The 465,939-nt window shown below is 42.5% G+C and overlaps 10 protein-coding genes, 3 long non-coding RNA genes and 2 pseudogenes across 33 annotated transcripts; 8 read left to right on the forward strand and 7 right to left on the reverse strand.

Moving 5' to 3' along the window:
- Positions 1 to 2,815: 2,815 nt before the first annotated feature.
- Positions 2,816 to 21,918, forward strand: LOC133498501 (homeobox protein aristaless-like 4). Its single transcript, XM_061815440.1, has 4 exons — positions 2,816 to 3,141; positions 18,386 to 18,392; positions 20,673 to 20,789; positions 21,598 to 21,918. Exons 1-4 carry the CDS (start codon positions 2,816 to 2,818, stop codon positions 21,916 to 21,918), a joined length of 771 nt encoding a protein of 256 aa, XP_061671424.1.
- Positions 21,919 to 24,783: 2,865 nt separating this feature from the next.
- On the reverse strand, positions 24,784 to 67,856 carry ext2 (exostosin glycosyltransferase 2). Of its 2 annotated transcripts, none has more exons than XM_061815438.1 (15): positions 67,698 to 67,856; positions 58,614 to 58,956; positions 58,321 to 58,544; positions 52,600 to 52,689; positions 51,750 to 51,866; positions 50,162 to 50,357; positions 49,908 to 50,047; positions 49,711 to 49,804; positions 44,327 to 44,458; positions 39,757 to 39,946; positions 35,878 to 36,044; positions 33,011 to 33,154; positions 32,475 to 32,603; positions 31,949 to 32,031; positions 24,784 to 25,653 (listed from the first exon to the last, which is right to left on the reverse strand). In XM_061815438.1, the coding sequence occupies exons 2-15, from the start codon at positions 58,926 to 58,928 to the stop codon at positions 25,515 to 25,517; spliced, it is 2,160 nt and encodes a 719-aa protein (XP_061671422.1). In that variant the 5' UTR covers positions 58,929 to 58,956; positions 67,698 to 67,856; the 3' UTR covers positions 24,784 to 25,514. The 2 variants fall into 2 exon arrangements, with proteins under 2 accessions (XP_061671422.1, XP_061671423.1); XM_061815439.1 differs by having other exon boundaries at positions 25,539 to 25,672.
- Positions 67,857 to 68,782: 926 nt separating this feature from the next.
- Positions 68,783 to 131,069, reverse strand: dagla (diacylglycerol lipase, alpha). 3 transcript variants are annotated; one of them, XM_061815441.1, is made up of 22 exons: positions 130,547 to 131,069; positions 130,359 to 130,442; positions 105,296 to 105,397; positions 104,992 to 105,203; positions 104,754 to 104,855; positions 104,279 to 104,417; positions 104,090 to 104,177; positions 95,345 to 95,479; positions 94,993 to 95,070; positions 93,498 to 93,622; positions 93,056 to 93,206; positions 89,947 to 90,030; positions 89,465 to 89,542; positions 89,258 to 89,338; positions 80,734 to 80,876; positions 80,254 to 80,322; positions 80,097 to 80,169; positions 79,738 to 79,943; positions 79,297 to 79,423; positions 75,032 to 75,198; positions 73,023 to 73,040; positions 68,783 to 72,287 (listed from the first exon to the last, which is right to left on the reverse strand). In XM_061815441.1, exons 3-22 carry the CDS (start codon positions 105,388 to 105,390, stop codon positions 71,243 to 71,245), a joined length of 3,216 nt encoding a protein of 1,071 aa, XP_061671425.1. In that variant the 5' UTR covers positions 105,391 to 105,397; positions 130,359 to 130,442; positions 130,547 to 131,069; the 3' UTR covers positions 68,783 to 71,242. The 3 variants fall into 3 exon arrangements, with proteins under 3 accessions (XP_061671425.1, XP_061671427.1, XP_061671426.1); XM_061815443.1 differs by lacking the exon at positions 73,023 to 73,040; XM_061815442.1 differs by lacking the exon at positions 130,359 to 130,442 and having other exon boundaries at positions 130,547 to 131,068.
- A 260-nt stretch (positions 131,070 to 131,329) lies between these two features.
- Positions 131,330 to 133,437, forward strand: LOC133498507 (uncharacterized). The gene is made up of 3 exons (XR_009794335.1): positions 131,330 to 131,797; positions 131,899 to 132,016; positions 132,634 to 133,437. It is a non-coding gene; the product is annotated as an uncharacterized LOC133498507 (long non-coding RNA).
- A 1,355-nt stretch (positions 133,438 to 134,792) lies between these two features.
- On the forward strand, positions 134,793 to 137,704 carry polr2l (RNA polymerase II, I and III subunit L). Of its 3 annotated transcripts, none has more exons than XM_061815451.1 (3): positions 134,793 to 134,905; positions 137,151 to 137,256; positions 137,472 to 137,704. In XM_061815451.1, the coding sequence occupies exons 2-3, from the start codon at positions 137,162 to 137,164 to the stop codon at positions 137,578 to 137,580; spliced, it is 204 nt and encodes a 67-aa protein (XP_061671435.1). In that variant the 5' UTR covers positions 134,793 to 134,905; positions 137,151 to 137,161; the 3' UTR covers positions 137,581 to 137,704. The 3 variants fall into 3 exon arrangements, with proteins under 3 accessions (XP_061671435.1, XP_061671434.1, XP_061671433.1); XM_061815450.1 differs by having other exon boundaries at positions 134,845 to 135,001; XM_061815449.1 differs by lacking the exon at positions 134,793 to 134,905 and adding an exon at positions 135,753 to 136,497.
- A 296-nt stretch (positions 137,705 to 138,000) lies between these two features.
- On the reverse strand, positions 138,001 to 148,615 carry LOC133498503 (cleavage and polyadenylation specificity factor subunit 7-like). The gene is made up of 8 exons (XM_061815445.1): positions 148,477 to 148,615; positions 147,959 to 148,168; positions 147,759 to 147,862; positions 147,448 to 147,593; positions 147,049 to 147,364; positions 146,833 to 146,921; positions 146,382 to 146,526; positions 138,001 to 139,269 (listed from the first exon to the last, which is right to left on the reverse strand). Exons 1-8 carry the CDS (start codon positions 148,549 to 148,551, stop codon positions 139,095 to 139,097), a joined length of 1,260 nt encoding a protein of 419 aa, XP_061671429.1. The 5' UTR covers positions 148,552 to 148,615; the 3' UTR covers positions 138,001 to 139,094.
- sdhaf2 (succinate dehydrogenase complex assembly factor 2) lies at positions 148,521 to 156,226 on the forward strand. 3 transcript variants are annotated; one of them, XM_061815447.1, is made up of 5 exons: positions 148,521 to 148,585; positions 149,204 to 149,284; positions 151,838 to 152,061; positions 152,496 to 152,605; positions 155,733 to 156,226. In XM_061815447.1, exons 2-5 carry the CDS (start codon positions 149,258 to 149,260, stop codon positions 155,858 to 155,860), a joined length of 489 nt encoding a protein of 162 aa, XP_061671431.1. In that variant the 5' UTR covers positions 148,521 to 148,585; positions 149,204 to 149,257; the 3' UTR covers positions 155,861 to 156,226. The 3 variants fall into 3 exon arrangements, with proteins under 3 accessions (XP_061671431.1, XP_061671430.1, XP_061671432.1); XM_061815446.1 differs by having other exon boundaries at positions 148,528 to 148,593; XM_061815448.1 differs by lacking the exon at positions 148,521 to 148,585 and having other exon boundaries at positions 155,704 to 155,839.
- A 19,422-nt stretch (positions 156,227 to 175,648) lies between these two features.
- syt7b (synaptotagmin VIIb) lies at positions 175,649 to 353,067 on the reverse strand. The gene is made up of 11 exons (XM_061815453.1): positions 352,859 to 353,067; positions 275,336 to 275,439; positions 247,909 to 247,988; positions 247,433 to 247,567; positions 227,106 to 227,228; positions 201,643 to 201,778; positions 179,772 to 180,039; positions 178,574 to 178,743; positions 178,182 to 178,296; positions 177,904 to 178,103; positions 175,649 to 177,073 (listed from the first exon to the last, which is right to left on the reverse strand). Exons 1-11 carry the CDS (start codon positions 352,887 to 352,889, stop codon positions 176,969 to 176,971), a joined length of 1,467 nt encoding a protein of 488 aa, XP_061671437.1. The 5' UTR covers positions 352,890 to 353,067; the 3' UTR covers positions 175,649 to 176,968.
- LOC133498736 (5S ribosomal RNA) lies at positions 296,129 to 296,247 on the forward strand (annotated as a pseudogene).
- A 15,851-nt stretch (positions 353,068 to 368,918) lies between the features above and the next one.
- Positions 368,919 to 385,036, reverse strand: LOC133498512 (uncharacterized). The gene is made up of 3 exons (XR_009794336.1): positions 384,922 to 385,036; positions 376,369 to 376,463; positions 368,919 to 368,997 (listed from the first exon to the last, which is right to left on the reverse strand). It is a non-coding gene; the product is annotated as an uncharacterized LOC133498512 (long non-coding RNA).
- apba2b (amyloid beta (A4) precursor protein-binding, family A, member 2b) lies at positions 384,930 to 420,407 on the forward strand. 9 transcript variants are annotated; one of them, XM_061815462.1, is made up of 15 exons: positions 384,930 to 385,209; positions 387,906 to 388,387; positions 391,751 to 392,611; positions 392,723 to 392,790; positions 400,226 to 400,306; positions 401,006 to 401,045; positions 401,404 to 401,549; positions 408,162 to 408,197; positions 409,143 to 409,229; positions 410,146 to 410,331; positions 411,788 to 411,967; positions 412,731 to 412,943; positions 413,019 to 413,138; positions 413,350 to 413,490; positions 414,572 to 420,407. In XM_061815462.1, the coding sequence occupies exons 2-15, from the start codon at positions 387,946 to 387,948 to the stop codon at positions 414,641 to 414,643; spliced, it is 2,673 nt and encodes an 890-aa protein (XP_061671446.1). In that variant the 5' UTR covers positions 384,930 to 385,209; positions 387,906 to 387,945; the 3' UTR covers positions 414,644 to 420,407. The 9 variants fall into 9 exon arrangements, with proteins under 9 accessions (XP_061671446.1, XP_061671438.1, XP_061671445.1 ...); XM_061815454.1 differs by having other exon boundaries at positions 384,931 to 385,209; positions 391,751 to 392,790; XM_061815458.1 differs by having other exon boundaries at positions 384,943 to 385,036; positions 391,751 to 392,790.
- Positions 397,104 to 397,221, forward strand: LOC133498724 (5S ribosomal RNA; annotated as a pseudogene).
- Positions 411,750 to 434,837, reverse strand: sord (sorbitol dehydrogenase). Of its 3 annotated transcripts, XM_061815464.1 has the most exons (10): positions 434,652 to 434,837; positions 434,521 to 434,554; positions 432,789 to 432,953; positions 432,295 to 432,454; positions 432,076 to 432,194; positions 429,278 to 429,343; positions 429,027 to 429,205; positions 427,718 to 427,839; positions 412,379 to 412,452; positions 411,750 to 411,874 (listed from the first exon to the last, which is right to left on the reverse strand). In XM_061815464.1, exons 1-9 carry the CDS (start codon positions 434,796 to 434,798, stop codon positions 412,380 to 412,382), a joined length of 1,065 nt encoding a protein of 354 aa, XP_061671448.1. In that variant the 5' UTR covers positions 434,799 to 434,837; the 3' UTR covers positions 411,750 to 411,874; position 412,379. The 3 variants fall into 3 exon arrangements, with proteins under 3 accessions (XP_061671448.1, XP_061671449.1, XP_061671447.1); XM_061815465.1 differs by lacking the exons at positions 411,750 to 411,874; positions 412,379 to 412,452 and adding an exon at positions 413,349 to 413,479 and having other exon boundaries at positions 434,652 to 434,835; XM_061815463.1 differs by lacking the exons at positions 411,750 to 411,874; positions 412,379 to 412,452 and adding an exon at positions 427,323 to 427,607 and having other exon boundaries at positions 434,652 to 434,836.
- A 742-nt stretch (positions 434,838 to 435,579) lies between these two features.
- On the reverse strand, positions 435,580 to 464,676 carry terb2 (telomere repeat binding bouquet formation protein 2). 4 transcript variants are annotated; one of them, XM_061815531.1, is made up of 5 exons: positions 464,541 to 464,676; positions 437,021 to 437,099; positions 436,799 to 436,938; positions 436,081 to 436,136; positions 435,580 to 435,995 (listed from the first exon to the last, which is right to left on the reverse strand). In XM_061815531.1, the coding sequence occupies exons 1-5, from the start codon at positions 464,620 to 464,622 to the stop codon at positions 435,924 to 435,926; spliced, it is 429 nt and encodes a 142-aa protein (XP_061671515.1). In that variant the 5' UTR covers positions 464,623 to 464,676; the 3' UTR covers positions 435,580 to 435,923. The 4 variants fall into 4 exon arrangements, with proteins under 4 accessions (XP_061671515.1, XP_061671516.1, XP_061671513.1 ...); XM_061815532.1 differs by having other exon boundaries at positions 436,081 to 436,133; positions 437,021 to 437,102; XM_061815529.1 differs by having other exon boundaries at positions 437,021 to 437,102.
- On the forward strand, positions 436,793 to 438,845 carry LOC133498543 (uncharacterized). Its single transcript, XR_009794339.1, has 4 exons — positions 436,793 to 436,916; positions 437,026 to 437,058; positions 438,288 to 438,366; positions 438,455 to 438,845. It is a non-coding gene; the product is annotated as an uncharacterized LOC133498543 (long non-coding RNA).
- Positions 464,677 to 465,939: the final 1,263 nt, after the last annotated feature.

Below are 465,939 nucleotides of genomic sequence, written 5' to 3' on the forward strand. Positions count from 1 at the left end.
CTTCCTCTTCCGCTTTCCATTTTTCCAGTTTCTTTCCATTTCTGAACAAAAGTCATCTCTTCATGGCGTATTAATGCCCATCAAAGGCCTCAATCAGCTTGCTTTGCCACAGGCCAAAGTGAAAATGAAGGCTGAAGTCTAATGCTGTCAGCGTAGTGAGGATGTGGCTTGGCGCCTATATATCTGTATCCTTGTGTTTTCTTTTGGGCGCCATAATTCACAAATATCTTGCAAATTTGGTTAAAAGACAGATGTGAATAGAATACGCATTAACAGGGCCACGCAAAGGCCACTGCCTATGCCAACAGGCTTGCTCATTGTTCCCAGAGGACAAAGACTTTATATTTCCCTGCAAAAGTTAGAACATTTCATTCAAAAATGACACTACAACATTGGTCACGGCTGTGTGTTAATGGAGGGTTAATAGAGTTGTATAGATAAGATGTGTCTGGCAATGAAAAATATATAAATATATGTATTTTTTGAATGCGGGCATTCACGTACCACAGCACCACACACTCACACACCCTTTTGTTGAATGTCAGAATTATTTTTATATGTTGCCAAAATTAAAGAGAAGAGAAGAATAATGACAGATTTATTTCCTCCTGTAGTAAACATATTTTGGTAAAAACACATTTTTGCAAAAGGAATTCATTTCTTCACGCCATTACCATGATGTGTTCCTGATGAACACATTTTGAAGCATCTATCTCCCATGAGGGAACAAAACCACATTTATCGCCACTGTCAACTCTTTAGAAATTGTTTTGTTTCATTTGCTAGAAGAAAAACGACCCTAATGAATACGAATGGCACAGACAATAAATGTGTGGATGAAAGCGGGAAATAAGTATAAACCTTGATTGCACAGACCTGTCTTATTCCTTACAGGAGGGCTTGAGTTTGAGTCTTTTGACAACATTAAGCCAACCACTTCAAAATCATCTGGCTGGTGTTTTGAAGGATAGTGTTTCAGTACACTGTAGTACTCCACTACTATAAGTTTGAGCAAAAACATCCATGCTACACAGTGACGCCTGGTGGAGTTTTCTCCAGGGGGAGCTACAGTACATTATTGGTACTACAATATATTCATCCATCCATTCATCTTCTGTAACTGCTTATCCTCACTCGGGTCATGGCCGTGCTAGATTAGAACCGCTGTCCTCAGAACTGCGAGGTAGATGTGTTAACCAGTTGCCCGCAAAACATATATTTTGAAACGTTTTTTAACTTATAGACCCACATTATTCGACAACGTTTGACTCTCACCAGAGTGCATGAATGTGAGCGGGTTTATGTCACGTAACTAATATTTTTCTTCTTGTAATTTTTTTTCTTGTTGCAACCATCCTACAGGTCTTCTTTTGGAGTACTGCAAATTAAAAACAAAAACAAAAACTTTGTGTTTGGTTAAAGTACAAATTACAGATGTTGATGTGAAATTGTACTGTACTTTGTCACATAAAACTGTGAAATTGATCGTTTTTGTTTGCACGGTTTTGTCCATGTTTTCTGAGCTATGACTTGAAATGAATTTCCTTACTGTCAATTTAACTTGGTGTGATCAGGACACTTTTGATCAATTCCACCTTGGACGTGTGATTGAGGCCAAGTGTGATTGTGCCCCAAAAAAAAATTCAACACACCACCAAACAACCAGAAACTGCTGGTTATTGTGTTGGCCTGTTGTTTTATTGTTGAATTTCTCCCATGGAAAACCCATTCATAAAACATTACGTACTAAAGTACTTGTTTCAGTCAACAACAACAATTCAATTTCATTGAAAGCTATACGGATAATTGTGTCTTTAATTAATGTAACATAGATTTTTTGGAATGTGGAAGGGAGCAGGAGTGCCTGGGGAAAACCGCTAATGATTGTACATGATATAGCGGCACATTATTGAATGACGCTTTAAATTAGCACATTTGAAATGTGTTAGATCAAGATCATTATGTATATGAAGAGCTCACAGCATAGGGATACCTGCATAATCAAATCTAAGCACGCTCTTAAAAATTTGCCTTAACAAAAGCAATGTGTTTTTGCATCGTACTTGTATATTTTGAAAAGCTCTGCAACTGTTCTGCATCGTAGAGAGTGCTTCTAATATTGTGGCTCTCTTATTGGGCATTGGCAGTGGGCATGAGTTTTTTTTCTTTTTTTTTGTTTTGTTTAAGTGGCCTGGGGTGAAAATATACAACAACAGCCTACACAAATTTGTCTCTTGAGCTGATGATCTGGATTGTAACTTATAATGAATGAAACCACTGAATCCTCGTGGTGCCGGCATTTGTGGGGGCCCCAGCCATTGGCCCTTAATGAAGCATTGCGGATGAAGCATGAAATCAAGTTCCTCCCGCCATCACTCACGAGATGTGTTTGTCTCACTACTCAGCGGTTGTCACGTGTCAGGCTCTTTTGACCCCCCCCCCTCCCAGCCCCACCTCACCCCTCCGTAATTCCTGACTAATAAGGGACCTCGCTCGTTCTTGTCACCGGGACTTAGCGCAAGTCTCGGAGGCGGGAGGTCATCCTCATCCTCTCCTCCTCATCCTCAGCTCTTGTCAGACCCAAGAGGGGGTGTTTGCTCAACGACAGTGTTCCTGGAAAAGTTCTCAATGGTTTTATAACCAAAGCCAGCTGCTGTGGGTCCATGCGTGAATGTGCGCGTGTGCTATAGAGGAGGCATGTGTATGTGAGTGTGTGCGCGCACGTGTGTGCTCAGCTTTCCTTTCCAAAGAGAGAGGGGGGGGGGCGAGGGAGGAGGAGAGGGGGAGAGAGAGTTTTCAGTTTTTTTTTTTAGACATGAACGCCGAGATCTGCAGTCCATACGGCGACATGACCTCCATGGATTCATTTCATAGTTCTTCTGCAGCACAAAGTCAACACGAGCAGACGGACCCGTTCAGAAACTTCCCATCCGCTAACACCAAATACGGCCCGGTTGCGTTCGTGCAGGCCCCCAAAGGTCACGCGTACGGAGACAAGCCGGGGAGCCCGTTCCGGCAAGAGTGCCACTCGTCGGACGCTGCTTTCAGCAAATTCCACCTCTTCGCGCACAGGTCCTCCTGCAAAACTCCCCCGGAGGGAAGCGAGGGGCACAGCGCAGAGATCATTCCGTGCTATGGTGAGTGGGCCCCCGGCTTTATTTTTTACAGATATAGAACGTAACGGTGGAGGGGGATGCTGCAGCCTGTTTTCTACGACCCGTAGCTGAATTTGTCAAGAAGAACTTTCGAAAGGTTACAAAACTTTTTCTGTGCGTGATCATCTTTCCCTTTGTGAAGATCAAGTTCCTCATTAAATTAGCGCTCATAAAACGCTTGAATATGCATTACAATTTGTAATTACCTCAAACAGGGACGGGCAATTTAACAACTTTGTTTTCAGTCCCCCCCCCCCTTTTTTCTCTTCTTTCCGGCTGTTGTTATCGCCCTTATTGGCCCCACTTAGATTTAACTGGGTCTTAATGGGCCGCTGATGGGGGGAATAAAACTTTGACCCTCGTTCGGGGATGAACACTGAGGAACAACAGTTGAGAGACAAATCACGTTATCCGGAAGAAAAACAAACAAATACAAAATTCAGAAAAAAAAATCTGTGGTGATTACAATGGATGTCATCCTTTATTTTTTAATCTTAAATTGAATTTCATAAATAATAATTATAATCAATCCACAGAGATCTAAAAATTGTGCAAATTTACAAATGTATTTTTAAAAAATGAATTTATATGTATAATTTATATGTATAGATCGACGAAATTAGGTCCAAACCGACGGGGCCTTTTTCTGGACCCAATATATGGATACGCCCTTTTCATTCTGGAAAAAAAAAAATCTAACTTTCTTTCCACTTTTAATTATATCTGTGGATTTAAATATATGAGATCTTGAAACAATTCAAATAGACCAAACCAGACTTCATTTGTTGGAACTAATTATTGAATTGATGTTTTAAATGAAACTGTACATAAAACATAGTGTTCTGAATACAAACAATAATAATAATTTATTTCCTTTTATAAAACCTTTCAACTAGTTTATTAATATCTGCTTGATCAGTGCTCCATCCACGGAGGCCTTTTAAATCTAAAAGCACACCTTGGCCACATTATTATTATTATTATTATTATTAAGACAGTCACAAGATCACATTTAGTTTCAGGTTGAAATAAATATATTAAATTCATATTATAACATTAAGTCACCCTGTTATTATTTTCAATATTACATATATTGTTTGGACACAAATCAGTTCAGCTTTTGCTGAAGAATGGATGACACACATAGATATTAAACCTGACATATAAGTCCTTGTGTAATGACATTACAATTACAGTTTGAAGTTGTAGTTTTAAAATTCAAAGTGAATTAGATGAGCTCTGCCATTAATTCCTGTCAACCTCTGCCATGCGTTATTTTACTTGATTAATTCATTAATGTAGTTTTCCTGAGCAACCCCTGGTGAAATTGTTCAACTTTACATTTTGGTCACACCATTTGAAGAATTTCCACGAGGAAATGTTTTGGAGCAATGCGTTGCTCAAGGTGCTTTCTGTTCACTTCCCCCTGGCTTATTCCGCTCTAGAATAAAATTTCAAATTCAGGAGGGGGGTCATCGATGTGATGAAAGTTCAACTGCACCGGGAGACATGTTTGGCTAAAATATTCGTGTAAATACTCTTTTTGCCAGCATCATGCACTGACTGTGGAAAACGGAACTTTATTGTACACGCTGAAAAAAAATAGATAAAATAACGGTGAAAATTGTCCAAAGAGGGATCTCGGCGAAAGATTACTTTCAAGCCAAGCATCCCCCTCCGAGTCTTTGCCATCCTCCAGAGACAATCCGTTTCCACGTTTGATGTGTCCGAGTCTCCCCTCAGCATGTGACCTTTAGCTTCCCGTCTCATCTGTTTGGGGGTCGCGGGCCGCTCCCCCCACGCAGACACGCCAGAGAAAATCCGTTTGAGGCCCCTTAACATCATCGCGCTGCTCACATCCTCGCAACATGGGGGAAACACTTAACCGCAGCCACATCGATGCTGGGACCATCGCTGCTGCAGTTGCAAACACCGCAAAAGGTCTTTAGCGACAAAGCGCACCGGGCCTCTATGAGGACTTAATTTCTCGCCTATGTCGTAAGAGCCAGCGCATTGTGCGTTCTGTCTGTACGGGCCGTCCGAGCTGATTGGTCGTAGCAGGCACGTAATGGGAACCAGCCACGGGCCCAGACAACTGAGACACGCTTTAGTAAGTCCGTGACATGAATGGAGGTGACAAGGACTCAGGATCGTTTTACCATTTACGTAGTTTCAGCTTTGGCAGGGCAATTTGCATTAAAGCCCGCTTTGCATGGCCCGGTGAGAGCAGCGGGGCAAGAAGCAGTCCAGAACTTCCTCTGCTCACTTGACTGTCACTTCACTTCTTGAGATCATGGTTATTTGGGGGGGGGCAGCTTTTAACTGGCGCAATTATTGTATCCAGTTTAAATGCCTCTAATGTGTTTTTAATTGTACTTAAAGAGTCAAGTACAGGATACAAGGTTGTGTTTGAGGTCTTTACAGGATAATTTCTTCTATTTCAATGAAAATATTCTCCAACACTACTCGGTAGAACAAGTTAAAAATGACTCGTTGTGCTTTTATAAATAAAAAGTTGCTGCAGTATTGAAAACATCTCTAATTTATAATGCTGTAAAATAAATCATTGTTCACAACTTTAGCCTGTGTAGATGTCATTTTTAACACCACGTGTACACGTTTACGTTTTACATAGGACCCTGTTGTGGTGAGGGTCAGCATAAAGAGAATTAACACTCCTTTCAGGAATGTATTCACAGAAGATTTTAGTATATTTATTTTTCAACTAAAAGTAGTTGAATTTAAAAGTAAGCAGTTTTCATTTTCATAAATGCCAAATTTAAAATAAGAAAATTAGTATTTGCATACAACTTTCCCTAGATCGCCAAAAAGCACTTTACAGACAAGATGCAAAAGGTTAAAATAAAAGTCTGAAAGCACTAAATGACAAAGAGATTGTAAAATACAATTCACTAGTAAAATACAGTACAAAGAAGCAATGATTTAAAACAGCCCAAAAACATCATTGGGGAAACTAAGTTAGAATTGAATGTGGCCCAGGTTGTGGAGTGCATGTCGCTACAGGATCAGATAATTTTTTGTTGTGTATCACAGTAGGTAGAATGTATATAAACGTGCAGTACCTGCAATTGTTGAAGTCACACTGACAAATGTCCATTTAACAGTAGCGCATGGAAAATTATCTGTGTGGAAGACCCGATTTAATGTTCAATATAACTTTTCAAGTGATTTCTCAAGCTATCAATCAATCTATAGAGTTAAACATCCACCTGGAAAAATACTCAGGTATGTGCGTACATATAGCCCATGAGTGGTGCTCCAACACCTGCCCGTGTGCCCCGAATGAAAAAAGCGCTCATTTTTTGCAGTATCTTTTGTCTTCACTCATCAATAAAAGTAAATCAATAAATAAATAGCTGTCTCTCATCACATCCACCCAAAGTGCTTTGATATTTGATGGGCATAGATATGAGTTCTTAGGAGAATTGGTCATTATGCTCCCGCCTTAAATATTTGGGGTTAATCACATGAGCTTTAAATGGAGGCAGGTGTGTGCTAACCTCCATCAATTAATATGGCTATGATTGAAATTATTTCAGACATTTGTCTTTGTTTCATACAATGTATGTCACAAAAACCTGACATTTTTTCATAGTTTTATTTTTGGTAGTGTTGATTGTATAAACAGAAATAAATACACAACTTGAATATTTATCATTGCATTTTATTAATATAGGATTTTATCAATTATTAGTATTATTATTATTTTTGCTTGTGCACCTCCTCTCAGAAATGTTTGTGCACGTGCCTGATAATACTAGTAGGGACGCAAGTGTGTGTACTTTTCAATTGTGGGAAGTATAAACCGATAAGAGTGGGTCCTGAGATAATGTCATTAGATATTGGTGGGGGATGAGCATTATTAGTTTAAAAAAAAATGTTAATGATGCTGAAAGTGAATGTTTGGATGAATATCACAGAAGATGATCTTGTATGAAGGTTTCACAACAAAGTACCTTTAGGACGTGTAGAAAAAAAATGTTCTCGCAACCTCCCCATTCAGATGGAATGTTCCCTCTCCAATCAAACCACAAAGAAAACACAAGTTCATCTTTGCTTCAGCGGGTGAGGGAAATATTTGGAAGAGAGACAAGGGTGAGGGCGGTGTGCAAAGAAGGAAAAGTGTTTGAGATGTGATTTATCAGACTTGGACTTCATGAATTCTTTTCACAGTCTATAAACGTTACACAGCCTGCTGAAATAGATCATCTGTGCTCAATCAGCAGAGGCGCGTTTTCAAAGTGAATGTCTCTCACATTGGAGTGGAGGGGTGGGGGGGGGGGGTTGAAGTATTGTGCTGATGTTTGCTGATGGTCTGTCTATGAGACACTGTGACTATTTCCGGTTTTCCAATTTATACCACATACGAAGGGGGAGTGTGCACGGCATTAGTCCAATATGTTTTGGATCACACTAAGTGCTATTCATATTGTGCAAATTGTGCTTTCACAAAGATCAGAGAAGGTATAATGATATATTTTGGATCCAGCTGCAGGCCAAGTAGGGAGCTGATTCCCCCTCCTGAAGAGTCTTGTTGCTCAGTCGTTTATACAAAGTGTAACAGCTTGATGTTTGAGTGCACTTATCAGTACGTCTACCTGCTTCGACCCCTCAAAGCCAATCAGGAAACCAACAGAAGCTCAAAGTTCCCTCACACCCCTTTTCGGTAAAATGAGTCCCTAAATCTTGCAAATGCATTCTTTCCTCATAGAATTACAGTCCTGAAGGTCGGTGTACTTGTCTTTGTAGTTCAAATTGTGCTGGCATTTCGGTTGTTGCTTCAGAGAGGTGGTGTTTTAGATTTAAAAAAAGAAGAAGACTGGCCATCAGCCACAAGGTATTAGTTGATCCATGATTTTGTTGTTGGGCAGAATTTGTGAGGCCCAGTCATTGATGTTTCAATTTGTGTGTACAAAGGACAAGGAGAGAAGGAAGAAACCCAGTCCAGCAAAGTCAGTCAAAAACACACTGGAGAAACTGCTGGAGCACAGGTCCATTTTCTCTAATGAAAAAAATGTGTCGTAATACTTGCAGATTACACCTTCTTGTTTTCACCTGAAACTATTATGTTCTGTTGCGGTGCTTTGTACATTTACTTTTATTTCTCCCTGATTTAGTTGCACATATAAAGGCAAGCACCGTTGATTTCTCGATGAATAATGCTCGGCGAAGTGTGAATTGCAATGACGTGAGTCATTGTTTCAAGCAGCATGAATCAGACCAGAAGTCGGCTGTGCCATGGAAATACTTTGACACGATACGTGCTGTCTTCACGACAATTAGATGGCATATTTCAACAAGATAATACAAAGCACAGCGAGATCATGCAGGTTTTAGAATGACCTTCATACATTCTGGTTGTGTTTTGAGAACCTTTGTTTGAAATTTATTCCCAGTCCTTAGCGACCTTTTACAGATTTGCTTGCTTTGGAAATATGATTAGATTGCAGTTTGCAGTATTGTTGTTACTATTTCTTAACTGACTAATCTATGTCCGGTGTGTCAACTGTCTTGGGATCGTTGTTGTGTTGTAGACTAGCTTGGAATTGCGTGGTTCTAGTAGTGTAATAGGTGTAGTGTTGTCGCAGCAATGTTGTAGAAAAGGTGATGTGAGGACCAAATATTCACATGTACTCTTTCTACTCACTGCTACTGGAACATGTGCTCCTGCATGTGCAGCTGTAAGTCAAATCATTATTTTATGGACGTACTGGTTGGACTCATCATGTGCTACGACGCACAGAGGGGCAGGTGTAGGCTGACGATAAAGCGATTGTCTCGTAATAATTTAGTGAAAAGATGGAAGGTTGTAGTCACGGACATGATAAAAGTTTCCATGTGCTGCAAGACTCAACAAGGCATTTCTCATGTTCCCGTTGTGCAAGGAAAAGGTGCATTACCTCCTTCACTGCCAAAATTGTAACATGAACAGTGGTAGTCTTTTAGTTAGTGGTCATTAGTCATAAAAGCCTGGTAGGCTATACATTGTGGGGACTGTGGGTACCAGTCAGAGAAATATGATGATCTCCACCAAGAATGTTTACACTGGAATTTTTCAAACGAAGGTCCTTTAGGACAACCACGATGTATTAATCATGGACATGTAGCAGAGTTGTGGCCTGCTGGACAGCCTGGAGTGTGTTGTGCTGGAAAAATTACAGAACTTTGGAAACATTTAATCTTTTGCATGGTTAAAATCAGTCAAATACCAGAAAAGTATGACCGTGAATTCTCCAGCAGACTTGATTACTCGATTGAGTTTGCAATTAGTTGACATTCAGCTTTAAATAATTTAATTAATTCAAAGCATACCTTATCATGGTGGGGGGAGGGGGGTATGTGTGTAATCTTGGAGTTAAGTTGTCTGGGGCTTCATTCAGCTGGTAGGTTCACCCAGGTCCTAGATGAGGAACCAGACAAAGTACTGCTCCAAAAACCCATATGATGAATTCAATAAATGGAAACAAGTCCAACCCTTTGGGAGGATAGGCGGCTCTGAAAATGGAATGGAAAGGTTTCCCTTGGTTGGACCAATGTTACAGGGGTACTATCCGGAGGTGGGGTTTGAAGGCGAGCACCTGGTGGCCGGGCCTGCACCCGTGGGTCCTGGCCAAGCACAGCCCAAAAGGGTAATGTGGACTGACCACCTGTGGGATGGGTTATGGGGGTTGGGTCCAGGGTGAGCTGTGGGGTGGCCAAAGGCATCAGCCTTGGCAATCTGATTACAAGCTACAGAAGCTGGCTCTAGGAATGTAGAATGTTACCTCTCTGGCAGGGAAGGAGCCAGAGTTGATGTGTGAGGTTGAGAAGTTCCAACTAGATAGAGTCTTAGGCACTATATATTTAATGTTGGCACCAGTACATTGGGGTTCACCCCAGTGGATAAGAGGGTAGCCTCCCTCTGCCTTCAGGTGGCAAAATGGCTCCTTACTGTTGTTTGAGACTATGCACAGCAGCAGCATTTTGGAGTTACCACCCTTTCTGGAGTCCTTGGAGAGGGTGCTGGTGGGGTCCTCGCTGGAGGGAACATCGTTCTACTTGGGGTCTTTGATGCTTATGTGGGTGAGAATTGGAAGGGCGTGACAGGCCCCCTGCCTCCTCTATCAAAACCCAAGTGGTGTTCTGTTATTGGACGTCTGTACATACTGTCATGATCCTGCCGCTCCAGCCCGGGCTGTGCGGGTGCCCGCGCGCACGTGCTAATTGGGAGGCACACACCTGCGCCTCATGCGGGCTGATTATCCCGTGTATATATAGGACCCCGATGACGACTGGTCCTCCGCCAGATCGTTGAGCTTCATGTCCCATTCCAGCACTCTCGTATCCCTGATCGTCTACCCGTGTGTACCGACCTTCACCTGTTCTCCGACCGACCCCGTAAGCCTGAGTCCTTTGACACTTCTGCCTGCCTTGATCGTTCTCCTGTGTACCGACTCCTGCGTGCCCGCTCACCTGCTCTCTTCGCCTGACTTCCCAACTACCGCTGCTGTACCTGACTGCCTGCCCGATCCCCGACCTTCTAATAATAAACGTTTTTCCCCAAACTACCTTGCATCTGACGAATCCTGCATTTGGGTCCTACCTCGGTTCCGATGGGTCGTGACACACACCATGGATTGTCATTAACGAACACCATGTTCAAGCATGAAGGTGTCTAGACATGCACTTGGCACCAGGACATCCTATGTTGGAGTTCGATGATTGACTTGTGGTCATGTCATTGGACTTGCAGCCACACATCTTGGAGACTCCAGGTGAAGGGGGGGGGGGAGCTGTTAACTGATCACCAGCAAATACTGAATTGGCTCCAATGGTGGAGGAAAATGTCAGTCTGACCTGGCAGGCCCAAATGGCTTGTGAGGGCCTGCTGGGAATGTCTGGCAGAATCCCATGTAAGAAGGAGTTTCAACTTCCACCTGCGGCAGAACTTCACACATGTCCCAGGGAAGGTGGGAGAGATTGAGTTCAAACGGACCACTTTGCCTCCATTCCCACGTGGGGGATCAGAACTATGGCCGTAAGATAACCATGGTGGCAATCCAAGAACCGTTTGTTGGACACCAGTGGTGATGGATGCCGTCAACATGAAGAAGTAGTCCTATTGGGCCTTTTCGGCCTGTGGGACACCTCAGGCAGCTGAGGTATGGGTTTGGGGTACTGCTGATCTCGACTCAGAATGTTGTGAGTCATTGGGGAGAATACTTTGAAGACCTCCTCAATGCCACCGACACGCCTTCCCATGAGGAAGCAGTCTGGGTCTCTGCGGGGAGTTCTGGTCACTGTGGTGGTTAAAAAGCTCCCCAGTGACACTGTCCCTGGGGTGGGTGAGATTTTCCCAGTTTCTATACTTTAGGACCTAAAGGCTCTGGATGTTATGGGGCTGTCCAATATTACGTAGATATCGAGGACAGAGCCTCTTGATTTGAAGACTAGTGTGGCAGTCCCCCTTTTTACAATCTCTATTCAGGGGTGCTGGAGAGAATGTTCCATTGGTAAGTAGACACTCAGATTCAGGCCGACCAACGTTGTTTTCATACTGGCCGTGGAATAGTGGACCAGCTCTACATCTTCAGCAGGGTCGTTGAAGATACAAGGGAATTTACTCAACCAGTCTACATGTGTTATGTGGACTTAGAGAAGGTGTTTGTGTCCCCCAGGGAGTCCTGTGTGTGTGTGTGTGTGGGGGGGGGGGTGCTTCGGGAATATGGGGTACCGCGTCCCCTGATACACGCTGTTCAGTCCCTGCACAACCAGTACAATTGGTTGGTCCGCATTGCTGGCAGTAAGTCATTAGGAAACCTTATGAATGTTAAAGTGGCAAAATTTTGTCCAAATATAAGTATTATTGAATTGAATCTTATGTCACAACATGGTGAAACAGTGGCTAGCTTCATTACACAGAGGTTCTGGGTTTGAATCTGGGCTTGTGCCTTCCTGTGTGAAGTTCTTATGTTCTCCTATGCTCGTGTGCCTTTTCCTCCTCCTCCATTCCCAAAAGATGCATGTCAGGTTGATTGCTAATCCAAATTGTCGAATAGTTGGTTGGCTACTGTAAACCTTGCTCGTGATTGGATGGCGACCTATCCATGTTTAGATGGATGAATCTTCTGTACCATATAAACTGCACCAGTAATCTTTACAACCCACTTACCAGTCGTCAACTGGACTTGAGCTAAACCACAAGACTATTAATCACTTCCAAACAAATTTGTTTACTCATTGAGTTTTGCAGCAATACAACGGGGGAATAAAAAAAAACATGGGTTTCTTATGTTCAAACACCCAGAAACTTCACTTTACATTTGAGTGACCCGGCATGCTTTCTGGTTCTGGGTCACTCGGTGTGTGTGACCCAAAATCGAGAGCCCGCAAGATAGCAAACATGTCGGAATTGTGACACTCATCGTCATGGATGGATCACCTCAGAGGATATTGCTTGTATGTAGGCAACAGATAACACTAAAAAGTCCCTTGACACTTGTTCAAGACCATCCAAAATCAGTTTTATACGATGCTCTACTTGAGGTGATGAGGTCTAAAATGAGTGAGGCACTGAATAGTTTTGATGGACATTGGCAGACAGATTGTCAAGAAGATTTATTAGCACAGATCTGTCTGAGGCTTTAAAATTCACATGCAGCAATGACGTTAAGTGAATGTTTTTAGTACCTTGTAGCCAAAAATAACATCTCTGCAAATGAAGTCTGACAGGCCAGGTAACGCTGCATGGCAGACATCCAAATCTTGAAATTTTGCTTGCAATAAAATCTGTCACCTGATGTCATAATGAGCTACAGCCCAGCCCCAGAGTGTCCTTACCTCAGTGCATCAGCGAATGATCTATGGAGAACTGTAGTGGATCCAGGCAGCTACCCAGCCCATCCATCATGTAACATGCATAGAGGCGGGAAAACTAATCAGCACTCATATTAACACTGTGAGCCAACAAATTTCACAACTAAAGACCAAGAAATGTATTTGCTCCACTGCGTCATATTTCTGCAATTGAATTATGGACCGTGCAAAGTTGCCAAGTGGCTTGTCATTTGAAGTACGTACTTCAGAGGCACAATGGAAATGTTCAGATGGTGCCAGTGGTGGTAATGTTAAAGTTTCAGCACAGTCACACAATTCTATTCAGGTTTGAATTCACATTTTTGTGGGCAGATACTGCAAAGAGCGGCCACGGTACAGTAAAATTATCACTTGATGTTTCATTAGCTACACTTGCCCATTGTAATGTGGCAACAGAAAATAATGTTCACTTTTTTATGGCACTGCCAGAAAGGAATTTTTGTTTTAATGAACAATGTTATATTTTTATTAGTGTGGCTGTTGTTTTCAGTGGTATAGAAAAGCATTGCATCAGAGAGCGAGCGATTTTGATCAAGATAATTGCAGCCAGCTTTGGGAGCTTTGTTTTTTACACAAAAAAACAACAACACAATAACAAATATAGAGCACTGTTGCTCAAACAGATGCCGATTAAAATTATAATTCTCCAGATAAAATAACTCTTGTAAAGGATCTCATTATATGAGACAGTAGGCTCTTTTTTCTCTCTTAACTTTCAATACGTTGCTTCTGAGGCGGTCCTAGCTTGAATTTTGTGTGCAAGACCCCCTTTGAAACCTCCTTCCCACCTTTCCACCAGCACACACACACAGCCAGACACAAAGAAAAACACAGTGGCTAACAAATGAGTGCGCTGGTACTAGTGACTGCAAACTGCCCACAGTTACTTGAAAAAAAAAAAATCTTAGTTTATTTCAAATAAGAAAAGCAAGTTTTTGAAGCAATCAGACAAGCATCTTGTATGAGGCTAATACATTGGTAAGGGGATAATAAATCAGGGTCACTGAGCACTATAGTGATGAAAGTCACCTGAGAGGTTATCAGCGATTTCAAGTTGGAACTACTGTCTACTAGTCATTAAAAACTCATTCCCTCTCCTTATTTACTTTCCAACTTGTGCATTCGATAGCTTTGACCTTTTTGTCTCCATGTTTACCATAAGTGTAACTTAACATTTCCCACCATTGCCAAGGACCCCCATGCCCTCACTGCATTTTTTCTTCAGAATGGGTTTCCACAAGAGGGCGCAAATTCCCAATTACAATCCAAACCATTCACATATCATGCCATTATCCAATAGGAAAAACCTTTTGGGTGACAATTTTCTTGTACTGTATTTTGGGGCATGCTGCCATCCCCCAGCAATGTTGTCACATAATGCACATGCCAGAAACCATGACTCCATTCCATTCATAAATACTTGAAAGTGCTTTATCTCCTTTTGGTCTTCCAGGTAAAGACAGTTCAAATCTGACGGATTCTGACTTGATTCCACTCTCCGACCATCCAACAATGGACACCAGCTACCTAGCTGTGAAGGATCAGGGCATCAACGAGACATCTGATCGGCCACCGGGTGCTGAATTAGCAAGCCCCCATGACAAAAGTGATGGCAGCGAGAGCAACAAGGGCAAAAAGAGGCGCAATCGCACCACCTTCACCAGCTACCAGCTGGAAGAGCTGGAGAAAGTCTTTCAGAAGACACACTATCCAGATGTTTATGCTCGTGAGCAGCTGGCACTACGGACGGACCTGACTGAAGCGCGTGTGCAGGTAAATGATGGCTACATCTTAGACATATTTATAAAGCTAACCCTGACAGAAGCATCACATTTTTTGGGTGAGTGGAAGTATTACGGCGGCATGGTGACGCAGCTGTAAAGCGATGGCCTCACAGTTCCGAGGTCCAGGGTTCATTCCTGGCCCCGCCTGTGTGGAGTTTGCATGTTCTCCCCGTGCCTGCGTGAGTTTTCTCCGGGCATTCCGGTTTCCCTCACACATCCCAAAAACATGCATTCATTGGAGACTCTAATTTGCTCCAAGGTATGATTGTGAGTGCCATTGGTTGTTTGTCTTTATGTGCCCTGCGATTGGCTAACGACCAGTTCAGGGTGTACCCTGCCTCCTGCCCGTTGACAGCTGGGATAGGCTCCAGTACTCCGGTGACCCTTGTGATGATAAGCGGCTAGGAAAATGGATGGATGGATGGATGGATGGATTGATGGATGGATGAATGCATGGATGAAAGTATTACATTCATTTTAACGTGGCCTGAACAACGTGACTGACACATTAACAGCAATCTAAATAGGCAAATTCTCCATTTTTGTTCTTAAAAAAAGTACTAAACAACAATTAATTTTATAGACACAGATTAAGTCAGTTATTATAAACTACTTCCAGCCACGATCCAACCTTATTATGTGCTTTGCAAGTTCCAACTTCCAGATGAAGCCAAATTTGTAATTCTTTCTCTTCATTGTGTGGCTTTAAAAAAGCCAATAAACAAATAAAGAAAACACAATTTGAAAGTACTCTCTAACATACATTTTTATGAATGTATAATGTTTGCATGAACAATGACTGAAAAGAAAACAGATGACAACAGGCAGCCTGAAACAACAGAATGTCCTCCACAGTAGTGGTGAAACAGTAAAATAAGTCACACCATAGAGGAAGAATATAATTGTTTAGTTCCCTATAAATAGATGTGAAAGGGAATGGAAGATGTGCTGATAAACATTGGTTGTCTTTATTGGATTCTGAATAGTTGTTGGACTGATTCTCACTCAGCGGAGCAATAACGGCCACCTTGTGAGCAACTGGCAATCAATCCAGGGTGTGGTCTATAGTACAGCAATTGGGATAGGCCTCAAATTTCCTGTGACCTTGGACAGGAAATCCAAGTGAATGGGTGGATGAACGTTTTGGGAGCTTTGACCCTGATCTAGTTGGGCACAGTAGTGTTGAAGTGCTGAGGATGCTAAGCTTGGATAGCGTTACCTGCATCAGCTGCTTCAAGGGTTTGAACAACTCAAATCTGAAACTGGATTTGGGAAAAGAAAAAAAAAAGAGGGATGCCACTAAGTGCAGTGCTTCTTTCTTTTTTTAATTGTGTTTTTTTCTGATCAACACACTAATCCAAGCCATCTTCAAAGTTCTGAGGTTGAAGATCCCAATCTCTACTCTGGCCATCTTTTCATGTTCTCCCCTGCAATTGGCTGGTTCGCAATACAGGGTGTGCCACACCTCTCACCCAAAATCAGATAATGCAGGATTGATGGTTTGTCATTTTTCAAAAGTTGAAGTTACTACACTATGCCATCATCTTGAGTCCAGGCATTAAGACTTTCATTGGTCATGTACACACTTGTACTACATATTAGCATATGTTCTGAACCACTGCTCAAACTGTGCATTACCGATGTTAAGTACCATCTTATAAACAAGCACAGAAAAAAATATTCATCCTTACTTATGGCTTTCTCCAACTTTTTTCTTTCTTTTACAGAAATCTTTCCTGACACACCCCTTTCATTTATCTGTACTTAAAATTGAAATGCAACTAAAGACAATATTGCTTGTAAAGTGACAGAAGGAATGTGTATAGAGTACATCAGCCAAAGGATGGGGGGAAGGCGGTAAATGTATTTGGGCAAATGGCCAGAGAAGTGGTATACAGTATTTCGGTATAATATCCTGTGGACTCGGGCGTTGCACTGTAAGGACACCAGCTCGTAGGTTTTCAACATCTGCAGGCCTGCACAGATAACGTCACTCACAGAAAAAAACGTGAGACATTTATCTGGTAATGTGGGAGTGGGGGAGGCCAGGGGGCCTGGGGGGGATGAAGTTTTGGGCTGCCTGAGCCTCACATGTTTTTGGAGAGCACACTTTCATCAGGAGCATATGAGGAGATGAGCTCAACTCTGCTGTGTTTTGATGGTGGTCAGCGGTACGTTCGTAAACATCCTTTCCTTGAATGCCAACCGAACTCAGGCCGAAACACCCGGGCACCATTTGGGCCACCTTTGCATACATTCCGGTCGATTCTTCTGGAAATGGATTCCAGCACATTTCTATTGTACACCAGTACTCGTCTGTAGTTGATGTGCACATCTGTTTGTGTGCTGTAGACAAGCTAAGCCTTTGGATTCTCTGTGTTTTTCTTTCATTAACATCCTGTTCAGACAAGAATGTGTCCCCACTGTGGTCTCCTGGGTGGACGTGTGAAACAAAAGCCTCCAGCAAGGTAGCCATTGATATTGCGGCCCACGTCTGACTTGGGCAAAAGCGATTCTTTGCTCTTTGCTTTAAAAACAAAATCATATTTGACTTTGACGACGCATTGGACATGTGCCTGTGGCACGATATAAGAGTAAGATCAGACCCAATCTTGGCCAAGACGAGCTGCAACACAGGAAATGTGTGCAGCCGCGGGGTTATAACTCAGCCCTGAGGCTATGAAGGTCGTCCCGAGGCTCCCACAATCGCAGCGTCGAGTGCCTCAGATGGCTGAAGCTTTTACAGCCTTCGGCTCTCCCAGCGGCCCTCTTAAACACTCGTGCTAAAAGATAAAAGAGCCGAGAAACCTTGTCTGCTGCATTGTGCGCCATTCAGGATATTCACATGCACAAAAAAAGAAAAGATGAATGGAGCGTCTCAAGTGGGAACCTTTACGCTATTGGTGTGAACACTAAAGCTTAAAAACAAACTGTTAAACCCTGTTTGGCAAAAAGTGTTGAATACATCTTGAAAGAGGCTGACCTGCAGTCTTGAACACCAATGAATGAAACAAGTAGCATCCCATCAGAAGTTGTTTGCTTTTTCTTTCTTCAGCTTCCAAAGGGACAAAGTGAGTTCAGATTGGAGTTATATACATAGTAGGGCCACGGATCAAGGGTCAGGAGTTCTAACACCACCACATCTCTCTGACTCCCTGTCCTGCAGGTCTGGGCCTGGGGAGCTCAGAGAGCACACGCACGCACGCACACCCACACAAAAAAAAGATCTATTGGAACATGTCATGTCACTCATTTTACTTAAAAGTATATGAAGAGTTTGTTTTCAAAACGAGACATAGGCATTTTTTTCAGATTTACGAAACTCGCGCCAAAATTATCCATTTGCAGCTGGATAATTTTGGCGCGAGTTTCGTAAATCTGAAAAAAATGCCTTTGTCTCGTTTTGAAAACAAACTCTTCATATACGTTCTAATGTTAGCGTCGTAGTTTAATGGTTCAGTTCTGAGTTTGTGTTCAAGTCTCAGCTCCAGCGGCTGTGTGTTTTTTCTCTGGGTACTATCTCTTCCATTTCAAAAACGTTCTGCTACTTGAAGACTCATTACTCAAAAGTGTGAGTGTGCGTGCAAATGGCTGGTTGTCTTACCATATGTGCCCTGCGACTGAAAAGCGACTAGTTCAGGGTGTGCCCTGCTCCGGTTCACCTTCAATCCGAATGAAAACCAGTGCATAGAAAATAAATGGGTGAATTCTGAGAAGCCAGACGGCATTTTTTATATTAAGAAATGGCCTATATTTGCATGTTTTTAACATTTACTGCCTCCATCTATCCATCCATTTTCCAAGCCACTTATCCTCACAAGGGTGCTGGAGCCTATCCCAGCTAACTTTGAGCCTCCAAACATCTTTAATTTCATATATTTAGACGCACATAAATGACTTTGATAGAACTTACGTACTCTACAGTATGCATAAGTGTGTGTGTCACACTGTCCACATTACTGGCATATATCCGGCGATCTTATGCATTACTGTCTACAACAACCACAAGAATGAAGATGGATTAATAATGTATCTCTCTGACTGTGTTGATGAAAACTGAGTATTGTTTGCAAAAGCTGTCCCTAATGTTGTAATTCGTCAGTGCATATGGTCGTTCGGATTTGGGGGTCAAATAACACAACCCTACATTTCACGAACCACAACATGGGCCCAAAGTGTTTCCGTCATATTAACGGTGCTTTGGGGGTGTTAGAAAACTGAAGCCAGGCTCAGCCTGGGATTTCTTTTCAGCTGACATGAGTGACAGCAGAGGCGGGTTATCAATCCTCCAAGGCGCTCTCACACTTCAAAGTGTTCCTGGGCCCGTGCGGCTCTCCTGCTGGGGCCTGTTTGGCATTGCTCTGCTCGCTTGCTCTCTCGGGTTGGAATATAAATAAAGCCTCATTGAAAGTCCAGCAGCTACTTAAACTGTCAAGGTCTCTACCAATTACTGTCACAAGACAGCGTGTGCAACATGTAAATACATTCTCCCTTCACAATAACCACCAGATCCGTCTGGGAGTGTCGAACGCAGTAAATCATAATGCATTCGGGTGACGGTATAAACCGATTCTGGAACAGTTAGCGCATCACCTTGTTACATTTGCAGGCTGTGTGCGTGGAACAAAGCACAGAGGAAGACATCTGCTGTGCTTCTGTAATTTATGCAGCGACAGTATCCGAACGCCGTGCGCTTTGGGCTACAGGAAATTAAAAAGGAAAATGCAAACAAAGCTAAGGCGCGATCCCGTCTCACATTTCAACTTTCTCGTTATTGCCTCCTAATCTTAGTGCAGAGTACATGCAAAGAGCTGATAGGTGAAACACAAGAAGCTCACATGGGGCCAGACACTTTGGGCGCTAATCAATCCGCTGCTGTGACGCTTTCAGCCAGTCTGATGTCACTCAACACACTGATGCTTTCATTACACAGCACTTTTAAGTCCAAACGTCAAATACGCTTAGAGGAAACATGAGGCACTCAGCTCTCGTCACATTGCAAACAAGCGAAGGTGAACTTAGAGATTCACATATCTGTTTCCATTTTCTCGTATAAATGAAGGCTGTTAAGAAAAGCCACACACCCTTTTTTTTGCCAGCATTTTCCAAGCTTTTTATTTCTTTTTGTTATTGATCAAGTGCTGTCTGGAGCAACTGCTTGGATCCAAGCTTCAGTAAAAATGTAAATCACAACTTGAATGGAAAAGTGCTGTTTCGTACGTTCAAATAGCATCTTGTCGAAAGTCGAACCAGAAGTGATGAAGCTCTCAAAACGCAACGACATGAGTGTATATTCTGTTCATTTCCAGTCAGCCGAATACTTTTGTCCAGTATGGGAATAGATGATAAGGCATCCATCCATCCATCTTCCCTCCCGCTTATCCTCACTAGGGTCACGGGCATGTTGGATGGAGCCTATCCCAGCCATCTTTGGACAATCGCATTTGCACTCACATCCACACCTAGGGGCAATTTAGAGTCTCCAATTATTGCATGTTTGGGGGTCATGGGAGGAAACCAGAGTGCCCAGAGAAAACCCACAAAGGCACGGGGAGAACACGCAAACTACACATAGGAGGGTCTAAATTGAGGTCAGAAGCCCAGACCTAAGACCTAAAACCTAAGCGAGGTAGGTGTATTCACTGATAGTTCACGATGCTGCCCTGCTTTTTATACATTTATTAATATGGCTATTAATAAATGTATGCATAGTAATATATAATTCATTTGTTTCTCTCATCACCATTTTAACTACATTTGAGTTGCCAAATACGGTTCTTTGACCTAAATGGATGTTCCTCACCAAAGGCAGGTTGTTTTAAATGAGAACGTGTCCTCTCTGCAGGTGTGGTTCCAGAACCGGCGTGCCAAATGGAGGAAGAGGGAGCGTTTCGGTCAGATGCAGCAGGTTCGAACACACTTCTCCACAGCTTATGAACTGCCACTGCTGACACGGCCCGAGAGTTACGCGCAGGTATTGCAAGTTGATGTCGATACGGTTATGGTTAATTATGGCAGTGTGCAAAAAACGAAAGGAGTTAAGCCTAAAATTCTTATATAGGGGGTTCTGGGCTTTAGCCATATGACATACAGTACTACTTATTTGGTCTATTTACACTTTTTTTCATTGACCTTTGATATACATAGGTTTTTATGGGTTATGGTCATGTTATAACCTAACCTTTACTTACTATTACTCACTAATTACTGAAAACTGTTTTATCATTGATTGACAAAATTTAAGAACAAAGCCATCTGTAACACAAATAATGGCTCATTATTCATTTTAGTAATCCATTTCCTAATCATCTGGTCAAAACACATCAAAAATTCAAAGCAAAACTTCTACCCAGCGCATCCCTGAAATTAATCATCCCCATTTCATAAAACGTTTCAATTCACAGTATGTTCATCATGGTGCATGGTGGATTTGGTACCAGAGGGGATTTAGCCAAATTAATTTGCCTCGTAATACCACCATCATGTTGCCATTATATAAACTATGAATACAATACATAAAATCAAATGGATCATACTCTCTCGAGATGCTGACTATTAAATATATTCATGTGTGCATATTGCTATAGATGTGATTTGCTGGAACGGTTGTTCCCTGACCAACTAATCAGAGGATAGAAAAATGCTGATGCCATTGACGGCCAGCTAGCTCGCCATATGAGGCACATTTAAAAAGGGATTATCCCAATTGGAAGGCCGAGTCAGATTCAATTCCTCTCTTTGTAGAGCTGCGTTGTTGATTTTCTCCCCCACTTGTGTGCCAGATACAGAACCCATCCTGGATTAGTGGCAGCAGTGCGGCGTCACCAGTTCCAGGCTGTGTGGTTCCCTGTGACACGGTGACATCCTGCATGACCCCTCACCCCCACTCGGCCAGCGGGGTGTCCGAGTTCCTGGGTGTCCAGAGCCCCGGAGGTCACCTGGGCCAGGCTCACATGGGCGGCCTTTTTGGAGGATCCCCCGGCATGGCGACGGGGCTCAACGCCTACGACCTCAACATGGACCCTGACCGCAAGTCCTCCAGCATCGCTTCTCTGCGCATGAAGGCCAAAGAGCACAGTGCGGCCATATCTTGGGCCTCGTGATGTGTGCATACCTGCTGAATGCGACTGTCTTCATCTCCCCTCTGATGTCCGAGCCAGAGGTGAAGGCACGCAAATGTAAATCTACAGGCAACGTTGACTAGCTTCATTAAAGCTACAGAAAAAAAAAATGCAAATTTGAAAGACAGCCCCCAAAATGGACAAATGGGCGTGGTGGAGTAGGAGATGGCTCTGTGTGGTTGGAGTGCAGTATTGGTGATGCTTTGTTGATTTCAGACTCATTCAGGCACTTATTTCCAAAAATACAAGGAGGTTTGTTTGTACAGTGCTTTCAGGTGCTCTTTTATTCTAATTTTATTTAATTTTTTCAAATTTGTTTTGTGCTGGATTTGCTTTAAAATCAAACATCTTTACAGGCTCAAATTCCAAATGTTATTTATAGTAGTAGCCCTCTTCAGCATAGATTTAAACAATTTTAAATAAAAACCAAGTGTGTATTCCAGAGATTATCATCTGTTCCTGCTACCGGAAACGTCTGTTAGGTGTTGTGTTCGCACAGCCAGCACCCAAACAATACAAGCTCTGTTTCACTGAGTCAGTTTTTTGTGTGAAGAGTCAGCAGTGTCAGGAAAATAAGTACCCACGTGTCAGTCAGACCGACATCAATAATAACATAACGCCAACCATCTTTCAGAAGAGGAACCTGGTGAAGTTTAAAAAAAAAAACTGTCAAGAAATACTTTAAAGTTCAGTTCCTCTTCTCACAAAACTTAAGTATACAGCAGTCAAATGTCAGTGTTGAAGATTTACATTTTACAGCTTTAAATGTTACAGTACTTTCATTCTTCTTCTTTTTTTCTTGATTGGACTGAATGGCAAAGAAACTGAGCTTTGTTAGCTCTCACACAATCAGGTTCTTCTGCAACAAATTCATCCAAGTGTGCCTTATGGAGTTTGTTATGCTACAACCACAAATCAGTATTGCCCAATCTATTTCCAGTTCATACAGTTGGAAGCTAACAGCACACAAATGTTCAACCAATGTCTTTGTAATGGTTGATGATTGTCTACGAGGTGTGTCTCACTGTATGTATACGAATATGGTCAAGTTGGTGTATCAGAGCAGCACTCTTCCATGCTTGTTAATGTTTACCTTCATCCAACACGGATGCACACGGTAGGAGGTTTTATTATCCCCCCCCCCCCCCCCCGACTCCTGAAGACAAAAATAGCAGATGAAGTTTACACTGCTAAATCACTAACACGATGTCAGGTACGCTCCTTTGTTCGCAAGTACCTCAATTTGGAATGATAGTCAAAAAAAGTTTGCATGGTACTAGAGCAGGAAGCTGTTACCTTGTAGAAGAGCTTTGGGTACAGTCACCGTTGAAAATCCCCTAAATAGGAACCACATTCACAGATCGTCTCAGCAGGTGAGAGAATTATAGTGCATGCTATAATCTTTCACCAGAGCACATCACACTGGGCGTGTCAAAATTACATCCAGTTTTACCCCTTGGTCCAAATCCAAGGCATATGCAGGACATAATCTAGACTGTATAGTCCATACATCAAAAATGAGAGGATTGTTTTAGATATTTGGACATGGGGCCCAGTTTATTTGCAGAGCGTTTGGGTGGAGGGTTTCTGTTGTGTTCCGGTGTTCTGGGAAAAGGACAGTGCACACAGCTGTGCTCAGGGGCTAAATGCAAAACAAACATGCCTCACACATGCTTCCCCCTCAGCTGTCATGTCTCTGCTTTCAAAGATCCCCCCTCATGTTGATGCTCTTCGCTTGGCCATTTGCGCACCGTGTCCGCCAGTCCAACTCCAGCCCCCGTCGCAGAGCTCTCTGCCCTGGGGTCGAGGCGCAGCCAACCCAGGAAGGATTTTTAATTAACATTGAGCCCTGGGGAGCCTGCAGGATTGCGTGTCAGGATAGACACACTTGACTGCCTTTGGGCTGCAGTGTCCATACAGTTACAGAGTACGTTACAATACATATCGATGTTTACAGATATGCTTTGTTCAATTTGGATCAACACCTCTGCTGACATCTTGTCGACAAGATAGCCTGTCTTTATCCTCCATACGGAAAATGCAACGTGAGTTGACAGGTGATACCAGTTGGGCTCCCTATCTAATACTACTGAAGTCATGCTATCAGTACAAGAGCATTTGGATGTCTTTTAATGTGTGCATATAAATGTTCAAAGACTCTTGGAGATGATCCAGTTTTTTTTAATGAAGCGTTTTTGTTCTTTCCCGCTCTATACTGGATGTGTAATTGTTGTAGCTTGAAGCTACGACTTGTGTGATATTTTTGTGTGATTAAAGTACAATAAGTTATTAAAACTTCTTTAATAGCTTCTATTTTGCAAGTTATGAAACAATAATGCATTTCATTTAAATAAGGTTACACAGCAAAACCCACAAGGTTAGAATCACTCAAGTTTCCTCATCACTTTTTCCACCAATGTTGAGGGAGTCCCCAGGTCTTGACGGCTATTCGAAACCGCTGGCGCGTTGCAAACTACGATGACATAGTGTGTAACTGCATTGTCTTCGAACCCCAAATGTTGTCTCATCCCCAAATCCTTTCAGTGATTTTGATGGAACACGAGTCATGAAATGAGATCGCACAGGCTGCAAGGGTGTGATGCTAAATGAAGATGACAAAAATACGAAGCGCACGCTTTTGAACTGCTGACATTGAACAGGGTGGATTAGACAGCCTATATTAACAACAGGTGATGGGGTGGGAGGCGAGGGGAGGGGGACAATGTCACAGGGGCTGATTTGAACCTTTGCAGATTCCAAGTAAAGGCGGATATCAAAATATAAATACAACTTGTGTCATCTTTCAACAATCACATTCTAATCACGTGGGGAAAAAAACAGGCAAGGTATGACAAAAGCAGACGTTAGTTTTCATTTTGTTTCATATTACAAAAAATAAAATAAAGCCATTGCAAGGCAAAGGTAACATTGTAAAAACTTTAACCTCAAATGAACAAAGGATAGAGGACAAAAAGTGGATAAATAACAGCGTCAAGTATTCAATACACTGATTCAGAACAAGGCATTAATAAAGTGATCTGTGAGATGTGTTGGACATGAGCAATTTAACATCACGTGCACGGTTAACAATCCAGTAGCTCAGCAACGTGATCAACAGAAAAATCTAAATATTAGATTCCTGAGAGCAGCTTTGTCCAATCAGGGAATTTCTTCTTATTTGCAGCTAACAGACTAACTATACAATTTGGCAAGAACACCTTTTTTTTTTTTTAACATCCCAACCCAAGCACAGTTCACAAAACTATTTAAACTTGTTGAATGTGGGATAATAAATTACAACTAATATTCATTCCTGAACAAAAACAAAAATCCATATGTATAGATGTATATATTGTATGCATTTATCCCATCATAACTAAAGTTCAGTAAGGATCACTCATCAGCCATGATTAACATTATTTGTAAAAATCCCAAACCAAACATGCTTCATCATGCATTCAACATAAAAGCCGTGACTGGAACATGATAGCACTGTACAAGAGAAGGTATAGTAGAAGAAAAGTCAAGTGTGGCTCTGCTAAGGCCGTAATGAGGTCAAAATACGGAATGCGTGGTGGTCAGAGGCTGCCGATGTTAGGGAAGCTTTTCAGTTTCTCTGGGAAGTCGTCTTTGTAGAGAACTGGGTCAGCCCGGTGTTCCACCACCTTCAGAGGCATGGTGCCGAAAACCGACGCAAACTTGTTGATGCACTCAGATCTCGGGAGGAGAACAAAAACTATTTAAGTTCAAATGCTGAAACTATACAAATCTCAATGGGTGAAAAGCTTTGCATGTAAGGTGCTATTCAGATCAACCTGCTCAAGGACTTGGATGAAAACTGCTGTTCATCTGGACAAATTCATAATGCTTGAAATACCGTATGTTGGCACCGATGGAAACTGGGAACATCTGTCTGTATTCATTTATTATTAGAGCTACAGCACAATGAAAGTCAAAAGTAGCAGGCATTCGAACAGTATTTTCCCTTTGGCAATTAAATTCATGATCAGTGAACCTACTATTTTTCTGCCTTGCGCCATTTTAGGACACTCACTCACATCCCGCTGGTCCTATCAGTGTTAGTATTAGTAATATATATATATATATTTTTTTTTTTACATTAATTTTTTAAAATTTTGTAGACAATTGACACTGCACTGGTCTATAACCGGAACCGCGAACAGGTAAAAGCAGTCTACACAAGCTTAACACAATTTGGAACGTTAACACACTTATCTCTTACCTGTTTTAAATGAATAAGATTTTACATCTTCCACATCTTTTAAAGAATAGTTCCCATAAACAGAAATGTCTCTTGCTTTTTGTTCTTGTTGCTATGTTGTTGTTTCTTGTTCTTTGTTCTGAATGTCGTACCAAGGCAGCACTGACTGTCGGAGAAAAATTCCTTGTGTGTTTTTACACACTTGGCCATTAAAGCCAATTCTGATTCTGAGCTGCTGCTGTGAACAACATTTTTAGACAGAAGTGCAAATTTATTGAAAATGTACAGTAATTTCTCGAGTATAATGCTTCCTGAAGTGTAATGTGCATCCCCAAAGTTGACATTAAAAAAAAAAAAAAAAAAAAAAAAAAAAAATCAGGAAAACCCTTTTACGAATGTCTAATGCGCACCACCAATTTGCTGCTATCCATATGGTCAAAATATTGGGAATTATCTGTATTTATATTTTGTTAGGTTTGTACTTAATAATCATTGTGCACTTTCTGATGTAGCTGAAATATAATCTTGGGACAGGCCACAGGACACGCTTGTCTTGGACCCTGTAATTGTCGGAACAGAATCCCTCAACCAACTAAAATAAATGCTCAATGATAGCAGAACATTTTATTAATACTGTTGATAACACATATTACATCCATCCATCCATCCATCCATCCATTTTCTTAGCTGCTTATCCTCACAGGGTCGTGGGGAGTGCTGGACCCTATTCCAGCTCTCAACGGGCAGGAGGCAGGGTACACAAACAGCCGCACTCACAACTACACCTACGGGCAATTTAGAGTCACGTACATTACCCTAATAAATATAAATGTGAAACACAAGACATCGAATATCATATCGAAATATATATGTACTGTTTCTTTCGGCTTTTCGGCTTGTCCCTTTTGGGGTCGCCACAGTGTATCATCTCAGATTCTTCTTTAGATGAACGCATATATATGTTTGGCACAATTTTTACGCCGGATGCCCTTCCTGACACAACCCTTCTCAGGGAGTGGAGGCCCCAGTGGGTTACGAACCCACAACCCCTGGTTTACCAAACCAGTGCTCTAACCACTGAGCTACGGGGCCATCGAATATATACGTATACCTTTTTTTTTTTTTAACCACTCTATGTAACCGTATACAACCATACAATGTGATTGTATTTATTATTTTTCATCCATACCTAAATATCTTCCTTTCCTTTCGGCTTGTCCCGTTAGGGGTCACCACAGTGTGTCATGTTTTTTCATCTAAGCCTATCTCGTGCATCTTTGTCCTCATGCTCTCCCTCACATCCATCAAACTTTCCTTTGGTCGCTCTGTTGCCTGGGAGCTCCATCCTCAGCACCCTTCTACCAATATACTCACTCTTTCTCCTCTGGATATGTCCAAACCATCTACGTCTACTCTCTCTAACCTTGTCTCCAAAACATCCAAGTTTGACTGTCCCTCTAATGAGCTCATTTCTAATCCTTTCCAACCTGTTCACTCCATGCGAGACCCTCAGCATTTTAATTTTTGCTACCTCCAGTTCTGCTTCCTGTTGTTTCTTCAGTGCCACAGTCTAATATGTACATCATGGCCGGGCTCACCACTGATTTATAAACTTTGCCGTTCATCCTAGCGGATACTCTTCTGGCACATAGAACACCAGACATCTTCCGCCAACTGTTCAATCCCGCTTGGACCCGTTTCATCACTTCCTTACCACCCTCTCCATTGTTCTGTATTGTTGACCCCAAGTATTTGAAGTTGTTCACCCGCTATCTCTTCTCGCTGGAGCTTCACTCTTCCTCCTCCGCCCCTCACATTCACGCACATATATTCTGTTTTACTTCGATAATCTTCATTCCTCTCCTTTCCAGTGCATGTCTCCTTTTTTCTAATTTTTCCTCCGCCTTCTCCCTGCTTTCACAGCATATCACAATATCATCTGCGAACATCATGGTCCAAGGCGATTCCAGTCTAACCTCATCTGTCAGCCTATCCGTTACTACTGCAGGAAGGGGGCTCAGGGCAGATCCCTGATGCAGTCCAACCTCCACCTTAAATTCTTCTGACATAACTACGGCACATCTCATCACTGTTCTGCTGCCCTCATACATGTCCTGTACTATTCCAACATATTTTTCCGCCACACCAGACTTGCGCATGCAGTGCCACAGTTCCTCTCTTGGTACTCATAAGCTTTCTCTAGATCTACAAAGACAAAATGTAGCTCCTTCTGACCTTCTCTGTACATTTCCACGAGTATCCTCATGGCAAATAATGCATCTGTGGTACTCTTTCTAGGCATGAAACCATACTGTTGCTCGCATATACTTACTTCTGACCTGAGTCTAGCATCCACTCCTCTTTCTCATAACTTCATTGTGTGGCTCATCATCTTTATTCCTGTCTAGTTTCCACAGCTCTGAGCCATCGCCTTTGTTCTTAAAAATGGAGATGAGCACACTTTTCCTCCATTCTTCTGGCATCTTCTCTCCCACTAGTATTCTATTGAGTACATTGATCAAAAGCTCCACAGCCACCTCTCCAAATTGCTTCCATACCTCCACTGGTATGTCATTAAGACCAACTGTCTTTTCATTTTTAATTCTGTTCAGTGCCTTTATAACTTCCCCCTTACTAATCATTGTCACTTCCTGGTCATTCACGCTTGCCTCTTCTACTCTACCTTCTCTCCCATTTTCTTCATTCATTAACTTCTCAATGTACTTTTTCAATCTACTTAGCACACTACTGGCATCAGTCAACATATTTCCATTAATTAATCATCTTTACTTGCTGCACATCCTTCCCATCTGTATCCCTCTGTCTGCCCAACCTGTAGAGATACTTTTCTCCTTCATTCGTATCTAACCTGGTGTACATGTTGTAATATGCCTCTTGTTTAACCTTTGCTGCCTCTACCTTTGCTTTATGTCGCATCTCAATGGATTCCTTCCGCCTCTCCTCAGTCCTCTCCGTGTCCTACTTCTTCTTCTTTGCTAATCTCTTTCCTTGGATGACTTCCTGTATTTTGGGATTACACCATCAAATCTCCTTCTCCCATTTCCTACCAAAAGACACACCAAGTACTCTCTTGCCTGCCACTCTGAGTACCTTGGCAGTAGTATTCCAGTCTTTCGGGAGCACTTACTGTCCATCTAGAGCCTGTCTCACCTCTTTCCGAAAGGCCACACGGCATTCTTCCTCTCTGAACTTCCACCACCTTATTCTCTGCTCTACCTTTGTCATCTCAATTTTCCTACCTGCTACCAGACTCATCCTACACAACACCATCCTATGCTGTCGAGCGACACTCTCCTCCACCACTATCTTACAATCAGTAATCTCCTTCAAAATACATCGTCTGCACAAAATATAATCCATCTGCGTGCTTCTACCTCTGCTCTTGTAGGTCACTCTATGTTCCTGTCTCTTCTGGAAATAAGTGTGCACCAGTGCCAAGTTAATCTTTTTTCCGAAGTCAACCACCATCTGCACTCAAATTGTATTATTATTTTATCTATTCACAACATTCGATCAAAAATTCAGCAGGATTTATTGAATTACGATCAAGATGGCCAAAGCATCCTGTTTAAGTTGCTACCAGTTTGGGCACCGGAAGCAAAAGGATACCATCCATACATAAAACATAATGCGCTCTATTAACTTTTTGAAAATATTTTTGGAAAAATTTACGCATTATTTTCGAGAAATTACGGTAAACATTTTTGGCTGACTCTCTGATCAACCTTAGCTGTAGTAGTCCAGTCTTCCGGGAGCTCCTCCTGTCCATCGAGAGCCTGTCTCACCTATTTTCTGTAGACCGGACACCATTATTCCTTTCTCAACTTCCATCACCTGGTTCTCTGCTCTACCTTTGTCTTCTTGATTTTCCTACCCACCACCAGAGTCGTCCTCCACACCACTAACCTGTGTTGTCGAGCTGCACTCTCCCCTACCACTACTTTACAGTCAACAACCTCCTTCAGATTACATTGTCTGCACAGAATATCATCCACCTGCTTGCTTCTACCTCCGCTTTTGTATGTCACTATATATTCCTGCCTCTTCTGGAAAAAAAGTGTTCCCTACTGCCATTAGATAATTTTGTTTCTGCAGGTCTGAAAATCATTACGGTGCCTTTTAGAAAAGTCCAAGCAGGCTGCCATGTGCCTTTTTGTGAGGAGTGTAAATTCTGTCTGGCCACTCTCCCATATAGGTATGATTGCTGGAAAGCATTAGCAATGTTTGAGCTTCTGGATGGTTCTCCTTACCCTGAAATGAAACCCTGGAGGTCTCCCTGAGTGACCATAGGTTGTTCACCTCTCTGACTCAGGTCCTTCTTTTCAGATTACTCAACTTGATTAAACAGTCGGATCTACGAGGGGTCCTGTGTGGTCCAAACTTCTTTCATTTCCAAGTAATCGAGATAGGAATGCTTTTTGGGGCCTTCAATTCTGCTGAAATTCTTTTGTATCCTTCCCCAGATTTGTTCCTTGACAAAATTCTGTCTCTGCAGAGAATTCCTTAGACTTAATTGATTGGTTTCAGCACCAATATGCACTACCAACTACCAGACCTTATTGCTAAGTGTGTTTCATTCCAAATTATGTTCAATCAACTGAATTTACTGCAGGTAGACTGTATTAAAGCTGTAGAAACAGCCAAAGGATGACCAGTAGAAATCAGATGCTTCTGAGCTTAAGTTTGGAATCATTATGGAATATTTAATGGATTTTTAAAAATAGAAAACTGCAATCAATTCGGCTTTCAAAAATTTGCAAAACATGAAGGGGTCTGAATACTTTGTTAGCACAGTAACATCACCATGTTTATCATTGTGGTTGACGTTTACGAGAGTGTAAAATTACACCGCAACATGCCTTGAATTGGTTCTAATATTTTTAGTTTATGGAGCCATTATGTTTTTGTCCAATTCTATACAACAGTCATAAAATATCAGCTGTCCATCCAGCTCTCATTTTCCCCAGGTGAGTTTAAGCCTATGTCAGCTAAATTTGGGCAGGAGGCAGGGTATATGAATGCTTTCTAACCATTCACAGGGTGTAATGAGACAAAAACACTGACACTATGGAGGATTTATAATTAACATACATTTTTTTGGAATGTGGGTGCGTTGTTTCCACATTTCACTTGGCTTGATTTCTGGGGCCTTTGCTGTCTACATCCTCAATAAAGAATTTTGATGGGTTCTCAATAGATTGTGCACATTCTCATAATCCTGAGCCTGGATAACCAACATCTCAAAAAACTGAAGTGTGAGTGGTTCTTATCCTGATTTTAGCCGTCATCACATACAGACTAGTGTACATTGAGGGATAGGACTATATATATATATAACCATGCCGCTAATGGGGAAAATCTTCTCAAGTAATTGACCCCTCCAAAACGTTTATAATTCCCTAACAGATGCCACAAAATGGCAGTATAGTATCACTTTTGTCCAAACGAAACTCACTTCAAAATTGATAGATGCCACAGGATTGCGGCAAGACACTAAATCAGTCTAAATGAAGATCCTCAATTCATTTCAACAAAGTTCTTTGAAAACAAGAGGGCACCAAAGTATTACTTGCATTGCTTTGGCTGGAACACAAAAACATCAAATAAAAGTGCTCTACCCCCCTCCAAAAAAAAAAAAAAATTAATGTGTGAATTAGCTAATCCCAAACAACACATTTCCAGGGTAAAAAATATTGGGTACTGATCATAATCCAAATGAAAAATCACAAGTCTACAATCAAACAATTATGTATTGATTCATTGCATTACCTCTCCACCATGTGAGTCTGATCCAGGGACAGCCCATCGATGGCAGTACACTCAGGACACTTGAACTTCTTCCTGGGGGTCACCTAAAGAAAATCACACCCACAAATGCCAGTTCATTTCAACCTAATAAATGGTCCTGTCAGCTGAAATAAGCCTGCCACCTCCAACAAGAATGCAAGCACAGAAGGGAGAATGGTGCCTGAGCAGAGCAATGATGATGTATGCTCGCCTCTGTCCCAACACTGTGGCAGTAAATGTGTGTTTGGAGCAGAGAAGATAATGAAATGAAAGACAGGATTTTTTTGAAAGAACCAGCGTGAGATATGGAGAGACTGTAATTGGGTAGGGGGGTCTGCAGATTGTGATTTGGTGGCAGTGGGTGAGTGTTTTCGTAAGATCCAAGGAGGAAGTGTCAGGGGTGACAACTGATCAGACCCAGAGATGTTGGTCCGCTCTGTCTGTCTTCACTTCCACCCCCCATTCCGTGAGGTTAGAGCCCTCAAAGCAGCAAATAAGATGAATGTACCTTTATGGGGGCTTTGCCAGTGACGTTGGCCACCAGAAAGTTCATGGCAATATCTTCACAGTTCATGTGTGCGTCGACCCAGTTCTTGATGTCTCCCGGCATTTTATACGTGTACAAGTAGTTGAAGTACTGCAACAAAAAGTCATTGGAAAATGCTCAATAAGAAGAATAAAGCAGTGACTGGGTGACAAAAAAGTACGTAAGACGGGCTGCCGTGGCAGAATTTCCATTGCAAGTGAGTGTGTGACTGAGAGGAGGTGTGAATAACCTTGCCCGGCCTGTAACGTTCTGCTCATTCATCAACATAATCTTGCCTTCGAAACTTAATAGTCGACACACAGCAGTCTACCGGAAACTGCTCCCCCACTTCAACCAAATGTCATAAAATCCTCAATTATAATGAAAAATGTCCCTCCCAAAACAAGTTACATCTGCATCATCATCATCATTGTGATGGTTATATTTTTTTTTTCCAACAAGATACTAAAACAAAAACCTTAGGATAATCCGAAGGAAGATGGAAACTACTGGGTCACCTTGTGGTAAAAAGCAGCACCGGTCAGAACCATGGAGACCTCGTTGGTCCACTCTGACTCGTACTTCCACTTTCCCATTTCATGGTCCCAGAGATGCAGTCGGCCTGGGTAACCGACAAGCCTGTCAGGAAATTCCCTCCATACCTGTAGGTGTCATGATAGAGGTGAAAATCAAGAAAAGATAGATAAAACTATTCAATAAAGTGTGAATATTAGGATAGCAGAAGTGCCAACCTATAAATATTCACTTTCAGAACAATTTGACCAAATTTGTATATTTTCAAAATGTTGACAGGAACATTACCTTGTGACACTCGGAATAATCAAAATAATAATTCTTAATAAATTACAGCTTTAATATTTGTCTTTTTTTTTATTACATAAACCTTGTGATGGTGGATTACTCTACAGCCTGAATTAAAGCACCAATATAGAGATCGTGCACCTAAGTCATAAAATCACATGATTTTTATTTACACCGCCATATTGCCGGTCAAACAAAGCAGAGGTGAAAGTTAATTCCGTTGAGACAAAATGAGAATATGTCTGAGAGCACAACACCCAGAGGTTTGTCCGATACTGTTAAACATTTAGAAAGTGATAATAAACGAAGAACAAATAAATGAGGCGTTTTTCAAAGATTTCAATCTCTACTTCCACGTTGTAGAACACGTACCAGCAAACCGCTCTTGGGTTACTTCCAAATCTCCCCCTGCTCCACTTACTGCCAAGTATATATTAAATCTTTGCTTGAAAGGCTTCCAGTTATCTGCAAGATTACCAGTCAGCTGCATGGCGCTAGGTGGACTTAGCTTATCCATGATCGTACGTGAAGTAAGTTACTGCAACTCCACAGCTTTTTGTTGTTGGTTAATTTCCAATTCAGGGATGGGGTCCTTTTCTGCTTGTCCAATCTGTTTATAATTTTGTGGGCAGAGTTCAGGTATGGCCCCTTTGTTTTCCAACATGACTGCACCAATGGACAAAGCAAGGTCCATAAAGAAATGGATGAGAGAGTTTGGTATGAATGAACTTGACTTGCCTGGATCAAGTTCTGACACGAATGTGACAGAACATCTTTGGGATGAATCAAGAGTGCAGACTGAGAGCAGTGTGTAACCTCATAAATGTGCTTCTGGAAGAATGGTTCTGAATTCAATCCACAGAGTCCTGAACCTTGTGGAAATTGTTAAAACGGTTATAAGTAGGGATGTCCAGATCCGATTAGGTGATCAAAAATTTGCAGATGACTTCTTAGATTTGAAACATCGTGCAGTAACAAAATAATAAACAAGACTAGAAACTAGGATTAAGCGGCTAACGACAATATCATGAGATCACGGGAGGGAGTTACTTTCAAATAACCAATATTAACTGTCACGAACGAGGCTCGAGGGTGGACCCAAATGCACGACTCAACAGACAAGCAGACAGTGCAGAGGAAACCTTTATTTGGTCGAAGGTCTGGATCAGGCAGACAGTCCAAACAATCAGAAGTAATTGTACAGCAGGATTACGAGGGTGGTCAGTGGATAGGCGTGGGTCGGTACACGGAGAGCAGAAGTCAGGCAAACAGGAGTGCGGGAACGAGGCATCAAGGACGACGATCTAGCGAAGGACAAGTCGTCCCCCAACTCCTATATATACACTGGGAAGCATCAGCTGGAACAAGGTGCAGGTGTGCTCTGACTAGTTGGCTGGCCACGCCCAGCCTGGGTAGGAAGCCAGGAGCCTGACATTAACATGCCATACTAACACATACAGAGAGGTAATACAGTCGGTTCAAAAGTGTTGGAACAGCAAGGTCAATTCCTTTGTTTTTGTTTCGGTTTCAGATCAAAAGAAGAAGAAAAAGTTCAGAATTCCAGCTCTTACATTAAACAACTCAGGACAGGTCACATTTTGTTTGAATCCACCCAATTTTCAAGTGAACAAAAGTATTAAAATGTGGTTGATTAGTCGTTCGAATTGCTCAGGTATTGCCTTTTAGATTGATTGCTAAAACAGTTTTTGATTTTGGCTCCGGGTTTCACCTGTGAAAACTTCATTTGCTATTGAGCAAATTGTTCTACTTTACATTTATGTATAGGTTACTTGAGTTGCTCCGAAAATCTGGCGAAATTTTTGTCAATACCTTCTTTGTAAATATATGCAGTGAGAAAAATGATGACGTGTAAATACTTATTTCACCCTCTGTATGTGTGTATACATACACATGAGCGAATACTTATGGCAACATAGTTTGTGTTTACAGTTTGGTCAGCACTGTGCCATATTGTTCCTCCAAGCATGCCCTCTACACACAACCACTGTATTTAAAAAAAGTTTTAATGATTATACTGATAATATGAATATATAAAAAACACTACCGAAATTTGTATTAAATGCAACAAACTATTGTTGATACTTAAATGTCCCGCTTAGTGGAAAACTTTTGTCCGAGGTTCTAACAGATAGGGAAAGACAAGGGGTAATGGCATGGCAAACAGTCTTGACGTTGAATAAATGTGGAGCAACATTAGACAACATCATAACTAAAATATTCTGCTTGAAATCCACAGATAGTGAGTGCCCATAGTTCTACTGTGCTGCTTCTAATTCAATGTAATTCTCCTTAAACTGGCTACAATTTTATGAAATTGCAGCTAAATGCATTCAGGTGAGCGCAATGGACATCATAGTCTCGAAGCCTATCATTATTCCTCACTCATCAAACATAAGCAGCAGGCAGTCAAAGCCTTGTTATGTGACTCTAATCTTTTCCTGTAACTGAGGCATGGGATCACAAGGAAATGGTTCCTGGCCCTTAGAGATTATCAGTAGAAACATGGGAAATTATTGGTACAGGTTGTCTGGAATTTGCTCACCTCATAACCAAACTGCAGTTCATCAGATGTCAACATGATGATGTCGTCATCAATGGCCAAGACAGCTTCAGTTTCAATCTCGTCATAGGGGAAAAAGCGGTTACTCAGCTTGTTCTCCTTGGTGCGCACAACTTTCAGAGGCACACCAATCTTAGGCCAAAGTGATTCTGAAAAAAAAAAAAAAACCAGAGCAATTGTTTGGTAACGATTATTATTTAAAAAAAAAAAAAAACATAAAAATGAAAAGCAATTTTTATTGAAGAGAATACTGTTTATTCCACGATGACCCAAACTTAAGGGGTCTATGATAATTGGTGGAGCAACCTTGACCTCTGACGTTTTAGTGCAAACACAGATGAGCTTTGTTTAGGCTTCTTTACATTGTGCAGGCGGCGACCATGCCGATGTCACTGTGACTATCCCGCGCGTGGTTTGCCTTTATATTTGAACAATGCATCATCAATACATGCAGATTTGAAAATGCACTCCAGTTCCTCTCTAAAGTGCGATTGTTGCTATACCTGAGGAACAAAGCAACAACAATGGCGACCGTGGAACAGTGTCCGCTAGCACAAATGGACCTAGATAACCAGATAATATTTAACTATGCAAAATCGATTAAGCAGGTGGCGGAAGTGATAGGTGGAACCAAGGGGAAGATTGAGTACGTCATCACAGCATGTGACAAACAGACCAATGACGAGAGATAATGTCCATGTGACCCAATGCGTCAATCATGTGATGTAATGGGGAGTACAATGAGGCCTTTAGAGTTTACTTACCTGGCATTTTACAATAACATCTTTTAGGGAGAATTGGCAATAACCACCACAAAACTCAGTAAACGTAGGATCTTGTCACAAGTGGGTATGTTTTTAAATGCCAAGATGGCGTACAGCAGCGAAAAGCAAAGCAAATGTATTTGTATAGCGGATTTCATACACAAGGTAATGCAACGCGCTTTACATGATTAAAAGCATTCAAATACCTTAAAACAATTGAAAACGTACTATTAAAACAGATTTTAGTGCAATAAATATCATTGAAAAGTGAAAGTAGTCTAAAACACGCTTGAGAAAAAGACGAGTTTTTAAATCTGAATTTGAAAACAGTCGGGGCTACCTCACCTCTGTTGGCAACTTATTAAATTTTTTGCAGCATATTAACTAAATGCTGCTTCACCATGTTTGCTTTGGACTCTGCACTCCGTTATTACTCTATTAGACCTGAGCCATTTGATCTCAGAGTCCTACTGGGTTTGTATACCATTAGCATTTCTTTCAGGTATTCAGGACTTAAACGATTTAGTGATTTACAGTGACGAAAATAAGTATTTGAACACCCTGCTATATTGACACCTGAGAAAACCAAAGTTAATATTTGGTATAGTAGCCTTTGTTTACAATTCCAGAGGTCAAACATTTCCTGTAGTTGTTTACCAGGTTTGCACACACTGCAGGAGGGATTTTGGCCCACTCCTCCACACAGATCTTCTCTAGATCAGACAGGTTTCTGGGCTGTCGCTGAGAAACAGGGAATTTCAGCTCCCTCCAAAGATTTTCTATTGGGTTTAGGCTTGGAGACTGGCTAGGCCACGCCAGAACCTTGATATGCTTCTTACGGAGCCACTCCTAGGTTTTCCTGGGTGTGTGCTTCGGGTCATTGTCATGTTGAAAGACCTAGCCACGGCCCATCTTCAATGCTTTGACTGAAGGAAAGAGGTTGTTCCCCAAAACCTCACAAGACATGGCCGCAGTCATCCTCTCCATAAAACAGTGCAATCGTCCTGTCCCATGTGCAGAAAAATACCCCCAAATCATGATGCTACCACCCCCATGCTTCACAGTAGGGATGGTGTTCTTGGGATGGAACTCATCCTTTGTCTTCCTGCAAACACGGTTAGTGGAATTATGACCAAAAAGTTCAATTTTGATCTCATATGACCCCAAAACCTTCTCCCATAACTCCTCTGTATCATCCAAATGGTCATTGGCAAAGTTAAGACGGGCTTTGACATGTGCTGCTTTAAGCACTGGAACCTTCCATGCCAAGCATGATTTCAAACCATGACGTTTTAATGTATTACCAACAATCACCTTGGAAACGGTGGTCCCATCTCTTTTCAGGTCATTGACCAAGTCTTGTCGTGTAGTCCTGGGCTGATTCCTCACCTTTCTAAGGATTTAGCTTCTTCCATTTTCTAATGTTTGCGCCAACAGTGGACCTTTTTTTCCCCACCTGACTGCTTGGGAATTTCTCTTACAGGTCTTTGAGGGTCAGAATTCTATCTTATAGACGAGTGTTCAAATACTTTCTTGCAGCTGTATCACACAAATAACTCATAAAAAAAAACTATACATTGCGATTTCTGGATTTTTCTTTTTAGATTATCTCTCTCACAGTGGACATGCATCTACGATGAAAATTTCAGACCCCTGCATGATTTGTAAGCGGGTGAACTTGCAATATAGCAGGGTGTTCAAATACTTATTTTCTTCACTGTAAGTCGAAAGGCAAAGGTCTCAATTTACCAGTTGATCTATGTTACTACTCTCCCCTATGGCCACGAGCTGTGGGTTTGTGACCGAAAGAACAAGATCCTGCATACAAGCGGCCGAAATTAGTTTCCTCTGCACGGTGCAGGGTCTCCCTTAGAGATAAGGTGAGAAGCTTGGTTATCCTGGAGGGGCTCAGAGTAGAGCCGCTGCTCCACCACATTGAGAGGAGCCAGATGAGGTGGGTGTGGCATTTGATTCAGATCCCTTGCGGGCACCACTAGTGAAGTGGTCTGGGCACATCTCACCATAAGTAGACCCTGGGGACGACCCAGGACAGGGTGGAGGGACTATGTCACTCGGCTGGCTGGGAACGCCTCGGAATCACCTCCGGAAGAGTTGGATGAAGTGGCCGGGGAAAGGGAAGTTTGGGTGTCCCTGCTAAGGCTTCTGCCCCTTCGACCCGAACTCAGATAAGCAGTACAAGATGGTTGGATGGGCCATGGCATATTGTGTGTAGCTCGACCTCCTCTAAACAGTGTCAGACGACACTGCAAAAGCAATTAGCAAGAAAGGAGCTATGTTAAGAGTCTACTTTTCTTGTTCAGCCTGTCCAAGTATTGTCATTCCTTTCAAAACTCCCAAGAGACAGCATGACAATTGTGAGCTATTATTTCAGTTCAGCGTTGTCAACCCCTAGCTTTTTAACCAGATGTTTAGGACAGAAACTATAACTTGTGTTGTTTTGCAGTGACTCCCAATTGCTCTGTAGAGTGTAGACATTAGCATCTAGGGATGTTTAAACTAAAAAGACAACATGAATGCAGCCTGTTAGGCTTGGTACAAATGAGGGAAAATATTACTTGTACTTGACTGAGCCCTAAGAGTCTGACCTGTCAATGGCCCCTCGTTAATTCTAATGGGTCACGCCACTCCAACCAGGCGCCGCTGAGGCCGCTGATGAAAAGAAAAACTGCAGTCGAGAGAGAGGACTTCAAAGTCTTCCTACTACTTCATTATATTAGTCAACTAAGGGTTGATTTGATTTCTGGTCAAGAACAGACATGGTGCCATCAGCAGAGTGAGACACTTTAAAAGTAGTGTTCTATTTGTGTTGCCTAATTACCAAAAAGAAAAGAGGTGGAAGAAGTCATACGCTTCCTGAGACATGAAAAAGAGAACAAACGGCTCTAACAGTCTGCTGTTGATTAAAAATGTTCATTTACCATTAAGTTAAGTGTCCCCCCAAAAACTAAATTTAGTGATGAAAACAGTTTGGAGAACCAAGCCCTTTTCCTGTTTCATACTTTCCATGTTTTACCGTAGTGCACCTGATATGACGAGTGACCTCATTTCATGTGGATGCGTGAATGAATTTACTCACCCTCAGGGGGACTCTTGTTCTGATTATTCCACACAACCAGCAGCTTAGCCAAGCTAGGAACTTTGGAAATTTCTGTGATGACTCGGAAAAGACTCTCGACACGATCGTAGGTCAGCACCACCGCTGTGAACCCAGGTGCTCTTGGTGGGATAAGTGGCAAAAAGAGGGGACTGTTTACACTGGACCACTTCTACACAAGACAGAAGGCACAGACAAACACAAGAAACAAAGTTTGACACTCTTACATTTGTTAGCAAAAGGTTGTGTAGTGAAGCGTATGTTTTTCAATGATTTACGACACTTCAAGAGTCCCTTCAAAAAACATGGACATCACATGCAGTAGTTTCCAGATGATCGATTTTATTATCAAGAAATTATCCAATTATGTCTCTTGTGGGCTAACATCGGACGGGCAGAGAATGCTGGCCTGGTCCATCACAGAAACCTTACAGAAGCAAGAGATCATGACAAGAAGACTAGAGGTGAATCTACAACAAGGCTGAGTGTCTCCTCAAAAATATCAAGTCTTGTGATACTCAAGTGATGGAGGAGACAACGCAGTAAAAAAGAAATGAAAGGGGCTAAAATCTTGGATGAGAATATGCCAGGAAGTTAACAACTGTCTTAAAAGTTTTACTCTGTCATTGGTCCAAATTAAAATGGGCTATAAAGAGTGGGACTGTCACTGACCCCAACAGGTGAGCTTTTTGATGGACCAAAACTGAGGATTATCATAAACATCATTTTGACATGGAAAGTAACACAGTCCAATAATACAAAGAAACCTAAATGATAGTCCAACACAGGGAGGCCTTTCAATAATATGTAAACAAGAGTCATGGCTGTTGGGAACACATCAAAATGAAAGTGTCCCACTCTGGTTGCAGTGAAAACCTGTTCAAAAAGGAAATAAATGTGTGGCATTCTTGAAATCCACAAAAAGTATGAGTCTATGATAATCTGGCACTTTCCACAACATCAACCCAAGTCAAGTACACACACCCTTTTATCCAACAGTTCTGAGGTCCCGGGTTCAATCCCGGACCCGCCTGTGTGGAGTTTGCATGTTCTTCCCATGCCTGCATGGGTTTTCTTCGGGCACTCCGGGTTCCTCCCACATCCCAAAAACATGCAACATTAATTGGACACTAAATTGCCCCTAGGTGTAATTGTGAGTGCAGCTGTTTGTTTTGATGTGCCCTGCCAAAGGCTGGCAACCAGTTTAGGGTATACCCCGACTCATGCCTGTTGACTGCTGGGATAGGTTCCAACACTCCCCGCGACTCTTGTGAGGATAAGCGGCTAGGAAAATGTGTGTGCGTCTCTCTCTCATTACCAAAGGCACTGAAGTCATTTCGCAAATGACTAGAAATCAAATTAGATGGAAAGATTCCAGTAGCTTAACTTTTAAAAGATTTAGTGGCAGAGTAGTTTTTCTTGTTCAATATAAATTGTTTGATAATTACAGATTGATCTTCAGATTAAATTACGCAAAATGCAGAGAAATCATGTATTCTGTATACATTTATAATGACTATAACACATTCTAGGAGTGAGATTGGCAACCCAATAAGAAACATCAAGCAGTGTTAGGATAATGTAGATATTAGCTCTATTTTTTAACATTTTGATTTACCTCAAACTACCCTACACACATAAAAAGTAAGCCTTACATTTAACAAGAGAGAAGATTCTCACAAAATGTTAACAAAATTTTAATAACCTGGTTTGACTTCAGAAGTTATTTACAAATAATATAACAGAATAATTTTGAAAAACTAAATTTGATATAAGTTTGGACAGAAAACCAACTGGTGCACTCTATACTTTTAAGATGTTTATCAATGTGAAGAAAGTCTCAATTTACTCCATAGCTTAATTGATAGCTAAAACCTCTTAAAGCTTGAGAGGCCTCAACCTTAAAAGTAAACCCTTTACTCACAATCTCCAAACAAAAAGCAGCCTGTCCCTCATTCTAAAAACAGTGTTACAGCACCAGCAATTCTGAAAATGTGCTTTCAATTACCAGGCCAAAAGACTACACGAGGTGAGGTGGGTTGGGGGTGGGGGTTCTTGGTCTGATTTATTTAGTGTTCTGTTCAAGTTCTTCTAACCATTCACTCACTGATTTAATCCCTAAAACACTTCACCTCCCATCTCAGACAGGAATGACGAAAAATCTGTACCTCGACACAATTAAGCTCTGGGACAGAGCTGGACAAACCTGGACCAAGGGTAAAGAAAGAGGGCAAATGTCTTGCAAAGACAGAGCACTTCACTGTTGAACAACTAATAATTCTGTACTAAAGTATGAACAGGACAGTCCCATTCCTGTACTTCAAACACCTGTTAGATTTGGTTCAAAGCACAACTCAAAGACAAACGTACCCATTTTCTCACGATCATATGGTCTAACCCCAGGGAGACTTTGCTGATTAAGAGCTCCAAAGAGATGGCTCCACTGCCAAGCTTTGTGTCTCCACAAACTTTCACAACCACATGAATGCTAAACGGCCATCCTATCATTCACAAACAGATTGCCTCAGACACGCAAGAACTTTTTCTCCCACTGCAATGGAGGAATCTTCCTCTTTCAGAACTACTACTGAGCCTGTTAGGTGTATACCAAAACCTAATACACTGCTTGTGCAGTGCCACATTACATAAAAATAAGGCATATACAGTGTATTCAATGCAATACTGCAGTTCCGTGATGCACAGGAAAACGTTTTCAGTTGATAAGTGGTTCCAATTTAAGTTAAAAAAAAAAAAAAAATTAACAGCTATACAGCTAATACAAGAGCATGGAGAGGCTTTTAAACAGATTTTTTAAAATGATCCAGTTTTCTTCATCCAAAATTTAAAAATAATCTAAAATTAAAAATTTACTGTTTTAACAAAACTGACAAAATAGTATAGTGTGTACACACACACACACACAAAATCGTTAAGATGTCAAATCATAGTTCTTTACTTGAATTCCTAAACAGGTTTTAAAAAACGTTTTAGTGATTAAATGTTATGTATGATTAATTTATGACAGCTAAAATATGAGTAAAAAAGGATCAATTGAGTTTTAAATTCCTCATTCGTATTCAAAGTACTGTAGCAAATCCTTGAAAGTTTACTGAATTGAAGGAGTTTGCATTTAACCTTTTTAACTTTTGCAGTAATGCAAGGCATTGTTTTCACTCAAAGTACAGAATAAGAACAATTTAAAAAGTGAGAATTTAAACCTGAATAAAACTGTCAAAGGTCTCCAAGGATGGCTTAGGGTTTTTTTTTTTTTTTTTTTTACAAAAGACTTCAGCAAAATATCATGGTTCAAAGTGAACTTAAGACAATGGAAGAAATCGTGGCACAAAAGTGACATAGCCAAGAAGTTATGTTCCTCCAAAGTGATGAAAAGATAGGAAAACTGCTCAATGACTCCAAGCAGCCCATAGAAACATTAAAGTTATTGCAGAATATTTTGGCCACCACTGGTTGTTTACTGCATGTGTCAATGATATCTATTGTTCATTCCTAAAAAAAAAAAAAAAAAAAAAAAATTGTAGGCTCTACAATTTTTTTTTTTTAAATCCATCCATCCAGGCTCTTTCAAAGGTGTGTGTGTGTGTGTGTGTGTGTGTGTGTTGTAGTTTGATGAGATTGAGGTTGGACTTCTAGACCATATGCAAAGTGATGCATGGTGACAGAAATGTCATGTTGGGGCAGTTTTTCTAAAACTGGGACTTGAGTCATGACACACAATGGAGTAATTAATATCTTAAGTCTCCAAACATCAGCGTAGTCTGGCACTAAGACCTTAAGGATCTGGAAGAAAGCTGAAAAGACGATTTAGCTTGACATGACAAAGAACTAAGGCAAATAAACGATTAAAATTGATAAAGAATGGCTTCATTCGAAAAACATTTGTGGAACAGAAAATGGAAACTCAGCGGTGTGACATGATGAGGGCTGGGTACAGGAAATGCCCTGCAATAAAAGAGTATTGCAAGTATTGCGCAGTCAAGATGTTTATTGCTGTTTGACCTTGGTTTTAATTCAATTGTACGTACTTTTTCACAATCACAGTGTAAAAAAATATTGGGAATGTTTCTTAAATCACAGAAACATGGCATCCAGTCAGTGTTTATATACACACATACAGGTATACTGTCGCACACGCACATAAGCAGCACCATGGTGTGCTGGTTCAAGCATTGTCTTTACAGTTCTGAGGACCGGAGTTAAAATCCTAGCCCCACCTGCGTGGGTTTTCTCCGGGCACATCCCAAAAACATGCATTAATTGCGGTCTCTAAATTGTGATTGTTGTTTGTCTCTATGTGCCCTGTGATTGGCTGGCAGTTCAGGGGTGTACGCCGCCTCCTGCTCAATGATAGCTGGAATAGGCTCCGGCACTCCTGCGGCCCCCGTGAGGATAAGCGGCTCGGGGAAAAAAAAAAAAAAAAAAAAAAAAACATATACATACATACGTATATATATATATATAAAAACTAAAAAGCATACAGTAAGGTTACTATTCTCAAGATGCATGTCAACATCAAGACTGGATAGTTACCTACCACAACAGTTGGATTGTTCCACTGCTCGTATGTATGTGCGGCATATGGGTATATGCGGTCATTGATGATCTGGAGGGTCGTCAGGCCGATGGCCTTCATGGAGCTGAAATAAGCTTCCCAAAACCAGAGTGCCTTTAAAAAAAACAAAACTGGCATATTCAACTTGTACTATACAACAAACAAATGTGATTTGTAGGTTTCCAATTAAATACATACGTATCTTTATACATTAAATATATACACACACACACACACACACACACACACACACACACACCACACACACACACACACACAACACACACACACACACACACAGTGAAGAAAGGAAGTATTTGAAGACCCTGCTATATTGCAAGTTCTCCCACTTAGAAATCATGGAGGGGTCTGAAATTTGCAAGGTGCATGTCCACTGTGAGAGAGATAATCTAAAAAGAATAATCCACAAATCACAATGTATGATTTATTAATGTATTTGTGTGACACAGCTGCAAATAAAGTATGTGAACACCCGAGAAAACCAATGTTAATATTTGGTACAGTAGCCTTTGTTTGCAATTACAGAGGTCAAATATTTCCTGTAGTTGTTTACCAGGTTTGCACACACTGCAGGAGGGATTTTGGCCCACTTCTCCACACTTTTCTAGATCAGACAGGTTTCTGGACTGTCGCTTAGAAACACAGAGTTTCAGCTCCCTCCAAAGATTTTCTCTTGGGCTTAGGTCTGGAGACTGGCTAGACCATGCCAGAACCTCAATATGCTTCTTACGGAGAAATATCGACCTATGACATCAGCTACCACAAAATTTATGATCGAATACCTTTTAAAATGAAATCTTTTGTAGTTTGTTTTCCAGAATAAATTTAGCCTGTTAAATCAGTCCAAAAGGGTGCTCGCCAATATATTGCTGCTGAATTAAAACATTTAAAATGATTAAAAAAAACAATTTAAATAAATTATGATTAAGAGTCTCTGCTCTGTTGTTAAAAAGCAATCTGAAAGGAATTATCTAGCAGTGCTGACCAGAAATGTTGCTATTTAAGTGCTAGAGAGAAGCCCAAATACCAGTAGGATGATTAACAGTAATGTTTCTGCATTAACATTGAACAGTAAAAATGTAATTGATTAATTAATAATGGATTTGACCATATATATTGGTAATCGGTAATTGGTAATTTTATCTGTTGAGTGAGACATATATATATATATTAAGATTCCATTTTTAGACTAAAAGGAACCCCTGGAAATTCTGAATGCAGCAGTATCTCACAAAATAGTGAGGTAAAACTATTGAATCTTATCAATGTATGACATATTGCCATTTTAGTGTCTGTTTGTAGAGAGCAATTTCATGACCAATAATTGTTTCGGGGGCTTGCTAACTGAATGGAGGTCTGAAATTTAAGTACCGGTACTACTTTGAAGGTGTGCGTTTTAGTGATTTAAATTTGCATCACCTCGCCATATGTGCTTTCATTGTACTATGGTTTTTGAGAAATCTTGACCTCGATTGAAGGAGGTCAAGGTTTGCATTTTGTCATCATGGGAAGATCGTCAGAAAAATTGCCTTTGTATATAGTTCTCCTTTGCAACGCTGAATATTGTGGGTGAATTTTTATCTCGGTGTAAACAGACCGCTAAATGTATTTGGTGAGCATTTGAGGACTTTTTCTGAGCCTGACAGTTCAATATGGTGTTGCATCATATAACTAGTTAAATACATCTTTTATTTTTATGGAGCAGTGAGGAAAATACAAAAAGACTTTTTAATCTCCTTGGGGAATCCCAACACTTCATAAATCAGATGGTGATGAAAGTTTTCTTTTCTGACTGGGAGGAGGATGTAAGAAAACTGTTTTGGCCTAAGGGAATGACCCTCAGCCCTCCATTGCTGCACAAATTATTATGAGCAGGAATGAAGAGGCCCCCCCCCCCATTTGTTATGTTGCATTTCATAAACGATGTACAACTTCTACCCTTTTAACCTTCCTTATCCCTTTAAACTTTTAATAACAAACCATCAATAAAGAGGAATTCAAGAAGTAGCTTGTTTAAAAATACCTCTAAAAAGTGAATTGTACTGAAAGCAGTCCCATGACCAATTACAAAAACATATCTCACTATAAATCGGTTGCAATTTTTAATCATCATTATAGAGGCCCTAAGCACTGAGCTCAAGAACCCCCTCTCTTCTGCCATTTAAATCTTTAGAGAAAAGGTCAAAGTCATGAGCACAAACAGTTGGGAGTACAGAACTCTTTGTTTAAGTCTACTTGTCAAGTACTTGAGAGATGACTGCACCTATAGAGCAGAGCTGCTTGCCACTGAGTGAGCCGTGGCGAGAAGCAGGTAATCATTAGTGATTTGGACTTAATCAAAAACAGCCGCCAAAACACCCCAGCTCCTTATTGATGTTGTGGTCCACATTAATTAACACTCTACTTTTACCTGTGATCTCACACCCAAATGTGCAGCCTTCATTTTTGTCTCAACTCAGCATCATCAAATCTTAATTTAAATAAGCTGTGAAATTGCATGAATTGAAGCCCTTGGGGCGGCACGGTGGTGACTGCTTAGGACATCTCACTCGCAGGTCTGAAGAGTCCAGAGTTTGGCGTTTTCTGGAGTTTTCATGTTCTCCCTGTGCTTGTGTGGGTTTTCCCCAGTTTCCTCCCATGTTACAAAAGCATACATGGTAGGTTAACAAAAGACTCTAAATCAGGGGTTCCCAGACTTTTTTACCCCAAGATCTACTTTTCAAGCAGCCAGCCTCAGGTGGGTGGGGGTTTGGTGGGAAATGATGATGATCATGCTCCCAAACCGTTTTAAAGTTAATGTTATACTTAAAATACAGAATTAGCTTTTTCTGCGCTGTATTGTTTGTGCTTTCATCTTGGATCAGGCTGTGCCAACGTGGTATTTTAAAATTACACACCACCTCATTCTGCATTTTCTGCTTTGGCTTCAGACCAGACCTTTCCCACTCAAAAAAGAGAAAATCACATTGCTGCGTAACTAGCGTAACATTTATAATTATGAGTGTACGTCTTTATGAGGGTGGGGCGGGCAGGTGTAAGGTGAACTAGGAAAAGAAAGTATGGAGGAGCAGCGGTCGTTGTTGAAGAAAGTTCCGTGTGCTACCTAAAAGAAACTAGTGGCTTCTTTTCATTTTTACAGCATGTATGTGAATTGTGCCATTGGATGTAACAACCAACCATCCCTCAATCATTGGATCACATTGCAAAATGCCACAAACTGAATAGCTGTATGTTATACTTTCCTTTTGCATTGGATTATTATTTTTTTTCTTTTATGTGTAACGCAGAATATCTGACTACATCAGCGGTGCACAAGTCCGCAAGCGCGGAGTTTAGAGGGACCATTGGCTGACGCGACCCTCCCTCGCCCTCCACGACCGACCAAGACTGCCTCGTGATTGATGCATTGAGCACCCCTGGTCTAAATTGTGTGTAGATGTGAGTGTGAATTATTGTCTTTGTGCTATGAGATTGGCTGGTGACCAGTTCAGAGTCCAAACGATTTAGCTGAGATGGGTGCCCCTTCGAGACCCTGGTAAGAATAAGCAACACAGAAGATTGATGGATTGATGGAGCCCATGGAGCTGTGGTGACACGTCATCAACCTCTCGATTTATCGAACTTGTAAAATGAAACAAATCCATTTTTTCAATAAATCAGCTTCAGCATATAAAATCTGCCAAAACACCAGGGGTTCAACATTTATGTATTGGCAGTGAAATTCTCCTGTGTTCATGAAACACTATTTGGCTGGATAATTCCATGGTTCACACTGTGCTAGGTTCTGTCCTTATGGCCCAAGTGTAAACGATTTATCTTGAATGAAAAATAATTTCAAGTATTTAGCCTGCATGGATTGTTTAAGTAAAAGAACGTCAACACCCCCAAGATGACAAGACTCCTGGTAAGATCATAATCATGCCTCCAGGAAAGTATTTTGGAGGATTAATATGTATGTATAATAAACAATTCAAATTGCTAAACTAGGCCTTAAACTGTCCCCTGATTCTTATATTACTTACAAAGTTACACAACCAGTCAAATATTTAAACTGGAACAATGAATCCCAATTTCCATGGAGCTTGGACAATGGAAGTGAGCGCTTCATATCAAGACTTGTGAGCCCCCTGCTGGTAAATTGATAAATTGCATCTGGAATATAAAAACGCTCTGATTGACGTTTAGGCATATCAAATAAATAATGTAATCAATTTCTTTGCATTACCACCAGAGAGTTACCTATACACTCCAGTGTTTTGTTTGGAAGAGCGGACAGAAGTCCTTTGCCACTTTTTCACTAGAGGCATCATATCAAAATTTACAGAAGCTTAAATTGTAACTGCTATGTAAAGTCAGTACAGATGTTATGTAGTTGACAAGAATTAGTTGTTTTTAAGACTTTGGCTGGCAGCACAGAATTTATTAAGGTTCATTCTCCATTATTAACAAGGGGCTTTGGACTGCATAATCTTGCCATATTCCAGATCTTGTTAGAGATAATCTGACACCCAATTTATTTTAGCCCATGGTGTAAAAATGAGTATCAGTATATAAATGTATAATTGATACATGGATTAAAATTGATGGAAGGGGAATGAAGAGCAGAAATGTTCTTTTTTTTATTGTAGTGGATACACCAACGGAATGGAGATATCAAATTAGAAGTCTGCTATCCATTTCAAAATTTAAACAATAAACTGGAAAAAAAAATGTGGTACTATTATGCGGCGCAGCTTTCGAGTCTTGGCCTCAGAGTTCTGTGGACCGGAGTTCAAATCCCAGCCCCACCTGTGTGGAGTTTGCATGCTCTGCTCCGCGGGTTTTCTCCGGGCACTCCAGTTTCCTCCCAAATCTCAAAAACATGCATTAATTGGAGACTCCAAATTGCCCCTTGGTGTGATTTTGACTGCGACTGTTGTCTGTCTTATTATGCCTTGTGCTTGTCTGGCAACCAGTTCAGGGTGTACCCTGCATCCTGCCCAATGACAGTTGGGTTTGGCTCCGACACTCCCACAACCCTCATGACGATAAGTGGCTCAGAAAATGAATGGATAGATGTGGTACTATTATCTGTCAGAAAAGAATTGACATTTCAGGTAGGGCAACAATATGCAGTCATTTAGTTTTACCAGATCCACACCACAAATACTGTCGGGTGATAATATTTTTCATTTGTAATTTAACTGCTACTCACTGAAAACTCGGCAAAACGGAAATTTTACCAGATCCACACCACAAATACTGTCGGGTGATAATATTTTTCATTTGCAATTTAACTGCTACTCACTGAAAACTCGGCAAAACGGAAATTTTAAAAAACACTATCCAACCGCTGTAACCAGTACCTGTCTCTGCATCTCTTCCACTTGTCTATGCGGGATACTCTTCAAGATAGTGTACATCTCAGAGAGCTTCTCTTCTGGGATAACCACAGAAGCTCTGTGCCGGAGAGCACAACATAAGTGAGGTTTAAAAAAAAAAAAAAAAAACACAATGGAAATACTTTCATGCTTATTGGGAGGATGGACTAAATTACACCAACCTTTTCCAGTCAAGAACTTCAGAAAAAGGAAGAATGTAGGAATCTGCGAGGATGACTGGGACACAACCAGCTTGCAGAACATCACTAAGAGCTGCCTGACCCAAACGTGCACCCCTTAGAACCACACAAAAGGAGGATTCCTGCAGAAACATTGGGGGAGCACAATAGTTTTGTGTTTCACATTGATTATCCATCAGTGACATCTTGATGACTTTAATCTTTAGAAAGTCACATTTGTATGGAGCTGTGCTAACCTGTAGGATCTGAGGGTAGTCATACACCTGCCCCTTGTAACATCGCTTTCTAGCAGAGGCAGCTCCCTGGGAGAGGTTGCTACACTTGTCCAGAAGGAGGAGAGCCTCGCCGTTTTCCTCCTTCAGCCGTTCGAGTTCAGCCCGATACTCACGGTGAATGGCTGTTTGAGATGACAGAATGAAATAGCGGCGAGGCCTGGAGAAGTGTTGACAGCAGATTGAAACTGAGTGAATTACTGTAGTTCTGCCACTATGTCCCAAGATCACACAATTAATCCGTAATAGGTCAGGATGAAAATGAATCTTCATTTCACAGTATATTCATTAAAATGTCACAAGTGACCACATTTTTCAGCCATATGTTCAGGTTATCTGAGCAGATCTGTTCATGGTTATGCATTAAGCAGATTCCTATACAACCAGGTATGTCCTGATCAAACTTTTTCACTTCTGATCCAATACCAATATTGTAGCCTTGGGTTTTGGCTGTTGCCAGTATTGGTCTTATCTTATCAATAACCAAACATACTTGACTTATTTCTTTGTATGGAATATTGGAAAAGGCCTGAGCAAGTGACATGACTTAAATAGAAAATAATCAACAGCAACAGTAGGTATGACAAAAAAAAAAAAAAGAATGTGTACTACAATTGAATAAAATTCCCAACAATTACATTATAAAGTTCTGTAAAATAACTTCAATAAAGGTAAGACCAAAAATATGTACTTAAATTAAATTACAATGACTGCTCAAATTAAACATAAGTATATTCTTTACCTGAATGAATTAAATTAAACATGAATTAGAAAACCATAAAAAAACACCTTCAATAAATGATAAATACAAATTACTGCATATTTTTAAAGCATGAAATAAAGTTCTAGTCAGCTATATACAGTCAGTTGTATTGGAAACATCATTTGGTTTCTCCACATGTACAGAAATATAATTTTAATAACAAAAAGTAGAATTCACAAATGAATGTTAATATAATCATTTTTTGCTTGCTCATCAATGGTGTGTTTCATTCACTGTGTGCATTAAGATAGCAATTTTTGTGAACAATAACTATGAAAGGAAAAGTCCAATATATTTTGACATTCAATAGCTATTTTTTTCATGTTTTCAGTTTTCAGTGGACTTCAACTAGAATCTAAATAAATGACTAAGAAAGCAAAATTTTATCTCACTACAATTTTAGCACTTTAGCAACTTGTCATCATCACGTGGTCTCTGCATGCTGTCTGGATAGAAGTGCTGGAGTGGAGTATTGAATGGGGAGCTTGTGCAGTATAAGAGAGGTAAAGTCGGAATCTTTAGATCCAGTCCGATTTAATCTGATACTTTTTTTTTTTCTGACATTGTACATCAAACCGAGAAACCCATTAAGTACAACACAAACCATTTTGAAAAATTGGATTTTCTTTACTTTGTGTATCTATTATCATACCTCACTCCGCCAGCTATTCTGTCCAAAAGATCAGCTTGGTAGTTATCTTCAAAGGACATTGAACTTCTACAAAAACTATACTAAAATAACCACAATGAGAGGCACAGTTGCACAGTATATGGTTAACATGAGCTCACCCAGCCTGTCTCTCGGGCAGCTCAACATCAGCAGAAAGGGGGCTGTAAACTGGGATGCTGACATCATAACCTTGTCTGTATGTCCATGTCGAGAAACCACCACCAGCCAGGAGCGCTCTAAATGAAAGAAAATCAGCTTTAACTAGAACAACACTTAAAATACAATGGAATTCAACTGAATTTGGCAACAAAAATTACATGCCAAAAATTGTTCTTTTGGTTACTATCCCCTTTTAGAATGTCTGGTCAAGTGTTAGTTTGAGTGATGAGGTATTTTTGGTATTCAATTTAAATCAAAAGGCAACGGAAAAACTCTAAAATCCCTCCACACCTGGTTCTGATCAAGTTTCATGTTGAATACAATCTCTGGATGAGATCAGGAAATTCCTTTCATCTAAAGATGTTGTTCATCATCTCACATAAAACCACCAACCCTGACTTTAATGTACAGGATATCCATTTGTAGCTATTTGTAAATGTATATTTCCCCTTCTGGAAATGATTTTTTTAAATGTGTGTTCTGCTTTGACTGTGTGATCCAGCCAAAACATGAGGGTCCACACAATCAATCACTTTTTGGGTGGCCATGTGCTGTTATAAGATTTCTCAGTTAAAAAAAAAAGAATAGTTGAAGATCATCTGACGATGCCATTGGACACATCATCGTGACATGCACTTGGGTTTTTGGCTCTGGCCTCACTTGTGCATTGATTTGTTTGTGAAGCAAACAGGCTAAAGTAAAAGTTAATAATTCAATGTTTCCATTTTGTCTTTCCTCGAATGCTGCTTTGACTATGATATATATATATATATATATATAACAAGGAAAACTTGTTCACGTTCGCGTTACCTGTCTCGGGGCACATCCAAAGCAGTGTTGTAGTCTGGTGGGCCCCCTGGCAACATGTTAAAAAGTAGGTGATTCATTCCCTTGTTCCACCTAAAACATAAAAATAAAATTTAAAAAAGGCTCCTTAATCCAGTTGTTGTTTTTTTTTTTTAAAGAACGACCAATCATGAAATAGAATGACCAAGCCACAAAGATCTACCCACTACAAAAATACAAAACATATTTATTTTAAAGTATATTGCGGATTCTTTATGTGTAAATGTATGTTTGCGTGCTTTCCATAACCGCACGATCAAATATTGTACAACACAACATAGTGAATCATAAATATTTATCATAAATTATTATCCGAGTTCACGTTGATGATCACTAAACACCATACGAATGAAAATGCACACTTGGGCTGTGCCACTCACGTCAGTGGATTTGTCCAACTGCAGTGAGAAACAATCACAATCTCCGATGTCATTCCACACATCAGCCAAGGCGTCACAGCCCCGTGAAACTGTACTCCTTTACAGCTGCAGAAATTTTATTGAAGATAATATTTCCGCCTTATGGGATTGGAATAATGAGTCAGATATGCCTCTTTTACCATCTCTCCGTCTTGGGAGGATTTCTTGTTATTAACAATTATGTGATGAACCCGGAACGATGTTTCAGTGGCGGCTTTCAATGTTGAACTATATTGTGTGGAAAGTGACTGCTGTGCGGCCAATTGGGATTTTAGTTTGTTCACTTTTGTCATTCTCATCTTGTTTTTCGGCGGAATGTGAGTGTCGTATTTTCATAAACAGTTCGAAAATGCCGCGACACATTTGACTACACTGGTAAATGAGGCAAACGCACTTTGAAAAAGACATTGTAAAAAAAAGTCCGCCTCCTGTATTAAAGTGATATGTTTTTGTCTTCTTTACTTCACCATCCACTTATGTTTGATGAGATTTCTTAAGGGAAGGCTTAAAATAGGGCATGTTTTCCTGTACTGTGTTGTTGTTTGGACATGTGCATTTAGCTAATGGTCAGAAAAATATAGCTGATGTCTTTTTTTTTTTTCCCCTCTCTGCACGCCATTGCGATCGACCTCAACTGCCTAGCGATCGATGCATTGAGCACCCCTGCTATAGACCATGCAGCCCTATGGGGGAAAATGGTGCCCTACAGGGGCACAAACCAGTGGAATCTGTAGGCTGGTCCCAAGCCCGGAAAAATTCAGAGGATTGCGTCAGGAAGGGCATCTGGGGTAAAACTATCCCAATCAAATATGAACGTTCATCGAAATAATCCCATACCAGATCGGTTGTGGCCCGGGTTAACAACGCCCGCCCCCGCCCACGGCCCCGTTAACCTGCAGGCGTCGGTGGAAATTCAGCTACTGTGGGTTTAAGACAAAGAAGAGGAGGAAACCGGATTCATCGGCAGAAGAAGAAGAGGAATGTAAAGAGCCTACAACTGAGTGTGGGGACTTTGAATGTGTGGACTCAGAGGAAAACCTCAGGAGTTGGTTGACATGATGACTAGGAGAAACGTTGATATATTGTGCATCCAAGTGGAAAGGTAGTAAGGCTAGAGGTTTAGGATCAGGGTTTAAATTTTTTTACCATGGAGTGGATGGGAAGAGAAAGGGAGAGCTGGCTAAGAATGTCTTGGAGGTGAAAAGAATATCAGATCGAGTGATGAGGCTGAAATTTGAAATTGAGGGTGTTATATATAATGTAACTGGCCGCTATGCCCCACTGGTAGGATGTGACCTAGAGGTGAAAGAGAAATTCTGGAACGAACTAGATGAAGTAGTTCTGAGCATCCCTGACAGAAAGAGAGTTGTGATTGGTGTAGATTGTAATGGAATGGTTTCGTGAAGGAAACAGGGGCGATGGGGAAGTGATGGGTAAGTACGGCATCCAGGAAAGGAACTTTAAGGATCAGATGGTGGTGGACTTTGCAAAAAGGATGAAAATGGCTGTAGTGAACACTTTGTTCCAGAAGAGGCAGGAACATAGAGTTACCTAGAAGAGCGGAGATAAAAGCATGCAGGTGGATTATATTTTGTGCAGACGATGTAATCTGAAGGTTACTGTCTGTAAGGTAGTTGTAGGGGAGAGTGTAGCTCGACAGCATAGGATGGTGGTGTGTAGGATGAGTCTGGTGGTGGGTAGGAACACAAAGGTAAAGCAGAGAACCGTGTGGTGGAAGCTGAGAAAGGAAGCATGTTGTGCGGCCTTTCAGAAAGAGGTGAGACAGGCTCTTGATGGACAGCTGGAGCTCCCGGAAGACTGGACTACTACAGCCAAGGTGATAGGGCAGACAGGCAAGAGAGTACTTGGTGTGTATTCTGGTAGGAAAGGGGACAAGGAGACTTGGTGGTGGAACGCCAAAATACAGGAAAATACATGAAGAAAAAGTGGGACACTGAGGGGACTAAGGAGAGGCAAAAGGAATACACATGACATGCGACATAGGGCAAAGATAGAGGTGGTGAAGGCTAAACAAGAGGCATATGATGTACACCAGGTTGGACATGAAAGAAGGAGAAAAGGATCTTTAAGTTGGCCAGACAGATGGACAGAGATGGGAAGAGACAGAAGTAAGTATCTGCGAGCAACAGTTTGGTTTCATGCCTAGAAAGAGTACCACAAATGCATTATTTTCCTTGATGATGCTAATTGAAAAGTACAGAGAAAGTCAGAAGGAGTTACATTGTGTCTTTCTGGATCTAGAGAAAGCCTATGACAGAGTATCAAGAGAGGAACTACGGTACTGCATGACTAAGACTGGTGTGACAGAGAAATATGTCAGAATAGTACAGGACATGTATGACGGCAGCAGGACAATGGTGAGGTGTGCCTTAGGTGTGACAGAAGAATTTAAGGTGGAGTTGGGACTGCATCAGGAATCAGCTCTGAGCCCCGTCCTGTTTACGTGAATCCCTTTGGACAAAGATGTTCGCAGATGATATTGTGATATGCAGTGAAAGCAGGAAGCAGGCGGAGGAACAATTAGAAAGATGGAGGCATGCACTGGAAAGGAGAGGAATGAAGATTAGCCGAAGTAAAACAGAATATAGGTGTGTGAATGACAGGGGGGGGGGGGGGAGTGAGGCTCCAGGAGGAAGAGATAACAAGGGTGGACGATTACAAATACTTGGGGTCAACAATCCAGAGCAATCGTGAGTGTGGTAAGGAAATGAAGAAACGGGTCCAAGCAGGTTAGAACAACTGCCGGAAGGTGTCAGGTGTGTTATGTGACAGAAGAGTCTCTGCTAGGATGAAGGGCAAAGTTTTCAAAACAGTGGTGAGGCCGGCCATGATGTACGGATTACAGATTGTGGCACTGAAGTGACAACAGGAAGCACATCTGGAGGTGGCAGAGATGAAGATGTTGAGGTTCTCACGAGGGGTGAGCAGGTTGGATAGGATTAGAGATGAGCTCATTAGAGGGACAGCCGAAGTTGGATGTTTTGGAGACAAGGTTTAGCAGACTTAGATGGTCCAGAGGCGAAAGAGTGAGTACATTGGTAGAAGGGTGCTGAGGATGGAGATGCAAGGCAAAAGAGCGAGAGGAAGACTAAAGAGAAGTTCGATGGATGTTGCGAAGGAAGACATGAGGGCAGTTGGTGTTTGAGAGGAAGATGCAGGAGAAAGGCTTAGATGCTGTGGTGACCCCTAACGGGACAAGCCGAAAAGTAAGAAGACCCATCTAAAATCTCCCTTTCATAGCCAAGATTCTTCTTGAGTCAACTCAGCAATTTCTTGAATTTATATGGACTTTTGACAAATTTCAATCAGGTTTCCGAACTCATCACAGTTCGGAATCTAAATTAAAAGACCTAAATTATAAAGGGTTGAATGCTGACTGGAAATGTGTCAGTTTTGGTCTTGACGGCGTGCCTCCCACCCCCCGCCCAAAAAAAGACGTCAGCCTATCTTGTCGCTTGATTTAGGTGTGGCCAATATATCAATCGCATGCACATAAAAGCGCATTCTGGCAAGTTGGCGTCCTCTTTACGGTCTCTCTTTTGCTTTCTCCAGTCACGGCGATGCACGCAGTTCTTGGACCCTCCTGTTCAGCCTGTGTATGCTACACTTAGGTCAAATTCTTCAAAACTTTCTTCCAAATTTGACTATTATAGCTATGCGGAGGACACACAGTTATATTTAGCAGTATCTCCAGATGACTACAGTTTAATTGAGTTATTGTGCCACTGTCTAAAGCAGATAACTGGATGAGTTGAAGAAAATTTTTCAACTAAACCCCAACAAAACTGAAAAAAAATTGTTTTTGCTAATGAAGATAACAGAATTGCTGTTCGTAAATACCTGGACTCACGATCTTTAAAAACCAAAAACCAAGTCCGAAACCTTGGTGTTCTGATAGAATCAGACCTGACTTTCAACACTTAAATCAAATCAATCAGAAAAACTGCTTTTTACCATCTGAAGAACATATCTAAAGAGTCAAGGCTTGTATGTGTCAAGCAGACCAGGAAAATCTCATCCATGCTCTTATCTCGAGTAGACTTAGACTACTGTAATTGTCTTCTCACTGGACTCCCCCAAAAGCTGCAGCGCATTCAGAATAATCCAAGTCAGGTTCTGACCAGAACAAAGAGGTCAGATCATATAACTCAAATTCTAAAGTCCTTACACTGGCTTCCAGTCATCTTTAGAATATATTATAAAGTTCTGTTATTGGTCTGTAAATCACCAAATGGTTTAGATCCTGAATACATGAAAGGATCTAATGGAATACAAACCTAGTAGAGATTGACAGACTCAGAGTCCAAGACAAACATGGTGAAGCAGCATTTCGCTATTATGCTGCACACAAATGGAATAAGTTGCCAACAGATGTTATGTTAGCCCCAAGTGTGAATGTTTTCAAATCCAGGTTAAAAAGTTCTTCTCATGGTTTTTAGAGTATTTCCAATTTTTATACATTTTGCATTGTATGCTTTTCTTTTTTTAATATATAGGGTCACAGAAGTATCGGGACTTATCCCAGCTATCATCGGGCAGGAGGTGGGTACACCCTTCACTGGTTGCCAGTCAGTCAAACGGCACATAGACAGACAAGAGTCACACTCACAATCACACTTAGGGGTAATTTAGAGTCTCCAATTGTTGCATGTTTATAGGATGCAGGATGAAACCACAGTTCCCAGAGAAACCCCACACAAGCACAAGAAGAACATGCAAAGTCCACACAGGCAGTTCTGGGATTTGGGACTAACCCTGACCAAACCTCAGAACTGTGAAGCCAACGATCTAACCAGTTGCTCCACTGTGCCACCACATGCAAATAATAAATAATAAATGTCACTCTTCTTGTGAACACTGGTCCCCTACCAACCATGCCATGGACACAGGGTGACCGCACACAAAATATTTTTTTGATCATCAGAATCAAAATTTGTATTTATTTTTCTTTTTTGGGAGAGGTTTGGGGGAATCAGGTGCAACTACCTATGCATTGCTCATCTTGGCCCCCTTTATATGGTGGAAAATGTTAGCTAGCAAAAATGAGTATGACAAACATGTTCGCAGAGTTTCTTCAAATAGTGACCTGATCAAATAATAAGAATAAAGTAAAGTAAGTAAAGTAAGATCCAGTTAAGAGACCATATCAAGAGTCCATGCAGTGAGGATAACTGGCTTAGAAAATGGATGGATGGTTGGATGGATATTTATTTGTTACAATTGCTTGTTTTTGTGAGACATTTACCTGGGTAGCATTGCCAGAGCCTGAGCGGTCTCTCTGATTCGCAAGGAGTTCTGATTCAGGAGATCGGTTGAGGGAATAAAAAGACAAGCCCTGTTGACATCATCCGTATAAAAGTCGCTGTCCGAAATGGCGCTAAGAAGGTTGTTATATTCGCGAGAAAGTCCTGTGCTGCTGATCGGTACCCCAAGTTCATCAACAAATCTTTGTAACGGGTAGATGTAAACCTAAAAAAAAGAAAAAAATTGTTCATCAAGTAATACTGACACATACATGTGGTTAAAGGAGGTTATTACCTTAATTCGATTCTTGGGGTTGTAGCCACATCTATACACATCAAAACAAGTGTGCATGCGACAGCTGAGGTCTCCTCTTTCAGGAATGGGACTGGAGACAGGGAGGCGCACCAGAGGAGCATCATGAACACTGCGTTTGTCTACAGTCCAGTCAGCTGTGGACTCAATGGAGTGAGGCCAGAACTGAAACATCCCAGTGGCAATGAGGCCGAGCAACACCACAGAGAAGAGAGTGATGTAGTATATACGGTGCTTGGTTTTCATCCGTGGGATAAGAGCAGGTCCCCGGGAGCTGTATTTACCGGAGGCATACATGGTTGGCTCCTGCCTGCCCACTGAGCCGCTGTAATGATAAATAAAGACCACATATGCAGCATAAAAAAGAATTATTCATTTGTTTGCGCAAGTGTAGTTGGCATATGCCTTCTGCCTGCCCTGCTGTGTACACATTTTTACCGACATTAAAATTACATTTTTAAAAGTGCAGCCAAACAACTAACAAGATTCAGCCTTTAAGCTTCCAGACGCTGTGGGCCTGTTCTTAAACGCTCTCAAAATCCCACCTCCCCAAAACTTTTGTGCCCCCTCACAGCTCCTCCTAGGCACAAAGTCCTAAGCACAAACAGGTCACAGTATGGCATGGCAGCAATCTCTACGTCTCTGTTAAAATTCACCAGTCTGTTAATCGACAGGATAAAGGCTCGTCAGCTGCACCGTGTGGCGAGGAGGGGGGTGGGGTGGGGAATTTCATACAGGCATAGCTACTGTGGTGCACTGAGGTTCAGCCTTTGGTGGCCACACCCGGGTGATTTTCTTTTTTGAATTCCCCTCCTCCTCCTCTTCTCATGTGTCTGATGGCCGTTGTGCTGGACTTTCGGCAACTCTGGATGCAAGAGGCAGCAGATCCTGTCCACTTACTGCCTCGTGGGACAACACGTGTGGAGCCAGATGGCAGAGACAACACAGCGCAAATAATACAAAACACACTACATTTCACTGTAATCGGTCCAGTTGCCGCTATAGTTTGATGGCCACTTGTAAATTACACCGGAAGTAATGAGTCGAATTAATGAATGAGGAATTGGCAATTCTGCCAGATGGCCATTGCATGAAATAACAGCACTGTGCTTATATAGTTGGGGAGAGCCTCATAGTATAAAGTATCTTCCACCCCTGTGAGATTTTTAGCCTCACCCAAGAACAAAATGTCGTAAAATTAAGCTCTACAATGGAGTACTATATTAATCTGTCTTTTCAGATTTTCAACATTTATCGTAGTTTCTCGAGTATAATGTGTCTTTAAGTACAATGTGCACCACCAATTTGCTGTTATCCATATGATCAAAATATTCGGAATTATCTGTATTTATATTTTGTTAGGTTTGAACTTCTATTCTTTTTCAAAAAACTGTCTGTACATCATTAATAATCATCATTGTGCATGTACCGATGTAGCGGTAATCTATAACTCAGAGCAGGCCACAGGACAAGCTTGTCCTGGTTCCTGTAATTGTCAAAAGAGAATCCCTCAACCAACTAAAATAAATGCTCACTGATGGCATTACATTTTATTAATACTTTTGATAACAGATATTACAGTCTTAAAAATAATTATTAACTGTCACAAACCTCCGGTGTGGGGGCGGGCCCAAATGCAGGACTTCGAGGCAGAGGCCGAATGTTCAATGTGGTTTATTCCAGAAACTAGTTCATACAAGGCAGAGGTACAGAAACGCTAGGAAGGATCCAAAAGACATACAGCAAAGTTTTGATGACTCTGAAGCAAACTAACTGAAGAGGACAGGAACAAACAAAAGGGCACAGAATTGCTGTGACTAGGATTACTCTAATTTACGCGTAGAAGCGGAGAGTCCCACAGGAAGTGAATGCAACTCACTAACGCAAGGCAATGAACTGGCAAATTCTAGTGCCCAAAACGCCAACTTAAATATCTGTCTAATTACAGTCCCAAAGTGAAAGAGCTGTGAGCGGTGACAGGTGTCACCCCCCAGACCAGTGGCGTGGCCACACCCCTCTTGGCCGTGGCCAAGTTTTGCTCATGACAGAGACCCCCCACCCCTTTAGGCGCAGATCACAGATGCGACTAACCCAAAAAACAGAACAAAAAACATGATCAGGGGAGGGTAGAAGGGGGCCCGAGGGAAGGGCACAAACCTCCCAATCCTAGTCTGTCTGGTGGCTGTCCAGGCCACCCAAAGCGAGGCGTCTGGCCGAGCAGGTCAGGAGGTAGGACACACCAAGCACCAGGGTCCCCACGGGGTGACTCGGGCTGACGTTCTCGCGGAGGAACCCAAGGTGAAGCAGGAACCAGACGGGATCAGACGATGGCTCTGGATGAAGACCGTCCAGGACATGGTCGTGAGGTGGCCGGGGATCAGTCGCCGCTGAGGCTAGGTCATGATGGGGCCGTGGATTGGTCGCCGCCGAGGCTAGGTCATGAGGTGGCCGGGGATCGGTTGCCGCCAAGGCTTGGTCGGGGGGTAGCCGTGGACTGGTCACCATCGAAGCAGGAGAGGGAGGTAGCAGCCGTCGAGACAGGACGTGAGGAGGCCGCGGGGTGGTCGCCGTCGAGACAGGGGGTCTGTGAGGACCTTAAATTCGGCACCCTGACGCTCCATTTCTGCCCGCATTTCGCGATAGAAGATCTCGTGATCCTCAAGTAGCTGCACCTCAGGAGTTGCGGACCCCTCCTCACTCTGAGCTGGAAGTTTTCCCATCAGCCCCGGGTTCGCTGGCTACGTTGTTGCTGGTGAGGTGTGAATGAACAATGGCGGTGTCTTGGTCGCCGCAGAGCGGGAGGCAAAAGGGGGCATCCTGCTTGGGTGTCTCCTCTGGCCACCACGCGGAGGACTAAAGTAGATGGCCAAAAGGGTTCCCCAAAAAGGATTAGAGGAAGAGGACTTGGACTCACAAGGCAAAAGCACCCAGGAGCTGGGGGTGCGCGTCGGCGAAACAAACTCATCGAGACTCATCACTGGGAGGGAAAATTCAAATTCATTGTCCAAGTCGGAATCAGGCAGCTGGTCATATAAATTGAAGTCTTCCTCATAATCTGAAAAATCTGAGCCAAAAGGATATGCGGTGGTGAACGGGTCGTGGTTGGCACGTAGTCATGATGCACAGGCGGTGCGGGTGACCAGGCAGGAGAGGACGATATAACGGAGCCCACCCAAATAGAAGATGCTTGGTCCTTGGGCGGGCGGCATCCCCAGCGACGTGCTCGGCAATGCCTCGCCTTGCCCAGTGGGTCCTGTTCTGGACATGAACACTCTTTAACTTGAACATGTTTGGTTTTAAATTAAATATTTGTGCAGAAAACATTAGTGCATAGTGCAAGTTTATCCTCTACATTACACATCCATGGACACACACTGTAGCTATTTTTTGGTGCATCGCTGTCAATCTCATCATTGATGACTTAGTACAGCTCCGGTGCCTCTTCACCTGTTCATCTTGAACATCCCATCTTGCTCCCACCGCATGTTATGCATAGCGTTTGTGAGGAAACATTTTTTCCAATCCCAAGAGTTTGGGTTACGCAGTGCAGCTTCTCTACCTCCATCCGGCTCCAACCTGTAGCAGCTTTCCACAGCGTCTAGTGGCTATCAAAACAATGTCAGCTCAAACTACGTAGAAACGAGCGGAATGGGCACATAAAAAAAAGTGAGCATTCCAATTGTGTGCTCTACCCTGTTGTTTTTTTTTTATGTACTCATTACACTTGTACTACCTAGTATGAGCTCACGTTGTTTTGATAACAACTTGAAGCCATTGGGCTTTCGTTGTTTTGGTCTGCTGCGCTGCTTCCGGGTTCCTCGTGTCAGTGATGACACATTTCTTTTAAAAGCGGCTGCACAACTAGTCGTTGTAGATGACATTTTTTGTCATCGTTTAAGTTAAAACCAACTCATGGGCAGTCGTTTCTGATCTTTGGTGCAGGAGCGACAAATAGGCTACGCTCACGATCGTAAAATGCGAAGCTCCCCCGAGGAGGTCAGAGAGCTCAAGTTGGTGGTGCACATTACCATAATATACAAATGTGTAACATAAGACATTGAACATCATATCGAAATGCATATGTACACCTTTTATACCTGTATACGACTAAACAATGTGATTGTATTTTTTATTTTTCATCCATACCTAAATATAATGCGCTCCATTAACTTTTTAAAAATATTTTTGTAAGAAATTGCACATTATTTTCGTGAAATTACGTTAACTTCACACATATTGAATGTATTGAGAGACGAATGAAAGATAGGGATGGAACGGTGGTGCAGCTTGGAAAGCGTTCTCCCCGTGCCTGCATGGGTTTTCTCCGGGTACTCCGGTTACCTCCCATATCCCAAAAAAACATGCAATACTAATTGGACACTCTAAATTTCCCCTAGGTGTGATTGTGAGTGTGGTTGTTTGTCTCCATGTGCCCTGCGATTGGCTGGCAACCAGTTCAGGGTGTACCCTGCCTCCTACCCGTTGACAGCTGGGATAGGCTCCAGCACTCCCAGCGACCCTCGTGAGTATAAGTGACAAAGAAAATGGATGGATGGAATACACAATATGATCGTTCATTATTTAGGTGCATACCTTTACCCTAAAAAATTCCAAGTTCAACTAAGTAAACAACTAGAAGTGAAACTAAATTGAGTTCAGATTTGCATCATGGCATGCAAGGGCGCTTTCATAGAATGGATATCGTATCCATTCTAAAATATTTATATTTCTTGTTTTTGTAAATGATTGAAACGCATGAATTCGACAACAATTATTAACATTATGTTTCGTTGTCAGTAAATAATACAGACATTTTTTCAAGTATTTACTTCTGAACTCTCACCACTAAGCCCGTGAACGATCCCTTTGACCACTGTGAGCAACATCAGATGTATGGATTGTGGTCAGATCAGTATCATCCATTGAAGGTACATGACTCATTAAAGATTCAGATTACAGCACGTAGATTCCCATCAGAACATTTTTAAGAACAATTTTTTGTTTTTGCAAACCTACAATGAAAATGTCAACACACAAAAAATACATTGCTAACTAAATCAAGCCAACTATTAAGTATAACTTTGAAAGATCTGTTCCAACTTTGTTTCATTTATTTCTTTTAGCCCAAAATGATATCCCTGTCTGTTTCTCTTGGTGTAAAACTGAACTGTGGCTTGCAGAATACCTTTAGCAATGCACGTTGAAAGCTGAATGATGCTCCCAAACAGTTTTAAGGTTAATGTTATGTTGCCTCCAATATTTTGTGCTCGACTGTGCATATTTGCAAGTGCAATGGCGTGCGGGCACACCCGTCAAATCACAGTGACTGCAAATGGCCCCATAAACTGAATTGTATACAACAAGCGTTTTCATTGATTTCATGTCATTTGTTTTCATTCATTCAATCAACAGACGCGCCGCTTGCAAAAGTCGGATGGGAAAATTTTTTATCCATGCAATTTAAAAAGATGGAATTCCGCCTATAAATGGAAAAATCACATCTGAAGAGAGGACCAAAAATGATTTCAATCATCAACCTCCTTTTAAAGATGTTATTCTAACTCATCTCACGCATGACAAAGTGATCTCGTCCTCATCAACAGTCTCACCTGTGTTCACGAGAATCACTGAAATGATGTCAGATGATCCTTCTATGTCACAGCTGAACTGCAGTGGCAATCTTGAGGGTGTGGGGATGAAGTCCATTTTCATGGCAAATAGGGACTTGTAATTTATTTCAGTCCATCTAATAACTTTTCATAACATTCTGGAGTATATTGTAATTGCCATCATAAAAAAAGAGGCAGTAGATTTTGTGAAAATATATGTGTCACTCTCAAAACGTTTGGCTACGGCTGGACATTGATGACAGCCAATTTGGAACAAGGTAAGAGCCAGTGTGAAAATTGAGCAGGTCACTGATGGTGTAGTGCAGGAGCGAGCCATACCTGACTCTTTTGGTGGTTGCATATGGCTCGCAGAGCCCATCATAACGACATACTGTACATGTGATTTCTGTCGTGCAGGCTGAGCAAATGACGCAGAGACAGTTTGTTCTAGTGGGGTTGCCATAGTTCGGTGTGGCAGTCGATGTGTGCAGGTGAAGAAGGGCCGAACGTCGATCGTGTCGGAACAACTAATTATAGAAACGCTTTTGACAAAGGTTGCTCAAAGAAAAAAAGACGAGTACTGAAGTTTTCAACAAAAATGGACAGGCTTTGTGGAGAGAGAGAGCATTCTGCTGTGTGTCAAAATTCATAGATGGGGAGTATGCCAAACCATTTGTACTTGTTGCCAAGAAACATTTTGACAACTTCGCATAAAGCCGAGATAATCAAACGAATAAAAGATATTTCTTTGTCGGCAAGAACTGTTCACCATCGTACCATCATGATGGCAAATCAAACTGAAGTACGTTCACGATTAACGGATGGAAGTCTCAACACCTGTATGAAGCTGAAGCTAACGGCACGTGGAACAGACTACGAAACCATCAGCAAAAACATACAGCACCAGAAGTCGCATTAATGGTAAGAAGTACTTTTGTCATCATTGGTTAGCAAGAGCTTAACAATGTTATTCAAAATAATTCAGAGTCCTGTTGTAGTCCAAGAGTGTAGGTCTTACATAAATGCCCAAATACACTTGTACTTAGTTTTTAAAATACTTAATAGCTCTTCTGAAATTACATTTTAAAAATATTTAGCATTTATGGCTCTCTCAGTCGAAAAGGTTCTCGACCCCTGGTGTAGTGGTACATATGCCTAACTTTGGTGCAGGCAGCGTGGGCTTGATTCCCGCTCAGTGATGTTGTTGATATCTGCCCTGCGACTGACTGGTGACCAAAATTCCAGAAATAGGGGTTGGACAGTGAAACTTTAGTCAGCCTTCATTCAACATATTCACTTGAACATTTCCAAGGGCCAGGTTGTTGTTAATTTCCTTGATTTGAGTTGACATTGTCTTAACTTAGGTTACTACACCATCTTGGCCATCTTCCTTACTAGGCTAATTAAGGTTTTACCAGTGTTATTTTAATGATGGAATATCGTATTGGAATAAGATGGTGAAAGGCCAATGGTCATTATTGAAGGTTTCATAGAAATATCTACAGAATTAAGAAAGTGATGGGCATTTTATTCAGTAAAAACATCTAGGTCACAGATTTCCCATTGTTTCTAATGGAAAACAAAAGACATTATTTATGCATAATTTCCATACTTCAAAGTTTAATAACTTTGTTAGTTCTTAAAGCCCAAGTGTCATCCCTATAAACATTCTAAAATAGACATTGTAATGAAAAATACATATAACATGATTCACTTCAATGTCTATACGAAAAAATAAATGTGAGCAGAGAGCGTGTCATCCATGCTCAAAGTTGCAGAAGTGTCATTCTGCGATATCCAAGTGGTCACCATATTGGCTGCATCCTCCGTCCGTGACGTCACCCGGACATTCGCCAATGAAAACACGCGGTGCACCCTAACTATGGGAGACAAACGCGCCCCCTCTGAAGCTATTTTTGAAAAGGAGAACACCACACAACCGAGTGAAGTTGGTATTACACTATTACTATTACACTATTGTTTTGAGGCATATTCAGATGATGGCCGATCCACTTCCACAGCGGAGATGAGCCATCGCAGCCGGCCGGTGTGGCTTATGAGGGAGCGGAGCAGTGCTGCTTTAGGGGGTTGTTCATAGACGCTGCAGTACGCGATCAACAACACAGTCAACCCGGGGCGTTTTACTGTGCGCACGCGGCTGAGTGAGGCATTCTTGGCTGGGTTCTTGAGAGCTGCCCCCGTCCGCAAAGCTCGACGCGCAGCCTTCGCAAAAGCCGTGACCACCGAACGCAGCGCCTCAGCTGGTGTGGCTGATTTCTGCCGCTATGGTGCCATATAATGGAGCCAAGCGGTGCTGCTTTTAGGGGGATGTTAATAGCCGCCACAGTACTTGATGAACACCGTCGAGCCGGGGCGTATTACTGCTCGCACGCGGCCGAGTGAGGCTGGGTTCGTTAGATTCGCCGCCGTTCACGCAGGAGCCCGACGCCGTCCGACGCGCACATCAACATATTTCGTACGCGGATCTTTTGTTCCGTTATGAGAGACCAATTACGTAGTCCGCCCCAAACTATTATTTTTTTTTAGTAGCTGTATACACACCTTCCTGTTATCTGGAACCCACAAAGCTCTCATCCTCTGCACCAGTGCAATACATTTTTCACAACGAACCGGGTCTCTTGCAAACTTATGAAGGCTAAATCCATTCTCCCGAGTGTTCAAGCAATGTCCAGCAATGCAATGAGCCGGCATTTTGGCTAACACGAAGGAACAACGAGCTACCTTCCCGGAGGTAAAACTAATGGAAACAAACTAAGTCCACTTGGGGGCGCCGCTGTCCTTTGCGTCACTTCCTGCTTCTTCTCGAAAACAAATCCCTCAGAGGATTTTCATGGCGAGAATTACAAAAAGCTGTATACGCCAAAATCATATTTTGTGGTGAAAAAAGGCATGGGCCCATATTGGCTGACGTTTTTTCATTAATAACATCCTAAAAATCATCCATTTCATGACAGTAGCCCTTTAACATTGATCCTAGAGTCATTGGAAAGCATATTTTAAGCTTTTTCGGAGTAGGATAAATAATTCATTTCATCATTTTGCTCACGCCTTTTATATTAAAGGTGGAGTGTTTTTATTTTTTTACAAGCTCGCTTATTCAGTTCATTATGGAGAGAAGCACTTGACTGTAAGAGGATGATTACTGGACTTCTTTATCGAAGTTCATCCACTTCTGAAATGAACGACTCTGCTTTTATGCTGCAAATCCTTTTACACAAGAGTGCGTAGTCATACATTCATATAGCGAGAAAGATGTCACGAAGTCGCCCACCTTGATTAAGGAAGAGACGTTCATCATGAATCGTAAAGCTAACCTAGCAAACACAGGTAGCTACATTTGCTGTAATGTCATCTAAAAGAAACGTGAATCAATCAGCAATCTAAAATTATTATTGTCCCGTGTGGTGTCGATAATAACGTGATGTGTTTCTCTTACCAAAATGTTCACCAGATCCAACTTCGACACTCCAGTGTTAATTCATGCTAGCAGACAAATTTAGCAAAACACAAGCGATACCACCCGGAAGTAATAGTGGCAAGCGTTTCACCTCTTCCTTCTGTGTCAAACATTGTGAATCATACGCTTTCTCCTTCTCGTGGCTGGAACAAAAAACGCACACATTTTGCACAGTACTCTAGCTGTATCTCCTGGAAATACTGGACTCTCCTGTCCATTCAATTTATGGAGGATTAATACTAATACTTGGATTTTATTACCAAGCAATGATTAACTTGCGTTTTATTTCCTGAGCCGTGGGCTTCAAAATACAGCTCTTAACTATTGGATATTATTTTACTGTATCAAACCAAGAAACCGAATAAATCTAATCTGAGTTTCATGGGGTTGCTGGAGTCAGAAGTCACAGAATACTTTCTTTTAAAAAATCCATCTCACACTGTTTCATAGTGAATGCACAAAATTCCCAATGAAAGGAAGGAAGCAGGAGCACTGTACAAGCACCTCACTATTGTAGTAGACTTCTTGACTCATGGCCCATTTATTTTTTTTACGTTTCATATTTTTACTCCCTGCATTTGTTGTCTTATTTTGTATTTTCTTAAAAAAATATCATGAATAACTTGAACCAAAATTTGCTGTTCCCAGGTATCAAACTCGGGAAATAATTGTAAAGGCAAGAACGTTTCAGTCACTCACCCCCCCCCCCCCCATCTGAAGTTAAATTGGTAATATACTTCTACCACAACTCATCTTTTTATTTCTGTGCTTCTGCTGAAGTACACAGTGTCAGACCATGCTGGGTGTTTGAACTCAAAATATGTGTTAAATTAGTCAGTCTGCTTACATCAGTTGACTTGACCTTTATAGTTGAGTAAACCAGTGATTCCCAGTGTGCCGGGGTACATTGGTATGCCGTGAGTGCTCTTCAGGTCTGCCGTGGGAAGTTATTCAATTTTATGTAATTGCTAAAAAAAAAAAAAACAACATTTATTCCAAGAAATAATGTATCTTTATTCATCCATTTATGCCAGTGAGGCACAATGACAGACAGAACAAAAAAAAATCTTCTATTAGATGGCAGGAAGTACATACTGTAATTAATCTATCCATTTTTGGTGACATTTACTTTTGTTGGTGTGCCGTGGGATTTTTCAATTGTAAAATATGTACCTTGGCTATATAAAGCTTGGAAATCACTGGAGTAAACCACCACTTGACATCGTAGAAACAGGAAAAAATATTTTGCATAATTTAAAATAATTTGACAATTACAACTTTTTTTTTTTAAAGTTTATTCTATAACAGACAAGTTCAGTAAGAGGAGGGAACTCATACATTCCCATTTGGGGAAGGAGATGAAGGAAGCAAAGCAGGTAAACGTGGAGATGACCTGTATGCAAATATTCCTCTTTCATTATAGAACAATTTTTAAAATTTTCCAATAGTTTCAATAAATAATTTTCAGATTAAATATTTGTTATACTATGTCAATAATGATATTTTAAATATATAGCTTTTTGTCATACAGTTGCTCTCCACGACTATTTGAATTAAATATTCTTTTAGACATTTGCATAAATAATACATAAAAGATGGTTCTGTACAAATTATGGCCAAACAGTGCTTTGACTGGTAAGAAGCTTAACTATTTAATGGGTTTATAACCCGAGAGTAATTGCGAGAGAGAGAAGTGGGAATGGCAAGATGATCTGTATGGTGACAGACGATAAACTGGCAAGAGGTGAGATGTGCTGTGAGTAACAAATCTTGCTCCAAACAGAAACAGAGATGATCACATTGGTGACTCCAAGCTCGGCATTCCACCAAAGGTCATTCTGGAAAGTGTCCCACCACTATAGAACGTCCATAAAATCTGCCATGGCCAAATGTTAAATACTTTTCCCCTTTGACAGAAAAAAAACATAAGTGGACAACTTCTGCGAAATTCTTTAAAAAAAAAAAAAAAAGAGGGGAGAAAAAAGTAAGATTAAAAAAAACACCAATCCATTTCCAAGAGCAATAAAGATAACCTGACCATCAAATACAGTGATGAAAGTGAAACCATTAATCATAATGAATAATCCAAGTACTAAACCACCTTTTACACCCTTGGTCATATGGAAGATTGTATACCACGTGTAGAATTGACACCAGTTCATTTACCGATGCAGTCCAACCTCAAGGAAGAGCGAGGTGAACTAGATTAAAGGGAAGCAAACACCTGATGTCCATCATGTCTGAGAGCACCTTGAGAACAAGAGAAAATGTATCCTGGGACAATCAGAAGAAGTAACTTATGGTTATTTTTGGAATCCTGCATTTGCATTACACTGCTGTTTTAATAAAAGTAAGGAAAAAAAAAGATTTGAAATGATGGCAGCATTTGTGAAAGTAGCCCCACTCCGAAGAACCTCTCCATGAGAAGTGTACAGTTACTTGGAAACAAAACAATGCGCTAAATGGTTATTGCAGCCTAGAGGTTGACAAAAATATGCAGTGGTAAGAGGAAAAGCCATGGCAGTCAGGTGGTGCCTTTCCTGCGGTGTCTAACAGTCAATATGGGAATGACTGGGCGGAGAATATATAAAACATAGCAACTTGTGTTCAAATAAAGCAATAAACATAAAAGTACACCAGAGAAATACATTTGGCAACAACACTGTATTAAATTATTTGGCAATGAGGCGACTATGCAAACGATGTGCACACGAGTTCCCAATTGTCAATCTAAGTGGCTTAGTGACAAAATCTCTTCAAAAGAAAAAAAAAAAAAAAAACAACAACTATCATGCACTATAAAGAGTAACTAAAATGCTCAAAACACCCATAGGCATCTGTATAACTTTGTCACAATCACTAGATGTTTAAGACATGACTTTAACCACATATGCAATCTTTTTCTTGACACCAACCCTATTTAGACGTGAGGAACTTTGTGTCACGTCTTCACGCTTCTACCAGCTGTCCATCTTCACATTCCTGACTGAACAATGAAAAATAAAAATCAGGAAGAAAATATGCTGCTGAGGGTGCAGGAACTTGTAGGGTACATTAACCCGAGATGATGTGCCTATGCCAACTAGCCTCTTCTACAGTGTTAGCTTTTGAATCCCTGCTAAGTTAACGCCTCTTTCGTAGAGTGAAGTCAGGGCATGAATAGATGCTGAAAATGTCTCATAACATTGCCTTGGAACGGCATTTGTGAAGCTACAGTTGTTCATTTCCACCCATAAGCAGCACAGCCCCCTGGCATGCAGAGAGGTATTTTTTTTAATGTATATATATATATAATTGCAATAGTGTGAAAATGCTATAAACATCACTCAAGTGGAGGAGGACACCTGAAGAATGGAAATTATTTGTGTGTTGGTGAGTCGAGATCCGTCCTTCAGTTTCTGATGAGTGACGACATTCAATCACATGCACATACTGTGATATGTTTTTTTTTTCCCCTCATTTTTTCCAAATAATCTGGGATGAGTGCACCACTTCATTTGCAGCAAAAAGCTCATCAGAGTGGATTACACAATAGAGGACAGAGTGTTCCCCTCAGGACAGTGAATAGGGATTGATGTTCGTAGCAGGTCAATGGCAGGTGGGGCTCCCTCACCGGGCGAAAGGTCATTGAGTTCCTCAGATGATGAAAGAGGGAAGGAAGGTGACAAGGAGATGCCAGAGGAGGGGTCAGCAGATCCGGCAAAAGTACGTGGGGGCTTGGGGACTAGGTTTGGCTCCAGCGTTGCCCTGGCCAGAAGCTGTTTGTCGTCCGGTCCATCACCCAAACACTCCATGTGCCCAAGGGAACCCCGTCCTGATTCTGACTCTCCATCAGACAGATCCATTGGAGGTGAGCTGCTGCCATCTAGTCTAAATAGTGAGTCCAAGTACTGGGCAAATTCCAGCACTGTTCGGCTGGGGTTTCCATTTGATAGCTGAGGTGGCGGAGGGGAAGCTGCACGTCTAGTCTCCATGCTCAACTGCCACTTTTCCTCATCTCCATCAATCACTCGATAACCAATTTGTGGGCTGCAGGGAGCGTCAGGAGTGCTAACTGGGCTGTAGATGCCTGGCATCTGTTCCCCATCAAGAGGAATTTTAGAGTAGGCGTTAGGTTCCATGTCAAAAGGCTGAGGGGAATAATGTCCACTGTGGCGCGGTGTGGCAGGGGACATCTGAACGGAGTACTCTGGATTAGATGCAGGGTCCAGTGGTGTAAAGAAAGGCCCAACCTCTCCCAGGTGTTCCGGTGTGCCCTGGCAGAGACAGTCCGCGGCCAATAGTTCAGTGCGAGAGCTGAGAGATGGGTTCTCTTCAGGGATTGGGGCATCCAAAGGGAATGGGAGGCTACTAAGCATTGGAGAACCTCGAAGCGCAGCAGAGGAGCGCCTGGAATCCAGGCTGTAGAGAGATTCAGCGTCTGACAGGCTTTCCATGACAGCCAGAGGAGCTTTGCGGTCCCTAAGCTCCACAGTCAGGCGCTCCCGTGCTCCACGCAATACTACGGGAACTGGAGGAGGAGGACACTCAGAGAAGCCATCCAGAGATATTTCAGACTGGGCACAGGAACTAGAGGAGAGGATGAGAAAGGATAGGAGTGACAGGGAAGCAGGACTCACAAGACAAGCTCAGGAATAAAATAGCAACTACACCAGAGAAGGTTTTAGGGGAAAATGGGGAATGGTTAGTGTGAACACGTATACAATATGGACAAATGTCATTGGACATACTGTACCTCTTGATCAAATAGGGGTGGGAGTAGCCCAATTGGCCATGAATTTCAAAACAGGATACTGTATTTAAGAAATTGACTCTTTCAAAGGCACTTTTAGTGACTTTGATGTGGACCATGATCAACTAGAACAGATAATGAGCCTGGTCCTCTCACTGACCTCACCCATGCTTTTCTTGATGGACAATCCGAAAAATGGAAGCTATTGCTGCTGCTAGGGAATAAACAAACTTGGTAATTCCATTTTCACTTCCTGTTTGTGTAATGGAAATGTTTCACAATGCTTTTGTCCATATGGTATATTTTGCATACTTAAAATTAACTAGGCACCAGAGAGAAACACTGACAGGAGAGTGGATGGTCAGCATCCCAGGTGGGTGCTTCCAAAGCAGGAAAGGTAACATCAACTACCTCTATTGGAACACAGACTTTGGACAGGGACTGAACAAGAGGGGGCGTGGAGAGAACTGAATACTACCGTATGCTGTAACTGTACTGTGGTCAGACAGTGTGCATGCGCGCATGAGAGAATGGTGCACATTGTAGAGGTGGTGATTGCATGCTTTTCTTACCGTAACAATGTTTTTTGTCTTTTTTGTTAACCAAACAAAACAGAGGAATTTCATGTTTGAGAAAACAAGAATAGAAATTAGTAGCAGTCGTAATACTGGTTTGATGAGTTTTATAGTGCATATGGAAACTTCAAAACCCAAATGGTAAAAGCATTGTTCAAAAATGCATGTTTTACTGAAATATCTACACAGGGGTACTTTTTTTAATAAGATATATTTGTAGCCACTATTTCTGCTCTCATCTTGCTTGTCAGCTAAGGTCTTTTACTGTCAATACTACTACTGTACTGTCAATGGCATCGAACAGTTCGATGATTAAGTTGTACAAACATCTCCAAGGTGATCAAGAAATTACTTCATTTAAGCGAGAAGTGACTTTCTTCCACAGGTCAAAGGTTTTATGTTAATTGGCACCACTGTCTGGTAACAGTGGGGAGGAAGTGCAAAATGGCTCACTCAGACGCATTATAATATATAAAGGCAAAAAACAGAATTTTACTTGCTTGTTTCATTTTCTATTTAATAGTGGGGCACATGGAGTTACGTTGTTGTTTAATTTCACACTTAATGTGTGCCCAGCCCATCTGGAGACCCAGCTATTAGTATACAAATAAAGTCAATTTTCATTAATACAGACACTTTCCAAAAAATGTGAATATCATGGAAAAGTAGGAAAATGTATTTTCATAATTCCATTTAAAAAGTTAAACTTTCATAGAATGAGGGCCCACTATTTAAACAATTTCAAGTATTTGTTTATTTTACATAATTTGGTCTTCCAAGTCTGAGAAATCCACAAAAATTAGGAATTCAAAAAGTTTGAATAACGTACTATGGAAAAACCACCCCAAATTTTGCAGGTCATAAAGGTATTAAAATGAGTTTCACACAGTCATCAATCATCTACTAAACTCAAAGTACCATCTCAGGCTTCATCAGGTGTCATTAAATTGCTTCAGTTTGGTTTAATATAGGGAAGACTGTAGACTTGACAGCCAGCCAGACCATCATTAATACCCTCCACGGGATGGATGAGACACAAAACTTCATACATACTGTAGCTAAGAAGGTTGGGTGTCCACAGAGTGCTGTGTCCAAGCTTATCGATGGAAAGTCTAATGGAAGGACAAATTGTGGCAGGAGAAGATGCAGCAGCAAAAGAGATGACCGTGGGCTTAAACATATTATCAAATAGAAATGATTCAATTATTTAAAAGAGATCCAGGAAAAAGTGGAATGAGGCGGGAGTCGGAGCATTCAAAAACCACCACATTCAGATCTATCTGGGGGATGTGTGACAAAAGTAGAGTTCCTCGGGTGCACTGCTGAGCTTGAGCCAATGTAAGAAGCATCTCAATTGGCCAAAGTGAAGAAGGACTGGACTGTTGGCTAGTGGTGTAAGGCCCTCTTTTCAGATTAAAGTAAAGTGTTCCTTTCATTCAGCAATCAAGATTCAAGGGTTTGGAGGAAGACTGGTGAAGAACAGAACTGAAGCTGCTTGAGTCCAGTGTGAAATATCTACAGTCAGTCATGATTTGGCGTGGAATGTCTAGCGCAGGCGTTGCCAAACTGCTTTTTTAAGTGCGTAACAAATTTCTTTCTACAAAAACTGAACACTGATTTCTTTACAGTATTCAATTTTTCTAAATTCCTGATTTTGTGAGTTTTATGAGCTATCAGTGAAAATTACGCAAAATTAAACAATACCTGAAATTGCTTCAATTGCGGGCCCTGAATTTAAATCTATGAAAGTTCCAGTTTTTGAATGGAATTATGGAAATAAACATTTATGATATTCAAATTTTTGGGTTCTCTTCATCATCTAAATTTCTCCCATCACAGCAAAGGATCTAAATAGTAATTAATTATGTGATATTTCCACTTTTTTTTTGTGTCTAAAATGCATTCAGGGTTTGAATATTTTAATTTTTTTGGCCAGTCATAGATGACAGATTATAGGGGGGACACTGAATATTTTAGACTACAACAGAATGGTGCTCAATACTGACCGAACACTACTGTTCCTGCGGTGGTGGGCTATAGGCATTGGCTGCTGGGCTGTTGCAGATGCAGCCATGAACACACTGTCAGGATTCAAGTCCACTTCTGTTGGGCTCACCATGATCTTTGCAGCAGACAGCAAAGCTGTTTTTCCTTTGTTGTAGTTCTCAAGGACCTGTCACAGACAGAGGTATACATGTGATGAGGAGAATGGCAGAAATGATGCTTGAGCCACAAAATAAACTACACAAATCGTAAAGGGAGAATGAAACAGTATACACATTATGGAAGACTACAAAAATATCATTTAAAGCTGAAATTTGACTATTATTAACGTACAGTATATCATACACACTCTTAATCACCCTGTTGGTTTACAGATTATGGGATAAATGAATACTAAAAGCTCACTGGAGCAGTCCACAGCCAAGTGTGTTGCAGCACATTGGTTGAAATACACTGAGGTACTGAACCCCTTGACACAGGCTGTTTTGTCCCTGTATGACCAGTGTCAGAGTTTGGTCTGCATTGCCAGCAGTATATGGAACTCGTTTCGAGTGAGAGTTGGACTCCTCCAAGGTTGGCGTTTGTCACCAATTCAATAAATTTTTTTCTCGGTGCAGCTGAAACATGGAGGGGATCCGGTTTGGTGGCCTCAGTATTGCATCTCTGCTATTTGCAGATGATATGGTTCTGTTGGCTTCATGAAGCCGTCATCTCCAACTCTCAAAGGAGCGGTTCAGAGCAGAGTGTGAAGTGGCTGGGATGAGAAACACCACTCCCAAATATGAAACTATGGTCCTCAGTTGGAGTAGGGTGGCATGCGCTTTACAGGTCGGGGATGAGCTCTTGCCACTAGTGGAGGTGTTCAAGTATCTTGGGGTCTTGTTCAGGAGTGAGGGAAGAATGGAACGGGAGAATGACAGACAGATTGGTGTACCATCTGCATTGATGTGGACATTGTATTGGTCCATTGTGGTGAAGGAGAGGCTAAGCCAAAAAGCGAAGCTCTCAATTCACCAGTCAATTTACTTTCCTACTCTCACCTATGATCAAAATCTGTTTGTCATGACTGAAAGAACAAGATACTGGATACAAGCGGATAAAATGAATTTCCTCCACGGGGTGTCTGGGCTCTCCCTTGGAGATAGGGTGAGAAGTAGAGCCGCTGCTCCTCCACAATGAGAGGAACACGATGAGATGGCCGGGGCATCTGAATGCGATGCCTCCCGGACATCTCCCTGGTGAGATATTCTAGGCACATCCCACAGGAAGGAGACCCTGGCGATGACCCAGGACATTCTGGAGAGACTATGTCTCTCGGCTGGCCAGGGAACACCTTGGGATCCCCCCGGAAGAGCTGGATGAAGTGGATGGGAAAGGGAAGTCTGGGCGTCCCCCACAACCCAACCTTGGGTAAAAGCGGTATAAAATGGATGGATGGATGAATATTCAAAGCAGGGTCAATGTTGTATGGTTGGCCAAGTACTTTGTATCTACATTCTGTCTATATTTAACTGCAGATACTTTAAAACATCTTTTGTGATAGTAGATAGTACTTGAGATAAATATAAGTGCAAGCTAAAGGTGAGCTTACACCTACTCCACCTGACAAACACCCACAGTGGAGTCATGAATCACCGAAAAATATTCAGTCCTACAGTATTTGAGGGAATAAAAGGCTTATATGATTACCGTATATACTAGTTACAAATTGTAACAATTGCACATACACTTGTGGTTAGCTTTAATGAGTTATAACACATTGCAAATGCACATTTTACTACAACAAATGAGTAGACATCCAAATGTGACAACAAACTAAAGCAAAGTGGAACAAAATGATAGAATTTGAAATGTTCAGTGAAGTAAACTATCGGTCAAGAAGCATGTTTGAAAAAAAAAAAATTATATTGCTGGGTGTGGCCAATGGCTTGCCCAAGCAAGACAGCTGCAAGGGACAACTTAAAATATTTGGCGCAACAGTCAGAAATATAAACAGGCACAGTAGCAGTCTGAAAGGAAACAAAATCAAGATGAAACCTTAATGCAGAGAGACATTTCTAATATCTACAATCCATTCAGCTACACAGTATGTGCTTCAATAATTTATAGGCACATGATGATAATTATTAAACACGTATGGTGAAATATATCCTTTTTTCTCTAATAAAAACGGCATCAGCTCGTTCAAGTCAGAAAAAAGCAAATAATTTAAAGGCCCAGCAGATGCAGCATAAACAATACTGTAATTACAAATGTCTTTAGGAGTTCTAATTTTGAAAATGCACACATTTTGTCAGCTCTCTGGAAAGAAAGGAGAAACGAGAAAAAAAAGCAAAAGACAACTATCACAGAAATCGCATCTGAGAACGAAGGTTCAGTCAATGTTGAAGGAATCACCATAGAAGCTTTGTGAAACAAAGAAAATGTGTTAGAGGGAAGAGGAGGGGGAGTTCCATCTCACGGGACTTCACCAAATGTGCAGAGGGATGGTAAGGAAGAAAATGCTTAATGTGGGTTTTGGATCACAAAGGGTTCAAAAAGAAATCCAAATATAGGTTTATATTGAGTATATGCCCAACAATAACACAAGGTAGTGCACAGAGTAATTTCGTTTACTGCAATTTAGGAGTCATTTACTCCCTGGAATGCAGCAATGTTTTTTGACATCCTCTGGGGGAACTTGCCTAGACTTGTTGTTGCCTCCAGCCATTACTTTCTGTGGATAAGAGACAGTGAAGGCTTTTAAAGATGTCCACAAGAAAAGAATTTTGATCCCTTCAATGCAAGAAACATTCTCACAGAGAAATTTCATCGTATGAGCAGGTGTCATGAAAAAAATGGTTACAGTAACATCATTACCGTTTCTAAATGAATTTGTGCAGCTCTGTGTACGTTTACATGCACGGACAGTTTCAATGACTTGCCAGAGGCAAGAAAATTCTTAATGCTCAATAAAAGCATCAAATACACAAAAGGCCAAGCAAAGCACCGACCAACATGTATCTCTCAACTGCAGACATCCTCTTGTTGCAGGGAGTTGTGTAACATTCACATTGTGATGGAGCATTTCCTTTCTAGCGACTTATTGGGTAAGATTTCAGAAGGGGTGGGAACTTCATCCACACAAAGAATGGAGTAAGGTGGGTCTGTTTGGGTTTGTGGTGGAATGCATAAATTGCCTGCAACTGAAAGAGTTGCTGAATGGGGGTCAGAGGGATTAACAGCATCTGCAAAAGAAGAAAAGACAGTAGGGAGAGAGAGCAGTTCCGTCTCTGTAAGGGAGGCATTGCTAAACAGGTCTTTGTTGATGAGGGAGGATGTGTCATGGGCAATACTGTTAGAGTGAGATTCTCTATTTGAGGTTATATGCACAGTGGTGCTTCTGGTAGGCTGATAGACCACATTCGCCTCCACTTCCAGAGCCCCCTGCTCAGATAGAGGATAACATGGTTCCAGCACCTGCGGACAAACCAGAGGTTTCACACACAATCACATAATGCTACACTTCAATGGTTGTATAAGTCTTCATACATATGCACCATCACCAACTGTCACCTCAAGTTTAACTCCGCAGTTATAAGAAAGGACAACTGTCAAGTAATTTCTTTCATGCAAACACACATTTCAACACCATCATACCAGAACAAACTGTAAAGAATACCACAGGACATCATAGAACCAACCAGAAGAGAAGGAAGGGCTCTCATGCTATGCTAGTTGAGCAGTGTGAATAAAATAAAATGGCAAAAAGATGAAGATTAAAAATGGATAATTCACATTCAATTCAGATCAATGTACACTTGTGGGGCATAACACTGAATGGTGAGGTTTTCTTCTGAGTATTTCTGATTATTGTTGACTGCAGAAACATTCAATCTCTAACATTAGAAAACCTTTGTAATATTAAAAGATATGCCTTATTTATCAATTAAGATTCATCATAAAATGCAATTTTATAATCATTTGTTTTTTCCTGATTGACTTAAACAGAAATTATATCTCAAACTATGGAAAATGGAGGAAAAAAACTACAAATCAAATTAGGCTTTACATTAGCATGTGATATTTAGTTTAAGGTGTAATGTGACATTATGTATATTACAATTATAAACAGTGTTAACACCCCATAAGTAATTGCAGTCAAAATGTCTTTTTCTTTACATTTTCAAATATTATTCAAAGATAACATTTCATTACTGTAACAATGACATCCCAGCACTTTGTGAATGAGGACAAAACCATTAGCATTCACACAATGATAACAGACCTTGTTGAGACCCTCCATCACCATGTGAGGCATATGCTCATTAAGCATGGCAGGAGATATGATGACCTCATTGAAGGCCTTGTTGTCCCCCCAAAGAGCTGAGTAAGTTGGCTCTTCCTGACCACAGCTGCAAGAAACCACGAGAGAGAAAAAATACAAAGTCAACAACTCAAACACAAATTACTCAATTAGAAAATTTACATAGTAGCAGAAAAAAAAAAAAACTGTGTGCCAAAATGTAGAACTCAACGCAGTGATGTGTACGGCAAAGTACCAGTAAAAACCTCATCTTGCCAGCTCAAACACACGTGCTGTCTATCATTTCTTTGGTACACAACTTGCAGAGGCGGTTTACCACGAGTTTGGAAGGAGTGAAAAACCAGTGGGTGGCCTAAATTTTTGTCACAAAGAAGTGCGCAGCTCTGGAATCAGCCTTCTCACCAGGTCTCTGGAGGATGGTTGTGCACCACATGGATGATTCGGCCAGGAGGATAGAGGGGGGTCGAGGCTGAGAGGGCGATGCTGAGGTCACTGGGGTGGAGCCACAGGTGACTGCTGGGGGGTGCCGCTTGCTGAGACGGAGTATCCTCCTCAAGTGGAAGCTCTGATTTGGGGATGCATTTGGTGCCTCCCACAATGATCCTCCACTGTGGCAATAAAAACAAATACTGTACTCGTCTTTGTAGTATACTGCATTTTGTTTGAGGAAGGAAATTTTCAACCTTATATAGTATCTGAAATAGTGTTCAAATCAATGTTACAATTAAAGTCTTGTAGAGATCATACAAGGACATGTCTACCTTTGGCTTGTTGCTTTTCTGTAGGACTTCTAGCAGATGGCGACGGAACCCCTCCAGTTGACACAGGCCCAGTCTAGACGATAAACGGAACAGATGTCTCAGAGATAAGTTCATGATTTTAACAAGTGCATTTACAATCTACAAGTAAAGGAAATACCTTGGCACCAGATCTTTTCCTAATACTACAGAGGTGACAAACTCTTTGGAGTACTCCATTGCATCCTCACTGGTTGAAAACAAGAGGAAATCATGCAGGTTGTGAAATAGATAAATAGAAACTGGTTGGAGACTGATTTCTATCACCACCATTCTTTATACTCAATTCAATGTGCTACAGAATAACAGCTTTTTAATTTGTCAAGTGCAAAATCAGTGGGTACTGTTAAGAAGAAAAAACTAACAGCTAAGAGGAGAAGTTTCAATTGAATGTATTCAAGGAAATGTAAACAAGAAATCTAATCCAAAAACAAACAGCTTTCACATTCACAAGATGAAATCTTAGTTTTATCTGACAAAAAATCTGATGGTGTTATATACCAGGAAAAATATTCATTCATTCATTCGGACTATCACAGTCTCTCATGTGTTATTACTTTCAGTACAATTTAAACAGGGTGGTAGATATTTGAGATCTTACCTAAGAAGGCCACCAGGCGGGGAGTAAGAGTAGCAGTGAAGTGTGGGATACTGAGGTCTTAGCAGGAAGGAGAGTATAGCAGCAGTGCCGGCACCAAGAGAATGGCCTACTATCACCAGTCCATAATGCATAGTTCCCTTGTTCTATGAGAGACAGTCCCGATCATCACACTGGCAGATTGTAACCACTTGTGCCATATTTCTAAAATAATCCCCGTTAGGCTTAAATGCATACACAGCAAGTGTAACCTCAAAAAAGATACAGCAGTTAATATACTGTAAGTATTTAACAATTTTTCTCACTGTATAGCATGTATATTCAAAGGTGCTAATGACATGAAAATTTCACCAGATGTGGGGAACAACCAAAGTAATCCATGCAGAAAAATAGAACAAATATGATGAGAAATTCAATTGTATCCAATAATATGAAATGACACGGAAAGGTATTGAACACATGGAGAAAGGGAGCTGCAAAAAGGCATGGCCAAAACCCAACACATCCTCTAAAATCTATCAATAATCAAAAATCAATCCAGCCCCTAATATCCCAATACCCATATGCTTTCCGATCTCAGAAACTAAACAGGGTCAGTCCCGGACTCATATGTCAGAATGTTGTTCAAAGAATTCATCTTAGCCTTCAATACAATCATCCCTCAACTACTAATCTACAAATTGGACCAGCTAGGGAGCAACACTTTGACGTAAAACTGGCTGCAGGACTTTCTGACTGGGAGACCGCAGACAGTATAGGTCAGCAGCAACAACATCCAGACCAGTCTTCTCTTTAACCTGCTGACCTGTGACTGCATACAGACTTACCGCTCTAACCTCTTCACAAAGTTTGCAGACAACACAACTGTGGTGGATTTCATCGGCTATGGCAGTGGTTCCCAAAGTCAACCTGGGCCCGGACCCCTAGTGAGTTGTTGAAAAAGCTCCCAGACCCACAACCTCAACTTTCGCTAATAATGTAGTGCTGGACACAACTATGCCATTCTGGTACAAAGAAATACTCAATTTTAGTGGCTTACGTGCTCTTGCTTTTTATTTTTGCACAATAAATCGAAACGTGGTTCAACAATGGAAAGGGCAATTCTCACATCATGATAAGCTTCCAGACGATTTCGTTTTTTCGTCTTCACATCTAATAGATGAAAACCCCGCCTCACACGTGTACGTAGTAATGAAGGAAACATAGTATTCCACGGCTGATTTGGCAAGTTTTGGGAACAGTTCCAACCCCTCGTACCAAAAGGTGCTGTTTTACTTGTTCTCAAATTCTTGGCAGATGGCTTCTGAATGACGGAGTTCGATGAGTTGAGCTGGGGCGTGGCGCTGCCTGAATCACTCATCTGGGCTGGGCGCAAAATAGGATTGATAGGATGTGAGACATAGCGAGACAGAAGAAAAAAAAATGTTTTGTTCTTTTCTTCAGAAAAACATTTCATGATTATTCTGTCTCAGACATCGTGTCTGGAAAGACGTTTTTCACCCCCTGGGGGTCCATGGACCCCACTTTGGGAACCACTGGGTTATGGGGACGAGATAAAATAGAGAAATGAGGTGAGCCACCTGGAAAGGTGGTGCACGGACAACAATCTCTCCTAGAAATGTGGAGAAAAAAAAACAAGGAGATTGTTGTGGACTTCAAGAGAGCACACTTTCAGTATGCTCCCCTGAACATCAAGAGTGCTGGGAGTGCACATCACCGAGGGCCTCTCCTGTAAAGCAACACCTCATATCACTACCCAAGAAAGCTCACCAGTGTCTCTACTTCCTCCACAAGATGAGAAGAGCCAGAGACCTGACCCACATCATGTGCTCATTCTACACAGGGACTATAGAGAGCATCTTGACCAACTGCATCACTGTGTGGTACTGTGCCTGCACCACATCCCACCGCAAGACTTTCGATTGCTTCGTGAAGGCAGCTGAGAACTGAGACAATCATTGGAACCTCTCTTCCCTACCTAAAGGACATTTATAGCACCTGCCTCATCTGCAAAGCGCTCTGCAAAGCAGGGGATGCCACGCATCCACACAGCCTCTTCAATCTGCAGCAATCAGACAGGAGACCGTGGCCCAGGATTCTGAACTCTCTGCCTGCTCTTCCCCCTCTACCTCTTCTGTCCTCTGCCCACCTGAACTCTTGACACCCCACAAACATGTAAATGCAGACAAACCTACACACGGATGGACACACGCCAGATTTAGGGTTGCAGCAGCCTTTTTTAGAGCATTGGGGGTTTGTCATCTAATTCCTATACGTCTTATTATCCTTGGTTCTCTGACCTTTACTATGCTGCACACATGGACATACCTTTGCTATTTGCACATTCAATGAATACTTGTTACACTGTATATACTATAGTATACCATTTGGAACATCATGGGTCCATGAGTATCATAATTTTAATCCTGTGTACGTGTTACGCATATTGAAGAACTGTCAATAAAAAGTACTGTATCTTATACATTGGTTAGTACTTGGATGGGAGACCCCCTCAGAACACCAGATGCTGGTGTTGGGCAATAGGTCAATCACCTGCTCCCGTATAAAAAAAAAAAATACAGATTACAGAAACTGCAATTGCAATCTATAGTGCCTCATGGCATTGAGAGTTCCAACTAACTAATCCCGCACTTTGTCAGTGTACATGAATATCAATTGATTCTGTCCTAATTAATGGCCACCAACCAGTGGTCACTGCCAAGGTGGCAGTCAAGAAATCACAATTAGTAACCACAGAGAAATCTCAAGACTATCGCAAAGTGATTATTGCATAACATAATTATAGCAACGGTTACGGATCCGTATTTAAAGTTAGGAATGTTCCACTTGGGACCATAAAATGTAAAGTAAGTGGAAAGCCGATCATACAAGAATGTCGTTGCCTCAATGAGGTACTCCTTGCAAGATTTCTGAAAGAGGGGTCCAAACAATAATCAGAAGGGTAGTTCAAAAGCTTCACAACCTGGTACCTGGAATTTGCACGTACTGTTGCCACAAGGAAAACAGTGAGTAATGCACTTCGCCGCCATGGCCTGTATGCACGTTCACCACGTTACACCCAATCACTGGGGAAAAAAAGATCCACGTCAAGGCTTGTTTAAACCTTGCTGAAGAACATTTGGACAAGCCAGTTAAATATTGAGAGAGTCTGGTCAGATAAGAGCAAAATTTAACTTTTTGAATTTCATAATGAAAACCTTGTTTGGAAGAGAAATGGCACAGCACCTCACCCTAAAAACAGCATACCAACAGTGAAGTTCACAGATGTGAACATGATGGTGGGGGGCGGGGGCTGCTTTTCAGCACACGGTACAGGTAAACTTCACATTATTGAAGGATAAAGGGGCCAATGTACAGAGACATTCTTGAGAAAAATCTGCTGCTATCAAAATTATAAAAATGAAATGCGGGTGGGGATTTCAGCAACATACTAAACCAAAAAAATACTGCCAAGGAAACTCAATTGGTTTAAAAGAAGAAAAAAAAAATGCCACTAGAATGGCCAAGCCAATCACCTGACTTGAATCCAACCAAAAATCTATGGAAAGAACTAAAACTAAAAGTCCGTAAAAGAAGCCTAAGAAAACTTCAAGATTTGAAGACTGCTTGTGTCGAGGAATGGGCCAAAATCACACCAAAGCAATGCATGTAACTAGTTTCTCCATACAGGAGGCATCTTGAACCTGCCATTGAAAACAAATACTTTTATACGAAGTATTACAGTAAATAAATAAATACCAGGTGGTGCATTTGTTTTCCGTGTGATTCCTAGGCTTGACAGAAGGAGTGGCCAATCACTGAGTTAAAAAAAAAAAAAAAAAACAATAACCAATCTGAAGGAGCAATATGTCTATTTAAATGACTTGTTCATTTCGTGCATATACTTGAGTACTGTATACTGAGTATTTTCAAAAGTATTCTCTCGTTCAGTAATTCCCAACCAGTGTGCCATAGCACATTAATGTGCCATGAGGGATCTTCAGGTGTGCTGTGGAGAAAGTATCAGATTTTACTTCCAGTAACTACTCGAAAAAATTATTCATTTACAAGAAACAATGCATTTTTGTTCCCAATTTATTCCAGTGGGGCATAGTGACAGTTAGAATCAATAAATACTCTTCTATTAGATGGTAGGAGTACATACAGTACTTACTGTATATCGGCATAACACCGTGATGTTGATGTACAACTGTCAGTGCTGGCATTAGCTGTTTTGTTGCCTGCTTGTGAGAAGTAGTGTATTAAAAGTATGTGAACATACCTCAAGTAATCTTTAAGTGAACGTAATTTCCTGACCACCACCACACGTTTTTGCCCATCTACTTCTAATATCACAAGTTGTGCGAGGTCGTCGCCATGGTAAAGAGTAATTCAGTCGCATTTGACCAGAGTAGATAAAAGCTCAGTGATCACAAAAGAAGGAATTCGGTGGTATCGGAATGCAAGTTTGTTATAGTAGTGTGACACAGTGCAAGCCCAAAAGACCAAATTATTCTTGTAGTCTGAGGCAGGCATTACACATTTGTCTGTCCCTCACGGGTAATGTGTTTTTTGTTTTGAACAAAAATAACTTTATAGCAGTCGTATATTTACATAACTTCATTGAAAGACACGCGACAAGGCTAAAAATAAAGTAGCTTTTGGATCCCAATATACTATACATGACAGCGAATCACAGTAAATGTCTTGCTGAGCGGTTAAATTACATGACTCATTGGATCAGCAATTTAATGCAGCCCAATGGGGCACAAACCAGTGCGATCTGTAGGCCGGTCCCAAGCCCGGATAAATGCAGAGGGTTGCGTCAGGAAGGGCATCCGGCGTAAAAACTGTGCCAAACAAATATGAGCGTTCATCTAAAGAATCCCATACCGGATCGGTTGTGGCCCGGGTTAACAACGCCCGCCCCCGGCACTGCTAACCTGCAGGGCGTCGGTGGAAATTCAGCTACTGTGGGTCGAAGACAAAGAAGAGGAAGAAACCGGATCCGTCGTCAGAAGAAAAAGAGGAATGCACAGAGCCTACAACTGAGTGTAGGGACTTTGAATGTTGGGACTATGACAGGAAAAGCTCAGGAGTTGTTTGACATAATGATTAGGAAAAAGGTTGATATACTGTGCATCCAAGAGAGCAGGTGGAAAGGTAGTAAGGCTAGAAGTTTAGGAGCAGGGTTTAAATGATTCAACCACGGAGTAGACGGGAAGAGAAATGGAGTAGGGGTTATTTTAAAGTAAGAGCTGGCTAAGAAAGTCTTGGAGGTGAAAAGAGTATCAGATCGAGTGATGAGACTAAAATTTGAAATTGAGGGTGTTATGTTTAATGTGACTAGCGGCTTTGCACCACAGGTAGGATGTGACCTAGAGTTGAAAGAGAAATTCTGGAAGGAACTAGATGAAGTAGTTCTGAGCATCAGCGAGAGAGTGTACCACAGATGCATTATTTGCCTTGAGGATGCTCGTGGAAAAGTACAGAAAAGGTCAGAAGGAGCTACATTGTGTCTTTGTGGATCTAGAGAAAGCCTATGACAGAGTACCAAAAGAAGAACTGTGGTACTGCATGCGTAAGTCTTGTGTGGCAGAGAAGTATGTTAAAATCGTACAGGACATGTATGATGGCAGCAGAACAATGGTGAGGTGTGCCTTAGGTGTGACAGAAGAATTTAAGGTGGAGGTGGGACTGCATCAGGGATCAGCTCCGAGCCCCTTCCTGTTTGCAGTGGTAATGGATAGGCTGACAGATGAGTTTAGACTGGAATCCCCTTGGACCATGATGTTCGCAGATGATATTGTGATATGCAGTGAAAGCAGGGAGCAAGCAGAGGAACAATTAGAAAGATGGAGACATGCACTGGAAAGGAGAGGAATGAAGATTAGCCGAAGTAAAACAGAATATATGTGCGTGAATGAGAAAGGTGGAGGTGGAAGAGTGAGGCTACAGGGAGAAGAGATAGCGAGGGTGAACAAGTTCAAATACTTGGGGTCAACAATCCAGAGCAATGGTGAGTGTGGTAAGGAAGTGAATAAACGCGTCCAAGCAGGTTGGAACAGCTGGCGAAAGGTGTCTGGTGTGTTATGTGACAGAAGAGTCTCTGCTCGGACGAAGGGCAAAGTTTACAAAATAGTGGTGAGGCCGGCCATGATGTACGGATTAGAGATGGTGGCACTGAAGAAACAACAGGAAGCAGAACTGGAGGGAGCAGAAATGAAGATGTTGAGGTACTCGCTCGGAGTGACGACCCCTAACGGGACAAGCCGAAAGGAAAAGAAGAAGAAGAAGATAGGATCAGCAATTTATGAGAAAGTCAATCTGCATAAAATGCTAATTATTGCTCAATACCGATGAAGCCAATCAGATCAGTTTTTTTCCTCTGTGTCATTTCACATTTTTACAAACAACCTAAATTCTGATCTTGTTTTTCCTACTTCCCATGTATTTGTCAATTACTTTGGCCAGGGGTCAGCAACCTATGGCTCATGAGCCATACCTGGCTCTTTTGATGGTTGCATATGGCTCGCAGAGCCCTCATATCGACATACTGTAGATGTAATTTCTGTTGTGCAGGCAACGCAAATGATGCAGAGACAGTTTGTCCTGGTGGGGTTGCTATAGTCTGGTGTGGCAGGCAGTGCAAATGACGAAAACACAGTTTGTCCTAGTGGGGTTGCTGTAGTTTAGTGTGGCAGTCGATGTACGCAGGCGGAGAAGGGTTGAACGCCAATCAGGTCGGAACAAATAATTATGGAAACGCTTTTGACAAAGGTTGTTCAAAGAAACAAATATGAGGAGAACCGAAGTTTTCAACAAGAATGGACAGCCTTTGTGGAGACGGAGGGTTCTGCTGTGTGTCTAAATTCAGAGAATGGGAGTATGCCAAAGCATTCATACTTGATGTTGCCAATAAACATTTTGACAGCTTTGCATAAAGACAAGATATTGAAACGAATAAAAGACATGCCTTTGTCGGCAAGAACTGTTTGCAATCGTACCAGTATGTTGGCAAATCAAATTGAATTCTGTTCACGATTGACGGATGGAAGTCTCAACGTCTGTACGCATGAAGCTTAATCTAACAACGTATGAAACAGACTACAAAGGCATCAGCAAAAAGTGGGCAGCACCAGAAGTTGCATTAAATGGTGAAAAGTGCTTTTGTCATCATTGGTTAGCAACAGCGTAACAATGTTATTTAAAATAATTCTGAGACTTATTGTACTCTAAAAGTGTTGGTCTTACATAAAAGCGCAAATACACCTGTACTTAGTTTTTAAAATACTGTATGGCTCTTTTAAAATTACATTGTAAAACATTTGGCATTTATGGCTCTCTCAGTCGAAAGGGTTCCCGATCCCTGACTTAGGTTGTTCGCAACATCTGGTGAAATCTTCATCTCAATAGCACCTTTAGAAATATATTTAGTGAGAAAAATGATGGTGTAACATACTTATTTCAACCGCTGTACATGTACTAGTACAGGGGTGTCCAAACTACAACCTGTGGGCAATTTTCAGGGCTCCATTCATTTATTAGCCCTCCATGGTATTCATTCTATATAAAAATTGACATGGCCCGTGTTGTTCACCTGATTGATACTACTTACTTTGTACAATGGATGGTCAGGCAGGAAATTAAAAAAAAAAAAAATCTAATTCCTTACATCCTTGTTTTCCACAAGCACATAATTCGATAAGACTGACTTTGGAATTGAAATTGTTTGCTTTACTTTCAGGTCAGTTTAGTAACGATTTCTTTTATTTTGGTTCCGAATGGTCCTAGCTTGACTGCAGCACTCTACTCGAAGTTGCGTCCTGTGTGGCTGCACATATTGCACATACTGGAAACGACCACTGCTAGTGCTTCTTGGGTTTTTGCTTCACCTAGTTGTTGTTTTTCATCCATCCGTTTTCTTTCCCACTTAGCCTCACGAGGGTCGCGGGGAGTGCTGGATCCTATCCCAGCTGTCCACGGGCAGGAGGCAGGGTACACCCTGAACTGGTTGCCAGCCAATTGCAGGGCACATACAGATGAACAACCATTTCCACTCACAATCACACCTAGGGGCAATTTAGAGTGTCCAATTAATGTTGCATCTTTTTGGGATGTGGGAGTAAACCCGGAGGAATCCCACGCGGGCACGGGGAGAACATGCAAACTCCACACAGTCACGTGCCGGAATCGGACCCAGGTCCACAGAACGGTGAGGCCAACACTTTCCCAGCTATTACACCGTGCCGCCTAGTTGTTTTTTTTTTTTTTTTTTTTAAATAATGGTACCTGTAAATAGTTTTAAACATAAGAATTGCTTTGTAAATATTTACTTACAATGATGGACTAGGTTTTAGCGTGTTAACGGAAAAAAAAAAAAAATCTCAAAATGGCCCTTGCATCCTTTGAGTTTTCTGTATGTGGTCCTTGGAAGAACGTTTGGACACCCCTATACAAGTAAATCGATGTGCAGCATATCTTCATTCATTAATCATCAAGATAATGTGTGAATGTGTCCATGTACTAAGTTTCTTCCAAAAGCTTGTGACAGTATCATCTCCTGCTCCAGTTTCTTCTTAATGTACTCTGCTGAGTAAACCATCCCCTAAGAAAAGACAAAGGGAAGGATTAAATGTGGTACCACTGAGGACAAGAATTTTGCTACGTTGACCTCTTATTAAAAGATAATGAATGTAATGTCAATGTATTATAATGAAATCTCTTCTCTGACCTTGTGACCAAGCCAGGTCCCATGCTGCTCCTCCACTGGCAAACGCTCAGAGTCTCCTGTCAAATCAGTCAAGGCATCCTGATGCAACACACAAGAAAACACATCAGAATATGCAGGGAATACACATGGCTAAAACAAATAATTACTCCAAGCCTCATGCAGTCTGTGCTCAAATGAAAATGGAAACTTATAGCATGAGAAGCTTTTGAGATGAGCAGTTTGTCATGTTACACGGCTGTGACTCATCTCTGACGATTCAATTGTAACCTCAAATACTTCAGTGCAAGATTCCCTTCAGAGTTATGTAAACAATGAACATGATATTTATATCTGACTGCTGCATTTGTACTAAGCATGAACAGTGTGGGAGTTTGTAAAATCTGCCTTGAATCTTATTGGGGGTAAATGGATGAGCGTAGATGGGAGCAACAAACAAGAGTTGGGATATGATGAAATTGTTGCTACACAAAATTGAAGTTCACCTTCAGTGATAATGTTCCTCTGATACTGATAACCACCTTCTTCTTTTCATGATCCACTGCCACAAAAAAGGGAGTCTCATAAACCTGGATAGAAGACGGATAGAAGAGAGGAATAACTGGATAATAGCAGAGAATTACAGCAAGGATAAATAGAGGATGACGGAACTGTCATGTTACAGATGCCGTTTTGTGTTCTTGAAACTGATCATGTGCAGCAAAGTACCAGGATTGTAAAAACACCAAAAAGAAAAATGGATACACATTCATTCTGGATCCGTTGACTCAGGGTTTAAGAACAACCCTACATACCTGTCTGTGTATGTTCACAATAACATCTCCATCTGTTATGGCTGGTGTAAAACTGAATTATTGCCTGCACAATATCTTTTAGAATGCATGCTGAAAGTTGAATGATGCTCCCAAACAGTTTCAAGGTTAATGTTATGTTGCTCCCTATATTTAAAATACAAAATTAGCTTTTTGTGCACTGTATTGTCTGTGCTGTCATCCTTGATGAGGCTGTAACAAGGTGGAATTTTAACATTACACACAGTCTCATCCTGCACTTTCTACTTTGGTTTCAGACCAGACCTTTCGCGGTTGAAAAAGAGAAAATCTCATCCATTTTCACCGCTTTTTCTTCTATTATTGACATATTCCGACAGCCATTGCATCTTAAAATAACATCATTTCCTTTTTTTATTTTTGCCATTATTATCGAGGCTAAACATAACCAGCATGTTTAGCTTGTTTTCCCTCGACATTGCCCTTACTGTGCTAACTAAAGCAACAATGGTGGGCGGTACATAAGGTTGCTGTCATTTTAAACAATGTTGATGGGTTGCTTAAGTACTGTAACATCTGTACTTATGAGTGTACACTCCTAATTATAGAATGACATCCTTTTAAGAGCGAAGGGGGCCGGCGTAAGGTGAACTAGGCGGAAGAGTGAGTGGCCGAGCAGCAGCTCATTGTTAGAGAGTTTGGTGTGCTGTCGCAGTGTTCAATTAAAAGCGTCTAAAAGAACCCAGTGGCTACTCAGTTTCCTTTTTTACCGTCTGTATGTGAATCGTCCCATTGGATGTAGCAAACTGTCATCTGTCACTCATTGAATCACATTGAAAATGCCACAAACTAAATAGCTGTATGTTATACTTTCAATTTGGGTTGGATTTTTATTTTGTGCGCAACGCAGAATGTCTGTACGCAGAGACCACATCAGCAGTGTTCAATTTTGCACACTCCCAGTTTAGAGGGAACATTGATAATGAACCTAGTTTTTCCCATCAGTTTTTGGGACTGCATGTACTCAGCTTCATGAGATGGTGATAAATCAAGGTGAGAGTTAAGAGATGGGATGGAGTTAAAGCAAGGGTACTCAGTTGAAAAGTTGTAATGCCACATGTATTAATGCAAATGCAAAGTTTGTGATGTTTGGAAAAAGACAGCATGCTTGTTCATTCAACAATGCACTGTAGAGGAGAGCAAGACATTTTCAACACTATCAATAATTTGAAATAACGTGCCCACGTGGGAAGTGACCAAGAGTATCGATTATGAAAATATATGAGACCAGACCAAATTTGAACATCAGAGGTTTTGGCCCAATGCCACCAAATACATTGTGGCCCCATGCAACAGTCAAATATGCTGCCACTTTTGTGAGACACCTGTCCATAAACTACAGTCTTGATAATTCAAAGAATCATGAGATGACTACAACTCTGTCTCAATTTGAGCCAGTAAAAAAATCTGAATATATCCACAACAAATCTCCAATCTAATAGTCATTCCATAGGCTGCGTTCACACAAGGTTTGGAGCACAGACACGTACGAAGGGATCATTGAATGTGAGCATGTTAATGTTCTTACCCAAGTGTTTTACTGCTAAGACTGATTTGTCACTCCACAGAATTTGTTTCCACTGCGACAGTCTAGTGATGGCATACTTTACATTTTTCCATCCAGTGAGTAGCATTGTGTTTGAACTAGGGCTTTTATGCAGCTGCTGGGCCATGGAAACATCAGTCATGAATCCCTTGGCACACTGTTTTAGTGCCAATGTTAATGGCAGACGAAGTTTGGAACTTGGCAGTTGAGTTAGCAGAGCAGTGGAAACTTACACACCATGCACCTCAGCCTGCTTTGACCCTGGTCTTAAACCTTACGATAGAATCTACTGTCCATGCCTGAGTTGTGCAGCTCCTAGACATCATGTTATGGTGTTATGTTTTGTTAAAATGTTTGGTTTACAATGGGTAATATAATGTCTACCACAGGGGTCACCAACCTTTTGGCAAGTGAGAACTGAGCAATGTGAAGAGCTACAAGTGTGATACACACTTCTGGAATGACACATTTGCTCAAATGAATGATATTCATCCATCCATCCATTTTGTTAGCCGCTTATCCTCACAAGGGTCGCAGGGAGTGTTGGAGCCTATCCCAACTGTCAACGGGCAAGAGGCAGGGTACACCCTGAACTGGTTGCCAGTCAATCGCAGGGCACATAGACACAAACAGGCGCACTCACAACCAAACCTAGGGGCAATTTAGAGTGTCCAATTAATGTTGCATGTTTTTGGGATGTGGGAGGAAACCGAGTGCCCAGAGAAAACCCACAAAGGCATGGGGAGAACATGTAAACTACACATAGGGAGGGCTGGGATTGAACTCTGGACCTCAGAACTGTCAGGCCAACACTTTCCAGCTGCGCCACCATGTCGCCTGAATGATATTCATCTATGTGAAAAGACTGATCATGTCAATAATTTGTTGCAATAATCAATGATGTAAGAAAGTTGAAAAACTATTTCCTAAAGTTTTACATTTTAAAATGATCCCTCCTACAACATTCCTAGGAAATCACAATATCTCATCACTGGATAAAAGGCCTGTCCATGGGGGGTACACCTGTGGGCGCCCCCAAAAGGTACCACACTCAAATTCAGAGAATGTTTCAGATGGCGCATTAGTTCACAAATGTTTGTCAAGATATAGTCCATGGGTAGATGCTTCTTTTTAATAATCTGCCCCACAAAAAAAACACTTAGTTTAATTGAGGAAGTGTGCAAACACCTGCAACTGCTTTAACAGGAAAATACTCACCGCATCATGACAGGAAGTGTAGACTATGTGAATTTGCTTCAGATCCCTGTCCAAGAATTGTCTACGTATAGCCAAAACGTTACAACCGCAACAATTGTCCTCCTCCACTGTCACTGACTGGGACAAACGTGAGCCAGAAACTGATGTGCAGCTGAGGGAGGAAGAAGGGAAAACAGAAAAGAGGACATACAAAGATCAGAAAACATTAAGTGGGCACAAAAGGAACTGACATTTAATTTATGTAAACTACATTATCCTATTCCATTCTGTGTAAGAGTGTGTGATTAGTTCAACACTGCTTGTAGTAAGTAGATGCACTACAGTCTCAATGGATTACCACCTAGCTTAGTGTTGATCCATGTGAAAAGCACCTTACTGAAGTGCCGCAAAAGACATAAACCAAACTGGTCAAAATTGCACAGAAGCATATTTGAGTGCTTACGGGCAGGTGCTAACGAGGCGGCAGAGTCCGCAAGCTGGTTTCCTCATCAGGTACATGGGCCAACCATATGCAGCGAGAGCAAAGAGCATATAGTAGCACACTTCTTTGTACATGCCCATCTCAGTCTGGGATAGGAGAATACAGATGCACACATTAGTCACAAAAACAACAAAAAAAATATCACATTCAGCATAAGAAAACAATAGGTGAATAAATCAGACGCTATGTATGTGTGTATGTCACACACGGCCACAAAAACAGAGTCTACGCGTCAATTCTATTCAGAGAATGTGAGTAATAGTTAAGTATATGAGTAATATGCCACATTTACTCAGTTGATGTAATCAAGTAACATTTTAGAAGATTAGTTTGAATGAACCATAGTTTTTACTTCACTATGTTAAGGACAATCAATACTTTTACTCTGTTACAATGATCAACATGTTGCTCACTTCTTTTATTTATCCATGACTGCAAGGTGCGTTATATTTTTAGACTGCATCCTAAACTTTCACATAGGGCGCAGTTGTGCCAATCCAACGTGATTACTAGTGTCATTAGACTCCAATTCACCAATCAGACAGCACAAAGCAGTCACACGACTGCACACAAAGCCTTGGTAAATGGATTCAACTTACAGTATATAGCGGTTTATCTACACCATCACATTGCCCAAACTGCTTTGCAAAGCAAACATACACCAATGGGCAACTGCCGCCATGCAAGGTGCTGCCAGGCCACGGGATTTGAAATTGTGAACTTGGTCACTGCATGACTTATTCCACCCACTGTAAAACAGCTTTCATGAGCCAATTGATATGACACACATTTTGAACTAAAAAAAATGCCACAGAAGTGTTTACAGACAGAAAAAGTTTACATGGCAGTGTCGTTTTGCATCAGTGCAAACATTGATATCTTAGCCCATTTCTAACTTGAAAAAAAAAAACACCTTGGAATATTTTTCAGATATTTCTCTTGCTTTGGCAATAAGTCTGGCAGCATTTGCCCAATTTTATGATTATAATTAATTGTAAAATGCGCTTTTGGGGTATACGTCCTTTTAATCTCAATTTCTCTCTCTCTCTCCCATACACAATCAATAAATCTGCTCAGCAAAAAGTCACATTTGTGAATAAAGCAAATAATGATTCTGTAGGGCCCAATGTACAGTATGTGTTGTTGGTTTCTGAGCACTTCAAAACTGAAATGGTGGCATGGGTGTGTGGACTCCCACATATTAATTTTTATTTTACCACTAGGGTTGCAAGCATGCTGGAGCCCATCAGTACATTCTAACTGATCACCAGCCAATCACAGAGCACATACAAACAACCATTCGCATTCACACCTACAGGCAATTTGGACTCTTCAATTAACCTGGTATGTACGTTTTTGGTGAATGGGAGGAAATGGAGTACTCTGAGAAAATCCATACAGACGTCTGCTTTGGTTTAATCTCGTCATCATATACAGTTCATATGTAAGGACTCACCGAGTTCTTCAAGTCCAGATATCTAGTGTTCCGAGTAACAGGCATCCCAGAAAGGAAGGCTAAAATATCATTGTTTGCCTGTGGAGGAGAAACCAATGAATGAATGAATAAAGCATTAAAAGGGACATACAATATTATGAAAAAAAAAAGACTTTTTAACCTTCTTGTATTGTTTATCTGGCAACTTGTATGTTGCATGTGGTACATAAATATAAGGGCACACAACATGAGCTGAATGTAGTGTTGACGCTATGATTGAAAATACACTCAATGCTTTTTTTTTAACTGATGATGAGAAAAAAAAAGCACAATAATTTTCCTTTAAAACACACCTATAACAATGTTGTAATACCTGGTCCAGAATAGATGATCTTTTAGACCTCTGTGTCTGACGCAGGAGTACCAAGCCAGCGATGATATCACTAGGTACAATGTCCAAGTCTCTGAAGAACTCTGCAAAAAGGCTTGCCACCTCTGAATATGCATCCTGCAGAGGACAGCAGGGTATGTCAGGGTACCCTGTGCTAGAAATCTATGAGACTTAAAAATGGATATTAGGGGTTCAGAGTTTACAACTGAGTTCAGTTCCCACAGCTGCAATCTAACCCAAATTTGTACACAAGTGGAAACGCGCCATAGTCTATGACTAACACTGTAGGAAAGTTATAACAGTAGATATTAATGTGAAAAACAAATCTAGGGACCAAGGCAATAAATATTAAACAATGAACTGACGTCTTAACTTGACAGTCTTAATAGTGTCACACAGGCATAATTTATTGAGGATGTGAAGAAGTAGAATACAGTCTTCTTTTCCTTTCGGCTTGTCCCGTTAGGGGTCGCCACAGCGTGTCATCTTTTGCCATCTTAGCCTATCTCCTGCATTTTCCTCTCTAACCCCAACTCCCCTCAAGTCTTCCCTCACCACATCCATAAACCTTCTCTTTGGTCTTCCTCTCACCCTTTTGCCTGGCAGCTCCATCCTCAGCACCCTACCACCAATATACTCATTCTCTCGCCTCTGAACATGTCCAAACCATCGAAGTCTGCTCTTTCGAACCTTGTCAGCAAAACATCCAACTTTGGCTGTCCCTCTAATGAGCTCATTTCTAATCCTATCCAGCCTGCTCACTCCGAGCGAGAACCTCAGCATCTTCATTTCTGCTCCCTCCAGTTCTGCTTCCTGTTGTTTCTTCAGTGCCACCATCTCTAATCCGTACATCATGGCCGGCCTCACCACTGTTTGGTAAACTTTGCCCTTCATCCTAGCAGAGACTCTTCTGTCACATAACACACCAGACACCTTTTGCCAGCTGTTCCAACTTGCTTGGATCCGTTTCTTCACTTCCTTACCACACTCACCATTGCTCTGGATTGTTGACCCTAAATATTTGAAGTCGTCCACCCTCGCTAGCTCTTCTCCCTGTAGCCTCACTCTTCCCCATCCACTTTTCTCATTCACGCACTTATATTCTGTTTTACTTTGGCTAATCTTCATTCCTCTCCTTTCCAGTGCATGTCTCCATCTTTCTAATTGTTCCTCTGCATGCTCCCTGCTTTCACTGCATATCACAATATCATCTGCGAACATCATGGTCCAATACAGTGAGAAAGCTAAATTAATGTTGAAGGAAAACTCCAGCAGTCGTGATGGTAAGAAGAGAATACATGCCTATGAGTAACGTTGGGTGTTCTATTTATATGTACTGTATATGTTCCTGCCTTCTATGCAGGCGGCATGGAGTGAATTCCTGACCAGTGCCCCAGTACCAACTCACGGCAGGTCACATCAGAATTTTTAAAAATGGGTTACAGCAGAAATCCTACCAAAAAAAATTAATGCAAGTTACTAGCTGTGTTGACCCCTGATAGGACAAAGTGCAACAACATCTGTGCCTATGCCCAAGTATACATGCTAAAGTCAGATGGTTTGTTTGATGGTGTGCAATGACTGTAGTAGATGTGCTAATTTACAGTGCGGAAAATAAGCATTTAAACACTCTGCGTGTTTGCAAGTTCTCCCACTTTAAAATCGTGGAGAAGTCTGAAATTTTCATCCATGGTGCATGTCCACTGAGAGAGATATAATCTAAAAAACCAAAAGGAAAAATTCAGAAATCAGAAGGTATGATTTATTAAAAATAACTTAGTTGTATGTTACTGCTGCAAATAAGTATTTGAACACCTGTGAAAGTCTGTGTTAATATTTGGTACAGTAGTCTTTGTTTGCAATTAGTGAGGTCAAATGTTTCCTGTAGCTTTCCCACTGGGTTTGGACACACTGCATCAGGGATTTTGGCTCATTCCTCCACACAGATCTTCTCTACAAGGTGTCCCATAAGTCTCCATACATGGGAAAAACAAAAATTTCTTAATATTACATAATAAGCTCTATTGCTTCCATAAAATGTTGACTGTACATCTTCGACCACATGTTTGTTGATCCAACACACTTCCTGTTTTTTTTTTTTTTTTTTTTTTTTTAACGTGACCAAGTTTTGACACATTGTCGTCGTATGTGTTACTCATCCTATGTTTTCTGTTAAATGCACACAACCATACAACTCCTTGCTGAACTACCCATCAGGATGATTTCAATCTGTTGTTCTTTATTCAAAAGCATTCTTCGGGTTATCTGAAAAAAACAAATACATGTTAGAACCATATATGTATGGAACGTATTATGTCTCCTTTGTATGGAGTCTTATGGGACACCCTGTAGATCAGCTAGGTTTCTGGGCTATCGCGGAGAAACACGTAGTTTGAGCTCCCTCCAAAGATTTTCTATTGGGTTTAGGTCTGGAGATTGCCTTGCCCACTCCAGAATGTCACGACCCATCAGAACGAGAGGTGGACCCAAATGCAGGAACTCGGAAGACGCAAGGTAGTTCAAGAAGAGACACGTTTATTGTATGCAGAGTTCGGGGATCGAGCAGGCAGTCCAGTGCACGGGGAAACAACGCAGGCAGAAGTGTCAAGGAGTCAGGCTTACAAGGTTGGTCAGAGAACGGACGGAGGTCGGTACACACACGTTCAGTCAGGAATACGAGGGTGCTGGAACGGGACAAAAAGCTCAGCGAACTGGCCCAGGACCAGTCGTCACCGGGTCCCATCTATACAGGGGATGATCAGCCCGCATGAGGAGCAGGTGTGCGCCTCCCAATCAGCGCAGCCGCGCGGGCACCTGCACAGCTCATGCTGAAGCGGCAGGATCATGACAGTACCCCCCCCCTCAAAGGCACGGCTCCCAGACGTGCCTAAACGAAAAAACAGACAATAACACAGGCAGGGGTGGGCGGAAGGAGGTCCGGAGGAGGGCACGCCCCCCTCTGAACCCCAGACTGGTGGCCATCCAGGCCACCAAACACGAGGCGTCCGGGCGGACAGGTCAGGAGGACGACCCGGACGCCAAGCACCAGGGTCCCCACGGGGCGATTCGGGCGGACGACCTCTGTGAGGAACCAAACGGCGAGGCAGGAACCAGAACGAGGGAGGCCACTGCTCCGGACGAAAACCTCCCACGCCGTCGTTGCAAGACGACCAGGGATTGGTCGCCAATGAGGCCAGGTCCTGAAGCGGCTGGGCGAACTCAGGAGCGAAGAAGATGATGGAGAGCAGGACCAGAGCCATGACTGCCACCCCGAAGTCTCTCCAGCTCCTGGGTGGCTCCACAGAACTCCCCAGCGCCTGCGCCGCCTCCTGGACAGCAACGTGAGAAGGCGGCGCCAGTACCGCCCCCCCCTGGACAGCAACATGAGAAGGCGGCGCCAGTACCGCCCCCTCCTGGACAGCAACGTGAGAAGGCGGCGCCATCGCCGCCCCCTCCTGGACAGCAACGTGAGAAGGCGGCGCCATCGCCGCCCCCTCCTGGACAGCAACGTGAGAAGGCGGCGCCATCGCCGCCCCCTCCTGGACAGCAACTTGAGAAGGCGGCGCCATCGCCGTCCCCTCCTGGACAGCAACTTGAGAAGGCGGCGCCATCGCCGCCCCCTCCTGGACAGCAACTTGAGAAGGCGGCGCCATCGCCGCCCCCTCCTGGACAGCAACGTGAGAAGGCGGCGCCATCGCCGCCCCCTCCTGGACAGCAACGTGAGAAGGCGGCGCCATCGCCGCCCCCTCCTGGACAGCAACTTGAGAAGGCGGCGCCATCGCCGTCCCCTCCTGGACAGCAACTTGAGAAGGCGGCGCCATCGCCGCCCCCTCCTGGACAGCAACTTGAGAAGGCGGCGCCATCGCCGCCCCCTCCTGGACAGCAACTTGAGAAGGCAGCAGCAGCATCACCAACTCCACCTCCTCCTGGACGGGAGCGTGAGGCGGCTGGGGAACTGTCGCCACCTCCTGGACAGGAACGTGAGGGCGTGCCCGTCGCCGACAGAGCAGGAACGGGGAGCGACCGCGGGCCGGTCGCCGACAGAGCAGGAGTGTGGAGCGTCCGCGGACCAGTCGCCACTGCCACTCCAGAGCACGGACGAGAAGCGGCTGTGGAGACGTCGCCACCTCCTGGACAGCAACGTGAGGCGGCGTCGGGTCGGTCCCCACGTGAGCTTGCACTGCATCCGTTGAAACGGCAAAGTGGGCGTGGCGCGGTGGCGAATCCGTTTCCAGGGCAACGTGAACCTGAGTAGGCGGAGAGTCAGTCGAAACTGACACGTGGGCGTGTCTCGGAAGCGGGTCAGTTCCGACTGCCGCGTGAGCTCTGCTCGGAACCGCCAAAACCTCGACGTGGGAATGGCGAGGAGGCGGGTCAGTCTCCACAGCTACGTGCACTTGGCAAGGTGGCGAGTCTGTTCCCACTGTGGCGTGCACTTGGCAAGGGGGCGGGTCGGTTTCCACGGCAACGTGAACCTGAGTCACCAGTGAGTCCGTCGCCGTTGCGACGTCAGCGAAGCTCGGCTGGATCGCCAATCCTTGCCGGACCTGGGCCGTGAGAGCCGCCAATTCGGCGCTCTGCCGCTCTATCTCTGCCCGCATTTCACGGTAGAACGCCTCGGGATTTGGCGACTCCTCCTCCCTCTGGGCTGGAAGCTTCGCCACCAGGTGCGGGTCTGCGGGTCTCACCGTTGCCGGCGAGGAGTGGGAGGACGGTGTCTTCGTTGCCGCGCAGCGAGAGACACCAGGGAGCGCCCGGCCGGGGCATCTCCTCTGGCCGCCACGCGGAGGTCCCGGGTAGATGGCCAATCGGGTTCCCTCGTACCGATTAGTGTACTTGGATCTACCGGGCGAAGTCGCTCGGGTGCTGGAAACGCGGGGAGGCGGCGCAAACTGACTGGGGTGAAAGATCGGACGAGCAGATTCATATTCAAATTCGTCGGAGTCGTACTCAGGCAGCCGGTCATACAAATCGTGGTCCTCCTCATAATCCGAAAAGTCAGAGTCCAGAAGAATATGAGGAGCCGGACGGGTCGTGTTGGGGACGTATTCATACCTCGCTGGCGGAGCGTAAGACATGGAAGTGGAGGACATCAGGGAGCCTACCCGGATTGGGCAAGCTTGGTCCTCCGGCAAACGGTCCACCTCTCGTTCTGATGGGTCGTGACAGAACGAACTGGCCACTTCAAATGCAGGAACTCGGAAGACGCAAGGTAGTTCAAGAAGAGACACGTTTATTATATGCAGAGTTCAGGGATCGAGCAGGCAGTCTGGTGCACGGGGAAACAACGCAGGCAGAAGTGTCAAGGAGTCAGGCTTACAAGGTTGGTCAGAGAACGGACGGAGGTCGGTACACACAGGTTCAGTCAGGAATACGAGGGTGCTGGAACGGGACATAAAGCTCAGCGAACTGGCCCAGGACCAGTCGTCACCGGGTCCTATCTATACAGGGGATAATCAGCCCGCATGAGGAGCAGGTGTGCGCCTCCCAATCAGCGCAGCCGCGCGGGCACCTGCACAGCTCATGCTGAAGCGGCAGGATCATGACACAGAACCCTGATATGCTTTTTACGGAGCCACTCCTTGGTTATCCTGGCTGTGTGCTTCGGGTCATTGTCATGTTGGGAGACCCAGCCACGACCCATTTGCAATCCTTGAAAAGAGGGAAGGAGGTTGTTCTCCAAAATTTCGCAAAACATGGGCCCAATCGTCCTCTCCTAAATACAGTGCCGTTGTTCTGTCCCATGTGCAGAAAAAACATCCCCAAAGCATGATGCTTCCACCCCGAAGGTTCAGGTAGGGATGGAGTTTTTGGGATGGTATTCCTCATTCTTTTTCTTCCAAATGCAGAGAGTAGGATTAAGACCAAAAAGTTTTATATTTTGGTCTCATCTCATCACATAACTTTCTCCATGACGCCTCTGGATCATCCAAAGGGTCTTGGGGAAACTTAAGACTGGCCTGGACGTGTGCTGATTTAGACAGAGGAACCTTCTGTGCCAGGCAAAGTTTAAACCATGATGACTTAGTTTATTACCCACAGTAATTTTGTAAACAGTGGTGCCAGTTCTCTTCAGTTCATTGAGCATCTCCTCCGGAGTAGTTCTGGGGTGATTTCTCATCTTTCTTAGGATCATTGGTACGCCACAAGGTGAGATCTTGCTTGGAGCCCTAGTCTGAGGGAGATTGGCAGTCATGTTTAGCTTCTTCCATTTTCTAATAATTATTCCAAAAGTTTATCTTTTTTCAGCAAGCAGCTTGGCAATTGCCCTGGAGCCCTTATCAGCTTTGTGGAGGTCTACAATGTTGTCTCTGGTGTATTTGGACAGCTCTTTGGTCTTAGCCATGTTGGTAGTTGGAGTCTTATTGATTGTGTGGGGTGGACAGGTGTCTTTATGCAGCTGACGATCTCAAACAGGTGCTTCTAATTTAGAATAATAAGTGGAGTGTCGGTTGACTTTTTTAGAAGCAGACGGACAGGTCATTGAGGGCCAAAATGTTTGCAGATTGGCAGGTGTTCAAATATTTATTTGCAACAGTGTTATACAAACAAATAGTTTTAAAAATTATACATTGTGATTTCCGGTTTTGTTTTGTATGACTCAGTGAACACGCACGAAAGATGAAAACTTCAGACCCCTCCATGATTTTAAAGTCAGATAACTGGCAAAATTGCAGGGTGTTCAAATACTTATTTTCCTCACTCTACATGAGCCCATCTATGGCATTTTGTATTATTTGTTTTAATTGAAGTAGGGACTTCTTGTATGTTAGGAGAGTGATGTGTTGAAAGTTGGCTGGGGGGAGGCAAAGTTGACACAAAAATCTCTCCAATAAAAGTTATGATTAAAAGCATATTTACGCCACCCTGAAACATGTTTGGTCACTGTTCATGTTTTTGCACGTTAGTGATGTGCATTCCGTCTTGACATCCCACACATGGTCGTCATGTAGGCATGTCTAAAGCCGCGGCCATTCATGTACTTACACACACACACACACACACGCAATGTCATGACCTCCTCAACATGTGCACTATGTAGGCACAACAATTGAGCTCCTAACGCGTGTTGGAGTTTCTAGTCTTTATATCTATGGTTAGGAACTTGGGAGTAGCTGGAATCCACTGCTGTAGACAGAGGGTGTCCAACTTCGCTTTGAACCAATTAAGCACAAAAGTTAAGTGGATATGGTTCCTGCAAAAGCAGAGGTAGTCTAACACATCAGCTTTGAAAAGAACATTCACATGCGGGCTGGATAGGCATTGCGGCATACTAAGCTAGCATGTTGTTTTAACACCTATCAGCCAATTTAATGGACTTTACAATTCCTAGTTATAACATACTGTAACTAGTTAGAATGAAGAGTTCTCTCATGTTTGCCTGCAGACGCTGCATATGCAAATAAGAACAGACCGTACAAACACAGAAAAGTACTTCAATTTATTTAATTCAAGTATCATTCTGCCCAAGGTATTTATATCATCCATCGATATCTGTACCAACTTATGTATAGTGATAGATCTACTTACGAAATTAATTTGTTCTGGAAGTTGTTTCGTAACGTGAATTTTTACTAGATAGAAGCGCTTTTTACATGTAAATAGCCTATCCGTTCCAAACCCCCTACCTAAAAAAATAAGCATTCAAAGTACATAATGTAAAAAAATAATAAAAATTATGTTCATTTGCCTTTGGCGTCGGGCGACGATGCGAAGAGAAGGGTGAGTGAGAAGCACAAGGCATCGTGGGGCATGAAGGAGGAGGCAAACGTTTGACAGCTGAGAGGAAAAGCGTATGAATGTATGCACACAAAATGTAATTCCACTTAAGTTTCTTGGGGCCCATGGTGAAGAAAGATGAATAAACTTGCAAAAAACACACAAAAAGTTGTACTTTAACAATGTGCGCTAGTGTGTGAAAGCGTGTGATTCTGTGACACTCGAGTGTCGAAGGGAAATGAAAAGGATCATGGGTAAAGATTGATGTCCTTCCTAGCCAAAGTGATGGAATTTTTGTTGCTAGAGACGTTCGTAAGAGGAGGTACCACTGCATTTATAGTTCCGAAATACCTAATAAGAATTTTTGGGGGGTGGGGAGGAGCATGGCACAATTCCTCAGTTAGTTGACGCAATATCTATGGGATAATCAACTCTAAAAAAAGAGTTGAGAGTGACAGCCCTAGTTGAAATTCTGAACAATTCTGACAAATAAACATACTGAAGCAAAAATACTGCCCCTAATTTGGAGAACTATATTGTAGTTTTGCCGTCCATTGGGCGTCATAAACAAAAGTCATGTGACTCCTGACGTCACGAGAAAAGTATCTATTGGCGACCACTTAAAACACACAACCATTCACACTCACACCAACAGGCAATTTAGATTCTTCAATTAACCTACACTGCATGTTTTTAGGATGTGGGAGAAAACTGGAGTACCCAGAGAAGATCACGAAGAGAACAGGAAAACACCATACAGGTGGGGCCAAGATTCTGACCCCGGTCCTCAGGACTTTGAGTCAGATGTTGCCAACCAGCCACTCCACAAAGAGCTTTGTAGAAAAATGTTGTGGTTTATTGGATGAATTTTGCAGGAGTTCATTGTGTGTCCTTCACAATCTCAACACATCATGTTGTATGTCAGAACCTTGATGAACTCAGAATTCCCTGTATCCTGTATATCTCAAAAGAAGTTCTATTTCTGTCAAGAGATTTTATGTGGCTTACTGATTGAGTGTCCTGGGCTCTTGTGCAGCACATGAAGAATTTTAGTCTCCTGCTCCAGCTGCTGGCCTGGCCTTCCTCAAGTCTGTGTCTAAATGCGAAAGAAAAAAAAAGTTAACTGGGATAAAAACAAATGACAATGGGGGTGTGGATGTTCTGATATGTATTAGAAAAGGACAAGTTTGTTAGTACCTTAGTGTGTATGTTGTAAGGTTCCGTTGACGCCGGCGAGTTGCTTTCAGTTTCACAAATGTCCGCCCGGTAGGATCAAAAGTGCACATAAGCGTAATGCAGACGCTCAATATCACTAGCCAGTTGCATGCAACAATCCCTAAAACACAACATAAAAGCATATATATTTGAAACCAAACTTGGAATACTTGATTGTGGATGAATGCCACTAGCCGTTGCATGAATTGTCATTTGTTTAAATACACGTTTCTGGATAAATACAAATCATAAATGGAGTCGAGTTACCTAGTCCTCGTGGATAAATTGATAAAGTATGTTTGAACAGCTCTCAAAAAAAAAAAAGAAAAACAAAAAAAAAAAAAATCAGGAATTTCTTATAAGAAATAGGATTGGAAAACCCCCAAAACTGTTCGCTATATTCTGCATACAAAAAAATGCTCATAAGCATTATACCTACAACCTGTGATTGACTCACCCAAAGCGAGGTTTTTAGCAGTGACATCAGAGCACGGCTGGTAGTACTGAACAAGCCAGGCAATTCCCACCACTGCATAAACAAGCTCTACCAGGAGAATGGCTGGAGAAAAAAAAAAGGTTGAGGAGAAACATCGATAACAGCATTTTTTTTTTTTTTTTATAATTTTCCTTAAAAGTGTACAACTGAACCACGGGGTACAATACAAATACAATTGCTACAAAGAAAGGCAGCTTACCTAGTCGGATATAGATGACGTACTGCACAGCTTCCCTTGGCTGAGTGTAGAGGATGCTGCCTCTCATACTTAACCACATGATGGCACTCTCACAGATAAGGCAGCTGACCAATATGCCCAAGTACCCTCTGCCATGGTCAACCAGTGTTATGGAACAGGACTGGTCAGAGCCATAGGGAAGGCCGAACAGAACCACGGACAGAACTACCAGCCTGAACATGACAGCACAGTGAAACATGTAGTGAGGAAAAACAAAATTAACAGATATTACAAATGAATACTTCTGTGACCAAAACAGCCTCACCAGATGCAGTGTAATAGAAAGAGAAAGAGGGCAGGCAGCACCAGGTCATCACTGCCGACTGACCAGCGCCGCCGAAACATCACCATGCCAGGCATCACTGCTCTGTGGGAACATGAAAATAAAGTCAAGGATAAAAAGGATTGTGTGATTGTGACAAAAATATTAAGGATTGATATTTCCAGATGTATTTTATTTTTACAGGCTGCTATTGTTGCAGCCCAGAAAAATGGAAACCCTGAAAAATGCAATGGAATGTTTGTCAAAGTCAGCATTCCTACTCACAAAGTAGGGCAAAATATATACAGTATGATGTACGATTGCGTTACTCTTGGTAGAGTTAAAGTTACCTATCGGTAGAGACAAAAAAAAAATTTTGTTCTTATATTCGGCGGCACGGTGGAGCAGCTGATAAAGCGTTGGCCTCACAGTTCTGAGGACTCTAGTTCGATCCTGGCCCGCCCATGTGGAGTTTGCATGTTCACCTGTCCCTGCGTGGGTTTCCTCCGGGCACTCCGGTTTCCTCCCACATCCCCAAAACATCCAACGTTAATTGGACACTATAAATTGCCCCTAGATGCGATTGTGAGTGCGGCTGTTTGTCTCAATGTGCCCTGCGATTGGCTGCCAACCAGTTCAAGGTGTAGCCCGCCTCCTGCCCATTGACAGCTGGGATAGGCTCCAGCACTCCCCGCGACCCTTGTGAGGATAAGTGCAAAGAAAATGGATGGATTTCTTATATTCGCAAAGTTTAACATCACCTGTTCAAGTTTTATCTGAAGCATTTTGTGGACAGACCTAAAGAGTGGAATATTTGAGACTTAACAGCAGTCCTGTTCAAGTTTTGTCTGAAGCATTTTGTGGACAGACCTAAAGAGTGGAATATTTGAGACTTAACAGCAGTCTCCAGTAGACCACATGCCTTATCTCTGTTTTCAAGAACAGAAAAAGCTTGAGCCTCAAGCACCAGGTAATGAAGAAAAGGGGTTGTCACGGATTACGAAAACTATGTCAAATAATGCTGGACAAAGTAAGCGGTCAAAGATTACTTCCAGGTTAGTCCAATTTACGCTTTGTTAAAAATCAAACAAATTTACCACAAAGGGGCACCATATCACTTACAATAATGGATAAAAAATTAGGAAAAAGCAACGACAAACCTTGTAGCACTCAATCTAAAGGTTGCTACATTTTATGAAATAAGAGTTCTGAAAGCAGCAGTTTACTTAAACTCAAAACACAACCAAGAATGGAATTTTCTAGAATACGGAATGAAATCTATGAGGGATCTAAAAGGAAACACAAAGAGGCTAACTACAGGAGGGAAAAAAATTAAATAAAAGAAGAGGAAAAATATGGGAAATAGTACATTGTGTGGTGCTGGTCTAACAATTGGAATGTGAGTGTTTAATCAGTCAGAGCAAGAGGGAAAACTTGGAATTTTGTGTGAAACTAGCAATTTCCCCCAAAAGAATAAGTCACTAATCTTCTATGTCTTGGCAACAATTGCAAAGTCTACTCACAAAAATAGATTAACTGGTCGTTGGCGTGGTCTTTCTCAGTCGCTAGCAAGGTCAGAGAATTCATGTTTGCCTGGGAGCGTATCTGGTAGCTCAGCAGCAACTGTTCTGTAGGCTAAGCAGCGGCAATCCACGACAGGCTACGGAGACAGATATCCATCCCCAAGGCCCAGGGTTACCGTGCCATGTGCTCAAACAAAAAAAGGGTAGAGGTATCCCGTTGCAGGAGAGTTGATAGCAAGAACCAGGGAGAAAAGCGTGCGGAAGAACACCAGAAAGAGCCTTATGTGGCGGGAGTCAGGGGTTAAACACCCAGGGGGCGTGTTCAAAAAGGACTGAGGAGTAGACAAGACCATGCCCATCAGCTTGAATCTAGTCTAGAAGTTTGGCCCATAAAATGGGTTTAAAATCACGTTAATATAAAAAAAATAAATAAAAATACCCCCAACTTTGTAGTCATTACTGATAGGTCAAGCATATAAAATGAATTTTTTAACTTAAGTCTTGGTAAATCAACTGCTTGCAGTTTATTGGTCGCTACTTGGGGTTCCAAATCAGGACAAACAGTTCTCAAAGTCTTGCTGCACCAATAAAGTTAACACACTGACACAGACATCAAGGGCCACAAGTGGAACATTTGTGCATGTTCATGTAATATCGAAACAGAACTTTATCTTTGGTGAACAAACAACTGAATGGAAGTTCATAGGTTGCAGTACTATAGAATGCCAGTGGGTGGTGCCTAGCATGGACATATGCCAATCTGACCCTTTCAGCTGCTGTCAGTCAGAAAATGACTTTTTACTGTAAACAAGGATTTTGAGGAGACCTAATCTATTTAAGGTTCAGTAGGTGTCTTCTAGAGGCTGTCTTGAATAGCATGGCCATTTGGAAGAAAGCAGTTTATCAAGTCGTGGCGGAGTCACTGTGGCACCTCAGGTTATGGAAACGAACGCAAACCTAGCTTTACATTGTCAAAAATATTGCTTAACATCACCTTGATCATCATCATCATCATCTTTGTTGGAAGGTACAGCAGAGTTGTTTCTGAACTTAAATGAACTAAAATCTGAAATAAACAGGACAGCTAGATGGGAGCCACAGAATGGCTGATCAGAATCAGCTTTATTGGCGAAGTATGCAACAACACACGAGGAATTTGTCTCCTGCAGTCAGTGCTGGCCTGGTGACATTCATGTTGAGTACGGAGAAGCACAAACAAACAAGAACAAAGAACAATAGACATTCAATTAACAGGAACTATTTCTTATAAGAATCACAGTTGTGCAAGATGCAGACTAACGCCCCACATTTTATTAAGATTATACAGAGTGTCCTAACCTATTTGCGCTTCATTGTTATAGTCCAGTGCAATGACTATTGTGCAAACGGAGCAGTTTAAAGTAACGAATTGTGTGATAGTCTATAGTATATATTAGTAATACTGATTGGACGAGCAGGATGTGAGGGTGTGTCCCAACAACGGCGCAAGGCAGAAACTAGTAGGCTCGCTGATTAAGAATGTAATGACTTCATTGCAAGAGGGGAAAAAAATGGTTTGAATGCCTTTTAGTTTTGATTTGTATTGATCAGTAGCGCCTACCCAATGGAAGGAGCTGCAAGAGCTGGTGGCAAGGATGTGGAGGATCTGAACGGATACTGCCCGCAATCAGTTTAGCTGTTTTGATTCTCCAATCCAGTCGGACTTTGTCCTTTTTTTGTGGCGGCTCCAAACCAGACTATGATCGAGGTACACAGTACTGATTGGAGGACTGCTGTGTAGAACTGTCTCAGCAGCTCTTGTGAGAGGTCGTGCTTCCTCAGAAGCCGTAAGTAGTACATCCTTTGCAGGGCTTTTTTGAGGACAGAGTTCATATCAGTCTCCCACTTCAGGTCCTGTGAGACTGCAATTCCCAAGAACTTGAAGGTCTTGACAGTTAACACAAGACAGTTGGACAGCGTGAGGGGCAATTGTGGTGAAGGATGACTCCTGAAGTCCACAATCATTTCTACAGCCTTTAGTGTTCAACGCAAGGTTGCAATGGCCACACTAAAGCTCCAGTGTCACCACTTCCTGTTGATACACAGACTCGTCACAGTCTTTGATGAGGCCGATGACTATGTTGTCATCTGCAGACTTAATGATTTCGCCAGCTGGGTGCCTTGAAGTGCAGTCATTTGTGTAGAGCATGAAGAGCAGGGAGGAGACGACACAACTTTGGGATGCTAATAGTCCGTGTGTATGAAGTCGTGTCCCACAGCCTTACGTGGTGAGTCCTGGCATCAGGAAGTTGTAGATCCACTTGGAGATGGCAGGAGAGACGCTGAGCTTGAGAAGCTTGGAGGAGAGGAGTTCAGGGATGATAGTGTTAAACGTAGAGCTGAAGTCCACGAACAGGATCCTTGTGCAGGTTCCCTTGCTGTCGAGATGTTCAAGGATAAAGTGCAGACCCATGTTGATGGCATCTTCTGCAGACCTGTTAGCTTGATAGGAAAAGTACAGTAGGCCCAGCTGGGGACCTGTGACGCTCTTGAGGTGGTTGAGCACAAGGTATTCAAAGGACTTCATGACCACAGATGTCAAGGCAACAGGCTTTTAGTCATTATTACCTGAGACAGTAAAATTTTTTTGTCACCAGCATTTGAAGCAGGTTGGTACTTTACACCGTTCTAGAGACCTGTTGAGGATATTTGTGAAGACAGAAGCAAGTTGGTCTAGACTTTGAAGCAGGATGGGGACACAAGGTCGAGGCCTAGAGCTCAGTTGATTTTTTGTCATTTGAAGATCTGTCTGACGTCATTTTCGTGGATGTTAAACGGCAAAGTAGGGTGATTGACAATTTACGTTCAACTACTCCAGTCTGGCAGCACGGTGGAACAGCTAGTAAAGCATTGGCCTCACAGTTCTGAGGACCCAGGTACAACTTTAGACGTTCTCCCCGTGCCTGCGTGGGTTTTCTCCGGGAACTCCAGTTTCCTCCTACATCCCCAAAATATGCAAAATTAATTGGAAATTCTCTAAATTGCCCCTAGGTGTAATTGTGAGTGTGGCTGTTTGTTTCTATGTGCCCTGCGATTGGCTGGCAAAGCAGTTCAGGGTGTTCCCTGCTTCCTGCCTGTTGACAGTTGGGATAGGCTGCAGCACTATTTGCGACCCTCGTGAGGATAAGCGGCAAAAGAAAATGGATGGATGGATGGCTGGCTGGATGGATGGATACTCCAGTATGTTGAAAATCTTTTTTTACTTCATTGAGTGAGTGCTAATCCCCACCTTGTTCCAACCTTATGGGAGCACACTCACCACAGTTATTCAGGGTTCTTTGGCATTGTACCTAAAAAAAATTTCATCCATCCATCCATGCAAACACATTCATAGCTTTCAAATAATTCACACTGATGTATTTCAAAACTATAAGAGCTGTCCATGAAGTCATTTATTTATTTAAACTTATCGAGTCAAATATTTTCAACGTTGACCTGGCGTCAGACAGCAGAGAAAAACAAAGCAAAATAGAAGCAAATGCATACACAAACTCTAAAATATGATATATAAAGTGGCTGGTATTTAACACATCACCAATTTTTTTTTCACTAAATACATTTCCAAATGTTCTAGACGTGAAAATTTCACCAGATGTTGAAAACAACCTATATAATATGTAAAATTAAAATAAATAATGTGAAATGACAGAAAAAGTATTGAAGACACGAAGAAAGTGAGGTGCAAAAAGGCATGGAAATCCAAGACAACACTAAAAATCTATAAATAATCAAACAGCAATCCAGCCCTTTGTCATTCCAAATTAATATTAGATGATTCTGTCCTAATGATGGCCTACAAAAACGTCGCAGTGCCACAGTGTGAGTCAAGACACATTTTAGAATGGGTAAGAGTAGAGAGGATTCTCAAGATCATCGCCATCTAAACGTTGCATAACAATGATGTAATTGGCTACAGGCGCACATCGAAGCTTCTGAAGGTTCCAGTGAGCACAGTTGAGGTTATATCTAACTGGAAAGCCAATCATACCACTGTAAATTTGCCTCGATAAGGTTCTCCTTGTAAGATTTTTGAGAGAGGAGTGGAAAGAATAATTGGAAAATTTGTCCAACAGCAAAGGAGAGAGAGTTTCTTTCAGCATTTCCCGGTAGGCTCGCCACAGTGTGTAATGCCAGATGAAACGTTCATATTTGTTTGGCATAGTTTTTATGGCAATGCCCTTCCTGATGCAACCCCTCAGTAGAATTGGAGACCCCAGTGAGATACGAACTCACGACCCTGGTTAGCACATCTGCCTCACACTTCACCCGGAAACAGGAAATGCAAGTTAGTACGGTTAACATTATGTTAAGCATCTTCGGAAGTTATAACAAAAGCACGTTTGGAGCTTCTTTACTTACAAGGGCATTTACGTCGAAAGTCATCAACATCATGACCCATGTCAGAGGAAATTCAGTCGCACTGAAAATATTTCTGGAATTTAACACAGGTAATGTTTCAGAATCTAACTATAATAAGAGAATAAATGAGATTGTGATTTACTTTGACTTGATTTAAATTCTAACGTTAGACTAGTCTGTCCATATATCTAAATACGAACGGTCATTTTTCCCGTGGTACCGCGTTATCTTGAAGTTGAAAACTTTTGCCCTCTCCATGCTTTAAGTAAATATAGATCTACTGCGAGCTTTCATCAATGGATGGGTAATAGATACCGCCGTAAATTAAGATAGATAACAAGACATCGTGATGAAATAAAATGATTTTATTATATGAATATTGAGTTTTGAAATTGAATGTCTATTGACCTCTTTAAAAATGTCCGTCTCAGTCTGTGCAGTGTCAATAAATTATGATTATGGTATTAGGTGACAACTACATACTCGGTTATAACAACTCAGTAAGTTATTTTAAGGTCTTGAGATTCCATCCCTAATCACACCCGCAACTTTGTATCTGCGGGCATGACTGGTGGACCACACCTGTAACTTTATATCTGCGGGCATGACTAGCCACACCAGTACATTTTTCAAATGTGAGTGACTGTTATCCTCAATAGGGTCGTGGGCATACTGGAGCCTATCCAAGCTGATTGTGGGCGAGAGGCAGGATACACTCTAAACTGGTCGCCAACCAATAGCAGTGTGCATACAAACAACCATTCACATTCACACCTATGAGCAATTTAGAGTATTCTGAGAAAACCCACCCAGGCACGGAAATAAAATACAAGCCCACAGAGGCGAGCCTGGAATTGAACCCGGGTTGTCAGAAGTGTGAGGCAGATGTGCTAACCAGTTGGTCACCATGCAGCCTCCTTTGAAACTGTAAGAGTTGCTCATTACTAAAAGATGGTCTGTCACGTTGACCTATGAAAATAAGACTGATCACTTTAACAACATCCAAAGGTGCTTTGACAAAGGTGTAGAGAGAGAATTTGGTATTTGTAAAGACATTTACATCCAGCTAAATTCCAGGATTGTATCATTTAATAGGTTTGTGAAGCCTTAATGCTGTATATTATAATATCTTTCTAAATATTTTTAGTAGTGACCTGTCCATTTACCTGAATACAATTTATATACCAGCAACTAATATCCATGATATAGACTCTGTATTGTACGTTCTACACAAAGTGCAGCTCAAGTAATTAAAAAGGAAAGGAAAAAAATGCATTGATTTGCAACAACACCCACTTAGCACTCAGTAGGGACGTGTGAAATAGCAAAACACCAGCATTTCCTTTCAACAAATCTGGAAGCATCTAAAAGCACATTCTTCCATTTATGCCAAGGGTGTCCCAAGGTTTTTCTCTGAGGATCAGATATGGAAAGATCAAGGGATGCAAGGGCCAAGTTGATATATATATACACACACATCTATTTTCTCAATCCATTTTCCATCCAATCCATTCCACGGAAGTGCTGGAGCCTATTCCAGCTGTCAACGAGCAGTAGGCAGGGTACACCCTGAACTGGTTGCCAACCAATCGCAGGGCACATGGAGACAGACAACAGCCACACTCACAATATCACAAGGGGCAATTTAGAGTGTCCAGTTAAAGTCGCATGTTTGGGGATGTGGGAGGAAACCAGGATAGCGGGAGAAAACCCATGCAGGCACTGGGAGAACATGCAAACTCCACACAGGCAGGATTGAACCGGAGTCCTTGGAACTGTGAGGCCAATGCTTTACAGCTGTGCCACTATATATACACACACCGCGTGCCATCGCACTCGTAAATCTGCACAGTCGAACACAAAAAATCATGTGCGTAAAATATTTTAAGAGTAGAAATACATAGATATTGATAGTCGCTTATTTTGTATTGTTTTGACATTAATTTACGTTTTTATTTCATAAATGTTGGTAACAAAACAAGCCTGATCCTAAATCATCAGTATTCACCCAGAAACAGGAAATGCAAATTAACCATACTGAGCTTGTTCGGAAGTTATGCCAAAAGCACATGTTCCAAGTTGCTTCATGTATTGCTAACGGATTTACGTCGAAAGTCATCAACATCATGAGCCATGTCAAAGGAAATTTAGATACACTGAAAACATTTCTGGGATATAATACAGGTAATGTTTCAGTATCTAACTATAATAAATACAGTATGAGATTGTGATTTACTTTGACTTGATCCAAGTTCTTACATTAAGACTAGTATGTCCATATATCTAAATGCGAATGGTCATTTTCCCCGTGGTACCGCGTTATCTTGAAGTTGAAAACCTTTCCCCTGTACATGCTTGAGGAAGATATAAATCATCTACTGCTAGCTTTCATCAATGGATTGACGATAAATACCGTCGTAAATTACGCTAGATTATAACATCACGATTGCCGACAGGAATATTTGTTATAATGCATCGCTAGTTTGTTACAACTAATGCCGATTATGTTGAACTAATCTTTCAGCATTTTCGAAACATTGCAGGTATAGATCGTGTTTATTCCTTGACAGGCCAGTGGATTTAACTTTTGTTCAGATTCAGCTTGTCTGATCAAGAATTTTTATTGATGTCAAATTTTTCAAATAAGAGTGACTGGCTTGCTGGAGAATTTGATTTATATTTTTTCCATTCACTATATATTTTTTCATTCACAGGATATAAGTATTATTTTTTTCATTTACAGTGCATGTTTTTTCATTTCGCTTTTTTTCATATAAAGTATATTTTGTCTCATTTCTTATATAGTGGTGCCGCTACTTACGAAATTAATCCATTCCAGAAGTCATTTTGTAATTTAAATTTTTACCAAGTAGAAACGCATTTTACATGTAAATAGCCTAATCAGTTCCTCAATCGCGTCACTTTCAAACCAAGATACTGTTAGGATAATTATGTTCAGTGAAATCCGTGCCACTTTTCCCCCCTTTCTTATGGTGAATTTCCTTCATAACTAGACTTTTTTTTTTTTCCCGGGGAGACTTTCGTCACCTGGATTTTTCGTTAGTTGTGACGTTGGTAAGTATAGGTATGACTCTATACGTTTTAAAGCTGTTAAAACCCTAAGCACACACTTTAATTTTTTTTCGCAAACTGGCATTAACATTTTCTCAAAATTCTCTCGTTTAAACACAAGTTCAAACCTTTGTAGATTAAAATAAAAACAAAGTACAGTACACTGCTCGAAAATGAAACCAAAGATCAAAGACTGTTTGAGGCCAAAATATTTATTTGAGAAATAAATATATAAATGTCCCTCCATCCATTTTGTTCTGCTTTATCTACGACTGTGTATTTTCTTTTTCTTCTCCTTCTCCTTTCGGCTTGTCCCGATAAGGGGTCGCCACAGCGAGTCATCTTTTTCCATCCAAACCTATCTCGTGCATCTTCGTCTCGAACACCCACAGTCTTCATGTCCTCCCTTACAACATCCATTACTTTACTTTGGTCTTCCTCTCACGCTTTTCCCTGGCAGCTCCATCCTCAGCACCCTTCTACCAATATACTCACACTCTCACCTCTGGATATGTCCATACCATCGGAGTCTGCTCTCTCAAACCTTGTCTCCAAAACATCAAACTTTGGCTGTCCCTCTAACGAGCTAATTTCGATTCCTATCCAACCTCTTCACTCCTAGCAAGAGCCTCAACATCTTCATTTCTGCCACCCCCAGTTCTGCTTCCTGGTGTTTCTTCAGAGCCACCATCTGTAATCCGTACATCATGGCCGGCCTCACCACAGTTTTATAAACTTTGCCCTTCATCCTAGCGGAGACTCTTCTGTCACATAGAACGCAAGACACCTTCTGCCAACTGTTCCACCCTGCTTAGACCCCTTCTTCACTTCCTTACCACACTCTCTATTGCTCTGTATTGTTGACCCCAACTATTTGAAGTTCTCCACCCTTGCTACCTCTTCTCCTTGGAGCTTCACTCTTCCCCCACCGCCCCTTTCATTCATGCACATACTCTGTTTTACTTCGGCCAATCTTCATTCCTCTCCTTACCAGTGCATGCCTCCATCTTTCTAATTGTTACTCCACCTGCGCCCTGCTTTCTCTGCAGATCACAATATCATCTGCGAACATCATGGTTAAAGGGTAATCCAGTCTAACCTCATCTATCACCCTATCCATTCCTACCGCAAACGGGAAGGGCCTTAGAGAAGATCCCTGATGCAGTCCCACCTCCACCTTAATTTTTTCTGACACACCTTCGGTACATCTTACTGCTGTTCTGCTATCCTCATACATGTCCTATACTATTCTAACATATTTCTTTACCACACCAGACTTGCGCACGCAATACCACACTTCCTCTCTTAGTACTCTGTCATAGGCTTTCTCTAGGTCTACAAAGACAGAATGTAGCTCCTTCTGACCTTCTCTGTACTTTTCCACGACCATCCTCCAGGCAAATAATGCATCTGTGGTACTTTTTCTAGCCATGAAACCATACTGTTACTCACATATACTTACATCTAACCCGAGTCCATCCTCCACTCCTCTTTCCCATAACTTCAGTGTGTGGCTCATCATCTTTATTCCTCTGTAGTTTCCACAGTTCTGAACATCGCCTTTGTTCTTAAAAATGGGAACTAGCACACTTTTCCTCCATTTTTCTTGCATTTTCTCTCTATCTAGTATTCTATTGAATAAGTTGGTCAAAAACTCCAGGTTTTCAAATTGCTTCCATACCTCCACTAGTATGTCATCAGGACCAAATGTCTTTCCATTTTTCATCCTGTACAGTGCCTTTCTAACTTCCCCTAACTTCATTGTGTGGCTCATCATCTTTATTCCTCAGTAATTTCCACAGTTCTGAACATCGCCTTTGTTCTTAAAATTGGGGACTGACACACTTTTCCTCCATTCTTCTGGCATCTTCTCTTCCGCTAGTATTCCATTGAATAAGTTGGTCAAAAACACCACAGCCACCTCACCAAATTGCTTCTATACCTCCACTGGTATGTCATCAGGACCAACAGTCTTTCCAATTTTCATCCTGTTCAGTGCCTAACTTCTCCTTTACTAATCATTGCTACCTCCTGGTCATTCACACATGCCTCTTCTATTCTTCCTTCTCTCCCATTTTGGTGTACATGTCATCAGATGCCTCATGTTTAGCCTTCGCCACCTCTACCTCTGCCCTACGTCGCATCTCAATGTACTCCTTTCGTCTCTCCTCAGTCCTCTCCGTGTCCCACTTCTTCTTCACTAATCCCTTTCCTTGAATGACTTCCTCTATTTTGGGGTTCCACCACCAAGTTCCCTTCTCCTCTTTCCTACCAGAAGCCACCCCAAATACTCTCCTGCCTGCCTCTCTGAAAACCTTCGCAGTAGTATTCCAATCTTCTGGGAGCTCTTCCTATCCATCTAGAGCAGGGGTGCCCAGACTTTATTACCTCAAGATCTACTTTTCAAGCAGCCAGCCTCTTGCGAGCTACCGATGATGGGGTTGTGGGGGGTAGAATGATGATGCTCCCAAACCGTTTTAAGGTTAATGTTGTTATATTGCCTCTTATATTTAAAATACAGAATTAGCTTTTTGTGCATTGTCTGTGCTTTCATCCGGGATCAGACTGTGCCAAGGTGGAATTTTAAAATTACACACCATCTCATCCTGCACTTTCTACTTTGGCTTCAGACCAGACCTTTCCCACAGAAAAGAGAAAATTTCATCCAATTTCAGCACTTTTTCTTCAATTTTGCCACATACTGGGACAGTCTTTGCATCTTAAAACAACAGCATTTCTTTTTTAACTTTCTCCATTAATATCGAAAGGAAACATAAGCAGCATATCTAGCCGGTCTTTGCTCTACGTTGCCCAGACTATGTTGCTAATTAAACCAGCGGTGGCAGACGCTTTCATTATGAAGCACATTGATGGGCTGCGTAAGTACTGTAGCATTTGTAATTATGAGTGTACGTCTTTAAGAGCGGGGTGGGGTGGTGTGTGTGCGGTAAAGTAGGAAACAGTGTGGCGGCGCAGCGGTCATTGTTAGAGGAAAATTCCGTGTGCAGCTTAAAGAAGCCAGTGGCTTTTTTCATTTTTTACAGTACGTACTGTATGTGAATTGTGCCATTGGGTGTGACAATCAGTCATATGTTATAATTTCAATTTGCATTGGAATTTTTTTTTTTGCAGAATATGTGCGAAGAGACTGCATCAGCGGTGCGCAATTGCGCACGCGCGCAGTTAAGAGGGAACATTAGCTAACTTTTTTTTTTTTTTGGCACACCGTCCCGCGATTGACCAATAATGCCTCGCGATCGACATTGAGCACCCCTGATCTAGAGTCTGTCTAACCTTTTTCTGAAAGGCCACACAACATTCTTCCTTTCTGAACTTCCACCACCTGATTCTCTGTTCTACCTTTGCCTTCTTAATCTTCCTACCCGCTACCAGACTCATCCGACACACCACCATCCTATGCGGTCAAGCTACACTCTCCCCCACCACTACCTTACAGTCAGTAACCTTCAAATTACATCATCTGCACAAAATATAATCCACCAGCGTGCTTCATCCCCCGCTTGTAGGTTACTCTTTGTTCCCGTCTCTTCTGGAAATAAGTGTTCACCATTGCCAATTCCATCCTTTTTCCAAAGTCCACCACCATTTGACCCTCAAAGAGAAATGGCTTTTTTAATGTGACCCTTGGTTCTAATTTTTCAGAGCTTTAATTTTGATTATCGTAGCTTTGCAGATGACACAGTTATATTTAGTAGTGTGTCCAGATAGCTACAGTTAATTAAGGAGTGGTGTCACTGTCTAAAGCAAATAAATATCTGGATTAGCCAAAATTTTCAACTAAATCACAACAAAACTGAGATAATGGATAAAAGGATTGCTGTTAGTAAATAAAATCATTATCTTATAAAAAACAAAGACCAAGTCCAAAACCCTGTTGTCCTGATAGATTCCAACCTGACTTTCAAGTCATATCAAATAAATCACAAAAACTGCCTTTTACCATCTGAATGTATTATTTCGGACTAGATGTTAATATCCCTCTATCCATGCATATTTGGGATCCGATGAGGCTCTGTGGGATGTTCAAATACTGTAAGTGATGGCAGCCTACGGGCTATTAAGTGGGCTTCTTTACATCATCAATTGTTTTGCTGATAGGCCCACGACACTCTCGAGAGGGTTCAGCAGTGAATCCCAGCGTCCCAGGTTCACCCTGATGGCGCAATTGGGGTCTTTCCTCTTGGTCCACAGCCACTGGCTGGCCTTTTCCACCGCCTTGGAAAGATCTCTGACTGCCTGCCGATGGGCCTTCCCTCAGACTCCCAACTCTCTGAGGAGCCTGGAAGTTTAGGAGGCTATAAAGCCTCTGCAGCCAACTTTCACCGGACGTACCTCTGCTCTCCAGCCTTGCTGTTGCACTTCAGCAGCAAGTCCTGCATACCTCAGCCGCTTCCACTCATTTTGCCTTCTCAAGTGCCCTCTCCCAGGGCACAGTGATCTCGATGTTGTAGACGAGCTTGAAAGAGGCAGACCAAAGCACTAGATCTGGTCGTAGGGTGGTAGTTGCAATTTCAGATGGAAAGCAGAGCTTCTTGTCCAGGTCTACCAGCAGCATCCAGTCTCGTGCACTGCCCAGCTGTCTGTTGTCTGGTGGCTTCTTGGTGTGGCCGGCTTGACTCTCCCCCTCCCGAACAAACGGCCTTGGTTGCCAGTTGGCTAACAAGGGTGGGAGGGCATTCACCCTTATTCGTTGGTTCTCCAGAACAGCATCGAGAAACTTCAGCACTTGGTTGTGCTGTCAGGTGTAACGGCCTTGAGTAAGGCTGGTCTTGCAACCAACCAGGATGTGTTTCACTGTTGCAAGACTTGGGCATAACAGGCACTTGGGATCTTCGGCATACCACTTGTTTAGGTTCATGTGAGAAGGCAAGACGTCATACACAGCTCTGATGGTAAAGCTTGCCCTGAATGGCTCCATCTCCCAAAGCTCTTTCCAGGTGATCTCCCTTGCCTCCACTCGTTCCCAGGCCAACCGCTGCCCTTGGTTGGCCCATGACTAAGCTTGGGTGCACCTTTGTGCTTCCTCTTCTCGACGTACCTCCTGGACCACCAGCTTGCGCCGCTCAGCAGTAGTGGCCTTGCTCCATACTGGTCCACAGGCCCCGAGTCCAAGGCAACTCCTTCCCTCCTGCGGTCAGCCAACGATGTCCTTGTGTCTGAGTGCTGCCTTTGCCTGTTTAGTTGCGGCCAGCGCTGTCCACTTCCTTCCAGTGGCCAGAATGGGGGCAGTCTGGGCTACCAGCGTATCGTTGGAATCCAGTAGCATCATTTCCAGTCTTACTTTGGCACACGTGTACTCCTCTGCTTGGCTGGAAATGGGCAGGTGTAACATTCCTTTACCGTATAGCCCAATGGTGCTGAGGCACCTAGGAAGCCCAAGCCACTTCTTCACACACGAGCTGATCAATCTCTAGCTTTTCTACCTTTGAGAGTGGGATCTCATAGAGGGTTAGTGGCTAAAGGAGTCGAGGAAGTAACCCATATTGCAAGCAGCAGAGCTTCTACTTCCCAGGAAGCAGGGTTCTGTCGATTCTTTCCAGGCCACTGGCCACCTCCTTTCTGAGCTCTTCTACTTTCTCTTTGAACTTGAGAGAGGCATCGTATCACGGAGATAGTTGGAATTGGTTCCTCATCAATGTGAAAGCTCTGGTTTGACAGTTTTCCCTTGACGATGGAGATGCTTCTAAATTTACTCTGCTTGATTTTCATGTGAGCCAGCTCAATGTTTTCCTGGAGCTTTTTTAGCAATTGCGCAGTGCAGGCCTTGATTGTGGTAAGTGTGGTGAGGTCATCTATGTAGGCTCTAACTGGAGGCGGCCTCATCCCAGGTCTTATTCGCTGCCCACCAACCAGCCAGCGAGAGGCTCCGAGGATGACCTCCATGGCCAGAGTGAATAGCAGCGGGGAGATGGTACATCCAGTCATGATTCCCACTTCCAGATGCTGCCATGCAGTGGTGTACCCTGCTATTGTAACAGAGGTGGATATCCTTGAAGTAGGCCCTAACCAAGGTTGTTAGTGCCGCCGGGATCTTGAAATACTCTAGCGCTCTCCACAGAAGATATGAGGGACTGAGTCAAAGGAATTTGCTAGGTCAAGGAAGACCACATGAAGATCTCTTCCCTCTTTTTTGGAGATTTTGATCTGATTCCATATGACGCTAGTGTGTTCTGTGCATACGGAGAAGCCAGGTATTCCTGTTTTCTGGATTGACCTGTCAATCAGGTTAATTCGCAGGTATTCTGCTAGCCTATGAGCAAGCATGCTGAAGAAAATTGTCCCTTCAACATTTAAGAGGCTGATCTGTCAGAACTGCCAAATCTATGATTGGGATAAGAATTCCTCCAGCTCTATGCCAGGCAGTTGGTATCTTCCTCTTTTGCCACACAACCCTCATCAACTTCCAGAGGAATCGCAGGACATCTTGTGTGTTTTTGTAGAGCCTGTATGGAACTCCATTGGGACCAGGAGCTGATGCAGCCCTTGCTCTACGGAGAATATGGATTACCTCACCCTAACTGCCTGGACTGATGTCCAGCTCGTGCTCTGGTGGATCAATTGCATATGAGGTGGGAGCACATATTGAGAGTGAAGGCTTGTATGTGTCGAGCATACCAGGAAAAGTTCATCCATGCTTTTATCTCAAATGGACTTGACCATTGTAATGGTCTTCTGACTGGACTCCGCCAAAAAGAGCATTCAACAGCTACAGCTCAAGTTCTGATCAGAACGAAGAGGTCACAACATATAACTTCAATTCTAAATGCTTTAGAATAGATTCTTAAGTTCTTCTACTGGTCTATAAATCACTAAATGGTTTGGGTCCTGAATACATGAAAGAAATGCTTACGGAATACAAACCCAGTCAGGCTCCGAGATCGAGACAGACTCAGCTCAAATAGTGGAACGCACAGACTCCAAAACAAACATGGTGAAGAAGCATTTAGTTATATGCTGCACACAAATTGAACAAGTTGCCAACAGAGGTGACGCCACCTCAAGTGTGAATGCTTAGAAATCCAGGTTTTGAAAACATGCAACAGCATTTCCAATTTTTATATTTCTTGCATTGTACACTGTTGTTAATTTTATTTTTATTTTATTGTGTCTCTCTTTGTATTCAAAGGCTTTTAATCATGTAAACCACATTGAGTAACCTTGTGTATGAAATGCGCTATATAAATTTGCTTTGCTTTCGAAATTTAATTTTAATGGTCAATCTATGATGTTGGACACGAAATTATTAATAGAGATCTGCACATATTTTATATTTTCTCTCGCCATTAAATCCTGGCATGGCACTCCTGTAGCATTTTTTTCCGCTGAAGGCGGGTGGTGGGTAGCTTTTTGCAAGTGCAAAACAGGGTAGTTGATGGCACTCTTTTTATTCTGGGCGAGAATATTTTCATAAACCGGCATGCCACCTTCAATTATGTTTGAGAACCGTAATGAACGAAACATAAAAGGCTCTTCAAAGGGTCCATTCTTGTGCAGTTCGCTGAAGTTGATTGGGCATTATCACCCTGGTTGTCAAGCAATCAAGTGTTAGTCCAACCTCCTTGTCTTTCTCAACACTTGTGCCCTATTCTTCCTCCTCAGAACTAAAGAGCCACACTGGTAGCATTGAACAATTATGTAAATTAGGCAAGCTAAATGCATTCTATACCGTACAGGACATATGGCATGGAGGAGATTGACAATCGTCTAAAGTCCCTTACCCAATGGAAACACAGAACACAATGTGGATTTCCACTTAGCGAATCAGGATACAAAACACAAGGTGCATGTATACGCGGTTAAAAAAAAAACCCTACCACACTGGAAAAAATTACCCCCCCCCCTCCAGAAAAATCCAAGTCATAGCGAAGCAGTGTAAACTGTAGTGTAGCACAGGACGACTGTTCACTCACACACTCACACACACACACACACACACACACACACACAAATTTCAATTGGTTTTCACATTGTATTTTCATATCTCCCGGATATTTTCCTGGTGAGAGCCTAGCTTTCATCTCCTAGGTGCCAGAGTCACCGCGACAGATCTGTTTCACCAATCCAACAAATTCTCTGCCAGTGAGATGGGCCCTTTTGGCACCTGTTCCAGAGCAAACCAATGAACAGACTTCTGGCAGTAAAGCATCAGTGTACTTCAGAAATCTTGAAATCACACCTTTGACAAGACAATGAACACCACACTACCATAAAAGGGGTACTACTCTAAGCTGTACATTCAATTTGTTGTTTGCGGTAAGGGAACCTACAGTAAGGAAAAACTGCCCTCTTGAGCAATAATTGTATTCCGTTACTGTACCTGAACTTAAGCTGGTTTTGCAGTTTCCGCCATGATAAACGTATACCCTGTGAAAATCTTGGAAAAAAATAACACTCAAACCTGACATTCACTGCGATGGGCTGACTATCGTCTGAGTCCTTTTGAATGAAAAGAGCAGACATTTTTGTGAAAAAACTGACATCCCAGCACGTGAGCAGAGCATTTGTAAAGCAAAGCAAAGAAAAGTGTTCAACACGTATGGCTGTGTAGGCCCTGACCCCTTCCCATGTGACCAAACAACAATGATGCACCAACAACAGGGCTCCGAGTTTGTCATTAGCTTTGTCTTTGACTTGTACAATGAAACAAAAAGCAAAGGCAGGGGTACACTTTAGTTGCCTGAAAAGTACGATTAAATTGCACCCATCCACTAAATGTTACAGCCCCAAATTTAATATCACTACAATTCAAGCTCATCTCAAAATCAAATATCTGATATAATATTATATATAATCAAAATAAAAGAAGAAGTCAAAATAACAGTCCAGCTCAGTTGACAAACGGCTGATTGGGGTTGTCTTGCAACTGGTGTTCCTCCACTTTCTTGTCACCTCAAAAAAAGCAAAGCGGCGGCACAAAGGTGTTCTTCTCGCCATCATTTCTCCTCTCGCTCGTGCCACTGTAACCGAGGCCAAAGAAAACCTTTTGTTTGTTTTGCAAACACATACACTCTCTACAGACCGTACAACAACCCTGTTGGAAAACAAACAGGTGAAAACCATTATCAGTCACTGAGGAAATGTAAATATCAAGTCGAACTGATGAATGATGTAAATACTGCTCCACCAACACAAACAATGCAGGAAGACTGAAGGCTATTCTTTTCTGCATAATACACAAATTTTAATTTTGACTGTTTGACTTGTGTCAGAACATTCAAGGTATCAGTAAGAAAAAATGCTGAAATATACTAATTTGTATTTATAAAAGAGTAATTGGCTTAAAAAAAAAATCTACTGTAATGATGCATGTTGAGAATGAAAAATGCAATGAGTGATTAGAACTTCAACTATTTTGCCGTCAAATTGACATTCAGTCTAAAATTGCGGGAAAAATGTGGTCGAACAAGAATTTTGAGCCCAAATGCAAGTGAGGCAACAACAAGCACAAGACAAAGTGGCTCAACAGTAACGAATCTCACTTGCGCAAGTTGCCTCCCTGTTTTTATTTTTAGTTCTTTGGTTTTTCTTTCACCTTTTCAGCATTTCACTTTTTTGCAGGTCTCGTAATAAGATGAACTAAAAAAGGAGGACACCAGTGAAAAGTTTATTTGTATTCTTATGTTTACCCGACCAACAATAGATAGAATGTGACATGGATGGATGGATGGATGGATGATGGGTACAGTTCTCACAATTACTGGCACACCGTCATTTTTTTTTTTTTTTTGCACAACCAAACTTATATCAGGACGTTTTAACTAGCGGTCCAAAATAATTTCTCAAGAAAAGTGAGGATAAGCGGTACAGAAAATGGGATGGATTGGACGCACAACTTAGACATTGCGATTCTAATGGGAAAAAAATACAATATTGACAACCCTTTTTAATATTTGGTTATACACCCTTTGGTAGGGATGAGAGCGTCCAAATATACAGTATCTACTGGCCATCAATGACCTTGTCGCAGTTTTTGGGTGTTATTTTCTCCCACTCTTCCTTTGCAGTTTGATCAACCTCTTGAACATTTACAGGGTTCTTTTCTCCCAATGGCCAATTACAGTTCTCTCAAAGAATTTTACAACTGGATAGCGATCAGGACTCAATGCTGGCCGTTTTAAAATATTTTTTTCCCACCTTTTCTACAGTTTCTGTGTGTTTTGGATGTGTGCTTTGGGTCTTTGTCTTGCTGGAGGATCCAGTAACCAGGTTTTCATGCACTGAGTAAGACATTTTCCTTTAAAATGTCTTCATAACTTATTTATTTAATGACACCTGTGATACAGTCAAAGCTTCCAGTACCAGACATAGCAGTCCCACAACATTATGGATCCTGCGCCATGCTTGACTATTGGCAGGGTGTTCTTTTCCTTAAAGGCTTCATTGCACCGTAACATACTTTTTGGGCAAATTGCTCAAAAACGAATTTATTTATCCGTCCATAAAATAATTTATCATGTTACTCTTTAGTATCAAACAGACGTACGATAGAAAATGTTTGACTTGATACATTTTCTTCACAATATATTCCACATTTAGTATTTAAACTTAATGTATCCCAATAATGGTGAGCACAAATATAAGGCTGACCCCTGAACTGAAATGGCCTATTGTAATTTTATTTAAGGTCAGAATTATCCAAACTGCTGCCTGGAGAGTACGTCATTCTAGATCCGAACGTATCAAGATCTTTAGATAACATATAGTTGTAAGAACCTTGAACCTGGTCTTTACCATTCACTAATTTAAAAGACTTTGTGGGGCCTGGGCACTGAGTCACATCTCCGTGCATGCGGTGAGGTAATATATATATGTCTAATTTGAGTGGTGAGGTCACACTGAACTGGAATGATGGTTAACAGCTCCAATCTCAATCTCCTCTATGTTCACTTTCACTCTGCTTTGGTGAGCATAACACTGTGTTAAGAGTCTTTCCAGCTTTTGTCACATCCACATTTCTTCTCCCGCTGTTTCTAATCAGTCTGTCTCTGCACAACCTGTCACAAGACAGCAGGATGCTGTCCATCCAAATGAAAGTTCTCCCTCCCAGTCTTCACTCTTCCCCATCCTAATGCTCTCTCTCCTTCTCCTTCCTACCCACACACTCATTCACTATTCATATTTTAGAGGACATTTGTGAGCATGGAAACAAGCAAGTGCATCTGCACCATTTTCAGTGCAGAGGAAACCTACATTTTGTCCTCTTGCCTTGCTCTTCCTTATCGAACAAAGACAGATTTTGGTTCACCACTGCTCATCTTTTTTTAGACTGAAAACCATGTGCCACTCACTCCTACTCTCCCTCTGCCTCTTTCTCCATCTTTTTCTCCTACCACCACCCACTCAATCCTTTTCACCTCCTTCCTCTCTATTTTCTTGTGTTTCAGTTGATTTATTAGTGTTTGCATGTGCCTGTTTGTGTATATGGATGCATGCCAGGGCTGGGACGCAAACATGAACTGCCAACCAGTCTGCAGTAGACAACCAAAAACTATGTGAAGCTATGTATCTGGTAAGATACAAAAAAATGTGTCTACAATATGACTGCACCCAATTTTATTTTTTTTTGCAATCAGTTAATTAAACATGATTAACAAATGTTTAATAATATTTAATATAATTTAATTGAAATGAAGCTAATTGTGAGTTGGCTCCAGTACCACATGAAATCAGATTCTAAAAGACCCACTGAGTGCTGTGGGGTCACACACATTTGTGCCTCACTTGTACGGAAAGAACAAAAGTGTAGCACAGCTCGTATCGTAGCGCGAAAAATTGTATGTCCGCTCATACAATCAGATCCTTAAGACATACGAACCAATTATTGAGCCCTTCGGATCCATAGCTGAGAAACAAACATCCGTCCCAATGCGCGAGTGCTTTTATGTAATTTTCTGTTCCATTAACCCAGTGGTTTTCAAAGGAGGAGGGGGGCACAGCATTATGACAGGGGCGGCACAGGTCATGAACACTTTTCATGATTAAGTTACACAGAGCACATTGAGCTAATATCACTATAGAGTACCAGTCACTGTGACTTGACGGGCTCATGTGCACCCACCCGTCATCGCACTCGCAAACGTGCAGTTGAGCATGAAAAATCACGCATGTAAAATTTATGAGCAGAAACAAAGATATTTAATTAGTATTGTTATTATATTATATTATTTTGTGTAGTCTTGACAGTGTTCACTCTAAGTTGCACCACCGCACAATTGTGCACTTGTCGCATATTCAGTGCACATGAAAACCGATCCAGTGTAGTGACCCATAGTCTGACGTCTTTTTTTTTTTTTTAAACACGGAAGCACACGCTCTCTAACAACGAGATGCTGCTCAGCGTACTTCTACTTCCTACTATACCTGACACCCCCCCCCCTCCACTCCTGAGGGGGTACACTCATAATTACAAATAGTACACACACCTGAAACTTTATATCTGCGTGCATGACTGGTGGACCACACCCATAACTTTATATCTGCAGACATGACTGACCACACCTGTAGATATTTCAAATGTGAGTGATTGGAGTACACAGGCCCATACCACCCACTGAAATTTCATTAAATGAAATGAGACGCGATAAATTTAGCAGAAAGGAGGAAAAAAAACATTTTTGTTTTGTCTTGGTGTCTTGATAAAGTCTCCAGTGTAAATTTTCAACTGTTAATGTGACCACTGCAGTGATTATTGGAAGCTAACCCTATTTTTGTATTTATAGAAAAAACTGTAATTGTAACTTGGGGGGGGGGGTGCAAATAATTTCATCTCCAAAAGTGGGGCGCTGCAAAATAAAGTTTGGGAACCGCAGCTAGGAACCAGTTCAGGGTGTACTGCACCTCCTGCCTGCGACCATTGTGAGGATAAGCAGCTCAGATAATGGATGGATGGATGGATGGATGGATGGATGGATGGATGGATGGATGGATGGATGGGCAGGTAGCTGATTGATAACATGAATGTTTGGAACAACAGAAGAGAGTATGAATGTCCATTTATCAAGTAGAGCAAAAGCTACATTTCCTTTAACACAATAACAGACAGCCATTTGGGTCCAACATAGCATGATATTAACAAATTGGTATGGTCATGTGCATTTGCTGGAATTTCCAATTTTGTAGATTAAACTGCTCATCAACAACCAGTATCAAGAGTTTTGTTAGGAAGACTGAGTTGCTGTAAATTTTGCAGACCAACTTCACAATTAAAGCTTCACTTGTAAAGCTTTGGATTAACAAACTATACTGCAAGTGGAGCAATAAATCCTCCCCTCTCTTTAGTTTCCCATATCCTTAGAATGTTTGAATGGGAATGTAGTTTAGAAAACTAAACCAGCAATCTCATGAAATCCATTTAAATGGGAATGTGTGTGTGCGCGCGCGCGTGTATATATGTTATACACACACACACACCATTGCACACATCAACAAATATATGAGGAAAATAAGTATTTGAACACTGTGTGATTTTGCAAATTCTCCCCTTTGAAATCATGGAGGGGTCTGAATTTTTATGTTAGGGTTAGTCCACTGTGAGAGACAATCTAAAAAATTAATCCAGAAATAATGTATGATTTTTAAATAATTTATTTCTATGTTACCATTGCAAATAAATATTTAAACACCTGTGAAAATCTGTTAATATTTGGTACAGTATCCTTTGTTTGTAATTGCTGAGGACAAACGTTTCCTGTAGTTTTTCAGTTTGCACATACTGCAGCAGGGATTTTGGCCCATTCCTCCACTCATATCTTTTCGAGCTCAGACAGGTTTCTGAATTGTCACCGAGAAAGACAGAGTTTGAACTACTGCCAAAGATTTTCTATTGGGTTTAGGTCTGGAGACTGGCTAGGTCACTCCAGAACCTTGATATGCTTCTTATGGAGTCACTCCTTGGTTATCCTGATTGTGTGCGTCGGGTCATTGTCATGTTTGCAGACCCAGCAAAGACCCCTCTTCAATCCTCTAACTGAGGGAAGGAGGTTTGTTCCCCAAAATCTTGAAATACATGGCCCTAGTCATCCTCTCCTTCATCCAGTGCTGTTATCTTTTCCCACGTACAGAAAAATCTCCATGATTCACATTAGGGATGGTGTTTTTGGGATGGTATTCCTCAGTCTTCCTTCTCCAAACACGGCAAGTGGAATTAAGACAAAAAAGTTCTAAATTGGTCTCATCTCATGACACAAAGTTTCTTCTATGACTCCTCCGCGTCATCCAAATGGTCATGAGCAACCTTAAAGGGGAAATCCAGTGCTTTGCATGAAGAGTGTATCCAATAGGTCATGTAATATGTCCCCTATTTTGACAATGTGCTGTTAAATCCTCTCTCATTTAATAGTGTTTTGAGAAGATTTTTATCAACAATAACGAATTTTCAGGGGCACAGCCATTTTCGAGAGTCACATGACCTACGTGCACAGATGTGACATGTACCGTGCCGCAACAAAGGCTTCATTATATGGGACAACATTTATGCCCAGCGCTGATTTCTCAGATTTATCCTCATCTGATGAAGAAATAGCAGCATCGGTTGATCAGGAAGGCGGAGGAATACTTCCATACAGATTTGACCCTGTGGCTGTAAATGTTGAATATTCGGATGGTTTGTCGGGCGGAATGACGTGGAGTCTGACTACTCGGAGGACTACGTGCAGGACATAAGTACCTAAACAAAGGCCCCCGGAGCTCCGGGCCAGCAGTCGCGGATGGTTCTTCGGACAGGAATGACGTGGAGTCTGACGAGTGAGCCCCGGCGGCGGGCCACGAGGCGAGCTTCCAGGCAGCGGAGGCTGTTAGTCCCGGATGCCGAACAACTTAATTAATTAATTGCAGGTTGTTCAAATACTTATTTTCCTCACTGGGGGTGTGTGTGTGTGTTTATATATATATATATATATATATATATTTATATATATCGCACACCTGCTCTCAATTAAGCTATAACTTAAATAAAACCTGCTTGAAAAAGTGAAGTGTCCCAAAACATCCTCTAAGCTAGACATCAGTTTGAGATCTACAGAAATTTTATGCAACTGGTGTTGTCTTTGACTAACATTTAAGTATTTTATAATGGGAAATATCTAAGTGTGACAATCATGCAAAAAAGGGAAAAATTAGGAATGATTCAAACACTTTCCCACCAGTGTATGTGTTACTCGTTTTTAAGTCAAAAGAATGGCAAAGAGAGAACAGTTGCCTCAGGGCATAAAAAAAGAGGTAGTAACTTTGTCAAACACACTGTCTTATTTGTAAAAACACCCTGGGGATGTTCAGTTTCCTCAAAGATTGAAGCCAATGGGTACAGCATTGTACACACATACACACAGTTGATTCTGAATTAAATGACCGTGACCAGCTTCAGGACATCAAATATGCTAAACACTCGATATTGCTTCATTGGTTTAAAGCATTGATTTGAAAAGGTCAACCCTTGATTATAATAGCGCAACAGTTTATTTGACAAACCGTACACATTTTCATGCAAAAAGAAGCTTCTTATTCTCATCTGATGTTGTAAACAATCCTCCTGGAGGTTTTTTTTTATTGGTTATTGGATGCCCAAATGACCTTGCACATTTGTATGTGCTAATATGAAGCTTGTTTTTGATGCATGAGAATGTAAAATTTGTAGTTTTCATCTTGTCTACCGTGGACAATAGGAAGCTTGTTAGAGAAATCTAATCTAAGACAAAACAAAACAAAAAACGTATGGCAGAAACAAGTCAATTCTCTGTGAATGTGTTCTCATTACAAACATAATGGCTAAATGGATATAAACTTGCCTGTAGAAACAAACCACTTAATGTGAAATAATGAGCCATTCACAGTTGCCCCTCATTCTTTCTCGAACTGCAGTTCTTTGTGGCACACACTAGTATCTTTTAGTGTGGCACAGGTGTCACATTCTCCACAGCATGTCATATCCAGCTCAAGTTTGAATTATAAATGTCTGCAAAGCGTGCCATTGAGGAGAAGATCTCAGGTAAAAGCATTTGGCCTCCAAACAGAGTGACTTCTGCGATCCCCTCATTTATGTGTCGGCATTCACGCACCACGTGTATAAGAGCTGAAGCATCACCGTTGCAGTCCTAATGAGAACATCCTGCGGGCCCGGCAGCTAGGGTGATGTGGCCTACCTATGTGTCCAAAAGCAACACGCAAAAAAATAAAAAATAAAAATGAGGGGGTCCAAGTGAAAGCCCAGAGTGTGCAAATGCAAATGTGCTTAAGTGTTTCTCACCTGAATTTTGACGACGCCTTTCCACGAACCACTGCATCGGTTCCGCTTGCTTGCCCATATCCCCCCCGCCCCCTCCCGTTGGCAGACAAACCTCGTCGGACTGGTTCTCCCCTGACACCGGCTTGAAGATGCGCGAGGGGAAAGTCCGTAAACGCCTCGCTGAAATGTTTTTCGGCAACCGAGCAGCTGTCACTGGAGGCGGCGGTTGGGGTGAAAATTGCAAATTTCCGTAGCAGAGACCCTCGCAAAGGATGAGCCCGAGTCACGTTGTCGTCAGCGGCGTGTGCTAGCAGGCAACTCCCGAAGCAACCACAGAGGCAATTCCGCCACAAGCGGGACCATCCCGCGGTACAAATCAGGACTAAATGGCAATACCCCTTCCGCGTTTGCGCTGCGCATACTTGACTGGCTTCTTAAACGGAGCTACGTCGCTGCAGAGCGCCACTGGTGCCTGGCGAAGACTTGCAAGAAGTCGGCTACTGCTCCAAAGATGCCACAGCCTGGGCACGATAGTACCTTCCCCGGTAGCTCGCCAGTCAATCTGAGCAAATATTCAAACGTTTGCGATTTTACTTAAAGAAATCATCATCAAAACACACCAAGTTCCCTGATTTTTGGAAATATTTTATTGAAGAAATGCACCCCAACGTTAACTGAAAATGGAAGGTTTTGTGTCAAACTGGAAACCTACTCAGAGCTTCTCTTGACACAAATAATTCTTCTTTGATGCGACGTCTACTGGGCGTGGGTCCCTCCCAGTGGCAAAGTCATCACATAAACATACGAAAACAAACGTAATTGTTTGCCTTCTTCAAATAAAGCCACACAGAGCCGCAACAACAACATTTTACGAAGACATCGACTAAATGGGCACGTTTTTCTCCTTATAGGTTTCACGTGCACACTTCGTGACTACAGTCTCGTTTTTGTGGTCGAAGGCTGCACGTTGTGCTGAAATGAAGGACTTCCAAGCTCCATTTCAGTTGGATCTACAAATATTCTTTCACCAGAAAAGCGTGATTAAATTCTTCTTTCATATCTTTTAAATGGACTTGTGATACTGGAATCGTTTTTATGATGTTAAAAATCGGAAGGACCAACTGCAAGCATTGTCATATAATGGTTTTTAAACACAACCTTCAGTGTCAAGCATAATAATTGTACGAAAGAATAGCTTTTGTCTGCAGGTAAATATTGCTCCTTGAATAAGGACCGCTGACAACATTGAAAAATTGTGAAATTTAAGAAGAGGTAAGCAAAAGAGTGGATCAAAGCAAAGAATAGCCTCCCCCTATGTTGTGCGGCAGATGGTACATCCCAGCCTCTCTCATCCTCCTCCCTCCTGTCTTCAGTGCCCTCCATCTCTGCGTTATCTCATTTTGCTATGTTAAGGGCATTGTGAAATCCGGTGACTGCTGTGATCCTCCCGTCGTTCATCCTTCTAGTAATTGCTGGGAACCTGCACGATTGGTATGCACCCCATTTTGTCAGTCATTGAACGGCAGCGTTTATATATGTTTTTGCAAAATGTCTAAATCTGTATTGACAAATGTTGTTCATTTGGAGACATGTATTGACGTTTGTTCACCGGGCTGTTTGTAACTTTACTGACACCCAAGCAGTGCATATTTGTCCACCTCCATCTTGTCATCCGTTTACTGTGCAGGCCCCATGACTCATGGAGTTTGATATCTAAGAAATGCAGAAATCTGAACTGCACTGTAGATTAGATTCGATCATATTCTAACATATAAATACTCCGCCAGAGATGAGGAATAGTCTCTGCAGAACTGCGGTAGTATTCAGTAATATAAAGCAAGCTGGATTTAGAAAAGGCCATAGTGACACATTTTTTCTAAAGGATTATGTCACAGCTGCTTTGACCAAAATACGAAGAACGTATTCAGCTTCACTGTTATGGTTCTTCAAGGTCATGTTTAAGGCCCTCATGGCACAGCTGCTAATCCTACAGAATGATTAGGATTTAAAAGTTTTATTTGCATATTGTTGTGTCTCCTCATTCATGAGATATGGTGTGAAGTTTCTCGGGATGATCTAACCTGTTTGCTTTAATTTTTTTTTCTTAGTAAAGCAGCACAGCGCTGACCTTCTAAAGCCTCCACCCGACTACACCGCACCTCCGTCCCAGAATCCATGGAAGCCAAGGCCAAGTCAGGTCCTTTGCCCAAAGGGCTGTCGAAAGCAGAGAAAAGGGAGCCGGCAGCCCCACGTAAAGCCGAACCTGCCCCCACGACGCCAGATCCAGAGATTCCTCCTCCCCAGGATGAGGCAGCAGAAGGCAACACTGGAGACGGGGCTGCGGCCAGCTGCACAGACTCTCTGGAGCACCTAAAACCTTTCCTCATCACTGGTGCTGTCATTGCACTTGGGGCCATTTTGGTGGGGGCGATGCTATTAGCAAGAAGAAATTAAACGCAGAATCTCAAAAAGTAGCTCCATTTAAAATTGGTTCACAAATCCTTATGGTTGATATTGAAAATGGGGAGTTGCTCTTTTTTGCAGGGGGTAGGTGGTTAGTAAACTTAAAAAAATGCAAGGTTTATTAGAAACACCATATGCATGACATTTGAATTTACAATCTATTAAAACTAGACATTAGGGCTGAGCATAGAAGACAAAACTTTGTGAGAGGTTTTATTTTGCTTTATATTATTTGTTCCAGTCTTGACAAAAACCCAGAATATTTACATTATAAATGACCTACGTTCAATTTAAAAAGAACTTTAGAAAATTGTACTTCTGGACTGAAAATAATATAATTTATCACCGATTCTAGGATTTTTTTGACTATGAAATCCAAGAGCAGACATGGAAAAATGCAATGTTAAATAATCATTGAACGAAGTACAAATACAAAATACTTATGCTGAGGTGCTGGAATATTTGCATTACTGTGTGAAAACGGCAGCAGTTTTGCAGTGATATTTTTTGTCACAAATCAATAGCGTTTCATGTATAACACAAATGTTCTGCATCAATATGTTCACTGTTACCGTAAATACTTACTTGTCGACTGGCAGACCAGTCATTAGTAGTTCGGTATCAAGTTCAGTAGCTGCAGTTGAATCAGGCTTTATCCCGCTGTGCTTTGCTTCCTCTCTTTTCCATCAAGGACAAACTTTGTTTTCAGTACTTTATTAATTAAGTATTGATAGGCACATATAGAGTACTAATGTAAAGGAAGTGGATTAGTCAAGGAGTCATTATTTCATGTCTGCACACATTACACCCTTGCATGTGTTCTCAGCATTGTGTATGCACACAATTGTGTATGCACACAATAATGCCCATGTTAAAAAAAAACCCACCACTTTGCAAATGAATGTTTGCAACATATTTGTCATCATAAATGTGTACATCAGTGCATTCTACACTCCCAACACATCCAAACAACACAATGCCAAAACTAGAACTAATTTCACCTGACATTGTACAAATCAGTACCAAAAAAAAAAAAATCTTTTAATAACTTAATAACAGCAGCGTATAAATGCAATAATTCAGATAGGATTCCTCAGTTAGCACATGATGTTGTGCTGTAGCAAATTATTCCTCATAAATAATGTAATAGCACTAGTGATGGTCAACTATGATCTTTGATCAAATGAAAATGATGTTAGAGGCGGTAGAAGGGATGTATTATGGTGACTATAATGGTTATAATTTATATATATATATATATATATATATATAAATCTTGGTTACTACCCTCTTCCCCCCAGTGTATACAAAGAATGGTTGTATGGTAACCTTTATTAAAGGCAGTGAACCAACTCCATACAGGTACTGTTTTTGTTCTCACTGAGTCCAAAGTTCATGCAGATTTTGCATTTTTGCACCACTTAGCCTCAGACGTGCCACCCAATTGTCAGTTAATTCAATTTTTAATTGTGAGTCGTGACCCAGGGCGTTATTCATGCAAAGAAGAAAGGGGAAAAAAGTGTGGCGGCGTCCGTGGGAAAAAAAACCGGTTGTAAATGCAACAGCGGAGATAAATTTAAAACAAAAGAAATCGTGTCATGGTGATAGCAGCAATACATCACCGAGGAGGTATGGAGGGTTTGAAATGAGACGTTTGGGATGAACGTCATAAAAGAACATGAAGAGTTATCAAGATTAGGATGTACTCTATTGAATAGATGGTTATGTTTGTTTGTATTTAGTTGTAATTTATTTGTGGTAAAAAAAAAGGCACAGTTTATATACGTTTTATAAAAGTAGGTAGCGGTAATGCACCTCACCTAATGTTGCGAACAGCACAAGATTAGGAGGAAGTAGAAGCAGAAGAAGATAAAGACCGGAAGTTGTGTCATTTTCTTCGGAAGTAGAATTTTGTTTGTAAGTGAAACATTTTCTGTAGTATCTTGCTATTTAAGTGTAGCTCTTCGGTCACTAATTTTCTTTTTTGCTCATACTCCAACTGGATTACCAAGGGTGAGATAAACGAGTTTTTTTTTTTTAATGTTCACGCGATTATAACCAGCAGCGAAAGCTAAGTACGTTCGTTCTAAACCACGCGCATTTGTTGTTAGACTAACGTGAGCTGAGATGCAACCGTTAGTAAATATGTTAACATTTACGTTTTTATATCGTAGAGCCAGCAAATACATTTTTGACGTCGTTAAACATCGAAACAAGACAACGCGACTTGTATGATGACCGAAGTGAACCCTTTGCTCCTCGAGATTTGTGCTAAATATATACTGACGTTGTCCGTACATTCGTCTACGACGTACGTCCTTACATTTACAAATAACAATTAATAGGTTTCCAATTACGCCGTCGTGTGTGTCATAGAGGTCAGAGAACATAGGTGAAGCGTGAAGGTTTTTTTTCTATCGTCAATTTATCCGATTGGTATCAGGGTGGTGACGTCTTTAGAAACGTATCCATTGATAGACATATCTGTGGAGATTAGTACCAAACGTGTAGATGGTAACGTAATTTAGGCTCATATAATACACCTACAGCATTACTGTTAAACTTTAATGTGGGGAAGTATACTTTTTTTTCATTAATACCATGTTGCGACGCTGTGAATTAAATTGATTTTAATATATATATGTATATATAACATTTTTTTAGTGTCCCTCGTTGCTGAAAATGACTTGGCACATAATTGTCTATACAAACACCTCACCAAATACAGTAATTTGAAGCAAAGTTAATCACCTAGACTACTACAAGTAATGATAGTACTTAAAGCCCAAGTGTCATCCATATAAACATTCTAAAATAGATATTGCAACGAAAAATACATATAACATTATTCACTTCAATGTCTATACGAAAAAATAAATGTGAGCGGAGAGCTCGTCATCCATGCGCAAAGTTGCAGAAGTGTCATTCTACGATATCCAAATGGTCGCCATATTGGGTGCATCCTCTGTCCGTGACGTCACCCGGACATTCGCCAATGAAAACACGTGGTGCACCCTAACTATAGGAGACAAACGCGGCCCTTCTGACACGGAACCTCTTTTCGAAAAGGAGAACGCCACACAACCGAGTGAAGTTACCAGGGCAATATTACACTTGTTTCGAGCCCTCTGGGCCATATTACACTATTGTTCGAGCCATATTCAGATGATATGCGATCACGCCCAAACCGCATCCCCGTCTGATCCATTTCCGCGGCGGAAATGAGCCATCGCGGATGAGCCTGCCGGTGTGGTTTATGACAGAGCCGAGCTGTCCTGCTTTAGGGTGGTGTTCACAGACACCACAGTACTGAGCAACACAGTCGAGCCGGGGCGCTTAATGTGCGCACACTGCTGAATGAGGCATTCTCGGCTGGGTTCTTCAGAGCCGCCCCCGTTCCCAAAGCCCAACATGCAGCCTTCGTAGAAGCAGTGACCGCCGAACGTGGCGCCTCAGCTGATTTTCGATGTGGTGGCATATAATGGAGCCAAGCCGTGCTGCTTTTAGGGGTATGTTCAAAGCCGCCACAGTACTTGTTGAACACCGTCGAGCCGGGGCGCATTACTGCCTACCTGTTATTTGGAACCCACGAAGCTCTCGTCCTCTGCACCCGTGCAATCCATTTTTCACAACGAACCGGGTCTCTTGCAAACCTATGAAGTCTAAATCCATTCTCCCGAGTATTCAAGCATTGTTCAGCAATGCAATGAGCCGGCATTTTGGCTAACACAAAGCAACAACGAGCTACCTTCCTGGAGGTAAAACTAATGGAAACAAACGAGTCCACATTGGGGGCGCCGTTGTCCTTTACGTCACTTCTTGCTTCTTCTCGAAAACCAATCTCTCGAGAGGATTTTCATGGCGGGAGTTACAAAAAGCTGTATACGACAAAATCACGTTTTGTGGTGAAAAAACACATGGGGCCATATTGGCTGATGTTTTTTCATTAATAACATACTAAAAATCATCCATTTCATGACAGGAGCCCTTTAAGTTAAGACTAAAATGAACAGTATCAACCTTGACTATCATCTTTTCCTTGATGGACTGATCTTACACTTGATCTTAAATTGTGCATACCCAATCATGTGTCCAGTGTGTATTTTTCCTTTGTTGTCCTGTTTTTGAAGTTTTAAATTGAGGTCGATGTGCATGTCTCTAGGTGTCTTGAAAATGATCATCCCAGTGCGGTGCTTCACATGTGGAAAGATTGTGGGTAACAAGTGGGAAATGTACCTTGGCCTCCTCCAGGCAGAGTACACTGAGGGGTAAGAAAGATCCCATTGTGGTTATTTGAAGTTTTTTCTTAGTATCCATGATGTAAATAGGTTACAGGAACTTCTTTTAGTATTTATTATGTAGAGGTCACTCTTAAATTATTCAAAAAGTGTGTATGGTAAACTCAGTGATAGCCCGATGGTGCCACACTACTTTGTTTGGAGTATGTTGACTTATATCTAACATTTCCCTCTCACCTCATTAGTGATGCACTTGACGCCCTGGGCCTGAAGCGATATTGCTGTCGAAGGATGCTCCTGTCTCATGTGGATCTTATTGAAAAGTTGTTGAATTATGCCCCGCTAGAAAAGTAATCAAAAGTGTCCTCCTTGAACAAGATTGTGGACTTTGGGTTCCTTTGGTTTATTTTGATGTAAAAGAACAATTGTGCTGCATTGACATTACTTTTGAATTTTAAAATAAAGCTATTAAATGTCACATTGGCTTTGTGTTGTACTGGATATCATTTAGTAATAAAAAAACGTACTTCTGAAATGGATGAGCATAGGCTCCACTATGTCCACTACGCTCGTGAATATAAACGTTTGGAAAATAGATGGTTTGTGGAGCTTCTAATATTGCTGTTTTCCATTTACAAATGATGTTGACCATTTTTCATGTGTGACATCAGAAATGACTAAAATGTAGTTTCTAGACTTTGATATACATTTATATAGATTCGCAGTCCTAGAGAACTTTAAAGTTGAGGGGGAAAAAATATTCCAAGTCTAAAAGAAATAACACGTGGGTATTTGGGGAATTATTTTATATCACAAAAGACAACAATGACAAATGCATTTAGAGGTGTCTTGCACATGCAAGGATCTAATTTGAATTACTATACACAGTATTTTCTTGAAACAATTCAAAGACCCACTAAGAGGACAATGAAGAAACTACAGACATCTGGAGATACATTTTTTTGTATTTTTACAATGTGTTGAAACAAAAGGCTGTATCCTTTGTGCATGTTGACAAGTCTAAAAGGAAACAAGCATACTTTGAGGAAAAAAAAAAGAAAAACTTTTGCAAGAATGTAAAATTTTCCACACCCTTCAAATTTGGCAGTATGCTCAAAAACATTTTCCTCAAAAGTTTACACTCCCCATTTTCAAATGTATGAAACTTAACACAGATTCTTCCATCGATTGATGAATATGATTCTCAAAGGCAGGATGGAAGGCTCAAGACATGAAAAAGTAGTTCAAACACAAACCCAGAAAGAAATGAAGAAATTAGACAGGGCAGCGCTTCAAATAGTTGCTTAAAGCATGTGGCTTTTAGTGTGATATATTTCGACAGCTGTCACAACCTGTGGAGACAGGCAAATCGTGTCTTGTTTTTTTTTTTCCCCCAAAGGTGGTCATGTGTACACACAATTCGAAGATGTCCAAAGGGTATATGAATCGGCATTACATTTTGGTCAAAGTAAAGGATCAAAATAATTGACAATTCATGTAATGTTTTTTTTTTAATATAAGCAAACATTTTTACTCTGCTTTTGCTTTTTTAAAACTGTGTCCAGTGTTCAGATTTAGGTAAGAAAATTAAATAAATGAAGCATAAAGAACGTGAAAACTGAAGGGTCTTAGTACTTTCTGAATGCATTATACAAAGGTAATCTTAGGTGGTATTTCATTTCATAGCAATTAGCAATTCCAATTGATTTATGACAACAAAATTGAATTCAATTGTTCTTGTGGCAGAATCATGATCAGAAGACCACAGAGAAAATAAACAGGCGGTGTACCAGTTAGTCAATATTGGTTTTGTTGGTGCTCCAAGTGTGATAGGGATAGCGGCTCATGAGGACACAAATCTTACCAAATCAGCGATAGCGTTCTCTGTAATCTCTGTGGTCGTCCCGTGAACGCCTCCTGTCCCTTTCTCGACTCCAAGAGCGATCTCTATACCTTCTGAACCTTCCGGCACTTTCCCTACGAGGCGAGCCTTCTCTGTAGCGCTCCCGATCTCTTTCTCGATCTCCAGAATGACTGCTACTCCTATCGAAAAAGTGTGTGATATTGCTGAATTAGGTTCAATGATGTTAGATTCAATTTAGAACAGCTCCTGTGCAATAGAATAGGTCTGAAAGTGCGGTTTTATTTGTTCAAGTGTGAACGGTATCATTCAATGTTTTGAAACCTCTTGCAGTTCGAACAAGTGGATCAACTACTTGTTTGCAAGTTGAGGTTAATTTCACTTGAGCTCGTATGTGAAGAGAGCATGAAATCAAAGCTCTTTCGGAAGCATTCTGCTTTTTTTGGGGGGGGGGGGGGTTGGATGTGAACTGCAAGGATAAAGTGGCACAGTTGCAACTTTTTTCAGATGTGTCATGGCAACGTTATCGGAAAAAAATATATGGACATGAAAATCTTCATATCCAAATCGGGCTTCTCTGCAAACTGGATAAAAATCCATGTATTCCGTATCTTTTAATATTAGTGCATTGTAAACAGTGACATCAGATACACTCCATCAATGCAAGGAATAATGAATCAAATTTGTCAGATTAGAGGTGACCATCAATAAAGGTATAGTTTGCACTTTATAAGGGGAAAGGTAATGCAAAAACTGTCTTTATGACCTCACAGTAAAATATTATTAAATTGGTATTGTGGGAAGAACAAAACAAAAACCTCAGGCCTGATGTAATGCCTCTAATTTGATTTAATAACAGCACATGCAGCCACAAGAATAGCCAATCAGGCACTATAGGGACAGGAGGCGAGACAAAATAGTATATAATCATTTGCACAAGAGACTTGTAGTTTAATTGCTGGATTAACACTGGTTAGCACCAAGAAAAACAAAGGAGGAATTGGACAGGTGTGTACTTCAAATCAAGGGTAAACATTAAAATGGGGGTGTCCTGTACACAGACAGCAGCATATGGATGGAATCTGAAATGACCACTGGCGCCGATGCTGAAACAAACAGTAATGTGAGTATTCTCATCAGGTGGTCAGGTAAATTGATCAGGGCTCATATTTTGAATTTGAAAATATATTCCTCTAAAATACAACAAATTGCTAATATTTTGCATGTTTGGAAGAGCCTAGGAGCAGTTCTTTTGGGGATTTATGCGAAGGCACAGGGTAGGGAGTGAAGCTACATTCAAAATTGCTGGCAGTTTGAAAGTAATGTACCTCTAAATCAGCAAAATAACTGTCAAAAAAGGCCAGTCGTGTAATGCAGAGGTAATGCTCCTCAGTAAGATTCAGTGCGACTCAGGCCAACAGTTTAAAACCTACAGCCGACCGTCACCAATTTGAGAATCACAATTTGCAAAGTCATTTACTGGCTAATTCTTCTGCAGAACATTAACACTTTCTGCATATCTTGGTGCTCTTTCTGGAATGCCCTAAGATGCCAACCAAACGCCCTGCTCCTTCTACAGCTCCTGGGAAACAGGCTGAGCTAGAATTGGGTTATGACTCTCCAGGAGAGGTAAACCTGCTGGATATAATCAAAGGAGGAAAAATGTATCCCGCTGTATACTTCAAGAAGTGATGAACTCACCCAACAATCTGGTGAGAACAGTGACATTACTATTCATTCCTTCCACTGTTTTCCAAGCCCAGCCATATGCAGCTGTACATGTGTAGGACACTACTGTAATACAGTGCCCTCCATAATTATTGGCACCACTGGTTAAGATGTGTTAAAAGCCTTAAAATAAATTCAGTGTTTATTGTAAAAGAACACTGTCACACTGAAAATTTTAGGAAAATGTAACCTTCAACTCAAATGAATTGTAAGAAAATGAAAAAATCCCTGACTAAAAAAATTATTTTTTATTAAATCACCTGTTCCACAATTATTGGCACCCTTAACAATTCCCAGGAAATAAATATAATTGAAGCATTTCTACAGTAGTTTACAATGTTTATCAGACTATGTAGGAACATTTAATTAGTAATTCATCACTTCCCGTTTCCCTGGGGTATAAATATGACATGACACAGAGGCCATTTCTCTTATCCACTCTTAAACATGGGAAAGACAAAGGAACACAGCATACAAGTGAGGCAGATGTGCGTTGACCTTCACAGGTCAGGCAGAGGTTACAAGAAGATTGCCACTCAACTGCAGCTGCCCATATCCACTGTGAGATGAATAATTAAGAAGTTCAAAACAACTGGAACAGTGGTAAACAAGCCTGGACGAGGACCCATGTTTATTTTGCCACCACGCACAGTGAGGAGGATGGTAAGAGAGATCAAAAGATCTCCAAAGCTCACTGTTACAGAATTACAACAAATGATAGCATCCTGGGGTCACAAAGGCTCCAAATCAACCATCAGGTGCTGTCTACACGCCAACAAGCTGTTTGGGAGGCATACACGGAGAAAACCTTTTGTCTCTCAAATCATAAACGCAAACATCTGGAGTTCGACAAGGGGTATTGGGGCTTCAACTGGGACTGTGTGCTTTGGTCAGATGAGACCAAGATTGAGATTTTTGGCAACAAACACTAAGTGGGTCTGGCATGCCACAAAAGATGCGCATGTTGAAAAGCACCTCATACCCACTGTGAAGTATGGGGGTGGGTCAGTGATGGTGTGGGGCTGTTTCGCTTCCAAAGGCCCTGGGAACCATGTTAGGGTGCATGGCATCATGAATGCTTTGAAATACCAGGACATTTTAAATCTAAATATGTTTCCCTCTGCCCGAAAGCTGAAGATGGGTCGTCACTGGGTCTTTCAGCAAGACAAGGACCCTTAACATATGTCCAAATCGCCACAGAAATGGTTCACCAGACACAAAATCAAGTTCCTCCCATGGCCATCTCAGTCCCCAGACCTCAACCCCATTGAAAACCTCTGGGGTGAGCTTAAGAGGAGAGGACCCAGGTCTCTGGATGATTTAGAGTGATTCTGCAAAGAGGAATGGCTGAAGATCCCTCTTTCTGTCTTTTCCCATCGTGTGAAACATTATAGGAGAAGATTAGGTGCTGTTTTGTTGGCAAAAGGGGGTTGTACAAAGTATTAACACCATGGGTGCTAATAATTGTGACACACATTATTTGATGTCAAATAATTATTTCTTTATGTGGGATGTTTTCCCCACTGAATAAATGCACTCGTATCGAAGGGTGGATTTTTCTCTTTTTTTCCATTAAGGTCCCATATTATTTAGAAGGGAAAAAAAATATTAGAAGCTAAAAAACACATCTTAACCAGGGGTGCCAATAATTACGATGGGCACTGTTTATAGTGACCATTGATTTGATGTAGAGAGCTGCTGTGTTACCAGATTTATGTTTTACGTATATACCAAATATTAGTTCTCTTAGTTCTACCTGAAACTTTCACAGGTTTTGTCCTGTTGTGGGTTCTAGTTCTCCTGGTCAGGCTGTTCCTCATGTGATGTTGTTCCTACTGGTTCCATGTGTACCGTACGTAGTACAGCTGGACATAGATAACTGTCTTGTTTTGTCTCCCTCACTTTAATATAACAAAAGGACTTTTTGTCTGATCTTGAGCAAGGAGTGACAACACATATCACTTGTGTGTGTCCTCTCTTTGCAAAGACTTTCCTTTCTTTTTGTAATGACCAGATATCCACAAAGACAAGATTGTCTCCTTTCTTATGGTGTCAGAAAAATATTTTGCCAAAACAGTTGGTGTCAGAAGTGGGATTCCAGGATTGATCGCCGATCCAGAGGCTCTCCGGACCAGTGACTGATCATCCGGGATGAGCATACTAGTCATGCCCTTACACTAGAATTAGGACAGGGGGACTGCCCAGCTGCCTTTCTGGATCGGCCATCACCTCAGGATTCCAAACGAACCACAGCAAAGAACTATGGTAAAGAATTGTATCATTCCTTTCTTGATTTTTAGTGGGAACAATCTTATCTTTGTATTAAGGGGTATTGGTAGTTGCTCTCCGCACATTCCATTGGTAGGGTTTGAATCCATTCCATTAAGTACAGTTCAGTGAGGGGTTTGAGGCCGCAAGATCTGACTCTGTGGGGTTTGAGACCCCAGGTTTAAATTCAGTTAGGGGTTTGGTGCCACAAGACCTGATAGCAAGGGATAGAGTTCCTGGCCTTAAACTCAGTGAGGGTTAGGTACCTCAAGATCTGATGGTGAGGAGTTCGAGTCCCCATTAATTTCAAAGACATTTGAATATTGGAATAAATAGAAGCGCTTCTGAAAAATGGAGAGTGGGAAGAGCAAAACCAGTGATAAGAGCAAAAACAGAGATTAATCAGTGAGCACAGCACCAATCATGACCCATATGAGGGGTAAAATCGATAACATGGGTAGAGAAATGACTATGGTTTTCCAGTCATGGGAAGTTTACGTATCCAGCAGTAACACATAATAGAAAGGTTGGAGGAGGAGAAAAGTAGTTTAAAGAACAACAAAACAATTAAACTTAAGGATTTAGACAGGGTTCATACTCAGTCTAACTCAAAAATTTAAGGGCTTTTTAGGGGCATTCTTAGGGGCTGAAACGAAAACTTTAGGGCCAACACGGAAAAAATTAAGGGCCGACACGAAAAATTTAGGGCCATCGTGGGAAATCAAGAGTAAGGATAAAAGACTCACCCAATGGTGCCATCAACCGTTCTTGGTTCATCAAATGTTCCACTACCGCAGTACCTGTGACTGTGATCACCTGTCGCCCCTTGTGGTAGTTCTCATTGATATGACCATTGTCAATGTCTTCACATAACAGTCTACAGAAAAACATATTCTAACTACAATTGCAACTATATACACAAATGTCTTCTACTGATGTCTGTCTCAGCACTCCTACTCTAGCTCCTTGAGCCTACCCAGTGCCTCCTCTATTTGTTGGCCTCGGTGATAAACCTCAGATTCCTCTTTTCTTCTGCCTCCTCACACAGCCTGTCAGCCTTCTCAATAAGCATAGATATGTCAGTCTCTATTCTGGCTTTGAGAAAGTAGAGATGAAAAGTGGGCAGCAATGCCAAATGTAGCCCGGTACGAAGTCTTCCTTTGCCCACACATGTAGTTTTTAGCAATGTCACTGTCTGGGAACATGACTGCAAACACTTGTGAATTATTTTCACAAGATTTGTAACTGTAATGCCTGCAGATCACTTTCATAGTCCACACGATCTCTGCCTTTAACGAGTCCGTCTTCGTGTATTGAACTACGTTCATAAAGCCTGACTTCTGGCTGGTTGAAGTTGATGGCTGGGCAACTGTAGGTGCGCATGCACTGCTAGTACCGCTTCACTTTCTTGATATTTTAGAAACAGATTCATACCAACGGCAGATGAGAGAGTCTTCGCCAAATCAGCGCGTCTCCTGTTTTTCCGGTGCAACGCCAGCGCTTTGACTCCCATCTTTTCAAGCTGGTAAGTCTGCTTGCACAGATGGCAGTAAAACATGTGCCGATCTTTTGGATCTCGACGAACCCAACTCCCAAACTCCTTACTTTCAACCCAAGCATATTGAAAAATGCACTTCCCCATGATACAAGTTGGATCGATGAAAGAACTACGCTACGTCGTAACGAAGACGAAGTGAAATGCCTACTCACGGAAACAAACAATGGAATATCGACAAGATGGCGACTAGTTGTCAACACGGTGACTTCCGTTGACAATTTCCGGCTGTTTTGGACGCCAGACGGATCGCTATTTTTTTTAAATAGATTAATTTTTTTTAAGAGAGAATTTTGGCGGTAGAGGTCCTCCCTTTGATTTGTCTTAATTTAAGGCCTTTTTAGGGGCTTGACCGGTTTTCGCGGATTTTTAAGGACTTTTAGGAGTCCCTAAATGCACCTTCGAAAATTTTGAGGTTTTTAGGGACTTTTAGGGCCGCGTGCGAACCCTGTCATGGGGATAGCTTTCACTTGCAAACTAATGGCTAATTTTGACTCAGTCATGCTCATGAAAACGACCACACATTTAAAATAAATTTAAATCAATAACAAATGTATATATGTACACATATTGTGTCTCAAAAGAACTGAAGGGCCCAGCAATACTGTGCCCTCATGCCTTATTTAGTTTTACTGGTTATTGTTATCACACCATGCCTAATTGTAAGATAATAATTACAATTATGGTAAATAAGAGGCATTAGATGGGTCCAAAGAGAATTGATTTTTAAAAAGATAATTTTACTAAAATACTGTAATAAAACAGTTTAACTTGTTCAGAAAAATATTATTTTTTAAATCCCAAATACAGACATGCTAGATTTTACAGTAGCACTACAACAGGTCCAATTGTGCAATATATGCAAATTTGAAAAAAATCTGGGGCGTATACTTTGGCTGTGAATTATGAACAAGGCATATTTCTCATTGTGGTTTACATGATCAAAAGAATTTAATTACTAAGAAAAAAACATTTAAAAGAGGAAAAAAATGAAAATAAAAGTACAATTAAAACAGCCTACAGTGCAAGAAATATATTTCAAAATTGGAAATAGTCTCCAAAGCATGAGGAATTTTTTTTTTTAATTTAATTGAAAATTTAATTAAAATTGCAGCATGGTGGGACAGCTGTAAAGCGTTGGCATCACTGTTCTAAGTTCCTGGGTTCAATCCCAGTGCACCTGTGTGGAGTTTGCATGTTCTCCCCGCCTACGTGGGTTTTCTCCAGGCACTCCAGTTTCCTCCCACATCCCAACATCCCCAAAACATGCAACTTTAATATATATATATATATATATATATATATATATATATATATATATATATATATATCATTTGTGTTATCAATGCCCCTTGTCATCACTTAGATACTTGCATGTAATTTGGGTATCTTCAGGTTATTTTAACATAGCATCAATGTAAACACAGCCACATCACTTGATCTGAACATTTCAATAGTTAAAAAAAAAAAGAATGGATACACGGGCAGTTGTGTGACATATCGTTTGTTTATAAAATATGCATAATATAAACTTATTAACGCAGAAGACGGCAACTTTGTCTTTGAGCTTCGCCCCTCAATAGTTGATAAGCATGTTCCAATTTAGTCTGACTACGGGTGTGCATTGTAAAGTGTTCTGATGTTAAAAATCTAATTTTGAACACAAAGTAAGCATTTTTTCCCACAATTATTCTGTGTTTGTAATTTCTATTTTTGGTGTTAAGGATACTTAAGCTTACGAACCTGTCGCCATAGTTTCCTTGGATGGACACCAGGCAGTCTTTGAGGGAAGTGACGAGGGCTTGGCTGCGCTCATCATTATACACACTGGACTGTTTGATGATGGCAATGGCTGTTAACAGCGTTTCCATTGCCACTCTCAGGTCTCCTGTATTAGTGATTACAAACATTTGTATAATGTCTAAACTGTGTTAACAACTATGCAGTGAAGAGGCTATCATACAGTATGTCGTATACAGATAAATTAGAAAGAGGTTGGGAAATCCCACACAGATGGGTTTTATCAATGACATCATTTGAGCAACAACTGGTTTTAATACAATGTACAGTAGATTTCAGACTATAATACACTAAGATTCATACTTGTTTTAAGTACTACACATTCTTTCTTGGGGGTGAGTGATGAAGCATGTCTCAAACTTTCAGAAAACACAGAGGGATCAGGTGCACTTACCAGCTGTTGCACCTGTCACAGCCTTGGTAATGGCACTGCTGGCAACAGCTCTATTTCTGTTAAAGAGTTCTTCGTAGTCTCTCTCCCCCCTGAGATGTTTACAAAGAAAAAAAGATACAACGGCACACAGAGATATTGTCAAGTTGGTCAGGAAATTTCATCGCTATGTAAAATGAATGATGGAGGGGTAAATAATTAAATTGCATGCATCCTCACTTTGGTTGACTGTAAGCAGGACTTCTTTGCCTGTCTTGTGCCGGGGGGAAGTAAGCTGGATTTATATGCAGGCTTGGAGGCGGTTGGCTTGGTGCATTGAAAGGTGGAGCAGGAAAGACATGCAGTGGAGGTATGGGTGGCACAGACTGGAAGGGAGGGGGTGGATGGCAAAGGAAAGGGCTGGAATGTGAGGGGAATACATTTCCAAGTGGATTTGATGAAATGGGAGTGGGTACACTGGGAGGATTGGTAACCCATGAAAATGATGATGTGCCCTCTAAATCCGTGTCCTTTGAATAACAGCGCATTGGGAATCCTGTGAGGAGCACATTTGGTTTGTGAGTCATGCTAATATCTGCAACATGATGAATACCAATATGGAAATGGTGGTACTCTTACGTTTATTAGCAGCGTCCTCAAACATACAGTAATTATGGTGAGTGGCAAAACGGCAGTCTATGCTTTCCCCATTCAAAGTACATTGGGGAATTTTCTCCAATAATATTTTTAATGAATTTTCAGAAGTCACCACCACCTTTGCATAGCTGCAGGAAACAATAAATTGCAACAAAGAAAAAAAAATTAAAATCAAGACAAAGTTAAGTCCATAATTGGCATATGCAATGTCAGCATACGGACGCCACACAAGGCATAAATGCTTTTTTTAAAACTGTATTTACATTTTTGAATAACAGAAAAGAGTCACTTACCCTCTTGATTGGCCATTTGCTTTGTTTTCTGCAAATTTGATTTCATCAATATCCCCCGCACCCAATTTTTGGGCCAAAAGCAGGAGGTCTTTGTCAGATGTCCACTAAATTGTATTGGATAAGAGGGGATGAAAAGAATATGTGAAAATGTGAAATATGTGCACTTTTTAATGTCACAAGTATATGTATGTACAACTCACCCAAGAGAAACTCCCTATATACAATGTGAATCTTCGGGGTTGTTTCTTTTCATTCTCATCTGTTTTCAATTTCTCCACTTTCTCCTCTGCTTTGGTTGGTGTTTTCTTTCCAGCATCTGAATTCAAAGTCGTATTCTTGTCTTGCTCAACTGTACCAGAAAGCACAGCGTCGTCGTAGAGATCATTTGTGTCATCGATTCTATATAAATCCTGTGGTGGGATTGAAAACATCACCATCTGGTACATTTCATAAGGTACACTGTTTGTACCTAAACAAAACCACAGACTCATGTATGACAGAGAGGATCATCATATTTTGAGGTAATCCTTGCGGGATGAATCGTAGAGCAGTTAATACAATTCTTGAAAATCTACCATTTTCTAAATGTGGGAATATGAAGTGGTAAACCATGAGAGCGGGGGTGGGGTTGGGAATAAAATAATAGTTGTGACACATAGAAATGGTCATGAAACCTCAAGTCGACGTAGTTGTAAAAGCTACCAGAGCCAAAACTCACCTCATCGCTTGCATTCTGCTCAGTGTCCGACTCTTGGTTCGCCTTTTCGGATTTACTCGGTCCGGCTGCAGCCATCCCGAGGGCCAGAGATCAAAGGATGATGACGATGGTGATGCAGTATGTTTTTTCCGTTTGCTTTTAAATAGCCGGGGAGTTTAGATGTGCACATTCACACTAGGTGCAGCATCAACGAAAAGAGGAAAAAAATATTCTGGGTGATGCACACTTTTGTTGTCTTCGAACATGAGTTAAGGTTAGCTAACGTTGGGACCGGATATTTTACAATGGTTGCGGATTAGTACATAGGAGTAGCACGACGACACGAAGCGTTGTAAAATAAAGTTTAATGTCAATAGTAATAAAGTCTCCCCACCGGTTATTTGAATGTTTACAGACTCGCATTGGACCAATGTCGCTGGTGTTGCTAACGTAGCTCCTTGGCCATGTGTTTATGCCAAATGTTACCGGTTAGCAACGTAAGAAACATTGGTTCCTACACTTTGGTCGAATGTGAGGGACGGGGACGTTCATAAACACGTTCGAACGGATGTGATCGCAAACCAGCTTGTATACTGATAGCTTTGTTCCTTGTGTGGAAGACTTTGTAATGAAAACTTCCTGTGAGACAAACGTAACTGTTATATGAGCGACAATGCATCACGTGTCTATCGTGGGCCAATCACATATTAATGTGACGCAAAGGGACTTTTTTTTTTTTGTTTGTTAGTTTGGCGACTGACAACACTGCACACTAGGTCATAATCGGAACCTCAGAAGTCAAATGCTGTCCTCCGTCATTGCCAGAAGAGTGAGTTTCATAATTTTCTTGTATTACTACTTATTTTTCATGGGTTTATAACTACTATTCTAAGGTACCGGTCATTTGAATCCCAACTGAAACACATTTCTACATATTTATACTTTAGGATGTATATTAATCTCTTGTGTTCTTTTCGGCTTGGCGATATAATGTTTTACATGTCCACATTGTTTGTCTTGTACGTAGCTGGGGTAATTGTACAACAGGCCTGCAAGGGACATTATGCAACAGTCCTTCGCCGTGTTTTGTCATTGGCAACCTGTATTCTGGAACAAACATTTCTGTTATTTTTCCATCTTTCACCTTCCGCCAGCTGTTCCAACCTGCTTGGACCAGTTTCTTCACTTCCTTACCAAACTCACCATTGCTCTGGATTGTTGACCCTAAATATTTGAAGTCCTCCACCCTCGCTATCTCTTCTCCCTGTAGCCTCACTCTTCCCCCTCCACCTTTCTCATTCACCCGCATATATTCTGTTTTACTTCGGCTAATCTTCATTCCTCTCCTTTCCAGTGCATGTCTCCATCTTTCTAATTGTTCCTCTGCATGCTCCCTGCTTTCACTGCAAATCACAATATCATCTGCGAACATCATGGTCCAATGGGATTCCAGTCTAACCTCATCTGTCAGCCTATCCATGACCACTGCAAACAGGAAGGGGCTCGGAGCTGATCCCTGATGCAGTCCCACCTCCACCTTAAATTCTTCTGTCACACCCAAGGCACACCTCACCATTGTTCTGCTGCCATCATACATGTCCTGTACTATTTTAACATACTTCTCTGCCACACCAGACTTACGCATGCAGTACCAAAGTTCCTCTCTTGGTACTCTGTCATAGGCTTTCTCTAGATTCACAAAGACATCATGAAGCTCCTTCTGACCTTCTCTGTACTTTTACACTCACATCCTCAAGGCACATAATGCATCTGTTCTGTTAATAGTGTAAGTATAACCCTTCCTCTGTGGTTCACTGTCAAATATTTGGGCTGCGTCCGTTCAAATGTAGGAGCACCTGTGCATTTGAAAAGAAGAAAAAAATTTGATTTCGGCTCCCTGATATTTTCTCATTCTTTTTCTTTGATTGACCGTTTGGGTTTGTGTTAGTCTGAACATGGTGGTGGTATAAAAATCTACTTCAGACATGTTGCATCAACATGTTGACTGGTCCACCTTTGCAAAGATAATAAAATACACAAGCTGCTCAAGTCTTCAAAGATTTATTTTAGGTATTTGCAATGACAGAACAAGAAACTTTTTTTCCACAACTCAACTTTATGCTGAAAGGTCAACCAAATTTACAATTAGTCTTTTGACGAACCAAACAACAATGATGACATGCTATCGTCATGACACCCGTGTTGATGGGGGAAGTTCTGATTTAGAATAATACTTCATTACGTACTACTTTAGGACATAGGAGAGGAGACAAGAATGCATGGAGACACGACTTAAGGCGATGGAATCTTAGATGATCACACTTAAGTATTGTACTGAAGAACATGGGTGTGCTGCATTTATTGGATTTTCATTCCCACTCAAGTTATAAGATGCAGTTTCCTACAACTGTACACTGTTATTCAGTTGTATAAACAGCATGTGATTTTGAGATGGGATTGGAGTTGTCACATTAGATACACAACACTGACTTATTGTAACTGTTTTTTTAATAGAATGAGGAAAAAGATAGCTTTGTTAAAATGCCATTGTAACCTCACCCCCACCCCACACAATCAACTTTATTTTTTGTCATAGGAAAAATAGATTGCCAAATTCAATATATAAAAAAATATGACTATAGTCAGGGATGAGAATTTTCCGCTGATCGGCGGATTTCCGACTTTTTCAGATCAAAACGACCATTCTCGAGTTCAGCGCAAATCCGTTGAGAAAATTTCAGGGGGGGTATAGTGCGCCTGCCTCTCGGTAGTAGACTCCGAGCTGCAAGTTCAACTTATTGCTAGCACAAGCACGACTATCATATGCCGTTCTAATTTGCTCGGTAGTGTAAATATTTGCATTTTGCGACATAAACATGAAAACTTGTTTGCGGCAGATTACTCGATTGGACAACAGAGTTATACAGTATAACGATCCAATCCTGTTAGTCGTTAATCGAGCTTCACCATTGTCATGTACATGTGTTCTCGGTTCTCAAAAATCGCAGTGTAACTTGTTAGTTAGCCAAGTAATGGCGCGTGGGACTTAGCGCGAACTGAGCGATGGTGTGTTCAAAGTTTTACAATGGCGAAAGTTAGAAAAAAAGGAATCAAAAACTGTTTTGGACGGGGATGGCTTGAAAAAGTGTAACCGAAAACGGTATCAACATATCTAACCGAAAACATACAAAAAGTGGACATTCCCGGCAAGGTGCTGTGCACTCTGTGTTCCGATGGGAGCAAAAAATATCCAGGAGGAAACATAACACACCCCCCATCGACAGACATTTTCAGTGTTTTTCCAAATTGGTCATTCTCATCCCTGCTGTAGTACAAGAGAATTTTTTGAGCGTTCATTTATTTTAATAATGTCTCTCATCAGCTGGTGACAGGCATGTGCCAGACAGCAAGAAGACCTGTGATCGCTGGGCTGGTATCGACCCGTTGTTACCGTGGCGATGCACCTGAAGATGCCAGGACTGACCTGATTGAGATCCCTTTGCCTCCTTGGGAGGAAAAGCCCGGAGAATCCATTAACATCAAGAGACGGCGCCTGCTCTATGAGAGTCGTAAAAGGGGCATGTTGGAGAACTGCATATTGCTCAGGTCGTTAAACATTTTAAAAAAAATTATTAAATTATCTACATCTAAAGGCTAATTAAGTATGTTCACCAGCATCATTTGGACCTTGCACCAAAAAATTTTTTTACCAATATGACAATGTTCCATTTAGAATGGCACTGTTGTTAGTTATTAATTTAACAACAATGGCGCAAGCTAAATCGAAACCCCTTCCAATATAATGCAATGGAAACAACATTTAAATTGATCTTCCAAGTGGAGCATTGTTTTAGGGGTACATGTGTTAAATTTCACATCCAGTTGATGAAACGTTGTGGCCACTGACTTAAACTCCCAAAGTTCTTTGTTGTGATCAGATAGTACAGGTAACTGTCAACTGTTGTGGTTAAAGTTACTACGTTTCCAAATGGGTTCACTCTGCATTTGCAGGGACTAAAGATTTTCTCTTTCCCCTGTAGCCTTTTTGCCAAGCGATACCTGAATACAATGAGTGAGACCCAGCTGCAGCAGTATGACAGACTAATCAATGAACCAAGCAATGACTGGGACATCTACTACTGGGCAACAGGTGACACAGTCTTTTAATGGATTTCGCTCCTGAAAACTGATATTGTACTTGGACTGCTCTCGGGACACAAATTTGAATACTTTTTTTTTGTGGACTTTCCATGTTTTCCCTTTACCTTTGTGCGCTTGTGGGTACTCCAATTTTTCATTAAATTGATCAGGTTTCAGTGATGAAAATCCTGTGGATTTTCCCAGAATTCCAGATTTTTTAATTTTCATGAAAATTGCTCCGGAAAATTGAGGAAAAATTGCCGAAAATTAATTCGAATTTGAATTGACAACATTGAGCGAATATGCATTTGAGTTCGCTGTCTGTCCAAAACAACCGGTATTCAACTGGAACCAGGAAGTGCAAGTTAACCGTACTGAGCATGTACGGCGCAAGTACGAAAGCGCATGTCCAGAACTGCTTCACGTAATGGGAGCGCATTTACGTCGACAGTCATCAACATCGTTAGGCATGATAAAAGGAAATTCAGTTACACCAGGGGTGCTCATTGCGTCCTTCGCGAGGCAGTGTGACGGCGTAAAAAACAAACAAACAAAAAAACAGACTATCATCCACCTCGTCGCTTGATTCCGGTGTGGCCAATACGTCGAGCGCATGCACATAAAGGCGCGTTCTAGCAAACCGGCCTCCTATTTACGGCAGTCACGTGGTGCGTGCCCCCCCCGCCCCCCAACAATACGTCGCGATTGCTGACAGGAATGTTTGTTTGAATGTATTGCTAGCTTGTTGCCACAAACGCCGATTGTGTTGAACTAAACTTTCAGCATTTTCAAAACATTGCGAGTATAGACCGTGTTTATTCCTTGACAGGCCAGTGCATTGAACTTTTCTTAAGATAGTTTGTCAGATCAAGAACTTTTATTGATGAAAAATTTTAAATACTGTTTTATATCATGTTTTACTAATATCAGTTGAAATTGGTATATTGAAATTTAAATATTTTAGTTTTCTATTTTAATTATGTATTTGTTTATTTTGTTTTTAATTTACAGTTAGGTTATATTAATCCAGTAAGTTATTTTAAGGCCATCCCTAATAACACACGGAACTTTATCTGCGAGCATGACTGACCACACCTGTACATTTTTCAAATGTGAGTGACTGTGTATATATATCAAAATATTAAAGGCAGCTGATTATACTATTAGTATTACGAGATCTATATCTAAGATAGTGAGCAATGTGGTCAAGTGTATCAGTACAATGCGACGTCACAAGTTTGAGACTTAAATGTGAATAGTAATTACTACAGATCAACTTCTTTAACATGTTTAAAACAGTTTTGCTGTACGGTGTAGAAATTCTAGGGTATATTTTCATGTCTATTCTATATCTATACTATAATATGTATAATGTGGGGAAAAGGACAATGTTAGATGTCTTTTAGTGAATAGTTCACTTCATTCATTTGTCTTGAGATAAGACGGAATGTGATTTTGTGCTATGCAGTGATAGGCGTATGGGAGGGCAAAAAAATCTGGGCTTGGCCCTTGGGGAACTTCTGCCCAATTTTTTTTGGGTCAGGACTTGGAAATTTTACTTTCAATTTTTATCTGAATTTTGTTCACAGATAACTATTTTTATCGACATCCATTTTTTAAAAAATTCCCGGGGGGGCCATGCCCCCGGACCCCCCGAGTGCTCACATTTGTATTTTCGGGAATTTTCACGAAAGTCTACTTTTTCTTTTTTACCACGTTTTGACCTCTTAGTTCCTCTTTTTAGGTTTAATTTTCACATTAACATGAGTGTTTTTGGCAGCTCAGTGGATAAGCTGGTAAAGCATTTTCTCACAGTTCTGAGGTCCCGGACCCGCCTGTGTAGAGTTTGCATGTTCTCCGCGTGCCTGTGTGGGTTTTCTCCGGGCACTCCTGCTTCCTCCCATATCCCCAAAACATGCAACATTAATTGGACACTCTAAATTGCCCTAAGGTGTGATTGTGAGTGCGGCTGTTTGTCTTCATGTGGCCTGTGATTGGCTGGCAACCAGTTCAGAGTGTACTCTGCCTCCTGCCCATTGACAGCTGGGATAGGCTCCAACACTCCCTGTGAACCTCGTGAGGATAAGCAGCAAAAAAAATGGATGGATGAATATATTGTCTTTTTCTGTGATAATTATCACTGACAGAAGCAATCAATGCTAAACATTTTTATTAATCATGTTTCTGGGCAGCGGAAATGTGCTTATCATATAACATCAGTTCTGGGGTTCAAATCCCGCCTTTGCATGAGTGGAATTTGCTTTGTTCTCCTCGTACCTGTGTGTGTTTTTTCTCTAGGTGCCCCGGTTTCCTCCCACATCCCCAAAACATACATGGTATGTTAATTAAAAACTCAAAATTGGTCGGAATGGTTGTCCACATGGACCGTGCGATTGGCTGGTGACCAGTTCAGTGTGTACCCTGCCTCTCCCCAAGATAGGCTGGGATAGGCTCCATCACGCCCATGACCCTAGTGAGGATCAGTGGGATGGAAAATAGATGGATGATTATTTCTGTGCAGCAGAATAGCCTCTCAACCCGTTTATGCCATGAAACTCAAACAATATGCTGACTGTTTGTTTATAAAACAGTACTGGCCATATGAACAGACCATAATGAAACGGAATCTTGAAACCACAGTGAAATCCATCCATCCATTTTCTGAACCGCTGGTCCAGGATACACCCTGAACTGGTTGCCATCCAATCGCAGGGGACATGGAAACAGACAACAGTCACACACACAATCACACCTAAGGGCAATTTAGAGTCTCCACTTAGTACATGTTTTTGGGGATGTGGGAGGAAATTGGAGTGCCTGGAGAAACTCCACACAGGCACGGATAGAACATGCAAACTCCACACAGGTGGGTCCAGGATTTGAACCCCGGTCCTCAGTACTGTGCGGTCAACGCTCTAACTAGTTGTTTCACCGTGCTGCCTGATCTGTTTATTATGCTTGCAATTACTGTAACCTCATGGGAAATCTTGTGTGGTAATTGCTTATAAATTACATGATTTCTGATTGATTTGCTTGGTTGAGCTGCTGCCATAATTTCTTCTTTTCCCACTTACCATTAATGTTTTCTTTTTGTTATATTGGAACAAGACTGGATTCACTTTCAGTTTTGCTTGCAGAGACGCAGCCCACCCCAGACATTTACCAAGGAGAGGTCATGGATATGCTAAAGGAGTTTACAAAGAATCGCAATCAGGAACAAAGGTTGGATGCACCTGGCTTGGAATACTTGGAAAAGGAAGGCTGACAAGGATCCCCCCTTCACCCCAACATATTCTTTTTCAATTAGGTATTAACTAAAATAATGGTAACATGACCTACTATGGAACCCCACTGCCTGTACCTCTATATTTTATCAAAGCAGTCATGTGCAATGTATATTGGGCTGCGATACATTGAAGACATTTTATTCTTGTTTTATCCAATTGTATCTTGATATCAGAGGCGTAAGATTGGAGGCCTAAAAAATGATTGGTACGTGAGAGATAGTATGGTAGAATATAAACTGCTGTACAATATTCGTTCTGGATAAAATATACTGTAAATATATTTTTGTGTTGTGATTATTGTCAACAACATGCATGTTATTTAATAAATGTACGCAGGAACTGAAGAGTGATTCGTTTATTGAACCTCTTGTTGGGAGTCCGTTAGACACCAGTAATGCGTTCATTAAACTTATTTGTATTTGATCCGGTAAGGCAGGGGTCAGGAACCTATGGCTATGCCATACCTGGCTCTTTTGGTGGTTGCATATGACTCGTAGAGCCCTAATAACGACATACTGCACATGTGATTTCTGTCGTGCAGAGAAGGTTTGTCCTTGTGGGGTTGCCATAGTTTGGTGTGGGAGGCAAAACCTTTCGAAAAGGTTCCCGACCCCTGCAGTAAGGAGTGATAGTGCGAAGAGTGATTTGTTTGTGCAGGAACGACGTACTATGCACTGAATGTACTCATGAGTGATATATATATATATATAATTTTTTTTTTCCTGCCCTCGCAGGGATAACTTTTACTAGCAGCAATTTCTTCATACTAATGGCTATCGTTGAATCAGTTAAGTATATGAAAACATCCTCCATTTTCTGAGCCACTTATCCTCACGAGGGTCACAATCACACCTACGGGCATTTTAGAGTGTCCAATTAATGCATGTTTTGGGGATGTGGGGAGGAAACTGGAGTGCCCATAGAAAACCCACGCAGGCATATGAAAATGAGTACATTTAATATAACTGTACATTAATCATAAATGTATATACATAAACATACAGTGCTGTGAAAAAGTACTTACCCTCTTCCTGATTTTTTTTTTTATTTTTTTGCAGCTCCATCACATGCAGTGATTTGAAGTCATCAACCCAATTTTAATATCACTCAGAGACAACTCAAGCAAATAGAAAATGTAGTTTTCAAATGACAATTCAATGTATTAATCCACAAAAAAAAAAAATCCACACTTGACAGCAATAACTCAAATCAAGTGTTTGCATGTATTAGTGATTAGTCCTTCACATTGTTGTGGAGGAATTTTGTCCCAATTGTCTTTGCAGAATTGTTCCAACTCTCCTATGTTGGAGGGTTTTGCACCATGAACTGCCCGTTCAATGTCATACCACAGTATCTCAATTAGATTTGAAACCAGACATTGACTTGGCCACTCCAAAACCTCATTTTTTTTTTTTTTTTTGGCATTCAGAGGGGGAATTGCTGGTGTGTTTGGGAAAGCTCCCCTGATGCGTGATCCAAGAGCACTTAAGTTTGAGGGCATGAAATGATGGCTGGACATTCTCCTTCAGGATTTTTTGCAACATCACAGCAAGTTGTTCTGGTACTGAGGTCGCAATGCACCGAACACATTGGCACTGACAGTGGTTCACTTTTCTCATTTCTTCTTGGATTTTTTTCAAGTGTGGAATGATGCACTGGGTGTTTAGATCTTGTAGCCTATTTCAGATTCTTTGACAGATTCTATTTAAGTGATTTTTTTGTATGGTGATGGTCAGATCTGTGCATGTGACACTAAACTCACCTTTCACAAATTTGTGGTTAGTCACAGTGACTTTTTGATTTAAAGATCTAATCCAGAGGACCTATATTTTATTTATGTATCACACAAACGTAGAAAATTTTTCATTAAAAAAATATTCAAGAAATTCTCAAGACAGAAATGAAACGAATTAGCGCCAAAGTGCACATTTTCTTTGTAATCCAAATGCCTCCGATGTCTGTTTCAAATCGAGGCTCTGTAGAAGCTGCTGCTGTGCGACGTCACATCCAGACAACCCCAGTAAAAAAAATGGCTTACACAGACAATTATATACGCTACGAGTGGGATCTAGAGGAGATAGACAGCAGTGATGAAGTTTTTATGGAGTGCTGTGTGGAAGAGATAGGAACTGAAGAGGAGGAATTATCTAATTCTTCCCATGTTCGAAAAACATACCATGCAGGTGTAATTAAACCATATATGTTCGAACCTGAGTTGACGAATGCAACACATGGACAGGTTTTGGCGAGACGTGACAAAGTTGACATGGAACTTCGTACCCAAAACACAGACTTGTAGGTGCCTCAAGAAATCTACTTACACGTTGTTGACGAAATAATTAATTCAAACACATTTAAACGTCTAATGCTGCTTGCACACAACAGTGTGTTGTTTGTTGTTGTTGTACTAGAGACTGGGTAGGTGAGGTGTAAAACAAATCAAAACATTTGGTATCGTTCTGTGTTTAAAGATCACATGTTTATAGGCCATTCTTTGCGTTATTTACATGCATTTAGCCCGTATTTTAACACTTGAGAGCACACACTCCCGTAGTCGAATTTCAGGAAGACCTCAGCGTCAACAGTACACTAACTTTATACAGTCCAAATTTCGTCACCTCCTAAACATCACATGGATACGGATATTAGCTGGCATATATATCTGTATGGGTATTGTACTTACATTTAAAACGAGGTAGATACTTGTCAATACTAAACAATTGAACACATACGTACTTGAATTATTTTGTAAAAAAGAAGGAAACAATTCGGCGAACAAATCATTTTAAAGAACTTATTGAAATGATACAGTACACTCAAAAGGACTGCCACTTCACTAACTTTAACCAACCAATGATAATGTGCATGCGCCTGAATTAAGTAACAATGATGTTTCGCGTTTCCTTTCGCTTCCAAAGCTAATCAGATCATATCAACTAGTTGTGCTATTGCTTACTTTTAATGTAGCGTTGCAGAAAGAATCAAAACTGAGCTTTCAACAACCTTTTAATGTAAACAAAAATTATTGTGTGGTAATCATGCCAAATTAACAATGTTAGGGGAGGCGGAAGCACGTTGCCGTTTTTCCCCTCTTCTTCTTTAGGGAGGATCAATGTCCATCTGCTCACTCCCCTGCTCCATAACGACGACGAACATGAACAATGTCCTGGGTGGCTACGCTATGCAGTGTTGCGTCATTCTCGACTATTATATTGTTTTTGCACATCTTTTTTTGCGCAACATTCTCTTAATTTCGAAATTGATGACTACAGTATTATATGCTGTTGTTTTCTGTGTTTAGCCATCTTTCCAATGAGACTTCTTCTTTTCCTTTCAGCTTGTCCCGTTAGGCGTCGCCACAGCGTGTCATCTTTTTCCATCTAAGCCTATCTCATGCATCATCCTCTCTAACACCCACTGTCCTCATGTCCTCCCTCACATTGTCCATAAACCTTTTCTTTGGTCTTCCTCTCGCTCTTCTGCCTGGCAGCTCCATCCTCAGCACCCTTCTACCAATATACTCACTCTCTTGCCTCTGGATATGCCCAAAGCATCAAAGTCTGCTCTTTCTAACCTTATCTCTAGAACATCCAACTTTGGCTGTCCCTCTGATGAGCTCATTTCTGATACTATCCAACCTGCTCACTCCGAGCGAGAACCTCAACATCTTAATTTCTGCTACCTCCAGTTCTGCTTTCTGTTTCTTCAGTGCCACGGTATCTAATCCGTACATCATGCCTGGAATCACCACTGTTTTATAAACTTTGCCCTTCATCCAAGTGGATACTCTTCTGTCACATAGAACACCAGACACCTTCCGCCAACTGTTCCACCCCGCCTGGACCGGTTTTTGCACTTCCTTACCACAGTGACCATTGCTCTGTATTGTTGACCCCAAGTATTTGAAGTCGTCCACCCTTGCTGTCTCTTCCTGCTGGAGCCTCACACTTCCCCCTCCACCCCTCTCATTCACACACATATATTCTGTTTTACTTCGGCTAATCTTCATTCCTCTCCTTTCCAGTGCATGCCTCCATCTTTCTAATTGTTCCTTCGCCTGCACCCTGCTTTCACTGCATATCACAATATCATCTGTGAACAACATGATCCAAGGGGATTCCAGTCTAACCTCATTTGTCACCCTATCCATTACTACCGACACATTTACGGCACATCTCAATGCTGTTCTGCTGCCCTCATACATGTCCTGTACTATTCAAACATATTTCTCCACCACACTAGACTTGGGCATGCAGTACCACAGTTCCTCTCTCGGTACTCTGTCATACGCTTTCTCTAGGTCTACAAAGACACAATGTTTCTCTAGGTCTACAAAGAAACAATGTAGCTCCTTCTGACCTCTGTACTTTTCCACGTGCATCCTCAAGGCATATAATGCATCTGTGGTACTCTTTTGAGGCATGAAACCAAACTGTTGCTCGCAGATACTTACTTCTGTCCTGAGTCTGGCCTCCACTCCTCTTTCCTATAACTTCATTGTGTGGCTCATCATCCTTATTCCCCTATAGTTTCCACAGTTCTGAACATCGCCTTTGTTCTTAAAAATGGGAACTAGCACACTTTCCCTCCATTTTTCTTTCATCTTCTCTCCCTCTAGTATTCTATTGAATAAGTTGGTCAAAAACTCCAGGTTTCCAATTTGCTTGCATACCTCCACTAGTATGTCATCAGGACCAACTGTCTTTCCATTTTCATCCTGTTCAGTGCCTTTCTAACTTCCCCCTTACTCATCATTGCCACATCCTGGTAATTCACTCTTGGCTCTTCTATTCTTCCTTCTCTCCCATTTTCTTCATCTATTGACTTCTCAAAGTACTCTTTCCATCTATTTAGCACGCTACTGGCAGCAGTCAACAGTTCCATCGCTATCCTTAATCACCTTTACTTGTTGCACATCCTTCCCATCTCTATCCCTCTCTCTGGCCAACCTGTAGAGATCCTTTTCTCCTTCTTTCGTATCCAATTTGGAATACATGTCGTCATATGCCTCTTGTTTAGCCTTCACCACCTCTACCTTTGTCCTACATCGCATCTCAATGTATTCCTTTTTCCTCTCCTCAGTCCTCTCAGTGTCCCACTTCTTTTTCGCTAATCTCTTTCCTTGAATGAGTTCCTGTATTTTGTGGTTCCATCACCAAGTTTCCTTCTCCACCTTGGCAGTAGTATTCCAGTCTTCTGGGAGCTCTTCCTGTCCATCTAGAGCCTGTCTCATCTCTTCCCGAAAGGCCACACAACATTCTTCCTTTCTCAACTTTCACCACCTGATTCTCTCCTCTACCTTTGTCTTCTTAATCTTCCTACCTGCTATCAGAGTCATCCGACACACCCCCATCCTATGCAGTCGAGCTACACTCTCCCCCACCACTACTTTACAGTCAGTAACCTCCTTCAGATTACATCGTCTGCACAAAATATAGTCCACTTGCGTGCTTCTACCTCCGCTCTTGTAGGTCACTTTATGTTCCTGCCTCTTCTGGAAATAAGTGTTCACTACAGCCATTTCCATCTTTTTTGCAAAGTTCACCACCAATATCCGTCCCTCAAAGTTCCTTTCCTGGATGCCGTACTTACCCATCACATCTTCATCGCCCCTATTTCCTTCACCAACATGTCCATTATAATCTGCACCAATCACAATGCTCTCTCTGTCTGAGATGCTCACTACTTTGTCTCGTTCCTTCCAGAATTTTTCTTTCAACTCAAGGTCACATGCTACCTGTGGGGAATAGCCGCTAATCACATTATACACAATACCCTCAATTTCAAATTTCAGCCTAATCACTCGATCTGATACCCTTTTCACCTCCAAGAATTTCTTAGCCAGCTCTTACTTTAAAATAACCCCTACTTCCTGTCTCTTCCCATCCACTCCATGGTAAAATAATTTAAACCATGAACCTAAACTTCTAGCCTTACTCCCTTTCCACTTGGACTCTTAGATGCACAATATATCAACCTTTCTCCTAATCATCATGTCAACTAACTCCCGTTTTTTTCCTGTCATAGTCCCAATATTCAAAGTCCCTACACACAGTTGTAGGGTCTGTGGATGCCTCTTCTTCTTCTGCCGACGAAGTTCCTTCCATCGTCTTTTTTGTCTTTGAGCTACATTATCTGAATTTCTATATAAGCCTTGCATATTAACAGTGCCGGGGGCAGGCGTAGTGAGCCCGGGCCACAACTTAACCGTTCGGAATTCGTTTGATGAACGTTCATATATGTTTGGCACAGTTTTAAGCCGGATACCCTTCCTGACGCAACCCTCCCATTTAACTGGGCTTAGGACCGGCCTACAGGTGCCACAGGATTGTTCCCCCCGTCAGGCTGCAGACAGTCAAAAAAAGCAATCAAATAAACAAAGTCAGCACACAAGTTACACAATTCACCTACTACCTAATCTATGTTAAAGTCAAATAAAAGCAATCAAATAAACAAAGTCAGCACATAAGGTACACAATTCACAAACTACCTAGCCTATGTTAAAGTTAAAAGGGCATGTGGGTAATTAAGGTTCGAGTATGAAAATATAAAGGATATGTAAATTTAAAGGATATGGGGATGAAAGAGATTCAAACCACAATGGCTCCCATTCCAGTAGTTGAAGGTTGAGTGCGCTTGTGCAATTTCCTATAAGTCCTCCCGGTCCTCGACATACAAGTTGTGTAAGTCGTACAATTTAGGTAGTTACTCACGTTCGATGATTCTTCAACAGCAACAATTTGATCACAAATGCGTCTCGTTGTTAGCCAGCTAAGCTAAGGTAGGCTGAGAAGCAACCTTAAGTTGCCGTTTCCACATGCCCAACTTCCTATAAGTACTCATGGTCGTTGTTGTATACAATACGTAGGTTTTGAAGGTCATGTCGGTACTAGCAATTGATGATTTCCTCCTCAGCCAATATTTGATTTCGGATGCATCTTGTTAGCGAGCTAGGAATTCATTCGCCATCTTTCCAATCACACTAAACTTTTAAATGGATAAAGATTAAGAAAGTGATTACTTTTGGATTATCTCTTTTGTGACTTAAAGCTCGGCACAAGATGCATCCATGGATGTCAATTTACAGTGAAATTATGGCGATTATACTCGTCTATAAACCACAGGCATGATTGAAAAATTTATATTGATTCATTAAAAATTCATTAATGTACGCACAACAGTGCAAAGAAAATTGTATGATGCTTACTTTGTCACAAATCTTACTAATTTGAGTAGATGCTCAATTTGAGCACAGAGTAGAACTTTTCCCACACGTTTATCAGTGAATGAGGCCCAGTGACATTTCAAATGATACATTAGTGGTTCAAATCTTTACTATTGAAGTATAACATGGACTGTGTCTTCTTTTTTTTTTTTTTGAATGGGCACAGACAAGTGGAACAGTAACAGCTTGAAAAGTGTGAATTGTAATGTCATAATTTCACAAATGACAATTGTCAATACTTTTGCTCCAGCCCAAGTGAGATTTTAAATGCCACTGGAAATTTTTTTTTCGTCTGCACTGATTTATGTTGGCTCTTAGCCATTTCAAATGACTTAAAAGCTGTGATATTCTGCTCAATCAATGTAGTTAGCCAAAATGCCCCCTCGCCATAAGATGAGCTGTTCACTCATTAAAGGCATGTGTTGAGAGCTTTCTCCATTTTTTTGTCTCATTCGTACAATGTTCTGCTTCCCTAATAGTGCCTACATCCCTTATAGTTACTCCATTACATTACATTATTGGCCCCATATTCAATTATATTCCCTTTTATAGCTAATTTTGAACAGAGGTCAGTGAAAGATTGTGGCAAGCTTTAGCAGGCCACATGAAATGATGTGGGGGGCTGAATCTTGCCCGTAGGGCTCACGTTTGACACCGGTGAGCTATATTTATGTTAATAACTATACTTTAGGTAATACATTTTTACACTTTCTCTGTCATAGTGCTTTGATAATACATTTTTGCACTTGCTGTGTAAATCAATTTCCAGCAGGTGGCGACAATGTATGATGTATGTAAATAAATGATTCTGATCGAATGCAACCATTGAGGATGTGATGCAAATGTCTACAGTAGCCTACTACTATAAACAGATTATATGGCCTCATATAAACCATTTTCATTGGCCACAGATTGTACAAGTGAACCTGGTAATTATGAAAAATCCATCCATCCATATTTGATTTGTCTTTTGAATTTATCTTAAAAGTTATCCCACGTATTGTAATGCTCATATGGGTCCTTATAAGCCGCATTGCCTGTGGATTTTCGAGAGTAAAGCAATCTTTTTATTGCAGCCAAAGTACCACTGAAATCGTCTTTTTCTTTTAAATCTCAGAAATGTTAGCTCTGAGGCATTTTAATACGGCTCCATACTCCTGTCCCTTCATTGTACCTCTCATCTGCAGAATGGATGAGAAAAGCCTTCTGGCTAGATGAGTGTAGATGATTAAATTAGATTAAGCCTTCTTGTGCATGATCATGGAATTACAGTGCTCACTTAAATCAGACAAGGTGTTTTGATGTTACATAATAAAGAGAAGGATCTCATGTTGGCCACAATTGGCATCACTTGTTAAAATAGGTCGGAATGATTGCATTATTCTGTTAGGTACAGTGTAGTGCCATTTGTTACAGCAGGCCCTATGTGACCAAAACCTTCAAAAAAATTTCATTTTATTTATTTATGTAAAACCTTTCCTTTTTAGCTGCATGATCTTGGAGAATGGTGGGTCGGCATGCCTTTGTGCTAGAACAGTTTCACTGTGCAACAGGGGAGTTTGAAAAGCTTCCTCTATTTGTTTTTATTTTTCAAAATTATTCTGATGGGGCGGCACGTTGGGGCAGCTGTAGAGCGTTGGCCTCATAGTCGGTTTCCTCCGACATCCCCCAAAACATGCAACATTAAATGTACACTCTAAATTGCCACTAGGTGTGTCTGTCTCCATGTGCCCTGCAATGGACCTTTCTGACATGTCAATCACTCGTACAATAATAGCCACTCAGATAGCCGCATTGTCTTAACCCCTGGCTTGACCCGGCCCTCTTGTCGTCATGTCCCGCAAGAAATGCCGGTTATCAGTCACATGCGCTTTGAAAAGTTAATGTTACGAAAAAAATGGTCCTCAGATGCGCTTGAGGAATGTGCAATTCTGATGAAAGATATCCGGCAATGTTACAAGGGGCTCAGTTGATTCATTTTTCAAAGCCTAAAACACAGTTAACGAAGTGTCTACGATGGATTAAGGCTCGCGGAAGAGCGCACGTCCAACTAAGTATGGACAATATCAACAAACACAAGATTGTATGTTCGAAGGAAAGTGAGGGAGCAGTAACTTCTCTGAGTTTGATTGAATTATTATCAGTGCTTTATACATTGCAGGAGAACAACTTACACTTTGTTAGTGTATCACTGACCAGCTGAATGAAGTATGTAATGTTTTATACTGCAGAGTTGGGTTAGTGATACGTAAATGCGCAATGTCATGCAAGAGAAATGCCTAGTTGCCCATTTGTATCACATCAGACTTTTAAGACAGAGCACTGGGTTCCATTACAAGCACAGACAAATGAATTCACCCACTCACTTCCAAAGACTACAATGATATTACTCATGATCTTTCCAAGTAAAAAGTACTCATCCTGGTTTACATGCGCAGTACGATTACACTATTTTAACCTGTTGGATTTCAATATGAAGTTTTTGAGGCGTCAAACTTTTTTGCATTGATCGCTGACATTTCGCCCTAACTCTGACATTGTGTCCTGCTCTGTCCAAAATCTTATTTCCGTGTACATATCCTTGCGTGAAATAGTTGCGACTTCTCTGTAGAACCCTCGTGGACAAGTCTGGTGCATTTGGCAAAAAACATCCCGCAATTTTACTGGGAATACGCAATAGAGAATCCACTTCAAACCTGTTTTGTTCAGTTGCCATTTTGGAAGATTGTGGGAGATGGCAACTATCGCTGGGGGGAGGGGCTGAAGATTGCCAGTCGGAAAGGTCCATTGGATGGCAACCAGTTGAAGGTGTACCCTGCCTCCTGCTCGATGACACCTGGGCTGCTGGGCTCCAGCACTCACGCGACCCTTGTGAGGATAAGCAGCTCAAAAAATGGATGGATGGTTTCATATGCTTAACCGAATCAACACTAGCCTTTAGCATTAGAAACACCTGCTAGGGAAATTCATCCAACACTCCCACGACCCTCGTGAGGATAAGTGTCTCAGAAAATGGATGGATGGATTGACTTTCTGATGTTTAATGAAAATCCACTCGGACAGAAAATAGTTATGGGGGTGGACAGAGTGGACAAGGGAAATTGGAATGGAAACTATGGTAGAACAATATTGACACAGTCTAGATCAGGGGTGGGCAAATGTTTTGGGTCATGGGCAACATTGATGTTTAAAATTTGACAGATGGGCCAAGTCACAAGCAAAGCTTGGATATGAAAAATAAACAAAAACAACAAAAAGTTATTTACTTAGATGTATTTACCAGTGTACAGTAATGGGAACTGTTTTGTTGATCACGTTTTTCTCATTCATTCCTGCTCAGTGATTGTGTCTATCTGCCCTGTGACTGACTGCCGACCAGTTCAAAAGTCATCAAAAAATAAATCATTTAACTGTGTAGATTTTCACTGACTACAACCCCAACTTCAACGAAGTTGGGACATTGTGTTAAACATAAATATAACAGAATACAATGGTTTGCATATCATGTTCAACCTATAGTTAATGGAATATACTACAAAAGAAAAGATAATGATCAAATTGGTGAACTTTATTAGTTTTAACAAATAATTATGAACTTAGTATTTTGTGGCTGCAACATGTGCTAAAAAAGCTGGGAAAGGGCTTAATTTCAAAAGCGAACCTATGTGTGCTCATTCATTAAGCATTATCCATTAACCACCGACTAGTGCACTGAATTGTCTTCCCAGTGAGAACAAAGCATACTAGACCATGGAGCTTAAGATGGATATCAAGGATTTTGAATAAACGCTCAGATGGTTATCCATTCTGTTAGGGCACATTGTGCATTTGTATATACAGTATGTAAAAACAGCCTTCATTTATCATCATGGCAAGTTTTCTTCACTGTGAAGGAAGAAAAAGCAGCTACTTGTGGATCCCACGTGTGCTGGCTGTAGGAATCACAACCCTGCAGCTCTGAGACCCGTTTGTATTGTACATTGATGATTTTCCTACACACACCCACTGTAGCTATCTGTGCCCCAGCATTGCTGTCATCCTCCACAACTCCTTTCTGTGTCGTGACAGCACTACGTTTGATCCTCAGCTGCGACGCCACCCCCTGCTCACCAGGAATTTCAATCCCACATTCTCTTGATCCCTTCATCCCTCTGCCTCCTGAATCCCCAGTGTTCATCTTGTCCTCTCATGTAGGCAGAGGAAGAACTGCTCAGTGGTGTGCCACTTCAGTTTTGTGGATGGATGCGTTGTATAAAAGCTCATGTACTCAATTTATTCTTTTTTCCCAATAATACACTGAGCATAGTCTGAGACCTTGCTTAGGCAAGTGTGAAAGGAAATGATTACAGTGTTACATCCATCCATCCATTTATTTTCTGAGCCACTTATCCTCACAAGGTGCACGGGAGTGCCGGAGCCTATCCCAGTTAACTTGGGCAGGAGGTGGCGTACACCCTGAACTGGTTACCAGCCAATGGCAGTGCACATAGAAACAAACAACCATTTGCACTCACACCTAATCACACCTAAGGGCGATTTAGAGTGTTCAATTAATGAATGTCTTTGGGATGTGGGAGGAAAACAGAGTGCCTGGAGAAAACCCACGTAAGAACATGCAAACTCCACACAGGCGGGATGGAATTTTAACCTTTCCTCCACCCACGCTGGCCATCGGCTCACATAGAGCTGCATGCTGAGCCCCCTTATGTACTGTCTCTACACCTTGGACTGCAGCCTAGTACACAATAATAACATCATCATCAAATTTGCTGACAACACAACAGTGGTCAGGCTGATCTCGACGAGGCAGCTCTGTAGAGTGGAGGTCCAGAAGGTCACAACCTCATGTTCAGAGAACAATCTGTCACTGAAAAATACAAAAAAAAAAAAAAAAGAGAAATCGTTGTGGACTTCAGGAGGAACAGAACTGAACTGCTTCTGGTCTTCATTAGTGAGTGCATGGAGAGAGTCTGCACCTTCAAGTTCCTGGGAGTCCTAATTGCTGATGACCACTCTTGGAAAGACAAAATCTCAGCAGTCATCAAGAATGTTGAACAGCGTCTCCACCTCCTGAGAGTCCTCTGGAAAAACAACCTGGACACAAAGTTGCGGCTGGCCTTCTACCGCTCATCCATCTAGAGCATGGTGATGTACTGTGTCTCCATCTGGTACGGAAGCTGTACTGAGCAAGGATTCAGAGGACAATTAAAGCAGCACAGAAGATCATTGACTGCCCTCACCTCTCCGTGGCAGACATTTATTCCACTTGGTGCCTGAGCAGAGCTGAGAACATTAAGGACGCTGCACACCATGATTTCAACTGTTTGAGCTCCTGCGATCAGAAACATTTTTTTCCTGAGAACCACCCTGAACTTCATCACATACATTTGCATCGCCTTATGCTCCATATGCCATAGACAGCAATCCCCCCCACCATGGTGAGTAACTCGAGGTATACAATTACTACCCAATGTTTATCTTGGCAGCACGGTGGATCAGCTGGTAAAGCGTTGGCCTCACAGTTCTGACGTCCCGGGTTCAAACCCTGACCCGCCTGTGTGGAGTTTGCAATTTGTCCCTGTGCCTGCATGGGTTTTCTCCGGGGACTCCAGTTTTCTCCCACTTCCCAAAAACATGACACTCTAAATTGCCCCTAGGTGTGATTGTGAGTGCGGCTGTTTGTCTCAATGTTCCCTGCGATTGGCTGGCAACCAGTTCAAGGTGTACCCCGCCTCCTGCCTGTTGACAGCTGGGATAGTGTAGGAATAATTGTGATCATAATTATCATACATTTGCTTCCAATAAAGAAATGCTTTGCTCTGCCCTAGATAACGTGGCAGCCTCCTAGCAGGAGATAGCAAGAACAAAAACATCTAATCATCAGAACTGTGAGAACTGCTGCGTGTTAAAGAAATGATGACCACACATGTATTCAGCAATCTTCCACACATGCACACGCACATGAACAAACATGTACACCTTGCTTCAAACTGTTTTGCTTGTCGTCTCCTTTTTGTAACATCCATGTAAAGAAGGGGCATCTTAAAACTAAATAAATAGAGGTGCTGAGGAAAGGATAATAAGAGAGTGCAGTGGTGAATTGTACGAGACAGTTCCTCTCCTCTCTCCTCGCGAGACTTGAACTGGTGTCTTTGCTTCCTTTTTGTCCTGTTTAATGAATGTCTGATTGGTGAACCTGACAGATAGGCTCCAGCACTCCCCAGGACCCTCGTGAGTTAAATGGATGGATGGATGTTTAGTCTCATAATCCCTGCCCGGTGAGCCTTTTGGCTGCAATGTCTCCAAAGATGAACAAAAAAATTGACAATAATAGAGAGAACAGAGGTGAGGTGACCACATGACCATCTTGAATTGAATTTTGTTCTGTGTAATAATGTCATGCCCCTGGCATCCTCCCCAGGCTGGGCGTGGTCAGCCAATTAGTCGGCACACACCTGCACCCCTTTTCGGCTGATTACACCCGGTACTTATAGGACACGGGGGACAGCTAGTCCTCTGCCAGATCGTTGATTCCCATGCCCCGTTCCCGCAATCCCGTATACCTGACCTACCGTGTACCGACCCTCGCCTGTTCCCTGACCATCCTAGTAAGCCTGCCTCTTCTGATACTGCTGCTTTTCCTGACTGACTCGCTGATCATTGACCACGGACCGAATAAAGGCTTTCTGTACACTACCTGCTTGCCTTTGGAGTCGTGCATTTGGGTCCGCCCTCGAGCCTCGTTCGTGACAGAACGATCTGGCCACAACATGGACCCAGCTGACTCCGAAGTCATCCGCCGATCGTTACAGTTCCAGAGCAGACACCTGGCTGAGCAGGAGGCTGCTCTCCAGGTTACGAATCAACGTCTCCATGAGATCTGTGCCGTGGCTAGCATCCCAAGCTAGCGCGGCTGCTACGCCAACGATGGTCACTCTGCCTGTCGCTCCGAGTCCACCCGTTCCGCCTGTTACAGAGCCCTCCCATGCCAGCATAACTCGGCTCTCCCGACCGGAACGTTTCTCAGGGGACTCAGGCGACGTCAAGCCCTTCCTTGCGCAGTGCGAACTGCAGGCGTCCGCTTTCCCCACGGGCCGCTCCCGGATCGCCTTCGTCATTTCCCACATGACTGGGAGGGCGGAGGCGTGGGCCACTGCAGAGTGGAATCGCGACTCGGAGATCTGCCGTTCATGGACGACGTTCGTCTGCGCGCTCAGCCAATTATTCCAGTACGCGGGTCCGGAACGCAAGGCAACTCATGACAATTCGCCAAGGCCGTCGCCACGTGTCAGAATACGCTATTGAATTCCGGATCCGGGCCGCCGAGAGTCGGTGGAACGAGGAGGCTCTCCATGACGCCTTCTACCAGAGACTTTCCCCACGGATCTGTGGCCATCTCATTGCCGTGGATTTTCCGCCTTCGCTGGACGCTCTCATCACACTGGCCCTCAAGGTGGATCAGCACTTGGCCGTGCAGGGGCAGATGGATGGCATGACCGAGGAGGAGACAGAGAGGCTCAGCCCGGTCGCTTCCCAGCCACCACACTACGTCGGAACCCATGCAAGTGGAGGGGCTCAGCAGCTCAGTGGAGGAGCGCTTACGCCGCCAGCAAGAAGGGCGTTGTTTCTACTGTGGTCGTCTTAGACACTTAATCTCCTGCTGCCCGGTTCGACCGAAGCGCTCGGGCCTTAAAATCTCTACCCCAGTGAGTGTGCAGCGTCTTCGTATTGCTTACGCCACCAACGGCAAGTTCCTCTGCCGGGTTACAAACTGCACACAAACCTTACGTATGGACTTTCCAGACACGCACACAGAGCGCATTAGTTTCCACGTTTTTAATTCTAGCAGCAGTGATATAATCCTGGGGACCCCGTGGCTCAAGAGACACAACCCCCACATTGACTGGGTCATGGGTTGGATAATGGCATGGGGTGAGGACTGTCACAAGCAGTGTCTCGCTGCTGAGGACGGAGGGATTCAAGTTGTTGAACTGAGTACCACCTCCGAATTAGCCACAGTGCCCTCTTGTTACTATGATTTAAAGGAGGTTTTTTTCTGAGTCCAAGGCAAAATCTCTGCCTCCGTATCGACCTTATGACTGTGCTATCAAACTCCTCCCAGGCACCTCACCTCCAAGAGGGAGACTGTTCTCTTTGACAGGACCGGAGCGCCAGGCAATGAGGGATTACGTCGAGGAGTCTCTGGCAACCGGACTCATTCGCCCATCCTCCTCACCAGGAGGTGCAGGGTGTTTTTTCATGAAGAAGAAGGACTCCATTTTACGACCCTGCATCGACTACCGAGGCTTGAATGACATCACTGTCAAGAACAGGTACCCTTGCCCTTAATCGCTACGGCATTTGAACTCCTTCAAGGTGCCCGGATCTTCACCAAACTGGACTTGCGCAGCGCATATCATCTGGTGCGGATCCGGGAGGGCGACGAATGGAAGACGGCTTTCAACACTCCCACGGGGCATTACGAGTATCTGGTGATGCCCTTCGGACTGACCAATGCCCCGGCCGTCTTCCAAAACTTTATTAATGACGTGCTTCGGGAGTTCCTGAACAAAAACGTATTTGTATACCTTGACGACATTCTCATCTTCTCAGCAGACTTGACCTCCCAAATCCGACAGGTCAGAGAGGTGCTCCGGCATCTCTTGCAGCACCAACTGTTTGTGAAATGGGAAAAGTGCGAGTTCCACTGAGTATCCGTGGCCTTTCTGGGCTTCATCCTGGCAGAAGGGGAGATACGGATGGATCCCGGGAAGATCGCCGCGGTGCTTCGGTGGCCCACCCCCGCCAGCAGGAGAGACGTGCAGAGGTTCATTGGCTTCGCAAATTTCTACAGAAAGTTCATTCGGAACTTCAGCGCTGTGGCCGCCCCTCTGCACGCTCTCACCTCTCCGCACAATGTTTTCGAATGGTCCCAGACCTGCCAGGAGGCCTTCAATAAACTTAAGGCAAGTTTCACCACCGCACCCATCCTCATTATCCCGGATCCGGAGCGGCAGTTCATGGTGGAGGTGGACGCTTCGGACTCGGGAATTGGAGCCATCTTGTCGCAGCGGAGTCCCAAAGACGGAAGGATCCACCCGTGTGCATTCCTTTCTAGGAAGCTCACCCCGGCAGAGAGAAACTACGACATGGGGGATCGCGAACTGCTGGCGGTCAAGATGGTTATGGAGGAGTGGCGGCACTGGCTGGAGGGCTCACAAGTACGGTTCGTGGTCCTCACCGACCACAAAAATCTAGAGTACCTGAGGACTGCGAAGCGCTTCAACGCCCGCCAGGCCAGGTGGGCTCTCTTCTTCACCCACTTCCGCTTCACTCTGTCCTTCCGCCCAGGTTCCAAGAATGGCAAGCCAGACGCCCTCTCACGGATCCATGAGGGGGAGCGCACGGAGTCAGTAGCCGCTGCTATCCTGCCAGAGGCGTGCTTTGTGTCCGGCTTCACCTGGGCGGTCGAGTCGCGGGTGAAGGATACCCTGGGAGAGACGCCGCCGCCCGCAGATTGTCCGTCTGATTGCCTGTTCGTCATTCCATCACTTCGGGGAGATGTCGTCAACTGGGCCCATTCGAACAAGACGGTCTGCCACCCGGGTATGGCAAAAACTCGTTCAGTGGTCCAACAGAGATTCTGGTGGCCCAACCTCAGCAAAGACGTGAAGGAATTCGTCAATGCCTGCCCGGTGTGTGCGGCCAATAAGACGTCCTGTTTACAACCAATGGGTGAGTTGCGGCCTCTGTCCATCACTTTCCTCCCGTGGTCACACATCGCGTTGGACTTCGTCACCGGCCTACCGCCCCCTCAGGGAAACACAGTTGTGCTGTCTGTAGTGCCCCTTCCGAAGATCCCGTCGGCCAAGCAGACAGCCCAGCTGATGTTGGACGAGGTTGTCCGCTACCACGGGTTCCCCCGGGACATCGTCTCGGACAGAGGTCCGCAATTCAGCGGCCGCTTCTGGAAGGAATTCTGCACCCTCATCGGCGCTTCGGCTAGTCTAACTTCGGGCCATCATCCAGAGTCTAACGGCCAAACAGAGAGGGTAAATCAGGAATTAGAGACAGGACTTCGATGCTTAGCTTCTAGGGACCAGAGCACGTGGAGCCAGCACCTCAAATGGGTTGAGAACGCCCACAACTCCCTACCCTCCGCCTCAACAGGTATGGCTCTACTCCACGTTGTGCACGGCTATCCTCCCTCTCTGTTTCCCTCCTTGGCCACAGACTCCGGCCCTGGCAGTGGTACGGCGCTGCAAACGGACCTGGGAGGCAGCCCAGTGGACGCTGCTGCACATGGGCAACATCTACAAGTCCGCAGCGGACCGCAAGAGGAGAGCCGCACCAGAACTCAGGGTGGGGCAGCGAGTGAGGCTCTCCACCAAGGATCTTCCGCTGCGGATGGAATCCCGCAAACTTTCTCCCAGGTTCGTTGGTCCGTTCCCAATCACTAAAATCATTAACCCGGTCGCCGTATCACTCAGACTGCCCAGGTCCATGAGGGTGCACCCTATGTTCCACGTCGCCAGACTACGCCCGGATCGTCCTTCATCCCTGGCCCCTCCAGAATAAAGGCTTTCTGTACACTACCTGCTTGCCTCTGGAGTCGTGCATTTGGGTCCGCCCTCGAGCCTCGTTCGTGACAAATAATGTGAAATAACAGGGAAAAAGTATTCAACACATGAAGAAAAGGTGATGCAAAATGTAAATCGATCAACAATGGGGAACACAATTTTTCTTGTTTGAGGTCTGACAGATTTTTTAACAACTTTTTGGGTGCGGAACCAAAAACTGGTCTAAAACTGGTCCGTTCTCTGTCAGAGAATGTTTTTTGTCTGTTCACGTATCTTTAATTGTTCAGTTTAAAAACCTAAAACCATCCATCTGTTTTATGAGCTGCGTATCCTCAAAAAGGTCACGGGAGAACTGGAGCCTATCCCAACTATCTACGGCCAGGTGGCAGGGTACACCTTGAACCGGTTGCCAGTCAATCACAGGGCACATACAGACAAATAACAGTCACATTCACAATCACACCTAGGGGCAATTTAGAGTGTCCAATTACTGCGTGTCATTGAAATGTGGGAGGAAAATAAAGTGTCCAGAGAAAACCCACACAGGCACGGGGAGAATATGCAACCTCCTGAAGTGTATTTTAGCATTGCATTTGATAAAACATGAGTGGTGAGAATTAAGGTCTGACCTTAGAAAGTATTATAGACAAACTCCCCGAGTATTCAAAGGGGACCATAACAGTGAGACACCTCACAGGTGACCACTTGGGGTTATTACCAGGGGTTCTGGTTAAGAAATATGCAATTACTGGTTTATTGAACGCAAGTATTTAATGCCCACAGACTTCCTGTGGCCAGAAAGAGGGGGCCTTGCTGTGGGTGAGGAAGAGAAGGGAGGGTCCCTGAGGGAAACATAAGTGGGGGACCTCCTGTCCATCTCCAGGGGAGAAGGAGGATTTTTAGGCGGAGAATAAAGGTTGAGAGGGGGCTCTTTTCGTTTTTCCTGTTGCTCCAATGCAGCACACGATCGGAGCTGTACCTTGCAGCTGTGACCCCGCTCAATAAAAAAAAAAGCTTCCCAAACTTCAGTCTCTGAGTGTGCTTCCTCCGTCTGCTAGCCAGATACAAGGCGAAAATACACTTCATTCCACATATGGAAGGCCAGGATTTGAACTCCGGTCTTCAGAACTGTGAGGCAGATGCTCTAACAAGTTGCTTCACTGTGCAACCTCCATACTAAGAATATCCTTTTAATTTATACAGTGTGTGTATGAGATATGACTGGATAAACAGTCCTTGTCCACTAAATTAGCCAAAGGCAATTGTAAATCTTTTGTTGTTTTAGATGAAACGTACCAAACCCTGACAGTTATCTAACCAGAATTTGTAGCAACATTAATTAAAGTAATACTGGATACCTTTGGAATGTAATTCTCCGTCATCTGTGTTGTTTATCACACATGGCCAACAGCACAAACAACTCCGTTTTAGGTTATTTTGGGATGATGTGACATGCTCCGCTGACCTGTTGTGACGCACAGAGGTGATGACTATGTCTTGTTGAACCTTTCCTTTTTCCACCCTCCTTGCAGAGTGTGTGCATATGGTGAGAAGCAAAGCATGGTGGGATCTGGAGATGGAACACGTTGTGCCAGATAGCATGTGTGCATGGTGGGGGTGTTTTGGATCAATGCCAACAATAGTGTTGTTAGCTTCTTTGACCAAAACCAAAAATCCGTCTGTTTCTTTGCAAGCTTTCAGCTGCCCTGATATAATATGAAAATAACCCCATTTATTATTCGATGTTTGTTCCAGTATTACCATATATAACAGCAGACAAAAAAAATTCAAGACATTAAAAAAACCTCTTTCTTGAAACTACCATGCTGCACACAAAGTAAAAGACCTAGTAAAAGAATTTACGGCCGCACATGCATTCATGTACGCACACACACAAACTAACATGTGACTTTCCTTTATTCGTTCACAAAATACAATAAAAATAAAAACATAAGGGCGGGTATTTTAGGGTTCTTGAACAAATATATATATAAAAAAAAATGGAAGACAAAATCCAGATGGACCAAACTTCATCTGCTCCTGGAAAGAGTTACATTTGGCAGTTGGAGAAGGCAAAAGTTAAACTTTTTTGGATGTATTTTGAATTACCTGACAAAAAAGTTTAATTATTTTGACAAAACTCTCTAATCATGTAGTTTTAGTAAATTGTCAAGGATGCGCAACCTTGAGGGCACTGCCTAAAGAAAATGTTGACTCTGAAATGACTGAGTTTTCTTTGGAATTATCATTACTATTATTAAAATGTATTATCTGATCCATCATGAATAAATCATTTGTATCATCAACACCTTTTGGAACCCAAAATGCTCCCTCATTCATGTACAACGCACACAATGCTTATCGCAAACATCCACATTGTGAAGCTGGGTTCTGCTTATTTCCTCTCTCTGGAAGAACAACTTGAGTCTTAACTATTTTATGCTAACAAAAAGATAACACATCAATCACTTTTATTCTGTCCAAGAAAGACTGTGTTTTTATGCTATACGTTTGAAGCCCAGTACTGGAGGTTTTAACATTGGATCCTCTTTTTTTTTGGTTGTTTTTTTCATTTCTTATTCTTTTTTTTTTCAAATTGTTCCAGAACATCATTTGGGTTCACGGCACATCACCCACGGCACACACAGACAACAGGGGGTTCCAGCCAAGATAAATGATTAAAGATCTGCCAGAGCAAAAAGGAAAAGTCCACTTGACATCCATTCAGTTTGAAATGGAGACCGTTCCATTCATCAATTCCCTGATGTTTAGGGCATTATCGGTATACAGACTGGCAGTGACAGCAACAGCAGAGTAGAGTAAATGAAAGGAATGCTTCCTCACTCCAACATCAGATGGGCAGGGCCATTCGCCGTGTCAGACCTCTATGGTTGTCACCATACAGGAGTTTTGGATTTGTGTTTTCGTCCGCTTTTGGTTAACAGTTTGTATTCTTGTGTGGCGAGAGTTACTGCTCTGGTGTTTATCACGAGAAGTGGCTGACAAAAAAGACACAGTGGTATTGTGAACAAAAAAAACCAAACATCTCATGAAGACAGTACAAAGAGGAAGTGGGTGGACATCAAATACATTTAAGGTCTGAGGAATGACAGGTGTTCAAGTGAGTATCACTGCTTTACAAGGGATGAAATTTAGGAGTATAGGATTTCAAAGAGGCCTGAGAACAAAGAGGTGACACACGCTGTCTGCAGCCTCTCGACTGCAGTTAGAGAGCAGGAGATGTGTGCTGAGGGCAGGGGGAAGAGAACCTGCTCGCTCCCTCAGGCCTTGAGCGCATGCCACTGGGCCACGGCAGTGCGAGGATGACCCATCATGTCTTTCCAATGTTTTACCTCCGCAGGGCCACTCTTCCACGAGAGATAAATCTGCCAGGAGAAGAGACAATGTTAGCTTGTGTACAGTGTCATCAGAAGAAGATCCTGGAAAAGTACGAAATACAGACAATACACGAGTCACACTGAGTCTTCAGCTGCATCCCACCTTTCACACCATGACTGTTGTTTAAATCAGGCATCACTAGATGCAAGGGAGACTATAGAACATTAAAATGATCACTTCTGAGCAATACTTCAAGGGAAACATGCTGAATTGAAAGCATCTGACAATGGGTCTAGCTATGCTGGTTCAATGTGGCAGGCCCAAACCTATTTTGAGGGTGTGTTGAGAATATCTAGCAGAATGCCCTGTCAGAAAGAATTTCAACTTCCATCTCTGACAGAACTTCAATCATGACCAGGGGAAGCGGGGGACATTGAGTCTGAGTTGAGTATTCGTGCCACCATTGGTGAAGTGGCCGACTGAAGTTGTGGCCGTAAGGTGTTCCGTTACCTGTTGTGGCGGTATCCTCAAACTTGTTGGTGGCAATTGGAGGTATTCCTTCAAGTTGAAGGAATCTAATTAGGCCTATTTGGTCTAGTGGGACTCCTCAAGCATTTGATGGGTGGGCAGCCCAAGTAGAATCAATCTTTAGTGGTCACGGAGGCAAAATCTCAGGTGTGGGAGGAGTTGTTAGTTACGAAAAGTAAATATACTAACTCCTGTGGCCCTTGCGAGGATAAGCGGCAAAGAAAATGGATGGATGGATCTACTGTGAGGCTGTATGATATGGAGGGGTCAGTAGAGACTGTTTTGGAATCACAAATACACACAGGAAGAGAAAGAGACAGTAAGGACCAAAGAGGAGGGAAGGAGATACCTTCCCAATGACATCATTGCGACTAAGCCTGTCCTTGTCCATGACAGTGATAATGATGGTTGTCTCCCTCAGCACGTGGGCAGGCACGTCAAAGGGAAAGGACTCGTTGAAAACGGGGTTGAGACATCGCTTCATGACCACCGTCTTCTTTTTCTCCACCCGCTTGTCCTTGTTCATTAACCACACTTTCACGTAGGGGTCTGGGAAGAAGAATATGAACTGTTAACCTTGTATTCAATTGGATCATTGGTGGGACCCAATAAAAGGAACATGTTTACCAGATGTGCCTCCAATGTCCATGGCTTTGAGGTTGCGGGCTTTGACAATGCTCACAGTTATAGTGTTGGCGGTTGGGTTGTAGCACAGAGACACCAAGAGATCCCCTCGGCTTCCCTGGAGAAATCATACACAACGGTGACCTGTTTATTTTTTAATGCTTTTTCCAATTGTTCTCCCTTCTTCTTACTGTGTTTTCCTTCAGCAGTCTGTGTTCAATCCACCAACCTGTCAGACGCTCAGTATTCGCCTCTATCCTCTCCCACCGGCACACCACCATATCTCCCCCGGGACTGTCACACCAGCCAGCAATGACATCACCCATTACATTCTGTCCCATCTCCCCTCCTCCCACTCTATCCCTTCTGCCACCTCTTTTCTTCCCTTTACTCACACTGCCATCACTACATGGTTTCAACTCCTTCCAAAAAGTCTGCATGTTGGCCAAATCCAATTTGTTGAGGGGGATGGAAACCTCTCCGATGGGGTCATTCCTGCTGAAGCGGTCATAATCGAGAACCTGCAGGTATAGAGTTCGCTGCACCACTTTCTCAAAGGGGAACCCTGAAATAGAGGTGGACATAGCTGCTGTTAATAATGTTCATTGAACCAAGCTTATGAGATTTTAACTTAATGTGTGCTTCCCCCTTGAAAGAGACTTAAAAATAAAGACAGCACAGTTTTAAAGAAAAATAAAGAAATGGACAAACAAGTCGAATTCAAAATCTAATGTTCAAATAATCAGCATTGAGTAGAAACTCTCAATGTAATACGATTTCCTCTTCAGGAAATCATCCTGAATCATTAAGAATATGTTAAATAATGTGTGTTTGGGGTGGCACGGTGGCTCAGTTCTGAGGACTGGCATTCAAATCCCGGCCCCACCTGTGTGGAGTTTGCATGTTGTGGGTTTTCTGTGGGCACTCCGGTTTCCTCCCACATCTTAAAAACATGCAACATTAATTGGACACTCTAAATTGCCCCTAGGTGTGATTGTCAGTGCGGCTGTTTGTCTCAATGTGCCCTGCGATTGGCTGGCAACCAGTTCAGCGTGTACCCCGCCTCCTGCCCATTTACACCTGGGATAGGCTCTAGCACTCCCATGACCCTTGTGAGGATAAGCGGCAAAGAAAATGGATGGATGGATGGATGGATGTGTGTTTGTTCAAATGAGAACGCCATGAATTTTCTGCATTAGGGTTAGGGGTGAGATGGAGTTCACCTCAGCTGACTTAGGACACAAGGAGGTGAGGAGTACACCGTGGACTGAACATGGACATGAAGACAAAAAAAACATTCACACTCACATCTATGGAAATGATTCCGTCTTAAAAGAATCTTGCACGCTGACGTATTTGGAATGTCATAAGAAGCTGGACTACAAAGCTAAAAGCTACACAAGCACTCTCCACATTTAGGAGAGAGCTGTGATCTGAAAGGGGAAGCTCAGAACTGATAGGCAGGTGTCTAGTCACTCGACACTGTTCTATGCTGCAAGGGATCATACATGCAAAATGTTTTCTTTTTCTCACTGCTGTAGAAGAAATCCATGCACTGGTCATTATCAATAAAAAAGGTTTTATCAGTCAAACCTTCAAACAGAAAGGTCTCGTTCCAGTGCGGGTTCAGGTTCTTTCTCTTTACTTTGGTCTCCAGTTTGTGCTTCTTGTCAGGCAGCAGATAGAGTTTGACAAAGGGGTCGGAAGTGCCGGAAAAGTCCTTGGCAGGTAATTCCTGGCCCTTGAGGATTTTGACAGTGAGAGTGGAGTCCTGAAAGCTGTATCCAACGCTGAACTGAATCTGACCCAACTTTTCACACACTGGACCTTCATGTTCATCTTCTTCTGAGCCTGGAGACAACTGGAAGATGACAAAGGCAGTCTCGTCTTAGTGACTGAATGAATTACATGAGCTTTGACAGCACTTTTCTAAATGATTTGATAAATTACACACGTTTTTAAAAAAATAGTAATCTTTTGAGAGTAAGAAAAATTGGGCAATTCCAGAAATGGGTTACTCAATACATGACTGTGACCCTTGAAAAAACATCTTAAATAAACCCTTTTGTGTGGATTTGTTATTCAATTAAATCATCCTGGGCATTCATGCCCAGGGCATTGGTCGAAATATTTCATAATGTGCAGGGTTCTGGAACTAGTTTTCATGAGTTGATGATGCTCAGCCACTGTTTGTTGTGTTTTATTTTTTTAGGTAGAGGTTCTCATGCTGCAGGTGTAACGACCAATCAAAAATTCTATAATTACATTTGGATACGTGGCTAAAAACGCAAAATATGAAGGGTCTACGTCCCTCAAATGCACAAGTGCAGTCAATGAATCAGGCCATCATTTGCAACAACCACTAAAATATCCTCACGCTTCTTTATTTCTCAACTGTCTCTTCTCTTTGTCTTTTCTATAATTCAGTTCACAATGCCATGAAAAAGTATTCACTGCGTTTCTGATTTTACATTTTTTGCAAATCTATCATACACAAAGGTTTCAAATCATCAAACCAACATTAATATCAAGACAACCCAATGAAATCCATCCATTCATCCATCTATCTATCTATTTTCTTAGCCGCGGGAGTCCTGGAGCCTATCAAAGCTGTCAACGGGCAGAAGGCAGGGTAAACCCTGAACTTGCCAGCCAATCTCAGGGCACATGGAGACAAACAACAGTGCACTCACAATCGCATCTAGGGGCAATTTAGAGAGTCTGGTTAATGTTGTATGTTTTTGGCATGTGGGAGAACACCGGTGTGCCCGGAGAAAACCCACGCAGGCATGGGGAGAACATGCAAACTCCACACAGGGAGGGCTGGGATTGAACCCGGGTCCTCAGAACTGTGAGGCCAACGCTTTCCAGCTGGCCCACCGTGCGCTGCCAATGAAATACAAAATGCAATTTTCAACTGACAATTTATTAAGGCACACACACACACACACACACACACACACACACACACACACACACACACACACACACACACACAGACAAAATCTGAACCTCTCTACCTCCTGTGAAAAATTGATTGCCCCGTGAACCTATTAACGAGTTGTGCTGCCCTTGGCAGCAACAACTGAAATCAAGCGTGTGCGATGATTGCCGATGAGTTTTTCACATCACTCTGGAGGAATTTTGTACTACCCTTCTTTGCAGAACTGCTTAAATTTCGCCATATTGGAGGGTTTTCTAGCATGATAGCTCGCTTAACCCGAGAAAACCCATGGGGTCGCATATGAGCCAGTGTAATTAACACAACACACCACAGTTATCTTTTTACCCTTAAAGCCCAACGTCTCATATGTGACCCATTATCTAAACTGGAAATAAATTTGTAAATCTTTCCAAATGTGATGTTTTTGTGTTCCTTTGATGCTTATTGATTAGTCATGACTGTATAACTCATGTTTGAAGCATGCCACTCATCAGTTAACCTTAAATGACCCTTGATGAAATGTTTACTAGAGACCAGGATGTAGAAATGTGCCAGTTAGAACCAGATAGAATTAGTTTAGTCCTTCTGATGCAGATATTTTGTGATGCTCTTTATTTTATGATGCAATTCTTTTGTGATGCTCTTTATTTTCCTTTCATACCTTTCTGATGCGGACCCTTCTGATAGTACAAGAATCCTGGAAGTCCTCTGTATCTTTGCACTTGTGATCTGCTACAGCCATTGTCTGTAACTCAGTTGTGCCTGGAATATTCTGTAAGTAAAAGCTTCGAAGAAACTGTTCATCGTCTCCAGCCTGTATTTGGATAACCAACATTCTCACTACCCGAAATTAAACGTACACGTGGAGGAAAAAGCGTCCTCCAACAATTGGTGACCCCGACGTGATTTCAGACTGAGGTGTTTGTTGACAGACAGAACATCGGCTGGCCAACAATTGACAAGGTAAGAGGACATTTATCCTCCAAAAGTGATCTTCTGTTTGTTAATTGGTGTTGAGGTCCGTGTCATGTTTGAATTTGTGACAGTGTGAAATTAGTTTCTGGCTGGCTGAATAGTGGGGAAATTGTGGGTGGTATAGTCCTGGGTTAGAGGCCCTGGTGGGACACCGTCGCGTCCCACCTAAATGGTTGAAAAGCCATAGAGTGTGTGGGCGTACCATTATAAAAAGGGTTTAGAAGTGCCCTGTGTTTGGAGGTTGTGCCGAAACAAAAAGGTTGTAAATCCCGTGACTGGCAAACAGGTTGAAGCCAGTTCAAAACTTTCTTAACTGAGAGGTTGTTTCGTTCTTTTCGGAGAATCCTAGAAACTGATTAGGAGGTGCACACCTGCGCCTCATCCTCGTTGATTAACCCCGGTATTTATAGGACCCAGGGGACGACTGGTGGTTGCCAGGTCGTCGCAACTCATGCCGCGTTCCTCCACTCCCGTACTCTTGATCGTCAAACCTGGTGTACCGACCTCCGCCTGTCCTCCGACCAACCCCGTAAGCCTGACGTCTTTGATACTCCTGCCTTCTCTGATCGATCTTCCATGTACCGACCCCTGCCTGGCCGCGGACCTGCTCTCTACGCCCGACGTCCTGATTGACCGACTGCCGAAGGACCAAGCCTGTCCCATGATGTACTGTTGGCTCCATGATGTTGTCTCCTTCTTCCGTGTCACACGCACCGCCTGCGTGCCATGAATACGTCCCGACCACGACCCGCTCAGCCCATCATATTCTTTTGGACTCTGATTTTTCGGACCATGAGGAGGATCTTGATTTATATGACCGGCTGCCTGACTACGATTCAGATTTTGACTATGATATTCCTCTCCCTATTTTTAAGCCCAGTCAGTTTGTTTCACCTCCCCGTGTTTCCAGCTCCCGAGTGTCTTCGCCCGGTTGGTCCAAGACCTCCAATCCGTTTGTGGGAACCCACTTGGCCATCTACCCGGGTCCTCCGCGTTGCGCTCAGAGGAGACGCCCAGACTGGGCACTCCCTTGTGCCACCCGCTGCATGGCAACAAAGACATCGTCCTTGTCCACCCACTCCTCACCGGCAACGGTCAAACCAGCAGACCCATAGCTGGTGGCGAAGCTTCCAGCCCAGAGGGAGGAGGGGTCGCCAAATCACCAGGTGTTCTACTGCGAAATGCGGGTGGAGATAGAGTGGCAGAGCACCAAACTGGCGGTCCTCACGGCCCAGGTTCGGCGGGGATTAGAGAATCAGCCGATCTACGCCCACGTCGCAGTAGCAACAGACTCACTGGTGACTCACACCCATGCTGCAGTGACAACTGACCCCTTCCTGACTCATGCCCATGCTGCGGTGGCAATGGACTCCTGGACAAGTCACGCTCACACCGCAGTAGCAACGGACCCGCTACCGAGCAAAGTTCATGTCGCTGTGCCAACGGATCCACCGCCGCGTCATTCCCACATTGCGGTTGCTACAGACTCACTGCAAGCTCACGCTGCGGTTGCCACTGATCCGCTACCGAGCCAAGCTCACATTGCAGTGGGAACAGATCCGCCACCTCGCCACGCCCACGTCGCGGTTTTAACGGATTCACTGCAAGCTCACGCTGCATTGGGCACTGATTCGCTACCGAGCCGAGCTAACGTGACAGTGGAGACAGATCCGCCGCCATGCCATGCTCACGTCGCGGTTTCCACGGACGAGCTGCTGACCGATTCTCACGGCACGGCATTCATCGACTCCTTCCCGAACCGAGGCCACATCGCGGCTGGCAGCAGATTCACTGCTGCGTCGCACCTACGTCACGGCGGCGACGGGCTTCCGGGCGACCGCTGAGGGAGAGGGATGGAACTGGCGATCTAGTATAGGCCTGCCAGAGCGCCTTCAACGTGCGTGTTCCCAAGGAACAAGACCCAGAAGCGACTTGCAGAGGGCTTAAGTTCAGAGTTTGGAGTGAATTCTGATGAAGGCGAGGTGAACTATTTTCCTCCAGTGAAGAGGAGGAGGACTTTGTCATTCCCGTCGCTCTGTGCCGTGCCCAGGAATGATCGATTCACGCCCTGTAGTTTCTGCCAGTTCTCCTCCGGGACCCCTGACAATGAGCAGTCGGTCTCCATCTGAAGAAGCCGACTCTCATTCAGGAACAAACGCCCAGTTCAGGATTGCCAAACCAAACACCGGAAGTGCAACAACGCAGCATTCTGCCGCCTGTGGGCTTTCAGGAGCCAATCTCCAAATCTCACGTTCCTGTCCAGGAGGTGGCGATGGTTCCGCAGCCGCCTCATGTTCCTGTCCAGCAGACAGGGCAGCGTCACAGTCCACTTCATTACAGTGCCGGCGGCGACCGGTCCGCAGCCACCCTCACCCCTGTCTCAGTGGCGACAGGCCTGCGGCTGCCCCGTTCTCTAGGGTTAAGGTCACGCCACAGCATCTCAATTGCATTATCCGTTCATTATGAATCCGGACTTTGACTTGTTGTTAATGTTGTTGTTGACTTGTTAGCCACTCCGAAGCCTTTGTTTTTTTTTTTTAGCCATTCAGCGGTACACTTACTGATGTGTTTCAGATGGTTGTCTTGCTGCATGATGGAAAAGTGCTTGAGTTTGAGGGCATAAACTGATGGCTAGACTTTCTCCCTCAGGATTTTCTGGTACACAGCAGAATGCACTTTTCCATTATTCACAGCAAGTTGTCCTTATCCTGAGGGAGCAAAGCAGCCCCAGACCACCACACTGCCACCACCATGCTTCACTGCTGGCATGATGTTGTTTTTATCAAGTGCTGTGCCATTTTTACATTAGATGTAACAAGTTCAATTTTTGACTCGTCAGTCCACAGAATTTTTCTCCAAAAGTCTTGAGGATCATTAAGATGTTTTTTTTGGCAAATGTGAGATGAGCCTTTGTCTTCTTTGCTGACAGCAGGGTTTTTTTTTTGCCTGGAACTTTCCCATGGATGCCATGTTTGGCTTGTGCCTTTCTTATGAAGAGTCATGAACATGTCCTTAACTGATGCCAGCAAGGCCTACAAGTTCTTCAATGTTGTTCAAGGTTCTTTTGTGACCTCCTGGATGACTCTTGGAATAATTTTAGTTAGTTGTCCACTCATGGGAAGGTTTGACATTGTTCCCATTTTTCTCCATTGTGGATAAAGGCTCAGACAGTGGTTCACTGGTGTCCTAAAGCCTTGGAAATGCCTTTGTACCCTTTTCCAGACTGATGTATTTCAATCAGTTTTTTTGGTAATTTCTTCTTGAATTTCTTTGGATCCTAGCATGATTCATTGGTTGTTGAGCTCTTTTGCTTACTTAACATTCTCTGAGAGATTCTATTTAAGTAATTTCAGTCAGCACGTATGGTGGTAATCATGTTTGGGTTTGGCTTGTAAAATTGAACATACCTCTCCCAAATATGTGGTTATTCACAGTGATGCTGAAATTTAACAGGGGTGGTGGGGGGTGGGCGATACAATTACTTTTTCACATAGAGACTGCAGTGTTTGGATTTTTTGTGTGTGCCTTAATAAACTAAAGTGTCATTTGAAAACTGCAGCTTGTATTTCCTTGGGTTGTCTCTGAGTGATATTAAACATTGGTTTGATGATTTGAAACCTTTGTGTGTGATATGCCCAAAAAAGAAACAAACAGAAACCAGGAGATGCCAAATTATTTTTTATTGCACTGAGTTGCTATGTTGGCCAATGGCAAGCTGCTTCTTCCTTTATGATCGGTCTATGTAGTTTGTGGTTCAAAGAAAATCAAACGAACAAAGGTAGAACACTTATAATCTTTTTCTTCCAATTTATACATTTTTATGCTGCCTTTGTTTTATATAACAGCTCGGGCTCATTCACAATGCTGCATCTTGGATTCTTACCAGAACAAAGAGGTCAGAGCGTATAACCCCAATTCAAAAGTCCTTACACTGGTTTCCAGTTAGCTTTAGAATAGATTTTAAAGTTCTCCTACTGGTCTATAAATCACTAAATGGTTTAGGTCCTGAATAGATGAAAGAAATGCTTACAGAATACAAATCCAGTAGGGCTCTGACATCGACTGTGTTCATAAGTAAGGCTTGCATGGAGATTTTTTAGGCATTCCAATTCAAATAATTCCAATTAAACATATCTGATCAATTTCTTACATGTGATGTGATATATTCCCAATGGGCCTATACATATGCATCACATTTAACCGGAACAGATGTCTGACAGTGTCATTAATGTCAATTAATTTATCAAGATGCAGGTCTGTTGTCTATTCAGAACAGTTGTTGGGATTGTTTTCATATGTTTATTAACAACAACAAAAAATGCTTGATTGAAAACAATTTACAGTGCAGTACAAAGTACAGTAGTTAAAAACAACATCTCAGTTACACATGAACGCTGTCTGAAGCCGCCATATTTACACAGTACATAAATCATGTCACCGTCCATTTACGTTGAGACGGAGCATGTGCAGATAAAGCACTTTCCGGCTTTATTCCAAATAATGGTTTTCAGTACATGGCGAAAATCTACTTCTGGTCAGTTTGGCAACAACAAAAGACAAATCCATACCTGTGAAACAAAATAAACTTTCATTTGGATTTGGCCTTTTTATTCTAACTGAGGTGATTATATGGAACATGTTCATTCGGTATGGGCTTCTAAATTAGTAATCAGGATTCAAGACTGCATGTAAAGCCCACTTTAGTTTGAGTCTATGGCATCAGTGGAACTGTCCTGCCCCTCCAGTGCATGGTTATCAGCTGACAAACCACTTTTGATAGAAGGTCAGCTTTGGTGAAGGTATGCATTGTGCAGTGTTGTATGATGTTCTAGTTACAGTTTATATGATCACGATAGCGCAACTATTCTTAACTCGGACACAGGTTCTGACCAGAACAGAGAGGTCAGAGCATATAACACCAATTAGTCTTTACACTGGCTCCCAATCAGCTTGAGAATAGATTTAAAAGTTAATGCTCCTGGTCAAAAATCACAATACAGTTTAGGTCCTGAATACATGAAAGAAATGCTAATGATTGATTGATTCTGACCGGACTTTCAACAATCATATCAAATCAATGACAAAAACTCCCTTCTACCACCTGAAAAACACATCTAGAGTGAAGTCTTGTATGTGTCAAGCAGACCAGGAAAAGCTCATCCATGGTTTTATCTCAAGTAGACTTGACTACTGTAATGGTCTTCTGACTGGACTCCCCAAAAAAAGAGTATTAAACAGCTGCAGCTCATTCAGAATGCTGCAGCTCGCGTTCTGACCAAAACAAAGCGGTCAGCGGATATAACTCCAATCCTAAAGTCCTTGCACTGGCTTCCAGTCAGCTTTAGAATAGACTACTACTGCTACTGGTTTATAAATCACTAAATGATTTAGGTCTTGAATTACATGAAAGAAATGCTTACGGAATACAAACCCATTAGAGCTCTGAGATCGACTGAATTAGATCAAATGGTGTAGCACGGAGTCCAAAGCAAACATGCTGCAAAGAAATGGAATAAGTTGCCAACAGAGGTGAGATCAGCCCCAAGTCTAAACATTTTTAAATCCAGGTTGAAAACTTCTTTTTTCTCATGCTTTTTAGAATATATCAATTTTTGATCATATTACTTGCACTGTATGCGAGTTTGATTGTCTTTTTTTTTAATATTTTGTTTGTCATTTTTATTGTTTTTATCCCGTTTTAAATGTTTTATCTCTTTGTTTTCAAATGCCTTTAATTATGTAAAGCACATTGGGTTACCTCGTTTATGAAATGCACTAAACAAATAAATGTGCTTTGCTTTGCTTTAATGGCCAGTAGGGCTGTGAGATCGACAGAGTCAAGTCAAATAGTGGAGGGCGCTGTCCAAAGCAAACATGGTGAAGCAGCATTTAGCAATTAAGCTGCACACAAATGGAATACGTTGCCAACAGAAGTGACGTCAGGCCCATGTATGAATGTTTTTAATTCCAGGTTGAAAACGTTTAATGGTATTTCTTGCACTGTACACTGTTTTTAATTGTATATTTAGTTTTCATTTTTATATATACAATATATATATTGTTGTCATTTTTATTGTTTTTTTATTATTTTAAATGTTTAAATACCTTGTATTCAAATGCTTTTAATCATGTAAAGCACACTGAGTTACCTTGTGTATGAAATGCGATAAATAAATTGCTTTACTTTGCTTTGCTGTATGGTTAAATGTCTCCAATGCTGAAAAAAACATTCTTGAAATCATGTTTAATGATTTAAAATTTGCATCCATAATAGTATTAGTAAGAGACAAGAGATAAAAGTCATTCAAACACTACCATTTCTTTAACATTTATGAAATAAAAATATATACCAATGATAACTTGTTTTCATGAAGAACATTCACTCATTCATTCATTCATTCATTCATCATCTGTTCCATTTAGCCTGACTGAGGTCACGGGTTATGAAGAACAACTCTTTTCAATAATAAAACAAAATCAACAGTGAACTTAAAGGCTAAACTTTAACGAATGGTGTTAAAACCTTATAGTATTGCACTGTGAATGAGGCACAAAGCGATTTTGTAATTACTATGGAAACTAGAAATACATTCACTCATTTAAGAACACACATCCTTTGGAACAGTGGTCCACAATTGTTGTCACTTTGTGTCCCGAACAGTTTGCCTCAAAGTTGCTACTCACTTTTGTAAGCTAGGAACAAACAGTACACATCATTTTTACTTTTGAAATAGCTTCTGAAAACATCTGTAAATTATATTACAGTTTTAAAGATCATCTGACAAATAGCTCCAACTCCGCACAAAGGGACAAAACTCCATGGAACTCCAAACCAGCTGCCAGGAACAACGTCATGCCTCATCCTCCTTTCTCAAGATAAAGAGAAGAAACTCAACCAGGTATCTTCTCTGAGTTTAATTGAATTATCATCAGTGCTTTATACATTGCAGGAGAACAACTTTCACTTGTTAAGTGTATCACTGACATGCTGGATGAAGTGTGTTATGTTTTATGCCGCAGAATTGGGTTAGTGATACATAAATGCGCGATGTCATGCAAGAGAAATGTCTGTTTGCCCATTTGTATCACATCGGACTTTTAATAGAGCACTGTGTTCCATTACGAGCCTAGTCAAACTTTTTCATCTGGTGACTACGGTACTGGCTGAGTTAATCACTATTGTTTAAATGTAGAAAATCGAACCTAACTCACTTCTAAAGACTATAATGATATTACTCATGATGTTTCCAAGTAAAAAGTACTCACCCTGCTTTACATGTGCTCTACAATTCCACTATTTTATCCTGTTGGATTTCTATATGAAGTTTCTAAGGCGTCAAACGTTTTTGCATCGATCGCCAACATTTCGCTGTAACTCTGACATTGCATCCTGCTCTGTCCAAAATCTTAATTCCGTGTACATATCCTTGTGTGAAATAGTTGAGACCTCTCTGTAGAACTCTCTTGGACAAGTCTGACGCATTTGGCAAAACACATACCACAATATTATCTGGAATACACGATAGAGAATTTACTTCAAACCTGTTCAGTCGCCATTTTGGAAGCTTGTGGGACATGGCAACTGTAAGATAAGGGGCTGGAGCTGAAGATCACCAATCAAAAACGTCCATTAGTCCTCCTACCAGAAATTCCAACGAGGAGGAGGATATTGACAGAGGAGTGATACATGACTGGGTAGGAGTGTTTAGGGGGTCATGGAGATGTCTAGTGACGGTCACGTCATGTTATAAACAAATTGTTCACAAAAGTCTATGTGGCTAAATTATGCCCATCACCACAAATATCAACTTTATGCTTTATATGTATATTAAACTGTATTACATTATGATCAAATTTAATCAACATTGTTACTACCATTTTCAACTATGCAGATGCAAAGACAATTGTGATTGGTCAAACAATTTTCGGTACAGTAAGAGTACAGCCTGAATTGGTTGCCAGCCAATCGCAAGGCACATGGAGACAGACAACAGTTGCACTCACAATCACATCTAGGGGCAATCTAGAGTCTCCACTTAACTTCCGCAGAACTGTGAGGCCAAAGCTCGACAGCTACTGTGGCGCCTTGATGATAACAGTTTATAAACAATTGGTACATCAACACCACCGGTAGGTATGGATAAATTTTGACAAGTTCTAGCTTTTTTATGTGTATTTGCAGTAACTTTCTAACTTTCATTAAAAATGTCTACATTGATCCAAAATGCACACTAGCTTACTGTGTTATTACATGACCACTATAATGAAGGACAAGAGTATATGACTGCTGTGGTATGACAGGCCAATTATCTGTTGGTAGACTGACCGTCTGACTGACAGTGGTGCAGCCTTGAGAGAGGTGCAGAAATCCAGTGAAAATGTGCAATCTTTCAGGAATAGAGCTGGGAGTGTCACTCCAGTAGCAGTTCTGCATAGTCAATCTCTGATTCCATAATTTTCACACACATTTCAGCCAGTGCTGGGCGACCTTATTCTCCTTTGCTGGATGTGATCACTTTTCATTATTCAGTCTAACAATTACCCTCAAATGCACAGGCACGTATGCACGCGTATACCCCACTTATTTTAGTATTGGCTCTGCTCTTTGCTCACCATGAGACTGTTCTTCCTTTTTTTTCCCTGTGAGTCTATCAGAAACTCTATCAAATCGCTATAAGTAAGGTGGCACGGTGCCGTCGCTATAGAGTGTTGGCCTCAGTTCTGCTGCCCTCATACATGTCCTGTACTATTCTAACATACTTCTCCGCCACACCAGACTTGCGCACGCAGTACCACAGTTCCTCTCTTGGTACTCTATCATAGGCTTTCTCTATGTCTACAAAAACACAATGTAGCTCCTTCTGACCTTCTCTGTACTTTTCCACGAAAATCCTCAAGGCATATAATGCATCCGTGGTACTCTTTCTAGGCGTGAAACCAAACTGTTGCTCGCAGATACTTACTTCTGTCCTGATTCTAGCCTCCACTACTCTTTCCCATAACTTCATTTTGTGGCACATCATCTTTATTCCTCTGTAGTTTCTGCAGTTCTAAATATCGCCCTTGTTCTTAAAAATGGAGACGAGCACACTTTTCCTCCATTCTTCTGGCATCTTCTCTCCCGGTCGTATTCTATTGAATAAGTTGGTCAAAAACTCCACAGACACCTCTCCAAATTGCTTCCATACCTCCACTGGTATGTCATCAGGACCAACTGTTGTTCCATTTTTCATTCCGTTCAGTGCCTTTCTAACTTCTCCCTGACTAATCATTCCCACTTCCCGGTCTTTCACACTTGCCTCTTCTACTTTACCTTCTCTCCCATTTTCTTCATCCATTAGCTTGTTAAAGTACTCTTTCCATCTATTTAGCACACTACTGGCACCAATCAACATATTTCCATTGCTATCCTTTATCACCTTCACTTGCTGCACATCCATCCCATCTCTATCCATCTGTCTGGCCAACCTGTAGAGATCTTTTTCTCCTTCTTTCGTATCTAACCTGGTGTACATGTTGTCATATGCGTCTTGTTTAGCCTTTGCCACCTCTACCTTTGCCCCATGGCGCATCTCAATGTATTCCTTCCTCTCCTCAGTCCTCTCTGTGTCCCACTTCTTCTTCACTAATCTCTTTCCTTGGATGACTTCCTGTATTTTGGGGTTCCACCACCAAGTCTCCTTCTCCTCTTTCCTACCAGAAGACACCTGAAATACTCTCCTGCCTGCCTCTCTGAAAACCTTGGGAGTAGTATTCCAGTCTTTTGGCAGCTCTTCCTGTCCGTCTAGAGCAGGGGTGCCCAGACTTTATTACCTCAAGATCTACTTTTCAAGCAGCTAGCCTCTTGCGAGCTACCGATGTTGGGGTTGCTTTGGAATGATGATGCTCCCAATACGTTTTAAGGTTAATGTTATGTTATATTGCCTCCTATATTTAAAATACAGAATTAGCTTTTTGTGCACTGTATTATCTGTGCTTTCATCCTGGATCAGGCTGTGCCAAGGTGGAATTTTAAAATTACACACCATCTCATCCTGCACTTTCTACTTTGGCTTCAGACCAGACCTTTCTCACAGAAGAGAGAAAATCTCGTCCAATTTAAGCACATTTTCTTGGATAATTCACATACTGCGACAGTCATTGCATCTTACAACAACAGCATTTCTTTTTTCTACGTTGCCCAGACTATGTTGCTAACTAAAGCAGCGGTGGTGGACGCTTTCATTATAAAACAGATTGATGGGGTGCGTAAGTACTGTAGTGTTTGTAATTATGAGTGTACGTCTTTAAGTGCGAGGGTGGGGCGTGTGTGAGGTAAAGTAGGAAACAGAGTGTGGCGGAGCAGCGGTCATTGTTAGAGGAAAATTCCGTGTGCAGCCTAAAGAAGCCAGCGGCTTCCTCTTTTCATTTTTTACAGTACGTACTGTATGTGAATTGTGCCATTAGATGTGACAACCAGTCATTCTTCACTCATTGAATCACATTGTAAAAAGTCACAAAGTGAATAGCTGTATGTTATACTTTCGCCTCTCCTCAGTCCTCTCCATGTCCCACTTCTTTTTTTCTAATCTCTTTCCTTGAATGACTTCCTGTATTTTGGGGTTCCACCACCAAGTTTCCTTCTCCTCTTTCCTACCAGAAGACATCCCAAGTAGTCTCCTGCCTGACTCTCTAAATAACTTGGCACTCGTATTCCTATCTTCTGGGAGCTTTTCCTGTCCATCTAGAGTCCGTCTCACCTCTTTCCGAAAGGCTGCACAGCATTCTTCCTTCCTCAACTTCCACCACCTGATTTTCTGCTCCACCTTTGTCTTCTTAATCTTCCTACCCGCTACCAGAGTCATCCTACACACCATCATCCTATGCTGTCGAGCTACACTCTCCCCAACCATTTCTTTACAGTTGGTAATCTCCTTCAGATTGCATCGTCTGCAGAAAATATAATCCACCTGCGTGCTTCTACCTCCGCTATGGTAGGTCACTCTATGTTTCTGTCTCTTCTGGAAAGAAATGTTCACCACTGCCAATTCCATCCTTCTTGCCAAGTCCACCACCACCTGCCCCTCAAAGTTTGCTGAATGCAAAATGCAAAAAATGGTGAAGAGTCTGCATATCGAAATAATGTGGCGCGGCTGGAGCTTTGGTGTGGCTAACAGAACGTGGAGCTGAACATGGTGAAGATGGTTGAGGTGGTCATGGACTTATGAAAATGTTTTTTGCCACAGCTGCACCTCATGCTGTCAACCATCTAGACCTTCAAGTTCCTGCAAAATACTGTCTCTCAGGACTTGAAGTGGGAGACCGACATCCATTGCATCCTAAAAAAAAAAAGCCCAGCAGAGGATGTACTTCCTGCGGCTTTTAAGGAACCACAGACTGCCACAGGAGCTGTTGAGGAAGTTCTAGAAAGGAATTCTGAAATTGGTTCTGTGTTCATCCATCACAGTCCAGTTTGGTCCTGCCACAAAAAAGACAAACTCACACAGCAGTGGACAGTCAAGCTATTGAAAAATTATCAGTACCCATATATTCACTCTTGAGGACTTATACGCTGCTAGGACTAAAACAAGCGCATAAGAAATCCTCTGGGACCCTTCACATCCTGGTCCCCACAGATTCCAGCTCCTTCCCTCACATAGGCGCTATTGAACAATGCAAACTAAAACCAGGAGGCATTCCAACAACTTTTTCCCTCTTTCCATTAACTTCTAAACAACTGACTTAGAATTTCATTGTAACAAGTAAATGTAATGAAGTGATGAAAAAAGTATCCATCCAGTCATGATGAATGGATCTAGGAAGTTACTAAACTTTTCAAACCACCTGGGTATCAAAATAGAGGATGTCATTAGTTAGAAACATGAATAAAATGAGCCCTAGTTTGTAAGAATCAGACAAGGACTAAGAACTTTATACATTTTTTTAGGTTGCAAATCAGACAAATTCTACTTGTCCAGAAATCACTGTAAAGCAAGACATACTGTACTGTTAATTTCTTGAATGTAATGCGCAATTTTTTCCAAAATATTTTCAAAAAGTCAATAGAGCTTATTATATTTAGGTATGGATGAAAAATAAAAAATACAATCACATTATATAGTTGTATACAGGTACAAAGTGGTAAAAAAGGTATACATATAAATTTTGATATGATATTCGATTTCTTATGTTACAGATTTTTATATTATGGTAAAATGTGCCACCAACCTGAACTCTGACCTGCTGGGGAGGTGGGGGGGAAGCGTTGCATTTTACGATCGTTAGCGTAGCATATTTGTTGTGACTGCACCAAACATCAGAAACGACTGCCCCTGAGTTTGTTTTAACTTAAACGAAGACAAAAAATGTCAACTACAAGGGCTAGTTGTGCAGCCACTTTTAAAAGAAAGTTTCACCATTCCGGCCAATGACGTGGCCAAACCGGAAGCAACGTGAGCTGAAACTACGTAGTACGATCGTACGATCATTTAAAGAAGGGATAGCGCACACAATTTAAATGCTTGCTTTTTTAAAAAGTGCCCATTACGCTCATTTCTACGTAGTTTGAGCTTTCATTTTAATCTCAACCTGACTCTATGAAGAGCTGCTACAGAATGGGGGCAAGAGGCTGCACTATTAGCACGGTGGACCTTCCCCTCAAAGCGCTGACAATAATGAGAAATAAAGGGAACCAAGTCTCTCAGAATTTAAAAAAAAAATGTTCCCCACAAACGCTATGGATGGCACAGAGGATGACATGCTGTGGGACCAAGGTGGTCACTTTTCATGAATGCAGGAGACCAAGTCATCAACAATGAGTTTGACAGTGATGCACCAAAGGTCGCTTCGATGGATATTTTCCAGATTGGAAATGAGTCAAATGCTTCTATCGAAGTCCTGGCCAAGGATGTATAATGTAGTGGATAAACTGCAATATGCACAAACGTTTTATGCACAAATATTTAATGCAGGACATTTTTCAGTTAAACAGTGCTAAATAGTTTATTTATTTAAGACTGTAACATGTGTTATCAACAGTATTTACAAAATGTCATACCATTGTTGAGCATTTATTTGAGTTGGTTGAGGGATTGTGTTCTGACAATTGCAGGGACCAGGAGAAGTGTGTCCTTTGGCGGCCTGTCTCGAGATATATATTACCACTGCATCAGTACATGTACAAAGATTATTATTAATGATTGTTGTACAGACGTTTTTTTTTAAACAATACAAGTACAAACAATAAAAGTACAAACCTAGCAAAATAGAAATAGAGATAATTCCTAATATTGTGAGCATATGGATAGCAGCAAATTGTTGGTGCGCATTGTTTGTTGGTAGAAATGTTTTACTGATATTTTTGATCAACTTTGGGGGTGTGCATTATACTTCAGTATGCATTATTCTTGAGAAATTTGGTTATTACTGAAACCTTGAGTATTTGGTCAGAAAATGCCCAGATGTTTCCTATTAGTTGAGATGAAAAATGTGATATTTAAACAGGCTACGCCCCCATTTTTAGTGGTAACGTCCACTTGAGCCATCTCATTTTATTGGCTAAACTGAGAGCAAGTGCATTCTCAGATATATTTCAAACTTCACAGGAAACAGGAAAAATATATCACATCAATTGTGTCCAAATACTATGAACATGTGATTTTGCGTGGCAAAATCAAGGAACTGTTTCAGCTTTGTGAAAAACTTGGAAATTTAACCTGAATTGAAAACGTCAAAAACAAGGTGCTAAAGGGACAGTGTAATTTGAAAATAATTCAATAAAAAACATTATTTATAGAGCAGTTTTAATCCAAAAGAATAAGGATGAAATTTTGAGAAATCATGACAAAACCTTCACAAAATTAAAATGCTGGAAATTCAGGACAGCAAAATGAAAAGAAAATGGTGGACATTTTTTTTGGATTTACTAACATACCTAATGGATGGATGAACCCAGCCATCCATCTGCCTCACAATTCTGTAATTCTGGATATGAATACTAGGAGCTCCAGCTTCCATCTGCCATCCAAAACCATGTGTTTTCAACATTCATAAAACTGAATAGATGGCATACATCTACTGTCTACATATTTAATTTATTTTTGTTTTTTTTTAAGTATGTTTGGGATTAGAGTAATCCAAAAGTAATAATTGTAAAAGTAATAAAAAGTAATTATTTTACATTAATTTAATGGTACTGTGAATTAAGTTAGCGACTATATATTTTTTAGTTTTTTTTCTAACTTTTTTTTTTTTTAAACTAGTAACTTAAACGGAATCCACAGAATATATGTGCGTGAATGAGAAAAGTAGAGGGGGAAGAGTGAGGCTACAGGGAGAAGAGATAGCGAGGGTGGATGACTTCAAATACTTGGGGTCAACAATACAGAGCAATGGAGAGTGTGGTCAGGAAGTGAAGAAACGGGTCCAAGCAGGTTGGAACAGCTGGCGGAAGGTGTCTGGTGTGTTATGTGACAGAAGAGTCTCTGCTAGGATGAAGGGCAAAGTTTACAAAACAGTGGTGAGGCCGGCCATGATTTACGGATTAGAGACAGTGGCACTGAAGAAACAACAGGAATCTGAACTGGAGGTGGCAGAAATGAAGATGTTGAGGTTCTCGCTCGGAGTGACCAGGTTGGATAGGATTAGAAATGAGCTCATTAGAGGGACAGCCAAAGCTGGATGTTTTGGAGACAAGATTCGAGAGAGCAGACTTCGATGGTTTGGACATGTTCAGAGGCGAGAGAGTGAGTACATTGGTACAAGGATGCTGAGGATGGAGCTCCCAGGCAAAAGAGCGAGAGGAAGACCAAAGAGAAGGTTTATGGATGTGGTGAGGGAAGACATGAGGGCAGTTGGGGTTAGAGAGGAAGATGCAGGAGATAGGCTAAGATGGCAAAAGATGACACGCTGTGGCGACCCCTAACGGGACAAGCCGAAAGGAAAAGAAGAAGAAGAAGAAGAAGAAGAAGAAGAACTTAAACGGAATCCATTTTTAAAAGTAACCCGCCCAACCCGCATACACCGCAGCAGATATCTGCCATTTTCCCAATGCATCAACACCACTATGGGTTCTTTCACAACTAATGACTGAACTCTCCTTCATGAGGTCATGATGGGGGACTTAGGAGGAAAAAAAAAGCAGCAAAAACACATACTATTGTTTGAGTATGTAGAGAGTTTTTAGATTTCGTTTACCCTCTGATCCAATGTACAAATGTATTTCTTTCCATCCATTAACTGAGCCGCTTGTCCTCACAAGGGTCACGGGAGTGCTGGAGCCAATCCCAGCTGTCAACGGGCTGGAGGCGGGGTACACCCTGAACTGGTTGCCAGCCAATCCCAGGGCACATAGAGACAGACAATGGTCACAATCACACTTAAGGGAAATCTAGAGTCTGCAATGAATGCATGTTTCTGGGATGAGGGAGGAAACTGCAGTGCCCTGAAAAAACCCAAGCAGGTGTGGCAAGAACATGCAAACTCCACACAGGCGGGCCGGGATTTCAACCACGATCCTCAGAACTGGGAGGCAGACGTTCTAACCAGTTGCGTGACCGTGCCGCCACAAAATTTGCTTATTGTTCGTAAATATGTCTGACAAACAAGATTATTGTAAACACGTAATATTCATTGTATACATACCATTCCATAAATAATCAATGCATATTTTGAAAAAAATCTAATGCAAACGACAAGAAATCGAAACAAGTATTGACCAGCCTTGAAATATTCATACTGCTTTTAATCTGGCCACTTGGGGGCAGTAGATTCTAGGTTGTAAACACAAGGCTGACATTAAAATTTGATTAGACTGCGCAAAACATTTGACTATTTATAGGTGATGAAAGTTGATCTGAAAACAAAGTGAATTGTGAGAATTTACTCTCGAGTACTTTCAGAGGTATTTTGATTCCATGAGCATCAGCTTGTAGGGTAAACGTTACACTCTTTTTGAGTCAAAAGTTCAGAGATGGATTTGCATAAAAATTGACTCACCAAACATGTGTAACTTACCAAAGTACAGGTATGGCATTGCCAGATTTATCTTAAAAATCATATGAGATAGAAGTGATTTGCACATGCAAGTGCATACATGAGCGATCATTTTAACCAAATGTTTATGGTAATTGTTTCAGAAGATAATGACTTTATTAACATAACTGAACAGGACTATTGTCATGCATCATGAGCCTCACTACACCCGTATCGCAGTCTGTGTGAGTGATTACTAGGTGTGCAATTTCTAGGGAGTGCTATACATGTAAAGACTACTGATTACAGTATTTTCCAAATGCTCATTGATAAAACAAACAAACAAACATATAATTAAAATTTAAAGCATAAAGTAGAGAATCTATGACGGTACGGTGAGGCGACTGGGTAGAGCATCAGCCTCACAGTTTTGAGGACCGGGTTCAAATCCCAGCTCCTTCTGTGTGGAGTCTGCATGTTCTCCCCGTGCCTGTGTGGCTTTTCTCAGGGCACAAATATGTGCCCTGTAATTAGCAACCAGTTCAGGGTGTACCCTGCCTCTTGCCCGAAGATAGCTGGGATAGGCTGCAGCACTCCCGTCACCCTTGTGCGGATGAGCGGCTCAGATAACCTTTAATGGATTCTTATGGGCTGGCAACAGTGTACTCTCTGTGGGTGTGTGTTGACATGACAGTGGTACTGTCACTGGGTAGCATTCAAAACATCAATGGTATAGTGTTCAGATCCAACTTGGCCATTTTTGTGTTAAGAAGTGCCTATTTTGCTGTTTTCTTCATGTTGCTTTCCTTCTTTGCACCTTGAATTTGTTTTCAGTCTTTAGGGGTTAACACATTGTGCCACTTCTGTCTCCTCATTTTCCCCTGATTTCCTCAGTCAGTGTTATAACTGACCAATATATGCTGCATACTGTACGTCAACATATATATATTCGACCCAGTGTTGTAATTACCAAATAAAGTAAATGTCTAAATCACTCACTATTGTTCTTAATTCATTGATTTCCATCATTAGAGCACTTCACATTTACTCAGAAATTCTGTCTATGTTAAGTTGTTGTTTAATCCTATAATTGAATGGCTAAAGGTGCTACGCATTAATTTGAAACAATGTCATGTAATAATATTTTTGACAGGAACTACTTGATGATGTACACTAATGGGATTTTCTGAGCTGATCAGAATCGTGTAATTCTCCAAGTCTATGCTATAATGCACACAAAGATTGTAGTTGTGGTTTTAAGCGCCTTAAACACATACGCTCACGCGAGTACACACACACATGCACATACAAACAGAACAATGTATATGCTTTTCATGTATCAGCTGGAAAGTATTGGCCTCACAGTTCTGAGGTCCCGCATTCAATCCCGGACCCGCCTGTGTGGAGTTTGCATGTTCTCCCCGTGCCTGTGTGGCTTTTCTCCGGGAACGCCGGTTTCCTTCCACATCCCAAAAACATGCAACATTAATTGGACACTCTAAATTGCCCCTAGGTGTGATTGTGCGTGCAACTGTTGTCTGTCTACATGTGCCTTGTGATTGGCTGGCAACCAGTTCAGAGTGTACCCTGCCCCCTGCCCATTGACAGGTGGGATAGGCTCCAGCACTCCCTGCAACCCTTGTGAGATTAAGCAGCTAAGAAAATCGATACATGTTTGAGAAAATAGACCTAGCCGTTGTAACAACCTTGGAAATATTAATATTTTTCTACACAAGAGTTTCAGTTTCCATACTTTTCCAGAACTGGAAATTACTGAAATTGAATTCCATACTTTCCATACGTACATATGAACCTGCAACAAAACCTGGAACCTACCATTGGCAGTATTTAGGGCACAGTATGGGCTGGCTCACTTGTATGAGACAGGGCAAGGCCTAAAAATAGGCCAATACCAGAAAGCGAAAAAAGCCAGTTTGTAAAGTGTCCCACAATTCTTGATCCTTGGGCTATCTTGAAAAAAACATGTTGCATATTAAGAGTTTTAAGCTAAATTGGAACTTGTTAATTTTAAAAATGCACAATAACTCTCTTTTTTCAACTGAATTAATGTTTAAGTTATGTTCTGTCTGTAAAGCCTTTCCAATTGACCCCTCCGTAGAAATTGCGTCATCCGCGTTGCTGACCAATCAGAGGCCAGAGATCTGCATAAACCACGCCCCTTGTTGGCGTCCACCGTTACCTCAGACAAAGTCGCATGGTCCAGTATAGCTTTTGTTAACGTTTTATCTCGTATTTGGGTTCCTTAACAATAGATATGGTTAAGAGGTGTAGTCACGGACTTTGTAATAGTGACGACAGGTATCCTGATAGGCTAGTTGGTGGAGTTCAATTCATACCCTTTCCAAAACCGAAGACTGAGTACGAAAAATGTCTTCAATGGATCAAACTTTGTGGAAGACGGCATGATCAACTGAATCCATCTCAAATCAACCGGAACAGAAGACAGAGTACGAAAAATGTCTTCGATGGATCAAACTTTGTATAAGATTGTATGAGCAACTGAATCCATCAACCGGAACAGATATGTTTGCACGAAGGTAAGCCCTATATTTGATTTTCAATACATGTCTCATATAAATTGAATTAGCAGTTCTTCGCTTGCATAACATAGCTACCTGTGAATGATTGACACACTTGATCTGTGTTGAGCGATACTTTGTGAGGACCTGACTGCACAAACGTGTTTCTTTGTTGGCGGCTAGCGAGCTAAGCTAAACCGGACTAGCGAGTCCTAAAAGCCTTCGACGTGCACCGAGACACCAAGACTGAAGGAAGGATGTTTGAGGACACTAAAGTAGTGATTGTCATACTCGGTCGGGACTTACCTAGGTTCGGCACTAATTCAAGAATAATTACTGAGGGGAGTGCGTGACGTTACACAAAGAAAACGAGAGAAACAACTCGTAAATCAAGCCTCGCCTTCTTCTTTTCCTTCATACGGCGGTTCACAAACGGCTCACAAGTGTGATAGGTAACACGAAAATAGGAAACTGTCAATGACGAATTCGTCTTCGGGTTATAATATATTATATTATGTGGCTTCTCGGTCTTCCTCTGACTCCGGAAAGATCTTGCGCTAATATAGATGGTTTCTCTGTCGATATGCATGGAAATACAATTGAAATACCCCTCGCTGAAATACTTGAAGCCCTGCTGTCTGCTCTTCAATGATATTTCACTATTCGGTAAGAACGCGAGTGAAAAATCAGCTGGTAAATCGGACAATTTCGCTCTCGTCTTTTCTTCCTGCGACGCCATTTTTGCTAATTGTTTGTCTGAGGTTAGCAAGCGTGGGGTGACGTAACTTCAGGAGGCGTGGTTAAGTGCCCTGTACGGAGGGGTCAATTGCTGTGCACCAAAAGTACTTTGACCGGCTGTGATATTTTCATACTCTCATGAAAACCCTCTCCCCACTTCTTGTCTCAAGGCTTGCATGTGACTTTCATATTGGATTAGAGGAGATGATCTGGAAGTGACCTCTATTAGTACAAGCATCAAGGATGACATCAAGGATGACTTCAGTTTCAAAGAAATAAGATATCAGTATATCACTGAATGTGTATCGCGTGTTACCATGAGCATTTCACTGGTGACCGAGTTGGCTAAATCGGAGATGGATGAGTTGGCGTCGTGGCCTGAGCCCTGGCGGCGTCCACTCTCATCTGGGGTGTGACCTCTGGGACTACAGCCTGGTTTGTTACCCGGAGTCCTGGATGCAAGAGATATAAAAACACACATTGGGCACATGCACTTAACATGCAACATTAATGGAACAAGGGCTCTGCATCTTGGCTAGCGTTCAGCCAATAATTTCAATAATTTAAGAAGCTGAAGTAACCTATTCCCTTTCAACTCAACTTTTGCCTCCTCTTATAGAGAAAAGCACACAAAATGTATTTTCAGTCTATTGTAACTTGGAAAGGAACAATCTACAATTTACTGACACGCATGATGCCCATTCAAATGGTTAATGTTGCTGTTTTATATTGTAATTATCGCTACCACCTCTATTTAGCATCTCTGAGAGTAAATACCTCCTTTTTTATTGCGCAACACAGCACGTTCTTAGTTATAGCATCAGAAGCCAGTCAGTTTGTAGGGTAGCTTGATAACGCGTGAATAGTTAGCTTGTGGGCCAGTGAACACAATCTACAGTTAACTTTCCTTTTATTTTCTCTGTTGTGTGACTCCAAATGGAGCAAAGCTTTGGAGTTTTGTATGGGACTGAGCCAACAAGACTCCGCAACAGTGTACCCATCTGCTGGCATGAGCCTACCAGAGCCAAATGAAACAGCCGTTCAACTCTGTTGGTTCACTGTGCAATCCACACACGTGCTCAATAACTAGGAACAGTAGAGTACGTACTGTATAAACAAATAACCATTCACGCCTATTGACATTTTCAAGTCCATCCATCCATCCATCCATCCATCCATCCATCCATCCATCCATCCATCCATCCATCCATCCATCCATCCATCCATCCATCCATCCATCCATCATCCATCCATCCATCCATCCATCCATCCATCCATCCATCATCCATCCATCCATCCATTTTCTTAGCCACCTATCCTCACAAGGGTCGCGGGCGAGCTGGAGCCCATCCCAGCTATCAACGGGCAGGAGGCAGGGTACACCCTATACTGGTTGCCAGCCAATCACAGGGCACGTAGAGCCAGACAAAAGTCGCACTCACAATCACACCGAGGGGCAATTTAGAGTGTCCAATTAATGTTTTTGGAATGTTATTGGATACTTGAGTACGCAGAGAAAACCCACAGATAAACAAACAAAGGCCAGAGTTGAAATTCAAACCCAAAACCACTGATTGTGAAGCACCATTGTTCCCCCTCAACCGACAGAACATGATATACTTTTAGTTTGCACATCCACATTAACACAAACTAACAAGTTCTTAACTTCTAAGGTAGCAAGCAGTGAGTGTGGCAAGCTGACTGATTTATTAGTAGAGACAGATGTTGGAACAGAGCCGTGCCATTGCAAGATGTGGGCGGCCATGCCTGTGAGACAGAGTGAGAGGGACAAAGTGACTTGACCAAAAAGGGACATAGAGTGAGCTGCAGGACCTGAACATGCACAAAATATACTTGTCTGACATTGTTTTTGCTGGGATCGACAATAAGTTGTGCTGTTCCTCTATTTTAAGGTATGGTAATAAACACTGATGGCCAGTCCTTCTACAAATTTCATTACGTTCAGCGAAGGACAACTGCCTGATAAAGCTTGAAGATATCTGGTCTGAATGCTCTATGAACAATACAGGAGAGACCCAGGAGAGCTTTATCGTAAGCCTGACAACATGACTTTTCTCACCTGACAACACGACTTCTCTCACCTTGAGCCTGCTTGTCGATTACAGCAACCAAGGAGGAATGTTAAGGAGAGTGTGTACTTCATGACCGCCTCTGGTCACGGTGGTACCAAAGTGATTGCACTGGTAAGCTTGTCGACAGCTTGTACTACTCAATTCAAATATTTGGTAATTGTAAAGTATTGGGTCTTTATTTATTACTTTGATAGAATAGAGGCCCACCGAACGAAACCAAATACTTTGTGCAAGTGCATCTCAATAAATATATCCGTCCATCCATTTTCTTAGCCGCTTATCCTCACAAGGGTCACAGGAGTGCTGGAGCCTATCTGAGCCATTTTTTGGTGTAGTAAATGTATATATTGGTTACACTTTGTGATCTATTGAAATCAAGTTTTCTACTGTATGCTAATTCATGGCTAGGCAACAGTCTATGTTTAAAGAGATTTATCACTTTCGTGCTTTAATCGGTCTGATAAAAACATGCAATGTTACGGTTTGAATACTATATTTATGACTTTAACAATGATGAATACATTACATTAATATAATGTACATTGACCACCACCCCCTCCTTTTTTGAAAGGGAAAAGAAAGACAATATGAAATTTTAATACACAACAGCAATACAGAGAAAAGACAGCGCAGCATTGGAGTTGAAAGTTATGCTCATAGAATTCTAAAAGGAAACAACATTAATTTCATAGGAAGAATGCCAAATACACAAAGACATTACTGGAGACAGTCTTAATAGAGAGAAATTTCGGGGTGAAAGGAGTCAATCCAGGCCGAGGGAACAAACGAGCCCAGGTCCGGTTCAGTTGAAGAGTTTGAAAATGGACTAAAAGGAAGCAAATTGCCATTTTATATTAGGCAAGACAAATAGGAGAAAACTGGAAAGGGAATGGTGCAAATGGACAGGGGTTGTACCACAAGGAGACAAGTAAAAAAAAAAAGTGAATTACAGAAACACAGACAAGACAATACTGACCCAGTATAGAGGGGAAACAATTGATTTGTCACGCTATGTTTCTTCACTGTGATTCGCGGGTCACAGCAGCGACAATGCGGCAGAGTGAATCCAAAATGCAATGATGTCTGTTTGAGACACATGTCGAATACAAAAAACTATTACCTGCCTGACCCACTGGTCCACTGACTGCCTCCACACCTTCGGTATTTGCATTTATGTACCACTTACTCGACATGGACTATATGGGATGAATTAGCAATATTTTGAAAGGTATTATGTAATGGTGCAGGGATTAAATGGATGAGAAATATGCAGTGATCAGATATTTAATGTACTGTATCTCAAAAACAGTTCCGCTTTTAGAATGATGACTACAGTAAAGAACTCTCTTCCAGCAATCCATCTGTTATTTTCTCGTCCTTTTAGTGGATCAAAAATTGGGTGTCAACTGCTACTCACAGCAAGCATTTTTTTTTTTACCGCAGCCTCATCTGCTAGGCCTGGTGAATTGCAGTCCTACTTGGGTGAAAAAAATTCTGAGAAAATAATGAAGTAAATGAAAAAAAATAAAAGGAGGCATGGTGATGAAATTGTTTTGAGCGCTGGCCTCACAGTTCTGAGGACCGGGGTTCAAATCCCATCTTGTGTGGAGTTTGCATCTTCTACCTGTGCCTGCGTAGGTTTTCTCTGGGAACTCCGGTCTCCTCCCACATCCCAAAAACATGCAACATTAATTGGACACTCTAAATTGCCCTTAGGTGTGATTGTGAGTGCGACAGTTGTCTGTCTCTATGTGCCCTGTGATTTGCTGGGAACCATTTCAAGGTGTCCCCCACCTCCTGCCCATTGGCAGCTGGGATAGGCTCCAGCACTCTTTTGACCCTTTTGAGGATAAGCGGCAAAGAAAATGGATGGATGGACCATCCATTTCCTGAGCTTGGATGGGGCAATTTAAAGATTTTTTTTCAAAGAAAAAAAGGAAAAATCAACAAATTAATCAATTGAAATAATCTTCAAATGGTTTAATCCCCCATAAACCCACACACAATTAACTTCATGATAGGGTCTTAATTTATTATCATAATGCAAATATAATAATTATACTGTATTTCATATTACAGTAGATGCTGTACACACTAAACTCCTAAAAACACAGGTGCACAATGCACAGATCACATCTATAAAGTGCATGTACAAACTACTGTGGCTTTTAGGAGAAAAATGTACAGGTTTATATTCTGTATCAACTGCAATATGCAGTATTCAAGACAAGATAATATGCTTCGAATTGCATCCCCAATCTTTAAAACTCTCCTTTCCAGTTAAAATCGTTTTCTTTTCACTGAAGAGATGAGGAGCCATTCACTGGTGGCCAAAGAGGACATAATTTATAGCTGCCAATTGGATCTCTAGCACAGGAGTAAATAATGTCCTACTTGTAAAAGTCCCACGCTCAATGAGATGTTACTAAACCCTATTAAACCACCACAGAGTACACACACCAAAGAGCACCGGGACAATAAGCTCACAAAAACACAGCAGGTGTACTGGCCATCTGTTTCAAGTAGAGTTTCATTTAGTTTATAATAATCATCACACCAATGGGCACATGCTGTCATTTAGGCAGCCCTGCATTATTATATGTACAGTGAAACCTCCATAAGAGGGACAGAGACATCAAGGTCAAGGTCAAGGTTTTTCTTTTATCAATTCTTCGATATACATAACAGAAATAGAGAATTGAAATGAAGGTAGTCAAGGTCCTGTGGTGCTACAAAGACAGTACAAATAACATCAAAAGCTAAATAAAATGATGGTGTATTCCATATAAAAACTATCAATTTAATCAGGAATAGCAAAGATCAAGTGATGTGTGCAACTTAGTCAAGGTCAGAGAAAAAAGGCAAATAAGACATAAAAATGAGATGACAAAACCCCAAAGCTGCTAAATTGACTGGCGTCATGCTGAATCTAGTGTGTGTGCATGTGTCTGTGTGAATGTGTATTTATGCGTGTGAGTGACTGTGAATGTGTATGTGCACATATGTGGGGTGTCAGAGTTCAGAATTCTGGTGGCCACAGGACAAAAAAGGGAGAGGGGGTAGAGCAGGCAGAGAGTTCAGACTTTCGTCGGCTCCCAGGCTTCCCTGGCCCCCAGACTCTGCAGTCTCCTCCCTGATGACAGCTGACCGAAGTGTCAGTGTGATGGCTGGGTGGCATCCTCCACTATGTGGAAGGGTTTGGGAGTGCTGTAAATGTCCTGAAGGGACACAGAGCGATCTTGTCATGTCTTGCGGCAGGATGCGGTGAGGCACCGTACCACTCAGTGATGCAGTTATTTAAGATGCTCTCTATTGTCCCTCTGTAGAACGAGCACATGATGTGGGTCAAGGCTCTGGCTCTTCTCAGCTTGGGTGGGAAGTAGAGACATTGGTGTGCTTTCTGGGACAATGATGAGGAGTTACTGGTCTGCTAAAACTGCTCGATTATGTGCAGTTCCGGGAACTTCGGTCTCTTCACCACAGTCAGATGGTAATGAGTCAAGACAGTTCATTGACATTTTCAGCTGCTTTCTCTCCAGTTTATTGGTCAACTATATTGAAGTCTGACATGCCAATATGTTTTTCCAGAGTGGCTAGGTGGTTCTGATGGACTTTTTTTTCGTTTTGTTTTGTTGAAACAACAAACAAATTCATTGCATTTATCTGCTGTGAGGACTTCTGATGACATTTGAATAGGTGGGCTTGTAAGCTTTTCAACCACAACAAAGTGTGAGTATTGTTAACGTTCTTATTGATGATTCTGAAAAGTATCTAGCCCAGACTAACTCGTGGTTAAAATTACAAAGACTAAGAGACCTGTAGAGGTTCTTGTCAATTTGGAGTTCAGTCTTTGTCCACTTACATTCTGCTGCGCTACACTTTTATTCAGAGGTCTTTAATATCATTGTGCTCCTCCAACAGTGTAGTTTCCATTTGTATGTGGAGTGTAAACAACAGGGATTTAGAGATGAGTGCACAGCGGTTTTGTCAGTGCCTCTAAATATGCAGTTGAAAAGCAACAAAAGTTGAAAATGAAAATCCCAAATCAGGTGGTTGACATTCAGTCATCCATTCATTTAACTTCCGTGCTGCTTATCCAGACTAGGGTTGTAGGCTTTGCTATAGCCAATCCAAGCCAACCCTGGACAAGAGCCAGGACACCGTGAGCTAAGCCAGCCATTCACACACACATTTAACACCTATGGGCAATTTAGTCTTTAATCAACCTCCCATGCATCTTTTTCGGATGTGGGAGCCAACGGGAGTAACATGAGAAAATCCAAGCAGGCACCGGGAGAACATGCAAACCCAGGTCCTCAGAACTGTGAGGCAAATGTGCTAACCAGTCATGTACTGTGTCACCGGGAGGTTGACATTTTAAGGTATTTGTCTATGATTAGTATTGCTAGAAATACAATAATAACTTCCTTTGTTGAACCAGGTATGGCAATTAACAACAGAAACCTACAATGCCTTTCTGCAGGCAATTAAGGGACACTCTGACAACAGACAGGGCCATGATTGGAACTGCCAACCCTTTGGTTAGTGGATGACGTGCTCTACCAACACAGCCACCCCAAATTGAAATAGCTGTCCAGAGACCTAACATTACTTTGCCTAAATATAGCTGTAATGACTGATATAGAAGTAATTATGTTGGATTACTTGGATTTAAAGTTATCTCATATTTGATTTCTTGGTTTTTAATGCTTCATTGCTTATGTGATGTGATGCTATTGAGAGGCCCATTGGGTGCCATGGAAACTTTGCTATGATATACTTAAACAAATGTGATGCAATCAAGTTACATTTGGTGCCATGGAAACACCAGACAGTCATGCAGAAGACAACATAAAGACTGACGATCTCAAGAGGACATTGAAGACATCGCAAAGACTCACATGGACTATTTTTGTCACAGTTGCTTTGTTTGTCACATTTGCTTAGTTGTGATGCGCACCACACTAAGGAATAAAAAAGTGGAGATGTGATTAGAACGGGTTGGAGATTTGTGAAAGAGACACTTCCCATGTTCTCCTCGCGAGCCCGAAGTTCCTCTTGTCTTCCTTCTTTGATAATTTTACTTTAAATGTCCGAGGCTGCTTAAATCTGACAAATCACATTCCAATTACTGTAACAATGAAGTCAGAAACTGGCTCAAGATTTAGAATCAACACAAAACCTTTAAATCACAGGGTTTCCCACACTGACAAAGATAATACAAAAAAAAAAAAGTCATTTTTGATAATCATGTTTGTTGACAGGTGATGGACAGGACTCAAGCTGTGGGTGCAAAAGTTACCTGTTGTAATACTAATTTTGATACTAGCTGAGAGAGATCAAAATTATTTAAATTTCTACATTGCATGCAAAATAACACAGTATTCGTCATTAACCACTGATCATACTGAATTTCCCATACATATTTAAAAACTGCTCCTTTTAAATTGATGAAGTTCTTTCAATTCAGTCAATCAATACAGCTACAGCTTATTCAATATTTCATCAGATTCAAGATTCAAGCTGTGTCGTGCTCCAAACAGAACTACACGCATCTGCAGCTGTACGATTGCCCTTTATGCTTGGCTGTGACTATCTTGGAAAAAACACCCACTAGTTACATAATTCATCCTCAGAGGTTGTTGTAACCATGACTACTGAAATGTGCCCACCAACTTAAGGTTATACTCTCTACCATCATGTATATAACACAGGGTTGGAGTAATGGTGACTATGCAGTCTCTTTTAGTGGGGTGTGGGGGAATAAGCCAAGGAGGTTCCGCAGGGAGGTGCATGTTCAAAACGGGAAATTCCACAGATAAAACAAAAAAGCCTTTGGAACTGTACTCATACCTACTAGATGTGAACTATTGTGAACCTTTTGGATCACCACAGCTCCCCTTTGGCTATGTCTTAGCTCATGTTCACACTTATTCAAATATGGAATAACAAAAATGGAGAACAACAATAGCTGAAACTTGTGCCAATATATAATGACAAGAGGCAGAGTCAAAATACGAGTGTGTCATATAAAGTTTGGATACTTGTGGAACAGTCTGGATAATCTGAACAAGTATATACAGTATATTTGGACGAAAAAACAACAACAATAGCTGAAACTTGTGCCAATATATAATGACAAGAGGCAGAGTCAAAATACGAGTGTGTCATATAAAGTTTGGATACTTGTGGAACAGTCTGGATAATCTGAACAAGTATATACAGTATATTTGGACGAAAAAACAGTGTAAACGGTGCACAAAAAAAGTGAACTTCTCCAGCTCAGCATCTCACCTGCAATCTCTCCATGGCTCTACAACTTCCTGACGGGCAGGACACAGCAGGTGAGGCTGGGGGACACCTCCTCACCCAAGCGCACTTGCAGCACCGGGGCACCCCAAGGTTGTGTCCTCTCCCCTCTGCTCTTTTCACTCTACATGAACGACTGCACCTCGTGGAATTCGACTGTCAAATTCCTGTGATCAGCCTCATCAGAGACAGTAATGTGTCTGCGTATCGACAGGAAATGGCGAGATTGGAGCTTTGGTGTAGTCAACACAACCTGGTGTTGAACACTAATGACTGTGGAGAGGATTGTGGACTTCAGGAGGCATCCTTCACCACAGCAGCCCCTGACCCTGTCCAATTGTCTTGTGTCAACCATTGAGAACTTGAAGTTCTTGGGGGCATTCCGGTTTCCTCCCACATCCTCAAAACATGCAGCATTAATTGGACACTCCAAATTGCCCCTAGGTGTGATTGTGAGTGCGATTGTCTCTATGTGCCCTGTGATTATTGGCTGGCAACCGGTTGAGGGTGTACTCCGCCTCCTGCCCGTTGACAGCTGAGATAGGATCCAGCACTCCCCACAACCCTTGTGAGGATAAGCAACTAAGAAAATGGATGTATATATATTATATACAGTATTTATTTGTTTATATTTTGTAGACCGCATGATTCGTCACTTTAAACTTTGCACGATTGACATTGCACTGGTCTATAACGAGAACTGCGAACGGGTAAAGGCACACTGTACAAGCTTAACACAATGTGGGACGTTACGTGTTGCACGTTTTGTCTTATACATCTTATAGTAGTTCTTATAAACAAAAATGTCTCTTGTTCTGTTCTTGTTGCTATGTTGTTCCTTGTTCTTTGTTGTGAATGTCGTACCAGGGCAGCACCGACTGCCGGAGAAAATTTCCTTGTGTGCTTTTACACACTTGGTCATTCAAGATTATTCTGATTGTAATTCTGATTTCTTATCTCATTCATCTAATTCAAAACAGTTAAGAACAATCTGCTATATAAATTGCACAGAAACGATTGTTCTGCAATGTATTCAGAATGCTACTGGATAAACCATTCACCGTGCACGGTGGAAAAAACATTTGAAACCCTCAGCGAATCACTTAAAGCTAATCAAAGCCAGGCCTCAGCCAACCTCAAGTTCAATTGATTATCCAATTGATTAGGGTAATACTGTCCAATATGACGGAATTGGATCTGTCCTGCCATTCAATAATTTCGCACCTCTTACAAGTTTTCTATTTTCATTAAATACTTAACTGAAGCAGTCTTGTAAAATCTTGTAGAAAGGAATGGCTGTCTGCACCTTTCCTCACGCTCTCGCGCATGTCTGATCTGAACACTTGGTTGAGGTTATTGCTGTCAAAGGAGGCTCAATCAGTTCCTAAATCCAAAGGTTCACATTCCTTTTCACATGCACTCAGCAAAAATATGGAAACATGTAATTCCTTGTGTGATATTATTTTACAAAAACCTTATTATGATGACTTATCGTACCAGTAGTTCAAATCAAATGTGACCAATATATGAATACATCCAGGCTATTCGGGTTCATATACTTCTTTTTCCAACTTTATCCCATTGGACTGTGCAGTCATTAAAGGGAAACGCAAATTTGTAATCACTAAGTCTTTATTGTTGAGTTTCAATGGCAGGAGGCAGATGACTCTGATGTGATGTGTTGGAAATGAGAACGATGAATTTTGATCTCTTCCACATAATTGGACAGATCGTTTCTTACATCTTGGGATGCAAAGCAGAAACGTGATCGGCCCCACGTCACATTGGCAAGGTCAAAGGATGTCCAAAAAAGTCACTTTTCTCAATTCATATGGTTTCAAGTAAGAGGAAGGTCATTGCAATGCAAAGTTTAATGAATTAATGAATTTTTGATTTCCCTTATCTAGTTCAGGGTACCAGAGAAGTTGAAGCCTATCCCAAGTGACTTTTAAACCATTGACTGATCACCTGTCAATGACACGATTGGCTTACAATCACACAGACGACAAATTTAGAACATTCAACCATGCATGTTTTGCAATGTTTAACCACTCACACAAGCCACAGAAAAGTCAGACCCAAGAATCATACAGCTACTGTTCGTGCTTCCCTGATATACAATATTATGCGTACATTTTTAAGGGGTTGGTTCTTACTCTTTCCCAAACGACAGCTTAAAGAATATGAGACAGTACCATAAAAGATTGAGAACTGGCTGAAATGTAAAAAACTTACATGTAAAATATGAATTGAAGACATATTTTTTTGTGACTTTAAGCTCTTAATATTGAGCACCAATAAATATTTTTGATAATCTCAAGTGCAGAATGGGAAGCTAATGGTAAAGAGGATGGAGATGAAGGATGAGTTTTAACATCGTCCCTTGTTACGAAGTGGGTATCCATAAACATACATTCAGTAAATACATAAATACATCATGTTTACCATCCAATCCCCGTGGGACACCATGGTCTGTGATTGAATTCCAAAACATCTTAATCTTGTCTTTGGTACAACAATTGGCCGTGAATATCAAACATTCACAAAACAACATGAACATCCCTTTTTATCCATCCATCCATCCATCCATCCATCCATCCATCCATCCATCCATCCATCCATCCATCCATCCATGCATCCATCCATCCATCCATCCATCCATCCATCTATTTTCAGAGCCACTTATCCTCACAAGGGTCGTGTTGAAGTGTTGAAGCCTATTCCACCTTTCTTGGGGCAGGAGGCAGAGTACACCCTGAAATGGTTGTCAGCCAATTGCAGGGCACATGGAGACAGACAACAGTCGCACTCACAATCACACCTAGGGGCATTTTAAAGTCTTTAATTAACCTACCTTGTAGGTTTTTTGGATGTGGGAGGAAACCGTAATGGAAACTAAAGAAAACCCACACAGGCATGGGGGGAACATGCAAACTCCACACAGGTCAGACCAGGATTTGAACCAGCAGTTTCAGATCTGTGTGGCAAACGCTCTTAGCAGTTGTCCACCATCCTACACACCCCATTTTATTTAGAAGCTAAATGATTTAAAGAGTGGATTCCCACCTTTCTGCATTCTTTTCCAGTGGGTTATTAATTTATTAAAACAAAAACTGTAGGTTCATTTTTGTGATCCATTTCTGTCCCATCTTTTTTTTTTTACCATGTTTTTGTCGGTTATTTCCTACTGGGGGCTGTAGAACAGAAAATAGAACAGATTTACACAGGCTTCAATATAATGAAATGCATGTCTTAAAATACTGTCGCAGGCTACATACACAGGTAAAATGTGAGACGCTGATTGTCATTGGTTCTTATTTGACTCTTTCACGATATGTACAGTATCCAGATATGCAAATATCTTTGATAGGCAAACACAGTTCTATGCTTGTTTGAAATGCAAACTATTTGATTGGCACGTTTCACAGCTTTTATAAATATCAATTTGAGCTTGGAGGTTGTCCAGGACCAATGCACACTTTGAAATATATTCATATTTATTTCCCTGGCTCTTGTGCTCTCTGTGTGGTGGATCCCTAAGCTTATTAATATTCAGGTCTGCCATGCAACAGTGACTTCCTGTGTAGATAATAAGTCAAACAACTTCAGGGGTCTCATCACAGTTCTATGTAGGTGTTTGGCTGTGTACTGTCCTACGCACGTCTTTCATGGGTTCAGCTTGAGACAGTCAAGCAAGTAACCCCAAATTAGACTTGCATGAAAAAATGTCCCCCCAAAAACGAATGACAACATTGTAGGGGGTGGCTGGGGGATGTCCTGGGCAATCTGCAGTCTGGAAGAGTGCTGAATACAACAAGGCAAAATAAAATAAAAAAATCCCCAAAAACACCACTCAAGTACATGTTTTTAATTTTTCATTAAATTAAATTTCCCGGTGGCAGACTGGAGGAGCTGTAAAGCGTTGGCCTCACAGTTCTGAGGACCTGGGTTCAGTCCTGGCCCCCCTGTCTGGAGTTTGAATGTTCTTCCCGTGCCTACGTGGGTTTTCTCTGCGTACTCTGGTTTCGAAAGCATGCAAGATTAACTGGACACTCTAAATTGCCCGTAAGTGTTATTTTAAGTGAGACTGTTGTCTGTCTCCATGTGCCCTGCGATTGACTGTCAAACAGTTCAAGGTGAACCCTGCCTCCTGCATGGTGACAACTGGGATAGGCTCCAGGACTCCCGCGACCCTCGTGAGGCTAAGCGGCTAAGAAAATTGATGGATGGATGGGTGGATGGATAGATGGGTGGATGGATTCAAAGCCAGGACTCATCGCTTTAAGACTAAACCATTACTTTTAATTGTATTTATCTATCCATCCATTATCCAAGCCGTTTATCCTCACAAGGGTCACAGGAGAGCTGGAGCCTATCCCAGCTAGCTTCGGGCGAAAGGCAGACTACACCCTAAACTGGTCGCCAGTCAATCGGAGTGCATTTAGCTATTCATAAACAATTTTACCAAGAACATTTGCGGATGGTGACCCAGCTGGAAAGCACTGGCCTCACAGTTCTGAGGACCCGCGCTCAATCCCTGCCCCGCCTGTGTTTACATGTTCACCCAACGCCTGTGGGTTTTCTTCGGGCACTCCGGTTTCCTACCATGCCCCAAAAACATGCATCATTAATTGGACACTCTATATTGCCCCTTTGTGTGATTGTGAGTGTGGCTGTTTGTCTCTGTGTGCCCAGCGATTTGCTGGCAACTAGTTCAGGGTGTACATTACCTTCTGCCCGTTGACTGCTGGAATATGCTCCGGCACCTCCGCGATCCTTGTGAGAATAAGCAGCTAAGAAAATCGATGGATGGATGCATCATTTGCATATTATATGTGGCTAATTACAGCCACATTCAATATAGCAGACACACTGATGTATCACAGGAAAGGGCCACCCTGCACACGGCAATGTTGTTTCGTTTCGTTTTACAGCACTGATGAGCAAATGCTGTGCACTGACATTAGAATCAGAATCAGAATCAGAATCAGCTTTATTTGGCGAGGTGTGTAAAAAAAAAAAACACCCAAGGAATTTTTCTCCGGCAGATGGTGCTGCCTTGGTACAACATACAGAATGAAGAACAACAAAGCAGCAAGAAAAAAGAACAAGAGACATTTCTGTTTATAGGAATTATTCCCTGTAAAAATCGTGCAAGATGTAAAATCTTATTTGTTTAGAACAGGTACGAGTTAAGTGTGTCAATGCCCCACATTGTGTAAAGCTCGTACAGTCCCTTTACCCGTTCGCGGTTCCCGTAATAGACCAGTGTAATGACAGTGCAATGACAGTTGTGCAAAGGGAGCAGGTTAAAGTGACAAATTGTGCGATAGTGTACAAAAATAAATTATTACTATTGTTATTGATTGGATCAGCAGAATGTGAGGGTCCCAATAATGGGACAAGGCAGAAAATTGTAAATTTGGTGATTAAGAATGTAATGACTTAATTGCCAGAGGGAAAAAAAACTGTTCGAATGCCTGCTAGTTTTGACTTGCATTGATCTGTAGCACTTTCCTGATAGAAAGAACTGGAAGAGCTGGTGGCCAGGATGTGGAAGTTCGGAAAGATGCTGCCTGCCTGCTCTGGACCTAGGTTGTGTTGCGTGTAAGTCCTCAAAGGTGGGTAGAGTGGTAGCAATAATCATTTCAGCTGTTTTGATTGCCCGTTGCAGTCGGAGATTGTCGTTTTTTGTGGTGGCCACAAACCAGACGGTGATGGAGGTACACAGGACTGGTTGGATGACCGCTGTGTAGAACTGACTCAGCAGCTCGCATGACAGACCGTGCTTCCCCAGAAGCCGCAAGAAGTATATCCTTTGCTGGGCTTTTTTTGGAATAAAGCCCCTCTGAACATTATGCTGTTGCCTGGGAGTCCTGCATTTAGCTCCACCCCCAAGCCGCTGGTTCTTGACATTTTTGGATGAATTTAAAAACGTCTTGGACCACTTTGATCAGGACAGGAAAGGCACTTGACACCTCCTTACTCTCACTCAGAGCTCTAGTTCCGTGGTGTCCTTTTCTGTAGAGTTTAGAATTCTGGCAGGTGAGTGTTGGTGGGATGATGCGGTGTTAAGGGGTATTTTTTTATGCACCTATCTTGTAGGAAATTGTGATCTGGTGGCCATTGTCTGGGCATTTGAGGAGTGAAGGCATTGGCTGGAGGGGAACGATTTGCTGTTTTATAGACTGATCATAAAAATCTTGCCTATTTTCACACAACCAAACATCTTAAACCTCAACAAGCTCAGTGGGCCCTTTGTCTGAGCCTATTCAACTTCAGTCTCTCCTTCCACCATGGCTCCCGCAACAGCATACCTGACACCCTCTCTCGTGTGTACCCACCTCCTTCCAGCCCTGCTCAACTACAACCCATCCTTCCTTTCTCCTGCTTTGTTGGGACAGCCCCTTGGGAGATTGAGGAGGTGGTTAAAAATGCTCAACAAACTCAATCGGATTGCAAGACTGGACCTCCTGGCTGCCTGGTTGTACCCAACTTGGCATGTTCTGATGTTCTTTAGTGGGCCCACAATTTACACTATCCAATAAATACAATGGGATTTCTGATGGCCCAGCCTGGTGAAAGACACTTGGGAATTCATCTGAGCCCATCTGTGCTTGAGGGAAAATTTCACATCTGCCCCCAGATTGTCTGCTGTGCCCCTTACCTATTTTGAGCCACTCTTGGTCCCACATCACCTTGAAAACTGTAACTGGCCCAACTCCCTGTGAAGTTAAGTTCTACAAATATGTTCATTACCTCTAATCTCATCATTCATGTGTCTGAACTCCACGTAATACCCATTGACATTGTCTGGAACTCAGGTTCTAATCACATGCATGTGTGACTGGTGAGCTTCTACGTTGTGTCGCTTTGAAGAAAGGTGTGACACTGAGACATTGTTGTAGACAATCCCCTTTTATTCTGATGTAATAAACAGATTAACCACTTTATAAATTTCGACTGTCAGCTTGACCTCCTCTCCACAGGAAGAGTGTAACAAGAGGGTGCCCGCAACTATATGGCAAAATATAAACAATACCTACCTGACAAAATAAACATATAAATGGCAATAAAAATTTCAAACGTCCGCTCGAGTTCCGACACAAAGAAAATACAGACGACATCAGTAACTCAGAAGTCAATTCGGCTTGTCACACCCTTAATCCTGTGATCCTCAACTGTTAATAATACTCTTTTTTATATGTGACTCCACTGACATATATGTATATAGGTGACAGGAAAAGACATAATAACAAGACTTAAGATGTAAAATAAACAGAAAGAAATATTAGGATGGTTCAGGATTACCGACAGACTGAAACATGGTTACCCATCTCTCACACAGGAAGACTGAGGCGGTGCCGCACAAAACATTGTAGGGAGCACAGAAGAAGAAACAGATTACAGAGGGGGAGCGCCAAGCTACATAAATGGTTTACACTGGATAGAGAGGCATTTTCTTGTCAGGCATTCACAGATTTTGTGTAATTGTGGAGATTGCATGTTCTGCCCGTCCTGCGTGGGTTTTCTCCAGGCACTCCGGGTTTCCACCCACATCCCCCCAAAAAAATTAATTAATTGAAGACTAAATGGCCTTTAGGTGTGATTGTGAGTGCGACTGTTGTCTGTCTCTGTGTACCCTGTGATTGGCTGGCAACCACTTCTGGGTGTACTTGCCTGATGATAACTAGGATGGGCTTCAGCACTCCTGTGACCCTTGTGAGGATAAGTGACTTAAAAAATGGATGGATGCATAAACAAACAATCCAACACACAGATTCATACGGTTACAAATGAAAGGAATTCTGTAAAGAGGTGGGCACAGCAGCCAGTCCGCTTTCTGGTTCAATCCACAGTCAGACTGTCAGATGGAACGGACAAATCAGAATCCAGAGTCGGCTCTTCACTGAGTTAATGCATGCAATCCCAGCTCGTGGACCACCTTTTTCCAGTTAATTGAATATGCCTACAATTCCCTCACCGGCTCTGCTACAGGTATATCTCCTTTTATGGCACATTACGGTTTCCAGCATCCATTGCTTCGGGAACAAGACCATTTGGTGCCAGTTGCTGCGGTGAGGGATCACCTGTGTTGGGTCCATTCTTATTGAAAAGACATCAGGGATGCTCTGACTCAGTCTGCCGAGAGGAATAAACGGCTGGCCAATCTTTGGGGATCTCCCACACCAGAATACAAGGTGGCCCAGATTGTTTACCTCTCCTCTCACGACATCTCACTCCAAACAGAACTCCATAAGATCACTCCACACTTAACTGGTCCCTTGTCGCTCACTAAAATCATTAATCCAACATCAGTTGGACCACCTGGCATTCCAAGTGTCTATGTTGAAGCGTTTCTCCATCAGCACTCATCCCTCCAACTATAGACCCTCTGCCCCCCACGACAACCGTCTTGACTTCACAGTGTCACATATCCTTGATGTGAACCCCACAGGCAGGGGTTTCCAGTTCCTTGTGAACTGGGAGGAGCATGGTCCGGAGCAAACGTAGGCATTCTACGGCGCGTGGGCCACATCTGGCCTAAAGCCTGACTGATGGTCGTGAGTGTAGGTCAACAGCAACAAGTGATGATACCCTCATGATGTCAGCTCATGGCAAGAAAAGAAAAGTTTGATAACAAAGGCTGATTTAAACAACACATCGACTGTCACGTACTTCTTAACAGAAGTCATAGGTAAAGCCGTTGGCCTAATTTGTGGTACACAGATCTCCGTGTTAAAACACTAATTTGAAATGCTACTACATGAGCAGACAGGAGGATGGATACAGAAATCTGTCTAGTGACAAGCGCACAAGGGAGACTGATGCATTGCTCACAAATTGTGAAGCCAAGAAGGATTTCTTTTAAAAATCTTGCACAAGCAGAGATGCAGCCATCAGGACAAGCAATCTAATATCTCACTAAGTCACCCCAACATGTTGGGCATTTTCTGACCGAGAGTTTATTCTGCAGTGCTTGGTGGATACTGTTGTGCTGATATGACCGTAGAAAAGGGGAGCATTTGAGAAAGTGCCACTGACACACTGTATCGAGGCGGGTTGAGGCCATCGCTGGAAACTCGAAGCTTCAGCAGAAGAACAGAGCGACCGACTTCGACTTTTTATCTGGCTTTGGATGAGCGGTACGATGTGCATGGGACGGTCCACCTGCTTGTCTTCTTATGTAGGAATACTGCAGAATTTCAAATCACTGAGGACCTAGTAGCCATACAATCAATGAAAGGGACCACCACCGGGAGTGATTCGTTCACAGAGGTAAATGCATGTTTTGAAAAGTTCAGACTGAAATGGGACAAACTGGAAGTTGTGAAAATGGAAGGTTGTCCAAATTTGATTGTTTTGTTAATTTTATCAGAGTGAAAGCATTAAATCAAAGAGGTTTTGCTGCACTTTAAAATAAGACAGAACATGGTGAGTGAGAACAGTCTCACTGTTGGATTTTTACTCTTCCCTCAAAGAGGAGTACTTTCCACACGTGAGAAGGCATGCTCAGAAGATTCAAATCCTCTTTGGATCAACTTACATACAGTATGTGAACAGACATTCTCAGTCATGAAGTTCAATAAATCCAATGAGATCCTCTGGCACTGATGACCACCTCTTAGCTGTCCTTTGCATAGCCATCTCAGACATTCATCCAGATTTCAACCCCTTTGCTTAAGGCCAAGACAGACGGTTTTGCTCTCAGTGAAGAGGTCAAAAGAAATGAAAACAAGTTACAAGTTTCAGTGTTTATGGCGGTTAACAAGTTAAAAATACATTGCACTGATGTAATTAGTGTTTGTTTATTACTTCTATAGGAGTATTTTCTTATATGTCATGTAGACCACAATTTCACATACCCTATTTATATGAATTTTTAGAGCAATATTTTATTCCAATTACCCATACCAGCTATTCAAATTATAGAATTTAATGCATTTTACAATGAAAACAAGTTGTCAAAGGTGTGACACAATTTTGGTTTCTCATGTGTCTCTAGTGTGAGGAATCAGGATATCTTGCAAAGTTATTTCAGATGATTCCTTGATTTTTACTTTTACATAGGTCACCCCGATAAACCAGGTAGGATGCCAGGAGGCATCCATTTAGGGGGTGGGGGATAGGTTTTTTTCCCCTTTTCTTTTTTGTCCTGTTCAGATGTTAGATAAAGCAGCACCCATTCCTCAGGACAGCAGGAAACTCCACACAACCTGCTGGGCTTGCAATGCGGACAGTCCCCACCCAGTCTGAGGACGGGGAATGTCCCTTATTTTTTGGAAAGGAGGACAGATAGGGGCACCTGACAAGAGAATGATGAGGTGGGGAAACCCAGGGAGCAGCCATGAAATGGGCGCCCCAACACCAACTAGCCATGCAGCCCAGGGGGGCTGGCCTCAGAAGAACTACCATGCAACCAAGTGACCCCACCCCATACGATTACTATATTTCCCTGGTCTGCAACTGGCAATCATTGTTCCTACCCCATGAATCAGTGTTTAAAATCTGGAAGGTCAGTAAGCCAAGGGGGAGGTAAGGGAGGGCTGCAAGGCATGACTTCCTAACAGTCAAACAGCTACACCCATGATCCACTGCCCCCGTCACGACCCATCGATGTGGGAGAGGACCCAAATGCATGACTCCGGTCGTTAGCTGCATAAAGACACCTGTCCACCCCATACAATCAGTAAGACTCAAACCTGTAACAAGGCCAAGACCAAAGAGCTGTCCAAAAACACCAGAGACAAAATTGTACAACTCCACACAGTTGGAAAGGGCTACGGAGAAATTGCCAAGCAGCTTGGTGAAAAAGGGTCCACTGTTGGAGCAATCATTAGAAAATGGAAGAAGCTAAACGGAGTGGACCCCCATGCAAGATATCACATCGTAGGGTCTCAGTGATCCTTAGAATGGTGAGGAATACGCCCAGGACTACATGACAGGAATTGGTCAATGACCTGAATGTTGGATTAATTGGATATAAAGTTATCTCATATTTTCTTTCTTTGGTTTTTAATGCTTATGTGATGCAATGCAATTGAGAGGCGCATTGGGTGCCATAGAAACTTCGCTATGATGTACTTTAACAATGTGATGCAATCAATTTACATTGGGTGGCGTAGAAACACCAGACAGTGATGCAGAAGACAACAAAGACTGATATCCAGAGGATGGTGAAGACATTGCAAAGACTCACATGGACTATTTTTGTCATGGTTGCTTTGTTTGTCACAATTTGCTTTGTGTGATGCGGACCACTCTAAGGAATAAAAAAGTGGAGACGAGGAGATGTGATTAGAACGGGTTGGAGATTGTGAGACACATCCCACGTTCTCCTTCTCGAGCCAGAAGTTCCTCTTGTCTTCCTTCCTTGATAATTTTACTTTAAATGTCCTAGGCTGTTTAAACCTGACACTGAAAAGAGCTGGGACCTGTCAAGGCCCGTCTTAAGTTTGCCAATAACCATTTGGATGATACAGAGGAGCCATGAGAGAATGTTTTGTGGTCAGATGAGACCAAAATGGAACCTTTTGGTCATAATTCCACTAATCGTGTTTGGGGAAGACGAATGATGAGTTCCATTCCAAAAACACCATCCCTACTGTGAAGCATGGGAATGGTAGCATCATGCTTTGGGGGTGTTTTTCTGCACATGAGACAGGATGACTCCACTGTATTCAGGAGAGGATGACCGCGGCCATGTATTGTGACATTATGGGGAACAACCTCTTTCCCTCAGTCAGAGCATTGAAGATGGGTCGTGGCTGGGTCTTTCAACACGACAATGACCCAAAGCACACAGCCAGGAAAACCAAGGAGTGGCTCTGTATGAAGCATATCGAGGTTCTGGCGTGGGCTAGCCAGTCTCCAGACCTAAACCCAATACAAAATCTTTGGAGGGAACTGAAACTCCGTGTTTCTCAGCGTCAGCTCAGAAACCTGTCTGATCTAGAGAAGATCTGTGTGGAGGAGTGGGCCAAAATCCCTCCTGCAGTGTGTGCAAATCTGGTGAACAAGTACAGAAAACGTTTGATCTCTGTAATTGCAAACAAACGCTACAGTACCAAATATTAACATTGGTTTTCTCAGGTGTTCAAATACTTATTAGCAGCTGTATCACAAAAATAAATCGTTAGAAAATCGTATTTTGTGATTTCTGGATTTTTCTTTTTAGATTATCTCTCTCACAGTGGACATGCACCAACGATGAAAATTTCAGACCCCGCCATGATTTCCAAGTGGGAGAACTTGCAATATAGCAGGGTGTTCAAATATTTATTTTCTTCACTGTAACTTGGCTTACAAAAGATTCCTGGGGTAGATGAAATGATGACAATGACAGCGATCTGACTTTTGTCATGAAATTTTTCTCAACTTCTATATCTTTATTCAACATAGGTGTGTGTGTGTGTATTTCATCCAAAATGTCAATCCATTGACAATCGACGGTTTCTCTATCTGTTGTCAGGTCACACATACAGTATTTAGCATCTAGTGAATACTTGGTAGAAATTGCTCTGTACAGACGTCTGAATTGATGTGAGAGATGTGTTTACTTAATAAGATTTACCTACTTCTCAACATCCATGCCCTTTCTCATTAGGATCATTTAGTCTACACTTGAAACACCTTTACTGTAATTTCACAAGAAGCATCTGAGGAGATATCTTGGATATCTTATTACAAAGCACCACATCTGGAGCCAACTGATTACTAAGTTGGTCTGTTAAAGTTTTCCACTGCTCCATCAACATCGTGTGAGGATACAGTTGTAAATGGCGGTTTGGAGAAAGTGTTGGGATGTTGCTAGTTGAGGGCTCTCTTCTTGCACGCTGTGGTCTTTGGGAGGGCCTATTAAGTCTCATCATTCTCTTTGTTATTGGTGATGGAGTCCTCACTCTCAATATCTGGTGTTAGGTCAGCACTAATCGCCTTCTTATCACAGTTAATGTTGTCATACTCAGGTGAGGTGGTGGAATAGGTTGTGGAGGTCTCCTCAGCAGAGTCAGAGTTTCCGGGTCTGATAATTATAGGCTCATTACAGGTAGAGTAGGGAGAGTATCTATTGTGGGTACTGGGTCTGTAGACCTTGAGGAAAGGCACTCTGCTCACATTGTCAAGGGGCTCCCATCACGTGGCCACATACCTTGCAGTGGTACTCAATGGCTTCATTCTCCTTCTTACCGAGGTCTTGTCTAATCAGAAAAAAAGTGTAGATGGCTGATGAGTCATAGCTTTTTTTAAAATTTAATACGTGAGGTGGCTGAGTTAGAGATGTGGTTATGAAATTATATTGCTCTCTTGATGCAAATGATGTTCTTCCATTGTTGGCTAGTTGTAAAATTAGTGATCTCATTGGACAAAAGAGGGATTTTTTTCCAAACCATTTGCTCATAGACTAATATGCTGAAAAGCACTCCACATTTGCTGTTGAAACACAATAATGAAAACTAAATCAGACTGCTTTACACATTCATCATCCTCTATTCAATTAATTTTGAAACTTGAATTAATGAATGAATGATGAATTAATTTTGAAAAAAAATCAATCCTTGCATGTCAAGTGCTGAAGATCTAACTTTTCCATACCAGAAGCATAGATTCTTCCATATATTAGTAGTTTTCATGATGGCGTCTGGCTTGACATAAATCAATACAATCCAATCATTGAAATTCAATGATCCTATATTTGATGTTAATATATTTCATGGCTTTGAATCTTCAGGTACAGACAAAGTTCAGCTGTTTCATGATAAAATCTGTACTCTCATCTACACTAGACCATTCCTGCTGCAGTGGTTCTGTTGGAGAGTGTTGTATCCTATGTAGATCAACCGAGATTTTCAGGTTGTGTATAGAGAAGATCGCTGGATATCTTTGACACGTCTCACTGACCATAGTCGTCCAGATGTTCTCATTGTATTTAAATGTCTTAGCCACCGCTCTTTATGTCGCTGGTTTGTCTGTAACGTCCGCTGAAGCTGCATCAGCAAGAGTTGTTTATTTATCGACAAAAATAGGCCATCTGCTGGTGTAAGGGGGTTATGGTATTCATGGAAGGTGGTTCTATACAAGTCCAGACCAGTTCTAACCTGTCTGTACTTGCAAGGACATGTCTGGAACAGTTTCACGGCGCTGGGGTTGAACCAACATCGGGGATTTCTGAAGGCCGCTCTTGGGACTTGTTTACTCCAAAATGTCATCCATCTATTGACAAGTGTGCTATCATCTATCAATAGATGCTTGGACAGGTGACCAGATATGTGGGACCACTCGAATGTTGTAGGGTTATTGTATTTATGGTGGTCCTCTGGCAGGTCTAAAGAAGTCTAGACTTGTACTAACATGTCTGCACTTGCTGGAACATGTCGGAACGGATGTGTGGGGTGGGGTTGAATCAACATGGTGAGGATTTCTGACCCCCAGGATTTACGAATCCACCTCTAATGTCATTTCTTTGGGTTCCAGCAATGACATTCCGGGGGGGGGGGCACCAACATTTCCCAGTGTTCAGCTGGTGACGTCCACATTTCCGGTTTCCAGTGATTGATTTTTGGTACACCTTCTGCTTTACAGTGACATCTGGCTAGGGGCTTCCATTGGGAGAATTTTGATGACTACACTTCCAGTTCAAAAGAAGAGGGTGGTCGTCATTTCCAAGTATGTCACTTCGAAAGTAAGTAAGTAAGTTTCTTTTGGCTTGTCCCGTTTGGGGTCACCACAGGGTGACATCTCAGATGAATGCATATATTTGTTTGGCCCAGGTTTTATACCAGATGCCCTTCCTGACGCAACCCCTCTTGGAGAGTAGAGGCCCCAGTGAGATACAAACTCACAACCCCTGGTTTACCAAACCAATGCTTTAACCCCTGAGCTATGGGACCTCCAGTGAGAATCATGTAACCTCGACAAAGGGTCATACATCACTACCTGTCAAATCTGGCCAGTTGCTGGATTCTATATCTCTATTTTACCAATTATTATATCAGTCGGCTGAAAAAAACCCCCATAAATGATACATTCATTTGTGGTGATAGAAATAAAATATATTCTATGGTTATTCTAAATTAGGCTCCAGAACTCCTGTGACCCTTGTGAGGATAAGTGGCTAAGAAAATGGATGGATGGATGGTTATTCTAAATTTTCTTTTATGACAGGACTGTTATAAGCCAGTGGCAAGGGGGCGGACCCAAATCCAGGACTCCGAGGGAAGGGCATGATATTAAGAGTGGTTTTATTCCAGAAGGAGGTCGAACATGAAAAGGAAGTTCAAAACAGATGGAAGCACAAAAACGCTAGGCAAGAAGCAAGATCCAAATATGTGCACAAGGTCCGATGACTATGAGACAAACTAAGAAACATGGACAAGACGTGTCCAACTAAAGAGACACAGCACTCACTGTGACAAAGGACTGTTGTACCTTAAACTTGCGAACTTACACACAGTATTGGAGTATCCCAGGATGCAGTAAAGCATACACAATGAACTGGCAAATACCGATGACACATTCACCCCTTAAATGCTTGGCCAATGGATGGATCCGTGAAAATGATTGACAGCTCCATTTTGACCAATCAGTGAGCATGATTTTCTGAACTCCGCCCATGCTATCCACATCCGGGATCTTGTACCCACAAACTAAGAGATCGTGTGCTTACTTTAAGCCTCTGAATTGTGAGTGTATAGTCCTGCTTATATCCGGAAATATGGTGCTTCGATATGGCTGGGGAACGGTTCATGGAGACGAGCGCTATCCAGAGAGATTACAGGGAGGATATCTGATGCGCTTTCCCACCCCAAAGCATAATTTAGATAAATGCAAACGGTGGATTAAAGCTTGTGGCCAACCTCACGACCGGCCAAAAGTATCGAAGATAAATCAGCATAAAGCTGTCTGTTCCAAGGTAAGTTACCCAATTAGTCGGTTCTTCTTCTTTTCCTTTCGCCTTGTCCCGTTAGGGGTCGCCACAACGTGTCATGTTTTTCCATCTAAGCCTTTCTCGTGCATCCACTGTCCTCATGTCCTTCCTCACAACATCCAACAACCTTTTCTTTGGTCGGTGTAACAGCTATAAAGTACAATGATGATAAACATCTCCTGGAATGTGACAAGGGGCTTGCACTACAAATTGACAAAGACGATCCCATTATTTTGACCATTATTCATTATTTATTTCATTATTTTAACCTGTATTTAAAAGCTGTCTGACAAAGAATCGGTTTTCTTTTCCTCCTTTCTGTTAGTTAAGGTACAACTACTTCACTCATCCGCACTGGTTTGATCTTGGACCCTCGGGGTTTATCCCACTGCTGTGGCAAAGACATGCAGCTTTGCTCACACGGCACGTGAGAAAAGTTATGGAGTTTGTACCCTTGTAGAGTTTTAATCAAACCAATAATATGGGAACACACCAACACACACCAAACGGCCAACACATTGCAGAAACTTTAACTGCTGTTCCCATTGGCGAAACCGTGATATTATGAATATCTCCCTGTTGAAAGTAATTCAGGCCTTTCTGTACACTCTTTGTTAATATTTCTGATACCACGGGCACAAAAGAAACAGAAATGCTATCGCTTTAATGCTTTGCTCATAACATGCTTCGGCTGTACTGCGTTCGCCATTTTTATTGGTAGCTTGGGGTGCCCAACAACAGTATCTAAGTGGGCGTGGCTTAGGCGCCCTGGCGGCTCCATGCATTAGTTTCCCAAATGTAACACAGTCGTGTGACAGCTGTCAGAGGCGGTACCGCCCAGGACAGTGGTTTGGCCAATGCCCCTCACAGGAAGCACCGCCCACGGCAGTGGCTCGGTTATGCCCCTGACAAGGCCAAAACACTGAGAGCAAGAGCAATGATTAACACAAAAATACTGCCCAAATTATTTTTACAAAGTAACATAACAACTGCAATATGAATCTACAATATAGCGGGACGGGGAAGCGAGAACTGTGATACAGTGGAGGATTATTTTCCATGATGATAAATAGCAGGGACTCATTTTCTCAGGATGGGAATCATTGTCTCCATGACACGTGTGTCCCAGGACTCACATAGTCTCAAGTGTAAAATGACCTATGCTTTACCCAAAGGGTATTGACTCAGGTTGATAATTATAAAATGATAAGTGGGACTAATGATGAAAGGCAAATGGCAGATTAAAGCAATGTTGAACCAGCACATACCGGGCTTCCTCTGACATGAAAGGCCAATATGTTGAAAGTACCTCAGGTATTTTATCACAAGACTAGCTCCCTGAACTTAATAAATACCAATTATGGCATGACCTCATTCAGTCTTTTATGACACAGAACCCCCTCAGTAACTCTTAAGGCCCAGTGAATGATTTTCCTGTGATGTTCCAGTTACCTCTTCTCCGGTGTGGTTTCGTTCTCTTTGCTTGCTGGTGCTTCCTGTAGATCAGGGAGATTAGCGAAGTCATCTTGTTCGGCCAGCCCAATTGCTAGAGACAGAACAACCATCTTCCCCTCACTGGACACAGAAATCACGCAAAATAAATACAAAAACACTCAAACATCCTTTCATGGTACAAATACAACCCCAGCTTTGTGTGCTGTGGCGTGAGTGACTAGAGAGTGATAAACACTACATATACAGTTTTGTTCAGAATAATAGCCAGAGATGGGGGGGGGGGATGACTCGTGTTACCAGTATTATGACTTGCGACTTGCTTGCCAAACACTTCAGAGACACTTGACTTGATTTTGACTTGAACTTTTGGGAGGGGTATTCACGGCAATTTGGCAACACAGTCTGCATTGTTGCACAGTTGCCAGCGTAACGTACTGTAGCTACCTGCATGAAAGACGATGGAAGCAGGACCAAAGATAATGAAATTTGGATTCAAGAATTATACTGTCTATCAAGTTTGCAAAAATATGATGGCAATCTGCATGTCTAGCAACTCGCATAATAAAGACACAACAACAACAAAGTCGAACTTCCGCCGCAACAAAACTCACAAAGACAGGTAAGCTAATTTAACAGTTTAGCTACCTGAAGAAGCCAACCAGCTTTGTTAGCAGTCAGTTGTGGAGGGAGAAAAAAAGGTGCGGCGTGTTTCGGGCATGACAAAGGAGGGGGCACACGCAAAGATGTGGTCCATTATGACTTCTGATTACGATCACAGTGATAAAAAGTTGTTGACAAAAGTGTATCCCACGAATAAGAAGTACAGTGCAAATAGTGAGTTGCAAGTTGTGGATATTATTTTCGTTTGTCACCATTAAAATGTAATCTGTTGAATCGGCTGACTGCACTATGTTTTCAAACTCCAGGCCACAGCAAATGAAACTACTTTTAATTGAATGACAATTGTCAATTTTCCTCAGTCAGTGCTTCCCTGGGATTAATTTGTTTGTGCTAACAACGATCAGACATGTCATCCATTGAAGTTACATGGCTTGTTAAAAGAATCAGATTACATTCACATTATTACATCACTTTTATTGAGAACATTTTTATTTAAGTGTTTTTGCAAACTTAAAATGAAAATGTCAACAAACTTATGTTCTTTTAATAACACAAAAAATACACTGCCAACCAAACCAAGAGAACTATAAACTATGAACTATAATTTTTTTTCAAATGTATTTCCTTTTTTAAAAATCACAGATATCCCCATCTGTTTTTTCTTGGTGGAAAACTGAAGTATCTTTTGCAATACATGCTTACAGCTGAATGATGCAAAACAATTTTATGGCGAATGTTATTTTGCGCCCTGTATTTAAAATACACAATTAGTTTTTTGCATTTTCTATATTGTCTGTGCTTTCATCTTTGATGAGGTGTGCCAAGGTGGAATTTTAACATTACAATCCATCTCATGCTGCACTATTTGATTCATTAAATTAAAGCTTCCAAAGGCAGAACTTTAGCTACGTAAACTTTCTTGTATACTCTGGTAATGAATTTGTTGAACTGACAGCAGAGATGCATTTCTGTTGGTGGGTTGGAGAATATTGTCGATGAGAATTTGAACATTCTTTGGGTTCGATTTGTCTACCATTGTCAGCTCATTCCTTTTCTCTCTTATTGGCGCTCTCCCCCAACAAAATACCGATTCTAATTCCCATCTTACATTTGCGTACAATTCTAACTGCTTTCAAAAGACTTGTGCTGAATGTGATGCTTGAGGTAGTCCAGCTTCGATTCTGTCCACACGTGTCCTTCCTAAAACTCGCTTTCTACTTTGGCTTGGCAACATTTTTCAGACCAAACCTTTCTCAATCGAAAAAAAAAAAAAAAATCTTGTACGGTTTCACCGCTTTTTCTTCTATTTGCACATAATCTGACAGTCGTTACATGTTAAAACAACAGCATTTCACTTTTTTCTTTTGTACATTCACCATTTTTATTGAGGGTAAACATAAGAAGCATGTCTAGCTCATCTTCGCTCTATGTTGCCCAGATCACTTTGTCCAGATCACTTTGCTAACTAAAGAGGGCGAAGCATAACAAAGCTGTCATTGTAAATAATTTTGATAGGCTGCGTAAGTGTGGATATGAATTTTGCTATTGAATGTTGCACCCAGTCACCTCTCACTCACTAAATCACCTTGCAAACTGGCACTAACTGAATAGTTGTGTTATACTTTTAATTCGGGTTGGATTTTTATATTTTTGTACATAACGCAGAATGTCTGTGCTTGGAGATCACATCAGCAGTGCATAGTTGTGCAAATGCCCATCATGAAGGGAACAATGGCTACCAACCCCCCCGGACAACCACACCCATGTCCCGCCACCCTGTTGGAAAAAAATTTTAAGGGTTGAGATTTTGAAAATAGGTTTGAAAACCACTGGGTTATGTGTTTTTACTGCAGTGGTTAGTTCTTTTATTGAACAAAAGGACACCTATGTTTTATAGGAATCAGTTCAGACCAGGAACGAAGATGATCTTAAAGTCATTTGGGACAGCTCCGTTTAACATAGCATTCCTTATGTATGTATGTATGTATGTATTTATTTATTTATTTTCTAATAAGACTGACTGTCTGACTACAAATGAATGTAGTTGAGAAGCATGGTTCATGCAGTAAGTGATTCTAGCTATAAAGAACTATTCAGTATTCAGAACTTTGGAAAGAAACAACAAAAAAGAAAAAAAAAGTTTACCAATTTTAAGGAGGTTTCAAAGGGACAGCTGCTTTTAAGAAATGTGTTCTCTTATTGTGCACAAATTGTTCACACTTCAAAACATTGAATGGGCACGCAGATCGTTTTCTTAACTAGTTTGATAATACACAAGCTCCAGTGTTTGTGAGGTCGCTTCTACATTGTTGTTATGGTTTTCAATATGCTGTAAACAAGTAACTTACAACATTAGTTTATATACACATTATTTGTTTGCATTTATACATTTTCTCATGATTATGATCCTCGTTATATTTTCACAAAGTATCAGTGCCTTTTCATTAGCGTTCATATTCTGTCATAATACATGCGCCCATCGATCCATTTTCTACACCACTTCTGTTATGTTCCAACCAAATGCGAAACATCGCTTTGCCTCGCTTGCCTTATTTTACTTATTTATTCCTACTTATTTGCCTTATCTTGTTTGATCACGGGAGTAAAAAAATGCACATTGAAAGTGCATTTGCTTCATTGGCGCTGTAAACGCTGAAGAGGAGGGGCTTCTCTTTCGGGAGGCAAAGACAAACATTTCCCAGAGCAATACACGACAATTTGACCTGTATTGTGGCTCTCTATTCATTGTGGAAGTCCAAATGACTCCCCAACGCTTTTGTGCTTAGGTCCAGAACGTCATCCAGAGAGGCACACAACTTAATGAATTTCACTGCCTTCTCCAGAAGGTGCTCATGGATGACTCCAGCTTCCACTGTTATATGAGGCAAACCTGTGCAATTTGATGAACTGTTAGCTCGAATCGGTTCAAGGATGTCACTACAACTAAAAAATTGCAGTCATTCCTGCTCAGATGCGCAGCACCCATCCATATGTCTCCTGTGAGTGATTGGCTCATGTTGTTATTAATTGCTATGTCACATCCATCCATCCATCCATCCATCCATCCATCCATCCATCCATCCATCCATCCATCCATTTTCTGAGCCGCTTATCCTCACAAGAGTCACAGAGGTGCTGGAGCCAATCCCAGCTGACATCGGGGCAGGAGGCAGGGTACACCCCAACTGGTTGCCAACCAATTGCAGGGCACATGAAGACAGACAACAGTCACACTCACAATCACACTTTGGGGAAATTTAAACTATCCAATGAATGCACGTTCGTTTAGCATGTGGAAGGAAACCGGAGTGCCTGGAGACAGCCCATGCAGGCACGGGGAGAACATGCAAACGCCACACATGTGGGGCCGGGATTTCCACCACCGGTCCTCAGAACTGTGAGGCCAACGCTCTACAGCTGCACTGCCATGCCACCATGACTATATGTAATGATCATCATTATGTTTTATGTATATAGATTACTTCAATATCATGAATACAACTGTGGTCAGGTTAGAGGTTTCATGTGCTCCAGATACTCGCGAAAGAAAACTCTTGATAGGTTTTAGGAGCAGTACTTTCTGCTGTGGCGCACAGGATGGGAAGCCCGTTGACCTCCAAGCCCCTGCCAACTGTAGATCGTAGTTGTATTTATTTATTTTTTTGTGTGTGTCCTGTTCAGCTGTTAGATGAAGCAGAATGGAGAATCTGCATCCCCTTTATGCTGGAACAGCTTTACTGTCACAGTAGAGTTTTTGAACTTCCTCTATGACTTATTGGTATTTTAATTGAAGTTTATTGAAGATCAGAGTCAATCAGTCGAACAGAAGAGGATTTCTAGAGGGGTGAGAGAGACAAAGACAAACCGCTAACTGTAAACAAAATGAAAAAATGCAAATCACATTTAAAAAATGAAAGACAGAACCCGGTCCAGGGGTCCACCCAAGACCAACCCTGTGGACAGGACATGGGACCCAGGGTGGTCTGCTGGCCAATTCCGAGACACGCCGACAACTGGCCACACACTCGTGGCTGCAAGGACCAAATGCCACCCCAAATGCCCAGCCAACTCCCCTTCTTCACCATACCAAACCACACACACCCCCGACCTCCAGCAGAACAGGAACAGGGGGGGAGGCCGGGCTGTGTGGTACTACTGCCCAACACACAACCCCCACCCCTCCTCTTACAGGGATGGGTGTATGTGGTGCATTAAAAGGAAAAGAGAATGAGTGCGTGTCTTCTTCTTTTTCTTTTCCTTTCGGCTTGTCCCGTTAGGGGTCGCCACAGCGTGTCATCTTTTTCTATCTAAGCCAATCTCCTGCATCTTCCTCTTTAACACCAACTGCCCTCATGTCTTCCCTCACAACATCCATCAACCTTCTTTTTGGTCTTCCTCCCATTCTTTTGCCTGGAAGCTCCATCCTCAGCACCCTTCTATCAATATACTCACTGTCTCGCTTCTGGACATGTTCAAACCATGGAAGTCTGGTCTCTTGAATGAGATCTTTTCGATTCCGATCCAACCTGCTCACACCAAGCGAGAACCTCAACATCTTCATTTCTGCCACCCCCAGTTCTGCTTCCTGTTGTCTCTTCAGTGCCATTGTCTCTTGTCTCATCCGTACATCATGGCTGGCCTCACCAGCAGAGACTCTTCTGTCACATAGAACACCAGACACCTTCCGGCAACTGTTCCACCCACCTTGGACCTGTTTCTTCACTTCCTTACCACACTCTCCATTGCTCTGTATTGTTGACCCCAAGTATTTGAAGTCGTCTACCCCCACTATCTCTTCTCCCTGTAGCTGCACTCTTCTCCCTCCACCCCTCTCAATCACGCTAATATATTCTGTTTTACTTCGGCTAATCTTCATTCCTCTCCTTACCAGTGCATGCCTCCATCTTTCGGTTTGTTTCCCCACCTGCTCCCTGCTTTCACTGCATATCACAATATCTGCGAACATCATGGTCCAAGGGGATTCCAGTCTAACCTCATCTGTCAGCCTATCCATTACCACAGCAACCAGGAAGGGTTTCCGAGCTAATCCCTGATGCAGTCCCACCTCCACCGTAAATTCTTCTGTCAGTCGTACAGCACACCTCACCACTGTTCTGCTGCCCTCATACACACCAGACTTGCACATGCAGTCCCACAGTTCCTCTCTTGCTACTCAATCATACGCTTTCTCTGTCTACAAAAACACAATGTAGTTCCTCTGACCTTCTCTGTACTTTTCCACGAGCATCCTCAAGGCAAACAATGCATCTGTGGTACTCTTTCTAGGTATGAAGCCATACTGTTGCTCACAGATACTTACTTCTGTCCTGAGTCTAGCCTCCACTACTCTTTCCCATAACTTCATTGTGTGGGATTCACTCCCACAGCACCATACCCAGGAATCCCCTAAACCACCTCAATTGGCTGTAGAAGAAGATAGTGCTAGTTTTCAGTGGCCTGAATGGAGGATGCTGTACAACACAAATGCAAAATATAGATGTTTAATTAATTAAAAAATCTTTCACAAAAGTAGCCGCATGCGAAGGTCTTCCAATGGATTTGAAATATGCGTAGCATGGAGTGTGAAAGTATCTACGACCACTAAGCGATTAAAAGGGAGTAATACATAAGGACAGCAGGACATAACAACAGCTAATTGAGATCTCGTAGATTCTAGACTTTGCCACCAAGCCATTAAAGTGATTGAGATTATTGGATTTTTAACGCAATTATGTCTTTAAAGACCAGCGCCGGGACGTACAACCAGCCAGAGATCAAAAGCCACATATTTTTACTATTACGGCAAAGAGCCACATTGTACACATGAACGAATCAAAGATCCAACATCATCTTAGGTGGTTGCAGAAGTAAAAACTCGGGGATTGGAGGTGCTCGGTGAAGTGATGGAGAAAGACTTCCAGATGGCTTTGAGAATAATTCTGGTTAACCATCCGGCATCTCTGGAGGGGAAATAACTGCACCATCAACACTGTATATAGTGATGATGGGGGCCCTGCTGATCTTGACTTGGGACCTTGTGAGTCGGTGGGGAAAATGCTTCAAAGACCTCCTCAATAGCACTGACATACCTTCCGATGAGGAAGCAGAGTCTGGGTTCTCAGAAGCAGGCTCCCCTATCTCTGGGGTTGAAGTCACTGAGGTAGTTAAAAAACTACTCGGTGGCGGGGTCCTGGGGATGGATGAGATTAAAGGATTTGGATGTTGTGGGACTGTTTTGGTTGACATGCCTCTGCAACTTTGCATGGACAACTGGGACAGTGCTGGGGGGGGGGGGGTGGTCCCCCTTTTTTAAGAACTACCAGGGGGTCACACCCTTCAGCCTCCCTGGTAACGTCTATTCAGGGATGATGGAGAGGAGGATCCATCAAGAAGTTGAATCTCAGATTCAGGAAAAGCAATGAGATTTTTTCATGGACTAGCTCTACACCCTCGGAAAGGTCCTTGAGGGTGCATGGGAGTTTGCCCAACCAGGCTACATGTGTTCGACCACGTCCCTCAGGGAGTCCTGTGGGGGGTCCTTTGGGAGTATAGGTTACCGAACCCCATGATATGGGCTGTTAATCTGATTAGTCACATTGGACTGCTGTATTTTTAAACACTGCTGTATGTGAAACTTAGTTTCATCAAGGCAAGCCTTTTTGGTGTTATGTGTGTGACTTTATCCTTCAGTAAACCCTTCTGTGTATATATTGATGACATAAATAGTGATGAAGGACATGAAGTACCTTTGCCCAAAACATACTACGCCATTTTAGTTGATCTGATCTTAAAATCAAAATAAATGGCCGTGTAAGGTCCGATTAAATTTTAGTCGACCACAGTCGAAACCTTACCTGAGTATGAAAGAGACACTAAATAAATAAATGAAAATTGTGTTTTTAGACAGAAAACAGCCAAAATGAAATAAGTTTTCTTTATCCCCCATAAAAGCATGATTCTATATAAAACGGTGGACCTTTATGGAATTTATTTTTCATGTAATGAGTGGCTTTAGCAAATACACATTAACCTATGAATAACCTTGGTAATTCAGATTAAGAAATAAAACACCTGTATTAGTATATATAAGATTAATGTTTATATTCTTTTGTATTACTGCAGTGTAATTTTACACAACGTGGTACATGAGATACTCAACCAAGGACACATTCTTGCCTTGATTCTTTTAGACAAAAAATTCTCAACACACGTTAAACCTGAAATATTAGCTTGCTACATTTCCCAATCACATAAAGTCTTTCCTCTTCAAAAGTTACCAAACTAGGTTATAGAAAGGTTATATTTTGAAATTTGGCTGGTTGTTAGCTGGTGAACAACAAAAGTGGATTCCCACACACTACAGTTCACGACTGGTACATAAAAGATAACCAATTAAATTTTGATGTTGCATAACATAAAGGTGCTTACAATTTGTTTTCCCCTGCTGCCTTTACAATTCGTTTACATTTGGGCTAGATAGGATGGTGGGTGTGTGCTGCCCCATCAAAATCAACTGTATCACTCGACAACGGCATGATTTTTTTGTCATCTGCAGTGAAAGTAGGGAGCAGATGGGGGAACAATTACAAAGATGGGGACATGCACTGGAAAGGAGATGAATGAAGATTATCCAAAGTAAGACAGAATACATGTGCATACATTTGTGGAGGGGGAATGGTGAGGCTACAGGAAGAGAGTGAGGGTGGAAGACGTCAAATACTTGGGGGCAACAATCCAGAGCAATGTTTAGTGTGGTGAGGAAATGAAGAAACACATCTAGGCAGGGTGCAACAGCTAGCGGAAGGAGTCTCTGCTAGGGTGATTGACAAAGTTTAGAAATTGCGTCATCCGCGTCGCTGACCAATCAGATGCCAGAGATCTGCATAAACCACGCCCCTTCCCTCAGACAACGTTGCATGGTCCAGTAAAGCTTTTGTTAGCGTTTTATCGCGTATTTGGGTTCTTTAACAATAGATATGGTTAAGAGGTGTAGTCATGGACTTTATAATAGTGACGACAGGTATCCTGAAAGGCTAGTTGGTGGAGTTCAATTCGTACCCTTTCCAAAACCGAAGACCCAGTACGAAAAATGTCTTCGATGGATCAAACTTTGTGGAAGACCGCATCATCAACTGAATCCATCTAAAATCAACCGGAACAGAAGACCGAGTACGAAAAATGTCTTTGATGGATCAAACTTTGTGGAAGACCGCATGAGCAACTGAATCCCTCAACCGGAACAGATATGTTTGCACGAAGGTAAGTCCTATATTTCATTTTCAATACATGTCTCATATAAATGAATTAGCAGTTCTTCGCTTGCATAACATAGCTACGTGTGAATGATTGACACACTTGATCTGTGTTGAGCGATATTTTGCGATGATCTGACTGCACAAACGTGTCTCTTTATTGCCGGCTAATGAGCTAAGATAAACCGGACTATGTTTGCACGAAGGTATGCCCTATATTTGATTTTCAATACATGTGTCATATAAATGAATTAGCAGTTCTTCGCTTGCATAACATAGCTAAGTGTGAATGATTGACACACTTGATCTGTGTTGAGCGATATTTTGCGATGATCTGACTGCCCAAACGTGTCTCTGTTCGGCGCTCCCGAGCGAAGCTAAACCGGACTTTATTTGTTTGCACGAAGGTATGCCCTATATTTGATTTTCAATACATGTCTCATATAAATGAATTAGCAGTTCTTCGCTTGCATAACATAGCTATGTGTGAATGATTGACACACTTGATCTGTGTTGAGCGATACTTTGCGATGATCTGACTGCACAAACGTGTCTCTTTGTTGGCGGTGAGCTAAGCTAAACCGGACTAGCAGTCCTAAAAGCCTTCGACGTGCACCGAGACACCAAGACTGAAGGAAGGATGTTTGAGGACACTAAAGTAGTGATTGTCGTACTCGGTCGGGACTTGTGTAGGTTCGGCACTAATTCAAGAGTAATTATTGAGGGGAGCGCGTGACGTTACACAAAGAAAACGAGAGAAACAACTCGTAAATCAAGCCTCGCCTTCTTTTCCTTCATACAGCAGTTCACAAACGGCTATACAGATACACATACAGATTCTGCACACAAGTGTGATATGTCACACGAAAATAGGAAACTGTCAATGACGAATTCGTCTTTGGGTTATAATATATTATATTATGTATTATGTCTCGGTCTTCCTCTGACTCCGGAAAGATCTCGCGCTTATATCAATGGTTTCTCCGTCGATATGCATGTAAATACCATTGAAATACCCCTCGCTGAAATACTTGAAGCCCTGCTGTCTGATTTTCAACAATATTTCACTGTTAGCTAAGAATGCGAGTGAGAAATCAGCTGGTAAATCGGACAGTTTCGCTCTATTCTTTTCTTGCTGCGCCGCCATTTTTGCTAATTGTTTGTCTGACGTTAGCGCACGTGGCGTGATGTCACTTCAGGAAGCGTGGTTAAGTGCCCTGTACGGAGGGGTCAATTGGGAACAGGTGGCTGCCACGATTAGGTAAAAAAAGAGCTTCCCTGAATTGTTCATTCACAAGCAAATATTGTACACGGTTCACCTCTTTGTGAACAAATGCATCAGAAAATAGTCAAACAGTTTAAGGACAATGTTCCTCATCTTACAATTGCAAAGAATTTAGGGGTTTCATCATCTACAGTCCATAATATAATCAAACGTGTCAGAGAATCTGGAGCAATTACTACATGTAAGCTAGGCCGAAAACCAACATTGTATGCCCTTGACCTTCAATCCTTCGGGTGACACTGCATCAAAAACAGACATCAATGTGGGTAGGATATCACCACATGGGCTCAGGAACATTTCAGAAAACCATTGTCACTAAATACAGTTTGGTGCTACATCCATAAGTGCAACTTAAAACACTACTATGTAAAGCAGAAGCCATTTATCAACAAAACTCAGAAACGCCACCGGCTTCTCTGAACCTGAGCTAATCTAAGATGGACTTATGCAAAGTGGAAAACTGTTCTGTGGTCTGACGAGTTCATAGTTCAATTTTGTTTTTCATTATGGATGTCATGTCCTCCCGGCCAAAGAGGAAAAGAACTATCTGGACTGTTGTGGATGCAAAATTCTAAAGCCAGCATCTGTGATGGAATGGGGTTGTGTTAGTGCTAACTTACTCATCTGTGAAGGCACCACTAATGCTGAAACACATATACAGACTTTTGAGAAACATCTGCTCCCATCCAAGCAACATCTTTTTCATAGACACCCAAGTTTTTTTCAGGAAGACATCAGGAAATCACATTTTGCACGTGTTACAACGGTGTGGCTTCATAATAAAAGAGTCCTGGTACTAGACTGGCCTGTCTGCAGTCCGGACCTGTCTCCCATTGAAAATATGTGGCACATTATGAAATGTAAAATATGACAATGGAGACCCCGGACTGCTGAACTGCTGAAGCTGTACACCGAGCAAGAGTGGGAAAGAATTCCACCTACAAACCTTCAACAATTATTGTCTTCAGTTCACAAACATTTATTGAGTGTTGCTTCAAAAAGGTGATGTAACACAGTCGTAAACATGAATCTTGCCAAGCTTTTTTGGAACATGGAGCTGTAACATTCTATTCTAGGTTGAACATGATTTGCAAATCATTGTATTCTGTTTTTATTTGTTTCACACAGCATCCCAACGTCAGTGGAATTGGGGGTTTATATACCTGAGGTTGTTGGCTACACAAAATAAACCTTTACGGACCAAGACTAAAACTAAAACTTATAGAACATTTTCTTTGGTCTAAATCTTGAATTATGCTGTACAGATTTATCGACCATTGAGCTCTGCATGGGGAGCAGAGTCCTGTAAGAAAGGTGCCATTTCTTACCGATTCCCACAGTGTTTGAATTGGTTAATTAGCATATTTTGGGATTGGTGATGCAATTCTACATTTTTTTTTGGCATTATTTTTCATTTTACCGGTCCATTTATACTCTTCTGATTTGTTGCTGGTGGCACGGTGACTCAGCTGGAAATTGTTGGCCTCACAGTTTTGAGGTCCAGGATTCGATCTCGGCCGCGTCTGTGGGGAGTTTGCATCTTCTCCCCGTGCCTGCGTGGGTTTCCTCCAAGCACTTTGATTTTCTCCCACAACCCAAAAACATGCGACACTAATTAGACACTCTAAATTGCCCCTAGGTGGGATTGTGAGTGCGGCTCTTTGTCTCAATGTGCCCTGTGATTTGCTGGCAACAAGTTCAGGGTGTACCCCACCTTCTGCCCGTTGACAGCTGGGATAGGCTCCAGCACCCCTGCGACCCTTGTGAGGATAAGCAGCTAAGAAAATGGTTTGATGATTTGTTGCTTTACCAATGGGATTTTGTTGGCAAAATATTGACAGCAAGAGAAAACATTAGCACTTGAGAGACAGCTGCCCACTGGGAAGTTGCAAAGAGTGCCAGTATGCTGCAATCGATACATGGAATGGACCACAACGGCAGTTTTATTGGTTAGAAAAGAAATGGTGCAGCTCACGGTGCATGGAAAACCTGGAGTCATTTTGTATATTACACTGCTGCACCTGGTTATTCATACTCTCCTGACCATAATGGTACTCCCAGAAGCTTGTGTGTGTCTCTTCCTCAGGCTCCAAAACTGATATGCTTTAAAAGTTTCAGGGACAAAGGGGCAGGTCACTTCCCTATTCATTGTATATTTGGCCAGCTTTATTTGAATGATGATTCAAATAGTCAGTGAGGTCACTGGCCTCAAGGCTGCTAATAGAGGCCATGCAGAATGTACAAATACATTGAGCTATGTGCATTTTTATGTGTGTGTCTCTACATGGTTACTGGAGAAAGGGGCATTTATTTGAGGCTGCTTTGTGCAGCATATCATATGTAATCTATCAATGTGGGGGAGAAGAATGTCTCTGTGTTCACTATCGTGAACTGCCAGTAGCCTGGAATACTTTTACACAGACAACATACATTGCTATTGTATTGTGTGGATGTGGAGGGTACTGTCGTATCAGCACTTACAAGAACGATTTGACGTCCAGCCCTCTGTTGCGAATCTGTTCCATCATGTGGTCCCAGCTGCCTGGATTTGACCTGGAGCGGCCCGCCCCTGTCCCTCTGTACCGGGAGGCTCCAGCCGTACTACCCCGGACCCCTCGTGGGCCCCCACGGTGGCCCCCAGCACCTGGGCCGGTATGCAGTTGTCCCAGGCTCTGTGAGGTAACAGGGGGGTCATTAGGACCTGGAGGGGGCTGGTGGGTGAGGGGCTGCTGGAGGCTCTGCTGTCGGACCAGGGGCCGGGGGCGCGCCACGGCCGAGGATGGGATGTGCTCCAGTGTGGAGGTAGTTGAGAGGGAAGCGTCCCCAAAACTGAGCAGAAACACAAGAGATGCGATTAATAAACCAAGGCCGCAAGAATTTACCAAAGAAACATTTTGAAAACAGAGAGATTAAAAACAAATGAACAATGCAAAGAGGTGAGGAAATACAAGAGATTTGACCAATAGAAGTAGTGTGTCATGGTTGATTTCTGCTCCAATCTATGTGGAATTATAACACTGGTGATAGAGTGACACTGGATTTTTTTGGGGGGGACTTTATTAATTTAGTATTTAAATTTTTCATAAACCTCATTTGCTTTCTTTGTTTATGAATACATTTTTGGGGGAGTTTACACCTGCTCACTTCCTTGCTTCTTCTCCTGCTTCCCTGCATTTTAGTCCTGGTATTTGGCCACCATGCAAACCTGCATCCATAACATAACCTATGGTGGATGGTTTTGGAATATGGAGGAAGCCAGGAGCACAAATCGAAAACCCAGACAGGCACAGGGACAACATGCTAATTCTACACAGGTAGGCCAGATCTGAACCCAAACCTCAGACCTGTGAGACTGATGTGATAACCAGTAGTTCACCCTGCACATAACTAAACAACATGAATACTGCGCTGATTTCATGTTACTCTCTTTTGTTTAGCATTTTTTAAATTTGATCTGGGTCTTTTATTAGATTTTATCTGCTAATTGGAATATGTGGGTGTACCTAATTAAATATGCAGTTTGTATAGTGGTGCCAAAATAAACTTCAATTTAAAAGAAGTGTTCATTACACATCTGCAGCTTCCTTCACTTCTTGCCTCTCTTGAATCCCACTTTTTTCTTACTCCATCTTCAGCCGCCATTTCTTTTAGACGTACAACCAATTACCAGTTAAATACGCTTACAATCATGTCATAATGCTTCAGCTTCTATCCACCCTTCACTCATTGTTGTCTGCTGTTTGTATGCATGCAGTCGTAAAGAGCTGTAACCAGCTCTGTCACCAGTGAATACTCTGCAGGATTTACTGCTTGAACTTGTGTTTAGCAACGCTTTGTAGAATTTACTCATGTTGAACCCCATTGGAAAGCCAGGAGATGAACACCCAGAGGAGAAAAGTATCGCTGAATCAACTTGGAGAAGAACAAATACCTGCATTTACGCAAAGACTTCTATACAAACAGAATAATACTGTATTGAAGTTACATTTGAAATTAGGGTGATAAAATGAAACTCAAGATAAACCATTGCTTGTAAAGATGTAAGCTTGTTTTTGGGATTTATGTAAATATGGTTTGTTGATAAGATCCTCAAATAAAGAATTATAATAGCCTAATAATCAGAGATCTTTATTGGAATTATTGAAGGAATTCAGCAAGTAAAGTTACTGAATATTCTGTTTTATTGGACATCTGATTTATAGCTTCTTAATAGCAACAGTTTGGAATAGAACAGAAACGAAACCAAGACTGGTGGCACAGCTTGAGAAACTAAACACGCAAATAACATTTGAAATAATGACATGGAAAAATACATGGGAAAGGATCATCAAAAATAAAAGAAAATTTTTCATTGACAAATACTTATTACTTATTGCAAATACATTTCATTCTTTTATATTTTTATGAGGTAAAATGATCTTATTTCTAGGCGGCACGGTGGATCAGCTGGTAAAGCATTGGCCTCGCAGTTCTGAGGTCCCGGGTTCAATACCGGACCTGCCTGTGTGGAATTTTCATGTTCTCCCCGTGCCTGCATGGGTTTCCTCTGGGCACTCCGGTTTCCTCCCACATTCCAAAAGCATGCGACATTAATTGGACACTCTAAATTGCCCCTACGTGTGGTTGTGAGTGCAGCTGTTTGTCTCAATGTGCCCTGCGATTGGCTGGCAACCAGTTCAGAGTGTACCCCGCATCCTGCCCGTTGACAGCTGGGATAGGCTCCAGCACACCCCGTGACCCTTGTGAGGATAAGCGGCTCTGAAAATGGATGGATGGATGATCTTATTTCTCTCGGTTTTTTTTATATGGAAAGTGATTGGGAAGCAATATTTCCTTTCTCTCATCTCTCTCTCTTTCTCCATATATTTCCATCCATCTGTCCATTTTCAGAAAAATTACCCACACACACATTACCCTTGATTTCTGATTCCAAGATTAGTTCATAAATTGATGATGTTAATATGATGAGATCCATCCATTTTCTTTGCTTATCTTCTGCTTATCCTCACAAGGGTCACGGTAGTGCTGGAGCCTATCCAAGTTGTCAATGGGCAGTAGGCGGGGCCAATGGCAGGACACATCGAGACAAACAGCCGCACTCAAAATCACACCTGGGGTCAGTTTAATTATTCAATTAATACTGCATGTCTTTGGGATGTGGGAAGAAACTGGAGCACCCAGAGACAACTCATGCAGGCATGGGGAGAACATGCAAACTCCACAAAGGCGGGGCTGGGATTTGAACCACGGTCTTCAGAACTGTGAGGCCAGCGCTCTAACAAGTTGTTCGCCCTTGCTGTCTATCTATCTATCTATCTATCTATCTATCTATCTATCTATCTATCTATCTATCTATCTATCTATCTATCTATCTATCTATCTATCTATCTATCTATCTATCTATCTATCTATCTATCTATCTATCTATCTATCTATCTATCTATCTATCTATCTATCTATCTATCTATCTATCTATCTATCTATCTTGCAATTGGCTGGCAACCATTGCAGGGTGTACCCTGCCTCCTGCCCGATGATAGCTGGAAAAGGGACCCTTGTGAGGATAAGCGGCTCATAAAATGGAGCAGTTTCTCTCTCTCTCTCTCTCTCTCTCTGTATATATATATATATAGTTTTTAAGCTGTTATTAACTACTTAGAAACATAACAGAAATTGCAGCTACCCGTACTTTTAGTACCATCTCTAAAAGCAAGGAAGGAGTCCCCAAATGAAGACAGTTTCCAGTGTGCACAGTCTCATTTATTCAGCATTTGATTCATTTTTGGTGCAAACAAACTTATTGTATGCACTTGATCTTATAGCACTGCTGCAGATGAAGTATGAAGGAAATCACCTTTTTCTGCTCTTTCCTGTTACTTGCATTGAGTGTTATCTTCACATTTAGTCTTGCTTGAATGTCAATTTGAGTGACTTCAAACCTTGAATGGTTTTGTAATTAAGGGAAACTGAAGAGGGTGAAAACCAGCTAGAGTGGAAAAATATAACACAGAACACATACAGAAGCAAATCGAGGAGACGGGAAAGCTATTAAAAAAAACGTCGAAGGGAAATACATAGAAAGACAAGAAAATGATGAATAATAACATTTTTTCCACTTGTCTGACTTCCTCCTTATATAATGGCTTGTATGAAAGATCCAAGTGAGCGCATATATTGTACGTAGATGTGCTATAGTTAAAAGTGTTACAGGTTAGGAAATGAGAACAAAGAAAGTCCCGGCTCGTGTATAACCTGACGGTCATAAAAACCTCCATTTCCCAGTTCTTTTTTTCTTGTCGAGGTAAAACTTAAATGTTTAGGCTGGACAGAATGTTTAACAATTTATTTGAAAATAAAAAGTCAATAAGGTTGGAAAAGGTTAAGCACTAGGCTCTCCTGCATGTGGCTCAGACGAGCATTTGTGGTGAAGAAAGCGCAAAAGTTGTTGTCAGCTTGTTTTGTGGCCATAACTGCTACACATAATGACGTCTTGCCGTGTTTGACCAATTCTAGCTTTACTGAAGTGTTTGGGGTATGTTTAGAACCTTGACACCATCTGGTTGACATAGGGTACTCTTTCTCCACTCAAAAAAGACAATTACTGAAGCATCAGTGCCATGCAGTGCAAGACAACTGGCTTCCCCTAACATTTTTTTTTTTTACAAATTTAATCCGCAATTTCATCAGTTGTATATATCCATTGTCCCCACTATAGGTGGTTGAAAACTTTTTGATGAAATACAATCCATGGGCAATTGTTATCGGTTTTCACATTTGTCTATTTTTTTTTTATTAAGGTTTGTGGAAAATGCTGATTAGAATGTTTTTTTTTTTCCACAAAAAAAATCTTGTGATAAAATACAATTTGATGACCAATACAGGATGGCAATAGATCAGGATACTTGGGGCTAAACATTTTAAAACACAAGACAACAAAGAAAATGAAGTAACTTCAGCCAACTGATTATCACTGAGATATACTCCATCATGTAAACATGTTAATGTATTCTGAGAAGTGAGCTGAATACAGAAACGAACACACCAAAGACATACCAAACCAACACATACTGTAAATCAGTAATGTCCGATCAATAAAAGTTTACATTTTGGCCAAAGGTATCCGTGTATCCTTTTCCACAGCCACCCACCTTTATTTGGCATGCCCTGTCACCCTCACCATGCTGGACTTACTTGCTAAAGCGCAGGCCTCCTGCGTGCATGTGGCTCTGGACCGTCTGCCAACGCCCAGCCCTGCTGCCCCCCGTCAGCATGCTTCGAATGCTGTCACTGCGACTGGGCCCTGGCCCAGCCCCAGAGCAAGCACCAACCCCGCCGTCGCTGACCCCCGGCGAGGGTCCAGCTCCGCCCTGCCCACTCTTATCCACAGCTCCACTGAGATGGACAAACACGAGGGAAGGATCGAGAGTGGAAGACGAAAGACGAATGAACGGCATAAGGACAAAGTTGGAGAGCAATAAGTATTGCGTCTGAGGTTTTTCAAGGCAAAATCCAGTAAACACCTGCCTCCTGACAAGCCACACTACACTTTAGAGTACTGTGAATCAGACACAATGCAGTGTCAAATTCTCAAGAGCGCAGATGCACTTGAAGACAGCAAATGAGACCTCTCGAGTACACCCACAACTCATGATGAAAACAAACATGCTTGTATGGAAAGATACAATTATTTCCAGAATAAAAATCCCACCAAGAAAAGTGCACTCCCACCAAAGTTGACCCACAAATTTAAGGAGACAGAACCTTCCACAGAGTGAACATGTGAGGACATACCACAAGCCTGAACCAAGACATCGTTAGTGACAACATTTAAACAACAAGCGCAGACTGAGTGTAAAACAAACAAACTGCATGTATTCCCGACTGTGTAACTTTTAATGCCCAAACTGCATCATTCTGCATCAACAGCCTCAAATTGTCTTGGTCTGTGGTTGAGATTGTTTAGTTTCATTTCATGTTTTCCTGTGCCCTGTTTTTCATGTATTGTGCACTCATTTAGTTCTTGTGTCCACCTGTTCTTGTCAACCCTCTGCATTTTATCAACGAATGGGCTCCTTATAATTGCTCGAGCCTTGTCCATATGCTCCTCATTGGCTTGCCAATTTGTTTGTACAGTATTTAGTTTGCTGGTTTCTTTCAGTGCTTTTCGGTTCATTGCCATATGCCATTTTTGCTTTGGGTTTACTCTATTGTTTTTTTTTTTTTTGCTACTTTGACTGCAGCTTTTTAACTTGGTTAAGTTAGTTTTCAGATTTTTTTGTGTACCTTATTTTTGTAAATAATATATATATATATATTTTTAATTCTGGTATTCCCATCTTCCCTGCATTTGGGTCCATGCCACTTTGCCTCGGCTGTCACATCTCAAAAATCAAAATCAGACTCAGGTAAACTGCTAACATTAAAATAAACCATGTTCTCATGAGAATTGTGCAGGAATTGCCATGTAAAAAAAACAAGATAATTAAATCCACAGTATATCTGACATGTTTGAAGGTTGGGGTGCTACAGGCCTTTTAAATCATTTGCAATCTTTTTCTTTTCACAATTAACATGTTCATTAAATAGAGCTGCTGCAACATCCAATGTTTTAATAGTTTGTTTTATCATTTTGCAAAGGCAAAATTCAGCTACTCTTAGAAATCAGAAATTAATCCAGCATGAGCATACTAATCAACCACTAAAACTATTCTGTTCAAGAATGTAAGAACTGTAAGTAGCTATAGTAATTAGTAGTGTGTTAACCATAAACTGCATTTAATTTAAGGGACCTGTGACACAAATCTCACATTAGTGGGCTGTCATTTAGTATTGTGCATGAGAAATACATGCAGGAATTGTCTCACAATGCCATTAATAGAGTTCCAGGATCACTGGTTAACAAAGCTAAGACATTATTTTATTGTACTTGAATTGAGGGGAGATCTGTGATATGCATCTTCGATCCAACTAATAACACTACAGACCTTTGACATTCAATTTAAGATTTTATGTAAAAGTGGTTTGAATTATATTGATCTATTAAGAATGCAGAAATGTTACGTAGCCACACTTCCACTGTCAAGGTTTTAAGATTGTAGATTATTTGTCTCATTTCTTATCGGAATTTCCCCCCACTCTAGAGTGTTCAATGTGTACTATAGCAAGAGTGTTTTTAACACAGTAAAGAAATGGCTCAGGGGAAGTGTAAGTTTCCTTAAAGCACTAACAGTTCCGGGAGTTGACGATGCGAGTTTTGGCAAGAAATGACCAAATATAGAAGGAAAGAAAGATTAAGAGAAGGGTAAGCTCAGACGTAATGCTACACATTAACAAAACAACAACTGTGGTGGTGAAAATCAATGTTGAGACCACTCCATTGGATGAAACAATGCTCTGAAATGTTCATTTTGAAGTAAATAAGAGTCAACTCCACACAGGAACCCACTAATGTATACAGTACATGATACAATGAATGAATCCAAATTTAATCAGCTGGTGGAGTTGCTAAAAACATTGCGATTTGATCTGTGCCTCCGTGGTACCACTTAATGGGCTTCTGGTGAGAGGTAATGCGTTTTCAATATGGCCAGGAATGTGGAGATAAAACCTTACCACCTATAAGGATAAGTAGATTTCTAGACTTGATGAATGTTTTCCAAAAAATTGAATTTTATCATCAATATGACGACAACGTAGACCCTCGCTTCTCTTGACCGTTAGCAGAAAAAAAGCAGAATCTTCAAACATCATTTGCATACGAGTAGCAATTTCTCACAACATGATGGCGGTCCTGAAATTCAAAGGAATATAGAGGGGAGTTAACGGACATCTCTATCAGGAGCTGCATGACCAGCGGTGCATAGTAAACACCACCACATTGTGGACATGCCTGTATGGAAAGGATTGAGCATTTAGGGGAGACTTGTAGTAAAATTCACTCTGCCCACCAGAACAGATACAACTAGAGGTATTCTGTCATTTTTTTTAAATTTTCAAATCAGATCTTTTCACATGTTTTATAAATGAGCAGCACATAGAATGGGTTGTGTTTGGCAATCAGCTCTAATAGTCTATTACAGTGACAAATGTGTTTTCATGCACACTTTCCTTGCAGCACCACCCTGATAGGGACATGTGGTGCCTCAAATGCAAAAAGTGAAACTCACTTGGGTGTGAGGCGAGGGTCTCCATAGGGGGCGTAGGGAGACATGTTTAATAGAAACTCCTTCGGTGGGTAAGAGCTCCACCGCTGTTGCACATTGCTGCTGTCGTTGTTATTCCAAAAGTCTCTGTCTAGATCACTGCGGTCACAGAGAGAGTTGCAAAGACAGTTACACATCATGAACATACAACGTCACGTCACAAGAGGACATTGTAACAAAAGGAAAAGAAAAAAGTCACAACCAGCCAAGTCTCATTTTGAACTCTGGACCAGTTTTTTTTTTTTTTTTTTTGTAAACTGACGGTTGAGTATGCACAACTATTCAACAATTCTCCTTTGCATTGGAACAAATACAGGCTTGTTGTAACATTTAACACTCTGAAAGATTAGCCGTCTACTACAAAGTGTTGTTAAATGTGATACCACAGCAGCATAAATCATTTCCATGTGTCCCCCATCTCCAAATTTCCCATCACCTACTTGATGGCTTTATTCTCCCCTCGACCTCTCACAGACTCTGGAGAGCTGGCAACTTCCACCCCGGGCTTATTTCTCTTCCCCTGTGCAAAGACAAGGTAGAGAGTGATGGGGAATACATTGAATCAAATACTACATGGACACTTACTATACTGTCAAAAGTAACACTTGACTGCAGTGCATAATTTTATTTGGTTAAAAAAAAATCTCCTCAGGTCATCCAAACAGAATAAAAAAATATTAAACATTTTCCTCACAGGTTTAATACTGTATGTTGTAATTATTATTTATCAGTAAAATATTACCCCACTATTAAGATTTCTATTGATTATCAACAATGATAACTTAAGGAAACATTGAATAATTAGAAGAAAGTGAGATTTGTCGAGGTCAGTGGGCCCATGTGCAAGAAGCATGAGCACGAGTCCAAGGAGGGGAAATTCCAAATATACTGCAAACAAAACCAACAATAATGCCCCAAAGCAGCGGAAAGTAAAACATACTGACACTAGAAAAGTGTGGTGAAGAAATCGAGTGCAAAACCTGGAACAAACATTGGAAAGGATTTTAATATTTAATACAAGATCTACTGTAACAGGTCAATTCAAAGCTAGCACACAGAGCACTTCACGTCACAGTCGAGGGAGAGGCTTTGAACATAGAGAAGTTGTCAATGATTCAGATACTACTCAGATTTCACTGTTATTCTGATTCACAATTCACAGAGAGCAGACATGGGGATATTTCCACCTTGTCGACCTTGGAGCAGAATTCCCAACAGTCACGGGGACCGGAACAGGCAAATATGATAGACAGCTGTGATTAAGAACTTTTTCTGGAATGCTCTGTGGAAGAGATAGGAACTGAAGAAGAGGAATTTTCTTATTCTTCCCATGTTTGGAAAACATCCCATGCAGGTGTATATCCATTAATTTTCTTCACCGCTTATCCTCACGAGGGTTGCGGGGAGTGCTGGAGCCTATCCCAGCTGTCAATGGGCAGGAGGCGGGGTACACTGTGCGCTACTTGCCAGCCAGTCGCAGGGCACATTGAGACAAATAGCCATGCTCACAATCACACCTAGGGGCAATTTAGAATGTCCAATTAATGTTGCATGTTTTTGGAATGTGGGAGGAAAACGGGGTGCCTGGAGGAAACCCATGCAGGCACGGGGAGAACATGCAAACTCCACACAGGCGGGTCCGGGATTGAACCTGGCACCTCAGAACTGTGAGGGCAACGCTTTACCAGCTGATCCACCGTGCTGCCATGCATGTGTAATCAAACCATATATGTTCGAGCATGAATTGCCAAATGCAACTCAAGGACAGGATTCTGCGAGACCTGACGAAGTTGATGTGGAACTTAGCACCCAAAACACAGACTTGTAGAGCCTCAAGAAATCTACGAACACCTTGTTGACCAAATAATCTAATCCAAACTCGTTTAAAAGTCTGATGCTGCATGCACACAACAGTGAGTCGTTTGTTGTTGTTGTTGTACTAGCGACTGAATCGGCGTAAAACAAAAATCGAAACCTTCGGTATCGTTCTGCATTTAAAGATTTAGCCCGTTGTCATGGTCCTGCTGGTCCCAGCCCTGGTGGTGCAGGTCCTCTACACACCTGCATTGATTAGGAGGCGCACACCTGCGCCTCATCTGGTATATGAACCCTAATATATATAGGACCCAGCAGAATGTCTGGCTTTGCCAGATCGTTGCCATCTATGCCTCATTCCAGCACTTCCTTGTTCCTGATCCCAATCTCGGTCTATCGACCTCTGCCTGTCCTCCGACCAACCCCGTAAGTTTAACGTCCTTGATACTGCTGCTCTCTCTGACTGACCTCCTGGCTTACGACCTTGGAACGAATAAAGACCTTCCTTTAACTGCCTCCCTGTTTTTCGTGTCGTGCATTTGGGTCCACACTAGAGTTCTGGTCATGACAGAACGATCTGGCCACCACATGGACTCAGCCGACTCAGCAGCCATCCGCCGCTCTCTACAGATCCAGGGCAGATGCCTGGCCGAGCAGGAGACTGTTCTTCAGGTTACCAACCAAAGACCTCTCGAGATCTGTGCCCGATTAGAGCCATGGCTAGCATCTCGGGCTAGCGCCGCTAACGTCACTTCGACGGCGCCCGCCACAGAATCTACCCCAGTTCAGGTCGCTCCTACCACCCCACCAGTCGCAGAGTTTCAGCGGTTCGGGTACATGCCTCTCTCCCAGCCCGAACGCTTCTCCAGAGACACTGGGAATGTCAAGCACTTCACCGCTCAGTGTGACCTCCACTTCGAGCTGGACGCTTCCGCCTTTCCGACGGACCACACACGGATTGCCTTTGTCATATCCTACCTGACGGGGAGAGCGGAGGCGTGGGCTACACCAGAGTGGAGTCGTAACTCTGAAATGTGCCACTCATGGACCTCCTTCGTACGTGCCATGATGCAAGTTTTCCAGTATGCCTCACCGGAATGCGACACAGCAGCTACGTTGAGCTCACTTTGACAAGGGCAGCGTCGTGTGGCAGGTTATGCAATCAAGTTTTGCATCAGAGCAGCTGAGAGTCGATGGAACGAAGAGACGCTTCTTGACGCCCTTTTCAAGGGGCTTTCACCGCAAATTCGCAGTCACCTCATTGTGGTGGAATTGCCTACCTCTCTGGATTCACTCATCGCCCTATCTCTCAGGATCGACCAGAGGCTAGCAATCCAGGGACAGGTGGATTGGCTACTAGCGGGAGAGCAGGGCGTGTCCGCTCCACCGGTTCCTCTTCCGCCGACACCCATAGCCGTGACGGAGCCTATGCAGGTTGAGGGGCTCGATGGCCCGGCAGAGAAGCGACTGTGACGCCGGTGAGAGGTTCTGATGCTTTTACTGTCGACGGCTGGGCCATTTAATAGCCCACTGTTTGGTCAGGTCCTCAAGATTACGACTCCGCTGAGTGTGAATTACACTGCGGCGGTATCGAATCGAGCACTGGTTCAAGTCACCTTGAGCTTAGGTGGTCGTACCTGTTCAGTTGCAGCCTTTATTGACTCGGGAACGGACGCCAATCTGATTAATCCAAGGGTAGTCGAGGATTTGAGCACAGGGGTTTTCCAGACGCAACGGGTCCGTAACGCGTACGCGGCCAATGGCAAATTCCTATACCGAGTAACACAACGTACGCAATCTCTGAGGATGACATTTTTGGACGCACACACCGAGAAAATAAGATTCCAGGTATTTAACTCCTGGAGAAGTGATGTCATTCTGGGCAGCCCCTGGTTTAAGAGACAATCTGTACATTGACTGGACCAACGGTCAAATCTGGGCGTGGGGCACCGAATGCAGTAAGACGTCCCTCGTGGTGTCAAAAGAGAGGGACTTGTCATGGAGGTGCTGCAGCAGCTTCTACGACATAACCTATATGTCAAGATGGAAAAGTGCGAGTTTCTCCGGCCTTCCATCACATTCCTGGGATTCATATTGGCTGAGGGAGGAATTTGCATGGATCCCAGTAAGATTTGACTCTGTTCTCCAATGGCCCACCCCCACCAATCGCAGGGAGGTGCAGAGGTTCGCATCCTTATTCCTGATCCTGAATCCCAGTGTATCGACCTCTGCCTGTCCTCCGACCAACCCCGTAAGCTTAACGTCCTTGATATTGCTGCTCTCTTTGACTGAACTCCTGGCTTACGACCTTGGAACGAATAAAGACCTTCCTTTAACTGCCTCCCTGCTTACCGAGTCGTGCATTTGGGTCCACACTAGACTTCCGGTCATGACACCCGTATTTTAAATAACGCACCTAACACTTGAGAGCACACACTGCCATATTCGAATTTCAGGAAGACCTCAGCGTCAACAGTACACTAACTTTATACAGTGCCCAAATTTCGTGAACTCCTGAAGATCCCATGTATACGGATATTAGCTGACATATATCGTATCGGTATTGTACTGCCATTTACAATGAGGCAGATACTTGTCTATACGAAACAATTGAACATGTACGTACTTACTTGCTACCGAAGCCAAGTGAATGCTGTCCCGGGTTTTCAAAGCAGTCCTCCGTGAAATGCTTGGAACATGCAGTATTACTGTCAACTTTGATTTGTAAGTCCAATACGCCTGTTTTGTCTTTACAAACCTGGTCCATAACCTGCCTATCTGTTCATCTTTCGGCCACTCATGTAAGATGACTCCATCAGCGTTTGACGCAGAACAGGCGTATACAACTCACTTCCTCACCGTCTTTGCTAGCTTTTTCACTCTCTGGCTAAATGTTGTCTTTATGTGAACGTCACATTCCGGGTATTTACGGAACTTGCTGAATGTAAGTGACATTTCGAACAAAATCTTGAGACTGACTTTGACGCTAATTTATTTAATTTCTGTTGCGTTAAGAATTTTTTAAAATATTTTTCAACGACATTTTAGCTACATTTATATGATAGACAAATAAAATACAAGTTCTCTGGATTAGACCTTTAAAAGGCAACTGTTTTGAAGGGTTTAGATCAGGGGATTTTGCAGATCTTTGTCAACAGTGGGCCTGTGTACCCCCTTGAGATTCTTTTGTGACTAAGAGCTATACAAATACATTTAACATGACTTGTTTGACTCTGCAAAAGATAAAATCCATTTCCATAATTTCATATGGGAACAATACGGCTTTTGCATTAGAGCTCTTCCGTAAAAAACAGATTCACCTAAGAGTGTACAATATGTTGGGCTCACTTGTTCATCCATCGATTTTCTAGACCACTCATCCTCACCAGGGTCATATGCCCAGCACACTCATGACTACAACTATTCACACCTGGTTCCATGGTTTGTGTTTTGGTTTGTATTGTTTTGCATATTTTTCTGTGTTCCGTGTCTTGTGTGTTCATTATTTGTGTCCACCTATTCTCGTGAACGTCCCACCTTGTTTTGCTCACCCACCTCCCTCCAGCTACTCGTGCTTTATCCAGGTATTTCTCATTGTCTCGTCACTCCGTGTATTAGACTCCCTAGTTTCTTTCAGTTCTGGTTGGTCCATTCTTTCATGGTGGGGTTTGTCAACACAAGAAAAGGAAGGCAAGGCAGGAGTCCAAGAATCTCAAAAAAAAGTGAATAAATAAAAAGCCAGCAACTATAACCAAATAACTCCAATGAAAAAATAATGGAAGTAACAAAGAAAATCTTAAATAAACTTAAAACTGGAACCAAAAAATGACTAGTGATATAACTGACATAAAACGAATGTGCACAAACAATGGACCGACAAGAACAGAAAGAAACTCGGGAGCTACATACACAGAGTGATGAGGCACCAAGAAACTTCTGGAGAAAACATGAGTGGCTGGAGGGAATTGATTGGTCAACACAACATAGGAGGTTTACAAGAACAGGTGGACACAAATAATGAACACACAAGACATGAAAGACAGGGAAGCATTTCCATTTTACAATAAAATTATCCTCATAATGGTCACGGAATTGCCAGGTAAATTGGGCAAAAGTCAGACTACATTCTGAACTGGTCGCCGGTAGTCAGAGGACAGGTATTGACACCATCACTGAGCAGGAATGGATCACAAGAAACATATAAAAACAAAATGAATGAAGAAAAAAACAAACCATGACAGCTCCTTGAGATAAACGCCGTGCCCCCTCAAATCAAATCTGTGTAATTGCTCATGCTTCCTAAAGTCTCCTCTGCAATGTGCTGTCTGTGGCTGTCTGATCTACTATCTGCAGTGAAACTGTAGATTTTGCCGAAAAAGTCATTTATTTTCTAAGGAAATATCTTCATCCTTATCATTTTAATGCCTTAAATGTTGTATGGATTTGTGTGATATTGTTTTGGAATCATTGTGATTTGTGCATATATGCTGTTCATAATAAACCTGCTGTGTTGCCATGTGGTAATGGTCAAGTTAAAGTCCACCACCAGATGTGGTGCTGATTCTGCCCCTTCACGACCAAACACTTCAGACGCCAGTCAATCTTAATTGTTATCAGATTCTCCAATGAGATTATCCTTAGGTTTGAGGTGTGTTTTATTGCAAAAATATAGGTATCAAATATTCCTTCCAATAGGCGGCATGGTGGTGCAGCTGTAAAGCGTTGGCCTCAGAGTTCTGAGGGTTCAATCCCGGCCCTCTCTGTGTGGAGTTTACATGTTCTTTCCATGCTTGTGTGGGTTTTTTCTGGGCACTGCAGTTTCCTCCCACTCCCCAAAAACATGCATTAATTGGGGACTCTAAATTGCCCCTAGGTGTAATTGGCAACTAATTCAGGTTGTACCCTGCCTTTTGCCTGTTGACAGCTGGGATAGGCTCCAGCACTACCACGACCCTCCTGAGGATAAGCGGTGAAGAAATGGATGAAGAGATATTTCTTCCATTAGTTTTAGACAACCTTCACATATTTTATTGTTGGGTTCATTCATTCATAAATCTTCCATTCCTCTTATCCTCACTCGGGTTCCGGGCGTGCTGGATCCGATCTCAGCCATCTTCGGATGCAAGGTGGCGTACACCCTGAATTAGTTGCCAGCCAATTGCAGGGTGTATTGTTTTGTTCTGTGTGAGTAATACTTATTCCTAGTTATGTTAGACAACCTTCCCTGCTTTATTGTTATGTTGTGACTACTTACCTGTGTGTGTGTAATACTTGGTGTAGGCGAACATAGATTATAGCTTTTTTTCCTTCTATCTCTCTTTCTCAGTTTGACTTTAGCTTGGGTGTCTGTAAGATAGGACAAGTTATAGGACTTGTACCTCCTCCTCTCTTTGCTTCTTTTCTTTCTTTCTTTTTCATAATAAAAAGACATGATTGCTTCCTCACTCATTCTGACAGACAGAAAAAGATTTGCCAAATCAGTTGGTGTCAGAAGTGGGATCCTCGGTTTGATCACCAATCCACCCAAAGATTTAAGGACGCCAGTCTCTCAGCGCTCTGGATGTTGGCTATCACCTTAGGATCCAAACAAACATGTCCTCCAAATAAAGACTTATGATAAAGAAAATGTGAATTCCCTGAAAATCAGAACATTTCATATGGCGCACTGTATTTGAAATAACCTTGCCTTTGTATTAAGAGATGTTTGTAGTTGCTCTCCCCACATTCCATTGGCGAAAGAATCTACTTGAAGCCTAGATTAAAGAGTCTACTCAAAGTCAAGGGTAAACACTCTAGTAAAGGTGAGATTAAAGAGTCCAGTTAAAGTCTACGTTAAAGAGTCTTGTTAAAGTCATGGCCAGAGATTAGGGGTTCGAGTCCCCAACACTTTCGAAGACGTTTGAATATTGTAAAAAAGGAGAAGCGCTTCTCACGGCTGTTAGTTGATAGAAAGTGGGAAGAGCCAAAAAAAGAGTGCAGCTGAATTACAAGTGCACACATCACCTATAAGGGAAGAATATGGAGAGAAGTCTGTGGAATGCGTGGTGCAGCGACAAGACAAGAGCGCCTACCTCCCTGCTCTTGGATAGCAAAGCACCGCTGAGCCAGATTTGAGATGTTTGAGGCTGGTAGATGACGTAGATGGTGCAAGAAGATGCTTTCATTGTGGAAAGTAAGGACATTGGCTATACATTGGATCAGAGACTGTTCGAGGGTGGTGATTGATGGTGGGGACCCAGGTCTTACCTCTGGCTGATTCCCAGTGACCCCAAAGACATAGTCGAACTTGACTGGTGATATGCAGACACACACACACGCAACCAAGATTGCTGTTTGTTTTTATTTTTCTACAATGAAGAAGTGCTTGGCACTGACAACACTGCTTCGCTTAGGGTAGTCATTTAATTTACTGTCATCACCGGTCATTCATACACACACTTTTGGAATTAATGTAGACAACTATGAAGCAAAATTGATAGATCCCTGTGAGTTATAAAGATGCCCTCCACCTCTCCAAAACCAGCCCAAATTGGCAGTATTTGGATAATATTTGGATCTCTCAGCACTGTTGGTTCTGCTCGTTTGTTTTTTATTGTTGTTGTTTTGTTGTCATGACAACAAAGGACAAGGGATAACAAAGAAAAATGGAAAATTGAAGTACACCTGATATGTAGAATTATTACTTGTAATTGTCTGTGGATCTATTTGCCATGTAGATGTTTGGTCTGGAGCCCAAGAGGATAAAGCGATCACTCGACATGTTAGACAATTTGTAATTTTTCAAGGTTTCAAGAAACTATACACTGATGAATATTAGGTCTGAGAAAAAGAATTAAAACTATATATTTTTAATTGATGATTAAAAATGTTCAATAAACAAAGATTTGGAATTATTTGGTACAAGATAAATCAAAATTATAGTTAAAGTCATGGTTAATTCCATTCATATTAATTAACACGAATGCGAAAATCAAGATGTTAACTACATAGTGTGAGGGGTGAGAATATCAGATTTGTGAAAATGCGCAATTCACAACACTGAGTTCAGAACCATGATCTATTTGCACTCGCAGAGTTAAAAGTTTTGTTTAAAGCAATGTTTGTTTCAAATACTGTTAAATGATCAAAACAAAGGTGGTTACATAGCACCTTTTATAAATAGAAAATGTAATGAGTGATTTACAGCACCAAAAATGACAACAAAATCGTTAAAGCAGGGGTCTCAAACTCAATTTACCTTGGGGATGCTAGAGGCAATGACCGGCTGAGGCTGGGCCACAACCTCGTTGCACATGCACTCACGGCCAATTTCAATTAAAAGTTGAAAAGAAAATTCAATCTTTTAAAACATCATTTTTTTTTTTTTAAAGTTAAACACATTAATATAAACTAGGGGCAGCACAGTGGTGCGACTGGTTAGACCGTTGGCCTCACAGTTCTGAGGTCCGGGTTTCAAATCCTGGTCGCGCCTGTGTGGCGTTTGCATGTTCTTCCCGTGCCTGCATGGGTTTTCTCCGGGCACTCTGGTTTCCTCCCACATCCCCAAAAACATGCATTAATTAGGGACTATAAATTGGCCTTAGGTGTGATTGTGAGAGTGACTGTTGTCTGTCTCTATGTGCCCTGTGATTGGCTGGTACTAGTTCAGAGTGTACCCCACCTCCTGCCCGATAATACCTGGGATTAGTGCCAGCACCTCTGCGACCCTGGTGAGGATAAGCGTCTCGGAACATGAATGAATGAAAAAAGATAAACAAAGACGCTTGTGTCAACAAATTGTGTACAAAACTAGAAGTAAAACTGTACATAGCAATGCTGCTGTAATTTTCACTTAAAAATATTTCTCTGCTTGCGTGAGCCCGAGAGCCATATACCCCACCATGATTGTTTGGCTTTGCACACAACACTGTAAAAGTGCCATTCATGTAAAACTGGAGGGCCGCACTAACATTAACCTTTCATATTAAGGTGGGGGCCAAAAAATATTATCTCGTGGGCTGCAAATGGCCAGAGGGCCACCAGTTTGAGACCACTGTTTTAAAGGTATTGGAGACTGAAGACAAGACTGTCAGACTTACAAAACGTGTGACCCACTTGTACACAAAAACAGCTTGGTGTGAGCGAGTGCAGTCTGCTGATTACTGATGTGTTGGTGTGTCCATGTTTACGTCTGCTTGTGATGTTTGAGAGACGAGTCCTGGAATATTAGCCAAGTGCCTGAAAGTGTGTTGTTTGAGTGATTACAGGTAGATGTGTTGTTCACAATGGACAATGTAAGTATCTGTGTGCATGTTACTACTTAACCAATGTGTGGGGGGAAAATACCCCCCCCAAAAAAAAAAAAATAGTATTTTTTTTGGTTTTTGTAAGGATTGGTTATTCACTCGTACGGTGTTATTGAAGCACACGAGTTTTTATTTGTTTTTATGAAGTGAGAATGAGGCCTTGAGACCTGAATGGAAGTAACCTGCTGATTGCAAAATAATCCATGGGGGAAAAAGGAGACAAGGGGACTCATCAAAATCTTAGAATTATGTAACTCAATGTTCAGACATAACACTGCCAGCATCCACTTTGTATGGATGACGTTGACGGTATTTTTCCAGTATTTGATTTTAATTCTATTGGGCTGAATTCCATCTGGTATAAACTGCTTTTTGATTGTTGAGAATGACAGAAGTGTCTCTGCTTGGATGAACGGCAAAGTTTATAAAACAATGGTGAGGCCAGTCATGATGCATGGATTGGAGACACTGAAGAGACAACAGGAAGTGTCAGAAATGAAGATATCGAGGTTTGCTGTAGGAGTGACTTGGTTGGATAGGGTTAAAAATGAGTCCATTAGAGGGAAAGCCAAGTTTAGACATTTTGGAGACAAATTTATAGAGAGCCGACTCAGATTGTTTGCACATGTCCTGAAGAGAGAGAGTGACTATATTGGTAGAAAGGTGCTGACGATGGAGCAGCCAGGCAAAAGAGCGAGAGGAAGACCAAAGAGAAGGTTGATGGATGTTGTGAGGGAAGACATGAAGGAGGTTAGTGTTCACGAGCATAATGCAAGAGATAGATAGGCACACTGTGGTGACCCCTAATGGGACAAGCCAAAAAAAAGAAGAATGTATTAAGATCCGCAAAAATTTTACAGCACAATACTAGCCACACCACCTGTGGGACTGTGTACAGAGCGAGTCCAAGCGGAGAAAAAAAACAAAACTCAATAACCTACCTTTCTACTAATACTAACTAAAATACAAACAATATAAATTAAGCTATAAATGGAGTACTCGAAAAATGTGGACAAACTTACACAAGTCAAAACCTTTAGATGAATCACAATAATGTTTCTCCAGAGACACTGAACTATAGTGTGACAACATCCCAGAACACATTTCATCTCATAGAGCATGACGTTTAATTAAATCTTCATTTAAATCCAGCTGTACCAAAACAGCACCTATATAATTGCATTCTACAGCATTTTGCATTACAATGAGAATTGTTGACTCCAGATGTAATATTAAGTTTCCTGATATCATCTCCATTCTTGAAATGGTTTGATGACTTCTTTTGGCTGTACTTACAACTACGAACATGTCCCCAACCACCAAGATCTGGATCATTTGTTTCTTCACTTGTCTCTGACCAATAAGCCCTCACATAACACAGCAGAAATAAACATTTCAAAATTGTGATGATCTGTCTTTTTTACCCCTCCTTGAGCTGTCACCTTATCATGGTGGAGGAGTTTATGTGTCCCAATGATCGTTAGGCAAGGACATTGGCGGTGCTATACCCGTCTCCAGAAACTGGCTCTGGGGACATGGAATGTCACATCCCTGGCAGGGAAAGAGCCTGAGCTGGTGTGTGAGGATAAGACGTTTCAACTATACATAGTCAGACTCGCCTCTATGCCCCAGTTGAGCTCTCGTGCCAGTCCTCTTGAGAGGGATTGGACTCTATTCCACTCTGGAGCTACCCACGGTGAGGATAAGTGGTTTAGAAATTGGTTGGATGTATAGCTTATTGTATATTTACAGTTCAAGATATGTTGTTAATGCACTTAGAAACAATTTAGGGGGGCATCTGGTACTAGATATTTTTGCTAGGTTCCTCACCCAGAGTATCTATTTTGAATCGTTTCTTAATGTCTTACAATCTTGCAATCCTGATCTACCCTGTAGACACTAAAGCTAATAATGGAATATGTGAAATGATCAAGTGATTTCTGCCCAATTGGCATGGTGGAAAGTGATTTGCACATCTGGGTCAGAGTTCTGAGGACCCAAGTTCAAATCAGGCCTCAGCTGTGTGGAGTTTTCTCCATTCCTGCGTGGGTTTTCTCCAGGTACTTCGTTTTCCTCCCTAATCCTCCAAACATGCAAGGTAGGCTGATTGAAGACTCTAAATTGGCCATAGGTGTGAATGTGAGTACAGATGGTTGTTTGTTTATTTGTCTCCTGTGATTGGCTGGCAAACAGTTCAGGGTGTACCCCACCTCTTGTCTAGAATCAGACGGAAATAGGCTCCAGTTCACCTGCGATGCAAGTGAAGATAATGGATGGATATATCTTAACTAAAGCATTCAATAACATTCGTTCTGCCATTGAGGTAGAGGAACAGAGAATTTCCACTTTGTCATATTTCTAAATGCAAGGCTAACACTGTTATTGCTAACAGTCAGTTGTGTGGGATGCATGGCCTTGCTCAAGCGCACGAGTTCAGCTCATTCGGCATCCTTGATTTTCCTTTGTAATCTCATTTACATGAGTTTTGTTTGAATCCAGTACTGTTATCTGATGATATCTCTTTGATCTTCTACACACGCTTTTCCTCCATCATCTCCTGTTTGTCATATCATCCATAATTGTACATTGTCTTCCTTCTTCAGCTTTTCTCAAGGTTTTATGATTGTTTAATGAGAGATGACCTGTACTCTTACATCCCTGACTTCTAGAAACGTATTCCACCCCTGAAACCAGTCTACTCCACTTTCCAATACATGACATGATTTATGTTTTTGGCACATATGTTGCATTCGGTTGGAAATCTTTATAATTGTACCACAATGGATGTTTTGTAGATAGTGCAGATCAATGCTCCACTAGATTAAAATTGTATATGGTGTATATTCTCATTCGTTTACCACTGAAATCAAAACCTATTGATGGACAACATTGTGAACAGTGTTTCCCTCTGCCTTCTATTGTGTTTGTGAAAATACTGAGAGACATACATACAAACCCCATTCCTAATGAAGTTGTGACTTGTAAAATTTAAACCCATCCATCCATTATCTGAGCCGCTTATCCTCACAAGGGTCACAGGAGTGCTGGAGGCTATCCCAATTATCAACAGGCAAGAGGCAGGCTACATCCTGAACTGGTTGCCAGCCAATCGGAGTCTGCATGAAGACAGACAACAGTCACACTCAAAATCACATAGGGGCAATTTAGTGTCCAATTAATGTTGCATGTTTTTGGTATGTGGGAGGAAACCCACGCAGGCACGGGGAGAACATGCAAACTCCACACTGGCAGGGCCGGGATTTGAACCCCGGTCCTCAGAACTGTGAGGCCGAGGCTCTACAGCTGCCCCACCGTGCTGCAAATAGCTAAAATATATTTCCAATTTATCCATCTTCCAACATTGTCCTTAAACATAAATGGCTCGCAGATGATTTAGAAAAAAAAGAGAAACTCAGTCAACTAATTCTTAATCTTCAAAATGTACCTAAAACCTGACTGTTATAGGTGTTGATCTGATTTGATACCAGATGTGGCCATTAGTTAGTTGTCATGAGGCTAACCCAAGTGACTTTGGGGAAGAGGCAAAGTGCACCATTGACTGGTAGCCAGCCACTCGTGGGAATCATATAAACACACATTCACATTTATGCCACAAGAGGCATTTAGAATTGTTGATTAACATAACATGATGTACTGTACAGCAGAGATGCACAGGGAAAACATATAAAGGGCACAAAGGAAGGCTTTCACCAAAGTTTGAACCCAAGACCTCCCAATGTCAGGGCAGATGTGCTTACATCAACGATAATACCTGCTTCTGAGAGCTAATTCCAAGAAAACCCTCCTTTTTTTTGAAGTTGTTTTCATATTTAACAATATACTTTTATTGTTGTGATTTCCAACATTTTGGAGCCAAACCGCACAAACATAAATGTCACAAAAAGTGGATACGTACATGATTACTGTATGGACGTCCTGCCATCTAATACAATGTAGAAGAGCATTTATTTGTTCTGTCAGTCGTTATCCCTCACTGGCAAAAATAGATGAGCAAAGATACATTATTTGTTGTAAATGATTTTTTTGGGGGAGCAATTAAGTAAACTTTTTGTTATTTTCTATGGCACACCTGAAGAACGCTCATAGTACAATAATGTGCTCCAGCAAACTGAATCACTCTATTATAGGAAGGGAAGTGAACTATAGAGACAACATAATTATAGCAAGGACCACAAAATAAGACAAAGGCGGAACTGCAGTGGCATCACAGAAGCACCAGACGATAAATAACATAGTTTGACAAGGACATGGAGATAAAGCAATAATGGGACAAATGCAAAAAACAATATTGAGATTAAAATGAGACATAAATGACAACAGAAAAACACGACAAAGGATAAGCAAAGATAAGCAAGGTTTTTCTTATATTTCCATCCATCCATTTTCTGAGCCGCTTATCCTCACAAGGGTTGGGGGAGCACTGGAGCCTATCCTATCTATCTCAGGGCAGGAGGTGGGGTACACCCTGAAGTAGTTGCCAGCCAATCGCAGGCCACAGTGAATATAAAAATGTTCATTGCCACAGAGCCAGGTTTTTGTGATACATGCTCAAGCAACCGTTCTAGCTCATAATGGACCTTTCCGACCTGTCAATCACTCGTACAATAATCGCCAATCAGATAGTCACATTGTCTTAATCCCTGTCTTGACACACCCCTCTTGTCGTCATGTCCCACAAGCAATGCTGGTTATCAGTCGCGTGCGCTTTGAAAAGTTAATTACGAACAAAATGGTCTTCAGATGTGCTTGGGGAATGTGCACTTCTAATGAAACATATTCTGGTACCTTACAAGGGGCCCGGTTGATTCATTTTCCAAAGCCTAAAACAAAGTTGAGGAAGTGGCTACGATGGATTAAGGCTCGCGCAAGATCAACAAACACAAGCCTGTATGTTCGAAGGCAAGTGAGGGAGAAGTATCTTCACTGAGTTTGATTTCATTATTATTCGTGCTTTACACATTGCAGGAGAACAACTTTCATTTCCTATTTGTGTCACATCGGAATTTTAGGACAGAGCACTGGGTTCCATTACGAGCCATGTCAAATGAATACACCCACTCACTTATAAAGACTACAATGATATTACTCGTGACCTTTCCAAGTAAAAAGTACTCACCCTGCTTTACATGCGGCGTACGATTCCACAATTTTATCCTATTGGATTTCAATATGAAGTTTGTGAGGCGTCAAACTTTTTTGCATCGATTGCCAACATTTCACTGTAACTGACATTGCGCCGTGCGCCATTCAAAATCTTAATTCCGTGTACATATCTTGGCGTGAAATAATTGAGACCCCTCTGTAGAACTCTCTTGGACAAGTCTGTTGCATTTGGCAAAAAACATACCCCAACATTATCTGGAATACACGACAGAGAACGCAGTTCAAACCGGTCATGTTCAGTTGCCATTTTGGAAGATTGTGGGGCATGGCAACTGTACCTAAAGGCTCCGTCACACCATGACGTTCTGGTCAACGTCCTCTGAACATTTCAGTCGTTCTATTTTTCAGCGTTCTCAAACGCGGATGGCACATTTGGCGTGTGATTAACGTGTGTCTAACGCATAACTTAACGTGTGTGTAATGCACGAAAAGTGTGTCTAACGCACGAAAAGCGTGTAACAGCGACCAAATAAGATACCCCTAAAAACCATTAGCGTGTGCAAACGTGTCATTGGGGCGCGACGAGCGATTTGTCTACGTAAGACGAGCGTGTTGAGCGTGTGACCAATGGGTGAATAATGACAGAAAAGCATTTTGCTGGCGTGTAATTTTTACAGCGGAACCGGCACTAAAATGTTGGAAAGTTCATAGTCACTTCAGTTGTTGTCGTGAGTTAGAACAGTGAGCATCATGCCGCCGAGAAGAAAAAAGTTAGGACGCGGACTTCAGCAACTAGCGCTGCTAGTAAGAAAGCTCAGCCTCTTTCATCACGAGCAATGTGTTTGGAGGAAAAACAACAGCAGGAGGAAGAGCACGTCCGGGAAGTCACGCACCATGTGACAACCCCTGGGGAAAAAAACACCTTGCATACCCCAGTGAGGACGGTCCGACAAAGTGACAAAAGAAGCAGAGAAAGGATTGCAGGATCCTGGACCGGGCTCTTGAGGATAGTCTGGTGGAGTTTCTCTGCGAAAACGAATTACTCCTTTCTGGATCTTCCATAGTAGGTGCTCTCTACTGTAGCTTAATATTAAATGGACCTTGCTTTTACAAAGCATCGGTTTATATACCCATATGCATGGACGTTTGGGAAACGCACGAATGACGCTCAATGTACTCCAAACGACGTTCGTTTGACTTTAGTTACATGCTGTGTGCGCTACGGGATTGTTCAGTGGTTGTTGACAGGTCGCCAGTGAGTCGTTCACTGCAAAGCAAACGATTAAGTAATAACCAAGTAAAGCTAGAGTTACGACCTACTAACGATCGCCAAACGCGTGCAACGCTCGGCGAACCTTAAAACGTTTCACGAATGTTTTGAACGTTCTGCAGCGTTTAAAATTAAACGATGTCTCGGTGAGAACTTTTGTGCATGTTCAAAACTTTTTTTCCGGACCGCCGTTCTCCGCTGATTCCCAGCGATCGTTGACCAGAACGTCATGGTGTGACGGGGCCATAAGGGGGACGGTGCTGAAGATCACCAGTCGGAAAGGTCCATTTGCTGAAACAGCTTTTGATTTTGTCACAGTAGTCAATTTTTTTTTTTTTTTTTTTTTTGGTCAGAGTCTCTCAGCATGGCAGATCTTGACATAGCATTGTTTGTCCCCTTTTCCTTGCAAGTGTATAGCCATTTTCAGCTATGGGCTTTGGTATGGTATGGCTACTGACACCTAAGACATAAAATTTCAGTATGTTTTTGACTGAAAATAATCATCCGGAATGGTCCCATCCGTTTTTTTCACAGCAAGTCTGAATGTTGGTGTCTATCGTGTTTTTTCATCTCCCGCCAGGGAAAGTCTCTTTTAGACTTTGTGTTGAAGAAGAAGCAGAAAGTGACGTTTTTTGCAGACGCCTCCAGTGGTGGTGTCACGTGTTTACACCTGTGGTACCTGCGAGAGATTAGCTGTTTTTTCGGCCTGTTAGCCAAAATGCTCCCTTGTTGTATTGCTGGATTTTGCTCAAACACTTGGGAGGATGGTTTCACTCTACATACATTTCCAAAAGATCAGGTTCGTTATGAAAAAGGGATTTCACAGGTGCAAAGGACGAGAGCTTTGTGTGTTCTAAATGACAGGTAGGTGTGTATAGAGCTATTAAAAAAATAATAGTTCGGGGGACAACATAATCATGGAACGTAACAAAAGAGAGACATAAGGCAGGGGTGCTCAATCTGTCGATGTGTGCAGGCCAGCTGTGATCACTGCCGCCGCCGCCGCTCCCACTGTCATCACTGCTGGGATGTCGCCGGGCCCGGCATTAGTCCTGACGCGGAGGTGGATCAGGCGTGGAGGTGGTCTGGCCACGTGCAGGAGGAGAAAGCTGCTCTCCCCACCACAGGCCACCAGTGTCTGGGTACCCCTGACGTAGTTACTGGCATAAGTCCTCCTGAGTACACTACATACTGTCGGAGAGTCTGTTGTTAGTTACAAGTGATCAGCATATCATCTATATATGGCTCGAAATGATAGGGTAATATTGCCCCGGTCACTTCACCCAATTATGAGATGTTCTCTTCTTTGAAAAGACCCTTCTGTGTCAGAAGGGGCGTCAGAAAAATCTGAAAATCTCTGTTGTTCCTCTCACTACGTGTTTTCTATGCCAACAGTCCCAGTGTGACATATGCAAATGACGTTGCAGGCAATATGGCCACCACTGAGATGTCGAGTGAGACCTCCGCAACTTTGCACATTAATGACACGCTCGCCGCTCTTTTTTTTTTTTACAGACTTTGAAGTGTATAATATTATATATAGTTTTCATAACAATATCTATTTAAAAATGTATATTGGGCTGTCAGTGGCCCTTAAGAGTTGTTTTTGCACTAAACGGTAAACTAGAAAGGAAAATGCAGAGTTTTAATATTTACTTAAAATTAGATTTTATTAATGTTTTTATAAAGGTTTATGAAGAAATGAGATTTATTTTAACTTCAACAGCTTCAAGTTTGTTACTCAACCACATGGCTGCGCTACAGATGAGAATACAAGATTGACATTTGTTGCAAATTTTCTTAACATTTTGATCACATTCTCGAATGTGAACCATGATCCAGCCCCCCAGCTTGTGTCAGGGCAGTGGATGGCTATCCTTAAGAAAGCAATTTTAGAAGGGTTTTTTTTTCCTTTTTTAAAAACCATGATTAGGGCACAGGTAAATTGCCTTCCATCGAAAGTCAATACAAAAATAACAATAATTAAAAGGAATGAGTTAACTGCTCCGAAAGTACTATTGAGTCGGTTTTCCCCTTAAATCCTTTCAGTGCCAGTAATGCTTGTTTCAAACGGTTGCCAGTTATATATCTAAATCTAGAATGTGCCAATGGCCCAAAAAATGTTAATTGTGTGAGTCATTAAAAGCATCTGCTTTCAGTTCTAGGTATTACTGACGCCATGTTGCACTAAATGACTGTTGTAGACTGATCAGGCAAAACAGGTCAGATTACAGTGAGGAGAACTGGCTTCTCAGGTGATGTTATGAAATCAACAACCTAGACCTTTATACAGCAGAGACGAAGGAGATGGACATGGACTTCGTGAAATCTAAAAGACCTGAGCACACCATCCATTTTACTGATAGAGAAGAGGGAGAGAGAGTGGAAAGCTTCCAATTCCTCCAATTCCACATTTACAGACCTCACCAAGAGAAAAAAAAAGTCTGGTGCTGAGCCTATATGGTGGATTAAGTGGGAACCAGTCGAGAGTATACTCCACTTTTTGACCAAAATCATCTGGGATAGGCTCCAGCTCACTGGCAACTCTAATGTGGACAAACAATAAAGAAAATGGCTCAGTGCATCCCTGCAATTAGCTGGAAACCAGTTCAGGGTGTACCCCGCCTCCTCCCTGGTGACAGCTGGGATAGGCTCCAGCACTCCCACGACCCTTGTGAGGATAAGCAGCTAGGAAAATGGATGTATGTATGGATGTATGTATGTATGGATGAATGGATAGATTTACAGTGAAGAAAACAAGTATTTGAACACCCTGCTATATTGCAAGTTCTCCCACTTAGAAATCAGGTCAAAAAACACGGTTAGTGGAATTATGACCAAAAAGTTCCATTTTGGTCTCATCTGAACAAAAAACTTTCTCCCATGACTCCTCTGTATCATCCAAATGGTCACTGGCAAACTTAAGACAGGCCTTGACATGTGCTGCTTTAAGCAGGGGAACCTTCCGTGCCATGCATGATTTCAAACCGTGACGTCTTAGTGTATTACCAACAGTCTCCTTGGAAACGGTGGTCCCAGCTCTTTTCAGGTCATTGACCAAGTCCTGTCGTGTAGTCGTGGGCTGATTCCTCACCTTTCTAAGGATCACTGAGACCCCATGAGGTCATAGGTTGCATCGGTCTCCGATTGAGAATGACTGTCATGTTTCCATGTTTCATGGAGGGGTCTGAAATTTTCATTGTAGGTACATCTCCACTGTGAGAGAGATAATCTAAACACCTATGATTTAGGTTCTTCACTCATATTTTTCACAATAATCTTTAACAATAAGAATGTAGGAAACAATGTCAATATGAAACACTTTATTACAATAGAACTCTGTGTTTACATTTTCAAATAATCACTCCCAATTTCTACGAAAAACATGCTACTACTGTAACATTATATAAAATACATTTTTATAATTCATCTTTAAGCCCATTTTTATAAGACCATTTTTATCTCTTGGGTTTTAAATAATCTTAGGACTCAGCTGTTGTTTTGGTGTTTTGCTGCTTTTTTGTTTACTTTATGGTTGCGAATTGATGTTAATTGTGTTATGTATAATAATTTTAAATCTTGTTTTCAGTCTCTGCACATGAGAACAAATTTGTGGTCAACTGACCATATTTTTTAAGCACCACCCATTTCACCTTAGCCATTAAGAAAAGAACCTCATAGTGGTGTGGCACTCATTTTCTTCACAAAAATGTCCCCCCCTTCCTCATCCCCGTAAAGGTTCTCTTGCTTTAAACTTAACCAGCTGTGATATTAAAGTGAGATAAATGCTGTAGGGGAAAGTGAGACATTCGAACTTATATTCTTGAGAAGCAGGAAATTAAAAAGGCTTATCTAAAGAGATCAAAGAAACTTCAGGGGAAAACAAAATGGCAAAGAAAGGAGAAAACATCCATCCCATCCTTTATCTGAGCCACTTATCAATGCAAGGGTTGCGGAAGTGCTGGAGCCTATCACAGCTATCTTCGGGCAGGAGGTGGGGTCCACCCTGAACTGGTTGCCAGCCAATCGCAGGGCACCACACAAGAAAATAATAGCAGCAGTGATTGGCTGTCTCCGTTGCACTTGACAACACTTCTATCAGACAATTCTAAGGATAAGTTAACTAGGAGACACAAGATTGTTTGTTACATTGGGAGAGGTGAGAAAGTTGTTGATGATATATGCATAAAATTTCTCAGAAGAATCCAGGAAAACACAAAAGTGTGGCAGAGCCCCGTGTTTGCGTTCAGGTTAAAGGTCCCACTGTCATGAAATGCATGATTTTTAATGTTATTAATGAAAAAACGGCAGCCGGTATGGACCCATCCGTTTTTCACCACAATACATGAATTTGATGTATAGTGAAGAAAATAAGTATGTGAACACCCTGCTATATTGAAAGTACTCCCACTTAGAAATCATGGAGGGGTCTGAAATTTTCATCGTAGGTGCAAGTCCACTATGAGAGAGATAATCTAAAAAGAAAAATCCATAAATCACAAAATATGATTTTCTTAATTAATTTAATTAATTTATTTATTTGTATGAATGCGCCTCGTTCCCCATAATTAGGACGGATACAAATAGGACTCCTTGTACAGTCTGGCCTTTGTCCAACCTCATGCCTCGTTCCTGCACTCTTGTGATTCTGTTCCTGATCTCCCGTGTACTGACCCCTGCCTGCCCACTGACCTCGCCCCTACACCTGACGGCTTTATTACTGCTGCTCCTGTTGACTGCCTGCCTGATCCCCGATACTGGACTGAATAAAAATGTTTCCCGAAGTTCCTCTACATCTCCCGAGTCCTGCATTTGGGTCCAACCCCATGTTCTGGTCGTGACAGAATGATCTAGCCATAACATGGACCCAGCCGACTCAGCTGGGATCCGTCAGTCCCTGCAGGTTCAAGGCAGACTTATCGCTGGGCAGGAAGCCGCTATCCAAGTAACTAATGAACAGTTACAAGAGATATGTGCTTGGCTGGACTCCTGGTTCACGTCCATGTCCAGTGCTGCCGATGCCAGTTCGCCGTCAACCACCGCTGCCCCAAGCCCAAGTCCGTCCGTGCCCACTCCCCTGCTGGTCACGGACGCCTAGTGGACCGTGTGTACACCACTCTCCCAGCCCTAGCGGTTCTCCAGAGACACGGGTAATATTAAACCCTTCCTCACCCAGTGTGATCTCCATTTTGAATGCAGCCCTCCGCCTACCCCACTGACCGCACCCAGATAGGATTTGTGATATCCCACCTGACGGGAAGAGCAGAGGCCTGGGCCACAGCCAAATGGAGCCGCAGTTCCGATACCTGCTGCACCTGGACCTCCTTTGTGTGTGCTATGATGCAGGTATTCCAATATGCGTCCCCGGAGCGTGACGCTGCAGTTTCTTTGGTCTCGCTCCGGAAGGGGCAACATAGAATTGCAGATTACGCCATTGAGTTCCGCAACCAAGCGGCAGAGAGCCGGTGGAACGAGGGAGCACTCCTCGATGCGTTCTTTCAGGGGCTCTCGCCCGGGATTGAAAACCACCTCGTCGCAGTGGAACTGCCCCCCAACCTGGACTCGCTCTTCGCCCTTGCCCTGAGGATTGTCACTATACAGGGGATGGTTGATGCCCATCGAAATCTCATACCACAAGCCACATGTCAACTGGTCCAGGCTGCTGAGACGGAGATGGAGCCCATACAAGTTGAGGGGGTCCATGGCTCCCCCAAGGAATCGCAATGATGCCGGCGAGAGGGGTGGTGTTATTACTGCGGGCAGTTGTTCTACCTCGTGGCTTGGTGTCTTGTCAAGCGCTCAAGGTGTCCATACCGGTGAGTGTTAACTATACCGCGGGCGGTTTGACGCAGTCCCGGCTTCAGGTTACTCTAAGTGTGAGTGGACGGTCATGTACAGCGTTTACCGACTACTGGTCAGACGTGAAGTCTGTAGTCGACATTTAGGACACAGCAACTCTGGCACACTTATGAGGTGAACGGCAAGTTTTTGTGCCATATAACCCACTGTAAACCAACTATGGACATGACATTCCCTGATGCGCACCCCAAACATCTGAGCTTCCATGTCTTCATCTCCTGGAATAGTGACATCATTCTGGGGAGCCCCTGGCTCAAAGAGCATAACCCTCTCATTGACTGGTCCTCCAGCCAAATCAAATCATGGGGTTCGAAATGTGGCATTGCGTGCTTTGAAGCTCCGGAGAAGGGCGACCCACCGGTTGCTCGGATAGTGTCGAAGGACGTGCAACCGGATTCGGACGTGTCACTTGTGCCTCCCTGCTATTCTGACTTAATAGAAGTATTCTCTAAAGCAAAGGCTAAGTCTCTTCTGCCTAACTGGCCGTATGACTGTGCCATTGAATTATTGCCTGGCACCTCACCGACGCGTGGGAGACTGTTCTCTCTTACAGGCCTGGAACACCAAGCCATGAGGGACTATGTGTGGGAGTCGCTGGCAGAGGGCCGTGTCCGACCCTCATCTTCACCCGCCAGAGCCGGCTTCTTCTTTGTCAATAAGAAGGACATAACTCTGTGCCCCTGCATTGACTACCAGCGCCTAAACGACATCACTGTTAAGGACAAGTATCTCCTTCCCCTAATTGCCACGGCCTTCGAGTTGCTGAGTTTTCACCAAATTGGATTTACGGAACTCATACCACCTGGTGCGCATTAGGGAGGGGGGACCAGTGGAAAACCGCCTTGAACACGCCCATGGGTCACTATGGATACCTGGTGATGCCTGCGGCGTTCCAGAATTTCATTAACGATATTCTGCGCGAGGTTCTGAATAAATATGTTTTTGTCCATCTCGATGATATTCTGATTTTCCGTCCAGATGAGGATTCCCACGTTGGGCAAGTTCGGGCTGTGCTGCAGCAACTCCTGCGGCACAACCTTTATGTTAAAGCAGAGAAACGCGAATTTCACTGCCTTTCCATCACATTCCTGGGTTTTACTCTAGTGGAGGAGGAGATCTGCATGGACCCCAGCAAAGTCGAAGTCGTTCTTCAGTGGCTCACCCCCATGAACCGCAAGGAGGTTCAAATGTTCATCAGATTTGCTAAGTTTTATCGGAAGTTCATTTGAAACTTCAGCTCCATAGCTGCCACGTCACATTCGCTCACCTCTCCCCGCAACTCTTTTGAGTGGAACGCTGCCTGCCAGCAGCCTTTAACAAACTCAAGGACGGCTTTACTTCAGCCCCTGTCCTCATCCTGCCCATCCCAGAAATACAGTTAGTCCTGGAGGTTGATGCATCGGACTCAGGGATAAGGGCAGTCCTCTCCCAGAAGAGCCCCAGACATGGGAGACTACACCCCTGTGCCTTCCGTTCCAAGAGGTTGACTCCGGTGGAGCGCAACTATGTCGTCGGTGACCGGGAGTTGCTCGGGGTCAAGACCGCTATGGAGGAGTGGAAACACTGGCTGGAGGGGTCCCAGGTTCCGTTCCTGGTACTGACGAACTACAAAAATCTCGAGTTCACCAAGAGGCTAAATACCCGACAAGCCATGTGGACACTCTTCTTCACCTGTTTCTGGTTCACAATGTCCTTATGACCAGGGACCAAGAATGGCAAGCCCGATGTCCTTTCATGGGTATACAACATGGGAGATCGAGACCCAAGTGAAGGAGGCACTGAAGGACTCTCCCAGCCTGACCTGATGCCCCACCAACAGACTGTTTGTCGTGCCCCCACTGAGGGTGAAGGTGATCGACTGGGCCCACACGAATCGGACGGTGTGTCATCCGTGCACAGCCAAGACCCAGTCAGTGGTGGAGCAACGTTTTTGGTGGCCTAAGCTCAGAAAGGACATACAAAAATTCATTAATGCATGCCTGTTTTGTGCGGCGCGTTGGGGAGTTACGTCCATTGTCCATTCCCCAACACCCATGGTGTCATATATCCCTGGATTTTGTGACTGGTCTCCCATGCTCGCAGGGTCACACTGCCGTCCTCTTGGTGGTCGACCGGTTTTCAAAAATGGTCCACTTTATTCCGTTGCCGAAGATTCCCTCCACCAAACAGACCCGCGAGCTCCTCTTGGATAAGGTTTTCCGTTACCACGGCTTGCCCACCAACGTGGGGTCAGATAGGGGCCCTCAATTTATCTCCTGAATCTGGAGGGAGTTCTGCTCCCTTATTGGGGCCACGGCAAGTCTGACCTCGGGCGAGTATCCGGAGTCCAACGGCCAGACCGAACGGGTAACCAGGACTCGAAGACCAGACTTCTATGCCTGGCCTCTCACGGCCACAGCACATGGAGCCAGCAGCTCTGCTGGGTGGAGTACGGTCACAACTCTCTTCCCTCCGCATCGACAGGTATGGCCCCTTGGTGCTGTCTGCGTTGGCCGCAGTGAGCCGTTGCAAGCGGACCTGGGACCTGGCCAGGAGGATGCTGCTGCGGAAGGGATGCACTTACAAGGCCGCGGCGGACCGCAAAAGGAGGAAGGCACCGACCTATAAAATAGACTAGCGCATCTGGCTGTCGATGAAAGGCCTCCCACTCCAGATGGAGTCCCGCAAGATGGCTCCCAGGTTCGTTGGTCCGTTCCCCATCACTTTCACACCTCCAACCCTGAGGCCCCTGGGCCGTCTGGGGCCGGCTTTTAAGGGGAGGGGCACTGTCATGGTCCTGGCGGTCGCTATCCTGGCTGTGTCATCGCTGACACAGCACAAACCTGCAGCAATCAGGGAGCCGCACACCTGCGCCTCGTTCTCCGTAATTAGGACAAATAGGACTCCTGCCAGATTGTTGCCTCAAGCCTCTTCCCCGCACTCTTGTGATTCCATTCCTGATCTCCTGTGTACCGACTCCTGCCTGCCCACTGACCTGCCTCCTATGACTGATGACCTTGTTACTGCTGCTCCCGTTGACTGCCTGCCTGCCTGATCCCTGTTGTTTCAGTTTATGCACCAAACAGCAGTTCAGAGTACCCACCCTTTTGGGAGTCCTTAGAGGGATTGCTGGAGAACGCCCCCTCTGGGGACTCCATCATTCTGCTGGGGGACTTCAATGCCCACTTGGGCAATGACAGTGAGACCTGGAAGCGTGATTGGGAAGAATGCCCCCCCCCCGATCAGAACTTGGGTAGTGTTCTGTTACTGGACTTCTGTACTCATAATTAATTGTCCATAACTAACACCTTGCTCAGGTATAAGGGTCCGCATGTCCATCTGGCACCAGGACACTCTAGGTCGCAGTTTTGATGATCTTTGTGGTCGTGTCATCGGACTTGCGACTGCATGTCTTGGACACTCGAGTTAAGAGAGGGCCGGAGCTGTCAACTGATCACCACTTGGTGTGAGATGGCTCCGATAGTGAGGGAAAATGCCGGTCTGACGGGGCAGGCCCAAACGTATTGTGAGGTTTTGCTGGGTACGTCTGGCAGATTCCCCTGTCAGAAGGAATTTGAACTCCCACCACCGTCCCGGAGGAGGCAGGGACATTGAGTCCGAGAGGACGATGTTCCACACCTACATTGCTGAGGCAGCCAACCGGATCTCTGGCCGTAAGTTGGTTGGTGCCTGTCGTGGCGGCAACCCACGAACACGTTGGTGGACACCAACAGTGAGGGATGCTGTCAAGCTGAAGAAGGAGTCCTATCAGGCATTTTTGGCTGGTTTGACTTCTGAGGCAGCTGATAGGTATCGGCTGGCCAAGCGGATAGCAGCTTCTGTGGTCACTGAGGCAGAAACCCGGGTGTGGGAGGATTTCGGTGGGGCCATGGAGAGCGACTTAAAGATGGCTTCGAGGAAATTCTGGTCCACCGTCCAGCATCTCAGGAGGGCGAAGCAGTGCACTGTCAACACTGTGTATAGTGAAGATGGCGCACTGCAGTCCTCAACTCGAGAGATTGTGAGTCAGTGGGGAGAATACTTAAAAAACCTCCTCAATTACAACAACACGCCTTCCCGTGAGGATGCTGAGTCTGGGTGCTCTGAAGCGGGCTCTTCTATCTCTGGGGTTGAGGTCACCGAGGTGGCCAATAATCTCTGGGGGTGGATGAGATCTGCACGAGTTCCTAAAGCCTCTGGATGTTGTGGGGCTGTCCTGGTTGACACGTCTCTGCAATATTGCATTGTCGGCAATAGATTGGACTCGATTCCGGTGAGAGTTGGACTCCTGCCCTTTATCACACAGTCTCTAGGTGCAGCCGAGGCATAGAGTGTGTCTGGTTTGGTGGCCTCAGCATTACATCTCTGCTCTTTGCAGATGATGTGGGTCTGTTGGCTTCATCAAGCCGTGATCTCCAACTCTCACTGGAGCGGTTCACAGCAGAGTGTGAAACGGCAGGGATGATAATCAGCATCTCCAAATCTGAGACCATGGTCTTCAGTTGGAAAAGGGTGCCATGCCCTCTCCGGGTTGGGGATGAGATCCTGCCCCAAGGGGAGGAGTTTAAGTATTTTAGGGTCTTGTTCACGAGTGAGGGAAGAATGGAACGGAAGATCAACATGTGGATCGGTGCAGCATCTGCAGTAATGTAAAGAGGGAGCTAAGTCGAAAGGGGAAGCTCTCAACTTACCAGTCGATCTACGTTCCTACCCTCACCTATGGGCACGAGCTGTGGGTCGTGATCGAAAGAACAAAATCCCAGATACAAGTGGCTGAAATGAGTTTCCTCCGCAGGGTGTCCGGTATCCCCCTTAGGGATAGTGTGAGAAGCTCGGTCATCTGGGAGGGGCTCAGTGTCGACCCTCTGCTCCTCCGCATTGAGAAGAGCCACATGAGGTGGCTAGGGCATCTGATTCAGATCCCTCCCGGACACCTCCCTGGCGAGGTGTTCCGGGCATGTCCCACCGGAAAGAGGCCCCGGGGACGACGCAGACTATGTCTCTCAGCTAGCTTTGGAACCCTCCGGAAGAGCTGGAAGAAGTGGCTGGGGGAAAAGGAAGTCTGGGTATCCCTGCTGAAGCAACTTCCCCCGGGAGCTGACCCAGAAAAGTGGTAGAAGATGGATGGATGGATGTTCGTTTTCAATGATTAAGTTATTTATATTTTGAGTCCAACAAATTCATACTCGGGGGTTAAGCAACCTTTTGGGAGTGAGTGATGGGGGCTTCAGCCCCCCCCCCCAAAAAAAAATAAAAAAATTTGCGTAGCAACACTGCTGACATAAAGTGAGTGAGTTACAAGCATATATTTTAAGAAGCAGTCAATGTTGTTGATAAAGAACACCAGCCTACTTTGGTGAAGCTATCCTGAATTAATATGTGTTATGGAGGCACAAACCTCAGGAAACCTTTGCTACCAGTATGCCATCCTACCAGGAACTCGTAGTTCCTGGGGTTGCTGTAGCAGTTTTTAGACTACAATGATTGACCATATTACAAAGAGACTGACTGAGTGAAATATGTCCTGTTACTTACCAATTTACGCTGACACCATGTGCAGACACCACATAGAGCTATCAGCCAAAGGGCACATACTAGGAATGCCAAAGAAACCAGGAATACACTGAGAGACACTGTGCCTAAGTGAGAGGGACAGGGAAAGGGGGACAAACAAATACAACATTAGTTGAGGTTTCATTTAAAACATCCTTGTTTTGCGTTCCAAATGGACTTACGTATATGATTGCTGGCTGGGTTTTCTTTCTTTCTTTCTTTCTTTCTTTCTTTCTTTCTTTCTTTCTTTCTTTCTTTCTTTCTTTCTTTCTTTCTAATCAACCAATAGTTATCAGTGAGACTCAGTAGTATAAAAAGCTAGAGAAATGTGTCATGCTCATGCTGTGTACAGTATATAAATAGAGGTTCTGCACATGTCAGGAAGAGATCATATTAAGTGGTCACAAGCCATGCAATTACTTGCTTCCGTTTTCTCTCACAGCTATACTGTGAATCCGTCAGCAACTTGCTCGCTGCCTTGATAATAATTTATCTTCTCTATCTCTATCAGTTAGAAACAACACTGTAAAGAATCAGCTCACAAGTGCCAATTTTTTTCACCTGCTAAATTAATCAAACTACTCATTCACTCATTTTATTCCCCAAACACTCATATTTTAAGACCAATAGAGACAGTCGATTATGGAAACAATATTTAGTTAAATTAAAGCACACTCTTCACTATCTTTTCTGACAATCATTTCATCTCCATCCATCAATTGCTTTAGATAGGCTTTATATGTTCACAAGAACTTGGAATATCTGAAATCTGCAAGGAGACTGGCCCTAAGGCATGGTAGGTGGGTTGTTTTTTTTGTCAGTTTAACTTCACCATGTCTCATATGCCAGGATCAAGAAGTGTCAAGCCAGATGCCCTGTCCTCCAGTTCTCTGTCTCCAAGACCAAGGAACAGCCTGACCCTATCCTTCCTCCCACTTGCTTTGTGGCTGTGGTTGAGTGGGAGATTGAATCCCTGGTCCCCCAGGATAAGGGGAGAGACTTCTGAGAAGGCCCTCAGAAAGGCCCAGGTGTCTCCACTCCCAGGTCTTGGAATGGGCGTACAATCCCCATCTAATTTGCCACCCGGAATCAACAGAATGCTGGATGTTTTGTTAGCTCTTCTGGTAGCTGACAATGGAGACGGACACGTCATCTTTTCATCAGGGTCATTTGTCACTGCATGCACTGTATGTACCTGAAGCAAGACCTCAACTACAACCAGCTCGAGACTCTTTTACACGTTGCCGATTCACAGGTGTCCATGGTCCCATATCGCCCTGGATTTTGTTACTTGACGTCCCCCATAAAGAGGCAATACATTCATTCTTACAGTGGTGGACCTATTGTCAAAGACAGCCGATTTCATTGCACTCCCTAAGGTCACAATCTGCAAAGGAGACTGCTGACCCACTGGTCCAACATATTTTACGCTTACATGGCATTCCATCCCTTATTGTTTCTGACAGGGGCTTCCAGTTCACCTAACATGTCTGGAGAGCATTTTGTGCAGCACTGGGCATTGCACGAGTCTCTCCTATGGTTTCCATTCTCAGAAAAATCATCAGGTCGAAACAGCCCTCCATTCCATGATTCAGTCCAATCCTGTTTCGTGGAGCACCCATCTCTAATGAAGTGAGTACGCCCATAACTCCCCACCAAATGGTTCCGCCAGTATGCCCCAGTTCAAATGCTCCTTAGAGGGGAAACCCACTGGTTTCCATTAACAATGTATCCAATAGGTCATGTAATATGTACTCTATTTTGACAATGTGATGTTAAATCTTCTCTCATTTAATAGTGTTTTGAGAAGAATTTTATCGAAAATTACGAATTTTTAGGGGCGTTGCCATTTTTGCGAGTCACATGACCAGTGTGCGCGGATGTGACGTGTTACGTGCCGCAAGAAAGGCTCGATTACATGGGACACATTTTATGCCCAGTGCTGATTTCTCGGGATTTCTCCTCATTTGATGAAGAAATAGCAGTATCGGTTGATCGGGAAGACGGAGGAATGCCTCCATACAAAGCTGTGAGTGGCACAGTTCCGGGGCTCGGGGGAGCCGTGAGCTCGCTCCCTGAGCCGTGCGAGCAAGCTCCGGGGCTCGCGGGGAGTGAGATCATGGCTCGGCCACTGCGCTGATCGGGAAGACGGAGGAATATTTCCATACACAGCCATGACCGGGTGCTGTGTATGGAAGTATTCCTCCGTCTTCCCCATCAACCCAGCGGCTGAGCCGCTCATCGCTGTGGAGCTCACGGCTGTATATGGAAGTATTCCTCCGTCTTCCCGATCGACCAATACTGCTATTTCTTCATCAGATGAGAATAAATCCAAGAAATCAACGCTGGGCATAAATGGTGTCGCATGTAATCGAGCCTTTGTTGCAGCACAAAACATGTCAAATCTGCGCACGTAGGTCATGTTACTCACGAAAATGGCAGCGCCCCTGAGAATTCGTAATTGTCGATAAAAATCTTCTCAAAACACTATTAAATGAGAGAGGATTTAACATCACATCGTCAAATAGAGTACATATTACATGACCTATTGTTAATGCAAACCAGTGGATTTCCCCTTTAAGTTAAGATACCAACCTCTGCTGTTTTCATCTCAAGAGAACAAGATTGCATCTCCTTTGTGCTGAACCACATGTCGGTGTTCGAAGATCTGCAGACGAGCATCCAGGTGAGAAAACATTATCTGAAGGAGCCCTCTGCACCAGGTACCTACCATAGGCTGTAAAAGCAGGCCACCACATCATGGAACCTGCAGTGCAGCGGTGCAGCAAGTACCTGATGCTGTGTGTGCATCCAGTGATGCTGAACCACATGAGGCGGGCGCATGTCACGTGACCAAACCTGGAAGCATATGTAGGAAGTATGCACACATGTTGCTGGCAAGCTTCCTGTGTATGCTGTGTGTGCTGACATGATCATTTGAACATGACATTTTACCAAGTTGTGGTTCAAACAATCATGCCAGCAAAGCACAATAGACACAGAATGTGTGGGAACCTATTTTCCGGGTTTGGTCATGTGACATACGTTTTGATCATGAGGTTAGGTGTGACGTAATTTCGGCAGAGGGTGGTATTACATAAAATGGCTGTGCCCTGATTTTTTCAGAGAATGACGAAATACGCTTTAATTTTTCCACAAATGCGATATTAACCACAATACCGTGGCACATACTACATATTCTTGCAAAAAAATCTCTTAGAATACTTCTCCTTTTAGACATGAAAAAAAAATAAAAAAGAACCTAAATATCCCTCGTGAAAAAAACGGAGCGAATGCAATAATTTTTACACCATTTTAATACAGTATGTCTTCCTCAGGATATGTGCTGCTGAATTTTGTAGTGACAGTAAACATCCAATGCTCTTTGTATGAAGATCAGAAAGCAGGCATGACAGTAATCAATCCGATTAGTGATAAATGCATGCATTAGTGTCTCCGTGTTGGCTCGAGAGAGGAAGGGGCTCAGTTTGGCCCTTTCCTCAAGTGATAAAACTTTTATTTTTGTGTGGAATAAATGTGAGCATGGTGTAAAAAAGAAAAGAAATAAAACACACCCAGCTATAAAGCTTTAGTTTTGTCCTAGTTAAGATGGGGAAAGTGCTGTGGCTTCCAGGCTTTGATTTCTAAAATACAGTTGAAAAGAGCATCCATTGGTCCCGTGTCAAAAGTAGACACACCAATGTACAGTTGTGTATTATCAACATAGTGATGTAAATTCACTCTATGCCACTTAATGACACTGTTAAGAGGGAGTATAGATAAAATGAACAATAAAGGACCTAAAATTTAACCTTGAGGCAGACCACATGTTATGTCAGACTTTCAAGGAGCATGGATCTAAAGTAGCCATAAAAATTCTCTCAGTTGATGTAGGGTGAAAAAAAACAACAACAGTGAGAACCCAACCATAAATTTCAGACCACGGTATTTACAATTAGGTGGTCTACCATATTAAAAGTGGGGATTTAATCTACAGAACCAATACCGTTCATGCATGGAAATTATGGAAATTTGGATTACTTCTAAAATGTAAAATCTTGACAAGAGCAGTCTTGGCGCTGAGGTTAACTTGAAATGAGAGTTTGAGTGATGGCTGTTTGCAGAAATTGACTTATTGAGTCAAATAAAGCTATGCAGCTGGCATGGTGGTGCAGCTGTAAAACTTTGGCCTCACAGTTCTGAGGACCCAGGTTGCATCCTGGCCCTGACTCTCTGGAGTTTGCATTTTCTCCCTGTTTCTGCATGGGTTTTCTTTGGCCACTCCGGTTTCCTCCTACATCCCAAAAACATGCAACATTAATTGGACACTCTAAATTGCCCATATATGTGATTGTGACTGCAATTGTTGTCTCTCTCCATGTGCCCTGAGATTTGCTGGCAGCCAGTTCAGGGTGTACCCCGCCTCCTGCCCCAGGATACCTGGGTTTGCCTCCAGCACTCCATCCATCCATCCATCACACCCTTTTTTTTTAGCTGCTTATCCTCACAAGGGTCGTGGGAGTGCTGGGGCCTATCCCAGCAATCATCGGGCAGGAGGCGGTGTATGAATGCATGGTTTGGGGATGTGTAGTAAACTGGAGTGCCCGGAGAAAACACGCCGACACGGGGAGAACATGCAAACTCCACACAGGCAGGGCTGGGTTATGAACCTCAGTTATTCCACCGTCCCACGTTAAATAAAACTAGTATTTGTATTTTGCTTCAAAATGCTAACTTTGACAATCGTCTTGAGTGGTCTTGAGCATACAGTTGGGTTTCCAAGAGTATCAAAAATGGATCTTTAAACCAGTATTAAAGGCTGATCTGCAGTATTGCATATCAATATGTGTCCAAAAACATTTAACTGTCAAGAACGAGATTCAATGGCGGACCCAAATGCACGACTCAGGTGACAGGTAAGAAGTAAGGAATAAGCCTTTATTGGTTCAAGTGTCAGTTACCAGGGAGTCAGTCCAAACAAGCAGCAGGATCAGTAACGGCCGGCTTACGGGGTAGGTTAGGAGACAGGCGTTGGTCGGTACAAAGGAGGATGGCGTCAGGAGTACGGAAGTGCGGGAACGAGGCATGAGAAACAACGATCTGGCGAAGACCAGTTGTCCCCAGGCTCCTATAAATACCGAGTATAATCAATCAGGGTCCTAATCAGCGCCGGTGTGCTGGCCACGGCCAGCCAGGACTGGAAGGCAGGATCATGACATTAACTTGTTCCAAAACATTCTACTCTACGCCCCTACTGGATGAAACAAGCTTCTCAGACTATCCCTAAGGGAGAGCCTGAGAACCCTGTGAAAGAAACTAATTTTGGCCGCTTGTAGCTGGGATCCCATTCGTTCGGTCACGACACACAGGTTGTGACCATAAACGAAGCAAACAGAACCACATCATCTGTAAAGAGAAGAGATGCAATTCTGAAACCAGCAAACCGGACCCACTCTATGCCTCGGCTGTGCCCAGAGATTCTGTCCATAAAAGTTATGAACAGAATCAATTACAAAGAGCAGCCTTGGGGGCTGGAAACAAATCTGACTTGCTGCCTACAATACGAACCAAACTCTGACGCCGGTCATACAAAGACCAAACAGCCTGTATTAGTGAGTTTGGTACGCCATACTCCTGAAACACCCCCACAGGACTCCCTGAGTGACACAGTCAATTTTTCCTGAGTCCACAAAATGCATGTAGCCTGGCTGGGGTATCATCAATACATGAGGACGCTGCTGAGAGTGGTCTTGATTTACAGTTCCATGGCCAGGACAAAAATCACAGTGCTCCTCCTGAATCAGGGATTCAGCTTCCCAACAGAACCTTCTCTCCAGCAGACCTGAATAGACCTTAATAGGGAGGCTGAGGATTGTGATCTCCCTGTAGTTGGAACTCCGGTCCACCTTCTTAAAAAGGGGTACCACCACCCCAGTCTGCCAATCCAGAGGTACTGTCCCTGATATCCATGCAGAGTCGTGTCAACCAGAACAGCCCCACAACATCCAAAGGTTTTAGGGACTCCGAAACTCTCATCAACCCCCAGGGTCTTGGCACCAAGGAGCTTTTTAATCACCACAATGACCTTAGCCTCAGGGATAGGAGCGCCTACTACTACTACTACTATTCTTTATGTGAATGTGTGTTGGTGGAATTGAGGAGGTCTTCAAAGTATTCGCCACATCTACTCACAACGTCTCGAGTTGAGGTTAGTCTCTCCCACACTTAAGCTTTCAACTCAATGACCTGGGACAGCTGGGACCCCATCGGCTGCCTCAGGAATTCCACAGGCCAAAAAGATAAAATAAAAATATTAATATGGAATAATGGACATTACTTGGGTTTTAATCGGGGACAGGGTGGGGGTTGGGGGGTTCCTTCTAATCACGTCCAGGTCTCACTGTCATTGATTTCCCACACCTGAAAGATTGAGTCCTCCTGGCACATCCTTCAAGGACTACAAAATGGGTGGGTAATCTGAACTGCTTTTTGATCCATCCACACAAACAACAGTCAGAACCCCTCCTACCACTCAAAGGTTAAAGGAGTCTAAAGGGGACACATGTTGCACTTTTGAGCTGTGCGCAGCTAAGGTTGCAGGCCCAGGCACCAGGTGCTCACGTTTGAGCCATACGTCCATGATGTAGGCCATGGTGACCCGCATCCGGGACAAGGGAAAAAAAGAACTTGTTGCAGGATGGCGGACTGGTTAGCACATAGGCCTCACAGTTCTGAGGTTAGATTAGGTTTGATTTCAAATCCTGCCTCCCTGTGTGGCGTTTGCATGTTTTATCCACCTGAGTGAGTCTTTTCCAGGTACTCTATACCTTTTTCAGGAGCTGGGCTCAGCCCCTTAGCGGCAGTGAAAAGAACTCTGATTGCACAATGTTCACATCTACAGACAGAGACACTGGTCTTGAGCCAATTTACCATGCATGTTTCTGAAATGTGGGATGAAACTGGACTACCTGGAGAAAATGCTAGATAGTAAATAATCAGCATGCCATGGCTGTGCAATTTTCAATGTGGTTATGCAGATGTGCAGATGAGACACCTACTGTGTTGTGTTAGGTATCATACTGAGTCCATCCTGTGTCTGCGTGAACATGAGACTTACAGTTCTGTTGCAATAACTAACATGCTGTCATTCACTCTCAGTGTGTGTTTTGGAGGCACTACTGGTGATAAGTCACCAAAGATCATTTAGTTAATAGTCAGTGAATGCAATCCAATATTGCCATTTAAGCAGACGTGCTCCAGATTCTTTTCTCCCCCCTCTGTGTTCTCTCATTGTTATTCTTGTCAACCTTGTCAATTTTCCTGCTTGCAGTCTGTTGTCTCAACACTATTTTCATTTGTGGCAATAGCATGATTTATCACGCAAATGTGCTACTAATTTGACAATAATATTCTTGTCTGCCCCTGCGACATACTTGTGCCATTTGTTTCAAATTTTGCAGAAATTCAGATCTCATCTCAGATAACACTCAAGCACAACTGAATTTCCATCAGGGAGAGCAAATAAAAAAATTGAAAGCAAGTGGGCTGTGATATTTCCCCATTGAAGTGGCACAGAGTAATGATGGGGTGAAAAGACAAATAGAACAGCTGCAGATTCTTTGCCAGAGATGCACTTATCTATATTAACGTTTTGACTTAAATCTAGTAACTTTGCTAGAGAACTCAGCATGGAGCTGTAAAAGGTGAGTGCCCAGAAGGCTCAGCTTCCATCCTTGCCTTTCTGTCAAATTATGCCACTCTTTCTACCCATACCTTTCCTTACTCTATATTCCCTTCCCTTCCCTTCCACTTGCTGCATTCATGAGCCTGTTTTGAGTTCACTCAGCCCCGTTGGCGTCTAGTGCAACTCATAAAATATGCACACTCAATCATATGTGACCTGTAGAGTTACCAGTATATAAGTCAGTACAATGTGGAGGAGGTCAAGCCACGAGCACCAGCCAGGACTGCTAAGGCGAAAGCATTTTAAGGATTACAGGCATCCATCCATCCATCCATCTATCCATTTTCTTAGCCGCTTATCATCACAAGGGTCGCGGGAAAACTGGAGCCTATCCCAGTTGTCAACAGGCCGGAGGCCGGGTACACCCTGAACTGGTTGCCAGCCAATCGCAGGGCACATTGAGACAGACAACAGTCACACTCATAAACACATCTCAGGGCAATTTAGAGTCTACAATAAATGCATGTTGTTGGGGATGCCCAGAGAAAACCCACACAGGCACGGGGATAACGTGTAAACTCCACACAGGCAGGGTTAGGATTTTAACCCGCGACCTCAGAACTGTGAGGCCAAGTCTCTACAGCTGTTCCTCCGTGCCACCAGATTACAATCCTTTTACTAGAATTCACTGTACTGTTGTCCATATTGGAATAAAATATATATAATTATAAAATGAGTTCTCCTGGAAGGAAGGGTTGTTTTGAAGGACCACAATTGGATTCTAAGCCTCATTTGTTTGTCAATATTGCTTTCATTTGAGCTTGAACTGAATGTTGCAGAACTGAAATTAGTTAACCTTTTGCACTGAAGCATAGATTCCTTTCAACCACCAGATGCCTTAACAGGATCAGAGTAAACTGTAGGCTCCAGTATGCCTGCGACCCCACTGAGGGAAAGCAGTACAGAAGATGAATGAATGACTAAATATAATTTCACTTGATTTCATCGCATGATCACAGAGCATATTCTGTAAATTGCGGAAGAATATAACGGTTTACCAAGGCAAAAGTTACACTCAGAAGGTTCCATGTATGTAAATTTGCTATTGAGAAAAACAACTCAATTTATGAGTCACGACTTGACAAGATAAATGAATCGTCTAAAATACCATGTTAACTGGTGCTTCTACTGTGTGTCCAAATAAAACTCAAAAAGACAAAAACTCTGCACCATATCACCATTTGATTGAACAGGGTTCTTTGCAAGAGACAGTCGAGTATGTCTCTGAGATAACGCAGGTGTACCTGGTGAATACAGTATATACCATGATATGATTGTATGGTGGTACCTAATGAAATGTCCAGTTACTGTCTGTCCCCAGGATTCATCATCACCATGAAAAAGGCACTTTTTTTCACTTTTTCCTATCCATTCCAAGCCCTTTAAGGGATGGCCATTGGCATCACTCACAACATGTGAGTTCAGCGGGTGAAATGTGTGATATCTGCGACCAGATATCTTGCGAAAAACACAGTGTTCTTGTGTCTTTGTTAGTACACATGAACCATGGCAAACATTGCGTGGCTTTATGATTGTCTCGTAAGCTCATATACATGAGTGACAGGTGTGTTTTTCACAGTTTGCAAGCAGTGCACTCAGACGTGTTTCTGTGAGGTCTGTAATCTGTTACTTGTAATGAGGAGGATCTAGAGGTTTACTCCGTGTGACAAGGCTGGCTACGGTTGAACGGACATCTGAAAGATCATGATGACTCACACACATATGTTGAGGAGCAGCAAAGAAGAAAACCTTCCTAGGGCAAGGTTTGAAACTTGGATGAAGTGGCACAGAGCTGTCTCATTTTATTTTATTTTTTTAAGGGGTGGGGGGGGGGACATAAAATATGGAGTGGGTAATCTCAAACTAACATTGGTTCTAAAAGTAAACACATGAGATAAATGCAGGCTGTGGCATCTGTGATTCAAGACAAGTGGATTAACTCCATCTGCTAAAACGCGCTCAGTCAATGCTCATGAAAGGTCAAGAGGAGATGCTCCATTTCAGCAACTAGTAAGATTGTTCTGCCAGTTTCTGTTGGTCTAAACACATTTTTATCTTAAAGTAGGATTAAAAAGGATTTTTTTTTTTGTGTTAGAAACTACAAATTACATTGTTTCTTGTTAGGGGCAGCACTAGTGGTTAGCATGTTTGCCTCACAATTTGGAAGATTTGGGAAATCTCAGCTGTGTTTGTCCAGTGAGAATTTTGCATGTTTTTCCTGTGCTTGCGTAGGTATTATCTGGTCATATTGGCTTCCCACATTCGCAAAACAAAAAAAAAGTCTCTTATTTGTTGGTAATAGGTGTAGGTTTGTGTAAATGTTGATTTGTATGTGCCCTGCAATTGACTGGTCAACACACCTGTCTTTCACCCAAAGTCAACTGAGATAGGTTATGTACAATATATTAAATGGATATTTAGTCATCTCAGGTATTCTAGACATTTAATATCTAAAGACCAATGCCATACGGTATTTAGATAAGATGCTAAAAATTGGTCCGTGTGGACCAAGATTAGCCGTACTGTACAGGGCATGGTAGAGTCAAAGCCATTTGTCTCCAACCCAAACTGGCAACGATCCTGGAAAGCAGGTAGATTAAGTCGACTAATTTAGGCCTTTAACAACTCATTTTCCCATTGGGAGACTGCACCCACCCTCTTTCCATTACATACTCATAAATGGGATATAGCAACAGTTTATCACCAACAGCTTTCCCTGTGTTTACATAAATGTGAAGAATGGGAGCATCAATTACACAGTCGGCAATTGTGAAAGACTGAGATGAAAAAAAAGACATTCTTTACTATCAAGAATTCTTTGTAAAAATGTGATCATGTATTTCATTTCAGACCTGCTGATGTCAACCAGGATTTAAAGTTCTAATCTTGGGAGTGTGACATCATTGAGAAGATACAATCATCTTCATTCAAAGCTTTTGTTCTGTGTCCAGTATCTAATTGGTTTCTTTGTCCTCTATCTGACCTTCTGTCAAAGACGAAGGAGAGTAGCATTGTATCTTCACATTGTAGGGTTATCTAAAATCATATGCCAGAGGATGTTAAAGTGCAATTACAAAGATGCTGAAAATATATATATATACTCAACTACTCAAATCACACCATAACGTGATGGAGTTAGCCGCTACCACAGGGGTTAAGTGCATGCATGGGACTTGGCTTGGGCGCTAGCAACCAGCTAACACTAGCTAGCAAGGCCCGTGTGTTGGACCACGAGGGAGAAGACAAGGGCGGGGACCATGAGGACGCTGGACAGAGGGGAAAAAACACCTTCACCTTTCTTCACTCCTGCCTGGGGAAGCACCACAGTGACATTGGGGTTTGAATTTCGTTTGCTTTGCCGGCTTAGGTTACCCTAGCTCTTGTGTGCAGCGTGTACCTATTTTGTTCAATTTATTTACTGAATGACTGTTGAGTAAAGAGATTTGCCCTTCCAACCTTTATTTTGTTATTAGATGTTCACACTTTTTGTTAATAACCAGGTGTATTATTTGACTATCTGCAAGATAGTTAGAAGTGGGGAGTTTATATGATAGCTGGGTTATCTACATTATTTAACCTTTACTCAAAAGGGAAACATTATTTCAGAGACTTTTTGATAGAGAATTAAATGCACAAGTAAAGAGTAAAGTTGTAATAGACATTTAGAGTATTTACCATTGAGTTCATTTATTAGTTTCCTACTTTGGAGTGAGGAAAGAACTCAGGTGGCTACCTCGTTGAAGTATTTTACACGAGAGAGGCGCTACACCACCATGACAGACACCGATCACTTTACGGCCACAGCTCTGTTCAGCGACCTCAGCAATGGAGGTGTGGAACATGGTCCACTTGGACTCGATATCCCCTACTTGACTGGAGGAACCAGCGGCGACGGATGGGTCGGGCGGAGCCTGCTCACGTGGAAACGTCAGCTCGACCCTGATCGACCGAGGGAGCTTCAGGGATACGGCGATGGAGTTGATGATTTTACTTACTGAAAACCCACCCACAAACCTGGGGGCCAGCTTGCGTGACTCAGTCCGCAGCGGAAGTTCCCTGATGGACAGCCACACTCGCTGTCCCACCTTGAGCGTCGGCGCACCTCTCCTCTTGCGGTCCGCTGTGGACTTACAGGCGCTGCCCATGCACAGCAGCATCCTGCGTGCTGCCTCCCATGTCCGCTTACAGCGACGTACCACCGCCAGGGCCGACGGCACTACGGAATCCATGGGCACCGAAGGGAACAGAGAGGGGCGATAGCCATGCACAACGTGGAGCGGAGCCATTCCTGTGAAGGAGGAGGGTAGTGATTTGTGTGCATACTCTACCCATCTAAGGTACTGGTTCCACGTGCAATGGTCCCGGGATGCTAAAGAGCAAAGGCCAGTCTCCAGATCTTGGTTGATCCTCTCTGTCTGACCATTGGACTCCGGGTGATGGCCTGATATCAGACTTGCCGAAGTGCAGATGAGGGTGCAGAACTCCTTCCAGAAACGCGAGATGAACTGCACTCCTCTGTCCGACACGATGTCCACCGGAAGCCCGTGGTATCGAACGACCTCATCCAGCAGCAACTGGGCCGTCTGCTTGGCAGACGGGATCTTCGGAGCCGGCACAAAGTGGACCATCTTGGAGAATCTGTCAATGATAGAGAGGACCACAGTGTTCCCCTGGGAGGGAGGCAAGCCAGTGACAAAATCCACCGCAATATGCGGCCATGGGCGAGAAGGAACGGGCAGAGGATGCAGCTCTCCAAAAGGGCGCAGGCGGGACGTTTTGTTGGGCAGGCGTTGACAAAATCTCTTACGTCCCTACCCAGGTTGGGCCACCAGAATCGCTGTTCGATCACCGAGCACGTCTTTGTTATAACTGGGTGGTAGACCATCCTATTCGTGTGGGCCCAGTTAATGACGTCCTTCCGCAGAGATGGCACGACGAAAAGACGGCCAGGAGGACAACACGCGGGGGCCTGCGTGTCCGTCAGGGCCTCCTTCACCCGTGTCTCTACCGCCCAGGTGAAGACGGACACGAAGCACGCCTCAGCGAAGATTGGAACGGCCGCCGGTTCCTCGCGATCCCCCTCGTTGACCCGCGAAACCGTGTCCGGCTTACCGTTCTTGGACCCTGGGCAGAAGGACAAGGTGAAACGAAAACAGGTGAAGAAGAGAGCCCACCTAGCCTGATGGGAGTTCAGCTGTTTCGCGGTCCTCAGGTATTCAAGGTTCACGAACGGGACCTGCAACCCCTCCAACCAATGCCGCCACTCCTCCAAGGCCGTCTTGACCACCAGTAAATCGCAAACTCCCACGTCGTAGTTCTGCTCCGCCGAGGTCAACTTTCTCGACAGAGAAGCAGACGGGTGGATCCTCCCATCCTTGGTGCTTCTCTGTGACAGGACTGCTCCGATCCCCGAGTCCGACGCGTCCACCTCGACTATGAACTCGCGATCCGGATCAGGCACAATGAGGATCGGCGTGTTAGTGAAACTTGCTTTTAGTTTGTTGAAGGCCTCCTGACTGGTCCACTTGAAGGAGCTCTTCGGAGAAGTGAGTGTGTGCAGAGGGGAGGCAACGGTGCTGAAGTTCCGTATGAATTTTCTGTAAAAGTTCGCAAAGCTGGGTGGGAGTGGGCCAACGAAGAACCGCGTCGACCTTCCCGGGATCCATCCGAATCTCCCCCTCCGCCAGGATGAACCCCAGGAAGGACACGAAGGCTCGGTGGAATTCAAACTTGTCTTTGTTTACGAACAACTGATGCTGGAGTAGACGCTGAAGGACCTCTCTTACTTGCCGGACGTAGGAGGTCAGGTCTGAGGAAAAGATCAAGATGTCATCAAGGTATACAAAACACATTTCTGTTTAATTGGTCCCGTAGTACGTCGTTGATAAAGGCCTGGAAAACGGCCGGAGCATTCGTAAGTCCGGTGGGGGTGTTGAATGCCGTTTTCCACTCGTCCCCCTTCCGGATCCACACCAGATGGTAGGCACTCCGCAGGTCCAACTTGGTAAACATCCGGGCCCCCTGCAGCAGTTCGAACGCCGTCGCAATCAGAGGCAAGCAGCAGGGATTTTGCTTTACTCTCCGAAAAAATCTGCTTCAGATCGTGATAACAAGCAGGTACCGCAGCTATTTCCAGAGCGGTACCCAGCTCCTCCACTTGTACAGGCATGACTAGTATTCCCCAGTCCTCCCGGGCAGTGCAACATCGCTTACGGCAGTCCTCACCCCACGCCTTAATCTGGCCCAAGGTCCAATCAATATGTGGATTATGCTCCTTGAGCCACGGGCTTCCCAAGATGATATCACTAGTTCTGGAATTAAAAACGTGAAAACCGTGTGGGCTTCCGGAAAAGTCATTCATAATGTCTGAGTACAGAGCGTCACACGGCAGAGAAACTTTCCGTTGGCGGCGTATGCATTGCGGAACTGCTGAGTCGAAAAGGTCGCCGCACTCAATGCCTCAACCTTGATCAAGTTAGCATCCGACTCTGAGTCGATAAATACCGATACAGTACTTGAACGGCCCTGCGTGCCGAGAGTGAGTTGAAGGAGTGAACGAGTTGATTCCGCCGCGGTATACCGGACACTCGCCGGAGTGGAGATCCTGAGGGGGGAGATCCACGGCGATGAGGAGGCCACAGATCTGCGGGGAGAGCACCTGGAAGAAGGCGTCGTGGAGGGCGTCCTCATTCCAACTGCTCTCGGCTGCCCGGATCCGAAACTCAATGGCGTAATCTGAGACGCCGACCCTGGCGTAAAGTTATGAGTGACGAAGCTGCCCTGCGTTCTGGTGCCGCGTACTGGAATACCTGCGTAAGGGCGCACACGAAGGCTGTCCAGGAGCGACAAGTTTTTGAAATGCAGCTCGAATCTGCCATTGCCCACGCCTCCGACCTGCCCATCATTTGAGAAATGATGAAGGCAATCCGGGAATGGTCCTTAGGGAAGGCGGAAGGCAGCAGTTCAAAATTGAGGTCGCATTGTGCAAGGAAGGGCTTGATGTTCCCCGAGTCGCCCGAGAAACGTTCTGGTCGGGAGAGAGGTGTAATGCTGGTGTGCGGAACCGCCACAGCCGGCGGCGGAGGCGATATGAGCTGAACCGGAGCGGCAGATGGAATAGGGGCCGTCGGCGTGGCAGCCGCGCTAGCTTGGGAGGCTAGCCATGGCTCCAGCCGGGCTCAAATATCATGGAGCCTCTGATTCGTCACCTTGAAAGCGGCCTCCTGCTCGACCAGGCGTCTGCCCTGGATTTGCAGCGAGCGGCGGATGGCTTCAGAGTCGGCTGGGTTCAGGTTTTGCCCAAATCGTTCTGTCACGAATGAGGCTCGAGGGCGGACCCAAATGCACGACTCAAGAGGCAAGCAGGCAGTACAGAGGAGGTCTTTATTTGTTCCGAGGTCGGCCAGGAAGTCAGTCCAAACGAACAGAAGTAGCGGCAGGCTTACAAGGATGGTCAGGGGACAGGCGAGGATCGGTACACAGAAGGTAGACCTCAGACAAACGGCAGTGGGTTAGGTTTAGGGCTAGGTTAGGGTTAACCCTAAACCCTAACCTAAACCCCATCCCTAAACCCCTAACCTAACCCTAACCACACGTCTCAAATAAGAAACAGCCTCGTGATATTATTACATTACAATAAACAGGATCAATCCTGGAAGTCCAGTTGGAAAAAAAATTGTAAATCTTAATCCTTTTGTTGGTTTCTGGGAGAGACTTCATGAATGCCTTATAAGTCTCAATTCAATGAAGAGGATTGAAATGCTAATGTTCTCACTCAGCAAACAACAAACTGAGACAAAGCATAACTGCTCTCCTTGGAAAGGTCACTATATTCTCATTATGTAAAAAACAACTAGTTCTAGTGTAACAATAGTGTGCTGAGTGATAAAGTCTCACACTCCCTCTATTTCTGACACATTATGAACAACACTGTAGCTCAGTAGCAATTATTAAACAATTCTTGATCAGAGTAATCAAACTCTGCCAGTAATAGCCAACAACTATTAGAATATTATCATGAAATTTGAGAGTAAAATTTCCAAAAGACTACTGTGAATGTTACATTCTTCTCATTCATTAATTTTGTAATCTGTTTGAGGGTGCTGACAATTTGTGTTAAACAGAGCTGAATTTAAAAAAATGAACTGAACAGCTTTTTCTTTATTTCCTTGTTTGTTTGTTTTTCAGCATATAGCGTGGCTGCCAACTCCTCATCTTTTCTATTCATAAAGATACACATCTTGGACAAAGAAGTTAGCCTCAACTAGTGCAGCATATGTTTGCACTGTGTAACTGGTGAGAAGTGCTCTCAACACATCAGATCATGAGTATCACTGCATCCGGTCTGTTTGACAACTGAAGGGCTCTGACAAAAGAGCAGCAGCGTCATAATATGCACATTCATCACGCAATACATCAGGAGCAATTTAATCATCAATGTCAGCTCCAGAGACGGGAACCAGGGTACAATATCTGATCCATCCGTCCATTTTCTTAGCTGCTTATCCTCACAGGGGTCATGAGAGTGCTGGAGTCGATCCCAGCTATCATTGGGCAGGGTACACCCTGAACTAGTTGCCAGCCACTCAAAATCACACCTAGGGTCAATTTAGAGTGACCATTTAATGTCACATGGGAAGAAACCCATGCGGGTATGGGAGAACATGCAAACGCCTCACAGGCAGGGCCGGGATTGAAACCTGGACCTCAGAACTGTGAGTTCAACGCTTTACATCTGCTCCACTGTGCAGCCGCAATATCTGATGACCTTTGGAAATTATGGCTTTGGTTTAAGAAGTTCACTAATCGTGAGGATTTAACACAGTCATTCTGTGTTTCCAAGCAGTACTGTACTCTGAACCCTGAGCATCCTAGTAAAAGATGTCAAAAATAATTTTTGGGGGGTTCCATCCATTGTCATGCTTGGGGCTAGTGAAGGGCAAGGAAGGCACGGCAAGGTTTGGGGGACTCAAATGCAGCGAAGCAGGGATGCTACGCATGAGTAGAGGACGCTTAAAGAGAATTTCATTTTCAAAGACAACTTAAAGTAACAGTCAAGGATACACAAAGTAACCAATTATGACTTAAACCTAAAGTAGAAAGTTGACATGACTTTGAAAAATGCAATGAGCAGCAAAGCTACAAGCAATTCGTGACAAGGATAATGGACCAACAAGAACTCAAAGAAAACAAGGAGTGAAATACACAGAGACGAACGAGACAAAGAGAAACACCTGGACAGTACATGAGTGGCTTGAGGGAGCTGATTGGTTAACACAAGGGAGGAGGGCAAACACACACAGGTGGACACAACCCACAAAATCAGCACACAAGACAACACAGGAAAAACAATACCAACCTGACCCAACCAAAACTGAGAAGATGACAATTGTCAGTGTCATTGTATTGTTTCTCTCTTTTTTTTTAATACAGTCGTACCAGAGTCCATTCTCTGATCTCATTTCTATTTTGTCATGATTCTATATTAAATATCACATTGAGTCTCCAATTAATGCATGTTTTGTGATGTGGGAGTAAACCAGAGTGCCTGGAGAAAATCCTCGCAGGCACAGGGAGAACATGCAACATCCATATAGGTAGGGTCGGGATTTGAACCCCAGTTATCAGAAATATGAGGCCAATGGTCTACATCTGTGCCACCGTGCCTTTGTTAGGAGTAATGTTTTCAACCAAAATATTGATTGAATGCCAACATATAGAACTTTGCAATTCTAACGTCATGGTCATTTCATTTTCCAAACTTAAAGGGTTACTGCCACAATAAGCATGATGTTTTTAATGAAAAAAAGGCAGTCGGAATGGACCCATCCGTTTTTTTTCACCACACGTCATGATGTTGTCGTATATAGATTTTTGTATCTCCTGCCATGAAATTCTTCTCGAAGCATTCATTTTGAAGAAGCAGCAGGGAGCCCACACTGGCGGTTTCATGTTTGTACCCGTTTTACCGGCGCAAATCTAGCTTTTTTTTCCCTACGTGTTAGCCAAAATGCTGTCTCGTTGTATTGCTGCATATTGCTCATACACTTGGGAATATGGATTCACTCTTTACACTTTTCCAAAAGACCCAGTTCATCGTGAAAAATGGATTGTACAGATGCAAAGGACGAGAGCTTTATGGATTCCAAATGACAGGTACGTGTGTATAGAGCTATTAAAAAAAATGTTTGGGGGAAACGACGTAATCCTTTCAGTGAGCGACGACAACGCTCGCCGCCGCGAACGGCGTGGCTGAGTACGCTACATACTGTCAGGGAGTCTGTTAGAAGTGATCCGCATATCATCTAAGTATGGCTCGAAACAGTAGGGTAATATTGCACGGGTCACTTCACTAAACTGTGAGATGTTCTCTTCTTCGAAAAGAGCTTCCATGTCAGAAGGAGCATCAGAAAAATCCGAAAATCTGTTGTTCGTCTCCCATAGCAGGTGGCACAGCATCTTCTCAATGGCAACTGTACCAGTGTGACATCTGTAAATGAAAGTTTCAGGCAATTTGGCTACCACTTGGATGTCGAGTGAGACTTCTGCCACTTTGCGCATGAATGACACAATCTCCGCTCATATTTATTTTTTCGTATAGACGTTGTAGTGAATAATATTATATGTCATTTTTATAACAATATCTATTTTACAATGCGTATAGGGATCTCAGTGGCACTTTAATGCTTGTACAGTCAATGGGGGGAAAAATGAGCCGACGGTTCCCAGGAGGGATCATAAGATGCAAAAACAAAGGGCTTAATGTGGATGTTCACATTCTGTAGCAGCTGCTCAGAAATGAAGAGGACTTACCAGAATTGTAAGAAATATCTAATAACAATTACAAAGCCCCACAATTTAAAACAAGAATACATCACGTGCCAGCACTAGTCAAAACAGGACACTAATTATTTTAATATTGCATTTGTGGAATAGGAATTAAACAGAATAAATAATCAACGCAACGGGGGCGCCATGTTAGCTGAAACCATCTTCAGCTGCAGATCAGAAGTGACATCGAAACTATACGAGTGCATTGCCTGCCTATACTCCGGGTCATTCAACTGTGTCAGCTGACAGATTGTGGAGAGCAATAGATTTAAACATTCCATCAAATGTACACAATGCCTGAGGTGGAAAACATGCAGCGGCTATCAGAGGAAGTGTAGCCAAGAGCCAAAGTGTTGTACATCAACTTCTTCATGCGAAAGAGGTCTGAAATAAAATTGTAAAAAATCTAAATCAGCTCACAACCTATAGTACATATAGTGTGTGTAGATGATGACATTTATGATCATGGTTCACTACACAGCTTTTTTCATGTAAGTAAACCCAATATGTAGTTTGTTGTTTCAGAAAATTTACCAATTGTATGCTTTTTATTGTAACTAAAGTAGGTGGAAATGCACTGATACACATCAAATACTTCAAACTCGCACTCTTATGAGAGTGAAAAGACCTAAAAGTGTCCCCTATAAGTGAGTAGATGCAATGTTTTAAACAGCAGATGATAAGGTGCAGATGCAGGTTGACATTATAACGGCCTTGGTTTAAGTTTTCCAACAATGATGACACAATCAACTTTAATAACCTCATATTTTTCTCAACTGTTTTATGATTTAAATGTGCACGAGAGCAAAGTTTTTGAAGAAGTTGGAAATTCAAAATATCGTGTCTTTCAAATTTTGATGGACTTGACTGACCAAATATCACCAAACGTGGTGTGAACACATATCCACCTGTTTGTTCCAGTTTTCCTTCTACTGCAATGTAGCCTCTGAAAATGGTGCCACGTTTGCTTGACACTTGTTTAGTATCTGCAAGGTTAGCTATCTTTTCCCGACCACATTTATTTTTAGAAACAAGTAGGCGTCTGGTTCATAATGGTCTATACAGCTGGTCTTAGAAAGGACATCCTTAGGCTTATACTGACTTCATGTTTACCATCTAATTTCCACAAAGATGCCCTCAGTCCAACAGTGTCACTCTTTTCTCAACAGTATAACTTCTTTACTCCCAGCTCAACCAGTTTTTCTACATGTATCATTTCAGTCTTGGGACAACAGGCTTCTCTAAGACCTGGTATACACATCAGGATGTTTCCACTTTTAAAAGATTTGTTTTTATGTTACTGGCCCCACACATAAAAGATGAACAAAAATAATCAGGGATTTAACTTTTTGGTCATCATGTGTGTGGTGTGCTCAGAAAATCTCAATACAGCATTCGGTATAAAGATTCTGTTGCACCGCTAATCTTGAATTGCGTGATCAAATGAGATCAAACAAAAACAAAGAAGAGGAGACATATCAGAATATGCGATGATGTTTCCCAAGTCTTCCCAAAGGTTGCCAGTCTTTTAAAAGAGCAGTGTTAGAAAATACTTTTTGCGATCTGAGGATCCAACTTTTCTGCATAAAACGACATTGGGTGGCACATTTTTTTATTTAATTTACGGTTGTTTCCATGGTCATGAGTCTAGTGTGCTTCTTTGATTAGCTATGTTCTGTTTCACATCCCCATTCTCTGTGTCATGACTCGGGAGAAGTCAGCATTGCCCACACAAATTTTGGTCGTAAATATTGAACATGTTCATTATTTTACATTGTTGGCCATGACTTGTTTCGGACCCTAAAATCGTGACCAATCCACTCTTACGTCAGTATTACGTCAGAATGAACAACAATTTTATAGGATAATCTTATAAGATTTAAGATTTTCTGATGTTTGATGTCAAATGCAGCAGTAAATGGGCCGATTGTCTGTGTGTGTAAACTTATATAACTGAATTGGTGAATAACTGAACGTTTTAGAGGCACATGCACATTTTTAAAGTTATATGACAAATTTATGACAAATTATTTTATCCTATCCCTGTTTACAAGTTGTTGGTCTCATTGCTTTTCTTGCAGGGAGCATTCATGCTTGGGTACCAGTGCTGTCTAGTTTTCCATTGAATACCCTGCAAGTACTTGAAAAGTGACAACTTATTAGCCTCACTTTATTTTTTTCTCCCATAGTCTTAATTGCAGGCTTAAGGCCATGCTACCCTGAGAACGCCCGATTTCATTAGATCTCAGAAACTAAGTGGGTTTGGCCCTGGTTAGTACTTGGATTGGAGACCACCTGGGAATACCAGGTGCTGTAAGCTTCTCTCCCCGGCTAAATGCCGAGGCGTTACGTCAGGAAGGGCATCCGGCGTAAAAACTGTGCCAAACAAATATCCATTCATCTAAGATGACACGCTGGTGCACAACTGGTTACTATAGCTGCCTTACAGTTCGGAGGTTCTCCCAGTGACTGTGCGGGATTTCTGCATGTTGTCCTACATTCCAAAAAACATGCATGGTATGTTAATTAAAGACTTTAAATTGTCCATAGGAGTTAATGTGAGTGTGAATGATTATTTGTCTGGATGTGCCCTGCAATTAGCTGGTGACCAGTTCAGACTTCACTCTCGCCCAGAGTTAGCTGACGTAGGTGCCAGCATCTCCGCAACCCTAGTGTGGAGGGGTGGTACGAAAAATGGATAGATTAATGGTCTTTTTTGCTTTGAGAAATTTACACACAGTGCCTAACCAGTCATAAAATTATCCACAAGCTCCTTCTCATCTCCTCTCCTACATCTTTTTGCCATGTGGGTCGGCTAATTTTGCCCAAAACACAAAATTTTGCAGCACGGAAATCAATTGTTTACCTTTTGAACTGAAGCACATTTTTCTTTCAACCATCAGATGCCTTAACAGGATCACAATTAATTAAATGCTCAAGTTTTGGAGAAATCAGCCATGGAAGTGGTTTCCTCTGATCAATGAGGTCGACGGCATGTAATTTAGCCTACCAAGCAATCGTAATACGTCTGCTCTCGTTTTTCTCTCCGCATTAAAGTATACTTTTCTAATCCCAAGATACATTTGAATAATTAATTTCCTGTCCTGTTCTCATTTCCTCACTGTGATAAACTACATGTCCGCTTCACACCCATACACCTCTTTCTGTGTGGCTTTTCCATCATAAATCACAATGAATTGAGTGAAACATTTACAGTTGAGAAGCAATGAGGTAAACAATATCAGCAGTGGTTAGCAATGACACCTTACTTTAAAACCTTATCCATCCTTTTGTATTGAACCTGGTTTCAAATTGACAACCAGTCACATTTACAATCCCACCTAAGGGCAATTTAGAGTCTCCAATTAGTGCATGCTTTTGGGATGTGGGAGGAATCTGGCGTGCCCAGTGGAAACCCATGCAGGCAAGGGCAGAACATGCAAACTCCACAGAGGCGGGGCTGGGATTTGAACCCCGGTCCTCAGAACTGTGAGACCAACGCTCTACATTTGCACCACTGTGCCGCCACCTGAATGATTAGGAACTATTTTTTAAATGAAAAATTACCATTTTTAAATACATGGGCTTATGTGATGTAAATAAGGAGTGCCAAAGGGCCTACATTCTCATAACAAAAACAAAAAAAAAATAAATACAAGGCCATCTAGCAAAAAGTAAGGAACTATATAGCCTTGATCCCCAACACCTATCTAGCAAACAGAGTGATTCAAACCTGCCTTGCTTTGCGCTATTAAAATTCCAGTGCAATTTCAATTTCTATCAGGCACAAACCTCCAAGGTACAGTAGAACATAAAATGAAAGTAGTTGTTGACTACATGAGAGACCTGTGCCTCTGACTGTCTGAAGGGTTTCAATGAATTAGAAAGAAGCGGACATGAAGGTTTAGTTTGCACATCACCATAATTATTCAGATTTTTAATCCAGGTCATGTCAAATGCTTGCCCGGTCATTTTCTTCTTCTCTGGAGATTTCATTGGGGTCAATCATTAGTGCCTACAGGCCAATGAAACTTATTTGCAGTGCTTTGTATTACATATAATGGTACACTGTCTCCTAGGGATAGTGACTAATGTCTGCTGGTGGTCTATGGGTAAGAAGTAGGCCATCAATCTACTTAGACCAGTCCGCTGACATATCCATCCATATATAATGTCGTAATAACTATTGAAGACCTGCCCCTAAACTGAACTATTTTCAGCACTGCAATTTATACTGTTTGCGAAAAGTCAGGGAGAAATAATAGCCAGGCTAGGGGAGTAATGGCATACAGGTAACAGTGATAAGTAAACAGTATAAATTTTTTTTTCCCACTGGTAACCGGTAAAATTAAAAAATAATCACATACATTTTAAAGGGGAATTCCAGTGCTTCCCATGAACAATGTATATAATAGGTCATGTAATATGTACTCTATTTTTACAATGTGATGTTAAATCTTCTCTCATTTAATAGTGTTTTGAGAAGATTATTATCGACAATTGCGAATTTTCAGGGGCACTGCCATTTTCGTGAGTCACATGACTTACGTGCGCGGATGTGACGTGTAAGGTGCGCACCAAAGGCTCGATTACATTATGCCCAGCTCTGATTTCTCGGCTTTATCCTCATCTGATGAAAAAATAGCAGTATCGATTGAGAGGGAAGATGGCGGAATGCAAAGCACTGGAATTCCCCTTTAAGTATTGTTAATGTTATTACATTTCGAAGGAGTTTTCCAAAATAGTGCCTACTTGTGTGGAAGCTTCGGTATGTTGCGTCTACCACCCAATAGAAATTGTCATGCTCCTGGATTCCAGCCCGGGCTGGGCGTGGCCAGCTAATCAGAAGGCGCACACCTGCGCCTCATGACCAATGATTTGACCCAGTACATATAGGACCCGGGGGACAACAAATACTCCGCTAGATCGTTGTTCTCAATGCCTCGTTGCCGCACTCCTGTTTTCCTGACTTCTGCTCTCCGTGCAGCGACCCACGCCTGTCCACTGACCACCCTCGTAAGCCCATCCGTACTAGTACTTCGCATTGTTTGGACTGTCTGCCTGATCTCAGACCTCGGACCGAATAAAGATTTCCTCTGTACTGTCTGCTGTCTCTGGAGTCGTGCATTTGGGTCCACCCTTGAGCCCCGTTTCGTGACAGAAATCATATCACTAAAGAAATTAACATTGGAAAGAGGGATTATATCGGAAAAGATGGAAAAACAGTTTCCCACTAATGACTCTAAATCAGTCTGGTACGCATTACAATCGGCAACTAATTAAAAGTGACAATCCCTCAAGTAGACGACAATAGTGGGTCAGCAGATGACCTGAACATCTTTTATTGCAGATTTGGAAATGACACTTTGACTCCACACACCCATATAGTTGCATCACCGACCACTTCAACAGCTCCGACTCCTCTTTTGACCAGCCACAAACAGGATCTGAGGCATATCTTCAAATAACAAAAGATTAATAAAGCCCGTGGCCCAATCCTGCTTCAAAGTCTGCGCAGACCAACGTGCTCCAGTCTTCACAAAGAGTTTCAGCGGATCTCTGGTATTGTGTGAAGTACCAAACTGCTTCAAAAGCTCCACCATCATCCCGATCCCCGAGAAACCCGCAATCGCAGGTCTAAATGACGACAGGCCAAATGGCTTGACATCTGTGGTCATGAAGTTCCTTGAACACCTCGTGCAGGACCAACTCAATAGCTGGCCCCACTGCAGTTTGCCTCCTGAACTAACAGGTCTGCAGATGATCTGCACTTCATCTTTAAATACCTCGACAGTGTGGAAACCTATGTGAGATTCCTGTTCATGGACTTCATATCTGCGTTCAATACCATCAACCCCTAACACTTCTTTTTCAAGCTTCTCCAGCGTCTCGCCTGCCATCTGCCAGTGGATTGACAACTTCCGGATAGGCATGACACAGCAGGTGAGGCCTCATCTAGATGCAACATCAGCACCAGGCACCCCGAGGTTGTGTCCTTCCCCCATGCTCTTTTTGCTCTACACGAATGACTGCACCCGGCTATCAAGCTCCTGAAGTTCCCTGATGACACCACAGTATTCGGATTCGTCAAAGATAGCGATGAGTCTGTGTATCGACAGGAAGTGGAGAGGCTGGAGCTTTTGTGCGGCCGACACAACCTCGAGCTGAAAACACTAAAGACTGTAGAAATGATTGTGGACTTCAGGAGACATCCTTCACCACAGATGCCCCTCATGTTCTCCATCTGTCTTGTATCAACGGTTAAGACCTTCAAGTTCTTGGGAATTACAGTCTCACAGAACCTTAAGTGGAAGACATACATCAATTTCATCCTCAAAAAAAAAGAAGCAAAGGATTATACTTCTTGTAGCTTCGGAGGAAGGGTGGGCTGCCACAAAAAGGACAAACTCCAACTGCAAGGGACAATCAAAACTGCTGAATGGATTGTAGGCACCACCCTACCCACTCTTGAGGACTTTCATGCCACACAAAGATAAAAAAGAGCGGGTAGGATCCTATCGGACCCTCCACGTCCTGACCACCAGATCTTCTAGCTTCTTCCATCCGTTAGCCGCTACCAATCAATGCAAACCAAAACTAGCAGGCATTCCAACAGCTTCTTCCCTCTTGCAGTCCTTCTTCTTTTCCTTTCGGCTTGTCCCATTAGGGGTTGCCACAGCGTGCCATCTTAGATGCATGCATATTTGTTTGGCACAGCTTTAAACCGGATGCCCTTCCCGACCAACCCCTCTGTATTTAGGTCTCCCATCCAAGTACTAACCAGGGCCAAACCCTCTTAGCTTCCGAGATCTGACGAGATTGGGCATTCTCAGGGTAGCATGGCCGTGAGCTTCTTCCCTCTTGCAATTAAATTCTTAAATTGTTGAACAGCTAACTTAGACTTGCATTGCAACATCCTGCCAATTTTTTGCCTTGAGTTGTTATCACATCCTGCTGGCCCAGTTAGTATTAGTATTATACAGCATATGATTGACTATCGCACGAGTATCTTTAAACTCCTTGAAGCCTTGACACCCTTTGCACGATTGTCATTGCACTGGACGATCACTCTCATGTACATTTTAACTGCTCGAAATGTTAGGAGACTGCCTCCTTTGAACAGCTTTGCACAACAGTGACTAAAAAAGGTTCCCTGTCAACATGCTAGGACAGCTCCAACTACCAGAGACATATTCCTTGTATCTTGTTTACATAGTTGGCCAATATAGCTCATTCTGATTTATGTGCCCTGCGACTGTCTAGCAACCAGTTCAGGGTGTACCGCACCTCCTGCCCATTGACAGCTGGAATAGGCTCCAGCACTCCCTCTACCCTCATGAGGATAAGCGGCTCAGAAAATGGACAGATGGATGGATAACAATTATTTAAAATAAACAGAAAGTGTCAAAGCTGTCAGGTGGCAACTGGTGAGGCTTAGGAGGTGTAAGCTGCAGCCTTGCCCTGCACACGTGAGTTGTAAGTAGTAGGGCAAGTAGTCTCCCACAGGACACCCACTTACTAGTTAACCGCCATATTAACATCAGATGCTTAATGCTACCATGGGAATTAGAGTTTTTTTCACAGATCACAGTCAGCTATCATTGTCATTGTTTCAAAAATTACAAATGTGTGTGCATACCTGTGTTTGTGTATTTAGGCAGACGTGTGTGTAAATTTGTCCTCCATTTCACTTGTTTTAACAATCACATCGTCAAGTGGAAATTATTAAACTTAAAAGCTAATTTCCCTCATGGGATAAATAGATTTTAAATCGGCCTTTGTCTGTCTACCCTTCTCTCTCTCTCTCTCTCTCTCTCTCTCTCTCTCTCTCTCTTTCTCTCTCCCTCTCTCACTCTCTCTTTCTCTCTCTCTCTGTCTCTCTCTCTCTCCCTCTCTCTTTAGTCCTCTCTCTCAGTTAAACAAGTGGTTCACACATCTGCTTCACAGTTTTAAAGTCTTGGATTTGAATTCCAGGTTGTCCAGCTTCCTACTTCATTCCATGTACTGTATAGGAAAATTCAACATGAGATAAACATATTAAAATATACTCTATATTCATTCATTCATTCCTTTAATTTTCCATAGCACCTATCCTCACAAAGATCACGGGAGTGCTGGAGCATATTCCAGTTATCTTTGGGGACGAGGCGGGATACACCCTGAACTGGTTGTCACACACAATCACATCTAAGGGCAATTTACAGTCTTCAATCAACCTACCATGCATCTTTTTGGAATGTTGGAGGAAACTGGAATGCCTGGCGAAAACCCACTCAGGTGCGAGGAGAACATGCAAACGCCGCAAAGACAAGGCCGGATTTAAAACTCGGTCCTCAGAAATGTGAGCACGTGGGCCTCACGGCGCTGTCTTATCCTCTACATATCATAATGATTAGTTTTTTGTTTTTTTTTAGGATACAGGTATTTCATATTTGGTTTTGTTAGCGGCTCGGAAATGGATGGATGGGGATTTGGTACGGAGTAATCCAAGGGTAATTAAAAGTAATGAAGTGACATTACCTGTAAAATGACGTTACTAAATTGTTTGTTTGACAAATACTGCAACGAGACATGACTTGACTTAATTTTTTAACCCTTTCAACCCTGACAACAGCTCAACACAACATTTGATGACAACTGGACCTACAGTATAAGTGCCTATGCCCCCATTTTTAGGTAATCCCATGCCCCTCGTGCAGTGTTTAGGTATGACATCAGCTCGGTGACTAAACAATCCTCACCCACGCCTACTTCTTTCACATGAATACCACAAAAATGGGTTAGCTTGACTCCATGACAAATGAGCATATGCGTCATTGTTTGCTGATTGCTGTCACGTCATATTTCCTCCTTCACTTCCATCTAGGAAATAAAATTTCTCTCATTAAAAGTCAAGAACAGCGTTTCCCAGGCTCAATGTTGACAGATCATCAGCGCTGCCACAGGAAAACATCCAGCATTATTTCATTTGTCCTGAAATGATGAGTTATTAATTTCTACTACTCTTTTGTTCACCTATTATGGAAGTAAATAAGTGCCAGCAGGATTTGAATTTAAAATGCCACAGAAGACTGGATTTGAATTTGAAATGTAAAGTGATCACATTTTCAATAGTTGTATTTCAGTGTAACTTTTCAAAACTGGCTACAATTTTCTGTCTAAAATTCACTGTCTACGCCACCAGGCAGGGTTACTTCAGGTCAGAACCGAACACCCAGCCAATTGCAGTGATGCTTTCTTAGTCACATGACATCACATATTAAGAAAGCGTAACTGAATTGGCTGGCTGTTTGTTTCTGACCTGAAGTAACGCTTCATGGTGGCACAGATGGTGAATGTTGCACAGCAAACTGTAGCAACTATTGAAAATGTGATCACTTTACATTTCAAATTCAAATCCTGTTTTCTGTGGCATTTCAAATTCAAATCCTGGTGGCACATATTTACTTCCGTACCTATTCATACCAGTGATGCACCTGTTGCCATTCATACAACAAAATTTACAGCAAAAGTTTATGGCTTCCTGAGAGTATAGCAGATTTCTGTGTAATCAAACAGGCACAGATTTTACACCGAGGAAGTCAATGTGTGAGCAAAATGGAGACATATGTCAGGATTCAGGCTATTTGCTACAATTTTGAGATGTACAGTGAAGAAAATAAGTATTTGAACACCCTTGCAAGTTTTGCCACTTAGAAATCATGGAGGGGTCTGAAATTACCGATTAAAAAAAAACGATTAGCACAAATGAGCCATCATTGGAGGGCATTCAGTGGCTCGCCTTGTGGTGCTGTCTTTGACGCAACAAACGAGGGCGTGAACACTTGCGTCGGCCAGCACTTCTCCAGCCAGCCCCCCTGCCGCTCCTTGATGGGACCGCTGCAGACCCCACCACTTTTTCACCCAGCTTTGGTCTAGAAAACAAAGGTGACTCCTCTGCGAGTTGGCGGAAGGCCGTCTGGTTCTGCTCCTGCTTTGCCACACACTGTTCAGCATAATAACACCAAAGTTTTGCTTTTCAATGTGTTTTTAAGCAGTGCAAAATGCAAATTTTTACTCACAAATCGCAACGTGAATTAGAATTAATTTTGTGTATTGGCTATTGTCATGCTCCTGGCATCCTGCCCAGGCTGGGTGTGGTCAGCCAATTAGTCGGCACACACCTGCACCCTGTTTCGGCTGATTACACCCAGTACTTATAGGACACGGGGGACAACTAGTCCTCCGTCAGATCGTTGATTCCCATGCCTCGTTCCCGCACTCCTGTAAACCTGACCTACCGTGACCCGACCCTCGCCTGTTCCCTGACCATCCTAGTAAGCCTGCCACTTCTGATACTGCTGCTTTTCCTGACTGACTCGCTGATCGTTGACCACGGACCGAATAAAGGCTTTCTGTACTGTACCTGCTTGCCTCTGGAGTCGTGCATTTGGGTCCGCCCTCGAGCCCCGGTCGTGACAGTTATGTTGTATTTGTTTATTGTGGACATATATTTGTCGGCGCATTACTTGGGTAAACACATGGCAGTTAAAATACAAATTATAATGTATGTGAATAACCCATTGTATTATTTGATATTAAAAATTAAAACCTTTAAAGAGACTTTGGGCAGGAGTAGGTAAGTATTTTTGATCCTCCAACTGCTTTTGAACACGTAAATAGTACCAGATTGTGTAATTTGTTGACATTTTTATGAGCGTAATTGCGCCAGATACAGTATATGTGATTGATATCCACTATTTGCGCTCTCCCGTGTTTGTAACTGTGTCACACATTAATAATTAAATGAGGAGGGCTTCACTGAAAATAGCAAATGATTACACAACCTCAACTGATGAAAAAGAAACAGTCTGAAATGGAGGATGTTGAAGCTTGTTGATGAATATCCCATTACAATGTGGCGTTACTTTCATACATTATACTTTAACTACAGGTACTTTGTTTACTTTGCCTCTTCTCTTGGACAACATTGAACAGCACTTCACGGAGTGAAAGAAGATTTTATCCACCTGAAGTGGTGTGAAGGAGTGAAATAAAAAAGGGTCAGGTTTGACATTTGGTTGTTTGCAAGATTTTAGGTGGGGCATGATGTTAAAGACAGTGTTATATGAAGCCTGGTAATAAGGAGGTGGCAAAACCAGATTAGCTTCTGCCAATTCATTTTGCAGTGTTACTGCAAATAATTTGTTATTATGAAAGTTAGAGAGGCATACTGGAATGTCTTGTCATGCTTAATTTAATCCTATTTCTAACATGTCATTTCTAATTCATAAGAGAAGTCAAATTCTGCTCACCGTGGTCTACTTTCCATCAGCCAAGGGGCATGACAACAGGAAGTGAATGCACCTTGTCATTAAACGAATAAAGTCCCTGGATTCTATTTTTAAGATCAGTGGGTGTGGATGTGTGGATGACCTATCCCCTTCATCTGAATTCAGTAATATATGATATACTGCATGTGTTATATGCATATGTTTACATGTATATAAAGGTTCTATACTGCAATGAATTTTTTTTTCAATAAAACAAAAAATGTCATATATTGTTTGGCAGATTGTTCTGTGTCGAGTTGGGTCCATTGACATCTGCATGAAATGAGAAAACCAGCCTGCTTATTTATTGCCATTGTATTGAGTTATTCATGACTGAATGCATTAAAGAAGCTGTATTTTTTTATTGTGATTTAGCTCAGGTCACAATTGTCAGCCAAGATGTCTAACGTGTCTTGAACGCAAGCCAACCAAACACTTAACAAACGATGCAATTGAAATATTGGCATATGTGTTGCAGGACGCTTTCAGAAAAGCGAAGAATAAAGTTTATACACACACACACACACACACACCACACACACACACACACACACACACACACACACACACAAATGCAACTATTTTCTCCCTAAAAGGTCTACAATACCTGGATGTTTCTTAGCACTGCTCCTTGGTTTTACATACCATACACTTTTAATGAAGTAATTGAGTCAGTTCTACCTGTCGGCTGCTTGGCATTTGTGCATAATGTGCTACCATCATGAGCTCTCCAGAGATCAATTTGATCAATGTTTTATAATCCATCAAGTGTGCGAAGTTTTAGATGTTTTGGTGCTGAGGCACATCTGACTGACATTGAAGTTTATGAAAAATTTGTGCTGAACCCCTGGCCTTGTTGAGTACAGACACAAGAATGTTTCAGCTCAACTAGAAAATAATTCTGGCCAACAACTGCCTACAATGTCAATTAAGCTGCATTAATGACATTAGTGAAAAAATAGTATTGAGGATCATAAAGGTCATGAGTAATATGTTAAAGGGCCACAGTCATGAAATGCATGATTTTAGGTATATTATTAATGAAAAACCCACAGCCGATATGGTCCCATGCCTTTTTTCACCACAAAACATGATTTTGAAGTATATGGCTTTTTGTAACTCCCGCCACGAAAATCCTCTCGAGGGATTTGTTTTCGAGAAGAAGCAGGAAGTGACGTACGGCGCAGGAGTGCCCTCAAGTGGACTTGTTTGTTTCTATTAGTTTTGCCTGCAGGAACAAGCTCGTTGTTCCTTTATGTTTGCGAAAATGCTGGCTTGTTGCATTGCTGGATATTGGTCATACACTTGGGAGGATGGTTTTTCCCTTCATAAGTTTCCAAGAGACTCGGTTCGTCATGAAAAATGGATTGCACAGGTGCAAAGGACGAGATTTTAATGGGTTCCAAATGACAGGTAGGTGTGTGTACAGCAACTAAAAAAATAATAGTTTAGGGGGGGACCACATAATCTGTCTCTCATAACGTAACAAAAGATCTGTGTACGTATGACAGGGGTGCTAAATGTGTCAATGTGTGTCGACAAGGTCGAGCCGGCCGCCGGCCTTGTCGGCCAGGGTCGAGCTCGCCGGCGACGAGCCACCCTGAAGCCGTCGATTGCGTACATCAACATATTTAGCACCCCTGTCATACGTACGCGGATCTTTTGTTACGGTATGAGAGACAGATTACGTGGTCCCCCCAAAACTATTATTTTTTTTAGTAGCTGATTGGCCAATCCCAGCTGTCATCGAGCAGGAGGCAGGGTTCACCCTGAACTGGTTGCCAGCCAATCGCAGCGCACATGGAGACAAACAACAGTCGCACTCCCAATCACAGCTCAGGGCAACTTAGAGCCCCCAATTAATGTTGCATGTTTTTGGGATGTGGGAGGAAACCAGACTGCCCAGAGAAAACCCACTCAGGCACGGGGAGAACATGGAAACTTCACAGAGGTGGGGCTGTGATCGAACCCGATTCCTCAGAACTGTGAGGCCAACACTTTACAGTTGCTCCACTTTTTCACCTTTCACATTTACACCTGTCTTTCAGATGCAGTATTAAAAAGATGTCAAATCATTCATTGTAAATTGTGTCAGGTTCATTCTATTACATTGCATGTGCTAAATTATTCTCATTGCATTTATGTAGCTGTTCAAAACCTCTCGTGTCAAAATTTGATCATATTTTATATTTTTTCACAAATCTTTACTGTTGGTCAGTCCATAGGTAGGTCTGTTATTTGTTTTCTAATTATTGGCCAATCTAAAGGGCTAAGAATGCCTCTATCTTTTTTGATTGTGCAATGTAAAGGGCTCAACAAACATGTTCTTGTTCTTTTGGTTGTGAGGATTCTACCCGATGCCAAGGATACAATCCCTCTAGAATGCGCAAAACAAATACTGTATTTCAGAATGACAGACATAATCCTGAATGCAGCCGATTAGTTGATCAGCTTTAACATCAGCTTGTGTGGGCAATCAAGCATGCGCCTATCTTTGAACAAACAAAACTTTTGTGGCTCAGGCCATTATGTTCTGTTTTTGTGAATCAATTCAGGACAGAGAAATCATAATTTGAGAATCTAGTTGCCTGAGAAAAATATAATGATAAATAGAGTGACAATAGTGAAATACTGATCAATGGACTCCACCAAGTTACGGGTCAGGGTGCATGCATCAAAAAAAAAAAAGAAAGGCACATGACGACAAAGAGGCTGTGAATATTAATGGCATGGCTCACAATCACAAGGGAACCTGTCATGAAACTCTACATCATGAAACTGGGCCAGTGTCACAACGAAAGCCTAGCAGAACGTACAACACACATTGTCAGTAATGACATCTTGTAACTGTGGAGTCCCTTGAATCTAGGATATTTATATTAATCGAAAGACATCTCAAGGAATAAAATACATGTACAGTATAGGACACAAGATCAGTTGAGCTGAGTGCTCAGATTTTCGACTGTCTTTGAATGCATCAATATGCGTTGCATGGAGGTGCAATCAAGGGGCGAGGGAGCAGAGTTTTTGTTGACAGCATCGGTAACGTCTCACAGTAACTGTTTCCCATTAATTCGCCAACAAATGTAAGATAAAAAGACTAAAGTCTTGACGTTTATCATTGGAAGACCTTGTAATTACTCCGGCATGTATCAGTGGAAGATATGGTAATTAGTGATGGAGTAAAATTTCAGCAGCTGAAATGTTTCAGTCACAAATAGCCCAAAAATGCATTTGAGTTTCAGATTTTTGTGAACTAAATAAAAATGGCTCAAAAAAAATCTTTTTTTTTTTTTTTTTTAACTGTGGATAAGACCTTGTACACTACATAGTTAATCAGTAATTGATATTAACATGCAATTCCCAATGGGCCTTGTTGGCCATGTGTATGAATTGACTTGGACATCATTATTTTACACGCAACCTCCAGTCACAGTTGGAATGTGAAAAGGTTGTGCAACATAAATAAAAATGGAACTGTCATGCTCCTGGATTCCAGCCAGGGCTGGGCGTGGCCAGCTAATCTGAAGGTGCACACCTGCGCCTCATGACCTTTGATTAAGACCCAGTACATATAGGACCCGGAGGACGACTACTACTCTGCTAGATCGTTGCCTCTCATGCCTGGTTCCCGCACTACCGTACTCCTGACGTCTACCTCCCGTGTACCGACCAACGCCTGTCTCCCGACCTACCCTGTAAGCCTGCCGTTACTGATCTTGCTGCTTGTTTGGACTGACTCCCTGGTAACTGACATTGGAACGAATAAAGGCTTATTCCGCACTGCTTACCTCTCACCTGAGTCGTGCATTTGGGTCCACCCCCGAGTCTCGTCCGTGACAGGCACACATTTAACTATCCATCCATCCATTTTCTGAGCCACTTATCCTCACAAGCGTCATGACAGTGCTGGAGCCAATGACGTAGAATAAAACCTAGATTGCGCACAGACCCCTTTCACATGGTAATTCATCTTTACCTTTCGGTCAGGGCAAAAGATTGCTTTGGATACTATTTCACGTGAAAGTTGGCATCCTTTGACATCCTTACAATTGTACATTGTGAAACATAATTGAATTTAATTGGAATACGTTAGGTTTAGCTTTTTAGGTGTTAACATAGTTAATTCTTGTTGCACTGTTGTCTGTCAAAACCGTGCAGGTAGTCGCAAATAAGTAACTTTTCACCAGCAAGCGTGTTTGAGTTTAACCTTCATAGTTAATTATCATAATTATGAATGTGGAAAATATGTCATTACAGTGCAGATTAATCTGTTTGGAGTATTAGATCTAGGTGTATAAGAGGCTTCTATCACTGATAATATATTTCAGTGTCACAGGCATATATCACATCTTTGTCACAATTCTTGTGTTTCACAGTCACTGATAAATATTTCAGAATCACAGTTTATCACAATTATTATGTATCGCAGTTTGTATGCTGTTGAATATAAATGTTACAAACGTATCTCAATATGTGTATAAATGAGTGGAAGTGTACACTAAAGGTTACACTTCAAGTTCATAATCGCTATTAAAGGCTATCAAATGGATATGTGTTGTTGCGGGTCTTGTGACGGCGGGCTCAGTGCAGGTGGGCATGTGTATTGATGTGTAGGTGACACGGACTGCGCATGTGTGTTGTGTGCTAAGAGCCAATAAAGCGACTATAACAGTGACTCCATGCTCCGTGTTATTACTATTCTATTATTATCCACCATTGAGCTTTGACATGAGATGGGAGTTAACCCCGAGGAGGACAACCTCGGCCCAGGAGAAGACGTCTCCCCTGCATCTCCCGACCACAGTCAGGTGACCGGGTCAGGAACAGTTAACACTGTGTATATGTGTGTGGAATTTATTGATAACATTTCGGAGATTGTTCATCCTCTTGCATAAAAAGTGCCTGTAAAATTCCTTGTAATTTGTGGAGTATATCAATTGAAATGCCTGCTACACTAAAACAAGCGGTGGGTGTGGCAGTTGACATTTGGCATGGGGAATATTATCAAGGTCTCTACCTCTCATTACATATGTATGTGTCAATGTATCTTCTAAACCTTCCTGGGCATGCTGCAAATGCTTAGATTATATTCATGTCTCTAGGGATCCAACCACATTCCAAGTATTTAGATTTATTGCATTGTTTTCCATAACAATGTGTGGAGGTTTACCATGCTTTTTGCCCTGACCAGAAGTCAGAGCCGATTGGCCGTGTCAGCGTCCAGTCTAGTTTTTATTCTACGTCATTGGCTGGAGCCAATCCCAACTGTCATCTGGCAGGAGGCGGTTTACACCCTGAATTGGTTGCTACCCAATCACAGGGCACATGGAGACAGACAACAGTCACATTCACAATCACACCTAGGGGCAATTTTGAGTCTCCAATTAATGCACGTTTTTGTGATGTGGGAGGAAACTACAGTACCTCAAGAAAACCCAAGCAGGCACGGGGAGAACATGCAAACTCCACACAGGCGGGGCCGGGATTTGAACCCCGGTCCTCAGAACTGTGAGGCCAATGATCTACAACTGTTCCACCATGCTGCCTCGCCATAAATACAATTTTAATATTGATTGACAAAGTTTTATCATTAAAAATTGGTGGCTTTGATTTTTTAAAAAATATTTCTTCATAGTAAAGCACTTTGTGTTGCATTTTGCATAGCAAATGAAATGTGCTTACAAATACAAGTTGACTGATAATACCTTTCAGTGTTTTTGTTTTTTGTTTTTTATAGTTTTGGTTTTTGGTTTGGGTCAAGAATTTTCATTTCGTTTCATCACCGGACTACAAATCTACATGCTTTAGCCTTCAAAGTACTCCCCCGAGAGTTGAACAAAATTTCCCAGCCTTCCCTGCTATGCCTTCCTGCACTCATGAAAGGATTCTTCAGGTATCCTCTGCAGCTCCACTGTCATGGCCTCTTGATGTTGTCAATGTCGTCTTCTTATTGGGATGCTCAGGGAATTATGAGTAGATGCATTGCCATGATGAAACAGCCTGAATTCTCACCTCTTATGCACAGAACGAAAGAAATTACTGCAGTATCTTTGTACAGTAGTGTTCGAAATAATAGCAGTCCAATGAGACCAACCAGATTAATAGACATTTTCAGAGTATTTTTTATTGCTACATGTCAAACAAGTTACCAGTAGGTGCAGTAGATTCTCAGAAAACCAACAAGACCCAGCAGTCATCATACACGTGTTTAAGGCTGTGCAATTGGACGATTTTTGTTGAAAGGGGCGTGTTTAAAAAATAGCAGCGTGGCATTCAATCAGTGAGGTCATCAATTTTGTGAAAAATGGGTTTAAATTAGGTGGCCCCTATTTAATGATCATACCAGCCCCTGTTGAACATGCATTTCTCCTTGAAAGCCTGAAGAATATGGGTCATTCAACACATTGTTCAGAAGAACAATGTAATTTGATTAAACATTTGATTGAAGAGGGGAAACCTTGTAAAGAGGAGCAAAAAGTTATAGGCTGTTCAGCATCAATGATCTCCAATGCCTTAAAATGGACAGCAGAAAGTAGCACATGACACATGGCAGAAAGCGGCTGATGACCACAAAAAATGGATGGCAGGATCGATAAACAGAATGGCGAAGTATCAGCCAATGATCAGCAACAGGATGATTAAATACAGTCAGTGTTATACTATAATTATCGTGACAGTGAGAAGATGTCTGTGTGAAGTTAATCTATTTACATGAACCCCCCACAAAGTCCTTTTGTTAAAAAATAAAAGCCATGTGCAGAAGAGGGTACAATTTGTCCAAGAACACATGCACTGGCCTAAAGAGAAATGGAGGAACATTTTGTGGACTGATGAGAGTAGAATTGTTCATTTTGGGTCCAAGAGCCACAGATTGTTCTGAATTCAAGCCACACTACACAGTGAAGACGGTGAAGCACAAGCACCATTTTATGGGCATGTTTCTCCTACTATGGTTTTGGGCCAATTTATCACATACCAGGGATCATGGATCGGTTTGCATATGTCAAAATACTTGAAGTAATGTTTCCCTATGCTGAAGAGGATGGGCCCTTGAAATTGCTGTTTCAACAGGACAATGACCCAAATCCAACAAAACACGCTAGTAAACATGCAAAGTCTTGGTTACAAACCAACAAAGTTAATGTCATAGAGAGGCCAGCTAAATCCCCAGACCTTAATCCAATCAAGAATTTGTAAGGTGACACCAATAATGCTGTTTCCTCAGCAAAACCAAGTAGAATTGTAAATGAATTGTGGGATGTCGTTAAGGAATCTTGATGTGGAATAACAACTTAAAGGTGACACATGTTGGTTGACTCCACGCCACAGAAATATGAAGTCGTTTTAAAAAAAAAACTGTGGGCATACAACTAAATATTAATTTAGTGATTCAAAGGACTGGTAAATCCTAGAAACAAAAAAGTTTGTACAAAATAGTTTTGAGTGAGCAAAGTCAATGGCTATTTTTTTTTATTTTAAAAATATTGGTTGACCATCTGGCCCAGACTGCAAGAGAAAACCAGTACAATGTAGTTTGGATTTGAAAAATAGATTTTGTGACACATCTCATATTTCATCACACTCCTTGAGACTTATTATTTCTTATTTTGAATGGTGGACAGATGACCAATCATTTTATCTTTTTAGGACTTCTTTGCAATGAATCCTTTTTGTTGGTTTTCAGACCACATCTTTGTTCACATTGACAGAGGCACTGCAGTCTGTTCATTCAAGTCAACTAAATCCATCCATCCATCTTATTAGCCGCTTATCCTCATAAGGGTCACATGGAGTGCTGGAGCCTATCTCAGCAGTCAATTGGCAGGAGGTGGGTTACACCCTGAACTGGTTGCCAGGCAATCGCAGTGCACATAGATCCAGTCACACTCGCAATCACACCTAGGGGCAATTTAGAGTGTCCAATTAATGTTGCATGTTTTTGGGATGTGAGAGGAAACCGGCGTGCCAGGAGAAAACCCACACAGGCATGGGGAGAATCAACTAAAGCCATCCCTGCATAAATCTATTTTGGAAATATGGCTTTATTACTCTCATTAGACTGCTAAATATAGCATGTTTGTATGTAACCCAGATTGGTGCAAAAACAAATGACAGTAAATTATATACACTTGATAAAGTATGTATTATTTTGTATGTGATTCTTGTGAAAACTATCCTCACAAAATACATCAGATTTAGACCTTTGCTACTTGATATACGGTCACATACACTTTTGTGTAGGTAAAAATATATTTTACAATGCAATGCATATACTGAGTAAATAGCATTAGAAGAGCTATAAAGTAAGTGGCTCTGTTACCATGAGCTGCTTCTCTTGTCATATGTATTCATCCAATTCCAGCCAGGCTTGTACCACACACAGCGTAAAATAATCTGATCATATACTGTATAATATTACATTACAGAGGTCACTAAGATTTTGGGAACTGAGAGCTTCTTCTAGGGTACTGATTAGTATGAAGGACATCCAGTGTGATACACACTTCAGAAATAACAGAAGTAAGTATCTAAAAGTACAAGTATCTTTTACTTTCATCCATCCATCCATCCAATTCTGCTCAGCGTCATAGGGAGCAGGAGTCTTTCCCATCTGGCTTTGGGCGAAAGGTGGACTTCACCCTTGACTGGGAGACCCCTTCGACTATAGAGACCTATACAAACTGACAAGCATTCACTCTTACTTACTTCACACAGCAATTATTAAAAATGATTTAACAAGTTAACAAAGTGATGAATATCAATACACAACATTTGTTTCAGTAAATTTATGCAAGTGTTTATTTATTTATTTATTTGCATTCTGTAACATTTCTGCAACATTCCCAGGAAACCACAATGTCCCATCACTACTGAGCTCTTTTTAGAACAAACCGGCAGGCTATTCAAGTGGTCCTTGGGGGCTACCTGGTACCTGTAAGAATTGGGTTCGAATTGCCTGGTGTATTTCATAAAGACATCTCATTTGATGGAAATCTAATTTGAAAATGTAAAGTTATAATGAATAATATAACTACAAATGATTCACTGGGAATTAGTTTATTTTCATTCAATCAGATAACTGTGGTAAGCGTCATTAATGCACTGACTTAAATCATAGTTTCCTAGTAAGATGTTTTGTTTTGATACTGTATTGCATGCATCCCCCAATTTTGTTTTCATGTTAGTCAAAACTATTTATATACTTCATCCAATAAAAATCAGTCCATAAACAGCAATACACTTTGTTATGTGATCTCTTGCACTTCCAGCAGACAAGGAGAAGCTCATCTATTTTTTTTTTCTCTTATTTGAAGTAGATGTGAGTGTTGTAATGGTATTCTAACTGGAATCCCCGAAAAGAGCATGAAAGAGCATTACACTTCCAACTCATTTAAAACATTGCAGTTTGGGTTCTGACCAGAGCAAAGAGGTCAGAACAGATTATTCCAATTCTTAAGTCTCTAAACTAGCTCCCAGTCAGGTTTAGAATAGTTTCTAAAGTTCTGCTACTGATCTATAAATCACTAAATTGTGTAAGTTCTGAATACATTAAAGAGGTGCTAACAGAATATAAACACAGTATGTGCAGACTCGGGACGGCTAGTGGAGCCCGACAGCAAGTAAACACGGTGAAGCAGATTTTCGCTGCAATGCTGCTCACAAATGGAATAAATTGCAGACAGATGTGAAGTCAGCAAAACGGATCAAAGTTGTTAAATTCAGATTAAAAACTGACTTAATTTTTTCATTTTTTGTCAAGCAGATGATGACGTATTTTAGATGAATTAGATGATTTATCTTTACACACACATGCACACACACACACACACACACACACACACACACATTAAATGGAGGGAGTGGCAGGATAACCTCTTCATGTCTTTTTGTTTTATTGTTGTTACAAACTATGAATATCATCACTGGACGTGAGGAGGTAGCACAAGTGAAATGTCTCCATGATGGATTGTTTTTAATATGACTATCAGTATGAATAAAAACTCCCATGAGTACTGAAGTTCTTTATATTTGAATTTTTGTGCGTGAGTGTCCCTGCAGTTCGTGTCTAAATACTCAGACATGCAAGGTGACTCACCAAGGAGCCTGGAGAGATGAAAAAGAGGAAGTGAGGTAAAGAAAGTGATAGAAATGTGAGCAGACAGTGGTGAACAATTAAAACAAAAAAGATTGAATGATGACTCAAGAAAAACTTTAAACATGAGAATGTTAAGGTATTATTACCCTTACAAGTATGTCCCCATGCTTTAACTTTAGTCACACATTTGAGTCAGTCCACATCCAATAATAAGCTATCAAATGTTGGAAGTAATGTTTGACTTTTTATGATACATTCAGTCTGTGAACCCCACATAAGATATGAAGTATTGTACATGTTAACATATGCAACATCAGAAAATAACATGGGTGGCTCTATTTTGGTGACTTGCACAAATCCGGTGTGTGGCATGATTTAGTGAGTGGGCGGGTTACACCAGGTGTTTGTAAGCTAACATTTGCGCAGCCGGCCAATCAAGTCATCTTATTTCATTTGTTCCCTTTAGCCAGGCCCAGTGGCGCTCTCTGGGGCATTGCCACATGGTGGCTGTAGCAACATGCAATGTGATTAACAAATGAAGAAGTGATGAGTGCGGAAAACTTAAATATGTGACGAATCAAGAATTCCAAGAATCCATCCCCACACATGCATGATGGTATCGTGGATGTGCTGTGCCGCCTCACCACAATCATTTATGGGCAACGTGTGTTATGTGTGTTGTTCAGGGAAACAACGGTGACATGCGCTCAGGCGGGGATACGAATGTGCTACCTTCTAGCAGCATTTCTCTGACGAGAAAGCTTCCTCCGATCCACCAAAGCGGAAGAGGAAGATGATGACAATCACTGAAAAAGTTAAACTGTTGGATATGCTCAAAGACGGCAGGAATTACGCTTCCGTGGCGCGCCATGAATGAATCCACATTACATAAAAAAGGACAAGGTAAACATCCGTAAAACCATGTTAATGACCAACAAAGAAGCGAAACGTGTGTTGACTCTGCAGAATAAAAGAATTGTACGTATGGAAGCCATGCTAGGTTTATGGATTGAAGATTGTCGAAAGAAAGGGATAAGTTTGGACACAAACATGATCCATGATTAGGACCAAAGCCAAGCCCTCGATGAACAAATTATGCCCAATAACAATGAAGAGGGTGAAGAAAGTGCCGACGAACATCAAGCCAGCACTATCGCTGCAAGGAGTGAGTCTCCCCCTGGAAGACTTGGCTTTTCCACCATCAAAGACTGGTTTCAAAACCGTTATGGCTTAAACAGTATGTATGAAGAGGCTTCTTCAGCGGACACCTACGCCACCCGTCATCATGTTGAGGAGGAAATTCCAAACCTCATCAGCGAGGGAGACTATTTCCCCGAGCAGGTCTTTAACATGAACAAAACAAGTCTGTTTTGGAAAAGGATGCCTTTGCGCACATTCCTCTTCAGGGAGAAAGTGAAGAGGCCAGGCTTCAAGGCCCACAAGGACCATGTGACTGTCGTCATGTGTTGCAATGCAGCTGGTTTCCTGCTGAAACCAGGCTTTATTTATAATGTAAAAAAACACAAGCAACACAAAAATAAGGCTCTGCTCCCAGTATTGGATGCACAACTCCAAGGCTTGGATGACAAAGGCTCTTACAAATGAGTGGTTCCTCAATTGCTTCATCCCTCAGGTAAAGTTGCTTCTGTCTGAAAAGGGCCTCCCCTTTAAGGTCCTTCTCTTGATGGACTGTACAGGAGGCCATGCAACGGACCTGCAGTATGACGGGTCCAAATAGAATTTCTTCCGCCAAACACCACATCTCTTCTTCAGCCTGTCATGGCCCTGCTAGTCCCTATCCTGGCCGTACCAGTCCCCAATGCGGCACACCTGCGCCTTGTCTCTAGTAATTACGTCCCAGTTATATAGAACCACACGTACGGTCTGGCCTTTGCCAGATCGTTGCTTCATGCCTCGCTCCCGCACTCTCGTAATCCCGTTCCTGATCTCTCGTGGACCGACCCCTACCTGCCTCCTACGCCTGACCTCATTGTTACTGCTACTTCCATTGACTGCCTGCCTTATCCCGACACTGGACTGAATAAATATGTTTCCCAGCAGAGGAGACTCTTCTCTCTTAGTGGCCCAGAACACCAAGCCATGAGGGACTATGTGTAGGAGTCGCTGGTGGCAGGTCTCATCCGACCCTCGCCATCACCCGTCGGAGCGCGCTTCTTCTTCGTAAAGAAAAAGTACAAATCCCTGCATCCTTACATTGACTACCAGGGGCTGAATGACATCACCATAAAAAACATAAAAAGAAGTCCCCTAATCGCCACGGCCTTTGAACTGCTGAAGGGAACTTGACCTGAGGAACGCGTACCACCTGATGCGTTTTAGGGGGGGAGACGAATGGAAAACTGTCTTTAACCCGCCCAGGGGGCACTATGAGTACCTGGTGATGCCTTTTGGACTGACGAATGCACCAGCGGTGTTGTAGAACGTCGTCAATGACATTCTACATGAGATGTTCAATGGGCATGTTTTCGTATATCGTGACAACATACTGATTTTTTTCCCCCGGACAAAGATTCCCAAATTAGGCACGTCCAGGCCGTGCTGAAGCAGCGGCATGATCTGTACGTGGCAGAGAAGTGTGAATTCCACCGACCCACCGTCTCGTTCCTGGGTTTTGTCCTACAGGGGGAAATCCACATGGATCCCGGCTAGATCAAGGCGGTCCTTCAGTGGCCCACTCCCATGAATCGTAAAAAGGTACAGAGATTTACTGGATTTGACAACTTTTATCAGAATTTTATTCGAAATCTTAGCACCTTAGCTGCCACCTTGCATGCACTTACCTCTCCCCGCAGTGCCTTTGACTGGGATCCTGCCTGTCAGGCCGCTTTCAGCAAGCTCAAGGCCGGCTTCACATCAGCCCCGGTCCTCATCCTGCCAGACCCTGATAGGCAGTTTATTGTCGAGGTGGACGCATCAGATTCAGGGACAGGGCGTTCCGCTCTCAGAAGAGTTCCAGAGATGGGAGACTACACCCCTGCACTTTCCTGTCCAAGAGGCTGATGCCGGTGGAACGTAACCATGACATCGGAGACCGGGAGTTCCTTGCCGTCAAGATGGCCATGGCGGAGTGGAGACACTGGTTAGAGGGGACTCAGGTCCCATTCCTAGTGCTAACGGACAATAAAAACCTTGAATATCTAAAAACCGCCAAGAGGCTTAACGCCCAGCAAGCTGGATGGGCCCTCTTTTTCACTAGGTTCTGCTTCACTATGTCCTACCGGCCGGGGTCCAAGAACGGGAAACACCCTTGCGCTGTCGTGCATATATATATATATATATATATATATATATATATATATATATGCTGTCTCAAGCATGGAAATTAAAAATCTTGTACTCTTGACATATTTTAAACATTTGGATAAGCACACACACACACACACAAACATTAGGAGAGGCTCCAGCAGAAGTCTCTGAGTGAGGAATGGTAAGTATAGAGCAATATAATATGGTGTTAAATCATGTATATGTTTATTAAAAATGTATAACACTGTATATATTATATTTATAAGGTTCTACAGTTAAAGATTTAACTAAATACTTCTTTTAGTTTTGAATATGCATAATACAAATAGTTTTAACATATTTTAAACTGTCTGGTACCTACATAAACACACAGCCCCTGCTACTTCATGGTTTTTCACTTTTCACAGGTTTTTCTGGTACCAATTAACCGTGAAAAATGAGGGATTACTGTAATAACGACGGTAATAATAACCAATGCATTCAATGGATTAAAGTTTACAATGATTAAGAAGAGCTTAATTGGAAACCCACCATTGAAATAAATCCAGCATCTACCTCACATGTCTGAGGAGCTTGCCTGCATGTGCAGTGCACCCACCGATCAGATTTACCATAATCAGGTTTGAGTCTCATGCAGCAAAGCTTAGATGTATCTTATGTGGCAAAATTTAGACAAACTTTCTGGATACTTAAATCTCACTATGCCAAGCGCCTCTCCGAGGGCACACCGTCACTGGGTTAACACCGCCCATTTTAGCACAGATGGCTCTATCAACTCGTAGCGAGCATTGTGCTGGAATGAATATCAAAAAAAGCACATTTCGTGCTCTGGCGCACTTTGTAGTATCTAATAATATAGAGCATAGGAGCTAAAATCTATCATTATTATTATCATACATAAAAGCGCATTCAAGTTGTTTGAAGAGAAAAACAAACCAAATGTAGCCCATTCATTGAAGCAATTTAACAAGCCAATGAATATATGAGGTACACAATGGATCTTCTTTCAAGCAATATCAGCAGGAACAAGGTTGAATGCTTCAATAAACTGACTGTAATGGAAAACTTAAAAGACATTATGCAAATGAGTCTTTCTCCTTGACAATCAGTTAAAGTATTTCACAACAACAACAAATACAGTTGAATGCCCCAAAAGTGGTAAATTTAAGAGTTCTGGAAAAATGTCAGGAAACAATAGTATGCAATTACACTTGTAGATTAATCTTTAGCAGTACCATAGCAAAATATGTAAAAATATCTGGCTTCTTGGCATTACTGTATATGCCTTTTTTTCCTCTATTTACTTGTTTGGCAGCCCCGAATGTTAAATGGGCTTCAGAGTTAATAAAGGTTAATGATGATTAAACTTTGAGCCTGTGAAAATTATTTCATCATACATATGAAAATATACTTGAAAGTCAAACAAAATTATGTAATGGACAGCATTTGACTTCCACTTTCATATATATTTTTTTCAATTCAACCATCTTCCTTCAATTAAAGTCTGAGATGGCAAATCTTCTTGTGCCAATCTTTTTAGTTTTATATCCCTCTATGCATCTGTCTATTTTCTACCGCTTTTCTAGATTGGGTCACGGGGGAAGTCGCTTCAGCAGGGATTGCTTTGCTGCCTCTGGCTCAGAACAACTTGTTGAAACAATTCTGCAAAGAAGAGTGGGTCAAAATTCTTCCAGAGCGATGTGTCTGTCTGGAATGTCAAACAGTTTTCAACCTCATGTTACATTTTTGCAATTATCACAATACACTATCAATTGGTCAAAATTAACAATATGCCCTATACCGACCAACCCATATAATCAGAATCCGAATCACCTTTATTTGGACAAGTCTGTAAAAAAAAAAAACACCCAAGGAATTTTTCTCCGGCAGAAGGTGCTGCCCTGGTACGACATACAGAATGAAGACAACAAAGCAGCAAGAACAAAGAACAAGAGAAATTTCTATTTATAGGAAGTATTCCTTATAAAAGTTGTGCAAGATGTAAAATCGTGTTCATTTAGAACAGGTACAAGATAAGTGTGTAAACATCCCACATTGTGTAAAGCTTGCTCAGTCCCTTTACCCGTTCTATGTTCTCGTAATAGACTAGTGCAATGACAGTGCAATGACAGTTGTGCAAAGGGACTAGGTTAAAGTGACGAATTATGCGATAGTCTACAAAAAATAACTTACTAATATTATAATTGATTGGACCAGCAGAATGTGAGTGTCCCAACAATGGCACAAGGCAGAAAATACTAAATTTGCTGATTAAGAATGTAATGACTTAATTGCCAGAGGGAAAAAAATGTTCAAATGCCTGCTAGCTTTGACTTGGATTGATCTGTAGCACTTTCCCGACGGAAGGAACTGGAAGACCTGGTGGCAAGGATGTGGAGGATCTGAAAGAATCCTGCCTGCTCTGGACCTATTTTGCGTTGCGTGTAAGTCCTCATTAGTGGGTGGAGTGGTGCCCCAAACCAGACTGTGATGGAGGTACAAAGGACTGAGCGGATCACCGCTATGAAGAACTGACTCAGCAGTTCGCATTACAGACCGTGATTCCTCAGAACCCGTAAGATGTATATCCTTTGCTGGGCTTTTTTTGAGGATGAAGTTGATGTTCGTCTCCCACCTTAGGCCCTTTGAGACTGTAATTCCCAAGAACTTGAAGGTCTCGACAGTTGCCACAAGACAGACAAGAGAGACAGACAACAGCCGCACTCACAATCACACCTAGGGGCAATTTGGAATGTTCAATTAATATTGCATGTTTTGGGGATGTGGGAGGAAACTGGAGTGCCAGGAGAAAACCCATTCAGACACGGGGAAAACATGCAAACTTCACACAGGCGGGGCCGGGATTGAACTCTGGACCTCAGAACTGTTAGCCCAACACTTTACAACTGGAGCACCGTGCCGCCGCATTAAAATCCAAGTTTTCCTTTTCTGACAGTTGATATCAAATATGCAGGCATTAATAATTCAGCAAAACAGTTAACGACTGCAATTGCACCAAACCTTCAGACTTCCCATTTATGAGCACAAGTCTCAAACACCATAATTGTTTTAAGAATCGCATTATTGCAGACATTTTATAAACTTGGTGAAAAAGTCTAGACGCTACACAATCTCAGTCAGCACCATAGCATTCCTCTCCTGCAGCACAAAAAGTGGAATTATCGGATTAGATCTCTTTTTAAAAAAATGATGCATTCATGCCCAGTGATGGGAATTGTGGCGTTTAAATAAACGGCATTACTAACGCCTTTACTTTTTTCAGTAACGGGTAATCTAACTAATTACTCTGACTGTCAGTATAATGCGTATGCATGTGAGGGTTGCAGAGTGACAAGGGAGGGGAGGGTGAGATAATCGCCTCAGCAATGATGATTGGCTAAGGTATGGTAACATTACGTCTTCATCCAATCAGAGAAATTAGGTGGACGGGTGGTTACAGCACATAGCGAGAGATGGCCAGCTGGGAGGACTCATGCAGACTCCAGTGGGAAGACGGCATTTGCCAAATGGAGATTCAGACACTACTTTAACCTCATTGAGGTGTAAGGTAAAAATGTGCATGTCAAGTGTGGGGAAGCTGGTCTTCACACCAAAGAGGAACAGACTCTCTGATGTCAAGTTTGAGAGGCTGCTTCTCCTACGACACAATTTTTAAGGGCTAAAATGCATTTTGAGATGACATGTTGAGATGACTGAGTTGGATGGGGGGATGTTTGAAGAAACGAATACATGCATGTTGAAAGTTGGCTTTAACAAATCCATCAATATTTTCACTTCAATGTAAACATGAGTTGCAATAAATTCAAACCTCTGTGCAGGTACCTGTTTTTTGCTGTCCTGCTCTATGCATCTGGCGTGTGCGTGTGTGTGTGTGTGTGTGTGGGGCTGGGGGTGTAACGCACTAGTTACTTTTGCTGGTAACTAGTTACTTTTACAGTGGAGTAACTCAAGTAGTAACTCTGTTACTTTTAGAAGAAGTAACTAGTAACTATGACTAATAACTTTTTCAAAGTAACGTGCCCAGCACTTCATGCCACATGAAAGCAAAATCCAAAATTAGAGCTGCTAACTTATGTCAATAGGGTTAGGAACAGCAATTTTAAAATTATTCTCAACACACATGAATACTTTAGAAAATAGCGGAACTACTACTACTCCCACAAAAACTGTATACAAAAGGATACAAATTAATCAAGTATCAATTCAACATACCAAACACAAAATGGGAAAAAGTGTCTATAGACAATGAATATTGGGTGCAAATACATTCCAAATGACAACAAAGCGAAAAACCCCCAGTAATTTGCAGCTAAGCAATTTCAAAATACTCCAAAGAGCACATTTTACGCAGTATAGAATGCCTAAAATGCACTATTCAAAATCAAACAGGGTATATCATTGTACTGGAAATGCACGTGACACTTAAGTTCACGCTCTTTGGCATTGTATGAATATACACACCTATATATATATATATATATATATTTGCGTGTTCTCCCCCTACCTGCGTGACTTTTCACCAGGGACTCCGGTTTCCACCCACATCTCAAAAACGTGCATTAATTGGAGACTTTAAATTGCCCCTTGGTGTGATTGTGAGTGCAACTGTTGTCTGTCTCTATGTGCCCTCTAATTAGCTGGCAAATGGTTCAGGGCCTCTCCTGCCTCCTGCCCAAAGATAGCTGTGATTGGCTACAGCACTTGTGCGATCCTTGTGAGGATAAGCAGATCAGAAAATTGATGGATTGTTAGCTATATATAACAAGAATAAACAAGCTATGACCATTAACCAATGGCAAAGCCTTGTCATAGAGTATAGTAAAATAGAAAATATTGCCGCTAAATGCAAGAAACAAAGGGATAACGAAAAGAAAAATTGGTCACATTTCATTCAAATGGTGAACCTAAAATCTTGATTATTTCCTATATGTGAAATAATGTCAAACAGAAATGTAATATAATGTAATGTGTAATGTAAATGTAATGAGGTGACCAAATAGAGCTTCTCATTTTAGATTTGCTTGTGTGTACACCCATAGAAAACTTTGGTATATGTGGTCTACACAAGCAAATACAAATCTGAAAATGACTGTAGATGTATATCGCTAGGTATGAGTCAATGTAAAAAGGCACACCCGAAAAAAACCCACACCTGTCAGTCACATGTTCCAAAACCTTTGCTTTTGCTGGGAAGCTGTATATGGGTCCCCAAGGATAGGCGGAAAAGATAACGTCAACCCACAATTTAGAGAACACATTGACAGACAGTATTTCTGCTTCATATTCACATATGTAAATGTTCTCACAGTTTGAGTCCAGACCAGAACACCCTGACTCATTCCAGTCCACTAAATTCAAGTCCATCGTCTGAAAACAACCGATTCTGCTAATTTTGCCTCTTAACCTGTTGGCACTCATCTCCAGTGTCTCATTTGGTTTTTCCCATTGCAATACACTCACACACACACACACACACACACACACACCACACACACACACACACACACACACACACGCACACACGCACACACACACACACACACATATATAAAGAGATGAGCCTTTCACACAAGATGTTTGTCTATCACATGATTGCACTCTCTCTCCCATTGGCTCTTTTTTTTTGGTGCTATTCATCTCTGCTCCTTTGTGTTTGATTCATGCGCCTGATCCAAGCACATTGTTGGTGTTTTAGTGATTCTAGGCAGCCACAATGTATGACAATACCATAAGTAGTAGACTCTGGAATCCTGCAATCCATTGAAACCCAAAGACTCACACAGGTAGACAGAGAGAAAAGAAAAATCATCAATAGGAAGATAAGAGCTCATGATTATATATATATATATATATATATATATATATATATATATATATATATATATATATATATATTTTTTTTTTTTTTTTTTTGCAAGTTGGGGGAGAGGGTGAAGCTTTAAGAGTTTACCAGACAAACATAATGTGTTCACATTATCTGAGTTGAACATCATCTTCTACTTCAGCAAGAGTGGATTTTCAATCTCTGGCCAAGAAACACTGACTAGTTGGTGGTTCATCCTTAAAAGATTTTTTAACTGTATTGGATGTCCAATACACTTTATGTTTTTGAACACACATAGTGTGTCATTGGAATTTAAATTGGCATGCAAAGAGACAAGCTTCTGGAACGAAGACATATGACACATTGAAAAAAAAAAAACGTTTACATGCACACACACAGACATATTTATACAGTGCATATATAACAGTAGAAACTCAATTTAACTGACCCAATTAAACAGATATTGGAAGTAAGCGACCATTTGGGCATTTTTTTGTTCCAAAATGACAGCTGTTGTCTACTGGTGCTGTTGTGCAACATAGGCAGAGACTGGGACACATGTATATCTTGGTCCTAGATATACAATGTAACTAGATCCAACCAAGAGATGCACCCATGCCTACATGCAGGCCATGTTGAATGTGATCACATTTCTAGGCATTCCATTAAATGTGGGGGCCATGATTACATGAGTCTGTCACATTGAGCTCTGATTAACGATGACGTCGGCTTAAAAAAAATTGGTGGGCTCCAGGATCAATTGGAAGTTAGCACGGCACTCGCCGGCACAATGGCATCAGCGAAATGTTTGCACGTAATTCAATGAGCAGCGGCCTCTTCTGTGTATTAACAGTACTCAATCCTGTTCTGCAAGTCTTTGTATTGTTTATGTGACCCCCCCACAACAACAAAACCCACAGGATGTTGAACTGAGCTAAGTCAGGTAAAAAATTTTTTTAATGAAATTAGGGATTTTTATTTTTACACAGGGTGGCACAGTGGACGACTGATTAGCACTTCTGCCTCCCAGTTCAGAGGAAGGGGCTTCAAATCCCATCCTCACCTGACTTTGCATGTTCTCCCCATGTCTGTGTGGATTTTCTCCGGGCTTTCCTGTTTCCACCCACATCCCAAAAGCCTGCATTCATTCAAGTCTCTAAATTGCCCACAGGTATGTATGTGACCGAGAATGGTTGTTTGTTTCTATGTGCCCTGCGATTGGCTGGTGACCACTTCAGGCTGTACACTGCCTTTCATCCTAAAATAGCGGAGAGAAATTTCAAACTCCACACAGGCAGGACTGGGATTTGAACCCTGGTCTTCAGAACTGTGAGACCAACGCTCTACAGCTGTATTATTGTTATTATTATTATTATTATTATATTAATACATATATTATAGTGTTATTATTGTATTCTGTGAAATTTGAAATAAATCTGACAATGCATTTGCTCTCAATGTAACCCAGAAAATGACATGGATCGAGCGCACACCGCCATTGTTTGTTATTTAAAGCTCGTCAGTTTACTGGGCTCACCTCTTATTGTCATACTTATGCACACAAAATCACTGGATGATGGCAATTTCAGTAGGTGCTGGAGATTATTTGCTATATGAGTTTGGATATTGAGAATTTTGGGAGTTGTAGGCAAAGTATTTTGGTGAAAATATCAATGACTATCTAAAACAGCAGCTGCTACCGACATCCTAATTAGCATGTGCCGTAGCAGATTGCTAAACTTCCTGGGATCCACGTACAATATAATAAATAATATAAACAAACAAGTGGAGCACAGAGTACATCAATACAATTGATAAAAATGATTCATTAGGACAGCAGTTTCTCAAAACAACATTATTTGCTGTGGTGTGATCATTTTAGTTTCCATGTGACACCATGAGTGTGTACAATATCGTCAGTAGAGACCTGACCGCACGAGCAGTGTGTGGAGCAATGTAAGCTTCTTCTAATTAAAAATGTGAAATGCAATTGTTCCTCACTGCCTCGTGAGTGCCATCATATGGTAGTTTACGTACACCCTAAAACATTTAATGGAATGTGTGTAAACTGTGTAACCAGTCTGTTGGACAAATCACACAATTTTTGCAAATGTTGGAACTCAGTGTGCACATCAGGTGCACTAAATTATAAGGCACCATGTTTAATGTGGCGCCTTGTTTATTTAGAAGAAAATTTAAGACCTCTGTGATCGTGAAAATACGGTTAATTAAAAAAATTTTAACTTGGAGACCAAAATCCGTGAATACGCGGGGCCGCGAATGGGCAAGGGCTCACTGTGTTGTAGTGTGGGTGCATCATGGCTACAAAAACAAAAAAAAAAAGTTCAACATACTGTAATAGACAATCTTTTGTAATAGACAACCATATGACATGTTATTGTTGTGCCGTGACATATCCCTTCCAAGCAAGTGCATTTTACTGATAAAAAAAAAACAATGAAATTCCCAAGAAAAATTTCATACAACTGAAATGAGTGTGGCAGCACAGTGGACGACCTGCCTGTGTGAGGAGTTTGCATAATCTCCTCGTGGCTGTGTGGGTTTTCTCTGGGTACTCCAGTTTCCTCCCACATCCCAAAAACATACATCATAGGTTAATTGATGACACTAAGTGAATGTCTGTGCAAATGATTGTTTGTTTCTGTGTGCCCTGTGATTGGCTTGCAACCGATTCAGGGTGTGCCCCGCCTCCTGCCCATTGACAGCTGGGATAGGCTCCAGCATGGCCGTGACCTTAGTGAGGAAAGTGCCTTTGAAAATGAATGGATGGATTGATGAAATAAGTGTGCATGGAGAAGATTGAGGAGAAGGGATTTTCTCTACAAAAAATGTACATACAGTACAGGTATTTCTCCTCCTGATGGCTCAAGACAAAAACACACTGTAACCAATGCTGAGGGGCACTAGGTGGCATTCCCACAAGCCTTCATTCAAAGCGAGCCACTTGGGCTAGTTACAAAACCTGTTTTGCTTTCAGGGAACATAAAGTCAAAATTGCCTGGCATCAGAGCAGAGAGAAAATCTAACATGGTAGGAAATTTGTGATGCAGTTGTTGCATTTGGATGGTTTTCACATTTGGACGCTCTTCTCAAACAGTGCTTCCCAACTGGAGGTAGAAAACATTTTAGGGAGGTCTGAAATGTTTACATTTAGATAATATACACACACAAATATACAGTACACTACTTCATTCATTTTCTGTACCACATATGCACACAAGGGTAGCAGGGGTGCTGGAGCCTATCCCAGGTATCTTCAGGCAAGAGGTGGGGTACACTCTGAACTGGTCACCTGTCAATTGCAGGGCACATTTACAAACAACCATTCACATTCACATCCACACCTATGGACAATTTAGAGTCTTCAATCAGATGTGCCTTCCATAGTGTAAATACAATCATACCATTGAAAACACTTGGTTTAGCTGAGATGGCAAAACTGCTTGTTTGTATTTAATCATGGCCACTGTATGACTATAGAGGTATTTGAGCACTCTTGCTAAGACATGCAGGTTCTTCAAGCCATATTTTCTCATTCTTTGAATTACCTTGGTTTTGCCTTCATTGTAACACATACCGGCGGCATGGTGAATCAGCTGGAAAATGTTGGCCTCACACTTCTCAGGTCCCGGGTTCAATATCGGACCCGCCTGTGTGGAGTTTTTATAACTCCCCCTGCCTGCGTGGGTTTTCTCCAGGCACTCCTGTTTCCTCCCACATCCCAAAAACATGCAACATTAATTGGACACTCTAAATTGCCCCAAGGTGTTATTGTGAGTTTGGCTGTTTGTCTCAATGTGCCCTGCGATTGGCTGCCAACCAGGTCAGGGGTGTACATCATCTCCTGCCCAACGATAGCAGGGATCGGCTCCACCACTCCCATGACCCTTGTGAGGATAAGCAGCTAAGAAATTGGATGGATGGATGTATCTCATACCATCGTGTCCTCATTTCTTCCCTTTTTCACTAATTTTGACCTATTTTCATCATCATAATTTCTGGATATCCAAAGCAATGATACTTTTGCTGATGCATGGAAAATAACAATGAGCTTTAAAAATGAGAGGGAAGAAGACTGAATGAGAGACGCACAGAAATCACATGTGCACTACAATATCTGCTTCACGCCGATAAATTGGTGAATGCAGATGTTGTCACCCATCATTGCAAACAAAAACGTGTGCATGAGCAAGGATTCTCATTTGTGTGATGGGACTCTCCATTAGGCTAACCTGTAAACAAACATGCACCCTCATATTTTCCCATTTCATTTCTCCAGAGAGAAGATTGCAGATGGCCGATAACAAAAACGGAATAATTGCCACCATCATTGTACATGTGAAGGTTGAGGCAGACGCTTTATTAACAATCATAAACATGTCTTTATATTGCTGTGAGTTTTGAGCATTCTAAACTTTGAAAAGTATTACTTTTTTTTTTTGCCTTGCAACCATTTTTTTGTTTCTTTCTGCTTTTCTCCAAACACTCACAGATCCACTCAATCTAATAAAAGACAGTAAGGCCCCATAATGTAGGGCAAAGAGACAAACCACCACATACACACGTATATACATACATACATACATGCATAAATACATACATAAATAAACTGTACCTATAGCTGCAAAGCTGCACAGTGACACAGCTGAAAAGTGTCGGCCTCACAGTTCTGAGGTCCAGGGTTCGATCCCGGCCCAGCCTGTTTGGAGTTTGCATGTTCTCCCTGTGCCTGCATGGGTTTTTAACCGGTGACTTGGGATTTCTCTCACATCCCAAAGACATGCAACATTAATTGGACACTCTAAATTGCCCCTAGGTGTGATTGTGAGTACAGCTATTTGTCTCTATGTGCCCTGTGATTGGCTGGCAACAAGTTCAGGGTGTACCCTGCCTCCTGCCCATTGACAGCTGGGATAGGCCCCGGCACCCCCGCGACCCATGTGAGGACAAGCAGCTAAGAAAATGGATGGATAGATGTATATAAATATATTCACATACATATACATACACACGTATGCATGTTGGAATCCCAAATTATGTATAAATAAACAAATAAATACTTGAATTTCTTTTAAATTGTAGGCTCTGACTTTATAATCTGTAACTCTAGTTGATCTATAATTCTTTTGAATGGAATTATGGATATAAACTTTTCATATAAATAGCTTTTCGTATATGCATCCATCCATTAATCCCAGTTGTCACGACCAGAACACGAGGTTGGACCCAAATGCACGACTCGGGAGATGCAGAGGCAGTTTGGGAAAAGTGTTTATTCAGTCCAGTGTCGGGGATCAGGCAGGCAGTCAACGGGAGCAGCGGTAACTAGGACGTCAGGCGTAGAAGGGAGGTAAGCGGGCAGGCAGAGATCGGTACACGGGAGATCAGGAACAGGATTGTGAGAGTGCGGGAACGAGGCATTAAGCAACGATCTGGCAAAGGCCAGAGCGTACATGTGGTTTATATAACTGGGATGTGATTACTAGAGACGAGGCGCAGGTGTGCGCCTCTGTTGATTGCGGCTGGTGAGTGCCGCATCGGGGACCGGGACCACCAGGACAGGGACCGGCAGGGCCATGACACCAGTTGCTTCACAGTGGCTTGCGAACTGCTCCAGTGTGAGTTGAAGATCGTGACTTGATGCAGCCATTACAACCACATCACATGCAAAAAACAGAGACGTAACACTGATATCACCAAACCTGACACCCTCAATGGCTTGGCTGCGCCTAGAAATTTTGTCTATGAAGGTAATGAACAGATTGGGTGACAGGGCAGCCTTGGCAGAGTTCAACTCTGACTGGAAACATATTCGACTTATTGCAGGCATCCTGGCCCACTCTTATCCACATATAGGGCCCCAAAAGTCTATATCACGGGTCCGGTACCCAATAGTTCCCGAGTACCTCCTATAGGACAAATCTGAACGTCTTCTCACAGTCCATAAAACACATGTAAACTGGCTGGACAAACTCCCATGCAAACTCGAGGACCCTGCGGAGGGTGCAGAGCAGGTCCACTGTTCAATGGTCAGGTAAAAACCACACCACTCCTGGTGAAACCAAGATTTGCCTTCTTGGCGGACACTCCTCTCCGGAACTCCTGAAAAACCTTACCAATCGACCAAGGGGGCAAGCAGTATGCCCACACCTTCTTGTAACCTCTCACCAAGGGCAACTCCAGAGTGGAAGAAAGTCAAACCCTTCTCGAAAAGAGTGGTACTGGAACCGAAGCTGTGTGTTGAGGTGAGCTCAGTTGTGTCCCGTTGATATTTCTTGACCTCAAACACCAGCTCAGGCAATTTGCATGTTAGAGGTGTGACTTTCCACGTCCCAAAAGTCAACTTTTGTTGGAGCCGGGAGCGTCTGGGAGCAGCTAAAGGGGTCGGGTAATCTGTGAAGTGGGCAGGGGCCAGATGTAGTCCATAGTTTTAATCCAATTTTGTTAAATGAAATTCTTAATTACAATTACATTACATTCATTTCTGTATTTTGGTTGAAATGCTTAGAAGGTTTACCTTAATTGTGAAAAGTTTCCAGAGGTAAGAACATACTTAAAATTCAAGGAACCACTGGCCTAGACTACGCATTATGAAGGTCAGTAAGAAAATATAAACAAAAAATATAAACTTGTCTCACTAAACTAGAAAGCAGGATCCAAAGTCTTGGGCAGCCAGTGTCCCAAAAGTCAACAAATGAGTTATTTTAGTGCATGGCCTGCATAGACTCTCAGCAACCTCAAACTGCCCAACTAATCAAAGTAAATTCCTGCGAGATGCCCATCTCACCCCAGATTACTCAGAGACTAAATTTGATGAAAAATAAAAGGCACATTTGCACAGCTGATCGTTTCGCCATGCATTTAAGCACATGCAGATTTAATGATGGTTGGCTGAGGGAGTGAAACATAGCTGGTTGTTGTATGCAAGCTTGGGCCAGCACAATATTGAGTGCCTACCTCCCAAGGTAGGAGGCAGCGGCTGCACATGGGTGCGCTCTTTATATGGTCGGCATCTCCCGACTATTCTAACCTCCCCCAAGTAACCCAAGAGTCCTAATAATACTGTGTGTCAAGCTAAATTTAAATCACTCTGAACTCAACATTTCCGCTACATTTAATAGTCCCTAAGAGCTTCTTCGCGTCATCTTATTTAATTGCCTCTCTAACACCTGTAATGAATAATTTACCTGTCGGGAATAAATGTGTTTGCTGGGGAAATGAAATGACTGTTTCCAAAGAAAGATCACATGAAAGGCAAATATATATTAAGCAGCAATGCTAATCGTCTTTCAGATGCATTATCACGGCACTCCAGAAAGATAAAATGGCTGAAACGTGGAAGGAGAATGCAGAAATGGAGGTCTGTGGAGAAGCATGCATGAGAGATCATGTAAAAAAAAAGAAAAGAAAGAAAGAAGGAAAGAAAAAGAAAATTGGGAGAAATGCAATCTTTTGCACTCCCTCATCCTGACTATTATAAGTCTGTACATTTTGAATGGGTGTCATTTGGGTCTGCCTTCTCTGTCTCCCCATCTGTTCCTGGGTAGACGGCTGATTTTTATTCTTATATCCTATCTTAAGTGCCCGTATCTTAGCTATGGGCTTTTTTTTTTTTTTCATTTAGCCAACCAAAGAGCATCCAGCCACTTAAAATTATGTAACAGCCTGTTTAATAATAAGGTGCAAAGCCAAGTGTGTCTCATTTGATTTAATTTTGATGCAACATCACATGCAGCCTCTCAAGCCTAGATCTGCCCCAAAAGAACAAGCCACAAATAGCCTCATCTTGGGAGTGCTTCCCAATCATGACTACTTTTAGACAAAACATTCATCTATGCATCCATTTTCTGTAATACTTGGAGTTACGGTGAGCTGGACCCTATCCCACCTGACTTTAAGGAAGAGGATGGACATGTCAGCAAATGGCAAAACATCTCTTTGCAGTTCTTCCACCTAAGCTTGCATATTTGACTAGATCCTTTCTTTCTTCTCCCTCTCTCTCTTTTTTTTATTTTTAGATTTGTGGCACAATCTCGAATTCGACTTTGTAATTCATTAAGTTACCGGGGTAATATTACCCTATTGTTTCGAGCCATATTCAGATGATATGCGATCACAGACAAACTACCGTCCGATCCACTTCCGCGGAGATGAGCCATCGCGGCTGGGTGCCGCTACGAGCCACCCGGGCCGACAAGGCCAGAGGCTGACTGGGGTAGCTTATTTTCGCCGCCGAGGTGGCTTATCATAGCGCTGAGCCGAGCTGCTTTACAGGGTTGTCATAGCACGGCTGAATGTGCCATTGCCGGCAGCTGTTGTTCATAGCCGCTGCCGTCAGCGAGCCCAACGCGGCAGCATTTGCCTGCGAGCCGTCACGGCAGCCTTTGCAGGCAAGCCGACACAGCAGCCTTCGTGGCGAGCCCGATGTGGAAGCCGTCCGATGCGCACATCGACACATTTAGTACGTCTGTCATACGTACGCAGATCTTTTGTTACGTTATGAGAGACCGATTACATGGTCCGCCCCAAACTATTATTTTTTTTTAGTAGCTGTATATACACCTACCTGTCGTTTGGGACCCACAAAGCTCTCGTCATTTGCGCTTGTGCAATCCATTTTTCATGATGAACCAGGTCTCTTGCAAATTTATGAAGGGTAAATCCATCCTCCCGAGTGTTCAAGCAATGTCCAGCAATGCAACGAGCCGCTGTTTTGGCTAACACGAAGGAACAACAAACTATCTTCGCGGAAGTAAAACTAATACAAACAAACGAGTCCACTTGAGGGCGATCCTGCCATGTGCGTGACTTCCTGCTTCTTCTCGAAAACAAATCCCTCGAGAAGATTTTCATGGCGGGAGTTACAAAAAGCTGTATACGTCAAAATCATGTTTTGTGGCGAAAAAAACATGCATGGGTCCATGTCAGCTGCTGTTTCTTCATTAATAACATACTAAAAATCATGCATTTCATAACAGTGGCCCTTTAACTAACAGACATGGTGGTGCAAAGAAAATGAACCCTGTTCCACTTGTCATGAATCTGAGGGTGGTTTTGTGTATACACCCATTTTGTGCGCAGAATGAGGACATTTCAATGTATTTATTAATGAATTATCCATCCATCCATCCATCCATCCATCCATTTCCTTCGCCGCTTATCCTTATGAGGGTCGTGGGAGTGCTGGAGTCTATCCCAGCTGTCAACGGGCAGGAGGCAGGGTACACCCTGAACTGGTTGCCAGCCAATAGCAGGGCACATGGAGACAGACGACAGTCACACTCACAATCACACCTCGGGTCAATTTTGAGTGTCCAATTCATGTTACATGTTTTTAGGATGTGAAACGAAACCGGAGTTCCTGGACAAAACCCACGCAGGCACGGAGAGAACATGCAAACTCCACACAGGTGGGGCCGGGATTGAACCAGGATTGAAGACTAAATGGCCCTGCAGGTATGAATGTGAGTGTGAGTGGTTGTTTGTTTCTGTGTCCTGCGATAGGGTGGCAACCATTTCAGGGTGCACTTCGCCTCCTGCCTGATGACAGCTGGGGTAGATTCCAGTGCTCCCAAGACCCTTGTGAGGATACACAGCTCATATAATGGATGGATGAATATTTCAAATAATAATTATTATTCAGGGAACGTGTCCCACAACATGCATGCTACCATGACCTTTTCAGCATAAGAATAAGAAACCAGTGAATCACATGAGAGACTGGACTTCCTGAAACATGTTTCCAAAAGATTGGAAAGAGGAAAGTTATGTCCTCTCTTCTATTTTTCATATTTTTATGATAGCCTTGAGTCTTACTCTCCTATAATCAGTCTATAACAATCTTTTTTTTGTTTGTTTACTTATTTAAATGAACAAATTTGTCTTCTTGGTGAGCAGTAACGGGTTGCTTAACAGGTAGCTTAACCCCAGAGAACCCATGGGGTCACCTATGACCCAATGTAATTAAGGGCCCACTGCATAAACACAAGGCACCAGTTACTCTTTTTACCCTTAAAGTCCAACGTCTTACATCTGTCTGCATTATTTTTTGGTAGTTAAGGGTCATATGTGACCCATTATCTAAACCAGAAATAAATTCGTAATTTTTTCCAAATGTGATCTTTTTGTGTTTCTTGGATGCCTATTGATTCATTTAGTTAGTAAATCAAATTTTAAAAGAGGATTTTGATGTCTTGGGTTCTTTATAGTTAAGCTCCTGAGAGAAACCAAACATGAATAAGGATTTGCATCCCTTTTACATGCAACCCTGCTACTGTGATTAGAGAAACACGGTTGCACTACAATAACCAGGGTACACATCCTCCAGTTCACTCAGACTTTTGAAATTATTATTTGTAATGCAATTTAACAATTTACATTATCTGAGGTATAGTTACCCAACATATTGTAACTATTTTTACATACTGAATTGTATGTTTTTTTTCTAATTGTAGTTCAAATGGATTATGGTTGTAGCAACTACCTCAGTGGGATGATTTTGACATAAATACAACAGTATTTAATCAGTGAGATAAAATTCATCATCGAGTGCACTAAAGTAAGTTGGATACATTGTTTTTCTTACAGTGTGACCCACAATTAAGTGTTGCTGAAAAGCAGAGACGCTACCAAGTCAAGTGTGCGCAGTAGTATAGGAAGTGTGTACAAACAATCAAAGAGAGAGCATCACAGACAACTAATTGCAGCAGTATACCTCAGCAAAATCCTGAAAGTTCAAGCTGCAAAAATCTCCTCTTGGATTTGAAAATATTTCCTTCAAGAGGAATGCACTGGAATTGGTGTTAGATGATAAAACACGGTAATATCATTCTTTGTATGTGACAATGTAAGACTAAAACGAGCCGACAATCCAATAACTCCTTCCTTCTTGTCATTAACTTCTTAAACATGGGTTCTCTGAGCTTTCTTAACAATTTGCTCAATCTTCCAAGTGGCAGCCCCAACAAAGCCGTACCTGTCAACTTTTCGGAGCGCCAACCTGTATAAGTTTCTTTTGGCATGTCCCTTTCAGGGTCGCCACAGCGTGTCATCTCAGATGAACGCACATATTTGTTTGGCACAATTTTTATGCCGGATGCCCTTCCTGATGCAACCCTTCTCAGGGAGTGGAGGCCCCAGTGGGATACAAAGCCACAACCCCTGGTTTACCAAACCAATGCTCTAACCACTGAGGTTCGGGGCCTCAGGAGCGCCAACCTGTATAAACTACCAAAAGAATCCTTATAGAGAGCACAAAATCCTTATAACATACCGAAGCAAATTATACGTCAAAATAACAGAAGGAAAAAACGCAAAGTTTTTCAATGATTTTTATTGTAGATCTCCATAATGATAATATCTGAAGTTAATGTCTAATTATCAAAGTCTATTTAGTGGCATTACTGTGTTCAGGATTGTATTCATGTGTAACTTTCTTCACCATCTCTAAAACGGAAATTTTCAGAATCCATATGATTTGTGATATATGGCCATATACGTAAGATTCACCACAAAATCTGTATGAACTACGGCTAAACCGTACGAGTTGACAGGTATGCAAAGCTAGCAGAAGGAAGGATGGTTTCCGGTTCTACTGGTTTGGAGGGGGCTGAATAAATATGAGCAAGGGTGTCAAGCTTGCTGGTGCAGGAAACCAGGGTGGAAGGAAAGGCTCAAATCTAAATGGCTGAGAAATAAGGACCAACGAGCTTTCAGGGCATTAAGGTGCTTGGTGGAACAAAGATAGGTTGAGATTTTTGTGACATTGAAGAATCGCTGCAGCTCCTTGTGGGAGGAGGGAATGGTCCATTCAACTACAGCTTGCCTCTAAGCCGGTTCACGTTGTAACTGACCATTGGCAATGATGTAACCTCAGAAGTGAACGGAGAAGAAATGGAATTCACACTTCTCTGCTTTAACAAAAAAGGAAGTTTTCGAGGATGCCCAGAAAATAGATAAGATGAACCACTGGTGAAGCTATACTAAGATGAAACATTAGAGCACGTTATGTAAGACATCATTGAGGTTTGGAAAATTGCATGGGCTTTGGTTAATCCCAAAGCCTTGACCAGGTACTCGAAGTTTTCAAGGTAACTGTTGAAGGCAGTCTTCCATTCACCCCTGTCGCGAATGCGGATGAGATGATCCGTGTCACGTGGATCCAACTTCGTGACTATTTGAGCATCGCAGATGGGTTTGAAGGATGGGTCAATGAGTGGCAGGGGAACTTTATTTTTTAAACCACAGAAGTCAAAAGAGGGACGGAAATTGGTGGCTTTCTTGTCAACAATAAAGAATCCGGCCCCTACTGGCAAAGACTTGGGCCGGATGACCCCAGAGGCAAGGGACTTACAAATATATTTCTGGAAATGAGCCGGGCAAACGATGCAGTTTGGTGGGTAATCGGAGAGATGAGACTTCCGTCCAAGGCAGTAACCTTCTTAGGGAATGGTAGGGCCTTGTGAGGAAGCAGAAGTTCACATGCCAGGCCCTCATGAATAAAATTCTCATCAGCACCTGAATCAGTGAGGGTGATCACAAGTGTCTTGTGAGCACGACCAATAATACACAAAGGCACAGCCATCTGTGAGGGAGAGCAGAGAGAGAGGTGTGGGTTTGGCTCACCATGACGCTCTGAGGTCAGGGTGGGCCCAGTCTTGTTGTTTTGAAGTGGCAAGTAGCAATGAAGTGGCTTGGCTGTCCATAATAAATGCATAATCGATGAGTAACACAGCATTGATTTTCCAGGAGGTCGAAAGAGATTTTGTCTAGTTGCATAGGTTCCTAAAGTCTGGTAGATGGTGAAGAAGAGGGGAACGAGGTGTTCAGCATGTGGAGGAATGGTTGGAGACAATGTGCTTGTGGACTGTGCTGTACAGCATGTACTAATTCCTCACTCTCAAGCTTGCTCCTACAGCTGATTATCCAACTTAATGGCCAACAAGATCAATTCCTCTAATTAGGTGGGCTCGGCATTGATTGCAAGCTTGTCTTAAACAGCTCTGATAATCCTTTAAGAAAAATCCCATTTAGGGTGGCACAGTCTCAATCTCATCCACTCTCGAGTATTTTAAAGTCTACTGAGTAGTACGCCACGGAACTTTAACCTTGGTTGTAGGTTAGGAGGCGCCAAGTGGTATCTCTATCCTTGGTGGTCATAAACTTTTTTAAGCTTATCCGCAAACGAGTCAAATGACCCAAGGACAGGGGAGAAAGTGTTCCAAAGTGTGGTAGACCATTTGACAACTCTTTTTCTGCGCAGGAGGTTAATGATAAATGCTGTTGTTTTTGTCCATGAGGTAACTCAGTGGTTGTAGGTTAAATACTAACTCGTAGTTTAATAAGAATTGGCTACAGATTCTTCGATTCTTGGAGTATGATAAGGGAGGAGGTACATGAGGGTATTTGTATGGGAGGCGGGGGCTATGGGTTCGGGAGGAATGTGCTTGGAAGGATTGCTGTTGTGGCTCTGGGAAGACAGAAGGGATACTTGTCGTGTGAGGGTATTCAAAGATTCCACGATCCCGCAGAAGGCTTTGTCCTGTTGGTCTATGTTCATGCCCTGGTGTTACTGTATTCTGTCATGATACTAATTGTATCATCTCTAGATTGGACCCAAAAGCACACAGCCGAGGAAGTAGATTAGAATGTTTTACTGAAGGTGTTCGCAATGTCAGGACATTTAAGGTGAGACGGTGCACCATCGGGATGTAGAGCGACCCAGAAGCAGGGAATGAACAGGAGGGATAGCTTGGCGGCATGGCTGGGTGGACAGAGGGCATGTTCGAGCACTGGAGACGAAGGAAAAAAGAAGGCCGTACAAATGATTTTGGGAAAGCGAGTGGCTTACGTACAGGTGTTTTTAATGGTTAGGGCCTGTGTACCATAACAACACGTTAATTCTCTGGCGATGGTTTCCTGGATCCAGCGGGCTTTTATGCAGGTAGTGATGAGTGCTAATAGAGGACAGGTGTGTGGCCAAGGTAGTGCTAATTGCTGGGGGAGAAAAAGAGGGTGGAGAGAGAGAGAGAGAGAGAGAGAGAGAGAGAGAACAAAGCGCCACCCAAGCTCCAAAAAAGGGGACTGCAGGAAACGATACAGACAATCCCAAGCTTCAGGAGCACACTAATATAAAATGGCATGCCACCTTCCCCCTACAGTTTTGAGAAGATAAATACCTCCTGTAGAATTATCTTAAGATACTGACGATTACAAAATTTCAGTCAAATGCTTCAATTTTTTTCATTTAGTGCCACAACTTGTATTTTTATGTATATACATTTCTAAATGATGCATAACTAAATGGTACATTCTCACTGATTTAATATTGGGGTTTACATGATCAGGATTTTTGGGGCCAATTACGACCAGCGAGTTTATACAAAAAATTATACCCAATCACTGCTCTGATCACAGGATGGAGTAATGTGTCTATTTAATTGATCTGTTCATTTACTGCATACACGCGTGCACTTAATTTCCAAAAATATGTATTTATAATAAATAATGTATTCATCTATTTATGCCAGTGAGGCATAAGACAAATCGGATAGCAAGAATTGCATACGGCATTGATGTATGCATTTTTTTTTTTTTTTTTGTTTTTTGTGCCGCGAGATTTTTCAATTGTAAAGTATGTCGCTGAGGCAAAAACCATGGAAGCGTTCGGTGAGGCCATGGAGACTTCAGAACGGCTTCAAGGAAATTCTAGTCCACCGTCCGGCATCTCAGGAGGGGGAAGCAGTGCAGCGTCAACGCGCTGCTGAGCTCAACTTTGGATGTTGTGAGTCAGTGCGGAGAATACTTCAAAGAGCTCCTAAATTCCACCAACATGCCTTCCCATGACGAAGCTGACTCTGGGTGCTCTGAGGCGGGCTCTTATATCTCTGTGGTTGAAGTCACCAAGATTGTTAAAAAGCTCCTTGGTGGCAGGGCCCCAGGGGTGGATGAGATTCGCCTGGAGTTCCTAAAGGCTCGGGATGTTGTGGGGCTGTCCTGGTTGACGCACCTCTGCAACATCGCGCGGACATCGGGGATAGTCCCTCTGGATTGGCAGACTGGGGTGGTGGTCCCCCTTTTCAAGAAAGGTGACCAGAGGGTGTGTCCCAATTACAGAGGGATCACACTCCTCAGCCTCCCTGGTAAGGTCTACTCAGAGGTACTGGAGAAGAGGATCCGTTGGGAAGTCGAGTCTCAGATTCAGGAGGAGCAATGTGGTTTTCATCCTGGCCGTGGAACAGTGGACCAGCTCTACACCCTCGGTAGAATCCCTGAGCATGCATGGGAGTTCGCCCAACCAATCTACATGTGTTTTGTGGACTTGGAGAAGGCATTCAACTGTGTCCCTCCGGGAGTCCTCTGTTGGGTTCTTCAGGAAAATTGGGTACCAAATCCCCTGATACGAGCTGTTCGGTCCGACCACTGTCAGAGTTTGGTCTGCATTTTCGCCAATAGGTCGGACTCGTTTCCGGTGGGAGTTGGACTCCGCCAAGGCTGCCCTTTGTCAACAATTTTGTTCATAACTTTTATGGACAGAATTTCTAGGCGCAGCCGAGGCATAGAGGGTGTCTAGTTTGGTGGCCTCAGCATCACATCTCTGCTCTTTGCAGTTAATGTGGTTCTGTTGGCTTCATCAAGCCGTGATCTTCAGCTCCCACTGGAGCAATTCACAACCGAGTGTGAAGCGGCTGGGATGAGAATCAGCACCTCCAAATCAGAGACTATGGTCCTCAGTCGGAAAAGGGTGGCTTGCCCTCTCCAGGTAGGGGATGAGATCCTTCCCCAAGTGGAGGAGTTCAAGTATCTTGGGGTCTTGCTCACAAGTGAAGGAAGAATGGAGCGGGAGATCGACAAACAGATCGGTGCAGCATTTGCAGTGATGCAGACTTTGTATCAGTCCGTTGTGGTAAAGAGGGAGCTAAGTTAAAAGGCAAAGCTCTCAATTTACCAGTCAATCTACATTCCTACCCTCACCAATGGGCATGAGCTGTGGGTCGTGACTGAAAGAACAAGATCCCGGATACAACCGGCCAAAATTAGTTTCCTCCGCAGGGTGTCCAGGCTCAACTTAGAGATAGGGTGAGAAGCTCGGTCATCCAGGAAGGGCTCAGTGTCGAGCCGCTACTCCTCCGCATTGAGAGGAGCCACATGAGGTGACTGAGGCATCTGATTCAGATGCCTCACGGACGCCTCCCTGGTGAGGTGTTCTGGGCATGCCCCACCGGAAAGAGACCTCAAGGATGACCCAGGACACGCTGGAGAGACTATTTTTCTTGGCTGGCCTGGGAATGCCTCAGGATCTTTCTGAAAGAGCTGGAAGAAGTGGCTGGGAAAAGAGAAGTCTGGGTATCGCTGCTGAAGCTTTTTCCCGCATGAGCCGACCAGGAAAAGCAGTAGATAATGGATGGATAGATGGATGGATGGATGGATGGATGGATGGATGGATGGATGGATGGATGGATGGATGATGGATGGATGGATGGATGGATGGATGGATGGATGGATCAGTGATGAAAGTCCTCCGGATTTTTTCCCGGATGTTTAAATTTTCATGAAAATTGCTCTGGAAAATTGAGGAAATATTGCCTAAAATTAATCCGGATATTAGTTGACAACATTGAGCGAACATGGGATTGAGTTTGTTGTTTTGCTTTCATGAGCGTAGCCATATTGAGGCACTGACACTAGGAAGAGTAACGCCCCTACCCTCGCATTCTCTCAAGACGTCGCTTATTTTGTGTGATCTTGACATTAATTTACATGTTTATTTCATAAACGTTGTTGACTAAACGACCCTGCACCAAAACAACCGGTATTCACCCGGAAACCGGAAATGCAAGTTAACTGGACTGAGCATGTACGGTGCAAGTATGAAAGTGTATGTTCCGAACTACGTCACCTAATGGGAGCGCATTTACGTTGAAAGTCATCAACATTATGAGCTATGTCAAAGGAAATTCAATTACACCAGGGGTGCTCTTTGCGTCGATCGTTAGGCAGTTTGACGGCATTAAAAAAAAAAAAAAAAAAAAGCATGAGACTATCATCCACCTCGTCGCTTGATTCAGGTGTGGCCAATACGTCGGCGCATGGACATAAAGGCGCGTTCTCGCAAGCCGGCCTCCTATTTACGGCAGTCACGTGGTGCGTGCCCACCCCCCTCCACAACAATACGTCACTATTGCTGACAGGAATGTTTGTTCCAATGTATCGCTAGCTTGTTGCCATGAATGCCGATAATGTTGAACTAAACTTTCAGCATTTTCAAAACATTATGAGTACAGACCGTTCGTGTTTATTCCTTGACAGGGCAGTGCATTTAACTTTTCTTCAGGTAAAGTTTGTCAGATCAAGAATTTTTATTGATGAAAAATTTTAAATACCGTTTTATATCACGTTCTACTAATATCAGTTGAAATTGGAAATTATCATTTCTGAGTTTAAAATTTTAGTATTCCATTTTAGTTATGCATTTGTTTATTTTATTTTTAATTTACAGTTATGTTATATTAATCCAGTAAATTATTTTAAGGCCATCTCTAATCACATCCGCAATTTTATCTGTGAGCATAACTGACCCCTTACATTTTTCAAATGTGAGTGACTGTATATATATCAAAATATTAAAGGCAACTGATTATACTATTAGTATTACTAGATCTATATCTAAGATAGTGAGTAATGTGGTCGAGTGTATCAGTACAATGCAATGTAACAAGTTTGAGACTTAAACGTTCATAATAATTACTCCAGATCAACTTCTTTAACATGTTTTGCTGTACAATGTAGAAATTCTAGGATATATTTTTGTTTATATTCTATATCTATACTATAATATGTATATTGTGGGGAAAATTTTAGATGTCTTTTTACTGAATAGTTCACTTAATTCATTTGTCTTGAGATAAGATGGCATATTTTAAGCATATTTTAATGACAAATGTGATTTTGTGCTATCCAGTGATAGGGGAATGGGGGCAAAAAAATCTGGGCTTGGCCCTTGGGGAACTTATGCCCAATTTTTTTTTTTTGGTCAGGACTTGGAAATTTTACTTTCAATTTTTGTTTGAATTTTGTTTACAGATATTGCCAGAATGCACCACAGCCATCCATTTTTTCAAACATTTCCCAGGGGTGCATGCCTCGTACCCCCAAGCAGGACTTCACACCTTCAGTGGTCACATTTGTATTTTCAGGAATTTTAACAAAAGTCCACTTTCATCTCTAATGGATGGATGGATGGGTGGAAGGAAGTATGTGCATTTGCTCCATAAAGGTTGGAAATTAATACTTTAGTCAGGTCATGTATTTTTAACAATCATGTCAAACCACCATTCCAACATGACAGAAATAATATGTGCTGAATTACTGTAATTGAATTAATTCACCCACATCGAAACTTTAGACCATGATTCAACAGAATGGCAGCATATTTACCCACGCTGTTCGTGCTAGCACTAGCTTGGTAGGATACCTAACTTTTTGTTGGCTGCTTGCAAGCCATATTAAAACATCTCCTGTGCACCGGTGACCACCAGCACATGTTTTTCCCCATTTGGTTCTTTCAATACAGTCGCTGCAATTGTACCCAGTCACATTTGCATTGACAAGATAAAGTCCAATGAGTGTAAAAAAACAGGATGCGGTTTTATTGGACAACAAGACTTTATAGCAGTAGTCTGACAAATGTGTCTTCTACTCTGATCTGGGCATTTCATGTTGTCTCTCACTTGTCCTACAACATGAAGATGTTTTTTTTAAATAACTTCATTGCTCATTAGATATTTACAGTACTATGTCAAAAGACATGTGACAAGGCTAAAAATAAACTGGGTTTTGGATTTAAATATACTGTACTGTGCAGAATGGCGACGCGGAGTAAATGTCTTTTGTTGTTAATTATGTTATTGATCAGATCAGCGAATTATATTACAGCCGAACAACCAATCATCATAAAACGCTAAATATTGGCCGACACTAACCAGTTCGACCAGAGTCAAAGTCTACTCATAATACTATTGAAAACGGTTTTGTTAAAATTTTAGCTTACTCATGATTTGCAACAAATTGTTCAGATCTTCTTCTTCTTCTTTTCCTTTCGGCTTGTCCCGTTAGGGGTCGCCACAGCGTGTCATCTTTTGCCATCTTAGCCTATCTCCTGCATCTTCCTCTCGAACCCCAACTGCCCTCATGTCTTCCCTCACCACATCCATAAACCTTCTCTTTGGTCTTCCTCTCGCCCTTTTGCCTGGGAGCTCCATCCTCAGCATCCTTCTACCAATATACTCACTCTCTCGCCTCTGAACATGTCCAAACCATCGAAGTCTGCTCTCTCGAATCTTGTCTCCAAAACATCCAGCTTTGGCTGTCCCTCTAATGAGCTCATTTCTAATCCTATCCAACCTGGTCACTCCGAGCGAGAACCTCAACATCTTCATTTCTGCCACCTCCAGTTCAGCTTCCTGTTGTTTCTTCAGTGCCACCGTCTCTAATCCGTACATCATGGCCGGCCTCACCACTGTTTTGTAAACTTTGCCCTTCATCCTAGCAGACACTCTTCTGTCACATAACACACCAGACACCTTTCGCCAGCTGTTCCAACCTGCTTGGACCCGTTTCTTCACTTCCTGACCACACTCTCCATTGCTCTGTATTGTTGACCCCAAGTATTTGAAGTCGTCCACCCTCGCTATCTCTTCTCCCTGTAGCCTCACTCTTCCCCCTCTACTTTTCTCATTCACGCACATATATTCTGTTTTACTTCGGCTAATCTTCATTCCTCTCCTTTCCAGTGCATGTCTCCATCTTTCCAATTGTTCCTCTGCGTGCTCCCTGCTTTCACTGCATATGAAAATATCATCTGCGAACATCATGGTCCAAGGGGATTCCAGTCTAACCTCATCTGTCAGCCTATCCATTAACACTGCAAACAGGAAGGGGCTCAGAGCTGATCCCTGATGCAGTCCCACCTCCACCTTAAATTCCTCTGTCACACCTAAGGCACACCTCACCATTGTTCTGCTGCCATCATACATGTCCTGTACTATTTTAACATACTTCTCTGCCACACCAGACTTACGCATGCAGTACCACAGTTCCTCTCTTGGTACTCTGTCATAGGCTTTCTCTAGATCCACAAAGACACAATGTAGCTCCTTCTGACCTTCTCTGTACTTTTCCGCGAGCATCCTCAAGGCAAATAATGCATCTGTGGTACTCTTTCTAGGCATGAAACCATACTGTTGCTCGCAGATACTTACTTCTGTCCTGAGTCTAGCCTCCACTACTCTTTCCCATAACTTCATTGTGTGGCTCATCAACTTTATTCCTCTATAGTTCCCACACCTCTGAACATCCCCTTTGTTCTTAAAAATGGGAACTAGAACACTTTTCCTCCATTCTTCAGGCATCTTTTCGCCCGCTAGTATTCTGTTGAATAAGTTGGTCAAAAACTCCACAGCCATCTCTCCAAATTGCTTCCATACCTCTACCGGTATGTCATCAGGACCAACTGCCTTTCCATTTTTCATCCTTTGTAGTGCCTTTCTGACTTCCCCCTTAGTAATCATTTCCACTTCCTGGTCCTTCACTCTTGCCTCTTCAACTCTTCTTCTTCTCTCTCATTTTCTTCATTCATCAACTTCTCAAAGTATTCTTTCCATCTATTTAGTACACTACCGGCACCAGTCAACACATTTCCATCTCTATCCTTAATCACCCTTACCTGCTGCACATCCTTCCATCTCTATCCCTCTGTCTGGCCAACCTGTAGAGATCCTTTTCTCCTTCTTTCGTGTCCAACCTGGTGTACATGTCTTCATATGCCTCTTGTTTAGCCTTTGCCACCTCTACCTTTGCCCTACGTCGCATCTCGATGTACTCCTTTCGCCTCTCCTCAGTCCTCTCAGTATCCCACTTCTTCTTCGCTAATCTCTTTCCTTGTATGACTCCCTGTATTTTGGGGTTCCACCACCAAGTCTCCTTCTCCCCTTTCCTACCAGATGACACACCAAGTACTCTCCTGCCTGTCTCTCTGATCACCTTGGCTGTCGTCGTCCAGTCTTCCGGGAGCTTCGGTTGTCCATCGAGAGCCTGTCTCACCTCTTTCCGGAAGGCCGCACGACATTCTTCCTTTCTCAGCTTCCACCACACATGGTTCTCTGCTCTACCTTTGTCTTCTTAATCTTCCTACCCACCACCAGAATCATCCTACATACTACCATCCTATGCTGTCGAGCTACACTCTCCCCTACCACTACTTTACAGTCAGTAACCTCCTTCAGATTACATCGTCTGCACAAAATATAATCTACCTGCGTGGTTCTACCTCCGCTCTTGTAGGTCACTATATGTTCCTCCCTCTTCTGGAAATAAGTGTTCACTACAGCCATCTCCATCCTTTTTGCTAAGTCCACCACCATCTGCCCTTCAAAGTTCCTTTCCTGGATGCCGTACTTACCCATCACTTCTTCATCGCCCCTGTTTCCTTTACCAATATGTCCATTACAATCTGCACCAATCACAACTCTCTCGCTGTCTGGGATGCTCAGAACTACTTCATCTAGTTCCTTCCAGAATTTCTCTTTCAACTCTAGGTCACATCCTACCTGTGGTGCATAGCCGCTAACCACATTATACATAACACCCTCAATTTCAAATTTTAGTCTCATCACTCGATCTGATACTCTTTTTACCTCCAAGACATTCTTAGCCAGCTCTTCCTTTAAAATAACCCCTACTCCATTTCTCTTCCCATCTACTCCGTGGTAGAATAATTTAAACCCTGCTCCCAAACTTCTAGCCTTACTACCTTTCCACCTGCTCTCTTGGATGCACAGAATATCAACCTTTCTCCTAATCATCATGTCAACCAACTCCTGTGCTTTTCCTGTCATAGTCCCAACATTCAAAGTCCCTACACTCAGTTGTAGGCTCTGTGCATTCCTCTTTTTCTTCTGACGCTGGATCCGGTTTCCTCCTCTTCTTTGTCTTCGACCCACAGTAGCTGAATTTCCACCGACGCCCTGTAGGTTAGCAGTGCCGGGGGCGGGCGTTGTTAACCCGGGCCACGACCGATCCGGTATGGGATTCTTTAGATGAACGCTCATATTTGTTTGGCACAGTTTTTACGCCGGATGCCCTTCCTGACGCAACCCTCTGCATTTATCCGGGCTTGGGACCGGCCTACAGATTGCACTGGTTTGTGCCCCCATAGGGCTGCATTAACAAATTGTTCAGATAATAACAAATAAATACTTAAATATTATAAAATACATAAATTATTATTATTTAGACCACAACAAAACTTTGGGATAATTGTTATTTCTGGAGTGGCATGGTGACTCAGCGGCTAAAGCGTTGGCCTCACAGATCTGAGGTCCCAGGTTCAATCCTGGACCCGTCTGTGTGGAGTTTACATGTTCTCCCCGTGCCTGCGTGGGTTTTCCCCGGGCACTCCAGTTTCCTCCCACATCCCAAAAACATGCAACAATAATTGGACACTCTAAATTGCCCATAGGTCTGAGTGTGACTGCGGCTATTTGCCTCGATGTGCCTTGCGATTGGCTGGAAACCAGTTCAGGGTGTACCCTGCCTCCGGCCCATTGAAAGCTGGGATAGGCTCCAGCACTCCCCGCGACCCTTGTGAGGATAAGCAGCTAAGAAAATGGATGGATGGTATTTTTGGGTTTGAAGCCACAAATATTGTGGTCCGGTTCACCTGAGATCAAATTGGGATGAATATGGCCTGCGAAATAAAACGAAGTCGACACCATTGGTCTAAACTGTCAAAGAATGTTACTGTTTTTAAACATTCAGTAGTAGACAAAGGGCAGTGTGGTTATCGTTATACCCTTCCTTCCCTTTTTCTCCTACTAGACTACACTCAGACTAGTGTCTATGTCTATGAGGTGTGTCTGGAGATGAGTGTTACTTCAATGAGTTCACAAATTAAAAGGGATAGTGTATATCTCCCTCTCCCTTTGGCCTCTTCTTCAAAATCACGTACTTCTGGGTTCTGTAACAGAGTTCTTCTCTCAAAATCTAGACTGCCTCCCTTTTTTTCCTTTGCCTCACTCTCCAGTTATCCATTTCTGTCTGCCAGATCTATGTGTTTGTCAGCAATACTTTCATCCCACACTCTTAGTCGGCTACTTCCTTGATGCCACCTCATCCAGATTGCAAAAACCTCTCATCCCTGGCACTCTGTTTATTTTTTTAGCAACTACTTATCAATAATTGCAAAGCAAAAAATACAACCAGACACGCCGGCAAATGGGGTCAAGTGGGAGGAGGCACAACAAAGACAAAATGCTGTCAGTGGGATTTTTATCTTTAGCGTGTTTGTGCTGTGTAACAGAGTTATGCAAGAGTCATATCCATAGAATTTTATTTTCCCTGAAATGAGTGATCCATTTGTCCGCATATGGAATGTGACGCTAATCATTATTCAAGTATGGAGTTGAAACACTGAGCAGATATGTCAACATTCCAAGTGGTAGCAATAATAGGACTTCCCTACTTGTCATCAGACCATGTCATCTCAGCCTGGTGACGTGTCCAGGGTGTACCCCAGCCCTCACCCAGTAAAAATAAAGCACTATTTATCATTCCAAGAAAACTAATTGCGCTTATATTATTGCAAAATGTTAAACTACTTTTCTTTGATGAGACAAGTACTTTTACTGGCACAGTCCTGCACTTTCCCCTGTTCCAAATAAGGTACAGGATATCTATATTTTTGGACAAATATGACATTAAGGATTTCCTGTTCATACACTTCAGTGCATCTTTATGTTTTTATTGGCTCCATCTTTTCTGTCTTTTCTACATTTGCCACCGTTTTGATGTGATTTTTTTATCATCCATACATCCATCCATCCATCCATCCATTTTCTTTGCCGCTTATCCTCACAAGGGTCGCAGGGAGTGCTGGACCCTATCCTAGCTGTCAATGGGCAGGAGGCAAGGTACACCCTGAACTGGTTTCCAGCCAATCGCAGGGCACATATAGACAAATAGCCGCACTCACAATCACACCTATGGGCAATTTAGAGTGTCCAATTAATGTTATATGCTTTTAGGATTTGGGAGGAAACAGGAGTGCCTGGAGAAAACCCACACAGGCACGGGGGGAACATGCAAACTCCAAACAGGTGGGTCCGGGATTAAACCTGGGACCTCAGAACTGTGAGGCCAACGCTCTACCAGCTGAGGCACTGTTTTATCATATTTCTCTTTTTTTTTTTAAGTAAATGTATGCCTAACAGCAGAACCAGACCGTATTTCATATTCCATATTCCATAATTTACCTTAAATCTAAGAATCTTGCCTACTACTAAGCATTCAGACTCAGAGTTATAGTTGTTTTTTTTTCTATTTCTACCTCGGTCAACCCTCACCATTTGTTTGAAAGTTGTGCTTCCTAGCACCTACTGGTAACTTGATTGTCATGTAGCAATAAAAATATACTAAAAACGTGGATTAATATGGTCAGTCACATGAGACTGAAATTATTTTGAAGACTACTGCAAATCCGAATGTGCATGTGCTTATTTGTAATTTGTCTCCCCATTCGCTACCTACAGTAAATGGATCAATCCGATATGACTAACCTGCCCCTGCTGAAGATCATCATATATTCTCTGTATAAAAAAGCTTTCTTACTATGAATCTTTTGTTCTTTCAGTCACTACACATTGAAATGAGATTTATGTTTTGATAATTGGTACAATTTAAGATTATGAGGTGCATTTATCGATTCAAGGTAACTTCCATTCCTTCTTCCTTCCTATTTGTGAGGTCAGAGCGATGTTGGCCAAGAGGGCCAATCACACAATCTGTGTTCTAGTTAATCTTAGGGGTGTTTGATGGGGTTCAGGTCAGGGATCTCTCCCTGAGGGTCAGGCATGTTCTTTCACAGTAAAACCCATCCATCAGTGCCAAACCTTGCTTTGTGCACTGTGGCACAGTCATATGGGAACAAAATGAGGCCTCTCCCACACTGCTGGACACTCACAATTGTCATAAAGAATTTGCTCCAATGAAGAATTCATGGAAATGTGACATTTCCATTTGATCATTTAAAACTGAATTAAAAATTGTCATTACGATTCTCCCAACAAAATAAAGAATGAGCTCACACTTAATGTCTTCTTGTTACAGTTTGGTTTAAATCCCTTTGTCTCAAGCATGTGCACCACTGCTCACCCCCGTCCCCTGCACCACTGAGCCTCTGCCAAGAACAGCTTTCGTTACCATGATGACCAAGCCGACTGTTTCTAATCTGGGTGTCAAGATAGAAGCTGGCCTGAAATTTGACAGCCAGATCTGGGAAGTTGTCAACTCTGGCTTTTACCACTTGATGCAGCTGTCCAAATTCAAGCCAATCATCAGAAGGCAGCATATTGAAACAGCACTCCATGGTTTGTCAGCACACGGCCGGACAACTGTAAAGGACTCTACGCGGGAGTCAGCGCATCTGCTCTTAGTCGTCAGCAGATGGCACAGAACCCCGCTGCACGTCTTTAAACTGGTGCACGTAAATTTGAGCAATTTTCCTCTTTTTACCCTCACTGCACTGGCTGCCAGTACACCACAGGGTTACTTTTTAGAATGATTCTATTCGGTTTTAACTCAACAAATGCATGTGCTCCGCCCACCTCTCTGAGCTTCTTGGCCCATTCGAGATCACTTCCTCGGGTCAGATGGCAGGTTGCTCCTGACAGTGCCTAAAACTAGGCTGACGCTCCGAGGGGAGCGAGCCTTTGCTCTTTATAAATCACTTGTGAAAACGCATCCATTATCCTTGGCCTTTGACAATTACAATAAACAGAAATTAACACAACACATACATACTGTCAACAAACGTACAATAAAATGAAATGTGCAGTTTGGTCGCTATGATACTTCCTAAATGTTGAATAAAAAAGACATAAGTTGATGTACGATTGAAACATACATAGAATTAATACAGTAAGGGACTATTGAAAAGGCGGCACGGTGGATCATCTGGTAAAGCTTTGGTCTTATTCAATCCTAGCCCCGCCTGTGTGGAGTTTGCATGTTCTCCCCGTGCGTTTTCTCCGGGCACTACGGTTTCCTCCCACTTCCCAAAAACATGCAACATTAATTGGGCACTCTAAATTGCCTCTAGGTTTGAATTTGTGTGCGACGGTTTGTCTCTATTTGCCCTGCGATTGGATGGCAACCAATTCAGGATGTACGCTGCCTCCTGCCCATTGACAGCTGGGATAGGCTCCAGCACTCCCCGCGACCTTCATGAGGATAAGCGGCAAAGATAATGGATGGATGGATGGATGGATGGATGGATGGATGGATGGATGGATGGACTATTGAAAAGAAATAGATAAACCAGCCTTCACGGAAGCCAGAGCAAAGCATAAGTCAACCATGCACAGAGAAACCATACTGTAAAAATACCACGTAAAAACCATGATGTGATTTCAGGAGCCATTTTAATGGCCTTAAGGAAAAAGAATTATAGATCCATAATCAGCCATCCTGGTTATGTGATCTAATGAAAGACCTAATAACATCTTATTTAAAACTACTGGGGCGCATTCATTAAAAAAGAATCACACTAAATGAATTTCCCAATGACTTTTCTGTTCAATTAATTAAGGAGTTGAAAATATTTATTCTCCTGAGTAATGGAAGATTATGATGGTGAAAACTATATTATATTTTTATTTTTTTATTATTATATTTTTAGCTTCTCTAAAAAGATAGGCTTTTTCTTTATTTTTGGCATGCATCGTCCTATAATTTTCCTAAAGCACATATAAAATGGTTTAAATCTATTCCTACTTTGTCACAACCGACTGTGGCATTACAATGTGATAATTAGATCCAGAATTTCAGCAACAAACTCTTTGTAAATCAAAAAATATATACAAAAGCTACTCATCTGATTTCTTTTGACAAACAAAATACCACGATTGTGTTTCTGTTACAGGTTGAAGCGGTGGAGTAACATTTACTCACTCCATTTTGATTTTTGCTATTCCAAACAATACATCTCATGGTAATATTGCAACTAATTTATGATTATATCGTATTTCAAAGCGCAATTGTTTCACTGCTGGGCTGACTACTTGGGAAAGTTGTAAACAACCAACATTTTTTTGCATAAAGCAGAAAACAAGATCTCGGCTGCCATCAACATTGTCAGCTTCAAATAAGAACAAAAACATATTAATCCCTTGTCAGAATCATAATATCGCAATTAGCAAACTGCTCAGATGTGAGGAGAGTTGTGTTAATACTTCTGTATCAACAAATGAAGCTGGTAAATATAATTCCCATTTAGTGTACACACACAAACAACTGATTGGCCATTTGAACTACCGGTAAGTCAATCAGAAGTGATGATCGTAAGATGTCATTTCCAGAGTTTCTCTCCTCTTTGTGATTGCTGCACATGTGAAACAACATCTTGGTGTTAATTCACAAGCACCTTCATCTCAAGTAAATATAACCACAAAAAAGGTGGCAAGTATGAGTGGACTGTTTATAACAATCAACACTACATTGTGGTGCTATGCCAGTTTGCTTCCTTGAGCCCAAATTCTGAGCTGCTCAAGGCCTTACTGTGCCCAGCCCCCTTTCTCTGACATAAAGTGTCTACCTTCCTGTGAGTCCTTAAGAAACTAATTGAGGATGTGTGTACAGCATGTTCAAAACATTCTGGGGATATTTCATGAATTTCAAGTGGAATTATCTATCACTAGTGTGTCTGAAATCAAATGCGCTTCCTGTTTTTCTGAAGACTGATGCAGCAGGTGTTAGTGACCTTAACCTTATTAAGCGGTGCACGGCACATGCAGATGCATGACAATCAAATATTATCTCTGTCACAACATACCCGGACGGAAAGGTTTGTCTCACCACACACTGTAGTTGTTTCATCTGATCACAGAGGTATAGAACCACAGACACACAACAACAATAACAACAACAACAACACTCCACCAGGTCCACGCAGACTGCTCATTAATATGAGCGCCTGTGCATGACCTTGTGATGTTGTGCTCTGCTTAGGCCGCCTCTGTGGTGGATGCCACATCGGGCACAACAAGTGCCGGAGTGTCCGCCTCACTGACTTGTCGCCTCGGCTGTGTTGCAATATCCCATCTGACAGCGACGCACGGTCTGTGAGTGTTTTATTTTTATTTTTTATTTTACTTTATTATTTTTTTTAGTGCAGACGAGCAATAGGACATGGCAGTTGGCAGCTTTTTGCAATGACCCCCCCCCACCCCCAGCATCACTGCTTGACATCAACGTGACACACTCAAGGGCATCTACTAACCAACGCCAGCTCTTTCAACCCCATGAAATCTACTGTATCTAAATGTATTGGACTCACCTTTGCTGTTGTCTTCTCTGTTGAGATGCATGACTCCCCTCAGTGTGCACTCATTGAGGCTGATTCTCGCAGCAAAGGTGAGCTGTTCGCCCGAACAGTGTCTTGGCTAAACTCTCATTTCAGTTTCCGATGTGTTGTTGTCCTTTTAGTGTCGATGGCTCAGTTGCCACGCATGTACGCGCCTGCACTTGCGCGTCCTTCTCCCCTTGCTGGGCTGGAGCAGGTAGTCTAGGTGATATGCGGTGTCTGTACGGTTGTATTTTTGGTTCGCTCACTCCCACCCCCCCACCCCCCTCCGTCTGTATTTTCCCAGCCCCGAGTGGCTCTCGGGGATGATTGTGAGGGTCTGAGGGAGGATCCGGCAGGCAGACGGGCGGGGTGACGTGAAGATCACGTCGGGAGGAGGTCGAGGCTGAGGCGACGGGATCCACGCGCCCCGTGTTGCTCATTTCATCGCTGTTTTCGCTCATTTGCGCAATCTCCTTAACAAATCACCTAAGAGGCAATCAAAGAAATGCCATCTGATGCTTTTGTTGCCCACGCTGTTCACCCACAGGAAGGCTTCTGACTCCGTAACATGTTGCTTCCTTTTTTTCATAGAAAAACAGAAGGAACACCGGATATTTTATTGAAGATGGATATATGCGAAAAGAGACCATGAAGCTAGATGCTCGTTGAATTTCCTCCTGTTTCTTGCAGTTTCTATTGCACTCATTATTTGTTGTTCTACTGTCTCCGTCGCTCTTTATACCGAATGAGGTCATAGAGTCAATTTGGCAAAACAGGGCAGTTGAAGTTCCTTGCCTGTCTGTAGTGATGCCATCACTTTACAAAAAAAAAAAAAAGAGTCACTGTCGTTCCAATCATCGCTTAAGCATAGCAATAATGCTGTCCTGTTGTTATTACAACACATTAACTCACCATCCACGTTCACGAGTGGCGTGCGTCTAAACGCAGCTCATCGGCAGCATCTAGTGGCCAATTGGAGACAATGCCATCTCATTTTGGAGTCCCCTTACTCTACGACCAATTGGAAGTGTTGGAAAATGTCCACTAGGTTGCAGCGTTGTTGTACGTATGAAATGTCCAAGCCCTAGAAAAATACTACTCATTTCACACTCATGGCAATTATAATTTATTTTGAGGTTTTCTGTTACATTAATACAACAGGAAAACAAGAGTGTAACCTGGACAAATTCACCTCAAAATTCAATTTGTTTTCAATAGTTTTTAGTATTATGAACGCAAAACCTCTTGGGGGCAAATTGCGGATGAATATTTAATATGTAATTTTAAAGCTGAGCCATGCTCAGCTTGGGGAGCACTTGAGGTGAGAATATTAGATTTTGTTTGCTTTCTGGTGGCAGATATCCATTTTGACTCTTTGTGAAGCCTCGAGCACAAATGGTGTTTTAAAAATAAAAAGGCCATTGGTAATAAATTGCTTTTGTTTCTTTTGTATCCAAGTCCTTATTCTGAGATACAATAAAAGTGAACTGAGCTAAGGTATGCTTGTAGTGGTCTCAAAACATTTTGAAAATCCCAGTGGTGGGTAATAGTCTAATGCAATAAAAATCACTTTGCTGTAAATAAACATCAAAATAATGAAGAAAATGAAAAATAGTGTAGGTTATATTTCAAACTCCTTTGTTATACAGCCACACTAATTTAGCAGCAAAGGCATAAAAACCCACCCTTCTGCAAAGCAGTGCATCTGAACAGGACAGGTTAAAAACTATCAATTTGTTGCTACTTCTAGATTTTTACTTGACTTAACAAGGCCTATTTATCTTTATTCTGTCTTTAAATTTCTACTCCCTAAAGGCCCCATCACACCATGATGTTCTGGTTAGCGTTCTATAGCGTTTGAGGAAACGTTGGGAGTCGCCCATGGTCGCCGGGATAGCGCCAGAAGAGCGTTGTTTGAACGCTAGTGAACGTCAATGATCGCTGGGAATCGGCGGAAAACGCTGGTCTGGAAAAAAAGTTTTGAACATGCACAAAAGTTCTCACTGAGACCAGCGTTCATCAACGTTTAATTTTAAACGCTGCAGAATGTTCAAGAACGTTCGTGGAACGTTTTACTAAAGTTCGCTGAGCGTTGCACGCGTTTGGCTATCGTTAGTCAGTCGTTACTCTAGCGTTATTTGGTGGTTACTTATCGTTTGTTACCGTTGGACCGTCATCACTGGGGTTTTCATGGTGTTTAGGGTCTCCAGGGGGTGTCACATGGTGCGTTACTGCTCGGACGTGCTCTTCCTCCTGGTGTTCTTTTTCCTCCAAATACATTGCTAGTGAAAGAGGCTTTGCATTCTTACTTCCAGCGCTAGTTGCTGAAATCCGCACCCCACCTTTTTTTCATCTACGCGGCATGATGCTGACTGTTCAAACTCTCGAGAACAACTGAAGTGACTATGAACTTTCCAACATCTTAGTGCCAGTTCCACTGTAAAAATTACACGCCAGCAAAACGCTATTCTGTCGTTATTCACCCGTTAGTCACACGCTCAACACGCTCGTCTAACATTGACAAATCGCTCGTCGCGCACCAGTGACACGTTAGCACATGCTAATGGTTTTTAGGGGTATCTTATTTGGTCGCTGTTACACGCTTCTCGTGCGTTAGACACACGTTAGCCATGCGTTAGACACACGTTAATCACACCCCAGATGTGTCATCCTCATTTGAGAACCTTGAAAAATAGAACAATGGAAATGTTCAGAGAACGTTGACCAGAACGTCATGGTGTGATGGAGCCTTAACAAAAAACAAAAACAATGTTGGTATTTCCCACTCCTTACTTTGTCAAATAGGTTACTTATATTTTCAACCAAAATCCCACATCCCAACAACATTCGTGGTAGATGAATTGAAGACAATTTTTTATTTTATTTTATATTATTTAGTTTTTTTTTGTTTCTATGTCCTACAATTGGCAGGCAACCCCGCCTCCTGCTCAAAGATAGCTGGGGTAGGCTTCAGCACTCTCCTGACCTTTGTAAGGATAAGCAGTTCAGAAAATGGATTGATGTACGATGGTCTGGATGAGCAGTAAAGTCAAACATGGTTGAAATCTTGACTGATTTGATTGAATGATTGATTTAGATCTTGCCAGGAGAAGAAGAAGAATTAGAAGAAGAAGAAGAAGAAGAAGAAGAAAAACGAACAGTAGATGAACCCTGGGCCATTATCTGAAGGGATCTAACCGATTTGGAGAAGCAAGATATTCCTTATTTACGCCAACTGACATGGTGTGGCAGCCCCTAAACGGAGAAGCTGAAAGGAAAAGAAGAAGATCCAAGGCCTCATTTAACATCACCGTTTGATGTTAAATTCAAGAATCAATTCTGGCATATGATAACCATTCATCTATCCATTATCTATACGGCTTATCCTCACAAGAGTCACAGGTATGCTGGAGCCGTCCCTAGCTATCTTTGGGCGAGAGGCGGGGTATATCCTCAACTGGTCGCCATTCACACAGGCAAAAAATGCGTCTAATCTGAAAAAAAAAAAACAAAAACCTTTTATCCTCCGACGATCAATCACAATAGTTGTGTATGTTTAAGCGCATTTATACGCTCGAAAATATAATTTCGACGGACCAATACCTAATTGTGCTTTGTCAAAAATGTGTTGGATGAAATCTTTTTTTGTTTGTTTGTTTGTGTTTGTTTTTCCTTTCAGGGTGTGCGATTTGATTTGCTGAGCTCCGCAGTGGGCTCATTTATATGCCGCTATGCTCGTTTCGGGGCGCCGCCGACGACGCCGCCGACACCGACACCGCCTGTCAGCCTCTGTCCGCTTTCTGTTGCCGAGACAAGCAAGAGGAGGGATGTTCGGCCTGGCAGCACCAGCCGCGGCTCTCGCTGCTCTGGAAAGCAGCTGAATTGTTGGGCACGTCAACGTTACCCTGGTAAGACTGACTTTTGATCAGATGTAAATGACGGGAGAGCGTTTAACTGTCGGTGAGCGTGCCGTCCTCCGGTTGGGGCATCGGCGCTTCTCCTGCAGGGCATCCTGGGGAACGGTGGATGCTGATCTGGAAAACCAGAGGAGGAGTGTTTTGTATCCGAGGCTAACAATAGGGCGGCTCGCCTCGCTGCCATTAAAACGCCCACTCAACTCTTTACAAATACGCTTTAGGATGCTTACATCCAACTCTGCAATTCCTGTCGGTCCAAACGCGAGTGCCTCTTTGTCGGGTAAGCGTACCGATTATTTATTCGAGGCCCAGTGGATGGCATTCGTTTCCACACTGATGACACTTTTCCTGCAAACAGCTTCATCAAACGATCGGTCGGCGTGAGAGCCTTTCACTTCTCCATCATCGTCTTTTGCGCACACGCTCACGCTCTTCTCCAACAATTGAATGAGGGATTCCATGTGATAGATAGATAGATAGATAGATAGATAGATAGATAGATAGATAGATAGATAGATAGATAGATAGATAGATAGATAGATAGATAGATAGATAGATAGATAGATAGATAGATAGATAGATAGATAGATAGATAGATAGTAGATAGATAGATAGATAGATAGATAGATAGATAGATAGATAGATAGATAGATAGATAGATAGATAGATAGATAGATAGGATGTTGACATGTTGTGAAGTTGTGAGTTATTTTATGTGTTTTTAGCAAACGAAAGTGCTTGTTGATCATGGCCTGTTAGTGTCGCTCTGTGTCAGCAGCCATACATGCAGATGACAGGCACTTGGTGGGATTGTTGCTGGATCTTCATGGTTCTGGGGGTGGGAGGCAGACTGAGTCTCCACAGTTTGTCCTCATCTTCATTGTAAGATTCTGTTGTTTTTATTTTCTTCATCTGTGTGATATCAGTGAGTTAGAGACAACACGGGTGTACAGACATGATGGTTTTCATAATTTCAGTTTCCAAGGCTTCTGTGGAATATTTGGTTGAATTCATATAGATGCTACCAACATTGTGAGGCCACCGTCAACTGTTTTACTGCAGTAACATTCTATCATTGCAGTAATTACTAGTACATACTGAGCAGGATCATGCAAAATGATAAAGAGGTAACTTTGTACAGTTATAGTGCATGGTGCAAGGAAGTGGCAATTACATTTTGGTGAAGATCAGGATCAAAGTATGAAAACAGGAATTGATTTTCACCACTTGAGTCACGGTAAGGCATGAATAGAACATTCCATTTCCCTGATGAATAATCGTGGTTGTCAAACTGTGTTGTACAGTGACACTCTTATTTCTGTATTCTCTGATTCCACAAATGATGTGGGAGCGATGGATGCACAAGGTCCGCAGACATTTTGAAGTCACCTGTGGTTATCAGCACCTCAGACAGACATTGTCTGTTGCAACATCGCCCAAGAGACAATTTTCATTCTGTTCTGATGATGACCGAAGCCTTTTGCACAGTGCTGGACATCAGCGATGTGAAACTGATACATTTCCGTTTCCAAAATGGCAAGTATACATTTCTCCCACATCCAACATGTTGGATAAAGACATTTTGCCCTGTATCTCACGAGAAGGGGCTTCACTGGGTTTGGATTAAAATTGTGACACGTTGGTGTATTGAGACCTGAAGGGGGGTGCGAGGAAGATTGAGATGTGTTTGGAGGTAGCAGATGTGCGGCAATAGAAAGTGAAGGGCCCCAGCAGAGCTACGACAAAAGCTCAAGAGTGTGGAGGATGTACACATGTTGACAAGCGTATCGTGAGTGGGTTGCCAGGTTGTATCCTCCACCACGCTCCCACCGGGACCTTCATAGGTCTTCCCACCTTTCCAGCTAATAGTGCGCCCCACTTCCTCTGAATCATCCCTTTGAGAATGTCTCACTCCCCTGCTTAGTCGATAGTTTGCTATATAGCAAATGCACTCAAGGACAAACACCTTCCCTGCAGGCTGGAGGGATTTTATTCATACTGCAGCGGGAGGATACTAAATTGGACTCCAATCAGGGAGGCAAAATAGCGCAACAATTGCCAACCCTGCCATACGGGATGGAGTATTTGTAAACAAAATAAACGAACTTAAGCCTAATAAAGCAAAAGCAATTCATTGGACTTTGCATCATTATTGGCACCAGCAGAGGGAAATCATTTAGTTGTCATAGAGGATAATGTTGTGTAAAATATTCTTAAAAGCTTTGCCCTGTATTTTAGGAAGACAGATTTGTTTGCTAGACCTCTCCAGTATATTATGTCATGCGTTAACTTCTAGCTAGAAAGAACCCACTCAAGCACAAGGAGAACTGTCTCACTTGATATTTCCCTACAGCCGAGCCATGCAAGATGGAAGGTGGTACCACAATTACATTAACCTCTTTCAAAATTAAACATACTGCAGAAATCCCGGACTACATAAATCAGCCTCTTTTGCACAGCTCTTTAAAAGTAATTGAGCAGGGCTGGGGAATACTCTGCAATATGTATTTCTGCTCAGCTAGCTTCTTATGATTTCCTTTTTTATTTGCTGTCGAAAGCTTCTGTCTGGCCAGCTCCTACCATCAATCTGTTGATGGATACTTGAGCTGTACTCCAGTCTTACTGGAGATGTTCTGTTCTGGAATATGGCTACTTTTGATTACTACCCAGCAGTAACAGGAAATAAGAAATAAGGTCAGATTGTGTGGATCAGGGGTGCCCTGACTTTTTTACCCCAATAACCACTTTTCAAGCAGCCAGCCTCTCGCTATCTACTGATGGGCCAGGGGGGCACATAAAGGTCACAGGAGTGCTGGAGCTTACCCCAGCTGTCATTGGGCAAGAGGCAGGGCACACCCTGAACTGGTTGCCAGCGAATTGCTGGGCACATAGAAACAAATAACCGGGGAGGGAGACTCTAACCAGTCGCCTCACTGTGCCACCCCTAAATAAACATAATACTGTTTATTGCTCATTGAAACTCATTTAGGAGGGGCACAAATAGAGGATGACTGCAGCTCTTTATTGAAAAATTCTCTTATTCCATAATATCACAGGATATTTCTGATTCAGGTGTTTTTTCTGTTGTCTGTATTTTCCCCCCAATTCATTGGTTGATTACGGCGCAACAAAGTGATTCATGGAACCTTGTCATTTTCTTTTTAGAAAAATCATTCAAACACCCATTCCATTCATGAGCCACTTATCCTTACAAGGGTCAGGGGAGTGCTGCAGCCTATTCCACTTATCTTCAGGTAGGAGGCAGGGTACACCCTGGACTGGATGCCAGCCAATCGCAGGGCACATAGAAACAAATAAAACATTCACACTCACAAAATTTCAAACATCACATTGAAATTAAAAACAACAATTGCTCCTTTTCCCACAGTTGTAGGGCGATTTTTGTCAATACTACTCTCACATCTCTTAACATCTCATGTCAACATCTCTCTTACCCTCCGATCATTCTTAAGGTAAGTGTGCAAACATGGACAACTGTTTTCAGGTGATTATGCCGACGTTAACCAATCACTGTCTTCACCAGAGACGCTAAAATACAATAATTAACATACATGCTATAGCTAATATTTAGCAATGAAGATAAAATAATATCTTTACTTTTTTTTTTTTTTTGCCATGGCAATCACAAATCTAATGGGTTGGTTGTTGGTTGGATGAGTGAGTGGATGGAGACAGAAGCTCCGCTTACTGTACCTACACACCAACCATTGCTTTCCACCGCTGGATGTGCGACTTTGTTTGTAACAATGTAACAGCAACTATTAGTAGATATTCACAGAGTCAATGATGGTTATGTAGTGCGAGAAGTCGCAGAACAGAAATCATTCCACTTGTCTAAACTCTTCGCAAATCGAACATTATGTAAATGCAGGTACTTATTCTATTTAACCTGAATCTGTTGATCTCAAAGCCCTAATGGATTTATATTCCATTAGCATTGATTTAATGTATTCAGGACTGATACCCTTTAGTGATTCATAGACCCTTAGCAGAACTTTCAAATCTATTCTAAAGTTGACTGGGAGCCGGTGTAAAGACTTTAGAATTGGCGTGATATGCTCGAGTAATACTGTATTTTGTGGTGAAAAGCCGAGCTGCAACATTCTGAATGAGCTGCAGTTATTTAATGTTTTTTTGGGGGGAGTCCAGTCAGAAGATCATTACCATAGTCAAGTCTATTTGGGATAAAAGCATGGATGAGCTTCTCCTGGTTTGCTTGGTACAGTATATGCAAGGCTTGACTCTGGAAATATTCTTCAGATGGCAAAATGGCAGTTATAGTACTGTAATTGATTTAATATGATCAGAATAGCAGGGTTTCGGACTTTGTATTTGTCTATTAGAGAAAGTTACTCCAGATATTTGCTTGATATAGTGATGATAAGACACTTCGGAATATAATATTATGATATTATACATTAAATTCTTACCATTTAATATTTATCACAAACAAAAAAAGTTAAACTTCACTTGGATCTCACGTATTAACTCTTGAATATCTGATGCCTCCTTGTTTGTAAAACAGGACATTTGTAGCCTAATTTTACAGTACTTCCTTAGCCAAAAGTAAAGTTTTGTCACGCGATCATTTCTATTGGCTTCTGTTAGCAATGGCTCAGAAAATGCTACTGGCTATTTATTTGAAGAAGCTATGAGGAATGTGTGCATTTTAATTTTTCAATTCACTTCGTAGAAATCCGGTCAATATTTGAACTTTGTTTTGCCTTTCATTATTAATAACATCTTCACAAACCTCCCCAGCCATTATCCATTGACAGCCATTTGCACCAGAGATGTCAGTCCCCACAATTATTTTGCCGGTTGTTTCAACTGTCACATTCCTCAAGCCGTGTGAACCGCTAATCAATAGCAGAGCCAAAGTGTTAAACTAGTAAACTCTATTAGATCTCGCAGGCAAAGATGTTGCTGCCAACAGAATTCTTGCTGACTGCTGCAGACCATTAATCTTTTCAAATAATTAACAAAAGGGATCAGATACAGAAGATTTGTGGCCAAAAATGTCTCACCTTATGACCCTGAAGTTTAAATAAAATCCACATCACGACTATAAAAACCTCCAAACACGTAATTATTATCAGATCTTTATGGATGCCTCCTGGTAATGACAAAAGAATCTATGCTGAAGAGGAACCTGCAGTTGATGTTCATCCTGTTATGGCCTTCACTATTTGTGTTACATGAATAAAAATTAACTTTGTAAGAACTCACTTTAACTATACATCATGCCACCTAGATTATATTTCAATGTTTATTGTTATGTATAAATATTATTTTGAACAATTAAGGGAAATTTGATCATTTTCCACAGCACACCAGAAGAACTCTAACAGCATGTCATGGCACCCTGGTTGGGAATCACTAGTAGACTACTTTTCAAGTCTAAAGTCATCACTAGCTTACTTTTTTTTTATAAAGAACTTTTTTTACAGCAGTAAATCAGTAATTAATAGATTAATGGAAAAAAAAAGTGTGTGGATGAATTGTTCATGAGAGAACAACACATTAAATGTAAATATCCAGATACATTTTAATTGATTTTTGAAATTATCTGGATAATATGGCATTATTTCTTTTCATAATATGAGACTGTTGGACCTTTTTTTTAGATTTGAGTTTTTTATAGTTCACCGTTGGTGAAGGTCTGGACTTGACTTGCTCATCATTATAAATGATAATTATGGAATTCCAAACAAAATGATATACTGTATAATATATATAGCTAAAGCCTCTGAGATGTGGATTTTAAAATTAACGAGCATTTGTTAATTTTTTGTGGTCTAACGAATGAAGAGATCGTGTGACCAGGCTCATGGTTGGTATATGTGGTACAAGTGTAACCAGTGGAAAGGTTAGATTTTTTTTCAGTTCTCTTGTGTGGTGACATTCCTTAATAATGAAATATTTGCTCCCATGTTTCCTTCACTTTCACAGCATTTTCATGTAAATCAATGAGTGAAATCAGTTTCACGGTGACTAAATCATGTCACGCTGGGAGGAGAGCGAAATGCCAAAATGAAAGAAAGTCCAAAGAAATCCTATTGTCCCACACTGCATGTTTTTGAAAGAAGAATCCCTTACGGTAATAGCATTGGCAACATTCAAGAAGATATGGGAATCAAAATAATTATTTTTATTTATCACCAATTAGCTGGTCCTCCAAATTAAAATATGATCATCACAACATTTGATTGTTTTTGGATTTGTCATGGGGGGTGCTATGGTGACAGACTGGTCAGGACATCTGCCACGGAGTTCTGCGGTCCTGGGTTCAAATCCGACCTCACCTGTGTAGAGATTGCAGTTCCTCCCTGTCCTTGTGTGAGTTTTCTCTGAGCACTCTGGGTTCCTCCTACATTTCCAAAACATGCCTGCCAGGTTTGCTAAAAACTCATTTCCCTCAGGGGTGACTCTGAATTGTTTGTCTCTTTGTGCCATGTGATTGGCTGGTGTATCCCGCCTCTTGCCCAGAGTCAATTGAGGGAAGCACAATCACACCCTTGACCCTACTGATGATAGGCAGTATGGGAAATTGATGGACAGATAAATTTATTATCCTATAATTCCTGAATATTATACTGCTTTATCTTCACACGGGTCGCAGGCATGCTGGAGCGTATGCAAGCTGTCTTTGGGTGAGAGGCCGGGTATACACTGAGTTGGTTGTCAGCCAACCATAGGGCACATAGAAACAAAGAAACATTCGCCTGTGCACACACACACACACACACACACACACCACACACACACACACACACACACGCACACACACGCATAGGGAAATGTGGAATCGTCAATCAACCTACTTCTTCTTTCTCTTTCGGCTTGTCTTGTTAGGGGTCGCCATCTAAGCCTCTCTCTTGCATACACTTCTCTGACACCAGCTGCTCTCCGGTCTTCCCTCACAACATCCATCAATCTTCTCTTTGGTCATCCTCTTGCTCTTTTGCCTGGAAGCTCCTTCCTCAGCAGCCTTCTACCAATATACTCACTCTCTTGCCTCTGGACACGTCAAAACCATTGTAGTCTTCTCTCTTGAACGTTGTCTCCAAAACCCCCAACTTTGGCTGTCCCTCGAATGACCTGCTCACTCTGAGCGAGAACTTCAACATCTTCATTTCTGCCACTTCCAGCTCTTCTTGCTGTTGTCTTTTCAGTGCCACCGTATCTAATTTGTACATCATGGCCGGGCTCAACACTGTTTTATAAACTTTGCCTTTCATCCTAGCAGAAACTCTTCTGTCACATAACACACCAGACACCTTCCGCCAACTGTTCCACCCCACTTGGACCGGTTTCTTCTCTTCCTTACCACACTCAACATTGCTCTGGATTGTTGACACCAAGTATTTGAAGTTGTCCACCCTTGCTATCTCTTCTCCCTGGAGCCTCACTCTACCCCCTCCACCACGCTCATTCACGCACATATATTCTGTTTTACTTCGGCCAATCTCATTCCTCTCCTTTCCAGTGTATGCCTCCATCTTTCTAATTTTTCCTCTACCTGCTCCCTGCTTTCACTGCAGATCACAATATCATCTGGTCCAAGGTAATTCCAGTCTAACCTCATCTTTCAGCCAATCCATTACCACTGCAAACAGGAAGGGGCTCAGAGCTGATCCCTGATGCAGTCCCACCTCCACCTTAAATTCTTCTGTCACACCTACAGCACACCTCACCATTGTTCTGCTGCCATCACAAATGTCCTGTACTATTCTAACATATTTTTCCACCACACCATTTACGCATGCAATACCACAGTTCCTCTCTAGATCCACAAGAGACACAATGAAGCTCCTTCTGACCTTCTCTGTAGTTTTCCACTAGCATCCTCGAGGCAAATAATGCATCTGTGGTACTCTTTCTAGGCATGAAACCATACTGTTGCTCGCAGATACTTACTTCTGTCCTGAGTCTAGCCTCCACTACTCTTTCCCATAACTTCATTGTGTGGCTCATCAACTTTATTCCTCTATAATTGCCACAGCTCTGAACATCGCCTTTGTTCTTAAAAATGGGAACTACAACACTTTTCCTCCATTCTTCAGGCATCTTTTCGGCCGCTATTATTCTGTTGAATAAGTTGGTCAAAAACTCCACAGCCATCTCTCCAAATTGCTTCCATACCTCCACAGAATATGTCATTAAGACCAACTGCCTTTCCATTTTTCATCCTTTGAAGTGCCTTCCTAAATTCCCCCTTACTAATCACTTCCTGGTCCTTCACACTGGCCTCTTCTACTCGTCCTCCTCTCTCATTTTCTTCATTTATCAACTTCTCAAAATATTCTTTACATCCATTTATAGAACACTACTGGCACCACTCAACATATTTCCATCTCTATCCTTAATCACCCTATCTACTACATATCCTTCCCATCTCTATCCCTATTTCTGGCCAACCTGTAGAGATTCTTTTCTCCTTCTTTAGTGTCCAACCTGATATTCATGTCGTCATATGCCTCTTGTTTAGCCCTTGCCACCTCTACCTTTGTCCTGCATCGGATTTCAATGTATTCCTTCTGCCTCTCCTCTCAGTGTCCCACTTCTTCACTAATCTCTTTCCTTGTATGACTTCCTGCGTTTTGGGGTTCCACCACCAGGTCTCCTTAACCTCTTTCCTACCAGAAGACACACCAAGGACTCTCCTGCCTGTCTCTCTGATCACCCTGGCTGTGGTAGTCCAGTCTTCAGGGAGCTCCTCCTATCCATCAAGAGCCCGTCTCACCTCTTTCCGAAAGGCCGTACAGCATTCTTCCTTTCTCAGCTTCCACCATATGGTTCTCTGCTCTACCTTTGTCTTCTTAATCTTTCTATCCACCACCAGAGTCATCTGACATACCACCATCCTATGCTGTCGAGCTACACTCTCCCCTACAACTACCTTATAGACAGTAACCTCGTTCAGATTACACCGTCTGCACAAAATATAATCCACCTGCATGCTTCTATCTCCGCTCTTGTAGGTAACTCTATGTTCCTGCCTCTTCTGGAATAAAGTGTTCACTACAGCCATTTCCATCCTTTTTGCAAAGTCCATCACCATCTGTTCCTTTCCTGGATGCCGTACTTACCCATCACTTTTTCATCGCCCCCGTTTCCTTCACCAACATGTCCACTACAATATGCACCAATCACAACTCTCTCTCTGTCTGGGATGCTCAGAACAACTTCATCTAGTTCCTTCCAGGATTTCTCTTTCATCTCTAGGTCACATCCTAGCTGTGGGGCAGAGCTGCTAATCAGATTCTAGAAAAGACACCCTCAATTTCAAGTTACAGACTCCTCACTTGATCCAATACTATTTTCACTTACTGTACAAGTCATTCTTAGTTAACTCTTTCTTTAAAATAACCTTACCTCAATTTCTCGTTCCATCTACACCAGGGGACTATTTTAACCCAAGAGCTACTTTTCGCTGTCATGCGATCGACCAAAACAGCCTCACGATCGACTGGTTGATCGACCGGTCGATTGCGATCGACACATTGAGCATCCTTAATCTACACTATGGTAAAGTAATTAAAACATGCTCCTAAACTTCTCGCCTTACTGCCTTTCCACCTGGCCTCTTGGAGACAATATATTAACCTTTCTCCATATCATCATATCAGCAATCAACTCCCAAGCTTCTCATGTCAAAATTCATATTTTAAACTCTCGGCTCTGTGCTTTCCTCTTCTCTTTCTGACAAAGAACCGTTTTTCCACCTGTCTTTCGTCTTTGACCCACAGAAGCTGAAGTCAATAGGTTGACTGCCAACTCTCAAGATTTTCCAGTCATAGTCCCAACATTCAAAGTTCTCACATTCAATTCTAGACTATACTTTCCTTTTCTCTTTCTGCCTAAGAATCTGCTTCCCACGTCTTTCCTTCATCTTTGACCCACAGCAGCTGAATTTCCACTGGCACTCTCCAGGTTAACGGTGACAGGGGTGAGCTTTGTTCATCCAGGCCATGGCCAATCCGGTATGGAATTCTTTAGATGAAGGCTTATATTTATTTGGCAAACTTTTAAGCTTAATGCCCATCCTGATGCAACTCTCTGCATTTATCCGGATTTAGAACCAGGCTACAGTTTGGAATGGCTTGTGCCCTCCAAAGGGTTGCATTAAATCTAACACTTAAACAAATATAATTAAATAATTCTAAAATAGTCAATTTTTCTTTCCATCTTCTATTTGGTTTATTTATTAATTTAATTTAAGATGAGCAGAGGACACTAAAGTTGTCAGTTTCAACTTTTTCCAGAAAAACTTAACCAATATGCTGTAGGGATTTGGTCAATGATGTTGTTGCGTATTTCAGAAAGTCAGTCGCAGAGAGCAAACATTACCATTTACAGTAGATGTGCAGAGAACTTCACCTGCTGTTTTTTATTGGTGGGCTGTGCAGGGGAATTGTCATCGACTAAATGTCTCCCTCTGGGGTGACACATTGAACTATACTGTCAGTACATACATTAACTAAATGTATTCCCAATGGTACTTATCATTCAAGGATGGTTATTGCAAAGTGCCCCAAATGGTATTTGTAAAATGAGTCATTTTTGGTTGTTGTCAAAAAATGGCAGGGTAGAATAAACCAATTCTTGCTCATAGGCAGTTTGGTTTCACATGTGTTCAAAACCTAATCACACATATGATATAACCAAATAAACAAAGACAATGCAATTTGTGTGGTAAATTGCATCTTTGGTCATGGGAAAAAAGACAAATTGGTCCCTAGGTGCACAACAGACCAACATTTGCTTAATTGTTCCACAATTTAGAATTCAACAAAAGGAAGCTTTGAAGTGTCCATGTAGTGTAGATACATTGGACGTGTTTCGGGGCAAATATTTGCGTGACTCATTGTGGTGGGAGAAACACTTCTGCTGTGATGAATAAGTCACACACAATAAAAAATTAACAACACGATTGAGTTTGTTTCATTTTATTTGGCCTTTTTTAATTTGCTTTATTGACTTTTTGTCTTTTGCATGGTTTTAGGCAAATCCTATTTGTGCGAGAGTGTTAATGACCTCTTTAGATGGTAAAACATAGTGAAAAGAGGGGTGCCCTAATTATTCATGTAATTACAACATCGGATAGAAGTTAATGTTTGAAATATTGAAGATCGTGGACTTCAGGAGGCATCCTTACCCACAACTGCACCTCTCGTTCTCCAACTGACCTGTGTCAACCATCGAGCCTTTCATGTTCCTGGGAATTGCATTCTCTTGACCTAAACTGGGAGACCAACATCCACCCAATGGTTAAAAAGGCCCAGCAGAGGATGTACTTCCTGCGATTTCTATGGAAGCACAATGTTTCACAGGAGCTGTTGAGGCAATTCTACACAGCAGTCCAGGGACAATTTAGAGTCTCCAATTAAGGCATATTTTGGGATGTGAGAGGAAACGAGAGTGCCCGTAGCAAACCCACGCGGGCATTGGGAGAACATGCAAACTCCATACAGGCGCAAATGGAATCAAATATTGCCAAAATCAATTCACAAGTTTGTGGAAGGTGTTGCATGCATCAAGCGAAAGAAAGCTCATGTTGACAAGCACAACAGTGCGCAGGCACATAAGGAGACAGCAAATTTGGATCTAATTCTGCGATATTATCTGAAATTAACCAAACTACCCCCATGGGATGGGCATTGAGCCATGTCGAACAGCGAGAATCTTAATTGAAGACACTGTATTTCTCATTTGGGACCAATGTGTTTAATGCCACTTTGAAATAAAGTGAAAAAAGTAAGCAGTCATACTATGTTCTATAATTCTTCATAAAATAGCTGAAAACTTACTATTTTGTGGTATATCGTTATTAGGGATCGCAAAAAAACGCTTAGTTTCATAATCAGTTTTAACCGAACACCTGTAGCAAAAACCGATGAACCGGTTTTAAAATCGGTACCATCGATCGTTAATTTACTGTGCGATAATGGGGTAGTTTGTATACAAAATTGATAAACAAGCTTGTTGAATGTGGCTTTCAACAACGCACTCGTGTAAGTAAAATTTTTGTTCTTTTTTTTTGTAAAAATGTTTTAATGTTAACATTCTTTTTTCGGACTTTCAGAAAGGGCATGAAAGTATACCAACAGGGAACACCTTGCCAGGGTTGGCGGTAATCCGAGGGCGTCCAATTCTTGAGGGGTATTTCCAGCCCACGTCCAACATTCACTGTTTGAAATTTGAATGTTGTTACAGATAATAAATTGATCTCTCATGTTCTTTATTTCTTACAGTACAAGTATGTCTCGTACCAGAATACCAGCAGTATATAATCGTAAATTTGTAATAGCACACATACTATTATAAATGATTGCTTAACAAAGTTTATCAATCATTTCAATCATCAATAACTTTCCCAAAAATAGCCCCAAAAAAATTAACACACATGGCCTCATACATTTAGAACATTTGTATATAATGCGAATACAAAATATTTTGCATGTTACAGTAGCACACTCACCGATCACCATTGCCCTCCTCGGCATGTCCCCTGAGGTGGAGGGAGCGCCGTACAGAAAAAATATACACAGTAGAAAAATTTAAACGTTTGACAAAACAAAGTCAGTTGAAAAATTGTAATGTATGGTACATTAAGTTCTGAGAATTATCATACGGATTACTCTACACAGAACAGTTAACAAACAAAATGAGCTATTTAAGGCTTGTTGGATTTCTTAAAGTAGTCTTTAAGAAAGCACATAACGTGTAAGGTTTTCCCTGACAGTCTTGCTCTTGATTTTGTGGCAAACTGTCCTGCGATTGAAAAGGCCCGTTTGGACTGCACACTGGTCGGTTTAAATGTTAACAAGGCATTAAAGAGACATTCGAGGATAGGACTTCTGGTCAAACTAGACTCGTAAGCCTTGAATTCTTTGGACATGTCCACTTTAGTGTCACGTTTTGGCTGGGCAGCCTGGGTCTTCATTTGTTGCATGGCAGCCGTATATTCCTGCAACAACCTGGAATATGACACAGGTGACTCATCCTTCACTGCAGAATCGGCGCTGACAGCGGCTGTGTCCTCCTGAGATGCGGGGCCCTCTGCATCGGAGTCAAGTACTTCAGGAAACAGCCTCCTGTACAGGGCCTCGGCACATCTCTTCAAGTTCTGCTTCGAGACTGGGGTTCCAAAGACTGGATCCGTTTTTGCGACGGTGGGGTTGTGTAAATACCGGAGTAGTGCAACCGCCGGTTTGACGCCGGCATTTGTACCGTTCAAGCAATTGGGCATGAATCTGTATAGAGAGGGGGTTTTTCAATCCGTCCAGTTTTTCCAACAGGAAAACCATTGAGGTTTCTGCTTGAAGTAAGTCCATGTCATCGGCACTGATGGCTTTCAAAATCCTTTCAACTGGCCGTAGAGTGTCTACAATAGTTTGCAGAATATCCCATTCCTCTTGAGACACATATTCTGGGACGAGAACAGCCCTCAAAGCATTTGGTATGCAGGATTTTAACAGCACAAATCTTGCCACCATGTAAAACATGCTATTCCATCGGGTTCTACAGTCAAGTAACAGCTTTAATTCTTTCTGAAATTTTGCTTTGACAAAGTCTTGTAACTTATCATTTTTCAATGGCGATTTTCGAAAGATGCAACATATTTTTCTGACCTTGTCAATGGTTGCTCTGTACTCAAAGACCAACGGCATGTACATCTCTACAACTTCTGAATCCCCCTCCCCCTCAGACTCCTCATCAGCATTCCCCTCAGATTCGGAATCAGGGCTATCAGACTCAAGGTCATTGGGTTGTAGAAGTCTGGTTTCGTGTTCATTTACTTTGTGCAAAACATCGCAAACAGCAAGGTGCATACAATGGGCAATGCATTGTTGATGGTCGGGGGTAACCTCACGTCCAAACTTGACAATGACAGCTCCACCGTCCGTGGTGCAGCCCAGATGTCCTTCTGGACGTCGAGTCCAAAGTCTGACAAATGTTTCCAAACAGTCTGGGCGGCTTTGTTAGCGTCAAGGGATTCCTCTATGTGGACGAATCCTAAGGACCAATGTTCGTTTGTTTTGAATTGCGGTGTACTCATCCAGCGTGATGGAATACCTATGACCGTTTTGTGTTTTGCTATTGAAATATTTCGTGAGTTCATTTTTTTTTGGTTTAAAAGAATTAATACCGCATCGGCTTAACAGTGTTTCCACATGAGGGGAGAGGTTTGTCGTAATGATCTTCTTGAGCCCGAAGATTTCTCTGAATAAATTCAGAATTAGCAATTGCATTCAATGAGAAGCCATCCACAGCTGCTAACTTTGAGACTTCTTCGGTCATTGATTTTTTTCAGTAGATATTTATCAATACTATACGCACCCTCAACTCTTGCAACTTTTGAGTCTTTATCATCACACAACTTCAAGCTGTGTACCTTCTCGACATGAGCAGCCATGGAGGACGTCGATCCCCCTGCACATTTGATAAGGTTTTTACATAAATTGCACTCACTTTCATCTTTCGATTCTTTACTTGTTGTAAAGTACTCCCATACTTTGGAGCGTTTCCTGATGCCATATTTGATGTTTCTTTGATTTAACTGAATGTTCTTTTGAACTTTACTCGAACAGTGAAACTTGAAAAAATTGGAAATGATATTGAAAAAATAGCGCAATGTGGAATACCGGAACCGGAAGAAATTTTGGGAAATTTTAACCGATTTCAAAAGTCCTATTATGGTTTCGGTTTTAAAAAATCAAAAACGGGTTATAACCGATTAATTGTAACCGTTTGCGATCCCTAATCGTTATCCATCCACCCATCTTCTACTGCAGGGGTCAGGAACATTTTGGGCTGAGAGAGCCATAAATGCCAAATATTTTAAAACGTAATTTCAAAAGTACGAAGCCCCTAAAGGGACATTGAAAAAAAAAACGTATTGAAAAAAACAAACTTACTTGTTTTTCTCATTGTAATGAGTAACTTACTCATTGCAATGAGTAACTTGCTCATTACAATGAAAAATTTACTAATTGTAATGAGTAACTTACTCATTACAATGAGAAAAACAAGTACGTTTTTTTTTTTTTCAATACATTTTTTTTTCAATGTCCCTTTAGGGGCTCCGCACAAAAGAGCCATGCAATATTTTAAAAGCTAAATACAAGTGTATTTGCGCATTTTTGTATTTTGAGTACAATCTTCTTCTTTTCCTTTCGGCTTGTCCCGTTATGGGTCGCCACAGCAGTGTTTGTCCATCTCAGCCTATTTCGTGCATCTTCCTCTCTATCACCAACTGTCCTCATATGTTCCCTCACAACATCCATCAACATTTTCTTTGGTCTTCCTCTCGTTCTTTTGCCTGGCAACTCCATCCTAAGCACTCTTCTACCAATATACTCACTCTCTCATCTCTGGACATGTCCAAACCATTGAAGTCTACTCTCTCGAACCTTGTCTCTAAAACATTTGCTTGTCTCTTATATCTAATCGTAGCCACCTGCTCACAAACATCTCAACCAAAACATCTTCATTTCTGCCACCTCCAGTTCTGCTTGCTGTTTTTTCTTCAGTGCCACCATCTCTAACCCGTACATCGTGGCCGACCTCATGACTGTTTTATAAACTTTGCCCTTCATCTTAGCAGAGACTCTTCGGTAACATAACACACCAGATATCTTCCGCCAGCTGTTCCAACCTGTTTGGACCCGTTTTTTCACTTCCTTAACACACTCACCATTGCTCTTGATTGTTGACCCCAAGTATTTGAAGACGTCTACCCTCGCTATCTCTTCTCCCTTTAGCCGCATTCTTTCCCCTCCAACCCTCTCAATCATGCACAAGTATTCTGTTTTACTTCAGCTAATCTTCATTCCTCTCCTTTCCAGTGCATGCCTCCATCTTTCTAATTTTTAATATTATCATAATATAATAATAGATAAAAACCCAATCATATATATATATATATATATATATATATATATATATATATATATATATATAATTTTTTCCCTAATATAATAATTATAACATATTTCTCCACCACACCAGACTTCCACATGTAGTACCACAGTTCCTCTCTTGGTACTCTGTCATAGGCTTTTTCTAGATCCATCAAGACACAATGTAACTCCTTCTGACATTCTCTGTACTTTTCAATTAGCATCCTCAAAGCAAATAATGCATCTGTGGTACTCTTTCTAAGCATGAAACCATAATGTTGCTCGCAGATATTGACTTCAGACCTGAGCCTACCCTCCACTACTCTTTCCCACAACGTCATTGTGTGGCTCATCAACTTTATTCCTCTATAGTATCCACAACTCTGCATGTCCCCTTTGTTCTTAAAAATGGGAACTCTGACACTTTTCCTCCTTCTTTTCCTGTGTGCCATATTTACCCATCACTTCTTTATCGCCCTGTTTCCTTCACCAACATGTCCATTACAATCTGCACCAATCACAACTCTCTCTCTGTCTGGGATGCACAGAACTACTTCGTCTAGTTCCTTCAAGAAATTCTCTTTCAACTCTCGGTCACATCCTACCTGTGGGCCATAGCTGCTAATAACATTATACATAACAACCTCAATTTCAAATTTCAGCCTCATCACTCTATGTGATACTCTTTTCACCTCCAAGACATTTTTTTTTTACTTTTATTTTTTACTTTTAGCATATAATAAGTCTCTGAATTATTTTAAATAACATTGTCATGATGTTTCCAACCAATGATGACAAAATTACTTCTTACTATTAATACAACTTCTGGTGCTGCCCGGTTTTGCTCATGGCTTTATAGTCTGTTTCATACATCGTGAGATTAAACTTCATGCAGGCATTGAGATTTCTATCCGTTAATCATGAACATACGATTGTGAACAGTTCTTGCCGACAGAGGCATGTCTTTTACTTGTTTGATTATCTTGTCTTTATCGAAAAAGTTTATTGGCAACATCAAGTACAAATGCTTTGGCATACTCCCCATCTGTGAATGGCTTTCCATTTCTCACAATTGCTGAAGTGCCAGAAAAGCTATTTGAATTCCATTCACTTTGTTGGGTCCAAACGTCGATTTTAGCATAGTGGCGTTTTATATTTAAGCATTTCATCATTGCAATTTTGCCAATACAAATTAAACACACACGGAACTTTCTCTCTCCACAAAGGCTGTCCAGTCTTGTCAAAAACTGCAGAACTCCTCATCTTTTTTTCTTTGAGCAATCGTTGTCAAAAGGAAGAGGATCAAACGGCTTCTACAAGTCCACGAAACACAAGGAGACTGGTTGGGTGAATCTGCTGAGGGTGTAGAGCTGGTCCATTGTTCCACGGCCAGGACAAAAACATCATTGCTCCTCCTGAATCTGAGATTCGACTTCCTGATGGACCCTCCTCTCCAGCATCCTTGAATATACCTTTACCAGGGAAGCTGAGGAGTGTGATCCCTGTAGTTGGAACACAACATCCGGTCCACATTCTTACAAAGGGGGAACATCACCCCAGTCTGCCAACTACCCCCCCCCCCCCCGTGTCCCTGTGATGTTGCAGGGGCGTGTCAACAACGATAGCTCCACAACATCCAGAACCTTATGAATGATGGGCGAATCTCATCCACTCCAGGGCCGTGCCACCCTGGAGCTTTTTCACGACCTCAGTGACTTCAACCTCAAAGAAAGGAGAGTCTCACTCGGAGATCCTAGACTCTGCTTCATCATGAGAAGGCATGTCCGTGGAATTAAGGAGGCCCTCGAAGTATTCTCCCCACCGACTTACAACATGCCGAGTTGAGGTCAGCAGCGCCCCGTCCTTACTATACTGTGTTGATGGAGCATTGCTTCCCCCTCCCAAGACGCCGGACGGTGGACCAGAATTTCCTCGAATCCATCTTGAAGTCATTCTCTGTGGCATCACTGAACTCCTCCCACGCCCGTGATTTTGCCTCAGCAACCACCAAAGCTGCACTCCACCTGGCCAGCCAATACCTATCAGCTGCACCACAGGCCAAAAAGGCCCAATAGGACTCCTTGACCTGTGTCCGGGCAATGGTATCCTGAATCCATTTGTGTATACCATCATGGCGGTCTTTTGGTCACACTTTCTCTGGTCCCTCACCTAGAAACTCTTTGCCATGGGTGACCCTGCCAGGGGTGTGAAGCGGCAAACAACTTAGCTCGTAGGATCATTGAGACACAGAAATCCCTCCACCATGATAAGGTGACGCCTCAAGGAGGGGTATACCTTGGCTCTTATGTGGCTGTGTGGCCATATGGTTAGCACATCCACTTCACAGTTCTGAGGTTTGGGTTTCCAGGGTATCGCCTACCTGCGTGGGGTTTGCAAGTTCTCCTCGTGATTGCATCTTTTATTTCCTCGTACTCTGGCTATCATCCAAATTCCCCAAATTTGTTTCTTAGATTAATTGTAAACTCTAAATTGTCCTTAGTTTTGAGGAGAGGTAAGCTGAATCATTGCTTTGCAAGTCACAAGTAAGTCTCAACTCTTTGCCCTCCAGACTCTTGTCAAGTTTCAAGACATCCAAGTCCCGAGTCAGGTTGCAAGTTCTACACTTTGAGTTTCATCCTTTAGAATCATTTTACTATCCTTTTATTTTCTATACTACTTATCATCACTAAGGTGATGGGCATGCTGGAGCCTATCCGAGCTGACTCTGGGCGAGAGGTGGGGTCCATCCTCAATTGGTCACCAGACAATTGCAGTTGTAAATATAGGTGAACAACCATTCATTCTCAGAGTCACACCTACAGCAATTTAGAGCTTTAAATTAACCTGCCATGCATGCTTTTGCGATGTGGGAGGAAACTGGACTACCAAGTGAAAACCCATACAGGCACAGGGAGAACATGCAACCTCCACACAGTCGAGGCCGGATTTGAACTTGGGTCCTCAGAATTGTGAGGTAGATGTGCGAAATAGTCTGCTACCGGGCTGGTCACTTTACCAACAAAATAAAAAATATATTTGGAGATACATAATATAAATATTTAACATAGATAGATTTTATACTCGGCACAGTACTAAACTGGTTAGCTGCACATCCGTCTCAGATTTGTGATGCACTTTCCGTATAAATGAGTGTTCAGTTTTTACAAACAGGCGATCGAAAAGTACATTTTGGTCAATGGCCATGCATTCAAAAGAGAAATAAATGCTAAATGGACTTTCCAGAATGTTTGCTTCAATGTTTATAAAATAACTTAAAAAATGCCTTCAAGCAATATGTATTAACAATAGACCCTGCTTCAAAACGCAGATCCTGCTACATTACTTCAACAGTTTTGGATAATCCGAATAATTAAAGTTTTGTTTTTGTTTACCCACTAGGGTAAACAACTTGAAATGTTACTTAAAAATGTTTTTTTTTGTATTAAATGCAGTAATGCTAATGGACATTGACACATCCTCACTGATATTAGTTGATCTTCACACATGGCAAAATCCTAAACAAGACCATTCATTCTTCATGCTATCGTGTTGGAATTATTTTCTGCAATGTCAACGTGATGCTTAACTTTATTCTCGTGCATCTTCTTTTAGGTCATTTCCAAGAGCAAAAACTTGAACATCTCCACAAACCAACCTGCAGATATAGGTGAGTCCCAAACACTGTCTTGACTGAATTTACAGTCTTGAATGTTGTTCGATGAGAAGTGGAAAAACTTGACTTGACCGACTCTGAAAAAGGAATGCAAAAAATATGTAGAGTATTATATTGGAGTGAATTATCTGGGCTTGTCATTTGCAGTTTTAAGAAAATTTACCTTTTACAATTACCTGAATTCTTGTGTAATTTGGTCTGATACTGCCAGCTAAGATGGTGACAAATTTTTGTTATTAGGGTTAATTAAATTATTCTTACTCTTTGCAGATTTTCAACACTTAACTTCAAACATATGTTTGTATTTGGAAACAAAAAAAATATTACTCCTTTTGCAACTTTAAGAAATCATTGGTATCATTTTCTTCATTACATTTCCAAATTTATAGTTTCCACTGACGTCACCACAGTCCCTTATTCCAATCGGATAAATTAAGGATAGAAAAAAACATCACGCTTCTTCTATCACCTGTGTTCTCTGACCTCTATGACACACAAGCTGGCGTAATTGGAAACCTATCCATTCAATATAAGATAATTTGTTACGACGTATGTGGGTAAATTGAGTCATCCACAAAACACGTATATAGACAAGACCTTAACTAAAGAAAAATCTTGCCTCCAAATGGACAAGAAGCAAAACCGTTGTAAGCATTTAGAAGCACTGCCTAGCTGCAGCTTAATGACGGGGCATACTTCAGGTTCTGAGAATTTACCAATGACGTACAATAAAAACTAGACAGTGCACTCTGCATCCAACATTGGTTCAACCATGGTCAACAATCTCTGACTTACGGTCAGGGCAAAAACCATGGTAAACGATACACACATTATGGAAAATGATGCAATAAATCCATTTACTTGGGATGTTTTGGATCCCTAAAGACATTTGCAGAATGCCCAGGAAGGTTTAAAAGATACATTGACACATACATATATATAATAGGAGGTACAGACCTTTATAATATTGTAATGATATATTTTCCATATTCCTAATTAACTAACTACTTAGCTAACAGCGCAAAAAGAATTAACCATATTAACACCAAAAAAAGCTAAACCTAACGTATTCCAATATATGTTTCACAATGTACAATTGTATGGATATCAAAGGATGTCAACTTTCACGTGTATTGGAATTTACGATGACATTGTTGCAAGCCAGAGCAGCATAGATAGATTTAGAATATTAAGCAGCTCAATAAAAATTCAACGATTAAAAGTTATTCTTGCACTAAATGCAAAATTTCACAATTGTATGTTGAGTGGTGGCACGGTGAAGCAGCTGGAGAGCATTGGCCTCACAGTTCTCAGGACCCGGGTTCGATCCCAGCGCTCCCTGTGTGGAGTTTGCATGTTCTCCTCGTGCCTGCGTGGGTTTTCTAAAGACACTACGGTTTCCTCCCACATCTCAAAAACATACATTGGACACTCTAAATTGCCCCTCGGTATGATTGTGAGTGCGGATGTTGGTCTCTATGTCCCCTGCAATTGGCTGGCGACCAGTTCAGGGTGTACCCTGCTTCCTGCCCGTTGACAACTGGGATAGGCTCCAGAGCTCCTTGTGAGGATAAACGGCAAAGAAAATTGATGGATGGATGTGTTGAGTTAGCCTAACCTTGAACTTGTAACATACAGTAGATTGGTCTTCAAATCTTTCAAGCAAAAGTACTGCTGTTTATTTGTTTTCTTGCTTTTATGTTTGTACATAACTTCAGCATTGCACAATATTTTGTATTTCAATGCAAACAATACCAAGCTAACCGCTGTTCATCATAGTCTTAAACTGTCCATCCATCCTTTTTCTGAGCCACTTATCCATTGCGGGAGTACTGGAGCAAATCACAACTGTTATCGGGTAGGAGGCAGGGGTACACCCTAAACTGGTTGCCAGCGAATCGCAGGGCACATGGAGAAAGACAAAAGTCGCACCTAGGGGCAATTTAGAGTCTCAAATTAGTGCATGTTTTTTGGGATGTGTGAGGAAACCAGAGTGCCCGGAGAAAACCCACACAGGCACAGAAAGAACACGCAAACTCGCCACAGGCTGGGCCGGGATTCAAACCCTGGTCCTCAGTACTGTGAGGCCAGTGTTCTCCAGCTGTTCCATTGTACGAACTAGTCTGAATGTTTTTTCTCTCAATACAACTGATAGTGGCCTATCAGAGATATTAACGTGTCTCTCTGATCTCAATTCATTTTTTACAGGTTTTCATGCAATGTAGCGGCCAAATATCTACTTCATTTTTGCATCGCTATATGCATATCAGTTTTTACCTCACCTGTATATTACATGACATAGAGTAAATGATGCAAAGATCCATGGCTTGGATTTAGAGCAGTCTGCAGTGATGTGATGTAAGGGGATTGAAATGACAGATCCAATAATCCCGATTTCTCTGTCATCCCAGGATTGGTGCGTTTGTTGGCTCATTTGAGTGAGACAGACCTTATGAGGCCTTTAACATGCTTATCCCATGTCCTCTCTATCCCCATTGACCTCTGGACCCATCGCTTGCGATTGTGAAATCAAAGTTAGGGTTGGATGATGAAGGCTGATGTTATATATGTGTTGGCTGGTATCTTCGTCTTTGATTTAGTTCCTCTCAGAATTGACCTTTGACAAGATGAAAAAGGCATGATATTTTTCTCAGTGGGGATTTATTTTTCCTCATTGAAAATGAGACCCCCTCCTTGAGGCATCACCTTATCTTAAAGAAGAAGTTTGTGTGTCCCGATGATCGTAGGAGCTAAGTTATCTGGGACTTCAAGCCCCTGGTTGGCTCACCCATGACAAACAGATTCCAGGTGAGGTGAGGTACTGGCTGGCCAGGCAGAGTGCAGCTTTGGTGGTTGGTGAGGCAATAACCTGGGCCTGAGAGGCGTTCTGCGAGGCCATCGAGAACGACTTCAAAACGGCTTAGAGGAAATTGTGGTCCACCATCCAGCGTCTCAAGAGGGGGAAGCAATGCACCATTAGCACTGTGTACAGTTAGGATGAGGTGCTGTTGGCCTCGACTCGACATTGTGAGGCTCTGGATGTTGTGATGCTGTCCTGGTTGACACACATCTGCAACATCGCCTGGACATTGGGGACAGTGCCTATGGATTGGCATACTGAGGTGGTGGTCTCCCTTTAAAAGAATGGGGACCCGAGAGTCTGTTCCAATTTTAGGGGAATCACACTGCTCAGCCTCCCTGGGTGCTGGGGAGGAGGGTCCATTGGGAAGTTGAATTTCAGATTCAGGAGGCGCGATGTGGTTTTTGTCCTGGCCGAGGAACAGTGGACCAGCTCTACACCCTAGGCAGGATCCTCAAGGGTGCACGGGAGTCTACATGTGTTTTTTGAACTTGGAGAAGGCGTTCTCCCATGTTCCTAGGGGACTCCTCTGGGGTATTCTTCGGGAGTATGGGGTACCGAACTCCCTGATACGGGCTGTTCGGTCCCTCTATGACCAGTGTCACAGTTAGATCTAGATTGCCGGCAGCAAAATCAAAGTCATTTCCGGTGAGAGTTTGACTCGGCCAAGTATGCTCTTTGTCACATTTACGGACGGAATCTCTTGGCACAGCCGAGGCATTGAGGGTGTCCAGTTTGGTAGCCTCAGCTTTGCATCTCTGCTCTTTGCAGATGATGTGATTTGGAATTAGACTATATTGATGCTGCTAACATCACATGCCTCTTTGTATATGGACATTTAGTGTCATCAAAATGAATCAGCTTTACAACTATTTGTCATTGGATAGTTTTCCTGTTCATGCTTGATATGCATCCTTTTTAGCACAACTTAATACACCAACCTGTCTGTTCAACACTGGTACGAACAACAGTAAGTCCAGTCAAGCGGCTATTACTTTTATTTTGAAACAATGCTGTAATCATAGCACGATTTGACATGAATCATCATCAAAACAGTAGGCACAGACAATCTTTCTGTCTTGCGCAGTTTCCACTGAGCATTGTTAGGGAAATTTCCTTAAAGAACTTTTGAAATAGCTTTGAATCACACATTACATTACAGAACTGCCTCCTATGTCAAAGTGCACTTACTTGAAGCTGTGATGACTATTTTTATGTTTTCTCCAAGCTTACATCTGGAAAGATTCCCCAACCTCATTAGCATACCTTGAAGTTGATATTATGGGACTTCCTGTTAGCTTTTTTTGTGTATGTCTCAAAAGCAAATGCACTTGGGGGACCTTTTCAGATTACACAACATAACACAGCACATGAAAAGACGTGTTTTCATGTTTAAATGCATTTGACTGAAGTTGGTGGTCGATAGAAAAATAAAAACATACAACGTGCAGTACTGCCTTCCAAATGTGCTGTTTGTAAAAGTATATGGGGGGGGGGGGTGATTTCAGTCCCCTTTCTTAGTCTGTGTGTTTCCGATGGGTTCAGTAAAGCATGAACAATGCTTTAGGTGTTTCAACTCCTGCTTAACCCACCATTGCTTCACAAGGACTGACGTGACAGAGTCACACAATGACACACACACATACACACACGCACGCACACACATACACTCTGCACTCGCAGTGCATTTGGATCCAACAGTGAAAGACACTGTTAAGATATTAACACACACATCAAGCAGGTCTAAATTTGTAATTTCCCTGAATACACATCCACAAAAATGAGGGAAAAAAACCCATCAGCAACAATGAAAAGGACTGATAAACAAAACCAAGCTCTTTGTGTCCATCTGTCACTTGTATGGTGCTGCTCCTGTGGGCACTTGAGCTGTCACTGTCTGCACAATTGCTCCTTTGCATGTCAGCTGGCCAGTGGTGATAATGACACGAAAAGAAAAAAATAAACAATACTTGTATTTACTCTTCATCTAAGGATGAGGAGACAATCACAGGTTTCAGTGCAGTCATGTTGTTGTGATGCAGAGAACTGAAATGTTTAACCCAATTTTGTTTATCAGAGGCAAACAGGAGAAGCCAGAGGGAACCTGTAAAGTGTGGTCTGACTATTCTCTCACAACTCTACCCAGAATGAAGGTTATGTTGCCTGCATGAATTTTGAATATAATAAGAAATGCATTCCTAGTGGGGTTTGCTTACGTGAAAGTATATATTGATTGTGACATGTGAAGTGATTAATATTTTCTCTCAGGGTTCTCCAGAGAGACACAACACAGACCTTTTGGCCATCACCATACAACATTAGCTTGCTGAGGTTACTTGCTCATTATTTCTGTTAACTACACAAAGAGATTTTTGCCTTTTCACAAACTATAAGCACAACCGCCATCTCCTAATTGGATGAATATTATTGGTAGATTTCATGAAATTTTCTCCACTTGAAAAACTAGGAGGGACCCCCTGGTTGTACTGTAGTCTGATAAGTGAAATTGACTTTTGGGGAATAGTGTTTGTAGTTCAGAGCGTTTTCCTGTCAAGATAGAATTACGAGGCAATTGCAGAATGTCCCTTCTCTCTGGTCATTAACCAGAGGTCACATAACCCAATAGTTTTGATCTTGAGTCAGGTAAGGACAGTGAAGGCCACGAACAAGTAACTGGGCTTGATTAAAGGCTGACACTGAATGATAATTATGGGCAAGGGAGGGATAGGTTTCTAGAGAAGTTTCAGTCAGGAAAATGCTTTCAAAAAGACCTGCAAAGATTTGGTGGAGCATTGTTTGGAGTAATTTAAACTGTGAGCTTCCCGCTGATCTTTGTGATAATTCACAGGGCAATATAACGTTGTAGTTATTAAATCCTCTGGTGTCTAGATCAAACTTTGTGTTTATGACAACAAGCTCAAATGAGAACACAAACAGGACAAATGAAACACCTTATTAATGTAAAATCTAAAATTCATAATCTTTTCCAAAATCACCTACCTGATGATGTTTCTGTAAAGTTCCAGATAGGTTAGATATATTGCTTCACATATTGTCTGAGGCATCATAGAGCCTGTATTGCATCCCAAATCCCCAAATTCCAAAGAGAAAAACCAAAGGACCCTTAAGACAAAACTGTACTAAACACTGGACTGGTCACTCATCACAGAATCAATCAAAGAGGATACTCAGCGAGAATTAATCTCCACAAACTGAGCTATATGAACAAGTATAGTACAATGCCTTTATCTCAGTCAATTTATTTTGTTTTGTTTTTCCAAGTCTAATCTAAAACTGAATTTAGAGCGGAGGTTTTAACATTCATTTCTGCTCGTGGACCCACTATCCTTTTTTGTATATACAGTAAATATATATTTACATCTGACTGCACATCTCCTGTAACAGATGTCTGTGCACTAACAAAAAGAAACCCTCCAAAAATTGGAAGAAAAAAATGAAGTAATCGGTTTTATTTACTATTGAAGCTATGATTAAAAGAAAATAATTCACTTTGTGTATTATGAAAGTTCAACCAGTGTCAGGCAAAAAGTTAGCCCAATTAAGTTTCAAAGCAATGGCACGGTGTCGCAGTTGTAAAGCGTTGGCCTCAGGCCTAAGGTCCAGGGTTCAATCCCGGACCTGCCTGTGTTGAGTTCGCATATTCTCCCTGTGGTTGCATGTGTTTTCTCCGGGCACTCCGGTTTCCTCCCACATCCCAAAAACATGCAACATTAATTGGATACTCTAAATTGCCTCTATGTGTGATTGGGAGTGCGCCTGTTTGCCTCCACATACCCTGCAATTGGCCTCCTGCCTGTTGACAGCTGAGATAGGCTCCAGCACTCCCCGTGACCATTGTGAGGATAAGTGGCTAAGAAAATTAAATCCTTTGGTCAAAATGCAATATCTCGGTCTGAGGTGAGGATATACTGTAAATTTAAATTAGAGTAAAGTAAAAAAAAAAAAATTAAATCACAAACTACGTTTTTTTTTGAAAATTTCAATTTGAAAAAGATTTAACATGGCAGCCATATTTTTTTTCACTTTACATAAACTGCATCCATTAATTTAAATTTTATGAAAAAACTCAGATACCTTTCCAACTGTCCCAGTTTCCTCCATAAAAGTTTTTTTTTTTTTGCATACCCAAACTGAATTGAATCATATAAAGTCACCCCAGCATGCATCTTTCTCTGGGGTCATTCAGCTCTGCATCTCTGTTTAACAGGCCTGATATTGAGCAAACATCCATTCATCCATTATCTAAGCCTTTCATCTGCACAAGGGTTGCAGGAGTGCTGGAGCCTATCCCAATTCCAGTATCTTTGAGCAGAAGCCGGAATACACCCTGAACTATTTGCCAGCCAACCACAGGGCACATATTGTATAAACAACCATTCGCACTCTTGATTCACACGTACGGGCAATTTTATAATCTTCAATTAACCTATCAGGCATGTTTTTGGGATGTGGGGAAACCAAAGTGCCGGATAAAATCCTCGCAGGCATGAAGAGAACATGCAAACTCCTCACAGGTTTTGAACCCCAGTCCTCAGAACTGTGAGGCAAACGCTCAAACCAGTTGCTCCACCGTAATGCTTGAGCAAACTTAATTGAATATTTCTTGTTTGTGTCCAAACTAGTACATCACATTGACATAATATTATTAATAGTACTTTTCAAAAGTTAGCAATGCATGTATTTTATAATCTATAATGGATGAACGGCAAGGCTGAAGGCTATGTTTTGATTGTTCCCATTGGTTTTAGTTTTGTCTATGTTGGAATTCTGTGCCTGGAATTCAATAACTATAACTAAATTGACGTGCAGGCCTGTTTTTTTGTAAATATTAAATATTATACGTCTATAATGCTTGGCATCTTTACCCATAATAAGGGGAGTTTACTCTTCAAAGTGCACATTGCAAGAGTCCAAATTTGCAAAAATAGTTTACATATAGCACAACGGCTCTATTTAAATGCTTAGTTTTAATTCTTTGGAAGCTCCTTTTTGATAATTGGCTTAGATCCTTTTCTGTGAGAGTGTGGTAAAAAAAAGAAAAACTGGAGTTGCTGTGGAAACGGTCAAAGTTGTAGTTGTGCTTGAGGTGGCAAGATGGACATTGCCATGCACAACGAGAGGGGATTTCTGTGGTACTGTGCCATTGCCGTTGCACACCAACTCTCTGGCCTCCTCCTCTTCCTGCCTCCTGCAATGCTCCCTTGTTGTCGTCTTGAAGTGCGTGGGAGGCTTTAAGGAGAACAAATACTGAATCTCAATGAGATTTTCTTTTCTAACGTTGTCTTTTTCTGTTACTGATCCTATTCTCAATGTACAAAAAGTAAAGACTGTCAGGATCCAGATAGTAAAGAAGTAGTGGCCATAAATTTAATTATCTAATCATAAATGGAACAAATATTAAATTTAAGTCTAAGAAATTAGTCTTCTCAACTAAACACAAATGATTCAGATTCGTTGGTTAACTTTTGTTTGGATGAAAAGCCGCTGTGGTTCAACATCAAAAATGTCTTTGAGAAAAACAACAATTTCAGAGTCTGAAATGGTATGTCACACATGAAGCAATAAGTCGCACCCCTCACCCCCATATCCTGCTATTTAATTTCAAAAACCTGCATTGGATAGCAATTACATGCATGGCTACAAAGTCACCCCACCTGGAACCCGTCATCTCATCATGGTGGAGGGGTTTGTGTGTCCAAATGATCCTGGGAGCTTCGTTTCTCGGGTTTAATGGTACTGGTGGGGTCACCCATCTCAAACAGGTCTGAGGTGAGGGACCAGACAAAAAGCCTCCCGAGTAAGGGTTGCTGGAGAGAAAAGTCCGTCAGGAAGTCAAATATTAGCCTCCTAGCCGACCTTCTGAACTGCTTGTTTGCACAGCCACCGGACAGACTGGGGTGGGGGTCTGTCCTCTCCTTCGGGCCCCCTTCCACCTGCCCCAGGTGTTTTTTTGTTTTATTTTGTCTGTGATCCGCGGCTTGGGAGGGGGTACTGTCAGGGGCATGGCCAGGCCACTGGCCTATGCGCAGCTTCCTCTGGTAGAAGCTCCTCACCTGCGCCTCATTGGCATTAATTATGCCAGGTATTTAAGCCTTGTGTGTTGTTTTACTAGTTGCCAGTTCGTTGTATAAGAGTGTGTGAGTATAGCGTGAGTTATGAGCTTCTTGTCTCATTCCCATGACCCACCGTTCCTGTGCCATCATTGCTAAGTCTAGTCGAGTCTTGTTTTTTGCCTCGCAGTTGTCCGACCTCGTCTTCATGTATTAGGACCTTGCCTTTGCCGTGTTTTTTGTGCGTCTGCCTTTTTCGGATTGCTTATCTGTGTATGACCTCTTGCTGGAATAAAACCACCCTCAAAATCATGTCACTGCCCCATGTCCCACGTTCAGGATAGATACATTGCCAAAAATGGAATTCGAGACAGTATTCCCGGGACCTACACAATGCCTGAGCCATCTGCTGCCCCCCCATCTCATCCAACCTTGGTTTAACACACTACACACATGTATCTGCCAAAAAATGGGAGTGTTTGATGATAATTTAAAGCTTCATCTCACTCTAGCATTTTTCAGCAGACAGAAAAAGATTTGTTGGAGGTGATAGTTTGGCTTAATTGCTCCCCAGCTGCTGCGCAAAGCAGACAAATGGGATTCTGTCAGCGGACTGGAACCAGGCAGTTTAGGTGACATCCATTTTTTTTTTTTTTTTTTTTAGCATTTTACTGACTAAAAGAAGACATTTCAGTACACTTAGGTGGGTGGCAGTCAGATTGAGAAGTTTTATTTGTAAAAAAAAAAACTAATAACGGTTACAAGTAATGGGTATTCTCTTCCTTAAAAAAAAGCTTTAAAACAAAGGACATGGAAGGCGTGAAAGCAATTTCTTGTTATACATGTTGATATATTTACAATATATTGTAAACAAAACCTAATGTATTACATCAGTTTAACATGAAACGTGTGTACTGAGAAGTCTGTTTGTTTACCATATGACAATAGCTTACCAATTAATTTCTTTTAATCGTTCTTAAGCTGCAGAAAAATGTTAATTCACTCAAAAAGACAATTTGTGAGTACATCTTATTTTCAAATGATTAAATATGGAAATTGAAATGAAGATCGAATCTTGCTTTAACGGGGCAAAAAACATACCAAAATCCTAATCCATGCGCTTCTCAATATTGGAATCCAACAAAGAGGAGGTCAAAGGGGAGCTGTCCCCACCCCTGAGATGCTGTTACCCATAGTAACTGAGCCTTACTCTCTGCTCAGGAGGGGCTGTGCTTCAACAAGCGGATGTTAGAATATAATGTGGAGAAACAGGGCGAGTGGAATCACTGTCGTTCGTGCTGCGCAGCAGCTGGAGGGGGAAGGGAGGAGCAAGGAGGGACCTAAGGGAGGCAACACTGGGCCGTTGTCAACACTAACTAGTGCTATTGTACACCACATCACATTTCAGGACCTCAGGTAAGCGGGCTATGTTTGCTTCATTTCACAAGCTACGGGCTTTTACAGTAGCATTCATAAATTACTCACAGATTTAAGTTTTAAAGGAGTTGCTTGATTGTCTTCATGTGCACAGTAAATCAACTGCAATTATGTCAGGTTATTAGTTAGTAGGGAATTACAGTTCATGTTTGAACTACAGAGCAGCCAGTCATGTCACTGATGTCAACATAATACTACATATTTAGAAGCTCGAGGGTTGTTGTTGTGTCTTTTTGTCCTTGTGTGTCAGTGTGAATTGTTTGAGTGTGTTGGTTCATAGATACTTAATTTCTAGAATAGCTAATGATTGTATTTGTAATGGAGGGTTAAAAAAATGAAAAGCTGTCAAGTGGATACAGACAGATGAAAAGGGTACTGAAGGGTGTGTCTGACAAAAAAAGACGGGTGAAAATGATTGATGGCAAGAACGACCTTTGCCAGTGCAGATTCATGCTGCTTTGCCTGCATGGTCTTAGTTCCACTGTGATTATTTCTTACAACCTCCACATTAAGCTTCTTGACTATCTTCTCTCCATCACACAACCAGCCAAACTTTGGCATTTGACTGATTTTGTGTGCTATGCTATATATGTGTGCTGTGGCCTCTTGTGAAACCTCTCGAGTGGCTTCATATCAATCTATACAGGGCATTACTCTATGTTGTCAGTTCTGCAGCACTCATCCATTTGGATATTTGCACAAATTTACCAAGTGGTTTCATCAATAGTTTTTCTGGCAGCTCACTTAAAAAAAAATTTAAGGCCATAGTGACCCAATTTCTGGGATGCGCCTCTATGAACAATGAACAAAGGAAACCCCAAAAGATTTGAATTTACATACAGTATGTCTCTGATAGAGTGAGTTCATAACTTTGTTTAAAAATTGAGGCTACATTTGAATGCTAGAGTGTTTAGTTATCACATCAATTCAATGATTCTATTGTACATGGGCTTTCTGCTAGGAGACATAAAGTCAGATTTAGAAAATCTGATCAGGTATTTATTTCACTCGAGGTTGCATATTAATTTCTCCTAATCTGTTGCAGTTTCTGGCATGTATTATACGCTTGACAACAAAGACTGTTTCAAATGTTTTACTAAAGTTGGATTTATTTATAATATCTTTGCATTTGTCTTTGTTTTATGTCCTAGGAGCTATCCATAGCAATGCGTGGCCTGTAAACCACCAGACATGGCTCAAAGTAAGAGGCCAGGGACCCACAGTGTAGCTCCTCCAGTCCCCACTTCCTGTCCTACAACTCATCATACAGAGTCTTGTGATTTGAAAGCCATCCAACCTAGGCAGCGACCAGCCCGCTTCCCCAAGGAATCGCATGCGCCAAAGCCTCTTCCCCGTACCTGTAAGGCACGTTATTCCTCTCCCAAGTGTGAGAATGTGGTGTCCAGCTGTCCGGAAGTGGATGTGAAAGCAAATGTTGAACTGAAGCAATATAACAATCAACCTGATGTGGAATTAGAGGACCAGAGACCAGCAACCCCCTCGACGCCTGAACAGGAGCATGAGCATGAGCAAGATCACCACAACCAGGCAGACTTTCATGACAGCCTGGATGATGACTCCTGTTCTGACTACATTAACAACACTTCAGAGGATGAGGAAGACTATGATGATGGTAAGTGATTTTATCAGTGAAAGTGACGAGCATAACAAGTGATTTTAACCCTATCAAGTCGTGCCCCATGGGTACAAGCACTTTTCATCGAGCCTCAGCTCCATGCCTGGCTCCAGAGGGGGGCCTTGGTGACTCATGTCCGGGCAAAGGAAAACATCTGCCAGTATGTTAAAACCTCTTAGGGGTCTTTGGAGCCCTGCTTTTCCTAGTTACTCCCCTAGGACCTGTTTAGTATCTGTGACCCTTCCAGGGGCATAAAACCCAAAACAGCTTATCTCCTAGGACCACTGGGACACACAAACCCCTCCACCGCAATAAGTTGACAGCTGAAGGAGGGGTGACTAGCAGGATTAACTGGGACTCAATTGTTCTGCTGAGGGACTTCAGTGCTGATGTAGGATTGCCTACAGAGAGACATGGAAGGGTGTACGCAGGATTAGAACCTGAGAGGAGTTCTGTTATTCGTCTTATGTGCTCATAATAGATTGTCACTAACAAACACTGTGTTCAAGCATAAGGGTGTCCTTACATGCAATTGGCACCAGGACTCCCTGGTTGCATAGCGATGATTGACTTTCTGGTTGTGTCATCAGACTTGCTGCCACATGTCTTGGACACTCAGATGAAGAAAGGGGCAGACCTGTCTACTGATTACCACCTAGTGGTGAGTTAGCTCTGATGGTGGGGGAAGATGCCTGTCCAACCTGGCAGACCCAAAGGTGGCATGAGGATCTACTGTGAACGTCTGGCAGAATCCCCTGTAAGAAGGAGTTTCATCTCCCACATCCAGCAGAACATGCACATGTCTCAGGGGAAGTGAGGGACATTGAGATAGAGCGGATCATGTTCCATGCCCCCATTGCTGAGGTCTATAATCAGAGCTGTGGGTGTAAGATGGTTGGTGCCTGTTGTGGTGGGAGTCCACGAACCTGTTGGCGGACAGCAACAGTGAGGGAATGCGTCAAGGTGAAGAAGGAGTCCTGTTAAGACTTTTTGGTCTAATGGACTTCTGAGGGAGCTGATGCATATGGACTGACCAAGCGGAATACATCTTTGGTGGTCACTGAAGCAAAGAAATTGGTGAAAACAGTTTGGTGAGGCAATGGAGGAAGACTTTCAGTCAGCTTTGAGGAAATTCTGGTCCACCATATGGCATCTTGGGAAGGGGAAGCCGTGCACCATAAAAGTGTATAGTGGGGATGGGACACTTCTGACTTCTACTTGTGAGTCAGTGGGGAGAAAACTTTGAAGACCTTCTCAGCCAAGGATGCCCTTTGTCACCAATGTATAACTTTTCTGCTGAGACTTAGAAGGGGGTTGGTTTGGTGGACTCAGTATTGTATAGCTGCTTTTTGAAGTTCTGGTTCTTTTGGCTTCATCAAGCAAGGAACTCCAAATGTCACTGTAGCGATTTACATCTGAACGTGAAGCAAGTGGGATGATAATCAGCACCACCAAATCTGAGGTCATGGTCCTCAGTCAGAAAAGAGTCCAGTGTCCTCTCCAAGTTGGGGGTCATTCATCCATCTTGAGGTCTCATTTATGAGTGACGGAGAAATGGTATTGAGAGATCAACTGGCAGATTGGTGCAGCGTCTTGAGTGATTCAGACTTTTTATCTGTCCATTGTGGTAAAGGAGAACTTAAGCTAAGTTGAAGCTCTCATTTTTCCCGTCGATCTATGTTCCTATGCTCACCTATGGTCACAAACTGTAGGTTGTAGGCTGATAAATGGCGTGCACATCAAGCAGCTGTTCCAATTAATTGTTGTGCACATGTATACACCCAATCTGAATAGATCATGTCTCATGTAAACAGTTGACTTGAGACCTTGAATCAGAATGATAAAAATGTCTCCATGTAAACCTGGCTAATGTGAAACGCCCAAGATTGGCTCATGGAAACTACCACAGATGTTACAGTAATCAAGTGTAAACCTTCAAACAAATGCTACTTCATCAAACATGGAACAGTATTACATGCAAACAGAGAATGCAAGAATAATCAAAGGCTAATGTTCTCTCTTCTTTGTGGTGGCAACAAATATATAAACAGCAAAATGTGGCACTGTGTTACAATGAAGGGGCATCTGCTTCTTCTTGCTCTCAGTTTTTCCCCAATATTACATTTCTTAAGACCTACACCCATTTTATCAAAACCTTAATTACCAATCAAAAAATTTCAAGCGACATTTACAAAACCCCCAACACTACCTGCTAAACTAAACTATTGCCTCAAAACAGACTCCGGGTCAATTAAAAGGAAAAACACCACCGAAGAGTCATTGTACGCATTGAAACAAACGAAAGGATAATGATCAAATCATGAAGGTTTAGCATTAGCATCTAGCTTTAAAGCTTTAGCTTTAGCATCTTTATTGGTCATAATAGAATTGCATTTTGAAAAACAAAACAAAAATCCAGTTTAGCATATGTAGGTAATGAAAGAAGCAGTTAGCTCTTCATGTCAATTCATCTTTGGACTGTGGTGAATGCAGGGACTCCACCTCATAGTGAAATCATAGGCAAGAACGTGGCTTATGAAGGTTGTCTGCATTTCTTTTGAAGTATGTCATTGTTCTTTGTCTTGTGCCTCCTAGCTCTTCTGTTCCTCCTTGACCACCTTCCCATGCATTCGGCCTCAGACTTTTGGATTGTCTCTATCCATAATAATAAATTTAAACAACCAGTTCCCCCTGAATTTGTTGATATTGGTTTCTTCACATCATTAGCTAAATGTGTGTTCAATTTTGAATTGCTGTTTATTTCGAGACACCTGACCTTTGAGTTTTACTTTTCCTACTTATGCTTACCATGAAATGATGCAAGTGCCACAACTGCATCGCAGTTCAAAATGTGTTTTAGCGGTTGAAAATATGTTTGCAAGTTATGTCTAACTTGAAACGTGCAAAGTGCTTGGGGTTCTATCAAAACGGTGACTAATTCGATGGGTGGGTACAGTAGACTGAGGATTTAGTTCAGACAAAGTTTTGTGTTTTAGCAGTTGAGAAATGCTCCAATTCTGGTGCATATTCCGCAGTAGACCTCATAGCCACTTAGCATTTTCTTGCACAAATTGGTGCTGCACTGAAGGCACACAACTCTAAGTTTGGACTTGGCTGTAAAATATCCCCCACCCCAAAAAAAAAAAAAAAAAAATACCAGGTTAGTTAATTAGTTAGTTAGTTAATTCTCTGCCATGTATTTTTTTTCCTTTGGAAAGGGTATTATGTTGGTCCAAAATAGGAATGTTCAACCTTAGCAGAGCACTCTACTGAGTCCCTTTAAAATGGGTATGATTTTACTATTTGTTTATGCACTATAGATCATAAAGCAAATGTGTTTATGATCATTGATCTTTCCAGGACTGGCAGAGGAGGATGAAGGTGTTACTTACTACATCCGGTACTGCCCGGAGGATGAGAGCTACATGGAAGGTATGGACTGCAGCAGCCATGGAGACTGCAAATACGGTCATGAGCAGGCCTGTATTATGCAGTCGGGTCAAGGCCACACCGAATGCCAGGAAGCAGTCGAAGGGTGGACTGAAGAGGGAGACACTGAGGTGAGAGAGGAGGAATGGGTAGAAGATGAAGAGGAAGAAAGCGGAACCAAGGAAGATTGGAGAGAAGAGGAGGAAGGCATGAGAGAGGCATGGAAGGAAGGAGATGGGGGCGGCAAGGTGTGGAGAGAGGAAACTCCGGACAGGCAAGAGCAGTGGGCCAGTGGTGGGAGGCATCGAGAGGAGGAATGGGCTGCGGGGGAGGGGGAGGTACGCTGTGAGGTGGTAGAGCAAGATCCGGACGAACAGATATACAATGGACGACCGGAACCAATCTTGGACCATAACCATCACAATTACCACCAACAACAACCTGCTGTGCAAGACGACCTACACACTTGCCAGCCTGATGAGGAGGATGAGGACGATGCAGAAAGTGAGGAGTACTGCCCAAATGAGGAAGAAGATGAGGAAGGAGACGAACATGAGAGACATGAAACTTCCTATACTGGAGGCTACTATGGCCCAGAGGACAATGGCAACTCTGTGCATGTCTCTCCCTTCCCAGGCCGCAAGGTGCTAGTGGTTGAGGGGGAGACAGGTGAGGAAGCGGAAGAGGACATTGACCAAATAGTTGCTGAGATCAAGATGAGTATGAGCATGGGGAGCCTAAGTAGTGGTACAGATCAAAGCCCAGAAGAAATGGCACAAGACCCACCAACAGGTGACTACCTTCATGCCAAGGCCAACTCAGCCACCTACCCATCAGCTCACCACTGCCATGACAGCAGACCCAAGTCCCTTAACCTGCCTTCTGTGCATCATAACAACCCAGACCTCCAGAGGGGGCTCAAGATCCAGCCACATTCCCCAGAAGATCGACAGCGATGGCAACAAGAGCTGGTGAGATGCACACATCTTTTTACCTAAGCAGCAAAGGTTTCTTTTTGATCTTATCGCATCACTCAAAAGAAGTCTGCTGCTTTAACTCTGTTTAGAGCTACTCACTACTAGCATGTTGGTGAGAAGTGTTTTTAATCCATATAACCTTTCAAAAGAAAATTCTCAATTCTATTTTTAATCAATCCATCCATCCATTTCCTTATCCGCTTATCTTCACAAGGGTCGTGGGCAGTGCTGGAGCCTATCCCAGCTGTCAACGGACAAGAGACGGGGTACACCCCGAATTGCTTGCCAACCAATCGCAGGGCACATCGAGACAAACAGCAGCACTCACAATCACACCTAGTGTCACGTCCCATCGGAACGGGAGTAGGACCCAAATGCAAGGCTCGGAAGATGGTTTATTCGTTTATTATTCCGTGTTCGGGGATCGGGCAGGCAGTCAGGTGCAGCAGCGGTAGTTGGGACGTCGGGCGAAGAGGGCAGGTGAGCGGGTAGGCAGGAGTCGGTACACGGGAGAACGATCAAAGCAGACAGAAGTGTCAAAGGAGTCAGGCTTACCGGGTTGGTCAGAGAACAGGCGAAGGTTGGTACACACGGGTTGTCGATCAGGGATACGGGAGTACTCGAACGGGAGATGAAGCTCAACGATCTGGCGCGGACCAGTCGTCATCGGGGTCATATAAATACACAGGATAATCAGCCCGCATGAGGCACAGGTGCCTCCCAATCAGCGCAACCGCGTGGGCACCTGCACAGCCCGGGCTGGAGCGGCAGGATCATGACAGCACCCCCCCACCCCCCCCACCCCCAAAGGTACGGCTCCCAGACGTGCCTAAACGAAAGAAACAGAAAATAATTAACACAGGCAGGGGTGGGCGGAAGGGGGGTCCGGAGGAGGGCACACCCCCGAACCCCAGTCTGGTGGCCATCCAGGCCACCAAACGCAAGGCGTCCGGGTGGACAGGTCAGGAGGACGACCCGGACACCAAGCACCAGGGTCCCCACGGGGCGATTCGGGCGGACGACCTCTGTGAGGAACCAAACAACGAAGCAGGAACCAGACCAAGGCAGGCAACTGCTCCGGACGAGAACTTCCCACGCCGTGGTTGCTAGACGACCAGGGACTGGTCGCCACCAAGGCTAGGTCAGGAGGCAGCCGTGGATTGGTCACCAACGAGGCCAGGTCATGAAACTGCTGGGAGCCATCAGGAGCGACGACAATGATGGAGAGAAGGACCAAAGCCATGACCGCTACTATCACAGCCATCCCGAAATCTCTCCAGCTCAGGGGTGGCTCCACAGAACTCCCCAGCTCCTGTCGCCATCGAGACAAGGGTGTGGGACGGCCGCGGACCGGTCGCTGCTGGTACTCCTGGACAGGAACGTGAGAAGGCGGCGGCGACATCGCGACCTCCTCCTGGACAGGAACATGAGAAGGCGGCGCCAGCAGCATCCCCACCTTCTCCTGGACGGGAACGTGAGAAGGCAGCGGCGCCATCGCCACCTCCTGGACGGCAACGTGAGGCGGCTGGGGAACCTTCGCCACCTCCTGGACAGGAACGTGAGAAGGCGGCATCACCACCTCTTCCTCCAGGACGGGAACGTGAGCTGGCTGGGGAACCGTCGCCACCTCCTGGACAGGAACGTGAGAAGGCGGCATCACCACCTCCTCCTGGACGGGAACGTGAGGCGGCTGGGGAACCGTCGCCACCTCCTCCTGGACAGGAACGTGAGAAGGCGGCGTCAGTGCCACCTCCTCTTGGACAGCAACGTGAGAAGGTGGTGGGACCATCGCCACCTCCTGGACGGGAACATATGGACGTGCCCGTCACCGATGGAGCAGGAACGGGGAGCGACCGCGGACCGGTCGTCGATGAAGCAGTAACGGGGAGCAACCGCAAGCCGGTCACCACTGATACTCCAGGGCACAGACGAGAAGCGGCTGCGGAAACGTCACCACCTCCTGGACAGCAACGTGAGGCGGCATCAGGTCGGTCCCCACTGCCACGTGAGCTTGCAGTGCATTCGTTGAAACAGCAACATGGGCGTGGCGCGGTGGCGGACCCGTTTCCAGGGCGACATGAACGAGAGTCGGCAGAGAGTCAGTCGAAACTGACACATGGGCATGTCTCGGGAGTGGGTCAGTTCCAACTGCCGCGTGAGCATGAGTCCGTAACGAGTCCGTCTAAACTGACACGTGGGCGTGTCTCGGGAGCGGGTTAGTTCCAACTGCCGTGTGAGCTCTGCTCGGAACAGCCAAAACCTCGACGTGGGAATGGCGAGGAGGCGGATCGGTTTCCACAGCTACGTGCACTTGGCGAGGTGGCGGGTCCGTTCCCACTGCAACGTCCACTTGGCGAGGTGGCGGGTCCGTTCCCACTGCAGCGTGAATCTGCGTCAGCAGCGAGTCCGTCACCGTTGCGTCGGCTGGTTTGCTAGTCCTTGCCGGACCTGGGCCGTGAGAGCTGTCAATTCAGCGCTCTACCGCTCTATCTGCGCCCGCATTTCGCGGCAGAACACCTCGTGATTTCGCGGCTCCTCTTCCTCTGGGCTGGAAGCTTCGTCACCAGCTGCGGGTCTGCCGGTCTCGCCGTTGAGTGGGAGGACGGTGTCTTAGTCGCCGCGCAGTGGGAGGCACAAGGGAGCGCCCGGCCGGGGCGTCCGGGTTCCCACAAACAGGTTAGTGTACTAGGACCTACCGGGCGAAGACGCTCGAGTGCTGGAAACACAGGGAGGTGAACCAAACTGACTGGGATGAAAGACCGGGCAAAGAGATTCACAATCAAAATCATCGGAGTCGTACTCAGGCAGCCGGTCATACAAATCAAGGTCCTCCTCATATTACGAAAAGTCAGAGTCTAGAAGAATATGAGGAGCTGAACGGGTCGTGGTCGGGACGTATTCATAGCTCGCTGGCGGAGCGTAAGACACAGAAGCGGAGGACGTCAAGGAGCCTACCCGGATCGGACAGGCTTGGTCCTCCGGCAAACGGTCTACCTTGCATTGGTCCCGGCGACGCCGGGTCTTTCCTGCTGGGTCCTGTTTTGGCCTGATCGTTTTGTCACGTCCCATCGGAACGGGAGTAGGACCCAAATGCAAGGCTCGGAAGATGCAAGGTAGTTCGGGGAGAAACGTTTATTATTTCGTGTTCGGGGATCGGGCAGGCAGTCAGGTGCAGCAGCGGTAGTTGGGACGTCGGGCGAAGAGAGCAGGTGAGCGGGCAGGCAGGAGCCGGTACACGGGAGAATGATCAAAGCAGGCAGAAGTGTCAAAGGAGTTAGGCTTACGGGGTTGGTCGGAGAACAGGCGAAGGTTGGTACACACGGGTTGTCGATCAGGGATACGGGAGTACTGGAACGGGACAATGATCTGGTCAATGATCTGGCGCGGACCACTCGTCATCGGGGTCATATAAATACACTGGATAATCAGCTCTATTGTTTAATACGCTTATAATTTTCTTCATATTCTTCTCCCAAAATATTTAACAATACTACATATGGGGAATACAAAATGTAGAAACTTATCAATGAAAGTAATACAGCAATTCTATAACGTTAAAAGTTGTGCACAAATGATATCCACGATCCATCAATTTGATGGCTGCCTCGGAATATAATGGAAGAGATTCCGGCAAAGAGCAAGTCATGTGTTACAGGGGAAATGTTTCTCATCACGCTCCTGAAAATAGGTGTGTTCTTCCCCATCCCCCATGTTCCTCAATTTGTGCCTGTCCATGTGGTGTGCTCTTACAGAGTATGATACACAACAATCACATAAATAAACCAAACAGATGCTCCCTCACTGTAAGTCAGATGGCGAACAGAAACGTTTTAATGTTATTAAAATGCACATCTGCTCAAACACACTTGCATGTTCATTCTGTGGCACATATTTGTAGATCAGAAGTGGGTCACACAATTTACCTGCAGGAGATGGAGTTATTGCTGGTTACAGTACACACACACACACACACAACACACACACACACCACACACACACACACACACACACACACACGGATTCCCTTGTTTCTTTTTTAGTTTAAATTATTCTTTCTTTTTATATTAAAGTAATACACCCCGTCAAACTTTTATTACACCAGCTTTTTTTTTTTTAGCTGGATCCTTCAGGGTCTTGTAATGTTACACCAAGTACAGCAACCAGTACCAAAGTGAGGTATGATACAAAAAAATACAAAAAAATAATACGGTACTGTTTTTTTATATAACTACAGTATTTAAAAAAAAAAACTTTCGTGAATATCCTCCAATTCTGTCTTAAAGGACAGTAGACACAAGGCAGAGAGGGCTTACGGCCATGTTAGCTTGAGAACGCCCGATCTCGTCAGATCTCTAAAGCTAAGCGAGTTTGGCCCTGGTTAGTACTATATGGGAGACCACCTGGTAATACCAGGTGTTGTAAGCTTCTCTCCCCGGCTAAATGCAGAGGCGTTGCGTCAGGAAGGGCATCCAGCGTAAAACTGTGCCAAACAAATATGCGTTCATCGAAGATGACACGCTGTGGCGACCCCTTGGGACAAGCTGAAAGGAAAAGAAGAAGAAGAAGAAGAAGACAAAAGGCAGAGAGGCAGCCAATGAATCCCTGTCTCTGACTAGTTAGAGAAATGACTTTAAGTGTGGAAGGAGGGTTCTTTGTGTCTCAGTGTGTGGGTGTGTGTGTGTGCATGTGTGCATGTGGGTGTGTGTGCATGTGTGTCTGTGTGTGAGCGAGCTATGCGAAAGCTTGGCGCGAGGAACAAATTGCAAACTGACAAGCTGCTGCATTAGGGCAGACTCCACTAGTGATGGGCACGACAGTTCTTTTGAGTGTACGGAATCACTCGAATCATCCATTCATCCATCCATCCATTTTCTGAGCCGCTTATCCTCACGAGGATCGCGGGAGTGCTGGAACCAATCCCAGCTCTCATCGGGCAGGAGGCTGGGTACCCTAAATTGGTTGCCAGCCAATAGCAGAGCACATGGAGAGAGCCAACAGTCGCACTCACAATCGTACCTAGGGCCAATTTAGAGTCTCTAATGACTGCATGTTTTTGGGATATGGGAAGAAACCGGAGTGCACGGAGAAAACGAATGCAGGCACGGGGAGAACATGCAAACTACACAGAGGTGGAGCCGGGATTTGTCCCCCGGTCTTCAGAACTGTGAGGCCAATGGTCTACAGCTGCTCCACCGAGCCGCCTCGCTCGATTCAGTTCCTTAAACAGATATATTTCAAAAGATTTGTTGAAAGAATCGCTCAGTTCTTGTTCAGAAAATAATTTCCACACTTCCTTATTCTGTTAATGATCATGATGATCAGGTTGGACACTAAAGAAGGAGAAAAGAATCTCTACAGGTTGGCCAGAAATAGGGATAGAGATGGGAAGTATATGTATTAGATAGGGTGATTAAGGATGGAGATAGAAATATGTTGAGTGGTGTCAGTAGTGTGCTAAATAGAAGGAAAGAATACTTTGAGAAGTTGATGAATGAAGAAAATGAGAGAGAAGGATGAGTAGAAGGCAAAGGTTTGGCAGACCAGGAGGTAGAAATGATGAGTAAGGCGGAAGTGAGAAACGCACTAAAGAGGATGAAAAATGGAACGGCATTATCTCCTGATGCCATACCTCTGGAGAAAAGGAAGGAAGCATCTAGGAGAGGTGGCTTTGGATTTTTACCCTGGTGTTTCAACAAAATTCTTGTGGTTGAGAAGATGCCTGAAGAATGGAGGAAAATTGCGATGGTGCATATTTTAAGAACAAGGATAACATGCAGACTTGTGGGAACTATTGAGGAATAATGTTGATGAGCTTCTCAATCTGATGGGAGGAGTAGAAGAAGTCAGTCAGAAGTGAGTATGGGAGAGGAACATTATGTCTGAATGCCTAAAAAGAGTACCACATATTCATTACATATCTTGAGGATGTTGATAGAGAAATACAGATAAGGTCAGATGGAGCCACATCATGTCCTTATAGCCTATGACAGATTACTTAGAGAGCAACTGTGATGCTTCATGCGGAAGTCTGGAGTGGCAAAGAAGTATGTTGGAATAGCCCAGGGCCTGTACTGTATAAAAGCAGCAGAACAGTGGTGAGGTGTGCTCTAGGTATGAGGAATTTCGGGTGGAGGTGGGACTGCATTAGGGATCAGTTCTGACCCCCTTCCTGTTTGCAGTGGTGAAGGATAGGCCGATAAATTTTGTTCGACTTTAAATCTCCATTAACCATGATGTTTGCAGATGACATTGTGATCTGCAGTGCAGATACAAGTCATCTTAGCCAGTGGTGAGGCCAGCCATGATGTACAGACAGTGCCATTGGAGCGACAACAGGAAGCAGAGTTGGAGGTGGTGGAAATGAAGATGCCTCTATCGGAGTGAGCAGGTAGGATGAGCTGAGAAATTAGCTCATCAGAAGGACAGCCAAGGTTCGATGTTTTGGAGAGAAATTTAGAGAGAACAGACTTTGATTGTTTGGACACATTAAGAGGAGAGTGTACCTATTAGTAGAAGAATGATAAGGATGATGTTATCTGGCAAGAGAGTAGAGGAAGATCAAAGAAAATGATGATTAATATAGTGAGGGAAAACATGATGGCAGTTGGGGTGTTGGTGTAGAGGAGGATGAAGGGGAAGTGTTTACATGGTAAAGAATCACCCACTCTGGACAAGCCGAAAGGGAGAAAAAAAAGAAGGATCTGTTAATTTTGGGTTTAGGATTACTGTCATAGTTATATTTGAGGAACTGTTGATTGTTATTTTATTTTAATGTACTGTAAATTAACTGTTCATTTGGTGTCAAATTCAAATCCATATCGCATTAATAGCTATTTGCACAACTGAGCTCCAGGACACACGAAACACTAATCAGGTCTTTAACTTTCATAAAGAAAAACAGGCTACTAATTTCATAATATACTGATTAATTTCATCTCCATTTGCTTGACAACATTGCGGGTTTCGTTGAATGTCACATTTCCGCTTTTCATCTCTGCTCTCCCCGTGAGGAGCAGGTTTATTGGCAAGCGGCTTCATTTGTGCCAGTAATGGTTGAATGTTAATAAGCAGTTGTGCATAGTGAGATAGATGTATCCCGGGGAGTAAAGATAATCTGCTCCCTGTGTGATTGCATGCTGGCTCCTGTGCTTATAACCATGTAAAAATAGCAAACTGAGGGAAGGGCAAGTGAAAGACAGCATAATTATGAGTCACTTCTTGTTCAACTCAAATCATTTCTCTCTTCAAGTCCTATGCAAATATTTTGTATTCTTTAACAGTTTGAGGGGTTTCATGAGCACTGTATTCTGAGGTACACTTTTTTTCCACTAAACACTTCCAGGTCTGTAGCAGGCCCAGGTACTTCCTTGAAAGCCTCCTAGTTACTATTCTATCCTCTTTTTCATACTTGTTTGTGTCAACCTGCCAGGTGAACAGCGGTGCCGAGCAGCCCAGAAAACAACAGCGCTCGGACCTGAACCTTCCCATGGAGAACAATAATGTACCTGAAGTAAGAGTACACTGTTGCTGTGTTTCCTGTGCACATTGGTCAAATTGCCAAGACCTCTTCAAACAACAGATACAGTATCGCGTGACCTCTTTTTTAGCCATGTAACATTATGTAACATTGTGTGTGTGTTTGTGGGTACATTAAAAAAAATGTTATAACACCTCAACAGGTCCTCTGCTTATGTTTTGGGAGGATTTGGGGGGATAATTGAGATTATTTTATGGAAGATATATTTCATTTAGAAGACAATGGTTGTCTTTGTGCCGTTTTTTGCATAGCTGGTCTTCAGTGAGCAGGTTGTATCCTGCAGGAATGAACTGAGTAGTAATCATGTCATAACTCACAACCAGATAAGATTCATATCACCTTCTTCATACGGTAGTATGCATATTTATCCAACTTCCATAGAAATTTGTGCAGGATTATTTATTAGCAGCCTCTCTTGATGTGCATTTCTGTGGTCCTGAACAAAGTGCAGCGAGACCACCATTTTTCATCTGTCCATTTTGTAGTGCTAAAACATTCACGGTCATATTTGAGCGGAAGAATATCCAAGTTGAAAACAACCTTTGACATGAAGCAGACATGCTAACCACAACAATCATTCACAAAAAAGCTGTTATAGCTCATTATCTTACTTGCATTACATTAAATAGTATGACATCTTAACGCCGTCTTTTTTTCTTTCTTTTCTTCTAGACTACCAAAAAAGTTGCGGCGTTCCCTAGCTTTGTTGATGGTAAGTTCATCAGCCGGCCTGGTTGAGCTCCTTCTGTGCTCTTTCCCTCCCTACTGATAGATATTGGACCAAATGATGACCGAGGGCCTTAGCTGCCTGTCTACATCCTGGGATTTTGACAACATGTCACAGAATTGCTGGCTGAGTCACATCTACATATCACGGACAGATTAATCTCAGCCCAGCCATCCTCCTGCATCACACCTCCATCAGCTCGCAGCCAGTTGCCATCCCATTGCTCACACACTCTGTTATCATGCTACTGTATCTCTGTGGTGCTTTGGCTCTATTTCACCAAACCCTGTTGGTCCATCCCAGTTGACTTACTATTAACATTTCTCCTACCTCCCTGGCATAGTCCCAGGACCCTGCGAGCCAGAAGACCTGATTGATGGAATCATCTTTGCCGCTAACTACCTGGGCTCCACTCAGCTGCTCTCCGAGAGGAACCCTTCGAAGAACATACGCATGATGCAAGCCCAGGAGGCAGTCAGCAGGGTTAAGGTACTCAAAGATCAGGATATAACATAGGTTAAAAAAGTTTGTTTCATATAATTTGATTAATTAATTGTAAAGACATGGTTCGGTAAATTTCTGTTTGAAAATCCATTTTACTGATATGAGTGATGGAATTATTGGCAGGTGGAACATTGGGTGACTGGTTAGCACATCTGTCTCAAAATTCTGAGGAACCCGGATTAAAATTTGGCCTTGCGTGTGAAAAGTTTTCATGTTTTTCCCTTGCCCGTGTGGGTTTTCTCAGAGTCCTCTGGTTTTCTCCCACTTTCCAAAACACGCATTATAGATTAATTGAAAACTTTAAATTGCCCATAGGTATGAATGTGAGTGTCACGAACGACGTTCGGGAGCGGACCCAAAAGCACGACTCAGGTTGTGGAGAAGTGGTGCGGAATATGCCTTTATCCGTTCAAGTATCAGAGATCAGTGAGTCAGTCCAAACAAGTAGCAGGGTCAGAATCGGCAGGCTTACGCGGAGAGTCGGTAGACAGGCATAAATCGTTAAACGGGAGGTCGGAGTCAGGAGTTCAGAAGTGCGGGAACGAGGCATCAGTGGCAACAATCTGGGGAAGGACCAGTCGTCCCCAGGGTCCTATATACACCAGGGTTCTTCAGACCGTATGAGGTGCAGTTGTGTGCCTCCTAATCAGCTGGCCATGCCCAGCCAGGACTGGACGGCAGGGACATGACAGTGAGTGCAAATAGTTGTTTATTTACATGTGCCCTGCGATTGGCTAGAGGCCCACCTCTCATCTGAAGATAGCTGGGATAGGCTCCAGCATCCCCCGTCACCCTAGTGAGGGTAAGTGTGGAATGGATTGATGATTTATTGGCAGTTGTTAACTATCAAAAGATCATTTAAAAAAAAAACATATTCTTTTCAAACTATTTAAATCAACAACTCATCATCATCAACTTTCCTGTTATGTGTCCAAAATCATATAAAATGATTTTCAACAGATTTTCTGAAGTTGCTAATTACATTTCTGGATATACTGGATAGGATTTTTCTCCTATTGCTTAACCATGAAAGCTAACACAAATGTCTCTCAACATCTTCAGAGTTCCTTTTGTTCATTTCTTTTACAATTGTCTTCGTTTTTCACTCAAACTGTCTTTACCATTAATGCAAATTGGTAGACCCTCATTATGTTGTTGGTATCAAGAAAGGGATCTGTAAGCTCTGCGATTGGCTGGTGACCAGTTCAAAGTGTACGCTGCCTCTCTCCCAGATTTAGCTGGATTAGATTCCAGCCAGCCCGCCATGCAATGTGAGGATAAGCAAAATGGATGGATGGATGAATCTGTAAGATGAAACAACAGGATGAGACAAACATTATGCATTCATAGAGCCGCAGACAGCTAAATACCTGTAAACGGTGTTATTTCTGAGATATGAATAAATGTGCATAAATTTGTGATGGTGTCAGACTTAATGCATGTCTTTACAGTTGTTACGAGTGTATAGAGACACGAGTATAATGGGTTTAACGAGTGTCTAAGGTAATTTATGTACTTTATACACAGAGTTTGAAGGGCAACACGTAAAATGTGCCACTAATGTGGCTGCTATTAAACTATTGTCTTTACCATGCTGCAAGACGTGCATGTCATTGGGCCACCACCATTTCCCGTGTAAATAAGGATTTCCTTTAACATAAATGCCTAATATTTTCAACCATTAACAACTTGTTGAATATAAGACTTTAAAAGGGATTGTTTTACCATTGTTGACATTTAGCCATACAAAACCAAGGTGAAATGCAAAGGGCGAAATTAGGTTGTGATTTTTTACAAGTGTCTTTACTGCTATTTATCAAATGATAGGAAAATGACTCAGATATCATTATTGGTCATACTGAGAATGACAGCATTAGTAAATGATAATAATTTGACATGCTTCAGTGAGAAACAACAGGATCAGACAATCGAGACGAGATGGTGTCAAATACAGGTTATTCAATGTTCAACTGTCGCCCTGCAAGTATTCATTTGCTCTGTATATTTAGTATGTGCTGTACACGCTGACATGCACCCGTTTTGTTAAGTGTGTTACATAATGGTAGATGGCATTATCACATCCTACATCTGTTATTTTTTCTTGTTATTGTTGCTTTTTCTTAGTATCTAGGCCAGGAGATTCCATTCTACTTGATTTATCTGGATATATCCATCTTCTGTCATCTATCCATCCATTTTCTATATCTCGTATCCTGTTCCCGGTCACAGGGTATTTGAGCCTATCCGAGTTGAGTTTGGTGAAAAAGCAGAATGCAACCTGAATTGATCGCCATTTAAACACAGAGCATAAGAAGACCAAGATCCATTCACGCTCACGTTCCCAACGCCGTTTAGTGTGAACTGAACCCACGCTACCTGCAGAAAAGTTAGCCGTATGCGCACACTAGTGCATGTACAGTATGTGTCCCTTGAAATATACAGTACAAAATGTAAATGTAAAGCATAGTTTGATATGGGCATGAATACAGAATTAAGCGTTTGAACCCATAGTGGAAAGCTAATGACAGTACATTGTTATTTTACACCAATTTACATGAAAGACATGGGGAAAAAAGTCTTAAAAGAGAAAAAAAAATGCATTACATATCAGTTAAATATTGTTAAATAATCAGATGTATGTATCAATGGTTTTTGGCATCACATATGACATGATCCAAATCCTGTCCTTACTGCAGGCCGGCAAAAGCAGGCTTTTCATATTTTAAGTGTTCCTGTCTCTGTCACGACCCATCGAGACGGAGGGAGGACCCAAATGCAGGACTCGGGAGACGCAGAGGTAATTCGGGAAAAACGTTTATTGTTCCAAGGTCGGGGATCAGGCAGGCAGTCAGGTGCAGCAGCAGTAGTCAGGACGTCGGGCGTAGAGAGCAGGTCCACGGGCAGGCAGGAGTCGGTATGCGGGAGATCGATCAAAGAAGGCAGAAGTGTCAAAGGAGTCAGGCTTACAGGGTCGGTCGGAGAACAGGTGGAGGTCGTTACACACGGGTTCATGATCAGAGATACAAGAGTGCAGGAACGGGGCATGAGTTGCAACGATCTGGCGAAGGACCAGTCGTCCCCAGGGTCCTGTATACACCGGGACCAATCAGCCAGCATGAAGCGCAGGTGTGCGCCTCCCAATCAGTGCCGGGGCTGGACCGGCAGGACCATGACAGTCTCTATCCAAATTCTAAAATACTAAATGATCTTTGGTGATCCCATCTAATATACTTATGAATATAGTAAATATTGGTACTGATGAATGTAAAATGTGGGGGGTTTGTTCAGCAGGAGTAATGTAATAAAAATTAATAACAGGTACAAATGAAGTACAGGTCTATTATAGCTGCCTGAGAACATGGAACAATATTTGCAACTGTGTGGCTAAAAAAGAGGTCACGCTGGTGCTGCCCAACCATTTAACGTGAGTGGTGGGGGTCTCCAGTGATGTGTCAGTCGCAAATGAATTGTCTATTAATGATTCTTTAAATGACAGACACGCTTCTCCCTCGCACTGCGAAGCAGAAAGCGGCCTCACAAAATGCGCTGCAGGTGCACAGTGCCTGCTGGTGATGGCACTGGGCAGAGGAGGAGTGGTAATTACACCCAATTATACAACGCGCACACAAAGAGTTGAGAGAATAGAGGAAAACCAGAAGATAGACTCACACAAAAGTTCTCGAGTTAAGAAAATGACTGACAGCAGGTAAAGAAGCAAAATATAATTTATTTCATTGATGTTTCAAAAGCAGAGTGTCAAAATCTGCAAGAAAATTGCAGTATCTCTGCTAACTTTACAAATAACCTTCGCAGCCATACGAGGACTGTCCTCCCATCAGTGCAATGGGAAGAAAAAAAGGTTCCAGAATTTTTGCCATCTCCAGGAATTGTGATAAAGATATATAAATGAAAAAGACAAAACAAAACAAAAACTAGTTGATGTTTTATCATGACTAATGCATTTTGCTGATTATGTTACTTATTTATGCTGTATTTCAATGCTTGTGTTCAATATCCTTCAGATTTCAAAGTTCCTTGCTTTTAATAAGGATGTACTTGAATTATTATACGGCCCCGTAGCTCAGTGTTTAGAGCACTGCATTGGTAAACAAGGTGTTGTGGGTTCATATCCCACTGGGGCCTCTACTCCCTGAGAAGGGTTTCGTCAGGAAGGGCATCTGGCGTAAAAAAAAATTGTGCCAAACATATATGTGCATTCATCTGAGATGAAACGCTGTGGTGACGCCGAAAGAAACTTTTACCTGAATTATTATGATGTAATATCATTTTAAAAAAAACTTTAAAATATCAACTATACTATTGTTTATCATGATAGTTTCTGGGAAAACATACCATCCCCAAATACGTGTTATAGAGGTAGAAGTATGTTTGTGGTCTAGGCACATCAAATTAGAGCGGAAATAGCTGCATGCGACTGATAAAATGAAATAAATGATTGCCAACTTCTTCAAAGAGTTGAGGTTTATTTTCAAAGCAAAGAAAAATTCTTTTCCCAGGCAGAAATCATCAACTTTGTCAATAGCTATTTTTAAATTATACTGTTGCGTTGTGGAAATAAAGAAGCATAATTCATAAACAAACCTTTTTTTGACTGAGAAGATTTGAAATGTGCTTATCAAACACCAAGCCGGCATCCTCCCCCGCCATGCCTACCAATAAATTGTCAAATTAGGGGAAACACTGTAACCTATATCGAATTTAAAGTATAGTAATTTTCAAATTGTATTTTCAAATGTTTTTGAAACTATTGGATTGAAGAGACAATATTAGAGTAAAAACAGAGATGGTGTTCATGGTCTCTAATTAATTGCTGTATCGCAGTAAACACTCAGCTTTGTTTTTTTTTTTTTTTGTTTTTGTAGACAGTGCACCTGACAATTTGGAAGCAGAAACTCTTCACTTCTAAACTTATACCTGCTTAGACCAAGTCCAGCGTAGTATAGCACAGGAAGAAAGATACACGAGCTCCGCGTACATGCGTGGTGGAAGTCACATGCATTTCATTCATAAATATCTGAACATAATCCATCTATCCATCCATTAGCTGCTTATCCTCACAAGGGTCGCGGGAGAACTGGAGCCTATTCTAGCTGTCAATTGGCAGGAGAAAGGGTTCACCCTAAACTGGTTGCCAGCCAATCGCTGGGCACATGGAGATAAACAGCTGCACTCACGTTCACACCTGGGGGCAATTTACAGTCTCCAATTAATGTTGCATAATTTGGGATGTGGGAGGAAACCAGAGTGCCCGGAGGAAATCCACACAGGCACAGGGAGAACATGCAAACTCCACACTGGGAGGGCTGGGGTTGAACCTGGGTCCTCAGAACTGTGAGGCCAATGTTTTCCAGCTGATCCACTGTGAACAGAATCGTTGTAGAAATCAAAACATTGAAGATATTTAATATTATTATTTACATATGTCAAGAAAAAAATACTTTATATTTAATAGTAATGAGCGCAAAGCCCAACATACAGTATTTGTATTCTCGACCAGAATTCGTCATTATGCTGATCCACAGAATAGACTCAGTGTGTGCTATACTGCGCTTAAAGGAAAATTCATATCAATTGTACCAAAGCCTTACTAGGTTATTTATGCAGTTCTTTTCTGCATGGTGCTTCCCATTTGATGTAATATTTATGTAGCTTTATCCTCATCCTCACTCTGTTTCCTCCTCTCTGTCTCCTCCCTGCTCAACTTTCCCTTTTGTGGAAAGTGCAAGTCTGGGAGTGGAAAACTTTACCAAAAAAAAGAAGGAAAAAAAAGATTCAGAGCTTTGTTCTTTAAAGCTGTTCTCATACAGATGCGATAGATAATTCTGGCCAAAAGTCCAATTTCTCAGAGAATTTAGGCACTAGTAAAGGTGAAAGGCAGCAATTAGGTCATCTTAAAATGGTCTTATTATAACACGAGGTGAATTTGGAAATGTCAAAACTCCTATTCTCCTATTTTTTTTTTTAAATCTAGACTCATGATTATAGGATCTAAATAAATAAATAAATCGCCAGCAGTAATAAAACTGAAAACTGCCTCCATGTTGATCTCATCAGTTTAAGTCAAAGATGGTGACCCAATCAGTTTTTTTTAATGCAGCCTAGAGAACAAGCTTGAAAATACCTCATTGAAATCTTCACTCCAGGGTTTATGTGCTCTCCTGTCTTTGTGTCGTTGGTGGTATTTCGTTTCATGTGCGTGTGTGTGTGTTTCTCCAAGTGGCTTATTTCACCTCAAGAAGGGACGTTGTTAACTTTCAATCAAGTGACAACCAATGATAATAATTGAAAGATGTTTTTGCATGAATGTACTGTAGGTGAAAAAGCAATAACTACATTTGGTTATTGCTATTTTAATTCATATCTGATAACCAACATGACTGTGCTAACGCTACCACACACACACACGCGCACACAACTTTTTTTATGAGAAAGGCAATTGCATAGCTGTGTTTGGTTTGGGGCTTTATTGTCTTTATCCTTTATTTACGTCTTTTATTTCCTTTCCCCTGTTTTTTGTGCTCCCTTATCCGCTGACCTTGTCTCGTCCAAACTCCTGCCTGGCCACCCGCCTGCCAGAGGGTACAGAAGGCTGCCAAAATCAAGAAAAAAGCGGTGTGTAATAAACAGCAAAAAGAAAACCTCTAGGCTCTTAAATCCACTTTCACTTTTGCTGTTTCTTTTTTTTTGTTGTTTTTTTGGTCAGGTCTGTCCCTCCCTACCATTAATGCCCATCATGTTTTTTGAGGTCATTTTTTATCATTTTAATCAAGTATCCATCTTTTTTTTTTCTTTCTACAACTTAACTCAAGCACAGTATGCGTGCTTCAAAATGAATAACCCCTAACTGTAATTTTTCAATGTGATCTAATAAAGACATTTCTTTGAGCCAGTGGAAATTGACACTACAGCACCACCACAACAACAACAGGGTTAAATGATAAATAATTTAATAGTATACCTTAATTATTGATGACGTCATAGGACACATGAAACGCATGTTGCATTTAATTCTGGTTATTTCCACAATATTTGGAGGACAGTGAGTGTATCAAGTGCTTCATTGGATTTTGAATTCCCTCCATCATATACGCAGTGTATTATTTGCCCCGCAATGGGGAAGAGGAGGCAGAGGTCTGTCACAAGCGACACTGGGCAAGGTCCCCGATGTGGATCCGTATCACATAAGGCTGCTTGTAGAGCTCAACTATCACTTTTATTTCAATTCTTTAAGTCAGCTCCAGTTTTTTGTTCTCTGTGAACCATCTTCAATTCAATTAATGTTGCATTCTTAAAGTATAGTGGACTTGTGTGTAGTGTTGTGCTTGATTCGTTTCTTGCCAGAAGAGGCAGGCACTTTGCATTTCCATTCCAATTATACACTCATGTTCTAAGAGACGTTATTGTTTTTCGTTTATAGTATCTAATACTTTACGTATGGAACACAGACATCACATAGGCAATTGTGAATGACTTACACGCAGCTAATAAGCTCTCAGGCAAATGGTGAAACGTGATTATTTGCAATTGTTTTTTTGTTTTTTGTTTTTGTCCCTCAAGAGTCCAGATGGAGACGTTGTAACGCTCACTGAAGTTGATCTATTCATCTCCACTCAGAGGATCAAGGTCCTCAATGCAGACTCACAGGTTAGTGTGTTTCTCCAAGTGCCTTATTTCACCTCGTGAAGGGACGTTGTGTACTTTCAATCAAGTGACAAGAGAGTGGTTGCCTCGCCTGACGTGACAGAGGATTAGAGCAGACTTCATAATATCCCAAATGCTTACAAAGATGTGTGTGTGCTGGATGACTCAACACTTATGCTGCCAGCTATTTGCTTACTACTCTAGTTTAGTGCATGAATATTCCTTCCTTTACACACTCCATTAGTCACAATCCGATTTTTGCTCTTCTGTTGGCTCATTTGCTTTTATCAGACAGTTTATTTGTCTCCTTTTTAATGATAAATAATCCATCCCGTGCATATATCAGTATTCTTATGGTTTTTAGCAAAACAAAATGAAGGCGGATGATTAATTTGTCTGCTCTTTGGCCCCATGCATGAGCGTGCTTAGCATGCTGCATTGCGGTGTCTACCAAAGTCATTTCCCTATTGTCCTAGCACTTTAAAATAAGACTGTTCGGAATCCGAGTGGCACAAAATGGCTTGAATTGACTTTCTGACAGTTCGACATCATGAGAACGATTCCTAGATGGGACGTAAAAACAGTATTATTCAGGCTTTCTATCAAAAACCACCCACCTCTAATAAAGTCATTCGCTGAACTGTAAAAAGAAAATTGAAAGACAGATATTTAAAAAAAAAAAGGAAAATCACACTTCGTCGTGTGCGTTATGAAGAAGATGCATTTTAGACGTCATTACCAACCCCGATAGGTTTTGTGTTTACTCTGTTAATTATTTTGTGCATTAATTAATTGTTTTCTTATCAAATTGCCGTATTATTTAAAGTTCTACAACTTTAAATTTTTTATACTGTATTTTCTTCACCCTTGTTTGAGTTTTTTGTTTCATTTTTTAATGCCTTTTTTGCTATGTTTATAGGAAACGATGATGGACAATGCATTGCGCACCATATCCTACATTGCTGATATTGGAAACATTGTGGTACTAATGGCAAGACGTCGAATGTCACGTACTGCTTCCCAAGACTGTATTGAAACCACTCCTGGGGGACCAGAGGCGAAGAAGCAGTACAAGATGATATGCCATGTCTTTGAGTCTGAGGATGTAAGTAGCAGACAGGGTCACAACAATCACTTTTTAAACTAAGGCCGATATTCAAATGATTCATTAATATGTATTGTAACTAATAGGGATGGGATTTTTTTTTTGAGAACCTCTTATCGGAAATTCAATTCCTGGGAAGCGTTTTCCTGTATTTGCTTGCCTGATGACATACGATGTAACCCTCAATTGTTCATATTGTGGGGTTTTTTTATATTTAGGATGTTGTGTTAGCTCTGTTGATACGTTCATGTCGCTTCCTCTACGGTAAGTCAAGAAAGTTGCATTTTTATCACCTCATCCTTACATCTTCTGCTGTCACGTGATAATAATTCTTTTACCCAGTAATAAATTCCTATACATCATAGATTGGATGAAGAATAAATTAAGGATTATGTACTATTGTTGTGGCAACGTTGCTACTTTGCATTGGAATGTTTACATCACCTTCAAATACGTGTTTATGGCACCGGTAAAGGAACATGAATATAAACATCATTGCACATGACACTTCACCATAATGCTCTCAGCAACACTGTATGTTCCTTGAAATCCAGCAATGATAAATCATTTGTCAAGACAATAATGACTTACTGTACCAGTGAGTATTGAGCTGACACTATAAAGCCAAAAACAGACACATGACAACTCGGTTTTCAAATTGGTTGTTTCTAAGCAGCCGACCAATGTGGATATGTTTTGGTGAGGTTGAGCTTAATATAGTGTTTTATAGTTAGTCCACTGTGATCAATATTATCTTTAGGCTTTTGAATATAGTTTTTTTTTTCCATTCACTTCAACTAGAAATAAATGAACAGTTAGTGAATAGTTAAGTTAATGCAAATTGGAGAATCGGTGTTGTTCTGGAGCTCGTCTCGCTTCAGCAGATTGCACATGACTTGGCAACTCCAGCCATGTTCCACAGTGCAGCCTGCAGCTCAGCAACAGTGTCAGTCAATGAAAGACTGTTTCATTTTGGTGATGGGTTTTAAATGCCAACGGAGAGTCGTATAGGAAGCGTTCAGTCCCTCATCCAACCCACACAGTCTGTTCTCCACTTGGAGTCTGCAATTTTTCTGGACCTTCACTTTTATATGCATGTAAAAAAAAAGGTTCATCCAATATTGAGTTGGTTGATCTCATGTTATCTTTTTCTTTTTTTATATGATGTTGTCAATCACAGCATTTTACAGTCAGGGCCAGAAATAGATGAGCATCAACACAACTGTCATTGTTTTTGCTCTCAATGCCACAACAATGGTTTTGAAATGAAATGAATAAGAAATGCTTGATGTGCAGATTCCAAGATTTAATTTGGGAGTATTTACATCCAAATTGGGTGAACATTGTAAGGATTACAATAGTTTGTTTACTTTATGTGCCTCCCCCTCAACATGTACACGACTGCACTGGGTGACCTTATTTACAATATTTTAATGCTTTTTTTTCCTATATTCAGGCCCAACTCATCGCTCAGTCCATCGGCCAGGCTTTCAGCGTAGCTTATCAGGAGTTCCTGAGAGCCAACGGAATAAATCCAGAGGACCTGAGTCAAAAGGAGTACAGTGACATCATCAACACACAAGAGATGTACAACGATGACCTCATCCACTTTTCCAACTCTGAAAACTGTAAAGAGGTCAGTAGGATTTGCTAAATAAATCATTTTTTAGTTGTTTCCTACTGTAGAATCCATTGTGTTTAATTGTTTGAGAGGGTGTGAAACAGACAGAATTACAGACTCAACATAATGCAGTGAAACCATCGTAAAAATGGCTTGTGAATTGTTAAATGCAGATGATCTACTAAAATCAGCTCAAAAGGGTGTCTACTCGTGCCTTTTTTCACAACCACATTCACTCTTTGTTTCCATAAATATTACTAGATGCTTTTGCAGGATGACAAGCAGTGATATATAGTATTTTCAGCTGTGTGTGAGCCGTGTGAGAGGTTTCACAGATGCTTCCACTCTGATGCTGCCTTGCATATGTATTTTTGTTGGTGGTCATAACCAATATGGGCAAGCAATAAAACCTCGTGGACAACTCACTTCATTGAAATACAGTAATCTTCAGCTCTGAAGAACTGCAGGACCCCGATGGTATGGTGCCATTGTTACATTTCCTGAAGAGAGAGAGAGAGAGAGAGAGGAGAGAGAGAGAGAGAGAGAGAGAGAGAGAGAGAGAGAGAGAGAGAGAGAGAGAGAGAGAGAGAGAGAGAGAGAGATGGATGAGCCGCTAATGTTGATAGCCTAGATTATTGTCCCTGGTTGTTGTTTTGACTAATGGAAAGGACTAAAGAAATCTGTGAGTCAATGGACTAATGGTGTCCCAGCTTTACGGAAGAGACAAAGAAGGAAGAGTCCTTAGATAAGGAAGCCCGTTGGACCTCTGCTTCCACAGTTGCAGCTGGAGAAGAGCAAAGGCGAAATCCTCGGTGTGGTGATTGTGGAGTCCGGCTGGGGCTCCATCCTGCCCACTGTCATCTTAGCCAACATGATGAATGGGGGTCCTGCGGCACGCTCGGGCAAGCTTAGCATCGGAGACCAGATCATGTCCATCAACAACACTAGTCTCGTAGGGCTGCCACTCGCCACCTGTCAAGGAATCATCAAGGTACCAGGGACACAATACTGAGGCACAAACGAAACAGACACTTTTTCTCAACATTTAATTGTATATGTGTTCAAGGGCTTAAAGAATCAGGTCCAGGTAAAAATGAACATAGTCAGCTGTCCTCCTGTTACTACTGTCCTCATCAAGAGACCCGACCTCAAGTACCAGCTGGGATTCAGTGTGCAGAATGGCATTGTAAGTAGCAGCTTTACTTTGTTTTAGTTAACTTTTACAAATATCAGGTTTGTCACCTAATATAATGTGTATTCAAGAGATCCTATAAAACAGTGTCGCAGGAAAGATTTGTTTTTCGTGGCCCAGAAACAGTTTCCCTTGTGATTGCACAAGTCCATGTGCTCCTATAATAGTATGAGGATCTTGGTTCTGTGTGTTCCTCCGACCTTAGATTTGCAGTCTAATGCGGGGCGGCATCGCAGAGCGAGGGGGTGTCAGAGTGGGCCATCGTATCATCGAGATCAATGGACAGAGTGTCGTGGCCACAGCACATGAAAAGATTGTCCAGGCCCTCTCAAACTCTGTTGGCGAGGTGACACCACACACACACACACACACACACACACACACACACACACACACACACGCAGGCACACGCCCACGCACACAATTACACACTAAACCACATTGCTGATCTTAACTTTTCACGACGAGAACCTTTGTCAAAAATTCTTAAGTGTAATTGAAATCCTGTCTGTGTTTAAGTAACTATTTTACTCATCACAATACAGAAGTGCCACTTATTAGCTTTTATAATTTTCTTGTAATGTGCACGGGCTGTTCTTTTTATCAGGTATTATTCACTGCCATAAAAATCGGTGCGTGTTTACCCCACTTAGGGTGACAGTCGTTGATTGATTGCTTGCTTAATTGGGTTCAAAACAGTGAACAAAATTGCAAAGGGGTGTCATTCTGTGATACTTTGTCTCAGGCCACCTTTCTTCTGCACAGTAAGATGTAGTTAAGCTCTTCCATTACTGGCCTAGAAGTGTGCTGACTGATGACCATGTTGGATGCAGTTTTTTCAACGTTTTCAACACTTTTTTGTATGGTGCCCATTTTCTAGTTGACCAGGGATAACAAAAAATACTCATTATCTGGTTTTGTTAATAGAGAGCAGTGCCGAATTGGTAACTGGTTCATCAATTAATCAATTTTTTGAGCCGCTTATGCTCACAAGAATAGTGGGAGTACTGGAGCCAAACCCAGCTGTCATCGGGCAGGAGGCAGGGTACACCCTGAGCTGGTCACCAGCCAATAGCAGCGCACATAGAGACAGACAACAGTCGAACACACAATCACACCTTGGGGCAATTTAGAGTGTACAATTAATGCATGTCTTTGGGATGTGGGAGGAAACCAAGGTGCCCAGAGAAAACCAACCCAGTTACAGGGAGAACATGCAAACTCCACACAGGCGGGGCCGAGATTTGAACCCCAGTCCTCAGAACAGTGAGGGCAAAGTCGTAACAAGTTACGCCACCGTGTTTCCAACTGTGTCATAACACTCCAAACATGAGCATATTAAACAATGGCACTCACTGATTTTAACTAATTTTGATGACGTGGTTGTACGGTGACATGACTGTTTCTTTCTTTTTTTTTTTTTTTAGATTCACATGAAGACTATGCCTGCAGCCATGTTCCGACTCCTCACGGGTCAGGAGACGCCAATGTACATATAAAGTGAACAGACTGTCAGCTGCTTGTCTCTAAAAATTCGTATTGCACAAACCCACATGTCGATTTATTTCCTCGTCCGTTATCTGGTTCCCATTTGCAGAGCTGAACAAATTGTGTGAATGATATTTGGGTTGTTGTTATTTATTTATTGGCATTGTCTGTGCTCTTGTGTCCCTACTATGATATGGAAGGAATGACTGAGTGAAGGCCTGACATTTAGTTTTATAGTCAAGCATATAATGCAATATATTCAACTATACATTACAGTGTGTATAGATTCATTATTTTTACCTGTTTATTTATTGCCAAGATGAATACTTGTATGTAAGAATTGGTGATACGAGGAGTTTTGGTGTAAATAGTTACTGAAATGTGCTATTACGTGACATGCAGACAAGTACAGTATGGCAAGATTATCAGTTGCAGGATATGATAATAACTGCCAGTTAAAGCAGAAATGTTTGTGTTCATAATCATGCATTTGAAAATGCTAAATTAATATAATGTAAATGTGAATTAAATTGCTGTTTTAGGGGCTTAAGCGAAGGATGCCATATAATGTACCTTGGTGTAACTTTTTTTAATGGCAATACAGACTCAAAGCTGACGAATTTTCTATATCTCATGTTCACAAGTACACACATACATTGAGAAAGCAACCACAAAACTAGCAAGCTGCATCAATTATGCTTCTAATATCAGTTATTTGTCTTGATTTTTTTTCCGTCTGCTTCCTGTTGTATATGTTGATCTTTGGTGTTCCTGACTGAAACTCATGCAAAACAATGAGTTGACTGTGAATGTAATGTGTTGTGTGAGCTCTCCCAATGCCATACCAAGTATTAGAATGTTTGTACATAAAAGGAAATGTGTTTAGTATTGGGCTGCTCGTCGAAAAAGAAAACGTCACCGTTCAGTCACTGCATCATCATCATCATCATCATCATCATCATCAGCCCACATTAATGTTGGCTTTGGGAGGGAAAGATCACACCATGACAGTAAAAGCCTTACAACAGAGTAAAGCTTTTAACAATCCACTGTATTCCATTTTACCACAGAAACATTATTGGTGTGCATGCCTCGTAATGTAGTACCATGTCATTGTGGCAAGATAATAAAAGCAGAACTAAACCTGGCTGGTTGTTATGGACTGGGTCACATACGAATGTGTGGTGTATGTGGTTGATTATGCAGTGGTGCCTTCAGATATAAAAGACAAAAAAAAAATGAGAAAAACTCAGCTGACATGTTTTTCGAGGGCTGTCATTTGCCTGATTTTTATTTGATTTTTTCCTACAAACGTGAGATACGAGAACTGTATGGTGGCCGTAAAGTCAATTGGACTCGATCCCTTCAACATGAGCAAGGGTTTGGCAAATAATGAACGACAAAAAAGAGGCATTAAACTGTTTAAAGCCACTCCTACTTGAAATGTACAAATTCAACATAAATAATGATAATTACACATTGTACACACCAAATAACATTATCTTAATGTAGCCCTTGAATGCTGTGAACATTGGGACTTATTCCAAAGTTCTGGAGTTAAAAGCATTGTCTGCATATTAGGCCTATTTTCTGAAGTTTATTTAGCAGCTCAACCCGCTTGCATCTTGGTTTAAACCCGTTATGAACTGTGACATAAACAACAGTGAGATCTGATTTCCCCATACTAGTGAATGTACTTTATACTGAGTTGGCTCTCAAACAGACCTGGGACATAACAGTCCCATGCATTCATTTTTTTTTTTTTTTTTTTTACAATATCCATCCATCCATTATCTACCGCTTTTCCGGGTCGAGTCATGGGGGAAGTAGCTTCAGCAGGGATACCCAGACTTCCCTTTCCCAGCCACTTCTTGTAGCTCTTCCGGAGGCATCCGAGGCGTTCCCAAGCCAGTCGAGAGATATAGTCTCTCCAGCGTGTTTTGGGTCGTCCTTGGGGTCTCTTTCTGGTGGGACATGCCCGGAACATCCCACCAGGCAGAAGTCCAGGAAGCATCCGAATCAGATGCCCTAGCCACCTCATCTGGCTCCTCTCAATGCGGAGGGGTAGTGGGTCGCACTGAGCCCCTCCCGGATAACGAGCTTCTCACGCTATCTCCAAGGAAGAGCCCGAACACCCTAGGGAGGAAACTCATTTTGGCCACTTGTATCCGGGATCTTGTTCTTTCGGTCACGACCCACAGCTCATGCCCATAGGTGAGGGTAGGAACATAGATTGACTGGTAAAGTGAGAGCTTCGCCTTACCTCCCTCTTTACCACAACGGACCGATACAAAGGCTGCATCACTGCAGACGCTGCATCTATCCGTCTGTCGATCTTCCGCTCCATTCTTCCCTCACTCATGAAAAAGACTCCAAGATACTTGAACTTCTCCACTTCGGGAAGGATCTCATCCCCGACCTGGAGAGGGCATGCCACCCTTTTCCGACTGAGGACCTTACCAGGAAGGCTGAGGAGTGTGATCCCTCTATAGTTGAAACACACCCTCTGGTCACCCTTCTTGAAAAAGGGGCCACCACCCCAGTCTGCCAATCCCCCATGTCCACGTGATGTTGCATTTTTTACAATAATGAGTGAAAATAGTGATAATAGATAACTTTGCATAGACTTGTTTTGTTCAAATGGATCGCTGGAATGGTCTGTATGGAGCCCACCCATCTGGGGTAAGTGATTCATTTCCACCTATATTCACGAGTTAAGTGACCTGGGGTTTTTTTCGGTCAATTGCATTGGTCATCTTTGAAAAACATTTTTGGATGATGAACAAACACAAGAGAGGATATTTAAGAAGTTTTTGATGGGCACCGCTGGATGTCAACATGGTGAACACCTGCAATCAGGGGACTATGTAATATTTTATCAGGCTCAGACAGTTAAAAAGGGGTTTTGGACCATGACATTATAAATGTCCATGACATTTTGTGACTTATCAAAGGCTTTTTGGACATTCATAGAGCCCAGCTGACTGTGACTTTAATGTGCATGGTTTGGGGACTTTTGCACATGGCATGTCATAATATGCATCTTGATTGACCTTTGCCACCGATACCTTTTAGCTACGTCATATCTCAATGGATTTCTTTCTCCTCTTCTCATCCTCTCAGAGTCCCACTTGTATGATTTCCTGTACTTTGGTGGTCCACCACCAAGTCTCCCTCTGCCCTTTCCTACCAGAAGATACATCAAGTACTCTCCTGCCTCTCTCTCTAATCACCTTGCCTGTTGTTGTCCAGTCTTCTGGAAACTCCGCCTGTCCCTTGAAGTCTCACCTTTACCCGAAAGGCCGCACAACACTCCTACTTTCTCAACTTCTACCACATGGTTCTCTGTTCTCTGTTCTCTTCTTAATCTTCCTCCCCATCAAAAGAGCCATCCTACCCACCACCAGTTCTAGGATGACTTGTTGAGTTGTTGTTGTAGTTGTTTGCGCATTTGCCTCACAATCGAGTAGTTCTGGTTTTAAATCTCAGCTTGGGCCTTCTGATGTGGAGTTTGCATGTTGTCTCCATGTTTGTGTTGGTTTTCTTCAGAAACACCTTCATCGCACATTCAAAAACAGAGTTAATTCACTGAAGACTTTAAATTGCCAATGGGTTTTAATCTGAGTGGGACTCCTTCTTTGTCTATTTGTGCTCTATGATTAGCTGGCAACCAGACCAGCTAATGCTCCAGCTTGCCTGCAACCCTAACAGATAAATATTTCTAGGCTATGCAGTGAAATACAAGTCGGGATGTCTGTTTCACAGTCGAGAGGACAGGATGTCAATCACAAGGCCCAAGGGCCAGATTCGGCCTGCCACTTCATTTTATATGGCCCCTGAAAACATAACATTTGCATGGACTTCATTCTTGTTAAAATACTAAAATTGCAAGTTGTTTACACTTTTAATTAGGAATCCCCTATTTAAAATAAAGTGAATAATAGTTGACCAAACCATTCTTACGTTGGCTTCTGATTTCAAAACTGGTTATCCAAGAATTTGTTGTGTATTTCCAATCATATCAGACAGTCATACTATTTTATGATTTCACAGGGTTTAAAAGTCAAGTGTCATGAAATGGATGAATTTTAATATGTTATTAATGAGAAAACATCAGCCAATATGGGCCCAGCAGTTTTTCACCACAAAAAATGATTTTGACGTATACAGCTTTTTGTAACACCCGCCATGAAAATCGTTGAGGGATTTGTTTTCGAGAAGAAGCACGAAGTGGCGTAAAGGACAGCGGCGCCTCCAAGTGGACTCGTTTGTTTCCATTAGTTTTACCTCCGGGAAGGTAGCTCGTTGTTCCTTCATGTTAACCAAAATGCTGGCTCATTGCATTGCATTGTTTGAACACTCCGGAGAATGGAATTACACTTCATAAGTTTGAAAGAGACCCGATTCGTTGTGAAAAAGGGATTGGACGGGTGCAGAGGACGAGAGCTTCGCAGGTTCCAAATCACAGGTAGGTGTGAATTCAGCTACTAAAAAAAATAATAGTTTGGGGCGGACCACGTAATCAGTCTCTCATAATGTAACAAAAGATACGCATATGAAATATGTTGATGTGCGCGTCGGACGGCCTCGGGCTGCTGCGCAGACGGCGGCGAATCTGAAAAACCCAGCCAACAATGTCTCACACAGTCTCGTGCGCACAGTAATGCGCCCCGGCTCGATAGTGTTCATCGTGTACTGTGGTGGCTGTGAACAACCCTCTAAAAGCAGCACGCCTCGGCTCCATTATATGCCACAACGGTGCCGAAAATCAGCCACACCAGCTGAGGCGCCACGTTCAGCGGTCACAGCTTCTGCAAAGGCTGCGCGTCGGGCTTTGCGAACGGGTCGGCTCTGAAGAACCCAGCCGAGAATGCGTCACTCAGCTGCGTGCGCGCAGTAAAGCGCCCCGCCTGACTGTGTTGTTCAGCATACTGCGGCGTCTATGAACAGCCCCCTAAAGCATTACGGCTCGGCTCCGTCATAAGTCACACCAGCCGGCTGCGATGTGCCGCGATGGCTCATCTCCGCCACAGAAGTGGATCGGACAGGGATGAGGTTTGGCCGTGATTGCATATCATCTGAATATGGCTCGAAACAATAGTGTAATATTGCCCCGAGGGCTTGAAACAATAGTGTAATATTGCCCCGGTAACTTCACTCGGTTGTGTGTTGTCCTTTTCGAAAAGAGCTTCCGCGTCAGAAGCGACATGTTCGTCTCCCATAGTTAGGGAGCACCCTGTGTTTTCATTGGCGAATGTCCGGGTGATGTCACTTACAGAGGATCCAGCCAATATGGCGACCACTTGGATATCATAGAATGACACTTCTGCAACTTTGCGCATGGATGACGCGCTCTCCGCTCACATTTATTTTTTCGCATTGACATTGAAGTGAATAATGTTATATGTATTTTTCATTACAATATCTATTTTAGAATGTTTATAGGGATGACACTTGGGCTTTAATGACCCTCCAAAGGAAACCAAACCTACAATGTGACCCACGATAAAAACGAGTTTGACACCCTTGGATAAGTTTCAATCTCAGCTAAGACCCTCCTGCATGAGCTTTGCATGGTCTCTCTGGGCTTTACATGGGTTAATTTTAAGACTCATTTATCCATAAGTGTGAGTGTGAATGGTTGTTATTATGTGTCTTGTGTTTGCTTGGAAACGAATCGGCAGTATCAACTATTGGATTTGTCAACTATCCATCCATCCATCCATTATCTATCACTTTTCCGGGTCGGGTCGCGGGGGAAGTGGCTTCAGCAGGGATACCCAGACTTGTCTTTCCCCAGCCACTTCTTCCAGCTCTTCCGGAGGGATCCCAAGGCGTTCCCAAGCCAGCCGAGAGACATAGTCTCTCCAGCGTGTCCTGGGTCGTCCTCGGGGTCTCTTTTCGGTGGGACATGCCCGGAACACCTCACCAGGGAGAAGTCCAGTCAGCATCCGAATCAGATGCCCCAGCCACCTCATCTGGCTCCTCTCAATGCGGAGAAGTAGCGGCTCGACACTGAACCCCTTCCGGATGACCGAGCTTCTCACCCTATCTCTAAGGGAGAGCCCGGACACCCTGCGGATGAAACTCAGTTCGGCCACTTGTATCCGAGATCCCACAGCTCATGCCCATAAGTGGGGGTAGGAACGTAGATTGACTGGTAAATTGAGAGCGTCGCCTTCCGACTTAGCTCCCTCTTTACCATAACGGACCGATACAAAGTCTCCATCACTGCACTGATCCGTCTGTCGATGTCCCGCTCCATTATTCTCTCACTCGTGAACAAAGACCCCAAGATACTTGAACTCCTCCACTTGGGGAAGGATCTCATTCCCGACCTGGAGAGGGCACGCCAGCCTTTTTTCCGACGGAGCACCATGGTCTCGGATTTGGAGGTGCTGATTCTCATGCCAGCCGCTTCACACTCGGCTGCGAATCACTCCAGTGAGAGATGGAGATCACGGTTTGATGAAGCCAACAGAACCACATCATCTGCTTGATAGGACTCCTTCAGCTTGGCAGCATCCCTCACTGTTGGTGTCCACCAATGTGTTTGTGGGTTGCCGCCACGACAGGCACCGACCATCTTACGGCCACAGCTCTGGCTGGCCGCCTCACCAATGGAGGCGCGGAACATCGTTCATTCGGATTCAATGTCCCCCGCCTCCTCTTTGACGTGAGCAAAATTCTTTCGGAGGTGGGAGTTAAAATTCCTTCTGACAGGGCAATCTGCCAGTTGTTACCAGCAGACCCTTATAATACGTTTGGGCCTGCCACGTCCGACTGGTATCTTACCCGACCATCGGAGCTAACTCACCACCAGGTGGTGATCAGTTGATAGCTCCGGCCCTCTCTTTATCCGAGTGTCCATGACATGCGGTCGCAAGTCCGATGACACGACCACAAAGTTGATCATCGAACTGCGACCTAGGGTGTCCTGGTGCCAAGTGAACATGTGAATACCCTTATATTTGAACATTCTGTTTGTTATGGACAATCCGTGATGAGCACAGAAGTTCAGTAACAGAACACCACTCGAGTTCTGATCGGGGAGGGGGGAGGCGTTCTTCCCCACGTGGGCATTGAAGTCCCCCAGCAGAATGATGGAGTCGCTAGAGGGGGCGGTCTCCAGCACTCCCTCTCAGGACTCCACAAAGGGTGGGTACTCTGCACTGCTGTTTGGTGCATAAGCACAAAGAACAGTCAGAACATGTCCCCCTACCTGCAGGCGGAGGGAGGCTACCCTCTCATCCACTAGGGTAAACCCCAACGTACAGGCCCTGAGCCTTCAGGCAATAAGTATACCCACACCTGCTCGGCGTCTCTCCCAGTGGGCAACTCCAGAGTGGAACAGAGTCCAACCCCTCTCAAGAGGAGTGGTGCCAGAGCCCAAGAGGTGCATAGAAGGGAAGTACGACTATATCTGGTCAGAACATCTCGACCTCACGCACCAACTCGGGCTCCTTCCCTGCCAAAGAAGTGACATTCCATGTCCCTCGAGCTAGTTTCTGTAGCCGGGGATCGGATCGCCAAGGTCTTTGGCCACCATCCAGCTCACATTGCACCTGATCCCTATGGGCCCTCTTATAGGGGATGAGCCCATGGGGAGGGGGACCCATTTTACCCTTTCGGACTGTGCCAGGCCGAGGACCACGGGTGCAGTCCCGGCAACCAGGCGCTCGCCTTTGAGCCCCACATCCAGGCCTGGCTCGGGGGGGGGGGGGGGGGGTCTGGAAAACTTAGCTCCTAGATCATAGGGACACACAAACCCCTCCACCACGATAAGGTGACGGCTCGAGGAGGGGAACTATACTTACTATAAAGTTACAAAAGGAGTACTACATTGATCCATATGTAAAATAATTTAAAAAAATAGTACAAGATTCCAGCATTTACATGAATAAGGAAATGTTAAAATAAAAGACGCTTTCAGGTCTCCTAATAACACAAATATATTTTGCTCTTTCAAAAGACACAGTTGGTACCATGCTGTGAAAAAGTATTGGCCCCTTCTAAAATTCTTGGATTTTTGCAGAGAGAGCGCCATAGCTATAGATATTCGTAGAGATAAAAATATCCATTGATCCATCTACCACTTATCCACGGTCAGGTCAACAACTGCTTTCGCAGGGACACTCTGACTTCCCTTTGCCCAGCCACTTCATCCAGCTCTTCTGGGTGGATCTCAGGGTGTTCCCAGGCAGGTCGAGAAGTGTTATCTCTTCAGTGTGTCGTGAATTATCCCCAGGATATCTTTCTGGTGTGACATGCCCAGAACACTTCACCAAGGAGGCGTCTGGGAGGCATCTAAATCAGATGCCCCAGCCACTTCATCTGGGTCCTCTCAATGCGCAGGAGCAGCAGCTCTATTTTGAACTCCACCCGGGTGACTGAGCTGTCTCACCCTATATCTAAGGGAGAGCCAGGACACCATCCAAAATAAACTCATTTCACCAGTTTGCATCCAGGATCTCGTTCTTTCCATTGTGACCCACAACTCATGATCATAGGTAAATGTAGGAATGTAGATTGGAGGGTAAATTGAGAGCTTTGCCTTTCGACCTAGCTACTTCTTTACCGTAATGGACCGATACAAAGTCTGCGTCACTGCAGATACAGCACCAATCTGCCTCTCGAGCACTCCACTAAGGACTCAAAAAAGCGTGGGTACCTTTGCTTGGTCCACAGGCACAAACAACATTCAGGTCCTGCCCTTCCAGCCAAAGGTGGAGTTGGGCTACCTTCTCATTCACTGGGGTCAGCCCCAATGAACAGACACCAAGCCAAAGGACAATAGGAATACCCAGATCTGCTTGGTGCCTGTCACCATGGGCAACTCCAGAGTGGAAGAGAGTCCAATCCCTCTCAAAAGGACCACGTTATCTTTTTGGGCTGTGCTCCGCCGTGCCTGGCCTTCGATGTTAAAATCTATGGTCAATTTTGTTCTTGTAAGTCCTTAATATGAAAACTCTAATTGCATCAAAAATATATATGCTGTGTCATAAATCATAAACCAGCCAGATTGTAATATGCAGTCCAGTATATTCTAATAAATAGAGACAGTGTATTCAATGTTCATCACAATGAACTGTATTTTGATGGCTGGGACTATGTTCCCAAACAGTTGATAGCGTCAAAAGCTTTAACTCTATCTTTTCAGAAACAGTGCCTAAAGAAGGGACAGCGGGTAAGTTGCATTGGCAGCTACTTTTTTAGAAGCAGGTCAAGTCAGTCGGCAGAAGTTCTGCAGCAGGACGCACACCATAGTCTGCAGGACATCAACACCCCTGTTTTACTGGAGGAGGAGGAAGAAGGCACAGGAGCGCAACCTGGACCCAAGCCACCACTACAACCAACTGCAGAGAGGAAGATCCAGGAGCGTAGGCCATTGATCAAATGGCCAAAGGCCTGCGACAAGGCTTTGTGGAAGAAGGTCAACATGGATCTCTGCAGCATTTTGGAAGGGATCAGAGGCACAAGTACAAAGAAGCTGGAAAGAACGGGTGACCTAATTTATACACATGGAGCAGAGACTGTCCCAGCTATCCCCCAAAAGTTCAGAAGGCAGAAAGAAATAGATCGCCTGTTCAAGGAGAGGAGGCAGGTGAAGACGTTGTGGAGGAAGGCCACAGAAGAGGAGAAGGAGGGCACAAACCTGTTGCAGGAAGAAATCCAGGATAGGCTGGCAGCACTGAGGAGAGCTGAAAACCTTAAAAAATAAAACATCGGCGGAAAGAGCATGCAAGATCACACTTCTATAAATATCCCTTCAGATTTGCAAAGAGCCATTTTGCAAAGAAGAAAAGCAGAAGTCTTTCTGTGACGAAAGCCATCCTGGAAGAACACCTGAAAAATTCCTGCACAGATGAGCGCTGTCATAAAGAAGTTATGCTCCAACTGGATATGCCACCAATCGGTCCACCAGAGCACAAGCTGGACGTCAGTCCACCCAGGTGGGATGAGGTAATCCATATTCTGCATAGAGCAAGGGCTGTATCAGATCCTGGTCTCAATGGAGTTCCATACAAGTTCTACAAAACCACACCAGTTATCCTGTGATTCCTCTGGAGCCTGAGGAGGGTCATATGGCAGAAGAGGGAGATACCAACTACCTGACGTAGAGCTGGAGGAATTCTTATCCCAAAGGAGAAGCCCTTTTCAGAGATTGGGGAGTTCCAACAGATCAGCCTCCTAAATGTCAAAGGGAAATTTTTTTTCAGCGTGCTTGCTCACAGGCTAGCAGAATACCTGCGCGGTAACAACCTGATTGACACGTCAATCCAGAAAGCAGGAATACCTACCTTCTCCAAATGCATAGAACACACTAGCGTCATCTGGCATTAGATCCAAGTTGCCAAAAAAAGAGGGAAGAGATCTTCATGTGGTGTTCCTGGACCTTTGGCTCAATCCCTCATAATCTTCTGTGGATAGCGCTTGACTATTTCAAGGTCCCAGCGGTGCTTACAACCTTGGTTAGAGCCTACTTTGAGGATATCCAGCTCTGTGTTACAACAGCAGGGTACACCACTGCATGGCAGCACCTGGAAGTGGGAATCATGGCTGGGTGTACCATCTCCCCGGTGCTATTCATCCTGCCCATGGAGGTCATCCTCCAAGCCTCTCACTGGGTAGTTGGTGGGCAGCGAATAAGACCTGGGGTGTGGCTGCCTCCAGTAAGAGCCTAGATGGATGACCTCACCACACTTACCGCAACTTAGGCCTGCACAGAACGGTAAAAAATGGTCCAGGGAAACATCGAATTGGCTCACATGAAGATCAAGCCTAGGAAATCCAGAAGAATCTCTATTGTCAAGGCAAAATTGTCAAACCACCGCTTTCACATTGGTGAGGAATCAATTCCAACTGCCTCCGAGAGGCCTGTGAAGAGCTTAGGCCGGTGGTACAACACCTCTCTAAAGGACGAAGGGTAAGTAGAGCAGCTCAGAAAGGAGGTGGTCAGTGGCCTGGAAAGAATTGACAGAACCCTGCTTCCTGGAAAGTTGAAGCTCTGGTGCTTGCAGTACGGGTTACTTCCTTGACTCCTTTGGCCACTCACCCTCTACGAGATCCCACTCTCAAAAGTAGAAAGGCTGGAGAGACTGATCAGCTCGTTTGTGAGGAAGTGACTTGGCCTTCCCAGGTGCCTTGGCAGCATTGGGCTCTACGGTTTAAATGATGCTCCACCTGCTCGTTTCCAGCCTGGCAGAGGGGTACAAGTGCGCCAAAGTAAGACTGGAATTTCCAGTGGAAATGATGCTACTGGATTCCAGCGATACGCTGGTAGCCCAGACTGCCCCCATCCTGGCCACTGGGAGGAAGTGGACACCGGTGGGGGCAACTGAACAGGCAAAGGCAGCACTCAGACACAAGGACATCGTTGGCTGAGTGCTGGAGGGGAGGAGTGGCCTTGGGCTTGGGTCTAGTAGACCAGTATGGAGCAAGACCAATAATGCTGAGCGGCGCAAGCTGGTAGTCCAGGAGGTACGTCGAGAAGAGGAAGCACGTAGGTGCACCAAAGCTGTGTCGTAGGCCAAGCAAGGACAGTGGTTGGCCTGGGAAGAACTGAAGGCAAGAAAGATCACCTGGAAAGAGCTTTGGGAAATGGAGGCAGTCAGGGCAAGCTTTACCATCAGCGCTGTGTATGACGTCTTGCCTTCTCCCACAATCCTAAACCAGTGGTATGCCAAAGATCCCAAGTGCCTGTTATGCCCAAGTCCTTCAATGATGAAGCACATCCTGGTTGGTTGCAAGACCAGCCCTACTCATGACCGTAACATCTGGCGGCACGACCAAGTGCTGAAGTGTCTCGCTGGTCTTTTGGAGAACCAGCGGATGAGGGTGAATGCACTCCCACCCTTGTCAGCCAACTGGCAACCAAGGCTGTTTGTTCGGGAAGAGGAGCGTCAAACCGGCCACACCAACAAGCCACCAGACAGCAGACATGCAAGAGACTGGTAATTGCTGGCAGACCTGGACAAGAAGCTCTGGTTTCCAGTTGAGATCGCAACTACCACCTTATGACCAGATCTAGTGCTTTGGTCTGCCTTTCTTGAGCTTGTCTACATCATCGAGCTCACAATGCCCTGGGAGGGGGCAGTTGAGGAGGTGTATGAGCGGAAGCGGCTGAGGTATGTAGGACTTGCGGCCAAATTGCAACAGCAAGGCTGGAGAGCAGAGGTACGCCCAGTGGAAGTTGGCTGCAGATGGTTTATAGCCTCCTCAACATCCAGGCTACTCAGAGAGTTGGGATACCGAGGGAAGACCCATCGGCAGGCAGTCAGAGATCTCCCCAAGGCGGTGGAAAAGGCCAGCCAGTGGCTGTGGCTAAAGAAGAAAGACCTCAATTGGGCCTACGGGAGAATTGATGACATTTAGGTGGTGAACCTGGGACGCTGGGATTCACTGCTAAACCCTTTCGAGAGTGCCATCACTTATTTGAACATTCCACAGAGCCTCATCGGAGCCGAAATATGCATATATAGAGGGATATTAACATCTAGTCCTAGATAATACATCTGATTTTCTATTGTCTGTCATTCTATTGCATCATATGATAACTGATATAGTGTGTGTGTGTGATGGGAGGGGGTAATGTCGTTTTGAATGTGATACTCGTGTTCCCCCTTCTGGCGTTAACTCAGCAATGCAGATGAAGTTGTACCATTGAAGAACATAATACATTGTATGAAGTTTAAAAGTGTTCAGTCTCAAATCACCAGGAAAATTTATTTTTTATTATAAATCAATTTGTATTATTTCTCAATATCTCCATTTAACTTTTACAATCCAATGTGTTTGACAGCTTCATTCTAGGGATTCTGGTCATTCTGGTCACACTTTAACATGACTTTTATCCCAAGACCCTGACGTGTGGTCTCAAACGCCTGGACTGCCTGCTCCAGGGGGAAGCGGTGTGTCACCAGGGGCTTCACATTCACTGCGCCCGATGCCAACATGGCAATGGCTATGGGCCAGCTACAAAACAGTTAAGAGACATTCTATGCAAGTTTGTGTGATCATTAGCGGCGGTAGAGTGCACGATAACTAACATCCAACATCGGCTTGGCCTAAAAGGTTTTACATACGTGTTGCAGTAGCGAAAGACGCCTCTGATGTCAACTTCTCTGACGGCCGCGTTGATTAGAGGAACGGTGGCCATTTCTGATCCGAGACCCACGACCACCACCACGCCTCCCGAACGGGTTGCCTGGTAGAGTACAGCAGGTCTTAATTGAACAGGTAGTGAATGCTGTCTTCTGAATATGTAAATATCAGTGCGTTACATGATAAAAACACTCCAGAAGAATTTGGGTCTCTGGAGTGGCTGTCCACCCATCAAGAGGTAAAATAAACAACCAAGTATTTCTGAAAATGTGTTTGTGAGCAGGCTGTTCACCACTTCTGCCCCCACTGTTACATGATAGTGGTGCTATTTTACATAATAACCGGCCTCCTGTGCTTTTCTACGCCCACGATTGCACAGCTAGGCTTGTGAAGCTGCCATTATCAAGTGACAGCTGGAGTCTGGTGCCAGACTACACGGAAGCACAACAATCTACGTGGTTGAATTTGGTCACACTGCCCATGCACAATTCATTTGACAAATTGGACGCAGTCGGGACCCAGCCGTCCCCTCACCACTCAAGTGATTTGAATCGGTATCACAAATAGGGAGAATGCTTTGCTTATTTTGACCAAAAAAATGTTATAGACATTTTACTAAGACCCCAGGGAACTGTTCTAAATTGTGAAAAATATTTTTCACAATAGGGATTCACTGTATCAAGATTCTACAGTACAGTATACAGTAATGCAGTAAACCCCACATTTTTGTGTTTGCATTCTTGAATTCAACAATTCGCATTTTTTTTTTTCGTGGAGAAACTATCTTATATTATTCTGTACTGGTTTTCTGTTTAGGGTAAACCAAATAAAATATTAGTTTGGCACCAAGTGGTGTGATGTTCCATTTTCCAAACCGCTTATCCTCACAAGGGTCACGGGAGTGGTGGAGCCTAATGCAGCTAACTCTGGTGAAAGGCAGACTACAGCCTGAATGGGTTGCCAGGCAGTCGCAGGGCACATCAGCACCATCACTAAGTGGGAATTGATCCCACGCTGCCCTGGTGTGATGTTGGTGCCAAAAAATTATGCTCACATTAAATGAGGAGATTCATTTGCCGGAATTTTGTGGGATCTATAGCGTAGGCAGTTATTGACAGATTTGGCTGTTTGTCACAGGGCTCAATCCCTATCCACCATGAACAGGGAGTCACTATCAAAAGTTAGTATCTCCAGTATTTTAAAATCAGAGCACATAATCTTCCATCGACTCCACTGCACACACTAAGAGTCACATTATGAGCTTGAGAAGCTGCAGACCAGTGAACATACATAGATGGCAGTTTGGATGCTGCTCTCAACGCCACTACATTCAATTGTGATGTGTGGCTGAGCTCCCAGCATTTCTTCCACCCTGGTGGCCAACTGCTGAGGTCCGTCCCCTCGTTTCACAGTCAGCTGGAAGTCTGCGCCCAACTCCTTGGCCACTGCCAGACGCTCGGGGAACAGATCTGAATGAGACAATGAAAATTAAGGATTCGAGAAGGGATATATTGTGTTTGGAACAAGGACCTCCATGTTACCCGTGATGATAACTTGCGCAGCACCCATTGCCTTGGCCACAAGCAGACAGACCAACCCGATTGGCCCTTTGGGACAAAAATGAACACAGAAGACACAAAACCACTGTCATGTAAAAGCATCATCTTTTATATTTAGCAAGAAGTTTAAATACAAATGGATATAAAAAAAAAGAGCTAAAGACTGATAAGAGTACACCATAAATTGTAGAATTTAGAGTTTCATCAAAGTTGCCTGAGAAAACGTTGCTCAAAAGTAAAATCGACTTTTTTTGTTTTATCATTTTAAGTGTTACATTTGAAAAACAATTCACCATTGTCACAAATGGACTTTTAATATAGAAATCAGGAAGGAATTGTCCTTTGTTCTCAAGTGTTTAAAGAATCTGGATAAGTTTTACTTTTTGCACTGAACTACTGTAACCAATTAATTTTTCACAGAAATTCTACTCCATTGAGATGTGATGATTACTTAAATATCACTGTCCATGTCAATTTTCCAAGCTGCTTATCCTCCAAAGGGGTGTGGGAATGCCGCAGCCTATCCCAGCCAACATTGGGCGAAAGGCAAACTCCACCCTGAACAAGTCAGCAGTGAGTCACAGGGCACATACCGACAACGTCCCTGAGTAGGAATCAATCGCACGCTGCCGCACCAAAGTCAGTTATGTATACAGTTACGCCAGGGGTGCCCACACTTTTTAGCCCCAAGATCTACTGGTGTAGCACGAAGGACCTCCAGAGTGCTGCAACGCATGCTGGGAGCATGTAAATAGGGTCTAAAGTGCATGTTTTGCGTCAATTATATCGCAAGTCATTCATTTATTTGTTTTATTATTTGCTAGTTATGCGATTCTGTTTGCTATGGTGTGATCATTTTAGTTTCGATGTGACATTGCGAGTGTGTACATCGTCACGAATGACCTGACAACACAGCCAGCATGTGGGGCAATGTAAGGTTTATCTGCTTATATACAGTATGTGAAGTGAAATTGTTCCACACTATCTTGTGAGTGCCAAAGTATAGTGGCTTACATACACACTAAATATGTGATAGCACACATGCTAACACTTTAACCAGTGTGTTTAAAGGTCAAGCGTCATGAAATGATTTTTGGTATATTATGAATGAAAAACCCACAGCCAATATGGTCCCATGTGTTTTTTCACCACAAAACATGATTTTGATGTATACAGCTTTTTGTAACTTCCGCCATGAAAATCCTCTCGAGGGATTTGTTTTTGAGAAGAAGCAGGAAGTGACGTACAGGACAGAGGCGCCCCCTAGTAGACTCGTTTGTTTCCATTAGTTTTACCTCCGGGAAGGTAGCTCGTTGTTCCTTCGTGTTCGCCAAAATGCAGGCTCATTGCTTTGCTGGACATTGCTTGAACACTTGGCAGAATGAATTTAGCCTTCATTAGTTTGCAAGTGACCCGTTCGTTGTGAAAAATGGATTGCACGGGAGCAGAGGACGAGAGCTTCATGGGTTCCAAATAACAGGTAGGCAGTAATGTGCCCCGGCTCGACGGTGTTCAACAAGTACTGTGGCGGCTTTGAACATACCCCTAAAAGCAGCATGCCTCGGCTCCACCTCCTCCTTATTTGCCACCACTGCCACAGAAAATCAGCCACACCGCTGAGGCGGTGTTCGGCGGTCACTGCTTCTGCGAAGGCTGCATTTCGCCGAGATGGCTCATCTCCACCGCGGAAGTAGATCGGACGAAGATGAGGTTTGGCCATGATCACATATTTTCTGAATATGGCTTGAAACAATAGTGTAATATTGCCCCGAGGGCTCGAAACAATAGTGTAATATTGCCCTGGTAACGTCACTCGGTTGTGTGGCGTTCTCCTTTTCGAAAAGAGCTTCCATGTCAGAAGGGGCGCGTTTGTCTCCCATAGTTAGGGTGCACCGCGTGTTTTCATTGGCGAATGTCCGGGTGACGTCACGGACGGAGGATGCAGCCAATATGGCGACCACTTGGATATCGTAGAATGACACTTCTGCAACTTTGCGCATGGATGATGCGCTCTCCGCTCACATTTATTTTTTCGTATAGACAATGAAGTGAATAATGTTATATGTATTTTTCATTCCAATATATATTTTAGAATGTTTATAGGGATGACACTTGGTCTTTACAGATAAGAAATTAAAATGCTACTTAAATCATTGTTTGTAAGAGGCCCCGAAGCTCAGTGGTTAGATCACTGGTTTGGTAAACCAGGGGTTGTGGGTTCGTATCCCGCTGGGGCCTCCACTCCCTGAGAAGGGTTGCGTCAGGAAGGGCATCCAGTGTAAAAATTGTGCCAAACATATATGTGCGTTCATTTGAGATGGCACGCTGTGGCGACCCCTAAAGGGACAAGCCAAAAGAAACGTACCTTTACTTAAATCATTGTTTGTGAAATTAACACAAGTTTTATGTTGGAGACAGTCTGCACCTGGAACAAATGGAGTGACTTTGCAAAACTTCCCAAGTGAAAGCATGCTCAGCTGTGACCTTGTTGAGCGCTGTCGAAAATTGATGGATGGAAGATGTTTTACAATTACAACCAACAACAAATTGTGTTTGACTTTATAGGTTGCACTGCAGATGTTTTATTTGTCCATTAGCTTGCTTTACTCCTGTAAAATATTACTGTTGCTACTCATGTTAGTTCAACTTTTTTTCCTTTTTTGTTGAGCCACACACACCGACAAACAAGATTCCTTACTTGTGCAGACATGATGCAGACACACCTTCATAAATTTTGTTTCTTGCTCGCAAATACCATTGTTGTTTTGTAAATAAAATACCTGCACCACAGATGAGCACAGTGCTGCCCAGGGTCACATCGGCTCTGCGACAGGCATGGATGCCCACCGACAGAGGTTCAATCAGGGCGCCCTCCTCAAAGGTCACATTATCAGGCAACCTGGAGAGAGAAAGAGGATATGTGCAAAGATTGAGTAAGCGTGTTGCAGTGAGACAACAGTAATCTGTTAGGTAATTCATGTGCAAGGCTAATGCATTACTTGTAACAGAAGTTGGAATTGTGTGTGTAGTATCTGCACAAATTGCCATCATCGGGTGGCGTGGCACAGAAGAAGATAGTCGGAGAGAGATTGTAGCGTCCACTTTTGAAAAACTCGTCCATCTCTCGGGGAACACCTGGCTCGACAGCAACTCTGTCTCCTAAAAGTTCAAAAAGACAAATGTGTAATTTGATGGTGAGTATTTTTAAGGCTTCTTACACAATTAAAATTCCATATTTTTCCAGACACTGATATCAAGACTTAAGAAAAGACAATATAAAAATTTGGTCCCTTGTGGGATCAATTAATTTTTCATTTTAATATAATTTCTGAAATGCTTGTAAATACAAGCTCACAGATATGACAAATATCTTTCCATACAATAGTTTTCCTTTTCTATCAGGGGAAATTTCTAAAATCAAAATTCCCAGCCTTCTAGATAGGATCTGATATGGTTTCTATTTCATGACCGTAGGGCGTTGGGTGTCACTCACCAACTTGAAGGTGTTTGACCGCCGAGCCGACCCTGACCACCCGTCCCGATGCTTCATGCCCCAACACCATTGGCTTCATCAACACGAAATCACCGATGCGGCCATGCTGCCAGTAGTGGATGTCGGAGCCGCAGATGCCAACTGAGTGCATCTGAAGCAAAACCTCTGAATGCAAAGCATGACACAACCGCTTTGAGGAGGGCCATATGTTGAACTAAGAACCGCAAATGATGGTCCCTAAAGATTGCTTAATCATGCCTGGCTTTTCTCCTGCTATTCCTGCTTGGAATCATAATGTGCAATTACATTGAAAGTGGAAAGACTAAAGCATCGCTTGCTATCAAACTTCAGGCAGTGTGTACCATTGTTTTTACATTTTGCTGTGGTTTATATGTTTTTACAATTAGTAACATAAAAAGGGAGCTATGTGCAGTAAACCTCAGATTTCACATTTGGCAGAGGTTATAACATGGGTTTACTAAGCGTCTACTTAGACCCCCCCAGAGTAAAATCTATGAATACACTGGTTTATTTTGACTTTGACCTTTGGTTATTTGTTTTACTCAAGTTTTAGTACATTTTACATTGTTTTAAGACTTTTTTATTCAACATTATTTTAACTATTTTGTACCTTATTTCAGATACTGCTGGTCAGTCACATCATTAATTGAACTCTTTGCTTTATATTTTGTTTATTTAATGGAATAAACGTTTTTTTTTTTTACATTTTTAGATATTTTTATGTTACACAAAATGATTGTGTATATATATTGGCATAACTCCTGTTTCAGTTTGTTTTTAACCACAAATAATAAACAAGATGACATTTTCAAAGTAAAGGCATAATACTGTAAATTGGCAGATTGGATTTACATTTTAGAAACCAAAATAGTATTCAGTATCCTACTTAAACATAATTAGTGCTTTATTACTTGAACCTTTGTGTACATCAAACTCATTCCATATGTGAGTAAAAACATGACAGGGGCCTAACACTCCTGCAATAAATTTATGAGTGAGTGGGGAAATGAATGATCAATCAAAGTTATTGGCAGAAATAAAGCACCACATATTATCTCTTTCTTATAGGCCCATGCAGGAGGTTATAACAGTTTGTTATGATAACATTTTAATACTTTTGCATCTTTAATTGTTGAGGTTTGTATTTTAACAAAGGTTTTTGGATGGCAACAATTTGACCATGGAATGGGTTTGTAAATAGTCAAGATGCGTAAAACTGTAAAATATTTGTAAAAATACAAAATTAAAAAAAAGGCTATCCTGAAAATTTTATAAGGGGAGAGTCGAGGTCGAGTACTTTGGGTGGCTCAGCACATGACATACTTTTGGAAAATACCATCCTGAAATTTGATCAAACTTTTTAGACACTTGGTGGATGACACAAAATAGGGTTAGCCTTACCACTACTGCTACTAATAACGATGATGATAATATAATAATAAAAAGAGTATTATTTATTCATTCAATAAATTATAAAAGTATGGCTTATTGTCAAAATGGGACTGGTTTCGTCACTACCCTTGGGTCATATTGTGCCATTACAAGTGGGTTACTATATCCTAGGGGAATATATAAGTCATTAAATAATGATAAAGTGACAACAATATACAACTAAAATCAACGTTCCTGTTTCAGTAATTATGGTGATGTTTGAACTGTTAAGTACAACAAGTGGCATTTCCAAGGACACACATGCAGTGGGTTTTCTTACCATTGGGTCCTGGCTCCGGGACAGGGCGCTTCTCCTGAGGGAAACGCAAACACAGACCGGTATGAGTGCACACGCACATCTTACAGCGACGTACCAAACCAGACTGGATCATTTCTACTGTCAGCTTGTACCAGTCTGAGGTCTCCCTGTGAGTGCAGCACCACGGACAGATTGTCCTGCTCCATGACAGAATGGCTGGCGGAGAAGACAGCAGACAAGCAAAGTCCGATGGGGTGCTTTGCGGAGTTCACGCTCTTGGTCTGGGTGACAAAGTACATCACCGCCTTCTTTCTGGGGCTTGGTCCCACAACAAATACCTGATTGGCTAAACGTAGGCGGCTCAGTCCACTGTGAAGGGGTGGGTGTCTTTATTGTTTAAAATAACACCTGCTTAAAAACAATAAAATAAACACTTTCTGAAGCCTTTCTGAATTTTTTTTCCTTAATCGCATAATATTATTTATTAATATTTGATATACTGCTCGTACATTTTATTTATTTTTACCCGTTTCAAAGTCGAAGTCGACTACGTTCTACTTAACATGGCGCATCATGCCAAAGATTTTCTTCAAAGGAGACGGACGAAGATATGGGCTTTGGATCATTTAACACGCGTAAAAAAAAAAAAAAAAAAAAAAAGAATTGAATTAGTGTTCCGATTCATGGCCGCTTTAAAAACTGTTCTGCAACCGAATAATTATTAAATGTTTTTATATTCAGACGCTTGTGCGATGTCGAAAAGTTGATTGACCCAAAGTGGGGCACGTGACGAAGGCTTACGTGAACTAAATGAAAACTTTCGAAAATACTTTAAATAACATCTTTGAAGAGCTTTTCGTTGAGGCGACTTTTTCTCGCCTATATAAATGTCGGATTTAGTTCACTAAATCGTAAAATGCTTCATTGGACACAAGAAGCTGAATTTGAACCATTTTAAGTGTTTTATTTGAAATATATTTATTTTTGTGTGTATCTAGTAATTGAGTGAGATCACCATGTTTTCATTTAACATGCTTCTCACTATAAATCACTGCAATTAAGGAAAAACACAAAACAAGATAGAATTCATTCATTTACATTGAGTGAATATTTCATACATATGCAAAATCAACCGCATGCTGATAACAAAAGTCACACTAGTACATTTTTGCAGCCCTACATGCTGACAATGCCCTAAAAGAACAAAGAGCAAAATAGCAAATCAGCCCAACATGAACTTCCTCAGTTCAACTAAAGATTTACAAATGCTGAATATTTCACCTGTAACACTGTCACCGAATGAATCATCCTTTAATATAACATGTACACAATCTGTTCTCTGATGTGCTGGAACTGAATGAATCATTCCTGCAAGAATAGGAAGATTTATGTATTTCGTGTTTTGTGCTGTCCAATGTTTGCATTCAAACTGTAACAAACTCGTCTGTGCTGCACTCCTCTTTCTTGGAATTGCTGGCAGCCTGGTCAGCAAAACTCTTCAGGAATCACAAGAAAGCAGAAACCAGTCAAATTAAGATAACAGATACACTAATCAATATCATAATATGTTATCAATGATACCTGCGTATTTGGTTGGTCATGCTCCCAAATCAGCCTTCCAACCACATTCCTCACTGCTTCAAAAACAATGAACAAAGTTACTAATATGTATTTGCTGTACTTCACTGTTTCGTTACGTTATCCTACAAAACAGTCGGTCATTCTCAACAAGTGGGTCTAGACCCAAAAGTTGCAACAGTTATGGTACTATTCATCTGTATTATTCATTTACTAATAAATAGAAAAACCTGTGATGTTCTACCTTCCTAAAATGAAGAGATCAAAGTCAAGATACAATAATTGTGGGCACATTTTGTGATTTTTACAATACACATTTTTGTACATCTCACTGTCATGTTCATCCTCAGCTTCGTCAATAAGAAAAACTGGGTTGCAGCTGAGTGACCAATGGAAAAACCAACAATTAAAAATCACTTCCAAACAAGAAAAGGTCACCCACATAATTGAATGACATTGAGCGATGTAAAAAAATTGTGCCTTTGAAAGTAGAAAACACTCAATTTTGACCACTACGCTCGGATGGGTATTCATTTAACATCGTGAGCTTTGTGAAAAAGTTGCCCAAATCATTTTTTAATAATAATAAAAAATATTTTTTGCGATGTCATTATTTTAGGAAGATTGGTTCCATATGTATGTAGAGACAGAGAGAGAGATTATCATTTGTTTTTATTCACTTTGGAGTCGATTCAAGATCGATCTGGGTGAAAATCCTCACCATGCTGCACTGGGACAGGAGGTAGCACATAGTGGCCGATCCTCACTGACTTTACACTCTGTCGCTTTTTACACACACACAGGAACAAGCTGTGAAAAACTGTGATCTTGTCCCAGAGGTACACCTTACTTTGAAAAATCCTGAAATAATAAAAATCACATTTAGTATAGAATCAACTGTGGTGATATGTTTAAATGTTGATATATTTGTAATGTCACTCACCAAAGGGTGTCCGGGTGTGCAGCATCATCACTGAAAAGGTAATCTGCTGTTCTCCATCCTGTAACTATTCCCTCCTCTTCTACTAAAAGGTAACACAATGACACCAAGTTGGTCAGACAAATGTCAATGTTGACATTTATCAATTCCATCTTAGACTGGGGTTGTTGCAAGCGCTATCCTCTTTTCAAATGTCTGTTACTGAACAAACTATATGTTTAAAATTACCATAGGTCGTGCTAAGTCTAATAAGTACAGTAAGTAAAAAATGCTAGTCACCTTGGATTTTTACGTTTTATCCTTCGTGCTAATGTTACATACGCATACAGTTTTATTTTTTTATGTATAGTAAAATGACCACACTCTTAAACGAGCTAGCTAGCTAAAAAGTACAGAATGTCCTGTATACATTGATTCACTTCTGGCACATACTTACACCAAAAATCCCGACGTGGCTGTGAAACACTGCTTGAAAACCAAGCTTTTTTATTTGCAAACATAATACCTTGGCTACTCGAGCTAAATGTTTGTCAGTGAGTTTTCATTAAAGTTATGGCTTCCTTGTGTCTGCCACACATTCAACCTGAACACCTTTTATGTTTACGTGCTTCAGAACTTTTTTTTTTTTTTTTGGCTGGACATTCCGACTGGCCTTGTCCTTTAAAATTGCTCTTAATATTGGACAACTATGTAATATTTTTCATGTTGTTGGCACCTTGCATTAGCTTTTTTGAATATTGTGTAAACTCAAATTGTTTCCACAAACAAACATGATAAACCATATTTCTGCTTCCCTTTGTACATTTTTTGTTCATTTGCACATTTTCATCATTATGCGAAATGTCACACTGATCCGTGTCACGATCACGGTGACGTTAGGGGAAAGCTCATGATTCAAGAAGTCTATATCAGTGGCTGCTATACTAGATTTCAACCGCTAGGTTGTAGCACTTTATAACGGATTACTCAAGATGATGATGAAAACCATGGTTCTTGTTTGTGGATCATAACAAATAGTCATAGGTTTGAGGTAAAATCAGGCAACAAATAAGCATCACTTAAGTGTTCCTCTTCATTCTTACCCTCCAAGAGTCCAACTTCAAGACTTTGATATAAAGACTGTGAAATGTTGTTTTTTTTTTTTTTTTTTTTTTAATGATGGTGCATATTCTGCTGGACGTTACAGCTGGCATGAGTGATAACATTTAAGAACTTGCAAGCCAAGCTGTTATGCTGTCAAATCTCACTTGTTCAAAACAACACAATGCAGGGTGGCTATGGGCCAGAGCCGCCTCACCTCCAACACGATGAGGTTCCAGTAAGAACAGCAGCACTGGGGTTCTGTGCAGGTCAGGTGTTCGTTGCTATCACACCAAAGCAAACGTTGCTTTCCTCAATATCAGTTCCGGTACTATCATCGAGCTTTGTGATTCACAGGATTGTCATCCAATCGAAGCACTTATTAAAGTGCACGATGTTTGCCAGGATGCTTCCAGTCCAGGCTTAAGACGCTTTCCTTCTGTCGCCACGCAATAGGTTCTTTTCAGATACTGGAATTGCAATTGAGTCCCTCTGCTGTGTACTGGAGAGTGACTGGTCCAGGAGCTTCAAAGCAGCACTCACTCTGTTGCTATGACAACAGTGAAGCCACTCCCTGTTTGTTTCCCAACCCCCCCCCATCTTTTGGTGTTCAGAGTGGCTCTTAGGAGAGGCTGGTGGTGTTCATTAAACATAGTCAAACATATTTCTTCCTAGCTTCCCATTTTAACAGATTCAATTGCATCAAAACATTTGTTGTTATTCTATATAATCAATGAAACATTTTGACATCCAGTACTGAACGAATAGATTGATCATTGGATATGATGATTCACAGAGAACATTTCAATGGCAATCAATTGCTTTTGAAGATAATTTTCTTTGGCAATTATTGTTATGTGAAGATCATTCCATCTTTGGACTATTATGGATTCTGTGTGACTTAATAACTAAAATAATAAATGACTTCAGCTCTAATTCCATTGTTATAATTTATTCACTCCCTCTTCATTCATTTTGCACATCCACTTCTTCCTGTGACGCTGTGCTGTACTGTATTTGGATCCTCGGCTCAACATCAGTAAGTCATATACTGTAGCTCACTAACGGTAAATTAATTGGAGCTGTCATCTGCATTGTTTGCTGCTGATTTTGTCCATTAAGTTTGCTTCCCACAGGGAGGATAGAAATAGGCTATGGTGATTTCATTGAACCAATCATCCTATTTTTGTCACAACCCATCAAGATGGAGGTAGGACCCAAATGCAGGAGTCGGGAGACGCAGAGGTAAATTGGGAAAAAAGTTTATTATTCCAAGGTCGGGGATCGGGCAGGCAGTCAGGTGTAGCAGCGGTAGTCAGGATGTTGGGCGTAGAGAGCAGATCAGCGGGCAGGCAGGAGTCGGTACACGGGAGAACGATCAAAGCAGGGAGGAGTATCAAGGGAGTCAGGCTTACGGGGTCGGTCGGAGAACAGGCGGAGGTCGGTACACACGGGTTGTCGATCAGAGCTATGGGAGTGCAGGAACGGGGCATGAGTTGCAACGATCTGGCGCCGGACCAGTCGTCCCCATGGTCCTACATACACCGGGGCCAATCAGCCAGCATGAGGCGTAGGTGTGCACCTCCCAATCAGCGCGGCCGTGCGGGAGTCCGCACAGCCAGGGCTGGACCATGACAATTTTGTCCTTTGTCACTGTTCCAATGCCATAACCTCAATTACTCCAGTGTCACGATTGCTGTGCCGATTCTGTTGTTCAATGTATTTTGACAAATCAAAAGGACACTTCAGTTAACTCACACTGTTGATCTTAAATTTCTTTTGAACATTTTAAAAAACAGGTATTACCCTAGACTGATGGCAAATAATCCAGCAAACGTTTCCACTCAATAAGGCTGAAATGCTTTTTTAAAGCATTTAATATACAGCCAGCCCGGCCGGTGCTTGCATGTTCCTGCTTTCTCCTGGTACTCCGGTTTTCTCCTACCCAAAAACATGCGGGGTAAGACATTAGAGACTAACTTGCTCTTATGTGTGAATGTGAATGTGAATGGTTGTTTTGTTTAAATGTGCCTTGTGATTGGCTGGCATCCAATTTAAAGTGTAACCCACCTCTCGCCCAGAGTCAACTGGGATCAACCTGTGTGACCCAGGATTTAATTTTTGAAAATACAGTTAAAAACGAGCATCCATTGGACAGGTATCATCAAGAGACAGCTGTGTGTTGTCAGCATAACCGTGTCTCGTGAAGACGGTGTCAAGTGAAAGCATATAAAAATAGAGCAATAACAAACCAAAACATAAACCCTGTGGCATATCTCAGGGTTATTTATTCAACTTTCGACAAGCATGTGCTTTATCTAAGTTTACCATAACACTTCTTTCGGTAAATTAGATTAAAAAAACATGTATGATCAGTACAAGTAATAAGAACCAGATGTTTTAGTCAATTCAAAAGAACAGACTGGTCTACTGTATCAAAGGCAGGACTTAGATCCAGCAAAATCAACATATTTAATTTTTGCCAATCGAGATTGTCACTAAAATCATTTAAATCAAAGGCAGTCTTGGTGCTATGACCTACCCTGAAACCAGACTATTTTTCAGAATTATTACAATCAACTAAAAAGTTATTTCAATAAGAACGAGTCTTTCTAAAATTTTGCTTAAAAATGGGATGCTTGACACTGGTCAATAGTTCATGAGATTGGTAAAATCCAAATTGCTCTTCTTGAGAAGGGGCCTTACTACTGCTCCTTTAAAAGCCGCAAGGAAGGCACCCGTCTGAACAGAACTAGTCCTGATGTTTAAAACGTCACCGTGGAACAGTTTGTATAATGCTTTAAAAAATAGTGTAAGGACAAGGTCGTGAAGATGTGCCGGGCCTCGCTGTGGAGAAAACTTTAAGTGTCTCAGAATTTACCAGGGCAAAACGGTCCACTGTTTTCTCATGTAAAGAAAGACATTCAAGTGTAGTCAAAACCATGTCACGATTAAATAAAATACAACATCTGTGTCAATCGTACCTCCAAAGAGTGCAGCAAAATCCTCACTGAGGGTGTTTGTTAATATTCATGAAAAACCGTTAAAATGAAGGGTTGAAAATGCAGTTGATAGTGGAAAATAATTTTGGTTTTGCCAACTGTGCATTTCTACAATTTTACAGCATTGTTGTCAATTTTGTGTTGTAAACTGTAGTATTCAGTGGTTTTGTTTTTCCTCCATTTCCTTTCTGCAACCCTGAGCCCCCGTTTTTGATGTCTTTATTTCCATCCATTCTCTGAGGGGTGTTTGCTTATGTTAGTACCTTTTTAATTTTGACTGGGCCAACCAGGTCCAGGCTTTGCAATTAAAATTGTTGACCATAGAATGGGTGAAGGGAATATATTTTCTTAAAAGAGTCAGAAATTCAGGGAAGATTTGGATCCACTTTAGAGTCCTTGTGCTGAATAATACTAGCGATATTAAAAAAAAAGCAATCAATGGTGATCGGAGACAGCCAATCAACAATAAGGAACACACGTGATCAATCCAAATTTATCATATGTACTATATTGTGAGTTGGATGTATGATGTATTGTGTAAAATCAAAAATGTTTAAAAAAATCCTTTGTGACTGAGACTAAAATGTTACCCACATGTAGATTCAAATCGCCACCTAAGAGAATGTTATCCTGCTTGTTTTGAATGATTGATAAAAATTCTGAATATTTCACAGTAAAGCTAGTGCACATATAAACAAATCAACACCGATTGCACCTATGGGCAAGTTAGAGTTTTCAATTAACCTCCAAAGCATGTTTTGGGGATGTGGGAGGAAACTTGAGTACCCAGAGAAAACCCAGGTCCTCAAAACTGTGAAGCAGATATGCAAACTTGTTGGCCTCCATGCCGCCACGAAAAATACTACATTTACAAAATGAAACTATTGATCAAATTATATGAAAGTTATTTTTGAAAGTGAAAACCAACTAAATACCACATGAAAAGCACTTGAGAAAGGAGTAATAGGGAAAGTCCTTTTTAGGAAGTACCCTCTCACAAGGGCTGGTTGGGTCCAAATGGGGAGGCAGAATTCTTGACCCATCCATCCATCCATTTTCTGAGCTGCTTGTCTTCACAAAAGTCGCGGAGGTGCTGACGCCCATCCTGGCTGTCATCAGGCAGGAGGCGGTGACATGCACATGGACACCGAAAACCTTTGCACTTACAATCACACCTATCGGCAATTTAGTCTCCAATTAATTAATGCTTTTGGGATGTGGGAGGAAACTGGAGTGCTTGGAGAAAACCCACGCAAGCATGGGGTTAACATGCAAATTCCACACTGGCGGGGGCGGGATTTGAACCTCCCTCCTCAGAATTGTGTGGCAACACTCTAACCCACAGGGGTCAAACTCAAGGCCCGGAGGCCAGATCCGGCCCACCACATGAGTTTATGTGGCCCGTGAAGGCAAATCTTGAGTGTCAATTTCCATGATTCTTGTGAAAATCTACCAAAATTTAAAATTGTCATATATCTTAAATGACAAAGTTGAGATATTACAAGTATTTTTGAGTTACCAAATGTGAAAAATTGAAGAACATTACCCTTGATTTCTGATTCCAAGATTAGTTCATAAATTGATGATGTAAATATGATGAGATCCATCCATCCATTTTCTTTGCTTATCTTCTGCTTATCCTCACTAGGGTCGGGAGTACTGGAGCCTATCCCAGCTGTCAAAGGGCAGGAGGCGGGTTACACCCTGAACTGGTTGCAAGCCAATCACAGGGCACATTGAGACAAACATCCACAGTCACAATCACACCTAGTGACAATTTAGAGTGTCCAATTAATGTTGCATGTTTTTGGAATGTGGGAGGAAACTGGAGTGCCCGGAGAAAACCCATGCATGCACGGGGGGGGAACATGCAAACCCCACACAGGCAGTGCCGGGATCGAACCCGGGTTCTCAGAACTGTGAGGCCAACACTTTACCAGCTGAATCACTGTGCTGCCCGAATATGATAAAGTGATTAAATATTTTTGTTCCACAGTGATAACGGCCCTCTGAGGGAAACCAGAACAACAATGTGGCCCGTGAGAAAAATGTGTTTGACACCCCTGCTCTAACAAATTATTTTCACACAAACGTCAGAATGTTATTATTGCACAGTCTTTAAATCGAAATAAATCAAGTATAAAAATACTGAATCATAGACACACATTAGCTCTGTGCTTTGTGATTGAACAAAATGGTGTAGTTTCCTTCTCCCACCTCCCATGTGACCTTCGTTAAGCTATAGCAAGTGTTTTTCCCTGCAGCGGAACCTGACACATCAAAGCAGCGGCCTTGAAATCACAGGTGCTGAAGGATTAAGGGCTGCCACAGGATGAGGTTTTATTGTTCACCTCATCTTTGATGTACTGTCACTTCAGCTCACTTGTGCTTGGAACATGGAACACGGATTGGCAGCGCAGGTTGACCATTGCAAAACTGAAAATATGTGTCCCTGGCCTCAGACAGCTGCATAAGGTTGAAAATAAGAGACAAATACATTTTAAAAAGCGATTGGTGTCCAGATTAATACCAATCACTAACCTGATTGTGTTGATTTTCCCAAGCAACCGCTGGGACGTCTACTTATGCTAATTTAAACCTCTGAACATAGAACAACTGATCTGATATTGGTGGCGCATTGGGCAACTAGTTGGCACATTTGCCTCACAGTTGTGAGGTCTGGGGTTCTAATCTCAGCCCCACCTGTGCGGAGCATGTATGTTCTGCCCATGCCTGGGTGGGTTTTCTCCAGGCATTCTGGTTTCCTCCCACATCCCAAAAACATGCAGTATAATAATTAAATTACTCTAAATTACCCTTTGGTGTGAAAGTGAGTGCGTATGTTGTTTTTTTTTTTTTTCGTTTCTATGTGCCCTGCAGTGGAATCTTAAACTCTGTCCCCTTAGCCTTATCCCACATGCTTAAAAAATGGCGATTGAACAGAACTTGTTTGAAGTCGCTTCTCTATCGCGTATTCCAGATAATATATAGAATAGGGGTATGTTTTTTGCCAAATGTGTCAGACTTGTCCAATAGATTTCTACAGAGAGGTCTCAAGTATTTCACGCAAGGATATGTACAAGGAATTAAAATTTTGACAGAGCAGGATGCAATGTCAGAGTTACAGCAAAATGTTGGCGATCGTTACAAAAAAGTTTGACGCCTCACAAACTTCAGATGGAAATCCAACAGGATAAAATATTGGAATCGTACTGCGCGTGTAAAGCAGGGTGAGTACTTTTTACTTGGAAAGATCATGAGTAAAATCATTGTAGTCTTTATAAGTGAGTGGATGTATTCATTTGACTTGGCTTGTCATGGAACCCAGTTTTCTGTCTAAAAGTCTGATGTGATACAAATAGGCAAAGAGACATTTCTGTTGCATGACGTCGTGTATTTACGTATCACGAACCCAATTCTTCAGCATAAAACATTACACACTTCATTCAGCAGGTCAGTGATACACTAACAAAGTGAAAGTTCTTCTCCTGCAATGTATAAGGCACTGATAAAAATGAACTCAAACTCAGAGAAGATACTTCTCCCTCACTTACCTTCGAACATACAACCTTGTGTTTGTTGATAATGTCCACACTTAGTTGTACAGTGAAAAAATAAGTATTTGAACACCCTGCTATATTGCAAGTTCTCCCACTAAGAAATCATGGAGGGGTCTGAAATTGTCATTGTAGGTCCATGTACACTGTGAGAGAGATAATGTAAAAAGAAAAAATCCAGAAATCACATTGTACGATTTTTTTAATGATTTGTTTGTGTGATACAGCTGCAAATAAGTATTTGAACACCTGAGAAAACCAATGTTAATATTTGTATGGTAGCCTTTGTTTCCAATAACTGAGGTGAAACGTTTCCTGTAGTTGTTCACCAGGTTTGCATACACTGTAGGAGGGATTTTGGCCCACTCCTCCACATAGATCTTCTCTAGATCAGACAGGTTTCTGGGCTGTCACTGAGAAACACGGAGTTTCAGCTCCCTCCAAAGATTTTCTATTGAGTTTAGGTCTGGAGACTGGCTACGCCACGCCATAACCTTGATATCCTTCTTATGGAGCCACTCCTTGGTTTTCCTGGCTGTGTGCTTCGGGTCATTGTCATGTTGAAAGACCCAGCCACGACACATCTTCAATGCTCTGACTGAGGGAAAGAGGTTGTTCCTCAAAATCTCCCATGACTTCTCTTTGTCATCCAAATGGTCATTGGCAAACTTAAGACGGGCCTTGACATGTGCTAGTTTAAGCAGGGGAACCTTCCGTGCCATACATGATTTCAAACCATGACGTCTTATTGTATTTGGAAACAGTGGTCCCAGCTCTTTTCAGGTCATTGAAGTCAAGTCCTATGGTGTAGTCCTGGGCTGAATCCTTACCTTTCTAAGGATCATTGAGACCCCACGAGGTGATATCTTGCATGGGGCTACACTCCGATTGAGATTGACCTTCATGTTTAGCTTCTTCCATTTTCTAATGATTCCTCCAACAGTGGATCATTTTCACCAACCTGCTTGGCAATTTCCCCATAGCCTTTTGCAGCTGTTTGGAGTTGTACAATTTTGTCTCTGGTGTCTTTGGACAGCTCTTTGGTCTTGGCCATGATACAAGTTTGAGTCTTACTGTTTGTATGGGGTGGACAGGCGTCTTTATGCAGCTAATGACCTCACTCAGGTGCATCTGATTCAGGATAATATATGGAGTGGAGGTGGACTTTTAAAGGCGGACTAACAGGTCTTTGACGGTCAGAATTCTAGCTGATAGACAAGTGTTCAAATACGTATTTGCAGCTGTATCAAACAAATACATTGTTTAAAAAAAAATCATACATTGTGATTTTTTTTCCTTTTTAGATTATCTCTCTCACAGTGGACATCCACCTACAATGAAAATTTCTGAGCCCTCCGTGATTTTTAAGTGGGAGAACTTGCAAATACTCCTCCTCAAATACTTATTTTATTCACTGTAAAATCAACTCGTAAGTGAAATATGACATCATCACTCCTTTAAGCCACATGAGGTTAGGGGTAGGAATTGAAAACGGGTTCTGACTTAGAACTGAGTCCATTTGAGTAGTTGCATTGGAATTGTACACCTCCAATTATGCCCAATTCTTCTTAATGATGCTTCATTTCCTTCCACTGCGTCACTTTGTTGTATGGTAAATTTACAACATAGTTTCTGACACAGACCTCCTCTGTTCAGCATGAAAAGAAAGTTACATCTTGCTGAACTTGTCAAGGAGAAGACTTCTCCTGTGGAAAATTGTTTTATTTACTTCCTGGTAGGCTACCACGTCAGAACTTGGAACTTTGGGCATGCTGGACTGGGGCAGTGTGTTTGTTGCCACAGTGTCGTGCGGTCCTTTTACACTGAGCAAGCACATCATGAGAAGGCCACTATCCTCAAGTCGATACACAAAGCTGACAAAGTTAAAGCTGTCAGTGGGACAACAGAATGGAGGTGAGGAAAAAAAGCAGCGACACAAAGTGAAGCATCATCTCCAGATTATTATGTCCAATAATTCAAGTACAATGTATTTACATACACTGGATGGTCAAGCACAACAATATACATTCTTCCACCCTTTACATGCACTCAGGTCAAAAAGCACAAAATGCTTTTTCAAAGATGCACAAATAAAAGCGTGGGAATACAGTGAACGGGAAGATGTGGTTGAACACATTCAAAACAAAAACAGAATTCACATTTATTTACTGTAGGTATGTGTCTCACCACAACTGTTTGTGACAATACCAAGTGTGAATGTTATTTGCACTCTCAGTTGCTCTCGTCGACCATGAGTCATCTTTTAGAGGCAAAAGTTTGCTCTTTGGGGTTCACACCTGGTTTAACAGCAGCCATCTAGAATAATGGCTCAACGTCTATCTGTGGTGATGTTTTTAATATTCTGTCGTCATCTTCTTGTGCACGTTTTTCTTCTCTGCAAGCAGTGGAGCAGACACAATGATACACAATAGCTAAAAAGGTACGCTTACAAGGCATGTTTGACGATTATAAATGTCTACATATTCATTATTAACTATGCCGTAATCAGTGGCAGTTTTCCACCAATTTTGCTGAGGGGGTTTGTTAGAGGGGCACTGTTTGAAACACACGCACACACACACACACACATCTAAATTTCTTGATTGTATTTGTATTAATTCAATTTATTAATTTGATAAATGTGTTGTATTTTGTATTGTATTCAGCACATTCTTTTAAAGGCTGACCAGGTACAGATAGTGCAAAATAGCTCTAGCCAGACATCTGTCCATTACATACAGTGGAAACTTGTAGTTCGAACATAATTTGTTCTTGTGAAGTGTTCAACCTCCAAAACATTTATTTCCAAAAAATTAATGTAAATGACGTCATTCTGTTCCCAACCTCCAAATCGTAAATTCCCATTTTAATTCCTATTTACGTGAAAGTATGTACACCCTGTATTTCAACAATAAACAATGCATAGACTGAAAGCAACTTAAATGTGTATCATTTGCCTTTTTAGTCGTGATGTGATGGGATCAGTGGATGGATGGAGAGAGTGAAGGAGGAAGTGTTTCGCCGAAATCACCCTCCATGATTTGGCTGGGTAATCCTCCCTTAGCTTCTCCGTTTCTTCTATGATCTGTGGCCTTTGCTTTGTAAGGCTAGTCACTCCTTTGGCAATAGTAGCTGCCTTTTATTAAAAAAAAATATCCTTTAGGATAGTCAAAATCGTCGACTTAGCCATACGATATTAGTGAGCAAGAGCCGTAACAAACGAAACGCTCCCTATTTTCTTACTTAGCAGTTATCTCCTTCCTTAAATACACAGTGGTTCGCTCAACTTTCATTTTCCTTTACTGTTGGTAGCACCACTGTCTTCAGACCTCTTTGAGCCCATGGCAAATAAAGTAGTGAGGGGAAAAAATAATTATGAGAAACACTCAATGAATGGGCGTGCTCGCACTATGACAACCTCCTGACTCGAAGGAGGAGGAGGTCGGGCAGTGGCTTGTTTCGATACCGCCCCATGCGCGGTCGGCATCGCTCGGCTTGACTCAGCATAGTTTCAGCTTTGTTCAGGTGTACGGACTGAGAATTGGGTTGAACACCGAGGCATTTTTCACACTGATTTTTTGGGTCAAAGTCCAATTTGTATGCCCCGCAAGTCGTTTGAACTCCGAGTTTCTACTGTATTCCCACTTTCAAAGACAAAAAGAACTATGGAGAGTAATACATAGTGTTGAAGTAATCCACTATAGAAGTAACAGTGATGATAATAGGCTAATTGTTTGGTTTTGTGTAATGGTAAAACTAACTAGCTTTGTGCTTTTTTCACCTTAAAGCCCAAGTGTCATCCCTATAAATATTCTAAAATAGATATTGTAATGAAAAAATACATATAACATTATTCACTTCAATGTCTATACGAAAAAATAAATGTGAGCGGAGAGCGCGTCATCCATGCACAAAGTTGCAGAAGTGTCATTCAATATCCATATATTATATCATATTCATATTCCATATCAAAGTGGTCGCCATATTGGCTGCATCCTCCGTCCGTGACGTCACCCGGACATTCGCCAATGAAAACACGCGGTGCACCCTAATTATGGGAGACAAACGCGCCCCTTCTGACACGGAAGCTCGTTTCGAAAAGGAGAACACCACACAACCGAGTGAAGTTACCAGGGCAATATTACACTATTGTTTCAAGCCCTCGGGGCAATATTGCACTATTGTTTCGAGCCATATTCAGATGATATGCGATCAAGGCCAAACGCCATCCCCGTCCGTCCACTTTCGCAGCGGAGATGAGCCATCACGGCTCATCGCAGCCGGCCGGTGTGGCTTATGACGGAGCCGAGCCGTGCTGCTTTAGGGGGTTGATCATAGACGCCGCAGTATGCGATGAACAACACAGTCGAGCCGGGGCGCTCTACTCCGTGCACGCGGCTGAGTGAGCCATTCTCAGCTGGGTTCTTCTGAGCCGCCCCCATCCGCAAAGCCTGACGCGCAGCCTTCGCAGAAGCTGTGACCGCCGAACGCGGCGCCTTGGCCCGTGATGCTCATTTTCGGCGCCGTGGTGGCATGTAACGGAGCCAAGCCACCCTGCTTTAGAGGGTTGTTCATAGACGCCACAGTACGTGATGGACAACACAGTCGAGCCGGGGCACTTTACTGTGCACACATGGCTGAGTGAGGCATTCTCGGCTAGGTTCTTCAGAGCCACCCCCGTCCGCAAAGCCCGATGCGCAGCCTTCACAGAAGCCGTGACCGCCAAACACGGTGCCTCAGCCGGTGTGGCTGATTTTCGGCGCCGTGGTGGCATATTATGGAGCCGAGCCGTGCTGCTTTTAGGGAGATGCTCATAGCCGCCGCAGTACTCGAACACCGTCGAGCCAGGGAGCATTACTGATCGCACGCGGCTGAGTGTGGCATTCTTGGCTGGGTTCTTCAGATTTGCCGCCGTCCACGCAACAGCCCGACACTGTCCGACTCCCACATCGACATATTTTTTTCATATTTCTTTTGTTACGTTATGAGAGACCGATTATGTGGTCCGCCCCAAACTATTGTTTTTTTGTAGCTGTATACACACCTACCTGTTATTTGCAACACACGAAGCTCTCGTCCTCTGCACCCGTGCAATCCGTTTTTCACAACGAACCGGGTCTCTTACAAACTTATGAAGGTTAAATCCATTCTCCCGTGTTCAAGCAATGTCCAGCAATGTAATGAGCCGGCATTTTGGCTAACACGAAGGAACAACAAGCTACCTTCCCGGAGGTAAAACTAATGGAAACAAACAAGTCCACTTGGGGGTGCCGCTGTCCTTTCAGTCACTTCTTGCTTCTTCTCGAAAACAAATCCCTCGAGAGGATTTTCATGGCGGGAGTTACAAAAAGCTGTTTCCGTCAAAATCATGTTTTGTGGTGAAAAAAACGCATGGGCCCATATTGGCTGACATTTTTTCCATTCATAACATACTAAAAATCATCCATTTCATGACAGTCGCCCTTTAAGCTCCATGTTCCTCAATGTACAATTGCAAGGAATTCGGGGGTTTCATTATCTATGGTCCATGGTCCAGCTATCATCGGGGAGGAGGCAGTGTACACCCTGAACTGATTGCCAGCCATTTGCAGGGCACATAGAGACAGACAACAGTCATACTCACAATCACATATAGGGACACTGCCCATAATGCAGATCCAATTTCTACAAATACCTCAGGCTCTTACAATAGTACCTAAAGCAGCAAAAGAACACACCCCAAATTCTTTCCCAAGTCCACAAAATGCATGTGCACACATTGTACTAACTCCAAAGCAAATCTCCAGGACACAGGTGATGGAACTGAGCTGTTGAAATGTTTCACTGACTTCTTGAGTAATGAAAATAAATTGCACTGATTTGTGCCTCTTCATTTTGGGTTTTTCCAAATAGTTTAAGCACATGGCCCTAGTCCCCCATTCTTCAAAAAGTGGGAACAGCACACTGGTCTGTCAATCCAGAGGAAATGTCCCTCCCTTCCGTGCAATGAAGAAACAAGTCAAGCATGACAGTCTCACCACAGTCCAAGTCTTGTGGTGCTCGAGGTGAAGCTCATCAACCCCCAATGCAAATTCAGCACCAGTAATGGTCACATTACTGTCCTCATTCCACTTCCACTACAGAAGATCCGACAGTTTGTTTATATCCTCAAACCTTTTCCTTTACACCCCAGTACGACCCTGATTTGCCCTCAGCAGATTCCTACTGTATTAAACCGTTTTGACAGGGTACTGCTTCGCGGTCCTGGAACATCAAGCGGTTTGCAGTTCAGTCAAAAGCTTGTTATTCCCTCAAATGATATGGGGGGCTTGTTCTACTATGTGGGCTTGGGGGCAATGCTTGAGCCTTGTTTTTGTTGTCGTTTGCTCATTCTCCACCAAATTTCTTTGGTTTGACTTGCTATTTTAATATTGAAATTATAGGCCTTCTTCATATTTTGGTTTATTAATAATATTATATAAGAGGCCCCATAGCTCAGTGGTTAGAGCATTGGTTTGGTAAACCAAGGGTGATCCCAAACTAATATGAGTGTTCATCTGAGATGTCACACTGTGGCAACCCCTAACGGGACAAGCCGAAAGAAACTTACTTACTATTAGTATTATATAACTTTTTTAGTTTGTGAAATTATGCATCTTTGGCTTCAACCATTTGGATGTCTGATGTGAATTTTCTCCAAGTTGGTATTATCTTGATACAATGAGCGTGAAACTAAAAAAGGTATGCGTGCCAGGTTTTCCATTCCCATTAAAAGGATGTAAACAGAGGAGGAACTTAAATGGCTTTAGGCATTAGGATAAGCAGTGGAAAAAAATGGATGGATCTGGATTCTCTCTAGTAGGCCATGATGCTGGGTCATGTTGAGATTTGTTTCCTCTTGTTTAACCAATGCAGGATGCAGCTATCCAAACAAACCGCTACCTTTATTCATAACACACACACACACACACAAAGCTCACAACTCTGTTTTCTGTAATTTGCTGTCAAGGAATGAAACTATAATCTGTCCGTTATTTTCACTGACTAGTTAATTATAGCTCGAACATCAAGTTTTAAATAGAATTTTTATGTAAAAAGGCCTTTCTGTCAGCTACTTCTATTTGGTTTTGTATCGGCTTTGTCCATATTTGGCAAAGACTGTCCCCTTTCCTCTGATTAGTTGCCTTCGTGTAGAACACGCAATGCTCACAATTCGTGAGAACACACGTGTTATGTTGTTATTATCTGTCATGCTCCTGGCGCCCAGCCAAGCTGGGCAGGGCCAGGCAATCAGGACTCACACACCTGACCACCCTTGTAAGCCTGCCGCTACTAGTACTTCTGTTCCTTTGGACTGACTTGCTGGTAACCGACCTCGAAACAAATAAAGACCTCCTTTGTACTGCCTGCCTGCCTCTTGAGTCGTGCATTTCGGTCCACCTTGGAGTCTCGTTCGTGACAGAACGATCTGGCCACAACATGGACCCAGCCGACTCAGAAGCCATCCTGTTTGAGCAGGAGGCTGCTCTCCAGGTAACCAATCAGAGGCTGCATGAGATCTGCACCCGGCTGGAGCCATGGCAGACTCAGGACAGTCGGTTCTGTACCTCACCCTGGGAACGGAGTCTCGTTCATGTACTGTGACTGTGCTCGTCGACTCCGGGTCGGATGCTAACCTGATAAATCCCCGCGTGGTTGAGGCATTGGGTGCAGCGACCTTCCCTTCCCAGCGGCTTCGTAATGCCTACGCCGCAAACGGCAAGTTCCTCTGCCGGGTAACGCACCGCACTCAGACTTTTCGTATGGTCTTTCCGGACGCTCACGCGGAGCGCATTGGCTTCCATGTTATCTTGGCGAGCCCGTGGCTCAAGGAGCACAATCCACACATAGATTGGGCCACGGGTCAGATGAAGGCATGGGGTGAGGACCGTTGTTAACGTTGTTTCGCTGTTCATATAGACGGGAGGGTTCAAGTCGCGCCGGTACGACTTGAGGAATCGAGTACTGCTTCGGAGCTAACCGTGGTGCCCACCTGCTATCACGACCTAAAGGAGGTGTTTTCAGTGACTAAAGCGAAATCTCTGCCTCCGCATCGGCCGTATGACTATGCCATTGAACTCCTCCCTGGCACCTCACATCCTAGAGGGAAATTATTTTCCTTAACAGGACCAGAGCACCAGGCCATGAGGGAATACATGGAGGAGTCGCTGGCCGCCGGCTTCATCCGTCCGCCGTCCTCACCAGCCAGTGCAGGGTTCTTCTTCTTCAAGAAGAAGGACACAACACTACGACCCTGCATCGACTACCGAGGACTCAACGAGGTCACATTAGAAAACAGGCATCCTCTGCCGCTGATCGCCACGGCCTTTGAACTTCTCCAGGGAGCCCGGATCTTCACCAAGTTGGACCTGTGCACTGCCTACCACCTTGTGCGGACCCGGGAGGGGGACGAATGGAAGACGGCATTCAACACCCCGACGAGACACTATGAATACCTGGTGATCCCGTTCGGGCTGACGAATGCCCGGCAGTTTTCAGAACTTCATTAACGATGTTCTCCAAGAATTTCTGAATAAGAATGTTTTTGTGTATTTAGATGACATTCTGATTTTCTCATCAGACCTGGCCTCCCACGTCCGACAGGTCAGAGCGGTGCTGCAGCGCTTGTTACAACATCAACTGTTTGTAAAAATGGAGAAATGTGAATTTCACCGAGCAGCAGTGTCCTTCCTGGGCTTCATCCTGGTGGAGGGGGAGGTACGTATGGATCCCGGAAAGGTCGACACAGTGCTGCGGTGGCCCACTCCACCTGTAGGAAGGACGTGCAGAGGTTCATCGGTTTCGCAAACTTTTACCGGAAGTTTATTCAAAACTTTTGTTCCATTGCGCCCCTCTGCACGCTCTTACATCCCCGCACAGCACCTTTGATGGGTCCAGGACCTGCCAGGAGGCTTTTGACAGACTCAAGGCTAGTTTCACCGCCGCACCCATCCTCATCGTGCCGGACCCGGAGCGCCAGTTCGTGGTGGAGGTCGACGCGTCAGACTCGGAGATTGGAGCCATCCTATCACAGAGGAGTCCCAGGGATGGAAGGATCCACCCGTGCGCCTTCTTGTCAAATAAGTTGTCCCCAGTCGAACTAAACTACGACATTGGAGACCGAGAGCTGTTGGCGGTCAAGACGGCAATGGAGGAGTGGCGTCACTGGCTCGAGGGCTCGCAAGTCCTGTTCGTGGTCCTCACCGACCACAAGAATCTCGAGTACCTGAGGACCGCGAAGCAGCTGAACGCCCGCCATGCCAGGTGGGCCTTATTCTTCACCCGCTTCCATTTTATTCTGTCCTTCCGCCCAGGCTCCAAGAACGGCAAGCCGGACGCCCTCTCACGGATCCACTAGGGGGAGCACAGGGAATCGGCAGCCGCCTCCATCCTACCAGAGGTGTGTTTCGGGTCCGGCTTCACCTGGGCGGTCGAGTCGCGGGTGTAGGAGGCCCTGAGGGAGAGGCCGCCTCCCGCAGGTTGTCCGTCTGACCGCCTCTTCGTCGCACCGTTGCTGCGGGGGGATATCATCACCTGGGCCCACACCAACAAGACGGTCTGCCACCCAGGCATGGCAAAGACTCGTTCAGTAGTCGAACAGAGATTCTGGTGGCCCAACCTTAGTAGGGACGTGAGGGAATTCATCAACGCCTGCCTGGTGTGTGCGGACAATAAGACGTCTCGCCTACGGCCGGTTGGAGAGTTGCGGCCTCCGTCCATCCCGTCCCACCAGTGGTTGCACATAGCACTGGAATTCCTCACCGGCCTACCACCCTCACAAGGGAACACTGTGGTGCTGTCTATAGTGGACCGGTTCTCTAAGATTGTCCACTTCGTGCCGGTACCAAAGATCCCTTCGGCCAAGCAGACAGCCCAACTGTTAATAGATGAGGTGGTTCGCTACCACGGGTTGCCCCGGGACATCGTCTCGGACATAGGTCCACAATTCCTTACCCGTTTTTGGAAGGAATTCTGCACCCTCATCGGCGCCTCGGCAAGTCTAACATCGGGCTATCACCCGGAGTCCAACGGCCAGACAGAGAGGGTCAACCAAGACTTGGAAACCGGACTTCGATGCTTGGCATCCAGGGACCAGAGCACGTGGAGCCAGCACCCCAAATGGGTGGAGTATGCCCACAATTCTCTAGCCTCCGCTTCGAAAGGTATGGCTCCACTCCACGTCGTACATGAATAACCTCCCTCTCTGTTTCCTTCATTGCCCACGGACTCCGCGGTGCTGTCCGCCCTGGCGGTGGTATGACTCTGCAAACGGACCTGGGAGGCAGCTCGGAGGATGCTGCTGCGCATGGGCAGCGTCTACAAGTCCGCAGCGGACCGCAACAGTTGCACCAGAACTCAAGGTGGGACAGCGGGTGTGGCTCTCCACCAAGAACCTGCCGCTGCGGATGGAATCACGCAAACGGGCTTCCAGGTTCGTTGGCCCGTTTCTGATCACCATTATTATTAACCCTGTTGCCGTGTCACTCAAATTACCTAGGTCGAAGAGGGTGCACCCGACTTTCCACATCAGCAGACTGCGTCCAACCCGTCCATCTCCACTGGTTCCTCCGGCCAATCCCCCGGTGTATACGATACGCCAGTTGCTGTCATATCGCCGCAGAGGAAGGGGGATCCAGTATCTAGTGGCCTGGGAGGGATATGGACCGGAGGAGCGCTCTTGGATCCCCCCTCATTTCATTAGGGACCCCTCTCTCATCAGGGACTTTCACGCAGCCCATCCTGACACTCCTGGGCCATCCGGAGCCGGGCGTCAGGGGAGGGGGGGTACTGTCATGAGGCTGATTGCCTCCAGGGCCAGGCAATCAGCACTCACACACCTGGACCTCATGAACCCTAATGACTCTTAGTATATATAGGACCCGGAGGACAACTAGTTTTCCGCCAGATCGCTGCCTTTGATCCCTCGTTCCCGCACTCCCGTTTGGCTGACTTCTGCCTTCTGTGTACCGACCCTCGCCTGTCCCCTGACCACCCTTGTAAGCCTGCTGCTACTCGTACTTCTGTTCGTTTGGACTGACTTGCTGTTAACCGACCTCGGAACAAATAAAGACCTCCTTTGTACTGCCTGCCTACCTCTTGAGTCGTGCATTTGGGTCCGCCCTCAAGCCTCGTTCGTGACATTATCCCAGATTTCAGCATTAAAATAGCTCATTTGCATTATTTCTGTTAAAATACTCATGTAAGGAAGAAGCAGTGCACCCTAAGTGCCTCAAGTGGGGACACACACTGACATAGGCAGATGAGGCATAATCCATTCCTGTCTCTCTTTAGATCATCAAACACTGTAGATTTTGTCACACATTTACTGTACATGCTGCCAATCAACAATATGTCTAAAATATTTAATGAACAGACATACATGCTTGAGTTCATTTGTGCAGAGGCTTGGAAAAGCACAGTGCTCTTTCACTCACAGTAGAAAGGTACTTGCTACCCCCTTTTTTGTTTTTTGCATATATCCTTCACACAAAACAGTTTCATATCATCAAACCAATAACACCCAGAGACAACACAAGGAAATAGAAAATGCAGTTTTCAAATGACAAATTTATTAAAGGCACAAAAAATTAAAACCTTTCTGACCCTCTGTAAAAAAAAGTTGTGCCCCCTTGTTAAACCACAAATTAGCAAGTCCATCTCTGAATGGCTCAAAAAAATAACAATCCAAAATTAGGGTTTTGGAGTGGCTAAGTTAAAGTCCAGATTTAAATTTAATAGAGATGCTTTGGTGTGACCTTAAACGGGCTATTCATGCTAGAAAACCCTCCAATATGGCAGAATTGAAATCATTCTGCAAAGAAGATACACAATTCCTCCAGAGCGATGTGAAAGACTCAATCACCAATTATCACAAACACTTGATTTCAGTTATTGCTACCAAGGGTGGCACAACCTGTTATTAGGTTCAGGGGGGAATTATGTGTTCACAAAGAGTCATAAAAGGTTTGGATTTTATTTTGCCTTAATTAATTGAATTGTCATTTGAAAAGTGCATTTTGTCTTTCCATGGGCTGTCTCTCAGTGATATTAAAATTGGTTTGATGATTTGAAACATTTGTGTGTGACGGTTAATGCAAAAAATAAAAATACAAATCATGAACGGGGCGAATACTTTTTCACAGCACTGTCACATTCAACTCTGCATACGCTGCAGCACATTTTCAAGACTGAGCACATGGGTTGCACTGGGGTATAAAGGCAAACCTTGCACAGGAAATCTGCAGTAACATCAGCAATGGCTACACATGTAAGTATAAAGAACCCTTAATACAGAACATTTTACAAATCTGCCTAGATCTGACAAGTTGACTAATCAACTAAATAATTGGTGACCAATCAGCTTACTAAATAATCCTTTTTTGGAGGCCTAAGTGGGGGTTCACAGTCAATACATGTCGGGACTGATATGCTGGAAGCCAGGTCCAAGTTGCTGACTATTTTCTTTCTCAACTGTCCAGTCCAGTCACTTTTTGGCATATCCTTCTTTGAGCAACGGGCCTTGGAATGCAGTATGTTCCACAAGCCCACTTCTTGAGATCATTTTTATCCGAAGGTCTCTGACAAACATCTGGTTCTAAGAGTATGTAACAGTGTCAACAGTTTATTAAAAACTGCTCAAGGGGTGCCTTTCATCACCTGCATTGTCACATAAATAAATGGCCTGCTTCATCAAAGATAAGTGTTGTGATTTCGTCTTGGTGGAAGGAGATCTGAAGAAGAAGAGGGGATTAGGTTGAGTGGTTAAGATTTCCCCTTGGAGTAGCAAGCATCCCAATGTGTTGAACTTGCCATCCCCCACCCCCACCCACCATAAATTACACCACCTCTTGTCCCTTGCCACGATTAAATCACAAGACCACAGCAGCCAGATTAAATCTGTAGCCTTGGACTGCTCCCCTGTCTCACTCTCTCTCAACATCCTCAGTCAAGTGGAACACATACAAACAAGGAGCACAAACACACACATTTAAACAGAAGATCAGCAATAGGTTATAAACACAATACTGTAATTTGTCACTATGCCACATCATCCACATGGTTACCTGTCACAACAAACTTGCTCTCTGATGACATGAAACACTGAACGTGTCCTGTAGCTCAGCCCTCCATGTAGAGCTTTGCCATCTCTTACTGAGACTGTAGCATTGGTCTCTGGGCTGAGCTCAGCTAACCCAACATGTTTTGTAAAATTCTTAAGTAAAATGATCCAGAAGTCCAAAAATACACTTCAATCAGACAAGTATTATTGCTAATTTAAAAGTAGCTAAGGTGCAGGTATCCTCCAGAACTAAATACTGTAATTCTAATGGTAGAGTGCTCATTTGTAGCTCAGCTACAGTCCGTAGGACAGGGGACTCACAGAAGTCGGTCTTCATGAGGTTGTACAATTCAGACATTATTGGGAATAATATGTCACTATTGTCAAGTCATCTGTGTTTATATACTGTAGCACTAATCGACAACAGAATCTCAACCAACATTACACAGAGCATATATATATATATATATATATATATATATATATATATATAAAATCCCACTTCTAATTGATTATAAATGTAATTGAGAAAAAAACAACACGTGAACAATACATTAGTAAACACTTGCTGACAGACAGGAAAACACTCATTTTACAAAACCTCAAACAGAGACCAGGCTTTACGGAACCACTGTCTGCCTTGGCCAATTGAGTTGATATGGAAAGACAGAGTAGATGGAGAAAAAGCAGATAGAGAGAGAGAGAGAAAACAGGAGAGGGGTTGAGTGAGGAGTGAATGCACATGAGGACACTGGACACAACTAAAAGCCGTACCAGCAAATGTAATATTCCCATGATTGTAGCAAAAAAAAAAAAAAACAGAGTTCGAACCCAAGGATAACACCAATACTGTATTTCATGAAAGCCCTTCACATCCCATAATTTATCTTTTTTGCAACATGTTGTTCAAAAGGGAGACCAGCTTCAGCAAGGGGCGTTAAGAGAAGAAGCCAGCTGACAGCACAGATACATGGTATATGGACACAATACATGAGAAAAAAACAGACATTACTTATTTTTATTCAGATTGATACATAAAACTTCAATAATGAAATACAGTACATGCTGTGTTGAACCATACGCAATGAGACCTAATTTAGACACGGTTATGAAACTTGAATTCGCTAAAGGTAACAATGAATTCAATTATACAGACAATGGCCAACCATTTGAATAAAAGGAATAGTTTATTTAATTGAAGCGTAAAAGGGAATTCATCATTAAATCTGTGGTAATTTGAAAAGCACATCTTTCTAATACAAAACTGCAGCCCTAGTAATACTAGGCAAGAGGATATTGGAATGTTATAAGTATGTGACTGTTTACTGAATTACATAAACATATTCGGGAATCGGGATGTGTGTATAAATGCCACAGTTGAAGCTAATCACCTCAAGTCTATTTTAACGGCCAAGGCCTCTAGGCGACGCAAGAGGCAAATAACTCATGTTTCTACATCAGACTGTTACGTTTATATTCCAATGCACAGTAACACAGCAAAGACCAATCGGGACCTCTGCATAAAACCCACCTCAGGGACTTATCAGTGAGCCACGAGGGCAAGGAGGCACACTTGGATTCTACAGAGGAATCATCAAGCATGTGAAGCCAACCAAAAGTAATGCAATATGTAAATGAAACAGTTGTCAAAGTGAATCTGCCGGCTGTTGGTTCTAAAGAATTGCACGAGAAATGCATATATGAAATGACTTGAAAAAAAAAGAAAAAAAAACCCCAAAAAAAACACGACATGCTCTTTGTATTCTTTGGATTTTGTTGAGACTTGGGTTCAAGCTCAGGTTGAAGATACAGGTAATATGAGAAACACTTTAGTCAGAATCTGCTCACCGTTGCAGCCTTAATTTTGTCTTGAAAGTCAAAGGCAATTTGGGCACTGTGGCTATTCTAATGTTACTCAGCATCACATAATTTTAAAAGGAAGGGCACTGCAATGGCGGTATGAGTGCATTGGGGTTGTGTGGAGAAATGAATGAAAGAGCCCTGGACACTAAATGACTGCTGTTAGTGCTTGAACAATGATTTATGGGTCTACTGCAGGGTTGTAACGTGTTGTTTGTAGAGGACCTGTTCACTTGAAGGCACCACGCTCATATTCAGGCAAGAAGGTGCAAACAAAATATAATAGATTCAATGTATACAAGACTGTTACCCGAGTATATTCCTATACTTTTGAGTCACTCCCTGTATATTACCATTTTAATATTTTACATACTAATAGGATGTAATTTGAACACAAGGACCAAATCCAACTGTGAATAGAAAAAAAAGAAAAAAGAACTGACACTTTAATTTTTTCTTAGTGGGCAATTGTTAAAAAAATACCCCAAATAAAGGGGTTGTGGGCTGGGTACACGTTCCTTCTTTTCTACACTGCTTATCCTCACTCAGGACACTGGAATGGAGCTAACTGGCCCGAAAGGTAGGATACACCCTGAACTCGTTGCCAGCCAATTGTATGGCACATTAACACCTATGGTCCATTTTGAGTCTTTCATTAACCTCCCATGCATGTTTTTGGGATGTGGGAGGAAACCGAGGAAATCCCACACAAGCACATGTAGAACAAGCACACTCCACACAAATGAGGCCACATTTCATTTCGGGTCCTCAGAACTGTGAGACGGACATGCTAACCAGTCATCCACAGTGCTGCAGGAGAATATGTTCCACCCTAAAATCCAAATGGGTGAACATACGAACGCCAATATACGCTATATATGAGGGGGTCAACATGGGTCTGCATTTCATCCTTAAACATCTCAACAGCGAGGGTACCTATGTGAGGATCCTGTTCGTGGACTTCAGTACTGCGTTTAACACCATCATCGCTGAACTCCTCTAAACTTCTCAAGCTCAGCATTTTGCCTGCCATTTCCCAGTGGATCTACAAATTCCTGACAGGCAAGACACAACAGGTGAGGCTGGGGGACACCACCTTATCCACGCGTACTATCAGCACCGGGACACCCCAAGGTTGTGTCCTCTCTCCTCTGCTCTTCTTGCTCTATACAAATGATTGCACATCGAAGCATCCAACTGTCAAACACCTGAAGTTCGCAGATGACACCAAGGTCATCGGCCTCATCAAAGACGGTAACAAGTCTGTGTATCGACAGGAAGTGGCGAGACCGGAGCTTCGGTGTGGTCAACACAACCTAGAATTCAACACTACAGAATGGAGAGAGGATTGTAGACTTCAGGAGCCATCCTTCACCACAGCTGCCCCTGATGCTGTCCAACTGTCTTGTGTCAACCGTTGAGACCTTCAAGTTCTTGGGAATTACAGTCTCAGAGGACCTGAAGTGGGAGACGACCATCAGTTCCATCCTCAAAAAAGCCCAGCAAAGGGAGGAGGGCATTCACAACCAGGTGGACACAACTAAAAAAACGAGCACAAGACATGGAACACAAGAAAAACCAACCCAACCAAAACAGAAAACATGACCGAGGGATGAGTACGGTGATGGCATTATATCTGCCAACTTATTGCCAAGCAATGCTACCAGCCAACCATGACAAAGACAAAAATGTTCCCAGGTTACAATAAGTCCCATCATCCAGATTTCTCTTCACTGAATTTTAGGGGTGTACTGATCCAGCCTTTGAGATAGGAAATTGGTCTGTTGTTAGCAAAAATAAAAAGTTAATTCCATGCTCTGCCCCAGCACTTCAAGCAGCAATTCACCTGGAAATTTTCAAATGTCAGGAATGGTGCATACTAAGCCAAAGAATCTTGAGTCGACATAGAACACCAAGGAGAAGCATAACAATGGTAAATACCTCAAAAATCAAAGTGTAGGAAAGCAGAATGTAAGTGGAGAAAAACTAAACTTCATCTGAACAATGATTTCTACAGACAGTCTTTGTCATTTGAATCAAGAGTTAGTCTGGTCTAGACACCAGCTTTTCAGAAATGATCAGAATGAACCTCAACAGCAACTCACATGCTGTTGGCTGTGGTTGACAAACACACCCCCTGAAACAAATAGCTCCAGAACTCCTAATGAAGTTGCTTATTTTAATGAGAAAAAAAAATACAATCCATCAGTGGTTAGACCGTTGCTTTGGTAAACCAGAGGTTGTGAATTCGTATCCCACTGGGACCTCCACTCCCCGAGAGGGGTTGCGTCAGGAAGCGCATCCGGCATATGAGGGTTTTGCTAGGCGGCACGGTGGATCAGCTGGTAAAGCGTTGGCCTCACAGTTCTGAGGTCCCCGGTTAAATCCAGGAACCTCCTGCGTGGAGTTTGCATGTTCTCCCCGTACCTGTGTGGGTTTTCTCCGGGCACTCCGGTTTCCTCCCACATTCCAAAAACATCCAACATTAATTGGACACTCAATTGTCCTTAGGTGTGATTGTGAGTGCGGCTGTTTGTCTCAATGTGCCTTGCAATTGGCTGGCAACCAGTTCAGGGTGTACCCTGCCTCCTCCCCGTTGACAGCTGGGATAGGCTCCAGCACTCCTCGTGACCCTTGTGAGGATAAGCGGAGAAGAAAATGGATGGATCGAAGGTTAAATATGACCACAAATCAGCAGAATTTTATCATTTTGCTGATTTGAAGCCAACCACAAAAAAAAAAAAAAAAAACTCGATTTGTGTTAGAAATTAATACATTTGACCAAACCACTGTAGCATGGCTCGAGGCCCCATAGCTCAGTGGTTAGAGCGTTAGTTTGGTAAACCCACTGGGACCTCCACTCCCCGAGAGAAGCTGCGTCAGGAAGGGCATCCAGCATATGAGCCTTTTGCTTTGGCCATCCCTAACGGGACAAGCTGAAAGAAACATTACACTGTGGCTCAGCAGTTAAAACAATGAACGAACTGTCTTGACTCAATATCAACTGACTTTTTCAAAACTGTTCTGTTTGTGCGAGCAAATAATTAATTGTTCACATCAATCAGGCAAGTTTCCTAAATATTTTAAAGTAGCTGCCATTAAGCCTCTTCTCAAAAAAAAAAAAAAAAAAAAAACAACGGGAACCGCAAACAGGTAAAGGCACTCTGCACAAGCTTAACACAACGTGGGACGTTGAAACACTCCTATCTCTTACCTGTTCTCAATGAATAAGACTTTGCATCTTGAATATCTGTACCTCTTATAATGAATACTTCTTTTTTCTTGATACTTTGTTGTTCTTTCCTCTGAATGTCGTAAAAGGGCAGCATCGACTGCTGGAGAAAAATTCCTTGTGTGTTTTTACACACTTGGCGAATAAAGCTGGTTCTGATTGTCCTGCTGATCAGAACACAATCCCCTCTAAGAACACAATCCCCAACTAGGATGGTGGATCAAAGTGGTCAAACCGGTCCAGATCATTTGCATTATAAAAATGTACTGTACCTGTAATTATTGAAGGTCATACAAGGGGAACAAAAAGTAAGCCGCAGTAAATTTGACCATGAGTGTGTCACAGTCGGAGCTACTGAAGGGCGAGGAAGGCAAGGCAAGGCCTGGAGGACTCAAGTGGAGGGACGCAAGGCAGGAGTACAGGGCTCTCCAAAATATTGTGAAAACAAAGTATTGAAAACGGAGTTAAATACACAGATTGACAAGACAACAAGAAACAGCTGGAGAGGACGCACATGGCTGGAGGGAGCTGATTGGTCAACACAAAAAAATAATTGTTCACATCAGTTAGGCGAGTTTCCAAAATATCTTAAAGTAGCTGCCATTAAGCCTCTTCCAAAAAAATAGAAAACTGGATCCTTCCATGTTAGCAAGCATTAGACCCATCCTGAATCTTTGGTTTATAGCCCAGATTGTTGAGGATTTTGTTTTAATCTATTCAACAATTCCTTGAACTTTGATGGACTTATTGGCAAATTTCATTCAGGTTTTCAAAGTCATCACAGTACAGAATCAGGTCTTGTCCAAGTGCTAAATGAGGAAAAGTTGAATACCGGCTCTGTAAAGGTGTGAATTCTTGTCTTGTTGGATTTCAGTGTCACTTTAGATACGGTAGATCATAATATACTGCTGAACAGGTTGGAAACAAGGGGAGCAATGGCAATGACCTATGGCACCCCCATCAAGGGTCAATTCTTGGACCCCTCCTGTTTAGCCTGTATATGCTACTCTTTGGTCAAATTATTTCTTCTCTCAGTAATATCACTTGATCAAGCTTTCTCTGGCATTCCATCCTACAAAATGAGTAAATTATGTATGATTATTTCTGAAATTGGATGGGACTGATATCTGTATCACCCAAAATGGAAAGCTGCAATATCAGTATTGGCTTGGAAGTGAACAAGTTAGATCAGGACATCCCTTCTGTTTAGCTAGGAAACCCTGCAGTGCTACGACCTACACAAAAATATGTGGTCCATTTAAATAAATAAATCCCGACCCAAATATGGTTGTTTGCTTGGTAAAAGAAGTGCAGCATTTCTTCACCAGCACCAACTTTTTTCCACCCTCCCACTGTCATCTTTAATTAGCATCCCGGCAGGCCGAATGCCGTGTCTCCGTCAGAGTTGCTGAGTTAAGTGACAAGTGAGGGGGTGAGGACATTACAAAGTCATTTACAGCAAACACATCAGCAATACATGTTTGTTAACATCACATTTATATTTCGTTGTATTGCATAAAATGTGATCACATTTGCATTTTTTTCCCAATTAGAAAACACTGGATGTGTTAGAGTTGTTAAAATTCATAGGTAACCTACAAAAAAGGTGTTTTTAAATATGCATAGAGCATCTTATTATATTTTTAAGCACATTTTTAAGAACTTACTTCCAAAATATTGCTAGTGTCATTTTTAAGTAAACTGACATAATTACCTGATTGTATGTGAATTATAATATGATTGTTCATCATGCCCATGACACTGCTCCAGCCGGTGTACAATTGCATCTTTGTCATGAGTCATCCTGCAGTTCTAGTGTTGGAGCCTCGGTGGCCCTTTGCGTCCTCTCATTCTTTATCCCCGCCCCTCTTTCCAGCATCTTCCTCGGCCGCACACCTGTCACTAATCAGCCCTCGTCACCGCCTGCATTCAAGCCTGCCTGATCCAGCAAACCTTGCCAGAGTATTGAAGTTTCCAAGCGGTATAACGACTCCCCAGTCTGCAAGTAAGCCTACTTAATTTCTTGTCATCGTTCTGTGTTCTTCTTTGTCCTCTGTGTATCCTCAGGTTCCCTCATCAAGTGGATCTCTACCACCTTGCCGTCAAGCCAGCTGGCCGTCCTCATCACTGCCTGCCACGTATTCTCTGCCTCAAACCGCCACCGGATCTCAAGGACCATGTAACTTTCCCTTTTCAATAAACTGTTCATCACAACCACTCAGTCTCTGTGCGCTCTTGGGTCCAATTGCCATCTAATTCATGACAATCTAGTCAAAGCACACTGGGTGCTGTTTTGGTTTGTATTATTTTATTTTTTTTTCTCTTGAAAACACCACTTTATGTCGGGCAAAGCCTACGTATAGTGTTCAGGACCTTATGAGTTTAGGATTACACTGCAAAAAAAAACTTTATGAACCAAAGCTGGTGCGCCAAGCGTGGCAAGAAGCTCAATGCGTAACCTAACTCTGATTCCAGTTGTCTACAATGATATAGTTTTACAATGTGTCAATGCTCTGTGAAACAAGGATATAGATGCAACTGTTAAGTCTCATGTCTACCATTGATATAAAACTGTGTCAGCATCCCACTTCACTTTATATTCCCACGGGACTCACACTATAAACCCACAACCTAAATTACAATTTTCCAATTTTAGTTTCAGCAAAAGTAATGTAATTTTATGTGCACTACTGCATGTTTTTAAAACCACTACATTGTTACCAAAACTCAAGTTCTACTAATTTGTCAACAATTGATTTATCTTGCTGCTGTTATGTTAAGTATTTTTTTTAAAAGTATAAAAATTGAATACATTTTAAGAATGTTCATGCCTTTTGTGATTTGATGAAGTCAACATACTTATGTTTCCATTCTCTTTAGAATTGTATAAAATAAATGTTTTGTTAGACAATTCTTGTTACTGGTAATTGAAATGTTTTCATTTATGAGATATTTTGGTAAGTGTTGGTTTAACTTTAAAGTCACCAAAACTCCCAGGCAGCTGTTTGATACCCACTACCACGAATACACCATTTTTCTTGTAAATATATTTCGTCACATAGAGTACTGCTGTGTGTTCCCAAAGAAAAAAAAAATTATATATTCACTGTACA

This window comes from Syngnathoides biaculeatus, chromosome 3 (assembly GCF_019802595.1).
Source record: "Syngnathoides biaculeatus isolate LvHL_M chromosome 3, ASM1980259v1, whole genome shotgun sequence".
Classification (NCBI taxonomy): Eukaryota; Metazoa; Chordata; class Actinopteri; order Syngnathiformes; family Syngnathidae; genus Syngnathoides; species Syngnathoides biaculeatus.

Coding starts and splice junctions, on each gene's coding strand:
- polr2l (XM_061815449.1), top strand. CDS start 136,455: ATGTGGTGGCATATAATGGAGCCAAGCCGTGCTGCTTTTAGGG. Junction 136,498..137,150: donor AAGCCGTGCTGCTTTTAGGG/GTATGTTCAAAG, acceptor GCATGTCTCTAG/GTGTCTTGAAAATGATCATC. Junction 137,257..137,471: donor CAGGCAGAGTACACTGAGGG/GTAAGAAAGATC, acceptor TCACCTCATTAG/TGATGCACTTGACGCCCTGG.
- dagla (XM_061815441.1), bottom strand. CDS start 105,390: ATGCCTGGCATGGTGATGTTTCGGCGGCGCTGGTCAGTCGGCAGTGAT. Junction 80,323..80,733: donor CCGCCTGGTGGCCTTCTTAG/GTAAGATCTCAA, acceptor GTTTTCAACCAG/TGAGGATGCAATGGAGTACT. Junction 79,424..79,737: donor AACCATCCTCCAGAGACCTG/GTGAGAAGGCTG, acceptor GGTTTCTTGCAG/CTGTGGTCAGGAAGAGCCAA.
- LOC133498501 (XM_061815440.1), top strand. CDS start 2,816: ATGAACGCCGAGATCTGCAGTCCATACGGCGACATGACCTCCATGGAT. Junction 20,790..21,597: donor GGCCCGAGAGTTACGCGCAG/GTATTGCAAGTT, acceptor CTTGTGTGCCAG/ATACAGAACCCATCCTGGAT.
- sord (XM_061815463.1), bottom strand. CDS start 434,798: ATGTACTTTGTCACCCAGACCAAGAGCGTGAACTCCGCAAAGCACCCC. Junction 432,954..434,520: donor CCCGGAGCCAGGACCCAATG/GTAAGAAAACCC, acceptor CTTTGCATTCAG/AGGTTTTGCTTCAGATGCAC. Junction 432,455..432,788: donor GGTCAAACACCTTCAAGTTG/GTGAGTGACACC, acceptor TTGAACTTTTAG/GAGACAGAGTTGCTGTCGAG.
- apba2b (XM_061815454.1), top strand. CDS start 387,946: ATGGCTCAAAGTAAGAGGCCAGGGACCCACAGTGTAGCTCCTCCAGTC. Junction 400,307..401,005: donor AGAACAATAATGTACCTGAA/GTAAGAGTACAC, acceptor CTTTTCTTCTAG/ACTACCAAAAAAGTTGCGGC. Junction 411,968..412,730: donor ACTCTGAAAACTGTAAAGAG/GTCAGTAGGATT, acceptor CTGCTTCCACAG/TTGCAGCTGGAGAAGAGCAA.
- syt7b (XM_061815453.1), bottom strand. CDS start 352,889: ATGCATCTCAACAGAGAAGACAACAGCAAAG. Junction 247,989..275,335: donor CATGGTGTCAGCGTAAATTG/GTAAGTAACAGG, acceptor GTCTTTGCACAG/GGGAAGAGAAATAAGCCCGG. Junction 201,779..227,105: donor GAAACCACACCGGAGAAGAG/GTAACTGGAACA, acceptor TCTTGCATCCAG/GACTCCGGGTAACAAACCAG.
- LOC133498503 (XM_061815445.1), bottom strand. CDS start 148,551: ATGGCTGCAGCCGGACCGAGTAAATCCGAAAAGGCGAACCAAGAGTCG. Junction 147,365..147,447: donor TGAGGACGCTGCTAATAAAC/GTAAGAGTACCA, acceptor TGCTCCTCACAG/GATTCCCAATGCGCTGTTAT. Junction 146,922..147,048: donor CCTGCTTACAGTCAACCAAA/GTGAGGATGCAT, acceptor TAAACATCTCAG/GGGGGAGAGAGACTACGAAG.
- ext2 (XM_061815438.1), bottom strand. CDS start 58,928: ATGTATGCCTCCGGTAAATACAGCTCCCGGGGACCTGCTCTTATCCCA. Junction 44,459..49,710: donor TGGAAGAGATGCAGAGACAG/GTACTGGTTACA, acceptor TTTTTTTTAAAG/GCACTCTGGTTTTGGGAAGC. Junction 25,654..31,948: donor CAGACTCACATGGTGGAGAG/GTAATGCAATGA, acceptor TCTCCTCCCGAG/ATCTGAGTGCATCAACAAGT.
- sdhaf2 (XM_061815447.1), top strand. CDS start 149,258: ATGCTGTCCTCCGTCATTGCCAGAAGA. Junction 152,062..152,495: donor GAGAACTGCATATTGCTCAG/GTCGTTAAACAT, acceptor TTTCCCCTGTAG/CCTTTTTGCCAAGCGATACC. Junction 152,606..155,732: donor CATCTACTACTGGGCAACAG/GTGACACAGTCT, acceptor TTTTGCTTGCAG/AGACGCAGCCCACCCCAGAC.
- terb2 (XM_061815529.1), bottom strand. CDS start 464,622: ATGACAAAGATGCAATTGTACACCGGCTGGAGCAGTGTCATGGGCATG. Junction 436,939..437,020: donor GCACACCCGGACACCCTTTG/GTGAGTGACATT, acceptor TTATTATTTCAG/GATTTTTCAAAGTAAGGTGT. Junction 435,996..436,080: donor ATGACCAACCAAATACGCAG/GTATCATTGATA, acceptor TGATTCCTGAAG/AGTTTTGCTGACCAGGCTGC.